The 576,716-nt window shown below is 45.8% G+C and overlaps 5 protein-coding genes and 1 pseudogene across 5 annotated transcripts; 4 read left to right on the top strand and 2 right to left on the bottom strand.

Moving 5' to 3' along the window:
- The first annotated feature begins 11,281 nt into the window (after positions 1-11,281).
- TMEM128 (transmembrane protein 128) lies at positions 11,282-23,422 on the top strand. Its single transcript, XM_003411361.4, has 5 exons — positions 11,282-11,415; positions 13,238-13,379; positions 18,563-18,721; positions 21,726-21,834; positions 23,051-23,422. Exons 1-4 carry the CDS (start codon positions 11,319-11,321, stop codon positions 21,823-21,825), a joined length of 498 nt encoding a protein of 165 aa, XP_003411409.1. The 5' UTR covers positions 11,282-11,318; the 3' UTR covers positions 21,826-21,834; positions 23,051-23,422.
- Positions 23,423-31,843: 8,421 nt separating this feature from the next.
- Positions 31,844-65,078, top strand: OTOP1 (otopetrin 1). The gene is made up of 6 exons (XM_064286324.1): positions 31,844-32,198; positions 46,226-46,362; positions 49,363-49,421; positions 54,164-54,294; positions 56,285-57,213; positions 64,815-65,078. The coding sequence occupies exons 1-6, from the start codon at positions 31,844-31,846 to the stop codon at positions 64,983-64,985; spliced, it is 1,782 nt and encodes a 593-aa protein (XP_064142394.1). The 3' UTR covers positions 64,986-65,078.
- A 29,514-nt stretch (positions 65,079-94,592) lies between these two features.
- On the top strand, positions 94,593-96,095 carry DRD5 (dopamine receptor D5). Its single transcript, XM_003411269.4, has one exon. It carries the CDS (start codon positions 94,593-94,595, stop codon positions 96,021-96,023), a length of 1,431 nt encoding a protein of 476 aa, XP_003411317.2. The 3' UTR covers positions 96,024-96,095.
- A 45,780-nt stretch (positions 96,096-141,875) lies between these two features.
- Positions 141,876-404,164, bottom strand: SLC2A9 (solute carrier family 2 member 9). Its single transcript, XM_064286323.1, is given in 18 exon segments — positions 141,876-142,622; positions 142,625-142,751; positions 170,142-170,269; positions 207,736-207,811; positions 232,968-233,117; positions 251,848-251,969; positions 251,972-252,034; positions 274,020-274,109; positions 274,112-274,151; positions 291,486-291,494; positions 323,736-323,744; positions 324,366-324,493; positions 353,762-353,886; positions 366,597-366,705; positions 366,708-366,756; positions 394,881-394,979; positions 404,101-404,142; positions 404,144-404,164. Coding segments are annotated over 18 exon segments (1,509 nt in total). The 3' UTR covers positions 141,876-142,500.
- Positions 404,165-469,936: 65,772 nt separating this feature from the next.
- WDR1 (WD repeat domain 1) lies at positions 469,937-522,792 on the bottom strand. The gene is made up of 15 exons (XM_064286080.1): positions 522,661-522,792; positions 522,116-522,237; positions 506,801-506,891; positions 502,081-502,228; positions 500,149-500,329; positions 489,067-489,144; positions 488,219-488,299; positions 487,644-487,877; positions 483,396-483,488; positions 481,302-481,453; positions 479,676-479,763; positions 476,748-476,855; positions 474,347-474,520; positions 472,198-472,342; positions 469,937-470,270 (listed from the first exon to the last, which is right to left on the bottom strand). Exons 1-15 carry the CDS (start codon positions 522,674-522,676, stop codon positions 470,164-470,166), a joined length of 1,818 nt encoding a protein of 605 aa, XP_064142150.1. The 5' UTR covers positions 522,677-522,792; the 3' UTR covers positions 469,937-470,163.
- Positions 522,793-574,076: 51,284 nt separating this feature from the next.
- LOC100657436 (nuclear speckle splicing regulatory protein 1-like) lies at positions 574,077-576,203 on the top strand (annotated as a pseudogene).
- The last annotated feature ends 513 nt before the right edge of the window (positions 576,204-576,716 follow it).

Raw genomic sequence — 576,716 nt, 5'->3', positions numbered from 1 at the left:
GGCAAAAGTTGATCCTACGTGAGAAAGCTTGTCGTTAGCTGCCGTTGAGTCAGCTCCAACTTATGGTGACCCCGTGTCCAGCAGAACGGAACGTTGCTCAGCCATGTCCCATCTGCACAATCGTTGGTATGTCTCTTCGTTACCTAGTGCTGTAACAGGTACCACCAATGGGTGGCTTTAACAAATTTATTTTCTCGCAGGAGGCTAGGAGTCCCAATTCAGGGTGCCAGTTCTAGGGGAAGGCTTTCCTTCTCTGTGGGCTCTGGAGGAAGGTCCTTGCCTCTTCAGCTTCTGCTTTCTGGTTCCTTGGAGATCTCCATGTGGCTTAGCATCTGTCCTCCCCCACTTGCCCTGTGCTTGCTTGTTTAGTCTCTTTTATATGTCAAGGGAGATTGACTGAAGATAGACCTTACACTAATCCTGCCTCATTAACATAACAAAGACAACCATTCCCAAATGGGATTGTAACCACAGGTATAGAGCTTAGGGTTTACAACACATATTTTGGGGGACACAATTCAGTCCATAACAGTATGTTTGAGTCCATTCTTTCAACTGCTACATATTTTGAGCTCCTTCCAGCCTGGCAGCTCATCTTCCAGCCACCTAGGTTGGAAAACAGAATACCAAACCTGTTGCCATTGAGTGAATTCCAACTCATAGCAACCCTACAGGACAGAGTAGAAACACCCCACAGAGTATCCAAGGAGCAGCTGGTGGATTCGAAGTGCCAACCTTTTAGTTAGCAGGTGAGCTCTTAACCACTGTGCCACCAGGGCTCCCCTAGGTTGGAAGGCACTCAAAATACACAGTATCAGGCAGTATTCTGTAGTGATCCATAGAGTTTTCTTTGGCTAATTTTTGCAGGTAGATTTCCAGGCCTTTCTTCCTAGTCTTAGTCTGGAAGCTTTACCAAAACCTGCCCACTATGGGAGACCCTGATAGTATTTGAGATGCTGGTGACAGTTTCCAGCATCACAGCAACATGCAAGCCACCACAGTACTGCAAGCTGACAAGGGTGGCAGGTGACATGAGGGAGGCAGTGTGAGATGATGAGTGCAAACCAGGTGTGTGTGCTGGAAATTAGACCTGAGATGGACTTTTAGCTTTGTACTTTACTAGCTGAGGGCCCCTGCTTGAACAGGTTATTTAGCCTCCCTGCACCTCAGTCTTCTTGTCTATCGTACAGACGTTGTGTTGAGGGCAGTGGTGGTTCAGCGGTAGAATCCTCACCTCCTGTGTAGGAGACCGAGGTTCTGTTCCCAGCCAACGCACCTCAAGCACAGCCACCACCCATTGTTGCTGTGCTGCTGAGCAGGCTTCGGTGGAGCTTGCAGACTAAGATGGATGTGGAAGAAAGGCCTGGTAGTCTACTTCTGAAGGATCAGTGAAAACCCTGTGGGTCACAGCGGGATAGGTCCTGTAGTACACGGGGTCACCATGAGTTGGGCTGACTCAGTGGCAGCTAACAACAGTGACGTGCTGACTTCGTAGGGTTGATACAGTAAATATAATGCCAACAAAGTGCCTGGCACATAGTAGGTGTCTGAGCGAATTTTCCCTGAAAGCATATGATGTGCACACAGCCTGCAGCATTCACTACTGACCGTCTGAGGCACTGCCCCAAGGGAGAGTTCTGTCCCCCAGATGCCTTGCTTTTCCTGCCTGCGGCTCTCCAGATGACAGGACTGCAACAAAGGACAGCCAACGTGGCAAAAACCACACAGTGTGGAAACGTGCTTGTTGTTAGGTGCCGTTGAGTCCATTCCGATGCATAGCAACCCCGTGTACCACAGAACGAAACACTGCCTGGTCCTGCGTCATCCTCACAATCTTTGCTATGCTTAAGCCTATTGTTGCAGCCACTGTGTCAGTCCATCTCGTTGAGGGTCTTCCTCTTGGTCACTGAACTTCTATATTACCAAGCATGATGTCCTTCTCCAGGAACTGGTCCCTCCTGATGACATGTACAAGCTATGTGAGACGTAATCTTGCCATCCTTGCTTCTAAGGAGTATTCTCGTTGTACTTCTTCCAAGACGGATTTGTTCGTTCTTTTGGCAGTCCGTGGTATAGTCAATATTCTTCTCCAACACCACAGTTCAAAGGTGTCAGTTCTTCTTTGGTCTTCCTTATTCACTGTCCAGCTTTCATATGCATATGAGGCAACTGAAATGTGTTTAGATGAAGAAATCAACTTCAATTTTGAAGTATACTTTGATGATGATGATGGTAGCTGCCACGTAATTGTCTCTGACTCATGGCGACCCCACGTGTACGAGAATAAAACAAAATGTAAAACAGAACAAAATCCTACCACCGAATCACCTAGGCTGCCTGGGTTTTTTTTTATATGATCTATTATTTTTAGCTGTTGAAAATATACACATCAGAACGTACAGCAGTGTAACAGCTTTCTACACGTACGACTCAGCGATACCGGTTACATTCTTAAGTTGTGAGGCCGTTCTCACCCTCCTTTTCTGAATTGTTCCTCCCCAATTAATGTAAAAGGGTCTTGGTGGTGCAGTAGTTCAGCACTCTGCTGCAAACCAAAATGTCAGGGTTTTGAACCCACCAGCTGCTTTGCAGCTGAAAGACGTAGCAGTCTGCTTCCATGAAGAGGACAGCCTAGGAAACCCTATGGAGCAGTTCTACTCTGTCCTACAGGGTCATCATGAGTAGGAAGCGACTTGATGACAGAAAGTTTTTTGAATTAACATAAACTTACTTGATCTCATATTGGTAGTTCTTGAAAAGAGCACAATGCTCAAGGCAGACATTCTTTACTAGTTAGGCTAAAACTACTGTTTGATTTAAAGAAGACCTCAGGGGATAAAGTTTTGGTTTAAAGTTTAAGTTTTAAAGATTATCTCAGGGCAACAGTTTCAGGGGTTCATCCAGCTTCAGTGGCCCAGAAAGTCTGGATTCCATGACAATTTGAAATTCTGTTCTACATTTTCTCCCTTTTGATCAGTTTTCCTCTATAAAATCTTTGATCAAAACTTTGAACAATGGTAGCCAGGCACCATGCAGTTCTTCTGGTCTCATGGCAAAGGAGGCAGTTGTTCATGGAAAATGCCCTGTTGTTTTTTTGTTTGTTTTCATTGTTGTTGTTGCTTTGTGCCGAAGCTTATTCTTTTTTTTTACTGCTGTGTAGTATTTATCCATTCTACTGCTGATTAATGTTAGGTTGTTTCTGAGTGGCAGGATTTCTAATGAAATCGACATCTTCTACTTGTCTCTTGGCACATGTATATTCTCATTTCTGCTCGTACGTGCCCAGGAGTGGAACTGTGAGAGATACAGTATATTGCATTTTTAATGGATACTGCCAAATGGTTTCCCAAAGAGCTTGTACCAGTTTACACTACCACCCACAGCATAGGAGGGCAGAAGTTTGTTTTGCCCCCAAATGCTCTGAAATTATTTTCCATTTCTGTGTCTGTCTCCTCAATATAGCTCTGCTATTACTCATCACTGTCAAGTAAGATCATTGAGGCTTACCACTAGACTATAAAGTTGGCAAATGGTATCCCCAAATTTGACAGCAGAAGAGCAATTATGGAATAGCAGTTGGTCCCAGATTAAAGAATGACATCTTAGATACTCTGCCACTGTCCTTTTAACATTTAAACAAACTCAAGATATTTTTCAACTTACTTATCAGTAGATTTTTCAGCTTCTGTAATTTAGGGTTGGACCTTACTCCTAGCTGCCTGTCTAGGTTACAAAACAGTGAAGACTTCTGAGAAAAAAAAAAATTGTATGCTCTGGTGAAAATAGAAGTTTCTTTGTTTTCTTTTGAGTGCAATGCTAGTTTCACTTTTTTTGTTCTAAGACCCAGGCAAGCTTTAATTTATTCCCTTTGATATAAGTGATTAGACCACTCCTTTGGTAGTTTAAATTGTAATTGCTGAGCAAGTACATACGTTTGTCAGAGTTTAAAGGTCAGACATTGCTCAGAAGGTCGGGCCATTGTTCGTCCACAGAGCAAGTATTGTGAGTCCCTGAAACACTACCTCTGCTGCTCTGCCTTCCTGGTGACCTCAGACCGACGGCTGTGGGGGGCCTGGGGGTAGTCCATAGATTAGATTTCTCCATCGGAGATCAAAAGAGGGTAAAGATTCTGTTCTGCTGAATTAAACCGTCGTTCCTACCGGCATTGCTTTGGGGACTTGGCATCAAATTTGAATCAGGATACTAACGGTCATGTTATAGGATAGTCCCTCTTGGGCTGACTTTATACTGAACAGAGAGGTATTATATGGATGGATAAAATGGAAATGGCAACCTCTCTTCCACATTTCAGAAAAAAAATAAGGTGATAGAGTTTTCTGGTTTTTAAGGTGTCTCACGTGCATTTCCTAAGTCTCTTGGCACTTAAACCAAAGCCATTGCCATCAAGTCTATTCCGACTCATAGTGACCCTATAGGACAGAGTAGAACTGCTCCGTAGGGTTTCCAAGGAGCGGTTGGTGAATTCGAACTGCTGACCTTTTGGTTCCACTATACCACCAGGGCCCTTGGCCCTTACTACTACACAATTCAAGGTTAGATACTATCAGAGTCAGCAGGAACCTGTACAGCAGTTCATTATTTTTTGCTTAATTTATCCGTCCTCTGTGAGGCTCCACAGGCACCTGGTGCTCTACTATTTGAAGGATTTGGAGAACCATGGTCCCTGTGTAAGGGGATGCAGTGGTTGGCGCAAGCACGGAAGATGGCTTCCCCTACCCACCGAGGGTGGGAATGCAAAGTGGTCCTGCATAACCTTTTTTGCAAATATCCATCAGAATCCTTAAAAGTGTTCATATTCCTTGATCTAGAAATTCCAACTCTATAGCTTTTATCAGAGAAATAACCAGGGTTATATAGAAAGACACACACATATTACGTTGCATTATTTATAATGAGAGGGAAACTTTTATTTAGTTACTAGCTCTGTTTGAGAATGACAGGCAGGATCCCAAGTGATATATACTAACGTTTTCTGAGCACTTTCCAGTGCTTTTGTAGTTCACCTGAATTAATTTATCCTTCCGGTAACTAAATGGGGTTCAGTGTTATCAGTCCTGCCGACCTGCACCCGTAAAGATCGTGGTGGTGGTTGTGAGCCTACTAGTTAATTCCAGCTCCTAACAACCCCATGTGACAGAGTAGAACTGCCCCATAGGGTTTTCTAGGCTGTAGTCTTTCTAGAAGCAGGTTGCCAGGTCTTTTCTCCCATGAAGCTGCTGGCGGGTTAAGCTAAGCACTTAACCACTGCGCTATCAGAGCTCTGTAAAGATCATAGCCCTTGAAAACCCTATAGAGTGCAGCTCTACTCTGCAACACACGGGCTAGCCACGAGCCAGAATCGACTCGACAGCAACACATTTAGTTTTTTGGTTAATGCTGAGGAGACTGAGGGACAGGGACTTGATTCCTTGTCTCACCCCCTCTCTCCCACCACCATGGTGCTTCTGGAGTCCTTAGAAAAGGCAAAGTGATAGCGGAAAGACCTGTGTTCCAGCCCCATCTTTGACACTTGCTAACTGTGCAATTCAGGGAATACTATACAACTTCTCTGAGCCTCAGTTCCGTCATCATCACAACGAACCTAACTCTACTCACCTGCAAAGGCTGTCATGGAGTGGTCTGGCTTATCTCTGCTACTGAACATTCCCTAGAACTTCTACCTGTCCGTCACCCTTCAGCCTCTATTGGGCCCCTCTATCAAAAACTTGGAAACCCTGGTGCCGTAGTGGTTAAGTGCTACAGCTGTTAACCAAAAGGTTGGCAGTTCGAATCTACCAGGCACTCCCTGGAAACTATGGGGCAGTTCTACTCTGTCCTATAGGGTCACTATGAGTCAGAATCAACTCGATAGCAGTGGGTTAGGGTTAGGTTAGGTTTATCAAAAACTTGGAGAAGCCCTGGTGGCTCAGTGTTTAAGTGCTTGGCTGCTGTTAATGGATTGAATTGTGTCCCCAAAAAATGTGTGTTAACTTTGCTAGGCCATGATTCCCAGTATTGTGTGGTTGTCCACCATTTTGTGGTCTGATGTGATTATCCTACATGTTGTAAATCTAACCTATGATGTTAATGAGGCAAGGATTAGAGGGAGTTATGTTAATGAGGCAGGACTCAATCTATAGGATTAGGTTGTACCTTGAGTCGGTCTCTTTTGAGATGTAAAAGAGAGGAGTGAGCAGAGAGGAGGGGGACCTCATGCCTCCAAGAAAGAAGTGCTCGGACAGGAGTGTGTCCTTCGGACCTGGGGTCCCTGTCCTGAGAAGCTCCTCGACCAGGGGAAGATTGATGACGAGGACCTTCCCCTAGAGCCGACAGAAAGCCTTCCCCGGGAGCTGGTACTCAGAATTCGGACTTCTAGCTTCCTAGACCGTGAAAGAATAAACTTCTGTTTGTTAAAGCCATCCACTTGTGGTATTTCTGTTATAGCAGCGTTAGATAACTAAGACAGCTGCTAACCAAAAACTCAGCAGTTCAAACCCACCAGCTGCACCACAGGAGAAAGATGTGGCAATCTGCTTCTGTAAAAATTTATAGCCTTAGAAACCTATGGGCAGTTCTACCCTGTCCTATAGGGTCCCTGTGAGTTGGGTCAGCTCGACTGCAATGGGTTTGGTTTCTTTTTTCTAATCAATAAGTAAATGCCAGATACCAAACACTGGTTCATTATGAAAAGCAGGGATCCCCAAACTTCAGCTGAAATTGAAGCTAGCTTTAAAACACAAAGATAATACAATTCAAATAATTGGTATTGACTGAGCATGTACCAGACCTGATGTCACAGTGCATCTGTGGCACTATGAGACCAAGCTTCCCTTCCTGGAGTCCTCAATCCAGCTGGGGACCAATGGGGTAGCCACATGGCACAATGAGAGAACAGGACTGTACTGATCTGGTTTCATGGTTGCAAGTAATATAAAAACCGCTCAAATGAGCATTAGTTTAAAAACAAAAAGGTTTTGGGGGGGAAGGAGGAGGGCTCAGAAATCAGAAATTTCAGCAATGGGTAGTAACAACACCTAGCATTAATTAAGAATGTCCTATGGGCAGGAAAGGAAACCCCAGTGGTGCAAAGGTTAAACACTTGATGGTAACCAAGAGGTTGCTGGTTCAAAGCCACCAACTAGCTGGCTCCGTGGGAGAAAGACTTGCTGACCTGCTTCCGTAAAGATGAGAGCCTAGAAAACCCTGTGGGGCTGTTCTCCGTCACATGGGAATCAGCTAGATGGCAGCCAACAACAACAACAACATGGGCGAGGCACTGTTCTAAGCATTTTACATGTATTAATACTTTTCATTCTTACCCTATCCCGTGAGGTAGGTACTATGCTTAGCCCCAAACAGAAAGGAGGAAAAGAGGTTTCTCAGAGGAAGGGATGCTGGGTAGGCAAACGGATGTTCAGTACAAAGACTGTTGTTAACTGTGACCAAGGGCCAAAATGAAAAGTGGATGGGGGAGTTCCTGCTATGTGCCAGGTGGTGTGCAAGCACTGAGAAGACACTGGAGGCCTGGTGGTACAGTGGTTAAGAGCTACGGCTGCTAACCAAAAAGACGACAGTTCGAATCCACCAGCAGCTCCTCGGAAACTCCGTGGGGCAGTTCTACTCTGTCTTATAGGGTCCCTATGAGTCAGAATTGACTCAACAGCAATGGGTTTTTTGGTTTGAGAAGACTAAGACAAGTTTGGTCTGCGCAGTCAAGTGAGGAACGCACAGACGGTAGGAAACTTGCATTGTTGTTAGGTGCCATCAAGTTGGCTCCAACTCATAGTGACCCCATGTATGACAGAACGAAATATTGCCCAGTCCTGGACCATCCTCACAATAGTAGGCAGAGTGATAATTACTGGGAGACGGACATGAACCCAGTGTAGCGGAAGCCCAGGGAAAAGGGAATAACAGGAAAAGAGGACAGCAGGAAGCTAATCTTGAAGACCTGGCAAGCCAAATTAAGGCATAGGAAATAGTACCTACCATCGATTGAGTGTATACTATAGGGTAGGCACTACACTAAGCAATTTGTATCTGTCTTCACGCTGGAGCCCTGGTGGCGCAGTGGTGGAGAGCTATGGCTGCTAACCAAAAGGTCAGCAGTTCAAATCCACCAGCTGCTCCTTGGAAACCCTATGGGGCAGTTCTATTCTGTCCTGTAGGATCACTGTGAGCTGGAATTGACTCGATGGCAATGGCTTTGTTTTTTGTTTTTGGTATCTCCACTCTGTTACTATTGGGCGCCCAACTCATGGCAACCCCATGCACAATGAAGCAACGCGCCACCTGGTCCTGTGCCATCTCCATGATCAGTTGCAGATCACACTGTCGTGATCTACAGGGTTTTCATTGGCTGATTTTCGGGAAGTAGATTGCCAGGCCTTTCTTCCTAGTCTGTCTTAGTCTGGAAGCTGTGCTGAAACCTGCTGAGCATCACAGCAGCACACAAGCCTCCACTGGCTGGTGGCTGCACATGAGGTGTACTGGTCAGGAATTGAACCCGGGTCTCTCCCGTGGAAGGTGTGCATTCCACCACTGAACCACCAGTGCCCCCACATCTTCACTCTGGGACCTGTTATTTCCCAGGGGAGGAAGCTGATGCTTAGAATGATGAAATAACTTGTCTAAGGTCGAAATGCTGTAAGTGTTCTATAAATGTGTTGGACATAAACGCGTTGTACTTAACCTCATTGCTAAGGGGAGGCCAACAAAGGTCATAGTCAAATTCATTCCCTGCCCCCCACACAAATAATCCACATTGAAAATGAAAATTTCTTGGTGGCGGGCAATCTGGCATCATGTGTCTACAGTCAAGGCAGGTGTGCAGCGCACACATTGAAGAGTTTGTTCAGCGGACTCCAACAACGAAGATGTGCTCACTAACTACTGCATTTTTTCCAACCTCCTTTGAAGTATCATCAGTAGGGTGTGCAAATACTGCCACTTACAGCATCAGGGGGAAAAATGCTAGAAGGATTTCAGATCCAAATATGAAGGCCATGAAACAACTGGACAGAGAAACCCGATCGGACCTACAGATTCCACATACGGAAGCTCTGGGAATCGCGGCCGATGCTCTCGGGAATATTCAGTTACAAGGAAGACCCGGCACTGACCCTTCTGCGGAGACAGTCAATAGAAGAATGTATTTGGTAGGAGGAATTCACTTCCCGTTAGCAAGGCTTCTAGCCCTGTACAGGAGCGAGAAGGGAGGGCAAAGATGCCAGTTGGCTTTGAAGAGATGACTCCTTGTTCTTTAGGAGGCTGAAAAGAAAAAAAAAAAAAGAACCAGAAAAGGCAGTATTGTTTAGAAAGGCCATATGATCCAAACAGCTATTAAATCCTTTGCCCCAAAGGGTGTTGCTAAAAGGGCTGAAAAAACGACTGAAGTAAACCAGTAGAAGCTTGACATTCTTTTTTTTGAATATTTCTTACAACATTCCTTTTACAAATATCCACGACCTATACAGTTTTTTTTTTTTTTTAAACAGTTAAACCAGTTGCCATGGAATTGACTCTGGCACATGGTAACCCGTTATGTGTCATAGTAGAATTGGGCTGCGCAAGGTTTTCAATGGATTATTTTTTGGAAGCAGGTCACCAGGCCTTTCTTCCTGGGTGCTCTGGGTGGACTTGGGCCTCCAACCTTTTGGTCATCAGCTGAGTTGTTAACCATGTGCACCAACCAGGAACTCCTCCACAACATACAAAACCAAAAAACCCAAACAACTGCCGTTGAGTCTATTTTAATTCATAGCAACCCTACAGGACAGAATAGAACTGCCCCATAGGGTTTCCAAGGAGCGGATGGAGGATTTGAACTGTGAGCGTTTTGGATAGCTGCTGTGCCACCAGGACTCCTCCATACAGAAGATAGTAAAGCGTGCCTACTAACCAATTCAAAGTGTACTTTCCTGTATGGTTTTCTGGGCTGTCCATCCCTGTATTCAACCCACCCCACGTGTTCCTCTGCTCTGCGAACATCCCACCAGAATAAACGGTGCCCCCCATAACCCCATATAGGATATCTCTATTATTGCACTGTAGTCTTCTCTGCTGGATTCTGTCCTCAACATTTCAGCACATGTAGCTGCTCAGAAAACATTTGTCAACTAAATTAAGGAAACACCTACATTTACAAATGCTGTGCCATATTGTTGTATATCTCTGGTTATCCGTGGACCAGCAGGTCAAGTGCATGGGCAATGTCCTACTCGTCTCTACCTTCACTGCTTAGCATGGTGCCTAACAGTTCCTAACAAATAGGTTCTCAGTAAACGTTTAAAGAATGGTTACCCTGACCAGTTGGGTGGAGTCGAGTCCAGCTCACGGCAATGCCATGGGTGTCCGAATAGGACTGTGCATCATAGGGTTTTCAATAGCTGTGATATTTCAGTAGTATATCACCAGGACCTTCTGCCAAGTCACGTCTGGGTGGACTCGAGCTTCCAACCTTTCAGTTAATGTAGAATAAGCACACAAAATTTCTCAGCACATCACATCACTGGAGCGGGGTATGAGTAACAAACAGAATTACTGGAGGAAAAAAAATCGTGTAAGTAGTGACACAGAAAAGACATTTTTCGGTTTACAGGCTTGAGTGGCGGGAGATGGCAGTGTGCTGGAAAAGTAATTTCGCGCCCACATTCCCACCTGGGGCAATTTTTCTCCGGTCTGCTGGAAGAGTGTGGCTGGAGTGGCAAACAGGGCTAACACGGTCCGGGTGCTTTAAGTTAAATCTCCCAACTAGGCAGGTATTATCCTCGTTGTGTAGAAGAGGAAACAGGCCTAGAGGGCTCTGCTTCTCGCCCAAGGTCACCAGGTGGTAAGTGTCAGGCTCGCGGGACTGCCTTCAACCCTTTCAGGTCTAGAAGGGCGACTTAAGAACAGGAGTAGGAAGGAAGCTGGGGCTGAGAGTCGAGGCCTGGACGGAGGGTATTTCTTATGCTTTGGGCATTGGATAGCCATGGCTCGGAAAGCGGAGGGCAAGGCGAACAACACAGCTCAGAACTAAGCATCCCTTCCCATAGCGAACTCAACGGCATTGGTCATTTTGGTCCTTCTGGGCATCCGTGGCTCGGAGTAAACTTGGGAGCTCTACGGCCAGCAGAAGAGCAGTATTTGAAATGCCAGTCACGTTTGCGGGTTCCAGCGGGGAAGCCGCGACGCCAGCTCCGCCCTAGAGTCTCACTTAACCGAAAACGCGAAAAATACTCCAGCCTCTACCCCGACCCTCTGGTGAAAGGAGCGCCTGGTGCGGACGCCGGAAGTGGTGTGACGTCACTTCCGCCGCGTATCGGGGCGGTGCCAAGATGGACGCTCTGCGGGCACGGGAGGAGCTCCGGCGGAGGTACCTGTTCACACAGGACGCCGAAGGCCAGCTGAATAGCGAGGGCGACGCCAGGCCCGGTGAGGCGTTCTCCCCGGGGTGCGCTTCGAGGTTTCCGGAGGCGAGGCGCTCAGGAACTGCCGGCCCCACGGGCTTCCCGTTGCCCGGCCCAGTCCGGAGGCTTCGGGTTTCGATTTCCGAGGCTGTGGGGCTTCCCAAGTAGTTCTGAAAGCCGAGTGTCTGGTGTCATATAAAGGTCCTCGGAAACACGTAGCCCCCCGAATCTCCATCTCACCTGCCTTCAGAATTCGCTGGAGAGCTGGTTTGAAATATTTCGGCCACATGTTTGGTAGTATCCGTTAAAATGAAGCGTACCCACCAGTTCTGCTGAGGACTTATCGAAGGCACATACTTGCACAAGGACACGAAGATGTATGTGCCAAGTGTTTCACCGTGGCATTTTTTGTAGTAGTAAACGACTGGAAGTGATCTAATAGCAGAGAGCTGGTTAAATAAATTTGCACCTATCCATACGTGGGACACCAGGCCGACTTTTTGTGCCAGTGTGGAAGATATTCAAAGGAAGGTGCAGAATAATGACTCTTATACTACCCTCTGGGTAACCAGATAACCTGTGTTGCGTGTTAACCTGTAGATATATAGAATATCTCCGGAAGAATTGAGTAAAAATAGGATTGGTGGTTGCTTCTGGGCGGGGAAGTGGTTAAAGATGAGAAATGGAGACTTTATTTTAGATACGTTTGTCCTGTATGTGGTACACTGTGTGAATTTATTACCTTTTCAAAATAAACAGTGTGGCCTGGCATGGTAGTTTATATATTTTGGGGTGTCCTCTGAATCATTGACAAATTCCCCAGGGATCCTGATGTGCAGCTAAGGGCCCAGAACCTCTGATGTAGGCCACTGGTTCTCACGTAAACAGAGAGAGGGCATGTCAGAAGCACCAGTGGAACTTGTTAAAACTAACTCCTCTGACCCATTCTTTCAGATGTGGTTCCAGATGGAAGAAAAGACTTGTCCATCGCCTGTCTAGAAAGGGCCATGCTAGGCCTAGAACGCTGGTACCTGATGCACAGTCTATTGTGCCCGTTCCACTTGTGTGCTTAAAATGATTAAAATATTTGATTACAAGAAGCGCTCTTAATAGATTGCAAGCCCATTTTGTGTTGTAATGTGTTTGCCTTTCGTATTCTTCTTAATTAACAAGACTTCTTTAAGGACCCCTGGTGTCAAAATGGTAAAGTGCTTGGCTGCTAACCGAAAGCTTGGTTGTTCAAACCTGTCAGCCACTCCACGGGAGAAAAACCCTGGCAATCCGCTACCGTAAGGATTACAGCCTAGGAAACCCTATGGGGCAGTTCTACTCTGTCCAGGATTGCCATGGGTCAGAATCAACTTGACAGCACACATTTACCTTCTTAGATGAAATGTGAAATATAATATTAAAATTCCCACACTACCAGGTGGCATCATTCCTTCCAAATAACTGAGTGTGTAAATTTGATTTAAAAGTGTATTTAGAGGAAGTAAGTTGATTATTGAACGTATTTTATAGCTGCTGGGTGGGTTTGAACTGCCAACTTTTTGGTTAGTAGTCGAGTGTAAACCATCAGTGCCACCCAAAAAAGGAAAACCAAATCCATTGCCGTCGAGTCGATTCCAACTCATGGCGACCCTCCACGCAGGGACCTTCGTATTACAGCAGGCTCCTAGTTATTATTTCTGCAGATATAAACCTACCTTGATGATTTTACATAAGGAATCGGTGATACAATGGAAGAGGATCCAGTTTCTCAAAGGCTCTAGAAAATTATTCGGTTAAAAATAGGTGTACTTTCTCCTCATGAACTTACTGATAATTGAAATCTCCCCTATTTCCAGAAACCTCTACAGCTGTTGAGAGAAAGGAGAAACCCCTTCCAAGACTTAATATCCATTCTGGATTCTGGATTTTGACATCCATTGCTGTGACCTATTATGTGGATTTCTTTAAAACTGTCAAAGAAAACATTTATACTAGTAGGTAAGAAAGCTTTATTGTTTCATAAGTTAAACACCCTTGTCTTGTCTTTCGTGTTTTACCTTGTCAGTTGAGTTCTTCAAATCCTTAGGAAGCACCTCCTGTCTGTTGGAGGTGCTGTGGATACAGGGATCAATGAGAGAGTACGTGCCCTGGGCACTTAAAGCAGAGTGGATGAGGTTGGGGGCTGTCATTTCCATGGGACTTTTCAGCACAGATGTGTTGTAGGGTGGGGAAGGTAATGAAATTTGGAAGGTCCTATCCAGTTGGAAAAAATGGAGGGATGAAGGCTCTGACTGCAGGTCTTTATGAAGACAAGGTGCAGGTATAGTGGGAGGAGGGAATGAGAATGTGGTAGGTGGGAATGGGGTCTCAGTTTGTTTTCAGAGAGTCATCACAATTAACAGGGTGACCTTATGTATATTGTTGTTGTTAGCTGCCATTGAGTCGCTTTCAACTCATAGTGACCCCATGTACAACAGACTGAAACATTGCCTGGTCCTGCACCGTCCACACAGTCATCATTACATTTAAGCCCATTGTTGCAGCCACTATGTCGGTCCATCTCCTTGAGGGTCTTCCTCTTTCTCTCTTATGTATAACATAGTGAAGTATTGTCCGGTCCTATGTCATTTTCATGATTACTGGTATGTTGAGTCCTTCGTTGTGGCTATTATGCAATCCATGTCATTGAGAATTTCCCTCATTTTTGCTCACCCTCTACTTTACCAAACATGATGTCCTTTCCTAGTGATTGGTCTTTCCTGATGACGTGTCCAAAGTGACATGAAGTCTTGCTATCTTTGCTTCTAAGGAGCATTCCGGCTGTATTTCCTCTAAGACTGATTTGTTCTTATGCCGTTCCAAGGTATATTCATTATTCTTTGCTGACACTATAATTCAAATCCATCAGTTTTTCGGTCTTCCTTATTCATTGTCCAACTTTCTCATGCATGTGAGGCGATTGGAAGTACCATGACTTGAGTCAGGCATGCTTTAGCCATCAAGGTAACATTTTTTCTTTTGAAAACTTTAAAAAGGTCTTTTGCAGCATCTTTGCCCAGTGCAGTCTGTCGTTTGATTTCTTGACTTCTGCTTCCATGAGTGCTGATTGTTGATCCAAGTAGAATGAATTGGTGACAACTTCAGCTTTTTATCCATGTATCATGATGTTTATTGGTCCAGTTGTGAGGATATTTTTCTTTATGTTCAGGCATAATCCATACTGAAGCCTGTAGTCTTTAATCTTCGTCAGTAAGTGCGTCAAGTCATCGTCACTTTCGGCAAACAAGGCTGTCATCTGTGTATCACAGGTGGTTAATGAGCCGTCTTCCAGTCCTGATGCTGCATTCTTCTTCATGTAGCCCAGCTTCTCAGATTAGTTGTTCAAGAGGCAAGAGAGCTTCCTTTGACAAACGTCGCAGAGGTGACTGATGCGTGGCCACATTCAAGGACCACCGACCTGCAGCGTTGTATTTTGTTCAGGCGGTTTTCCCAAGTTTTAATATCCTTTATTGTGTCTGGGCAGTGTAGCCAAACCAGGGTTCCATGTGAGGACAAGAACTGAAGTAAATAAAAGGAAGACTTCTGATGAAGCCAGGAGATCACCTCAGCTCCAGCACAGCCTTCCTCAGCCTTTGCTTCACTATCACTCCCCTAAAGAGCCTTTTTTCATCCCTGATCACGCCCCCGCCTCAGAAATTTTAGTACCACAGATAAAGTCCTTGTCTGCTTATGTTCTGTATATATACCTGTGCTTTACACATAAAAAAGAATACGCTGTTTCTTTCCTGTTTGGAGTCCTGTTCCCTCCAGTAGAGTGCAAGCTCTAGCAGAAGGGAGCTCTTGGAAGGCTCTTTCCGTAGGGGACCGTGGAAGTGTTTTTCTCATCGATGGCACCAGTGGAGTAACAGTGGCTGCTGTCGAGGACTTAGCTGTGTGAGAAGCACTTGTCCAGACACTTCAGTTCTCACAGCTCTTTATGAGTTAGGGACTGTTAATATTTCCAAAGTACAGCGAGGTTAAATAACTTGCTCAGAGTCACAGAGCTACTTATGATGAAGCTGAGATTCAAACCCAGACAGAGAGATTGCTGAGGCCACGTCCTTAGCCACAGCCCCTTACCACGTCTAGTAATTCAGAATCCCAGAATTGCATCAGATTAAAAGTTCTTGAAGGAATTGGAAACATTGCCATTTTTTAAAAAGCCATCTCGCTGCCTCTGCATATGCAGTTTAACTCTTCTGGCCCTCTGCTTCCCCCTTCTCTCCTACATGGAACACCGGTCTTATATCTGCCCGTGGAGGAGCAGAAGATAATGAGGTTATTGGGTTGAGTTAGGAGACCAGGAAAGGGACTTCAGTACCCAAGCCTAGCCCATCTCCTGACCAGCAGGGGCTGGGAGTAAGGGCTGAGGAGGCTGCCTCGCACAGACCGAATCAGGTCTTCCAAAAACCAAACCAAACCAAACAAAACCCATGGACATTGAGTCGTTTCCAACTCATAGTAACCCTATAGGATGGAGTAGAACTGCCCCATAGGGTTTCCAAGGAGCGGCTGGTGGATTCCAACCGTCCACCTTTTGGTAAGCAGCTGTAGCTCGCTTCCGAATCAGGTCTTGTTGTTGTTGTTAGGTGCCATCGAGTCGGCTCCGAATCATAGCGGCCCTGTGCACAACAGAACGAAACACTGCCCAGTCCTGAGCCATCCTTAAAATCGTTTACGCTCATTGTCGCAGCCACTGTGTCAATCCACCTCATTGAGGGTCTTCCTCTTTTCCGCTGACCCTGTACTCTGCCAAGTGTGATGTCCTTCTCCAGGGACTGATCCCTCCTGACAACATGTCCAAAGTATGTAAGATGCAGTCTCGCCATCCTTGTAAGATGCAGTCTCGCCATCCTTGTAAGATGCAGTCTCGCCATCCTTGCCTCTAAGGGGCATTCTGGTTCTACTTATTCTAAGACAGATTTATTCATTCTTTTGGCAGTCCATGGTATATTCAATATTCTTCGCCAACACCACGATTCAAAGGCGTCAATTCTTCTTCGGTCTTTTTTATTCATTGTCCAGCTTTCACATGCATATGATGCAATTGGAAATACCATGGCTTGGTTCAGGCGCCCCTTAGTCTTCAAGGTGACATCTCTGCTCTTCAACGCTTTAAAGAGGTCCTTTGCAGCAGATTTACCCAATGCAATGCGTCTTTTGATTTCTTGACTGCTGCTTCCATGGCTGTTGATTGTGGATCCAAGTAAAATGAAATCCTTGACAACTTCAGTCTTTTCTCTGTTTATTATGATGTTGCTTGTTGGTCCAGTTGTGAGGACTTTTGTTTTCTTTATGTTGAGGTGCAATCCATACTGAAGGCCGTGGTCTTTGATCTTCATTAGTAAGTGCTTCGAGTCCGCTTCACTTTCAGCAAGCAATGTTGTGTCATCTGCATAATGCAGGTTGTTAATGAGTCTTCCTCCAATCCTGATGCCCCATTCTTCTTCATATAGTCCAGCTTCTCATATTATTTGTTTAGCATACAAATTGAATAAGTATGGTGAAAGAATATAACCCTGACGCACACCTTTCCGGACTTTAAACCGATCAGTATCCCCTTGGTCTGTCCGAACAACTGCCTCTTGATCTATGTAGTTTTCTCATAAGCACAATTAAGTGTTCTGGAATTCCCATCCTTTGCAACGTTATCCATAATTTGTTAGGATCCACACAGTCGAATGCCTTTGGATAGTCAATAAAACACAGGTAAACATCCTTCTGGTATTCTCTGCCTTCAGCCAGGATCCATCTGACATCAGCAATGATATCCCTGGTTCCATGTCCTATTCTGAAACCAGTCTGAATTTCTAGCAGTTCCCTGTCGATATACTACTGCAACTGTTTTTGAATGATCTTCAGCAAAACTTTGCTTGCGTGCGATATTAATGATACTGTTCTATAATTTCTTCCTTGTAGGTGTATGGATGTTATCCTATCACTTACAGTGTTGTACTTCAGGATAGATCTCGAAATGTTCTTTTTGATGATGAATGCAACCCCATTCCTCTTCAAGTTGTCATTCCCACCATAGTAGACTATATGATTGTCCAATTCAGAATGGCCAATACCAGTCCATTTCAGCTCACTAATGCCTAGGATATCGATATTTATGCGTTCCATTTCATTTTTGATGATTTCCAATTTTCCTAGATTAATACTTCATACATTCCAGGTTCCGATTATTAATGGATGTTTGCAGCTGTTTCTTCTCATTTTGAGTCATGCCACATCAGGCAATGAAGGTCCCGAAAGCTTTACCCCGTCCACGTCATTAAGGTCGACTCTACTTTGAGGAGGCAGCTGTTCCCCAGTCATCTTCTGAGCGCCTTCCAACCTGGGGGGCTCGTCTTCCAGCGCTATGTCAGACAGTGTTCGCAGCTCTTCGTAAGGTTTTCAGTGGCAGATGCTTTTCAGAAATAGACTGCCAGGTCCTTCTCTCTGGTCTGTCTTAGTTTGGAAGCTCAGTTGAACCATGTCCTCCATGGGTGACCCTGCTGGTATCTGAATACCGGTGGCATAGCTTCCAGCATCGCAGCAACACACAGGTCCCCACAGTATGACAAACTGACAGACATTTGGGGGAATCAGGTCTTAGTGGCATTGAAAGAGAGGGAAAGACATTGCCCCAGGGGAGGATTGCAACTATTCTGAAAAATGGAAAGATCGCAGCTCTAACTCTTTGATGAGAGAGAACTGGAATTAACTATCTTACAAACTCATTTTCAGTATCCCAAGTAACCCTTAGCTTGGAGGAGTTAATGGTACCTGTTGAGAATCCTTTTCATGACTTCCACACAAATTTTGAAACGAGGAAGCAGCTGTTTTTCCTGTATTGTTAAAGAAAAGGCATTGCTGCGCCCGGGGTCTGTCCTTGGCTGGTTGATTTGTGAGAGCACACACGAATGCCTGTGTTTATAAAGTCTCACGTCTTAATTCTTTCTCGTGGCTCTTGTCATCTTTTCTCAGTCTGCCTCCCACTAGATGGAGACTTCTGAAAGCCGGTGTGTGGTCCCTCCCTCCTGCCCCGGGCTAACATCCTCTTAGAAACTGACTTGATTTTTAGGTTATCAGTGAAAACATTTAAGATACCTGCTGTTCGGTGAAATGCTGCCAACCATGGGACTGTTTTATCTCCACAGTTGGTTTCTCTTTGGTGGTGCCTTGTTGCTTGTCAGCTTGTCGGTTGCATTTTACTGTATAATCTACCTGGAGTGGTACTGCGGAGTTGAGGATTACGATGTCAAGCACCCCTCGCTGATCCCCATTACAACCGGTACTTTTATCGCAGCAGGAATTTGGTGAGTTGATTTTGAAACAACTAAGAGAAATTGTGAAATCCTGGTAACATAGTGGTTAAGAGCTTGGCTGCTAACCTAAAGGTCGGCAGTTCAAATCTACCAGGTGCTCCTTAGAAAGCCCATGGGGCAGTTCTACTCTGTCCTGTAGGGTTGCTATGAGTGAAAATCTACTCGATGGCAATGGGTTGGGTTTTTGGTTTAAGAGGAATTAAAACATATGTATGTATGTATTTTTTGATCAGATAGTAACATACATGGGAATGATTATGAAGATGGTACAGGATGGGGCAGCGTTTCATTCTGTTGTAAATAGGGTCACTGTTAGTCAGAATCGACTCAGCAGTACCTAACAACAGTGACAGTGGTGTACATGGTACAAAATTCAAAAGAATAAAAAGGTGTAACAGAAAGGTAGCCTCCCTGTCATTCCAGTTGCCCCATTTCCTTTCCAGTAGGATCTCTTTCTCTCTCTCTAAGTATTTAGTTATTTATGACGCAAATGGTGACATTCTTTATGTATTCTGCAATTTGCTTTTTAAATCTTGTTCGTAATTGTGAAGCATAATACATACTGAAGAGCAGACAGAATTAAAGCCTACAGCTGAATGAATTGTCACACAGTGCACGTTGGTGTAAACCCCGAACCACGCCAGGACCCCAAGAGCCCCCTCCGTGCCCCCTCCCAATCACTACACCTTCCTTCTGCCCAAAGGTAGACACTGTGCCCACCTTCATGGTACTTTCTGTTTTTCATGTGATTTTACCATCTAAGTTGCATCCCTTGAGCACTCTACTTTCATTTTACCTGTTTCTGTAGAAATGCATTTATACAGTGTGCGTTCTTTTATGTTTACGGCCTGCGTGCAGCACCGTGTCTGACTCGTCCGCATTGTCCTGTGTAGCCATTGTGGGTTTCCGCTGTTGTTTGGCGTTGCATTGCATTGTATGCATCAGTCCCAATTAAAGCATCTGTTCTGGGACGGGATTTGGGTAGTTTGCAGTTTAGAGTTGTTTAAATGATGCTGTTAAGAAATTCTTACACATGTCTCTTGTAGTACATGTGCACACATTCCTGTTACATGGAGATACAGATATCTGTATGTCACTACCTGTTGCCATTGGGTTGATTCTGACTCATAGTGACTCTACAGGACAGAGGGTTTCCCAAGAGCCGCTGGTGGATTCAAGCTGCCAACCTTTTGGTTGGCAGCCGAGCTCTTAACCACCGTGCCACCAGGGCTCCAGATATATGTACACCAAACCTGTTGGCATTGAGTCGATTCCGACTCCTAGACACCCTCCCGTGTATATACAGGACACTGTTGGCTCGGAGTGTGTGTGCGCATCCAGCTTCAGTCCACGATGCCAGACTGTGCCAGGGCGGTTGTTCATTTTTTTCTTTGTTTAACTGGAACCAGATGGGTGGGGATTCGCCCATACTGGAACATGTAGCTGCGCCTCGTTCTTTTTAATAGTTCCATACTTTTCTCTGCATGGACACAGCAGTTCTTACCCAGCTCCTTGTTGTTGGACCTACAGTTGTTTTTATTCCTTTGCAAACAATGCCACGGTGAATACCCTTCATAAGGTAGCAGGTGCTCAGTGGAAAAAAAAAGTTTTATTTTCTATTTATAAAAGTAATACTTGTTCACTGAAGGGAAGTCTGCAAATTTCAGAAAGACACAAAGGAGATAAATTTCATGGTCCTGCCGACCAGAGAGAAAACGAGCCAGTCCTGTGTGTACTTCTTCGGTGTTTTCGTTCTTTATGTTAAACTGAGTTCTTATTTTGGAACAACCACGCACATTAGCACATTATTGCGTTTAAATATGTGTTTTCTGTGATTCATTTTCTGTAGTTGACGTTTTGGGATATTTGACATAAGTTATATTCTGATAGTGGTGGTGATGCAGGTAAACAGGTCTGTTATTTTGCTTTTTCTCATGAGGCTAAGATCACCCCCGGAAATGTTTTTATTTTTTTAGAACAGTAGGATTATAGCTACTGAAAGTTTATGTTTATCAAGAGATTGTGTATTAAAATCAATAACTACCTGAAAACTTATTTAAAACTATCTATAGTTTTCCCTTGATTTCGACTCTTAAAAATTCAGCCATGAAAAATCGTCTGCATTTAGAAAGTATTTTAATCTTTTTTTGGGTGACAGAAATAGCGTTTTTCTCAATAGAAAATTTAAAGCCACTTACAGGTAATTACTTTTTCATTCCTGTTTCTAAGAGAGAATACTTTTAGCCATCTTTTTTTTTTTCTTTTACCGTAGTAGTTTGGTATGTGAGATCATAAAAGTAGACTATACCTCTTGTTGTCAAGTCGATTCCAACTCATAGCGACCCTATAGAACAGGGTAGAACTGCCCCATAAGGTTTTCTAGGCTGTAATCTTTATAGGAGCAGACTGCCACATCTTTTTCCCGCAGAGCGGCTGGTGGGTTCAAACCACAGACCTTTGGTTTGCAGCCGAGCACTTAACCGCTGTGGCACCACCCAACCAAAACCAGACTTGTTGCTGTCGAGTCAGTTCCGATTCATAGCGACCCTACAGGACAGAGTAGAACTAACCCATAAGGTTTCCAAGGAGCAGCTGGTGGATTCGAGTTGCTGACCTTTTGGTTAGCAGCCGTAGCTCTTAACCACTGCGTCACCAGGGCTCTGCTGTACCACCAGGGCTCCTTAGAAGTAGAAGATAGCCATTTAAATCCACATTCCAGTGCAGACACCTTTCAGAGACTTGGTTTCTATTAAGCCATGTCAGCGCCCACTAGGGGACGTTTGGTGATTCCAGTCCCTTTTTAGAGACTGTGGTAGCTCCTTGAGCACATACAGAGTTTTCCAGCGTTGGCGAAATCACAGATCTAAACCACAGGAGGCATAGAAAGTTGTCGGCAGGATGAACTGCCCAAACTGAGTAAAAAGTGAGCTCTTTAAGTACGGATCCTAGAATAAAATGTATTTGTGTATATGTTGTGTTTTTCCTTTCCTTTCAGCTTCAACATTGCTTTGTGGCCCGTGTGGTCATTTTTCACTCCGTTGTTGCTGTTTACCCAGTTTATGGGAGTTGTGATGCTTATCTCACTCCTCGGATGATGGCTGAAGGTAAGATTTCTGGAACAGCGTTTTGAATAATGGGCTCATTTGCAGAATGTCTCTCAGGACACTTCCCAGTAGACTTAGCGGTCACAGACGACTCATGAATTAGTTCCAGTCATGTTTATATCAGAGCTCTTTATCCCTTGAACCCTGGGATAAAAGGGACCGAGTCCCCGTTCCTTTTCATCGTTTAGTTCTAAGTGACTACTCTTTAGGAAAGGCACCCTACCCTTCAGAGACCTCATGAAGACACTACTTGCACTTTCAAATGCAGATAAGTTCACACATTAGAACATTTTGTATTTAATTAAACTTCCATCAGCTTATATACAAGTGTCGGTTGGCTAGATTATTCTTAAGAAATGGGCAATTTTACTCAATTGGGGTAAAAAATCCTGCCATTTTCTAACTGTCCTGGTTGCCTCATGACGACCTGACAGCCGACACATTGGTCTTCTGCCGTGTTCGGCTTGGAATTTCGCCTCTCCACAGACCACCACTTCCTGGGCCCCCGGCCTTCCACAGTCTGTTAGCTGAGTCCCAAATAACTGTGGGTACTCACCTGCGTGCTCAGGGACGTGGGAAGAAGACAGTCCCTCCCTTCCTGTCACATCAGAACTGGGAAGAAACCGCCTCCATACACGAGTTTAAGATAGGAGCACTGAGGCCCATGGAAGTAGAATTTAATACACTCAGTAAATGACTGGGATGCTAAAGAAAGCTGACATTTCAGCAGACAGCCTGCGTTCCTCCCTTGGGGATTTGAAAGGAAAGCCACTGTAACCACATACAGAAATGGACGTCATCTCATTGTTGCCACTCTGAAAAAAGCAGACGGCACGTGCACGACCACGCTGGTATGTGGGGCGTCCTCCATCTGTTATGCTGTCTGGGGACTGCTAGGACTCTTCGCAGTGTACTCTGCATCCGTGTTCACATGTGAAGCAACAGAACACCAGGGCTGCTGATTAGGCCCACGCACCTCAGAACATCTCCTACCCTGCCTGCCCTTCTATGCCATTCGGTTTTTCCTGGCTCTTCGGTTTGAAGTTTTCACAGATGTTCAAGAGCTTTGGACTCCGCACTGCCATGAATTTCTAACTGGGGCTGGAGGGCCGGATAGTGCCGTAGGCATATCACTTGAACTCTGTTCATTCATATTAAATTCAGTAGCTTAAGATGGAAAGTCTTACTTGGGACATAAATGCTGTTTTTCTTTCAGATTTCAGCGAATGCGAATTGAAAGTGAATGACTGAACCTCCAGCTAGCTGACAGCAACAGGGACGAATAACATCTACACAGCGAATGGTTTCCTTGGAAAAATTGTGGCTTCATACATCTATGGCAGAAATCCGAATAAATTATTTCATTTGCATAGTCCTAAACTCAGTTGATTATTGAATTTTTCAGATGTCTGTGTTTACAGAAGTAACTCTTTTGAAATGTTAATTGCTTGAATCTTTGGAAAAGAAGTGGTGTCAAAGTTTGGCAAAGTTCCATTATAGGTGCACAGCGTTCCTCCCCCCGGTAATGTAAATTAATTACTCACTCTTCCATTTAAGAAGTAGCCGGAAGCTAGTTGACTGTGTGAGATGACTGGATATAAAGGAAGGATTCTGACCTGTGCCTTTAACCCAAATGAGGTGCTCACTGCTGGTCTCACTTTTAGGGTAGTTTTGTTAGGTGAGAGGACCGCCTGGAAGTATTTTGTTTTTCTGTGTGTTTTACATCACTTTAGATTTCTATCGTTGTGTAAATTACGGGAGGGTTTAACATTTGTTTAACTTATGAACTTTTGATCATTTTTAAGTATGTATAACTTTTTTCTCAATATTTAAATAAAATATTTGTAATAACTCTCTTGTGGGTTTTGTTAATACGCACTTAATGAGTCAGAGTCGACTCAGTAGCAACTGGTTTTCAGCATATTAGCACTTGTGTTAACTGTAGAAATAATCAAGGCTACTTTTTTAGAGAAGGCTGCTCTATAAAGACCTTACAAAGACATTATTTAACCTTCAAATAAAAATGTTTGTGTTGGTTCCCGTCATAGCAACCCTGTGTACAACAGAATGAAACACTGCCCAGTCCCGTGCCATGCTTCTTACAATCTTTGTTATGCTTGAGTCCCTTGTTGCAGCCACTGTGTCAGTCCACCTCCTTGAGGGTCCTCCTCTGTTTCGTTGACCCTTTACCAAGCATGATCTCCTTCTCCAGGGACTGGTCCCTCCTGACAACGTGTCCAAATTACTAGAGACGAAGTCTCGCCATCCTCGCTTCTAAGGAGCGTTCTGGCTGTACTTCTTCCAAGACAGATTTTTTTGTTCTGGTAGTACATGGTATATTCAAGATTCTTTGGGAACACATAATTCAAAGCTGTTAATTCTTCAGCCTGCCTTATTCGTTGTCTAGATTTTGCACGCATACAAGGCAATTGAAGACATCATGGCTTGGGTCAGACGCACATTAGTCTTTAAAGGGACATCTTTGCTTTTTAACACTTTTAAAGAGGTCTTTTGCAGCAGATTTGCCGAATGCAATGTCTTTTCGTTTCTTGACTGCTGCTTCCATGGGTGTTGATTGTGGATCCAAGTAAAATGAAATCCTTGACAATTTTAGTCTTCTCTGTTTATCATGGTGTTGCTTATCAGTCCAGTTGTGGGGATATTCGTTTTCTTTATGTTAATCCAGACTGAAGGCTGTGGTCTTTGATCTTCATCAGTAAGTACTTCAAGTCCTCTTCACTTTCAACAGGCAAGGTTGTGTCATCTGTGTAACGCAGGTTGTTTATGAGCCTTCTCCAATCCTGATGCCCTGTTCTTCATATAGTCCAGCTTCTCAGATTATTTGCTCAGCATACAGATTGAATAAGTGTGGTGAAAGGATACAACCTCGACGCACACCTTTCCTGACTTTAAACCACGCGGTATCCTCCTGTTTGAACAACTGCCTCTTGATCTATGTACAGGTTCCTCATGAGCACAATGAAGTGTTCTGGAATTCCCATTCTTCGCAATGTTATTTATAATTTGTGATCCACACAGTGAAATGTCTTTGCATAGTCGATAAAACACAGGTAAACATCTCATTAAACAGTACTCATACTGTTTTATGACAATGGTTAACAATCCCATGACATGTCAACCCTTTCCCGTTCTTGACCTTGGGTTCTGTATTACCAGCTTTCCTGTCCCCTCATGCCTTCTCGTCCTTGCCCCTGGACTGTTGTGCCCATTTAGTCTTGTTTTGTTTCATGGGCTGTGTAATCTTTAGCTGAAGGGTGAACCTAGGGAGTGACTTCATTACTGAGCTAAAAGGGTGTCCTGGGGCCATACTCTCAGGGTTTCTCCAGTCTTTTTCAGGCAGTAAGTCTGGTCTTTTTTGTGTGTGTGAGTTAGAGTTTTGTTCTACATTTTTCTCCAGCTCTGTCCAGGACCCTCTATTGTGATCCCTTTCAAAGCAGCTGGTAGTGGTAGCTGGGCACCATCTAGTTGTGCTGGACTCAGTCTGGTGGAGGTTGTGGTAGTTGCGGTCCATTAGTCCTTTGGGCTCATCTTTCCCTTGTGTCTTTGTTTTTCTTCATTCTCCCTTGCTCCCGAAGGGGTGAGACTGGTGCAGTATCTTAGATGGCCATGGGTGTGAGTTATTTTAAGGGATTATAGAACCTAAACAGAGAGGAGACCCGTGTTGCTGACCTAGCCCCTGGTGGATGGGAATGAGAGAGAAATAGCTGCACTGGCAGCTGGGGCCTATACTGACCAGGAAAGGGAAGCTGAGATTTCCCTATACTGATTTAATACTGAGGAGCCCTGGTGGCACAATGGTTTAGCGCTAGGCTGCTAACCGAAAGGTTGGCAGTTTGAACACACCAGCAGCTCTGTGGGAGAAAAGTCCTGGCCACCTGCTCCCATAATGGTTAAACCCTAGGAAGGCCTATGGGGCAGTTCCTACTCTGCCCTATAGGATCACTATGAGCCAGAATCGACTTGATGGCAGTGGATATTTTTAACAGAGTTTGATACTGCAAACAGGTACCAGTACTGCTTCCTAGAAAGGTGTCCAAGCTCTTGGCTGTGCACTTGGGACCCTGTATTCCACCTTCTGAATCATCCTTCCTTTTCTGTAAGAAAACTGAGCTTTAGAATTGGGTAGCCTTCTCATCCTGCTTCTTGCCCCGAAAAGGTCTGCAGTCCTGAGGATTCTTCATTTTGTCCCTGTCCCTCTAGGTCCAGGCTGGCGGTGCTTTCCCAAGAACAACTGGCCAAGAGTGATGTCTGTCCGCTTCTTTGTCCAGCCACCCCAGCGCTTGCTCAATGGCTGGTGTCCAAAGTGCATGGTGGCAGGGGTGGAACTGGGTGTGGGCTCTGCAGCCCAGAACTGCCGTCTCCAAGGCTGGCCTGGTGAACACAACTGCTGAACGCCTGACCTGCCATGGTGATTTTAATACAGCACCCTAATTTTTTTGACACTTCTCCCATTGAGAAGGAGGAATCTATATCCTTTCCCTCTTGAATCTTGGTGGGTTTGTCGCTACTTTCATGGAGTGTGGCAGAAGGGATGCCACGTGACTTATAAGGTTGGGTCATAGGAGACCATGCAGCTTCTGACTACCAAAAAACCCCAAATGAACCCACTGCTCTTGAATCAATTCCAACTCATGGTAACCCCACATGTTTCAGAGTATAACTGCACTCCATAGGGTTTTGAATGTTTGTAATCTTATACATGTAGATTACCAGGCTTCTCTTCCGCAGCACTGTTGGGTGGATTCAAACCGCCAATCTTTGGTTAGTAGCCCAACTCAAATTGTTTATGCCATCCAGGGACCGAGCTTCTGCCTCGTTCTCTTGAAACACTTGCTCTCCAGATGTTCTCTCTTCGGATGGTCCCTCTCAACACCCAGTGCAAGACTGTGAAAGATTCAAGCCAAGTAAAGAGGCCATGTGTGGGTGCTCTTGTCGACAGTCCCAGCTGAGCCCAACCTTTGATTTATCTTAGACAACGTATGAGATGGATGGTGGCTGCAACAATGAGCTCAAACATAGCAACAATTGTGAGGAAGGTCCGGAACTGGCTAGTGTTTCGTTCTGTTGTGCCTGGGGTCGCTATGAGTCAGAACCAACTCGACGGCACCTAAGATCAACAAGAAGTCCAGGTACCAGAATGTGAGGGGAGAAAACTTCAGATGATCCCATTCCCAGCCATTTGAGTCACCCCCAGCCATTCAAGTCTTCCTGGCTAAGTCCCTAAACATTGCAGAGCAGAGCAAAGCAATCCTTGCTGCGTCCTCTCCAAATCCTGACCCACAGGAACCATGAGCATAGTGAAATGGACGTTGTTACATACCCTACATTTGGGGTAGTTCATTACGCAGCACTAAGTAACCAGGACAGCTGCCAACAGTGGGGGCCAATGCTGAGGTGCTGACATGGCACCTTTGCCTGGGGAGAATTGCCCGGCAGAGGATTGATTATAACAGACCCCTTCTATCATGTCCCTGGGTGGTGCAAATGGTTAAGTTCTTGGCTACTCACTGAAAGGTTGGCAGTTCAAATCCACCCAGAGGCAACTCAGAAGAAAGACCTGGAGATGTACTTCCAAAAAAATCAACCATTGAAAACTCTGTGGAGCACAGTTCTACACACACACAGGGTTGCCATGAGTTGAAATCAATTTGGTGGCAACTTTTTTTTTTTCTTTTTTCCCATCATGTTGGAAGCAGACATTTGCCCTCACCAGATAGACACATGTTCTGAATATGTTTTTGCCTTCCCTGCCCATAATACTGCTAGCACCACCCTCTGCACACTCAATGGCTTATCTTATCATTGTCATGGTATTCCGCACAACAGAGCTTCAGATTAAAGAATTTATTTCCCAGCAAAAGAACCCACCAATCCCCAGGACTTAGTATCCACCTAGAGCCCATGTCTAGTGTTTTTCCAAAAGATCTGTATAGAAAAATGACATAGTGGGAAAACTAGAAAAATCTGAATGCAAAGCCTGTAGTTTAGTTAGTAGTGTTGTATCAGTGTTAATTTTTAGTTTTGATAAACGCACCATGGTTATGCCCACACCTGTCTGTCAATTCGTTGTACTGTGGTGGCTTGCTTGTTCCTGCGATGCCAAAAGCTATGCCACCAAGTATTTCATATACCAGCAGAGTCACCCATGGTGGACAGGTTTCAGTGGAGATTTCAGACTATGGCAGACTAGGAAGAAAGGCCTGGCAAACTACTTCTGAAAATTAGCCAACGAAAACTCCATGGACCACAACAGAAGAGTGTCCCTCACGCTGAGATGAGCCATGTGACCAGTTTTCACATGGAATGCAAGTGGGATTGACCTGCTGCAAACGAAGTGAGTGCAGTGGGCCTGGACGTCATCACAGTCCAACATTCTGGACCCCCAGTTGAAGCAGATGCCTGTATCTGCCCCCACCAAGTGTGAGCCAGTCCTAAGACTGGGGGTCCTGTGTGGCTCAGACTTTTGAAAAACCTCATCAGCAGAAGACAGAAAACAGTGTGGGTAAATCTTTGAATGAGATTTAACATTATATCCAACAGAGAATAAAGGAGACAGGCTTCAGTCTCTTTTGGTGTCTAGAAACTTTCATTTCATTGCTTACTAAAATGAATAGAGGTAGCCCAGAGAAAAGCATCCCAACTGATTTTCAGACAGGGAGTATTATTTATCTTTGTACTCTAAAGGAGTTAAGGCAGTGCTAAGTTATGCATTGAGCTGTGGTATTGGTGAAGAATATTGAATACATGTATATCGTGGACTGCCAGAAGGATGAAAAAATCTGTTTTAGAAGAAATACAATCAGAGTGCTCTTTAGAAGCGAGGATGGCGAAACTTTGACTACTTTGGACATATCATCAGGAAAGACCCATTGCTAGAAAAGGACATCATGGTTGGTAAAGTAGAACCGAAACTAAAACCATTGCCATCGAGTCGATTCCAACTCATAGCGACCCTATAGGACAGCGTAGAACTGCCCCACAGGGTTTCCAAGGAGCGGCTGGTGGATTCGAAGCTGACCTGTTGGTTAGCAGCTGTAGCTCTTAACCACTGCACCACCAGGGTAAAGTAGAGGGTCAGTGAAAACCAGGGAAACCATCAATGAGATGGACTGACAATAGCTAAAACAATGGACTGAAACATACCAATGATCATAAAGATGGCACAAGACAAGACGACATGTCCTTCTGTTATACATAAGGTAGTCATGAGTTGCAGCTGACTCAGGGGCTACTAACAATAACAAAATCTGCCATAGCAAATACATTTCAGAATTATAGTGGCTCAGCACAGTAGAAATTTATATTTCACTCCTGTTAAGTCCAAGTTCAGCAGAGGCTGTCTGCTTCATTGGTCACGGGGGACTCAGGCTGACAGGCCTGCCATCCTCAGCATGAGGCTCCCAAGGCTGCCCCGAGTGTGGGTGTCCACAACCGGCTGGTAGAATGGGGAGGAGAGAGCATGGAGGATGCATAGGAGGTTTTCACGGGCTGGGCTTAGGAGTGGCGCAGAGCTTAGCCACCCACCCCACCTCAGTGCAGGAGCACTGGGAATTAGCGTCTCTGCTGGCATCCATTTCCCAGTAACAGTTCTCCACTGTGGAACGGGGGACATGTGTTTGACGGACAGCCAGCCACCTCTACCACCGAGCCTTGGCTCAGTGTCTGACGTGGAGTAACCAGTTGTCGTGGAGTCCATTCCAACTTGTGATGACCCCATGTGTCTTCAGAGTAGAACTGCACTCCACAGGGTTTTCAATGGCTGATTTTTCAGAAGTAGGCCGCCAGGCCTTTCTTCTGAGGCACAGTCTGGGTAGATTAGAATGGCCAACCTTTTTTGGTTAGCAGCTGAGCACATTAAGCATTTGTACCACCCAAGAACTCTATTCTCTGATTACAACCTGTGTTTTTATTTCTTCGTGCATGCTGGATCCTCTCTGTAGAACATCCTCCCCACCCCCGCCCACATTCTACCCGGCCAGCTCCTACTGCCAGGTATAAAGGCTGCAAAAGTGTTGCTTCTTCCGTGAACACCTCACTCTTCCTGGCGGACTCAAGGCTCACCACAGCGCCCTGTCCTGGCAGTCCTGCTCTCAGGGCCCCACCTACTCCATCTCCCCCACTGGGCTGTGACTTCTTTGCAGGCCCAGGCTAAGCCTCATCTTTGATGCTCCGCAATTCCCAATAAGCTGGGAGATATGAAATACCTGTCTACAAAGGGCGTCCCACCTGAACACTAGCTCACTGTTCATCGCTGAATCTCCAGCACTTAGAACTAAAAACCCACTGCCATTGAGTTGATTCTGACGCATAGTGACCCTATAGGACAGAGTAGAACAGCCCCATAGAGTTTCCAAGGAGCACCTGATGGATTCCAAACTGCTGATCTCTTGGTTAGCAGCCGTAGCACTTAACTACTATGCCACCAGGGTTTCTTCCCCACCTAGAACAGAGCCTGGCAAATGACTGTGCCTTGGATCCTTACGTGCTGATCAAATGCATGAATGAATTCAGAGAAGGCTCCCGGAGTGACTCCTTCCAGCCCCAGGGCTCCCCCACCCTCCTCTGTCAGAACCGGCTATGAATTTGCTGGACCCGGTGCAAAAGGAAAACATGAGGCCCGTTGCTCAAAAATTGTTAAGAATTTCGAGACAGCAAGAGCAAAGTGTTAAACCAAGGCGGTGGAGGGTGTCTTCTGGCCAGGGCCCTGTGTGGGTGCACAGGTGGCACCCTGAAGGCCTGCCCTGTCTTCTCTGGGGCTCGGATCAGGCCTTGGGTCTCTCGCAGCCCCCTGCTCTACCCACCACACCCACCCGCTCCTCTCAGCCGCACCCAGCCTCAGGCCGCTCTTCTGCAGACTCCTCCGACCTCCCTCCACAAAGTGGCATAGGAGTGGGGCACCTGGCAGACACACTCCAGCCAGGGTGGGCTGCAGAGACCTCCTCACCCGCGATGCAGGGTAGACCCCAGGGCGCCCCCACCCTCAAGCTCTGCTCTGTCCCCAAGCAGCTTCCCAGTCCCTCAGTGAAGGAAGAAAGACCAAGCCTTATTGGGTGTCTGGGCATCTCCCAGCCGACAGACACACTCCAGACAAATATTGGGATGCACAAAAAGACAGCCCCTTCCTCCCATTCCCTGTTCCAGGGACTGCTCTCCGCCCCCTCTCCGCCCCCATGCCCCTCCCCAGGCAGATGACTAGACAGCCACAGATAGTGACCTGCACAGAGAAAACACACAGAAATACACAGAGATGAAGAGAAGCAGACAGGCAGGCAGATAGGCTGACAGACAGGCAGGCAGGCAGGCATACAGACAGACAAACCCATGGACAGACAGGTAGGGGACAGATAGACAAGAGGCAGGCAGGCAGGCGGGGGGACGGACGCGCGAGGATCAGGACAGAAGCACTGGGACCCGAAGACCCCGCCGCAGACGTTGGGGAGAGCCCCGCCCCAAGGACCCTGCACCCCGCCCCTGCGTCCCCCTCTCGGGCTGGTGGAGGCGACCCTCGTTACTCTTCCGGGAGCCGGGAGGTGGCGGGAGGCCCCTCTGCCTTGCAGGGTGGCGGGGGCGGGCCGAGGGTGAGGTTCGGGCCGCGGGCGGTCCCTGAGCAGGCAGAGCAGTCGGGCGGGGACAGGGGCGCTGAGGGCGGGCAGGTGGCGGGCAGCGCTGCCTCGGTATCCGGGCTGCGGGTGGGATCCTGAGCTGACCGGCCGGCGTGGGTCTCCGCGTGGGCGGGGGCAGTCCGGGCGCGGGAGAACCAGTGGATAGAGGTGGGCGTCGGGGGGCGCTTAGAAGCCGGGTCAACTGGGGTCAGCTGAGTCACCAGGGTGGGGGACGTCGGCAAAGGGGGAAGGGGCGGACAGGGGGTGCAGGCGTTGGGGGTGGGCAGAGTGGGGCTGGTTGTCAGAGGACATCGGGGCTGGGACAGGTGCCAGGAACAGCAGAGGGCGCAGCCACCACCGGACGCGCCTAGGGTCCCGCTCTGAAGATGCCCGAGGGCCGGGGGCCGGTGGCGAGCGCCCCGGAGCAGGGGCTGTCGGGGCCAGGGGAGTCCTCAGGGTCCCCGGGTCCCCGACGGGGCTCCTCCCGGGCCAGCGTCCCGCAGAAGCTGGCCGAGGCGCTGAGCAGCCAGTACGGGCTGAACGTGTTCGTGGCGGGGCTGCTGCTGCTGCTGGCCTGGGCCGTGCACGCCAAGGGCGTGGGCAAGCTCGCCCTGCTCTGCGTGCTCACGGCGCTGATGCTGCTGCAGCTGGTCTGGATGCTCTGGTACGTGGGCCGCAGCGCCGCGCAACGCCGCCTCATCCGCCTCAAGGACACGCAAGCTGGCACGCGCTGGCTCCGCGGTGAGTCCCAGGCGAGCGCACCGACTTCGCTGGCTCGCTCGCCCGCTCGCTGCAACGATCCTGCGGTAGCTCTGCGCCCTTTCCTCCTTTGACTTCGGGGCAGTTTTTTCTGCCTCCGGCCTCCTTTTCTGATTTCCCCTCCTGCCCTTCCTTCTCTCTTTCTCTTTCTTTATTAAGCTCTGTTACTCTGTGTAAGGCACTGCCTGCGTCATCAGAGGCTTAGCGAGAGTAATGACCGCCCAGGGACAATCTCTAAATTGCGCCCCCACCTCCAATTTCAAGAGGAACAGAGGTTGATAGCGGCGACATGTCAGCAGACATCCCTGTTCTCTGGCTGCCTCAGGTAGGCGCCTTCATGTTTGTGGCTTCTCGGGATGTCATTTCGTGCCTCCTCTGGGGCCTCCTTGGATTTGGGCCTGGGAGCAAGCGCCCCCTCTAACTGCCCCCCCCACCCCTCTGTGGGTCCTTGCAGTAGCCTCCTGTCTCTGTGTTACATTCCACCATTAGCACCGTTAGTTGCTGTAAGGTGGATTCCAACTCGTGGCCACCCCATGTTTGCAGAGTAGAACTGCTGCACGGATTTTCAACGCTGTGACCTTTCAGAGGCAGGTAGCCAGACCTGTCTTCCAAGATGCCTCTGGGTGGGTTCGAATTGCCCACCTTTTGGCCAGTAAACCAAAAAACCAAACCCGTTGCCATCGAGTAGATTCCAACTCATAGCAACCCTATAGGACGGAGTAGAGCTGCCCCATACAGTTTCCAAGGAGCGTCTGGTGGATTGGGACTGCTGACCTTTTGATTAGCAGCTGTGCACTTAACCACTACACTACCAGGCTGGTAGTTGACCTTAATTGTTTTCGCACCACCCAGGGACTCCTCCATTAGAACTACAGATACATAAACCTGTTCACAACTTTCACCTGCTTAAAGTCTTGCAGTGGCACCACTGACCCCACGATGAAAGCAGCACTCAGCATCCTGGCATTCAAGGCCTGCTAAGATCTCGCCCAAGCTGGCCCCAGCTGGCCTCTTTGGTTTTATCCCCACTTTTGTCCCCACTCCATGCTCCAATCATTCTATCAAAGGCTTTCATTTCCCATCGCAGTATTTCATGCCTTCATGTCTTTGCATATGCTGTTCCCTCTTCCTGGAATGCCTTTCCATTTTCCCAATCCCCTCCCCATTGCCTCCCAGTGAAGTCTTTCCCCACCATGCCCGTTGTGCTGCTGACCACACCCCTCATTGAGCCCTTGTTTTTCACCACCCTGGGGGAGCTCTGTGACACTGGGGTCATATTGCATCTTTTAGTCCAAAGCCACCAGAGGGTCTGGCATAGAGTAGGTGCTAATGGAATGCAGGTAGAATGAATGAAGTAATGAATGAGTGAATGCATGCTGGGGCTGTGGGGGTGTTAGCACTTGCTGGATACTCACACACATTGATCGAAAGATTGTCAAGATAAGAACCCTCCCCTCCTCCTCCACTCTCGCAAGGGAGACAGACCTGAAGCAGGTCAAAGGGAGGAGGCAGTGGGAAGCCCAGCTTGGAAGAAAGCAACTGTCTGGGAAACCTTCCTGTGGGGGCTCGGTGCATTTCACACCAGACGCATTACACATCTGCCCTCGAGTTTGCATGCTAGACCTGAAGTTAAATCTTAGAGTGAATGTACATCTTCGCTTTCCTTGCATGACCTCGGCAAGTTACTTCATCCTCCTGAACCCTAGTGTCAGCTTGATAGGATTTGATGACAGCCAGTGGGATGGGGGTGTGGGAGAGTGTGGGGGGTGTGAGAGCGTGGGGAGTGTCCATGCACATTGGTCCTTCTTCCCCTTGCCCCTTCAGAGGTCTGGCCCAGACGCCACCTTCTCCACGTGCCTGCTGGAATGACTGGTCCCTCCAGTGGGCCACCATGGCAGCTCTCTGGTCCTTCTCAATTTCTGCCACGTGTATGACTATCTGGATAGGAGCCTTCTTGTTCGAATCAGACTCTAGCTTCCTTAGGCTTAGGGACTGTGTCTAGGTCATCTTGCCTCTGGGACAATTAGAACCAACTCCAAGGTGGCCCAGATTCCAGGTCTGAGCATGGTTGTTTTAGGAAGATTTATGGTATAGAGCTGCTATGAGTCGGAATCAACTCAATGGCAATGGGTGTTTTTTTTTGTTTTTTTTTTTTAGCATGGTTTTGTGACTCTGTGAATGGCAGTGAATCTGTTGTTGTTAGGTGCCATCAAGTCGGCTCCAACTCACAGCGACCCTGTGTACGAAGAGTGAAACACTGCTTGGTCCTGCACCATCCTCACAATCGTTGTCACATTTGAGCCCACCATTGCAGCCACTGAGTTGTCAGTCCATCCTGTTGAGGGTCTTCCTCTTCTGTGCTGACCCTCTACTTTACCAAGCGTGATGTCCTTCTCCAGGGATTGATCCTTCCTGACAACATGTCCAAAGTATGTGAGATGTAGTCTCACCATCCTTGCTTCTAAGGAGCATTCTGGCTGTACTTCTTCCAAGACAGATTTGTTCTTTCTTCTGACAGTCCTTGGTATATTCAATATTCTTTGCCAACACCATAATTCAAAGCCATCGATTCTTCTTTGGTCTTCCTTATTCATTGTCCAGCTTCTGCATGCATAAGAGGCGATTGAAAATACCATGGCTGGGATCAGGCGCACCTTAGTCTTCAAGGTGACATCTTTGCTTTTTAACATGTTAAAGAGGTCTTTTGCAGCAGATTTGCCCAATGCAATGAGTCTTGATTTCTTGACTGCTGCTTCCATGGGTGTTGATTGTGGATCCAAGTGAAATGAAGTCCTACTTCAATCTTTTGTCCGTTTATCATGATGTTGCTTATTGGTCCAGTTGTGAGGATTTTTATTTTCTTTATGTTGAGGTGTAATCCATACTGAAGGCTGTGGTCTTTGATCCTCTTCAGTAAGTGCTTCAAGTCCTCTTCACTTTCAGCAAGCAAGGTTGTGGCATCTGCATAACACAGGTTGTTAAAGAGTCTTCCACCAATCCTGATGCCCCATTCTTCTTCATATAGTCCAGCTTCTTGGATTATTTGCTCAGCATACAGATCGAATAGGTATGGTGAAAGGATACAACCCTGACGCACACCTTTCCTGACTTTAAACCACGAAGTATCCCATTCATGAGAAACCTGTACATAGATCAAGAGGGCAGTGAATCTAGGGCTGTATAAAACAAACGAACAGCAAACAAAAGATGGGCGTGAAATGTTATTTTGAGGACATTGATTTACACAGGCTAAAAAATATTACACGCAATGCAGGTTTTTGCTTATGCTTTGCGGTAGTGGAAGAATCCTTTCTTTTTCTTCCCATTCTTCCCTTCTTTTCTTCCTCCATCTTTCCCTTTTTCCTTTCTTCCCTTCCCTCCTTTCCTCTACCTTCCTTCTTCCTTCCCCATTGGTCCCCCTCTTTCTTTCCTTCCCTTCCTCCTTCTCTCCCCCTCCCTTTGCCCCTCTTCCTTTTCTCTCTCCTCTTCCTGTCTCCCCCTCCCTTTCTCTCACATCTTCTCTTCTTCCCTTCCCATGTCCTTTCTCCCTCTCTTCCCTCTTCCCCTTCCTTCCTGCCTCTCTCTCCTTCCCTTCCTTTCACTCCATAACCCCACACTGCACCAGTTGCTCATTCTCTGGGCTCCTACAGCTTCTGAATTCCATCTGTCACAGCCCCCTCTCACACTGATGCCATTTCCTGTCTCCTGAATGGGAGACACTGTGGGCGTCTTGGTGGCCAAGACCAGATCTGGCCTCCCTACTGCCCCGCATGAGGCATGGCACATAAAAGGCCTTCCAGAAGGTTGGGGGTGAATGACCGAGTGAAGAGAGTGGAGGAAAGTCGGAGCTAGGTGCCTGGATCTGCCAAGTGTCTTAGCTTCCTGGGGTGGATGTAATGAAATTCCCCAAAGTAAAAAAAAAAAAACCAAAGTAGGTGGCTTTAAATAACAGAAATGTATTGATTTAAAGTTTTAGGGGCTAGTATAGTCTGAATTCAGGCTGTTGGCTGTGCCATGTTCTCTCTGAAGGCTCTAGGGGAAGATCTTTATCTTGTCTCTTCCAGCTTCTGGGAGTCCCAGGCATTCCTTGACTTATAGCTGCAGCCTAATTCCATTGACGTGTGGCTGTTTCCCCTCCGTACCTCTTCTCTTTGATAAGGACACCAGCCTTAGATTTAGGATTCACTCTACTCTTCTCTTTGATAAGGACACCAGCCTTAGATTTAGGATTCACTCTACTCTAGTATGGCCTTGTTTTAACTTAACTGATAATGACTTCGAAGACCCGCTTTCCAAACAAGGTCACATTCTCAGGTACCAGGAGTTAGGACTTTAACATAAATTTTGGGGGGACACAATTCAATCCGTAACACCAAGACATCGGAATATGCTAGAATTGTTGGTTACCAGTCATAATCTTTGATTTCTAGATATTTGCTTATTTCATATAAGTGAGATCACATGTATTAGTCCTTTTGCAACTGACTTAATTCACTTAATGTAAGTTTTCAAGGTTCTTCCATGTGTGGCATGCAGGAGGGCTTCATTTCTCATTACAGCTGAGTGATATCCCGTTGCGTGTATGTTCCGCACTTTGTTTATCCGTTCATCCACTGACGGACATTTCAGTTGTTTCCACCTTTTGGCTATTGTGAGAAGGGCAACAATGAGCACTGGTGTACGGGATTCTGTTTCCATTCCTGCCCTCACTTCTTCTGGATGTATACCTAGGATTGGGGTTGCAGGGTCATATGGTAGTTCTACAGTCAACATTTTGAAGAACCATGCAGGTCACTTCTGAGCAGAGGTTCAAATGCCAAGAAGGAACTGGTCCTGCAAAGATCTGGAGGACGTTCAGCCCAGGCAGAGGGAACAGCACGTGCAAAGACCTGAGGCAGGACTGAGTTTGGTGCGTTGAAGGAGTAAGAAGAACGTTTGGATGCCGAAGACCTGAGATTTAATAGTAAGAGGATGGGTCGAGGAAGGGGGCAGATGACATAGGGTCTTGTAGGCCACTGTCTGGAGTCGGCTTGCAGTCTAGGGTGGTGTAAAGCCATTGGAGGATTCTGATCAGGGAGAGACATAACCTAATGTGCATTGAAAAGGTAGGGAGGAGGATAAGAGTGGAGGCAGGGAGACCCCTGAGGAGTGGGGATATGATGGGGGCTCGGACCACGGTGTAGGGGTGGGTGCAATGAGAAGTGGACAGGATGCATTGGATGGATTAGACGGGGGACATGAGAGAAAGTGTGGAATCCTGGAGGACTCCTGGGATTGGGCCCTGAGTCTCTGGGAGCATGGTGGTGCCATTTCCCAAGACTGAGAAGAAGAAGGAGGGGTAGGGGCAGGGATGCAGAACCAAGATTTCCCTTGTGGACATGTTAATTTGAGATGTCTATTAGAAGTAGTATAGCCAGAATGTTCCTTAGAAGCAAGGATGGCGAAACTTCCTCTCATGTACTTTGGACGTGTTATCAGGAGGGACCAGTCTCTGGAGAAGGACATCATGCTGGGTAAAGTAGAGGGTCAGTGTAAAAGAGGAAGACCCTCAATGAGATGGACTGACACAGTGGTTGCAACAATGGGCTCAAGCATAACAATTATTGTGACGATGGTATAGGATGGGGTAGCATTTTGTTTTGCAATACATGGGGTTGGTGTGACTTGGAACAGACTCGACAGCACCTAACAATAACAACAACAACATTAGACACTCAAGTAGAGATAGAATAAATGAAGCGAGAGAGAAAGAGAGGAGGAAAATATAGTAGGTATTCAATAAATGGTGGTGGTTTACCAGTAAACCAGTTGCAGTCAAGTCCAATTCAACTCATGGTGACTCCAGAGTAGAGCTGTGCTTCACAGGATTTTCAATGGCTGACTTTTTGGCAGTACAGCGCCAGGCCTTTTTCTGAGGTGCCCCTGGGCGAACTTGGACCTCTGCCTTTTGAGTTAGCAGCAGAGTGTGTTAACTGCTTTGCCACCCAGGGACTTCTGTTGGTGGTTTAGATGCTCAGTAAATTGCCCCCATAAGAACAAAACCATTCAAGTGAGGCAATGTGAGTACTGGCAATGGTGCTGGCCCACGAAGGCGTGGCTGCGTGTTTCAGCATTCTGAACGAACTCAATAAATGCCGCTATTGTTCTTATTGTCATCATTCCTGTAACTTTGTGGTAATAACACTTCATTCAGGGTTGAGAAAGGGCAGAAGCAAGGAAAAAACTACCATTACCAGTTCAGTCTTTTAAAAGAGTTGGAACAGAACCCTGGGAATCAATGAGAAATAGCCCGTTCACCTCTTTAGCTTATTCATCTTGTCATCTTTCTGAGTCCCGGCTTCCTCATCGGTAAAGTAAGAATCCCAGCCTGCCTCTGGGATGGGGAAGAGGGCTTGGAGATGCCAAGTCAAGGAGTTTGCAGAGCACCGTTGCTTGCTTTGGTTCATCAAAGAACCGGGAAGCTAATGATCTTGAAAGAACTTCAGGGAGCCTGTGCCAAGGGGGAGAGGCTTCAGCCACAGGTGGGAGTGAGGATCCCCAGGAACCAGAGCTGGAAAGACAGGTTTGACTCAGGATCCCAGCTCGCTCGGCGCTAGCCCTAAGGACAGAGTCTTTGAAGCCTGGTACTCTGCAAAGAGCCAGCCTGTGGACTTCCGGGTGCTGAGTTTTTCCAGAGGAAGTTTTTGGATCGTGGTCTGAGCAGTGAGGCATCTCTGTGAAGAGGGAATATTCTCTTCTACCTGCTGGGTGTGAGAAAGTGAAGGCTGGCTCTCAGATACAAAAATAGGGACGTTCTTGGAAATTTTGTGGTAATGGTGGATTGCTAATCCATCTCTTTTGCCAAAGGTTCCTGGCAACAAATGGTTTGCACTTGAGAGCTAACCTAAAGGTTGGTGGTTTGAACTCATTCAGTGGCAGCATGGAAGAAAACCCTGGCCATCTGTTTCTGTAAAGATTACAGCCAAGAAAACCCTACGGAGCAGTTCTACTCTGCAACATATGGGGCTGCCATGAGTTGGAATTGACTCAGTGGCAATGGGTTTGAGTTTAGTTTTTTTTTCCTAAATAAAGGGACAGATTTAATCCACAAGCAGTGACAGTAGCCTGGGTTATCTCATACCTGCCCAGTGTGTACAGTGACGTGAGAACTCTCAATGAATTAGCGGTTTCACGTCACTAATTACCAGAATCTGGTTTCTATTCTTTTAAAAGATTGAAATGGTAAAGGTATTTTTTTTCCTTGATTCTTTCTGTCCCTTTTCAAACCCAGAGAAGGGTCATTAACACAAGGTTGTGGGAATGACGATCATTAGAATAATAGCTTTTTTTGCTGAGTGTGTTCAGAATGCTAGGGACTGTACAAGCATTGTCCCATTAATTGTCAAAGCAATTCTTCTTGGTTTTTCCTTATTTTTATTGTACTTTAGATGAAGTTTTACAGAACAAACTAGTTTCGCATTAAACAATTAGTGCATACATTGTTTTATGACATTGGTTAACAACCCCACAACATGTCAACGGTCTCCCTTCTTGACCTTGGGTTCCCTATTACCAGCTTTCCTGTCCCCTCCTGCTTCTCATCCTTGCCCCTGGGTTGGTGTACCCCTTTAGTCTCGTTTTGTTTTATGGGCCTGTCCAATCTTTGGCTGAAAGGTGAACTTCAGGGGTGACTTCATTACTGAGCTAATAGGGTGTCCGAGGGTCATACTCTCAGGGTTTCTTCAGTCTCTGTCAGGCCAGCAAGTCTGATCTTTCTTTTTGAGTTAGCATTTTGTTTTATATTTTTCTCCAGCTCTGTCTGGGACCCTCTATTGTGATCCCTGTTAGAGCAGTCAGTGGTGGTAGCCAGGCACCATCTAGTTGTATTGGACTCAGTCTAGTGGAGGTCTTGGTAGATGTGGTCTATTTGTCCTTTGGACCAATCTTTCCCTTGTATCTTTAGTTTTATTCATTCTTCCTTGCTCCTGAAGGGGTGAGACCAATGGAGTATTCTAGATGGCTTCTCACAAGCTTTTAAGAACCCAGACGGTACTCATCACAGTAGAATGTAGAACATGGTCCCCACAGCCCTCAGCCCAGCAATTTGGTCCCTCAGGGAGTCTGGATGTATCTATGGAGCTTCCATGACCTTGCTGTGTACAAGCTGTGCTGATATCCCCAGTACTGACAGCAATTCTTTTTGTGTGAGTAATCATTCCCAAATTTATTTCTTTTATGAGTTCAGGTTTTTGTACAGTTTTTTTAAACAACGCATTATCTACTTGAACGATTCATCCAACCACTCATCCATCCATTCACCTGCTCATCCACTCATCTTCCCATCAACTCATCCACTCACCCATTCATTCATCCATCCATCCACCTATCCACCTATCCATCCACCCATTCATCCACTCATCTTCCCATCAATTCATCCTCCCACCCACTCACCCATCCATCCATCTACCCACTCATATTCCCATCAGTCCATCCATCCACCCATCAACCCATCCACCCACCCGCCCATCCACCCATCCCCCACCCCCCATCCCCCCATCCCCCCACTCATCCATCCATCCACTCATCCACTCCTCTTCCCATCAGCTTATCCACCCATCTATCCATCCATCCGTCCATCCGTCCGTCCGTCCACCCACACCACCCACCCATCCATCCACCCACCCATCCATCCATCCATCCATCCATCCATCCATCCATCCATCCATCCACCCGTCCATCCACCATCCACTCACCCACCCATTCATCTGCTCATCTTTCCATCAACTCATCCACCCACCCATCCATCCATCTACCCATCCATTATATACTCATCCACCCCTCCAATCTTTTGTAAAGTTGCAAAGTTAACTACTTACTGTTGTTTCCTCTCCTCTTCGTCTTCGCCAGTTTTGAAGACTCTTCCATTTCACTGGTTGTTTGGTTAAAGCCCTTAGTCAGATATTCTCAGATGGGTTATATAGATGATATTTTTCCTCATCCTTCTGTTCTCTGTTCACCTGTCACTTCCTTGGAAGAGTCCTTGCCTGACTACCAACCATCAACCTCAACCCCCTTCCCTGCTTAACTTTTCTTTGTGGTGTTTATCACTTCCTGATATTTCTTATATGTTTATTATTATTTTTTTTTTTTCCTGTCTTCCCTGCTAGAACATTAAACTCCCCAAGAAAAGATATTTTATTGACCTTTATATCCTCAGTTCCTGGGATAGTTCCTGACCCATAGTTGGTGCTCAATAATAAATTACATTTGGCCTATCTTCAGATATGGTTCTGTCTTTTGTCCTGACAAATGAGTGACATCTTAGCTGGGAATAGCATTCTTGGGCTGCCTTACTGGTCTCACAGTGGACTGTAACTATTCTTCTACTCTTTTCTGATTTCCCATGCTGCGGATGAGAAGTCTGGTGCCAGTGCATTCCTCTATGTTTTGTGCACACCCCAACTTATGCAATGTTATGCTTGTGTATATTTTTTTCTCTACCAATCTTGTTTGTTCATCTTTGAGCCCCTGGCACAAAGTCTCATGCATACTAGGAGTCCCCAAAATATTTGTTGTAGAAATAAATGGATGAAAGAATCTGTGAGTGGAGGGATGGATGAGTGATGGGAGGAAGGATTTCAAGAATGTCAGAAGTTATGTGAAGTATTTATCACAAACCAAAAAAAAAAAAAAAAAAAACAAACAACCCATTGCCATCAAGTCAATTCCGACTCATAGCAACCCTATAGGACAGAGTAGAACTGTCTCGTTGGGTTTCCAAGGAGGAGCTGGTGGATTTGAACTGCTGACCTTTTGGTTAACAGCCAAGCTCTTAACCACTGCACCACCAGGGCTCTAAAGTTCCCTGTAAGGCTCCAGTGAGATTCTGAACTTGCAACCCCTGGTTTATAGGACCAGCGCTCTAACCACTGAACTATGGAGCCACTGTATTTGTCACAGACCCCTTAAAATGTCAACTCCAGAGATGTTCTAGACCGTTCCTTCTTGAAGTGAGGCCCCAGACCAAAAGCAGCAGCAGCATCTGGAACTGGTTAGAAATGCAAATTTGGGGGCCCCACCTGAGACCTATTGAACCAGAAACTCTAGGAGCAAGGCTAGCAGTCTACTTTTAGGGATTTTTTTTTTTTTTTTTAATTTTTTATTGTGCTTTAGGTGAAAGCTCACAGAGCAAATTCATGTCCCATTAGATAGTACATAAAACGTTACATGACACTGGCTTCACTCCCCTCAGTTTGTCAGCACCCTCCACATTTCTGCCCTGGATTGCCTGTTTCCTTTCGTCCGGATTTTCTACCCCTTCCTGCCTTGTCGTCTTTGCTTTTGGGCAACTGTTGTCCTTTTGATCTCATATAATTGACTGTTCTAAGGAACACTTCTTCCTGGGTGTTATTGTTTATCTTATGGGCCTGCCTATTGTTTGGCTGAAAGGTGGTCTCCCGGAACAGCTTTAGTTCCAGGTCATAAGGGTGTCTGTCTTAGGGCCACAGTCTCAGGCCTCCAGGGGATTCTGATGCCACTGCTTCAGGACATTTTACAGATGATAAAACCGAGGTTAGGAGCAGGGACATGACTTGTCCAAACCCACACATTCTGTTAAGGGCACAGCCAGGCCCCACCCACCACGCAGGCCCGCCCCACCCCACGGGCCCCGCCCCACCCCACAGGCCCCACGCCACTGCAAGGCTCCGCCCCACCACGCAGGTCCCGCCCCACCGTGCAGGTCCTCTTAGTTCTAGGCATGTGTTCTTCCAACCTGTCTTGGTTTCCTAGTGCTGTTATAACAGAAATGCCGCAAGGGCCTATATTTTCTCACAGTTCAGGAGGCTCAAAGTCCACATCAGTGTCTCGGCAACGTCAGTTCCTTCCGTGGGCCTCTCTCCTAGTTTCTGGTGTCTGTTGCAAACCTTGGTGTTCCTGTGCTTGTGGACAATACTCCCCCACGTGTATGTGTCTCTGTGCCTAATCTGCTCTCTGTCTTATGGTGAAAATATACACAACAAAATGCTCACCAGTTCAACAATTTCTACGCGAATAACTCAGTGACGCTGATTACATGTTGTGCAACCGTTCTTGCTATTATTTTCCAAAGTATTCCACCACCATTAGTATGAACTGGAGCCTTATGGGGCAGTGGGTAAGAGCTATGGCGAGCTATGACTGCTAACCAAAAGGTTGGCAGTTCGAATCCACCAGCCGCTCCCTGGAACCCTATGGTGCAATTCTACTCTGTCCTACAGGGTCGCCATGAATCCATATCAACTGGATAGCAATGAGTTTGGTTTTGGTTTTTATTAACATAAACTCAGTGCCCCCTAAGGAAAAACCCCTCCTTCCTCTCTCCCTCCCACTCCTGGTAACCACTAATCATCTTTGTTGCTATACTTTGCCTATTTCATTCAAGTAAGACCATACCGTGTTTGTCCTTTAGCGACTGGCTTATTTTGCTTAGCGTGATGTCTTCAAGGTTCACTGATGTTGTACACGTATCAGGACTTCATTTCTCTCTATGGCTCAGTAGTATTCCATTGTATGTACATAGCACATTTTGTTTATCCACTGCTCTCTTGAGGACATTTCGGTTGCTTCCACCTCTTGGCTATTGTGACACATGCTGCCATCAACACTGGGGACAGATTTCATCTGCTCTTTTTATAACTTGGAAGTGGTTAAATATAGAACTCGCCCTACTCCAAACCAAAAAAACCAACCCCCTTGCTGTGGAGTCGATTCCGACTCATAGCAACCCTATAGGACAGAGTAGAACCTCCCCATAGGGTTTCCATGGAGGGCCTGGTGGATTTGAATGGCTGATTTTTTGGTTAGCAGCCGTAGCACTTAACCACTACGCCATCGGGGTTTCCCACCCTTTGCCAGTATAGCCTAATTAACATAAAGAAAAAGGTTGTTTCCAAACAGGATTACAGCCACAGGTACAAAGGACAGGATTTCAACACACATTTTGGGAAGACACGATTCAGTCCACAAGGCCATCCCAACCAGGCTAGGTCACCTTGTCTTGCCGTCTCGTTTTCTCGTCAGAACGAAGCACACATTTGTCAAATTATTTCAAAGCCCTGGGATTGAATCTCCACTCTTAACAAAGTCTCTGATTTCACTGGGGTATTTTCCAGAATTTAAAAAAAATGTGACTTCGTGTTGTTTCCACAGCCTTTGAGCAGTGGAAACAAAATGCCAGGTGATCGCGTTACTTTTTGCCGGAGGCTTCATGGGCTGGGGCTGTAACGTTAGAGTTCACGATTAGGGCACGTGGTCCTTAATGCATGTCACACACGAACCAGTTTCGTCCTGACCGTGGGAGCAAATGTGTGAATGGCCATCAGTGTTGGCCCAGGAGGGGGTTTTGAGACTTTGACATTGATCAGGTCCCTATGAGCAGTGTATTTCCCCCATTAATTCAAAAAAAATTGCCACGAGTTCCTTTTTAACGTATTTGTGTATTCCCCTCCAATTTTTTTCACGAGCATGATTTTTACTTGTTCATTTTTGCTTTATGGTGAAAACCATAAGAAGCCCTGGTGCAGCAGTTGTTAAGAGCTCGGCTGCTAACCAGAAGGCCGGCAGTTTGAATCCACCAGCTGCTCCTTGGAAACTGTATGGGCAGTTCCACTCTCTCCTATAGGCCACTATGAGTTGGAATTGGCTTGATGGAAGTGGGTTTTGGTAAAAACCATACAGAGCCCTGGTGGTGCAGTGGTTAAGTGCTTGGCTGCCTACCTACAGTTTGTCAGTTCGAACCCACCAGTCGCTCTGTGGAAGAAAGACATGGCAGTTTGCCTCTGTGAAGATTACAGCCTTGGAAGCCCTATGGGACAGTTCTGCTGTGTCTACAGGGTTGCTAGGAGTTGGAATCGAATCGACGGCAGTGAGTTTGGTTTTGGTTTGGTCCAAACCGTGCTGGGTGTACAGTGTGAATGCTGCCTCTTTTCATCTTACCCAGCATAGGCCCTGTCCGTGTTTTAGATTTACAGAAAAGTTGCAAAGATAGCCAGAGAGTGACCATATATGTCACCCAGTGTCCCCTATTGTTAAGATCCTACGTTGCTATGGTACATATGTGACAACTAAGGAACCAACGTTGGTGCACATTAACTAAACTCCACGCTGCACTTGGATTTCACTGTTGCTGTTAAGCTGCTGTCGAATCAGCCCCTAACTCATGACAACCCCTTACACAACAGAAGGAAACATGCCCCGTCCTGTGCCATCTCCATGATCAGCTGAAGATTGGATCATTGTGATCCATAGGGTTTTTAACGGTTGATTTTTGGAAGTAGATTGCCAGGCCTTTCTTCCTAGTCCATCCTAGTCTGGAAGCTCCTCTGAAACCTATTCAGCATCCTAGCAACACACAAGCCTCTGGTGTCGGACGGGTGGTGGCTGTGCATGAGGTGTATTGGCTGGGACCCGCGTTCCATTCCCATCCGATGCAGCTCCACGGTAGCCACCTCCCGTCTCTCAGTGGAGGCTCGCATGTTGCTAGGATGCGGAACAGGTTTCAGAGGAGCTTACAGACTAGGAAAAAAGGCCTGGCAACCTACTTCCAAAAATCAGCCCATGAAGACCGCATGGATCACAATGGTCTGATCCTGGTGTGCATGGGGTCGCCATGAGCCGAGGTGGACTTGACAACAGCTAGCAACAACAATACCAGTTGTGAAGGGCTTTGGGCGGCGTGCATAGAAGCTGAGGTTTATTCTTTAGAGACCAGGAAGCCAACTGAGATTTTCAGTAGGAGGATGATGCTCTCAGATTGTCCTGCTCTGGAGAAGCTTCTAGAGGACTTCTGTCGAGCAACCCAGGCTTTATGGAATATGCATTGAGTATGAGATCCTGGGATGGGCGTGTTGGTGGGTACGACGATGCACAGGACCCAATACCTGTCTTCTGGTTTTCTGTTTCTCAGGCCAGTAGTATAATGTATTAGCAAGTTATTTTGAAATGACATCGTTGTGTATTTACGTGTGTGTGTGTTTTTCCCTCAAATTTAGGTAGTATCTCACTGTTTTCAGTCATCACCATCATCCTAGGATGCCTTAAAATTGGATACTTCGTTGGATTTTCGGAATGCTTATCAGCCACTGAAGGGGTTTTCCCCATTACTCACGCAGTACATACCCTCTTGCAGGTAAACCACATTGAGCTTCTTTGTCTTGTCTTTGCTCCTGTTAGAGTCCCTGGTGGCACAAATGGTTGAGCGCTTGGCAATTAACCAAAAGGTTGGCAGTTCAAATCCACCCAGAAGTGCTTTGGAAGAAAATTCTGCTGATCCTCTCCAAAAGATTACAGCCACTGAAAGCCCGTGGAGCACGGTTCTGCTCTGACACACCGGCTGTCACCATGAGTTGGAACTGACTCGGCGGCAACTGGTTTGGTTTTTTTTAGTTCTTGTTAAGGAGTTCCTGGGTAGTGAAAATGGTTAATGTGCTTGACTGGTAACCAAAAGGTTGGTGGTTCAAATCTGCCTAGAGTCACCTCGGAACAAAGTCCTGGCGACCTACTTCCAAAAAATCAGCCACTGAAAACCTTATGGAGCACAGTTCTACTCTGACACGCACGGGGTCACCACAAGGCTAGTGTATCCCGGGGGGTATGCTGCCTTGAACTTGTAAAAATCTGTAACATGGAGACATCTAGCAAGCGAAGGGCAGCACCAGCTGCTGCAGAGTTGCCCAGCAAGTCCAAGGTGAGCCTGAGTCTGTCTCTGAAGCTGGGTCCTTCAGCTTCCTGCAGTATAAAATGAGACTACGGGTCTCCTTGGCGTCTTTGTGGGAATCTCGTGTGGCAGGATGTATAACAAAGGAAGACTCAGGAAAGCCTGCCAAGTCAGGATCCCCCAGAGAAGGCTTGGAAGGATTTGATTTTCTGCGTAATTTTTAAAACTTGTGGTAAAATATAATAACAAAACATTTGCCATTTCAACCATTTCTATATGTACGTACATTCTTGTCAATGTTTCATATAGAAAGTACAGAATTTTCTATCCTGAACTTTGCCACTAAAAAAAATAATCATATACCTTGCTTTGGGTTACCATGTAGTCTTTATAAAAAGCATCACTTTAATGGCTGTCTGACTTAGAATTCATTCATAAATAATAATTTATGAAACGATTTCCCCATTGTTGGGCTAAACGTCAGCTTTCCTAAGGAATCACTACTGTCCCCATTTTGTAAATTGTTACATGTTTCAAGAGACAGGCAGTGGTCACAAATTTTGCCTTGGAAGTGTTTTCCTGAGCAGGACAGAACTCTTAGGTGAAACCAATATGGAAGAGGTAATATGTGAAAGGATATTTGATGTCATGGTGTCTGATTTTCTTCTTACGTATCTCCTTTTCATCATTGGAGAACGCAGATTAAACGAGATAAATGTACGAAGCGCCCACCAGTATAGGGCACATAGAAGGTGCTCATTATGTGTTGTGTCTTAAATATGGTCCAAAACATAGAAATTATAATGATGCCCAGTGTACAATAGGTGCTCAATCAATGTCAAGGAATGAGTAAGTTGATAGTAGCAAACACTGACTGAGAACTTAAGAAGCTCCTGGCGCCATTTGAATTCATTTGCATGGATTATTTCATTTAGTTTCTCTCATCACCCTCCAAGGTAGGTACCATTTTCATACCCATTTCACAGATGGGAAAACAGACACAGAAAGGTTTCCTGAAGTCCCAAGACCACGAGGCTAGGCAGTAAGGGACTCAGTATTTGCATGTAGGATACCAGTATCCACGTGCACAACCTCTACCCTGTATTGCTACTGGTTACTATATGGTCATGGCATTGGGTATACTACCACACCTGTTCCTGTTGAGTTGATTCCAACTCTTGGCGGCCCCATGTGTGTCAGAGTAGAACTGTGCTCCATAAGGATCTCTTTATTATTTTTTAAAATTTCATTTACTTTGCTGTTGTTGAGAATATACACAGCAAAACATACACCAATTCAACAGTTTCTACATGTACAATTCATTGACATTGATTACATTCTTCAAGTTGTGCAACCATGCTCACCCTCTTCCTGAATTGTCCCTCCCCCGTTGATATAAACTCACCGCCCCCTAAATTTCCTATCGAATCCTTAGAGTTGCTCTTGTCAGTATGATCCTATAGAGATAGTTCTTAAAAAAGCATAACGGTCAAGGCAGACATTTTCTACTAGTTAAGCTAAACTCTTGTTTGGCTTTAAGAAGACTTTAGGGGTTTTTTTTGGTTTAAGGTTTAAAGATTATCTCAGGGCAATAGTTTCGAAGGTTCATCCAGCCTCCACAGCCAAGGATGTGGCTACAGTGATGAGCACCCAGGGGCAATCTCTAAACCGTGCACTCCCTCCATCTCAAGACAATTAGATGTTGATAGAGGTGACGCAAACCCAGAAACACCTTCTCCCCTCTTGTCCTGTTGTCTCAGTCAGGTGCCTTCTGTATTTGTGGCACTTCGGAATGTTATTCTACACCTCATTTGGCACCTCTGTAGACTTATGCCCGGGGCAGTTCCCCACTCTGGTCCTCCCCTCCCCCCAAGCCTCCGACCATGGCTTCTGAACATAGGATTTTCAATGGCTGATTTTTTGGGAGTAGATTGCCAGGCCTTTCTTCTGAGGTGCCTCTGGCTGGACTGGAACTGCCAATCTTTTGGTTAGCAGCCAAGTGCATTACTGAACCATCCAGGGGTTTGGGTAGCCTGTGTAGAAGAGTGAGATAAAAGGCTCGCCTGAATCAATTCTGTTCTTCACTTAAAGTCCTCAACATTTGGTTTCTGGTCACTGGCACACAGTAACTGTTCTGTGGGTGTTTCTTGGGTGAAACCTGAAAAACAGGGATTATGACTGGCTGGCTGCCACTCTCCACACCCCCTCCCATCCCACAGCAGACATTGCCAATCAATTGCAGCACCATTTCCACCTTCTACCCTCAGAGCTCTGAGAGCCCGTCCACCATAGCAGATGGGCTCTGATACCAGAGATAAGGATAACGATCTGCCTTGCTTGGGTTGGGAGGTGACCCATATCCCCAGTGTTTTCCTGCAACTTTTCCTTAGGTTTTACAGCTTCTCAAGGGTGCAAAGATAATGACGGTTTCCCACTGATGTATCTTTCTTTTCTTCCTTTATTTCCGTCTAGGTATATTTTCTTTGGGGGCACGCACAAGATATTATCCAGTCTTTCAAAACACTTGAAAGGTAAAAAAGAGTGGGTAACTGCTTTGGAATGCTTTGAATTTGGCATTTGCTTAGAGCCAGCGAAGCTCATCGGTGCCATCTTGCTTTGAATTATACAAACTCAGACGGGCTCTCCCATCTGTCCCCGCCGGAGAGGAGCCCCTCTACTCTGGCCCCTTCCGGGAGACAGCTGTTGAAGTAGGATGATGTGGGTTTGAACTTCGCCTCTGCCATATTAGACATCTTTCCATTTTGACCCTCAGTTTCCTCATCTGTAAAATGGTGACAATAATATAGCCTGCCTCTGAGGACTGTGGAAACCTTGGTGGCATAGTGGTTAAGTGCTTTGTCTACTAACCCAAAAGATCAACAGTTTGATTCCACCAGGTGCTCCTTGGAATCTCTTTGGGGCAGTTCTACTCTGTCACTAAGAGTTGGAATCAACTCCACGGCAAGGGTTTTTTTTTTTTTCTTTTCCTGAGGATTGAATGAGGTAATCGACATGAGGCATAACATAAGTTCCCTAGGGTGGCACAGACAGTTTGTGCTCAGCTACTAATTGTAAGATTGGTGGTTCCAACCCACCTAGTGGCACCCTGGAAGAAAGGCCTGGCAATCTGCTTCTGTAAAGATTACAAAAAAAAAAACTAGTTGCTCTCCCGTCTATTCTGACACATACTGACCCTATAGGACAGAGTAGAACTTTGCCATTGGGCTTCCAAGGTTGTAATCTCTGCGGAATCAGATCACCAGGTCATTTCTCCTGAGGAGCAGCTGGTGGGCTCGAATTGCTAACCTTTCAGTTGGCAGCCTTGAGCTGAACTGCTGTGCCACCAGGACTGCTCTATTCGTTGACATTTCCTGCCAGCTCCTGGAGGCTTCTGAGCTTGCCAAGTCTGGACTGTTTTCTTCAGCTCTTTCGAGCCAGTCTCCCACAATCCCAGGTGTTTAGTACATTTAGGAAGTTTTCTCCTGAGTTGAGAATTCCCCTTACTGATTTGAGCCCTTTCCCTTTTCCAACGGCGAGGTTCAGAGGATGTTTTCGCTCCCTAGTGCTGCTGTAACAGAAATACCACAAGTGGGGGGTTCATGAACAGAAATTTATGTTCTCACTGCTTGGGAGGCTAAAAGTCTGAATTCAGGGCATCGGCCCTCTGGAAAGGCTTTCTCAGCTGGCTCCGAGGGAAGATCCTTTTCTCTTTTCTACTTTTGTTTCTGGGTTCCTTGGTGATTTTCATGTGGCCTGGCATCTGTCTTCCCCCATCGGTGCTTGTTTCTCAGGGCCTAAGCTGCTCTTTTTACATCTCAAAGGTGATTGGCTTAAAACACACCCTACACTGGTAATGGCCTCTTAACATAATAAAGAAAACCCTATTCCAAATGGGTCTACATCCACAAGTGTAAAACCAAACCAAACCTTTCAGTTGATTCCAACTCATAGCAACCCTATAGGACCGAGAGGAACTGCCCCATAGGGTTTCCAAGGTTGTAATCTTTACAGAAGCAGGCTGCCACGTCTTTCTTCAGTGGAGTGGCTGGTGGGTTTGAACCGCCAACCTTTTGGTGAGGAGCGGAGCATTTAACCACTGTGCCATCAGCACTCCTCTGCAAGTATAAAACAAAAAACCCCATTGCCGTGGAGTTGATTCTGACTCATAGCAACCCTACAGGACAGAGTGTTGTTGTTGTTGCTGTTAGGTGCTGTCGAGTCAATTCCACCTCATAGCAACGCTATCTATGTAATAGAATGAAACACTGCCCGGTCCTGCACCATCCTCGCAATTGTTGTTATGCTTAAGCACATTGTTGCAGCCACTGCGTCAATCCATCTCGCTGAGGGTCTTCCTCTTTTTTGCTGACCCTGTACTTTACCAAGCATGATGTCCTTCTCCAGGGACTGGTCCCTCCTGACAACACGTCCAAAGCATGTGAGACACAGTCTCGCCATCCTTGCTTCCAAGGAGCATTCTGGTAGCAGTTCTTTTAAGACAGAGTAGACCTGCTTATAGAGTTTCCAAGGAGTGCCTGGTGGGTTTGAACTGCTGACCTTTTGGTTAGCAGCCTGAGCTCTTAACCACTGTGCCACCAGGGTTCCTCCACAAGTATGGGGATTAGGGATGACAACACATATTTTTGAGGGACACAGTTCAATCCATAGCAGAATAATGGTAGTTCTGGAAGGAGAGCTGGGAATCCACACTGCAATGAATAAAGCTTGTGCGAGCCATCCCTTATTGGGGCCTGGGGTTAGGGGATCCAAGTTTGAGAAAGGCAGCTTGGCCTGAGGAGATGACGGCTGTCCTTAGCTTGTGGAACGATTTCCTGATCACACCGGTGCTGGTCTGCTAGCCCGCAGGGAGATGGCGGCTGTTGGGAGTGGCCTTGCCTCTGGCCCTGAGCTGAGGGGGCCCTGGTTTGGACAAAGCCATTTGCACCAGGACAGAGAAGAGAAGAAAGGGGAGCTGTGGGCATTATGAGTAAAAGAAAAGCCAGCTGGCCTGAGGCGAAGGGCTTTGTCTGAGCCGTCAAAGGCTCCGTACAAAACCTTCCAGATGCCTCAGGGAGGGCTGGCTGTCTTCTATAGCCACAGGGCAAGCCCGAGGGGCAAACAGCCGGGCAAACAGGGACTCAAATGCCCCGGGGTTTGGTTTCCTTTTCCAGTTGTAACTGGATATTATGCAGCTGCCCAAGGAAGCCAGGGTTCCAACGAGGAAAGGGTTAGCCTGCGGTTGCTTCGGAAGCCCCAAGGGGCCAACCAGTAAACCACTTGCCAAGAAGTTGATTCTGACTCAGTGACCCCATGTATGTCAGAGGAAAGCTGTGTTCCACTGGGTTTTCCATTGCTGATTTTTCAGAAGTAAATTGCCAGGCCTTTCTTCTGAGTTGCCTCTGGGTGGATTCGAACCTCCAACCTCAGTTAGCAGCTGAGCGTGTTAACTGTTTTCACCACCCAGGGTCTCCTCAGAGGGTTGGCTGGGGTTGAAACTCAAAGGAGTGGCAGGTCAAGGTAGAGGACCCTGCAGGCAGGTAATGGACAGGCACTCTCTTGGTTAGAGCCGAGGGAGCCTGCTTCCTTTGGGTCTGTGCCCTGCAAGTTAGTGATGACCAGTTACCTGTAAGTTTTTAAGGAGTGCCTCTGCCAAATCAACAGGTATGTGCACCTGCTACATGCAAGGCACAGTGTTAAATGCCATGCAAACTACTGAGGCCAATTCATCTTACACTTGTGGACATGGGGAGACATTGGATGTTTGCAAGCAGGGAGTGACTCCATTGGAACCACATTCCCCATAATCCTCTCTTCTGTTTTCCAGACCCAGCATCTGCCTTCCACGTTGTTCCCTTTTTCTGCTTTCTTCTTGGCATTAGGAGGGAGCATGGTACAGAGGCAAGAGCAAGGCTCTGGAGCCAGACTAGAAAACTCTGCTGCTTCTGAACTCTTCAAATCCTGCTGCAGCTACTTACTCTCTGTGTGACCACCGGCTAATTCTCGAATGTATCTGAGGCTCTAGCAGCTCAATAATGTTGTTACCGAGCAGGCTCCTTCTAGCTTTCCACTCTGCCATCTTTAATGGGTTGGAGTTTCAGCCCATGCTGGTTACGTGATAGTCACAAGGTGGCTGCCACAGCGCCAGCCTTCATGTTCACGTTCATGGTAGAAAAAAGGTGGGAAGGGCTCCTCTCACTGTTACCCTTTTCATCAAGACAGCAAATAGTTTTCAGCAATGCCCAATAGACTTTACCTTACAAACCACTGGCCACAATGGCCATGGCTAGCTGCACAGGAGCCTAGACGGTGAGTCTCCAGCTTGTTTGGGTGTCCTTAGGGCTAGGTAGAAAGGTAGAGGGAATGGATGATGATTATTGGGTTGGCCACTCTCCAGATCGCCAACGAAGCCTTTCATCCTTCCTCATTGTTCTCGTCTCTCCTCTGACCACTGGAAGGTACTGAAAGGGTTTGGGGTATGGCAGGGTTGGTATTGCTTGCTTCAGTAAATTTCAATTCCTGTAGCCCTGCTTCCAAGACCTAGTTTCTTTGATGTCCTGTAGATAATGGTTGGCTACCGGCAGGTTCAAAATTAAGGCAGCATGCCAAGACTCTGTGGTTTTAGAAGGTCCCCTGGAATGCCCTTCCCAGCCGGACAGGGAGACCCACCCCGAGCTTCAGCTGCCAGGTTAAACCCGATTCACAGCTTCGAGTGTGTATGCAATGTTGCTGTTTTAGCCCATCAAGACTTGGAGTTTTCCCAGGGCCTCCCTGTGAACAGCTCAAAAACTGAGTCCTTGTTTTATTTATTTTTTCTTTGTCAATTCAACAATTTTTGCATGTATTATTCAGTGACATTGATTACATTCTTCACGTTGTGCAACCATTCTCACTATCCTTTCCCAGATCACCTATCACCATGGTCGTAAATTCAGTGTCCCTTAAGCAAAAACTCCCCCTTTCTCCCTCCCTACCACCCCGGTAACCACTAATAAGCTTTGATTTCTATATGTTTGCCTATTTCATATAAGTGAGATTCATAAGATATTTGTCCTTTTGCAACTTATTTTGCTCACCGTGATACTTTCAGGGTTCATCCATGTGCTGGCATGCATCAGGACTTCATTTCTCTTTACAACTGAGTAATATACCATTGCATGTACCACATTTTGTTTATCCGTTCATCCGTTGGTGGTCATTTCCATTGTTTCCACCTTTTAGCTCTTGTGAGAAGTGCTGCCACAAACATTGGTATACAGTTCCTTGTGTTTTTCAGGTTTGGGGTGATCCACTCGGTGTTCACCAACCTGCTTCTCTGGGCCAACAGTGTCCTGAATGAGTCAAAGCACCAACTGAATGAGCACAAGGAACGGCTCATCACGCTGGGCTTTGGGAACATAACGATAGGTGAGTGGTGAGACTTGTCCCTCCGCCATGTTGGAACATCCTGGGAACCTGCAGAGACCAGAGTGTTCAGAGATGGAGGGGCAGGTGCCAAAGAGTTGCAAGGTCCCGGTAACTCTGCATCAGCCAGACAATCCTCTCTTGTTGAAAGTCTTACACAGCCTCCTGAGTCTCTCCTCCTATCTCCATAAGTAGGATGTGCTGAGCGTAATGAAAGATTTCTTCAGCGACACAGGGGCATGTAAGACCGAAAAGTTATCATTTTTCTCACGGTCCAGACTGGTATGAAAATGAATGTCTTTGTTTTCAGCTATGGAAGATTGGCGGTTGTTTTCGTTTTTAATTAAGCCTCTATTACCCAATTCTTTCTACTAAAAGCAGAGTTAAAAAAAAAATCCACAGAAGTCTAATGGTAGGTTGTGGTTAATTAGTTTTAGTTCATTTGAAGTTTTTTATTTAACTGTAGTTGGCTTATGGAAACCCTGGTGGCATAGTGGTTAAGTGCTATGGCTGCTAACCAAAATATTGGCAGTCCGAATCCTCCAGGTGCTCCTTGGAAACCCTGTGGGGCAGTTCTACTCTGTCCTGTAGGGTCTCTATGAGTCAGAATTGACTCGACGGCAATGGGTTTGGTTTTTGGCTTATCATTTTGGCCCATTTTTATTCCATCTTTTTCCTATTTGAGAGCCTATAGCACTAATTTTTATATTTTCTTCCAAAATTCTTTAGCATTTACAATCTATCATTTCCATATTAGAACATTTGGGCTAGGAGAGTGTGGGTAGGGAAAGTCCAAAGAACTGGGAACTGGATGACTCCGGGGTCTTGATCCCGCCACTGACTGGCTGTGTGATCCTTGGAAGCCATTTAACCTGTCTGAGCCTCCCTTGTCTCGTTTGCAAAATGAGGGGAACTAGACCATGTAGTTTCCAAGGCTCTTGCCAGATTTAACATAGATAGATAGCTGCTGTCGAGTTGACTCCAACTCATGGCCACCTATGCACAACAGAACGAAATGTTGCGCAGTCACTGGCATGGTCAAGTTCGTCATTGTGGCTACTGTAGCAATCCGTCTCACCCAGGGTCTCCCTTGCCCTTGCTGGCCCACTACTTCACCAAACACGACGTCCTCCTCTAGCGATTGATCCTTCCTGAGGACGTGTCCAAAGCAAGCAGCCAGATGATGTTCTGTTGTGATCCATAAGGTTTTGTTGGCTAATTTTCAGAAGCAGATCACCAGGTCTTTCTTCCTTATCTGCTGAAACCTGTCCACCATGGGTGACCCTGCTGATATTTGAAACAATGGTGGCATAGCTTCCAGCATCATAGCAACATGCAAGCCACCACAGTATGACAAACTGGTAGACAGGTAGAGAAGATTTAACATACTGTAATTCTACCCCACCTGCGCAACCTCAGGCCAGTCTATCACCTATCTACCTATCTATCGTCTGTATAGGAAACCCTGGTGGCTTAGTGGTTAAGAGCTACATCTGCCAACCAAAAAGGTAGGCAGTTCGAACTCACCAGGTGCTCCTTGAAAACTCTATTGGGCAGTTCTAACCTGTCCTATAGGGTCACTATGAGTCAGAATTGACTCGATGGCAGTGGGTTTGGTTTGGTTTTGGTTTATCATCTATATATCTGTACCTTACAAAAGCAAAGTCATACTCTATATCCTCTTTGGCAACCTGCTTTTGTTGTTCAACAGTATCTTGTGATCATCATTACAAGTTAATAAGTAAATTTATAATGGATGCATGCTATTTCAATCTATGGATAAAATGTGATTTATGTATTTAATACTCTTTTGGGAAGATTTATGACTCTCCATTTAGCCATGATATTAAACATGAAATAGGACTTAAAATGAAGCTTTACCCTCGGTGGGAAAATCCACACATGAATCCAGAGGGAGAGCCTTGCCCTGTGCTTCCCCACCCCTCCACCGAGCGTGCTAACGACCCTCCACGTGCTCTGCCTCTTTCTCCAGATCTAGATGACCACGCACCTGACTGTAACTGCACGCTCCCGACTCTCTGCTCGGCCGTCTCACAAGCGATCTACTACCTGTACCCCTTCAACATAGAGTATCAGATTCTGGCCTCTACGATGCTCTACGTCCTGTGGAAGAACATCGGCCGCAAAGTGGACAGCCATCAGCATCCGAAGATGCAGTTCAAATTTAACGGGGTCATGGTGGGCTCGGTCCTGGGCCTGACTGCGCTGGCTACCACCATTGGGGTTGTGGTGGTGTACATGATTCGCATCGGACGGTCCAAAACCAAGAGCGAGTCAGCGCTCATCATGTTCTACCTGTACGCCATTGTCTTGCTCATGTTCATGGGAGCTGCAGGGCTGGTTGGCATCCGGATCTACAGGACCAATGAGAAATCACTAGACGAGTCCAAAAACCCAGCCCGTAAACTGGATGCAGACCTCTTGGTGGGCACGGCTTCCGGCTCCTGGCTCATTTCCTGGGGCTCAATCTTAGCCACTCTCTGTGCAGAGGACTGCCCCCCATACACCTGGTACAACCTGCCTTACTCCATCCTGGTGATTGTTGAGAAATACATCCAGAACCTCTTCATCATTGAGTCCATTCACCAGGAGCCCGAGAACCTCTCTGACGACATCAGGACCCTTCGGGTGGTCACTGTCTGCAATGGCAACACCATCTCCCTCGCTTCTTCCTGCCTCAAGAGTGGAGGTGTGGCCGGGGAGGAGGTGTCCCAAGATGGGGAGATGACACATGTGGTCAATGGAAATACATGTTCGAGAGAAGGCCATGGCAAGGAGGAAGAGGAGAGGAGCTGGGAGGGGGCCCCAGGCCCAGCCTGCTGCCCCCATTTCTTGCAGGGCATCACCAAGAGAAAAGTCCTAAAGAACATTGCAGCATTTTTGTTCCTCTGCAATATTTCGGTAATTTGCATCAAGTTATCGTTTTAAAAATCAATCTACTTTCTTTGCCTCTTTCCAATAAGGAGTGAAGGCAGCTTGTAATAAAATAATTTAAGTGCGAGGTTAAAACATGAGGTTAGGACATGGTCATATATTCTGCAAGTCCACTTACTGATTGATACCTGCTGTATGCCAGGGGCTGGGCTGGGAACTAAAGATTACAGGTAAGAAGACTCACTCTCTTTCCTCAAAAAGGACACAGTATATTAACAGTATAGCCACAGTCCCTGGGTGGCGCAGATGGTTAAGCACTCAACTACCAGCCTAAAAGATGGCGGTTCGAACCCACCCAAAGATGTCTTGGAAGACAAGCCTGGCCATCTGCTTCCGAAAAGTCATGGCCTTGAAAACCTTAGGGAGCATAGTTCTCTCTGCACACACGGGGTTGCCATGAGTTGTAATTAGCTCTACACCAACTAACGGCAATAAAATAACAACATAGCTGGGGAGAGAGACAAGGAAAAATACAACACAGTGAGTATGCCAAGTGCTGGGACAGGAGGATGTACAAGCTGTAATGGGAGCTGGATCTGGGGAGGGACTCCAGTGAGAAGGGGATGCTAGTATCAACTAGGAGTGCTTTCGGCTGCAAGTAATAGAAAACTTGGCCAAACAAACCCCCAAACCCATTGCCACTGAGTTGATTCCAACTCATGATACCCCACATGTCTCAGAGTTGAACTGCTCCATAGGGTCTTCAACGGCTGTGATCTTAAAAAGTAGATCACCAGGCCTTTCTCCTGTGACACCACTGGGTGGACTCGAACTGCCAACCTTTCAGTTAGTAGGCTGGTGAACGGTTTGCACCACCCACAATATCTTAAGCCTTAAAGACAATTAATTATCTCACAAGAATTCCAGAGATAGGCTGCTCTGTGTTGGCCTGGCAGCGGAACTACATCATCCGGGGTCCAGGCACTGCTCATCTTTGCACTCTCCCATCCTTGGTGTAGTTGGCTTGTTGCCACATGGTTGTAAGATGGCTCCAGGCATCACTTCTGGGTTGAAGGTGGGAAGAAGAGAAGGAATGGGTCAAGCAATGCCTCTGCCTTTAATCTGGAAAGCAAAACCTGTCACAGAAGATGCAGCAGAATTCTTCTTACGGCTCCTTGGCCAGAGCCATGTCACTTGGGCACACCTAGCTGCAAGGGAGGCTGTAGAAGTGGATAGCTTACTTTCCAACCTCTATGGTGGAAGGTAGCAAAGGAGAAAAAGTCTGTAGGGTCAGTTACCAATATTGTCAGCTTCAGCCTCAAGGAGTGGTTAGAAATTCATCAGGTGGTCAAGGCAGGGAACAGCATTTTGAGCAGGGGGCAAATAATGTGCAAAGGCACAGAGGCAAGGGTCACCTTGACATGTATTTGGAGTGGTTAGTGGTATAGCATAAATTATGTACATGATAAGAAGGGCAGCAGAGTGGGAAATAGGATGGAGTTAGATGGGGTCTGGCCCAGGCAGGGCTTCGTAAGCCGGGCTAGGGCTCAGTCTTTATGCTGAAGGCAGTAGAAGACCCTCTCATACTTGTTCTTTGGAATGATCACTCCAGCAGCAGTGCGCAGGAAGGACTGGGAGAGGTAGAACCAGAGAGAGAGAGAGAAGGATAGAAGCTTCTGCAGCCGGCAAGGTAGAAAATGACGGGAGCTGGCACCAGGGCAGCAGTGGTGGGTGTTTTAGTTCCCGTTGCTGTTGGGAACAAAATGTCCTGCCCCATCCTCACAATTGTTGCTATGTTTGAGCCCCTTGTTGCAGCCGCTGTGTCAGTCCATCTCACTGCGGGTCTTCCTCTTTTTCACTGACCCTCTAATATACCAAGCATGATGTCCTTCTCCAGGGACCGGTCCCTCCTGATAACGTGTCCAAAGTACATGAGACAAACTCTCACCATCCTTGCTTCTAAGGAGCATTCTGGCTGTGCTTCTTCCAAGACAGATTTGTCCCTTCTTCTGGCAGTCCATGGTATATTCAATATTCTTCACCAACACCGTAATTCAAATGCATCAATTCAATCTAACAGCAGATGAGGTGCTTGCATCCTGGGGTCCAGATGGCAACCGTGGTCTGTTGGACCCGAAAGCAGGGCTAGGGCTCAGTCCAAGGGGAGGATGCGATTGGTCCCTTTGTCTCTGTGCCCCAGTCCCCTGATGGCCCCCGGCACTGCCTCAGTTTACTGAGGAGTGAGCGGGCATGACACCATCGCAGGTGGATCAATGCCTTAGGATGGTCTTGAGGCAACTCAGTGGCAGCACTTTGAACCTGGTGGTTGACCCGGTGTCGTGTCAAGGCCCTCAGGCAGAGGACAAGAATCTTCATTCTCAAGTATCAGCAGCCGTGCTGTGGCTCCAGTGGGAGCAGCTGGTGCACACTTCCAGGTCAATGGTGGTGGACTCCACTCAAACGGAGATGCGGATAGAAAAGCTAGCTGAGTTTCCATAAGATGTGGCACTAAAAAAATGGGCGTGATGACAGAGAAGTTCGGGGTGCCGGGTGGACATCAGGGTTCTGAGGAAGGGATAGTTGTGGGAGTAGGTGGGGGGCCATCTGGGCAGAGCTACGGTCTTCAGGGATGAGGCATGGACGCAAACCAAGTCAGGGCTTGCTGGATGTATCCAGGGAACTGGAAGGGCACCATACGGCTGGAATGTGGAGAGCAAGAGCGAGAGAGGCGTGAGATAAACTTGAGGGTGCATCTGAGCAGACCACACACAGCCTTAAACTAGGCCTTAAGCTGAATGCGGGAGTCCCTGGGAGGTGCAAACGGTTAATGCAATTGGCTGATAACCAAAAAGTTGGAGGTTTGAGTCCACCTAGAGAGTGCCTTGGAAGAGAGCCCTGGCAATCTCCTTCCAAAAGGTCACAGCCATTGACAACCTTGTGGTGCACAGTTCTACTCTCACACACATGGGGTCACCATGAGTTGGAATCAACTGAACACCAGTTGGTAGTTCTAACACAATGGGAAACTGTTAGAGGGTTTTATGCTGGAGAATAACAGGACCTGGTTCACATCTTAAGGGGACCCCTCTGGCTGCAAGTGGGGACTAGATGGAGGGGAGGAGGATGGTGCAGAGAGGTGAGGAAGGCTCCTGCTGTGTCTGGGTGACGAGGGGAATTGCCAGGACTACAGTGGTGACTAGGGGGACAGAGCTTCCATAATATTCTGGAAGTCGTCAGCCAGAGCTGGCGAGCAGGTAAATGTGGGGGTGACGGGGGGTGCTGTCAGTGAGGACTCCCGGGTTTCTGCCCTGAGGTCCTGGGTAGATGGTGATGTTATTTACGATGACTGGAAGCTCTGGAGGGGGAGCAGGTTTGGGGGGCAGAGTGGAAGTACTGGACATGTTCAGCTTAGGGTCTCTGAGACAGGCAAGTGGACACAGCCAATGGGCAGATGTGTAGGTCAGCTCTGCCGTGTAAGGAGCCCTGGGTGGTGTGGTTGGTTAAGCACTTGACTACTAACCAAGTTGTTGGCTGTTCAAACCAACCCAGAGGTGCCTTGGCAGACAGGCCTATACCCACTGCTGTCGAGTCGATTCTGACTCATGGCGGCCCTATAGGACAGAGTAGAACTGCCCCATGAAGTTTCCAAGGAGCACCTGGCAGATTCGAACTGCTGACCTTTGGTTAGCAGCCTGAGATCTTAGCCACTGTGTCACCAGGGCTCCCATAGGCCAGTAGTTGGTATTTAAAACCAGGGACTGAGTGAGATCATCCAGGTGTCATGTGTATAGAGCTGAGGAGGGGCCCAGGAACAAGCCTTGGGACCAGCCAAGAGTAAAAGGCTGAGCAAGAAAGAGGAGCAGGTTGGGGGGTGGGGGTGGAGAACCAGCTGGAATAGTAGCAGGAAAACCTCTCAGAGTCACAGAAGAACACAGAGGGGTGGAGATCTAAACCAGAGAGATTCTATATGTAGATGTCCATGAAAACGTGTGTATTAGTCACAGAGGGCTGCGTAAGAAATTACCACAAGACTGAGTGACTTAAAACCACAGACGTTTATCATTTCACAGTTTCCTGTGGGTCAGGAATGAATTCCAGCGCAGCTTAGCTGGGTGTCCCTGGCTCCAGGACTCTTCTCAGGCTGCAATCAAGCTGTCTGCTGGGGCTGGACTGGGTGGGGAGGATCGTACACCAAGGTCACTCAAGTGGCAGTTGGCAGGACTGTTCCTGGTGGGTTATTGGATGGAGGGTAAGATGGCCATAGACCAGACCTCCCTAACTCCATGCCACGTGGCTTTTCATAGTGTAGGTCATAACGTGGTAGCTGGCTTCCTGTCTTGCAAGAGCATATGAACAAAATGCAGGCCCGTCAGCTGGCCGTGTTCAGTTCGTTCGGCGCCAGTCCTAGGTCCAGCCCGCACTCAGGGGGAGAGGATTCCACAGGGCATGAAGCCCAGGAGGTGGGGATCCCTGGAGGCTAGCTTAAAAGGGACCCACCCCACTAGGGGGTGGAGAAAGTTGCACAAGTGTGCAGAGTGAAAGGAGAACTGAGCCTAGGACGGAGCCCTGAGGAGCTGCACAAGAGCTTGGCTGCTAACAAAAGGTCGGCAGTTCAAGTCCACCAGGCTCTCCTTGGAAACCCTATGCGGCAGTTCTACTCTGTCCTGTAGGGTCACTCTGAGTCAGAATCAATCCGATGGCAATGGGTTTGGTTTGGTTTTTTTTTTTAAAGGGGGAGGGAGGAAACTTGGTAGCACAATGGTTAAGCACTCGGCTTCTAATGGAAAGGTGGGCGGTTCTAACCCACCGGCCACTCCAAGGGAAGAAAGACCTGATGATTTGCCCTCGTAAAGACTGCAGCCTAGGAAACCCTATGGGACAGTTCTCCTCTGCCCTGTAGGGTCACTAAGAGCTGGACTCACCCCGACAGCACGTGATGACAACAAAGGAGGAGGCTGGGCAGTGATGGTTCAGGGGTAGGCCCCTTGCCTTCCAGCAGGAGACTGGGGCTCCGTTTCTGACCAACGTATCTCGTGCTCAGCCACCACTCGTCTGTCATTGGAGGCTTGCCCGTTGCAAGGATGCTGAACAGGTTTCAGCAGTGCTTCTAGACTAAGAAGGACTAGGAAGAAAGGCCTGGTGAGCTACTTCTGAAAATCAGTCAATGAGAACCTTGTGGTTCACAAGGGTCTCACTCCATGGAGTCACCGTGAGTTAGGGGCTGACTTGACAGCGGCAAAGGGAGAGGGAGCCTGACCAGGGTGTAGGTATGTGAGCAATAAAAACAGCAGATTCGGTGCTTTAGGTCTGTAAACTTAGCTCTCATTTTGTTCTTGTAAATAAATAAGTATAAAAGTGAATATTCTTACCTTAAGGGGCCCTGGTGGTGTATGGTTAAGCACTCGGCTGCCAGCTGAAAGGTTGGCAATTCAAACCCACCCAGCTGCTCCATGGAAGAAAGACCTGGCCATTTACTTTGTAAAGATTACAGCCAAAAAAACTCTAAGGAGCGGTTCTACTCTGTCACGTGGGGTCGCCATGAGTCAGAACCAAATCAACTGAACCTAACAACAACACCAACAATGCTTGCCTTTGAAGAGTCTGGGTGGCGTGAGTGATTTTGCCAACTGCAAACCTAAAGGTTGGTGGTTTGAGCCCATCCAGCGACACCATGGGAGAAAGGCCTGGCGATCTGCTACCATAAAGATCACAGCCAAGAAAACCCTATGGAACAGTTCTACTGCGTAACAGATGGGGTCACTATGAGTCAGAGTCAACTTGAAGGCAATTTAAAAAAAAATTTCTACCTTTATGATGAGACAGGTGTTAATATTCCCATTTTATAGATGAGAAAACCGAGGCTTGAAGAGGTTAAGTTAGTCGATTAGTGGCATGAACGCAGGTGACTCCTCCCCTGCACAGCTGGATGTGGTCAGGCCTGGGCGGGCATCTCCATGCCAAGGATAAGCCAGAAATAAGACCACAGAACTCACTGGCCTGGACCCACATGGCTGGGTCTCCAGGCATCGATGCTGGTGTTTAAAGACAGGTGCGGGAGCCAAGTGGCCTTTACAGCTTGGACACTGGGGCCTCTCAGCTGTGCTGGTTGTAGAGCTGGAGCCGAGCCGTGGGGACAGTCACGCAATGTTGGCACTTGGAATGGCAAACAGCACCCGCTAACCAGCATTAAACAGTGGTGCACGGCTCTGAAGGCTGTGCTGTGCCCCCTGCAAGTCGGTCTTCAGTGCAGGCGTGAAGGCTTTTGGAAAGGACAGTGGGGTCAGAAATCCAGAGTTCTGATCCAGCCCAGGCACCACGTGGCCACCCCCCACGTCTGTTTCCTTAGCTGGCTGTGTGCAGGAGTGGGAAGAGCACTGGAGGTGGAGTTACACAGGTGTCCTATGTGGCTGTGGGAAAGTTACGTTACCACGCTAAGCCTCAGGCTGTCCATCTGTAAAATGGGGATATCTTGCAGATCCTCCATTCCTGTATTATCGTGAGGCCCTTACTCTGTGCTGAGCCCATGCATGTTACGGAGGCCCAGAGACTGGGCAGCTCACCTCCTGGCTGCCTGTGGAACTTACCATCCATGGAGGTCCTTGTTGCTGGCAGTGAGTGATGAGGGAGGATAGCTCAGGGGGTTGGTGAGGACATGGAAGGAGGTCTCACCCAGACTTGTTAGATCAAGGGGGGCTTCCTGGAAGGAGTGGTGTCTCAGGACTGGGAAGAAAGCAGGATTCAGCAGAGGAAGAAAGGTGGGGAGTTCCTGACAGAGAATGCAGCAGGAGCGAAGCCCTGGGGATTCCGAAGAGGAAGATACATTTCGGGAGCAAGCAGCATGGGGAGCAGAGGCTTAGTGAGGGTGGGCAGAGAGGGGAGTTTGCCCCTCGACCGAGTCCAAGGGGGCACCATATGAGGCACAGAGCGACATTCCAAGGTGCCACAAATATGAAAGGTGCCTGACCAAGGCAGCTGGACAAGAGGGGCTAAGATGTTTCTGCTGACCCATTACTGCTATGCCCCTGCTGGGGAGGCCGGAGGGAAGGGTGTGAGGAAGGAGCAGGGCAAAGTGGACGGGGTCAGACCATTGCGGGAATGCGGACTTTCTCTTGAAGGCAGTGGGGAACCATGGGAGAATTAGAAGCAGGTGAGTGAGGAGATCAGATCATGCTTTATCAGCTCTACCCATTTTACCCATGGGGTAGATCAGAGGCGCCCCCTGGTGGACGAGGGATGGTTGGGGGCCATTGCAGCCACGCAGGTGGGGACACTGGGGCCTGGACCAAGGTGAGGGCTTTGGGGATGGAGAGAACTGGGTGGGTTTGGAAGCCTTCATTCAGGACCAACTGTGTGGGTGGGTGAGGGAGAGGGGCGGATCATGGTGGGCCCGATGGATGTAATGGGCTCTGTGGAGACGGGAATGCTGTGAAATGCTGAGATCCCTTATTTTTGCCTACCACGCGACAGGTGAGACTCAGTCTCACTGGGTCAGGTTGGCTCACCTGGTGCCTGGGGTTGTGTGGGTCCTCCAGGGTGCTGGGAGGCGGCTCACCCTTGGAGTGGTGGTGGTGGAGAGGAAGTGACCTTGAGGAAGTGACCTTGGTGGACCGTCTTCCCCTGTCTTACAGCTTTGGATACCCCCCGCCTTTGGCTGCCGTCCAGAGTATGACAACGGATTGGAGGAGATCGTCTTTGGCTTTGAACCTTGGATAATTGTGGTCAACCTGGCCATGCCCTTTTCTATTTTCTACCGAATGCATGCAGCTGCTTCCCTCTTTGAGGTCTATTGTAAGATCTAGACGGGGGAGCCGCTAACAAGAGGTCTCATCGGGGCCAGCTGGGAATGGCCAGGTTGGGCAAATATTGCCTCATAAAGACGAGAACAGCTGCCTTTGTCTGAGATGGTTGTGCTTCCCCTGGTTGGAATGATCCATGACCCTTGGTGAATGTAAACAAGTTAGGCCGAAATTGATGAGATCGCAGAAATCTATCCTTGCCTCGTTCATTCTAATCAAACCCCAATTGCTTTCTCTGCTAAACCCAGGCCCTCTGTTTTAGAAAAACGTGATCCTAGGCTGGGAAAAAGTTTGTCCGGTTTGTTTTTCAGAAAAGCTTTCTCCATTTGTAATGTATCATGTTACTACGTACAACATTTTTCTGACAATCTGTGTAGCGTTGTTGCTGTTGGCTGCCGTGGAGTTGGCCCCCAACTCATGGTGACCCCATCCATGCACAGTGGGATTGGACTGTTGGGATCCATAGGGTTTTCACTGGCTGATTTTCATAAGTCGATTGCCAGGCCTTTCTTCCTAGTCTGTCTTAGTCTGGAAGCTCCACTGAAACCCATTCAGTAACACAGCAACCCGCAAGCCTCCACTGACAGATGCGTTGTGGCTGTGTAATGAAGTGCATTGGCTGGGAATTGAACCTGGGTCTCCAGCATGGAAGGCAAGAATCCTACCACCGAACCACCACCGCCCTTCTCTCTGCGTACTGATCACTCTTAAATGTTATCCTCTCCAGAGCTGATGAAGGTAGACACAATCCCATTTGGTTTCTATTGTAGTTTCTGAATATGTTTAGTTTTTGAATAAAGTAATTTTTATCATATGGAAGGAAATTTGGGTATGGATCAATATAAAGGTATTATATTTCTTACCTGAAATTTGGGCACATTTTTATTTGTGGTTTTTTAAAAATAAATTTTACTGTTCTGTCACTACAAATTGATGCATGTTTTATCAGAGAAAATTGGGAAATGTTTGAAGAGTAGAGGGAAAAATTCGCCTATGTTTCCATTGCCCATTAACGATCACTTTTTAACATCTTGCTGCGTTTCTTCCAGCCGGTTTGATGCACAGGATTCCTTATGCTGCTGCCGTTGTTAACCTGCTACGGGTTGTGCGACATACTCACGTGACAATATGGAATGAAAGCTTTCCCCATATTGTGATAAACATTTTGTAAATGTCATTTTAATGCTGGGCTATAGTCTATCAAGGGAATGTACCGTAATTAGTTTCTTTGTGTTGGGTTTAGAGTGTTTAAACTTTTTGCTTTGTAAATGACTTTGCAAAAACAAACAAAATATTTTCGAAGCAATTATTATATTAAGGAGTGCTCCTTTAAGATATATACCTAAAATCCCAATGCCTAGTCCACAGGTTTTAAATATTTTACAGGCTCTTAAGAAACATTGGCATTTGGGGGGACCTTTTTTTTTTTTTTTTTGTATAGAGTGTTCTCTTCATGTTGTTAGGTGCCTTCTAGTTGGTTCCGTCTCATAGCGACCCCAAGTACAACAGAATGGAACATTACCCAGTCCTGCTCGATCCTTGTAATCGTTATACTTGAGCCCATCCTTGCAGCCACTGTGTCAATCCATCTTGTTCAGGGTCTTCCTCTTCTTCACTAACCTTCTACTTTACCAAGCATGATGTCCTTCTCCAGGGACGGATCCCTCCTGATAACATGTCCAAAGTATGTGAGACACAGTCTTGGCCATTCTTGTTTCTAAGGAGCATTTTGGCTGTACTTCTTCCAGGACAGATTTGTCCATTCTTCTGGCAGTCCATGGGATAGTCAATATTCATTCTCTTCATAACTATTTTAAAATTGTAATAAAATTAGTTTTGTTTGTTAGCTGCATGCAGTCTAGCCAACTCTGACTCATGGCGGCCTTACGCACAACAGAACAAACATTGCCTGGTCCTATGTCATCCTCATAATTGCCAGCATATTCAAGCCCATCCTTGTGACTATTGTACCAGTCCATCTCCCCCAGAGTCTCTCTTGCCCTCACTGGCTCTCTGCTTCACCAAACATGATGTCTCCCCTGGAGATTGATCCTTTCTCATGACATGTCCAAAGCAAGCAAGTAAGACCATATTCTATTGTGATCTATCAGGTTTTCATTGGCTAATTTTCTGGTAGTAGGTTGCCAGGCCTTTCTTCTCAGCCTGTCTTAAGTTGGAAGCTCTGCTGAAACCTGTTCAAAACGGGCAACCCTGTTGGTATTTGAAATACTGGTGACATAGCTTCCAGCATCATAGCAACACACAAGCCGCGATAGTATGACAAACTGACAGACAGGTGGCAGAAAATGAGTTTGTTGTTGTGTGCTATCGAGTGGATTCCAACTTACTGTGACCCTTTAGGACAGAGGAGAACTGCCCCGTAGGGCTTCCTAGACTGTAATCATTATAGGAGCAGATCCCCAGGTCTTTTATCCTGAGGAGCCCCTCGTGGGTTCAAACTGCTGACCTTTTGGTTAGCAGCTGAGCACACCGGGGCTCCAAAATTAACTTACTTGTCTGTAAATATAAGTGTGAATAGCATTTTGTTTAAATATATTTATATGTGAAAAGCTATTCACATTAGTATGCTCCAAGGGAGAAAGGCCTGGCAAACTGCTCCTGTAAAGATCACAGCCTAGAAAACCCTACGGGGCAGTTCCACTCTGTCACATGGGGTCGCCATGAGTCAGATTTGACTTGATTGCACCTAACAACAACAACAACAAACTAATGCACACACACACATATTTTTTTGACAGCACAGGCAATGGGACATTAAGGAACACCAAATTTTTTATGTCACTAAAATACTTTGTTTATTTTAAGAAAAAAAATTAAAAAATGGGCAGATGTACTAAAATCAAAGTAAAACATCACCTATAACGCCTTCCAGCTAGGGCAGTGGTTGTTACCTGGGAAGGGGAGAGGAATTTTGTCCTTCCAGGGCAATGTCTGAAGATATTTTTGATTTTTACCAGGAGGCATCTTGTAGGCAGAGCCCGGAAATGCTGCTGATCCTACAGTGTATGGGACAGCCCCAAAGAATTATGTGGTCCAAAATGTCAGTAGTGATGAGGTTGAGAAATTGTGGTACAGAGGTTATCACTTTTAATTATTGGCACCTACCAGGATTGATTCGTTTTTGTTAGTTGCTGTCAAGATGACTCCAACTCATGGCGACCTTTTATGCAACACAACAAACGTTGCCCAGGTCTAAGCTGTCTTCGTGGTCGTTGGTATGTTTGAGTGCATTATTGGAGCTATAGTGTCAATCCATCTCCTTGAGGATTTTCCTCATTTTTGCCGACCCTCTACTTTATCAAACATGATGTCTTTTTCTAGCGATTGGTCTTTCATGATGACGTGTTCGAAGTAAGCATTCTGGTTGTATTTCTTCGGAGACTCATTTGTTTGTTCTTCTGGAAGTCCACGGTCTACTGAATATTCACCAACACTAAAGTTTGAATTCTTCTGTTTTCATGTTTCACTATCCAGCTTTTGCATACATGTGAGATGACTGAAAAGGCCATGGCTTGGGTCAGATGTGACCTCTACCTCTATGCCCAAACCTATATTCATATGCTCATCTGTATACCTATACCTATATTCATATCCTTGTCTGTATGCCTATACCTATATTCATATCCTTGTCTGTATGCCTATACCTATATTCATATCCTTGTCTGTATGCCTATACCTATGTTCATATCCTCATCTGTATACCTATACCTATATTCATATCCTCGTCTGTATGCCTATACCTATATTCATATCCTTGTCTGTATGCCTATACCTATATTCGTATCTGTAGCTATATCATTTATTAAAAAACCCAAAACCAAACCAGATGCTGTCAAGTTGACTCAGAGTGACCCTATAGGTCAGAGCAGAAATGCCCCATAGGGTTTCCTAGGCTGTTTATGAGAGCGGAATGCCAGCCAGGTTTTTTCTCCTGCAGATTGGCTGGTGGATTTGAACTGCTGATCTTTTGGTTAGCAGCCAAGCGGTTTAACCACTGTGCCACCAGGGCTCCTTATATCATGTATACCTATATCTATACATGGACACATACATACGTTCCTTCTTTCTCTCTTCTTCTCTCCTCCTCTCCCTCTTCTCCCTTCTTCCTCTTTTGCTATTATAAACAACACCACGGCGAGCATTTTCATTTTTGAGTCTTTGCACACACTCTCAAACTGCCCTGTGGAGAGATTTATGCTGACTCGCAGTGACCACATGAGCTGCTGTTTTCTCCGAGGGACCCCGTTTTGGTTGGCCTGAGTTTTACCCCTGTTCTACGAACAGCAGTACAGACCCTCTGCTAAAGGGAACCGCAGTCATGCTGGGAACAATTGACAGGGCTGGTGGTGGGGTTGGGGGGTACACAGGGCACCTTCACAGCTTGGAAATGTCAGCACAGTCTGGCTGGGCTCAGAGCTCCCGAGAAGTGACCTTGAAAGATGAAGCATCTCCTGGTCCAAATAGGAAGAAGAACACACCTCTCCAGGGATGGCTGCTCCAGTCAGGAGACCTTTACCTGCAAGTAATCAAGAATCTCGACTCAACTAGCTTAGACATCAAAGAAAATTTATTATCTTGCATAGGATGGCAATTCGTAGCAAGAGAAACTAGGGTGCTCAATAAACAAGCATTAAGGTTTATTGATTTGCCTTATTCATTGGACAATCAATAAGGAAGATAGAAAAAGAACTGACACCTTTGAATTTTGGTGTTGGCGAAGAATACTGAATATCCCATGGACTGCGAGAACAAACAAGTCTGTCTTGGAAGAAGTACAGCCAGAATGCTCCTTGGAGGTGGCGATGGCAAGACTTCGTCTCACATACTTTGGACATATTATCAGGAGGGACCAGTCCCTGGAGAAGGACATCATGCTTGATAAAGTAGATGGTCAGTGGTAAAGTGCTCAGCTGCTAACCGAAAGGTCGGCAGTTCAAACTCACCAGCCACTCCAAGAGAGAAAGATGTGGCAGTCTGGTTCTGTAAAGATTACAGCCTTGGAAACCCTATGGGGCAGTTCTACTCTGTCCTATAGCGTCGCTATGAGTTGGGATTGACTCAACGGCAATGGGTTTGTTTTTTTTGGTTACTGTGGAGAGGAGGGTGTCAGGGCTCTGGTGCTCTGGTCTCCTGGGCAGGTAGATCCTCCAAGTGGGGAAGCTCAATGCTCAACTCACCCAACTCACAACCCCAGAGCTGATTCTGTGGATGTAAGACAGCCGAACAATGATTTGCCTTCATGTTCAGCTCTCCGGGAAACCCTGGTGGCAAGGTGGTTAAGAGCTAAGGCTGCTAACGAAAAGGTCAGCAGTTTGAATCCACCAGGCACCCCTTGGAAACTCTCTGGGGCAGTTCTACTCTGTCCTACAGGGTCGCTACGAGTCGAAATCAACTTCAAGGCAGTGGATTTTTTTTTTTTTTTTTTGGATAGCTCTCTGCTTCGGGGACCAGTGCTCCGGCACTCAAGTCAACAGGAATGTCTTACTTACCTGTTGTACCTTATACAGGGGAAGCCCGTGAATTTGACAGCTTGAGCTCACCCCTGACCCCCGTAAAGTCAGGATTCGAACTTGTGTTTTTTGGGCACCACGGCTTGAGGCAGAGTGGAAAGGCAGGAGCTTTGGAGCACCCAGGGTCACTACTAGCCCCCGTGGCACCTGGGTGTGCATTAGAAAAGGTGCCCTTTCCACAGGACCTTTTATAAACTGTTGAACTAAGCCCACCAGCATCTGCTTTGTCTCTCAGGCCTGGGGGTCAAATGAGACGCCTTCGTCTCCCCGCCTGGAACAATCGGTCATGACGTGCAGCTAGAGTAATGACTGCTACTGCCTTGCACTGAATAGCCTTTGTGGTTAACAAAGACCTGCCAATCTCTACGTCTGTGAAGTCCTAGCTCACGGCTGACCTGGTTGGGGAGGCATTACTACTCTGTCTGAGAGGAGGGAGCATTTTCACCGTGTCTACCTAGTTGGTGGGTTTGATTTCCAGCCAGTGTACCTCATGCGCAGCCACCGCCCGCCTGTCAGTGGTGACCTGCATGATGCTGAACAGGTTTTCAGGCTAAGATGCACTAGGAAGAAACGTCTGGTGACCAGTGAAAACCCTTTGGATCTCAACAGTCCAATCCTGTTGGGATGGGGTCACCGGGAGTCTGGGGCTGACTCGATGGCAACTATCAACAACACAGTTGCAAGTTGTAGTAGCATTTGGACTAGTATGCCAGTTTAAAAAACTGCCTTTTCCACTCTATTGGCCGTATCGTTTTAAAAAGAAAGTCAATTTGGTAAAAATATTTGTAAAACAATTGCTTGGGTGTATGTGTACAGAGCAACGAGTCAACTGATAGAATACTTCACTTTTCATCCTGTTTTAAATGCTACACTCCGTTTACAATGCTGAAAGCCCGAAAAATCAGGAAAACAGCTGGTTCTTCGCTAGGAATGAGAGTCTGGCTGTAGAAGAGCATGACCAGCAGGGGGCGCCAGTGCCTTCCTTTCTGAGTCCTCACGCAGCACTTTCAGGCGGGCTGACAATAGCTTCAGGGTAACAAATGAGGAGGTGAGAGCAGAATTGCCCGACTGATTCCATTCATTGCTTCAGACGTCTGTAGCGTGTGTCTGAAATGTTGAGGTCATGCTACCACTCCCAGGTCTGTACACCTTCACCTGTGCTTCCTCACCGATACTCACCATCTCCAGTTGTTAGGTGCCCTTGAGTCAGTTCTGATGCACAGCGATCCTATGTACAACTGAGCGAAACACTGCCTGGTCCTTTGCTATTCTCACAGTCGTTGCCACGTTTGAGCCTAACGTCGCAGCCACTGTGTCAATCCATCTCATTGAGGGTCTTCCTCTTTTTCCCTGACCCTCTACTTAACCAAGCATGATGTCCTGCTCCAGGGACTGGTCCCTCCTGATAACATGTCCAAAGTATGTGAGATGAAGTCTCGCCATCCTTGCTTCTAAGGAGCATTCTGGCTGCACTTCTTTCAAGACAGATTTGTTCATTCTTCCTGCAGTCCATGGTATATTCAATATTCTTCGCCAACACCATAATTATAAGGTGTCAATTCTTCTTCAGTCTTCCTTATTCATTGTCCACCTTTTGCATGCATATGAGGGGATTGAAAATACCCTGGTTTGGACCAGGTACACCTTAGTCCTCAAAGTGACATCTTTGCTTTTTAACACTTTAAAGAGGTCTTTTGCAATAGATTTGCCCAGTGCAACGTGTCTTTTCATTTCTTGACTGCTGCTTCCATGGGTGTTGACTATGGATCCAAGTAGAATGAAATCTTGGACAACTTCAGTATTTTCAGAGATGAAGAAAAGGAGGCTGGGAGAGCCAGGTTTGGACAGCTGCCTAGTTCAGAAAGAAAGACACTGGTGCCCCCTGCTGGTCATGCTCCTCCACAGCAAGGCTTTTCTTAAGTTCTTAAAGCCGTGATGTTTATTACTTTATACTGTACTCAGTTAAGGAAATATTACAGGTGCCCTGTGACAGCATCTGCTTGGAAAAAGGAACCAAATTCCTGCCTCAAATGGACTTTCTTCTAAACATCCCTGTCCAGTAGGAATATAATGCAAGGCACATATATGAGTTTAAAATTTTCTGGTAGCTACGTTAAAAAAAAAAAAAAAAGCCAAAAGAAACAGATAGAATTAATTTTAATAATATGTTTTCTTTGACGACAACCTCTGTTCCAGACCCACCTTGTGTGTCCAAGTCATTGAAAAGCTCAGCAGAACAGAAGGGAGCCGTCTTGTAAATACAAACAGGACATCCCATTGTACCTACTTTCCATTGTTCTTTAATTTTCTGCTTCATACTCTTGGAGGATTGGGACCTTCTGGGAGTTTGTGGTTCCTGCAAACCCTCAGGTGCTGGCCCCATGCTGCACAGCCAGTCTTATCTACAAATATGGACTCCCAGCAAGTGAGGTGCTTACAGCCTTGGCCGTGAACCACCAGCCTGAACAGTAATCAGCTCCACTCCTTACTTGCCTCTGAGACTCTCGCCTCACAACTTTTCTTCTCCTTTAGAGCATATTCTCAGCATTGGCTCCCCTGTTTTCTGAGCTAAGTGAACCCAAATCAAACCAAACTTGTTGCTGTCGAGTTGATTCTGACTCATAGCGACACGACAGAACAGAGTAGAACTGCCCCATAGGGTTTCCAAGGAGTGGCTGGTGGATTCGAACTGCTGACCTTTTGGTTAGTAGTCAAGCACTTAACCACTGCACCACCAGGCCTCCGAGCTCAGTGAAGGAGACATAAAAGTTTGTGTCTCCAGGCTGTCCCACTGAAGTCTATTTCACGTTGTGGTGAACAAGGATGAGCTTCCTAGCCTAGCCCGTTGAAGTCTATTTCGTTCACAGCACAACACACCTGAATAATGGTGCCACGATTTTGTTCTCTTTCATTATAAGGTGGACCTTTGGTTGCTCTGGGTAAACACCCTGCTGGTTCAGCCAGAGCCATGGAACCTTGACCTTGCTAGAGATTCCCCTGGCGGTGAGAGGCATCTCACCATGATTCCACGGTCCTTTGATATATAGTGATCAAGATCTCAGGTTAGCCCACTGGAATCACCAAGATGCATAACAATTACCTATGGTCAGGTTCCTAGGCTTGCCCACCAGCACCTGTCTAGAATTGTAATATGCAGAACCAGGTTCCTGTGTTAACCTGCTGTCATGGACTGAATTGTGTCCCCCCAAAATATGTGTCAACTTGGTTAGGCCATGACTCCCAGTATTGTGTGGTTGTCCTCCATTTTGTGATTGTAATTTTATGTTAAAGAGGATTAGGGTGGGATTGTAACACCCTTACTAAGGTCATATCCCTGATCCAATGTAAAGGGAGTTTCCCTGGGGTGTGGCCTGCACCACCTTTTATCTCTCAAGAGATAAAAGGAAAGGGAAGCAAACAGAGAGTGGGGACCTCATACCACCAAGAAAGCAGAGCTGGGAGCAGAGTGCTTCCTTTGAACCTGGGGTCCCTGCGCCTGAGAAGCTCCTAGTCCAAGGGGAGTTTGATGAGAAGGACCTTCCTCCAGAATCGACAAAGAGAGAAAGCCTTCCCCTGGAGGTGACACTTTAAATTTGGATTTGTAGCCTACTAAACTGTGAGAGAATAAACTTCTTTTGGTTAAAGCCATCCATTTGTGGTATTTCTGTTATAGCAGCACTAGATGACTAAGACACCCACCATAGCCGATGTCACACTGTGATTCCCAGTGTCCCGGAGGCCAGGCTAGTCCGCCATAGCCTTTCTAATCCACAGCATGACATAGTCAAACCACAGAGCACAGAATACTATGAAATTGGCCCACCTCAATCATGTCTTCTGGACGAGAGGTGGAGGGGTGAGGAGGATTGAATTGTCATTGGGAACCCAGGGACTAGCTACGGTTTCATCAAGGAGGCCCCTCCCCTGACCCCACCACTCTGCACTGGCTGTGGGGGATCCTCGTCCCTCTCAGGAAGTTTCCAAGGAATATGGGGTTGCAGGGTGTTCCCGTGGTGGCCAAGTTCCAGAATGAGGCTAGAGTGGAGCCGTATAGGGTCGCTATAAGTCTGAATCGACTGCAGGCAACGGGTTTTTTTTTTTTTTTTTTAAATGTCATTGGTATTTACTTACTGGCTTGTTGCTTAGCTCCCTGGACGGGACTCTCCTCTCCGTGAGGGGCCTTGCTCCCGTGGTTGCGTGGACACTGTGTTGCCTTCGTAACTGACACTGAGCACTGGGAAGTGCCAGGACACGGTGGACCCTCGTGTTTTGCTCTAGTAGCTTTTAAGTCCTTGGCAGAGATTTTCTGCCTAATTGCAGCGCGCACTTCCTGTCCCCTCATTCCCCTTTTAGACACAAGATGGCGCTCTAAACCTGGTTGTTAAGAAAGAGGCACCAGACACTTGAATTGCCATATGCTCCCCTCTGCTTGCTCTGGGACAAATGATTAACTTGCTTGCTTGCTGCTAACAAAGGTTGGAGGTTCAAGTTTACCCTGAGGCACCTTGGAGGAAAGGCCTGGCGATCTACTTCCAAAAAAAATCGGCCATTGGAAACCCCTCTGACACACATGGGGTTGCTGCTATGAGTCAGGGCCCACTCGACAGCAACGGTAAGGGTGGGTCCTGGTGCTTGCTCTCAAGACCTGGTCATGAAGGGATGGGGGAGTGAGCTCGACAGTGGTGAGAAGGTGAGAAGAGTCAGCAGCCAGTCCCTTCTTCCTGCTGGGGCAGGAGCGCAGCTTGGTCTGCCTTCCTGACAGCAGCCACTGTCCCTACCTGTCTCTGGCAGGTGTTTGTAGAACACCAGTCCTGGTGGCTGGTCTAAGCCAAGCATGGTAAACCCACTGGTCCTCCCCCCTTTCTTTTTAACTTTATTGTGTTTTAGGTGAAAGTTTACAGTGCAAATTAGTTTTTCATTCAAAAATTTATACACAAATTGCTTTGTGACATTGGTTGGGATACCTGCAATGTCAGGACTCTCCCCCTTCCCCTTTCCACCCTGGGTTCTCCATGTCCATTTGTCCAGTTTCCCTGTCCCTTCCTGGCTTCTCATCTTTGCTTTTGGGCAGGCGTTGCCCATTTGGTCTTACATACGTGATTGAACTAAGAAGCACGTTCCTCACGTGCGTTATTGTTTGTTTTAATAGACCCGTCTAATCTTTGGCTGAAAGGTGGACTTTGGGAGTGGCTTCAGTTTTGAGTTAGCAGGGGTGTCTGTGAAACATAGTTTTGGGGGTTCCTCCAATCTCCGTCAGACCAGTAAATCTGGTCATTTTTTTTAATGAATTTGAATTTTGTTCTACATTTTTCTCCTGCTCTGTTGTGATCCCTGTCAGAGCCGTCAATGGTGGTGGCCGGGCACCATCTAGTTCTGGGCTCAGGCTGGTGGAGGCTGGGGTTCATGTGCTCCGTTAGTCCTTTGGACTAGTATTTTCCTTGTGTCTTTGGTTTTCTTCATTCTTCTTTGCTCCGAACGTGATGGGACCAATAGATACATCTTAAATGGCTGCTCACAAACTTTTAAGACTCTAGACGTTACCAAAGTGGGGTGTAGAAAATTTTCTTTATGAAAAAACTATGTTATGCCAATTGACCTAGATGTCCTCCAACACCATGGTCCTCAGCCCTCAACCCCAGTAACCTGGTCTTTCAAGGTGTTTGGATCTGTCTAGGAAGCGTCTATGGCTTTGCCTTGGTCAAGTTGTGCTGACTTCCCCCATACTGTGTGTTGTCTTTCCCTTCAACGAAGTGAACACTTGTCTACTATTGTTAGTGATTTCCTCCCCCCACCCCTCCCCTCTGTTGTAACTATCAAAGGTTTTTTTTTTCCTGTGTGTAAACCTTTTCCTGGGTTTTTATAATGCCCACTCTCCCTTTGCTGGTGATCAGGCATGGGGGTAGGCATGTGAACAATTCTAGATCAGGGACTGGCAAACTACAGGCTGTGAGCTAAGAATGGTTTTGACATTTCTGAAAGGCGGTAGAAATATAACCCTTAGAAGCCAGGATGGCGAGACTTCAACTTTCTTGCGTGTAACATGTCGTCAGGAAAGACTCATTGCTAGAAAAGGACATCATGTTTGGCAAAACAAAGGGTCAACAAAAAAGAAGAAAACCCTTCATGAGATGGATCAACACAATAGCTGCAACAACGGGCTCGAACATACCAAGGCTCGTGAAGATGGCTCAGGACCGGGCAGCATTTTGTTCTGTTAGATGTAAGATTGTCATGAGCCAGGGCTGACTGGATGGCAACCACCACCACCAACACTCCCCTCATCCCCCGCAAAAGAGGAATATGCTACAGAGACCACATGTGGATGCAAAGTCTGAAATATTGACACTCTGGCCCATTATGGGAAACATTTGCTGACCAGTGTTCTAGACAATGAGAGGTAAGAGGACTCCGGGTGTTCCAGGCCCGTCTTGTGGTTCCCCAGCCCCAGCTCTGACAGCAACTGTTTCTCAGACGAGCTTTGGGTCCTGTAAGTGAACGATGGTATTTATAAACTAGATCTGGGCCTCTGTGGATACTGGACAACATTCAGGCAGCAGCATGAAACCTGGAACAACGTTTATTTGTACGCATATTAGTCAAGCTAAGGAATGCTGGGCTAAGCGGTAGGGAGAAACAACCCCCGCCTCCCTGTGAAGCATGCTGCTCTCTCCTGCAAAGCCCCATGCAGGTCAGCGCACTCTCCTCCATCCAGTCACTCAGGGATCCAGGCTGACACCATCTTGGCTGCTGTGCTGTGCCACACAAGGCCACCACAGAGAGGGCTGTTGAGTCACGATAGTTTGTAAGTGTTAGGTGTTCACTGTTGCGGGAGAAAGGTAAGGAAACAAAGGATGACAGGTACCAATGGTTTCTGTGCTTGGCTGCTAACCAAAAGGTTGGAGGTTTGAATCTATCCAGAGGTGTCTCAGAAGAGAGGCCTGGTGATCTAATTCTGAAAAACCAGCCACTGAAAACCCTACGGAGCACTGTTCTACTCTGACACACGTGGGGTTGCCCAGAGTCAGAGTCGGCCCAACAGCAGCTGGTCCTGGTAGAGGGACGGATAAAAGGGGCTGCCTGTCAGAGCCACCTTTGAGTAACGTAAGCAACAATGGCTTCCTTTTATGGGACTGTGTAGATAATAGTAGATAATACGTTTGGTAAAGTGAAGGGTCAGTGTAAACAAGGGAAACCCTCAGTGAGATGGACTGACACCATAGCTGGGACAATATGGGCTCAAACAAATCAAAGATCACGAAGGTGGTGCAGGACCGGGCAATATTGTGCTCTGCTCTACACAAACAAGGCTGCCATGAGTCAGGGCAGACTGTACGGCAACTAGCAAGGACGACATCTGATAGTATGTGTTCATCCCGCTTCCTGCCCTCCCCTCCCTGCCCCGGCTTCCCCGTGGACAGAGCATGTTTCTTGCTCATCCACATGATCTGCCTTGGACATTGGCATGAGACAGAGCTAACGCACGCCCTGTCTGGCCAACGGCTCTCACGGGCACGTTGGTTTGGGCAGCCTTGTCCAGTGCCTGCTGGCACCATGACTGGAGGAATCCCTAGGGAAAGTCTGGCTTCAGGATGAGACATGTGAGGAGCAAATTCACCCCTGACTCACGGTCTGAGGCAAAGCTGCCCCGGCAGATCACGGACTGTTAGTGAGAAATAAATGTTTGTTGCTTTAAGCCACTAGGATTCTGGGGTGGTTTGTTTGGTTGTCGTTGCTGTTGTTAGCTGCCACTAAGTCAGCCCTCTACTCGTGGCGACCCCATGCACAACAGAACAAAAAACTGCCTGGTCCTGTGCCATCTCCATGATCAGCTGTGGATTGGACCACTGTGATCCGCTGGGTTTTCATGGGCTGATTTTTGGAAGTAGATTGCCAGGCCTTTCTTCCTAGTCCCTCTTAGTCTGGAAGCTCTGCTACAACTTGTTCAGAATCACAGCAACATGCATGCCTCCACTGAAGCACTAGCGGTGGTAGCATGTTAGGTGCGTTGGTGGCAAGACTTCTACCACTGAACCACTACCGCCTCCTACTGGGCTTGTCTGTTATATAGTATTATTGTAACAAAACGTGGTTACTACAGAGACTCCCAAGCCCATCCTCCTTTATCGATGCTGTGGTGCCTCATGAATATGCTAACTTTCCGGGATGCCATTTTGTGGTGAGTTGTCATCAAGTTGGCTCCCACTCATGGCGACCTTACATATAACAGAATGAAATATCGCTCGATCCTGTGCCATCTTCATGATGGCTGGTATGTTTGAGTCCATTACACTAATAGAGGGTTTCCCTCATTTCCTCTGACCGCCTACTTTACCAACTGTGATGTCCTTTTCTAGTGATCGGTCCTTCCTGATGACATGTCCAAAGTAAGTGAGTCAAAGTCTCTCCACCCTTGCTTCTAAGGAACATTCTAGTCATAATTTTTCAAAGATGGCTTTGTTCTTTCTTCTAGCACTCCATGACATGTTCAATATTCTTTGCTAACACCACGGTTCAAACACATCACTTCTGCCTTCCTTTTTCACTACCCAACTTTCACATGCATATGAGGTGATTGAAAGACTGTGGCTTGGCTCAGGTGCCCTTTAGTCATCAAAGTGACATCTTTGCTTTTGAAAACTTTAAAGAGGATTTTTGCCACAGATTTGCCCAATGCGATATGTCTTTTGATTTCTTGAGTGTTGCTTTCATGGACATTGATTGTTGACCCAAGCAGAATGCAATCATTGATGACTTCAGTGAACTTTCTGGAAATGGCTGCTTCCTGCCTCCTGTGTTCCTGAGCTGGGGGGGAGGAGGACCAGGGACTGACCTGGGTTTGAAGAGGGGGCCTCCGGGTCGCTGTTGGTGGGCTTGTGCTTGAGGTGGCTTTCCCAGCCACAGGGACAGGATGTGGATGGACCATCCCCACTTTTCTCCACTGTGTTAAGCCAAGCACATTGGAAGGGCTAGTGTCTGGGGAGCTCAGGGTATCCTTGTACCAGGGAACCAAGCTTTTCTTGGTGTAACTCAGAGGTGACTCTTGTAAAGCCAGCGGTCACAGCAGCAGCAGCAGAAAAGTTCATCTGTTTTCTATTGATTTTTACCATTTGTCTCACTGAAGCAAATCCAATTTAAAACATATCTTCAGAAAAAGGAGGATCAGTGAATTCAAATAGAGGACTATTTGCTAACCGGATTAGGAAAACCTCCTTGGTGCTAACGTGTTCTGAGAAAAATCCTCTTAGTACAATTTTGCCGGAGCAAAGCCAGAGAAGGGATCATTCCCTTGCTGTCGTCCCCCGAGAGCAGGGCTCTGGCTGGGATAAAGCCTGAGGAAGAGTTTGTCAGCTGCTTAGCTGGTTAGAATCCCTGCTGATGAGCTTGGGGCTGAGGTCTGAAGTTAACTCCGTGACACTCCTCAGCTTTCAGTCATTCCTAACTCTGCCCAGCTCTTTTGAAAAAAATGTGTGAAAGAGCCTGGGTGGAAGGGGGCAGGCACCACTCACACAAAACCGTCATCCAGGCAGGCAAGCAGCTGGAGGAGCCCTCTCTGGGGAGAGGGGAGAGCCAGGCAACCTGACTGCGTATTATTACCTTGTGCGCATAAAGTCTTACTGATGTAGAGAAAAATGCTCGTTCTCCAAAGACGGTGAGAAACATGCTCTTGTGAATAACGCAGGGAATGCCCTCTGAGTTCTGAAAACCTACCCTTTCACACAGGAGGTTTCCTGCCTCTGAGCCTTGGCACACGCTGTTCCCTCTGTTAGGAATGCCCTTTGCCCTTGAAGGTGGGTGAATCCCTTCTGTCCTCCAGCTCGAAGGCCCTGTCTTCTGGGCAGTCCTTCCCGGTGCCGCCCACCCCAGGAGGCAGTCCAGCCCCTGGTTCTCACGCCCCCACTGAGCCTTGTATGTTCCTTGCTCTAGTCACGGCTTGTTCCTTGCTCTAGTCAGGGCTTTGCCCTTGCCCTGGCAACTGAAATGTAACTCAGACACGTTGTAGCAGAAGGGTAATTTATTGGCTTTTGAAACTGCAAAGACCAGGGTGTGGCTGTACCCAGGTGTTCCAAGATGGTATTTTCTCTCCTCTCTCTCCTCTTCCTTTCTCCTTTTTCTTCCTCTCTGGCTCCTGCTCCCTATCCTCCTCCTCCATTAATAAATTCTTCTCCTTCTCTTCCTCTTCTTGTTCTTTTTCCTTTCCCCCCCTCCTCTTCTCTTCCTTCTCCTCCTTGTTCTTCTTTCTCTCTCTCTCTACGTCTTAGTCACCTAGTGCTGCTGTAACAGAAATACCACAAGTGGATGGCTTTAACAAAGGGAAATTTGTTCTCTCACAGTCTAGCAGGCTACAAGTCCAAATTCAGGGCGTCGACTCCAGGGGAAGGCTTTCTCTCTCTGTCGACTCTGGAGGAAGGTCCTTGTCACCAGTCTTTCCTTGGTCTGGGAGCATCTCAGCACAGGGACCTCAGGTCCAAAGGACGTGCTTTGTTCCCAGCACTGCTTTCTTGGTGATATGAGGTCCCCATGTCTCTCTGCTTGCTTCTCTCTTTTATATCTCAAAAGAAATTGGGTTAAAACACTAATCTTGTAGACCTCATCAATATAACTGTCACTAATCCATCTCATTACATCATAGTGATAGAATTTACAACACATAGGGAACACATCAGATGACAAAATGGTGGACAATCATACAGTACTGGGAATCATGACTTAGCCAAGTTGACAGATATTTTGGGGGGATACAATTTGATCCAGGACATTCTATTTTTCTCTTTTCTCTGTGTGGGTCCTCCTGCTCCTCTTTCTCCTCCTCCATTTCTCCTCTCTCTCTCAATTTTGTTCTTTTCTATGTGTGGATCTCATTCTCTCCTGCTGCAAACAAGGAAAATGGCTGCCAGCAATCCAAAGCCCTTAACATCCCAGTTCAGCCAGCCCCTCAGAAAGAGACCCAACTTTGCCCCACAGCATCTACAGAACAATCCTGACTAGAACCCCATCTGACCTGTGTGGGCCAGGTGCCCACACCTCAATCGACTGCCGCGGCCAGGAAAATTCAGCACGATGACTGGTTCTTCCTAGGTCATGGGTCATCCTGTAGTTAAGGTGGGGGAAGGGCAGGCTGGTGTGGAATGTCCAAGCCAGCTCCCTCAGAGAGCCGACAGTGGCCGCTGCCTGTTGCCTGGGAGCTCAGCTGGGCACTAGACCAGAGCCTCCCATGTGGCCTCTTCATGCCGCTTCAGCTTCTCACAGCACAGTGGGTGGAGTCCAACAGGGACAGTCTCCACCTTTCAGGCAGTGGGTCAGCACTTAACCGTTTGCACCACCCAGGGATTCCTAATGTAATCACAAGGGTCCTTAAAAGTGAAAGAAGGAATTAGAAGACAGAACCAGAGAGATGGCAGCATGAAACAGACTCGGCCCGACACTGCTGACTTTGAAAATGGAGGAATACAGCCATGAGCTAAAGAATGCAGTGGCGTCTATTGTTGTTGTTGTTAGGTGATATCAAGCTGGTTCCAACTCATCGAGACAACAGAATGAAACACTGCCCAGTCCTTCAGCATCCTCAGAGTCATTGTTATGCTCCAGCCCATTGTTGCAGCCACTGTGTCAATCCATCTTGTTCAGGGTCTTCCTCTTTTTTGTTGACCCTCTGCTTTACCAGGCATGATGTCCTTCTCCAGGCACTGGTGCCTTCTGATGACGTGTTCAAAGTATGTGAGACAAAGTCTCACCATCCTTGCTTCTAAGGAGCATTCTGGCTGTACTTCCTCCAAGACAGACTTGTTCATTCTTCTCACAGTCCACAATATATTCAATATTCTTCACCAACACCATAATTCAAAGGCAGGAATTCTTCTTTGGTCTTCTGCATGCACTGTCCAGCTTTGTGTGCATATGAGGTGCTTGAAAACACTATGGCTTGAGTCAGGCGTACCTTAGGACTCTAGAAACTGCAAAAGGCGAGAAACTGGATTCTCCCCTGAAGCCTCCAGAAGGAACAAAGAGCTGCTGACACCTTGATTTTAGCCCAGTGAGACCCATTTTGAACTTCTGACCTCCAGAACTGAAAGATAATAAATGTGCATTATTTTAAGCCCCTGTGTTTGTGGTAACTTGTTACAGCAGCAATAAGGAACTAATACAGGTGAGAAAGCTACTTCCCCTGGAAGCACCTCTAATGATATTCATTCCCCAGGTCTTAGCGCTGTACCGTGACCTTCTTACCACTGATACTTAGCCTGTAGACACCCCTATAGGAGCCCCTGAGTGGTGCAAATGGTTAAGTGTGGAGCTACTAATGAAAGTTTGGCGGTTCAAACTCACCCAGAGGTGCCTGAGAAGAAAGTCCTGACAATCTGTTTCCAAAAGGTCACAGCTACTGAAAACTCAAGGGTGCCCAGTTCTTCTCTATATCACATGGACTCGACATGTGTCAGGATTAACTCAACAGCAACTAGCTTGGTTTCGGTTTATGCACCACTATGGCTCTACCCCCTCAACGTGTCTGTCAGTTTGTTGAACTGTGGGGGTTGTGTGTTGCTGTGATGCTGGAAGCTATGCCACCGGTATTCAGATACCAGCAGGGTCACCCATGGAGGACAGGTTTCAGCTGAGCTTCCAGACTAGGACAGACTAGGAAGAAGGACCCGGCAGTCCACTTCTGAAAAGCATTAGCCAGTGAAAACCTTATGAACAGCAGCGGAACACTGTCTGATATAGCGCTGGAAGATGAGCCCTCCAGGTTGGAAGGCGCTCAGAAGATGACTGGGAAAGAGCTGCCTCCTCAAAGTAGAGTCGACCTTAATGACATGGATGGAGTAAAGCTTTCGGGACCTTCGTTTGCTGATGTGGCATGACTCAAAATGAGAAGAAACAGCTGCAAACATCCATTAATAATCAGAACCTGGAATGTATGAAGTATGAATCTAGGAAAATTGGAAACCATCAACAATGAAATGGAACGCATAAACATCAATATCCTAGGCATTAGTGAGCTGAAATGGACTGGTATTGGCCATTTTGAATCGGACAATCATATAGTCTACTATGCTGGGAATGACAACTTGAAGAGGAATGGTGTTGCGTTCATCGTGAAAAAGAACATTTCAAGATCTATCCTGAAGTACAACACTGTCAGTGATAGGATAATATCCATACGCCTACAAGGAAGACCAGTTAGTACGACTGTTATTCAAATTTATGCACCAACCACTAGGGGCAAAGATGAAGAAATAGAAGATTTTTATCAGCTGCTGCAGTCTTGAAATTGATCAAACATGCACTCAAGATCCATTGATAATTACTGGTGATTGGAATGCGAAAGTTGGAAACAAAGAAGAAGGAAGGATTAGTAGTTGGAAAATATGGCCTTGGTGATAGAAACAACGCCAGAAATCGAATGATAGAATTTTGCAAGACCAACGACTTCTTCACTGCAAATACCTTCTTTCACTAACATAAATGGCAACTACATACCTGGACCTTGCCAGATGGAACACACATAAATCAAATTGACTACATCTGTGGAAAGAGATGATGGAACAGGTCAATATCATCAGTCAGAACAAGGCCAGGGGCCGACTGTAGAACAGACCATCAATTGGTCATGTGTAAGTTCAAGCTGAAACTGAAAAAAATCAGAGCAAGTCCGCTAGAGACAAAATATGACCTTGAGTATATCCCACCTGAATTTAGAGACCATCTGAAGAATAGATTTGACTCATTGAACACTAGTGAGTGAAGACCAGAGGAGTTGTGGAATGACATCAAGGACATCATACATGAAGAAAGCAAGAGGTCATTGAAAAGACAGGAAAGAAAGAAAAGACCAAGATGGATGTCAGAGGAGACTCTGAAACTTGCTCTTGAACGTCAAGCAGCTAAAGCAAAAGGAAGATTTGATGAAGTAAAAGAACCGAAAAGAAGATTTCAAAGGGCAGCTCGAGAAGACAAAGTGAAGTATTATAATGACATGTGCAAAGAGCTGGAGATGGAAAACCAAAAGAGAAGAACACGCCTGGCCTTTCTCAAGCTGAAAGAACTGAAGAAAAAACTCAAGCCTCAAGTTGCAATAGTGAAGGATACCGTGGGGAAAATATTGAACGACACAGGAAGCATCAAAAGAAGATGGAAGGAATACACAGAGTGATTATACCAAAAAGAATTGGTCGATGTTCAACCATTTCATGAGGTGGCATATGATCAGGAACCGATGGTACTGAAGGAAGAAGTCCAAGCTGCTCTGAAGGCACTGGCAAAAAACAAGGCCCCAGGAATTGATGGAATATCAATTGAGATGTTTCAACAAACAGATGCATCGCTGGAGGTGCTCACTCGTCTATGCCAAGAAATTTGGAAGACAGCTTCCTGGCCAACTGACTGGAAGAGATCCATATTTATGCCTATTCCCAAGAAAGGTGATCCAACTGAATGTGGAAATTATAGAACAATATCATTAATATAACATGCAAGCAAAATTTTGGTGAAGATCATTCAAAAACGGCTGCAGCAGTATATCAAACAGGGAACAGCCCGAAATTCAGGCCAGTTTCAGAAGAGGACGTGGAACCAGGGATATCATTGCTGATGTCAGATGGATCCTGGCTGAAAGCAGAGAATACCAGAAGGATGTTTACCTGTGTTTTATTGACTATGCAAAGGCATCCGACTGTGTGGATCATAACAAACTATGGATAACATTGCAAAGAATGGGAATTCCAGAACACTTAATTGTGTTCATGAGGAACCTTTACATAGATCAAGAGGGAGCTGATCAGACAGAACAAGGGGATACTGATTGGTTTAAAGTCAGGAAAGGTGTGCGTCAGGGCTGTATTCTTTCAAAATACCTATTCAATCTGTATGCTGAACAAATAATATGAGAAGCTGGACTATATGAAGAACAGGGCATCAGGACTGGAGGGAGACTCATTAACAGCCTGGGTTATGCAGATGACACAACCTTGCTTGCTGAAAGTGAAGAGGACCTGAAGCACTTTCTAATGAAGATCAATGACCACAGCCTTCAGTATGGATTGCAACTCAATATAAAGAAAACAAAAATCCTTACAACTGGACCAATGAGCAACATCACGATAAATGGAGAAGAGATTGAAGTTGTCAAGAATTTCATTTTACTTGGATCCACAATCAACAGCCATGGAAGCAGCAGCCAAGAAATCAAAAGACGTATTGCATTGGGTAAATCTGCTGCAAAGGACCTCTTCAAAGTGTTGAAGAGCAAAGATGTCACCCTGAAGACTAAGGTGTGCCTGACCCAAGCCATAGTATTTTCAATCACATCATATGCATGTGAAAGCTGGACAATGAATAAGGAAGACCGAAGAAGAATTGAAGCCTTTGAATTGTGGTATTGGTGAAGGATATCGAATATACCATGGACTGCCAAAAGAACGAACAAATCTTTTTAGAAGAAGTACAGCCAGAATGCTCCTTAGAGGCAAGGATGGCGAGACTGCATCTTACATACTTTGGACATGTCAGCAGGGTTCAGTCCCTGGAGAAGGACATCATGCTTGGTAAGGTACAGGGTCAGCGGAAAAGAGGAAGACCCTCAACGAGGTGGATTGACACAGTGGCTGCAACAATGAGCTCAAGCATAACAAGGATTGTAAGGATGGCGCAGGACCGGGCGGTGTTTCGTTCTGTTGTGCATAGGGTCGCTAGGAGTCGGAACTGACTTGATGGCACCTAACAACAACAACAACAACTAACAACATAGCTCTACCAAGTTAGTAAAATATTTCCATGCCATTTGGTAAACGGCTGCTCCTCTGTGCTCTTTTAGTCCCCCTTGCTAACCTGGATGCCCCAAACCTTATCCTGAGACTCCCCCAGACTGCCCTACCACCAGCAATGAAAAGGTTAATGCTGGCACTGTATGGACACTCTGGAACCCGTGCTGTGATTGGTCAGCGTCCATGGTCAATTTATTAGAGTTTTTGAATCTCAGCCCTGTATACTCCCTTGAAGCCTATTTCTTTCTATAGTGAAAGGGTCAGAGTTGGGAGCAGGAGCCTGCGTATGCTGCTGCCCCAGCTTTTCAGTCCCTCCTGGCATCTTGGAAGCCTCACAACTCTTGGTAAACAAAAACCCGTTGCTGCTGAGTCGATTCTAACTCATAGCAACCCTATAGAACAGTGCAGAACTACCCCACAGGGTTTCTAAGCCTGTAATCTTTACAGAAGCAGACTGCCACATCTTTCTCCTTCAGGGTGGCTGGTAGGTTCGAACCGCTGACTTTTTGATTAGCAGCCGAGGTCTTAGTAACTCTTATGACTGGAGCTTAAGGATTGGAGATGTGAGAGCCCCAAGATAACACCCAACCCGGGGGTATTTTAACTCAAGGCACATGGGACCTAGAATAAATTCTAAAGTTCTTGCCAGGGCCAACAAGGCTCTCCTCCTTCTCCATCTCACACCTCTTTGCTACATACGAGCCACTGCGCGACATCCACCTCTTTCTGTCTCAGGTTCTTTGCACTGGCTCTTTTCCTCTTCTGGAATGGCCGACCCCCATTGCATCCTTCGCCTCACTGTATCCTTCTCATCCTTCCGATTGCAGAGGGGCATTCCTTGGCCACGGGTTTCGAAGCCTCTTGTTCCTCCAGCCCAGCTGCTCTCTGGTTCCTTCATTCTATTTGATTTTCTTCACAGCACTTACCACGCTGTGAAATTACCTTACTTTTAAAAATGTTTATTATTTGTCTGCTCTCTAGAATATGAGCCCCAGGAGGACAAAGAACATATTTTTGATTCTTCTGGTGTCTCCAAGGCCTAGGACGGACGGGGCTTGCACCTAGCTCAAACAGCGATTTTGTGCCAATTAGATGACGCTACCCCTATCTCAATATATTTTAGTGTCTTCTGCTGGAAATTTTTTATGATCACTGTATTAGTTTCCTACGGCTGCTGTAACAAACTGTTTTAAGTCACTCACAAACTGAGTGACTTAAAATAACAACAATAAACCAAAGAAACCCTAGAAATTTATTCTCGCACAGCTCTGGAGGCTTGGAGTCTGAAATCAAAGTGTCGGTGGGGCCATGCTCCCTCTGAAGGCTCCAGGAAAGAATTCTTCCTTGCCTCTTCCTAGCTACTGGTGGTTGCCGGCACTCCTTGGTGTTCCTTGGCTTGTGGCAGCGTCACTCCAATCTCTGCCTCCGTCTTCACTAGGTTGTCTTCCTTCTGTCTGTGTCTCTTCTCTTTGTTTTTTTATAAAGGCACCAGGTGTATTAGATTTAGGGTCCAACCTAATCCAGTAGGAGCCCTGGTGGCACAGTGGTTAAGAGCTCAGCTGCTAACCAAAAGGTCATTAGTTCGAATCCACCAGCAGCTCCTTGGAAACCCTATGGGGCAGTTCTACTCTGTCCTATAGGGCCGCAATGAGCTGGAATCCACTCAATGGCAAGGGGTTTGGTTTGGTTTTTGGTCAAACAAGCATGACCTCATCTTAACTTTACATCTGTAAAGACCTTGCCATGGATTGAATTGTGTCACCCCAAAATATGTGTTGAAATCCTTATCCTTGTGCCTATGATTGTGATCCTATATAGAAATAGGGTTTTTCTTTTGTTATGTTAATGAGGCCCTATCAGAGTTGGGTGGATCCCAAACCTAATCTCTTTTGAGTTATAAAAAGAGCAGAATGTAGACACAGAGACACACACAGGGGAAGATGGACAACGTGTGATGACTGTCTACAAGCTAAGCAATGCCAAGGATTGCTGGCAGACCCCAGAACTAGGAGAGAGGCCACAGAAAGAACTGACACAGCCAAGACCCTGATTTGTATTTTTAGCCTCCAGAACTATGAGAAAATAGACTTCTGTTCTTACAGGGACCCACTTGTGGTATTTCTGTTACAGCAACCCTAGGTAACTGAGACAGACCATATTTCCAAGTTCTGAAGTTCTAGGGGAACATGAAATTTTGGGGGCTATTTAGCCCAGTAGAATCCCTCTACAAAGTTACCATGACTCTGACTTGCATATCCAGTACAGGGGGCTCCCACGTAGTATGCCCTCAATAAATGCTTGTTGCATGCATGCGTGGATCAAATTCAGGGGGCCCAGAACTATCCAAAAGCAAATTCAAAACTGTGTGGTGAGTGTGTGTGCATGTGTCTTTGTCAATGGATTGAACTGTTGGTGCATGGATTTCACAGTGTTGAGCAAGAGCCCCCATTTCTCACTCATCTACCAATGAGCACTTTCCAAGCACCCACTCATTGTGTTGGTTTGGGGAATTCAAACATGCATACGACACAGCCCCTTGACTTAAGTGGTTCAGAGCCTAGAGGGCCAGACAACTATGCAAACCAATGGTCACAATACACTGTCATAGTTGCTGCAATACGCAGGGACACCCACTCAGTCCAGAAGAGTCAGGAAGGCTTCCTGGAGAGGGGATGTTTGAGTTAAATCTAAAAGGCACCCAGAAGAAGGGAAAGGTAGTAACATTGTTAAGTGCTATATACAACTTATAAATCCATGACCACGTGGCCCAGTCTCAAAGTAGTGTTGTGTTAAAGAAACACAACCCAAAGGTAATTTCCAGACTCAAACTCTTGCATTTCTTAAATGTCGTGAAGGCAACAGGAATTTCCCTTTCCTCTCCTTCCCACTCTCCTGACATACCCCAGTTCCTTTATCTTTTTTACATCAAAATTTCTCAGGGAAACTGCCTTTCCACGCCACCTCCAGCTTTTAGTCCTTCTCCTGAATTCTTTCTGTCTGCTCTTTATCGTGAAGGCAAATGCAGTCTCTTCCTTTTGGGACCACTCTTTCCTCCTCCAGTCTCCTAGGTCCAAAAATGCATGTACTATCTGAATCTCAATCACAAATCCAGGGCAGAATCCTCCTTGTAGAGCAGGCCAAGGCCAAGAATTGCACAATTTGAGCCCGAGCAAGGAGAAAGGCATAAAGCAGTCATTAATTAATTTCTTGGATCTCATCACACCTTTTAAAACCCTCAAACCCAACTTATGAGGTAGTAACTATTATTATCTACTGCGGTGCAATGGAGTGCTTCTGTGTGGCCTTTCTCGCCATGGTCTTGTAACCCCCGTCTGAGTATTGGGTAATTGTGGCCCCCCAATGGGATTGGTCAGTTTTGCCATCCTGCGAGGGTTAAAAGACAGCCAATTCTAGAGCAGAAAGAGTATCTCACCACCACCAAGGAAGAAGAGCCAGGAGTGGAGTACATCATGTGGACCTGGGATCCCTGCACTGAGAAGCTCCTGGAACCAAGAGAGGGAAAGAGATACATAGACAGAGAGAGAGCTGTAACACTGAAGATGGCAAGAAGTGGTGGCAGAGAAACGGTGGCAGCAAAGGCAGGAGTTTGGCCAAAAAAACTGTCAGGAGATGGCGCAGTGGGCTTCCTGGCCCATGGGGCAAGAAAGCTAAGTTCCTTTAGGCAGGAGGCTTGTTGGCAGAGTAGGATGCCTCCAGGCATTTGGTGGAGCTAAGTTTGCTGACCCACAGAGCTAGAGCTGAGCGCCTTTGGGCCAAGGCTCACTGGTGGAGTGGAGTGCCTGGGGGCACTTATCAGCAGAGCTAAAAGAGCTTTGTAACACTTGCCCAAGCAGGGCAGAGGCCAAGGGCCAGAGAGAGGCCTGCCTGCAGACAAGGCTGAGAAGAGGCTGTCCTGATGGAAGAACTGTATCCTGAGCACTCCTGAACCTGAATTGTAACCTGTCACTTCCCTAATAAACCCCATAACTGTGTGTATGGTCTGTGAGTTCTGTGTGGCCATTGCAATGAATTATTGGACTCAGCAGAGAAGTAGAGAGTGCCATGGGAGGGGCGGTTGTTGTCAGAACTGGTAAAGATGGCAGAGAGTGGAGGCATGTCTGACGTCTGCCTCATAGGAATCAGCCTTGAGCTGTTGGTCTTGATCCTCCTTCTCCTTTGTGAAGTTAGAGGAGGTCAGACCCCACTCCCACACCATATTTACATCCCCATTTTGCAGATGAGGGAACTGAGGCTCAGAGAGATCAAATAACTTGCCCACGATCCCACAGCTAGTTAATGCCTCCTCTTCCTGCCTGCCATGCCTTTCCTTCTCTCTGCTTTCCCCTTTGCCTACTTAACTCTGATTTCCGCTCCAAAAGAAACCTCCCGAGGAAGCTTTCCTTGACCATCCTGTCTTGTTCATTCCTACCCATTGTGCACTTTCACAGTGCTGTGTACTCTTCCATCACAGCAGTTGTCACAGTGGTAACTGTATATTTCTTCAGATAATTCTTGGGTTAAAGTCTATTTCCAACATTAGACTGTAAGTTCTTTGAGGGAAGGGACAATGGATTTTTTCCCTACACAATTATGTCCCCTAAAATAGCATCTGGGACATAGTAGATGCTGAACAACTATTTGCTGAATAAAAGAATGAAGAGCTGTAATTCCAGGTCCCTGTCTCCAAACTCAAGATATTTTCTGACATCATAAGTGGATGTTCTCCAGGAGCACCAGATAGGATGAAGGTCACTCCAATTGGTGTTATTTATTTTTTTTTTTTGTGGGGGGGAGTGGTGGTGATTTGAAGCAGGTTGCATGTGGAGAAGTGCAGGAGAGGTAGGAGCAGTGGAAGGAGCAAGATGATTGAAAGACCTATGGTGCCCAACCAAGGACTCACATCACATGGAGCTACTGAGGGCTTTTCAACTGGGGGGTAACACGATCTTACTTATATTTAAGGCAGATTGCTCTGCCTGCCAGTGAGTGGAGAACGGAGAGAAGAACAAGGCAGGGCCTGGAAGCTGGGATTTGTTATTGTTAGTTGCCTCCAACTCATGGTGACCTTATGTACAACGGAATGCAACATTGCCTGGTTCTGTGCCATCTTCATGATCACTGGTATGTTGGAGGCCATTGTTGTAGCTATTGTGTTAATCCTTCTCATGGAAGGTTTCCCTCGTTTTCTTTGGCCCTCTAGATTACCAAACACGATGCCCTTCCCTAGCAACTGGCCTTTCCGGATGACGAGTCCAATGTAAGTGAGCCAAAGTCTTGCCATAGTCACTCCCAAGGAGCGTTCTGGTTGTAATTTTTCAGACTGGAGGCTAGGATAGTATCACCATAATACAGGTTAGAGACAATGTCAGTGATGGAGAGGCAAAGGCAGAAAGATGTGGTTCAGCTCTTAGGAGATAGGGAGCGAGAGGGGGCTGGTACATTCCTCCAGCTTTAGACTTGGGCCCCTCCCTGGGCAGGTGGTCTTGCGCTCTCCAGAGGCAGAAAGCACTGAAAGGGGTAACTGGGGGGGCAGAGGCTGTGTTTAAGACTGAGCAGCCTGAGTCTGGGGTGCTAGAGCACTTGTAGGTATTGGTCCAGGATGCAGGTGGGCCTGGGTGTCGACAGACTAGCCAGGGGACAAGAAAGCCCAGTCTGTTTATAGACCTCACTGCACCTTGGACACGCAGGTCAGCCTGTCTCAGTTGGCTGGAACTGGGCAGCATGCTGCTGTCTCATCCGTTTCGCTCCCCAGTTACCTTCAGCTGAGTTTAACACCAGCAGACAGATTTGAGCATTGACAAAGGAAACATGTTGTCTTGGGAAGGATGGGAAAATCACAGGAACACTGCTCTCCAGCTCTCAGTGTTTTCCCACCATTCTTTTTTTTAAGACCGTGTCTTAGTCCTAATTCAGGGCGCCAGCTCCCAGGGAAGGTTTTCTTTCTCTATTGGTTCTTGGGGAAGGTTCTTGTCATCAATCTTCCCTTGGTCTAGGAGCTTCTCAGCACAGGGACCCTGGGTCCAAAAGACGTGCTCTGCTCCTGGAACTTCCTTCTTGGTGGCTTGAAGTCCCTCCCCTCTCTGCTCCCTTTTCTATTTAATATTTCAAAAGAGATTGACTCAAGATACAACTTAATCCTGTAGATTGAGTCCTGCCTCATTAACATAACTGTCTCTGATCCTGCGTCATTAACATCACAGAGGTTAGGATTTACACTACGTAGGATAATCACATCAGATCACAAAATGGTGATACAGTACTGGGAATCATGGCCTAGCCAAGTCGATACACATTTTTGGGGGGATACAGCACAATCTATAACAGGCTGTGATTTTTTCTAAATATTTTATTGTGTTTTTGGTGAAATTTACACAAGAAATTAAGTTCTCATTTAACAATTCCTATACGTATTGTTTGGAGCCCTGGTGGTGCCTGTGGTTAAGCATTTGACTGCTAACCAAAAGGTCAGCAGTTTGAATCTACCAACCACTCCTTGGAAACCCTATGGGGCAGTTCTGCTCTGTCCTATAGGATTGCCATGAGTCAGGTTTTTTTTTTTTATACTTATTGTTCAGTCACATTGGTTACATTCTTCATAACATATCAGCATTTTCATTGTTCTGTTTCCGTTAATCTAGCTTCCTTGTCCTCTTAGCCTTCTCATTTTTTTTTTAAGTTTTTTTTAAATTGTGCTTTAGATGAAGGTTCATAGAGCAAGCCAGTTTCTCACTGAACAATTAATACACATATTGTTTTGTGACATTGGTTGCCAACCCCACAACATGTCAACATTCTCCCCTTATCAATCTTGGGTTCCCCATTACCAGCTTTCCTGTCCCCTCCTGCCTTCTAGTCCTCGCCCCTGGGCTGGTGTGCCCCTTTAGTCTCGTTTTGTTTTATGGGCCCATCTAATCTTTGGCTCAAGGGTGAACCTTTGGAGTGGCTTCATTACTGAGCTAAAAGGGTGTCTGGGGAGTCTTTTCATCTTTGGCCTGGGGTAAATGTTAACCACCTGGCTTCATCTAGACGATTATTTTGAGGAGCACAGTACTCCTGTGTGATATTTATGAGCCAGTCTGTCATTTGGCTGAAAGCTGACCTTTGGGAGTGGTTTGAGTTCCCTTTTTTTTTTTTTATTTGGGGTTTGAGCCACTACCCAAACCTCAGTTTCCACTTCCGTTGAACACTGGCATATGGATCTATCCTTCTTGCTGCCGCATGGAGGAGGCTCCCTACTCTCTGAGCCCCCTTCCTGCCCCCTGGGTTCACCCAAAATTACCCTCCAAATACTTCCGGCAATCGGGGGTGGTAGCGGGGAAGAAGACCCTTCCCAGGGTGTTAGGCTCAGCCCCTGCCTCAGGATGGGTGCTGAGAAGTAGGACCGTGGGGTGGGGGTGGGGAGGTGCTGTTACTGGGAGACATCACGGACTGAGCACCAGCTGTGTCCCCCGCACAGCTCCAGAGGCTCTTTCTAGATGGTCTCACTGACCTCGTACATCACGCTGAGTTGTCATCATTCCCGCAGTTTGTGAGTGAGGATCCAAGGCCAGGCGAAGTTCACGAGGGCGCTCAAAGTTACAGAACAAGTAATAAAGTCAATATTAGAACTCAGGTCTGTGAGAAATCCAAGGCCGCCCTTTTGACCCTAAGATGTTCATTCCCAGTCTAGAAGGCAGCCCTCCCCCTACCTCTCTGTTCTCTCGCCCCTTTTCCAATACCTGGCCAGGGCACCAGGTTAGGCAAGGCACCTCTTCGTCTTCCCGGGTCGCATTTTTTCCAAGTACAGACAGAGGGTCTGGCACCCCCAGACTCGTGAGGGCACCTCGGAGACAGAGGGCGCGAGGAACAGCTGGTGCAGGCGCGGGGCGGGGGCTCGGGCCCGGACGCAGCAAGGGACGTAGGAGGCAGCGCGCAGCGCTTGCCCTGCGCCGGCGGCTCTGCCCCCGCCCCCTCGGTGGTAGTGCGCTCTTCCTTCTCCCGCTCCGGACCAGAGACAGCCGCCGCCGCCGTCTCGGAGTGCTGCAGGCTCCGGGGATCAACCCGGCAGCCCGCGGGCACTCGCCGCTCGCTGCCCCCGCGCCGGGATTGCAGGGGCGCCGCGCGGACCGCGCCCACCGGCCGGGAGGCGCACCAGGAGACCAGAGCCCCCGCGCGCTCGGGGGCCGCGGCGCAGCGCAGCGCACGGTGAGCGCCCCCAGGGGATCGGGGGTCCCTTCGCTGGGGTTCCCGGCGCGCCCCCTGGGGTGCCCGATGGGGCCGCCCGGGGGGCGCAGGGCTGAAGTTGGGGCCGCGCGCAGCCCGCTCCTGCCGCCCAGCCAGATATGCTGCCGCCGGGGCGCAACGGCAGTGTGGACTCGGAGCGGTTCGGTCGGCAGCCGGGGCTGGCGCAGAAGGGCGCCGTGGGGGGCTCGGCAGGGGTGGCGCCGCTGGGGCCCGCGCAGGTGGTCACCGCCGGCCTCTTGACCCTGCTTATCCTCTGGACACTGCTGGGCAACGTACTGGTGTGCGCGGCTATCGTGCGCAGCCGCCACCTGCGCGCCAGGATGACCAACGTCTTCATCGTGTCCCTGGCCGTGTCCGACCTCTGCGTGGCGCTGCTAGTCATGCCCTGGAAGGCGGTCGCCGAGGTGGCCGGGTACTGGCCCTTTGGGGCGTTCTGCAACGTCTGGGTGGCCTTCGACATCATGTGCTCCACCGCCTCCATCCTGAACCTGTGCGTCATCAGCGTGGACCGCTACTGGGCCATCTCCAGGCCCTTTCGCTATGAGCGCAAGATGACCCAGAGCGTGGCCTTGGTCATGGTCGGCCTGGCCTGGGCCTTGTCCATCCTCATCTCCTTCATCCCGGTCCAGCTCAACTGGCACAGGGACAAGGCGGGCACCTGGGGCGGAGTGGATCCTCCATCCAACCTGGCCAACCGGACGCCCTGGGACGAGGCAGGGGAGCCAGAGGCGCGGACGGCGAACTGTGACTCCAGCCTGAACCGAACTTATGCTATCTCCTCCTCACTCATCAGCTTTTACATCCCGGTGGCCATCATGATCGTGACCTACACGCGCATCTACCGCATCGCCCAGGTGCAGATCCGCCGCATTTCCTCCCTGGAGAGGGCTGCGGAGCACGCGCAGAGCTGCCGGAGCCGCGTGGCCTGCGCGCCTGAGGGCAGCCTGCGGGCCTCCATCAAGAAAGAGACCAAGGTCCTCAAGACGCTGTCGATGATCATGGGGGTCTTCGTGTGCTGCTGGCTGCCTTTCTTTATCCTTAACTGCATGGTCCCCTTCTGCATCGGACACCCGGAGAGCCCCCAGGCCGGCTTCCCCTGCGTCAGCGAGACCACCTTCGACGTCTTCGTCTGGTTCGGCTGGGCCAACTCCTCACTCAACCCCATCATCTATGCCTTCAACGCCGACTTCCGGAAGGTGTTTGCCCAGCTGCTGGGGTGCAGCCATCTCTGTTCCCGCACCCGAGTGGAGACGGTGAACATCAGCAATGAGCTCGTCTCCTACAACCAGGACACCGTCCTCCACAGGGAGATCGCGGCTGCCTACATCCACATGATCCCCAATGCGGTGACCCCCGGGGCTGGGGAGGGGGACAAGGAGGAGGAAGGGGGCCCCTTCGGTCGCATGTCTCAGATATGTCAGGCGTCCCCACACGGGGACCCTGCCGCCGAATCTGTCTGGGAGCTGGACTGTGAGGGGGAGATTTCATTAGGCAAAGTTACACCTTTCACCCTTAATGGATTCCATTAAACTGCATAAGAAAAACACCCCACTGAATCATATAACCGGCTGGCCAGAGATTGGCAAGCATGAACACGCATATGCGTGCGCGTACACACACACACACACACACACGCGCGCGCGCACACACACACACTCTCTATACATTTCCAGCCCCTGCTCAGCTTATCATCTGTTTCTGTGTAGTAGTCCATGTGCTAAGAAACCTCCAGAGACTGATTTGTTGAAAGAATTGGCCGAGGGGTTTGGGATAAACTCACAGGTACCCCAGCCCAGCAGAGATGCCCAGTGGTTCTGTTAGAGAAGAGAAGGTGAGGCTTGGCTTTTCCAAAAATATATATATAGTGGTACTGGGTTCTGGGTTGGTCCTTAAAAATACCCTCACACCTCGCTTTTAAGCAAGCGGATTGCACAGTGACTGACTTGTGTCGGGACTGATGTTTATACCACAGGGCCAGTGTGTGTGGTGGTGGAGATGGGATGGGGGTTGGGGGACGGCTTTCCTGTGTCTGGCTTTCTGTGGCCCTGTGATTGTGCAATTTCTGTGCTGGTTGGTGTCTTTATTACAGCCAAGGAATCCTTCCTGATTTCTTCTGGTGTCTAATAAATACAAATTATGTGGATCGTGGGGTGATTATCTTTGCTTTGCCAAATTCGTTTTCAGGATGTCTCCTGGAGAAACTATGTATGCATCTTTAAAAAGCAGGGCAGATGTTCTCTGGGTCTGGAAGCCCAGATTTAGCTTCTGTAAGGACAGTTTGGGAAACCCTGGTGGCATAGTGGTTAAGTACTACGACTGCTAACCAAAGGGTTGGCAGTTCAGATCTGCCAGGAGCTCCTTGGAAACTCTATGGGGCAATTCTACTCTGTCCTATAGGGTCGCTATAGAGTCGCTATGAGTTGGAATCTACTCGATGGCACTGTGTTTGCTTTTTTGTTTTAAAGATAGTTTGACCTTAAAGGTACCAAAGGGAAAAAACAAAAACAACCCGCCCTCCCAACCCATTGCCAAATCCAGCTCATATAGGACAGAGTAGAAATGCCCCCATAGGGTTTCCAAGACTATAATCTTTACGGAAGCAGGTTGGTGGGTTTAAACTGCCGAACTTTTGGTTAGCAGCCGGGAACTTAACCACTTCACCATCATGGCTCCTTTTCTTTAAGGTGCACACAAGGGCTAACAACTTTGAAGAGCATCTCATTTCTCCGATTCCTTTTCATGACATCCATATATCTGAGTCTGTGCTGAAAGCTGGCTCCAGTACCACAGCATCCGATCTGGACTTCTCAATGCTGGGATTCTAATTTTTTTTTTTCTCATTTGGAATCTTCTTTTGAAAATGCATGGCGTAAGACACATTTTTCTTGTTCCAGACAGGTGCTCTCAGTTCACTGAAAAGATGATCTAGAATAATAGCTAGACCTTTCTCAATCTCGGACCTGTAGTGTGTTTTCCAGTTCCTTGGTTCTTGATAAATCATGTTTTCCCAAGGGCTTTCAAATGTATGAATTGATACGCTTTCAAAAAGAAATCTCATTTCTAAATAGGCATTATTTGCAGACAGTAGTAAACGGGGGCATGCATTTTAATGAAAATGTAGGAGTCAGAGATGAAATTGGAATGAACTTGAAATTGGAAAATCTGTTGGTTGAGGTGCTTAAGGTAAGAGCCCAAATAACTCCCGTCTTCCCCCCGCCCCAATCTTTTTGTCTTTCCTCTCTGCAGTCTGCAAAGTGAAGGGGAGCATTGTATTTCTGAACCATTCTGGTGGAGAGCAAGTCATTACCATTTGATCTAAATGTGAAGAATGTTAATGGAAGCAAATGACATGCGAATGTGTAATTCCCTACAAGGCTGTCTGATCAAGGACAGTTCAATCAATTTGGTTTTTTTTTTTTTCAGGATAATGTTATCGTCAGTCTTCTGAGCAACCATGTCTTGCTCACTGCAGAATGTGCAGTGCCTGGCACACAACGCTTAGAAAATATTTGGTGAATGAATTGTTTCTGGAATTGAGAGATTGAAGACAAATCCTATTTGGTACATTAATTTTCATATAGGATTTAGTAAGATGAATACTGGGATCTGAAGTCTGTGTTCAGTTTTGACCTCATGTGAACTGATAGCTAAATAGGCCAGTAGGGCAACATCGGAGGCAAAGAAAAGCACCTTGGTCTAGGATCCAGGAGGTGGCTGTGTGACCTTGACTGAGTCAAGGTCACACAGCCACAGTCTCTGGGCCTCATATTCTTTCTGCATCTGTCAGCTGAAAGTCTTACTCTAAGTCACTGTTTTCCAAATTGTGCTTTGTGATGCAACAGAGACCTGCAAGATATTAACTGATGAAGGCTTTTGCCAAATAGAGGAGCCTGGTGGCAAAACCATTAAGTGCCCGGCTGCTAACAGAAAGGTTGGCAATTTAAGCCCACCCAGAGGCCCCACGGGAGAAAGGCCGGGTGATCTGCTACCATAAAGATCACGGCCTAGAAAACCCCATGGGGCAATTCTACTCCGTCACATGGGGTCTTCTGAGTTGGAATTGACTTGACGGCACCTAACAACAATATGCTCAAAAAGAAGTCCTTAGGTGATGCAAACGGTTCACACGCTCTCTGCTAGTTGAAAGGTTGGAGGGTCAAGTCCACCCAGAGGTGCCTCGGAAGACAGGCCTGGTGACCTGCTTCCAAAAGAACACAGCCTTGAAAACCGTATGGTTTTTACTCTGCACACTTGGGGTTGCCATGAGTAGAAACTGACTCCAGGGCAGCTAACAACGACAGCAACAACATGGTCAAATAATGCCGGAGGCTCGGGTTCGATTCCTGACCAGTGCACCTCATGTGCAGTCACCACCCGTCTGTCAGTCGTGGCTTGCGTGTTGCCTTTTTTTTTTCCAGACTCAGACTGACCAGGAGGAAAGGCCTGGTGATCTACTTCCAAAAGCTCAGTTGACGAAAACCCTGTGAACTCTCGTGGCGACCCCATGTGTGTCAGTAGAACTGTGCTCCGGAGGGTTTTCAGTGCCAGATTTTTCAGACGTAGGCTGCTAGGTCTCCCGAGGTAACTCCAGGTGGACTAGGAGCTCCGACCTTCCAGTTAACAGCTGAGCTCACTAACCACTCGCGCCACCCAGGGACTCCGTGGCAAGGACAAAGGCCTGGCGTGGGATCGTGCCAGGTGCAATCAGAGAACGGAGAGGTGGCAGCGACAGATGGTTAACGCGATAGGGTTAATGATAATATGACAGAGCAATGACAGGGACAAACATGTATTAATCCATTTAGCCCTCACAGCCTGGCGAGGTGGGTACTTCCATTATGCTTATTTTACAGATGAGGAAATGACACCAGTGGGTCAAAGGTCAAGGTCACACAGTGGCAGAGCTGGGCATGACCCCAGGCAGCCCAACCACGGAGTCTTTAACTGCCCTGTGATGGAGAGAGAGGCACCAGGAGGGTCCCCAGTCAGCAGGTGCAGCGGTGCATGGATCGGCACGTTCGGTGCCTCGTTAATTGGCTACTTAACTGGATATTAACTGGTTGCTTGATGCGTTCCTCTGCCCGTGTGTAAACAGATTGTCATCATGTACCTGCTCCGTGCACAGCCTTGTGTTTGGACGAAAGGCAGTAGGATAGTGAGAAAAACAGCCCAGTGCTGGGCCCCTATATGTGCCGAGGTGGGGCCAAGTGTGGGCGTTGATTCTGATTTAATCCTGACATTAAGCACCTGAGGTGGGTGCTGTTATTTTTTCCATTATACACATGGGGACACTGAAGGTCAGGGAGGTTTTTGTCCAAGGTCGTATGACTGGTAAGCAGTGGAGGCAGGGTTCACACCTAGGCTGGTCGCTCTTAACCAGGGACAATTTTGTACCCCCAAGAGGACATTTGGCAATGTCTGGGGACATTTTTAGGCGTTTCTGGGTGGCACAAATGGTAAAGTGCTCACCTACGAACCTAAAGGTCGGCGGTTTGAACCTACCCAGAGGTGACTCAGAAGATAGACCTGGCAATCTGTTTCCAAAAGATTACAGCCATTGAAAACTCAGTGGGGTGCGGTTCTAGACCGACACACATAGGGTGGCCATGAGTTGGATTCTACTTGATGGCAACCGGTTTGGTTGGGGACATTTTTGGTTGTCACACTGGGGAAGTTATTCCTGACATCTGGTGGGCTGAAACCAGGGAAGCTATCAAACATCCTACGATGTACAACGCAGCCCCCCTACAAAGAATTATCTGGCTCAAAATGCACATAGCGCCAAGGTTGAGGGGCCCTGACCCAGGCTGACAGAGTCCAGGTCCCACCGCCTCACTGCAAAGCCACGCTGTGTAGGCTTAGAAGCGCCACAGCCCTGACTTCTAATCTTAGCTCCACTGTTGATGAGTTGTCTGCATTAGGCCACTCCTCCAAGTTTCCATCTCCTTATCTGAGAAATGGGCACATCGACCTCACAGTGTTCAGATGAGGATTAAATGCATGCGTGTAGTGTGGGTTATCATTACTATTTTAAATACACTTTATTTTAGTTTTAGGTTTAAGAAAACTTGTGCAGAAATTACGGAATTCCCATATACCTTCTCTCCGCCTTGTATACAGTTTCCTGTGTTATCAGCATCTTGCATTCCTGTGGTATATTTGTTTATTTTTATTTTTTTTATTGTACTTTAGAGGAAGGTTTACAGAGCAAACTAGTTTCTCATTAAACAGTTAGTACACGTATCCCACGACATGTCAACACTCTCCCTTTTCGACCTTGGGTTCTGTATTACCCCCTCCTGCCTTTTAGTCCTTGCCCCTGGGCTGGTATGCCCCTTTAGTCTCATTTTGTTTTATGGGCCAGTCTAATCTTTGGCTGAAGGGTGAACCTTGAGAGTGACTTCATACTCTTGGGTTTTTGCAGTCTCTGTCAGGCCAGCAAGTCTAGTGTTTTATTGTGAGTTAAAATTCTGTTCTACATTTTTCTCCACCACTGTCTGGGACCCTCTATTGTGATCCCTGTCAGAGCAGTCAGTGGTGGTAGCAGGGCACCATCCAGTTGTACTGGACTTAGGCTTGTGGAAGCCACGGTAGATGTGGTCCATTGGTGCTTTGGACTAATCTTTCCCTTGTATCTTTAGTTTTCTTCATTCTCCTTTGCTCCCGAAGGGGTGAGACCAGTGGAGTATCTTAGATGGCCATTCACAGGCTTTTAAGACCCCAAACACTACTCACCAAAGTGGAATGTAGAGCATTTTCTTCATAAAATATGTTATGCCAGTTGAGCTAGATGTTCCCTGAGACCATGGTCCCCACAGCCCTCAAGCCAGCAATTTGGCCCCTCAGGGAGTTTGGATGTATCTATGGAGCTTCCATGACTTTGCCTTGGACAAGTTGTGCTGGCTTCCCCAGTATTGTGTGCTGTCTTACCTTTCACCAAAGTTACCCCTGTGGTATATTGGTTACAACTGATGAACAAATATTGATAGGTTATTATTAACTAAAGCACATAGTTTACATAAGGACTCACTCGGTTGTCCAGTCCCGTGGGTTTTGGTAAATGCTTAATGTCATGTGTCCGGCATGATAGTATCATGTAGAATAGTTTCATTGCCCTAAAAATGCCCTGTGCTTCACCTGTTCATCTCAGAGAGACCATTTTTGTATTGCTCTTTCTTTTTTAGTGAACTCTAAAAGAGTTAATAAATTTTAAGTGGACTTTGAGCTTCTTAGCTTGTGTAGAAGCGAGGATGGTAAGACTTCAGTTTGCTTACTTTGGGCATATAATCAGGAAAGACCAATCACTAGAAAAGGACATCATGTTTGGTAAAGTAGAAGGTCAACGAAAATGAAGGAAACCCTCCATGAGATGGATTGGCATAATAGCCACAACAGTGAACTCCAACGTACTAACAATCGTAAAGACAGCACGGGACTGGGCGATGTTTCATCCTGTTATACATAAGGTTGCCATGAGTTGGCGCCGACTCAATGGAAACTAACAAAACAAGCTTGTATAGACATTGCCCCGGAAGCTAAGGTCTGTGAGAGCTGAGTTGTGGTCTGTCCTGCCCACCATTGTCTTCTCAGCCTAGTACAGAGCCTGGCACATAGTAGGTGCTCAGTCCTCAGTCAGTGTTAACTATTGTCTTTCTTTCCTTAGTCTCCTACACGCACACACACACACACACACACACATACACACAGTGGTCTCAGTGCTGTAATTGAGTGAGTAACTCATCAGTTTACACAGTAGTCCTGAGGTGGTATTGCCACCTTGGTCATTCCCATGGTCTGGGGCTGATCAAGGACTTGGAGGGCTGAAAGTCCCCCAAATGCCGTCATCACATTACACATCTGAATACCGTTTTACAACTTTTGAAGTGCCTCTACAGTATTTCCCTTAAGCCTCGCAAACACCTGGTCAGGTGGTTCTATCTACCCATTGAAGAAACAGCAGTTAAGGTGGGAAGAGGTCCAGGGACTCACCTAAGGTCACCTGGCTGGAAAGATCCAGATGGACTGTGAACGTAGGCACTCTTCTCACCACACCAGGGATGGAAGGATCACCAACAACAGGTGAGTGCCTCCCTAAACTTCACACCCTAGTGCCTCACTCTGCTCACCCTAGTCATGGTTCTCAGAACAACAGGAATGGTTTATCCCCCACCTTGAGAAAGTTCTGTGGCCTGGTAAGACAGGACATAACAACTGAAGAAAATACTTGATATCCAGAGAAAACAGCCGAGGCTTCTGGACATTTCTACCTCTATGAGGTCTTCCCACATGGCCTCTCCAGCCTAGGGGTTCAGGGTAGCTGGACTCCTAACACAGCAGCTGTAGGCTCCAAAGGTGGATGCCGACCACATTTTACGACCTAGCCTCAATGAACCGTATTCTGTTCATTAGAAGCCAGTCATTAAGGCCAGCCCATACTCAAGGGGAGGAGATTAGACGTCATGTCTTGAGAATATCAAAGCATTTGCAAGAAAGATTTTTTACATTTTATGTTTTATTTAAAGTTTTTTCTTTATCTTCTGACGTAATTTCAGACTTACAGAAAATTCGCGAAGTGGTACAAAGAATTTCTACATACTCTTTACTCAGATGCCCTTATTATTAATATTTTGCTGCATTGCTTGCTTTCATCTGTCCATCCATCTGTCCGTCTGTCTGTCCATCCATCCATCCATGTATCTGTCTATTCCATCTATCTTAGTTATCTATTGCTGCTATAACAGAAATACCACAAGTGGATGGCCTTAACAAACAGCAGTTTATTCTCTCACAGTTTAGGAGGCTGAAAGTCTGAATTCAAGGCTCCAGCTCCAAGGGAAGGCTTTCTCTCTCTGTCAGTTCTCAGGGAAGGTCCTTGTCATTAATCTTTCTCTGGCCTAAGAGCTTCTCAGCACAGGGACCCTGGGTCCAGAGACATACTCCACTCCCAGCGCTTCTTTCTTGATGGCATGAGGGCCCTCTCCTCTCTGCTCGCTTCTCTCTTTTATACCTGAAAGGAGACTGACTAAAGGTACAACCTAATCCTGTAGATTGAGTCCTGCCTCATTAACATAACTGCCTCTAATCCTGCCTCATTAACATCATAGAGGCTAGGGTTTACAAACATAGGATAATCACATCGGACCACAAAATGGTGGACAACCACACAATACTGGGAATCATGGCCTAGCCCAGCTGATACACATTTTGGGGGGACACAATTCAATCCATAACACTGTCTATCTATCATCTCTCTATCTTTATCTATCATCTATCTATCTTGAGTTTCTGGGTGGTGTACATGGTTAAGGAGCTTGGCTGCTAACCAAAAGGTTGGAGGTTTGAGTCCATCCAGAGGCACCTTGGAAGAAAGGCCAAAAAATTAGCTGTTGAAAGCTCTGTAAAGCACAGACTCCGACATACGAGGTCACCATGAGTTGGAGTCAACTGAACAGCAACTGACATCTACCTATTGGTCTATCTGTCTGTCCATCTATCTACTTACCTACATATCTATCAATATCTCTATTTTCAGAAGCATTTAAGAATGATTCCCATTTACTCCTGAATATTCCTAAAAAAGAGAAATTCTCTTACCTAATCTTCAGAAGTTATTCAGATTTCATCTGTTATTAAGATAATGTCCTTTATAACAACAACAACAAAATAATCCAAGACCACATATTACATTTAGCTGTCCTGTCTCCTTAGTCTTCTTTAATCTGGAACAGTTCCTGCCTGTTTGTCTTTATAACATTGACACTTGTGAAGCATATCTGACAAGTCACTTGGTAGAATGTCCTTAAACATGGGTTTGTCTGGTGTTTCCTCATGGTTTCTGACATGCCCTTTGGCAGAAGGACCTAGGAGTGATGCTGAGTTATTCTCAGTGTGTCATAGCAGGAAGACATGCTGGCCATTACTTCCATTACTAGTAACATTTGCATTGATCTTTGGGTGACTATGTCACCCTTTGTAATAAATATCCTGTGAAAAGATACTTTGAGACTCTGAAAATATTCTATTATTCCTCAAGCTTTTACCCACTAGTTTATCAACTATTAATGATCCTCGCCTGAGTCAGTTATTATTATGGCTGCAAAAATTTTTTTTTTTAATTCTATTAACTTTGTAAATTTATTGTTGACTTTCTATGGTGAGGAAGAGCTATCTCTTATTGACTGATTGATTTATATCTGTGTAGACTTCCAGATTCCTAGTTTTTTCCATAGGCTACAGTCTCCTATTATCCTTATTTATTATGATAGTCACACTGTCTCAGATTCGGTCAGTGGGAGCCCTTCCGAGTTGACTCCTCTGTCCTTCGAACATGCCGTCAATGTATTTTGAGCATTTTACTACTTTTTGGCATATTCCAGACTCATCTTGTGTACTCCCTGCCCAAGCCCTGGAATCAGTCATTTCTCCAAGGAGCTCTGCCTCCTTTTAGCAGAGAATAGTATTTCTAAGTCAAGAAATGGGTGCTAGGATGCTTGTTGCTACTGGGCTCTCTCGGATATTCATACATTCACATGGACACCCACCCACGAGCATCTCTCTCTCTCTATATATATTTATATATATGAAGCCAAAAAACCAAACCAATCAAGTCAATTCTGACTCACAGTGTCCCTATAGGACAGAGTAGAACTGCCCTATAGGGTTTCCAAGGAGCAGCTGGTAGATTCGAACTGCCGACCTTTTCGTTAGCAGGCAAGCTCTTAACCACTGTGCCACCAGGGCTCCATACACACACATACACACACACACACACACACACACCTAACTATGCACATATATTAAGACTTACAGGTTCAATATGATACCTTGTTTTCATGGTTTAAAGCCATTATCTCAGCAACCATGGAACCATTAATGCTGGTTCAAATCCGGAATATCGGGCTTTCTGAGACCTGGAAGTCAAAGTGATTGTTACCTGCCCAGGTGATTTTTTATTTTTATTTTCATGTTAAAATGGGGGTACTAACTGTACTTACCTTGGAGTTTATTGGGAAGATTTTGTGATATGATGCCTGTGCAAGTGTGTAAAGGCATGTAGGCAGTGAGAATTCAAACAACGTTAGCTCTATGGCTGCGTCCCTGAGACCTGCAAGCATAGGGAAGGACTTCTCTGTGTCCATATAGCGGTCCTGGGCTCTGTTTTAGGGGCACCTGCTCAGTGCTGGAAGCATCATAGGGATCAGGTGCTTAGGGAGCTAAGATCTATGAGAAAGATAGAGTGACTGAACAGGAAACTAGACTTGACCACACCTGGAAGAGGAAGAAACAGGAGAAGATGTCAAGCTTGTTGAGGGGGCAAATGACTGATACCACGGGAGAGTTAAGAGGAGAATGTTCTTGAACTCAAGGTGGCCCCCTTGAGCCCTAGACCGATTGAGTACCCCTATTCACAGGTAGGGGCAAAGCCATCATACTTTTGCTTTGACCCTGTTCATAAGATGTCATTTTAACATTCCAGGTGTGGGTCTGGTGATACATTTGTAGGCTTTTGACACAACAATGGGCACAAGAGAAACACTCAGAACATTGTTTTCTATTCTCTTCTCAGACTGTCCCTACCCTCAAAACTATCATTTAACTGGGCGAGCTAGCACTCCACCAACAGCGATGGGATAAAAGTGAGAACCAGAATTTGTTGACCACATACTTTGTGCCACGTGCTTCATGTTCACCTTCTCATGCAATCATTGCACTATTTTTGTGAAGTAGGTGTCATCATCTTCATTTGAAAGATGGGGGGAAGGAGGCTCGAAGAGGTTCAATAGTCTGTGCAAGGTCACACTTGTAAAAAGTGACAGACGTGGGATTTGAAGTGAGAACTGTTCATGAGGAGGGTCCTCCACAGATTGAGCCATCGCCTGGAAAGTCCCTCCTTCAGATATTACAACTCTTTGGATGGGCCCAAACCAAGAGAAAATCCTTCATAATATTGCCCCATGGGTCTTCTCCAGGTTAAACATCTTGGAGTTCTGATACCATTGCTCACCAGAACCTGGTCGTGAATCCTTTCTTCATCTTGGCCCCTCTTCTGTGATCTTCCGATGACCTTCTAACAATGGGTAATTAGACCTCAATTTTCTACATCTGATGGGGTCTATTCGGCATGGAAGGCACTTTCTCTTTTCACACCCCTGATATGTCTCAGTCTAAGTGTCAACTTGGATTCATTGGTAGTGGCCTCCCGGAGTCTTGTGATGAGAAATACTCCAAGACTGCATCCCAACTCATTGGAAATGAGTGGTCTTATAGATTAGTGATGCCCATTATGGGTTTGGGAGGTAAGGGATGTGTGATGTGTTCTCAGCCTTTGCCATTATGGGTCTACCACAGCAGCATCATGAGGGGGTTGCAGGGGATGATGCTGTCAGAGGGGGTGACACCAAATTGTCTATAAAATTTTTGTTCTGTGTTTCAGCAGAAACTTACTATTTTATATAAAAATATGCCTGTAGTTAGTTATAACAACAAAGACTTTTTTTTTTTGTAAGCCATGTATCAATATACCTACTAGGCTAAAACTCTATGCCAATTTCCTTTTTAAACCTTCCAATGCACTCACGTCGGAGCTGTCATTGTTACCCAGTTACAATGATGCCTTCAATCACGTTGTTCTGTCTGCATAAAGTACTGTGTAGTTGTTAGGTGCCTTCAAGTCAGTTCCGACTCATAACAACCCTATGCACAACAGAACGAAACACGGCCCTGTCCTGAGCCATCCTTACATTCGTTGTTACACTTGAGCTCATTGTTGCAGCCACTGTGTCAATCCACCTTGTTGAGGGTCTTCATCTTTTTCCGCTGACCCTGTACTCTGTCAAGCGTGATGTCCTTCTCCAGGGACTGATCCCTCCTGACAACATGTCCAAAGTATGTAAGATGCAGTGTCGCCATCCTTGCCTCGAAGGAGCATTCTGGCTGCACTTCTTCTAAGACAGATTTGTTCATTCTTTTGGCAGTCCATGGTATATTCAATATTCTTCACCAACACCACAATTCGAAGGCGTCAACTCTTCTTCGGTCTTCCTTATTCATTGTCCAGCTTTCACATGCATATGATGTGATTGAAAATACCATGGCTTGGGTCAGGCGCACCTTAGGCTTCAGGGTGACATCTTTGCTCTTAGACACTTTGAAGAGGTCCTTTGCAGCAGATTTGCCCAATGAAATGCGTCTTTTGATTTCTAGACTGCTGCTTCCATGGCTGTTGAATGTGGATCCAAGTAACGTGAAATCCTTGGCAACTTCAATCTTTTCTCCATTTATCATGGTATTGCTCCTTGGTCCAGTTGTGAGGATTTTTGTTTTCTTTATGTTGAGGGGCAATCCATACTGAAGGCTTTTGTCTTTGATCTTCATCAGTAAGTGCTTCAAGTCCTCTTCACTTTCAGCAAATAAGATTGTGTCATCTGCATAATGCAGATTGTTAGTAAGTCTTCCTCCAATCCTGATGCCCTGTTCTTCTTCATATAGTCCAGCTCCCTGGACTATTTGCTCAGCATACAGATTGAATAGGTATGGTGAAAGAATACAACCCTCATGCACACCTTTCCTGACTCTAAACCAATCAGTATCCCCTTGTTCTGTCTGAACAACTGCCTCTTGATCTATGTAAAGGTTCCTCATGGGCACAATTAAGTGTTCTGGAATTCCCATTCTTTGCAATGTTATCCATAATTTGTTATGATCCAGAGTCGAATGGCTTTGCATAGTCAATAAAACACAGGTAAACATCTTTCTAATATTCTCTGCTTTCAGCCAGGATCCATCTGACATCAGCAATAATATCCCTGGTTCCACATCCTCTTCTGAAACCAGCCTGAATTTCTGGCAGTTCCCTGTTGATACTCTGCTGCAGCTGTTTTTGAATGATTTTCAGCAAAATTTTGCTTGCATGTGATATTAATGATATTGTTCTGTAATTTCTGCATTTGGTTGGATCACCTTTCTTGGGACTAGGCATAAATATGGATCTCTTCCAGTCAGTTGGCCAGGAAGCTGTCTTCCAAATTGCTTGGCATAGACAAGTGGGGACCTCCAGCACTGAAACATCTCAGTTGATATTCTGTCAGCTCTGTTACTACAAGAAGTAATTCTTTCTTTCAAAGCACAAGTGGAAACTTTGAGGTCATTTATGTGGCACTCGAGCTTTGACTCTGAAGCTCTGAGCACATCTCGTTCTTTCACCAGTTTGTCCAGCGAAAGTAGGACCAACCAATCAGCTTCCTTATGCTTCTCATTATGGCAAAACTGTAGAAAGGTATCATACATGCAATCACCCAGAGCCTTGCCTTTTACCAATACCTGATCTTTTGGTGGTAATATTTTTTGTGTATTTGTATTGTCACTTCATGCCATGGATTAGCAGTGCCCTCTTTACTGCTCGAAACAGAGTCACCAACATCTTTAAGATTAGCCAGACTTGAGAACCAGTTTAGAAAACGTATCCTTACAATTTGGTTTCTCTAGAACCACTCTTGGTACCAAATGCCTTAAGCTGGATTATCTAGAGAAGCAAAACTGGTAAAGTATTTAAATGTGTATGTACATGTATATGTATATATAAAGAGATACTATCAGAGAAATGGCTCACACTGTTGTAGAGTCTAGAAAGTCCCAAGTCCGTGGGACTGGTGAACCCAAGATGAGCAGGTCGGAAAGCAGGGCTCTTGCTCACGTGCTGTGAATATCAACAAATGCCAAGATTGTCAGGCAAGACCGCAAGTCTTCTCCTGATTCATGTAGTTGCAGGGGCTGTCAAACCCAAGATCAGCAGGTCGGAAAGCAGGGCTCCGCTCACAGGCTGTGAAGATCAACAAATTCCAAGATCGGCAGATAAGCTGATAGCTCAAGTTCCAAGAACTGGAGGTCAGACAAACAGGAGGCAGCCACAGGGTCTAGAACAAGCAAAAAGCCAGAACGTCTGCTTATATTTAGATTCAGTCCACACCCCCAAAGAAACTCCCTTTCAACTGATTGGCTACTCACAGCAGATCCCAGCAGATCCCATCATGGGAGCTACCACATATAAACACTAAAAATCATGGCCCAGCCAAGTCGACATACAATCTTAACCATCACAGTGGTGATGATGATGAATGGTAGTGATAGTAATGGTGATGATGATAATGATAATTGTCTTAGTCATCTAGTGCTGCCATAACAGAAATACCACAAGTGGGTGGCTTTAACAAAGAGAAATTTATTTCTTCGCAGTAAAGTAGGCAAAAAATCCAAATTGAGAGCATCAACTCCAGGGGAAGGCTTTCTCTCTCTGTTGGCCTTCTAACCAATCTTCCTCTGGACTAGGAGCTTCTCTGTGTAGGGACTCCAGGTCCAAAGAAGAACACACTCTGCTCCCGGCACTGCTTTCTTGGTGGTATGAGGTCCTCCCCCTCTGCCTGCTTGTCTTTCCTTTTTATCTCTTGAGAGATAAAATGTGGCCCAGGCCACACCTGAGGTAAATTGCCTTTACATTGGATCAGGGATGTGACCTGGGTAAGGGTGTTACAAATCCATCGTAATCCTCTTTAATATTGAATTACAATCACAAACTGGAGGACAACCACACAATACTGGGAATCACAGCCTAACCAAGTTCACATATATTTTTGGGACACAGTTCAATCCATGACATTAACGACAAATGGAAATGGTGATGATAATGATGGTAATGATAATGGTGAGGATGATGATGATAATAATATGGTAATGATGGCCGTCTATTTGATTCCGACTCATAGTAACCCTATAGGACAGAGTAGTACAGCCCCATAGAGTTTCCAAGGAGCACCTGGCGGATTCGAACTGCCGTCCTTTTGGTTAGTAGCACTTAACCACTACGCCACCAGGGTTTCCATGATGATAGCAGGGATCATTTATTGAGCACCTACTGTGTTTTGGGTCCTGTGCCTTGCACTTTCTACACATTGTTGTTTGGTGCCGTCGAGTCAGATTCAACTCATAGCTACCTTATGCACCACAGAGCGAAACACTGCCCAGTTCTGCGCCATCCTTACAATTGATGTTATGCTTGAGCCTATTGTTGTAGCCACTTTGTCAACTCATCTCATTGAGGGTCTTCCTCTTTTTTGCTGACCCTCTACTTTACCAAGCATGATATCCTTCTCCAGGGACTGGTCCCTCCTGATAATGTGACCAAAGTATGTGAGGCATAGTCTCACCATCCTTACTTCTGAGGAGCGTTCTGGTTGTACTTCTTCCAAGACAGGTTTGTTCGTTCTTCTGGTAGTCCACGATATATTCAATATTCTTTACCAACATCACAGCTCAAAGGCATCAGTTCTTCGGTCTTCTGTACTCATTGTCCAGCTTTCGTATGCATATAAGGTGATGGAAAACACCAGGGCTTGGGTCAGGCACACCTTAATCTTCAAGGTGTTATCTTTGCTTTTCAACACTTTTCAAGAGGTCTTTTGCAGCAGATTTGCCCAATGCAGTGCATCTTTTGATTTCTTGACTGCTGCTTCCATGGGTGTTGATTGTGGATCCTAGTAAAACGAAACCCTTGACAACTTCAGTCTTTTCTCCATTTATCATGATGTTGCTTACTGGTCCAGTTGTGAGGATTTTTGTTTTCTTTGTGTTGAAACGTAATCCATACTGAAGGCTGTAGTCTTTGATCTTCATCAGTAAGTGCTTAAAGTCCTCTTCACTTGCAGCCAGCAAGGTTTTTTCATCTGCATAATGCAGGTTGTTAATGAGTCTTCCTCCAATCCTGATGCTCCATTCTTCTTCACGTAGTCCAGCTTCCTGGATTATTTGCTCAGCATACAGATTGAATAAGGAAGGTGAAAGAATACAACCCTGATGCACACCTTTCCTGACTTTAAACCACTCAGTATCTGCTTGTGCTGCTTGAACAAATGGCTCTTGCTCTATGTACAGGTTCTTCATGAGCACAATTAAGTATTCTGGAATTCCCATTCTTCCCAATGTTCTCCATCATTAGTTATGACCCAAACAGTCGAATGCCTATGCATAGTCAATCAGACACAGGTGAATGTCTTTCTGGTAGTCTCTGCTTTTAGCCAGGACCCATCTGACATCAGCAATGTCCTCTTCTGAATCTAGCTTGAATTTCTGGCAGCTCCCTGTCTCCATCCTACTGCAGCCCCTTTTGAATGGTCTTCAGTAAAATTTTACTTTTTTTTTTTTGATAACTTCTGCATTCGGTTGATCGTCTTTCTTGGGAATAGGCATAAATATGGATCTCTTCCAGTCAGTTGGCCAGGTAGCTGTCTTCAAAATTTTTTGGCATAGATGAGTGGGCACTTCCAAGGCTGCTTTTGTTTGTTGAAACATCTCAATTGGTATTCTGTCAATTCCTGGAGCCTTATTTTTTGCCATGCCTTCAGTACATCTTGGACTTCTTCCTTCAGTACCATCGGTTCCTGATTATATGCTACCACCTGAAATGGTTGAAAGTTGACCAATTCTTCTTGGTATAGTGACTCTGTGTATTCTTTTCGTCTTCTTTTGTTGCTTCCTGAATCATTTAATATTTTCCCCGTAGAATCCTTCAATACTGCATCTTGAGGCTTGAAGTTTTTTTCTTTTTTTCCAGTTTTTTCAGCTTGAGAAATGCCTAGCATGTTCTTCACTTTTGGTTTTCTAATTCCAGGCCTTTGCACACGTCATAATTTCTTCCTTCTACTCCTTCTACTTGTCTTCTCCAGCCACCCTTTGAAATCTTCTGTTCAGCTCTTTTACTTCATCAGTTCTTCCTTTTGCTTTAGCTACTCAAAGTTCAAGTTTCAGAGTCTCTTCTGACATCTATTTTGGTCTTTTCTTTTTTTCTTGTATTTTTAATGACCTTTTTTTTTAGCTCTCTTCATATGTGATATCCTTGATGTCATTCCACAACTGGTCTGGTCTTTGGTCATTAGTGTTCAGTGCATCAAACCTGTACTTGAGATGGTCTCTAAATTCAGGTGGGATATACTCAAGGCTGTACTTTGGCTCTTGTGGACTTGTTCTAATTTCTTCAGCTTCTACTTGAATTTGCATATGAGCAGTTGATGGTCTTTTCTTCAGTCGACCACTGGCCTTGTCCTGATTGATGATATTGAGCTTTTGCAGAGTCTCTTTCCACAGATGTAGTCAATTTGGTTCCTGTGTATTCCATCTGGTGAGGTCCATGTGTATAGTCACTGTTTATGTTGGTGAAAAAAGGTATTTGCAATGAAGAAGTGGTTGGTCTTGCAAAATTCTATTATATGTTCTCCAGCATTATTTCTATCACCAAGGCCATATTTTCCAACTACCAAACGTTCTTTGTTTCCAACTTTCGCATTCCAATCACCAGTAATTATCAATGCATCCTGATTGCATGTTCAGTCAATTTTAGACGGCAGAAGTTGGTAAAATCTTCAATTTCTTCATCCTTGGCCTTAGCGGTTGGTGCATAAATTTGAATAATAGTCATATTAATTGGTCTTCCTTGTAGGTGTTTGGATATTACCCTATCACTGACAGCATTGTACATCAGGATAGACCTTGAAATGTTCTTTTTGATGATGAATGCAATGCCATTCCTCTTTAAGTTGTCATTCCTGGTATAGTAGACCATATGATTGTCCTATTTAAAATGGCCAATGCCAGTCCATTTTAGCTCACTAAACCCAAACCCACCCAGTGCCGTTGAGTTGATTCTGACTCATAGCGACCTTTTAGGACGTTTTAGGACAGAGTAGAACTGCCCCATAGAGTTTCCAAGGAGCTCCTGGTGGATTCAAACTGCCGACCCTTTGGTTAGCAGCCGTAGCACTTAACTTAGCTCACTAATACCCAGGATATCAATCTTTATGCATTCCATTTCATTTTTGATGAATTCCAATTTTCCTGGATTCATACTTCGTACACTCCAGGTTTCGATTATTAATGGATGTTTGCAGCTGTTTCTTCTCATTTCGAGTTGTGCCACATCAGCAAATGAAGGTCCCGAAAGCTCGACTCCATCCACATTATTAAGATCGACTCTCCTTGGAGAAGGCAGCTCTTTCCCAGTTGTATTTTGAGTGCCTTCCAACCCGAAGGGATCATCTTCGAGCACTATATCAGGCAATATTTCACTGCTGTTCACAAGGTTTTCACTTGCTAATTCTTTTCAGAAGTAGACTGCTGGATCCTTACTCCTGATTCGTTTTAGCCTGGAAGCTCATCTGAAACCTGTCTGCTGTAGATGACCCTGCTGGTATTTGAATACCGGTGGTATAGCTTCCAGCATCACAACAACACGCAAGCTCTCACAGTATGACAAATTAACAGATGCATGGGAGATACCAATGTAGGGTGGGTCCTAAATCTAATCATTCTCGAGTTATAAAAAGACTGGCATAGATGCAGAAACACACAGAGGAAGACAGATGCCATGTGAAGATCGTCTACAAGCCAAGGAACCAAGGAATGTGCAGGGCTACTGACAAGGAAGGAATTGACAGGGCCAATTTGGACGTTTAGCCTCCAGAAGTGTGAGAAAGTACATTTCTGTCCTTTAAAGTCTCTCACTTGTGGCATTTCAGTTACAGATACCCCATAAAGCAGATATCACTACCACCAGTTTACATATGAGGCAGTTGAGACTCAATGGTCAAGTCACTTTCTTAATCAAACCCTGGTTTGATTGACCCATAGCTCCTGCTCTTTCTGCAACAGCTCTGAACCTAAGTATGAAAGCAGATAGTGGAGCTGAGATGCGCACTGATGAAAACTCCCCCATCCTGGCAGGAAGCTCTCTCTGGTCCCTGGTCCACATGTGTACTAGCCTAAACTTTCACAACTGGACTCATGGCTTCGACCATCTGAAGGACAGATTGATATTACTAACTGCCAACCCAGAGAATTGTCCACAAACTTCTTTCTGTGATGCTCATTCCAAGCGCAAATGCAATGTTTCCTCTTCCCTGATTCACTAGCTACAAGTTCCTGCCTGCTTTGTCTGTCCTCAGCAGTGGGCATTTTCCTTAAAGCACTTTCTCCATTGTTTTAAAATCCTTTATACACATATCTTAGGCAATCACTGCTCAGAGAAGGTCTATGTTAATGGGTTGAGTTGTGTCTCCCCAAAATATGTCCTCAGATACTAGCCCTTATACCTGTGAATGTAGTCTTCTTTGGAAACAGGGTTTTCTTTGGTATGTTAATTAGATCATACCTGAGTTGGGTGGGTTCTAAATGTAATCACTTCTGAGTTATAAAAAGAACAGGTTGAACACAGAGACTCACGCTTGGGGGAAGACAGATACCATGTGACCATCATCTACAAACCAAGAAAAGCCAAGGAGCTAAGGAGCCAAGAAATGCCCACCAACAAGGAAGGAATTGTTATGGCCAAGATTCTGATTGAAATTTTAGTCTCCATAAGGTGAGAAAATAAAATTTCTAGTCTTTAAAGCCACTTGGGGTATTTCTGTTACAACAACACAAAGGAAGGAAGACAGTCTGCATTCTCCCATTTCATTTCTGGTCCCCAGGGCAATAGGACAGTGCCTGGCATCAGGTAAAACCTAAATGAAAGTTTTTGGGTTGGAGAAATGGAGGCTGCCTAGCCCATTGGGAGGGCAGCAGATGGGATTTATTTTTGTTCCTCTCTCCTTTCTGGTTCTTTGGAGGGATTTTAGCCAGGATGGGTGTGGGGCATCCAAACACCAAGGTAACTCAAGGATGCAGGCACAGAAGGAAGCAACTGGGGCTCCCGTTGTGTGCCTCAGTCCCTGGGTGGTGAAAATAGTTAATTCCCTTGGCTGCTGAGGGTTGGAGGTTGGTGTCCAACCAGAGGTGCCTTGGAAGAAAGGCTTGGTGATCTACTTCTGAAAAAATAATCATCCATTGAAAACCTTATGGAGTGCATTTCTACTCTGGCACACATGGGGTTGCCATGAGTCGGAACTGACTTCACGGTAACTGAATAAAAACATGGGTACCTCACTAAACATTGGCCTTGAAATGCCATTGTCTTCTACTTTCTGAGAAGTAACCTGAGGCTCTGCTCCCATGCTGCTGGGTGCCATCAGCTGGCTTTAGCCATTAACCCAAGTCCTTGATTTATGCAGAGCACCAAGCCCAGCTGAGTCAGAAGTGTATCTCCTAATCATGCACTGTGTCCTCGCTGCCGCTACAATCAGGGTCTTGCTAGAGAAGCCTAAATTCCTCTTCATGGGTTATTTATAACTAAGTCATAGTGGGAATTATTAGGTAAAGAGGCCTGTTTCTTCACCCTCTCCCCCACCCAAGCTTGTCAATCTAAGCATTTCATTTCAGGCTTCTGGCTGCAGTGATTAGAGGTGATGAGTGTGCTAGGGTGTGTGAATTGGAAAGCGCTACATGCAAAGGAATTTTCTTACATGTACGCTTAAGAGACATAGAGTCCCAGAGGAAAAAAGGGCCTTAGAGATTTGCTGGTCTAGCTGTCCCATTTTACAGATGGAAAAACTTGAGGATCAAAGAATTTAAATCAACTGCCTAAGTCAGATGGTGTTACAAAAGGACGAGGATTTGGAAGTCTGAATTTCCAGTTCTAATTCAGGCTTAGATCACTTATATCCTGGGTTCCTGAGCAAGTTACCTATTGTCTCCTGGCCTGAGTCTTCCTGCCTGGAAAATGGAGAAACTGCCATCCATTCAGAGGGCAGTGGTGGTTCAGTGGAAGAGTTCTTGCCTTCCATGTGGGAGACCCGGGCTAGATTCCCAGCCAAAGCACCTCATGGACAGCCACCACCTGTCTGTCATTGAAGGTCTGCATGTTGCTGAACAGGTTTTGACAAAGATTTCAGACTAAGATGGACTGGGAAGAAAGGCCTGGGAATCTATGTCCAAAAATCAGCCAGTGAAAATACTATGGATTGCAACGGTCTGATCTGCAAACTGATCAAGGAGATGGCACAAGACTGGGAAGCATTTTGTTCCATTGTTCACAGGGTCACCATAAATCAAGAGCCAATGTGATGGCAGCTAACAATACCTGTTCTAAGATGAATAAAGATAAAGGGTACAAGTAGCCGGACGTATGGCAGATGCTGCAATGGATGCTACAGCAAGGAGCTGGAGCCAGAACGCCTGCTCTCTCCCCATCACACCACATTGCCTTCAACTTACTTAATGTTGTTGCAGAAGAACCAAAACCTCTGATTTTTCCCTGGCTCTCAATGTAACTCATTTCCATTTTTTGTAGATACTGAGTAAGTAGGATCATGTGGGACTTCCTGTCCCTCTCTACAGAGAGAAAATCCCAGAAGGAGGTGAACAAGGTGGAGTTGTGGTAAGGACTCTAGACTCATTCTACAATCTTCACGAACCCAACACATTGATTTGGACCATTGGTGTGTTCTCAGTCTTATGTAAACTTCTCTGCAAATGAAGCTGTCAGTGCTTCCGTCCAAAGAGGTTGCTGCCCTCAGCTCCCCTCCACAGCAGTTCTGGCGAGCCCTTCAATGACTTCATCACAGTCATTGTGCAGAAAAGAGAGGGCAGGGGCTTGGTGAGCGTCTACGTGAGAGACTTGGGTCCTGGCACTCCCTCTGTGTCGTGGATTGAATTTTGTCCCCCCAAAAATGTGTGTCAACTTTGTTAGGCAGTGATTTCCAGTATTGTGTGATCGCCCTCCATTTTGTGGTTTTCCTATGTGTTATAAATCATAATCTCTTTCTGTGGTTAAAGAGGATTAAGGTGGGATGTAACACTCTCACTTGGGTCATATCCCTGGGCCAAAGTAAATGGAGTTTCCCTGGGGTGTGGCCTGCACCACCTTTTGTCTTACAAGAGATAAAAAGAAAGGGGAGCAAGCAGAGAGTTGGTGATTTCGTATCACCAAGAAAGCAGTGCCAGGAGAAGAGTGCCTCCTTTGGACCTGGGGTCCCTGTGCAGAGAAGGTCCTAGTCCAGGGGAAGATTGACAACAAGGACCTTTCTCCAGAGCCGACAGAGAAAGCCGTCTCCTGGGGCTGACACCCTGAATTTGGACTTCTAGCCTACTAGACTGTGAGAAAATACATTTCTCTTTGTTAAAGCCATCCACTTGTGGTATTTCTGTTATAGCAGTACTAGATGACAAAGACACTCTGTTACTTACTTGCTGTATGGCCTGGTAGTGGTCTGCCATGTCTACTTCCAACAACATGCAGCATACACACATGCATGCATACACACATATGTGCACGTGTACACGCACTTTGGCACTTGCTATTGTGTGAGTCTATACTGGGACATTCACGTCATCCATTGTAAGAATAAGCAAAATAGTCTGCTTTTAAGACAAAAGAGATATTGGGAAGGTATCTCAGTATCTGCATAACCAGTTGTTGTTGAGTCCATTCTGACTCATGGCAACTCATGGGTGTCAGAGTAGGACTGTACTCCAGATATTTTGGAATGTTGATAGTACAGTCTTAGTTATCTAGTGCTGCTATAACACAAATACCACAAATAGTTGGCTTTAACAAAGAGAAATTTATTTTTTCACAGTTCAGGAGGCTAGAAGTCCGAATTCAGGGTGCCAACTCTAGGGAAAGGCTCTCTGTCTGTTGGCTCTGGAGGAAGGTCCTTGTCCCTTTTCAGCTTCTGATCTTCATTTTCTTGGTGACCTTAATGTGGTGTGGCATCTATCGTCCCTCATCTCTGATTACCTGTGTCTAATCTACTTGTTTTACATCTTAAAAGTGTTTGGCTTAAGAGACACCCTACGCCGATATGGCCTCATTAACGTATGAACTCAGAAAAGAACTGAGCAATTTGTAAGGAGGTAAGAATAGGAACAGAGAGAGTCCAGGAATTCTGGGACTTTGAGGGTTGAAAGATACCGATGTTTCTCATCTCTAACTAGTAAAAGGTGAAACTGAGAAGGCTTTTGATGAAAAACGTCAATTATAAGGGTCAAAAATAAACAACTCAGAATACCACTAACAGATTGATATGAGGATTTAATAGACAGTTTGCAAATTGGGCAGTACATTATCATGGAGTGGATTAGTGCTCCGATTAATGAAGATTTTCACAGTCCTTACATACAATTTTAATATGAACTTTGAACAAAAGTTTTGATTGGTTGACAATTATGTTAGAATATAAAAATCTTATAAGAGAGCAGTGTGCATTCAAACATTATCAAAGTTTAAATAGAAACTGTGCTAAACAAGACAATCACAAGATCAGTGAGCTATGGCGATAAGACCTCTGGGGCCTAGGAAACAGGACACGTTCATTAATCTTTATTTTCTGAAAGAGTGTTTTACACTTTATTGTGCTTTTGGTGAAAGTTTACAGCACAAATTAGTTTTTCTCTCATTCAAAAATTTACACGCAAATTGTTCTGTGACATTAATTGCAATCCCCGCAATGTGTCAGCACTCTTCCCCTTGCCACCCCAGGTTTCCTGTGTCCACTCATCCAATTTTCCTGTCCCTTTCTGGCTTTTCGTGGTTGCTTTTGGGGAAGTGTTACCCATACGTTCTCGGATACTTGATTGAACTAAGAAGCACGTTCCTCACACGTGTTATTGTTTGTTTTATAGGCTTTTCTAATCTTTGGCTTCAGCTCTGAGTTAGTAGGGTGTCTGAGAACCATAATCTGGGGGGTTCCTCCAGTTTCTGTCAGATCAGTAAGTCTTGTCCTTTTTTTTCAACCAGAATTTTGTTCTACATTTTTCTCCCACTTTGTCAGGGACCCTTTAATGTGATCCCTGTCACAGGGGTCAGTGATGGTAGCCGGGCAGAACCTAGTTCTTCCGGGTGTAAGAGTAAATTTTAGTGAAAGTTAATAAATGGTGAAACCAGGCCCTCTTTGGTGTCATTAGGCCTGATCATCTAAATACAATGATGTAGAAAACAAACAAACTCCTTCTCAAGGTTAGTTACAGTTCAAAACATCTCAACACCAAGTGCCGTCGAGTCGTTTCCAACTCATAGCGACCCCAGTTCAAAGCATAGCTATAGGCATTTAAGATTATTTATTTATTACAGTACATAGGCTTCTAACACTTAACAAGATGACCTTTAGTGTCATGGGTAAGAGATCTCTTTCTGTTTTCATGAAACAAAACTTATAATTTTATTTTACAGAAATTATGGCTGGGAACAAATCAAAGATGTAACTGTCATGCTCTTTGTTAAATTTTCAAATCAATTAAGTTGAGCCAGTTGTTGTTGAACTGACGACTCCAACTCATGGCTACCCCATCTGTGTGAGAATAGAACTGTACTCCATAGGGTTTTCAATGGCTAATATTTCTGAAGTAGATAGACACGCCTTTCTTTCTTGGTGATGCTGGGTGGACTCAAACATCCAAACTTTTGGTCAGCAGCTGAGACGGTTAACCACTGGAACTGCCTCAGCAAATCCTTCAGTTGGACAAAATGGCACAGGAAGAAAAAGGTATAAGTGTGGTCCTTTCTTAGATTCCTGACAGACTAGGTATTCATAGTTAAGTCAATAGAGAAAGGCATTTCTCTGAAAAGATTGTGGATACTGCTATTTGCAATCAAATTATAAAACACCAATGATGTTTTTAAGACAGTTATACTGTCAAAAGAGCTCCCAGCCCTTGATTATTCTAGATTAAAAGTGATCCTTTTTGTTGTGTGCTGTCGAGTCACTTCTGACTCAGGGGCCCTGTATGACAGAGTAGAACTTCCCCATAGAGTTCCCTAGACTGGAATCTTTTTAAAAAAATTATTTACTTTGTTGTTGTTGTTAAGAATACACATAGCAGAACATACACCAATTGAACTGCCTCTACATGTACAATTCACTGACGCTGATCACATTTTTCGAGTTGGGCAACCATTCTCACCTTCCTTTTCCAAGTTGTTCCTCCCCCACTAACATAAATTAACTGCCCCCTATCTAATCATTGAGTTACTGTTGTCAATTTGATTCCATATAGATGGATCTTCCCCCACATATCTGTCAGTTTGTCATACTGTGGGGGCTCGTGTGTTGCTGTGTTGCTGGAAGCTATGCCACCGGTATTCAGATACCAGCAGGGTCACCCATGGAGGACAGGTTTCAGCTGAGCTTTCACACTAAGACGGACTAGGAAGAAGGACCCAGCAGTCTACTTCTGAAAAGCATTACTCAGTGAAAACCTTATGAATAGCAGCAGAACATTGTCTGATATAGTGCTGGAAGATGAGCCCCCCAGGTTGGAAGGCACTCAAAAGATGACTGGGGAAGAGCTGCCTCCTCAAAGTAGAGTTGATCTTAATGACGTGGATGGAGGACAGCTTTCAGGACCTTCATTTGCTGATGTGGAATGACTCAAAATGAGAAGAAACAGCTGCAAACATCCACTAATAATCGGAACCTGGAATGTGCAAAGTGTGAATCTAGGAAAATTGGAAATCATCAAAAATGAAATGGAATGCATAAACATTGATATCCTAGGCATTAGTGAGCTGAAATGGACTGGTACTGGCCATTTTGAATCAGACAATCATATAGTCTACTATGCTGGGAATGATAACTCGAAGAGGAATGGTGTTGCATTCATCATGAAAAAGAATGTTTCAAGATCTATCCTGAAGTACAACACTGTCAGTGATAGGATAATATCCATATGCCTACAAGGAAGACCAGTTAATACGACTGTTAGTCAAATTTACGCACCAACCACTAGGGCCAAATATGAGGAAAAAGAAGATTTTTATCAGCTGCTGCAGTCTGAAATTGATCAAACATGCAATCAAGATCCATTGATAATTACTGGTGATTGGAATGCGAAAGTTGGAAACAAAGAAGAAGGATAAGTAGTTGGAAAATATGGCCTTGGTGATAGAAACAATGCCGGAGATTGAATGATAGAATTTTGCAAGACCAACGACTTCATTGCAAATACCTTCTTTCACCAACATAAATGGCAACTATACATATGGACCTCACCATATGGAACACACAGAAATCAAATTGACTACATCTGTGGAAAGAGATGATGGAAAAGCTCAATATCATCAGTCAGAACAAGGCCAGGGGCTGACTGTGGAACAGACCATCAATTGGTCTTATGCAAGTTCAAGCTGAAACTGAAGAAAATCAGAGCAAGTCCACTAGAGACAAAATATGACCTTGAGTATATCCCACCTGAATTTAGAGACCATCTGAAGAACAGATTTGACACATTGAACACTAGTTACCGAAGACCAGATGAGTTGTGGAATGACATCAAGGACATCATCCATGAAGAAAGCGAGAGGTCACCGAAAAGACAGGAAAGAAAGAAAAGACCAAGAAGGATGTCAGAGGAGACTCTGCAACTTGCTCTTGAACGTTGAGCAGCTAAAGCAAAAGGAAGATTTGATGAAGTAAAAGAACTGAACAGAAGATTTCAAAGGGCCTCTCAAGAAGACAAAGTAAAGTATTATAATGACATGTGCAAAGAGCTGGAGATGGAAAACCAAAAGAGAAGAACATGCTCGGCGTTTCTCGAGCTGAAAGAACTGAAGAAAAAATTCAAGCTTCGAGTTGTAATAGTGAAGGATTCCAAGGGGAAAATATTAAACGACACAAGAAGCATCAAAAGAAGATGGAAGGAATACACAGAGTCATTATACCAAAAAGAATTAGTCAATATTCAACCATTTCAAGAGGTGGCATATGATCAGGAACTGATGGTACTGAAGGAAGAAGTCCAAGCTGCTCTGAAGGCATTGACGAAAAACAAGGCTCCAGGAATTGATGGAATATCAATTGAGATGTTTCAACAAACAGATGCATCGCTGGAGGTGCTCACTCGTCTACGCCAAGAAATATGGAAGACAGCTTCCTGGCCAACTGATTGGAAGAGATCCATATTTATGCCTATTCCCAAGAAAGGTGATCCAACCGAATGTGGAAATTATAGAACAATATCATTAATATCACACGCAAGCAAAATTTTGGTGAAGATCATTCAAAAACGGCTGCAGCAGTATATCGACAGGGAACTACCAGAAACTCAGGCCGGTTTCAGAAGAGGACGTGGAACCAGGGATATCATTGCTGATGTCAGATGGATCCTGGCTGAAAGCAGAGAATACCAGAAGGATGTTTACCTGTGTTTTATGACTATGCAAAGGCATTCGACTGTGTGGATCATAAGAAACTATGGATAACACTGTGAAGAAAGGGAATTCCAGAACAGTTAATTGTGCTCATGAGGAACCTTTACATAGATCAAGAGGCAGTTGTTCAGACAGAACAAGGGGATACTGATTGGTTTAGAGTCAGGAAAGGTGTGCATCAGGGTTGTATCCTTTCACCATACCTATTTTATCTGTATGCTGAGCAAATAATAAGAGAAGCTGAACTATATGAAGAAGAATGGGGCATCAGGATTGGAGGAAGACTCATTAACAACCTGCATTATGCAGATGACACAACCTTGCTTGCTGAAAGTGGAGAGGACCTGAAGCACTTACTAATGAAGATCAAAGACCACAGCCTTCAGTATGGATTGCACCTCAACATAAAGAAAACAAAAATCCTCACAACTGGACCGATGAGCAACATCATGGTAAATGGAGAAAAGATTGAAGTTGTCAAGGATTTCATTTTACTTGGATCCACAGTCAACACCCATGGAAGGAGCAGTCAAGAAATCAAAAGACACATTGCATTGGGCAAATCTGCTACAAAGGACCTCTTCAAAGTGTTGAAGAGCAAAGACGTCACCTTGAAGACTAAGGTGCGCCTGACCCAAGCCATAGTATTTTCAATCACATCATATGCATGTGAAAGCTGGACAATGAATAAGGAAGACCGAAGAAGAGTTGACGCTTTTGAATTGCGGTGTTGGCGAAGAATGTTGGATATACCATGGACTGCCAAAAGAACGAACAAATCTGTCTTGGAAGAAGTGCAGCCAGAATGCTCCTTAGAGGCAAGGATGGCAAGACTGCGTCTCACATACTTTGGACATGTTGTCAGGAGGGATAAGTCCCTGGAGAAAGACATCATGCTTGGCAGAGTACAGGGTCAGCAGAAAAGATGAAGACCCGCAATGAGGTGGATTGACACAGTGGCTGCAACAATGAGCTCAAGCATAACAACGATTGTAAGGATGGCGCAGGACCGGGCAGTGTTTCGATCTGTTGTGCATAGGGTCGCTATGAGTCGGAACCGACTCTACGGCACCTAAGAACAACAAGATGGATCTTGAAAGAGCACAATGCTTAAGGCACACATTCTTTACTAGTTAAGCTAAACTATTGTTTGGTTTTTAAGAAGACTTCAGGTGATATTTTTAGTTTAAGGCTTAAAGTTTATCTCAGGACAATAGTTTCAAGGGTTCATCCAGGCTCCATGGCTCCCGGAAGTCTTGGACTGCCAAAAGAAAGAATAAATCTGTCTTGGAAGAAGTACAACCAGGATGCTCCTTAGAAGCAAGGACGACGAGACTGCATCTTACATACTTTGGATGTGTTGTCTGGAGGGATCACTCCCTGGAGAAGGACATCATGCTTGGTAAGGTACAGGGTCAGCAGGAAAGAGGAAGGCCCTCAATGACGAGCATAACAATGATTGTAAGGATGGTGCAGGACTGGGCAACATTTTGTTCTGTGGTACATAGCGTCACTGTGAGTCAGAACCAACTCAATGGCACCTAACAACAATAACAACAACAACATGGACCAGTGACTGCTGTGTACTTCCCATTCTTTCTATATCTGAATAAGAATGTCTATTGAAGTTTATCTGGTCCCTGTATATACAGAAGCATTGACCTTCCTCGTGTCCTTGGCCTTCTCAAACTTGATGTTGCAACTGCTACAGTCACCAGCCTCTCTATTTGCTATTGTATAGGCAAATTTTTCTGTCTTATATTAAGCCTAACAAAGATGTCACTTTAAGGACTAAGGTGTGCCTGACCCAAATTGGTGTTCATATGCATGTGAATGCTGAGTGATAAATAAGGAAGATCAAAGAATTGATGCCTTTGAATTATGGTGAAGAAAATTGAATATACCATGGACTGCCTGAAGTACGAACACATCTGTCTTGGAAGAAGTACAGCCAGAATGCTCCTTAGAAGCAAGAATGGCGAGACTTCATCTCACACACTTTGGTTGTGTTATCAGGTAGGACCAGTCCTCGAAGAAGGATATCATGCTTGGTAAAGTAGAGGGTCATCAGAAAAGAGGAAAACCCTGCAACAATGGGCTCAGACATAACAATGATTGTGAGGATGGTGCAGGACCAGGCAGTGTTTCTTTCTATTGTCCATATGGTTGCTATGAGCCACAACCCACTTGACTGCACCCAGTAACAACACAATCATTATGGGAGCAGTTGCCAGGTCTTTTTTCCCGTGGAACATCTGGTGGGTTCGAATTACTGACCATTCAGTTAGCAGCTGAGCACTTAACCACTGAGCCATCAGGACTCCTCTTCCTGTACTATATTGCCAATATTCTGTTGTGATCCATAAGCTTTTCATTGCCTGATTTTCAGAAACCTTTCTTCCTAGTCTGTCTTAGTTTGAAAGCTCTGCTGAAACCTTTCCATCATGGGTGACCCTGCTAGAATTTGAAATAACGGCGGCATAACTTCCAGCATCATAGCAACCTACAAACCACCACAGTAGGACAAACCAACAAATAGATGGGTGACAGAAGTGATTAACAGCTAGGTTTATTTCCCCAGGGACCAAATCTTTTAAATAGCCAATTTCAAGGGAGAAATAAGGAGAGGATTCATAGAGTATAAGTTTTGGGAAGAAATGTTTTCTGCAATTATTATGATTTTTTTTGACTAGAGCTCATAATGAGAAGTATTGGTCTGGGGGTACAGAGAGAGTACGGAAAACACAACCGGCAGCACTTCCCCAGGGTGTTTAGTCACAGCTAGTGCCCGGTGTTGGAGAGAAAGGTCCTGTGCCCAACGTGGAGAATGGAACAGAACATTCTCCTCTTGGGGGAGTCACGATGCTCATTAACATACTTACCTCCCCAAGAAGACTGGCAGTAAGGGGTGCTCTCTCATCTTGCTTAACCCAGATTTCCCAAATGTCTGTGATCCCAGAATCCTTTTTGTCAGACCCCATTTAGCTTACCCACTGTGATGGTTAGTTTTTTTATGCCAACTTGGGTAGGCTATGGTGCCCAACTGATGTGGCAAACACTAGTTTAGTAGCTGATATAAAGTAGTTAACCCACTTGCCATCAAAGTCGATTTTGACTCATGGCAACCCCATGTGTGTCAGAATAGGACTCTGCTCCATAGGATTTTCAATGGCTAAACTTTTGGAAGTGGATGCCAGGGATTTCTTTTGAGGTACCGCTGGGTGGACTCGAACTTTCAGTCTTTCTGTGAGCAGCCTAGTGTGTTAATGGTTTGCACCACCCAGGGACTCCTTGGATGAAGGCAAACTCTGTAAATTCTTTCCACTCTTTTTATTTTGGCTGTGTTGGATTTGCTTGAGAGAAAATACTGGAGAAGGCTCTTTTTCTCTACTGAAAATGACTATGCATGTCTGGGACAGGAGGTGGGGTATGCGTGGGAGTTGGGGGTTGGGTAATAGAGGGACTAACTTCATAGCGACCTGGGAAAATGGGCTTTTAATCTCTTTGTGATAGTTGTCTTAAGAGATGGAAATGCAGTGTCTCTGTTGCCTGGTGCTCAGGGCAGTGAGAGCCATTTAAGGTGATGTGCTTAGACTCAAAATAGTTTTTGGGAGATGCTTGAATTGTCCCTAGAAGCATCTGATGAGCTCTTAAGACTCTTAAAGACTGGACAAGACCCAAACCATTGATTTCTTCCTGAGCTCCCCTCTCTATCCACTCTTCCAGCTGACTGACAGTCCTTTGCCTGGCTTGTTCAGGGATGTAGAAGGTGGTTTGGGGTTTGGGGGGTCCGAGTACAGAGAGTTGACATTTTTTTTTTTAATTCCAAATCCATGTGGCCATCCCTCTTTCTGGCTTACCGGTGGAGGGGAGAAATATGATTCTGGAAAGGACGAGGTGGCTCCTTCACAAGGGATCAGCTTCAAGGAAGGTCCTCTCCCTCCATGCTGTCTCTCTGAGCATCTCCTGGCCTCCATCACCTACCATCTCCAACTCAGGGCTTCAGCCATAGCCAAGTGCTGAGCATTGTCAGCACACACCATGCTGTTTTATATTTCCATGTCTCTGCTCACTCCACTCTCTCTAGAATGCCCTTCCCCCATCTTTATCTTGCATATCCCCACACTCCTTGTGCATGTCCCTACACTCCTTGTGCATGTCCCTACACTCCTTGTGCATGTCTCTACACTCCTCAGACATGTTCCTACATCCTACACTCCTTGTGCATGTCCCTACACTCCTTAGACATGTCCCTACATCCTACACTCCTTTGGCGTGCCCCTACACTCCTCAGACATGTCCACCCATCCTACACTCCTGTGTGTGTCCCTACACTCCTTAGCTCTGTCCCTACATCCGTATACTTTTTCAAAATTCAGCTGAGGCAAGGGAGCCATTTCTGATCTTCACCACCCTCCCTTCACCACTGTGCCAGGTGCCCCTCATGGAGCTCCCAAAACCCATTGGACAGTTATCACAGACTGGCCTGTTTATCCACCTGTCTCCCCACTGGACTGAGTTCTTCTCTAGCATGGATCATGTCATTTGGGCCCCCACATTCCCAGTACCTAGCATCAACATGGATTGCACATCAACATAAAGTAAACAAAAATCCTCACAACTGGACCAATAAGCCACATCATGATAAACGGAGAAAAGATTGAAGTTGTCAAGGATTTCATTTGACTTGGACCCACAATCAACACACATGGAAAAAACAGCAGTCAAGAAATCAAAAGATGCTTTGCGTTGGACAAATCTGCTGCAAAGGACCTCTTCAAAGTGTTGAAAAGCAAAGGTTTCACCTTGAAGACTAAGGTACGCCTAACCCGACCCATGGTATTTTCAGTTGTGTCATATACATGTGAAAGCTGGACAGTGAAGAAGGAAGACCAAAAAAGAATTGACGCCTTTGAATTGTGGTGTTGGCGAAGAATATTGAATATACCATGGACTGCCTAAAGAATGAACAAACTTGCCTAGGAAAAAGTACAACCAGAACGCTCCTTAGAAGCAAGGATGGCGAGACTGCATCTTGCATACTTTGGACCTTTTCTCAGGAGGGATTAGTCCTTGGAGAAGTGCATCATGCTTGGTAAAGTACAGGGTCAGCGGAAAAGAGGAAGACCCTCAACGAGATGGACTGACACAGTGGCTGCAACAATGGGCTCAAGCATAACAATGACTGTAAGATGGTGCAGGACTAGGCAGTGTTTAGTTTTGTAGCGCATAGGGTCGCTACAAGTCAGAACCAACGCAATGACACCTAACAACAACGACAGCATCAGCATGGAGTCCCTGGGTGGCACAAATGGTTAAGTGCTCAGCTGCACAGTCAGCAGTTTGAGTCCACCCAGAGGCACCTCAGAGGAGGGGATTAGTAATATATTTCCAAAATTTAGCCATTGAAAACTTCATGGAGCACCATGCTGCTCTGACACACACGGGGTTGCCAAGAGTCAGGATGGACTTGAGGGCAGCTGGTACATCAGTGTGTGATGAATGCTTACCCTCTCACCCGACGTGCTCCTTTGCAATGTGACTTTAAGCTCCTCCTATCAAGAGTTGGAGCCTATTTACCTCCCCCAAATCCAGGCAATTCTACCCTGTCATATACTCTCGCTATGAGTTGGAATCGACTCAAGGGCAACGAGTTTGAATATAGGCTGGTCCTATGATTTCATTTGACCAACTGAATGTGGTACAAGAGATGTTGTGTGGACTCTGAGCCTTAAGACCTATGCAGGTTCTGTTCTGGTTCTCTCGGAGCACTGCTGCCTTGTAAGCAAGCCATGCTCGAGCCTCGGTGTGATTCAGATACTTCATGCAGGTAAAGGCCAGGTAGCGAGGGCCCGGACATCCAAGCTATTCTGGTCATCCCAGCTGAGGTCCCAGACATGAACAAGGGGTGTCTGTGTTCAACCAGCCCACAGGTGACACCAACTGACCACAAAAGCCATAGTGAGCTCAGAGGACACCACACGGAACCAAAGAACCACCTAGCTGAGTCTTGCCCAAATCATGACCCACTGAATTCTAAGCAAAAAAGATTTGGGATAGATTTGTTGCATGGCAATAGACAACCTGATACGTTGTTGTTTGGTGCCCTCGAGTGGGCTCCAACTCATAGCTACCCTAATGTACAAGACACTGAAACACTGCCTGGTCCTGTGCTATCCTCACAATTGTTGCTATGTTTGAGCCCATTGTTGCAGTCACTGTGTCAATCTATCTTATTGAGGGTCTTCCTCTTTTTTGCTGACTCTCTGCTCTACCAAGCATGATGTTCTGAGATAGTGGGAGAGAGAAATTTTCTCCCCATTGGGGTTGCCAAGCTAAGACACAGTGCTGGGGCTACTGGAGGCTGCCAGACTGAGAAACACTGTCTGAAGAATAAAGCCAGGCAGAGACAAGCAGAACCAAGAGATGAGAGGGACAGAGTTAGAGCCTTTTTTAAAAAACACTAGTATGAGTTAGGATTCTGTTAACTGCGACTGAAAGGGCCCTCACTGACACAAGTTCATTGCTGGGTCTGTTACTAAATACAATTACACTCTGATGAAATTTTACTAGTCTGGTCGACTTGCTGTCTCTTTAAGGTTTGTTCTTATATCTCTTAACCATAATTTATTTTTATTTATTAATTTACTCACAAATTATTTGTCTAGCAATTATTTATCACTTATTAGGTTCAAGGAGGAGACATTGGTAGCTCAGTGGTTGAATTTTCGCCTTCCATGTGGGAGACCCAGGTTCGATTCCTGTCCAATGCATCTCGTGTGCAGCCACCGCCCACCTGTCATTGGAGGCTTGCGTGTTGCTGTGATGCTGAACAGACTTCAGCAGAGCTTCCAGTCTAAGACAGACTAGGAAGAAAGACCTGGTGAGCTACTTCCAAAAATCGGCGAGTGGAAACCCTACAAATCACAATGGTCTGGTGCAGGACCAGGGAGCATCTTGTTCCATTGTGCACGGGGTCTCCATGAGTTAAAGACTGACTTAACAGCAGCTAAAAACCACAGCAACACGCAAGGAACTGTGGTGAATGCTGGTGATTCAGTAGGTAATATGATATATATGGTCTCCCCGATCTCCACTCCAAGTTATTTAATTAAAATTGTGTTAAATGCCAAGAAGAAAAAGAAATGGGCATTATGAGAATGTGCTTCATACTCTGCGGTGTGGTCATGACAACCAAAGACAAACATATGTGTGAAAATACCCATTTCCAGCACAAAACTATTTATTTTTCTTTTCATTCATGGGATGATACAACAAGTCAATTTCTGAAGTATCTTTCCCATCACAGAAAATACTTTCTTTTGGACGTTCTTTCTGCACCTTGGAAACCCTGGTGGCGTAGTGGTTAAGAGCTGTGGCTGCTAACCAAAAGGTCAGCAGTTTGAGTCTGCAAGGTGCTCCTTGGAAACCCTATGGGGCAATTCTACTCTGTTCTATAGGATCACTATGAGTCAGAATCCACTCAATGGCAATGGGTTTTGTTTTTTTTGGTTTTCTGCACCTAGATCTAATATGAGATTCGTCCTCAGTTAGCCACATGATGAGGTCATGAGTAGCTGAGAAGGGCCACATTTTTACACCTGCTCTGAATTTCAGAGACACACAGCCATGGAACTGCTGGAGGTTTGGGCTTCCAACACACTTCTGAAATTCTGCCTCTATCCTCACCACTCACACTTTCTGCTGGGAACCCAAGTCCTTTTTTTTTTGCCTTTATTACTTCCAAGCTCTAGCTCTTGGCTGAGACAAGCTGCAGTCCCCAAATGCTGTGATTGAATGAAGGAAATCTACTTGATTTAATGTACACATGTGCCAGGGGAAGTGACTCCCATAAGGATAATTACATCCACATTTTTGTGTAAATTACAGCAAATGTGTCTGAAACTGTCTGTGAGCAGCTGCTGGTCCCCATCACTCAATGCCACCTCCCTTCTTTGGGGTTCACAACCAACTAACGAATGCTTAGTGGAAAATAAATGAGAAGAAGGCTGATTAGAATGATCTGGCCTCAGACAGTCACTTCATTTATTCAAGCAAGAGCAGCATCAGAATTGGGCAATTCCCACATAGACCTATGGCCAGCCTTAGGTAGAAGTTGGTGGGGGCAGACTTGGTCCCAGGCATGTTTAGGAAGTGGTGTTGGCATGGCACTCATGGTTTTTCACAGTCTAGACCAAAACCACCTGTGTTATGGTTTAAATTGTGTCCCGTAAAATATGTGTTGTACATTCTAATCCCTCCACCTGTGAATGTAATCCTATCTGGGAGCATGGTTTCTTTGTTATGTTAATGAGGTAATATCTGTGTAGCGGAGATATAAAAGGAACAGATTAGGCACAGAAGCAAGCACACGTGAGTAATGTAGAAGATCTGCAAGAAAGGTGAGACGAATACTAGAGAAGCTGAGCTTTGTGATCCTCCCCAGAGAAGACAGATTTCCCCTAGAGTTGGCACGCTGAATTTGAACTTCTTACCTCCTAAACTGTGAGAAAATAAATTTTTGTTTGTTAAAGCCACCCACTTGTGGTATTTCTGTTACAGCAGCACGAGATGACTAAGACAACCTACCACCTTCATCTCCCACCCTCACCTTCATTTCCAACATGTTTGGCCACACCAATAACTTGCTGTTCTTTGATTATACCATTTCCTTTATCATTTCCATGTCTTTGGCTCTTTTGTCTGGAATTCCTCCTCCCTCTCTCTTTTGTTTGTCTGATGAAATACTAATCCTCATTTGAGATGCAGCTTACATGTTTCCAATCAGGAGCACCGGTCCTATTTACTTCCAGCCATAGTCACCCCTTCTTAGGGCTTCCATCACATCCCCTTTATATCTTTATCATGGTGTTCTTTTGTTTAATAAATATATAATGAGCACCCACCAAGTGCCAGGAACTTGGGGTCCTGAGAGGAATCAGAAATGTCCTTGTAGTTAAGAAGCTTAGACACTGGTGGGGAAGATGGGCAAGTAAAAAATAAAGCCACAACAATCCAGTGCAGTGGTAAATCCTTCAATAGTGATGAGCACAGGCTTCTGTGGGAGTCAAAAGGAAAGAAAGAATCATAGAAAGACTTCTAGAGATGGGGTGCCTTAGTATAGTCAGTAAGGATGAATAGAAATTATCCAAGTGAAGAAGAGAGAAAGGCATTCTACACAGAGGGAGCACCAGACTTATGCTGGCCATCAGTGGGTCTGTCTGGTGCAGAGTAGGTGCTCAATAAATGTTTGCGGGATGATTGAATAAGCCATTACCCCAGAAGGTGTTGATTCTCAGCTTGTTCAGGGGCCTTATGTCTAAGCAGTGCTAAGTAACCAACTAATAACGAGAAAATGTAGCCAGAAATAATGAGCCCTTTTCAGCTATTTGGAGTCCCTGGGTGGTGCAAATGGTAATGCACTTGGCTGTTAACCAAAATGTTGGCAGTTCACATTCCCCCAGAGGCATCTCAGAAGAAAGATCTGGCAATAATAGTATTAATCAGCCATTGAAACTCAATGGAGCACAGTTCTACTCTGATACACATGAGGCCATCATAAGTCAAAGTCGGCTCATGGCAACTGCTAATGTGAAGGAAGGACCATTAAACTTAGCTGGATTTGGAGATGAAAGAACAGAGTTTACACCATGTAAAATGAGCTCCATAACCTTTACTTCACAGGTTATTTTTTTAGCATCCCATGCAATAATGTGAAAGTATTTTGCAAACTTGAAATGATGAGGAATTATTCTTTCCAGGTCAGAAAGCCCAGACCAGCACCAGGGACAGCTCCACAGTAGCTCCAACTACTGTGAATGGAAAATCAGGACTGCAGGTTCCTTTTACCTGGAGGAGCCCAGAGAAACAAATGCTGAGTGTCTGAACAACTGGATTTGCTTCAGATAGTTTCACACTCCTGGAGCGCTCTACTGTCATGGCCTGTATGAACTGAGTCTAGGTTTAGTCGTGAGTAAGATGAATCCCAAATAAGAATGCTTTAAACAAGATAGGAGTTTTGACTCTTACAATCAAAGGCCAGAAGTACACACAGCTCAGGACTATTATGGCAGTTCTACTCCATGGAGCTCAGACCCAGGGTCCTTCTAACTCACTGCCCTGTACCCTTAGGGATTGACCCCCAATTTCATGGTCTAAGATGGGTGGCTCCTGCCACTACATCCACAGTCTTTCATTTGGCCCTTCCTCCAATAAAGGCAATATTTTAGGTCCTACTGCATGTCAGAAAGAGACTAAAAGGTGCTACATGTGTGGGATTAAAAGTCAGCACTCTTGGAATTCTGAGAAGGGGAGGAATAGAGAAGTTGTTCAAAAGGTCCATGAGGGGGAACAACCAAGGCTTGTAACCTAATAATGGCTGGTCTGGTTTGGGACAGTGTGTTAGCCAAGAATATTTACAGTCACAGGTAAAAATGCAACTAACAGTTCTTAGCAGCCCTGTTGGTGCAGTAACCTAAATGTCAACAATTCAAATCTACCAGCCGCTCCTTGGAAACCCTATGGGGCAGTTCTACTCTGTCCTATAGGGTTGCTATTAGTCGGAATCAGCTTGATGGCAATGGGCTTGGTTTGGTTTTTAACAGTACTTAAACATCTAGAGGCTTCTTTTAATCTCACTTAATGAGTCTAGTGATAAGTGTCTGCTGGTGGGAGTGCAGCAACCCAGCGAGATCAGACCTGGGTGTCTTTGATTATTTTGCCCATTCCTCATGGCTACAAAATGGCCCCTGAACGTTCAGGCATGATATATGCATTCTTAAAGAAGAAAGAAGGAAGGTTACTGGGGCTTATTAGCTGTCTGTCCCTTTCCAGTTATATCTCCTTGGACAGAATTGAGTTACACACCCACCCTCAGCCATAAGAGAGGCTGGAAAATATTCAGCCTTCCATGTTCTATGCAGAGAAATGAAAAGTGGGAATTTGTTAGGACTAAGTGTGGAGTAAACCAACCTACAGTGTCTACCAGGGACTTATTGGAGTCTCATTTGATACGGGATTTAAATACTAAAGGTGCAACTCTTTTGGCACTGATCTAGTAACTTCTAAATATTATCTAATTTCATTTTCACAACAATCTAATGAAGCAGGCATTATCATTAGCACTTTACTCTTGAGGAAACTGAAGATCACAGAGATTAAGTTTTCCAAAGGGATAGAGCCAGAATTCAGACTCTATTTGACGCCAGAGCTCATCTATTAACAATTATGCTATGCTGTGGGAAAAAACAAATGAACACACTACAGTCATCTGGGAAAACGTGTGGGTCTGTTTCTGGACTCTATTTTGTTTCACTTAAGTGTGTACCTCTACTTTTGCCACATCATATTGTCCTGATTACCAATACCGTAAATATTAAAATCAGGTAGTATGAGGCCTCCAACTTTATTTTTCTTTTTCAAAATTGTTTTGGCTATTTTAGTTCCTTTGTCATTCAGTATAAAATTCTGGGATTTTGATTGGGATGGTGTTAAATCTATAGATCAATTTAAGGAAAGTTTATAACTTAGCAAGAAAGCCCTGGCGATGCAGTGGTTAAAGTGACTGACTTCGAACCAAAAGGTTGGCAGTTTGAACCCACCAGCCACTCCACGGGAGAAAGACGTGGCCATCTGCTTCTGTAAAGATTTACAGCCTTGGAAACCCTGTGGGGTCTCTATGAGCTGGAATTGACTTGATGGCAGTGAGTTTGGTTGGTTTGGACATCTTATCACTAATGAGTCTCCCATTACATGAACATGGTATATCTCTTAATTTATTGGCCTTTGACTTCTTTCATCAGTGTTGGTAGTTTTCAGATGAAAACTAGACAGCTTGCATATATTTTGTTAGATTAATAACTGTTTATTTTTTGAAAGTATGGTAAATAGTGAATTTATGTTTCAGTTTCCAAATTGTTCATTGCTGGTATATAGAAATGCAATTGATATTTTTGTGTTGACCTTTTATCCTGTGACCTTATTAAATTCACCTGTTAGTTATAGGAAACCCTGGGGGTGTAGTGGTTAAGAGCTATGGCTGCTAACCATAAAAGGTCAGCAGTTCGAATCCACCAGGCACTCCATGAAAACTCTGTGGGGCAGTTCTACTCTTCTAGAGTCGCTATGAATTGTAATCAACTCAATGGCAACGTTTTTTTTTTTTTTTTTGGCTTTTATTAGTTACAGGAGTTTTTTGTAGAGTCCTTGGGATTTCAGTCAACATTAATGTTGACTGAAAATAGAGACAGTTTTATTTTTTTTCTTTACAATTTGTATGCCTTTTATTTATTTTTCTTGCCTTATTGCTTTGGCATGATGTTGGGTAAAGATGGTGACAGCAGACATCCTTGTCTTCTACCTAACCTTAGAGAGAAAGTGTTCTGTCTTTCACCACTAAGTATAATGTTAGTTCTAGGTTTTTTTTTTTTTTTTTTTGTAGATGCTCCTTTTCAGATTAAGGAACGTCCTTTCAATTCCTAGTTTACTGAGAGTTTTAAACATGAATGGATGTTGACATTTGTTAAATGATTTTTCTGTATCTATTGATATGGTAATGTGTTTTTTCTCCTCTAGTCAGTTAATATGGGGGATTCCGTTAGTTGATTTTGAAATATTGAACCAGTCTTGAATTCCTAGGATAAACTCTATGTAGTTGTGTTGTGTTATCCTTTTATATACTGTTGTAATCATTTTGTTAATATTTTGTGGATGATTTTTTTGTCTATGTTCGTGAGGGATATTGGTCTGTAGTTTTATTTTCTTGTATTGCTTTTGTCTGATTTTGGTATCAGAGTTATGCTAGTTTCATGAAATTAATCGGCAAGTGTTCCCTTTTCTTCTATTTTCTTGAAGAGATTGTGTAGGATTGTTTTCATTTCTTCCTTCAGTTTTTGGCAGAATTTTCCAGTGAAACCATCTGGGGCTGGAATTTTATTTGTTGGAAAGTTTTATCTATGAATTCACTTTCTTTAAGAGACACAGGACTATTCAAGTTATACATTTCTTCTTGAGTGACTTGGTAGTTGGTGTCTTTCAAGACCTTTGTCCATTTCATTTTGGTTGTTGAATTTATGGGCAGAGCTGTTCATGTATCTTCCTATTATTCTTTTAATGTCTGTGTCATTGGTAGCAATGTTACTTCTTTCATTACCGCTGTTAGTAATTTGTGTCTTTATTTTTCCCTTGGTCAGTTTGGCTAGAGGCTTCTCAATTTTACTGATGCTTGCACAGAACCAACTTTTGATATCATTGATTTTCTTTATTGTTTTCTTTTTACAATTTCATGGATTTCTGCCCTTTATTATTTTCTTCCTTACGCTTGATTTGGGTTCAGTTTGCTCTTCCTTTTCAAGTTTTTTTTTTAATATTATTGATTATTGATATGAGAACTTTCTAACATTTATAGCATTCAATCTATAAAATTTGCTATAAGTACTCCTTTAACTGCACTCCACAAAATTTGATATATATTTTCATTTTTGTCCAAAATATTTTCTTATTTCTCTTGAGATGTCCTTTTTGACCTATGGATTATTTAGAAGAGTGTTTTTAATTTCCAAATATTTGGAAATTTTCCAGATATATTTCTGTTTTTGATTTATCATTTAATTCTGTTATGAGAACATGCTTTGTAGGAGTTCAATCCTTTTAAATTTGTTAAGGTTTGTTTTTATGACTCATATGATCTATCTTGTTGGAGCTAAAATGTGTATTTTGCTGTTGTTGGTTGGAATGTTCAATAGATGTCAATTAGGTCAAATTGTTAATATAGTGTTGTTCAGGTGTTCTATGTTCTTGCTATTTTATGTCTACTTGTTCCATTGATTATTAAGAGATGAGCATTGGTGTCTCTAAGTATCATTGTATATTTGTCTTATTTCTTTCAATTCTGTTTTTTTTTCCGTATATTTAGAAGCTTGCTTTTGGGCACATTCACACTTACAATTGTTATTCTTTCTTCTCCCATGTGTCTGTCAGTTTGTAGTACTGTGGGGGCTTGCATGTTGCTGTGATGCTGGAAGCCTATGCCACCAGTATTCAGATACCAGCAGGGTCACCCATGGCAGACAGGTTTCAGCTGAGCTTCCAGACTAAGACAGACTAGGATGAAGGACCCGGCAGTCTACTTCTGAAAAGCATTAGCCAGTGAAAACCTTATGAATAGCAGCAGAACACTGTCTGATATAGTGCCAAAAGATGAGCCCCCCTGGTTGAAAGGCACTCAAAATATGACTGGGAAAGAGCTGCCTCCTCAAAGTAGAGTTGACCTTAATGACGTGGATGGAGTCAAGCTTTCAGGATCTTCATTTCCTGATGTGGCACTACTCAAAATGAGAAGAAACAGCCGCAAACATCCATTAATAATCAGAGCATAGAATGTACGAAGTATGAATCTAGAAAAACAGGAAATCATCAAAAATGAAATGGAATGCATAAACATCGATATCCTAGGCATGAGTGAGCTGAAATGGACTGGTACTGGCCATTTTGAATAGGACAATCATACGGTCTACTTTGCCAGGAATGACAACTTGAAGAGGAATGGTGTTGCATTCATCATCAAAAAGAACATTTCAAGGTCTGTCCTGAAGTACAAAGCTGTCAGTGATAGGGTAATATCTGTACACTTACAAGGAAGATCAGTTAATATGGCTGTCATGGACTGAATTATGTCCCCCCCCAAAATGTGTATATCAATTTGGCTAGGCCATGATTCCCAGTATCGTGTGGTTGTCCTCCTTTTTGTGATTGTACTTTTATGTTAAAGAGGATTAGGGTGGGATTGTAACACCCTTATTAAAGTCACATCCCGGATCCAATGTAAAGGAGTTTCCCTGGGGCGTGGCTTGCACCACCTTTTATTTTACAAGAGATAAAAGGAAACGGAAGCAAGTAGAGAGTTGGAGGACCTCATACCACCAAGAAATCAGTGCTGGGAGCAGAGCACGTCCTCTGGACCCAGGGTCCCTGTGCAGAGAAGCTCCTATTCTGGAGGAACATTGACGAGAAGGCCGACAAAGAGAGAAAGACTTCCCTGGAGCTGATGCCCTCAATTTGGACTTTCAGCCTACTTTACTGTGAGGAAATAAATTTCTCTTTGTTAAAGCCATCCATTTGTGGTATTTCTGTTATAGTGGCACTAGATGACTAAGACAATTATCATCATCACCATCAGTGTCACTGCCATTCATCATCATCACTGCTGTGATGGTTAATATTGTGTGTCAACTTGACTGGGCCACAATTCTCAGTGTTTATATGTGATCACTCCCCTGATGGGATCTGCTGTGAGTAGCCAATCAGTTGAAAGGGAGTTCCCTTGGGGGTGTGGCCTGCATCCAAATGTAAGCAAATGTTCTGGCTTTTTGCTCACTTTGGAGCAATATCACTTTGTGGTATTTCTGTTATAGCAGCACTAGATAACTAAGACATACAACTATTATTCAGATTTATGCACCAACCACTAATGCCAAAGATGAAGAAATTGAAGATTTTTACCAGCTTCTGTAGTATGAAATTCATCTAACATGCAATCAGAATGCATTGATAAATTACTGGCAATCGGAACGCGAAAGCTGGAAACAAAGAAGAAGGAATGGTAGTTGGAAAATATGGCCTTGGTGATAGAAATGATGCTGGAGATCACATGATTGAATTTTGCAAGACCAATCACTTCTACATTCCTAATACCTTTTTTACCAACATAAACTGCAACTGTACACATGGACCTAGACAGACAGAATACACAGGAATCAAATTGACTACATCTGTGGAAAGAGAAAATGGAAAAGCTCAATATCATCAGTCAGAATGAGGGGCCGACTGTGGATCGGACCATCAATTGTTCATATGCAAGTTCAGGTTGAAATTGAAGAAAATTAGAACAAGTCCACCAGAGCCAAAGTACGACCTTGAGTATATCCCATCTGAATTTAGGGACCATCCCAAGAATAGATTTGACAGCCCTGAACACTAAAGACTGAAGATCAGACAAGTTGTGTAATGACATCAAGGATATCATACATGAAGAAAGCAAGAGGTCATTAAAAAGACAGAAAAGAAAGAAAAGACCAAAATGGATCTCAGAAGAGACTCTGAAATTTGTTCTTGGAAGTCGAGCAGCTAAAGCAAAAGGAAGAAATCATGAAGTAAAAGAACTGAACAGAAGATTTCAAAGGGCAGCTCGAGAAGACAAAGTAAAGTATTATAATGACATGTGCAAACAGCTGGAGATAGAAAACCAAAAGGGAAGAACACATTTCGCATTTCTCAAGCTGAAAGAACTGAAGAAAAAATTCAAGCCTCATGTTGCAATAGTGAAGGATTCTACAGGGAAAATATTAAATGACTCAGGAAGCATCAAAAGAGATGGAAGGAATACACAGAGTCATTATACTAAGAAGAATTGGTTGACATTCAGCTATTTCAAGAGGTAACCTATGATCAGGAACTGATGGTACTGAAGGAAGAAGTCCAAGCTGCTCTGAAGGCATTGGTGAAAAACAGGGCTCCAGGAATTTATGAAATATCAATTGAGATGTTTCAACAAACAGATGCAGTGCTGAAAGTGTTCACCCATGTATGCCAAGAAATTTGGAAGACAGCTACCTGGCCAACCGACTGGAAGAGATCCTTATTTATGTGTATTCCCAAGAAAAGTGATCCAACCAAATGCGGAAATCATACAACAATATTATTAATATCACATGCAAGCAAAATTTTGCTGAAGATCATTCAAAATGAACTGCCAGAAATTCAGGCCGGTTTCAGAAGAAGATGTAGAACCAGGGATATCATTGCTGATGTCAGATGGATCCTGGTTGAAAGCAGAGAATACCAGAAGGATGTTTACCTGTGTTTTATTGACTATGAAAAAGGCATTCGACTGTGTGGATCATAACAAATTATGGATAACATCGCGAAGAATGGGAATTCCAGAACACTTATTTGTGCTCATGAGGAACCTGTACATAGATCAAGAGGCAGTTGTTCAGACAGAACAAGGGGATACTGATTGGTTTAGAGTTAGTAAAGGTGTGCATCAGGGTTTTATCCTTTCACCATACCTATTTCATCTGTATGCTGAGCAAATAATACGAGAAGCTGAACTATATGAAGAAGAATGGGGCATCAGGATTGGAGGAAGACTCATTAACAACCTGCGTTATGCCGATGACACAACCTTCTTGCTGAAAGTGAAGAGGACTTGAAGCACTTACTAATGAAGATCAAAGACCACAGCCTTCAGTATGGATTGCATCTCAACATGAAGAAAACAAAAATTTTCAAAACTGGACCAATAAGAGCAGTTATCCTAATAATTTTCATCCTGTGTGGTGCAAACGGTTAAAGGCTCAGCTGCTAGCCAAAAGGTTGGTGGTTTGAGTCCACACAGAGATACTTCAGAAAAAGAAACCTTGGAATCTACTTCTAAAAAATCAGCTATTGAAAACCCCACCATAGAGCACAGTTCTACTCTGACACACAGGGGGTCATCCATCATGAGTTGGGGTCGACTTGATGGCAACTGGCTTCTTCTGCCTGACACGAGATGATGTGAACAAGGTCAGTGTATTTTCTTGCTCTGCGATATATCTTCAGTACCTACAAACATGCCTGGTAATGGTAGGTTCCTAATAAACATTTATTGACTGAATATTCAAGTGTCAAAATGATAGAGAACACTCAGAAGCTCAGATTTCTATTTTACACTTTATTTGGCTTTTTTGGTCTCAGGCACTTTTTGTACCCACATATCATGTTCTCTTCATTTTGAGAAATACTGTCCAAATTGTCCAGCCAAACAGAAGCTGGATGACATAGGGCACTGAGTTGGCGGTCGAAAAAAGGAGAAGCCCAATGATGAAAGAATGGTCAGCAGGCAAGAAAAATCAGAAAGGAGAAGCCCAATGATGAAAGAATGGTCAGCAGGCAAGAAAAATCAGAAAGGAGAAGCCCAATGATGAAAGAATGGTCAGCAGGCAAGAAAAATCAGAATTTAAGTTTTGGTTAGGCTGCCTTTGTTAAGAATGACCAGAGAAGACCGAAGAGATTATAGCTAGAAGGCTTCCAATCATGTTGCTAGGGTCAGAGCCTTTTCTGTTTGGTTCTACCTCTGCTGTGACATCCTAAATTCAAACACACTGGTGATAATTCAAGTTCCTTTTCATTTACTTATGGGCACTTTGAGTTTGTTTCATTCTGGAGGCAAGTATAGGGAATCACCTAAACTACAGGCATATATTACAACAGCGGGCTCCAAGTTGTTCCAGCCAAAACAATGGTAGCATGTTAAGGTTGGAAGAGACCTTAAACATTATCTAGTTCAACCCTCTTCCTCTAAAATTAATGCTTGAGTTTCCTTACTAACAGTCAAGACAAATGATCATCCGGCCCTTGTACTTTGAGAGATAGTTTACTCACCATCTTGCGAAACAGCTTGTTACATTTTCAGATAAATCTCTTCTAGGCTTGGCAAACGTGAGGTACGTGTGCTGACACTTTTGCTCTTGTACCTGTGGCAGACATTGCCAGTTAATCACAGCGTTCCTTTCCTTTCCAATATTGGTTTTCAACTGAACTGAGTTCAATTTGCAGTCCATGAGCCAGTTACTGGAAAGTTACCTCTTATATCTGCATTTCTAGATCCTCATTATGCCTTCCATGAGCACACAGAAATTTAATCATCTGAGATGAAGATAGCTTTAGAGCTGGAAATCTTAAACCCTATGGGATCTAGTCTGGGAAAGAGAGAACCTGGAGGATGTTGGGTTGGTATCAGCATCAGGCTTTCCCAAGTCTGAGATCAGCAAGGCAGAGCAAAAGATTGGTAACAGGCACTTATTAAGAGGTACTAAGAGTCTTTCCATCAAATACTGGAAACCGTCATCCAGGATAAAAGCTAAGGGTCCACTGAGGCTTCAGGAACCAGTCCATCCAGTCAATCAAGCCACATGGTTTTCCTTTGAGAAAGCATTCAAATACTATTTCCCCAATTTCATTCTGAAACCAGAGGTTAAGATATGAAGGCAGACCATTGAACTATGTAGAACATTGGGTCTACTGAAAGATAGGCCAATTTCTTCCTGCTTCCAGAAGAATTTGAGGATTCAGCTATGAATAAAGCCCAAAGAGTGGTGAAACCAAAAATCCTCACAACTGGACCAATAAGCAACATCCTGATAAACGAAGAAAAGATCGTGTTTGTCAAGGATTTCACTTTACTTGGATCCACAATCAACACCCATGGAAGCAGCAGTCAAGAAATCTAAAGATGCACTGCATTGGGCAAATTGGCTGCAAAAGACCTCTTTAAAGGTTGAAAAGCAAAGATGTCACGTTGAGGATTAAGGTGCGCCTGACCTAAGTCATGGTGTTTTCAATTGCTTCATATGCATGCAAAAGCTGGACAATGAACAAGGAAAACTGTAGAAGAACTGACACCTTTGAATTGTGGTGTTGGGGAAGAATAGTGAATATACCAGGACTGCCAAAAGAACGAACAAATCTGTCTTGAAATAAGTACAACCAAAATGCTCCTTATAAGCAAGGATGGCGAGACTAGGTCTCACATACTTTGAACATGTTATCAGGAGGAATCAGTCCCTGGAGAAGGACATCATGCTTGGTAAAATAGAGGGTCAGCAAAAAAGAGGAAGACCCTCAACGGGATGGATTGACACAGTGGCTGCAACAATAGGTTGAAGCATAGCAACAATTGTGAGGATGGCGCAGGACCGGGCAGTGTTTTGTTCTGTTGTGCGTAGGGTCACTATGAATCGGAACAGACTTGACGGCACCTAGAAACAAGTGGTGATGTCAGAATAGCATGTACAAATTTATTTTTAAATACTCAATAAAATAAGGCTTACATGGCTCCAAACAGTTTGAGCCTTCCAAAAATGGGGAAATTGTTGGCTTCTTGAAACGGCAAGATCATCCATCTAGACAATGCTGTTCTTGGCATAACTGTTCAGTGTGGAGGTAGAGTCTGGTTCAGGTCTTCTGTTGATCTTATCAATTACAACTGAGTCAATTTTATCCTCTGGTGGGTATGCCTTGTTCTTTTGGCAAAGGCCTGGCTGATTTCTGCATAGGTTCTGTTTTTGGTTTCAGGCAAGACAAAATAGAAGTAGACAGCACCTGCGATGCAGATTGCAGCAAAGACCAGGAAACAGTAGGTGTCCAGACTTTTCTGTGGAGAAGCAGAGACAAATGGACAATCACTGACCTGGCCATAAAACCACCTCTGAACACATTTTTTTTTATAGCTCCCCATTCATGTATCAATATTCCTGGGTAAAACACCACATGTGATGATGCTGGTTCTATCAGACTAATGGTGCACTAAAATGGGTGTTTCTCACATGAAGCATGACTAAGTCAACTTCAAACCCCAGTAAAGATGAGGAAATGGCAGCCTTTATCTTTTGCAAATTAGGCATTTAAAAGTCAATCATGATGAATGTAAAATGCAATACTTACTTGACATTATCTTAAGTTTCTGTTTACCGTTAACCACCTTCTTCCTTCCCCACACATTCCCACTCAACAGATGAGAAAATTTGAAAATCAAAAGAGAAGTAATCTGTCCCAGTTTATAAGAAAAATATGGAGTAGAGGCAACCTAACAAAACAGCATTTTCTCCAATGTGCAAAAGGTCTAACCCACTTAGACTCTAATATAGCCTTGTACAGACAAACAAACCCAGTGCCATCGAGTCGATTCCGACTCATAGCGACCCTATAAGACAGAGTAGAACTGCCCCATAGAGTTTCCAAGGAGTGCCTGGCAGATTTGAAATGCCAAACCTTTGGTTAGCAGCCATAGCACTTAACCACTACGCCACCAGGGTTTCAGAGACTCGAAAAAAGAGAAATGTTGAATACAAACAACTTGGTATTACCAAGTGAGGGTGCAACTGTGTGCACCTTATGACTCAGCAGTTGTACTCCTGGGTATATATGTTCTAGAGCTGTTCTAGTTAGCTTTGAATTAACTAAAAATCCAGTTTCTCCATTTCACTAGCCACATTTCACTTTTCCATTAGTCACACATGGATAATAATTTCCACACTGGATAGTGCAGTCAGAAAACATTTCCATCATCACAGAAACTCTTGCACATTGTACACAGATATTCACATTAATGTTTATAGAGCAAGAAAATTGGAAACAACCCAGCATAGCAAGAGGAATGGAAAGAGGAATGGCAAAATAAATTGGGATACCTTAATGTGAAAGACTACTACAGAACAGTGGAAAGTAATGACTAATATCAACACATATCAACATGGATGACTCTCAAAAGCATGGTTGTTTTTGTTGGGTGCCACAGAGTCAGTTCCAACTCATAGTGACCCTATGTAGAACAGAAAAAACACTGCCTGGTCCTGTGCCATCCTCACAATCGTTATTACGCTTGAGCCCATTGTTGTAGCCACTGTGTCAATCCATCTCATTGAGGGGCTTCCTCTTTGTCGCTGACCCTCTACTTTATCAAGCATGATGTCCTTCTCTAGGGATTGATCCCTCCTGATAACATGCCCAAAGTACATGAGACGAAGTCTTGCCATCCTTGCTTCTAAGGAGCATTCTGGTTATACTTCTAAGACAAGTTTGTTTGTTCTTCTGGCCATCCATGGTATATGCAGTATTTTTTTTTTTTAATTGTGCTTTAGGTGAAAGTTTACAGCTCAAGTTAATTTCTCATTCAAAAATTTACACACATTTATGCACACAATGACAGGGCTGCAAGATACATAAATCAAATTTTAACAGAACTGAAAAGTGAGATAGACACCTCCACAATTATAGTAGGAGACTTCAACACACCACTTTCGGAGAAGGACAGGACATCCAGTAAGAAGCTCAATAGAGACAGGGAAGACCTAATTACAACAATCAACCAACTTGACCTCACTGACTTACACAGAAGTCTCCACCCAACTGCTGCAAAGTGTACTTTTTTTTCTAGCGCACATGGAACATTCTCTAGAATAGACCACATATTAGGTCATAAAACAAACCTTTGCAGAATCCAAAACATCGAAATATTACAAAGCATCTTCTCAGACCACAAGGCAATAAAACTAGAAATCAATAACAGAAAAACTAGGGAAAAGAAATCAAATACTTGGAAGCTGAACAATACCCTCCAGAAAAAAGACTGGGTTATAGAAGACATCAAGGAGGGAATAAGGAAATTCATAGACTGCAACGAGAATGAAAATACTTCCTATCAAAACCTCTGGGATACTGCAAAAGCAGTGCTCAGAGGCCAATTTATATCGATAAATGCACACATACAAAAAGAAGAAAGAGCCAAAATCAGAGAACCGTCCCTACAACTTGAACAAATAGAAAGTGAGCAACAAAAGAATCCATCAGGCACCAGAAGAAAACAAATAATAAAAATTAGAGTTGAACTAAATGAATTATAGAAGAGAAAAACAATTGAAAGAATTAACAAAGCCAAAAGCTGGTTCTCTGAAAAAATGAACAAAATTGATAAACCATTGGCTAGACTGACTAAAGAAATAAAGGAAAGGAAACAAATAACCCGAATAAGAAACGAGAAGGGCCACATCACAACAGAACCAACTGAAATTAAAAGAATCATATCAGATTATTACGAAAAATTGTACTCTAACAAATTTGCAAACCTAGAAGAAATGGATGAATTCCTGGAAAAACACTACCTACCTAAACTAACACATTCAGAAGTAGAATAACTAAACAGACCCATAACAAAAAAAGAGATTGAAACGGTAATCAAAAAACTCCCAACCAAAAAAAGCCCTGGCCCAGACGGCTTCACTGCAGAGTTCTACCAAACTTTCAGAGAAGAGTTAACACCACTACTACTAAAGGTATTTCAAAGCATAGAAAATGACGGAATACTACCCAACTCATTCTATGAAACCACCATCTCCCTGATACCAAAACCAGGTAAAGACATTACAAAAAAAGAAAATTATAGACCTATATCCCTCATGAACATGGATGCAAAAATACTCAACAAAATTCTAGCCAATAGAATTCAACAAGATATCAAAAAAATAATTCACCACGACCAAGTGGGATTTATACCAGGTATGCAAGGCTGGTTTAATATTAGAAAAACCATTAATGTAATCCACCACATAAATAAAACAAAAGACAAAAACCACATGATCTTATCAATTGATGCAGAAAAGGCATTTGACAAAGTTCAACACCCATTTATGATAAAAACTCTCACCAAAATAGGAATTGAAGGAAAATTCCTCAACATAAAAAGGGCATCTATGCAAAGCCAACAGCCAACATCACTCTAAATGGGGAGAACCTGAAAGCATTTCCCTTGAGAACGGGAACCAGACAAGGATGCCCTTTATCACTGCTCTTATTCAACATTGTGCTAGAAGTCCTAGCCAGAGCAATTAGGCTAGACAAAGAAATAAAGGGCATCCAGATTGGCAAGGAGGAAGTAAAATTATCTCTATTTGCAGATGACATGATCTTATACACAGAAAACCCTAAGGAATCCTCCAGAAAACTACTGAAACTAATAGAAGAGTTTGGCAGAGTCTCAGGTTATAAGATAAACATACAAAAATCACTTGGATTCCTCTACATCAACAAAAAGAACATCGAAGAGGAAATAACCAAATCAATACCATTCACAGTAGACCCCAAGAAGATACAATACTTAGGAATAAATCTTACCGAGGATGTAAAAGACCTATACAAAGAAAACTACAAGGCTCTACTACAAGAAATTAAAAAGGACATACTTAAGTGGAAAAACATACCTTGCTCATGGATAGGAAGACTTAACATAGTAAAAATGTCTATTCTACCAAAAGCCATCTATACATACAATGCACTTACGATCCAAATTCCAATGTCATTTTTTAAGGTGATAGAGAAACAAATCACCAACTTCACATGGAAGGGAAAGAAGCCTCGGATAAGCAAAGCATTACTGAAAAAGAAGAAGAAAGTGGGAGGCCTCACTCTACCTGATTTCAGAACCTATTATACAGCCACAGTAGTCAAAACAGCCTTGTATTGGTACAACAACGGGCGCATAGACCAGTGGAACAGAATTGAGAACCCAGATATAAATCCATCTACATATGAGCAGCTGATATTTGGCAAAGGCCCAGTGTCAGTTAACTGGGGAAAAGATAGTCTTTGTAACAAATGGTGCTGGCATAACTGGACATCCATTTGCAAAAAAATGAAACAGGACCCATACCTCACACCAAGCACAAAAACTAACTCCAAGTGGATCAAAGACCTAAACATAAAGACTAAAATGATAAAGATCATGGAAGAAAAAATAGAGACAACCCTAGGAGCCCTAATACAAGGCATAAACAGAATACAAAACATTACCAGAAATGACGAAGAGAAACCAGATAACTGGGAGCTCCTAAAAATCAAACACCTATGCTCATCTAAAGACTTCACCAAAAGAGTAAAAAGACCACCTACAGACTGGGAAAGAATTTTCAGCTATGACATCTCCGACCAGTGCCTGATCTCTAAAATCTATATGATTCTGTCAAAACTCAACCACAAAAAGACAAACAACCCAATCAAGAAGTGGGCAAAGGATATGAACACACACTTTACTAAAGAAGATATTCAGGCAGCTAACAGATACATGAGAAAATGCTCTCTCGATCATTAGCCATTAGAGAAATGCAAATTAAAACTACGATGAGATTCCATCTCACACCAACAAGGCTGGCATTAATCCAAAAAACACAAAATAATAAATGTTGGAGAGGCTGCGGAGAGATTGGAACTCTTATACACTGCTGGTGGGAATGTAAAATGGTACAACCACTTTGGAAATCTATCTGGCGTTATCTTAAACAGTTAATAATAGAACTACCATACAACCCAGAAATCCCACTCCTCGGAATATACCCTAGAGAAACAAGAGCCTTCACACAAACAGATATATGCACACCCATGTTTATTGCAGCTCTGTTTACAATAGCAAAAAGCTGGAAGCAACCAAGGTGTCCATCAACGGATGAATGGGTAAATAAATTGTGGTATATTCACACAGTGGAATACTACGCATCAATAAAGAACAGTGACGAATCTGTGAAACATTTCATAACATGGAGGAACCTGGAAGGCATTATGCTGAGCGAAATTAGTCAGACGCAAAAGGACAAATATTGTATAAGACCACTATTATAAGATCTTGAGAAATAGTATAAACTGAGAAGAACACATACTTTTGTGGTTACGAGGCGGGGAGGGAGGGAGGGAGAGGGTTTTTTACTGATTAGTTAGCAGATAAGAACTGCTTTAGGTAAAGGGAAGGACAATACTCAATACATGGAAGGTCAGCTCAATTGGACTGGACCAAAAGCAAAGAAGTTTCCGGGTTAAAATGAATGCTTCAAAGGTCAGCGGAGCAAGGGCGGGGGTTAGGGGACCATGGTTTGAGGGGACTTCTAAGTCAATTGGCAAAATAATTCTATTATGAAAACACTCTGCATCCCACTTTGAAATGTGGCGTCTGGGGTCTTAAATGCTAACAAGTGGCCATCTAAGATGCATCAATTGGTGTCAACCCACCTGGAGCAAAGGAGAATGAAGAACACCAAGGTCACTCGACAACTAAGAGCCCAAGAGACAGAAAGGGCCACATGAACCAGAGACCTACATCATCCTGAGACCAGAAGAACTAGTTGGTGCCTGGCCACAATTGATGACTGCCCTGACAGGGAGCACAACAGAGAACCCCTGAGGGAGCAGGAGATCAGTGGGATGCAGACCCCAAATTCTCATAAAAAGACCAGACTTAATGGTCTGACTGAGACTAGAGGAATCCCGGCGGTCATGGTCCCTAAACCTTCTGTTGGCCCAGGACAGGAACCATTCCCAAAGACAACTCATCAGACATGAAAGGGACTGGACAGTGGGTAGGAGAGAGATGCTGATGAAGAGTGAGCTAATTATATCAGGTGGACACTTGAGACTGTGTTGGCATTTCCTGTCTGGAGGGGGATGGGAGGATAGAGAGAGTTGGAAGCTGGCAAAACTGTCACGAAAGGAGAGACTGGAAGGGCTGACTCATTAGGGGGAGAGCAAGTGGGAGTACGGGGTAAGATGTATATAAACTTATATGTGACAGACTGACTTGATTTGTAAACGTTCACTTGAAGCTCAATAAAAGTTAAAAAAAAAAAAGACCAGACTTAATGGTCTGACTGAAACTAGAAGGACCCCGGAGGTCACGGTCCCCAGACCTTCTGTTAGCCCAAGACAGGAAGCATTCCCAAAGCCAGCACTTCAGATAGGGATTGGACTGGACAATGGGATAGAAAAAGATGCTGGTGAAGAATGAGCTTCTTGGATCAAGTAGACACTTGAGACTACGTTGGCATCTCCCGTCTGGAGGGGAGATGAGAGGGCAGAGGGGGTCAGAAGGTGGTGGAATGGACACAAAAAGAGACAGTGGAGGGAAGGAGTGTGCTGTCTCACTAGGGGGAGAGCAATTAGGAGTATATATAGCAAGGTGTATATAAATTTTTGTATGAGAGTCGAACTTGATTTGTAAACTCACTTAAAGCACAATAAAAATTAAAAAGAAAAAAAAAATTTACACACATATTTTTATGTGACGCACACTCCCCCTTTCCACCCCAGGTTTCCCCTGTACATCCAATCAGCTCCTGTTCCTTCCTGCCTTCTCATCCTGCCTCTGGACAGGAGCCATCATTTGATCTTGTATATCTACTTGAACTAAGAAGCACACTCTTCATGAGTATTATTTTACGTTTTATAGTCCAGTCTAATCTTTGTCTGAAGAGTGGGCTTTGGGAATGGTTTTAGTTCTGGGCTAACAGAGCGTCCAGGGGCCACGGCTTTGGGGGTTCCTTCAATCTCAGTCAGACCATTAAGTCTGGTCTTTCTACCTGAATTTGAGTTCTGCTCCATACTTTTCTCCTGCTCCATCAGGGACTCTCTCTTGTGTTCCCTGACAGGGCGGTCATTGGTGGTAGTCCGACACCACCTAGTTCTTCTGGTCTCAGGGTGATGGAATCTCTGGTTTATGTGGCCCTTTTGTCTCTTGGGCTAATATTTTCCTCATGTCTTCGGTGTTTTTCATTCTCCTTTGCTCCACGTGGTTTGAGACCAATTGATGCATCTTAGATGGCCACTCATAGCTTTTAAGACCCCATACGCCACTCACCGAAGTGGGATGCAGAACATTTTAATGAAGGCTGTGTGGAAAGCAGGGTTGCTGAAAGCAAATGTAGAAGTAAACAACATTTGAAGAAAGGAGATAAAGAAGATGATGAAACCTAGAGAAGAAAAACAACCTTATCAACAGAAGACACTGAGACCAACTAAGTCGTAAACAAGGACTTATCGATACCAACCAAATGGGCTCAAAGAGCTCCAATGTGTATAAAGGAAGGGACAGTAAGGCTCAACTTTGCTGGGAGTCATAACCAGAGCCAACTCGGTTATATGTTGTGGACTGGGAAGCAGTGGGCTGCGGCAGCTCACCTGGGCTTACTCCCAAGTCCTAGAGACGTTGCCTATCTCAGTCATACGTTGAGGACTAGGGCCCAGGAGGTCAGGAAGCAGTGGGCTGCAGCAGCTCGCCCGGGCTTACTCTCGACCTTCCTCCTAGTCTAAAACAAGTTTCTTGCTGCTCTGCTATCTCGGTCATATGTTGAGGGTCAAGACTCAGTGATCTACGAAGCAGTGGGCTGCAGCAACTCACCTGGGCTTACTCTTAGTTCGCTCCCGACCCAATATACATATGTTGAGAGCTAAGGGATAATAAGCCCTTGTGCTCAAGAGACGTGATAGAGATTCACGAGAGATTCTCAGGGATCGAGGCCTATTTGACATCCAAGCCATCGATGAAGGTGTGGTCAAGAGTTGGCCTGGACCGGAAAACAATGCTCATACACCGCCTTCGTTTGTCGTAAGCTGGCTTGCTTTCCCTCTCCATTCCCCTGGTGAATTGAGACCTCTGGTATCCGGGGTAGTCAAGAACCTGTGTGCCTATAATATTAATAACTAATAAAGACACTGTGGAAAGACACAAATCATTTGGAGTAGTTGTTGTGACTCCCTCCTCACGACAGTCTGTTATGCCAGTTGACCTAGATGTCCCCCAAAACCATGGTTCCCAAACCCCAGACCCAGCTACTCTGTCCCTCAAAGTGTTTGGTTGTGTTCAGGGAACTTCTTAGCTTTTGGTTTAGTCCAGTTGTGTTGAGTTCCCCTATATTATGTATTGTCTTTCACTTCACCTAAGATGATTCTTGCTTGGTAAAGCAGAGGATCATTGAAAAAGAGGAAGACCCTCAATGAGAAGGATTGACACAGTGGCTGCAAAAATGCCTGTCCATCTGTCCATTTGTCTGTCCACCTACCTACCTACTGACCTGTCTATCTATCTATCTGGGAATCTAAACCTAAGCAGTATTTCATGCATGGTGAGCAAGTGTCAAATGGAATTTTACCAACAAAAAAGATATAAAGCCTGAGTCAGATATGTTGTTCTTGGGTGCTATCAAGTTGGGTCTGATTCATAGCGACCCTATGCCCAACAGAATGAAACACTGCCCCGTCCTGCGCCACCTTCACAATCGTTGTTATGCTTGAGCCCATTGTTGCAGCCACCATGTCAAGTCTTCTCGTTGAGAGTCTTCCTCTTTTTTGCTGAACCTCTACTCTACCAAGCATGATGTTCTTTTCCAGGGACTGGTCCTTCCTAATAACAGATATAAGAACTTTAATTTTAAAAAATCACATAGGCAACAGAGCTTAACCTCTGCAAGTGGTTTAGTCATGGATCAACTCTGAGGGGGGAGGCAGGCTAGCTGACCCCTTGAGATACTGAAGCTGTGTGGGGAGCCCAAAGAGAACTGAAGTAGTGCAGACCTGATAGAGTAGAACCTCATCAGGTGTAGATGCTTGCCAGCTCATACAGGTAAGAGCAATCACCTCCTTAAATGCCCCTTCTCCAGCTTACGTAAAAGCTATTAACTGTAGTTACATCCCTTCTCTAAACATACATTTACGTGATTAGAACTAGTTGTGAAAATGTCCCATGTTCTCTGAATAAATTCTTTTGCAAATACACCATGCAACCAAACTATGTTAAAAATATCAGGCAATTGTGGCTAAGTGCTACTTTTAGGAAAATAGTCCTTCATATTAAAGAGAAATCTCAAAAAATTTTCCACTACATTTATGAGTATTATGTGAAAATTTAGCAACTCTTTAAAGCTGCCAGCTTTCTTGAATAAGGAAAATAGATCAGAGGTACATTGCTGGGAATAAAGTTGTGAGCTCTAACTAATTAGACCCTTGGATTTCTTTGTATATTGGTGCTGTTGGGGAGGACGGCATGGACATTGGCTACAAATCTAATCACAGGAAACAATGTGCTCTGGAGGTAATGAAATGGCTTCAATGCAAATTACATGTTGTAAAAAAATTAGCATAGTAATTACAAAAATATGGGGGGGGGAGGGTGTGGTTGGCAAACAAACGTAGAAGGCATGCATTATTCGCTTAAAATATGGGTATGACCTGATGCGATGCTGTGTTCAGCTCAGGAATTGCCATTTGGTCAGATTGTGCTGTTGTTTGTTGCCATAGAGTTGGTGCCAACTCGCGGCTACCCCACGTACAACAGAAGGAAACACTGGCTGATCCTACACCACCTTTATGATTGTTGGCATGCTCAAATCCATTGTTTGGCCACTGTGTATTTTGAGTGCCTTCCAACCTAGGGAGGCTCATTTCCCTGCGCTATATTGGACAATATTCTGTTGATCCAGAGGGTTTTCTTTGGCTAATTTTTAGAAGGAAATCACCAGGCCTTTTGTCCTAGTTTGTCTTGAAACCTGTCCCTCATGGGTGATCCTGCTGGTATTTAAAATATTTAAAATACTGGTGGCACAGCTTCTAGTATTACAGCAACATGCAAGCCACCACAGTATGAAAAAACTGACAGACGGGTGGTGGACTGAGATTATAGAAAGCGTAGAGTGTTTTAAATTAGAGCGAAGAATTCCTTCAATGGAATTTGAATCCAAAGGCTGTGCTCTTATGCACGTGGCAAAATAGCCCCGGGAAACCAGGTTTTGGAAACATGGCTCATCAAACTATGCTATTTACACATACCTGCAGGGGCAGTATCTCAGGGTGGCTAGCTGATGATGGGTGGGTGGTAAATTTTCTGAGTCTTCTTAGGTCTGAACAAGTCTTTTTCTCCTCTCTCATACAGGAAGGCTGATTTGGCTGGGTACCAGTTTCTAGTTTCAAATACTTTCGCCTGAAGGCTTTGAAGATAGTGCTACTTACCTTCCACGTCCCCCACCTGTCTGTCAGTTGATCATACTGTGGGGGATGGCTTGTTGCTGCGATGCTGGAAGCTATGCCACCAGTATTCAAATACCAGCAGGGTTACCCACGTCAGATAGGTTTCAGCTGAGCTTCTATATTAAGACTAGGAAGAAGGACCCGGTGGTCTACTTCTGTAAAGAATTAGCCAATGAAAACCTTATGAATAGTGGCGGAACATTGTCTGATACCGTGCCAGAAGATGAGCCTCTCAAGTTGGAAGGCATTCAAAATGCGACTGGGAAAGAGCTGCCTCCTCAAAGTAGAGTTGATCTTAATGACGTGGATGGAGTCAAGCTTTTGAGACCTTCATTTGCTGTGGTGATATGACTTAAAATGAGAAGACACTGCAGCAAACATCCATTAAAAATTAGAACATGGAATGTAGGAAGCATGAATCTAGGAAAATTGGATATCCTCAAAAATTAAACGGAATGCATAAATGTCGATACCCTAGGCATTAGTGAGCTGAAATGGACTGGTATTGGCCGTTTTGAATCAGACAATCATATGGTCTACTATGCTAGGGATGACAACTTGAGGAGGAATGGCATTGCATTCATCATCAAAAAGAACATTTCGAGATTTATCTGAAGTACAATGTTGTCAGTCATAGGAAAATATCCATATATCTACAAGGAAGACCAGTTAATACGACTATTACTCAAATTTATGCACCAACCACTAGCCCAAAGATGAAGGAATTGAAAAATTTTACCAAATTCTGCACTTTGAGATTGATCGAACATGCAATCAGGATGCATTGATAATTACTGGTGATTGGAACTTGAAAGCTGGAAACAAAGAAGAAGGATTGGAGTTGGAAATTACGGCCTTGGTGTTAGGAATGATGCTGGAGATTGCATGATAGAATTTTGCAAAACCAACAACTTCTTCATTGCAAATACCTTTTTTCAACAACATAAACAGCAACTATACACGTGAACCTTGACAGATGAAGTACATGGGAATCAAATCGACTACATCTGTGGAAAGAGACAATAGAAAAGCTCAATATCATCAGTCAGGACAAGGCCAGGGACCGACTTCGAAACAGACCATCAATTGCTCATACGTAAGTTCGAGTCAAAGTTGAGGAAAACTAGAACAAGTCCATGAGAGCCAAAGTACAACCTTGAGTATATCCCATCTGAACTTAGAGACCATCTCAAGAATAGATCTGACATGATGAACACTAATGACCGAAGACCAGACAAGTTGTGGGATAACATCAAGGGAATCATACATGAAGAAAGCAAAACAAACCCACTGCCATCAAGTCGATTCTGACTCATAGCCACCCTATAGGACTGAGTAGAACTGCCCCATAGAGTTTCCAAGGAGCGCCTGGCAGATTTGAACTGCCGACCTCTTCGTTAGCAGCCATAGCACTTAACCACTACACCACCAGCGTTTCCTGAAGAAAGCAAGAGGTCATTAAAAAGACAGGAAAGAAAGAAAAGACCAAAATGAATGTCAGAAGAGATTCTGCAGGTTGTTTTTGAACGTCAAGTAGTTAAAGCAAAAGGAAGAAATGAAGTAAAAGAGCTGAACAGAAGATTTCAAAGGGCAGCTCAAGAAGACAAAGCATAGTATTATAATGACATGTGCAAAGAACTGGAGATAGGAAACCAAAAGGGAAGATCAAGTTCGGCATTTCTCAAGCTGAAAGAACTGAAGAAAAAAAATTCAAGCCTCGAGTTGCAGTACTGGAGAGTTCTATGGGGGAAAATATTAAGCAATGCAAGAAGCATCAAAAGAAGATAGAAGGTATACACAGGGTCATTATACCAAAAAGAATTGGTCAACGTTCAACCACTTCAGGACGAAGAATATGATCAGGAGCCAATAGTACCGAAGGAAGAAGTCCAAGCTGCACTGAAGGCATTGGCAAAAAACAAGGCTCCAGGAACTGATGGAATAGCAATTTGGATGTTTCAACAAATGGATGCAGCGCTGGAAGTGCTCACTCATCTATGCCAAGAAACTTGGAAGACAGCTACCTGGCCAACTGACTGGAAGAAATCCATATTTATGCCTATTCCCAAGAAAGGTGATTTCAACCGAATGCGGAAATTATCGAACAATATCATTAATAGCACATGCAAGTAAAATTTTGCTGAAGATCATACAAAAGTGGCTGCAGCAGTATACTGACAGGGAACTGCCAGAAATTCAAGCCTGATTCAGAAGAGGAGGTGGAACCAGGGATATCATTGAGAATGTCAGGTGGGTCATGGCTGAGGCAGAGAATACCAGAAAGATGTTTACTTGTGTTTTATCGACTATGCAAAGAAATTCGACTGTGCGGATCATAACAAATTATGGGTAACATTGCGAAGAATGGGAATTCCAGAACACTTAATTGTGCTCGTGAGGAACCTGTACATAGATTCAGAGGTAGTTGTTTGAATAAAACAAGGGGATACTGCGTGGTTTAAAGTTAGGAAAGGTGTCAGGGTTGTATCCTTTCACCATACTTATTCAATCTGAATGCCGAGCAAATAATCTGAGGAGCTGGACTATATGAAGAAGAACAGGGCATCAGGATTGGTGGAAGACTCATTAACAATCTGCATTATACAGATGACAAAACCTTGCTTGCTGAAAGTGAAGAGGACTTGAAGCACTTACTGATGAAGATCAAAGACCATAGCCTCCAGTATTACACTGCAATGTAAAGAAACCAAAAGTCCTCACGACTGGACCAATAAGCAACATCATGATAAAAGGAGAAAAGATTGAAGTTGTCAAGGATTTTACTTTACTTGGATCCATAATCAATACCCATGGAAGCAGCAGTCAAGAAATCAAAAGAAGCATTGCATTGGACAAATCTGCTGCAAAAGACCTCTTTAAAGTGTTGAAAAGCAAAGATGTTACCTTGAAGACTCAGGTGCACCTGACCCAAGCCATCGTGTTTTCAACTGCCTCATATGCATGAGAAAACCAGATGATGAATAACGAAGACCAAAGAAGAATTGATGCCTTTGAATATTGGTGTTGGTAAAGAATATAGAATATACCATGGAGTGCCAAAAGAATTAACAAATCTGTTTTGGAAGAAGTACAACCAGAATGCTCCTTGGAAGCAAGAATGGCAAGACCTCACCTCACATACTTTGGACATGTTATCAGGAGAGATCAGTCCCTGGAGACGGACATTATAATTAGTAGGGGACCAATGAAAAAGAGGAAGACCCTTGTTTTAGTTACCTAGTGTCGCTACAACAGAAATACCATAAGTGGATGGCTTTAACAAAGAGAAATTTATTTCCTCACAGTAAAGTAGAAAAATTTTTATTATTTTTTTTTTAAGGTAGACTAAAAGTCTAAATTCAGGGCATCAGCTCTAGGGCAAGTCTTTCTCCTTCTGTGGGCTCTGGAGGAAGGTCCTTCTCATCAATCTTCCCCTGGACTAGGAGCTTCTCTGCACAGGAACCCTGGGTCCAAAGGATGCGCTCTGCTCCCGGAACTGCTTTCTTGGTGGTATGAGGTTCCCCTGTCTCTCTGCTCGCTTCTTTCTTTTGTATCCCAAAAGAAATCCAGCTCAAGACACAATCTAATTCCTTAGATTGAGTCCTGCCTCATCAACACAACAGCTAACCATCCCCCCTCATTAACATCTTAAAGGCAGGATTCACAACGTGTAGGAAAATCACATCAGATGACAAAATGGTAGACAATCACACAATACTGGGAATCGTGGCCCAGCCAAATTGATATGCACTTTTTTGGGGGACACAATTCGATCCATGACAACCTCAGCAAGATGGATTGACACAGTGGCTGCAACAATGGGCTCAAACATAAAATTGTAAGAATGGTGAAGGACTAGGCAGTGTTTCGTTCTGTTGTACACAGGGCCGTTATGGGTCGGAGCTGACTGAATGGCACCTAACGACAACAACAAACTTTCACACTTCTTGACATGTAATGTCGTCTTACTGTCATTTCTTTTTCGGTTATCTGAGTTTTCTCCATGGGAACTTACAGCGTTTTCTTATTCACCTTAGTATTTTTAAATTCCATATCAGTGTGTCTAGAAAGGTGTCCTTTGCACCCAACCTGCGCAGCACAAGGTGGGTCTGTTCATGCGGAGGATCTGTCTTCGGCTATGGGAATTTTCTATTATTTCTCTGACTGTTCTAGGAAAGTGCCCTAAGCAATCTCCTTGCTGGATGCTCAGGGACCTCTCTTGCTCTTCCCCTTTTAGCACCTCTTCACCTTTCTCAGCAGCCCATCCTTGATGCACTTTGGCCTCAGATTCCTTCCATCAGTTCACCCATCTGCTCTCCTTCTTAGGAATGTCCTCATAGAGTGCTGACATGTCATGGAGTTGTTAGCTAATGTCATAAAACAATATATGTGCTGCTTAATGAGAAGCTAGTTTGTTCTGTAAATCTTCATCTAATGTACCATTAAAAAAAAAAAGAAAAGAAATGCCCTCATAATTTTGGGCACATCCATGAAAGCTTTTCTTGTTTTATGGCAGGTTGTCCATTGATTCTTTATTTGAAGTATATCCAAAAAAAAAAGCTTTGGTAAAAAGTGAGATGACTTTGATGACTAAGGTGCTCCTGACCCAAGCCATGGTTTTTTCAATCACTTCATATGCATGTGAAAACTGGACAATGGAAAAGGAAGACAGAAGAAGAATCGATGCATTTGAATTGTGGTGTTGGCAAAGAAGATTGAATATACCATGGACAGCCAGAAGAATGAACAGATCAGCCTGGGAGGAAATACAACCGGAGTGCTCCTTAAAAGCAAGGATGATGAGATTTTAGCTCTCTTACTTTGGAGGTCATCAGGGAAGACCAATCACTGGTAAAGGACATCATGGTTGGTAAAGCAGAAGGTCAGTGAAAACGAGGCAAACTCTCAATGACATGGATGGACGTAATAGCCACAACGATGGACCCAAATATACCAATATCAAGAAGATGGTGTAGGACCAGGCAACGATTCCTTCTATTATACACAAGGTTGCTATGAGTCAGAGCTGGTTCAACAGCTACTGACAACAACAACAACCAGGATTTGGGGTGCACAGGGTAGGCAGCCTGGTGTGCTCAGCTGCCATTTCTATAGACACTTCTGAGCTGAGTCTTGAAGGCTGAGTGTGGCAGAGGCCGTAGCTGTTTTGGGGCTCTCATTGATGGAGGAAGCAACTGTACAGGTGAGGTCAGTGACCCTCAACATCCCAGGGGCCATATATCTCTTTGAGAACCTGATTAAAACCTATATATCCCCTTCTTCATAAAAAGGAAAAAGTTCATAATAGGACATTTTCAACACTATTTCTGGTGTGGGGCACTTCATAGTCTTCTTGAAGCCAAACCACACCTGTTGCCATTGAGTTGACTCTGAACCATGGTGACCCCATGTGTTACAAAATTGAACAGCCCCATAGGATCTTCTTGGCTGTAACCTTTAGGGAAGGAGATCACCAGCTCTTTCTTTTGTGGCATCACTGGGTGGGTTCCAACTGCCAACCTTTACATTAGTAGTCAAGTACAAACCATTTGTGCCACCCAGGACCTTTCTTAGATGGCAAATTCCATGATGACAGGACCCATGCCATTGGCCCTCCATTGTATACCAGCCCTAGACAGCCCTGGCTCATTGTAAGAACTTTCTTAGTAAGAGTATGTTGAAGAGATAAATGAAATCAGAGAACATTTGTGGAGATGCTGAAAGTTACAAACAGTGGTCAAAGGAAGATTATCATGGTGTGACAAAAATATAATTCTCCTGTTCAGTTTCTTCCCCACCCATGAAGCTGGAACACTGGCTCATTGGTGAATTCACTCCCAGCTCTTGGATAAGTCAGTCATGGGTGCCACTGAAATGATTGATGGGAAGTAAGGCACTGTACATTCTCCCAGCTTGTAACTCCTAGTCTGTGAAGAGCCTTAAAAGGTGAGGTTGTTCTATTTCATGAGCAGAGTAGACCTGACACGTTAGGATGTTTGGGGGAAGCTGTAAGAAAGCAGTGCTCTTAGCAATGACATATATCTCTGGTGTGAGTTATGGCTCCAGGCCACTTTCATACGTACACTTGCGATCTCATCATAGCTGCCTAGGAACCTGTGAGGTACGCACAGCCCTGTGGCTGACCGGCAACATTTAAGCTCAGCATACCCTGTTGGAAGCCATATGCTTCACAGCCCTGGTCACAGCCTCGCCCTCTCCTCTCACTGGCAAGCCTGCTCCCCCTCTACCCCTTCTCAGAAGTGGCATTGCCATCATTCCATTCACCTAAGGCAGACACCTAGGAATCACTTTGACTACTTCCTCCCTCTCTGCCTGTCTTTGCCACTAAGTCCTGATAACGTTACCCTTTAGTCTTTCAAGTTGTAAAATGAATGGAGGAGTGTCGTCAGAACCTGTCTAACTTCATGGGGGATAATGACAAGGACCAGCCCGAAGGTGATTCTCACCAGGTGGAGGTCAGGCATACCTTCACCTTCCAATCTTTTTACCAATTCTGACACTAGCTGCCCTACCCATGGCATTCTCTACTTCTGTTCTGGGTTCAATAATCCATTGCGATGGCCACATGGAACTCACAGGCCATACTTAAAGTGGTTTATTAAGGACGTAACAGGGTACAGCTCAGAATCGGGACCAACAGGGTATAACTCGGGAGTAGGATCAGGATCAGGATGCAGGTAGGTAATACCTCCCTTCTTCATGCAAGTCAGCTCTCTTAGCTCCTCTCAGGCATGTAGGCCTTCTCTCAGCCCCCTGAGGACAGGTTCTTCTCAGCCCTGTTGTCTGTTACCACTGACTCTGTGAAGGCCCCTTCTGAGCCTGTTACTGCCTGTTCTGCCACAGGGCCGTTTCCAGGCCTCTTGCTGTCTTCACTGTCACAGCCTTTGACCCATGTTACAGCTCTTTTAGGAGGTTCCTTGCCTCCTTTCTGCTTCTTCTCCCTTCTTTCTTCTTTCTGCTTCTATCTGCAAATCCTTTGTGGGGCTGGCTGCATATATATACACAAACTCTTCACCAATTTCAAGGCATGGCCCTCCCCCCAAGGCCATGAGCTGACCAATCCTCTCTTGGTAGGCCACAGACACTTCATTTGCATAGTATGCCATAGTAACTTCATTTGCATAGTTGTTCTTTTTTTACAGTCACCAAATTCTGTCTTAATCATCTGTTGTTGTTGTTGTTAGGTGCCATTGAATCAGTTCCAACACATAGTGACCCTATGTACAACAGAACGAAACTCTGCCTGGTCCTGTACCATCCTCACGCTTGTTGCTATGTTTGAGCCCGTTGTTGCAGCCACTGTGTCAATCCATCTTATTGAGGGTCTTCCTCTTTTTTGATGACCCTCTACATTATCTAGTGGTGCTATAACAGCAATACCACAAGTGGGTGGCTTTAACAAATAACAATTTGTTTTCTCATAGTTTAAGAGGCTAGAAGTCTGGATTCAGGGCTAGAAGTTGGGATTCAGAGCTAGAAGTCGGGATTCAGAGCTCTGGCTCTAGAGGAAGCCTTTCTTTCTCTGTTGGTTCTGGGGGAAGGTCCTTGTCTCTTCAGCTTCTGCTTCTGGGCAATCTTCTTTGGAATCTCTGGTGCTTGGCTGCTAACCGAGAGGTCGGTGGTCGAACCCACCAGTCACTCCGCAGAAGATATGACAGTCTGCTTCTGTAAAGATTTACTTTATAGAACGTTAGCCTTGGAAACCCTATGGAGAAATTATACTTTGTCCCATAGGGTCGATACAAGTCAGAATTGACTCGATGGCAGTGAGTTTGGTATTTTTGATAGTCACTTCATTTGCATAGTCTGTTGACGAATCCCTGCAAGCTGCATACCAATCACAGGGCAGGCTGTAGCCCAGGACCAGACAAAAAGTATCAAACCACAAGTTATTTACAGCTTACCAGGAAATATCAATCAACTTGGACAAAAGTAACAAATCCTCTGAGGTAGAAAACTAGGGCAAAGGTAACTCCTCAAGGCTTAGGGGAAAAAAATCTCTCAAGCTGTTTTTCCAAAGAACCGAGGCAAAAGGCCCCATAAAGGAATTCGTTTAACTGAACAAATATATAATTTTTTTTTTTTAAATCAACGTGAAATTTACGTATGGTAGCATGCATAGGGAATCCCTGGGTAGTGCAAACAGCTAGTAGCACTTAGCTGCTAACCAGAAGGTTGGAGGTTTGAGTTCACCCAGAGGGGCCTCAGGAGAAGGCTGGTGTACCTGCTTCTGAAATATCAGGTGTTGAAATATCTACTGAAATATCTACTCTGATGCACACAGGGTTGCCATGAGCTGGACTCAACTCGATGGCAACTGATACTGATTTAACATGCACAGATCTTAAGTGTCCAGTTCAATAAATTTTGATAGAAGTATATACCTGTATAACCAACACCTCTCTCAGAATAAAAGACATTTCTACGACCCAGAAAGTTTTCTGGGCCTTTTTCCATTGAACCACCCCTGTCCCACCACACATACACTGAGTTAACCACTGTGGTGATTTCTATCAGTCCCTGAGTGGCAGAAACGGTTAAGCACCAGGCTACTAACCGGAAGACTGTTGGGACCCGCTCAGGAGCCTCAGAAGAAAGGCCTGGTGACCTGCTTCTGAAAAACCAGCCAGTGAAAGCCCTGTGGAGCAAAGTTCTCCTCTGACACCCATAAGGTTTCCATGAGTTGGAATTGACTTGATGGCAACTGGGGTGGCTTCATACATGTGCGTTTTGAACCTGTCCACTTGTTAGGACAACCAGGAGTCTTGATGCTGCCTCCATCCTACCTGCCCTTGCCAAAGAGGTCTTTTAAAAATGCAAAATGGATCATGTCTTAAAATCTTTCAGCAGGTTCCCAGAGCCCTGTGGATAAACTTCAAATCCTCACTGTGCCCTCTAAGCCTGGGAGGGTTTGGACTCAGCCTCCCTCTCCTCCCTCACAGTTATCACCTGCAAGTCTCTAAATCCCTGAGATGTGTCCTCTCTGTCTCCTCAGGGCATCTCCTGGGGCTCTCCCATCTCCCTGCAGTGCACCCCTCTCTTCCCACCCCCACTCACTTCTCCCGGTTCAAAGTTCCCTGCACTGGTCAGCCCGAGTAAAACCAAACCAGTTTCCATGGAGTTAACTCCAACCCATGGCGACCCCATGTGTGTCAGAGCAGAACTGTGCTCCGTAGGGTTTTCGTGGCTATGACCTCTTTGAAGTGCAAAATGGATCATGTTTTGCTTTGCTTTTAGCCCCCATGATAGACATATGCTCCCCACTCACTCTGCATAGGCCTTTGGGATATGACCCAATATTTTTCAAATTAAAAATAGAATCATTTTCTGCCTTGCAGCTTTTATCGGACTCAAACAGAATCTTATAACTCCAGGGGATCAGCAGGCATACATTTGCATGCAATTTTCTCTGAACCAGAAATTATTGGCGGTGATGTCAGAGGCTTCTTTCTGCAGGCTTTGCAAAGAATGGCCCTGAGCTCATCTTTCTTTCACCACTTTGTCTAGTGAATGTAGGACCAACCAACCGGCCTCCTTACACTTCTTGTGATGACAAAACTGTAGAAAGGTTTCATACATGCAATCACCCAGAGCCTCACCTCTCGTCAATACTTGGGCTACTGGTAAGGATATTTCATGCATTTGAATGGCCACCTCATGCCATGGATTAGCTGGGCCCTCTTTACTGCTGGAAGCAGAGTCATCAACATCTTTAAGGCTAACCAGACTTGAGAACCAATCTGGAAAACTCATTCTCACAATTTTGTTTCTCTAGAACTACTCTTGGTACCAAATGTCTTAGCCTGGGTTCTCTAGAGAAGAAAAACCAGTGAGGCATGTGTAAATGGATGGATGGATGGATGGATGGATGGATGGATGGATGGATGGATGGATGGATGGATATACAGACAGAAAAACAAACAAATAACTAATATAAGATCTGCTCATGGAGGTGATTACATCATTGTATAACTGTTAAACTACTGAGAATCATGGCCTAGCCAAGTTGACACACAATCTTAACTATGACAGTCCACCCATTGTCAACTTGGCACCTGTACAAATTTCCTTAAGCCATACATAATCTCTAATTAAAGACAATTATAAAGTCACACTTGTGCCTAACATGATACAACTGAACACGCACTAACCCTGGTTACATCTTATAGTTTACAAGTGAAGAAAACAAAAATATTTGATGCACACATACAAGAAAGAAATACGCATAACAACCACAATTCTCATTTCTGCAATGGGTCACTTGGTCACAGCTGGTATTTAGACTACCTTCTTCCACCACCCATTCCATATTGTCTTTACCCTCAGCAAGCACCTTAGGTGGTCGTGGTTCTTTGCCTGGTGGAGTGACTGAAAACTTCATTCCTGAAGGGTCTGGGCCATGAGTAGTCATGTTGGAATTGGGTTGCTGCAGTTTTCTATTGACTCTAATCACAGGGCATGGTAGTATTAAGAGATGTCCTAAGGGATCTCACTATTCCAGACATACTCTTCTTAATCTCCACTATGTAATGTCAATCCGATTTCTTCTTGGTAATCAGGATCAATCGTACCAGCCAATACAGTAACTCCTTTCTTTGCCTGTTGATTCAGAGGCATAAAGAGCCCAAAGGGGCTAGGTGGCATTCTTAACTTATAGTTCAATGGAATCTCTGTTGTGTCTCCTGGTGGGAGCATTCCTTCCTTTGGAACTAAGACTTTTAGCCCTGCAGAGCATAGGATCGTGGGGACAGGAGGCAAAAATTTTGTGAGTGGGTTACTAGGGGTAACAGTGAGTGGTGCCACTTCCATTTCCACCCCTCAATTCCTAGAACCCACAAATCCTGGCTATGAGAGAAACAGCACCATATATTGGACACTGGTTTAGAGCATATACAGTTGGAGAATATTGCTCCAACCCTGCAAGCTATTACCAACTGCCTGGCACTGTAATTGTGTCTTTAGAAGGCCATTCCATTGTTCTATTAAGCCAGCTGCTTCAGGATGATGGGGAACATGGTACCCCGCACAGCATCACCTCACATCAAGGGACTCCCTTCACAGCAAATAAAGTGCAGAAATGGGCCCATGCTCATGGAATACACTTGTCTTACCATGTTCCCCATGTAAGTGTCTATTCCAGTAACAATCAAACATTGCCCTTTTCATGATGAAAATGGTCCAAAGTAATCAACCTGTCACCATGTTGCTGGCTGATCACCTAAAGGAATGGTGCCATACTGGGGACTCATTGCTGGCCTTTTCTGCTGGCAGATTGGGCACTTAGCAGCGGCTGTAGCCAAGTCAGCTTTGGTGAGCAGAAGCCCATGTTGCTAAGCCCATGTGTAACCTCCATCCCTGTCACCATGGCCACTTTGTTCATGAGCCCACTGGGCAATGATGGGAGTGGCTGGGGAAAGAGGATGAGTGGTTTCCACAGAATGCGTCATCCTATCCAGTTAATTGTTAAAATCCTCCTCTGTTGGGGTCACCCTTTGGTGAGCATTCACATGAAACACAAATATCTTCACTTCTTTGGCCTATTCAGAGAGGTCTATCCACACACTTCTTCCCCATGAATCGGTATACAATCTCACATCTGGCCATTTTACCTTCCAAGCAAAGTGAACAACCAGGCGCACTTCTCAAAGTTCTACCCATTGAGAGGATTTCCCTTCACCACTGTCCTTCAGGGAGGTCTCCGAAAGGGACTGCAGTGCTGTTGCTGTCCACTTTTGAGTGCTGCCTGCATATCACGCAGAACCATCTGTAAACCAGGCATGAGTTTTCTCTTCTTCAGTCGACTGGTCATTAAGGAACTCCCCATGAGCCCATAGCTGCAGACTGAGAGATGGAAGTTAATGTGACAGAAGTGGAGACCACAGGCATTTGGGCCACTTCTTTATGCAACTTACTACTGCCTTCAGGTCCTGCTCAGGCTCGATCTCATGTATACCACTTCCATTTAATGATGGAATGCTGCTGTGCATGTCAGACAACATCCAGGTCGTGAAGGCAGCTCAGGCCACATGGTGACTTGGTGGCCCACGGTTAAGCATTCACTCTCCACTAAGGCCCCATAACAGGCCAAAAGCTGTTTCTCAAAAGGAGAGTAGTTATCTGCAGAAGATGGCAGGGCTTTGCTCCAAAATCCTAAGGGTCTGCGCTGTGATTCACCAATAGGGGCCTGCCAACGACTCCAAACAGCATCTCTATCTGCCATTGACACTTCAAGCACCATTGGATCAGCTGTATCATATGGCCCAGGTGGCAGGGTGGCTTGCACAGCAGCCTGAACCTGTTGCAGATCTTTCTCTTGTTCTGGGCCCCACTGAAAACCAGCAACTTTTTGAGTCACTTGATAAATAGGCCTGAGTAGCACACCCAAATGAGGTGTACGTTACGTCCAAAATCCAACACCCACTAGGCATTATGCCTCCTTTTTAGTTAAAGGAGTGGCCAGATTCAATAACTTATCCTTTACTTTAGAAGGAATATTTCCACATGCCCACACCACTGGGCCCCTAGAAATTTCATTGAAGTGGGAGGCGCCTTAATTTTTGTTGGATTAATTTCCAACACTCTAATTCTAATCTTTTTTTTTAATTCAGATCCACCAGGTCCTTCTTGAAAACTGTACGGGGCAGTTCTACTCTGTCCTATAGGGTCACTATGACTCAGAATCCACTCAATGGCAACGGGGTTTTTAGCATACAAATGGATCCCAGGTTGCGAAGTGGTTAAGAGCTTGGCTGCTAACTGAAAGGTTGGCAGCTGCTCCTCGGAAACCCTCTGGGGCAGTTCTACTCTGTTTTCTAGGGGAAACTCAGAGAATCATGGCCCAGCCTAGTTGACACACAACCTTAACCATCACAGTCGTGTTTTGCCCAGATATTATACGCTAATTCCAAGGCCCTTGTAGGTTTCTATTTGATGGTTGGAATACCGTTGCCACTGATACTATCTGGAATAAGTAAAGGATCGCTATGCATGAACCATTGCACTTGGTGGCCTTTGGTTGTGGCCGAGAGGACTTTCAGAGGGTGTAAAATGGAGATGACTCATCTAAAGCCTGCAGCGAGTAGACATTGCTGTCCTGGGAACATTTGGGTGGGTGTCGTGTGGGGGATGTGAACTGGAACTTCTGAGGCCTGCGTTTTTTCTAGCGCATTCACCATTGCCACCAGCAGTCCCACGCGTCTGGCCCTTTGACTTGGCAATCTTCTTTCCAGAAAGGAAATTAACCATGGCTGTGTTCCCTGGCTTGGGTCAGGTGGTTGACATTTCACAAAATCCCAGGTGGGGCCACCTGTCCGGTGTCTCTGTACGTGTGTCCAGCAGGGTTACTCCTGCTCTGATGATGGTTTCTCAACAGTCACATTGTCAATGTTTCCTGCACAGTCCCTGAAAACCCAGGGACCCTGGCGGACGCCCCCACAGGCACGGACTCTGCTTTTACACGGGATTATTTTTAAAATGCTCTGGGGCATTTGCTTTCAATAGCACTTTAAGGAAATGGTCATAATATATCATACATCATAATATAGCCAGGTGAGAAAAGCAGAACACAGAGTGATTCTAATTTTTAGAAATATAAAAAAAATTGCATATGTTGAGAAGAAAGGATGGAAACATATCATCTCATGGTTGGCAGTTAAACTCTGAGTGATGGGACATGGGTAATTTCACTTTATGTTTTCACTGGGGAAATCTACTGTAGAAGACCTCTTCTAAAGTGTTAAAAGCAAAGATGTCACCTTGAGAATGTGCAAAGGGCTGGAGTCAGCGAACCAAAAGGGAAGAACACATTCTGTATTTCTCAAGTTGAAAGAACTGAAGAAAAAGCTCAAGCCTCGAGTTGCAATAGTGAAAGATTCTATGGGCAAAATATTGAATGACACAGGAGGTGTCAAAAGAAGATAGAAAGAATACATAGTCACTGTACCAAAAAGAATTGGCCAACGTTCAGCCATTTCAGAGGGTGGCATATGATCAAGAACCGACGGTACTGAAGGAAGACGTCCAAGCTGCACTGAGAGCATTGGTGAAAGAGAAGCCTCCAGGAATTGATGGAGTACCAGCCGAGATGTTTCAACAAGTGGATGCAGAACTGAAAGCACTCACTTGTCTACGCCAAGAAATTTGGAAGACAGCTACCTGGCCAGCCACCTGGAAGAGACCTATATTTGCGCCCATTACAAAGAAAGGTGATGCAACCGAATTCAAAAATTATCAAACAATATCATTAATATCACACGCAAATAAAATTTTGCTGAAGATCATTCAAAAAACAGTTGCAGCAGTACATTGACAGGGAACTGCCAGAAATTCAAGCCAAACTCAGAAGAGGATGTGGAACAAGGGTATTATTGTTGATGTCAGATAACCCTGGCTGAAAGCAGAGAATACCAGAAAGACGTTTACTTGTGTTTTACTGACTATGCAAAGGCATTCAACTGTGTGGATCACAACAAATTATGGATAACGTTGGGAAGAATGGGAATTCCAGAACACTTAATTGTGCTCATGAAGAACTTGCACACGGACTAAGAGGCAGTCATTTGAACAGAACAAGAGGATATTGTGTGGTTTAAAATCAGGAAAGGTGTCCGTCAGGGTTGTATCCTTTACCATGCTTATTCAACCTGTATGGTGAGCAAGTAATCCAAGAAACTGGACTATATGAAGAACAGGGCATCAAGATTGGAGAAAGGCTGTTTGACAACCTGTGATATGCAGATGACACAACCTTGCTTGCTGAAAGTGAAGAGGACTTGAAACACTTACTGATGAAGATCGAAGACCACAGCCTTCAGTATGGATTGCACCTCAACATAAAGAAAACAAAAATCCTCACAACTGAACCAATAAGCAACATCATGATCAACAATGAAAATATTGAAGCTGTCAAGGATTTCATTTTACTTGAATCCATGATTAGCTCTCCTGCAAGCAGCAGTCAAGAAATCAAATGGTGACATATTGCCTTGGATAAATCTGCTGCAAAAGACCCCTTTAAGGTGTTAAAAAGCAAAGATGTCACTTTGAGGACTAAGGTGTACCCGACCCAAGTCATGGTCTTTTTAATCCCCTCGTATGCATGCGAAAGCTGGATAATGAATAAGGAAGACTGAAGAAGAATTGTTGCCTTTGAATGATGGCGTTAGTGAAGAATATTGAATATACCATGGACTGCCAGAAGAATGATCAAATCTGTCTTGGAAGAAGTACAGACAGAATCCTACTTAGAAGCGAGGATGGGAGGACTTCATCTCACATGCTTTGGACATGTTATTAGTTGGGACCAGTCCCTGGAGAAGGACATCATGTTTGGTAAAGTAGAGGGTCAGTGAAAAAGAGGAAGACCCTCAATGAGATGGGTTGATACAGGGGCTGCAACAATGGGCTCAAACATAGCAACAACTGTGAGAATGGTGCAGGACTGGACAATGTTTTCGTTCTGTTGTACATAGGGTAGCTATCAGCCAGAATTGACTTGACAGCACGTAACAACAACAATAACAGTTTCTGTCTTAGATACAGATGATAGATTCTCACCTTCATCAGGTGTCGCACCTGGTGTCACAGGCAGCTGGGAGCTTGGTGGGCACTAGAGCATGGAGGCTTGACTTTTCTTCTGTGAATGCTGCTGGCCCCCTTATTCTTTGTAGAACAATGCAAAGTCCTCGTCTTTTGTGTTCTTGACCCCAGCCAACTCTCGGATCTCATTTCCTGCTTCTCCCATCCTCCTTTTCACTCTGACCAGCCACACCAGCCTCCTTGCTGTTCCTTACACAGGCCAAGCATGGAGCTGCCTCAGAGCCCTCGCACTTGCTGTTTCTCTGGACTTGACTAATCTGTGCCCGGGCTGCTCCCTTCCTTCCTTCAAGTCTCTGCTTAAGTACCACCTCTGTTGTGAAGCCTTCCCTGACCACCTGTCCAAAATAGTGTCTCTGCCTCCACTGCTTCCGTTTTTCAGCTCTGTGACCATGAGAACCTGGGGTTTTGTCCCCCACTCCATCCTCATTGTCTGAAACAGTACGTGGTGTACAGTTAAAAAAAGCCAAAGCCAACTAGTCGCTGTGCAGTCTATTCTGACTCATGGTGACCCAGGTGTGTCAGAGTAGAACTGTGCTCTATTGGGTTTTCAGTGGCTAATTTTTGGAAGTAAATTGCCAGGCTTTTCTGCTGAGGCACATCTGGGTGGACTCAAACCTCCAAATTTTTGGTTAGCAGCCAAGCGAGTTCGCTTTCTGCACCACCTGGGGACTTCCTGGCACACAGTAGAGGCTCAATAAATGAGTTGAAGGAATGAGTGAGTGAACAAACAGATTCTTTACCTACAGACACACACACACACACACACTTTTATCTGTTTCCTGAGTCTGTTGGCATCTTCCTGTCCATCACTGTAAGCCTGGGGACCATTCCCCCATCTGCTGTGGTCACGATGATGACAATGAGGATGCTGAATGCATGGCATGTTTGCAGTGTGGGTTAGGATTATTTCACGGGATTTGTCTAATGCAGTGTCCTGTTAGATGCCGTTGAGTCAGCCCCGACTCGGGGCAAGCCCATGCATGACAAAGTGAAACACTGCCCAGTCCTGCACCATCCCCAGGATCGGCTGTGGATTGGACCACTGTGCTCCATGGGGTTCTCACTGGCTGAGTTTCAGAAGTAGATCACCAGGCCTTTCTTCCTAGTCCATCTTAGTCTGGAAGCTCTACCAAAGCCTGTTCAGCATCATAGCAACATGCAAGCCTCCATGGAGAGACAGGTGACAAGTGTACAGGAGGTGAGTTGGCTGAGAACCCAACCCAGGTTTTCCACAGGGAAGGCAAGAATTCTACCACGGAACCACCACTGCTTGTCATAACAGAGTGACTGACACATTGCAGAAATGACAAGTAGGTTGCAGGCTTGAGGGTCTAACTTAGGTCTCCTTGCATACCCTCAGTGATGGGCAGCCCATTCCTCCAAGGCAGTCCATAGCATTTAGGGGCAGCTCTAGGATGGCACAGGAGGGAGAAAGAGGATAAAGGGTTTTGGGCAAAGGATAGTGTTTCCTCCGTTAGGAAAACAGCGTGTGTTCCCTGTTAGAGAACGTCAACCTCTGCTTTATGAATCACCCTGCAGAAGGCTGTAGGGTCAAAGGGGATCCCTTGGAAAGGAGGCCCCTGGTCAGTCCTACCTGAATGAATGGGAAGAGGAGCCCAACAGCAAAGTTGGAGAGCCAGTTGACCGTGCCCGCAATGACGAAGGCAGCCGGCCACTGCCACTGCTGGAATAACTCCCCAGTCAGGATGAATGGGATGCCGCCTGCAATGTCAGAGCCAAGACCCAGAATTAATCACCCCAGAGGGTCATCCCACCAGCATCCCTTCCCATATGCCAGGCTTTGAAGAACAGCCACTTGGCCGGGAGTTCTCTTGTGATGAGAGCCAGGTCTGCCTGTTTGAGTGATGGCACGGACAGGGGGCGCTGGAGTTAGACAGCCCTTAATGCCTCCATGTGTCAAAACCATTGCTCTGACCTGGCCCACCCCCATGAGAGGCTCATTATTCTCTCTGCTCCCCAAATGCCCTCCGAATCAAGCCCTGCTCCATCACAAATGGAACATCATATGGACACATTTGATTTGCAAGGCAACTGACATTTACTGACTATATTAAATGTCAGGTATGTTCACAATGTTGTTGTTAGCTGCTGTCACGTCAGCTCCCCACTCATAGCCACCCTGCGCACAACAGAAGGAAACATTGCCTTATCCTGTGCCATCCCCATGACGGGTTGAGGATCGGACCGTTGTGATCCATAGGGTTTTCATTGGCTGATTTTTGGAAGCAGATCACCATCTTAGCCTAGAAGCTTCACTGGAATCTGTCCAGTATCATAGCATCACACAAGTCTCCACTGACAGAAGATGGTGGCTGCGCATGAGGTGTTTGGCTGGGAACTGAACCTGGGTATCCCCGTATAAAAAGTATGGAAGGTGAGAATTCTATCACTGAGCCACCACTGCACCGTTCACGACTTAATCTTCAGAATAACAAATCAGGTAGGTGTTGGCTACCATATTCCCTTTGTGAGAAAACTGAGGCCCAGAGAGGTTGCACAACTTGCCCGAGGCTGCCCAGCTTGTGAGCAGCAGGGTCAGAACTCAGGCTCAGGGCTCGGGCCCCAAATCTTCTGCTAATGTTTGCTTGAGGGAGTCTGGAAGTCCTTGCCTAGCTTGATCTCCCTTTGTCCTCCATGACTCCCTTGATTGACGTGCCCTGGGCCCCACCCTGAGTCTTCCTTGGCAGCCGAGCACTCTTCAAATGGAGACATCGCTGGCATTTGAGTGGGACAATTATATATTTTCTGAGAATGTCCTATGCAAATGTTTCTCACTCCTGGCCTCCTGATGCTGGGAGTGCTCGCAGTCACCATGATAACCAAAACTGCATGCACACATTTCCAAATGGCCTCAGGAGTACCACATTTGGCTAAGAACCTCTGAAGTATGTGCCCTCCCCTTTCTGCGTGCCCTGTCAGTGAGATCTGGGATTAGGCCATGTGCCCAGACCTAGGATTGGGGCTCAGTATGACTGCTGGGGTCCTGTTTGCACCTCCACCCCCAAGCATCCCCAACCAGAGTCACCACTCTGCCAAGGACATCTACCGCTTAGTGTTCCAGAAAGACGACAATATGGTGGAAGCGCATTCCCTGTGGTACCTTTACCAAACTCTTGGGTGACACTGAACACAGTATGGACACCACTAGACTGAGTCATTCATTCCCTCAACGTTTGATGATTGTCTCCTGTGCTGGAGTCAGTCCTATAGTGATGGACGAGAGTGACAATGTCCCTACCCTTATGAGAGTTCTTTGCTTGGTGGAGGAGACACGGCCACTTGTTTATTTAATTGTGATTGTTGTTGTTGTTAGCTACTGTCAAGTTGGCCCCTGACTTACGGCAACTCCATGCACAAGCAGTCATGTGCCATCCCTGTGATTGGTTGCAGAGCAGGTTATTGTAATTTATGGTGTGTGATAAGCATTCTAAAAGAAATGCACAGGCCAATAGGGGTCTATTTTAGGAAGGGTTGATGGAGGGCTCTCCAGGGAGGTGATGGTAGAGCTGGGGATGAAGGAGGAGTTTCAACTTGTGAACATCCAGGGAAGATGCCACCTGGGGATGGGAGGACAGATACCATAAGGAGAGACAGGGATTGGGCCAAAGTTTAGAAAAGGGATCAATATGGCTGAAAACCCTATAGAGGGTAGAGAGGAATAAGAAAATGAGGAGGCAAAGGTGAGCAAGACTATGAAGCAGCCTCTTGTATATCAGGGGATGGGTTTTGCTAGTGAAGAAAGCAGACTTGAGATCCTAATGCAATCAATTTGTGTTTTATAGAGATCATGGATGTGTGGAAAAGGGAGTGTAGGGTGGTATGAGTGAATGCAGGTGGCTGTTGGGGAAATCCAGGAAGGGAATAATGGTTGTCTGGGCCAGGATGGGGGCAGTGGAGATAGAAGGAAGGGGCCGAATCGACTTGATGGCAACGGATTTTTTATTCCACCCCATGGAGGCATAGCTTTCAGTATGAGCATTGCACGTAGCCACAATCACTCACCATCAAGATGTTGGTCAAGATAACTCAACCAAGCAGTGCAAAGACTCAGAGCCATAGAACTAGAATGTTCATTCTTGTCAACACACTATGCTTCAAGCAAGCCTTGGATTCCATAAACTCAAAAATGACGCAGAATGGACGGTCTCCTAACCCCCTACTAGGCTGTGAGCACTTCCGGGCAGGGGCCACCTCCATTTGCCAGGGATATTTGACAGAGTTGTTGCTGTTGTTAACTGCTGTCAAGTTGGCCCCTGGCTCATGGCAACCCCATGCACAATGGAACAAAATGCTTTTTCTTCCTAGTCCAGTTTAGTCTGGAAGCACTGCTGAAACCTGGTCAGCATCATAGCAATACGCAAGCTTCCACTGACAGATGTCTGGTGGCTACACGTGAGGTACATTGACTGGGAATTGAACCCAGGTCTCTGGCATGGAAGGTGAGAATTCTACCACTGAACCAACAACGTCCCCTTGACAGAGAGTAGGTAATCGATACTTAATTGAACTAAAAGCACAAATTTTGATTTTGAGAAGATTCCATGTGCCATTTGCTACAAAGAAAGTGGACTCTGCATATCTCAAAGGCATCTATCAAAATGTGTGAGAACAATTTGAAATGGGGTAAAACCAGCCTCCAGGTCTATGGAGAGCAGATTATTTCATTGCCAGAAAGTGTATGTGTTATACACTTGTTGCTCCTGAAGGTGATACCACTGGGAACCTTGCTGCTATTCCAAGGGGTCAGTTCATACCTCTTCTGCAGCCTAAGTAGGGTTGAGAGCCAGTGCTTCACCTTCACTGAGCTCCTTAAGTGTGCTTCTGGATAGCTAAAGAATCCTGAATAGCTCAGTTAGCACTCTCGGTGCTGGTACAATGAGCTTATGTTGCAGTTGAACATTGGCAAATCTGCCTCCCTTGCTGAAAGAGCAAAGGCAGCTTCCTCCTTTTGTATCCAGCTGTTGTTGTTGTTGTGTGCCGTCTAGTCGATTCTAATTCATAGCAGTTCCACGTGACACGGTAGAATTGCCTCATAGGGTTTCCTATGCTGCAATCTTTAAGGGAGTGGTCAACCAGATCTCTTCTCCAGTGGAGTGGCTGGTGGTTTTGAACTGCTGACCTTTCTGTTAGCAGTCAAGGACTTAACCATTGTGCCACTAGGGCAAAAGTCACAGCTGAACAGTCCTTAGAGGCCACTTAGTTTAACCTATCCTCGTTTTCCTGTTGAGGAGACTGAGACCAGACAGCTGAAGTGAAACTCCTTAATGTTTCAGAAGAGTAGAAGCCAAGACTTCTAAATTTCTGAACTAGCCTGTCTGCTTTACTCAGTGTTCTCCTTGGGAATTCTTAGCTTCTGCCCATGCTCAGACTCTTCCCACTGCTGGAAATGTTTAGCAGGCTTTGGATGGACTTCAGGGCACACGAGGATATAGGAGATTTGCTCAGCACAGGACTTGGCTCACAGAATGTGATAAAAAATGATGACTTCAGTTATGGATTGAATAGTGTCTACCAAAAAGATATGTCCTAACCTACAGTGCCTGTGAACGTGACCTTGTTTGGAAATAGGGTCGTTGAAGATGTTATAAATTAGCATGAGGTCATACCAGAGTAAGGTGATTGTAATCCAATCATACTGGTGTCCTAAGAAAAGAGGAGAACAGACACAAAGAGATAGAGAGAAACCGACAATGGCCATGTGAAGATGCAGCTGCAAGCCAAGGAACACCTGGATTCACCAGAAGTTAGGAGAGAGGCATGGAGCAGATTCTCCCTCAGAGTCTCAGAAGGAATCAACACGGCTGACACCCTGATCTCAGATTCCTAGCCTCCAGAACTGTGGCACAATACATTTCTGTTCTTATAGCCACCGGATTTGTGCTACTTCATTGCAGCAGCCCTAAGAATACAATATAACCCCTTTCTCACTTTCTTCATGGTATAACCGCTGACCCGGTAGGTAGCCAAAGATCTCTCTGGAGCAGCCTGGGGTCTCTTCCCCTACAGCATGTTTCCCAATGAAACAGAAAGAAGGCTATGCAGAGGAAGGAAAGGAGGCTCCAGTAGAGCCTTGCTGTGGAGGGTTTATTTAATTAGGCAGAAGGAGGCAGTCCCTTTACCATCCCCTTTTTCTCTATCACAGCCTTCTGCTTATTTCCTTTCGTGGACTGCACCATCATCATTTTAGTTATTTATTCTCTTGCTTGTTTACTGTGCTTCAGGGCAGGCATCTTTTTCTCACTGTTTCTTTTTCCCATTCCAAATTGTCTCTCTGCTATAGTGGTGCTCAATCGCCATTTGTTGCATGGATGTATGATAGGAAATGATTACAGTTAACTAAGGTCTTCTGAGGATGAGCAGTAACATCATTAAAAAGACAAGACAAGAAAGAAAGAAAAGACCAAAATGTATGCCAGAAGAGACTCTGAAACCTGCTCCTAAACATGGAGTAGCTAAAGCGAATGGAAGAAATGATGAAGTAAAAGAGCTGAACAGAAGATTTCAAAGGGTGGCTCGAGAAGACAAAGTAAAGTATTTTATAATTAAATGTGGGAAGATGTGGAGATACAAAACCAAAAGGGAATTACATGCTTGGCATTTCTCAAGCTGAAAGGACTAAAGAAAAAATTCAAGCCTCGAGCTGCAATACTGAAAGGTTTTATGGGCAAAATGTTGTATGATGCAGGAAACATCAAAAGAAGTAAGGAATACAGAAAGTCACTGTACCAAAAAGAATTGGTTGACGTTCAACCATTTCAGGAGGTAGCATATGATCAAGAACCCATGCTACTGAAGATGTCCAACCTGTACTGAAAGCACTGGTGAAAGAGAGGGCTCCAGGAACTGACAGAATACCAACTGAAATGTTTGAACCAACAGATGCAATGCTGGAAGCACTCACCATCTCTGCCAAGCAATTTGGAAGACAGCTACCTGGCCATTTGACTGGAAGAGACCCATATTTATGCCCTTCCAAAGAAAGGTGATCAAACAGAATGCTGAAATTATCAAACAATATAATTAATATCACACACAAGTAAAATTTGGTGAAGATGATTAAAAAAAATGGTTGCAGCAGTACAGTGACAGGGAACTGCCAGAAATTCAAGCCTGATTCAGAAGTGGACATGGAAACAGTGATATCATTGTTGATGCCAGAAGGATCCTGGCTGAAAGCAGAGAATACCAGAAATATGTTTACTTGTGTTTTATTGACTATGCAAAGGCATTTGACTGTGTGGATCATAACAATGTGATGGATAACACTGCAAAGAATGGGAATTCCAGAACACTTCATTGTGCTCATGAGGAACCTGTACATAGACCAAGAGACAGTCGTTCCAACCGAACAAGGAGATACGTGTGGTTTAAAATCAGTAAAGGTGTGTGTCAGGGTTATCTCCTTTCATGATACTTTTTCAGTCTGTTTGCTGAGCAAATAATCCGAGAAGCTGGACTGTATGAAGAAGAATGCAGCATCAGGATTGGAGGAAGATTCATTAACAGCCTGTGTTATGCAGATGATATAATCCTGCTTGCTGAAAGTGAAGAGGACTTGAAGCACTTACTGATGAAGATCAAAGACAACAGTATGGATTACACTTCAACATAAAGAAAACAAAAATCCTTACAACTGGACCAATAAGCAACGTCATGATAAATGGAGAAAAGATTGAAGTTGTCAAGGATTTCATTTTACTTGGATCCACAATCAATACCCATGGAAGCAGCAGTCAAGAAATCAAATAACACATTGCATTGGGCAAAACTGCTGCAGAAGACCTCTTTAAAGTGTTAAAAAGCAAAGGTGTCACTTTGAGGTCTAAGGAGAGCCTGACCCAAGCTCTGATATTTTCAATCACCTCATATGCATGTGAAAGCTGGACAATGAATAAGGAAGACCAAAGAAGAATTGATACCTTTGAATTACTAAGTTGGCAAAGAATATTGAATACACCATGGACTGTCAGAAGAATGAACAAATCTGTCTTGGAAGAAGTACAACCAGAATGTTCCTTAGAAGCAAGGATGGTGAGATTTCATCTCACATACTTTGGACATGTTATCAGGAGGGATCAGTCCCTGGAGGAGGACATCATGCTTGGTAAAGTAGAGGGTCAGCCAAAAAGAGGAAGACTCTCAAGGAGAAGGACTGACATGGTGGTTGCAGCAATTAGCTCAAACATAGCAACTATTGTGAGAATGGCACCGGAACAAGCAGTGTTTTGTTCTGTTGTACATAAGGTCACTCACTATGAGTCGGAACTGACTCGATGACAGCTAACAACAACAACAGACATTCATTATGTGGTCAAGGGGATGGAGGGCTAACCATGTTGAGGGACCAGCATGGAGCAGGACGTGGGAGTGGGTTGGAAGAACACCTGTTTAGGAACCTAGGTTGAGGAACAAGAGTTAGGACAGCAGTGACATTGTCTGTAGACTCAACAGGGGTGGGTCACAGAGCATCTACACTGCCATGCCAGGGGGTTAGGTGTCTGCAGGTGGAAAAAGCAGTTATTTAGTTAGTTAGCTGCCATTGAGTCAACTCCCACTCACGGTGACCTCATGTATAACAAGAAAAAAACGTTGCCTAGTCCTGTGTCACCCCCACTATAGCCAGCATGTTTGAGTCCATCATTTTGGCTATTGTTCCAATCCATCTCAATGAAGGTCTCCCTCCCCCTTGCTGGCCCTCCGCTTCACCAAACATGATATCCCCCTCCAGCCATTGATCCCTCCTGATAATGTGCCCAAAGCAAGCTAGTTGGATAATGTTCTGTTGCAATCCATAAGGTTTTCATTGGCTAATTTTTGGCAGTAGATGGCCAGGCTTTTCTTCCTAGTCTTTCTTAGTCTGGAAGCTCTATTGAAACCTGTTCACCATGGGTGATCCTGCTGGTATTTGAAATACCTGTGGCATACCTTCCAGCATCATAAAAAAACAACATGCAAGTCACCACAGTACGACAAACTGACAGACGGGTGGTGGAGGAAAAGCAGCAGACCAGTGGAAGGGTTTTAGCAGGAGAGAGACATGATCAGATTTGTGGTTTGGTCCAGCTGTCCCCGATGCAGAGGGGAGCACAGGCCAGCAGAGGAAGAGTGTGGAGACAGGGAGGCTGGTTAACAGACAGTCAAGAACTTCAGAAAAATATTATAGAAATGTCGTGAACAAGTACTTCTTGCATCTCCACGTCATTAACACCCATACTCTGTGATTCTAACTTGAATTTACACAGCATTAATCATGCAACCTAGTTAAATTCTCTCTTGAAGTTTGCTCCACTGAAATATAAAGTAATTCTCCCTCTTGACTACCAATTAGTATGCTTTGACATAGACTGTATTTTAGCGGAATGTCTTTAATCTGTGCTTTTAAGTCGAATTCTTAGGCTTGAGTGTCTCCGCACTGGAGTGTGTGCAGAGAGGACGTTTTTGAAGAGTCTTGGGAGAAAATGGACCATGTAAGGCTAAAGGGGCTGTGCTAATTCTCATTAAAATATGGAACTGCCACATAATGACTATAGACAGCTAATTAGTAACTAAGCAAACACAGTTAAGATCTATCAGAACAAATCCACAGCGATGGATCCTGGTTGATGGGTTAACCCCACTTGGACATCCTGTGACAAAGCTTGGTTCAGAAAACTCTATCTCAATGAACACAGAGGTCAGAGGTCTTGGTAGTGAGCTCCCACTGACACTCTAATATTCTTGCTTTTTCAGATGAGCACTGTGGGGTGTGCTGACCATCAAGGACAATGATAAGGAAAGGTCATTTGCATGAGTACTGTAGTTATAAGGATAAGGTCAAAGATTTTGGGGACCTGGGTTTCCATTTGTATTAGCTTTCTAAAAAGCCTAAAAACCAAATTTGTTGCCACCCAGTCGATTCTGACTATATCTACCCTTGAGGACAGAGTAGAACTTACCCCACTGGGTTTCCAAGGAGCAGCTGGCGGATTCCAACTGTGGACCCTTGGTTAGCTGCCGTAGTTCTTAACCACTGTGCCATCAGGGCTCCATTCACTTTCCAGGGCTTCCATAACAAATACTACGAACTGGGTGGCTTAGAAGAACAAAAATTATTTATCTCACAGTTCTGGAGACTGGGAGCCCTGAGATCAGGGTGTCAGTTGTGCTGATTCCTTCTGAGGGCTCTAAGGGAGAATCTGTTCCCTGCCTTTCTCCTAGCTTCTGGTGCTGGCCCACGATCCTTGGCGTTCCTTGACTTATAGACACATATCTTCTCTCCTTTTCTAAGGACACCAGTTGGATTGGATTAGGGCTCACCCTACTCCAGCATGACCTTGTGTTACCTGAACTGATAGCACCCTCAAAGACTCTGTTTCCAAACAAGGCCACATTTACAGGTATAGCTGTTAGGACTTCAACATACCTTTTTGGGGACACAATTCAATTCATAACACCATTCAGCCCTGTAACCTGAGGCAATCACACCCTCTGCCAGGGCCTTGGTTTTCTTACCAGCAGACTGAACATGTTTGTTTATTCATTCAGTGAACAGAAATTACTGAGTCCTTGTTCAGATCAGGCACTGTGCTAGGCACAGGGGCTGTAGCTCTGAATGAGCCAGAGATCCTGGCTAGACAGTATCTAAACTCCTGTGAGCTCGTGTTGTTTTCTGGCTCAAGACCCTGGAATTCTGAGCAGATGTGGTTGGTACCCACCCTTATTCCATCTGCCCTCACCATTTCAATACAGCTGGCCCAGTATCTACTGCCAGCCAGCATCTCTGTCTGAGCGCTTTCTCTGGCTGCTGGCAAGCCAGGATGACTGGGGAGTTGCCTCCCCCTCCTCCCGGATTGACTGAAGAGAGTTGGTGTATAAATACTCCCTATGGGATGGCTCTGGAGCCCTTGTGGCACAGTGGTTAAGAGCTCAGCTGCTAATCAAAAGCCAGCAGTTCAAATCCATCAGCTGCTCCTTGGAAACCCCATGGGACAGTTCTGCTCTGTCCTTTAGGGTCGCTATGATTCGGAATCGATTCAATGGCATGGGTGTATGTTTTTTTCTTACAGGTTATGGGATGACTCTAAAGTGTGTGTTCCACACAGTCTCCCAGAGGGCCCCAGCAGGATTAAGCTCTGGTTGCCCACAGCAGTAACTTGCTCTGTAATGCACCTTTGGGGGCATTGGTGGTTCAGTGGTAAAATTCTTGCCTTCCATGTGGGAGTCCTGGGTTCAATTCCTGGCCAATGCTTCACATGCGCAGCCACCACCCATCTGTCAGTGGAGCTTACGCTGAACAGGTTTCCATGGAACTTCCAGACTAGGGGGGACTAGGAAGAAAGGCCTGGCAATCTTCTTCCAAAAATTAGCCACTGAAAACCCTGTGGATCACTATTGTCCGATCTGCAACTGACCATGGAGGTGGTCCAGGACTGGGTAGCATTTTGTTCCATTGTGCACGGGGTTACCATGAGTCAAGGGCTAACAACAACAACAGCTATGCACTTTCAGTTGGCTTCCTTCTCTTTCCTGCCTGGTGTTTCCTGGAATCATCTCCCAAATAAACAGCTTTCACTTGAATCATTGTCTTAGGATCTCCTTCTAGGGGATCCAAACCAGGATGATCAGCAAACCTAATCATGGTTTTAAAAATCCTGCTCTGCCCTGCAGTGAAGCCCACATCAGCTTGCCCTTGTCTGGGCTCCTGTTGCTTTACGACCTATACAGCTAAAGTATCGAGGATGACCAGATCATCCTGGCTTTAAAACAGAACCTTCCATGGCCCTGAGACCCCCTCAGACCCAGCAAACCAAGACAACAGAGGTGGGATTCAACACACGGTCTTTCCCCCATGCTAGCTAATGAGGCTGTGAGGGAGAACAGAAGATGAAATCCACGTCTGTTGTCGTGAGCTGCCGCGGAGTTGGCTCCAGCTCACGGAGACCTTACGTACAACAGAATGAGATGTTGCCCAGTCCTGCGCCATCTTCATGATTTTGGTATGTTTGGGTCCATTGTTTTGACTATTGTGTCGACCTATCTGAGCATTTCCCTCATTTTCACTGACCCTCTACTTTATCAAACATGATGTCCTTTTCTAGAGATTGGTCTTTCCTCATGATGTGTCCAAAGGAGAGAGCTGAAGTCTTGCCATACTCACTTCTAAGGAACATTTTGGTTGTGCTTCTTCCAAGACTGACTTGTTTGTTCTTCTGGCAGTCCAATGCATATTCAATACTTTTCCCATCACTGTAATTCACATGTGTCAATTCTTTGGTCTTCCTTTCTCATTGTCCAGTTTTTGCATGCATATGAGGCTTGGGTCAGGGATACCTTAGTCATCCAAGTGACATCTTGGCTTTTGAGAGCCTTAAAGGGTCTTTTACAGCAGATTTACCCAAGGCACTATGTCATTATGGGGACCTAGAGAATGTCAGAATAGTTGATGAGTGGCCAAGTTCAAGTACTTGGTGCAGGTGCAACTTCATCAGGCTTGGTGACTTTATTTTTTGACTTCTCTCAGCAGAAAAGTGAGACTGTTTTTCCTTTTTTTCCAGGTGTCTTCCTCATGCTTGCACTGCCCCTACCTCAGTCACCGCTGCAAACGTGACTGCTGAGATAAAAGCTCCCCGGAAGTCCGTTGGGCTCCCCACAGACCCAGCTGTGCTCCTTCCAGTCATGGATGGAACAAACTGACCTTTTCACAGCTGAACGTTTCCAGATCAAAAGCCTGAAGTCCCTCCAGGCTCGCTCAGCCCTGGGCTTCTGAGGGCGGGAAGAGCAGAAAGCTTCTTACTGAGTGCTGACTGACAGACAGCTGCTTAACAGGCCCATTTCCACTGCCCGGGGTTCTTCCACCTTCCGAATTGTAGTCTTTTCAGGCAAGGGCAAAGATGCTGGCCAGGCCACAGAGGAGAGACTGAAGGCTGTCTGCAGTGCCCGAGGGCACGTGCTCTCTCTCCAGCCTTCTGGAGGTCTCTTCCACCAGCCTTCCCTTCCTCTTACTTCTCCTCCCACCCTGTCTGCCTGAAAAACTCCTGTAGTTAGCTGCCATTGAGTTTGCTCGGACTCATGGCGACCTTATATATAGCAGAAAGAAACGCTGCCGGGTGCTGTGCTATCATCACGATCGTTGGTATGTTTGAGCCCATTGTTGTGGCTATGGCGTCCATCCGTCTCACTGAGGCTTTCCCTTGTTTCTGATGACCCTCTACTTTACCAAACATGATGTCCTTTTCCAGCGATGGTCTTTCCTGATGATGTCTCCAGAGTAAGCAAGCCAGTGTCCCACCATCCTTGCTTCTATGGAACATGCTGGTTCTATTTCTTCTAAGACTGATTTGTTTGTTCTTTTGGCAGTCCACGGTACATTCAATATTCTTTGCCAACACCACAGTTTGAGTGCATCGATTCTTATTCTGTCTTCCTTTTTCATTGTCCAGCTTCCATGTACATATGAGGTGACTGAAAAGATCATGGTTTGGGTCAGACCCCTACACACTCCCACTGGGAGAGAGGAACTTGGGACACAGGGGAAAGGGTCCTTGTCCTTGCTCTGACTCTATCTGTGATATTGTTGTTGCTGCTAGGTGTAGTACTGCCTGGTCCTGTGCCATTACAATCATTGTTATGCTTGAGCCCATTGTTGCAGCCACTATGTCAATCCATCTCACAGAGGGTCTTCCTCTTTTTTGCTGACCCTTCAGTTTTCCAATTGTTAATGGATGTTTGCAGCTGCTTCTTCTCATTTTGAGTCGTACCGCTTCAGCAAATGAAGGTCCTTGCAGCTTTACTTCATCCACGTCATTAAGGTTGACCCTACTTTGAGGAGGCAGCTCTCCCCCAGTTATAGTTTGAGAGCGGTCCAACCTGAGGGGCTCATCTTCCAGCACTATACCAGGCAATGTTCTGCTGCTATTCATAAGGTTTTCACTGGCTGATGTTTTCAGAAGCAGACCGCCAGGGCCTTCTTCCTAGTGTGTCTTAGTATGGAAGCTCCTCTGAAACCTATCTGCCATGGGTGACCCTGCTGGTATTTGAAATACCGGTGGCATAGCTTCCAGCATCACAGCAACATGCAAGACCTCACAAACCAACAGACGTGTGGGGTCCTGTCTATGATATGTGAGGCCAATTGCGTAGTCTCAGAGCCCTCAGTTTCCTCATCTGTAAAATGGGCATGCTGCTCTGGTAGGACGATGGATGTGAAAGCGACTGGTAAACTCTCGAGCCTTGCTTATTGTTGCTGAAAGGCCTTAGAGCACTCTGTGCAGTAGGAGAACATTCTGGGGAACACCAGTCCAGTCATAATTATATAACGATTACATGTTCTGATCCATCTTCAGTCCCTTACCCACAACCAGCCAAAGCAATTATTTGAAGCAGAAATCAGATTAAGTCAGCCCTGTGATTAAAACCGTCCAATGGCTTCCCATTGCACTTGGAATCTAACAGCTGAGCTAACTGTGTTCTACAAGTCTGACGTAGTTTGGTCCCTTCCTTCTCTCTGAATTAATCTTTCTTCACTTCTACCCTGTTTATTACACTCCGGCCACACACACCTCCTTGTTCTTTCTAGAACTGTGCTCTCCAATGTGGTGGTTCAGTGGTAGAATTCCTGCCTTCTGTGTGGGAGACCCAGGTTCGATTCCTGGTCAATGCGCCTCGTGCACATCCACCACACCTGTGTCAGTGGAGGCTTGAGCGTTGCTATGATGTTTAATAGGTTTCCACAGAGCTGTCAGACTAAAAAGGACTAGGAAGAAAGGCCTGGTGATCTAAAAATTAGTGAATGAAAACCTCATGGATCACAATGGTCCAACCCACAGCTGATCATAAGGACACAAGACCTGGCTGCGTTTATTCCATTGCTCATGGGGTCACCATGAGTCGGGGCTAACTCAATGACAGCTAAAAACAACAACAACAGCCTCACATGGTTATTGAACATTTTGAAATATGGCTAGTCTGAGTTGGGATGTGCTGTAAGTATAAAATACACACCCATTTCAAAGACTTACTATGAAAAAGGGATGTAAAGTACCCCATTTATGACTTAATATAATGATAACATGCCGAAATGATAATATTTTGAATATATTAGGTTGAATACAATATATTATTAAAAATAAGCTTACCTTCTTTCTGTGCCTTTTGTTTGTGACTTGTGTTCTATTTCTATTGGATGGTGCTATTCTAGAACATACCAAGGAGATTTTGCCTCAGTTATTCCCTCTGCCTGGAAGATTTTTCCTCTAATGTCTGCGTGGCTCAGCTCCTGACTTCCTGTAGATCTTTGTTCAAATGTCACCGTCTCAGAGAGGCCTCCCCTGACAACCCTGGTTAAAATGCACCCCTTTCCCACTGTTCTGTTCTGTCACTGTTTATTTCTTTACCTGAGGACGTATGACTACCTAGCTTCATACTTATAGAACACCCTTGGGTCTATATCACAGCTCACCTCTCCCTGTGTCCACTCCTGCTTGCTCTCCTCCCCTCATAGGCAAGAGTTCCCAGTGAGAATCCCTGTCCCAGTCTCTCCACCTCCCGTCTGTCAGTCTGTTGTACTGTGGTGGCTTCCATGTGGCTATGATGCTGGAAGCTATGCCACCGGTTTTGCAGATTCTAGCAGGCCCACCCATGGTGACAGGTTTCAGCACAGCTTCCAGACTAAGACAGACTAGGAAGAAAGGCCTTGGTGATCTACTTCTGAAAATTAGCCAGTGAAAACCTTATGGGTCATAACAGAACACTGTCCGATAAAGACATATCATCAGGAAAGATCAACAGTTAGAAAAGGACATCATGTCCGGTAAAGTAGAAGGCCACAGCGCTCCAATCTCGGGCCCTGCTGCTCTTCCTTCACTTACTACCTGGCCTCCCTGGCCCCCTTGCAGTTCCTCCAACAGACCAGATATAGTCCTCCCCCAGGGCCTTTGCACTGGCCATTCCTTCCGCCTGTTGTGCTCTTCCTCCAACTAGCTGGGTGTCTCCTTCCTTCACTGTATTAAAATCTTTACTCAATTGTCACCTTGTCATGGACCCTTCCCTGGAAAGTCTGTCTTTAATTGCTATCCCTTTCTGTCAGCTCTTCCCCTTCCCTTTCCCTGCTTGAATTGTCACTTTCCTATTCCAACCCACTATGCAAATTACTTATGTTGTTTTACATTGTCACCTTCCACTACAATAAACATTCCACCATGACAGGTATTTTTGTCTAGGAGATTGTTGAGGGTGGGAGGGGGTGTGTTGCAGAGCTGTGAGCGTTCTCCCTCCCCCACCACACTTTAGCCAAGCCTGGTAAGAGACGATTCACCTGGAACCCTCTGAAAGCCGGAGTGTTCCCTGTGGGGAGGTGGGGGATGCCGTGGACAGGGGTCTGGGAAGCTGGGAGAGGAATGGGCTGATGACCAATGGCTTGAAAGGACTCCGGGGCCAGCAGAAGAACCCTGAGACCTGGTGGATTGTCATCCTGAGCCGGGGGTGGGGGGGTGGGGTGGGGTGGGGAAGCTCCCTCACAGATAAACGCTAAACTTTTTGCATTTTATTTTGTTTTGCCCAGCAGTTAGTGTGCTCCGCTGCCAACCGAAAGGCTGGGGATTGGAGTTCACCTAGAGTTGCCCTGGAAGAAAGGCCTGGCGATCTCCTTACAAAAGACCAGCCACTGAAAACCCCATGGAGCAGTTCTACTCTGCACACATGGGGTTGCCATGAGTTGGGGTCAACTTGATGACAGCTGTGTTTTTTTTTATTTATTGCATTTCATATTTTATATTTTGCATTTTGATCCTATTCTATCAATGAGTGTAGCGGGTTTGTAGGTAGATGCTCACACATCTGTCTGTCTCCCCTACCTGACACCCTGGGATTCCTGTTTCAGCCGGTTCCAGAATGCGCTTTGCTCTCTCACACTGCCACGCCTTCGGCCCTGCAGTTCCCTCCTGGGAGTGCCTTTCCTTCTGCCCGCCTGTGAGAGTCCCTTTCCAGGCACAGCTGACAGATCAGCTCCTTCGTGGATTCGGGTCTGATTCCCCGAGACAGCACTGCATCCTCCTCTGAGTCCTCCGAGCCCTCGGCCCGAACCCGTGAGTGCAGGCCTTCTGTTCTGCCAGTGGAACGCAGCTGAGCCCCTCTGTTTCCCCACCTGGAGGGCCCCTCTACTCCTCTCTGACAGTCATGCCCAGAGCAGGCACTGGGGATACACATGGGCATTTGAATAGCCCCAATCTCAGGGTAAAGAGGCTTGGTAGCACAGTGGTTAAATGCTCTGTTGCTAACCAAATGTTGGCAGTTTGGACCCACCAGCCGCTCTGTGGGAGAAAGATGTGCCAGTCTGCTTCTGTAAAGATTTACAACCTTGGAAACCCTGTGCGACAGTTCTCCTCTGTTATATAGAGTTTCTATGAGTCAGAACGGAAACCCTGGTGGTGTAGTGGTTAAGTGATACAGCTGCTAACCAAAACGTTGGCAGTCCAAATCCACCAGGCGCTCCTTGGAAACTCTGTGGGGCAGTTCGACTCTGTCGTAGTCTCTATGAGTCAGAACAGAAACCCTGGTGGTGTACTGGTTAAGTGATATGGCTGCTAACCAAAAGGCTGGCTGTCCAAATCCACCAGGCGCTCCTTGGAAACTCTGTGGGGCAGTTCGACTGTGTCCTATAGGGTCGCTATAAGTTGGAATCGACTCGACGGCAATGGGTACGGGTATGAGTCAGAACGGACTCCATGGCAACGGGTTTGTTTTTCATTTTTGTTTTTAATCTCCGGATAGAGTCTTTGGTGGTGCAAATGGTTAACGTGCTCGGCTGCTAATCGAAAGGTTGGTGGTGGTTTGAATCTACCCAGTGATGCCGCAGAAGGAAGACCTGGCAATCTGCTTCTGTAAAGATTACAGCCAAGAACACACAGTGGAGCTCAGTTCTACTCTGACACACTTGGGGTCGACATGATTCGGAATTGACTTGATGGCAACACGTTCGTTTTTGAATCTCACGATAGAGACCTGGGTAGTACAAACGGTTAAGCTCTTGGCTGCTAACCAAAATGTTATTGGTTCAAATCCACTCAGAAGTACCTTGGGAGAAAGGCCTGGCAATCTACTTCCAAAAAATCAGCCATCGAAAACCCTGTGGAGCCCAGTTCTATTCAGACACAGACGAGGTCGCCTGAGTTGGAGCCAACCTGACGGCAGTGGGTTTTTATCTCAGGACTGCCAGGAGTGCCAGGCCAAGCACCTCCACTGGGGCAAAGCAGGCAGCTGTTTCCATGGTGTTAGCTCGCTCCATTGGCTTTCCTGGAACTACTGGGAAATTAGCATTGTTGAAATGAGGAGGCAGTTGATGTAATTAGAAGCCAGATGACATGATAATGATCAACTCCTGTCTGGCTGGGAAGCTCTTGACTTTAAAATGTCAAGCTAATAGGGCTTTTTCCTCAGACTTCTGTTTACTACCCTGATGGGGAAATTCAAGCCAGACACCAACCCCTCCTGGGTACCTAAAAAAAAAAAATTTTTTTTTTTTTTTACGCCTTCCTAAAATGGCATAATCTAGAGTCTTAACCTGCCCGGCAGTCACCTGATGAGCAGCCCTTATGTAGACAGTATAAACAGCCACTGCCTGTCGGGCTTTCCTGCCTTCTCTCCTGACATACCCATGTGTCCGATACCTGTAGGAATCACTGAGTGCTTAGTAAACGCATTGCAGACCCCCTCGTCTCCCTAGCATTGCCAGGACTGATGCTGAAGCATTCATTGTTGTCGTTGTTAGGCGCCCTTGAGTCAGTTCTGACTCATAGTGACCCTATGTACAACAGACCAAAACACTGGCCAGTTCTGTGCCATCCTCACAATTGTTGTTATGCTTAAGCCCATCATTGTAGCCACTGTGTCAATCTATCTCTTTGAGGGTCTTCCTCTTTTTTGTTGACCCTCTACTTTACCAAGTACTTTCTACTTTTCAGGGACTGATCCTTCCTGGTAACACATCCAAATTATGTGAGACATAGTCTCGCCATCCTTGCTTCTAAGGAGTACTCTGGCTGTACTTCATCCAAGACAGACTTATTCGTTCTTCTGGCAGTCCATGGTATATTCAATATTCTTCACCAACACCACAATTCAAAGGCGTCAATTCTTCTTCAGTCCTCTTTATTCTTGTCCAGCTTTCACATGCATATGAGGCCATTGAAAACATTATGGCTTGGGTCAGACTCACCTTAGCTTTTCAACACTTTAAAGAGGTCTTTTGCAGCAGGTTTGCCCAATGCAATGCATCGCTTGATTTCTTGACAGCTGCTTTCATGAGTGTTGATTGTGGATCCAAGTAAAATGAAATCCTTGACAACTTCAGTCTTTTCTCCGCTTATCATGATGTTGTGACGATTTTTGTTTTCTTTATGTTGAGGTGCAATCCATACTGAAGGCTGTGGTCTTTGGTCTTCATCTGTAAGTGCTTCAAGTCCTCCTCACTTTCAGTAAGCAAGATTGTGTCATCTGCAAAACACAGGTTGTTAATGGGTCTTCTTCCAATCCTGGTGGCCTGTTTTTTTTCATACAGTCCAGTTTATTGGATTATTTGCTCAGCATACAGATTGAATAGGTATTGTGAAAGGATACAACCCTGACGCACACCTTTCCTGACTTTAAACCTTGCAGTATCCCCTTGTTCTTTTCAAATGACTGCCTCTTGATCTATGTACAGGTTCCTCATGAGCACAATTATGTATTCTGGAAGTCCCATTCTTTGCAATGTTATCTATAATTTGTTATGACCCACACAGTTGAATGCCTTTGCATAGTCAATAAAACACAGGCATTTGGGAATATGATTTTTCCTCCAAGTTTAACAATTGAGATAATTGAGCCAGCCTGTGGTCTCCTGGTGTTTGTATGAAGTTCAAGGAGAGGTGAGACTCCCAGGGCGGCAGCAGTTCTGTGTCCCCAAGAGCATCCCCCAAAGGATGTCTAGTTCCTGACAGTACAAAGGTGAATGCCTTCCTACACTAACGAGGTAGTCACCTGCTGTTCCAGGTGGGAGTGAGCATGCAAATTATGAAAGAGAAATTGGCTACGTGGTAGCTTTTACTTTACTGCTTATTTACCCCATAAATGAAGACAGTGAAAATGATAAACTAAGCTCTGTAAATTGACAAAGCCTGTCTGCGTGTATTATCTTATTTGATTCTCACAGTCATCCTATAAGGGAGAAAGAGTATAAGTGAGTATCTGGATTTTGCCAGTGAGGAGACGGAGGCTGGCGGATGGCTGCAGGGGGGCGAGTCGTGGTCTCCTGTCTTAGGTTTCCGTCTGTCTCCACCCAGTTCCCTGAATCAACTCTCAAACATGAAAATCTGGCCATTGAACTTCTGCTGAAAGCCCAAAGTAGCTTCCCATGGACTTCAGGAAAATTCTAAATGGCATGGCCCTCCATGGTCTGCCTTCTGCCCACCACTGCAGTATCATCAGCCCCTGGACCCCATGGCCAAATGCACTTAAAACAACAAACACACACACACACTAGTTGCTCTCGAGTCCACTCCAGCTCATGGCAACCCCGTGTGTATCACAGTAGAACTGTGCTCCATATGGTTTTCAATGGCTGAGTTTTTGGAAGTAGATCAGCAGGCCTTTCTTCTGAGGTATCTCTGAGTGAACTTGAACCTCCAGCCTTTCAGTTAGCAGTGAGTTTGTTAACCATTTGCATCACCTAGGGACTCCACTTGCACTTAGCCAATTGCATTTCCAAGTGTGTCATGGACCTCCTGCCTCTGGCCTTGGGCTTCTGTGTCCTTCCATCACGTTTGCCTGGTGAGCCTCTTCCTATGCATCATTCCAGACCTGGATCACGTATTTTCTTCTCCAAGAAGTCTTCTCTGATGCACTCAGGCAGATCGACCGCTCGGCAATGCGTCAAATATTGCTCTTATCTGATTTCACACTCATCACTCTCCCAAGCACTGGGGCTGTCTTCTAGTCATCTCTTTATACTTAGACCTAGCACAGAGTCTGGTATACAGTAAAAAATCAAACAAACCAAATCTGTTGCCCTCAAGTTGATTCCAACTCATGGCGAGCCCGTGTGTTATAGAATAGATGCTCCATAGGGTTTTCTTGGCTGTAGTCTTTACAGGAGATTGCCAGGCCTTTCTCCTGTGGCACTGCTGAGTGGGTTCAAACCTGCCAACCTCTAGGTTAATTGTTGAGCACAAACCATTTGTTCCATTGAGGCATACAGTACCAAAGCCAAACCAAGCCTACTGCTGTCAAGTAGATTCCAACTCATGGTGACCTTATAGGACAGAATAGAACTGCCCCAAAGGATTTCCTTTTGGTTACCAGCCAAACTCTTAACCACTGTACCACCAGGGCTCCAGGGATACAGTAGGTACTCAATGAATTAGAATTTGACTTGAATTAGCTGTTTTTGTTAGAATAAGCCAAAGTGTTTAGAAATCTGGGAAAACTGATGCTTCTCCAGGGTAGTGGGCTGAATGGCACCCCCCTCCCAAATATATATGTCTATCTCCTAGTCCTGGGAACATGTGATATGGTAAAAGATGTGGTTAAGTTAATGCTCTTGAGAGGAAGAGTTTTTCCTGGATTATCCAGATGGGCCCTAAATGTAATCACATGTGTCCTTAGGGAGAGGCAAAGGGAGGTTTGGGGCAGAAACACAGAGAAGAAGACACTCAGAGGAGAAGGCCATATGAAGACAGAAGCCAAGATTGGAGTGATGTGGCCACAAGCTGAGGAATGCTGGCAGCCTCCAGAAGCTATGAAAAGGCATGGATTCTCCCCTAGAGTCTCTGGAGGGAGTGCGGCCCTGCTGACACCTTGATTTTGGACTTCTGGCCTCCAGCACTGTGAGAAAATAAATTTCTGTTATTTCAAGCCATCCAGTTTGTGGTAATTTGTCACAGCAGTCTTAGGACACTAAGACACCCAGACAGGGAATCTCACTCTCACCTACCTCAGAGGCTGCAAGGGGTAATTAAGTGACACATAAATAAAGGACAGGTTCCCAGGGTCTCCCAGAGGAAGGCAGGTGATGACAGAAACCGCTGGAACGCTCCAGAAACTGGGCAGTTGCCACTGATTTCAACGACTGCTGGACCAGAGTTTTTAGAATTTTCTACATTTCTGTTGAAAACTCGAACTTATGCATGAAAACTTTGAAGGGCTCAAATTCTTTGTCAGAACAGTGTTTACTTGGGAATGCTTCAGAGGAAGGGTCCTTTCCGGAAAGGGGCTGGCACAAAATCACAAGGAACACAGCCGCATTTTCATACTCAAATGCAGGAGAGAAGCTCACTAATTAACTTTTGGTGCAGGGCTGGGCAGTGTCTTATTCTGCTGTGTATAGATAGGGTCGCTGAGTCAGAACCATGGCACCTAACAACAACAAACAACAATTCACTTTGCCTTAGGCTGTGCAAAGAAAGATAAGCAGAAAATTTATAGGAGTCCCCGGGTGGCTCAAAAGGAGCCCTAGTGGCACAGTGGTTAAAACACTTGGCTAACCAAGATGCCAGCGGTTCCAACCCACCAGCCACACCATGGGAGAAAGATGTGGCAGTCTGCTTTCAGAAAAATTACAGCTTGGAAACCTTATGGGGCAGCTTTACTCTGTACTGTAGGGTCACTATGAGTTGGAATTGACTAGATGGCAATGAGTTTTTTTGTTTTGGGTTACGTAAACTGTAAAAGCATCAAAGACATTCCTGGTTTCACATCATTGCTGCTTAACAGAACCAGGGATATCATTGCTGATGTCTGATGGAACCTGGCTGAAAGCAGAAAATACCAGAAAGATGTTTACCTGTGTTTTATTGACTATGCAAAGGCATTCAACTGTGTGAATCATAACAAATTATGGATAACATTGCGAACAATGAGAATTCCAGAATACTTAAATTGTGTTCATGAGGAATCAGTACATAGATCAAGAGGCCAAAAACCAAAACCAAAGCCAGTGCCGTCTAGTCGATTCCGACTCATAGTGACCCTATAGGACAGAATAGAGCTGCCCCATAGAGTTTCCAAGAAGCACCTGGCAGATTCGAACCACCAACCCTTAGGTTAGCAGCCATAGCACTTAAGCACTATGCCACCAGTGTTTCCAGATCAAGAGGCAGACATTCTAAAAGAACAAGGGGATACTGCACAGTTTAAAGTCAGGAAAGATGTGTGTCAGGGTTGTATCCTTTCACCATATCTATTCAACATGTATGCTGAGCAAATAATTCGAAAAGCTGGACTATACGAAGATGGCGAGGCATCAGGATTGGAGGAAAACCACTAACAACCCGTGTTATGCAGATGACACAACCTTCCTTGCTGAAAGTGAAGAGGCCTTGAAGAACTGACTGATGAAAATCAAAGACTACAGCCTTCAGTATGGATTGCACCTCAACATAAAGAAAACAAAAATCCTCACAACTAGACCAATAAGCAACATCACAATAAGCAGAAAAGATTGAAGTTGCAAAGGATTTCATTTTACTTGAATCCACAATCAACAGCCATGGAATCAGCAGTCAAGAAATCAAAAGACTCATTGCATTGGGCAAATCTGCTGCAAAAAACCTCTTCAAAGTGTTGAAAGGCAAAGATGTTACCTTGAGGACTAAGGTGCGCTTGACCCAAGCCATGGTGTTTCTAATCGCCTCATGTACCTGCAAAAGCTGGACGATGAACTAGTAAGACCAAAGAAGAATTGATGCCTTTGAATTGTGGTGTTGGAGAAGAATATTGGATATACCACGGACTGCCAAAAGAATGAACAAATCTATCTCGGAAGAAGTACAACCAGAATGCTCCTTAGAAGCAAGGATGGAGAGACTTCATCTCACATACTTTGGAAATGCTATCAGGAGGGCTCAGACCCTGGAGAAGGATATCATGCTTGGTAAAGTGGAGGGTCAGCCAAAAAGAGGAAGACCCTCTACAAAATGGATTGACACAGTGGCTGTAACAATGGGCTCAAGCATACCAATGGTTGTGAGGATGGTGCAGGACGGGGCAGTGTTTCATTCTGTTGTGCGTAGGGTCACTATGAGTCTGAACCAACTTGATGGCACCCAACAACAACAACAAACTGTTAAGGGCTGGATTACTAGCTGAGAGGTTGGCGGTTCAAACCCACCCAGAGGCACCCCGAAGACAGGCCTGGCAATCTGCTTCCCAAAGGTCACAGGCTTGAAAACCCTATGGAGCAGTTTACCCTTCAGGCATGGGGTCCCCATGGGTAGGAATCGACTTGATGGCAACTAACAACAACAGAAAGGAAAACTGAATATTCGGAAAAACGCAAGGGAGTATGACAGGAAAGGTGAGGCTGCAGAGTTGGGCAGACACAGGTTCAAATCCTGGGTGGGCCACCTAAGGGCTGTGTGACGTGCGCAAGGCAGGGCTGCTCTGGAGCCTCGGTGTCCTCCTTGGGGATAGGGTATTTCTCTTGTAGGGATGTCGATTGAAGGATCAGATAGAATTGTGATAAAGTACATAGTGTTGAATAAGTGCTCAACATAAGATTGATGGTATTGTTGATTTAAAAATCCCCCTTGGTCTTCTTGGGCTGTCTCCTTGGCAAACATATCTCTGTTGTTAGGTGCCGTCAGGTTGGCTCCAACCCTTAGTGACCTTATGTATAACAGAACAAAACATTGCCTGGTCCTGCGCCATCTTCATGATTGTTGATCATGCAGCAACATCCCATTGCTAGCCATAAGGTTTTCATTGGCTAATTTTCAGAAGTAGATTGCCAGGTCTTTCTTCCTAGTCTTCTTAGACTAGAAGATCTGCTGGAATCTGTCCGCCATGGGTGGCTCTGCTGGCATTTGAAATACCAGTGGCATAGCATCCAGTGTCACAGCAACATGCAAGCCCCCGCAGTACGACAAACTGACATACGGGTGGTGTTAGTCTGTGGGTAGCTCTCATTTCAAATCTGCTTGCCTGCCTGCAGCTGCCTTGGGGTGAAAAAATGTTTTCCTGCCACCTTAGTGTTTGTATTAGTTGCCTCTGTCTGCTGTAGCAAACTGCCACAAACTAGGCTTAAAACAACAGATGTTTTTTCACTCACGGTTCTGGAGGCTAAAAGCCTGAAATCAAGGAGTCGGCAGGGTTGGTCCTTCTAGAGGTTCTGAAGGAGAATCAGTTCCATGCCTCTCTCCTGGCTTCTTGAGGCGGCGGCAACCCCTTCCCCACGGCCCGCCTCTAACCAGGATGATAGCGGCTTCCCACTGTTGCTAGTCTGGGTGCTTTCATCCCCTTGGCTGGCTCCCTTACCCTTTCCCCCAAACCAGATGCTGTCAGTCGACTCTGACTCATGGCAACCCACGTGTGTGTCCAAGTAGAGCTGTGCTCCGTAGGGTCTTCAGCGACTGATTTTTCAGAAGTAGATTGCCAGGCCTTTCTTCCACGGTACTTCTGGGTGGACTTGAACTTCCAGCCTTTCGGTTAGCAGCCAGTGGCGTTAGCCATTTGCACCACCCAGGGCTTCCATCTCTAAAATAGTCCCTGCGTGAAGTTTCCTTTTAAGTCCCAGCTGACTGTACCTGCTGGAACCTGACCCAATTTCAAATTTATATTTTAGAGTTTACCAGGTAGTTTTAGAAAGGTCAGCTCATAAAGCCCTTTCCCAAAATCCTGTCTGGAAGTGGGTGTGGAGGATACGTGGGAGCTGCTAAGAATTCGCACCAGCAAGGATGGGGTTAAATCTCTTCCGTAGAAATACAGGTTAGAAACAGGGCTGCTTCCTGGGCAATGACTGCTGGGTTTTTTTTTTTTTTTTTTGGTTCTGGGTTTCTAAGACATTCCCATTTTATTTTTATTAGATCAACTTTTCAAAAATTATGACCATGCACCAATTTGGCGTCAGGATATGTTTCTTAATTTATAGCTTTAATTATCTTAATGCTTATATACTGATTTTTTTCTACCCAATAATTTCTGCTTGGTCAGGAAAGTTAGAAATTGATTTACTTGTAATTCTTCTGTACACAATTTCGTAGATTCTGAGGGGGAAAGGAGTCGCTTGATTTGACTCCCACCTAAGCTCTGGGCGGGGGTGCTGGTGGTTCGGTGGTAGAATCCTCGCCTTCCACGTGGGCGACTGAGGTTTGATTCCCGAACAGTGTGCCTCAGGCGCAGCCGCCACCCGTCTGCCAGTGGAGGCTTGTGTGTTCCTGTGATGCTAAGCAGGCTTCCGTGGACCTTCCAGACAGACTAGGAAAAAAGGCCTGGCAATCTACGTCCAAAAAATCAACCAATGAAAACGCTATCAATCTGCAGTCATTCAGGGGGATGGTGCTGGACCAGGCGGTGTTTTGTTCTGTTGTGCACAGATGGGCCACCATGAGTCGGGGTGACTCAGCAGCAGCTAACAAGGACAGCAGACACATAACCCTGCCATGTTCCTCCGTGGGGGCAGAGACACTATTTGCCTTGTCCACACTTTATCTCCCTGTGCCCAGGGTCTAGGTTTGTGAGATGTTCCCATTTCATTTTCACTAGACAACTCGAAATGGATTCAATGAGTATGTTTCTAATGAATGGATGAAAATTATAATCATTGTCCGGCTCTGCGTTTGATGTGTGAGATACAGAAGGGGTGGGAGCATGGTCCCTGCCCTGGAAGCACTCCAAGATATTAGGAGAAACGAGCTAACCAAGTCCATTTGGTCCATTGCCATATGGGCTGAGGAAGGCTACCCTAGCAGCAAGTCCACAGGGCTGTGGGTACAGGCCAGGGGCTGTCTGGTTCTAAAGATTACAGATTCAGCACGATCTGACTTTTTAAAGAAGCCATTCCTTAAACAGGTAGGTAAAGGGGGCATTTTAGGTGGGGGTCAGCACGTGTGAGCCTCTGGGGCAATGGGGCCACCATGTGTGGCTCCATGTGGCTGTAGACAAGGGTATGGCTTGGCAAGCAGAGGCTGATCGTAAAGATCCCCTGACATGTTTGCAGTCTGGATGGTCTCCCTAGATTAAATCAGTGTGACAGGTAGGTGTTCCCTGAAGTTGTCAATTGATTTCATTCTACTTGGATCAACAATCAACATCCTTGGAAGCAGCAGACAAGAAATCAAATGATGTATTACATTGGGCAAATCTGCTTCAAAAACGTCTTTAAAGTTTTAAACAGCAAAGATGTCACTTCAATGTCTAAGGTGCACCTGACCCAAGGCACGGTCCTTTCACTTGCTTCATAGGTATGCAAAAATTTGAAAATGAGAAAGGAAGACAGAAGAATAATTGATGCCTTGGAAGTGTGGTGTTGGCGAAGAATACTGAACATACTATAGGCTTTCAGAAGAATGAACAAATCAGTCTTTGAAGAAATACAGCCAGAATGTTCCATAGAAGTGAGGGTGGCAAGACTTAAACTTTCTTACTTTGAACATGTCATCAGGAAAGATCAATCACTAGAAAAGGACATCATGTTTGGTAAAGTAGAGGGTCAGCAAAAACGAGGGAAACCCTCTGTGAGATGGATTGCAACAATGGGCTCAAACATACCAATGATCATGAAGATGGAATAGTACTGGGCGATGTTTTGTTCCATTATAGATAGGTCACCATGAGTTGGAGCTGGCTAGATGGCAATTAACAACAACCTTCTTCAAGCCAGGCACTGTGCTAAGTAAGCTCTCAGTATCAGTATATCCTCCTTCAGAGTGGCCCGCTCCTCCTAGAGCTCTCAGATCATAATATATACTTTTGTGATGGGATGTAGCAGTGACCGCACCCCATCTTGTTGGGTAGAAATTGAGTACATTTGTTCTTCTCACTGGAACATACCAAAAAACCAAATGTGATGCCATCAAGTTGATTCTGACTCATAGCAACCTTATAGGAAAGTAGAACTGCTCCACAGGGTTTCCAAGGATTGGCTGGTGGATTTAAACTCCTTTTGGTTAGCAGTCATAACACTTAACCACTAAACCATCCTCCCTTAATCTGCTTAATTTAGTACTGGACAAATTTTACTGTTATTTTTACTTGCAGTTTCCATGGCTCCAGCTCGTGGCAACCTTATGTATAACAGAAAGAAATGTTGCCTGGTCCTGCACCATCTTCATGATTATTGATATGTTTGAGTCCATTGTTGTGCCCATTTTGTTGATCCATCTCATTGAGGGTTTCCTTGGTTTTTGCTGACCCTCTACGGGGCCGTTGAGTTGGTTCTGACTCATAGCGACCCTATGTACAACAGAACAAAACACTGCCTGGTCCTGCACCATCCTCACAATTGTTATGCTTCACCCATCATGGCAGCCATTAGGTCAGTCCATCTCCTTAAGGGTCTTCCTCTTTTTCACTGACCCTCTACTTTTTTTTTCTACTTTACCAAGCATGCTTTCTTTCTCCAGGGACTGGTCCTTCCTTATAACATGCCCACAGTATGTGAGATGTATTCTTGCCATCCTTGCTTCTAAGGAGCATTCCGCCTGTACTTCTTCCAAGACAGATTTCTTCATTCTTCTTGCAGTCCATAGTATATTCAACATTCTTCGCCAACACCACAATTCAAAGGCATGAATTCTTTTTTGGTCTTCCTTATTCATTGTCCAGCTTTCACATGCATATGAGGCAATTGAAAGCACCATGGCTTGGGACAGGTGCACCTTAGTCCTTAAGGTGACATCTTTGCTTTTCAACACTTTAAAGAGGTCTTTTGCAGCCATTTTGCCCAATACAATGTGTCTTTTGATTTCTCGACTGCTGCTTCTATGGGCGTTGATTGTGGACCCAAGTAAAATGAAATCCTTGACAACTTCAATCTTTTTTCCATTCACCATGATGTCGCTTATTGGTCCAGTTGTGAGGATTTTTGTTTTCTTTATGTTGAAGTGTAATCCATACAGAATGTTGTGGTCTTTGATCTTCATCACTAAGTGCTTCAAGTCCTCTTTCAGCAAGCAAGGTTGTTGTGTCATCTGCATAACACGGGTCGTTAATGAGTCTTCCTCTAATCCTGAAGCCCCGTTCTTCTTCATATAGTCCAGCTTCTTGGATTATCTGCTCAGCATACAGACTGAATAGGTACGGTGAAAGGATACAACCCTGACACACACCTTTCCTGACTTTAAACCACGCAGTATCCCCTTGTTCTGTTCGAATGACTGCCTCTTGAGCCATGTACAGATTCCTTATGAGCACAATTAAGTGTTCTGGAATTCTCATTCTCTGCAGTGTTATCCATAATTTGTTATGATTCACACAGTCAAACGTCTTAGCTTAGTCAATAAGACACAGGTAAACATCTTAAGTGACCTTATAGTAGAGTAGAACTGCCCCATAGGGTTTCCAAGGAGCAGCCGGTGGGTTCCAACTGCCGACCTTTGGTTCGTAGTTGTACTGCTTAGCCACTAAGCCACACCTCCTTAATCTGCTTAACTTAGTACTGGGACAATTTTATTGTTATTGTTAGTTGCAGTTGAGATGGCTCAAACTCATGGCGACCCTGTGTATACACAGAATGAAATGTTTCCTGGTCCTGCACCATTTTCATGATCGTTGATATGTTTGAGCCCATTGTGCCTATTTTGTTGATCCATCTCATTGGGTTTTCCTGACCTTCTGTAGGGCACATGTTGTTGTTAGGTGGTGTCCAGTTGCTACCAACTCATAGAAACCCTACATAAAACAAATGGACACCACCCGGTCCTGTGCCATCTTCACAGTTGTTGTTATGCCCGAGCCTATCACTGCAGACACTGTGTCAATCCATCTTGTTGAAGGTCTTGCTCTTTTTCGATGACGCTCCACTTTACCAAGCATGATGCCCTTCTCCAGGGACTGGTCCCTCCTGATAATGTGTCCAAAGTACATGAGATGAAATCTCTCCCTCCTTGCTTCCAAGGAGCATTCTGGCTGTACCTCTTCCAAGACAGATTTGTTCGATATTCTTCACCAGTACCATAATTCAAAGGCATCAATTCTTCTTTGGTCTTCCTTATTCATTGTCTAGCTTTCATAGGCATATGAGACAATTGAAAACACCATGGCTTGATCAGGTACACCTTAGTCCTCAAAGTGACATCTTTTCTTTTTAACACTTTAAAGAGGTCTTTTGCAGCACATTTGCCCAGTGCAATATGTTGTTTGATTTCTTGACTGCTGCTTCCGTGGGTATTGATTGTAGATCCAAGTAAAATGAAATCCTTGACAACTTTAATCTTTTCTCTGTTTATCATGATGTTGCTTTTTGGTCCAGTTGTGAGGAGTTTTGTTCTCTTTGTGTGAAGGTGTAGTCCATACTTGTGGTCTTTGGTCACACAGCCAGTGCTTAATAGTATTTTTTAAAATGGAATTGATGTGCTTTGTTGATGACGTTTTCTTCAAAGTCAAAGCCCTTTTACTGTGCCTCATTTATCACACTTCTCTGCTGCTGCCTTGGGGTTGTGCACACATATAGAATATGTGGTAGGAAACCATCTTCCTTGTGTGTGTTTTTTTTTTCCTTTCACCTAATTTCAACTTCCTGGCAAGTCTCCTTTAATTTATCTGCTCGCCACAGAAGCTGCCTCAGGCAAACTCTCGGCTCCTCTCCTGGGCGGGCAATCCTACTCTTTCAAGCTTGAACAGCTCCCCCAAATGAGGAGTCTTTTAGTGTCTAAGTCTCCAATCTCCAAGTACCCCTCCCAGGGTGATTACTCCTCCCCGCTCACTTGGAAGGATACGAGATGATTTCACAGTCCAGTGGCAGCCTCCCTTAGACAAGTAATGCCCCCAGGGTCTTAAGCTGAGCAACTGTCAATGTGAGTTTAAGTGAAGCTTCAAAACCCACAGACCTGCTGTATCTCTGACCAATCTTGTGGCTCCAAGTAGTCACCAGCAGTGAGCCCCAGCTGCTGGGTGAACACGGAGGTTTGGAAAGCAGAGGGCTGGGGCCAACAGGATCTGGGCTTGATAAGGGCAGATGGCCTCGCCGTTAGGAAGTCCTCCAGATGTGATGGGGAGCTCAGCACCCCAAGTCCTGGAAACCTTCCTTGCTTGGCAATCACAAGAAAGCAGGGGGTCTGTCTTAGCTTCTTAGTGCTATTGTAATAGAAATACCACAAGTGGGTGACTTTAAACAACAGAGATTTATTTTCTCACAGTTTAGTTGTCTAGAAATCTGAATTCAGGGCACCAGCTCTAGGGAAAGGTGCTCTCTTTGTTGGCTGTCGGGGAGGTCCTTATCTCCTTCAGCTCCTGTAGCCAGCCCAGGCCTTCCTCCGTTTCTTGGAGATCTTCACGTGGTATCTGTCTTCTCCAGTTTGTGCTTGCTTGTCTGTGTCTAGGCTGCTCTATAACCCAGAAATGATTAGGTTTAGGGCACACCCTACACTGTTGTGGCCTTATTAATATAACAAAGGAAATCCTATTTTCAAATAGGATTAGATCTACATGTATAGGGGTCAGGAGTCCAGGACGTATTTTGAGGGGACACAATTCAATCCATAACAGGGTTCAAACACTGGGGGTGGAATCAATATCAGGGCAAGTAGGTGAGGACTTGGGAAAAGCCCAAAAGGCAAAGCTTTGTGGTCTGAGTCAGCAAAGACCTTTTGGCTTCTCTGTGTAAGTGGAGGTGGGGTGGGGTGGGAGGTTGAAGGGGGAGGAGATGTTGGGTGGGGGGATAAAGAGGCCAACCCTTCCGGTGAGATACAATGCCAACATTTATTGCTCTCTCTGGTGGCCCCTGGATAGCACGAATGGTTAAGCACTTGGCTGCTAACCAAAAGGTTGGCAGTTCAAGTCCACCCAGAGGTGCCTTGAAAGGAAGGCTTGGTGATCTTCTTCTGAAAGGTCACAGCCTTGAAAACCCTATAGAGCAGTTCTACGCTGCACACATGGGGTCACCGTGGGTCGGAATCACCTCGCCTGCACCTGGTTAGGTGTTTTGGTTATTGTTCTGCCTGGCAGAAGAGCTGCTACAGATGAAGGTGGCCTGAGGAGCTCTGAAGTCACACTGGGAAATGTGGACATCCCTCAGTGACCTGCACCTATCACAGAGGTGGTGACCATGGGCCTCCTTGTGGGAGGGGGAGGAGGCAGATGGCCTTCCCCAGGTAACTGTCCTCGTCCGGGTCCTCATTTTCTGCACCCCCTGGCTGGTGTCACTGCCTCTGGTATGCCCATCCTGCACCCAGTTGCCTTCCAGTTTGATTTTTCACACTGCGCATCTGACCCATCAAGTTTATGCTTAAAAATCTTCCACTGCCAGAACTGGGGAACAATAAAAAACAAACATCCAAACCCACTGCCATCGAATCGATTCCAACTCATAGCAACTATGCAGGGTCGTAAAGGACCAGACAGTAAACATTTTAGGCTTTGTGGGCCACATATGGTCTTTGCCATACATTCTTCTTCATTCTTTGTTTTGTTTTTTATAATCTTTAAAAAGTGTAAAAATCATTCTTAGCTCCTGGGCTGTATAAAAGCAAGCCATGGCCAGATTTGGCCCATGGGTAGTAGTTAGTTAGCCTGTGGACCACAGAATTGAAAGCTTCATAAGGTAATGAGTTCCCTGTCAGTGGAAGCAATCAAGCCAGAGCTGGAATACTTCTTGGTAGGGAAATCATAGATAGGATTCCAGTTGCCAGTGAGTGACTGGATTAGGAAGCCTTTCTGTTCTTTTCCAAGCTTGGGATGCTTTCAATCGAATGCATTTCAGCCCCCTGGAATGTTTCCCCATCTGCCAAATGACCTCCGAGGTCCCCTGCAGCTCTGAAATCGCTCTGCCTCAATCCCTCGTGAAGCTCTGCGGGTGTCAGCACAGTCTTCATGTCGACACTAAGTGCTATGATTTAGGTGTCTGTGAGTCTAAGAGACAGAGACGGGAGACTGCTCCTCGCTTACGTGTTAATACCTGAAGCAGAAATGCTGATAACCATGAAAATCAAAACACTTTTAACTCATCTCCGGCCAGGGGATCTGACAACTAGATACAAGTGACAAAATTATTTCATTCCATGCAGACACAAACAGGGCTGATTTATGATGGTCAAGATTGACCCCAACCTGGGAAGATAAAAATAAAGCTTCCTCCTCTTAACCCAAATTCTCCATATAGGTCATGCTTCCTCTGAATAGTTTTTAACCTTGCAAATCAACTTCTGGCCTTTTGTTATTGTTAGTTGCTGTCAAGTCGATTCCGGCTTATGGCGACCCCATGTGTGCAGAGTAGAACTGCTCCATAGGGTTTTCAAGGCTGTGACCTTTTGGAAGCAGATCACCAGGCCTGTCCTCTTAGGTACCTCTAGGTGGGTTTGAACTGCCAACCTGTAGGCTAGTAGTTGACTGCTTAACCATTTGCACCCCCCCAGGGAAAATGATATTAATGATATTGTTCAATAATTTCCACATCAGTTGGATTACCTTTCTTGGGAATAGGCATAAACATGGATCTCCCGGTTGGTTGGCCAGGCAGCTGTCTTCCAAATTTCTTGGCATAGACGAGCGAGCAGTTCCAGTGCTGCATCTGCTTGTTGAAAGATCTCAGTTGGTATTCCATCAATTCCCGGAGGCAAGTTTTTCACCAATAGCTTCAGTGCAGCTTGGACTTCTTCCTTCAGTACCATCGGTTCCTGGTCATATGATACCTTCTGAAGTGGTTGAACGTTGACCAATTCTTTTTGGTATAGTGACTGTGTATTCCTTCCATCTTCTTTTGATGCTTCCCGTGTCATTTAATATTTTCCCTGTAGAATCCTTCAGTATCGCAACTCGGGGCTTGAACTTTTTCTTCAATCCTTTCAGCTTGAGAAATGCTGAGCGTGTTCTTTCCTTTTGGTTTTCTAACTCCAGGTCTTTGCACATGTCATTGTAATACTTTGTCTTCTCGAGCTGCCTTTTGAAATCTTCTGTTCAGCTCTTTTACTTCACCATTTCTTCCTGTTGCTTTAGCTACTCGATGTTTAAAAGCAAGTTTCAGAGTCTCTTCTGACATCCATTTTGGTGTTTTCTTTCTTTCCCGCCTTTATTAATGATCTCTTTACTTTCACGTATGACGTCCTTGATGTCATTCTACAACTAGTCTGGTCTTTGGTTATTCATGTTCAATGTGTCAAATCTACTCTTGAGATGGTCTCTAAATTCAGGTGGGATAAATTCAAGGTCGTACTTTGGCACCCTTGGAGTTGTTCTAATTATCTTCAGTTTCAACTTGAACTTGTATATGAGCAACTGATGGTCTGTTTTGCAGTCTGCTCCGGCCTCATTCTGACTGATAATACTGAGCTTTTCCATCATCTCTTTCCACGATGTAGCTGATTTGACTCCTGTGTATTCCATCTAGCAAGGTCCATGTATATAGCTGCCGTTTTTGTTGTTGAAAAAAGGTATTTGCGATAAAGAAGTCATTGGTCTTGCAAATTTCAATCACGCATCTCCAGCATTGTTTCTATCACCAAGGCTGTACTTTCCAACTACTGATCCTTCTTCGTTTCCAACTTTTGTATTCCAATCACCAGTAATTATCAATGCATCCTGATTGCATGTTCAATCAATTTCAAACGGCAGAAGTTGATAAAAAATCTTCTATTTCTTCATCTTTGGCCTTAGTGGTTGGTGCATAAATTTGAATAATAGTCGTATTAACTGGTTGTCCTTGTAGGCGTATGGATATTATCCTATCACTGACAGCGTTGTACTTCAGGATAGATCTTGAAATGTTCTTTTTGACAATGAATGTGATATCATCCCTTTTCAAGTTGTCATTCCCAGCATAGTAGACCATATGTTTGTTCAATTCAAAATGACCAATACCAGTCTATTTCAGCTGACTAATGCCTAGGATATCAATGTTTATATGTTCCATTTCACTTTTGACGATTTCCAATTTTCCTAGATTCACGCTTTGTACATTCCACGTTCCCGTTATTAATGTACGTTTGCAGCTGTTTCTTCTCATTTTGAGTCGTGCCACATCAGCAAATGAAGGTCCCAAAAGCTTTACTCCATCCACGTCATTAAAGTCGACTCTATTTTGAGGAGGCAGCTCTTCCCCAGTCATCTTTTGTGTGCCTTCCAACCTGGGGGGCTCATCTTCCAGCACTATATCAGACAGTGTTCCACTGCTATTCATGGCTAATACTTTTCAGAAGTAGACCACTGGGTCCTTCCTCCTAGTCTGTCTTATTCTGGAAGCTCAGCTGAAGCCTACCTGCCATGGGTGACCTTGTTGGTGTTTGAATACCAGTGGCATAGCTTCCAGCATCACAGCAACACACAAGCCCCACAGTACGACAAACTGACAGACAGTACATTGATTGACAGAGGACTGCCAGAAATTCAAGCCAGATTCAGAAGAGGACGTGGAATGAGGGATATCATTGCTGATGTCAGATGGATACTGGCTGAAAGCAGAGAATTCCAGAAAGATGTTTACCTGTGTTTTATTGACTATGCAAAGGCATTTGACTGTGTGGATCATAACAAGTTATGGATAACATTGTGAAGAATGGGAATTCTAGAACACTTAATCGTGCTCATAAGGAACCTGTATATGGCTCAAGAAGCAGTTGTTCGAAGAGAACAAGGGGATACTGAGTGGTTTAAAGTCAGGAAAGGTGTGTATTAGGGTTGTATCATTTCAACCTGTATGCTGAGCAAGTAATCTGAGACGCTGGACTATATGAAGAACGGGGCATCAGGATTGGAGGAAGACTCATTAACAATCGGCGTTATGCAGATGACTCAATCTTGCTTGCCGAAAGTGAAGAGGGCTTGAAGCATTTACTGATGAAGATCAAAGGCCACAGTGTTCAGTATGGATTACACCTCAACATAAAGAAAACAAAAATCCTCACAACTGGACCAATAAGCCACATCATGATAAATGGAGAAAAGTCTGAGGTTGCCAAGGATTTCATTTTACTTGGATCCATGGAAGCAGCAGTCAAGAAATCAGATGATGTATTGCATTGGGTAAATCTGCTGCAAAAGACCTCTTTAAAGTGTTGAAAAGGAAGACATCACCTTGAGGACTAAGATGTGCCTGACCCAAACCATGGTGTTTTCAATCACCTCATATGCATGTGACAGCTGGACAATGAATAAGGAAGACTGAAGAAGAATTGACACCTTTGAATTGTGGCATTGGAGAAGAATATTGAATATACCATGGACAAATGGACAAATCTGTCTTGAAAGAAGTACAACCAGAGTGCTCCTTAGAAGCAAGGACAGTGAGGCTATGTCCCACATGCTTTGGACATATTATCAGGAGGGGTCAGTCTCTGGAGAAGGACATCATGCTTGGTAAAGTAGAGGGTCAGTGAAAAAGAGGAAGGCCCTCGACTAGATGGATTGACAAACAGTGGCTGCAACAATGGGCTCAAGCATTACAAGGATTGTGAGGATGGTACAGGGCCAGGCAATGTTTCATTCTGTTTGCTATGAGTCGGATCTGACTTGATGGCACCTAAAAACGACAACAACAGGCAAAATAGGCCTAATTCCACTCAAGTTAGCCAACAGCTAACGAGCATCAACCACTTGTAGGTTTAAGAGTTAAGGTCTCAGGTCCTAAAACAAAGATGGTGTAGATTCAGATCTAGCATTTGCCTCTGACGTGTAGGACTTTGGTTGTATTACTTAATAATCTTTACTTTGGTTCCTCATCTGTAAAATGGGAATAAGGTTAATTTGGGAAAGAAAGGGTTAGCAGGCAGTGAGAAAAAAAGAAAGAAAGAAAAAAATGGCCTGGTGCCTTGAAAACATGCTGATCTAACCTCATGGTGGTATTTACTACCGGAAAGATAAGAGAGAGCCCACATGTATGGAATGCTTGAAGTAGGCTATGCCCGTTCTGCTTACGTTGCTTATGGTCAGTTTAGGAGCCTTGCTGGCGCGATGGTTAAAGTGTTCAGCTGCTAACCAAAAGGTTGGTGGTTCGAACCCACTAGCTGCTCTGTGGGAGAAAGATGTAGCAGCCTGCTTCCATAAGGATTACACCCTTGGAAACCCTAAGGGTAAGTTCTACTTGTCCTATAGGTTTGCAATGCGTTGGAATTGACTTGACAGCAACGGGTTTGGCTTTTTGGGGTTTTTTTTTGGTTGTGTAATGATTAAGCGTTTGACTGCTAACTGAAAAGTTGGTGGTTCAAACCCATCCAGAGGCTCCATGGGAGAAAAGAGCTAGAGATCCTCTCCCGTAAAGACTGCAGCCTAGAAAACCTACTGGGATAGTTCTACTCTGCCCTACAGGGTTGCTACGAGTTGGAATTGACTTGATGACAATAAGTTTGGTTTTTTTTTTTTTTGAATGGTCAACTTGGAATTTATAGTTATGGGGATAGCCCTCTGGAAAATGTTAGTAATTATTAGGGTATAAAAGGGAGACGTTTCACAAATAAAATAAGTATATCCTGCATATCTTTTTAAAGAGACTGAGTATGTTAAACCTGGACCAAAGATTGAGATTGTTCAGCCACTTGGTAGGTCTCTCCTTTTGTGTATAGACACCAGTCATTGGATTTAGGATTCACCCTAAATCCAGGATGACCTCATCTCAAGATCCTTAACATAATTACATCTGCAAAGGTCTTATTTCCAAAGAAAGTCACATTCACCGTACTGTGGGTTAGGACTTGGACATATCGTTTTGGAGGACACAATTCAATCCACTATTATTTCCCAGGTTTAGCACAGGGCCATTGGCTGTGCAGGGGCAGTGATCACATGGACATGATGTGAATGTTGCCCTTGGAGCTGGCAATGCAGAGGCCTATAGAGCTCAACACCTTTTGGTTCCTTGACTCTATTGTCAGCTGCAAATATGCTCTCCTGGCTCATCCTCCTGTTAATTTGTTATTCCACCTGGGAAGGGCCATTCTTCTTCCTCCGGCCATTCTGACCACAATCACACCTTGGTGTGTGTGTGTGCACATGCATGTTCCTGTGCCCCCTCACCATGCCCCCCCCCCCCCATATCATTACACCGCCAGCATCTCAATACAACATCCTGACGTCCTGGATGGGAATAAAGGTTTTTCATCTGTCACAAATGTGACAGAACATGGAACATGGTGGCCCATGAAAGTCAGCAATACAGAGGAAGAATCGGCAGTTTGGTTCTGTTTGTTCTGATATAGAAACTTAGTGTGGTTTTCATCAACGTGAAACCAAAACCAAAAAGAACTGCAAGTATCATCTGAAGGAGAGACCTGCACTCTGTGCCAGACCGTGTACACTGCACCCACCTCTCAGCCCCACACACCTCGGCCTCTGATGGGGAGACCCTACTAAACACAAACATGAAGCCAGGAAACGTCACATTCTATCCTCAACATTTTATAGATGAGGAAACTGAGGTCCAAAAGAGGAGCAGACTTTCCCGTTGACACACAGCTAGGAAACAGCAGAACCTGGGCTAGAGGTGAGTCCTGGGTGGAGAACAACACCTAGGTTGGGATTCAGAATATTCCAGACTTCACACTCCAGAGGCACCATGTAACATGGTGATTAGAAGCCTGGGTAGGGGAGGCTCCACTACCCACTTGCCATGTGACCTCCAGGCAGGTCACCCCCAGTTCATGAGTCTTGAATGAGTTAATGCCCAGTATGACGCATAATCAGTGCTCAGTAAATCTTAGATGCTACGAACATCACTAGGGGTCCCTGGGTGGTATAAACGGTTAAGCTCTCGGCTACTAACCAAGAGGTTGGTGGTTCAGACTCCCTCAGAGACGCCTCAGAAGAGAGTCCTGGCGATCTGCCTCTACAGGTCGCAGCCTTGAAAACCCTGTGGAGCAGTTCCACTCTGCACCCATGGGGCTGCCAGGGGTCAGAGCTGACTTGGTGGCAATAGGCAACCGGTAACATGGCAGCAACTGTTACTATTATTAGCTTTTCCACACTACACTGTAACTTTTCAGAGGGCAGAGTATAACCTGGTCTTTGACTCATCACAAACTAGTGCAGTAGCTGCCTCGTAGCCTCACAAGTGTTCACTGTTATCATCACTGTCATATTGCTAAATATGACCATCTACTCACATCACCTACCCTCTGAGGGCTGGAAGGCAGAGAGTCAACTGCACTGAAACAGGACCAAAGGGAATATCGGAAGCCCACCTCCCACTCAGGCCTCGGCCCTTCCTGGCCCCCAGGCTCCGCATCTGCACAACAAGAACCCTTTCATTTGGTGGTCCCGTGAGCCCCCGGGCCAGCCGCGAGGAAAGGGAGATGCCTTACCTGGGCTGCTGCAGAAGGAGGCGATGATGGCCAGGATGCAAACGATGCTCAGGTAAGGGATCCAGGTGGCATGGTCCTGCAAGGGAACAGCAAGGAGAGCAGGTGAGGAAGCACCGGTTTATCTGGAGGACCTGGGCCCTCACCCCAGCTCCACCTCCATCCATCTGTGTGACCTTGGACAGGTCCCTTTACACCTCTGAGCCCCAGTTTCTGCTTCCATAAAATGGGGATGATTACTCCTAAGTCGTTCCATCTGCTTACAAACCCTGGAAGTCCTAGGGGCAGTTCTACTCTGTCCCATAGGATCTCTGAGTCAGAATGCGTTACAGATGTGAGGATTAAATGTGATGTTACCCCAATAAGTTTAGTAGAGTCCCCTGCATACCAAAAAACCAAAAACCCACTGCCATCAAGTCGATTCCGACTCATAGTGACCTGCATACAGCAAGTGGTAGATAAATGAACAGCTCGTATTGGTTGAGGGATTACTCTGCAGCCGGTAATGTGAGATGTTTTTATAGGCATTATTTTATTTAAAAAATGTTCTCTTAGCTATCACTATTACTATGCAAACCCCCATATTTCTACCCTTGCTCTTTTGACAAGGTATACCAGAACCAAAACTAAACCCACTGCCGTCGAGTTGATTCCGACTCATAGCCACCCTATAGGACAGAGTAGAACTGCCCCATAGAGTTTCCAAGGCGTGCCTGGTGGATTTGAACTGCCGACCTCTTGGTTAGCAGCCGTAGTACTTAGCCACTATGCCGCCAGGGTGCACTAAGTTAATTCACTTCAATAAGTATTTTTGGAGGGGCTGCCACTTGTGTAGTGGGACATGGATGGTTGAGTGGTAGGATTGCCACCTTCCGTGTGGGAGACCTGTGTTCAATTCCTGGACAAACGCACTTCACGTGCAGCCACTGCCCATCTGTCAGCGGAGGCTTGAGGCTTGCGTGTTGCTATGATGCTAAACAGGTTTCAACAGAGCTTCCAGACTAAAATGGAGGAGGAAGAAAGGCCTGGTGGTCTGCTTCTGAAAATCAGCCAGTGAAAACCCCGTGGACCACAACGGTTGTATCTGTAACCGATCATGGGGATGGCACAGGCCTGGGCAGCATTTTTTCCTTTTCTGCAAGGGATCGCCATGAGCTGGGGCTCACTCGATGGCACCTAACAACAAAAACAAGCCACTTGTCTGGCAGGAGGGTGGGTGGGTTGGTGCTCAGTGCAGAAGGACGTTTAGGAAGCAGCAGACTCGATTGCTGATGATTAGCGTGTAGCATTCCCAGCGCTTTGTTAGGGGTGTGTGTCAGGATACAGGGGTACCCCAGGAGGGCATCTAATTCAGCCTAGAGAGAGCCAGGGAAGACTCTCTGGAGGAGCCTGCTATCACCCCTGAAGACTGAGCCAGTGTCAGCCAAGTGGGGAAGGGAGGGACAGGAGATCCAGGGAGAGGCTCAGCCTGGGCTCAGAGACAAGAGAGAGCTTGGTGCATGGGGGAGCAGCTGAGAACTCAGAGTGGGGGCCCTCCCTCCTCTGCCCTTCTGTGCCAAAGTCAAGCAGATCTTGCTGCAGGAGGATCTGGGACTGAGGGGAGCTTCACAGGCTCTTGTACACTGTAGGGCTCACTTCTGCACTAAGTTGTTCATTCATTTATTCAGCAGGCTGTTCTGAGCTCCCCCTGGGGGCCAGCACTGGGCTGAGAGGGCAGAAGGCAGAGATGATACAAGAGTGACCCTTGCCTGCCAGAACTCACTGTCTGTTGGGAGAGAGAAGAGGCAACTGAGAATACCAATGGTCTGCGATGAGTGACCTCACAGGGTCACCCCTGGTGTCCATGGGAACACAGAAGAGGCGCCTCCCCCAGAACTGGGGACAAGGAAGGCTTCCTGGAGGAAGAGGTATCCAAGAGGTATCCCAGCCTTCCTGAGTCTAGAATGCAAGGAGAACCTGGCTGAGCAAAGGAGCAAAAGGGCAAAGGAGGACACGGCCAGGCACCTTGGGGAGCTGACAGGGGGCGGGTCTGGGGGTGGGCCGTGGGGTGCTGCAGGAGATGACGCTGGACCAGGTGGTAAGGGCTCTGTAGCCTGTTAACTGAGGCCTAGATAGGGCCCTCGGGTGGTGCAAATTGTTAAGCACTCAACTCCTAATGGAAAAGTTGGAGGTTCGAGCTCACCCAGAGGCACTTTGGAAGAAAGGCCTGGCAATCTGCTTCCAAAAGGTCATAGCGCTGGTGGTGCAGCAGTTAAGAGCTCAGCTGCTAACCAAAAGGTGGACACACTATGGGGCAGTTCTACTCTGTCCTACAGGGTTGCCATGAGTCGGAATCAACTCGACGGCAGCAGGTTTGGTTTTTGGTTGGTAAGGATTAATTACCCGCCCCCGCCCCCCAACACACACACGTGCCTTCACTAAGCACTTGGTGCGCTGCAGGCACTGTTCCAGAGGCTGTAGGCACGTTTTATTATTTCATCCTCTCACCACCTCTTGATATAAGGGCAACGTTGCCCTGGCGGCATAGTGGTTAACAGCTGTGGCTGCTAACCAAAAGGTTGGCAGTTTGAATCCCCCAGGTGCTCTTTGGAAACCATATGGGACAGTTCTACCTTGTCCTTTAGGGTCACTATGGGTTGGAATTGACTTGACGGCAACGGGTTTTGTTTGGGTTTTGGGTGCCCAATTTCCAAATGGAGCCGTGAGGAGCAGAGAAGTTGAGTGACTTGCCAAAGTTTCATAGCAAGCACATGGGCAAGCCAGGATTCAAACCCAGACAAAGATGTCACAATCATGCAGATGCCTAACAGGGCAGTGGCAGGCCCATGGCGGCCTCCCGAGCACTCTCCACCCTGTGTATTTTGAGTGCCTTCCAACCTAGGGGACTCATCTTCCAGCACCATATTGGACAATGTTCTGTTGTGATCCATAAGGTTTCCATTGGCTAATTTTTGGAAGTACCTCACCAGGCTTTTCTTCCTAGTCTCAGTCTGGAAGTTTCCATGAAATCTGTCTACCAGGGGTGACCCTGCTGATATTAGAAATGCTGGTGGCACATCTTTGAGCATCACAGCAACACACAAGCCACCACAGTACAACAAACTGACAGACGGGCAGTGGACACTGAAATGAAGATGTGCTTACTGACTTTGGAGCCCTGATGGCTCAGTTGTTAAGAACTTGGCTCGGAGACTTGGTTCGAATCCACCAGCTGCTCCTTGGAAACCTTACGGGGCAGTTTTTCCACGGCAACGGGTTTGTTTTTCTGTTTGGTTTTTATTACTGACTTCAATGTTGTTTTGAGTTCTTTTGTTTCTTCAAGTGCTCCACCAACAAGTTCAGCATTAGAAGGTGTGCCCCAAATCCAAACACTGTAAGAACCATTGTCTTACACCATGTTGCTGACATTCAAGTGCACTGGGTGGGGTTTGGGGGTGGGGGTGGACCTGGCTCCTTGTTACATTCCCCTGAAGTCTCCAGGTGGACCTGTGACCTGAGCCAATGGATAGCTGGATACATTCTCCCTGATTTGGAAACAGTCAATAATGGTGGTCAAGGAAGACACCAAGGAAAGAGCTGTGAAAGGGAAAGAAGGGTGAAAACCAGATGCCCTCTCTGCCCTAGTGGGAAACAGAACCAGTCTTCAGGGCACCCTTCCTCCTCCTTTCCTCAAGTCTCATGAAAGTTCAGCCTGTCATAAGGGATTAGCGCAAACATGGTGTTTCCACTCAACATTAAAATCATTAGCGAAGACATTAACTTAAGATGAACAGCAGCTTCTGAAGGTTACTGATGTCAACTGGGGGTTAACTGTCAGGCTCCTCATGGTCCCCAGAAATCCCCCCTGGGTGACTCCTGAGCCACAGGGTTATTCATCTGTTCAAGAGCCACTTCCCAAGCACTCACCGCCCACCCCACAGTGCTAAGCCCTCTGCTGGGATAATCACACGGTTGTCGTAACTCCTGACAACCTTACGTATAACATAAAGAGACCGTGCCCGGTCCTGCGCCATCTTCATAATCGTTGGTATGTTTGAGTCCATTATTGAGTCCGTTGTGTCAATCCACCTCATTGAGGATTTCCCTCATTTTCAACGACCCTCTACTTTATCAAACATGATGACCTTTTCTGGTGATTAGTCTTTTCTGATGACATGTCTAAAGTAAGTGAGACAAAGCCTCTCCATTCTCATTTCTAAGGAACATTCTGGTTGTATTTCCTCTAAGATTGATAATTATAGTAATTTGGAGGGGGAGGGGGTTAGGATCTTAAAAAATCTACTTTGTTGAGGTATAATTTACATTCAACAAAATGTACCCTTTTTAAATGTACAGTTTGGTATGTTTTGACAAATTTATACCCTCATGTAACCACATTTCCATTACTCTAAAGAGTTTCCTAGTGTCCCTTCCCAGTCTACCACCCCTCCCCATCCCTGATCCCAGGAAACCATTCATTTTCTTCCCATAAATATAGGTTAGATTGGTCTTTTCTAGAGTTTCATATTGCTCATCATAACGTTTTTGAGATTCACTCATGTTGCTGTATATATTAGTTACTCATTTCTTGTTATTGCTGAGCAGTATATCTATTGTATGGATAGATCAAATTTGATTCTCTACCACTTTGCAGGTGAGCATTTGGGTTGTTTCCAGTCTTAATCTGCATCTTAGTCTGGGTTCTCTAGAAGAGCAAAACCAGCGAAGCACATATGAATATATATATAAAAAGAAATTACGTCAAGGAAATGGCTCAAGCAATTGTGGTGAAATGGTTCATACGATCATGAGGGCCAGCAAGTCCCAAACCCATGGGTCAGGTGACAGGTTGAAGACCTCTACTGGCTCATGCGATTGCAGGGGGTGACGAACCCAAAATCTACAGGTCAGGCAGCAGGCTGGAGGCCTCTGCTGGCCTGCGGGGGTAACAGGGGTTAGTCGATCCAAAATCTGCAGGTCAGGCAGCAGGCCAGAGACTTCTCAGGCTTACGTCCCAAGAGTCAGAGGCCAGCTGACGAGAAGAGTGCAGGGTTGAGAGAGAGACTGAGCTTTGCCAGAACATCCATTTATATACTAGAGGCAAGTCACGCCCCCAAGGTTACTCCCCTTTCAACTGATTGGCTGCTCACATCGGATCACGAAATGGAAGGTGATTACATAGTGTCTGCCAAACTACTGAGAATCATAGCCCAGCCACGTTGACACATTACATTAACCATCACACACTCTTATGAATAAAGTTACATAGCATGAATGACCAAGTCTCTGTATAAACATATGCTTTCAATTCTCTTGAGTAAACAGTTATGAGTGGAAGAGCTGGGCTGTATGGGTAAAGTACGTTTAACTATAAGAAACTGTCAAAATGTTTTATGAAGGGCCTGTACCATTTAAATTCCCATCAGCAGTGAATGAGAGCTCCAGTTTCTCACCAACACTTAGTATTACCAGTCATTTCAATTTCGGTCATGCTAATGGCTATATGGAAACCCTGGTGGCATAGTTGTTAAGAGCTACTTCTGCTAACTAAAATGTCGGCAGTTTGAATCCACCAGGCGCTTCTTGGAAATTCTGTGGGCCAGTTCTACTCTGCTCTATAGAGTTGTTATGAGTCAGATTCGACTCGACGGCAATGGGTTTGGTTTTTTTGTGCTGAAATGGTGATATGTGGCACAGTGGTTAAGCGCTGGGCTGCTAACCAAAAGGTCAGCTGTTGGAACCCTCCAGCTGCTGCATGGGAGAAAGATGTGGCAGTCTGCTTCCGTAAAGATTTACAGCTTTGGAAACCCTATGGGGCAGTTCAGCTCTGTCCTATGGGGTCACTATAAGTCAGAATTAACTTTGTGGCAATGGGTTAATGGTGATGTGACATTATAGGCTTAATTTTAATTTATCTGATGACTAATGATGTTGAGTGTCTTTTCGCGTATTTATTCATCTTTTTGATACTTTCTTTTACAAACTGTAGAAACCTTTTGCTTATTTTCAAGTGGATTGTTGGTGTTCTTACTTTTGAGTCTGAGTTCTTTATTCTGTATTCAAGTCCCTTGTCAGGTACTTGTTTTCTGAATATTTTCTCCCAGCCTGTGGCTTGCTTATTCATTTCCTTAACTATGTCTTTTAAACAGCCCAGTTTTTAATTTTGATGAAAACCAATTTATTGATTTTTAAATGGTTCTAGCTTTCTGTATCCCAGCTAAGAAATATTTGCTTACGTCAAGGTTGTAAAGACTTTTGTCTACATTTTCTTCTAGAATTTTTATAGTTTAAGTTCATGGTCTATTTTTATGTATGCCTTGAGTAAGGGTGGCCCTTCATTTTTTTCCACATGACTATCTAGCTTTTACGGTACCATTTGTTGAAAAAACAAGCCTTTCCTCATTGAATTGTTTTGGTACCTTTTGTATTTCTGGATTCTATTCTGCTCCATTGACTTGTATGGCTCTCCTTCTACCAACACTCTGCTCTCTTGCTTACTGTGTAGTGAACACTGCTACAGTACTGTGCACCAGCCATGGCTTCAGATGCCCTATATACATTACTAATTTACTCCTCATGACATCTCTATGGGGTAGGTGCTGCTATCAGTGCCTATTATATCCAGAAATTGAGGCTCAGAGAGGTCTAGCAACCTGCCTGAGGTCACACAGGGAAGAGTCAGGATTCAAGTCTAGGCAGTCTGGCTCCAGACTCTTTCTTGCTCTTAACCACTTGCTCTTAACCACTGCTGTCAGTGAGACAACTGCACATAGAGATCTATCAAGAGAGGATACGCACATTCCCAAAGCTTTCATTCCTGCATTTGTGCAGGCTGCCTATGTTCACCCAGGGCCTCTGGCAGGCGAGTCTCTGGCACTGAGGTGCAGAGAAAAAAGAGACAAGGGTTCCTGCCCTTGGGAGCTAAAGTCTGATGGAGTGCAGGGATGAGTTTGTCGTCTGTTAGGTGATTGAAGGTATGAAGAAAGAAGGGAGTGATGAAGCGGAGGAAAACACAGCCTAAAATTTCATTTATTTCAAATTCGGCTTGATCAAAGTTTCCAAATATGATTTAATGTGCCACTACATTATTTTGTATATTTATTAACTTATGTATTCTATGTATTGTACACATTACTGTGTATTTTTTATATATGTGCCTTTATATTTCCTTTTGGGCTTATTATATTTGTATAGAACACGGGTGCACATTTCTATCTTTGTTTATAGCAACACTGCTGAGCCTTTGATCAGAGAAGCTATCCCGTTCTCTCTGTCCTGCTCCAGGCCGGGTCCCTCTGATTATACTGACTCGCATTAACTCTGTCCTCTCCAGGTTTGACTGGATGCCTGTGAGCATGTGGGCCACGTGAACAGATAGGAGGAAGCTCTGCCTGGTGGCCCCACCTCCTTCAGAAGGTCTCATCTGACTGCTCCCATGCAGAAGGCGAGGATTCCAGACAAAGGTAGCATGCCCTGGCTTTAGCTGTGGGGCAGCCTTTCTGCTCAGTTTAAGCCCTTACTTAATTAAACATATATGTATGGAGTACCTGCTATAGGCTAAAGGAGCTCTGGGGGTACAACGGTTAAGCACTTGCCTCCTAACTGAAAGGTCGGTGGTTGGAACCCACCAGCTGCTCCCTGGGAGAAAAGACCTGGCAGTCTGCTCCTGTAAAGCTTACAGCCTAGGAAACCCTGGTAGAACTGCCTTGATGGGGCAGTTCTACTCTATTCTATAGGGTTGCTATGAGTTGGAATCAACTTGACGGCACACAACAACAACAGCTATGGCCAAGAACTAGCCTAGTGGAATACATGAAGACTAAAGACTACAGAGATACAGTGTGACAAACCTACTGAGTGACTGTGCTATATACATACACATAAAACCAAAACACCAAACAAGTGGCTGTAGTCAACTCTCTCTCTCTCTAGATATCCCAATATATTCTAGTTGCCACTGAGTCGATTCCAACTCATGGTGACCCCGTGTGTGTCAGAGTAGAACTGTGCACCATAGGAATTTCAATGGCTGATTTTTTTTAAGTAGGTTGCCTGGCCTTTCTTCTGAGGTGCCCCTGAGTAGATTCGAACTTTCAGCTAGCAGTTGAGCATGTTAACCATTTGCACCACCCAGTGACTATACACACACACACATAGAATTTTATTTACATTTTAGAACAAACTCTCAGAGATTTTCCCCGATACAAAAACCCCCAAAAAACCCAAACCCGTTGCTGTAGGGTCACTTCCAACGCATAGCGACCCTATAGGACAGAGCAGAAGCATCCCATAGAGTGTCCAAGGAATGCCTGGTGGATTCGAACTGCCAGTCTTTTGGTTAGCAGCCATAGCACTTAACCACTATGCCACCAGGGTTTCCGTTTTCCCCAATAGTACCAGTCAAAGAGCTGGCGATCTCCAGAGGGAATGAGAATGCTGGAGAGAGATGTGGCCCAGATTCGGGTCAGTACCAGAATTTCCCAAACGGCTGCTCCATCCTGACACTCAGCAATGCAGAGGTCCTTGGGGAGTCCTTGCCAGACCAGCAGGCAGAAACCGGCTTATCACTGCCAAAGCTTTAGCTCTGGGAGGGGAGGAGAACGGAACGGGGAGCCTTTGATTCTCACTGACCCAGCTCTCTCTGTGGTGAAGAGAAAAGCAAGGGCAGATCACAAGGGAAGAAAATTCACGTTCCAGTATTAATTTTTACTGCCAGTGATTCTGTTTTGAATGGGGAAGAGCTCCTCTTTGCTTTTACAAATCTCCCTTTGAAAAGGAGCTGCGGCTGCGGAAAGCTGTGGTTTTCCACAAGTTAATGGAGTTTTATAATTGGTCTTCACAGGGCAGGCCTCAGACGTAATTTTCCACTTGATTGGGCTCCCTCTAAATTGAGAATTAATAATAGCTAATTGAGACATTAACTTCGTATGGAAATTCCCAATTAGAAGAGGAAGTTATGTGAGAGATCATTGTATGTCTGTTTGGGACAAAGCATGAGAAATGAAAAAAGCTTCTCTTTAAATTATTATCATTCCAGGGTGAGCCATGATCCTTAAATATAATAAATTGTAATGGTCTTGAGACATTTCAAGCAAAGTGCTAAATCAGACATCGATCGGGGCCAACTGCAATGGAAGGAAGGATGAGCAGGCCAGCTGTTTCCAGTATCAGCGTCCTGGGAGAAGGTTTTCCTCTGGGGTCACTAGAATCCTGGCTTGAGGCCATAGGTTCTGAAGCTTCTAAATGGAGTACACTCAATTCTCCTGTCCTTAAAAAATGAAAATGCAGTCCTTTAGGTTTGTTTCTGTCATTAGTTGCCCTTGAGTTGGCTCTGACTCATGGCAACCTTATGTATAACATAAGGTCCTGCGCCGTTTTCACGATCCTTGGTATGTCTGAGTCCATTGCTACAGCCATTGTGTCAATCCATCTCATTGAGGGTCTTTCTGTTTTTCGCTGACCCTCTGCTTTACCAAATATGATGTCCTTCTTCAGCAATTGGTCCTTGCCGCTGACGTGCAAAGTAAGCAGGATGAAGTCTCGCCATCCTCGTTTCTAAGGAGCATTTTGGCTGCACTTCCTTCAGGAGGTTTAAAAACCCCAGTGCCATCAAGTCGATTCCGGCTCAGGAGGTTTAGGACCATGAATTTAGTCATCCAATTTGGGCGTGTGAAAAAAACATTGAGCACTAAGTTGTCAAGGATTTCATTTTACTTGGATCTGCAATCAACACTCATGGAAACAGCAGTCAAGAAATTGAACAATGTATGGCACTGGGCAAATGTGCTGCAAAAGATCTCTCTGAAGGTTAAAAAGCAAAGATGTCACTTTGAGGACTAAGGTGTGCCTGACCCAAGACTTGATGTTTTCAATCACCTCATATACATGAGGAAGCTGAACAATGAATAAGGAAGACTGAAGAAGAATTGACACCTTTGAATTGCGGTGTTGGCAAAGAATACTGAATACACCATGGACTGCCAAAAGAATGAACAAATCTATCTTGGAAGAAGTACAGCCAGATGCTCCTTAGAAGCAAGAATGGTGAGACTGCGTCTCGTGTACTTTGTACATGTTATCAGGAGAGATCGGTTCCTGGAGAAGAGCATCATGCTTGGTAAAGTAGAGGGTTCGCAAAAAAGAGGAAGACCCTAAACAAGATGGACTGACACGGTGGCAGGGACAATGGGCTCAAGCATAACGATGATTGTGAGGATGGTACAGGGCTGGGCAGTGTTTCGATCTGTTTGTACATAGGGTTGCTATGAGTCGGAACTGACTCGATGACACCTAACAACAACAACTAACAGAAAGAGAGGAAGAGACACTGGAAGGTAGGATGACTCGGAGGTCCATGCTCTGATGTTAGGAGAGCGGAGTGGAGAGAAGCTGGGTCTGCAAAGGGGAGGAGGCAGGGGCACCGCTGGCACTTGGAGCTGGCAGAGAGGAGTGCAGTGAGCCCTCTCAACCCCGCCACCCTCTATGAACCATGTGCTTGTCTTCTTTTGATGGGGAGGCTTGTGGGTCCGGCCCAGATACAAAGGAAGCTACCAGAGAGACAGAGGAGGAAATCAGAAAAAAATTAGTGTGAAAAAAGCATCAGGAGCTTTGGGGAAAAGTGAGGATGGGAGGAACCACTGAACAAGCTAAGCTGCAGATACAGACGGTGGCAGAAGTCCTTCCCAAGGTCCTGGACCCCTCACCCTTGGGACACTGAGTGGCCTGGGTGGTTCTCAATGGAGGCTTCCCCAAGTTAGAGGTGGCTATTTCTTCCCTGTTTAAACATATAATCCCATTGCCTGGTGCTAACGGGGCATGCAAAAGGGGAACTCTAGTGTGAACAGCTCTAGACAGAAGGGCAACAGGCAACTGTAAGATCTTGAGGATTGCTTGGGCAAGCGCCACAGCAGGTAAATCATACTCACTCGAGAGTTTGTTACTGGTCCTAGTTCTACCCAGATCCAAGCAGAAACCCGAGGCAGCAAAACTGAGTCCCTCTTGTGAAGTCTACTCACTAAGTTATCTAGAAAAGAGTGACTTTGTGTTTCTTGTCTATGGTTAACACAGAGTGCAGGCTGGGGACACAGAGTGGTACATTTTAGCCCGTGCAAGGAGTCAGATCTAGGCTCTAGAACTTTCCATGGCTTTCCTGTAGTTGTTATACAGGCAGTCCCTGGGTTACAAATGTCTGACTTATGGACAACTCATATTTAAGAACAGACTGCTATAAATCCTATTATATTAAACATTGGAGTTAAACATACACAATGGTTTGTAATAAAGAACACAAACACTACTTTGTGACGATCATGAAAACATTGCGCGGTTTGGAAGAGTTTCTTATATGCATAGAAAGGTAAAATATATACTATACACTAAGGCGGACCCCTAGTGGCACAGTGGTTAAGAGCTACTGCTGCTAACCAAAAGGCTGGCAGTTCGAATCCACCAGCTGCTCTTTGGAAATCCTATGGAGCAGTTGCATTCTGTCTTATGGGGTACTACAAGTCAGAATGGACTTGACGGCAAAGCGTTTTATATACTAAGATGAGCATTTGACTAACTGATGCTAAACAAGAACTGTGTGTACCTCTTCTGACTTACCTACAAATTCGACTTAAAGACAGGCTTAGGAATGGATCTTGTGTATAACCCAGGGGCTGCCTGTACAAGAAAAATCCTAAAGTGTACTTCTACCTGATTGTGTGTGTGTGTGTGTGTGTGTGTGTGTGTGTGTGTGTAAATGTTAAACTGCAATTGAAATGTGTTATGATCCAAGTAAGTTTGTCTTTGTGAATTTCAGAAAATACTGTGAAAATTTTATTGGCGTACAGAAATCCTTCTACCTGACGCTTCTAGTACAGCTTTAAAAGTACAATCATTCTTGACGTTAACTTGTGTTTATTTTCTGCAACCCAGTTTGATTGGGTTTTGGAACATTGGACTAGGAAAATATTGAAAAAAAAAATAACAATTGCATTTCTCTAAAGGCCTTTAGAGAATCGAAATTCAACACTAAACCTGCCTTTGGATTTGTTGTTGTTTGATGTCGTTGAGTCAGCTATGACTCAGTGATCTTAAGTATAACAGAACGAAATGTTACCACCTCACAGTCATTGTTATGTTTGGGCCCACTGTTGCAACCGCTGTGTCAATCCATCTCGTTGACGGTCTTCCTGTTTTTCGCTGACCCTCTACTTTACCAAGCATGATGTCCTTTTCCAGTGACTGGTCCCTGCTAGTAACATGTCCAAAGTATGTGAGACAAAGTCTCACCATTGTCGCTTCTCAGGAATGTTCTGGCTGTACTTCTTCCAAGACAGATTTGTTCATTCTTCTGGAATTCCGTAGTATATTCACTCTTCTTAACCAACATTATAATTCAAATGTGTCAATTCTTCAGTTTTCCTTATTCACTGTCCAGCTTTCGCATGTACATGAGGCAATTGAAAAGACCATGGCTTGAGTCAGGTGCACCTTAGTACTCAAAATGACATCTTTGTTTTTCCACACTTTAAAGAGGTCTTGCCTTTGGATATATATATATATATCATTTCATAGGTATTGGATAAAGGATATATAATAACTTATGCCCATGAAATTAAAAAAAAAAAAAAAGACCATTTTAGGAAACAATCGAATGGCTTATCTTGTCTGTATTTCTCGACCAGTCTGAAATGCTAGTGTTCTGTGTCCGCGGTCTTCTTCGGTGTTGCTCAGGGAGAGACTGGGGTTGCTTTCTCTATTCACGGAGTTGGTACTGGGTGATGCTAACAGGAGGCGAGTCTGAACCTGCACACGTTCACGCCAATCCAGGGTGCTTGGCCAGAGGTCAAAGCAAGAAAATGAAAACGAAGACTTCATGATTTTTAGGAAAGATTACGTAATTTTAACACATGATTTGGCAGGGCTACTACGGCAATCCAAAAGGTCAGTAGTTTGAATCCACCAGCTGCTTCTTGGAAATTCTATGGGGCAGTTCTACGCTGTCCTATAGGGTCGTTTGAGTCGGAACCGACTCAAGCCCGATTTTTTTTTTTAATCTTGGCAACCTGGCAGAAAGAAAGGAAAAATTCATTTTGAAAGCCCTTATTAGAGGCAACCAATGTCACAAAACAATTTGTGTATAAATTTTTGAAGGAAAAACTCATCTGTGCTGTGAACTTTCACCTAAAACACAATTAAAAGAAAAAAAGCCCTTGTTAGAGCAAAGAAACATTATGAAAGGTAGTAGTAAATTGTTGCTGTTAGGCGCCATCGAGTTGACTTCAACTCATGGTGACCCCATGTGACAGAGCAGAACTTCCCCACAGATTGCTGGGTCTTTTCTCCCTCAGAGCAGCTGGTGGGTTCCAATCATCAAATTTTCTGTTAGCCGATTGTTTAACCATTGTGCCAGCAGGGTTCCTTTGGTGGTGAATTAGAGCTGTCAATTTTTGACACCCTTTTGGCAGAAAGGTAATTTTTCTGGATCCCTGTTGCTCATGTGAAGTGGCACCATGTGCGTCACTGTGACTAGACTTGATCTCTATGTTATTCTGCTAAACATAACCAGGGCTCCTTGGAGAGTGGCTCTTTCCATGTTTGGGGCGGAGGAATGAAAGATGGACCTGGATCACTTGTTTGTGGGGGAAAGCTAGGACCCCTGAAAAGATGCCCAGAAGGTCTCCTACTGGCCAAAGTGATCATTTCAGGTCTGGAAAGAAATGCCAGTCATCAACTGGAGCAAACTGAGTCTGTTAAAAGACTGCAGTCTATGCCTCCTCCAAAGGTACAGATAATTTAGCATGCTAGAGAAAAGACAAGAGAATTTTTTGGGTTTTTTTTTTTTTTTTTTTTAGAGAAAAGACACACGCCCCATGCCAGTCAGCTTTTTGGTCCCAAATACAGAGGGCTGGCTGCAGAATGGATGTATGGCCGCACCCTTGGCCAAACTCAGGATCAGAACCACCCTAATCAAAAGATACTATTCAGCGTTTGGGGCAGGTTAGGGCAGGGACAGGGACTTCCAGGCCGAATGTCTCGTGCTCAGGGATGCCAGGATCCTGACTCTGCTTCTCCCTTCCTTTGCCCCTCCCACCCCCCTGCCCCCTTCAGGATGAGCCCTCAAGAACCAGGAAAGCCCCCCATGTTTTTATATGTATGCTGTTGGTAGCTGCAGTGGAATCGGTCCCGATCCATGCAAACCCAAACACAACGGAACCAAACACTGCCTGGTCCTGCGCCATCCTCATGACTGTAGGTGTTTTTTGAGCCCAGTTTATTACTACACACATAAAAGATATAGATCTGTCCCTTTTCCTGCTCAGGGAATAGATTACAGTAGTCTTGCCTTAGCCATGGTTCACTTTCTGCGGTTTCAGTTACCCGAGGTCAACCGTGGTCAGAAAATGTTAAGTGAGTAGTGTGATGAAATCTCGAGCTGTCTCGCTCCGTCCTGCCTGGGATGTCAATCATCCCTTTGTCCAGCTACCCACAGTGTTTACGGCACCCACCCACTGGTCAATTGGCAGCCTTCTCGGTTATCAGATCGACTATCAGGGTATCGCAGTGCTTGTGTTCGAGACCGAAAAAACAAACCGAACCCGATGCGGAGGAGTTGATTCCGACCCATAGAGGCCCTGTAAGACAGAGTAGAACTGCCCTATAATAGAGGTCCCAAGGAGTGGCTTCGTTCTGTCGTGCATAGTGTCACTATGAGTTGGAACCAACTCAACGGCACCTAACAACAACAACAACAACAAGGAGCGGCCTTTTGGTTAGCAGCCAAACTCTTAACCACCGCACCACCAGGGCTCCTGTGTTCGGGTAACCCTTATTTCATTTGATAATGGCCCCAAAACTCAATAGTAGTGATGATGGCAATTTGGATATGCCAGAAACAATCCGTGAATGCTTCTTTTAAATGAAAAGGTGAAAGTTCAAGACATCATCACAAGTAGAAGAAAAGTGAGTACAGAACAGTAAGATATTTTGAGAGAGAGACCACACAGTCACATAACTTTTATTACAGTATATTATTATAATAGTTCTATTTTATTTTTAGTTATTGTTGTTAATCTCTTGCTGTGCCTAATTTATAAACTAAACTTTACCATAGGTAGGTAGGTATAGCACAAAACAGTATATATAGAGTTCAGTATTATCTGCGGTTTCAGGCACTCCCTGGGGGTCTTGGAACGTATCCCCGCACAGATAAGGCGGAACTACTGTATATAAATTTGGCTGTTAAGCAGAAGGTCGGCACTTCGAATCCACCAGGCGCTCCATAGAAATACTATGGAACAGTTCTACTTTGTCCTATAGGGTTGCTATGAGTCAGAATCGACCTGATGGCAAAGGGTACTGTATACAAGTGCATCTTCGGGGATGACGTAAGCACTGAACGTGAGATGCTGCTAAGTGCGAATTTTCGTTTCTCACACCTGGTGGGTACCTCCCAGCTTGGATGGAGCCAGGGGCAGATGTTCATGCCTCCCAAGGAGTTTGGGGGTGAAGGGGCACATTTGGTTCTGCCTTTGTTTCATGTGACCCTCCCTTTTGCTATGTTCCTATAAGCTTTGTTAAATAAACTGGGGACCTAATCTGATATTTTAGTGGGGGTGGGGGTTGTTCCTGCCTGCCATTCTGTGGCCACAGGAACCCCACAGAATCATTATTTAACAACACAAGAGTGGCGTGAATGCAGTCCTTTGGGCTCCAGTCTTGGACCGCATTTCAGTCTGATGACTCATTGGGCAAGTCAACTCCTTTTCAAGGCTCCACCACCCATCTACCAGTTTGTTGTACTGTGGTGGCTTGCCTGTTGCTACAATGCTGGAAGCTATTTCAAATACCAGCAGGGTCACCCATAGTGGACAGATTTCAGTGGAGCTTCTAGACTAAGACAGATCAGGAAGAAAGGCCTGGTGATCTATTTTCTGAAAATTAGCCAGTGAGAACTGTCATGGATTGTGTCCCCCCCCCAAAAAATGTCAATTTGATTAGGCCATGATTCCCAGTATTGTGTGATTGCCAACCATTTTGTCACCTGACCTGATTTTCCCGTATGTTGTAAACCCTACCTCTACAATGTTAATGAGGGTGGACAGGCAGCAGTTGTGTTAGTGAGGCAGGACTCAATCTACAAGATTGGTTTCTGCTTTGAGGCAATATCTTTTGAGATATAAAAGAGAGAAGTGAGCCTAGAGACAGGGGGACCTCATACCACCAAGAAAGCAGTGCCGGAAGCAGAGCACGTCTTTGGACCTGAGGTTCTGCACAGAGAAGCTCCTAGTCTGGGGGAAGACTGATGAGAAGGCTGATAGAGAAAGCTTTCTCCTGGAACTGACGCCCTGAATTTGGACTTTTAGCTTACTCTACTGTGAGGAAATAAACTCTTTGTTAGAGGCATCCACTTGTGGCATTTCTGTTATAGCAGCACTAGACGACTAAGACAAGAATTGTATGGATGACAACAGAATAGCGTCGAACATGGTGCTGGAAGATGAGGCCCCTACGTTGGAAGGTACTCAAAACACACAATGGCTAAAACCAAGGACTCAAACATGCCAATGATCGTGAAGATGGTGCAGGACCAGGCAATGGTTCTTTTTGTTGTACACGGGGTCACCATGAGTCAGAGCAAACTCCGTGGCAACTAACGACAACAGCAGCAGGTCTCCCCACTTCTCCTCGTGCAGTGGCAGTGGACACCAGTAAGGACTGTTTATTTTTTTACTCCACCCCTATGGCACCGTCCATTCTGGACAACTGCAAAATACTACTGTGTGGAGTAATGAGTAAGAATGGCTTATTGCGAATCCCATCTGCCTGGTTGGGGAAAGCACAGAGCCTGCTCCTCTCAACAAAATGGGCCTCGTGTCCCACAGAGCACCCCCACCCCACGTGGTTGTGGGTGCTCAGCCTGACCCAAATGACGTGCCCTGAAACTTCGCTCATCAGAAGGCTGATGCCGCCCACGACGATCAATTTGGAAAACCAGCTGCTTCCACAGGATGCAATTAACTCACCGCTGCCCCAGCCAATGAGCGACGCCCAGAGCCAAATATTGCAGATGAAATGAACGAAAATTTCTCTCCCTTTTCAATTTTATTAGGCCTCAGAGACATTTTAAAATCTGTCAAATTGTAAAATGACTGTCAAAATCTCATAAAGAAGAACAAAGAAAAAAAAAAGGAAGTCCTTTTTGATGGGCAATTACCTCAAGGGATTGATGGAAGAGTATATATATTTTTGGAAGCAAGGTAATAAAAACTTTGGGAAGGGCAACAGATTTACTGAATATTGACTGTCAACACTTTGAGTTTTGTTTCCTCAACAGTTTTATATGTCGGTGTGTTGGTTTCCTGATGCTGTTGTAACGAATTCCCACAAACTTGGTAGCTTAAAAGAACACAAATGCATTATCTTACAGTTCTGGAGGTCAGGTGTCCAAAATGTGTCTCATGGGGATAAAATCATGGTGTAGGCAGAGCCGCCTTCCTTCTGGAGGCTTCAGGGGGAATCCGTTCCCTTGCTTTTTTTTAGCTTCCAGCCTGCATGCCTTGGTTTACAGCCACTTCCTCTATCTTACAAACTCTAATTTTGTCATCTCATCTCCTTCTTTGACTCTGACCCCCCTGCCTCCTTCTTTCATTTATAAGGACCCTTGTGACAAAAAAAAATTTTTTTTTTTTTGTGACAATGTTGGGCCCACCCAGGTAATCTGCCCATCTCAGGATCCTTCACTTAATTGTCTCTACAAAATCCCCTTTGCAGTGTGTGATGGTGTATTTTATGTGTCAGCCTGGGTAGCCTTGGTGCCACTGAGTTCATCCCTACTCATAGTGACCCTATGTGCAAACAGAACAAAACACTGCCTGGTGCTGGGCCATCCTCACAATCATTGGTATGCTTGAGCCTAGTGTCGCAGTCACTGTGTCAATCCATTTCATAGAGGGTCTTCCTCTTTTTCACTGACCTTCTACTTTACCAAGCATGATGTCCTTCTCGAGGGACTAATCCCTCCTGACAACATGTCCAAAGTATATGCGATGAAATCTCATCACCTTTGCTTCTGAGGAGCATTCTCCCTGTACTTCTTCCAAGGCAGATTTGTTCATTCTTCTGGCAGTCCACGATACATTCAATATTCTTTGCCAACACCACAATTCAAAGGCTTCAAATCTTCTTCAGCCTTATTCATTGTCCAACTTTCACGTGCATATGAGGCAACTGAAAATACCATGGCTTGGGTCAGGTACACCTTAGTCCTCAAGGTGACATCTTTGCTTTTTAACACTTTAAAGAGGTCTTTTGCAGCAAATTTGCCCAATGCAATATGTTGTTTGATTTCTTGACTGCTGCTTCCATCAGCGTTGATTGTGGATTCAAGTAAAATGAAACCTTTGACAACTTCAATCTTTTCTCCATTTATCATGATGTTGCTTATTGGTCCGCTTGTGAGGATTTTTTTTTTCTTATGTTGAGGTGTAGTCTTTGATCTTCATCAGTTAAGGGTTTCAAGTCCTCTTCGCTTTCAGCAAGCAAGGTTTTGCATCTGCATATCTCTGGTTGTTAATGAGTCTTCCTCTAATCCTGATGCCGTATGCTTCTTCATATGGTCCAGCTTCTCAGATTATCTGCTCAGCATACAGACTGAATAAGTATGGTGGAAGAACACAACCTTGGAGCAATCCTTTCGTGAAATTAAACCACACAGTATCCCCTTGTTCTGTTCAAAAGACTACCTCTCGGTCTATGCACATGTGCTCATACAGAAAGGAGATTACCCCCCCATAATGTGGATGGGTCTCAAACAATCAGAGCAAACACAGTTTTCCTGGAGAAGAAGAAACTTAAGACTCCACCATCAAATCCTGCCAGAGTTTCCACCCTGCTGGCCTGCTCTACCCATTTTGGACTTGCCGGTCCCCACAATTACGTGAGCCAATTCCTCAAAATAAATCAATATATGACCAGCTATCAATTGCCATTGAGTTGACTCTGACGAGTCAATCCTGTGTGTGTCAGAGTAGAACTGTGCTCCATAGGATTTTCAATGGCTGATTTTTTGGAAGCAGATTGCCAGGTCTTTCTTCCAAAGCATCTCTGGGAGGACTTGAACCTACAACCTTTTGGTTAGGAGTCGAGTTTGAACCACCCATGGACTCCAAAGCTATATATATATATCCATCCTTTTGGCTGGAGAACCCTGACTGATCCAGCTCCTTTCTTCTCCTTCCTGTGAATAGTACTTCCATGGAATACTTGGTCAGATTCTGCCAGCTTTTAAAGAAGAAGATCTCCCAGCCAGAGAAGCTGAGGAGGGAGGGCTTTTGGAGTCAGCGAGATGTAGTTTGGAACTGCATGTCGCTAGGTCCTCAGTTTACTTCTGTCTCTTACAGGGATTCAGGGTTGATGTAAGCACTCATGAGACCCCATGTAGAGCAATCCAGGGTCTCGGGGATGTCAGCTATCCTCACTGCCTCAGGTTCTGACACCGCTGCTGTGTGACTAGGTGAGTCACTTCTTTGAAACTTGGTTTCCTCAGTTATGAAAAGACTGGGCGAGTTCCTGTCAGCTGCAAAACCCTGCTCTCCACAAGTATGTTCATCACAGTCTTATTTACAAAGACGATGAATGGGAACCTACTTAATAGAATAATGATGTTGGTGGTGTTAGTTGCCATCCAGTTGGCTCTGACTCACGGTGACCCATGTACAACAGAACAACATGTTGCCCATTCCTGTGCCATCCTTATGATTAGTGATATGCTCAGTCCACTGCTTGGGCCACTGTGCGTTTTGAGTGCCTTCCAAACTAGGGGGCTCATCTTCCTGCACCATATTGGACAATGCTCTGTGGTGATTCATAAGGTTTTCATAGGCTAATTTTCAGGAGATGCCAGGCCTTTCTTCCTAGTCTTAGTCTGGAAGCCCTGCTGAAGCCTTTCCACCATGGGTGACACTGCTGGTATTTGAAATATCATTGGCACAGCTTCCAGCATCACAGCAACACACAAGCCACCAAAGTACAACAAACTGACAGATGAGTGGTGGAGAACAATAACAGTGAACATTCACCAAGGATGGGCCATTTTTGAACACTGCATGAGTCATCTTTTCCAAACCCTGGTGGCATAGTGGTTAAGAGTTTGGCTACTAACTGAAAGGTCAGCAGTTCGAATCCACCGGGTGCCCCTTGGAAACACTATGGAGCATTTCTACTCTGTCCTATAGGGTTGTTATGAGTCAGAATTAACTCAAAGGCAATAGGTTTGGTTTTCAGTTTTGGTTTTGAGTCATCTGGTGTATATTCACTCATTTAATCCTCACTCCAGGGTGTTAAAGCTGGTCCGTTGATAAAGGAAGACTGAAGAACAATTGAAGCATTTAAATTACGGTGTTGGCAAAGAACACTGAATATACCATGGATAGCTAGAAGAATAAGCAAATATGCCTCGGAAGAAGTACAGCCAGACCCTCCTTAGAAGCAAGGATAGTGAGACTTCATTTTACCAATCACTGGAGAAGGGCATCATGCTTGGTAGAAGGCCAGCAGAAAGGAAGAAGATGCTCAGCAAGACGGACTGACACAGTGGCTGCAACAATGAGCTCAAATATACCAACGATTTTGAGGACGATGCAGGACCAGGCAACGTTTTGTTCTGAGCAAGATCGTCACGAGTCATGGCCGACTTGACGGCAACTAGCAGCAACGACAAATCTTCACTCCATCCATCTGAGGCAGGGACTGATGTTTTAATTACAGAGATGAGAAGACTGAGTCACAGAGATGTTGGATAACTTACCTGGGGTCATACAGCTCGTAAGGGACGGAGCTGGGATCTGGACCCCGGCACTGTGGTTCCTCAGTCCAGGCTCTGAGCAGGGATCCTCTACCACTTCCCTCGCTACCCCATAGACACCAGTTGAGGAAATTCATGTATAACAAATTTTTGAAGAATGGTATAACTTTTAGCACAATCTTTTCAATCATCTCATATGCAAGCAAAACGTGGACAGTAAAAAAGGAAGACAGAAGAATCGATGCATTCAAACTGTCACGTTGGGGAAGAATATTGAATACACCTTAGTCTACCGGAAAAATGAACAAATCAGTCTTAGAAAAAAATACAACCAGAATGTTCCTTAAAAGTGAGGATGGTGGGACTTTGACTTGCTTATTTCGCACGTGTCAGGAAAGACCAATCACTCGCAAAGGGTATCCTGTCTGGTAAAGTAGAGGGCCAACGAAAACGAGGGAAGTCCTCAGTGAGATGGATTGCCAGAATAGCTAAAACTGCACTCAAACACGCTCACGATCATGCGGGTGGCGCAGTGTTAGACCACATTTCATTCTATTACACGTAAGAGCGCTGTGCGCCGGAGCCAACTTGAAGGCACCTAACAGCAACAACATGGGTGAACCGTGAAAACATTACGTTAACAGTGAAAGAAGTCTGTCACAAAACACCACATATCATATGATTCCATTTCTATAAAATACCCAGAATAGGCATATCTAAAGACACAGTGGGGCCAGGGAAGTTGGGTGGGAATAGGGAACGACTGCTAACGCGTCTGGGGTTGTTTTAGAGATTAAAATGTTTTAAAACTAGATTGTTGTAATAGTTGCAAGACCTTAAGAATATATTACGATACATTGAATTGTACACTTTAAATCTTATGCGATGTGAATTATATTTCAATAAAACTGATTTTGTAAAGAACCCTTGTGTTGAGTAGCTGAAATGGGTCATAGATTTTAAAGAAAAACAACAGAAAAACAGCCACCCTCACGTTATAAATAGATTAGTACTGCTTTGTCATCAAGACTCTTTACAATTATCCCAATGCAACAGTTTGACAAACTTCTAATGCCTTAGCACACACCTTCATTTCTCCAGCTTGGTTTAAAGGCTACTTCTTCCATAAAGCCTTTAGTGCTTGCCCCTCTAGAGTTAATTTTTTCTTCCCATAGTTCCTTAAGCCCATCTTCTATAGTCTCAAAGCATGGAGCCATTTATTTATCTAGGTATCTCTCCCCGTCTCGGTCAGAATCAACCATGCGGCATGTGGTCCTGCTTCACTTGTACCCGCCAAGAACACAGTTGGTTTTCGGTAAAAGGCTGAACAAAAAAGGCTGGTAGATCCTCAAACAGTAGTCAAAACGCAATGTCAAAACAGTCACAAAGATGGCACAGGACCTGGCAGTGTTTTTTTCTGTTGTTACACATCAGGTCGGCATGAGCTGGAGCCAACTTAATGGCAACTATCAGCAGCAACAACAGATCTTACAAGCAGTATTTATTCGGAGGGGTTAGGAGGCGCACACTTCTCTGCATACACGTTATACTTCAAAAAATTTACTTAAACGATACATTTTAAAGTGGAAAATAGTTATGATGTAAGATTATAAAATGAAAGAAGGATTAACGTTATTACGTAGAATAGGGTTACTACTCTGTGAGAGTAAAGCCTACATTTATTCCTAGAATAAAGACCAGGAGGGAATTTGCCAAACTCCCTTGGGTAGTATGACGGTAGGTGACTTTTTCTTTGTTTCTACTTTTCCAAGTTTTACTAATTTACTCTAATGATGTCATGCTGATTTCTAAAAACAACGAAGGACTAAAAAAAAAAAAAAAAAAAAAGAAGCCAAAATTCTGTACTTTTCCTGTCACTGTTTTCTTTCCAGTCTGACATGCTCTCCTGCTGATGGATGTACAAGTTGAAAGTAAAGACTGGGTGGAATTTTTAACTTGAGACAAGAATTTTATGAAACTTCCAGACTGTGAAACACTGAACTATTTTCCCTCTAATAAAAAGACTGTGGAATGGAAGAGAAAGAAGACCAAGTGTCAGTATTCCTCATCTTTATGACATCAATGTCTACAAAGCGTCTTGTTAGAACACCCCAGTAAGAGCAAGGTGCAAAATAAAGGGCTGTGTTGAAAACAAATCAGAAATGCCATTTGGAAGCCTCTGCCTGTTTGCACCGGCGTCAGTCTTGTCAGTCCAAATCAGTGAGAAAGAGTAAAAATAAATCAGCTACTCCGTCAAGGTCAGAGAATGGTGCTCTCTGATTTTAACTCTTTTCTTTTGATTTGCAAGAGAACCTCAGTGCTTACTGTTTACATATGTGAAGCACAGACCACACACCAACCAGGTAGGAGAGAGAAGAAACGGAAGCTCAGAGAGGTCGAGTGCTTTTCCACTATCACACAGCCAAGAGTGCCAGAGCCAGGATTCAAATCCAGTTTGGTCTCACTACAGAACCTGTGTATTATGGATTGAATTCTGTCCCTCCAAAATGTGTGTCAACTTGGCTAGGCCATGAGTCCCAGTATTGTGTGGTTGTCCTCCACTGTGTGATCTGATGTGATTTTCCTATGCATCCTAAACCCTAACCTCTATGATGTTAATGAGGCAGGATTAGGGCAGTTTTGTTAATGAGGCACGACTCAAACTACAGAATTAGGTTGTATCTTGAGTCAATCTCTTTTGAGATATAAAAGAGAGAAGTAAGCAGAGATGATGGTGATCTCACGTCACCAAGAAAGAAATGTCCTGAGCAGAGTGCATCCTTCGGACCCAGTGTCTCTGCTCTGAGAAGCTCCTAGACTAGGGGAAGATTGTGACAAGGACCTTCCCCCAGAGCTGACAGAGAAAGAAAGCCTTCCTCTGGAGCTGGCACCATGAATTTGGACTTCTAGTCTCCTAAACTGTGAGAGAATAAACTTCTGTTTGTTAAAGCCATCCACTTGTAGCATTTCTGTTATAGCAGCACTAGATGACTAAGACAGTGAATTTTCTACCAGATTTCTGGAGCCTCCCAACATTTTCTCCTCAAACGTTTATTTTCTAAAGTGGAAGTTGTTGAGAAAGAAAGGTGAGCTGTCTGTCTCTCCTTTTTTGAACATTTTTGTTTATTAGTAAAGTCACCCTTTCCATTATTAACCCGAACGTCCTTTCACTTTGCTCTGCTTTGCGAACTCCTGCACGTTTGTGGTGGTGCAATGACAGCTGAGGGTTTCAAATCATCTCTAAAGCCATGGGTGTGGATCTGAGGCTCGTATGAACTCTCCGAGCCAACACCCAGGAATGCTATGGCCCTCTTGTACATTTTGTTATTAGGTACGAGTTCAAAGAAGAGAGCAGTTTATTAAAAGAGAGCCTATAAGGAAGTAAAGTGGGGGCAGTGGTGGCTCAGTGGTAGAACTCTCCCCTTCCATGCAGGAGACCTGGGTTCAACTCCCAGCCAATCACCTCATGTACAGCCACCACCCTTCTGTCAATGGGGACTTGTGTGTTGTTACGATGCTGAACAGGTTTCAGCAGAGCTTCCAGATTAAGACAGACTGGGAAGAAAGACCTGGTGAGCTACTTCTGAAAAATCAGTTAATGACCCTATAGATCACAATGGTCCAATCTACAACAGATCACAGGGATGGCACAGGACTGGGCAGTGTTTCATTCTACGTGCAATGGGGTTGCCATGAGTTGGGAGCCAGCTCAACAGCAGCTAACAACAAGAACAACCTCTTGCCATCTAGTCGATTCTGACACATGGCAACCTCATATGTTACACAGTAGAACTGAGGTCCATAGGATTTTCTTGGCTGTAAACTTTATGGAAACAGATTTCCAAGCTTTCTTTCATTGCACAAATGGGTGAGTGCAAACTGTTTCAACAACAATTAAAAAAAACAAACAAACAACCGTTGCTGTTGTGTTGATTCCGACTCATAGCGACCCTATGGATCAGAGTAGAGTAGAACTGCCCCACACAGGTTCCAAGGCTGTAATCTTTATGGAAACAGATTGGCAACATATTTCTTCTGCGGAGTGGCTGGTGGGTTTGAACCACTGACCTTTGGGTTAGCAGCTGAACTCTTAACCACTGTGCCACCAGGGCTCCATTCAACAAGAATACCCAAAAAACCCAAACCCACTGCCTTCAAGTCGATTCCAACTCATAACAACCCTATAGGACAGAGTAGAACTGCCCCATAGAGTTTCCAAGGAGCACCTGGTGGATTTGAACTACTGTCCCTTGGGTTAGCAGCCATAGCACTTAACCACTACACCACCAGGGTTTCCAACAAGAACAGGGAAGTAAAATACAGGCAAAACTATTCTCTAGCTGGGTAAGATGTCAGTGAGGCATTGCATGATCAGCTCCAAAGATCCAGATGGTTTGGAGTGACTAAAGAGTCTTTAGAGGCATGCCGGTTCTTCACCTGTGGTCCCTGAAGCACTGTTTAACACCCTGTGAATGTTTTCAGAGATAACCCTTAGTTTACTTACAGAGAAGATGGCAGCCAAAGTCTCGATGCCACCTGTGCTCAAGGTGATGTATGGAATCTTTTCCGGTGGGATCCCAGCTGTTCCAAAGATACTGTTGGTGTAGAACCAAATCTATAATGCAGGAAAGAAAAAAAAAGTAGGGTCAGTAGGAGGCATCTATTTCCTAAATGGAACTGATGCACCAGGTGGTCTCTGAGATTCACCACTAAATCCCGAGTCACAGGATGGAGCTGTGCTGGTGTGGCCAAATACTTGTTTTTCCACCTTCTTCATTACTAATGTTGTTGTTGTTGTTAGGTGCCGTCGAGTCAGTTCTGACTCATAGTGACCCTATCCACAACAGAATGAAACACTGCCCAGTCCTGTCCCATTCTCACAATTATTGCCGTGCTTGAGCCCACTGTTGCAGCAACTGTGTTAATCCATCTCAGTAAGGGTCTTCCTTTTTTTCACTGACCCTCTACCAGGAAACCCTGGTGGCATAGTGGCTAAATGCTACAGCTGCTAACCAAAAGGTAGGGAGTTTGAATCTACCAGGCACTCCTTGGAAACTCTATGGGGCTGTTCTACTCTGTTCTATAGGGTCTCTATGAGTCAATCAACTGATGGCAACGAGTTTGATTTTCTGCTTTACCAAGCATGATGTCCTTCTCCAGGGACAGATCCCTCCTGATAACATGTCCAAAGTATGTGAGACGTAGTCTTGCCATCCTTGCTTCCAAGGAGCATCCTGGTTGTACTTCTTCCAAGACAGATTTGTTCATTCTTCTAACGGTCCATAGTATATTCAGTATTCTTCCCCAACACAATTCAAAGGCATCAATTCTTCTTTGGTCTTCCTTATTCATCGTCTAACTTTCATATGCATATAAGGCAATTGAAAACACCATGGCTTGGGTCAGGCCCACCTCAGTCTTCAAGGTGACATCTTTGCTTTTCAACACTTTAAGGAGGTCTTTTGCAGCAGATTTGCCCAATGCAATGCATCTTTTGATTTCTTGACTGCTGCTTCCATAGGTGTTGATTGTGGATCCAAGTAAAATGACATCCTTGACAACCACAGTCTTTCCTCCATTTATCATGATGTTGCTACATCATTACTAAAAAAAAAAAAAAAACCCAAATCCGTTGCCATCAAGTTGATTCTGACTCACAGTGACACTACAGGACAGAGTAGAGCTGCCCTATAGGGTTTCCAAGGAACACCTGATGGATTTGAACTGCCGACCTTTTGGTTAGCAGCCGTAGCTCTTACCCACTACACCACCAGGGCTTCCTCATTACTAACAGACTTCCTATATTACTGGGAGCAACAATGGATGAAAGCTGCAATTTCTCCACACCCTCCTCTTTTGAAGTTAGCTGTGATCAACAGCTCATCTTCAGGGTGGGCTCATGGCAGTTTAAAGCCTTTCGTAATCCTCACCCAAATTCAGTTATTTAAGTAGCCAAGGGTGTCCTAGGCCCCTTTCACCCATCACCTCTGCCCTGCTACCTCCATGTAAAGTGAACCTCTGACGCTTTGGGTTATGCACAGCCTTGGCCCCATGCCACCTGCCCTGCCCTGCTCATGCTCCTGATCCTTCCAGCCTCTGGTCCTTCTCAGAATGTGTGCTCCATGGACTATGCACTCTGGCCTCTCACATAGTTCTCAGAGCATCTTCCTGGCTCTTCACACCAACCCCCTTTCCCCTGTTCCAATTCTTCCTGTAGTGTCACCACCTTAACGTCACCACCTTAAAAAAAAAAAAAAAACCATAAAACCAAACCCATTGCTGTTGAGTCGATTCTGACTCATAGCGACCCTGTAGCACAGGGTAGAACTGCCCCATAGAGTTTCCAAGGAGTGCCTGTTTGATTCGAACTGCCAACCTTTTGGTTAGCAGCTGTAGCTCTTAACCACTATGCCACCAGGGTTTCCTGGGCATCCTTGGAAGGTTTAAATTGTAGTGAAGAGAGTCATCATTCATAAAACTATATGTTCATTGAGGGACAGATATACATAAATGCATTTATGCATTGGTAGGAAGAACTCAGCCCTCAGACCATGCCCCAGCACAGGTCCCCCAGGGGAAATCCTTTCTGGGCTGGCCCTGACCCAGGGGGAGGGCAGGACATCACATAGATGGCCAGTCTTCTATCGCTTAGATATATGAAGCCATTTTCTTTTCCCTACATTAAAGAGTAGGAAGGTGCTATGGATTGAATTGTGTTCCCCCAAAATCTAATCTAATGCAGTGCAATCTAACATAATGTAATTAATTAGTTGAGTTCATGCCAGTGTAGGATGGATCCAAAGCCTAATCACTTCTGACTTATATAAAGAGTGGCATAGACCCAGAGGCACTCACAGAGACAAAAACAGGGGAAGACCCAGATGCCATGTGAAGATCGTCTACAATCAAACATCCCCGGGGCTAATGACAATGAAGAAATTGACATGGTCGAGATGCTGATTTGGACTTTCAGCCTCCAGAACTGTGAGAAAATAAATTTCTATTCCCTTAAAGCCACCCACTTGTGGTATATGTATTACAACAACACTTGTTAGGTGTTGTCGAGTTGATTCCCACTCATAGCGACCCTATGTACAACAGAACAAAATGCTGCCTGGTTTTGCACCATCCTCACAATTATTGTTATGCTTGAGCCCTTTGTTGCAGCCACTGGGTCAGTCCATCTCATTAAGGGTCTTCCTCTTTTTCCCTAACCCTCTACTTTACCAAGCATGATGTCCTTCTCCAGGGACTGATCCCTCCTCACAACATGTCCAAAGTATGTGAGACCATAGTCTCACCATCCTTGCTTCTAAGGAGCATTCTAGTTGTATGTCTTTCAACACAGATTTGTTCGTTCTTTCTGCAGTTCATGGTATATTCCATATCTTTCACCAATACCACAATTCAAAGGCGTCAGTTCTTCTTCGGTCTTCCTTATTCATCGTCCAGGCTTCACATGTATATGAGGCCATTGAAAACACCATGGCTTGGGTCAGGTGCACCTTAGTCTTCAAGGTGACGTCTTCGCTTTTTGACACTTTAAAGGTAACTAAAACACAAGGTGACTGTCTTTACCTTTGCTTCTCTTCCCAGTGAGGTTTATTTGAGTGAGCAGTTTGAGCACGAAAAACCAGGAAGCACCCCAGGGATTTGGGATGTGTCTTGCAGTGGCCTCTCCCATAGGTCGTGTTTTGTGTTGAGCACATCACGATCCAATTAAGCTGGTTCAGGTTGCCCAGCAGCCTCCTCTCACCGGGGTGGGGCGGGGCGGGGGTGAGATGGTGAAGTCGGGGGAGCAGCACTTCTGGAGGTCTGCAAACCAGGATTCCAACCCCAACGCTGCCTCTTATTAACGGTGTATTCTTGGGTACGTGATTCAACGTCTCCAAAAGACAGAAATGATAACAACAATGAAGCAAAGCATCTAGGTCAGTGGTTTTTATACAGTTGGTACATAACAAAGGGCAGTTATCATTCTGGAAGATTCCATCTCTCCATTCAGATGGGATTGCTCCTGGGTTAAGAAAATCATCCAAAATTACAATGCGATGGGGAGGAATGCACGTGTCTGTCAGCTTCTCAGTCCAGCCTCTTCCTTGATTGATGGATATTTGAGGAACTTAGCAGTGGATGTGTTTGTGTGCTTGTGTTTTGAAAGGGGGGTTGGACAGAGGGAAAGGACTTGGGCCTTCTTAAATTTCTGCCTCTAATATCCTAAAACTTTCATTTTTGACTCATGACATAGCATTTTACAGACAAAACAAAGCATTGGTTATTGTTTTTGCCCTTGTAATGGATTGAACTGCCCTCCCCCCGCCACCAAAAAAAATACACGTTGAAATTTCTGTACCTTTAAATCAGATTCTGTTTGGAAGTAGGGGTTTTGTTGCATTAACGAGGTCAGAGTAGGGTAGATCCAAAACCTAATCACTTCTGAGTTATCAACAGGAGAATAGACACACACAGGGGAGGATGCCATGTGAAGACAGACACAGCAGATGCCTCTACAAGTCCAGGAATGCCAAGGATCGCCACAGCTACTAGAAGCTGAAATGGACAGAGAAGCACCCCCTAGAGCCACACTTTTAATTCAGACTTCTAGCCTCTTGAACTGCAAAAATAAATTTGTCTTTTAAAGCCACCTACTTGTAGTATTTGTGTTACAGCAGCACTTAGGTAACTAAGACAACCCTCTCAACAGCTTGGTGAAAGTGGCACTGTTATGGATTGAATTGTGTCCCCCCAAAACCCATGCTGTAAATCCTAGCCCCTATGCCTGTGGTTATAATTCCATTTGGGAATGGATTTTCTTTGTTATGTTAATAAGGCAGTATTAGTGTAGGCTTTGTCTTAAATCAATTTCTTTTGAGTTATAAAAAAAGCAGCTTAAGCAAGGAAGCTGAGATGGGGGAAGATAGAAGCTGTGCCACACGAAGATCACCAAGGAGCCAAGGAACAGAAGCTGAAAAGAGACGAGGACCTTGCACCAGAGCTGGCACAGAGAGAAAGCCTTCCCCTGGAGCTGTCACCCTGAATTCAGATTTCTAGCGTTCTACCATGGGTGGCCAGAAAACGAACAAATCTGTCTTGGAAGAAGCACAGCCAGAATGCTCCTTAGAAGCAAGAATGGCGAGACTACGTCTCACATCCTTTGGACGTGTTGTCAGGAAGGACCAGTCTCTGGAGAAGGACATGATGCTGCTGCTCCTCCCACCGCACACGCCTTGCTGGGTGTTCGAGCCCAGTTTTTCGGGTTCCAGATTCCTCTTCTATCCCTTTGTCCCCTACCACTCCATCTACTCATGGTCCTGATCGAAATCGGCCTTCATTTGAGAGATGTGTACTAGCTTTATCTCTCTGGCTAAACTGCAGGCTGCTTGAGAGCAAGAAAACCTCTGATTTCCCTTTGCCCTGAACAAGGCGATGTTGACATAGTTGCTGTGTTGTTAGGTACATCAAGTCAGCTCCGACTCACGGCAACCTTGAGTACAACAGATGGGAAACTTGCCCTGTCTTGTGTCATCCTCACAATCGTTAGTATGGTTGAGTCCATTGTTGACATAGAGTATGGCCTTAATAAATGCTTCCTGAATGTGGTCGGCAGAACAATGGCCCCCAAAGATGTCATAATCCCCAGAACCGGTGACTGTGTTACTTTACATGGCAAAAGGCACTTTGCAGATATAGTTAAGGATCTTGAGATGGGGGGATTATCCTGGGTTATCCGAGCGGGCCCAGTGCAATCAAAACAAACCAAAAAAACCACCATTGTGTCAAGTCGATTTTGACTCACAGCAACCCTACAGGACAGAGTAGAACCACTCCATAGAGTTTCCAAGGAGCACCTGGTGGATTCGAACTGCAGACCTTTCTGTTAGCAGCTGTAGCTCTTAATCACTGTGCCACCGGGGTTTCCGACAAGGGTCCTTATTAAAAAAAAGGGGGAGGCAGGAAGGTCAAAGTCAGAAAAGGAGATGTGTGTTTGGAAGCAGAAGTCAGAAGGGGGGGGAGGGAAGGGAAAGAAAGATTTGAGGGTGCTTTATACTGCTGGCTTTGAAGACAGAGAAAGGGGCCACCATGTGGCCTCTAGAAGCTAGAAAAGTCAAGGAGACTGATTCTCTCCTACAGCCTCCATAAGGAACACAGCCCCACCGGCACCTGGATTTTAGGACTTCTGACCTCCAGAACTGTAACATAATAAATTTGTGTTGTGAGCCCTGGTGGAATGGTGGTTAAGCACTTGGCTGCTAACCAAAAGGTCAGTGGTTCGAACTCACCGGTTGCTCGGTGGGAGAAAACACTTGGCTGTCTGCTCCCGTAAAGATTCCCCATTGTAGCTAAGTCGAATCTGACTCATAGTGACTCATGGTGTAGAAATCCTATGGGGCAGTTCTACTCGGGCCTATAGGCTCACTGTGAGTCAGAATTGGCCAATGGCACATAATAACAATAACAACAACAATAGCAACAACAACAACAAAAGAGTGTGGTGATTTGTTACAACAGCAATAGGAAACTGATACACTGGAAAAAGACATAATTAATATATATCTATATAACTGGTTTCAGTGGAGCTTCCAGACTAAGATGGACTAGAAAGAAAGGCCTGGTGATCTACTTCTGAAATCAGCCAAAGAAAGCCATACGGATTACAATGGTCCGTTCTCAACTACTAATGAAAATGGCGCAGGAGTGGGCAGCATATGGTTCTGTTGTGCGTGGAGTCACCATGAGTTGGGGGCCAACTCAACAGGAGCTAACAACAGCAACATTTCTCTCTCTCTCTCCACACACACACACGCACACACACGTATATGTGTAGGATATGTGCTCGTATGGAACATATGTGTGTGTATATATATATATATAAAATTAAGTGTGCACATGTGGACATTCAAACAAAACAAGGGGATACAGCATGGTTTAAAATCAGGAATGGTGTGCATCTGTGTTGCATTCTTTCACCATACCTAATTCAATCTGTATGCTGAGCAAAAAAACCAAGAAGGTGAACTAAACGAAGAAGAACGAGGCATCAGGATTGGTGGGAGACTCATTAACAACTTTCATTATGTAGATGACACAACTTTGCTTGCTGAAAGTGAAGAGGACTTGAAGCACTTACTGATGAAGATCAAAGACCACAGCCTTCAGTAGGAATTGCACCTCAACGTAAAGAAAACACAAATCCTCACAACTGGACCAATAAACAACATCATGGTAAAAGGAGAAAAGATTGAAGTTGTCAAGGATTACATTTTACTTGGATCCACAGCCAACGCCCAGGTAAGCAAAAAAAAAAAAAAAAAATTTTTTTTTTTTTTTTTTTGTAAGCAGCAGTCGAGAAATCAAACGACATATTGCACTGGGCAAATCTGCTGCAAAAGGCCTCTTCAAAGTGTTGAAAAGCAAAGATGTCACCTTGAGAACTAAAGTGAGCCTGACCCAAGCCATGATGTTTTCAATTGCCTCATATGCATGTGAAAGATGGACAACGAATAAGGAAGACCGAAGAGGAAGAATTGGTGCCTTTGAATTGTGGTGTTGGCAAAGAATATTGAATATACCATGGACTGTCAGAAGAAGTAACAAATCTTTCTTGGATGAAGTAAAGCCACAATGCTCCTCAGAAGAGAGGATGGCAAGGCTTCATCTCATGTACTTTGGAAATGTTATCAGGAGGGATCAGTCCCTGGAGGAGGACATCCTGCTTGGTAAAGCAGAGGGTCAGTGAAAGAGAGGAAGGCTCTCAGTGAGATGGACTGACACAGTGGCCACAACAGTGGGCCCAAGAATAACAATGACTGTAAGGATGGTGCAGGATCAGGCAGTGTTTCTTTCTGTTGTACACAGGGTCACCATGGGTCAGAACCGAGTGGACGGCACCTAACAACAATCATGTATATATATATCACGTCCGTGTTTGTACGTGAGAGAGAGACAGAGAGAGAGAAGACAGCATACACAGAGGCGGTCTACACAAACAAATGGTGATGCACAGAATGTAGCCGAGGCATAGAAGACACAGGGGACCTTGCTCATTTATTAAACCCCATGTTCCTGGAACACTGTCCACACTTTACCTGCTCTTGGCAGGGGCTTCCGCTCCATTCGTTACATGTTCCCACTTGGGCAGCAGAAGTTAGAGAATAGGCTTCTCTGTCTGTCCATTGGAGGAGGAGCCACTCATAGGTGGGTACTTTTGGAGGAAGGAACCGCGTGTGCCCAGCTGAGTTCCCGGGCTCCCTGTGTACCTGCCCCACAGGAAGCTTGCACCCCACTTGCTCTTCATGCAAGGAGGAGCCTGCCCTGTGGGGGAGGCCAGCTGCTTCCCTCTTCCTATGACTGTGCTGGTGCCTTAGATCTGGGGGGTGCAGAATTCATTGCTACGTCTGAAGTCACCTTCTAATTCGGCTTCACTTGGGATAGACTGATCTTCGTCTGCCTGATTCCCATGAGTCTCTGTCCCACTCGTTCTGAGTTTTGGAGGGGTGGAAAAGGGCTTGTTTACTGTGCTGCCCAAACCCACCACTACATGACCGAATTTCATCCTCTCCACAACCCTGTGAGGGAAATATCACTGTCCCGATTTAACAGATGAAGAAACTGAGGCTCAGCCAGGTACGAGATCACACAGCTCTGAGTGAGAGCTGGGATTCAAGCCCAGGTTGTTCTGACCCACTCATCTGCTGCCCCCTCTGCTGAGAGGGTTTGAGGTGGTGTAGGTTCTGGGGGCAGGTGATTCAGCCATAGAGGCCCAGACGCATCATGGGAAAGGATAACTAGGCCTGCTGCAAATAAAAGCAACATCTCCACCGAGGCTTTGTGCTGCCTAACACAGCCTGAGAGCCCAAACTCGAGACCTCGGCCAAAATGCTTCCTCAAAAGCCCTCAGCAAATGTCATCCCTCATCTTCTCACCCTGACAGTGAAGGTGAAGGAATGAGACCTGATCTCCACCTCTCCTGGGGGGAACCAGCTGAGGCCCCGGCTGGAGCTGTGAGCCTCATCTTTCCGCACAGCATCTTCAGATGTAACTGACCTTCCCCAGGGCTAGCTGGGCTGGTGATCAGCCCTCGGACGTGGATGAATTCCAGGTAAGGGCAACTTAAAACCTAAATTCCCCTGATTGTGACCTGAAATAACAGAACCCACCAGGCACTGGGCAAGTTGTTTTATGGGCAAAGCAGGTGGGCTTGCTCCCTTTCATGGGTGAAGACACTGGGGGCTGGGAGGGAGGGCACTCATCCTAGACGCACAGCTGGTCAGGAGTGTAGGCAGATTGGGGGTCCGATGTCTGCCTCCCAGGCTGGACCCTAACTGCCAGGCTGCTCCCATGCTGCTCCTAACCATGATGGCAGTGGTGTCTCCTGTCTGCCTCCTGACCTGAGGTGCCTTGGACCCTGAGGTTGAGTGGGGTTGTTATGGATTGCATCATGTCCCCTAAACCAAGTGTTGAAGTCCTGGCCCCTGTACCTGTGGATGTGACCTGTTTTGAAGTAGGATTTTCTTTTGTTATGTTAATGAGGCACACCAGAGTAGGGTGGGTCCTAAACCTAATCACTTCTGAGTTATAAAAAGAGCAGATTAGACACAGAGAGACACATATGGGGGAAGAGCAAGGCAGATGACAGAGACAGATGCAGGAACGCCATGGATTGCTGGAAGCTACTAGAAGCTGAAATAGACAAGGAAGACTCTCCCCCTAGAGCCACACCCTGAATTCAGACTTCAAGCCTCCTGAACTGTGAGAAAATAAATTTCTGTTCTTTAAAGACACTCATGTATTTTTTTGCTATAGCAGCCCTAGGTAACTAAGACAGTGATGGAGATTCTGGGTTCTATAGCTGGAAAGATGGGAGGCTGTGAGCTGCACAGAATAGGTGCGGCTCCCAGCAATGGCTACAGTGGTCTCTTGGACTCGGTCTCAACCTCTCTCACCTCTCTTAACTGACTGTGAGAAGTAGTTCCCTTTCCTACTCCCCATTCTCTTTTCTCAAAAAAAATCCAGAAAAACACAAAGAACTCAAATTCGAAGTGAGCAGAGAATTCTAGTTTCTAGAAGCTTCTCTAGTAGTTGTTGGTTCATCCAATCTCGCCCTCATCTCATAGACAAAATATAACCTTACACTAACCTAGCCCTTAACCAAAGGGTGTCACATTTCTTGTCCCCTTTGAGTCATGTACCAATTTTACATCTGTGTGACTGAGGCTCAGAGGGGTTAAGTGTTTCACTCAGGGTGACAGCTAGGAAGTCAGAGGGTGTGGGCTGGAACCTAGCCCATTTTGGTCCCAGGGTGGCTTTTCCACCAAGAAGATAGCTAAGATTATTGAGAACTCCCTTTGGCTGGCACTCTGCTGACAGCGTTATGTGTATCCTTTCATCTACCTTCACAATCATCATTCAGGGTGTCATGGATTGAATTGTGTCCCCCCCAAAAATGTGTGCATCAACTTGGTTAGGCCATAATTCCCAGTATTGTGTGGTTGTCCTCCATTTTGTGATTGTAATTTTATATTGAGAGGATTAGGGTGGGATTGTACCTGATACAGTGTAAACGGAGTTTCCCTGGGGTTGGGCCTGCCCCACATTTTCTCTCTCAAGAGATAAAAGGAAAAAGAAGCAAACAGAGAGTTGGGGACCTCATACCGCCAAGAAAGCAGCACCAGGAGTGGAGCACGTCCTTTGGACACGGGGTCCCTGCACCTGAGAAGCTCCTCGACCAGGGCGAGCCTTCCTCCGGAGCCCACAGAGAGAGAGAGCCTTTCCCTGGAGCCGACACCCTGAATGTGGACTTGTAACCTACTAGACTGTGAGGAAATAAATTTCTCTTTGTTAAAGTCATCCACTTGTGGTATTTCTGTTATGGCAGCACTAGATGACTAAGACACAAGGTATGAGTACCTTATATGATGGGGGCATTGGTGATTCAGTGGCAGAATTCTCGCCTTCTATGCTGGAGACCTGGGTTCAATTCCTGGCCAATGCACCACACGTGTAGTCACCACCTGTCCTTCAGTGGAGGCTTGTGTGTTGCTGTGATGCTAGAAGCGAAGCCACTGGTGTTTCAAATACCAGCAGGGTGACCCATGGTGAACAGATTTCAGTGGACCTTCCAGACTGAGACAGACTAGAAAGAAAGGCCCGGTGACCTACTTCCAAAAATCAGCCAATGAATGCTCTATGGATCACAATGGTACCATCCACAACTGATCTTGGGGATGGTACAGGACTGAGTAGCGTTTCGTTCTGCTGTGCACGGAGTCACCATGAGTTGAAGGCCAACTTGACAGCAACTAACAACAACAACAACACTTTACATCTGGTGGGAGTGGATTACTCAGGAAGCACAGTTTACAGTAAGCCAGGATGCACTGGCTTAATTGTGTTTACTTACTAATCTGTAGTGCATAATTTCACCTGTTTTTCACCATGTCATACCTTGCTTACTGGGTAATCCGTCCCCGCATCTGGGGAAATGGAGGCACAGAGAAGTTTCTGTAACTTGTCCAAGGTCACATAACTAGCAAGTCTGACGATGGGCGAACACAGGCATTGACTCCAGGACTCGTGCTGTTGGCCACCACACGTGGGCAGCCACCCCGAGGATCTCTGTTTAGCTTCTCTCCACCCAGGAGGGCATAGTAGATTCTTTCAGTGAGATGGTCTCAGTTATTAGAGTAACAGGACATTTAATTCTTCTAGTTTGAGTTACGAAGTGATTTGGGAAAAAGCTTTTCACAACAAAAACTATAGATGATGCTTCCAAAGTTGTGACTTTGTGCAAAGCATGATGTGGGCTCCAGAATTCCTAATGATGTTTTGACAAATGAGATTCACCTTAATGTCCAGCTAGTTGGGAAAGGGGGAAGGTATCATGTTTTCCTATAAATATAACCTGTTTCCGTCTAGTGGATTCCTACCCACAGCGACCCTATAGGGCAGAGTAGAACTGTCCTATAAGTTTTCCAAGGCTGTAATCTTTATGCAAGCAGACTGCCACATCTTTCTCTCTTGGAGTGGCTGGTGAGTTCAAACCACCAACCTTTCGGTTAGCAGCCAAGCACTTAACCACTGGACCACCAGGGCTCCTTGCTAGAGTTTTCTTGTCTCTGTCCCTTGCTTCCCCACTCCCTCTCTTCCTCCTGCCTTCCTTCCATTCAGTTGTTTATTGAGGGATGGGGATGTCTAGGTGTGGGGGCAGTGGTGGTTCAGTGGTGTTCTTGCCTCCCATGTAGAAGACCCAGGTTAGATTTCTGGCCAGTGCACCTCATATGCAGCCACCACCCATCTATCAATGGAAGCTTTCATGTCGCTATGATGCTGAACAAGCAGAGCTTCTAGACTAAGAATTCCCCAACCAATCATGGGGAGGGTGCAGGACTGACTGGGCAAGGTTTGGTTCCATTGTGCAGGACTGGGCATGGTTTGGTTCCATTGTGCATAGGGTCGCCATGAACTGGGATGGCCACTATGGCAGCTAACAGCACCAACAGGAAGCCCAGGTGCTCTGGCAGGCACTGGGATCACAGTGGACGACACCACACATATCCTCACCCTCACAGACCTTCTAGTGTAGCAGGGAGGGGAGGCATTATGCAGCAATCAGACAAGTAAGGGATTAGAGGAACATGCTATCCACCTGGGAACTGTAAGATTGAGCACCCAACAAGTGGACAAGCACAGGCAGCAGGAAAACCCCCTCAGCACCCAGGACAGCTGCCAAAGGCCCATAGGGGTCATCCACAGCACCCTCTCCAAGCCTCTTAACTCTTGTTTCACATTTATCTCTAACAAGCTTGGGTGTCTTGTCTCCCAGCTAAGACTGCACATCAGAAGTAGTGAATTTGGAAATTGTGTGGCACTGAGGGAGAAGAAAACAGTGCTACAAAGAAAGAATCTTGCTGATCACAGCAGAGAGAGGGATCTAACGGAAGCTGAGCAGTTACCATCTGCAAGTCACCATTCATAACCTCCGATAATCCCCATGGTGAGCATGCAAACTGAGGGTTATCATCCCCATTTTTTATCACGGGGAATGGAGACCCAGGGAAGTTAGTAGGATGGGCTTCCTCTGTTCAAGAAGGAAGGAATCCAGAAGGAAGGAAGGGCAACCCAAGGCAGGTAAGAGTACCATTATAATCTTCAGCATTCCAGAAGAGTCATGAAGGTTCCAGAAGATTAAGGCTTCCCTGTATTGGGTTTTCGAGCCCTGGTGGTGCAGTGGTTAAGAGCTCAGCTGCTAACCAAGAGGTCGGCAGTTTGAATCTACCAGTAGCTCCTTGGAAACACTATGGGGAAGTTCTACTCTGTCCTATAGGTTCGCTATGAGTTGGAATCCACTCGATGGCAATGGGTTTGGTTTTTGGTTTCACAATTAGTACTGGAACAATTCTCAACCCCAATACTTTATAGAAACAGCACTCTCCCTTTCTCTCCCCTCCCTCACCCCCTTAGTTTTTCCTGACTCCTGCTCCTTTGCTTCCTTAAATATTTAAGTGCCTACCATGTGTCTTCCCATGAAGCACTGGTGGTGTGGTGGTAGAATTCTCACCTTCCAGAGGGGAGACCTGGGTTTGATTCCCAGGCAGGGCACCTCCTGGACAGTCACCACCCATCTACCAGCGGAGGCTTGCACGTTGCTATGATGCTGAGCAAGTTTCAGCAGGGCTTCCTAGGTGTACTAGGAAGAAAGGCCTGGCAATCTACTTCCAAAAATCAGTCAGTAAAAACCGTGTGGATCACAAGGGCCTGATCGGCAAGCAATCATGGAGATGGCGCAGGACTGGGCAGCATTTTGTTCTGCTGTGCTTGGGGTTGTTATGAGTCGGAGCTGACAGAACGGCAGTAACAGCAACATCTAGGTGCTCGGGACACATGGACTATGCAATGTGGCCCCCACCCTCGAGGATGGGGACTCTAATAACTACAGTTGGGGTGGTGTTAGCCGCAGAGTGGGCATACAGCCATGGTGGCCTTCCCAGGGAAGGGGGCGGGGTCTTGCAATGAGGAGTCTTCTCCCAGCTGGTGAGAGGCTGAGAACTCAAACAAAAGTCTCCTGTCAGGCAAAGGAGGAACTGCTCAGGAGGAAGGAGCTGCATAAAATAAGTAATTTTAAGCAACAGGTCTAATTTTAGAGCAGGGAATTTGAAAGCTATTGTGAGAAAAAACGACTGTGAGAGGGAGGAAAAAACCCACCTGAACCTGCGAAGGAACTCAAAAAATAACTAAACGTTGTTAAAGTCAACTTTCCCTTGATTTCTAAGGTCTGTGAAAGCCATTCATCTACTCTTTAGCAAAATTGTACCAAAATGCACTGAGCAGTATGTAATGTTTGAGTAACACAGTGGTTCTCAGCCAGGTGGGATTTTGCCCTTGGGGATGTTTGACAGGTTCTGGAGACGTTTTGGTTGTCACAACTGGGGCCGAAGTGGCGGGGAAGGAGAGTACTGCCATCATCTACTGGGTAAGTCTAAGCCCGTTGCCGTGGACAATTCTGACTTATGGTGACCCCATGTGGCCAGGGATGCTGCTAAACATCCTACAACACACAGGACAGCCCCTACCACAAAGAACGTTGAGGTTCAAAAGATAACTAGTGCAGGGGCTAAGAAACCCTGGGGTAGTACAAGATACCTGGGATTTAGAGACGGATCAACCAAACCTGAGTACTGGAGCTGGTGAGTTTGACAGCACAGACACCACCCCCTGTGACCTTGGCCAAGACATTGGTCCTCTGCGAGCTACAGTTTCTTCATCTAGACAATGGGGACAGTACCACCCATCCTTGCTGATAACAGCGGGGATTGTTGTTATCGTTTGTTGTATTAAGTCGATTCTAACTCATGGGAACCCCATGTGTGCGGAGCAGAACTGCTCCATAGGGCTTTCAAACGCTGTGACCTTTCAGAAGCAGATCACCAGGCCTGTCTTCTGAGGGGCCTCTCAGTGGGTTTGAACTGAAAACGTTCTGGCTAGTAGTTGAGCACTTAACCTTTTGTGCTACCCAGGGACCTTATAACAGGGGTGAGAGGAATAGGGTAGAGGGGCTGAGGGGTAGATTTAATAAAAGCTGAGCAGTTACCATCTTTGAGACACATTGCATACATAATCCCAATAGAACTCATGCAAACTGAGTTTAGCAGAGGAAACAGAGGCCCAGGGAAGATAGTAGGATCAGCTTCCTCTGTTCAAGAAGGAAAGAATCCAAAAGGGAGGAAGGGCAATTCCAGGCAGATAAGCCCTCTTTGACCATTCTAGTAGATTCCAACCCTTTGCGTTACAGAGTAGAACTGCTCCGTAGGGTTTTCTTGGCTGTAATCTTAACATTGACAAGGAACTGCCAGAAATTCAAGCTGGATTCAGAAGAGGACGTGGAATGAGGGATATCATCGCTGATGTCAGATGGATCTCGGTGTGCACTGGAGTTGTAGCCGTTCTCCATTCTTACTCAATCTGTATGCTGAGCAAATAATCCCAGAAGCTGGACTGTATGAAGAAGAATACAGATACAGCAACAGGATTGCAGGAAGGCTCATTATAACCTTCGATATGCAGATGACACAACCTTGCTTGCGGAAAGTGAAGAGGACTTGAAGCGCTCACTGATGAAAATCAAAGACTATAGCTTTCGGTATGGATTACACCTCAACATAAAGAAAAAAAAAATCCTCACAACCAGACCAATGAGCAACATCATGGTAAATGGAGAAAAGATTGAAGTTATCAAGGATTTCATTTTACTTGGGCCCACAATCAATGCCCATGGAACCAGCAGTCAAGAAATCAAACGACTCATTGCATTGGGCAAATCTGCTGCAAAGGACCTCTTTAAAGTGTTAAAAAGCAAAGATGTCACCTTGAGGACTAAGGTGCGCCTGACTCAAGCCATGGTATTTTCAATCACCTTATATGCATTTGAGAGCTGGACAATGAATAAGGAAGATCTAAGAAAAATTGATGCATTTGAATTATGGTGTTGGCAAAGAATATTGAATATGCCAGATGAATGAACAAGTCTGTCTTGGAAGAAAAATACAGCCAGAATGTTCCTTAGAAGTGAGGCTTCATCTCACGTGCTTGGTAATCAGGAGGGATCAGTCCCTGGAGAAGGACATCATGCTTGGTAAAGTAGAGGGTCACTGAAAAAGAGGAAGACCCTCAATGAGACGGATTGACACAGTTGCTGTAACAATGGGCTCAAACATAGCAACAATCATGAGGACGGCACAGGACCTGGCAGTATTTCCTTCTGTTGTGCATAGGGTCACTGTAAGTTGGAACCGACTGGACGGCACCTAACAACAACCACCATAACAGTCTTAATGGAAGCAGATTACCAGGCCTTTCCTTCCCGACGCCTCTGGGTAGATTCCAACCACCAACCTCTAGGTTAGTAGCTGAGCGCAAAACATTTGCACCAGCCATGTCCGGTTTTAGCAGGTAAGAGTAGCGCCATAGTCCTGGACTGTTTGGGGCTGGAATAAGGTGAAGAATGGGAGGTTTCTGGTAGTTTTTAAAACTATCTCAGACTAGGAACCATATTCCTGAAAATAACTTTGTTAAAACTAAGGGGACACAGCAAATTTTAAAGTTTTTTCTTTTAAGTAGTTTACACAGCTCTTCTCCTCGGTCTCATGAATTTGAATTTCATGGCAGAGAGGCAGCAGGTCCCGCCTTGCTGCCAACCAGCCATGTGGCCCTTTGCGTGTAAAACAGAAGACATAGGACCTGTCCTAGTGACTGCCTATGGGTGATCGGGGGACAAAGCCTGAATGACACACACGGGGAGGCTCTGAGGGGGCCTCAGGAACCCCTTGCTTAATGATTAAGCACCTAGACTTTGGGGCCAGACCGTTGTTAGCTGCCATCGAGTTGGCCCCAACTCAGGGCAACCCCACATACAATGGAATGAAACACTGACCTGTCCTGCACCATCCCCATGATCGGTTGAGGATCCGACCCTTGTGTTCCATAGGGTTTTCATCAGCTGATTTTGGAAGCAGATTGCCAGGCCTTTCCCCTTTCTACCATCACCAGTTATGTGACCTTGGGCAAGTCTCTCAGTGTCTCTGTTCTGTCATGAGGGCTGCTGGGGGGACAGCTCCAGGCTCCTGCCAAGTGCTATGAAAGTGTGAGCTTTATCATCATCTCAGGTGAGCAGATGGGGGCTGGGTGAGGGAGAGTGATGAGCCAGGTTTTTGCTGCCGGTTCATGGTCACTCTGAGACCAGAAGCCAGCCCTGCTGACTCTTGGCCCACAGTGACTTTGCTCAGTGTCCTGTAAAGCATGCTGACTTAACATAAAGATGAAGAGTCAATGCCACGGGAGGTCAGAGTTCTCCCAAGCTGAGACCGTGGCACGGCTGGCTTTGAGCGGAGGACGTGGTTTTACTGCACCAGCTACTTAGGCATCAGGGCTTATGGACGCACCTCACAGAATTCATAAAGGTATATGAAGTATGCAAATCGGAAAACTGTGTCCCCACGGAGGAGAGAGCTCTGTTTAGAACGTCATGGCTCTCAACCTAAATGGCTGGTTAAATCCAGACTCCCCGGGCGATGTTTAAGACTCCAAGCACGAGCTTTAAGACGCAGACACATCCCCCGTGTCATCCTAGAATGAGGAGGGCAGCTTCAAGGCCGGCTAGTAAAAGCCTCGGTCTTGTCGAGAGGCGGTGCCCAAGGTCACCCCTGCTATTGACCCAGAAGCCTCCTTGTCCTTCTGACTAGACTGAGGATGAATGAAAAACCAAGTAAGTGGCAAAACGACCTCACTTCACCCCAGTGTTTCTGAAAATGGAGTAGAAATGAGGTGATTGTAACTTCCAATGCTTTCTCTCTCCAGAAAGGAACTCCTCACTTTCACTTCCCCTCCCCTCCAAAAGCCCACTGCCTTGAGTCGCCTCACCTCTCCCTGGACACCTCCAGACATCCTCCCTGCCCAGGCATATAAACACGGAGCTGTTTTATCTGCGGCTGACTGGTCAGGAGTCCCTGGCAGCCTCCCCTTCCCTCTTCCCTCTGGGCTCAGCTGCCTTCTGCTGAGCTACCGGTGCCACTTAGCGGGAGTGTGGACATTTCAGTGCAACAATCTCCCCTGCAGCAACCCTGCCAAGTGGCTGGCCAGTCTGTTTGCACACCTTCATAGACGGGGACCTCACTCCCTCTGGGCAATCTACTCCATTTGGCAGTAGCAGCAATAGCAATAAGGATTCAGAGTCTGGCCCCTGTCCATGGAGCCTACCTTCTGGAGCCTTCAGGAGAGAAAGGGTGACCGCCTCTATCAGAAGATTCAGGGAACCTCATGGACAGACCTTGTCCTCAGGCCTCCTTGCCCACGTCGGCTCAGCCCCCCAGGAAGCTTTTTATTTAAGACCTTGAGGTTTTCTCAGGCCTGAGTCATGAGCTGAGACCAGCCTGGCCAAGTGTACATTTACTAAAATCATCTTCATGTCTCTCTCTTTGTTGTTGTTAACTGAGTTGGTCCCCAACTCATGGGGACCCCATGCACAATGGAACGAAACACTGCCTGGTCCTGTGTCCTCCCCATGATCTGTTGGAGATCAGGCTGTTGTGATGCATAGGGTTTTCATGGGCTGACTTTTGGAAGTAGATTGCCAGGCCTTTCTTCCTAGTCTGTCTTAGTCTGGCAGCTCTGCTGAAACCTGTTCAGCATTGCAGCAACACTCAAGCCTTCGCTGCCAGATGGGTGGTGGTCGCACATGAAGTGCACTGGCCGGGAATCCAACCCAGGTCTCCCGCATGGAAGGTGAGAATTCTACCACTGGACCATCACTGCCCCCACTGTCTCTCACTTATGACTTCCCAATACCCATTTTATTGAGAAATATGACTTGCAAGTATTTCTAGGGATTGTTGTTGTTGGTTGCTGATGTCAAGTTGATTCAGACTCATGGCAACCCCACGTGTATAGAATAGGGTTTTCAAGGCCGTGACCTTCTGGAAGCAGATTGCCAGACCTGTCGTCCAAGGTGCCTCTGGGTGGGTTTGAACCACCAATCTTTCAGCCAGCAGTCCAGTACTTAACCATTTGCTCCAAACGACTATAATGGTAAGCAGCATTTTGTAAGGGATAACTGTGCAAGACGCTGCGATGAACGCTTTATGGGGATGACTTCTTTAGGTATTGTTACATCCCATTTTACAGATGAGGACACTGAGGGTCAGAAATGGTACGTGGTTGTCCAGTGGCACAGAGCTTGTGGAGATGGCGGGCTGGGACTTAGATGGACACGCAGGGCTCAAGCCTGAACCATTCACCCTATAGCCTCCCTGGTTCCCCCGTTTGTGGGGGCGCCCTGGTGGGATCCCAGCCCTCACCGCATTGAGGCCGCAGAGCTGGTAGCAGGCCATGGTGACGATCACAGTGAGGACTTGGCAGCGGACAAAGGGGCTCCTCAGTAGCTCCAGGATGGAGGCCAGGCGGACGTTCCTCTGCACCAGCTCTCCGCCAGCACCGCCACCACTTCTCGCGAAACGTGCTCTTTGCCCAGGAACGTCTGGAAGGCTGCAAACGGGACAAGACGGACACTCAGCAGGAATTTGGACATTTGCCATGTCTAACACTGGGCCTGCAGGGGCAGGTCCACCACATGGACAGTCATACCGCTTGTCAGGGGACAGAGTTGGCAGGGGCCCTGGAAACTGTGATGTCCAAAGCCCTTGCTTTACAATCAGGAAAACAGAGGCCCAGAGAGAGGCAATGACTTTCCCAAGGTCTCCCAGCTGGCTAGGAGAGGGGCCAGGTTGGGACCGGCTTGCCTGACAGCCATCACAGGGAGCAGAACACGCCCAGAGTTTGGACATGCAGAGAACTGAGTTCAAGCCCAGTCCCTACCGCTGGGCAGTGGTGGCTTAGGTTCACTTTCTGTAATCAACCCTCCCTCAAACTCTTGTTGTAATGATTGGATGAGATCATACATTTAAACCTGAGCTTGGCACACAGGAGATACCTTTCTGATGAATATTTACACATATATGTGTGTGTGTGTATATATATACACACACACACACACACACATAAAAACCTAGGGTTTCCAAGGAGCACCTGGTGGATTCGAGCTGCCAACGTTTTGGTTAGAGCCATAGCTCTTAACCACTACGACACTAGGGTTTCCATAAACATACATACATACATATATGTGTGTGGGTGTGTATGTGAATATACCACTGGTCCTCTTTCTTTAGAGAACCCTGACTAAGACACGCCTCTGGTGTGCCTGGCCTCGCATGTGGTCACCCTCATTGGAAGTGTCCAGACCATCACTCAGCTAAGATTCCCGGGAGTCAGTTCTGTCCTTGGAAGGAGGATTGAACTAATGGCCCTAAGGTCCCTTCCACATGGCCTCTGAGATACAGAAACCCTGGGTGGAAACCTCTCATGTCGGGGTGCCCAGGATTCTAATGTCACCCCAGTGACTTAGGGCTTTTCTGGGGGAGCCTTGCAAACTCCCTGCCCTGGAGAACCTGTCATTTTTTACCAGACCCTTAACTGTGTACACCTCCACGGATGCATGCCCGGAGGTGGGCTGACTGACGAGACCCCTCAGATCATAATAATCTAATCACAGGAGACACTTCTAGAAGGTGCATTTACATACTCAGTGCTCTCACTTTCATCCTTCTCCAGGGGAAGGTGGCCATCCTGACGGCTCCGGCGGACAGTCCATCCCAGGCCCAGCAGGCATCATCCTTGAAAGCACTGCTCCGCGCCATGGGGTGTGTGAAATTGCCCTTCTTAAGCAGCAAGGAAAGCTATTAAACTTGCTCCAGGTTGTCCAGGAAGCAAGCACATGAAGGCGCTGGGCTGTTATTTCCAGCAGTGCACCGGAAATGGCTTCAGAAAGTCTCTTTTGTGAGTTATGATTTAATGCTTCTCCCAGCATTTATTAAGGGTAAGTGGGAAAAGTACCTGAATCATGTACTTCTGCATCACGCACTGTGTGGATGTGGGTGTGGGTGTGGGTGTGGGTGTGGGTGGGTGGGTGGGGGTGGCGGTGGGGGTGTGGGGGTGGGGGTGGGTGGGTGTGGGGTGGGTGGGTGGGGTGTGGGTGGGTGTGGGTGTGGGTGGGTGTGGGTGGGGGTGGGTGTGGGTGGGGGTGGGGGGTGTGGGGGTGGGTGGGGGTGGGGGTGGGTTTGGGTGGGTGTGGGTGTGGGTATGTGTTATGTGTGCCCATCAAGTGGATTCTGACTCAGCGACCCTCTAGGACAGAATAGAACTGCCCCCAAAGGGTTTCCAAGGCTGCAATCTTTACAGAAGCAGACTGCCACATCTTTCTCCTGAAGAGGAGCAATGGGTTCAAACCACTGCCCTTTCGGTTAGCGGCCAAACTTGTAACCGTTGCACCACCACGGCCCCTTCATCCTGCACTAAACCCTAGTATTTCTAACATTCCTTAAAGTTCTAAATGCAACATTCAAGTGATAAAGTAATCCTAGAATTCTGGGGCAGGAAAACATTTCGCTTTCCTCCCTCACATGTGTGTTTTCTATTATAAAGTGAAAATAAGTTTATAAGTCATTTTTTCCCTTTTTCCCTTGGGTGCCAGGAAGCTCTCAGCCAAAATCAATGGTCAGCCCTTAACAGAGTTTTGTCTTTCCCCTTTTAGAAGTAGGTCACCAGGCCTTTCTTCTGAGGCACGTCCAACTTGAACATCCAACCGTTCAATTCGCAGCCAAGCCAAGTTAACCATTTGCACCACCCAAGGACTCTCTGGCCAGGAGCCAGGGCCTTAAAGAGTTGTAGGCTCCTGGCTCCTCCTGAAATGGCCTCATGCCAGACATGGGCCCTCCCACACTCCCCATTCCCTCCTTCTTTAGTGCAGGACAGCCCTGTGGGACTCTGACCCAGGCACACCTCCCTTCTATTTCCCTAATTGCCAAATAAATGTCCCTCACCCATGACTCCTCCACTCTGCTCTTTCTATTTGCAATTACTCTCAGCAGTGGCACTGTGGGATTAGTCTTGGGGTCCTTCCTAACCCACTTCTATCCTCTCTGGCCAAGCGCTCATCAATATCCTTTTGAAACTTGCAGGAACAGCGTGGCAGCTGAGTTGGAGCCGTGCGAGTGTCAGCAAGGGGCTTCTCAGGCTGTCAACTCAGAGAAGGCATTCCAGGAAGGGAGCCCAAAGACAGAAAGCCACCACACACATCCTGACGCATCAGGAAAAGCAAGAAACATTGATGCATCTGGCTCTTTTCTCTCTCTGGAATGTTCTTCTACCTCTCTGCACTTGGCTGCTCCTCTTCATTCTTTGTGCCTTAGCTCAGACACCAGCTCCTCCAGGAAGCCCTCCCTGATTCCCCTCTGGCTGGAATTCATAAGAGCAGCAGGCCAGAGAAGGCCTTCGGTGCCCACAGAAGATGAAGTTCCTGCTCATAAGGACACAGGGGCAGCCAGTATTTCTGAGAGCCCGGAAGTGCTGGACATGGGGCTTGAAGCTGGGTATACAGCAGTAAACCTCCCCAGATTGGCCTCATTATCTTACACTAACAAGAAACAAAGAAAGAGCCCATTCTTCCTCCTGACCTCATCTGTCTGCTCCTTGTGTCACTGCTGCTGTTGTTAGGTGCCGTCGAGTACGTTCCGACTCATAGCAACCCTATCTACAACAGAACGAAACACTGCCTGGTCCTGTGCCATCCTCATGATCATTATGCTTGAGCCCATTGCTGCAGCCACTGTGTCAATCCATCTTGTTGAGGGTCTCTTTCTTTTTTGCCGACCCACTGTAGCAGGAGTTATATATAAGGGGATGTGACCCCCACATCGCCTTATACAGGCTGACAGCCTCCTACCTTCAGTGCCTGTGCCCCTCTGCCTGGGGGCTTCCTGGCTGCAGGTGTGGACTCAGCCCCCAGGAGTTAACACCCCCAAGAACAGCCCTCAACTAAGAACAAAGCAGGAGCTAGTAGATGAATAGGTGAGTATCATGCTTCCTCAGCCCTGGGGGATGCTCGGGGTCATTGTCCAGAGGCCTCGGTGACTCTGAGTCCCAGTTGCCCACAGTGAGATCCTGCTCGTGAACGAACCTCAGTTGCTCCTTTGGCTTCCCTCTCCCATTTCCCCTCTCCACTCCTGGTGCTGCCTGGGCTCCTCTCTCAATTAAACTATACTCAAAAGGATTCAGGCTGTGCTTTGGGGCAGCCAAAGGCTACCATGAGGTCATCTAAACTGCATACCTTGCTGTCACACAGACATTTGTGTTCTCTTCCATTTATGTCTGATAGTTACTGAGCCCCACTGATTCTTCTTAATCTGTAGGACATGAGCTTCTCTCTGACTCATGGCATCAGTGTGTCCCGTGAGTCTCCCTATCCCCATCCTCCAAGATGGTCTTGTTATTCTCCTGCATACTGGCCTTTGCCATCTTGTGCCTGCCCCAGGATGCAGTCCAGTTCTTATCTTCCATGCAGAGCCCTGGTCCACCATGCCTGCTTCACCTCCCCCTCCAGCCTGGGCCGCCAGAGCAGTGACTCCCCGGATATGCCTTTGTGTCTTGCACATGCTGTTCCTTCTGCCTGGAAAACCCCACTGCTTTGTTGCCTGCCTGGAACATTCTTTCCTCATGACCCTACTCAGCCATCATGTCTTCTGGAAGCCTCTCTCTTCTGGGCCAGTCTTATACCTTGTGTCTGTCTCTATTTGGGCGCTTTTCCCTTTTGGCTTCAATGATGTGTCCCCCTGTTTTTCCCACCAGCCTGCAGCCCCCTGTCCCCGATCAGGAGCTACTTAAGGGGTACTGCATTATAGCCATGAGGTTTTCAATCACCTCATATGCATCCAAAAGTTAGATAATGAAAAAGGAAGACAGAAGAAGAATTCATGTGTTCAGACTATGGTATTGGCAAAGAATACCGAATATGCTGTGGGCTGCCAGAAGAATGAACTAATCAGTCTTGGAAAATACACAGCCAGAACATTCCTTAGAAGTGAGAATGGTGAGGCTTCGCCTTGCTTACTTTGGACACGTCATCGGGAAAGATCAGTTACTAGAAATGGACGTCATGTTTGCTAAAGTAGAGGGTCAATGAAAATGAGGGAGATCCTCAGTGAAGTGGGTTGACATAATAGCTGCATGAGGGACTCAAGCATGCCAACGATCATCAATATGGTGCAGGACCAGGCAACGTTTCATTCTGTTATGCATAAGTTTGCCATGAATCAGAGCCAACTTGACAACAACTTTAAGATCACTCACCATGGACAAATGCTACCATAGGTGAGCCAAAGGGACATGCCACAGGTCCTTAGCACACGATAAGCCTCCCTCCACTCATTTCTCATGCCATTCACGGTATGTTTGTTATGGAAGCCCCAGGTTAGAACCAAACCGAGGCCCCCATCAAATGAGCTTCAGCATCTCAGAACTGAAGGAGCCTGAACAGGCCAGTTGTCCCCCTGACCGTGGCCCAAAGCTCAGCCTCCTGCTCCATACGTGGGGGTGGGGACAGGTGATGAGAAGCACAGTGCACCAATGGCCAAGAGAAAGGGCTCAGTACTATCTCAGTCCCTGACTTCCCTGGTGACCTCAGGCCTCCATGGGTCTCAGTTCCACATCTGAAAAATGAAGACATTGCATCAGCATTTGGTAACATCTCATTTCTAAAGGCTAAAAAGAAGCTTCCTTGCCTAAGCTGACGCAGCTACTTCCCTTCAGTCACACACCACCTGAACCAAATATTGTCCTCATGCTTTTTGGGACATACCACGTATATCTCAGATTCTGTGGTTTTATAGAGAAAGAACCAGGTTTGGTTCCAGACGAGCTGGCATTCAAAAACTGGGCTCACCCCTTATTAACTGAATAAGTTAGTTGGCAGGTTGCTCTAACCTCCTATCTCTTCATCTGGAAAGTGGGAGTAAGAATACACACCTTTTAGAGTTACCACTCTTGTTCCAGTAAACTATTGTTGTGTGCCATCGAGTCAATTCTGACCCTTAGAGACCCGACAGTACAGAACAGAACTGCCCCATAGGGTTTCCAAGGAGTGGCTGGTGGATTCAATCTGCTGACTTTTTGGTTAGCAGCCTGAGCTGTTAGTCACTGTGCTACCAGTGCTCCAAACCATTGTTAAGGCAGCAATCACAGTTGCTTAGAAAGTGCTATGGGTTGAATTGTGTCCCCCCAAAAGCCATAGAGGCATGCCGCAGGTCCTTAGTATGTGACAAGCCCCTCTCAAGCCACTGCACAGATTTGGAATGCCCTCTCCGTGTTTTGAGTAAGTCTTGTTTGTCTATTCGTTCAACCCACATTTGCTGAACACCTACTGTATGCCAAGGGATGGCTCTCTGTGAGCACCAATCTCAGTTACTAGTGCTTGATATTTGACTTTATAGGAAGGGCAGCCTTCACATAATTTATTGTCAGTCTTCATTTCTGGCTATAACTGCTTTGAACTGGAGCCGTCATAAGCACGAAGGGCCGACGTCTTTATTGAGCACTTCATACTATTTCATGGTCTGGTTTCTTCTCTCTCAGCGCACATTCAAACATCCCTGACGGCCTGGTCTTCCCTGCCACCTTGAGAATGACTGAGAGGAGACTTCAAATGAGGTGAATTTGCAAATATGCTTTGCTTTTGACTTGGAAAATTCCTATTTTGAGGATGACCTCTTGGGTATAGAAAAGCCCAAAGCAATCATCAGAAAGATCTCCCTGGTATAAATGGCTGGCTGCATTGCACACCTTCCTCACTCTTATCTCTTCCTTTTAGCCTTCCTCTCTTCTTGTTCAAATTATTCCATGTCCTTAGAGCAAGCGAGCCTCTGTCTGATTGCTACAAACAACTGCAAGCATGAGGTCCAGGACTTTTTGAAGCCACGTGCTACCTTGAGCAGAGTACAGACACAAATGATGTATGCATTGGGCAAATCTGCTGCAAAAGACCTCTTTCAGGCTTTAAAAAGCAAAGATGTCACTAGGATGACTAAGGTATGCCTGACCTCAGCCACAGTCATTTCAATCACCTCATATGGATGTGAAAGCTGGACAATGAAAAAGGAAGACAGAAGAAGAATTGATGCATTGGAATTGAGGTGTTGGAGAAGAATACTGAATATGCCACGGACTGCTAGAAGAAAGAACAAGTCAACCTTAGAAGAAATACAATCAGAATGCTTCTTGGAAGTCATGATGGTAAGGCTTCCTCTTGCTAATTTTGGACATGTCATCAGCAAAGACCAATCACTAGAAAAGGACATCATGTTTGATAAAGTAGAAGGTCAGCGAACATGAGTTGTTATTAGTTGGTGTTGAGTCGATTCTGACTCAGGGTTACCCCATGTGGGCAGAGTAGAACTGCTCCATAGAGTTGTCAAGACTGTGTGACCTTTTGGAAGCAGCTTGCCAGCCCTGTCTTCCAAGTGTCTCTGGGTGTGTTTGAACCACCAACCTTTCTGCTAGTAGCTGAATGCTTAACCGTTTGTGTCATCCAGGGACTCCCTGCAAACGAGGAAAACCCTCAGTGGGATGTATTGACACAATATAGCCTCAAGAATGGACTCAAACATACCAACGATCATGAAGATGGTGCAGGACCAGGCAACGTTTCATTCTGTTATACATAAGATTGCCATGAGTTGGGGTTGATTCGATGGCAACTAACAACAGCAACAACTATATATCAGGCACTGTTCTAGGTGCTGGGGTTTCAGCTATTAGTAAAACAGGAAAAAGTCTCTGTCCTCATGGCGCTTTCATTCTAGTGGAGGAAGGAGACACAAACCAAGGAATGTGGGCAGACCATAGGAACATAGAAGTTCAGGTAATGATAAATGCTAAGAAGAAAAATAAATCAGGGCAAGGGACAGTGAAGTGGGGAACATGGTATTTTAGCTACTTTAATTGGGGAAGATATTTTTGAGGAGAGGCATTGGAGCAGAGAACTAAATGAAGTGAGTGAGGTGTGAGCCATGCAGACATCTGGGGGAAGAGCCTTTCAGGCAGAAGAAGCAAGTGTGAAGGCCCCAAGATGAAAGGTGCTAAGAACACTCCACCATTTACTAGCTGTGTCAGATTTTGTCCATCACGGCTGCCTTACTTATCTAGTGCTGCTTTAATAGAAATACCACAAGTGGATGGCTTTAACAAAGAGAAATTTATTTTCTCACAATTTAGGAGGCTAGATGTTCGAATTCAGGGTGCCAGCTCCAGAGGAAGGCTTTCTCTCTCTGTCAACTCTAGGGGAAGGTCCTTGTCATCCATCTTCCCCTGGTCTAGGAGATCCTCAGCACAGGGATTCTGGGTCCAAAAGACATGCAATTCTTCTGGCTGTTGTTTCTTGGTGGTATGGGGTCTGTCTGCTCGCTTCTCTTTTTTATCTCAAAAGAGATTGGCTTAAGACACAACTTAATCCCGTAGATTGAGTCCTGCCTCATTAACATGACTGTCATTAACCCTATCTCCTTAACATCACAGAGGTAGGATTCATAACATATAGGAAAATCACATCATATGACAAAATGGTGGACAATCACACAATACTGGGAACCATGGCCTAGCCAAGTTGACACACACGTTTTTGGAGGACACGATTCAATCCATGATAGCAATTCAGCCTTACAACCACCTTCCTGTATCACTGGGGATAAAAGCCTACAAACTACATTTCCTGGACTCCCTCGTTAGCACATTCTGGTTAGATTCTACCAATGAGAGGTACTGATGTGACAATGAAGATGGCAGGAAGAAAGAACCTCTTCTGTTTCTAGTCAAGCCTCCAGCACCATCAGTGGTGGCAACTCCTGCTCAGCCTCAGAGACTGTGGCTCCAGCATCCTCAGCATCAATGACACCAGTCAAGTTAGTGACAGTGGCTCTAGCATCTGCCCAGTGGCAGTGGTTGAGCAATCAGCAGGTCAGCAATGAGAGTGGGTCATGAGCTCCAGCCTCGAGTGGCTAACTCTGTCTGACACCCTGTTCTCCCCTAGCTCTTCGAGTTCCTAGTTAAGCATTTCCCTGCATTAAATAGCTTTCTGTTTGAAATACTATTTCTATTTATCTCGAGTGGAACAATGAGCAACACGTGAGCTCTGTGACTTTGAGCTAACCTCTCTAAGTCTTTGTTTCCTTGTCTATCAGATAAGAAGTAGAAACTTTTTAGGTTTTGTGGTGAGGATTAAGGTAATGGATGCTGCATACTGAGAAGTGTTAGTTTTCTCTCAGGGCTGTAACAAACGACCACAAATGCAGTGACTCCAAACAACACAAATTTAATATATTGCAGTTCTGGAGGTCAGTAGTCCAAAACGGGTTTCACTGGGGCTAAAATCAAGACGTTGTCATGGCTATGTTTCTTCTGGAGGCTTTAAGGGAGAATCTGTTTCCTTGCCCTTTCCATCTTCTATGGTCTGCTCACATTCCTTGGCTTGTGGCCCCTTCCTCCATCTCCAAAGCCAGTAACTTTGGGCCAAGTCCTTCTCACACTTACATCTCTCTGGCTCTTTCCCTTATGTCTCCCTCTTCCATTTATAAGAGCCCTGTGATTACATTGACCCACCAGGATAATCTCACCATCTCAAGGCTGACTCTAGGAGGCAATGGTGGTTCAGTGGTAGAATTCTTGCCCTCCATGCTGGAGACCTGAGTTCAATTCCTGGCCAACACACCTTATGCACAGCCACCATCTGCCTGTCGGTGGAGGATTGCATGCTGCTATGATGCTAAAGAGGTTTCAGTGGAGCTTCCAGACTTAGAGGAACTAAGAATAAAGGCCTGGCAATCTACTTTAAAATCAGCCAATGAAAACCCTGTGGATCACACAACTGTCCAATCTGCAACTGATCATGGGGATGGTACAGGACCAGGCAGTGTTTTGTTCTGTTGTTCACGGGGTCATCATGAGTTGGGGCTGATTCAAAGGCAGCTAACAACAACAAAAACCACCTCACTCTGGCCATGAACAGATGAGGAAACTGAGGCCCAGAGAGTTGAATGGCTTGGTCAGTTAATGGCATAACTTGGATTCTCTTCAGTTTCTTTGACCCTAGTCCAGGGCCCATTCCATGCAATCTCACTGTCCCTTGAATGCGAGCAGGACATCTGGACAATGACATTCACCACGACCCTTCTGGGTGAGCCTGTGGGGTACAGCAGACCCCAACACCTGCTACTAGGAGGCCTGCTCCTATCCTCCTATGCCCTGGCTCTGACCTCAGAACCCAAAGCTGGACAACCTTCAGAAGTCATCTTATTCAGCCCCTTGATTGTGTTGATGATGTTAGGTGCTGTCTGATGAAGATCAAAGACTACAGCCTTTGGTATAGATTATACCTCAACATAAAAAAGTGAAAACATAAAGAAAACAAAAATCCTCACAACTGGACCAATAAGCAACATCATGATAAAAGGAGAAAATATCCAAGTTGTCAAGGACTTCATTTTACTTGGATCCACAATCGATGCCCATGGAAGCAGCAGTCAAGAAATCAAAAGGCACATTGCATTGGGCAAATCTGCTCCAAAAGACTTCTTTAAAGTGTTAAAAAGCAAAGATGTCACCTTAAGGACTAAGGTGTGTCTGACCCAAGCCATGGTATTTTCATTCTCTTCATATGCATCTGTACGCTAGGCCATGAATAAGCAAGACCAAAGAAGAACTGACACCTTTGAAACATGGCGTTGGCAAAGAATATTGAATATACCATGGACTGCCAAAAGAACGAACAAATCTGTCTTGGAAGAAGTACAGGCAGAAAATGCTCCTTAGAAGTGAGGATGGCGAGACTGAGTCTCACATACTTTGGACATGTTATCAGGAGGGACCAGTCCCTGGAGAAGGACATCATGCTTGGTTAAGTAGAGGATCAGTGAAAAAAGAGGAAGACTCTCAATGAGATGCATTGACACAGTGGCTGCAACAAGGGGCTCAAGCATAGCAACAATTGTGAGGACGGCGCAGGACCGGGTAGTGTTTCGTTCTGTTGTACAGGGTCACTATGAGCTGGAACCAACTTGACGGCACCTAACAACAATAACGACAACAACGACAATGAGAGGCCACAGAAAAGGCCAAATGGGAAATAACTGTCAAGCATCTCCCTTCTAGTAGTCACAGCCCCAGATTTTGAACCCCAGATCCATACTGGACAGGAGGGTGATAATGTCGCATTCCCCAGTCCACTCTAGCTGCAGGTGCTCACCTGTGAACTGGAGAGGACAATCCGCCTTCTCCCTGCCCAGGAGCTCTAAGGCCAAATATTGCAATGGCCTTTCACAGATGAGAATTCTTCAATAGCTTAGAGCACACTTTATTATTTTTTTAATAATAATTTTTATTGAGCTTTTTTAAGTGAACATTTACAAAGCAAGTCAGTCTGTCACATATAAGCTTATATACACCTTACTCCTTACTCCCACTTACTCTCCCTCTAATGAGTCAGCCCTTCCAGTCTCTCCTTTCGTGACAATTCTGCCAGTTTCTAACCCTCTCTACCCTCCCATCTCCCCTCCAGACAGGAGAGGCCAACACAGTCTCAAGTGTCCACCTGATACAAGTAGCTCACTCTTCATCCGCATCTCTCTCCTACCCACTGTCCAGTCCCTTCCATGTCTGATGAGTTGTCTTCGGGAATGGTTCCTGTCCTGGGCCAACAGAAGTTTTGGGGACCATGACCACCGGGATTCCTCTACTCTCAGTCAGACCATTAAGTCTGGTCTTTTTATGAGAATTTGGGGTCTGCATCCCACTGATCTCCTGCTCCCTCAGGGGTTCTCTGTTGTGCTCCCTGTCAGGGCAGTCATCGGTTGTGGTCGGGCACCATCTAGTTCTTCTGGTCTCAGGATGATGTAAGTCTCTGGTTCATGTGGCCCTTTCTGTCTCTTGGGCTCTTAGTTATCGTGTGACCTTGGTGTCCTTCATTCTCCTTTGATCCAGGTGGGTTGAGACCAATTGATGCATCTTAGATGGCCACTTGTTAGCATTTAAGACCCCAGACGCCACATTTCAAGGTGGGATGCAGAATGTTTTCATAACAGAATTATTTTGCCAATTGACTTAGAAGTCCCCTTAAGCCATAGTTCCCAAGCCCCCGCCCTTGCTCCACTGACCTTTGAAGCATTCAGTTTATCCCGGAAACTTCTTTGCTTTTGGTCCAGTCCAGGTAAGCTCACCTTCCGTGTATTAAGTATTGTCCTTCCCTTCACCTAAAGTAGTTCTTATCTACTAACTAATCAGTAAATAACCCTCTCCCACCCTCCCTCCCTCCCCCCCTCGTAACCACAAAAGTATGTGTTCTTCTCAGGTTTACTATTTCTCAAGATCTTATAATAGTGGTCTTATACAATATTTGTCCTTTTGCCTCTGACTCATTTCGCTCAGCATAATGCCTTCCAGGTTCCTCCATGTTATGAAATGTTTCAGAGATTCGTCACTGTTCTTTATCGATGCGTAGTATTCCATTGTGTGAATATACCGCAATTTATTTACCCATTCATCCGTTGATGGACACCTTGGTTGCTTCCAGCTTTTTGCTATTGTAAATAGAGCTGCAATAAACATGGGTGTGAATATATCTGTTCGTGTGAAGGCTCTTATTTCTCTAGGGTATATTCCGAGGAGTGGGATTTCTGGGTTGTATGGTAGTTCTATTATTAACTGTTTAAGATAACGCCAGATGGATTTCCAAAGTGGTTGTACCATTTTACATTCCCACCAGCGGTGTATAAGAGTTCCAATCTCTCCGCAGCCTCTCCAACATTTATTATTTTGTGTTTTTTGGATTAATGCCAGCCTTGTTGGAGTGAGATGGAATTTCATCGTGGTTTTAATTTGCATTTCTCTAATGGCTAATGATCGAGAGAGCATTTTCTCATGTATCTGTTAGCTGCCCGAATATCTTCTTTAGTGAAGCGTGTTCGTATCCTTTGCCCACTTCTCGATTGGGTTGTTTGTCTTTTTGTGGTTGAGTTTTGACAGAATTATATAGATTTTAGAGATCAGGCGCTGGTCGGAGATGTCATAGCTGAAAATTCTTTCCCAGTCTGTAGGTGGTCTTTTTACTCTTTTGGTGAAGTCTTTAGATGAGCATAGGCGTTTGATTTTTAGGAGCTCCCAGTTATCTAGTTTGTCTTCGTCATTTTTGGTAATGTTTTGTATTCTGTTTATGCCTTGTATTAGGGCTCCTAACATTGTCCCTATTTTTTCTTCCATGATCTTTATCGTTTTAGTCTTTATGTTTAGGTCTTTGATCCACTTGGAGTTAGTTTTTGTGCATGGTGTGAGGTATGGGTCCTGTTTCATTTTTTTGCAAATGGATATCCAGTTATGCCAGCACCATTTGTTACAAAGACTATCTTTTCCCCAATTAACTGACACTGGGCCTTTGTCAAATATCAGCTGCTCATATATGGACGGATTTATATCTGGGTTCTCAATTCTGTTCCATTGGTCTATTTGCCTGTTGTTGTACCAATACCAGGCTGTTTTGACTACTGTGGCTGTATAATAGGTTCTGAAATCAGGTAGAGTGAGGCCTCCCACTTTCTTCTTCTTTTTCAGTAATGCTTTACTTATCCGAGGCTTCTTTCCCTTCCATATGAAGTTGGTGATTTGTTTCTTCATCACATTAAAAAATGTCATTGGAATTTGGATCGGGAGTGCATTGTATGTATAGATGGCTTTTGGTAGAATAGACATTTTTACTATGTTAAGTCTTCCTATCCATGAGCAAGGTATGTTTTTCCACTTAAGTAGGTCCTTTTTAGTTTCTTGCAGTAGTACTTTGTAGTTTTCTTTATATAGGTCTTTTACATCTTTGGTAAGATTTATTCCTAAGTATTTTATCTTCTTGGGGGCTACTGTGAATGGTATTGATTTGGTTATTTCCTCTTCGATGTTCTTTTTGTTGATGTAGAGGAATCCAAGTGATTTTTGTGTGTTTATCTTATAACCTGAGACTCTGCCAAACTCTTCTATTAGTTTCAGTAGTTTTCTGGAGGATTCCTTAGGGTTTTCTGTGTATAAGATCATGTCATCTGCAAATAGAGATAATTTTACTTCCTCCTTGCCAATCCGGATGCCCTTTATTTCTTTGTCTAGCCTAATTGCTCTGGCTAGGACCTCTAGCACAATGTTGAATAAGAGCGGTGATAAAGGACATCCTTGTCTGGTTCCCATTCTCAAGGGAAATGCTTTCAGGTTCTCTCCATTTAGAGTGATGTTGGCTGTTGGCTTTGTATAGATGCCCTTTATTATGTTGAGGATTTTTCCTTCAGTTCCTATTTTGGTGAGAGTTTTTATCATAAATGGGTGTTGGACTTTGTCAAATGCCTTTTCTGCATCAATTGATAAGATCATGTGGTTTTTGTCTTTTGTTTTATTTATATGGTGGATTACATTAATGGTTTTTCTAATATTAAACCAGCCTTGCATACCTGGTATAAATCCCACTTGGTCGTGGTGAATTATTTTTTTGATATGTTGTTGAATTACATGGGCTAGAATTTTGTTGAGGATTTTTGCATCTATGTTCTTGAGGGATATAGGTCTGTAATATTCTTTTTTTGTGATGTCTTTACCTGGTTTTGGTATCAAGGATATGGTGGCTTCATAGAATGAGTTAGGCAGTATTCCGTCATTTTCTATGCTTTGAAATACCTTTAGTAGTAGTGATGTTAACTCTTCTCTGAAAGTTTGGTAGAACTCTGCAGTAAAGCCATCCGGGCCAGGGCTTTTTTTTGTTGGGAGTTTTTTGATTACCGTTTCAATCTCTTTTTTTGTTATGGGTCTATTTAGTTGTTCTACTTCTGATTGTGTTAGTTTAGGTAGGTAGTGTTTTTCCAGGAATTCATCCATTTCTTCTAGGTTTGCAAATTTGTTAGAGTACAATTTTTTGTAATAATCTGATATGATTCTTTTAATTTCAGTTGGATCTGTTGTGATGTGGCCCATCTTGTTTCTTATTCGGGTTATTTGTTTCCTTTCCTGTATTTCTTTAGTCAGTCTGGCCAATGGTTTATCAATTTTGTTAATTTTTTCAAAGAACCAGCTTTTGGTTTTGTTAATTCTCTCAATTGTTTTTCTGTTCTCTAATTCTTTTAGTTCAGCTCTAATTTTTATTATTTGTTTTCTTCTGGTGCCTGATGGATTCTTTTGGTGCTCACTTTCTATTTGTTCAAGTTGTAGGGACAGTTCTCTGATTTTGGCTCTTTCTTCTTTTTGTATGTGTGCATTTATCGATATAAATTGGCCTCTGAGCACTGCTTTTGCAGTGTCCCAGAGGTTTTGATAGGAAGTATTTTCATTCTCGTTGCAGTCTATGAATTTCTTTATTCTCTCCTTAATGTCTTCTATAACCCAGTCTTTTTTCAGCAGGGTATTGTTCAGTTTCCAAGTATTTGATTTCTTTTCCCTAATTTTTCTGTTATTGATTTCCACTTTTATTGCCTTGTGGTCTGAGAAGATGCTTTGTAATATTTTGATGTTTTGGATTCTGCAAAGGTTTGTTTTATGACCTAGTATGTGGTCTATTCTAGAGAATGTTCCATGTGGGCTAGAAAAAAAAGTATACTTTGCAGCAGTTGGGTGGAGAGTTCTGTATAAGTCAATGAGGTCAAGTTGGTTGATTGTAGTAATTAGGTCTTCCGTGTCTCTATTGAGCTTCTTACTGGATGTCCTGTCCTTCTCCGAAAGTGGTGTGTTGAAGTCTCCTACTATAATTGTGGAGGTGTCTATCTCACTTTTCAGTTCTGTTAAAATTTGTTTTATGTATCTTGCAGCCTTGTCATTGGGTGCATAAATATTTAATATGGTTATATCTTCCTGGTCAATTGTCCCTTTTATCATTATGTAGTGTCCTTCTTTATCCTTTGTGGTGGATTTAACTTTAAAGTCTATTTTGTCAGAAATTAATATTGCTACTCCTCTTCTTTTTTGCTTATTGTTTGCTCGATATATTTTTTTCCATCCTTTGAGTTTTAGTTTGTTTGTGTTAGAGCACACTTTAAAGGGCTTGATTTATTCTCCTATTTATTCAACTCTTAGTAAATGAAAGCTTTTGCTGGGGACATGGGGCTCAGAGAGACATAGTCCCTGCCCTCAAGAGGCTCATTGTCTGGGAGGTAAGGAGAGACAGAGACATGCAGTGACATTAGTGTCACCGTCCCGGATGAGAGGACACTGGGAGTGAGGGGCAGGATGGGGGCCTCAGGGCAGGCTTCACTCCACCTCACTTCCAAATTGAGTGCACTGTTCTGGATGCACTCAGGCTCCTTCAGCATGGTGGCCATGAGGGTGTGTCCTTCAGACCCCCAGCTGCAAGAATGATTGACCCACGGCAGCAGCCACTGATCCCTGAAACCCATGATGTGAGCGTGCTTAGGCCACACAGCCCAGCGGATGCTCCCATTCAATGGCTGAGCGTAGCAGGCAAACAAAGGCAGTCTTGGCCCAGGAGACAGGGGACTCCTCTAAAGGCTGATGTTGGCTTGAGGGCTTCCATCCAAGCCTCTCTCCTTCCATCAGAGCCAGACTGGCATCATGGTCTGATGGCTCTCAGCCTTCCCTGGGTCCTTGAACATTTTCTTTGTGTTATGGGTTGAGTCGTGTCCTTCCCAAAATATGCGTTGAATTTCTGGCCCCTTGGAGCCCTGGTTGTACAGTGGTTAAGGCCTTGGCTGCTAACCAAAAGGTCGGCAGTTTGAATCCACCAGCTGCTCCTTGGAAACCCTATGGGGCAGTTCTACTTTGTCCTGTACGGTCGCTATGAGTTGGAATTGACTTGATGGCAACAGGTTTGGTTTTTGGTCTTTTGGTATCTGTGAATGTGAATTGGAAACCCTGATGGCATAGTGGTTAAGTGCTACCTACAGCTGTTAACCAAGAGACTGGCAGTTCAAATCTACCAGGTGCTCCTAGGAAACTCTATGGGGCAACTCTACTCTGTCTTACAGGGTCGTTGTGAGTCGGAATTGACTCTACCCAGTGGCCTTTTGGTGAACGTGATACTATATATATTTTTTTGTTATGTTAATGAGGCCTTTCCAGTTTAATCACCTCTGAGTTATATAAAGACCAGAATAGGCACGGAGACACACACAGGGAAACCAGACATCACGGAACACACAAGGATTGCCAGTAGAAACCAAAACTAGGAGAGAGGCTCACAAAAGGAACCATCATGGCCAACACCCTGAGTTGGACTTTTAGCCTCCACAATGGTAAGAAAGTAAATGTCTGTTCTTAAAAGCCACCCAATTTGTGGTATTTCTGTTACAGCAGCACTAGAGAACTAAGACACTCTCATGGAAACTTATTCCAATAAAACTTTTGCACCCTTAATTCTATCTTAGTGTCTGCTTCTTGGAGGAGCTGGATGGACTCTATCAGTAAATCCAACCTATGAAAATCCATGCGCCTGTGGAGCTGTGCGCAGTCATCAAGCTGAACAAAAGGAGGAACAAGGCATCTCAACAAGGGCGCCATCATCCTCTAGTTCTCTCAATGGCCCTTTGAGACTGGCACCTGTATTATGAAATTATAGGGAAGGATCTCCCTTAACCACTACCTGTCTGTCAGCTTGTCATGCTGTGGTGGCTTTCGTGTTGTGGTGATGCTGGAAGCTCTGCCACTGATATTTCAAATACCAGCAGGGTCACCCATGGTGGTTTCCGTGAAGCTTCCAGGCTAAGACAGACTAGAAAGAAAGACCTGGGAATCTAGTTCTGAGAATTAGTCAGTGAAAACCTTATGAACCACAATAGATTGTCTGACTTGCTTGCATTGGACAGGAGGGACTAACTGCTAGAGGAGGATATCATGTTTGGTGAAATAGAGGGCCAATGAGGGTGAGGAAGACCCTCAGTGAGATGGATTGGCACAGTAGCCTCAACAATGAACTCAAACATGGCAGCAGTTGTGAGGATGATGCAGGACTGGGCAATTTTCTGTTCTGGTGTACATAAGGTCGCCATGAGTCTGTCTATCTATCATCTAACTATTTATATATCTATATGTCTACCTATCTATGTCTATCCATCCATCATCTGTCTAGCTGTCTGTGTATCTATCCATCTATCTATGTATCTTCTGTAAGGTCCCAGAACCTCTCTATGTGACCCCAAGGCCTGGATTGGGTCCAGGATGCCCACTCCTCTCTACATCTTTGTTTCCTTCACCCTCTGGACAGAGACCTACTTAATATACAACAAATGTTTGTTGTTTGGTCAATTTTGGCCACACGATTATATCACCACAGCTAATGTTGCTACTCTGTCCTATAGGGTTGCTGTGAGTCGCAATCAACTTGACGGCAACGGGTTTGGGTTTAACGTTGCTAAAGCATTTTTGTACCTTGCAAACTTTTCTTACACCCACGGTCTTACTTGATCATCGTTCCGATCTGTTGAGATAGGCATTTGTGTTATTCCCATTTTATTGGAGCGAAAAACTGAGTCTCTATCCAAGGACGGGCCACTCTCCTGGGGTCCCATTGTTACAGAGTGGGAAAAAGGAGATGGAACCTAACTCCTCTCACTCTTAACCCTGGGTCCACGTACCACCGGGGCACCTGGCCAGCCTTTGCAGACAGCCGGGGAGCATCAGACCTTCAGCAGTGATGTTACCAGGTATAAAGAGGAAATGAACAGTGTGAAAATTAACGGCTGGCACCAGAATTTCTCTTAAGGAAAGAACTGTCTTGGTTGAGAAAATTATTTTGATAAATGCTTGGAGTCAAAGGTATTTGCTACACACTTGTATGCCAGCTGGCTGCAAGCTTCAGAAGGGGAGGGAAGGTGCTGGACACACTCAAGGGAGCAGAACTTAGAGCTCCAGGGACCATCGGAGGATGCCTGAGGGCACCAGGAGCAGAGAGGAGACAGGAGAGGAAAGAGAAAGCTGGGGGGGGGGGAGCAGAAGGTCATACACCTTGTGAAACAACCCCCTCTCCTGCCCCGACGCAGGAATAATAAGTGCTACCGTCTGAAGCAGAGCCCTGGTAGTGCGGTGGTGAAGAGCTTGACTAAGCAAAAGGTCTGTAGTTCGAATCCACCAGCCCACTCCTTGGAAATCCTGTGGGGCAGTTGTGCTCTCTCCTATAGGGTGGCTGTTAGTTAGAATCGACTCTACAGCAACAAGCTTTTTTTTTTAAATTGTCTTAAGCCAGAGAGTTCTGAGGTGCTTTGTCATATAGCATTATTGCAGCAATAGCTGACTGTTACAGGACCCCTTTCACCCAAGATGCCAACAGACTATGGATGATATATCTCTGACAGTGCCAAGCAAGGGGCTAGATGATAAAGTATGGCTTTTTAAGAAGGAGCCCTGGTGGTACAGTGGTTAAGCACTCGGCTGTTAACTGAAAGGTCGGCAGTTCGAACCCACCACCTGCTCCGAGGAAGAAAAGCCCCGGCGATCTGCTCTTGTAATAATTACAGCCTAGGAAACCCTATTGGGCAGTTCTACTCTGTCCTACAGGGTTGCTATGAGTCAGAATCAACTCAATGGCACACCGCAACAATGACAGGATCCAGAGCCAGGCTGTTGGGAGTTCAAATTCCAGTTCTGCCCTTTGCTAGCTTTGTGTCCTTGCTCAAGACTGCCATCCCACCCCTTTGAATGGGGGTAATAATGTGCTCTACATCCCAGGGTGGTTGTGAGGATTTAATGAGTTCATGCTTGTGAAGTGCTTGGAAGGAAGCAGTTCTCGATACAGCCCAGCCACTGGTGAGTGTATCCACCTCCCTTAACAGGACCCTCGCCTCCCGAGGGCAGGACGATCCTCATCATCTCCCCTTTCCCCGCTGTCTGGCAGAATGCCCAGCACAGTCAGTATCCATTTTTTGCCAAATGTCTGGAGCAAAATTAGCCCTTTTATTAGTAAGAGTGTTGAAAAGCAAAGATGTCACCTTGAAGACTAAGGTGCGCCTGACCCAAGCCATGGTATTTTCGATCACATCACATGCATGTGAAAGCTGGACAATGAATAAGGAAGACCGAAGAAGAGTTGACGCCTTTGAATTGTGGTGTTGGCGTAGAATATTGAATATACCATGGACTGCCAAAAGAACAAACAAATCTGTCTTGGAAGAAGTGCAACCAGAATGCTCCTTAGAGGCAAGGATGGCAAGACTGCATCTTACATACTTTGGACATGTTGTCAGGAGGGATCAGTCCCTGGAGAAGGACATCATGCTTGGCAAAGTACAGGGTCAGTGGAAAAGAGGAAGACCCTCAACGAGGTACATTGACACAGTCAGTGGCTGCAACAATGAGCTCAAGTATAACAACAATTGTAAGGATGGCTCAGGACCGGGCAGTGTTTCATTCTGGTGTACTTGGGGTTGCTATGAGTTGGAACTGACTCGACGGCACCTAACAACAACAACATTAGTACCAATGCAAACTTCAATACAGTATATCCTATTTCAACCTCAGGCCAGTATCTTGGTTCTTTTTATAAACTGCACATGCAATATTTATCTTTTTTTTTTACAACTGTACTTCTACCTCCCTCCCTCCTGTGTAATGGAATGCATTTACATGCACTGCCCATCCCAGATGTACCTAAGCGGAGCATTTCCCAAGGGCTCTCTGCAAGTGGAGCCAGAGGGGTTGAGGGCATCCATGCCAGGCCAGGAGGGGCAGAGCAAGAGGGATGGCTGACTTCCAGCAATCCAAAGCCAGCTGCTTTCAGGAATCTGATTACCTTGGCTCTTTCTCAGCTCCAGAGCCTCCAACCTGCCTGACAACCAGCCTCTTGCCTTCCCCAGCTTCCTTCCCCGAAGCTGGGCTTTGGAGGGGCTTGCCTCCACTGGCCCCATGGGATGCCACCCTAGAACACCACCCTTCCATTTTCCTTTCCTGGTCTCCTTGCGTATGAGGTGGTGGGGAGAGTTGACCTCAGGTTCCAATCCTGCTTCTGTCACTCACCACCTGTGAGATCAAAGCAGGAGGTTATCAACCAGGGTTTCTGCTGCTAACCGAAAGTTTCCCTGTTCAAGTCCACCCAGAGGCATCTTGGAAGAAAGGCATGACGATCTACTTGTAAAAATCAGCCATTGAAAACCCTGTGGAGCACAGTTCTACCCTGGAGTTGCCATGAATCGGAGTCACCTTGATGGCAACTGTTTGGAGTCCCTGGGTGGTACAAATGGTTAAGCGCTCAATTGCTAACCCAAAGTTTGGAGGTTTGAGTCCACCCAGAGGTGCTCCTGAAGAAAGGCCGGGTGATCTACAGCCAAAACATCAGCCATTGACAATACTACGAAGCACAGTTCTACTCTGACACACGTGGGGTTGCCATGAGCCAGAGTCAGCTCAACGCCAGCTTTTTTTTGTTTTTTTTTTTTAACTGTGGGCTTCTGGAGAGAGAGGGCTCAAGTCCTACCCCACCATTAAGAATGAAAGCTCTGTAGTTCCCATCAGATTTTCAAAGGCATCTACCCAACCAAAAACCTTCACAACCACAAGCCTTGGGCAAGTCGCTTCAGCTCTTTAAGCCTGTTTCTTCATGTGCAAAATGGAGGTAACGGTAATGTTGTCTGGCTTCACTTTATAGGGATGTTATAAGGGGTAAGCAAGAAAATGGATCTGAGCCATAAACTGCTAGAGAAATACAGGGAATTATTAATAATTCATTATGCCATTTATTAATGCAAAAAATACTTGGGCATTATTGGGTTTAAAAAGATGTTGCATCTAAACACTGAAGACTATATATAACTATCTTTTCCTGGATTTGGGCATTAGTGATATTTAGATTAACAACAACGAAACCAAACCTGTTGCTGTCAAGTTGATTCTGACTCATAGTGACCCTATAGTACAGAGTAGAACTGCCCCATAAGGTTTCCAAGGAACGCCGGGTGGAGTCGAACTGCCAACTTTTTGGTTAGCAGCCATAGCTCTTAACCACTACGCCAACAGGGTTTCCAGAGATCCTACCCATTTAAAAACCAAACCCATTTCTGTCGAGTCGATTCCGACTCACAGCGACCCTATAGGAGAACTTTAAATGTTTGGGAAATTTAGATTAGAAGCCAGGGTATGGATAAGAACATGGACGGAGTCCTCAGTAATAATGACCAACCAAAAAAGCCAAACCCAGTGCTGTCGAGTCGATTCTGACTCATAGCGACCCTGTAGGACAGGGTAGAACTGCCCTACAGAGTTTCCAAGGAGCGCCTGGCAGATACGAACTGCGGACCCTGGCAGATACGAACTGCTGACCCTTTGGTTAGCAGCTGTAGCACTTAACCACTACGCCACCAGGGTTTCCAGTAATAATGACAGCAGATAGATAATACCTATGCACTTTATCCGTTGTTGTTCGCTGCATAGAGTGTGACTCCCGTCCCCTTTCTGAGCCACTCACAGCAGGACCGTTGGGAAGAGTAAATGAGATAAAGTGTCCTGTGGTGCTCAGCACAGTGCCTGGCAGAGAGAAATAGTGACACCCCATCCTGCTCCCGACTGGCCCGAGTCCCAGCATGTTCTGCAGCATGGACCCTGTGAAGAGGCTGGAGGTCATGGGGAGGGAAAGCATGCCTACCTTTCACAGATCCTGCCTCATTGTGCTTCCCAAAGAGCAGGTAGTGCGGGCTTTCAGGGAGAAAGGGCAGACTCACCAGCTGGATGAAGGTGGGAGGACAATCACTCCAAATAGGTGTGGCCAGGTGCTCTCCTGCAGGGAAAGGAAGGTGCTGCTGAAGGGAGGCGGCCTTTGGTCATTATACTGAGGACTGGGCTGTTCGGCTATCTGCAGAGTTTCCGCCTTCTCAGTGTGATCCCCAAAACAAAGGCTGAGGAAAGACAACCACCTTTGGTTAAGCACCAGCCCATGTGTCCAGCATTTTCCATGCATGAGGTCAGTGAATTCTCACAGCCCTGTGTGATAGTGGCCTGTGGGGTTACTCTGAGAAGGAAGATCAGGGTGGCCAAGGGTCTAAGATGCCCAACACTACTCAGTGGATGCAAGGGACTCTGGGCTGGCTGACCCCATGGCCCCTGCAGACACCATGGTGCAACCCATAAAGGGACTCCAGACTCTTTCCCAGTTGCATGGTCTTGGAAACTACTTGCATGGCTTCTTGGAATCTCTTCTTCACCTGTAGCATGGGCACAACCAGGGCCATCTCACTGTATTGTGAGAATGGGCTCACTTTGATGTGGACCCTAACATACAGTAGGTGTCCAGTATCAGCTACCACTCATGTTGGTGCCACCACCTAGACCACCTCTGAGGGCCATCATTTTGACCCATCAGTGAAGATACAAGATAGACAGACGGCTAAGATGAGGGTCCATGGGGGCTGGGGGCACAGTTTGCCCTTTAGGTAGGGAGGTCTTCCATTTTCCAGCAGGCCCGACAACACGCACTATTCAAGAGGCATTTTAAGTCACTTCAGGCAGCACATTCGTGTATAATGCTGCTTAAATGCAGTCCAAGTGGCATTATTGTGACAATTAAGGCAGCACTCTTCCTAGTCTTTTTTTTTCACCCAGGTGTCCAAACAAGCTCTCAATGTGTGGCTGAAAGGAGAGGATATCTCTTAAGAGGCAATTCTGATAGGGAGAAAGATAAAAAGCAAAGGGTGCAATGCCAGATTCTTGATGTGTTTCACTTCTCAAGTTGAAAAAAAAAAAGGAGAAAATATGACACATTCAGACCTGAAAAGACTTCCCGCAGTAGGCGGAGGTTCAGGTGGCTTCAGGTTGGGATCCTGCGGGAACGCATCCATAGAACCCTTGAGAGTCAAAACTGGTGGCGACCTCAGCTGTCAGTCTCCCCATCTCTGTTAATGGTTGTTCTCTTGTAGGCAAAATTTCCATATGCTATTCTCTGAGAATTACTCCCTACTGGGGCCTTGATGACAAATGCCTCATATAAGTTCTAGGATGGCATTGGGTAGAGCAGACAGGGACTCTTGAAGCTCAGAGCAGGGAAATGGTTTGCCAAAAGGCACATGACCAGTGCTTGGTCCAGGTCCTGGTTTTCAAGGTACCTTTGATTCTACCACCCTTTCTGTACATAGCTCCTGGGCAATGCATACAGTTAACACACTCAGTTGCTAACTGAGAGGTTGGAGGCTTGAGTCCATTCAGAGGTGCCTCAAAAGTAAGGCCTGGTGACCTACTTCCAAAAAACCCAACCGCTGAAAACTCTCTGGAACATAGCTCAACTTTGACACACATAGGGTTGCTACGAGACAGGGTCAATCTGATAGCATCTGGTTATACTCGTTGTCATGGATTGAATTGTGTCCCCCCCAAATATCTGCCAATTCGGCTAGTTCATGATTCCCAGTATGGTATGATTGTCCACCATTTTGTCATCTGATGTGATTTCCCTGTGTTGTAAATCCTATCACTATGATGTAATGAGATGGATTAGTGGCAGTTATATTGATGAGATCTACAAGATTAGATAGTGTCTTAAGCCAATCTCTTTTGAGATATAAAAGACAGAAGTGAGCATAGAGACATGGGAACCTTATATCACCAAGAAAGCAGTGCCAGGAGCAGAGCGCATCCTTTGGACCTGAGCTTCCTGCACTGAGATGCTCCCAGAACAAGGGAAGATTGATGACAAGGACCTTCCTCCAGAGCTGACAGAGAGAGAAAGCCTTCCCTAGACCTGGTGCTCTGAATTTGGACTTGTAGCTTACTAGACTGTGAGAGAATACATTTTATCTTTGTTAAAGCCATCCACTTATGGTATTTCTGTTATAGCAGAGCTAGATGACAAAGACACTGGTTTTCTGTACATACTAAAAATGGATATTCACAAAACTCTGATTTTACCAGTCAGCACAGTTCTTTCATTGACCTTTGAGTAATTTTAGTTTGGTGGAAGGTAGTCTCTCAAAAAGGAGTCCTGGTAGCACAGTGGTTAAGTGCTCAGCTGCTAACCAAAAAGTTGATGGTTCATACCCACAAGCTGCTCCACAGGAGAAAGACGTGGCAGTCTACTTCCAAAAAGATTTACAGCCTGGGAAACCATATGTGGCAGTTCTACTCTATGAGTTGGAATCGACTTGATGGCAATGGGTTAGTGTCTAAAAGACCATGAGATTAGTGGTTGTCAATGGCTTGGGGAGAGGGGAATGGAGAGTGACTGTTAATGGGTGTAGGGTTTCCTTTTGGCATGATAAAAACGTTCTGGGATTAGATAGGGGTGATGGCCGCACTATTTTATGTTGAAGTCCTAACCCCTGGTACCTGTGAATGTGACCTTGTTTGGAAATAGGGTCTTTGAAGACTCTATCAGTTAACATGAGGTCATATAGGAGTAGGGTGGTATCTTAGGCTGGGTTCTTTAGAGAAGCAAAACCAGCAAACCGTATGTTTTTGTTGTCAGGTGGTGTCAAGTCAGTTCTGATGCATAGCGACCCTATGTACAACTGAACACAACACTGCCCGGTCCTGTGCCAGCCTCACAATTGTTGTTATGCTTGAGCCCATTATTGCAGCCACTGTGTCAATCGATCTTGTTGAGAGTTTTTCTCTTTTTCGCTGGCTCTCTACTTTACCAAGCATGATGTCGAAACATATAACATACACAGAGAGAGATTTATATCAAGGAAATGGCTTATGCGATTGTAGAGGCTGGGAAGTTCCAAATCCATGCATCAGGTGGAGGCCTCTCCTGACTCACGTAGCCAGAGGGTCTGGTGCATCCAAGACCGGCAGGTCAGACAGCACACCACTGGCTCACAGGTTGCCGAGGCTGGTGAATCACAGGATCAGCAGGTAAGGCTGCTAACTCAAGTCAGATGAACAGGAGCAAGCTGCCGGATCCAGAGCAAGCAGGAGCCAACGAGCTTTGCCAGAAAGTCCAACTGTATTGCATGCAGGCCACACCCCCAAGGAAACTCCCTTTCGACTGATTGGCTGCTCATAACAGATCTCATCATAGAAGTGATCACATTATTACTAGCTACCCTTTTTACCAAACTACATTATAACTGCCAAACCACTGAGAATCATGGCCCAGCCAAGTTGACACACAATCTTAACAATCACCAAAACCAAACCAAACCAAACCAAGTGCCATCGAGTTGATTCCGACTCATAGCAACCCTATAGGACAGAGTAGAACTGCCCCATACAGTTTCCAAGGAGCAGCTGGTGGATTTGAACTGCTGACCCTTTGGTTAGCAGCCATAGCATTTAACCACTATGCCACCAGGTGGGTTCTAATTCAATCTGAGAGGTGTCCGTACAAAAGAGGGGAAGAGACAGAGAGAATGTGGTCATATGATGAGGGCACTATGCTGCAGGTGCATGCCAAGGAATGTCTGGGGCTGCCAGGTGCTGGGCAAGACAAAGGGGGATCTTTCCCTAGAACATTTGGAGAGAACATGGCCCTGCCATCATCCTGAATTCAGACTTCCAGCCTTCAGAACAGCTGGGTAATACATTTCTGTTCTTCAAGCCACCTAGTTTATGGTACTTTTTTACAGCAGCCCTGGGACAATAATACAGACACACTCTGTTTCCTCAAATGGACAAATTAACATCTCTGGCATCTTACGGTCGGTGAGTACTTTTAATGTCAGATGACTCTTTTTCTTGAGTGGCTGTTATCAAGTCCAGTCAGCCCATGATTGATGGTATCTTAAACTCAGAGGAATGTAGAGTCTGTCTTAGAGAGATCACTCTGGCAGCTGTGGTCTGGGCTCCACCTCTGGAGAAAGGCGATGCTGACCCCAGGGTGAGTGACCCCCAGCCTGAGACGCTGATGGTGTCTGGGCCATGGTTGGAGAATGGTGGTGGTTACCCTCCTGGTACCAGACAGAGGAGAAGGTGCTGGTCAGGGTTTACTCCTGTGTACTCAGGAGGGACTGATCTTAGCAAAAAGCAGAGTCAGTGAACTTAGCCTTCTCCAACGAATGTTCGAGATTTCCTGGAAATGACAGCTAACCGTAGGGAGATGAGCTGTATTTGAGTGAATTGTCCCTTGATCTTCTGCCAAGAAAAGTGTGACTGAGTGTGTGGGTAGGCAAACGTTTTAAGTGTGACCCAACCAAATAATAATAAAAGTAGCCTTTTATTGTTGTTGTTACGTGCCATAAATTCAGCTCTGACTCATAGGGACCCTATGTACAATAGAACAAAACACTGCCCAGTCCTGCACCATCCTCGCAATCGTTGCTATGTTTCAGCCCATTGTTGCAGCCACTGTGTCAATCCATCTTGTTGAGGGTTTCGTTGACCCTCTACTTTATCAATCACGTTGTCATTCTCCAGAGATTGGTCCCTTCTGATGGTGTATCCAAAGTAAGCAATACAAAGTCTCGTCATTCTCACTTCTAAGGAACATTCTGGCTCTACTTCTTCCAAGACAGATTTGTTCCTTCTTCTGGCAGTCCATGGTATATTCAATATTCTTCACCAACACCATAATTCAAAGGCATCAGTTTTTCTTCAGTCTTCCTTATTCATTGTCCAGCTTTTACACACTTATGAGGCGGTCCAAAAGACCATGCCTTGTGTCAGGCGCACCTTATTCCTCAAAGTGACATCTTTGCTTTTTAACACTTTAAAGAGGTTTTTAGCAGCAAATTTGCCCAATGTAATACATCATTTCATTTTTTGACTGCTGCTTCCATGGGTGTTACTTGTTGATTCAAATAAAATGAAATCTTTCAATGTCTTCATCATGGTGGCCAGCATATACGGAATACTGTACCACGTGCTTTACAGAAGTACTTCTAATAGTGAACACACATGCCCCTTCTTCTAATAACAGTGGTAATGACATAAAACCACCAACATCTACTGAGTGCTGGCTATAGTCCAGGGCAGGATAATATAGTGGTTAAGGACACAGCTCCCAAAGAGCCTGTCTGGGTTTGAATTCTGCCTCCATTCCCCATTTGCTGGGTAAGTTACCTAACTCCTTGTGCTTCAGTTTTCTTATCTGTAAAATAGGGCTAAGGATATAATGGCTACTCATAGATTGTTGTGAAGACTAAACGAGGTAATAGATGTATAAGGTGTTTAACCCACAGCCCATTTGTCAGTTTGTCCTATTGTGGTGGCTTACATGTTGCTACAATTCTGGAAGCTATGCTATTGGTATTTCAAATACCAGCAGGGTCACCCATGGTAGACAAGTTTTAGCAGAGCTTCCAACTAAGACAGACTAGGAAGAAAGGCCTGGTGACTTACTTTTGAAAATTAGCCAGTGAAAACCTTATAGATCACAACAGTACATTCGTTTTACGTTGGACACATCATCAGGAGGGATCAGCTGCTACAGGGAGACATCATGCTTGGTGAGGTAGAGGCTCAGCGAGCCTGCGGGAGACCCTTGGTGAGATGGATTGGCACAGTAGCCACAAGATGGACTCAGACATGCTGGTGATTGTGAAGATGACCCAGGATCAGGCGGCGTTTTGTTGTGTTGTACAAGGGCCAGCAGGAGTCGGAGTCAATTAACTGTGGATGGTAGCTCACAACAATGACAACAAAGTGCTTAGCCTAGAACTGCACACGTAGTGAGTGTTTGATATGAAAAAGAGCAGTTTTTATTCTCAAGTGTGTGGCTAAGGATTATCTCCTTTAATCCTCAGCATAGCCCTTGCAGATAAAGTCTGCCATCATCCCCGTTTTACAGAAATATTAAGCGCAGCAGATTTAATTATTACATGCCTCGCTGAGACCAGGATTCAGTAATGCAGCAGGATTAAGCACAAGGCCTTGGATCCCAGAACCTGAGTTCTGATCCACGAGGCCCTCCACGATCAAGGAGGGGCCACGAGGGCACCAGACCCAGGGGCATCGCCAGGTAAGGCACAGCTAGGTGAACCATGTTCAAACTTCTTCCATCTGCCTCAGTGCTCCCAGGTACTTGGTTCAACCGTGGGGCCAAGGACTCAGCATTTCACTAGATAGTTTAGACTCTGAGCTTCCTGAGGCAGAGACTGTGCCTGGCACATAGTAATTGTTCAATAAAAGAGCATTGGATCAATGAATTACTGTGGGTGGGGGCATCCTTACACACTGATCTTTCTCAAAGCCCCTTGCTCTCTGCAGAGGGAAGCCCCTGACTTTCTTTCAGGAACTGTACCCTGGTGGCACAGTAGGTAAGAGCTACAACTGCTAATCAAAAGGTCAGCAGTTTGAATTCATCAGCCGCTCCTTGGAAATCCTATGGGACAGTTCTACTCTGTCCTATAGGGTCGCTATGAGTTGGAATTGACTCGACAGCAATAGGTTTGGGTTTTTTTTTTTTTGGTTCAAGTAAGAAGGCACATTTAAAAAATGTATTACTCATCTAACAAGACCACGAGGAGATACAAACAGCGAACCCCAAAGGAGCCTTTGTTGTCCCAGTTAGAGCCTGTTGTTCGGTACCCAGGGGTTCCCTCTGTATTAGGTCAGAGTTCTTATACCTGCTCATCTTAGTCCGGGAGAAAGACAGGTAGGTGGATTCTCTCGCCAGCTGAGTTAGTTTTAACTCCCTATCAAGTAAGGTGACTGTGTCTCACAATAACTCTATTACCTTGCTCTTCAATCTGCAAGGTTTCTGTTTTTCAAATAGACTTCTAGGTCGTATTTTCCCCAAGTGATAGACGAGTTCAGTCATTTCCATAAATAATATCCTCTGGAACCAAGATGACTGTCTTAGTCATCTAGTGCTGCTGTAACAGAAATACCACAAATGGATGGCTTCAACAAAGAGAAGTTTATTCTCTCACAGTCTGGTAAGCTAGAAGTCTGATTTCAGGGCACCGGCTCCAGGGGAAGTCTATCTCTCTCTGTTAGCTCTGGATGAAGGCCCTTGTGATGCATCAGTCTTCCCTTGGTCTCGGATCATCTCAGCACAGGAACCTCAGGTCCAAACAACACGCTCTGCTCCTGGCACTGCTTTCTTGGCGGTATGTGGTTTCCCCTACCTGCTGGTTTCCTTTTCCTTTCAGCTCTTATAAGATGAAAGGTGGTGCAGGCCACACCCCAGGGAAACTCCCTTTACCTCACATCAGGGATGTGACCTTAGTAAGGGTGTTACAATCCTACCCTAATCCTCTTTAACATAAAATTACAATCACAAAGTGGAGGACAACCGCAGAATACTGGGAATCATGGCCTAACCAAGTTGATGCATATTTTCGGGGAACACAATTCAATCCATGACAGTGACACAGCAAAAAATCTTGACGTACAGTTGGGATCATTGATCTTACCCCAAGTCAAGTTCTTATTAAAAGACATTATGGTGTGCCCGAGGCCACCCAGCCACAGGAAGCAGGGGTGGGGGAGGGTGCTGGCTGGGTCACTCGTGCCACCAGGAGGACATGGATCTTTGCAACAGCATCTTAACTGTACCCACGTCCTCCCACCATCCTTTCCATTCCCCTCACAGTCTCAGTGACCCTTCTAGAATGTCAATTTGATGTTACAAGTTACTTCTCTGTCCGACAGCTTTCAACAACTCCCCAGAGCCCTCCAGATAAAGTCTAAACCTCTTAGCAGGAATACAAGCCCCTCTCTTATCTGAGCCTACCATGATTCCAGCTTTGCCTCTAGCTAGACATCAGCCCTCTGCGTCTCTGCTCTTGTCACTGTGTTGCTGTTGTTAGGTGCCATTGAATCTGTTCCGACTCATAGTGACCCTATGTGCAAAAGAATGAAACACTACCCAAACCTGCACCATTCTCACAATCATTGCTGTATTTGAGCCCATTGTTGCAGCCACTGTGTCAATCCATCTAGTTGAGGGACTTCTTCTTTCTTGCTGACCCTCTATGAGCCCCCCCGCCCGCGTCTAACATGCTGACTTCATGATGCCACGGCCCTCTATAGGAAGGCCTGCCTCTTTCCTATAGAACATCTACTTGTGCTTCAAACTCAGCATTCCCTCCTACAAGTGACGTACCTACCTGGTAGAGAATTCCACTAAAGCACCCATTACTTGCACAGCAGTGAATTTCTTCACAGGCGGTCTCCCCTACTAGACTGAACTCCTCAAGGACGATCACTGTGCCTTGTTCCTTGATGCCTGTTGTGGATTGAATTGTGTCCTCCCAAAAATATGTGTTGCAAATCCTAACCCCTATACCTGTGCATGTAATCCCATTTGGGAATGGGTTTTCTTTGTTAGGAGGACATATCAGGAAAGGGTGTGTTTTAAGCCAATCACCTTTGAGATATAAAAAGAGCAGATTAAGACAGAGGAGCAGGCAGAGATGGCAAGCCAAGGAAAAGAGGAGACAAGGACCTTCCCCTGGAGCCGGCCCCTTGAATTCCGAATTCCAGCCTCCTGAACTGTGAGAAAATAAGTTTCTGTTTGTTAAAACCACCCACCTGTGGTATTTCTGTTATAGCAGCACTAGGTAACTAAGGCAACGCCAGTGCCTGGCACACAGCAGGTGTTCAATAAATGGCTGTCGACTGAGATGAATGATAGCACCTGTAAGAGATGCTGCAGCTGGAGGTAGGGACCCCTGAAACAACAGACACCCCTACTCTTAGAGTGTATTTTTTACACTGCTGGCGGGATTGTACAGTGGTCCGGCTGCTGTGGAAAACAGTTTGGCAGTTTTTCAAAAAGGACTACCTTTCTTGTTGTTAGGTGCCGTCGAGTCGGTTCTGACTCACAGCGACCCTGTGTACAACAGAACAAAACACTGCCCTGTCCTGTGCCTTCTCACAACCGTTGCTATGTTTGAGCCCATTGTTGCAGCCACTGTGTCAATCCATCTAGTTGAGGGTCTTCTCTTTTTCACTGACCCTCTACTTTAACCAGCATGAAGTCCTTTTCCCGGACTGGTCCCTCCTGATAGCATGTTCAAAGTATGTAAGACGAAGTCTCATCATCCTCACTTTTAAGGAGCATTCTGTCTGTACTTCTTCCAAGACAGATTTGTTTGTTCTTCTGGCAATCCATGCTATATTCATAATTCTTTGCCAACACCATAATTTAAAGGCATCAATTCTTCTTTGGTCTTCCTTATTCCTTGTCCAGCTTTCTCACACATACAAGGCGATTGAAAATACCATGGCTTGAATCAGGCAGTCCACTTCCTTAAAGATTACAGCCTTGGAAACCCTATGGGGGCAGTTCTATTCTGTCCTATCGGGTTGCTATGAGTCAGAATTGACTTGAAGGCAATGAGTTTGGTTTCGTTTTATGAACTACCTCATGTCCCAGCAATCCATTCCTAGGCATACACCCAAAAGAATTAAAAACAGGGACTCAAACAGAGACTTGTTTACTGATGTTCATTGCAGCATTATTCACAATAGCCAAAAGGTGGAAACAACCCAAGTATCCATCAACAGACAAATGGACAAACAAAATGTGGTATATTCATACAATGGAATATTGTTGTTGTCAGGTGCTGTTGAGTTGGTTCCAACTCATAGTGACCCTATGCACAACAGAAAAAAACACAGCCTGGTCCTGCGCCATCCTTCAACCATTGTTATGCTTGAGCTCATTGTCACAGCCACTGTGTCAGTCCACCTCATTGAGGGTCTTCCTCTTCTCTGCTGACCCTGTACTCTGCCAAGCATGATGTCCTTCTCCAGGGACTGATCCTACTTTGACAATATGTCCAAAGTAGGTAAGACACGGTCTCACCATCCTTGCCTTGAAGGAGCATTCTAGCTGTACTTCTTCTAAGAGAGATTTGTTCATTCTTTTGGCAATCCATGGTATGTTCAATATTCTTCGCCAACACCACAATTCAAAGGTGTCAATTCTTCTTCGGTCTTCCTTATTCATTGTCCAGCTTTCACGTGCATATGATGCGATTGAAAATACCATGGCTTGGGTCAGGCACACCTTAGTATTCAAGGTGACATCTTTGCTCCTCGACACTTCAAAGAGGTCCTTTGCAGCAGATTTACCCAAAGCAACGTGTCTCTTGATTTCTCAACTGCTGCTTCAATGGCTGTTGATCGTGGATCCAAGTAAAATAAAATCCTTGACAACTTCAATCTTTTCTCCATTTACCATGATGTTGCTCATCGGTCCAGCTGTGAGGATTTTTGTTTTCTTTATGTTGCGGTGCAATCCATACTGAAGGCCATGGTCTTTGATCTTCAGTAGTAAGTGCTTCAAGTCCTCTTCACTTACAGCAAGCAAGGTTGTGTCACCAACATAAATGGTGACTATACACATGGACCTCGACAGATGGAACACACGGAAATCAAATTGACTACATCTGTGGAAAGAGATGATGGAAAAGCTCAATATCATCACTCAGAACAAGGCCAGGGGCCAACTGTGGAACAGACCATCAACTGCTCATATGCAAGTTCAAGTTGAAACTGAAGAAAATCAGAACAAGCCCACGAGAGCCAAAACATGACCTTGAGCACATCCCACCTGAATTTAGAGACCATCTGAAGAATAAATTTGACGCATTGAACACTAGTGACCAAAGGCCAGATGAGTTGTGGAATGACATCAAGGACATCATACATGAAGAAAGCAAGAGGTCATTGAAAAGACAGGAAAGAAAGAAAGACTAAGATGGATGTCAGAGGAGACTCTGAAACTTGCTCTTGAACGTCAAGTAGCTAAAGCAAAAGGAAGAATTGATGAAGTAAAAGAACTGAACAGAAGATTTCAAAGGGTGGCTCGAGAAGACAAAGTAAAGTGTTATAATGACAAGTGCAAAGAACTGGAGATGGAAAACCAAAAGGGAAGAACACGCTCGGCGTTTCTCAAGCTGAAAGAACTGAAGAAAAAATTCAAGCTTCTAGTTGCAATAGTGAAGGATTCTATGGGGAAAATATTAAACGACTCATGAAGCATCAAAAGAAGATGGAAGGAACACACAGAGTCATTATACCAAAAAAGAATTAGTTCATGTTCAACCATTTCAAGAGGTGGCATATGATCAGGAACCGATGGTACTGAAGAAAGAAGTCCAAGCTGCTCTGAAGGCACTGGCAAAAAACAAGGCTCCAGGAATTGATGGAATATCAATTGAGATGTCTCAACAAACAGATGCAGCACTGGAGGTGCTCACTCGTCTATGCCAAGAAATATGGAAGACAGCTTCCTGGCCAACTGACTGGAAGAGATCCATATTTATGCCTATTCCCAACAAAGGTGATCCAATCGAATGTGGAAATTACAGAAAAATATCATTAAGATCACACGTAAGCAAAATTTTGCTGAAGATCATTAAAAAATGGCTGCAGCAGTATATTGACAGGGAACTGCCAGCAATTGAGGACGTGGAACCGGGGATATCATTGCTGATGTCGGATGGATCCTGGCTGAAAGCAGAGAATACTAGAAGGATGTTTACCTGTGTTTTATTGACTATGCAAAGGCATTGGACTGTGTGGATCATAAGAAATTATGGATAACATTGGGAGGGATGGGAATTCCAGAACACTTAATTGTGCCCATGAGGAACCTTTACATAGATCAAGAGGCAGTTGTTCAGACAGAACAAGGGGATACTGATTGGTTTAAAGTCAGGAAATGTGTGCGTTAGGGTTGTATTCTTTCACCATACCTGTTCAGTTCGTATGCTGAGCAAATAATCCTAGAAGCTGGACTATATGAAGAAGAACCGGGCATCAGGATTGGAGGAAGACTCACTAACAACCTGCGTTATGCAGATGACACAACCTTGCTTGCTGAATGGAATATTACTCAGCCATCAAGAAAGATGAAGTCCTGATGCACGCTACGACATGGATGAACCTTGAAAAGGTTACGCTGAATGAAATAAGCCAGACAGAAAAGGACAAATGTGGTTCGGTCCCACGCACATGAAATATCTAGAACAGGCAAATGCATAGAGACCAAAGCTTATTAGCAGCTACCAGGAACTGGGTGGGGGAGGGAAGGGGAAGATGGGGGGTATTGCTTAAGGGGTACAGTGTTTTTGTTAAGGGAGATGAAAAAAATTGGGAAACAGATACTGTTGATTGCTCACAACATGGCGATGGTAATGTCACTGTGCACGTGAAAATGGTTGAAATGTTTTGTTACATTTGTCTCACCACAGTAAAAAATTTAAAAAAGGCTTTCTTAGTACTCTGAAGAGATTTGTGCAAGTCAACTAAATTATATAAATAAATACCACCTCCCTGCAAAAAGTACTTTTTTAAAATGCTAAAATTCCGTATATGATATCCTATTAAAAAAAAGTTGCCATTGAGTTGATTTCTGACTCATGGCGACTCTGTGTGTGTCAGAATTGAATTTTGCTCCATAGGATTTAGGGCAGCTGTGTCCTTTCAGAAGTAGCTTGCCAGGTCTTTCTTCCAAAGTGCCTCTGGGTGGATTTGAACCTCCAATCTTTTGGTTAGCAGCTGAGTGCTTAAGGTTTGGTGCCACCTGGGGACTCCAGGGATCCTACTAAAGGTTTGACATTTACAGTACCATAAATAATATTCCCCTACAGGCATATTCTAATTTATAGTTGATAAAACTGAAAACTTAGATCCAGAAATGTCAAGTATCTCATCCAAGTCACGTGAGAAGGGCAGGGGGTGCAGCTGACCGAGAACCTGGCTCTCCCGATTCCTGTGCAGTCCTCCTTTCGTGACACAGTTCCTCATAACATGTGCTGCTGGAGGCAAATCAATGCTGCAATGCCTTCCTTTGAGGCAGCTGCTAGCTGAATAGGGAATTTATATGCAGATTACAGTAACCCGAACCAGTGTTGCTCCTCTACAGACAGTTCCATACAGACCTAATCAGAGATCATTCGAGCTCAGCTCCAGTAGCTCAAGCTGTCATCAAAACATGATGACAGCCTCATCAAGGCTCAGTGCAGGCATGAGCCAGCTATTCTATGTGCGACTGCCAAAAGAATGAGCAAATTTGTCTTGGAAGGAGTACAACCAGAATGCTCCTTAGAAGAAGGATGGTGAGCTTTGTTCAACCCGTGCATTCTCCCCACTTGTTTAACAGCTGGGGCTTGCAAGGGAGATAGCACGGGGCTGGATAAAGTTGGAAACTTCTTTTCATTTATTCAACAGATGTTCATGGAGCCCCCCTGACTTCACCCTCCTGCCATCCAGCTCCCAGGGAGGGACCCCGGCCCCAAAGGCACAGTGGTTAAGTGTTTGGCTGCAACCCAATTCCACCAGCCGCTCCTTGGAAACCCTGTGTGGCAGTTCTACTCTGTCCTACAGGGTGGCTATGAGTTGGAATCGACTTGATGGCAACTGGGGGTTGGGTGGGAGGGTGTGGGTGGCTGTGTCTGCACCACTGTACTGATCGAGCATCACAGGTTAGTCTGTCACCATCTCCGTGCCGGATCACGTAGAAATCAACATCCTCTGACCACACAGACCCTACAATCCAGGTACTAAGACAACTCGTCTCTGAAGCAAATGTGTTTTTTCTGGAATGGCGCTGCTTAGTGTGTATTGACGGTCTGATTCTATTTCAGCAACAACGACAACAGGGATCTCAGGAACATGGGCTTTTGTGATTATCTCTTTATTTTCCTCATAGAAATAATAATGGAATTGCCTTCCAAGGATATAGGACCCACCTCACAGAAAGCTGTTAGCACAGAAAGCTGTGAGGGAGACACCATGTCCCAGGGTGGGCTTTCAAGAAAAGCCAGCTCCTTCCCTTTTTCCCATCATGTTTTCCTGCTTTTCAAAGGGTTTGGATGTCCCCTGGCTCACTTGATTCTCAAGAAATCTTATGGGAAAGCAAGGTCAGATGCTATTATCCCCGTTTTACAGACAAGGAAACTGAGGCTGAAGGTGGAGATACCCGTTGAAGGTCCTGCAGCAAAATTATTCAGGAAATTGTTTGTCCCTTCCCTATTATACAGAGAGAGATACAGAGAAAGAGACAGGGATAGAGAGAGACAGACAGATAGAGACAGCGAAAGAGAGAGACAGAGAGAGCAAAACAGAGAGACAAAAATAGAAATACAGAGAGCCATACAGATATATAGAGAAACAGAAAGAGACAGAGACAGACAAACGAAGAGAGACAAAGAGAGAGAGAGAAATCCATTCTCCTATTTTAAAGATTTTTGATCATATTAACCCTTCTTCTGGGCAACCCTTCTGGCCAGGGCATTGTAACAGAACAACAGTGAGCTTTTGTGAATTTGCTGAGTACTTCACACATAGTAGCCAACTCTATCCTCACAACACCCCTGCCCCCGTTCTCATTTTACAGCTGAGGAAACTGAGGCACAGAGACATTCAGTAATTCATTCACAGTCATGCACGTTACGAATGGCAGAGCTGGGATTAAACCCAGGCAGTGTGGTACCCAGTTCTGCCCTCTTAACCCCTATGCTCTCCTCATGGACAAACAGGTCAGTGCTTGGTGGCACTTTGCTAAGGTTGGCCAATTTCCCTGACTATACATTTATGTATAGCTGGACAATGAATAAGGAAGATGGAAGAAGAATTGATGCCTTTGAATATTGGTGTTGGTGAAGGATATTGAATATACCCTGGACTGTCAAAAAAACGAACAAATCTATCTTGGAAGAAGTACAGCTAGATGCTCCTTACAAGTAAGGGTGGTGAGACTTCGTCTCACATACTTTGGGCATGTTATCAGGAGGCTTCAGTCCCTGGAGGAGGACATTATGCTTGGTAGAGAGTGAAAAAGAGGAAGACCCTCAAGGAGATGGAGGGGCACAACAGCTGCAACAGTGAGCTCAAGCATAACCAGGATTGTGAGGATGGCCCACAATTGGGTCGTATTTCGTTTCATTGTACAAGGGGTCGCTATGAGTTGGAACCAATTCTACAGCATCTAACAATAAGAAACAACATACATTTATAGAGATTTCCCTGGGGAATTAGCTAACCGCCATTTATTTTTCTAAATGACTCTCCCTGGAGCTAAAGCTCGCTAGTAATCCCTTTGTCAGCCTTCTCTTTTCTTAGCTGAATCATCCTGGATCCCTGCGTTCCGCTTTCTGGTTCTCACAGTTCAGCCCATTCACCCCATTGCTTTGTCCACCACCTCTTTCAGCATTCCTCTTTGTGGATCATGTGCAATCAGCCTTCTCCAAACAGAATTTAAGAAAGGAGGACAGAGAAATGTGGTTTGTCCTAAGGCTCGCAAACGCACAAGGACTCGCTGTATGCATAGGACTTTTCCCACTGATGACCTTGATTGTCAGGATGTGAAAGGTGTGAGGCTTGGTTTTCAAGGGCAAGGGATCAACTACAGTTACCAATGACCTCTGTGACCTTGGCTGTCAGTCTCTGACTACTGGACCCCGAAGTCACAGGAAAGGCATGGACTTTCGAGTTCAATCCAAGTTCAAATTCTGGCTCTTCCATTTGCTAGCTATGTGGCCTTGGACAAATTACTTATTCTCTCTAGAACTGCAATTTTCTCGGCTAGAAAATTAGATCAGGAATTAAGGCATATTTTGCAGGTTTGCTGCGAGGATGATAAATGTGAAGCACCAGCATAAGCCTGCCACGTGGCTAGGAGCCAATAAATGTTCCTCCTTTTTTCCTTTCTCCCTTGTCCCAGTCCCAAACCAAACTAAACGGCCCACTTCGACCAAAGAGTGGGTCAGGGTTAGGTCGGCTGCCCCTGAGCCTGCTGACTGTGGTGTCTGGGCTGGGCGTATGGACTCAGTGCACAGGTCCGAAACTTAGACCTGAGCAGGAAGTCTAGGAATTAAAGAACAGTCATATCCACTCTCAGGGAGCCCACATCTAATTTCATCAGCCATTGCCTGTCCTCCTACAATGCAAAGTCCCCCTTTGGGACTTTGTTACCCCTTGGGGCTTCTGTCTAGCCATCTGGTCCCCCAGCTTGGAGCCCTTTGTTACTATGCAGTGCCTTAGGCTGAGAAACCAGCCCACCTTGTCCTTTTGTGCAATCACTGGACTTCCTCCAGCATCTGTCAAGGCTTCACAAGAACATCTGCCTCAGTTACCCTGCTAAATCGGATGGATTTCCCAGCATTATGGTGTCTCAGTGGTTAAGAGTTCAGCTGCTAACAAAAAGGTCAGCAGTTCAAATCTACCAGCTGCTCCTTGGAAACCCTATGTGGGACAGTTCTCCTCTGTCTTATAGGGTCACTATGAGTCAGAATCAACTCAGCTGCAACGGGTTTGGTTTTTAGGTTTTATGCTGCTGCAGTTAATAAATCAAATGATATATTGCATTGGGTAAATCTGCTACAAAAGACCTCTTTAAAGTGTTAAAAAGTAAAGATGTCACTTTGAGGACTAAGGTATACCTGCCCCCAAACCATGGTATTTTCAATAACCTCATAGACATGCAACAGCTGGGCAATGAAATAGGAAGACTGAAGAAGAATTGATGCCTTTGAATTATGGTGTTGGTGAAGAATATTGAATATACCATGGACTGTCAGAAGAACAAACAGATCTGTCTTGGAAGAAGTACAGCCAGAATTCTCCTTAGAAGAGAGGATGGCAAGACTTCATCTCACGTACTTTGGACATGTTATCAGGAGGGACCGGTCCCTGGAGAAGGACATCATGCTTGGTAAAGTAGAGGGTCAGCCAAAGAGAGGAAGGCCCTCAATGAGATGGACTGACACAGTGGCCACAATGATGGGCTCAAGCATAGCAATAATTGTGAGGATGGCACAGGATTGGGCGGTGTTTTGTTCTTGTACATAGGGTTGCTATGAGTTGAAACCACCTCAGTGGCACCTAATAACAACAACTAATAACAACAATAAACCCTGGCTGTTGCCACCCATTGATCTCTCCTACCTTTGACTCCTACAAGCTAGCACTTGCTCAGGCCAGCCCATGGTGGATGTCAGCCCCACTGACGATGGAGCCTGGACACCCATCACCCTTGTTGGCACAATCACTTGGATGCAGGATGGGCTACTAGCTTGACATTGGGTTGTTAGCCCTGCGTGCTCTCAGCTTCCAACCCTTCCTCAGTCTGCCCCACTGACACCCCTGTGCACCCCTCTGCTGAACCCTCCAAAAAGAAGTCCACCGCTCCTCGCCTCCCAGGACCTGGTCCCCTCACCTGTCTCAACCAAAGATGACCATAACCAGTCTAGACCAGCCCCAGGGGCTTCTACCTAAAAACCTTACCTAACTAGTATTTTCCAAACTCACGTTCTCTTGTGACTTCATCATAGTAAAGCCAAGAACGCTTGTACCTATTACAAATGAAAGAAAGGTCACATGGCCCAATCACAATTTTGTCCCTGCTTTGAAAGGACCTGCCTTTGCTTAAATGACAGTTTTCTAGAACCTTTCCCTTTTTTGCAACTAACTTCCTCAAAGGTTCTTAAAAAGGAGACCATTATCTTTCTCAAAATAATTTATAATCTTTTTATTTTTAAAATTTTATTTTATTTCGATTCATTTGAATTACGGTGTTGATGAAGAATATTGAGTATACCATGGACTGCCAGAAGAATAAACAAATCTGTCTTGGAGGAAGTACAGCCAGAATGCTCCTGGAAAGCAAGAATGGTGAGACTTTGTCTCATGTATTTTAGACATGTTATCAGGAGGGACCAGTCCCTGGAGAAGGACATCGTCCTTGGTAAAGTAGAGGGTCAGCCAAAAAAAGGAAGGCCCTCAACGAGATGGCTGCTTGTTAGCACTTAAGACCCCAGATGCCACATTTCAAAGTGGGATGCAGAATGTTTTCATAATAGAATTATTTTGCCAAATGACTTAGAAGTCCCCTTAAACCATAGTCCCCAAACCCCCGCCCTTGCTTTGCTGACCTTTGAAGCATTCAGTTTATCCCGGAAACTTCTTTGCTTTTGGTCCAGTCCAGTTGAGCTGACGTTCCATGTATTGAGTATTGTCCTTTCCTTCACCTAAAGTAGTTCTTATCTACTAACTAATCAGTAAATAACCCTCTCTCACCCTCCCTCCCTCCCCCCCTCGTAACCACGTAAGTATGTGTTCTTCTCAGTTTATACTATTTCTCAAGATCTTATAATAGTGGTCTTATACAATATTTGTCCTTTTGCCTCTAATTTCACTCAGCATAATGCCTTCCAGGTTCCTCCATGTTATGAAATGTTTCACAGATTCGCCACTGTTCTTTATCGATGCATAGTATTCCATTGTGTGAATATACCACAATTTATTTAACCATTCATCCATTGATGGACACCTTGGTTGCTTCCAGCTTTTTGCTATTGTAAACAGAGCTGCAATAAACATGGGTGTGCATGTATCTGTTCTTGTGAAGGCTCTTATTTCTCTAGGGTATATTCCGAGGAGTGGGATTTCTGGGTTGTATGGTAGTTCTATTATTAACTGTTTAAGATAACGCCAGATGGATTTCCAAAGTGGTTGTACCATTTTACATTCCCACCAGCGGTGTATAAGAGTTCCAATCTCTCCGCAGCCTCTCCAACATTTATTATTTTGTGTTTTTTGGATTAATGCCAGCCTTGTTGGAGTGAGATGGAATTTCATCGTGGTTTTAATTTGCATTTCTCTAATGGCTAATGATCGAGAGAGCATTTTCTCATGTATCTGTTAGCTGCCCGAATATCTTCTTTAGTGAAGCGTGTTCGTATCCTTTGCCCACTTCTCGATTGGGTTGTTTGTCTTTTTGTGGTTGAGTTTTGACAGAATTATATAGATTTTAGAGATCAGGCGCTGGTCGGAGATGTCATAGCTGAAAATTCTTTCCCAGTCTGTAGGTGGTCTTTTTACTCTTTTGGTGAAGTCTTTAGATGAGCATAGGCGTTTGATTTTTAGGAGCTCCCAGTTATCTGGTTTCTCTTCGTCATTTTTGGTAATGTTTTGTATTCTGTTTATGCCTTGTATTAGGGCTCCTAGGGTTGTCCCTATTTTTTCTTCCATGATCTTTATCATTTTAGTCTTTATGTTTAGGTCTTTGATCCACTTGGAGTTAGTTTTTGTGCATGGTGTGAGGTATGGGTCCTGTTTCATTTTTTTGCAAATGGATATCCAGTTATGCCAGCACCATTTGTTAAAAAGACTATCTTTTCCCCAATTAACTGACACTGGGCCTTTGTCAAATATCAGCTGCTCATATATGGATGGATTTATATCTGGGTTCTCAATTCTGTTCCATTGGTCTATGTGCCTGTTGTTGTACCAGTACCAGGCTGTTTTGACTACTGTGGCTGTATAACAGGTTCTGAAATCAGGTAGAGTGAGGCCTCCCACTTTCTTCTTCTTTTTCAGTAATGCTTTTCTTATCCGAGGCTTTCCATTTCGTTTGTGATGATTTCCAGTTTTCCTAGATTCATACTTCGTAGATTCCAGGTTCTGATTATTAATGGATGTTTGCAGCTGTTTCTTCTCATTTTGAGTCGTGCCACATCAGCAAATGAAGGTCCCGAAAGCTTTACTCCATCCACGTCATTAAGGTCGACCCTACTTTGAGGAGGCAGCTCTTCCCCAGTCATCTTTTGAGTGCCTTCCAACTTGGGGGGCTAATCTTCCAGCGCTATATCAGACAATGTTCCGCTGCGATTCATAAGGTTTTCCACTGGCTAATGCTTTTCAGAAGTAGACTGCCGGGTCTTCTCTCTAGTCTGTCTTAGTCTGGAAGCTTAGCTGAAACCTGTCCTCCATGGGTGACCCTGCTGGTATCTGAATACTGGTGGCATAGCTTCCAGCATCACAGCAACACACAAGCCCCCATAGTACGACAAACTGACAGACATGTGGGGGTGTATAGTTAGTGCTGTATAAGTGTTTGATACTATCAATGTTAATATCATTACTGCTACTCTTTAGAGGTGTCTTTGAGTAAGTCACTTCCCAATGAAGACATAGGACTAGGTAAACTCTGTTCCTTCTCGATCTACCAAATGTGTTGAGAGATGTGGTATCATGTTTTTTGAAGCAATAGGTTTCCTGCTTTTTTTTTTTTTTTAAATGAGTGGGGATAGAATCTGGAGTTTGGGTAATGGGCCGTTTCTTAGGCTATATTTCCCAAAGCTGGCCTGAACCTCAGGAATGACCTCACTACTGAGCTGAAAAGGTGTCCAGGGGCCACACTCTCAGGGTTTTCCAGTCTGTCAGGCTAGCAAGTCTGGTCTTTCTTTTTGAGTTAGAATTTTGTTCTACATTTTTATCCAGCTCCGTCCGGGACCCTCTATTGTCATCCCTGTCAGAGCAGTCAGTGGTGGTAGCTGGGCACCATCTAGCTGCACTGGACTCAGTCTGGTAGAGGCCATGGTAGAAGTGGTCCATTAGTCCTTTGGACTAATCTTTCCCTTGTATCTTCAGTTTTCTTCATTCTCTCTTGCTCCTGAAGGAGTGAGACCAGTGGAGTATTCTAGATGGCTGCTCACAGGCTTTTAAGACACCAGATGCTACTCAACAAAATAGAATGTAGAACAATTTCTTTATAAACTATGTTATGCCAAATGAGCTAGATGTTTCCCTAGACCATGGTTCCCACAGCCCTCAGCCCAGCAATTCGGTCCCTCAGGGAGTTTGGATGTATCTATGGAGCTTCCATGACCTTGCCTTGGATAAGTTGTGCTGGCTTCCCCAGTATTGTGTGCTATCTTACCTGTGAGGAGAATTGACATTTTAACGATATTAAGTCTTCTGATCCATGAGTATGCTATTTATCTGTTTCTTTAGATTTCTTTAATTTCTCTCAACAGTGTCCTGTAGTTCTGTATGTAAAGTCTCATATATTTTGATAAATGTATCCCCATACATTTCATATTTTAATCCTATTACAAATGATATATATTTTTTCAATTTCCAATTGTTCGTTGACAGCATATAGAAGCATAATTGGTTTTTGTCTATTGATCTTGTGGCTTGTGACCTGGATAAACTTAATTATTAGTTCTAGTAACTTTTTTTGTTGAATCTTTGGAATTTTCTAAACAGATGAATATGCCTCCTGCAAATAAAGACAACTTTAATTCTTCCTTTCTAATTAGTATTTTTTTTTATTATTATTTTATGCTTTATTACACTGGGTAGGACCTCCAATACCATGTGAATAAGAATAATGAGAGAGGGCATCCTTGCTTTGTTCCATACCTTGGAGAAAGTGTTCAGTCTTTTACCACAAAGTATGATGTTGTTGTTCCAGCTCGCGACAAATCCAAAATTGATTTTGAAAAATTATGCCCACTCCTGTCTCCGGTGCTAGTGAAACTATTTCCTGGTTGCTGTTTCCTCAAATGTCATTTTCTGGAACTTTGGGGGATATTTGTTTTGCTTTCGGAATCACATTGGATTAGCAAATTATGTCTCTCTCTCCCTTTTTTTTTTTTTGTGAATCATTCTTCATCAAAACACACATCAAGAGAAAGATAGACAGTTAAAGCAAAACTCTACATTGGTCTAGTTTGTTTATAAAGATTTCTCTCTGTCACACGTCACTTATACAGACTTGTGCTGTGTGTGTCAAGATGTAATTAAAGGTTCAGGAAAATTTAATTTTAAAAAATAATTGTCTATAGGTAGTTGGGTTTTTTGAAAATTTTCTTTTATATCTAAAAGAAATGGACTTCTTTCTAGGAGAGTAAGCTAAAGATGGAGTTCCTGGGTGGTACACATGGTTAACACATTCGACTGATAACTGAAAGGTTCGAGTCCACCCAGAGGCACCTCAGAAGAAAGACCTGGCTATCTGCTTCCCAAAATCAGCCATCGAAAACCCTATGGAGCACAGTTCTACTCTGACACACACGGTTGGAGTTGACTCCACAGCGACTGACAGTTAAGCTAAAAATGAGAAACCAAATTCTGTGAATATTTTATGCTATTACTAATGAAAATAGGAGGTATGAGGTTTTTTTTTTTTTTTTTTAACTTGGAATCCGAAAAAGAAAAATTTTGAAAAGTAAAATTATCAGAAAGGGACAGGGAAGTTATAATTAATCTGTTTAACATTTGAATCAATAGCCGCAGAATTAGAGTAGATTTTCGAGAGGGAGCCGATGGACTAGAAGAGTGGAGGGTGGACCAGAAGGTGGAGAGAGTGCAACGGTTTCCAAGCTCCACAGCATGTCCTGTAAGGAGCCCTGGTGGCACAATGGTTAAAGTGTTGGTGGTTCGAACTCACCCAACCGCCCCTTGGGAGAAAAGACCTGGTGATCTGCTCCCATAAAGATTATAGCCTAGGAAAGCCTATGGGGCACTTCTACCCTCTCCTATAGGGTCACTAGGAATTGGAATTGACTCGACGGCACACAGCAACAGCAACAGTACCCGAGAAGCCAAGCACACAGATGCCAGATCCAGACCTCCCGGGTTTGAGGCGTCACCACTTACTGGTTGTGTGATAATCAGGTGAATTCCTTAACTTCTTTGTCCCTCATTCGCTCATCTGCAAAACTGAGGAATAGAAAAATGCTAACATGTGGTGAGTGCTCTAGAAGTGTTTCATAAACACCAGAAATCAAGATGTCAGAGTTGTTCGGAGATTTCTGCGTTATGTAAGGGGGTCGGGTAAATCTCTGCTAAATTCAATTTTCGCTCAAGGATTCTACGATCCCAGTGCTGTTATGCTGTTGTCCTGTGCTGTCGAGTCAACAACTCCGATTCACAGCAAACCCATGTGACAGAGCAGAACCGCCCCATAGGGTTTCCTAGGCTGAAATCTTTACGGGAGCAGGTTGTCAGGACTTTTCCCCCGTGGAGCAGCTGGTGGGTTAGAAACGCCGACCTTTCCGTTAGCAGCTGAGCACTGCTAACTGTGCCACCACTGTGCCACCAGGCCTCCTTCTCATGCTGTAGCCATCCATATCCGTGCTCCTTCCAAAGAAAGGAGATCAGACTGTAGAAATTACTGTACAAGATCATTAATAGCACACACCAGCAAAATTTTGCTGAAGATAATTTAAAAACAACTACATAGATATGTAACTGCCAAAAATTCAAGCTAGACTGAAAAGAGGATGTGGAACCAGAGATATCACTGCTGATGTCAGGTAGATCCTGGCTGAGAGCAGAGAATACCAGAAAGAAGTTTACCTGTGTTTTATCAACTTCGTAAAGGCATTCAAGTGTGTGGATCATAACAAATTACGGATAACGTTATGAAGAATGGGGACTTCAGAACACTTAATTGTGCTCATGAGGAACCTAGATGAGTCATTCAAACCGAATATTCTGGCTCTCAGGGAGGGGCTGAATCATATCCTGGAATGAATTTATAGCTAGCTGTGTGTGTGCGTGTGTGTGTACGTGTGCGTGCGTGTGTGCATGCGTGTGTGTGTTGGGGAGGATGATGTTGTTAAGTACCGACTAGTTGGTTCCAACTCATAGTGATCCCATGTACCACAGAACAAAACACTGCCCGGTGTGTGCCATCCTCACAATCGTTGATAGGCTTGAGCCCATCCATTGTTGCAGCCACTGTGTCAATCTATCTGGTCGAGGGTCTTCCCCTTTTTTGCCCACCCTCTACCGAGCATGACATCCTTCTGTTGGGGGGGGGGGTGACTTCCTGCAAATAGTTGTCCACTTTCAACACCAAGGCCTTCTGGGCAGGAACCAGAGCCAACCGGGTGAAATCCTCCACTCCGTGTTCAAAGCACGAAGAGGAATTGGCATCGGTGAGCATGGCTCAAGAAGATCAGAGGTCAAAGTTACACGTGACAGGAGTCTTATTGTTCCAAATGTTAGGTCTGGAAACCTGCCAGAAGCAACAGCTGCCTCCTCCAATTACGGAAGGGCAGTGTTTGGAGTCACATCTCCCCAGGGCACCGACCGAAGTCACGCAGCCTCCACTAAAATCACACAGATTGGCACTGAAGAAACAAAGTGGGCACTTCCCCTTGAAAACAAGCTCCCCAGCACTAACCCCAGACACCCCTCTCTGTCTGATAAAAGGGGCTGTTTGGCCGTCCCTGATCAAATACTTCTTCAGTCAGTTCACAGTATTTACGGAAACCTACTCTGCGCCAGGCAGTGCAGGGAAAGAAAGGTGAATGTAATAAGCCTGCCAGCCCCTTAAGTAAGGCTTACAGCCAATATGAAGTCGAATGGGGCGTAAGAAGGAAGGTCCATCCCAATGGACCCCACCAGACTACAGGCTCCAACACTTATTGCAAGAATTCAGCAGCGAGAGCAAACTCTTTTGCAGGAGCACCCGGACAAGCTCGCGGGGAGTTTAGCCTCATGTTTCTGTTTTCAGAAGGGATTTTAGAATCATATTCCTTTGTCTGGAGTTTGGAGCCCTTCGAGCCGAGCTGTTCTTGGACGGGGGAACGTGGATGGAGAGAGATGAGAAGAGAGGTGATTCCAGAGTGAGGGAATGGCATGAGTATTACTGGATGCTGAAAGCACACAGGGGGTGTTCAGGACATGGTGGGTGGTGGAATGGTGCTAGAGGTTAGAATGGGTTAGGATTGGAGATTGTGCCCAAGTTCAGGGAAGCTGAATGGCAGGCCAAGGAATTTGGACTTCGTTTGGTGGACACAGGACCCGTTGCTAGGCCTAATGGCTACTATTTATAGAGCGCTAAGCACTTTCTATGTAGTACCTCTTAAGGATAGCAAAGGGTGATAACTCTGAGCCACATTATATAGTACATATGATACTTCCCAGAAACCCTGGTGGCGTAGTGGTTAAGTGCTATGGCTGCTAACCGAAGGGTCAGCAGTTCGAACCTGCCAGGCGCTCCTTGGAAACTCTATGGGGCAGTTCTACTCTGTCCTGTAGGGTCGCTATGAGTCAGAATCGAGTCAGCTGCACTGGGTTTGGTTTTTTTGTTTGGTATTATACTTCCCATTTTACAGATATAAAAACCGAGCTAGAAAGCAGCAGAGGCAGGATTCGAACCTACAACTTTCTGACTCCCAGGCCACAGGATTTTCCACCAGGCTATACTCCCTCCCTCACACAGAGGGGCTTGGGTGACCCAGCCAAGCACTGTAGCCAGAAGGGATGGGCAGGCATGATGTGAGCACGTGGGTGTGGTCCAGGCTTACCTGTCCACCCTCATTTCTTGTCATGGCCTCCCTGGTGCTCCTCTTATTTAACTACTGGTACTTTCGGTTCCCAAATGTGCCAAGCTCTTTTCTCACATCTCAGGATGTTTTTATTTTTGCACTGATTGTTCCCTCTGCTTGGAATGGTGTCTCCCTTCCCTTCCATCTGGGTAACTAATTGCCTCCTAAGCCACAAGCTTGCACTACCTCCTCCAGGAAGGCTTCCCTGGCTCTTCACTGCTGCACTAGGGATGCTCCCATGCTCCCTCTGCCCTGGGCTTCCAATTGGCTGCACTTGTCACATGGGGTATGAGTGGAGCGCTGTCTGTCCTTTCTTCCACCTGCTGCCAGGCAGCGCACACTGTGCAAACAGGGCTCTAGCTGGCTGTCTCTGTGGGTCTGGTGTGCTGTGGGCAGTCAACAATCACCAGCTGGATTGAGGGAAGTGAATTTGATGGGATTTATACAGATGCAGAAGGCAGAGAGCAGCAAGGCGTCTGCGGTGGTCAACAGGAGAGGGGAGGAGGACCTGAACCCACAGGCACAGAGAGGAGGGGCATTACGGGATAGAAATGGAACCAGTCGGGAGTGGGAGGAAGCCAGGTTAGGTACAGGTTACTGCAAAGACGTCATTCCCATTCTTCATGCAGGTTTCTGCCCAAATGCTGTCTCCTCAGAGAGGGCTTCTTGGACCTCTGTTTAGAACAGGCTCCCTCCCCACTTTCCACCTTCCTTCCTGCTTGACTTGTTTTCACATCACTCTGTAAGTAATTGACTTTACATCTTTATTTGCCTCTTATTTGTGTCCTCCACTAAAAAGCAAGGTTCATGAGGGCAGAGATTCGTATCTGTCCTGTTCACTGCTGGGTAAGCCTACGACAGGGCCAGGTACACAGTAGGCGCCCAATACATCTTTGTTGAATGAATGAATGCATAAATGGACGAAGTTCAGGGAGTAAGGGTTCCTTCCCACTGCAGACATTAGCGGGTACCAGACCACAGACCAGGTCTCCATGCATTGCCACTGAGTACCTCAAACCTTGTGCCCTGGGCCTTGGGGGCAGTGGCACAAGGTTTTCCTGCCCTGCGCAGTGTTGTTGCTGTCTTTGGCTGCTGTAGCATTGGCCACAACTCATGGTGACCCCAACTCACGGAGACCATGTGCACAATGGAATAAATGGCTGCCTGGTCCTGCTCCGTCCCCATGATTAGTTATGGATCAGACATTGTGATCTGTAGGGTTTTCGTTGGCTGATTTTCAGAAGTAGATTTCCAAGCCTTTCTTCCTAGTCTGTCTTAGTCTGGAAGCTCCACTGGAACCTTCTGAGCATCATAGCAACACGTAAGCCTCCACTGAGAGACAAGTGGTGGCTGAGCCTGAGGTGCATTGGCCAGGAATCGAACCTGGATCTCTGGCATGGAAGGCGAGAGCTCCAGGTTCTACCCAAGAAAGGCCAAGGTCAAAATGGTGACAACAGGGACTCCAGCACCAAACTGCCTGTCCTCAAACACCTTCAAACCCTTGCTCTGCCTCCTACTAACTATAGGATATATATATATATATAGCTTCTGGATCTTTCTGTGCCTCAGTGTCCTCATCTGTAGAGTGGGAATGATAGCAATGAGCCCTTACTCTCAAGGTCACTGCATGGATTCCATGAGTTAACGTGTGGGAAGAGTTTAGACCGGGGTCTGCCCACGGTGAATATCGGCTAATAGTGTAGTTACTGGAGCTTAGAGCCCAGGTCTGAGGCTTCCATGGCCAGCCCTCTGCCTGAGCTTTCCTGACTCATTCTGCCCTCAAGGCCTTGCTCCAAGGCACAGCCAGCCTGCAGGGCTGCAGGGTCACTGAGCAGGAGCTTCATACCACATCACCCCAGGGCATCTCATCCTTCCCTCTGTGAGGTCCAGGAAAATCTCTCTTCCTTTCAACAGGCAAGGCCACACCACTCTCTCCCAGGGTACCCGCACCAATTATTTCCCCCTGAGGCCGTCTTGAAGATAGGGAAGCAAAGTTCAGGCGAGCTTCAAAAGACTTTCTTTACAATTCCAGATGACACGGCTTCAAGAACTATTAAATTTATCTTTGCTTTCTTTCAGCCTTCCTTGCTTGCAGACAGAGGAACCAGCTGAGTTGACCGAGGGCTGAAGTGGCCTCTGCCCAGGGGCAGCAGAGCCACACAGTGCTAGCCGTCAAACCAGAAGCTCACATACACAGCAGCCTTGGAGCTATTCTAACGCAAGCACCTTATTGTACCCACAACAAACCCGAAGTTAGAAGGGTGATTCGTCCAGAGTCACAGCAATCTGAGTGAGTTCTTGGTGGCCCGAGGCTTGCCCGCAAGTGTCACAGCAGGTCAGGGTGGGGGTCTGTTTGTGTTCTCAGCAGTGAAGAAGCATTGGCAAATTCATAAGTAGGGGCCTTCATTATAATTCCAAGATGAAGGAAAATTTGCTCATTCCTCCACATTTAGGGCCGTGTAGATCAGACCCCACTGTCCACTATGTGATTGCTCTGTGACGATTTTTCAGTCGCCTCACATGCATGTCAAAGCTGGATGATGAAAAAGGGAGACAGAAGAGGAAGTGAAACATTTGGATTGTGGTGTTGGCAAAGAATATCGAATATACCACAGACTGCCAGAAGAACAAACAAATTGGTCTTTGAAGAAATACAACCAGAGTGCTCCTTGGAAGCACGGATGGCGAGACTCTGACTAGTTTACTTTGGATACTGTATCAGGTAAGACCAATTGCTAAAAAAGGACATCATGTTTGATAAAGCAGAGGGCCAGTGAAAATGAGGGAGACCCTCAATGAGTCGCACAGTGGCTGTAACGATGGATTCAAATGTACCATAGATCGTGAACATGGCGCAAGACCGGCAACATTTTGTTCTGTTATATATAAGGTCACCATAAGCTGGAGCTAACTCAATGACAACTAACAACAACATGGTGATACAACATTTAGACATTTGGCCTCAGTGCCTGGGAAGGACCGACAGACAGGTGAATGATGACTTGACTCTGAGCCAGATCAAAGAAGGTCTCTGAGAGAGGAATATTATTTGGGGGATACCGAGGGGGAGCAAGTGGTTCTAAAGGCTGACAGCAGAGAAGACATCTCAACAGGAAGGACTTTTCTCTGGGCCTTGAAGGACCACCACCAGAGAAGGCAGAAGAATCAGGAGGCAGGAAATGCAAAGGCAGAAGCTGGGAGAAGGGACCCCTCATTGGTGGTCAGTAATGGGACGGTGAAAGTATGAGCTTCCTCTACCATCCACATGCGTAAGACTCACCCCAGGGGGTCTGGTATGAATGGAGATTCTGGGGAGCCACCCCGAAGATTCAGATTTAAGTCTGGAGTGGGACCGAGAAGTCTGTAGCTTAACCAGCACCCAGGTGACCCTGAAGTGGTACCCACAGTCCACACTGGGGAAGCACTGGGTTTCGCTGTACGATGAGATGCAGGCACAGGAGGGCAAGAAGCACAGACTTGAAGTGAATACTCAAACCTAACACACCATGGTGAGAATCCTAAACCTCACCGCAGAGAAATCAGGGAATCAGTGATAGTTTTTTTTTTTTTTTAATTAGTAAAGTATGTCTGCTTTGAGCCTTGTGCTTTATTTTTTTATTGTGCTTTAGGTGAAACTTTACAGCAGAAATTAGCTTCTCATTCAAAAATTTACACACAAATTGTTTTGTGACATTGGTTGCATTCCCTGAAACGTGCCAGCACTCTCCCCCTTTCCACCCCAGGTTTCCTGTGTCCATTCGTCTAACTTTCCTGTCCCTTCCTGCCTTCTCGTCCCTGCTCTTGGGCAGGTGCTGCCCATTTGGCCTCGTAGACTTGATTGACCTAAGAAGCACATCCCTCACGTGTGCTATTGTTTGTTTTACAGGCCTGTCTGATCTTTGGCTGAAAGGCTGGCTTCAGGAGTGGCTTCAGTTCTGAGTCAGCAGGGAGTCTGAGGGCTAGAGCCTTGGGGGTTCCTCCAGTCCCTGTCAGATCAGTAAGTCTGGTCTTTGTGTGTGTGTGTGTGAATCTGAACTTTGTTCTACGTTTTTCTCCCACTCTGTCTGGGGCCCTCTGCTGTGATTCCTGTCAAAGCAGTTGGTGGTGGTAACTGGGCACCATCCAGTTCTTCTGCGCTCAGGCTGGAGGGGACTGTGGTTATGTGGTCCATTAGTCCTTTGGACTAATATTTTCCTTGTGTCTTTTTTTTTTTTTTAATTCTCCCTTGCTCCAGACAGGATGGGACCAACAGATGTATCTTAGATGGCTGCTTGAAAGCTTTTCAGACCCCAGGTGCTACTCAGCGGAGTAGGATGTAGAAGGTTTTCTTTGTGAACTATGTCATGCCAGTTAACCCAGATCTCCCCGAGACCACGATCTGCATTGCCGTTCCACGGGAGACATATGTGGCGATCTGGTTCTGCAAAGATGACAGCTTCAGGGACCTTACGGGACAGTTCTACTCTGCCCCAGGGGAGCTGTGAGCCAGAATCAACTGGACGGCAATGGAGTTTCTAACCTTTTGGAAGTAGATTGCCAGGTCTTTCTTCTGAGGTACCTCTGGATGGGTTTCAACCATCAGCTTTTAGGTTGGTAGCTGAGCACATAACCATTTGTCCCACCCAGGGGCACCAGAGGGATGCTAATAAGAACTAAATGTAGTGGGTGATTCCTATGAGCTGGGCATTGTCCTAAAAACTGTACATTCTCACAATTACCCAGTAAGCTGTTTATATTTATGCCCATTTTACTGATGGCCACATTGAGGCACATCAAGTTTCTGAACGTGGCCTGCACAAGGTCACAGAGCTAGTCAGTGGTAGAGCCAGGATACAAACCCAGGAGTTGGTCCCAGGGTCCCCTAGTGACTCTCAAACTTGAGTGGGCAACACAGCCACCTGGAGCGCTTGTTAAAACGCACAGAGTTTCTGTCTGATTAGGTAGGAACTGGTCAGGCAGGGATGAGAATTTGCACGTCTAACAAGGTCCTTTCCACACTTTGAGAACCACTGCATGGAAACCTGTCTGCCTTTCACTGCTCCATCCCCCGGCCCAAAACATCCCCCCAAAACCAAACCCACTGCCATGGAGTGGATTCTAACTCATAGCGACCCTCTAAGATGGAGTAGAACTGGCCAATAGGGTTTCCAAGGAGTGGCTGCTGGATTGGAGCTACTCACCTTTTGCTTAGCAGCCAAATGCTTAACCACTTTGGCACCAGGGCTTGGCACCTAGTAAGTTCTCAGTTGTTAAATGAAGGAAGGAAGGAAGGGAAGAAGGAATAGAGGAAGCATGGAAGGAAGGGAGGGAGGGAGGGAAGATGGGAAGAAGGGAGGAGAGAAAGGGGAAAAAGGAAAGTGGGGAAGGGGGAGTTAGAAGGGGGGAAAGAGAAGAAGGGAGATGAAAGGAAGGAAGGGAGAAAGGGACAGAGGAAAGAAGGAGGGAACCAACATTTTCTGAGTTCTTACTATGTGCCCTGATCTCATCTAGCCCTATGTGGCATGAACAGTTTACTCTTGACTCCCAGTTGAAGGTCTGAACCTACCCAGTGGAGTTATGGAAGAAAGGTGTGGAGATCTGTGTCCGTACACATTACAGCCACCAAAACCCTCTGGAGTTCCATTCGCCATGAGCTGGAATCAACTTGATGGCAACAGGTTTGGTTTGGGGTTTCTTTTTTTTTTTTTTTTTTGACGTGAACAGTTAACAGGCTCACCTGCTAACAGAAAGGCTGGAGGTTTCAGTTCACCCAGAGGTGCCTTGGAAGAAAGGCCTGGTGATAAATTTTTGAAAAATCGGCCACTGAGCACAGTTCTACCGACACACATGAGGTTGCTGTGAATCAGGACTGACTCAACAGCAACTGGGTTGGTTTGATTTGTTGTACAAAAGCGTACTGCCTACAGCTGAAAAAGCCAAACCAAACCCACTGCTGTCGAGTCGATTCCAACTCATAGCGACCCTGTCGGACAGAGTAGAACTGCCCCGTAGAGTTTCCAAGGAGCGCCTGGCGGATTCTAACTGCCGACCTTTTGGTTAGCAGCCGTGGCACTTAACCACTAGGCCACCAGGGTTTCCCCTACAGCTGAAGTGGTTGCTACAAACCCTAACTATTACAATTTTCAGGCATTAGCCTTAACACTTTACAAAATGGCGAGCCATCTGCACAAAGATCGTGATTCTTCTTCCTATTGTTTGACAGGCGGACTGTGGATTACGATGGAGGCAGGAAGCTAAGAGGACTCGTCCTGTCCCGTTTGAAAAGCCTAAATTATCTAAAAGTAAAATTTCAGAGCTCTGAATGTAATTTGAAGGAGTATGACATCAACCTGCAAGGAACTCTGAAGTGGCAGGAAGAAAGCAAAGATGACAATCTCTAATTTTCTCTTTTTCTTATTTCCCTTCAAAGGAAATTCATGGGGTGAAGGCTTCCGACTTGACGGAACATTTTCTCGGGCTATAGGAAATGTCTGGGCATGCCCAACAACGGCCTTCTTCATTTCAAAGAGGAAAAGTATGATTTCCAAGTTGCTGGAGAATAAAGACAATGCTCACCAGGTGAGAATGCTGTTGGGTTGTTTGGTGTTTGAAATCGCTTTAACGTGGGTGAATACATTTCTTCTTACATTCCTGACAAAAATCAAAAAGCTCTGTTTCTTCCTGGGCTTGAGCGAAGTTCAGGAAATTCTGATCTAAAAAATCACGTGAAACAAGACCTTTCACATAGTTAGGGTCTGGGTTGCCGAGAGAAAAACATGAGCTGGGAAAGGACTGTTTCACACTGCCGGGTGAAAGCAGCCAGCCAGTCTGCAAAAGCTATACACTGTAAGATTTCAACGATATGACATTCTGGAAAAGGCAAGACTCTAGGGACAGTGAAAAGGTGAGTGGTTTCCAGGGGTGAAGAGTGAGGTAGGAAGGGATGAGTAGGTGGAACACAGGGCATGTTAAAAAAAAAAAAAAAATACATTGCCATTGAGTCGATTCTGACTCATAGGGACCTTATATGACAGAGTGGAACTGCCCATAGAGTTTTGAAGGAGTGACTGGTGGATTCGAACTGCCAACCTTTTGGTTAGCAGCTGTAGCACTTAACCTCTATGCCACCAGCATTTCCAGGGCATGTCTAGGGCAGTGAAAATATTCCATATGGTTCTGCAATGATGGACATATGACATTATGCATATGTCAAAACCCATGAGGCTGTACAACCAACGAACAAGCCCAGTGTAAATCACGGACTTTAGTTATTAATACTGTATCAACATTGTCTCATCAATTGTGACAAATGTCTCTTAGGTATGTAAGACGTTAATAAAAGTTTACAGGGGAGAGGGGAAATGGGATATCCGGTAACTCCCTGTACTTTTTGCACACTTTTTCTGTAAACCTAAAACTTCTCTAAATATAAAGTCTATTGAAAAGCTTCTACAAAGTCTACCAAAAAATTTTAAGGAGTCCCTAGGTGGCACGATGGCACTGGGTTGGGTAGGAGGCACAAAGGGTTAAGTGCCGGACTACTACCCAAAATGTTGATGGTTCGAACCCACCCAAAGGCACCACGGAAGACAGGCCTGGAGATCTGCTTCTGAAAGGTCACGGCCTTAAAAATTCCATGGTAGGCGGGGCCAAGATGGCGGACTAGGTGGACGCTACCGCGGATCCCTCTTGCAACAAAGACTCGGAAAAACAAGTGAATCAATCACATACATAACAATCTACAAACTCTGAACAACAAGCACAGACTTAGAGACGGAAAATGAACAAATACAGGCAGACAGCGACCGTTTTCAGAACTGGGAGCCAGCATACCAGGCAGGTGACCTTCGGAGCCCCATCTGGGGCAGAGCCCGGGGGGCAGACGGCACAGACAAGGGGCCCAGCCCTACCCCCCCGAACCCATGCCAGGAGAGAGGTTGGTGTGGACGGCATAGCGACGCAGCTGGAGGGAGAAGCACCCGGGAGGCAGTGACTGATCTTGGAGCGGGGAGAGCAGCGTCCCAGCCGGGGAGCTGTCCCGCTGGGAGTTTGGCGAGAAGCGGGCGGGGCGCGAGCGGGGGGGGGGGTCAGCTATATTTCCCTAAAGCGACCCCAGGGCGGGGCCCACACGTTCGTGCGCAGGGACGCCCACCCAGTTCGCGCGTGTGGTGCGGTGCACCGGAGGGAGAAGTCCCCGGGAGGAAGTGACTGGTCTTGGAGCGGGGAGAGTAGCGTCCCAGCGGGGAGCCGTCCTGCCAGGAGTTTGGAGGGAAGCGGGCGGGGCGCGAGCGGGGGGGGGGTCAGCTATATTTCCCTAAAGCGACCCCGGGGCGGGGCCCACACGTTCGTGCGCGGGGACGCCCACACAGTTCGCGCGGGTGGCGCGGCGCACCGGAGGGAGAAGTCCCCGGGAGGAAATGATTGGTCTCGGAGCGGGGACAGCGTCGTCCCAGCCGGGGAGCCGTCCCGCTGGGATTTTGACGAAAGCGGGCGGGGCATGAGCGCGGGGTCCAATTATATTCCCCTGAATTGACCCAAGGGGCTGGCCCACCTGGTCGTGCGGGTGACGCCCACTCAGTTCGCACGAGCGGTGCGGCACACCAGAGGGAGGAGTCCCCGGGAGGAAGTGACTGGTCTCGGAGCGGGGAAAGCAGCGTCCCAGCCGGGGAGCCGTCCCGCTGGGATCTTGGCGAAAGTGGGCGGAGCGTGAGCGCGGGGTCCAATTATATTCTCCTGAATAGACCCTGGGGGCGGGCCCACCCGTTCGTGCGGGAGACGCCCACCCAGTTCGCGCGAGCAGTGCCACGCACCGGAGGGAGAAGTCCCCGGGAGGAAGTGACTGGTCTCGGAGTGGGGAGAGTAGCGTCCCAAACGGGGAGCCGTCCCACCCGGACTTTGGCGGACGGGAGCGGAGTGTGAACGCGGTGATCAGCTCTATATTCTGTGGTGCTACACTCCTAGCTCTCTGATCCCTCCCCCACCCTCCCCAGGCGGCTCCATTAACATCCGAATAACTGGAGCCAGAGGGAGAATTCAGATAGGGATTTGACTGCATTTTTTTTAGCTGATTACCTGGAAAATCTAGTTTCCCAGTGATGGCTCGAAGACAGCAGTCCATATCAAACCACATAAAGAAACAGACCATGACAGCTTCTCCAACCCCCCAAACAAAAGAATCAAAATCTTTCCCAAATGAAGATACAATCCTGGAATTATCAGATACAGAATATAAAAAACTAATTTACAGAATGCTTAAAGATATCACAAATGAAATTAGGATAAATGCAGAAAAAGCCAAGGAACACACTAATAAAACTGTTGAAGAACTCAATTATTCAAGAACATAGTGGAAAAATTAATAAGTTGCAAGAATCCATAGAGAGACAGCATGTAGAAATCCAAAAGATTAACAATAAAATTACAGAATTTGACAACGCAATAGAAAGTCAGAGGAGCAGACTCGAGCAATTAGAATGTAGACTGGGACTTCTGGAGGACCAGGGAATCAACACCAACATAGCTGAAAAAAAAAATCAGATAAAAGAATTTAAAAAAATGAAGAAACCCTAAGAATCATGCGGGACTCTATCAAGAAGGATAACTTGTGAGTGATTGGAGTCCCAGAACAGGGAGGGGGGACAGAAAACACAGAGAAAATAGTTGAAGAACTCCTGACACAAAACTTCCCTGACATCATGAAAGACGAAAGGATATCTATCCAAGATGCTCATCGAACCCCACTTAAGATTGATCCAAAAAGAAAAACACCAAGACATATTATCATCAAACTTGCCAAAACCAAAGACAAACAGAAAATTTTAAAAGCAGCCAGGGAGAAAAGAAAGGTTTCCTTCAAGGGAGAATCAATAAGAGTAAGTTCAGACTACTCAGCAGAAACCATGAAGGCAAGAAGGGAATGGGACGACATATACAGAGCACTGAAGGAGAAAAACTGCCAACCAAGGATCATATATCCAGCAAAACTCTCTCTGAAATATGAAGGCGAAATTAAGATATTTACAGATAAACACAAGTTTAGAGAATTTGCAAAAACTAAACCAAGACTGCAAGAAATGCTAAAGGAGATTGTTGGGCCGGATGACCAATAATATCAGGTACCAGCACAATACAAGGTCACAAAACAGAATGCCCTGATATCAACGCAACTCAAATAGGGAAAGCACAAAAACAAACAAATTAAGACTAATTCTAAAAAATAAATAAATAAACAAAATAATGCACATAACAGGAAATCATGGAAATCAATAGATAAACAATCACAATAATCAAAAAGAGGGACTAAATATAGGAGGCATTGAACTGCCAAATGGAGAGGGATACAAGGCAATATAGAAGGATACAAGTTAGGTTTTTACTTAGAAAAATAGGGGTAAATAATAAGGTAACCACAAAAAGGAATATCAATTCCATAACTCAAGAAAAAAGCCAAGAAAAACGTAACGACTCAACAAACATAAAGTTAAGCATTATGAAAATGAGGATCTCACAAGCTACTAAGAAAAACGTCTCGGCACAAAAAAGCATGTGGAAAAATGAAATGGCCAACAACACACATGAAAAGGCATCAAAATGACAGCACTAAAAACTTATTTATCTATAATTACGCTGAATGTAAATGGACTAAATGCACCAATAAAGAGATAGAGAGTCACGGACTGGATAAAGAAACACGATCCATCTATATGCTGCCTACAAGAGACACACCTTAGACTTAGAGACACAAACAAACTAAAACTCAAAGGATGGAAAAAAATATATCAAGCAAACAATAAGCAAAAAAGAAGAGGAGTAGCAATATTAATTTCTGACAAAATAGATTTTAGACTTAAATCCGCCACAAAGGACAAAGAAGGACACTATTTAATGATAAAAGGGACAATTGATCAGGAAGACATAACCATATTAAATATTTACGCACCCAATGACAGGGCTGCAAGATGCATACATCAAATTTTAACAGAATTGAAGAGTGAGATAGACACCTCCACATTTATAGTAGGAGACTTCAACACACCACTTTCGGAGAAGGACAGGACATCCAGTAAGAAGCTCAATAGAGACACGGAAGACCTACTTACAACAATCAACCAACTTGACCTCATTGACTTATACAGAACTCTCCACCCAACTGCTGCAAAATATACTTTTTTTTTTCTAGTGCACATGGAACATTCTCTAGAATAGACCACATATTAGGTCATAAAACAAATCTTTGCAGAATCCAAAACATCAAAATATTACAAAGCATCTTCTCAGACCACAAGGCAATGAAGCTAGAAATCAATAACAAAAAAACTAGGGAAAAGAAATCAAATACTTGGAAAATGAACAATACCCTCCTGAAAAAAGACTGGGTTATAGAAGACATCAAGGAGGGAATAAGGAAATTCTTAGAAAGCAACGAGAATGAAAATACTTCCTATCAAAACCTCTGGGACACAGCAAAAGCAGTGCTCAGAGGCCAATTTATATCGATAAATGCACACATACAAAAAGAAGAAAGAGCCAAAATCAGAGAACTGTCCCGACAACTTGAACAAATAGAAAGTGAGCAACAAAAGAACCCATCAGGCACCAGAAGAAAACAAATAATAAAAATTAGAGCTGAACTAAATGAATTAGAGAACAGAAAAACAATTGAAAGAATTAACAAAGCCAAAAGCTGGTTCTTTGAAAAAATTAACAAAATTGATAAACCATTGGCTAGACTGACTAAAGAAAAACAGGAAAGGAAACAAATAACCCAAATAAGAAACGAGAAGGACCACATCACAACAGAGCCAAATGAAATTAAAAGAGTCATTTCAGATTACTACGAAAAATTGTACTCCAACAAATTTGAAAACCTAGAAGAAATGGATAAATTCTTGGAACAACACTACCTACCTAAACTAACACATTCAGAAGTAGAACAACTAAATAGACCCATAACAAAAAAAGAGATTGAAACGGTAATCAAAAAACTTCCAACAAAAAAAAGTCCTGGCCCAGACGGCTTCACTGCAGAGTTCTACAAAACCTTCAGAGAAGACTTAACACCATTACTATTGAAGGTATTTCAAAGCATAGAAAAAGACGGAATACTACCCAACTCATTCTATGAAGCTACCATCTCCCTGATACCAAAACCAGGTAAAGACATTACAAAAAAAGAAAATTTTAGACCTATATCCTTCATGAACATAGATGCAAAAATCCTCAACAAAATTCTAGCCAATAGAATCCAACAACACATCAAAAAAATAATTCACCCTGATCAAGTGGGATTTATACCAGGTATGCAAGGCTGGTTTAATATCAGAAAAACCATTAATGTAATCCATCACATAAATAAAACAAAAGATAAAAACCACATGATCTTATCAATCGATGCAGAAAAGGCATTTGACAAAGTTCAACACCCATTTATGATAAAAACTCTTACCAAAATAGGAATTGAAGGAAAATTCCTCAACATAATAAAGGGCATCTATGCAAAGCCAACAGCCAATATCACTCTAAATGGAGAGAACCTGAAAGCATTTCCCCTGAGAACGGGAACCAGACAAGGATGCCCTTTATCACCGCTCTTATTCAACATCGTATTTGAAGTCCTAGCCAGGGCAATTAGGCTAGACAAAGAAATAAAGGGTATCCAGATTGGCAAGGAGGAAGTAAAGCTATCACTATTTGCAGATGACATGATCATATACATGGAAAACCCTAAGGAATCCTCCAGAAAACTACTGAAACTAATAGAAGAGTTTGGAAGAGTCTCAGGTTATAAAATAAACATACAAAAATCACTTGGATTCCTCTACATCAACAAAAAGAACATCGAAGAGGAAATAACCAAATCAATACCATTCACAGTAGCCCCCAAGAAGATAAGATACTTAGGAATAAATCTTACCAAGGATGTAAAAGACCTATACAAAGAAAACTATAAAACTCTGCTACAAGAAATTCAAAAGGACATACTTAAGTGGAAAAACATACCCTGCTCACGGATAGGAAGACTTAACATAGTAAAAATGTCTATTCTACCAAAAGCCATCTATACATATAACGCACTTCCAATCCAAATACCAATGTCATATTTTAAGGGGATAGAGAAACAAATCACTAATCTCATATGGAAGGGAAAGAACCCCCGGATAAGCAAAGCATTATTGAAAAAGAAGAAGAAAGTGGGAGGCCTCACTCTACCTGATTTCAGAACCTATTATACAGCCACAGTAGTCAAAACAGCCTGGTACTGGTACAACAACAGGCACATAGACCAATGGAACAGAATTGAGAACCCAGATATAAATCCATCCACGTATTAGCAGCTGATATTTGACAAAGGACCAGTGTCAGTCAATTGGGGAAATGATAGTCTTTTTAACAAATGGTGCTGGCATAACTGGATATCCATTTGCAAAAGAATGAAACAGGACCCATACCTCACACCATGCACAAAAACTAACTCCAAGTGGATCAAAGACCTAAACATAAAGACTAAAACGATAAAGATCATGGAAGAAAAAATAGGATCAACCCTACGAGCCCTAATACAGGGCATAAACAGAATACAAAACATTACCAAAAATGACGAAGAGAAACCAGATAACTGGGAGCTCCTAAAAATCAAACACCTATGCTCATCTAAAGACTTCACCAAAAGAGTAAAAAGACCACCTACAGACTGGGAAAGAATATTCAGCTATGACATCTCAGACCAGCGCCTGATCTCTAAAATCTACATGATTCTGTCAAAACTCAACCACAAAAAGACAAACAACCCAATCAAGAAGTGGGCAAAGGATATGAACACACATTTCACTAAAGAAGATATTCAGGCAGCCAACAGATACATGAGAAAATGCTCCCGATCATTAGCCATTAGAGAAATGCAAATTAAAACTACGATGAGATTCCATCTCACTCCAACTAGACTGGCATTAATCCAAAAAACACAAAATAATAAATGTTGGAGAGGCTGCGGAGAGATTGGAACTCTCATACATTGCTGGTGGGATTGTAAAATGGTACAACCACTTTGGAAATCCATCTGGCGTTACCTTAAACAGTTAGAAATAGAACTACCATACAACCCAGAAATCCCACTCCTGGGAATATACCCTAGAGATACAAGAGCCTTCACACAAACAGATATATGCACACCCATGTTTATTGCAGCTCTGTTTACAATAGCAAAAAGCTGGAAGCGACCAAGGTGTCCATCAACGGATGAATGGTTAAATAAATTGTGGCATATTCACACAATGGAATACTACGCATCGATAAAGAACAGTGACGAATCTGTGAAACATTTCATAACATGGAGGAACCTGGAAGGCATTATGCTGAGTGAAATGAGTCAGTTGGAAAGGACAAATACTGTATAAGACCACTATTATAAGATCTTGAGAACTAGAAAAAACGGAGAAGAACACATACTTTTGTGGTTACAAAGGGGGGAGGGAGGGAGGGAGGGAGAGGGTTTTTTATTGATCAATCTGTAGATAAGAACTGCTTTGGGTGAAGGGAAAGACAACACTCAATACAAGGAAGGTCAGCCTAATTGGACTGGACTAAAAGCAAAGAGGTTTCCGGGATAAAATGAAAGCTTCAAAGGTCAGCGGAGCAGGGGCTGGGGTCTGGGGAACTTGGTTTGCGCGGACTTCTAAGTCAATGGGCAAAATAATTCTATTATGAAAACATTCTGCATCCCACTTTGAATTGTGGTGCCTGGGGTCCTAAATGCCAGCAAGCGGCCATCTAAGATACATCAATTGGTCTCAACCCACCTGGAGCAAAGGCAAAGGAAGAACACCAAGGTCACACGACAACTAAGAACCCAAGAGACAGAAAGGGCCACATGAACCAGAGACCTACATTATCCTGAGACCAGAAGAACTAGTTGGTGCCCGGCCACAATCGATGTCTGCCCTGTTAGGGAGCACAACAGACAACTCCTGAGGGAGCAGGAGACCAATGGGATACAGTCCCCAAATTCTCATGAATAGACCATACCTAATGGTATGACTGCGACTAGAGGAATCCCAGAGACAATGTTCCCCAGAACTTCTGATGGCACAGGACAGGAACCATCCCCGAAGACAAATCATCAGGCATGAAAAGGACTGGTCAGTGGGGGGAGAGAGATGCTGATGAAGAGTGAGCTAATTAAATCAGGTGGACACTGAAAAAAAAAAAAAAAATTCCATGGAGCAGTTCTACTCTGCAACACATGGTGTCTCCGTAAGACGGAACTGACGTGATGGCAACTAACAACAACAATTTTAAAATTAATTAAACTTAAAAAAGACTGCTTTGTCTGATTTCCTATACCGGAACCCTAAACTTTGGAGATGCCCTTTTTGCTTTCCATCTACAAGTCAGGATCTTGTTCCAACCGTCTAGGGCTACAGAGAGAAACCCAGGAAACCTGGGCCCCCACCAGGCTCCGCTGTCTCCCTGCTCTGCATGTTGGGATCATTTCCAAACCTCTCTGAGACTGAGTTTTTAATCTGTAAAACAGAAATTGTGCACAGTGCGTAAGGGCTCAGGCTGCTAACCAAAACATCGGCAGTTTGAATCCACTAGCCGCTCCTCGGAGACTCTGTGGGGCAGTTCTACTCTGTCCTATAGGGGCACTATGAGTCGTCATCCACTCGCCGGCAATGGGTTTGGGTTTTTATTTCCAAGTACAGCTACATGAATTAAAGGAGATCATGGCTGACATCAGTTCAGCCCCAGCTCCAGGCACTGTTGCAAGTATTTGACATCTACGTCCATCCTCAAGCCTTGCAAGACCACCGTGAAATAAAAAACAACCAACCAGGTGCTGCTGAGTCGACTCTGACTCACGGTGACCCCATGGGTGTCAGAGGAGAACTGTGCTGCGTAGGGTTTTCAATGACTGATTTTTCAGAAGCCGATTGCCAGGGCTTTCTTCTGAGGTGCCTCTTTGTGGGCTCAAAGCACCAACCTTTCAGTTAGCAGCTGAGTGCTAAACCATTTGGTCAACACAGAGACACCCTTGTTATTTTTGCCATTTCACATGCCAGAAAAAAGGCTCTGAGGATTCAGTACAAATTGTTCAAGCTGGTGGGTGGGGGCTGGAAGGCCCGGCCACTTCACCTCGGCTGTGGCTTGGACATTGCTCTGTGCCCTTTTCTCTGAATCCATTCTTTTAATTTAGAATCCCATTTCATCACCCCTTCATAAGTTCATGGGACATTTTCCAGGATGAGACCCTCTGCAGTGAAATAACAACCATTTTGTAATCCAGGCCAGTATTTTATCACGCACTAAGAAGGAGCGGCCAACCTTAGCCAGCACGGAACACTTGCCAAAGGTGGATCACAAGCTGGCCACTGAGTAAATCTTACTGCGTCCCCCAGAGGAGAAATGGATGGGTTATGGTCTCTTTCATATCTTCAATAAAACAAAACCGATAATTGAGTAACAGCAAAAATCACATCTATATGTGAGTCAAAAACACGGTTCTAAGTAACTCATTGTACTGACGATAGATAAAAACCGGCAAATTGTTTAGAAAACAATAACATCAGCAGTGTGGCATGTTAAAACTTCCAAAATGTTGGCAAATCTATAGTAAAAGGAAAATGTGAGTAAAAATGACAAAGCAAAAAATTAATGCAACTGGAAAGGAACAAAATGTATAAAAAACTTTAGATAAATGTTATTCTTTGTCCATCATTTTCATTTCTGGTACTCTATAATAAATGAATAATTAGACAGTCAAATAGTGATTTATGGAGAAGTTTGTTCACCCAAAGTGCAAGTTATATTTCAATAATAAACACCAGAAAACATTCATTTTAAAGTCAGGAAAGGTGTGCATCAGGGTTGTATCTTTTCACCATACCTACTCAATCTGTATGCTGAGCAAATAATCTGAGAAGCTGGACTCTATGAAGAATGCAGCATCAGGTTTGGAAGAAGACTTACTAACAACCTTCACTATGCAGATGACACAACCTTGCTTGCTGAAAGTGAAGAGGACTTGAAGCACTTACTAATGAAGATCAAAGACCACAGCCTTTGGTATGGATTATACCTCAACATAAAGAAAACAAAAATCCTTACAACTGGACCAGTAAGCAACATCATGATAAATGGAGAAAATATTGAAGTTGTTAACGATTTCATTTTACTTGGATCCACAATCAACGCCCATGGAAGCAGCAGTCAAGAAATCAAAAGGTGCATTGCATTGGGCAAATCTGCTGCAAAAGACTTCTTTAAAGAGTTAAAAAGCAAAGATGTCACTCTGAGGATGAAGATGCACCTGACCCAAGCCATGGTATTCTCAATAGCCTCATATGCCTACAAGAGCTGAACAATGAATAAGAAAGACTGAAGAAGAACTGATGACTTTGAATTATGGTGTTGGCAAAGAATATTAAAGAACTAGAAGAATGAACAAATTTGTCTTGGAATACAGCCAGAGCGCTCCTTGAAAGCGAGGATGGCAAGACTTCATCTCATGTATTTTGGACATGTTTTTGGGAGGGACTAGTCCCTGGAGAAGAATATCATGCTTGGTAAAGTAGAGGACAGCAAAAATGAGGAAGACCCTCAATGAGATGGATTGAAACAGTGGCTACAACAATGGGCTCAAGTACAGCAATGATTGTGAGGATGGCGCAGGACCTGGCAGTGTTTCCTTCTGGCATACATGAGGTCGCTATGAGTCATAACTGACTCGACAGCACCTAACAATAACAACAACAGTCTTTACAGGAGCAGTTTGCCAGGTCTTTTTTCCTGTGGAGCAGCTAGTGGGTTTGAATTGCTGATCTTTCAGTTAGCAGCCAAGTGCTTAACCGTTATGCCAACAACAAAAAAACCAGGGGTCCTTGTTGCACCACCAGGGCTCCTTAATTTCATAATAGATATGTGTAAACCTAGAAAGAAATGGACCAAAATATTAAAAAGTGGCTGCCTCCTTTAAGGGGAGACTTTTTTTTGTTTGTTTGTTTTGTTTTGGTGGCACAGTGGTTAAGTGCTCAACTGCTAACAGAAAGGTCGGTGGTTGCAGGAGAAAGACGTGGCAGGCTGCTTCTGCAAAAATGACAGCCTTTGGAAACCCTGTGGGGGTAGTTTTACTCTGTCCTTCTGTGAGTCAGAATCGACTTGATGGCAACAGGTTTGCTTTGTTTTTGGCCTCCTTTAAAGGGCAGAATTACAAGCAGCTTTTACATCCTTGTTCATATTTTCCAAATATCCCAAACTGGGTAAAAACTGTTTTCACAATGGAACAAAATGGATGGAAATCTTGCGAAGTCTATACCCATTAGAACAATGACTAACTTGAAGCTTCCACTTGTCTTTCCTGGGCCTGATACCTCATCTGGAATTGATAGTCTCCCTAGCTTTGCAAATTACTCACGGTCTCAAATGATTCCCAGGTTTTTCTTCCTGTACTTCTGCCTACAGTTCTCACCTAAGTGTCTTTCTTCTTTACCTTTGCAGGAGAAATAGCTATTTAATTTTTTTTTTTTTAACGCCTTCAGAAGCATAAAGTGAACTGTTCACCTCAATGTTGTATGATATGTCTTTGATTAAATTCAGAGCACCAGCGTTTATTTCTCCATTTCCCTTCTTGCCTTCTGGCAGCTGATCGTAAGAGCCACTTTCTCCCTGCTTCCTCCAGCCTTTGTATTTCAAAGTAATTGCCTGCATCTAGACAGCTTTTCTCTATTTAATTTTTTTTAGAAGCTTAGTTGGTCTCTTATTTACCTTCAAAGACAGTTTGTCTCTGTCTTTGAAGGTAAATGAGAAATATGGTTAAAATAGAGAAAATGAAATTCTGACACTTTAATGAAATTAACTGTGCTTCCCACTTGGCGGGAACATCACACATGCCTGAAAAAGATGAATGAGAATCTCTCATTTAACCTTCTTTCTTGTACCACAAGCACAATATCCACCTGCCCAACGCATGAAAAAAAAAGATGTTTACTGAGTGGATCACACATCATCTTAACCAGGGCAAAGACTATCTGGAAAATTCTAATCTGATGGGAAAAGTCAACCTAGAGAGATCAATGGTACACCTTTCAGTGGGGGGCTTCTCATCGGGCTTGAGGCCAGGAGGTGGGCATGGGTGGCTGTGCCTTGCTACTACAGGGAGAGAGTGCATGGGTCCAGGAACCCAGGGATTCAAACTGCTGACCTTTTGGTTAGCAGCCGTAGCTCTTAACCACTGCACTGTCAGGGCTCCAGCATCCAACTAGTATTCAATAAATATGTGGAATGAATGAAGGAAAAGACAGAGGTTCAACATAGACCTCAGGGACTCAAGTAGCAGAAAGAGCCTGATACTGACACACAAAAGGTCCTCTAATCAGCTCTGTTGCAATGTGATTTGGGGAAGTTCCTGTCCATGAGCTTGTCATCCCCCTCCCTGCAAAGCTCTTCCACCTTTAGGGCTTCCTACCTTTGCATATGGTATCACCACTCTACCTGGCTGACATAAGCCAGACATCTTCTCTCCTCCTCTGCTGGACACATCCCATAATCCCGTCACTCACTAAACTCAGTCAGCCTCATGCACCTCTCTGCATTCCCATTGCCATCACCCTAGCGTCTTAGCTTCCTAGGTCTGCAGTAACAAATACCATAAAGTGGATGGCTTTAAAGGATAGAAATTTATTGTCTCACAGTTCCGGATCCTAGAAATCCAGAGCGTCAGGAGGCTATGTTCTGTCGCCTGGAGGGGAAGATTCTCCTTGTCCATTTCCACTTCCGTTAACCCCAGGCATTTTTTGGCATTCCTTGGCTTATAGAGGGATTCTCCCATGCTGACTTCAGCCTGTTGCCACTCCCTATTTCCGTGTCTGTTCTCCCCTTTTGTATACACCACTCAGAAGTCATTAGGGTTAGGACCCACCCAACTCTCTTATGTCTAAATTGATAATATCTTCAAAGAAAGACCTATTTCCTCCAAAGTGGTTACATTCACAGCTACAGGGGTTAAGACTTCAATATATCTTTTTTGGGGACACAATTTAATCTATAACACCAAGCAACTAGCTTGACTAGACCAGTATAATCCCCCTTGTGTTGGCTGGGACCCAATCCTTTCTCCACCTTGTGGTCCAAGTCTTTTTTAAGAGTGCTCATGTTATCATGCTGTAGCTTGCTTAAACCTTTTAATGGTCTTTCATGGCTCTTGGATAAAGGTAAACCTTCATAAGCACACACCAAAACCAAACCAAACCCATTGCCATGGAGTTGATTCTGACTCACGGTGAGCCCATGTGTTACAGAGCAGAACTGTTCCATAGGGTTTTTTTTGACTGTAATCTTTTCAGGAGCAGATTGCTAGGCTTCTCCTCCATGATGTCACAAAGTGTGTTTGAACCATCAACCTTTCAGTAGATAGACAAGTAAAAACCATCTTTACCACTCAGGGGCTTTTCCAAATATATGCACTCCCTTTCAAAGTGTATGAAGAGTGGTCCACAGACTGAGCCCAGCCCACAGATGGTAGTATTTTTTTTTTTTTAATCTCAACTAGTTTCCAATATTTAAAAATTAGGAATATGGCATAAAAATGAGGATTTCTAACTTTTCTTGAAAATCTGTTACCTTGAGGCCAATTTCTGTCATGGTAACAGTAGCAGCTGCCCTCATTGGATAGGGCACCCCTGCCCCCCAGCTGCCACAGTCCCCACCATGCCCCCTAGTCTTGCCCAACCCTTCATGGGTGTGGCCCTCCTGCCCCCGCACGATCCGGCCCCTACCTTTGGCCATATCTCCCTCTTCTTTCCACTCACACTGCTCCAGTCCCCTGGTCTTTTCTGTCCCTGAACAAACACGAGGGACTTCACAGGCATTGTTTCCTCTGCCTGGCACACCCTCTCTACCCTCTGCCTTTCCCTCCCCCACCAGTCCTGACCTGGATCAATGCTACTCATCTTCAAGGCATGGGTTTTATCATAGATTGGATTGTGTCCCCTCCCAAATATGTTAGGCTATGATTCCCAGTGTTGCCTGGTTGTCCTTCATTTTGTGATTATAATTTTATGTTAAGAGGATTAGGCTGGGATTGTAACGCCACCCTTACTCAGGTCACCTCCCTGACCCAGTGTAAAGGGAGTTTTCCCTGGGATGGGGCCTGCACTACCTTTTATCTCTCAAGAAAGAAAAGGAAAGGGAAGCAAGCAGAGAGGTGGGGACCTCATACCACCAAGAAAACAACACCAGGAGCAGAGTGCATCCTTTGGACCCGGGGTCCCTGTGCCTGAGAAGCTCCTCGACCAGGGGAAGTTTGAGGACAAAGACCTTCCTCCAGAGCTGACAGAGAGAGAAAGCCCTCCCCTGGAGCTGACACCCTGAATTTGGACTTATAACCTAAGAGACTGTGAGAAAATAAATTTCTCTTTGTTAAAGCCACCCACTGTGGTATTTCTGTTACAGCAGCACTAGATAACTAAGACAGGTTTGACTGTCACTTCCACAGGGAAATTGCCCCGATACCCTACTCTAGGTTGGTGCCCTGCCTATTTCCCCCATCACACTGGTGATCATTGGTTAATCGGTTGTCTTCCCTGTGAGTGCCACAAGAGCAGAACTGAGTCTGTGTTCCTGACTGCTCAATCAACAGCAACAGGTCCAGCACCTGGTCCATGTTGTTGTTAGTTGCCATCGAGTCAGTTCTGATCCACAGTGACCCTACGTGTGCAGAGGAGAACTGCTCTACAGGGTTTTCAAGGCTGTGAATTTCCGGAAGCAGATCTCCAGGCCCATTTTCTAAGGCACCTCAGGGTGGGTTTGAACCGTCAACCTTTCAACTAGTAGTTGAGTGGTTAACAGTTTGCACCACTCAGGGCCTTCTGGAATATAGTATGAGGTCTCGAAGAATTCGTTCAATGATTGAGTAAACTTGTACCTCTGGGGATGGTATACATACACATCAGTAAGATGCCATCTGCTGGAGGGGAAAGATACAGAAACAAACAAAAGTAACACCATGGGGGAGGCCTGTGTGCAAGGTACGCTGAGGACACTTAGAGCACAGTCACCATTTGCCGCTATGTTTTCCTAGAGGAAGTCACACTTGAGTGGGGCATGGGGATTTGGGACTTGTGAGCATGCTTGCTACTCAGGAGGACACTGGCTTAGAGAGGAGGTTTGACTTGCCCATGGTCACATAGTTCATCTAGCTTGTGAGCATTGTAAAGGTGCAGACTGTACCTGTCATGGTCAAAGCTGTAGCTCCAGGACCCAAATAGAAAAAACAAGCAAACAAAAGAAACCCATTGCCATGGAGTCAATTCCAACTCATAGTGACCCTATAGGACAGAACAGAACCACGCCATAGGGTTTCCGGGGATTCAAACTGCCGACATCCTGGTTAGCAGCCTTAGCTCTTAACCACTGCACTACCAGGACTCCAGCACCCAACCAGTGTGCAACAAATGTGTGGAATGACCGAAGGAAAACACAGAGGTTCAAGGTAGACCTGGGGGACTCAAGTAGAAGGAAGAATTTGATGTTGATGCACAAAAGAAAGTCTGATGATTGAGGAGGAATTTGGAAATTATCCTGGAAAAAAAAGTTGTCGAGGCAGATATGTATTTATTTCGTTATGCCTGGAGGACTTCAGTCCTGTTCACTGACTTTAAAATATTTTTTTATGTCCAAAGAGCTGAGGCTGTAATGGCTATATTGTTTTTGTCACACACACAGTGTTTATTTTTAGAGCTTTTGATTGTCTTAAAAAGCAAAAACACAAAACAGTCTCTTTAATGTGGGAACTCATGTTGGTAAGGAGGCTCTTTTCAATATGCTTGCATTAATTATAGAAATCATTGTGTATAGAACAACCGCAAATGTGAAAGTGCAAGCTGTGTGTTTACAAGGAGAAAAACAAAATTGTAGCCATCATAGCCCAAAAGGGCTGATAATAAAGGATTAGAAGCAGGTGCCTTTGAGGTGACCTGGATCGGATGAAATATAAAAAGTGGTACACGCCAACCAGCTCCCATCATCCTGTCATCATGGGGCCACCATACTGGATTTCTCCGTGAGTAAACCCCTCCATGGAACAAGAAAGGAGCCAATGTCTAGGCTACATAAGGCTCAGCCAGTTGGGACAGGGAAGGGGCCTTCTGTGCAGAATCAGACCCTCCTCACAGAAGCCCCAAATTCAGTCTTCTTGTCTATAAAACACTCATCCCATCTGGGTTTGAAAGCACATGGACCCAGGTTCTGGTTTCAGCTCCAGTATCCTTTACTTGTTCTGTACCTCGCTTCTCTCCGCTTCAGTTTCCACGACTGTAGAGACAAGCAACTCACAAAGTAGCTGTGAGGATTTACATGCCATAATAAGTATTTTGATTGGCTAATTAGGCAGCAAGTCCTTTGGACTTGAACTTGCCCCCTCCTTTTGATCCCTACAACCCCTTCACACTCTTTTTAATAGCTGTTATGAGACCCATTGTACAGAGTAGCAAACCGAGGCTCAGAAAGGTAAAATTACTTGCCCAAGGCCACTGTAATGCAGCCAAAGAAATTGTTTAAATTCATGAGGAAGAAGAATCAAGATCAGCACAAAGCTGGCTCCTGAGAGGTGAAGGTCAGACATACCTCTGCCCTCCACCATTTCTGACACCAGCCATTCCCCCCAAGGCACTCTTGACTTCTCTGCTGGGTTCAATAATTTATTGCAATGGCCATACATAAGTCACAGACCACATTCACCATTACGTGGTTTACTAGGGAAGTAACAGGTTAAAACTTGGGATCAGGATTAACTTGGAAATAACAGGAACTTGGGATCTGGGTCAGGAAACACACAGGCAAGGTCTGGAAAGATCCCTGAGGCAGAGAGCACAGCCCTCCCTTCTTCAGTGCAGGAGAGCTTCTGACCAGGTCAGCTCTCTCGGCTGCTTTCTACCATTGGTCCTCTATATTGACAGTTTGCCATAGGCCTCTCTGCTGCCAGCCTCTCCACCACTACCTGGCCCAGCTTGTAGCTGGTGTAGCTGCTCACTCAGGTCTCTTAGATGCTGCTCTCCTAGCAACAGCTCTCCTCTGCCAAGCCTCTCTGCCATTGAACCTTTCTGCCATCAGGCCTCTTAACCATCAGTCGTTCTCCTATCAGACTAACCTGCTGTTGACCTCTCTGCCATTGGCCTATCTGGCACTAACTGGCTCAGCTCACATTCAGTGCAGCAGCTTGCTCAATTCTGTCTGCTGCTTTCCACCATCGAGCCTCTCCACCGCTAACTGGCACAGCTCACAACCAGTGTAGCAACTTTGTAGCCACTCAGGTTCTATGTGGCTCTGCTTCTCTACAGCCCAGCTCTCCCTCAGCATCTTTCTCAACCAGAACACCTAGAAACCCTCTGCGTTTCAGCCATTTATATATCCTGATCCTCAGCATTTACCAGGCGGGGCTTCCATCACCAGGCCAGAGTTCAACCAACCCTAAATTACCCATGAGATGTCAATCAACTCAGGTCTTGTTAATTGCGAGAAAAAAGTATCAAACTATCAAGTTGTTTACAGCTTATCCAGGAAATGTCAATCAACCTAGGGAATCCCCTGGGCAAAAATAAGAAACCCTTGGGAGTAGAAAACAGCCTGGGACCCTCTCTCCCCTCAAGTTGCTTCTCCAAAGGAGTAGGACAAAGGTTACAACTCCTCAGGGCTTAAGAGAAAAAAAAAGATCTCCCAAGCAGTTCTCCCAAAGAAGGTGAAAGGCCACATAAATGAATTCACTGTGCTGTGGCCACAGAGCTAATAAATGCTTGAACTGAGATTCAAACTCAGGTCTGCCTGTTTCCAAAACAGAAGACAGTGCAGTTACATAATTATTTAAGAAAGAAAAAATCCAGGGTAAGGTAGATCTAAGCATGTTAAAAAGATACCCAAAAGGGAGCACACCAACAATAAGCCAAAGGCTTGAACGCCCAGCAACACCCAGACATGGGACAAGCTTTTGGAGGAAGGGCTTACTCCTGACGAGGTGACCGTGAGAGGAGAATGGATATGGTTGTCTGGGGAGCCACACTTACCTTTCCCAGCAGCTGCCCAGTGAACACACCAATGCAGATGAAGATGGCAGTCACCTGCCCCAGAGAACCACGGATCTCCTTGGGTGAGATCTCGCTTGGCTACATGGGAAGCACACTGAGGGCGATGCCTGCAGAGGAAATATGGTAATGGTGAGAAATCTATTCCTGAAGGAGTGCTCTGGGTCAGAGACAGAGCTGTCTTCCCAAGAAGCTCTCTGGTAGTATGAGATCTGGCTTCCCTAAGGGAGGAACACTCTGGTCATGGCACCTCCCTTAGCTCTGCTTTGCCTTTGACAATAAATAACCCCGTAGCCACAACATCATTCCCAATGCTCTGCACAAACTGCCAACACTTTAACGTGCTCTTTACCATTTAATCCATAAAGTATGGTTGGGAGGTGAAATTATTAGGAAAGGATATACCTGATGGTGGTGGTGGTGGTGGTGGTGGTAGTGACGGTGGTATTACTGATGGTGGTGAATGTTGGTGGTGGTGGTAATGATGGTGGTAATGATGGTGATGACGGTAGTAGTGATAGGATGGTGATGGTGGTGATGATAATAATACCTAAGATATGCAGTGCTTACCAAGTGCCAAGCTCTTTCTCATCGCTTTACATATATTAACTTACTTATTTTCACAATGACCCTCGCAGGTACATGTACTATTAACATTATTATACCCATTATAAATATGAGGAAACTGAGACACAGAGAAATTGGTTAAGTGCCCAAGTCAAGGGATGCCTGGAGATGCCCAAAGAGGTTATCTTGTCTCATAGAGCCCCAACGGGTCTTCTGATTCTGAGGCTTGAGCTTTTCCCATCAGCTAATGTTTTTCCCCGGTACGTAAATCATGGACTCAGCTCTGGTGGATACCATTATACCCCTTTTACAGATGACGTCGTTCACATATGACCTCATAAACTTTAGGATAAATTTACATCCTCAGAGACTTTTAACAGATTTTTAAGATTAAAAAAAAAAGTAATAGTTATAAAAATGCTTTGCAAAGCGTAACACACTGCACACACAGAGGGCCTGTTAGTAAAAATAATATGACGCCTTGCCTGTTTCAAGAAACCTTCTGTTTCACCTGTACCTCGGCAGGGTTATTCTTCAGGCCCTTTATAGATCTATGAATGTCTAATCAACGCACTTTTCCCAGGCAGATACATCACTTGGTTAGAGCACAGACGGCATGCCCTGGATCAAACTGCCTCCGGTGGGGCCCTGCAGTTTACCAGCTGTGAGACCTTGGGCTTCTTTCAGTCTTGGTTTCTCTACCCACAAGATGGGAATAAAAATTGAGCCTAACTTTATGGGATCACTATGAGAGTTAAATAACATGTGCTCATCACATACAGTAAAAACTAAACAAATTACCATTATTAGCAATTACTATCATTGTCCAATTTTCACCAGACTGTGAGGGCATAAAATTTTTATTTCCAAATATACCTATAATTTGTTGCCTTGTTTTGCCCAATGCCTGTTGCACATTTCCTGACACACATAAGGGACCAATCAATGTATGTCAAGTTGAGCTGAATTCTCCCCAGTTGCTGCATTCAGGGAAGTCCCTCCCCAAATAAACTAGTTAGGGGAATACACAGCCCAATTTATAAGCTGAGAATCTCATTCATTTCATCTCAGCCCAGGGTAAAATTTTCTGGTTCATCACTCAAGACAAACAGGCTTGAGAAGCAAACAGAAGGAAATTATCTGGAAAGTCACAACATAAACCAGATGATATTTGAATTTTCATCCAAAACACACATTTGAGAGCATCTGGCCTCATGGAAAAATTGGCCAGCCCCCAATAATTTAGCACATTGTTGCTTAAAAGGCAGAACAACAGAGAGAAAAATGAATTGCAGTAGAAGTTAAGTTCCAGACCCACAGTCACTCTTGAGGTGATCTTGATCAAGTCACTAACCTCTCTTAGCCTCAGTTTACTCATCTGTAATAACTACTACCTATTCATGTCTTTTTTTTTTTTATTCATGTCACTTTGATGACTGAGTTGCACCTGACCCAAGCCATGGTCTTTTCAATCACCTATATGCATTCAAAAGTTGGACAATGAAAAACAAAGACAGAAGAGTTGACGGTTGATGCATTTGAACTGTTGGTGTCGGTGAATACTATTGAGTATACCATACACTGCCATAAGAATGAGCAAATCGGTCTTAGAAGAAATACAACTGGAATGCTCCTTAGAAGCAAGGGTGGTGAGACTTCATCTTGCTTAATTTGGACACATCATCAGGAAAGACGAAGCACTAAAAAATGACATCATGTTTGGCATAGTAGAGGATCAGTGAAAACGAGTGAGACCCTAAATGAGATTGATTGACACGATAGCCACAACAATGGACGCAAGCAAAGCAATGATCATGAAGATGGCACAAGACCAGGCAATGTTTCCTTCTGTTACACAAAAATAGTCATGAATCAGAGCCAGCTCAATGTTGACTAACAACAGTCATGCTGTGGGGGGAATTAAATTACTAAGTGTAAGGCACCTGGCTCATATGTGGTCCATGTTTGTTTCCTTACCCCGTGGGTATAATGATCACCGTTTCACAAAAAACTAGTAAGGAACAAAGGATAAAACCGACAGGAAAGAGGCAGCATGGGTGGTAGTGAAGAACACAGTGCTAACACTTTAGCCTCATCTGTAAAGGGGGATAGTTGGGATAGTAATAAAACCTCCCTTGTGTGAGTGCTGTGCAGATATCCAATACATGCAAAATGCTTAGCAAAGTGCCTGGCTCATATTAAGCTGTCAGTGAATGGTGGCTATTCTTTCTTTCCAATTGTGAAATGACATGGAAAAGCCAGACCCTGGCAGCTAATTCAGAGGTGAATCAGGAGGAGGTCCGTATTAAAGCCCGCTGTAGGGTGACCAACTCATCCTGATTTGCCTGGAACTATTTTTTTTTTTTTTTTTTTATCCTGATCTTAGCACTAAACATCCTGGGTCCCAGGAACCGCCTCCAACCTGGAAAAATCGAAAAAGTGGGTCATCCTAGGTCCACAGTACTACACCACAAATCCCACACATCAAAGCGACCTCTCCCAACCTCTGACCCCACCTCCTGTCACACTTTCCCCAACCCAGGTGCCCTGGTCTTGGGGTTTACTGAACACTCCAGGCTCATCTAATCTTAAGACAGTGGTCTTTGCTGTTCCATTGGTCTAGACCCTTCTGCCCTCAAAGCTTCACAGGTTGACTCTCGCTCTTAGTCTTCCTCTCTCACTCATTGTCACTTTCCGGTGTGGGTTGACTTGTGTCTCCCAAAAAAGGTATACTGAAGTCCTTCATGATCTCCAGTACCTGTGAATGTGACCTTATTTGGAAATAGGGTCTTTGATGATGTGATCAAATTTGGAGAGTTCATGCTGGATTAAGTGGGCCCCACATCCAATGACTGGTATCCTTATATGAAGGCCAAATGAAGATACACGGACACGGAGACAAACAGGGAGAATGCCAAAAGATGATGGAGGCGAAAATGGGAGTAATGCAGCTGCAAGCCAAGGACTGCCAGCAGCCACCAGAAGCTGGAAGGGGGGCATGGAACGGATCCTCCCTCAGAGCCTCCAGAAGGAACCAACCTTGCCAACACTTTGATTTCAGACTCCTGGCCTCCAGAACTGTGGGAGAATAAACTTCTGTTGTTTCAAGCCACCCAGGCTGAGGTACGTTGTTACAGCAGCCTGAGGATACTCATGTACCTTCTCACTGAGGTCCTCCCTGACAGCCTTGTCTAGATGAGTCTCTCCCCCATCACTCTTTATCTCTTCATTCTGCTTTATGTTCCTCAAGGCACTTATCGCTGTTTGAATGTATCTTGTTATTTATTTCCTTGTATATTGTCTGTTTCCCCACTTCTACCCTCACTGAATTTCCTTGAGAGGACAGTACCAGACCCAGAGTGTGCGCTCAATTAACATTTGTTGAGTGATTCCTCAAGGCACTATCACTACTGTTACTGATTTAATCCAGTGTTAGGTCTTGCATTTTGTCCCCTTAAAATATGTGTTGGAATCCTAACCCATGTGCCTGTGGAGGTGATCCTGTTTGGAAATAGGGTTTTCTTTGTTATCCTAATGAGGCCGTATCAGTGTAGGGCATGTCCTAAACCTGGTCACTCCTGAATTATAGAAAAAGCAGATTAGACACAGAGGCACACACACATGGGGGAAGATAGATGCCATGTGAGGTTTATCTACAAGCCAAGGAACCAAGGAACCCCCAGGTAGACTGTCATGGATTGAATTGTGTCCCCTCAAAATCTTTGTCAACTTGGCTAGGCCATGATTCCTAGTATTGTATGATTGTCCACCATTTTGTCATCTGATGTGATTGATGTGATTTTCCTATGTGTTGTAAATTCTACCTCTATGATGTTAATGAGGTGGGATTAGTGGCAGTTATGTTAATAAGGCAGGACTCAATCTACAAGATTAGGTTGTGTTTCAAGCCAATCTCTTTTGAGATATAAAAGAGAGAAGTGAGCAGAGAGACAGGAGGACCTCATACCACCAAGAAACAAGAGTTAGGAGAATAGTGTGTCCTTTGGACCTGGAGTTCCTGTGCTGAGAAGCTCCTTGACTGGGAAAGATTGATAACAAGGACTTTCCCCCAGAGCTGACAGAGAGAGAAAGGCTTCCCATGGAGCTAGCACCCTGAATTTGGACTTCTAGCCTCCTAGACTGTGAAAGAATAAATTTCTCTTTGTTGAAGCCATCTGCTTGTGGTATTTCTGATGTAACAGCACTAGATATGTACCCTGGTGGCGTAGTAGTTGAGTGCTGCAGCTGCTAACCAAGGGGTCTGCAGTTCAAGTCCAGCAGGCACTCTTTGGAAATTCTATGGGGCAGTTCTACTCCTACAGGGTCGCTTTGAGTCAGAGTCGACTGGAAGGCACTGGGTTTTTGGGTTTCTAACACGGAAGAAATAGACATAGTACTGCTATAAACATTCTTCTACAAATCTTTTGATGCCCATGAATATGCATGAAAGATTATATATAAAGCTGCTTAGATTTTGAACACACACACACTGTTAATAATAAGGAAACTGAGGCACAGAGTGTCAGATCCCTCTGAAAGCTTAGGAAATTTCACAAAGGTCACTGACCAATGTGGCATGTACTTAAGAACAGACAACCAAGAACAAAGAAGACAAGTTGGAGACATATCCCACAAACCCCCTTTGTGACATTTGTCAATCATGAACTCATTTAAAGTTTGCCTTGTGAGAAGAATTTAACTCTAGGTAATTTCTCTTGCTTCCTGATAGATAATTCCAAAACTTTGTATTTCCTGAGTAGCTGAAGTGCTTTTTACCTTTTTTAAAACCTCCGGACTACACGTGAGGATTTATGCCACAGAGACTACCTAGTAACCTCATGTCGGCCGAACTCCAGAAGGGGTGGGGGGTGTGCACAATTCAATCACATTACAAAGCTAGCCAATGGTTCATTTCCTACTCTATTTCCTCCTGTAAACCTCATTGTAACTGGCTTAATACGGGCCTTCTGTTGTTCTTTCTGAACAGACAGGTCTCCCTGTATGCATACAAATTAACTGCTCAAATAAACCCTGTATGCTTTTGTTTCTTTGTGCTTTATTTTTTGACAACACACACACACTTAACCACAAAGACACATATACATACATGTATGCAAATATTATGCATATATATGTTGCTGGGTCATAAGATAGATAAACACCATAATTAACAATTCATAATTGTGGTGTTGGCAAAGAATATTGAGTATACCACGGACCGCCAGAAGAACGAACAAATCTGTCTCGGAAGAAGCACAGCCAGAATGTTCCTTAGAAGCAAGGATGATTAGACTTCCTGTTTACTTTGGACATGTTATCAGGAGGGACCAATCCCAGGAGAAGGACATCATGCTTCATAAGGTAGAAGGTCAACAAAAGAGAAGACCCTCAACAAGATGGAATGACACAGTGGCTGCAACAATGGGCTCAAACACAGCAACAATTGTAAGGATGTTGAAACAGGCTGCTCAGTCCTATCTTGAACAAAACCTGCGCCCTTTTTCCTTTCCCTAACCTGTCTCTGTCTCCAAGTATGATTTTGCTGTTAACTCCCCTATAAGTTAAATGTTAACTAATGTTTCCCTAGGACCTTGAAAAATGAGTGATAATCAACCTAAGCCTGTTAAACAGGACAAGGATGGCACCAGCCACCCCTGGGCTGATGGGATAATGGCAAGAAAAAAATCAACATGTTTGAAATATGATGACCAAAACCAAACAGAAAGGAAATGGTCATTCCACAAGTTCCTAAAACCCATGTCCCCGTTTCCCTATAAAACCCCAGCTGGACTGCAGTTCCTGGAGACAGACAGCTTTAGGAGGAGATCATCCCCCTCTCTCTCCATATACTGATATATATAATAAAACTCTTGCTGCCCACCTCACTCCTGTCTCAAGAATTGGCTGTTTGTGGCAGGTGGCTCTAACTCATGAAATTGTGATAACAGTGTCACAGGACCGGGCAGTGTTTTGTTCTGTTATACATAAAAAACAAACAAACAAAAAAAACTGTTGCCGTGAAGTCGATCCTGACTCAGAGCGACCCTGTAGGACAGGGTAGAACCGCCCACAGAGTCTCCAAGTAGCATCTAGTAGAGTCAAATTGCTAACCTTTTGGTTAACAGCTATAGCACTTAACCACTATGCCACCAGGGTTTCCACATAGGGTTGCTGTTATAGATTGAATTGTGTCCCCCCCAAAATGTATATCAAGTTGGCTAGGCCGTAATTCCCAGTATTGTGTAGTTGTCCACTATTTTGTGATCTGATGTTATTATCCTATGTGTTATAAATTGTAACCTCTGTGATGTTAATGAGGTAGGATTAGTGGCAGTTATGTTAATAAGGCAGGACTCAATCTACAGGATTAGGTTGTATCTTGAGTCAATACCTTTTGATATACAAAAGAAAGAAGCACAAGCAGAGAGGAGAAGGACTTCATACCACTAAGAAAGTAGTGCCAGGAACAGAGCGAGTCCTTTGGACCCGGGGTCCCTGTGCTGAGAAGTTCCTAGACTGGGAGAAGATTGATGACAAGGACCTTCCTTCAGAGCCCACAGAAAGAGAGAGACTTCCCTTGGAGCTGGCACCCTGAATTTGGGCTTCTATCTTACTATAATGTGAGAAAATAAATTTCTGTTTGTCAAAGCCATCCACTTGTGGTATTTTTCTTATAGCAGTACTGGATAACTAAGACAGTCTCTATGAGTTGGAACTGACTTGATGATACCTGATAACAACAAGATAGATAAAGCTATTTTCCCAAAGTTATTGCACCTGTTTACACCTTTATCAGAGATGTATGACACCCTTTGTGCTACATATTCACCAATATTTGCAATTGTCAGTCTTTTTAATTTTAGCCATAGTTTTATTTGCATTTCCTTAATTCCTAATGAGATTTTAAATACCTAGTAGCCACTTTGTGAAGATGACTTGTTCAATCCCTTGACTATTTTTGTAACAGGTTTTCTTTTTTCTTCTTATTGATTTGTAGGAGTTCTTGGTGTTTTTTGGATATGAACCCTTTGTCAATTTTATTTATTGAAAATACTTTCTTGCTCTCTGTCTTTTTACTCCCTTGGTGTTTTATTGTGTTTTGTTTTGTTTCATAAACAGAAGTCCCTAATTTTAATGTAGTGCAATGCATCCACATTTTCTTTTAAGCTAGTGCTTTTCTATCCTGTTTAAGAAATTTTCTCTACCCAAAGATGTTGAAAATATTTTTATATATTTTCTTCTGGAATACTTATTGTTTTAAAATTTTCTATATAGAGCTATAATCCACCTGGAATTGATTTTGTGTATGGGATGAAGCAGGGAGCACATTTCATTTGTTTTTTTTTTTTTTTAAATTAACTTTTATCGCGCTTCAAGTGAACGTTTACAAATCAAGTCAGACTGTCACATATAAGTTTATATACCCTTACTCCGTACTCCCACTTGCTCTCCCCCTAATGAGTTAGCCCTTCCAGTCTCTCCTTTCATGACAATCTTGCCAGCTTCCAACTCTCTCTATTCTCCCATCCCCCCTCCAGACAGGAGATGCCAACACAGTCTCAAGTGACCACTTGATATAATTAGCTCACTCTTCATCAGCATCTCTCACCTACCCACTGTCCAGTCCCTTTCATGTCTGATGAGTTGTCTTCGGGGATGGTTCCTGTCCTGTGCCAACAGAAGGTTTGGGGACCATGACCGCCGGGATTCCTCTAGTCTCAGTCAGACCATTAAGTATGGTCTTTTTATGGGAATTTGGGGTCTGCATCCCACTGATCTCCTGCTCCCTCAGGGGTTCTCTGTTGTGCTCCCTGTCAGGGCAGTCATCGATTGTGGCCAGGCATCAACTAGTTCTTCTGGTCTCAGGATGATGTAGGTCTCTGGTTCATGTGGCCCTTTCTGTCTCTTGGGCTCATAGTTATCATGTGACCTTGGTGTTCTTCATTCTCCTTTGATCCAGGTGGGTTGAGACCAATTGATGCATCTTAGATGGCCGCTTGTTAGCATTTAAGACCCCAGACGCCCCATTTCAAAGTGGGATGCAGAATGTTTTCATAATAGAATTATTTTGCCAATTGACTTAGAAGTCCCCTTAAACCATGGTCCCCAAACCCCCGCCCTTGCTCCGCTGACCTTTGAAGCATTCACTTTACCCCGGAAACTTCTTTGCTTTTGGTCCAGTCCAGTTGAGCTGACCTTCCATGTATTGAGTATTGTCCTTCCCTTCACCTAAAGCGGTTCTTTATCTACTAATTAATCAGTAAAAAACCCTCTCCCACCCTGCCTCCCTCCCCGCCTTGTAACCACAAAAGTATGTGTTCTTCTCAGTTTATACTATTTCTCAAGATCTTATAATAGTGGTCTTATACAATATTTGTCCTTTTGCCTCTGACTAATTTCGCTCAGCATAATGCCTTCCAGGTTCCTCCATGTTATGAAATGTTTCACAGATTCGTCACTGTTCTTTATCGATGCATAGTATTCCATTGTGTGAATATACCACAATTTATTTACCCATTCATCCATTGATGGACACCTTGGTTGCTTCCAGCTTTTTGCTATTGTAAACAGAGCGGCAATAAACATGGGTGTGCATATATCTGTTCTTGTGAAGGCTCTTATTTCTCTAGGGTATATTCCGAGGAGTGGGATTTCTGGGTTGTATGGTAGTTCTATTTCTAACTGTTTAAGATAACGCCAAATAGATTTCCAAAGTGGTTGTACCATTTTACATTCCCACCAGCAGTGTATAAGAGTTCCAATCTCTCCGCAGCCTCTCCAACATTTATTATTTTGTGTTTTTTGGATTAATGCCAGCCTTGTTGGAGTGAGATGGAATCTCATCGTGGTTTTAATTTGCATTTCTCTAATGGCTAATGATGGAGAGCATTTTCTAATGTATCTGTTAGCTGCCTGAATATCTTCTTTAGTGAAGTGTGTGTTCATATCCTTTGCCCACTTCTTGATTGGGTTGTTTGTCTTTTTGTGGTTGAGTTTTGACAGAATCATATAGATTTTACAGATCAGGCACTGGTCAGATATGTCATAGCTGAAAATTCTTTCCCAGTCTGTAGGTGGTCTTTTTACTCTTTTGGTGAAGTCTTTAGATGAGCATAGGTGTTTGATTTTTAGGAGCTCCCAGTTATCTGGTTTCTCTTCGTCATTTTTGGTAATGTTTTGTATTCTGTTTATGCCTTGTATTAGGGCTCCTAACGTTGTCCCTATTTTTTCTTCCATGATCTTTATCGTTTTAGTCTTTATGTTTAGGTCTTTGATCCACTTGGAGTTAGTTTTTGTGCTTGGTGTGAGGTATGGGTCCTGTTTCAATTTTTTTGCAAATGGATATCCAGTTATGCCAGCACCATTTGTTAAAAAGACTATCTTTTCCCCAATTAACTGACACTGGGCCTTTGTCAAATATCAGCTGCTCATATGTGGATGGATTTATATCTGGGTTCTCAATTCTGTTCCACTGGTCTATGTGCCCGTTGTTGTACCAATACCAGGCTGTTTTGACTACTGTGGCTGTATAATAGGTTCTGAAATCAGGTAGAGTGAGGCCTCCCACTTTCTTCTTCTTTTTCAGTAATGCTTTGCTTATCCGAGGCTTCTTTCCCTTCCATATGAAGTTGGTGATTTGTTTATCTATCACCTTAAAAAATGACATTGGAATTTGGATCGGAAGTGCATTGTATGTATAGATGGCTTTTGGTAGAATAGACATTTTTACTATGTTAAGTCTTCCTATCCATGAGCAAGGTATGTTTTTCCACTTAAGTAGGTCCTTTTTAATTTCTTGTAGTAGAGCTTTGTAGTTTTCTTTGTATAGGTCTTTTACATCCTTGGTAAGATTTATTCCTAAGTATTTTATCTTCTTGGGGGCTACTGTGAATGGTATTGATTTGGTTATTTCCTCTTCGATGTTCTTTTTGTTGATGTAGAGGAATCCAAGTGATTTTTGTATGTTTATCTTATAACCTGAGACTCTTCCAAACTCTTCTATTAGTTTCAGTAGTTTTCTGGCGGATTCGTTGGGGTTTTCTGTGTATAAGATCATGTCATCTGCAAATAGAGATAATTTTATTTCCTCTTTGCCAATCCGGATGCCCTTTATTTCTTTGTCTAGCCTAATTGCTCTGGCTAGGACTTCTAGCACAATGTTGAATAAGAGCTGTGATAAAGGGCATCCTTGTCTGGTTCCCGTTCTCAAGGGAAATGCTTTCAGGTTCTCTCCATTTAGAGTGATGTTGGCTGTTGGCTTTGCATAGATGCCCTTTTTATGTTGAGGAATTTTCCTTCAATTCCTATTTTGGTGAGAGTTTTTATCATAAATGGGTGTTGGACTTTGTCAAATGCCTTTTCTGCATCAATTGATAAGATCATGTGGTTTTTGTCTTTTGTTTTATTTATGTGGTGGATTACATTAATGGTTTTTCTAATATTAAACCAGCCTTGCATACCTGGTATAAATCCCACTTGGTCGTGGTGAATTATTTTTTGGATATCTTGTTGAATTCTATTGGCTAGAATTTTGTTGAGGATTTTTGCATCTATGTTCATGAGGGATATGTCTGTAATTTTCTTTTTTTGTAATGTCTTTACCTGGTTTTGGTATCAGGGAGATGGTGGCTTCATAGAATGAGTTGGGTAGTATTCCATCATTTTCTATGCTTTGAAGTACCTTTAGTAGTAGTGGTGTTAACTCTTCTCTGAAAGTTTGGTAGAACTCTGCAGTGAAGCCGTCCGGGCCAGGGCTTTTTTTTCTTGAGAGTTTTTTGATTACCGTTTCAATCTCTTTTTTTGTTATGGGTCTATTTAGTTGTTCTATTTCTGAATGTGTTAGTTTAGGTAGGTAGTGTTTTTCCAGGAATTCATCCATTTCTTCTATGTTTGCAAATTTGTTAGAGTACAATTTTTCATAATAATCTGATAGGATTCTTTTAATTTCAGTTGGGTCTGTTGTGATGTGGTCCTTTTCGTTACTTATTCGGGTTATTTGTTTCCTTTCCTGTATTTCTTTAGTCAGTCTAGCCAATGGTTTATCAATTTTGTTAATTTTTTCAAAGAACCAGATTTTGGCTTTGTTAATTCTTTCAATTGTTTTTCTGTTCTCTAATTCATTTAGTTCAGCTCTAATTTTTATTATTTGTTTTCTTCTGGTGCCTGATGGATTCTTTTGGTGCTCACTTTCTATTTGTTCAAGTTGTAGGGACAGTTCTCTGATTTTGGCTCTTTCTTCTTTTTGTATGTGTGCATTTATCGATATAAATTGGCCTCTGAGCACTGCTTTTGCTGTGTCCCAGAGGTTTTGATAGGAAGTATTTTCATTCTCATTGCATTCTATGAATTTCCTTATTCCCTCCTTGATGTCTTCTGCAACCCAGTCTTTTTTCAGGAGGGTATTGTTCAGTTTCCAAGTATTTGATTTCTTTTCCCTAGTTTTTCTGTTATCGATTTCTAGTTTTATTGCCTTGTGGTCGGAGAAGATGCTTTGTAATATTTCGATGTTTTGGATTATGCAAAGGTTTGTTTTATGACCTAATATGTGGTCTATTCTAGAGAATGTTCCATGTGGGCTAGAAAAAAAAGTATACTTTGCAGCAGTTGGGTGGAGAGTTCTGTACAAGTCAATGAGGTCAAGTTGGTTGATTGTTGTAATTAGGTCTTCTGTGTCTCTATTGAGGTTCTTACTGGATGTCCTGTCCTTCTCCGAAAGTGGTGTGTTGAAGTCTCCTACTATAATTGTGGAGGTGTCTATCTCACTTTTCAGTTCTGTTAAAATTTGATTTATATATCCTGCAGCCCTGTCATTGGGTGCATAAATATTTAATATGGTCATATCTTCCTGATCAATTGTCCCTTTTATCATTATGTAGTGTCCTTCTTTATCCTTTGAGGTGGATTTAAGTCTAAAGTCTATTTTGTCAGAAATTAATATGCTACTCCTCTTCTTTTTTGCTTATTGTTTGCTTGATATATTTTTTTCCATCCTTTGAGTTTTAGTTTGTTTGTGTCTCTAAGTCTAAGGTGTGTCTCTTGTAGGCAGCATATAGACGGATCGTGTTTGTTTATCCAGTCTGAGACTCTCTGTCTCTTTATTGGTGCATTTAGTCCATTTACATTCAGCGTAATTATAGATAAATAAGTGTTTAGTGTTGTCATTTTGATGCCTTTTTATGTGTGTTGTTAACAATTTCATTTTTCCACTTTTTTGTGCTGAGACGTTTTTCTTAGTAAATTGTGAGATCCTCATTTTCATAGTGTTTGACTTTATGTTTGTTGAGTCGTTACGTTTTTCTTGGCTTTTATCTTGAGTTATGGAGTTGTTATACCTCTTTGTGGTTACCTTAATATTTACCCCTATTTTTCTAAGTAAAAACCTAACTTGTGTTGTCCTATATCGCCTTGTATCCCTCTCCATATGGCAGTTCTATGCCACCTGTATTTAGTCCCTCTTTTTGCTTATTGTGATCTTTTACGTATTGACTTCAATAATTCCCTGTTATGAGCATTTTTTTAAAATTAATCTTAATTTGTTTTTGTGATTTCCCTATTTGAGTTGATATCAGGATGTTCTGTTTTGTGACCTTATGTTGTGCTGGTATCTGATATTATTGGTTTTCTGACCAAACAATTTCCTTTAGTATTTCTTGTAGCTTTGGTTTGGTTTTTGCAAATTCTCTAAGCTTGTGTTTATCTGTAAATATCTTAATTTCGCCTTCATATTTCAGAGAGAGTTTTGCTGGATATATGATCCTTGGCTGGCAGTTTTTCTCCTTCAGTGCTCTGTATATGTCATCCCATTGCCTTCTTGCCTTCATGGTTTCTGCTGAGTAGTCTGAACTTACTCTTATTGATTCTCCCTTGAAGGAGACCTTTCTTTTCTCCCTGGCTGCTTTTAAAATTTTCTCCTTATCTTTGGTCTTGGCGAGTTTGATGATAATATGTCTTGGTGTTTTTCTTTTTGGATCAATCTTAAATGGGGTCCGATGAGCATCTTGGATAGATACCCTTTCGTCTTTCATGATGTCAGGGAAGTTTTCTGTCAGCAGATCTTCAACTATTTTCTCTGTGTTTTCTGTCCTCCCTCCCTGTTCTGGGACTCCAATCACACGCAAGTTATCCTTCTTGATAGAGTCCCACATGATTCTTAGGGTTTCTTCTTTTTTTTTAATTCTTTTATCTGATTTTTTTTCAGCTATGTTGCTGTTAATTCCCTCGTCCTCCAGATTTCCCAGTCTGCATTCTAATTGCTCGAGTCTGCTCCTCTGACTTCCTATTGCGTTGTCTAATTCTGTAATTTTATTGTTAATCTTTTGGATTTCTACATGCTGTCTCTCTGTGGATTCTTGCAACTTATTATTTTTTCCACTATGTTCTTGAATAATCTTTTTGAGTTCTTCAACTGTTTTATCAGTGTGTTCCTTGGCTTTTTCTGCGGTTTGCCTTATTTCATTTCTGAGGTCATCCCTGATGTCTTGAAGCATTCTGTAAATTAGTTTTTTGTATTCTGTATCTGATAATTCCAGGATTGTATCTTCATTTGGGAAAGATTTTGATTCTTTTGTTTGGGGGGTTGTAGAAGCTGTCATGGTCTGCTTCTTTATGTGGTTTGATATCGACTGCTGTCTCCGAGCCATCACTAAGATATAAAGTAGTGGTTTATTCTATAATTGCTCACTGAGTCTTATCTTGTTTTGTTTTCTTTCAATATACGTGGATGGGCTACTAGATTGTGCTGTCTTGTTTGTTGTAGCCCTTGACTTACTTATGACCTATTACCAGCTGGTTTAGACTGTTGCCAGATATATATGCCTGAGTCTATTCACTATTCTTGAGTAGAATCTGATTTTGGGTCATCAAGTGTGTGCTGCACCCTAACACCTATCCACCTCGAGAAGTAGTGGTGATAGTTGCGTGCACCAGATTCTATTAGCAGCTGGGGTTCACCCTCCAGGGGGGGCAGGATGCTGACAGGCTTCCCCCAAGTGTCAGTGAGGTAGGTGTGTCTCTATTCCTATAGCAGCTTGGTGGGAGGGCACTGCAGGTGTACTTTAGGCCCCCAATGCAAGTACCTCTACTGATTGGTAGGTGTCACCCTCCTTAGACCCCTAAAGAGGCTAGGTGGTCTGGGGGGAGCTTCAGCCCTCAGTTCCCTGTTCTGGGTCAGTGAGGGCTCTGTTGAATAAGCAGAGATATCAGACCTGGGAAACTTGTTTTTCCAGAAAATCCGCTAAAAAAAAAATGCAGTCACATCCCTATCAGAACTGCCTTTGGATTATAACCGCCACCTTGTTCCCCGTAAGGATGAAAGTCCGAGATTTGGATCATATATGCTTGGCTGTAGCTGATTCTGTGTTTTTAGTCCAATTAGGGATGGATTTTTGGTCCCTGGGTTTTTTGTGGTTCCTTCTCTCAGGCCGGAAGAATGTGTTAGGAAAAGACCAAAAAAAAGGGGGGGGGGAGCAAAGCTGCCGTAGAGCCGGAGCCATTCTCCCTCTGGCTCAGGAAATTCCAAGGTTAATGAAGCCACCTGGGAAGGGTGGGGGAGGGTTCAGAGAAACAGGAGAGTAGCACTCCGGAATATAGCCAAAGTTGCTTATCTTGCTTGGAATGACTATTTTATCTGAGATTCCCGAGGGGCGTGTCACCTATGTGTGCTGGCTGTGTGGAGATTGCCCCCGAGGGTCTGGCCTGCTGAAGCCACGGTCACATCCTCCGCTGCCAGTCCAAAGCCCAGTGTCAAGGTTCCCCTGCTGGGACGCTACACTCCCGGCTCCAAAATCAGTCGCTGCCTCCCGGGAACTTCTCGTCCTGCCACCCGCATCGCCACGCCGCCTCCGCGGACCGGCTGGGCCCCCTCCCGGGGTTAGTTCAGGGGAGTAGTGCTGTGCCCCGTACTTGCGCCGTGACAGCACCCAGTCAAAAGCCCGGTGCCAAGGTTCCCCGGCTGGGACGCTACACTCCCGGCTCCAAAACCAGTCGCTGCCTCCCGGGGACTTCTCCCACAAGCCGCGTTGCCACGCCGCCCGCGCGGACAGGCTGGGCCCCCTCCCGGGGTCAGTTCAGGGGGGTAGGGCTGCGCCCCTTGTTTGCGCCATCACAAGATTTTGAGTTCAGCTCCCCTGGACCCAGACCTAAGCCCAGCGCCAAGGTTACCTGACTGGGACGCTGGCTCCAGGCTCGGAAAACAGTCGCTGCTTCCCTGTATTTGTTCGTTCTCCGTCTCTAAATCTGTGTTTGTTGTTCAGGGTTCGTAGATTGATCGATTCACTTGTTTTTCCGAGTCTTTATTGCAAGAGGGATCCAAGGTAGTGTCTACCTAGTTTGCCATCTTGGCCCCGCCTCCAGCACATTTCATTTTTGATAGAATATCCAATTGACCTGGCACAATTTATTTAAAAGACATCCCTTCCTCTCAGCTCTCAGCAACACCTTTGCCTTAGATGAAGTGTCCATATACACCTGGGGCTGCATCTGAAGCCTCAGGTATATTCCACTGTTCTGTTTGTCTATCTTTCAGCAGTTCCATTCTGTTTAAATTCCTGTAGCTCTCTAATAGGTGTTGATATCTTGTAGATTCTCACTTTTTCTTCTAGAAGATTATTTTGGATATTCTTGGCACTTCGTATTTCCATAGACAGCTTAAAATCATCCTGCAATTTTCATTTTAAAAAATCTGCTTGGATTTTGACTGCATTTGTCTTTAACCTATACATCAATTTAGAGAGAACTGGCACCTTTATAATAGGGAGTCTGCCAGTTTATGAAGATGGACTATCTCTCCATTTGTTTAAGTCTCTAATTTTTCTCAATAATGTTTCACTGGGTTTTTGCCTGTGTGAGTAGAGGTATTACACATTTCTCATTAGTTTTATTGGTTTTATTCCTAGGTATTTAATGATTTTTATGATGAAGTGATTAAGCCCTGCTTGCTTACAACAAGACCTGCAGTACAATGTTTACTTAAAGTTGTGAGAGCAAGCATCCTTGTCTCACTCTTGCACTCAGATGAAAATCAGTTAACTTTGTACCATTAAATATGATAATTGCTGTAGGTTTTTGTAGATACTCTTTATCAGTTTAAGAAACTTCCCTTCTGTTCCTAGTTTTCTAAGAGATATGTTATTTATTCTTTACCAAAAATGGATGTTGAATTTTATCAAATGACTTTTCTTCATATATCAAGATAATCAAAGATTTTTCTTAAAATTTACTTTAATATGGTCAATTGCCTTGATTGATTTTCAAAGTCCATGAAATCTTCTATTGATGGGATAATCCATCCGAGTCTTGACATATTACCTTTTATCATTAGCAAGGTTGTTTCATGTGCATAACGCAGGTTGTCATTAACAACCTGTGTTATGCACATGAAACAACCTTGCTTGCAGAAAGTGAAGAGGACTCGAAGCACTTACTGATGAAGATCAAAGACCACAGTCTTCAATATGGATTATACCTCAACATAAAGAAAACAAAAATCCTCACAACTGGACCAATAAGCAACACGATCATCAAAGGAGAAAAGATTGAAGTTGTCAAGGATTTCATTTTACTTGGATCCACAATCAAAACCTATGGAAGCAGCAGTCAAGAAATCAAAAGACGCATTGCATTGGGCAAATCTGCTGCAAAAGACCTCTTCAAAGTGTTGAAAAGCTAAGATGTCACCTTGAAGACTAAGGTGCCCCTGACCCAAGCCATGATGTTTTTGATCACCTCATATGCATGTGAAAGCTGGACAAGAAATAAGAAAGACCAAAGAAGAATTGACACATTGACGTCTTTGAATTATGGTGTTGGCGAAGAATATGGAATATACCATGGACTGCCAAAAGAACAAACAAGCCTGTCTTGGATGAAGTACAGCCAGAGTGCTCCTTAGAAACAGGGATGGTGAGACTATGTCTCACATACTTTGGACGTGTTATCAGGAGGGATCAGTCCCTGGAGAAGGACATCATGCTTGGTAAAGTAGAGGGTCAGTGAAAAAGAAGAAGACCTTCAATGAGGTAGATTGACACAGTGGCTGCAACGATGGGCTCACGAATAGCAATAACTGTGAAGAAGGTGCAGACCGGGCAGTGTTTCATGCACACACAGGGTTGCTATGAGTCAGAACAGACTCAACCGCACCTAACAATAACCACCCATCTATCAGTTTGTTGTGATGTGGTGGCTTGCATGTTTCTATGATATTGGAGGCTATGCCATCAGTATTTCAAATACTAGCAGGGTCACCCATGATGGACAGGTTTCAGCAGAGCTTCCAGATTAGGACAGACTAGGAAGAAAGGCCTGGTGATCTACTTCCAAAAATTAGCCAATGAAAACCCTATAGATCACAACAGAATATTGTCTTATATAGTGGTAGAAGATGAGCCTCCTAGGTTGGGAAAAAAAAAAAAATTTTTTTTTTTTTAAGGCACTCAAAATATACAGTGGTTACAGTGATGGACTCAAGCAACGTTTTGTTTGTTGTACCTAAGGTCACTGTGAGTCAGAGCCAACTCAATGGCAACTAACAGCTACATATATGGTTGGGTTTGTTAGTATTTTGTTTAAGATTTTTATATCTACCCTCATGAATGATATTGGCCTATAATTTTTCTTTAAAGTTTTTGTAAGGATATGGTATCAAGGACATGCTGATCTTACAAAACAAATTGGAATATCCCCTCTGGAGATGTTTGTATGGCACTAGTGTTCTTTCTTTCTTAAAAGAAGCCATCTGGGCCTTGAATTTTTTTGTTGCTGTTGTTGTTGGAAGATGTTTAAGTACATGTTCAACTTATTTAATAGATATAGATCTATTCAGATTTTCTATTTTTTCTTATGTCAATTTTGATAAGTTTTGTCTTCCTAGGAATTTGTACATTTCATCTAAAGCTTTCAAATATATTATATGAATTTGTTCATAATATACTTATTTTCTTTGGAATGCCTGAGGATCTATCCTTTCCATTCCTACTTTTCATTATTAACTCCTTCTCTCTATTTTTATAAACAGTCTCCCAAGGAGGTTTATCAATTTGATGTCTCTTACAGAATCCACGTTGGTTTTGCTTATATTCTCTAATGTGCACTCTGTCTCTGACTTCTTGAGATGGACGCTTAGATCATTGGCTTTCATTCAGCCTTTCCTCTTTCTAGAGTATATCCTTTAAGTTTATACATATTACTCTAAGCATGGTTTTAGCAATATCCAAAACCTTTTGAAAATCATATATATTATTATCATTTAATTAAAAATATTTTCCACCTGAGGGAGCAGGAGAGCAGTGGGATGCAGACCCCAAATTCTCATAAGACCAGACTTAATGGTCTGACTGAGACCAGAAGGACCCTGGTGGTCATGGCCCCCAGACCTTCTGTTGGCCCAGGACAGGAACCATTCCCGAAGCCAACTCTTCAGACATGGATTGGACTGGACAATGGGTTGGAGAGGGATGCTGGTGAGGAGTGAGCTTCTTGGATCAGGTGGACACTTGAGACTATGTTGGCATCTCCTGCCTGGAGGGGAGATGAGAGGGTGGAGGGGGTTAGAAGCTGGCGAAATGGACACGAAAAGAGAGAGTGGAGTGAGGGAGGGGGCTGTCTCATTAGGGGGAGAGTAATTGGGAGTGTGTAGCAAGGTGTATATAAGTTTTTATGTGAGAGACTGACTTGATTTGTAAACTTTCACTTAAAGCACAATAAAAATTATATGAAAAAAAAATTTCTAATCTCCGCTGTGATTTCTTTCTTTCTTTTTTGTCCACTGATTACTTAACCAAAAAAAAAAAAAAACTGCCATCCAGTCAGTTCTAACTCACGGCAGCTCCATGTGTGTCAGAGTAGAAGTGTGCTCCATAGGGTTCTCAGTGGCCAATTTTTCAGGAGTAGATAGCGAGGCTTTCTTTCTAGGCATCTCTGGGGGGACTCAAACCATCAACCTTTCAGCTAGCAGGCAAGCATGTTCACTGTTTGCACCACCCAGGGACTCCACTGGTTACTTAGAAGTATACTGTTAACTTACTAAGATACAATGGTTTTCTATTTATCTTTTTGTAATTAATTGATAAGTTAATTCTACGGTGATCAGAGACGGTAGTCCAATACAATCCTTTGAAATGTGTTGAGCCTTGCTTTATGGTTCAGAATGCAGTCAGTTTTGTTTTTAATGATCCATATTCGCTAAAAAGGAATGTGTGCTTTGCAGTCTTGAGGTTTAATGTCCTATACATGTTAATTAGGTCATATTTATTCCTGGCAAATCTTCTATATACTTACTGATGTTTTTGTCCATTTTTCTGTCAGTTACTGAGACACTACTTCTCATTTTAGTGTAGTTAACTTTTACTTTTTATATTTTCATGTTTTTATCAGGTTTATAACAAGTTTAGAATTGTATCCCCAGTGAATTGAAGGTTTCATCACCATGAAATGTCTCTCATTGTCCCTAATAACCCCCCTTTCCTTAAAGTCTGCTTGGTCTAACACTAGCATTGCTACTATGCCAGCTGTCTGGGTTCATGTTTGCGTGGCATAGTTGTTGCCCATGCTTTTACCTCCAACGTTTCTGTGTCTTTATGTTTAACACGTGTTTCGTAAAAGCAGCACATAGTTAGGTCTTTGATTTATCCAATCTGGCCATTTTTATCTTTTCATTGGAATACTGGGCCCATTTACACTTGCAGTAGTTACTGATATAAAACCCACATCAAACCCATTGCTGTTGAGTCGATTCCGACTTATAGTGACCCTTTAGGACAGAGTAGAACTGCCCCATAGGGTTTCCAAGGCTGTAAATCTTTATGGAAGCAGACTGCCAGATCTTTCTCCCATCCATGGAGCAGCTGCGGGTTGGAACTGCCAACCTTTTTTGCTTAGCTGAGCATTTAACACTGCCCCACCAGAGCTCCTTAATTAATGCCATGTTATTGTTGTCATCAGGTGTTGTCAAGTTGGTTCTGATCATAGTGACCCTATCTGTGTACGACAGAACGGGTCCTGCACCATCCTCACAATTACTGCTGTGTTTGAGCCCATTGTTGCAGCCACTGTGTCAATCTATCTCCTTGAGGGTCTTCCTCTTCTTCACTAACCCTCTACTTTACCATGAACCCTGGTGGTGCAATGGTTAAGGGCTATGGTTGCTAAGCAAAATGTCAGCAGTTTGAATCCATCAGCGACTCCTTGGAAAACTCTATGAGGGCAGTTCTAGTCTATCCTACAGGGTCACCATGGCAATGGGTTTGTTTGTTTTCTACTTTACCAAGCATGATGTCCTTCTGCAGGGACTGGTCTGTCTTGATAACATGTCCAAAGTATGTGAGAAGAAGCCTTGCCATCCTCGCTTTCTAAAGTGCACCTTAGTCCTCAAAGTGACACCTTTGCTTTTCAACACTTTAAGGAGGTCTTTTGCACCAGATTTGCCCGTTGCAATATGTCATTTGATTTCTTGACTGCTGCTTCCATGAGCATTGATTGTGGATCCAAATAAAATGAAATCCTTGACAACTTCAGTCTTTTCTCCATTTATCATGATGTTGGAAACCCTGGTGGCATAGTGGTTAAGTGCTATGGCTGCTAACCAAAGGGTCGGCAGTTCAAATCCGCCAGGCACTCCTTGGAAACTCTATGGGGCAGTCCTACCCTGTCCTGCAGGGTCGCTATGAGTCAGAATCGACTCCACGGCACTGGGTTTGGGTTTTTTTTGGTATCATGATGTTGCTTATTGGTCCAGTTGTGAGGATTTCTGTTTTCTTTATGTTGAGGTGTAATCCATACTGAAGGCTATGGTCTTGGATCTTCATCAGTAAGTGCTTCAAGTCCTCTTCGCTTTAAGCAAGCAATTAGTGGTATACCTGTATTTAAATATTACACCTTACTATGTGCTTTCTACATGTCCCACTCCTTTAGCATCTGTTTTCTCTCCTCTCTCTTACCTTCTTTTGGGTTAAGTATTTTTATTATATCATTTGCTTGTTATAAAGTATTTTCTATTTTTTAATGGTTTCCCTACAGATATGTCACATATCTGTATCTCGTTGAAATCTAATATAAATTAGTAATTTTTTCACTTCCCAGACAATGCAAAGACTTCAAAACATTTTGATTCCATTTAGTGCCTACTTGATCTATACACTATTGTAGTGGTGTATTTTAGCTCTCTGTTTCTCTGCACACACTCACACACACATGTGCACGCACGCACACACACACACGAAATCCCACCACACGCGTTATCATTGTTTTCTACAGCAAAAACTGTGAGAGACAGAACTCGATGGGATGGCCTTGTTTTTCTAGGTCTCTTGAGTTTTCCGCCTTTGACAGGGTACAGTCACCACTTTTCTATCATTTTCTACTTAGTGGAAAATATTTGAGTGTTCATTCTCTGATAGGTTCCCGCCTTGCACAGGTCACAGCTGTATCTTCAATATCTATTCGATTTACCCTATTATTTACCCTTTAGGCTGCTCAATTCCTTCCTGCATTTCCAAGCTTCCATCTGGGATTATTTTTTTGCCTGAAGAGCAGGCAAAATTGCTTTTGTGCAATCTTATTAGTTTTTGTTTGATTAAAGAAAGTATCTTCATTTCACCTTTATTTTTGGAGGTATTTTACACTGGGTAGACAATTCTAGATTGGCAGTTATTCTCTTCCAGCTCTTTGAAAATACCATTCTTCTGTTTTTTGTCATCCATTGTTTTCTGCTGAAAAGCCACCTGTCCATTTCACCATTGCTTCTTTGAAGGTAATACATGTGCTTATTCTGACTCTTTTTTTAAATAACCTTCCATTTGCCCTTGATAGACATGCCCACATATAGGAGGTGTTTACCGGTGGTTGGTGGTCTTTTTTTTTTTGTATTTATCCTCCTTAGGGTCCATAATGCTTTTTGAAATCTTTTATCAGTTTTGGGGAAAAAAAAAATGTTGGCCATTATCTCACAAAAATTGCTTTTTCCCCATTTTCTCCATTCTCTTAGGTCTTCTCTCCTTCTGGTACTCCAGTGATCATGTTACACACTTACACCATTTCCCGAACACTTCTTACCCTCTTTTTTTGTATTTTCCATTCCCCAGTCTGAGCATTTTCTTCTGATCATTCATTCTTTAGCTCCCTGATTTTCCTTTCAGTTGCACACAATCTTCTGATAAAACCATCCATGAAGCTCTTAATTTCACTTTTTGTGTTTTTTAGTTCTAGAATTTTGATCTGGTACCTTTTATAGTTTCCTTTTCTTTGCCAAAATTCCCAATCTTATCTTTCGATTATCTGATCATGTTAGGTATAACTAAAGTCTGCGTGGGATGTCATCATTCTCAGAATCACCTGGCAGTCTGTTTCTTTTTTCTGTTATCTCTCTTGGTTTTCTCCTTGTATGCCTGATTATTTTTTAATTGAGTGCCAGAGTATATATGAAAATTGCAGAAATAATTTGAGGTTCTGGATGTCTGCTTCTGGTAGGGTGGTAGGCTAGAAGCATTAGCAATCCCAGATCACCACTATCCAGTCAGAGAGACTGAAATACTTCAAAGGTGGCTTTACTCCTTCGAGTATATGGTTCACCTTATTCCTATGATGTAGCCCTAGGGTTACCTGTAACCTTCCTATTTGGCAGGACTTCAGCCCCCATTAACCTGTTGAAAGTTCTAATTGGAACTGGAATTGGAAGATACTTTTAGAGGAAAAGTGTCCCCAAATGAAGGGCTTACCTATCTGGTTTCTCTTCTTTTCTGTATTGTGGTCCTATAAGTCTTTTCTACTTGGGTAGCGTCTTTAAACAGATCCTTTCTATAATTACTTCCAAAAGCAGAACTCTTCCTTTATGACAAGGGATTCTCATAGCAACCCAATAGCAGAGAGTAGAACTGCCCCATAGGGTTTCTGAGGTTGTAAATTTTTGCAGAAGGAGACTGCCATATCTTTCTTCCATGGAGCAGCTGGTGGGTTCAAACCACTGCCTTTCAGTTAGCAGCTGAGCACTTAACTGCTGTGCCGCCAGGGCACTATCTACCTGTCTGTCTGTCTGTCTGTCTGTCTGTCTGTCTGTCTATCTATCTATCTATCTATCTTTACCCTTCCCTTGTGGCAAAGGATTCTCGTTTTCCATTTATTCATCCGTTAGACAATATTTATTGAGTGTACACTTTGTAGTGGTCACCACACGAGACACTGAGACAACAGCAAGGAATGAAACATAAACAGCCTTGCTGTCAGGTAGCTTGCAGTCTGGGGAGGGGTGGTGTTGGAGGGAGGTTGAGCAGACTTCTGACAAATACTCAGTATAATAGAAGGCAATGGTTCCTCTGAAGAGAAACAAAGCAAGAGGGAAAAATGGGGTGCTCGGAGGTGGGGAACGTTGCCATATGAAATAGGGTGGTCAGGGAAACTCAACCAATGTGCTGCAGAGGGTGAGGGAGCTAGCCAGGGAAATTCTGGGAAGAGTGCTCCAGGGAGAGAACAATGGGCATGTCCCTGAGGCAGAAGTGGGACCGGTACCTTAAAGGCAGAAGTGTGTCTGGAGTGGAGTGAGCAATGGGAAGTGGCGGGGGAGAAGATCAGAGTGAGAACAGGTAGGGGAGAGAACCTAGTGTCTTAAGAGACTATGGTAAACTTTTATTTTCTTCTCAAATGTATTTATTTAACTTAAAAAAAAAAGTCCATTTAAAGAAGCCAAACCAAACCAAATCTCTTGCCATTCATTCCATTCCAGCTCACGGCGACCCCATTGCAGAGTAGACCTGTGCTCCGTAGGGTTTTCTTGGCTGTAATCTTTGTAGAAGCAGATTGCCAGGACGTTGCTCCAGGCGCTGCCGGTTGGGTTCAGAACCCCAACCTTTCAGTTAGTAGTTGAGCGCAAACCATTCATGCAACAGAGGACATCATTTAAAGAAGGGTGGTGGGTAAATCATTGCATAGGTGAAACAGGGAGATGGAAGAATCCTGAGGAAGGTGCAGGAATTCCTGAACAATGGGACTCCCTGACCCACAGCATCTCCCTGGTTCCTGTTAGCCTTGTAGCATAGAAGATGCATGGAGTCAGGCAGACTGTGCTCCCATCTCAGCCCAGCTGCATCCTGACTGTGACACGCTGAGCTGTTAGTCTCTAAGCCTCAGGCTCCTCACATATAAATACAGGCATTTCCAGCATTTCCAGGCTTCCATCTGGAATTATTATTATTATTATTTGCCTGAAGAACAGGTAAAATTGCTTTTGTGTAGTTTTATTTGTTTCTGTTTGATAAGAAAAAAAAGTGTCTTCATTTCACCTTTATTTTTGGAGGTATTTACACTGGGTAGACAATTCTAGATTGGCAGTTATTTGAAAAAATTGTTCTTCTGTTTTTTGTCATCCATTTTTGTTGTTGAAAAGCCAGCTGTCGATTTTACTGTTGCTTCTTTCAAGTTAATACATCTGTTTATTCTGCATGTTGTTGTCGTTAGCTGCTGTCGAGTCAGGCCCTGGCTTATGGCAACCCCATGCACAAAGGAATGAAATGCTCCCTGGTCATGCCCCATCGTCATGATTGGTTGTAGATCTGACCCTTGTGATCCACAGCGTCTTCACTGGCTGATTTTTGGGAGTAGATCTCCAGGCCTTTCTTTCTAGTCCATCTTAGTCTGGGAGCTCCACTCAAACCTGTTCAGCATCAGAGCAACACACAAGCCTCCACTGATAGACGGGTGGTTGCTATGTACTGGCCGGGAATCATACCTGGGTCTTCTGCATGGAAAGTGAGAATTTTACCACTGAATCTCCACTGACTAATGTTAGTCTTGACACAAATGATAGGTATCATTATCTCTACTTTACATATGAGGAAACTGAGCTCAGAGTGGCCGTAGGCTTGTCTAAGGCCACTCAGCTAGTAAGGAGCAGGAAGACTACAATACGCGTCTTCTGAATACCTTACTCCTTGCTCCTCACCTGTTCAAATTCACAGACTGAGAGCTCAGTTTGAGCAGCACCATCTTAGAGCCTCCTAGTTCTTGAAAATCCTTCAGGCTTGTCATTTGGCTTTAAGTTATTTATTTTAAGTTGGTCAGGCTATTCAGTGTATGGCCAGTAATTTTCCTTTGTTTTTGACCAATCACCTGACCTTACCCAGACCCAGTGCTGTCGAGTCGATTCCGACTCATAGCGACCCTACAGGACAGAGTAGAACTGCCCCATAGAGTTCACCTCACCTTAAATGCCCTTAAATTTCTCGCTCTGCTTTAAGGGGGTTCTGTGAAAAAAAAATGGCATAAAGTCTCCACGCCTTGGTGCTACTCCAACAGGCTACGCTCCAGAAGTCAGGAGTCCTTCCCCACCACCAGCCCCCCCGCCTCCCCCGCCCCGCTCCTTGCTCCTTCTTCCTTTCTTTTTATTTTCCTGGGCTTCATTGCGAAGAACTCACAGGAACAAAAGGTCCAAGACATTTATTTTGAATATGTGGTTTTGTAAAAACGGCATCTATCTTTGAATGCAGCTTCTTTTTAAGTAGCACATTCAGATAACAACCAGTTGTGCGCAGTAGGTGCCGCCTCCCCTAGGAGAGCTAGACAGTCAAAGCAACAGGAAAAAGGCTGAAGGGATAAAATAGAAACCTCCCAGGAAGGAAAGGATTTTCAAGTTTATATGTGCCAATATTATGCACTCTCTCTCCAGAGTAGGCAGGGTCTTTGAAACCAGACTAAAAAAACCCAGCCAAACCCACTGCCGTCGAGTGGATTCCGACTCATAGTGATCCTATAGGACAGAGTAGAACTGCCCCATAGGGTTTCCAAAGCTGTAATCTTTACGAAATCAGACTGCCATATCTTTCTCCTGAGGAGCAGCTGGTAGGTTCAAATAACCAAACTTTCAGTTAGTAGCCAAGTGCTTAACCACTGCACCACCAGGGCCCCTTCTTAGTTAATGAGCAGCAGATCCAGAATTTGAATCCAGGTAGTCTGAAATCAGATAGACACCATCTGAAATCAGAATACCTGGGTTCAAATCCTGGATCCGGCCCTTATTAACTAAGAATAAAAACAACAACAATAATGAAAATAATGCCACCACCATACCTGGGATGGGGTGGGGTACTAAGTACCTGGAACTGTCCCAACTGCTTCACACATGTACTCATACCACACCCACTGCTGTCAAGTTGATTCTGACTCATAGTGACCCTACAGGACAAAGAACTGCCCCATTGGGTTTCCATTGAGCGGCTGGTTTCCACTGAGCCAAGCTCCTAACAACTGCACCACCAGGGCTCCATCACACATGTAGTATATCATTTAATTTTTCATAACCCAACACCAGTTGCCATCGAGTTAATTCTGACTCTGGCTCATAGACACCCCTTGTGTGTCAGAGTATAACTGTGCTCCATTGGGTTTTCAATGACTGACTTTTTTGAAAACAGATCGCCAGGCCTACTTCCAAGGCATCTCTGGGTGGACTTGAACCTCCAAACTTTCGTTTAACTACTGACCATGTTAACTGTCTGCACCCCTCAGGGACTCCTACACAACCCAATGAGGGAGGCCTTATCTTTAGGTCCTTTTGCCAGATTATCCAGCCACTACCCACCTGCAACTGACCACAGACATGTAAGAGATGCCAGCGGAGATCGGCAGAGCCACCCACATCAGAACCACCACCCAGCCAACCCACAGAATCGGATTCTCAATAAAATGGCTATTGTTTTATGGAGCTACGTTTTTTTTTTTTTAACGAAGCAAAACCTAACTGATAGAGACAAGACAGTGAAATTATGTAGGTAAATGGCAGAGGCAGACTTGAAACCAGACAGTCTGAACCCATAGCCCTCACCCTTAACCACTTTACTGGCACATCAGTTTGAGTCTTGGTTTCCCCATATACAAAATGAGAACGAAATAACTCCCTTTACATTTAGTAGGAGATCTAAGGAGACGAGGCACATGAACATGATGGATCAACTGTAAAACATTACATAAACACCAACCTTTATTTTTACCAATAAAAATTCTTCTCCCGGTCTTCTGGAGAAAAAAAGATCTCCAGGTCTTCTCTCTTATGGAGTGGCTGGTGGGTTTGAACTGCCAACTTTTGGTTAGCAGCCAAGCACTTAACCATTGTGCCATCAGGGCCCTTGTTGGTAGTAGCAGCAGTTGGTAAATGGCAGAGCTGGGATTCAAACCCAGGTATTTCTAATCTTAAAGTCTGCACTGTTTCCACAAATACCTCAATACCTCTTTTTTTTTTCAACAATATATTTTGTGTATTCTACTTTCACACCTCATGGCAAAAATCTTATCATATCTCACCACCTCCACTGCTGCCGTTGTCCCAGCCACAGCCCATCTCCCCCAGACAACTTGTTCCCTTGATTCCACTCCTGCCTGCCCACTTATACTCTCTTCTATACAAAGGAGCAGGAAGAATCATATTAAGCAGATCATGTCACATTCCTCCCAAACCTCCCCTGGCGTCCCATCATCTCAGCATAAATCCACAGTCCTGACTATGACCAACAAAGCCCAACATATTACCACTGGCTCCTCTCCACACTCTCCCCATGACCAAACTGCCGCCACACTGTCCACCTTACTCTTCCTCAAACATGCCAAGGACACTTCTGCATTTGGGCTGTTGTCTTATTCCCTCTGCTAGGAACCCAACTCCCCAGATATTTGCTTGGCTCTTGTCCTTGATTCATCCACTTCTCTGCTCATATGGTTCCTTCTCTGAATGGTCTTCCCTGACTGGCCTACATAAAATAGCCCTCACTATCTCCCTGCCCTACTTGGTTTTCTTCTTAGGACTTGCCACTACCTGTCTTATGTATCTAATTATGTATCTGTCCACCCAACTAGAATGTTGACCCTCAGGGGTAAGGACTTGAGTGCCTTGTTAACCATTATGCCCCAGTATGTAGAAGAATGGCTGGCAGAGCAGGCACTTGTAAACATTTGGTGAATAAATGGAAGGATGAGTGATTCAGAGGCACAGACAGGAAACACAACTCTCGCACAAGCTCCCTGGAAATCACAGATAACCTTGAAATAAGAATTTTATGGTGAAAGTGACAAAGTAGAAGACATTACATGCTAAAGACCATCCTAGTCTTTGGGATGGACTTGGGTCCAGCCCTCCCAGTCATCATTTCTCAATTAGGGTGCTGCAGCATTGTCAGTGGGATGATTCATCTCATGGGGCTATCTCACTTTATACAGGGTGTCATGGGTTGAATTGTGTCCCCCCAAAATATCCATCAACTTTGCTAGGTTATGATTGCCAGTATTGTGTGATTGTTTACCATTTTGTCATCTGTTGTGATTTCGTTATGTGTTATATATCCTATCACTATGATGTAAAGAGATGGATTAGTGGCAGTTATATTGATGAGATCTACAAGATTAGATAGTATCTTAAGCCAATCTCTTTTGAGATATAAAAGAGAGAAGCAAGCAGAGAGACATGGAGAACCTCATACCACCAAGAAAGCAGTGCTGGGAGCAGAGTGCATCCTTTGAACCCAAGGTTCCTGCACTGAGATACTCCCACACCAAGGGAAGACTGAAGACAAGGACCTTCCTCCAGAGCCAACAGAGAGAGAGCATTCCCTAGAGCTGGCGTCCTGAATTCGGACTTCTAGCCTACTGGACTGTGAGAGAATAAACTTCTCTTTGTTAAAGCCATCCACTTGTGGTATTTTTCTTATAGCAGCACTAGATGAATAAGACACAGGGTATCTAGCATCCTGGGTGCCGACTAACTAATTGCCAGCAGTGGGCCCCAGTCATTATGACTACCCAAATACCCCTCATATTTCCTTCCTCTCCTGGCGAAGTCTTACCTCCATCCACGCCCATGATGAAACGACCCACAATGAGCATTTCAAAGGCTCCTGCCTGAAGAGAACAGGCCATCAGCAATGCACCAGAAATCGCAAACCCATCGTTGACCAGCAAAGTGTTCTTCCTGGAAAAAAAGGAGGGGTCTGATGAGGATGTCCACTGTAAGATGAATCACTGGCCTGTCTATCCCAGGAGTATGGGGTTAGGCCCTTCAGAAGCATCAGTAGAGTGAGATCCAGGCCCAGGGAAAAAAGGAGGGTGTGTTACAGTCCCCTTGCTGTCATCTTCTGGCAGTATGACTTTGAGCAAGGAAAGGCAGGTCCTCTCTTTAGGCTCACGAATGGTGCTGAGTAGGTCATCTCCAAAGGCACTGTCAGCCCTTGGACATCCTATGAATTCCCTGCTGCAGTATTTTATTTCATTGACTCTAAGACCATCACTTAACATTTCTGAAACCAAAATGTTGTTGTTGTTAGGTGCCATCAAGTTAGTTCTGACTCATAGCAACCCTATGTACAACAAAACAAAATATTGCCCAGTCCTGAGCCATCATTGCTATGTGTGAGCCCATTGTTGCAGCCACTGTGTCAATCCATCTCATTGAGGGTCTTCTTCTTTTTACATTCACCCTCTACTTTACCAAGCATGATGTCCTTCTCCAGGGACTGATCCCTCCTGACAACATGTCCAAAATATGTGAGACCAAGTCTTGCCACCCTTGCTTCTAAAGAGCACTCTGGCTGTACTTTTTCCAAGACAGATTTGTTTGCTCTTCTGGCATTCCATGGTATAGTCAATATTCTTTGCCAACACCGTAATTCAAAGGCATCAATTCTTCTTTGGCCCTCCTTATCCATTGTCCTGCTTTCAAATGCATATGAGGCGATTGAAATACTATGGCTTGGGTCAGGCACACTTAGTCCTCAAAGTGACATCTTTGCTTTTCAACGTTTAAAGAGGTCTTTTGCAGCAGATTTGCCCAATGCAATACATCATTTGATTTCCTGACTGCTGCTTCCATGGGTGTTGGTTGTGGATCCAAGTAAAATGAAATCCTTGACAATGTCAATATTTTCTCCGCTTATTGTGATGTTGCTTATTGGTCCAGTTGTGAGGATTTTTGTTTTCTCTAGTTAAGGTGTAGTCCATCCTGAAGACTGTAGTCTTTTATCTTTATCAGTAAGTGCTTCAAGTCCTCCTTGCTTTCAGTGAGCAAGGTTGTATCGTCTGCATATCGCAGGTTGTTAATGTGTCTTCTTCCAATCCTGATGCTGTGTCCCTCTTCATATAGTCCAGCTTCTCGGATTATTTTCTCAACGTATAGATTGAATAAGTATGGTGAAAAGATACAACCCTGATGCACACCTTTTCTAATTTAAGATCATGCCGTTTCCCCTTGTTCTAGTCCAACAACTGCCTCTTGGTCTATGTACAGGTTCCTCATGAGCACAATTAAGTGTTCTGGAATTCCCATTCTTTGCAGTGTTATCCATAATTTGTTGTGATGCACATGGTCAAATGCCTTCGCATAGCCAATGAAACACAGGTAAACATCTTTCTGGTACTCTCTGCATTCAGCAGCTGACATAAGCAATGATATCCCTTGTTCCATGTCCTCTTCTGAATCCAGCTTGAATTTCTGGCAGTTCCCTGTCAATGTACTGCTGCAACCATTTTGAGTTATCTTTAGCAAAATTTTACTTGCATGTGATATTATTGATATCATTTGATCATTTCCATATTCCATTGGCTTATTTCTTGGTAGAGACAGGTGAGCACCTCCAGGGTTGCATCTGTTTGTTGAAACATCTCAACTGGTATTCCGTCAATTCCTGGAGCTTTGTTTTTTGCCAATGCCTTCAGAGCAGCTTGAACTTCCCTCAATACCATTGGTTCTTGATTACATGCTACTTCCTGAAATGGCTAAACATTGAACAATTCTTTTTGGTACAGTGACTCTGTGTATTCCTTCCATCTTCTTTTGATGCTTCCTGTGTCATTCAATATTTTGCCCACAGAACCCTACAAAATTGCAACTCAAGACTTGAATTTTTTCTTCAGTGCTTTCAGCTTGAGATATGCCAAGCGTGTTCTCCCCTTTTGGTTTTCCAGCTCCAGGTTTAGTTGGTTTTCAAACTAAAACTGTTAAATCTCCACTTCTAACCATCCCCTCAACACGTGCATTCCAAACCCCTCTTTCTACAGTCAGCCCCATCTACATAAATAAATAAATCCTCTACCTACCTAAGGATGGGTCAAAAATCTGGGGTTAATATTTAAATCTCTTATTTTCTTTACAAATCATATCCATTTCATCACTGAGTCCTATCTACTCTATTTCCAAAATGTATCCCAAATCGAACCACTTTCCCCCATTTCCAGTCCTACAGTATGGACGTGGTCCATGCCTCAAGCATCTCATGGCCACGTGACTGCAGTAGCCCTGAGCAGCTCCCTGCTTCCACTCAGGCCTGTTGTAGTTCTGTGTCCACAAAGCAGTTCCAGCAATCTTTTCAAAGCGTACACTGATATACTTTTCCCTTGCTTGAAATCTTCCAGTGGTTTCCTCCTGTGATGTGAATAAACTTCAAACTCCTCACCTGTTGTTGTTAATTACTGTCAAGTTAGCTTCAACTCATGGTGGCCTTTTGTAAAACAGAACAAAATTTTGCCCAGTCCTATGCTACCTCCATGATTGTTGGTATGTTTGAGTCCACTATTGAAGCTATCTTGTCAATCTGTCTCATGGAGGGTTTCCCTTGTCTTGCTGACCTTCTACTTTACCAAACATGGTACTCTTTTTTAATCATTGGTCTTCCCTGATGACATGTCCAAAGTAAATAAAATGAAGTCTCACTATTCTCACTTCTAAGGAACATTCTGGTGGTACTTTGTCCAAGACGATTTGTTTGTTTTTCTGGCAATATATTGAAGTATATTTGATATGCTTCACCAACACCACAATTCAATTGCATCAATTCTTAGATCTTTCTTTTTCATTGTCCAGATTTCACATGCAAAACTCCTTTCCAGGGCCTCTCTAGAACCCTGCATGAGATGGTCTTTGCCACATCATCTGACAGTCTCGTCTTATTCATGCCACCCCAGGCTCATGAGCCTTCCCATGATGCCTCAGGCATGCTAGGCTGGTTCTCTACTAGGAGCCCTCACCCTTGCTGTCCCCTCTGCCTGTATTGCTCTCCCCTCTGCTTATGGCATGATGGTCTCATCTCACTAAAGTCTCAACTCAAATGTCACCTCCTGACACTCTATCTGAAATGGCTGCTGTCCCCAGCTCCAGTACCCATCCCTCCAATCCTAACCTCTGTTTATTTTCTTCACACTCCAGCACCATATAAAATTATCCACCGTGTTGATTTATTTTCACGTTTGTTGTCTATCTTTCCACTCTAGAATATGAGCACCACTAGGACAGAGAATTTGTCTCGTTTGTCACTGTAGTCCCAGCAACTAAACCAGGTCCTGGCACGTGCAGGTGGCCTGTATGCGTTTGTTGCATACATGAAAGAATTAATTCTTAGATGCGAGTGATACTGACCTAGGCTTCCTCTGTGTGCCAGTCACTGGCCTGTCCTGAGTATCACTTTCACTTCTAGGTCCGTAGGCTGTGTTGGGGTTAAATGCTCTTCTCCTGAATCCATCGTCAATAATGCTCTCACTTGGACAGCCCAGCCACATAAAAATTAAATGGCTTTGAGAAGGTTTCTTGTGCGTTCTGAGCCTGGGTTTCCTCATCTGTAAAATGCCTATTTGTACGGCTCCTATGATAATTAGGTGATTTATTAAGGTGCTTAGGAAAGCACCAAGAACTTATCTGGAATCTCAAAAAAGAAATAAAATAAAACCAAAGATGATAGCTATGTTCACTGAGTGTTTACTCTATGCCAAGCACTGTTCTGTCCTCATTGAATCTCTGCTATACGCTATGAATTAGGTAACAGTGTTACTGGATTTCACATTTGAAGAAACTGAGATTTGGAAGTTAAGTGCCTTAGCCAAGGCACTTAGTCAAGGTCACATGCTATTAATTGAAGATCTAGTATTCCAGTAACCATGGTATTAAGCTACTTGCAATGGTAGCTGCTATTTTTACTCATAGCACTCATTTCTTCAACAATCATTCATTCATTCAGCCAACACTCAATCATTTTACACACATTTGAATGTGGACTGGGTAATGAACACTGTTCTAGGTTCTACACTATAGCAAAAAACAAGAGAAAGTCTTTGCTCTTATGCTCTTCTCAATAAATAAGCAAAACACATGTAGCATGTCAGATGGTGATAAACACCACGTAGAAAACTAAAGCAGGGATGTGGTGTAGTTTTACACAGGTGGACAGGGAAGGTCACCCTGAAAAGGTGACATTACAGCATAAAAAGATACATTTGGATATCTGAAAAGAAGCAATCCAGGGAGAAAGGTATAAAAAGCCAGACTTGGGCTGTTTGAGGAACATCAATCAGGTAGGCCAGCATGCTCGAAGGTAGTGGAGGACCAGAGACCAAGTCATAGAAGACGAAGGTGGAGGAAGGGCAGGGGGAGCATCAAGGGTCTTTTAGGCCCCCATAAGAACTTCTATCCCAAATGAGATGGGCAACCACTGGAAGATTCTGAGGAAAGGAATGATATAACCTGATTTATACATAAACAAGACCACTCTGTCTTCTATGTTGACCATGGACTGTAGGGGGCAGGTGTAGAAGCAGGAAGACCAATAGGAATTGCAAGCGCTGATGGTGAGTTGGGTCAGGATGGTAGCAGTGGAGGTAGTGAGAAGTGGTCATATCCTGGCATATTTTGAAGACAAAGTGGACACAATTTGCTGGTGGATTGGACAGGAGTGGCGAGGAAAAGAAGAGCCAAGGATACCTCCAAAGACTTTGGCCTGAGCTCCTGCCTTGAGCATGATGGGGTATTTTGTGCTACACAGGGAATATTAAAATCACATTAAAGTCTGACTTGACACATTTGCAAATAGGGCTGTACATCCTCTAAACAAGTTCGTCATACTAATATATTCCTTCCCAAAATAACGCGCAGCCCAACAGTGTCCCAGAGAGGATGGAAACCTTATCTGCAAATAATTCATGAAGCTGGCTCATTGGGGTTCAGAGATAGGGATTTTAACCATTGTGTTTCCGTTTTTCTTTCCCAGGGATGAACACAGCTAAAGAAGCAAGGTAGATCAACATCATTCCATGTCTGAAAGTAAAACTCCAGCACCCCCTTGGAATTCCACCCTGGACACTGAATTCATGGTTTTCAGCTTTTCCAATAGTACAGAATCTTCCCTGTGCAACTCGGAAGATCATCGGTTCTCAGACAGAAGGTGTCAAATACAGGGAAGAGTGATGGGGGTGATGAGGAGATTGAAGACCATGTCCCTTGAGAAATTGTCAAAGGAATTTCTCATTTAGCCTGAAAATAAGAATTAAAAAAAAAAAAATCATTGCCGTTAAGTCAATTCAGACTCATAGCGACCTATAGGACAGAGAAGAACTGCCCCATACTGTTTCCAAGGAGCAGCTGGTGGATTTGAACTGCAGACCTTTTGGTTAGCAGCCGAGCTCTTAACTACTGTGCCACCAGGGCTCCAGGAAAGTGAGAAGGCTCAGAGAAAGTGTGAGAGTTGCTTTGCACTATGTTATGATTTAACTTGATACTTAGGACCAGGATTGATTGGTGGAAGTTGCAGAGAACACTACTTCAATTTGAATTTAGAGAATACTTTTCATTATTGTTAGGTGCCATCGAGTCGATTCTGATTTATGTCGACCCTAGGTGTGTATTAGAGTAGAATTGCACTTCATAGGTCTTAAAGCCTGACCAGGCCTGTCTTCCAAGGCTCCTCTGGGTGGATTCAAACTGCCAGCCTTTTGGTTAGCAGTCAAGAACTTAACTGTATGCAGTTAACCCACTTTTCATTAAGCCCTAGTGAAATGGGGTACTTCTGGAGGTATTGGGTCTCCACCATATACCCTGCCTACAATTCTTTACCTTGACTAAGCCTAGAGGCCAAGATTGTACAATGTCTCCACTGTCTGTCACCCTCCTTGTGTCCTTCCCTTCCTGCTTATCCAGGTGAATTCCATCATCCATGATTATGAACACTCATACACATACACCCTCAACTCCTTTACCCAACCCATTTCACTATATGTGCCTGCCAAACCCCAGCCCTGGTTAAATCTCTGCCTACCTCGCATATACATCCACAAAGCTCAGCTTGGCTGGAGAAAATCATACAACCCTGTTGACTGGTCTGCCTTTAAATTCATGACCACCAGCCTCAAGTGGGCTTTAGAGCTACCCAGTTCATTCAGTCTGCTGCTGTCCTGGAAGACGATTTACCTCTTCTCATTCTTCAAATTCTTAACATCTCCTCCCTTGTCCTCATACTTGTCTGATGACCTTTCTATTCCATTAAGAACACAGAAGCAACCTGCAGAGACCTATCACATGTCCCCTCCACACGTATCAAGCTACCTGCATCTGTGCCCATACACTCTCCTTCCCTCCTGGTCCTATGTAAATACTGTCTCTATTCCTATTTAACTCAATTCCTCTGATTATCTACTAGTTCCCCATCCCCTCTTACCTACTCAATGATATTATTTCAGCAAGTTTCATCTCTTGATCCTGACTGTAAGTTTTTCTCTTTACTGTAATATCTTATTAACCTGCTGTTAGAGCCCCCATCTTATAAAAACAAAAACAAAAAAAGATCTTGATCCCACATATTCCCCCAGCTAGCACACCATTGTCTTCGCTCCCCATTATAGTAAAATTTCTCAAAAGGAATTGTCTATACTTACTGTCTCCAATTATTCCCTCCTCTCTCTTAAATCCAATTATTATTTGCTCCATTGCCCCATTCAAACAGCTACTGTCAAGGTAACCAAAGACCTCCATGTTGCTAAGTGTTGACCAATGCTTCATCCTTGTCTTTATTTCTCAGCAGTATTGGACATGGTTGGTTACCACTTCCTTATTTTGCTTGGTTTTCAAACCTCAATTAATTGTAGGTCCACTTCTACCTCATTGGCCAAAACTAGTTATTCCTAACCTGCTGAGCACTGGAGGGCTCCAGGGCTTAGGTCTTGGTCCTGTTATTTTTGCTTATAAGCACTTCCTAGGTGATCTATTCTGAGATCCCGACTTTAAAAAAAAAAAAAGTACCACTCATATGTTGACCATTCCCAGATTTATATCTCCAGCTCTGACCTTTCTTGAGCACTGGACTCATATACCTAAATGCCTACTTCACATCTCCACTACGAAGTCTAATGGGTATTTCACACTTAGTATACCTAAAACCAAGCTCCCAATATTGCCCACCTCCAGGAAAACAAAACATAACACTGTTCCTTCCATGGCTTCCCTATGTCAAAAAACATTAACATATGTCTTGCAGTTAGTGTTACCCTTCGCTTATCTCTCTCACAAAATGAATCATTTTCAGCGCTTCATCCGTTTGTTGAAACATCTCAGTTGGTATTCTGTCCGTTCTTGGAACCTTGTATTTTGCCAGTGTCTTCAGTGTAGCTTGGATTTCTTCCTTCAGTACCATTAGTTCTTGATCATATGCTACCTCCCGAAATGGGTGAATGTCAACCGATTCTTTTCTGTACAGTGTCTCTATATATTCCTTCCATCTTCTTTTGATGCTTCCTACATCATTCAAAATTTTGTCCATAGAATCCTTCAATATTGCAACTCGAGGTTTGAATTTTTTCTTCGTTTCTTTCAGCTTGAGAAATGCCGAACACGTTCTTCCCTTTGGTTTCCTATCTCCAGGTCTTTGCACATGTCTTCTCCAGCTGCCCTTTTAAATCTTCTGTTCAGCTGTTTTACTTCATCATTTCTTTCAGTCGTTTTAACTACTTGACATTCAAGAGCAAGTTTCAGAGTCTCTTCTGACATCTATTTTGGTCGTTCCTCTCTTTCCTGTATTTTTAGTGACGTTTTGCCTTTTTTTGTGGACTTGTTCTGATTTTCTTCAGTTTCAAGTTGAACTTACATACAAGCAATTGATAGTCTTGTCCGCAGTCAGTCCCTGGCCTTATTCTGACTGATGACATTGACTGTCTCCATTATCTATTTCCACAGGCATAGTCCATTTGATTCCTGTATCTGGTGAGGTCCACATGTATAGTCACCACTTACGTTGTAGAAAAAAGGTATTTGCAATGAAGATTCGTTGGTCTTACAAAATTCTGTCATGTGATCTCCAGCATTGTTTCTATCACCAAGGCCATATTTTCCTCTTCTTTGTTCCCAACTTTTGCATTCCAATCACCAGTAATTATCAATGTATCTTGATTGCATGTTTGATCAATTTCACAGTGCAGAAGTTGGTAAAAATCTTCAATTTCTTCATCTTTGGTTTGCTTATCTGCACAAATTAAGGAGCAGATCGCTGACTCTTCTTGTACCTCTTCTACCCTTCCATGTTGTTGTTAGGTGTCATTGAGTTGGTCCCGACTCATAGCGACCCTATATGCACAACAGAACGAAACACTGCCCGGTCCTGAGCCATCCTCACAATCGTTGTTATGCTTGAGCTCATTGTTGTAGCCACCGTGTCAATCCACCTCGTTGAGGGTCTTCCTCTTTTCTGCTGACCCTGTACTCTGCCAAGCATGATGTCCTTCTCCAGGGACACTCCCGTAATTATGACTTGCATAATAAATTGTTCTGTGGCCAGCTTTTTTCCACCCTAGGCAGCAAGCATTGTGTCTCTCTTTCTTGTTCACCCCAGAAGTTCAAGTGCCAAATACAGTGTCTGGCTCATGGTACGTGCTTAAACATGTTTACTGAATGGATGAATGTGGTGAGGTGGCTTGCCCAAAATTCTGACCCAGATCTTATTTCAAAGCCTGTGTCCTTCACTAGAGTCTTACAGATGTTCTCTGCTGTGATCTAGAGGTAAAAACTGGATCCAAATTGATGAATGGCATGTGGAAGGAGGAAGATTTCAGTGAAACTTAAAGGACATATTCACAATCAGCTCTGTCACCTGATGGACTCACCAACCTCAAGGAGGGCTGCTGGTGATGGTGATGATGATGATAATAATGATGGTGATGATGACAATGGTGGTGGTGATGATGATGATGATGATGATGGTGTGAACATGAGTTGGGCACTGATTCTGTATCAGTCACCAGAATGAACACTTTATAGCCAGCATCACTTAATCTTCACATCAACCCTCTGGCATGTCCATTGCTTTATCTCCGTTTTACCTGTCTTGGAAGAAGTACAGTCAGAATGTTCCTTAGAAGCGAGGATGGTGAGACTTCATCTCATGTACTTTGGACCTGTTATCAGGAGGGACCAGTCTCTGGAGAAGAACATCATGCTTGGTAAAGTAGAGGATCAGGAAAAAAGAGGAAGACCCTCAATGAGATAGGCTGGCACAGTGGCTGCAACAATGGGCTCCAACATAGCAATGATTGTGAGGATGGTGCAGGACCAGGCAGCGTTTCATTCAGTTGTACAGTGGGGTCACTGTAAGTCAAAACTGACCCAACAGCACCTAACAACAACAACCTAAGTTTCTGAGAGCTCCCATAGCAAAGTATCACAAATTGGGTGACTTATAAAAACAGAAATTAATTCTCTTACAGTTCTGGAGGCTAGAAGTTCAAAATCAAGGTGTCAACAGGGCTGTGCTCCCTCTGAATTATCTAAGGTATGGTTCTTCCTTCCTTCTTAGCTTCCAGTGGGTGCCGATATTCATTGGCATTCCTTAGACCGTGGCTGCACCTTGGCAATCTCTGCCTCCATTTTCACGTGGCCATCTTCCCTCTGTGTCTGTCTCCTCTATGTCTGTGTTTCTTCTCCTTTTCTTATAAGGACACCAGCCATTGGATTTAGGGCCCACTCCAATCTAGTATAATATCATTTAACTAATCACATCTTCAAAGACCCTATTTCCAATAACTGATTTCTGAGTTTCTGAGTGGACATGAATTTTGGGGCGGACACTACTCAGCCCAGTGAGTCAAGCAAAACTCAGAGAGTTCAAGTGGCTTATAAACAGCTCCATAAGCTATAAGCATCAGAGCTCAGACCTGAAGCTGGACCTGTAGCCAAGGTCCACGCACTAAGCGGCATCACTATCATGCCTCATGAGGTAGGAGGGGTCTGTCACTGGAGCTATGTAAGCAGAAGATGGAAGCCTCCCAAATGAGGGGGCTGGGACAATAGCCCAGAGTTCTCCAAGCCAGAAATTCCTGCATCCCTAAGATCGTATGATGTGGATGGCTCATCTTCAGAGACTGTTTCCGGCCCTTTACACTTCCCTGTCTTATCGCTCTCCCAAATCACAGATGAGTTCAACATTGCCTTGGTATGAATACCACCACCCATCTGTCAGTTTGTCACACTGTGGTGACTTGTGTGTTGCTGTGATACTGGAAGCTATGCTTCACTATCTCAAATACCAGCAGGGTCACCCATGGTGGACAAGTTTCAGTGGAGATTCAAAACCAAGGCAAAATGACTAGGAAGAAAGGCCTGGTTATCTATTTCCATTAGACAAGGAACAGTTTATGTATCACAACAGAACATTGTCCCCTATAGTGTTGGAATATGAGTCCTCCCAGGTTAGAAGGTACTCAGACATGCAACAATCATGAACATGGTGCAGGATCAGGCAACATTTCATTCTGCCGTAAATGGGGTCACCATAAGTTGGAGGTGACTCGATGGCAACTAACCACAGCAAGCTATAAACAGCGCCATCACAGAGCCAACCAGTGTGAAGGTCCTGCCAACTGTGAGGACCCCCAGCTCCACCCAAACTTCTCTCCAATCACACCTCTGAGTGCTTCTGTTGGACCACCCAGGTAGCCACTGTGCTCCCCCAGCCTCTTACATGGAACCCAGCTTCCTCTTCCTCCTGTATGGCCCCATGGGGAGAGGCAGAACAAGGTATCAAGACACAATTTCAACAGCATCATGCAACAGAAATAGCACAGGCTTTGTGATCTAACAGGTCACATTTGAATTTGAGTTCAACCTCATTCTTTGGAACCTTGGGCAAGTTGTTTGACCCCCTTAGGGCCTCAGTTTCCTCATTTGTAAAATAGGGACAATAGTATCACAGAGAGTTGTAACAAATAAATAACATACTGGAAGTCAACCACTGATACATAGCAGGAGGTGAGTAATGGTAGCCTTCTTCATTTTCAACTCCTTTTCCTCTGCATAGTTACTACTCAAGCTGATCCTTCATCCCAATTCAACTTTACTCCCATAATGAGGAAAAAAAGGAATAACAGATGCTTGAGGCATAACAACCAAGACCCTTTGACCTAATCTCTCTTCCACCCTTACTTCTTCAGCCCTGCTGGGTTGGTGTGAGGACTTACCTGTCACTTTGATATGTAAGACTTTCTCAAACACATTATTTTCCCTTTTGGTTTTCTTTTGCTGCTATGCTATTAGGTTAGTAAAATCACTATTATGCCCTCATTTCACAGGTGAGAAAAACTGAGAGGTGAGGTACAAGGTCCCATGTCATACACCTGGTACGTTGGGGATCCACAGTGCCACAGCGTGTGTCCCCGATTCCAGGGCTCTTTTCTCTATACCATCCATTTGGGTTCAGAACCTCCATATGGAACAACCTTGGGGTATAAGTGCCCATAGCCAGGTATATGTGCTCCTTGGAAACCCTGTGGGGGAGTTCTACTCTGTCCTGTAGGGTCGCTATGAGTCAGAATTGACTCAACGGCAGTGGGTTTGGTTTGGTTTTTTTTTAGCCAGGTATAAAGTACGCATAAGGCATGGAGCCCAGGGCAAGGGGCGGGTACTCCCTATAGCCAAGATAGACATATAAGCAGATATAGAAGGAATCTGGCTTGGACCGGAAGCTTAGTGACAACACCCCAGAGACCCTGATCTGGGGGACTAGTCTGGGTGCCAGGCAGTCACTCGCCTGTTGTCAAACAGTTGTGGATTATGCAGTACCATTGCAAGTAGAACCCTGATTAAGAACTGCCTAGAATAGTGGAAAGGTTGCCATGCTACAGCTGTCATATGGAAGTTCCAACCTGAGCTCAGCCAGCTCACACGGTGAAGAAAGGCTAGGAAGAAAGACCTGGCAATCTACTTTCAATGAAAACTTATGGATCACAACAGAACATTGTCTAATATAGTGCTGGAAGATGAGCCCAAATATAACAACGATCTTGAAGATCATGTAGGAGTGGGCAATATTTTATATTATTATATTATACATAAGGTTGCCATGAGTTAGTCCTGCTCAGTGGCAACTAAGAACAAGCATGTGCTTACATGGAACAATCTCTAAGGCACTGTGCTCACTGCTCTCCATCTGCCCCTAAACCCAGGCCATTTTCTCCCCTTTCTGCCCTGCTCTGACCCCTGGGAGGCTGACCCTCCTGGAATGCATTAACAAGACTATTTGGCTTTCTGTCTTCCACTTGGGTTTGACTAATGGAGGCACTGGCAGGAGATTAGAGGGCAGGTGGAGAGAGAGGCTAGGGTATTTCTTCCCTGCTCCCTGCCAGCTTGGGTGGTATGGTTCTGACAAGGTCTACTTCCCCTAGAACCTCAGTTCCTGCTTATCTCCCATCGTCCATGCCTTCAGCTCTCCCAGGACTCTGGTGCCCTATCTCCTTTCTTTGTCCCTTTCAGCCAGTAGCCTCTTCATTAAAATCTCTTCTGTTGAACTGTCTAGTTGGCGTATGTTTCCTGCTGAGACTCTGACTATGGTATAAATATGTTTTGAGCATTATGTAGGTGAGCCCCAAACAGAGACAGCCCCCACTGACCTTCCCAGAACCTTTCTGATCAGCTTCACCATCAGTGTCCCCATGAGTCCACCAATGGCGAAGATGGACACTGTCACGGACCAGAGCAGCGTCAGAGTGTCCGAGTCATTGGATGGCCATGCCTTCTTTCCCAGGATTTGTTGTAAAAGGCCTTGATGTACTGAAAATAAACAACAAAGCTTGTTATTGCCTTCTGTTTCATCCCACTGCTTGAAGCAAGCCAGTGCATAAAACAAAACAGATTTTACAGAGCACTTTTGTCATGCGAGAAACTCTGCTAAGTTTTGATTGAGCTTTATATCTTTGAACAACAAACTCTTGTGATGGGATCTGTTTTTACCTTATTTTGCAGATAGGGAAACCGAGACTCAGAACGACTAAGTGACTTGCTCTGGGAGTGACAAATCTGGAGGTCAAACTCAAATCTGACTCTGAGCCTATGTGTCTTAGTTATCCAGTGCTGCTATAACAGAAATACCACAAGTATATGGCTTTAACAAACAGGAATTTATTCTCTCACAGGCTAGGGCTAGAAGTCCGAATTCAGGGGACCACTCCAGGGGAAGGTTCTCTCTCTGTTGGCTCTGGAGGAAGGTCTTTGCCATCAATCTTTCCCTGGCCTAGGAGCTTCTCAGTGCAAGGATCCCAGATTCAAAGGATGCACTCTGCTCCTGGATCTTCTTTCTTGGTAGTATGAAGTCCTTCTCTTCTCTGCTCAATTCTCTCTTTTATATCTCAAGAGATTGACTCAATATACAACCGAATCCTATAGATTGAGCCCTACCTCATTAACATAACTGCCTCTAATCCTGCCTCATTAACATCATAGAGGTTAGGATTTACAACACATAGGATAAACAGATCAGATTACAAAATGGTGGACCACCACATAATACTGGGAATCACGGCCTAGCCAAGTTGACACACTTTTTTGGGGAACATGACTCAATCCATGACACTATGATAACAAGTGCACCTTGGCTTCTCCAACTTTGGTGCACAACAGAATCACCTGGTAGGTGTGTTAAAGCTGCACGTGTGTAACAGAAGAAAGATACGATCATAAAGGAAAACGGGATCATTTGGGTTTCATCAAAATCAAAGTATTCTGCTCTTCAAAAGACATCCTCAAAGGGGAAAAAAATGAAAAGACAAACCACAGACAGGGATAAAATATTTTCAACACATATCACTACACAGGAGTTGCATTCAGAAAGCATCAAAGAACTCCAACAAATCGATAAGAAGACAAACAACTCAATAAAAATGAGCAAAAGACTTAACCAGAAGCCAAAGAAAATACCAGTGATGAAACAATGCTCATCATCATTACTCAAGAGGGAAATGCAAAGTATAACCACAATGAGATATCACATTACATTGGTTAGAATGGCTAAGTTACAAATACGCATGCCTAGATCCCCATCACTGTCAATTCTGGTTCAGTGGGTTTGGCACCAGGACTGGATGATTCTGATGTGCAGTGTTACAGACTGAATTATGTCCCCCCAAAATATGTGTTGGAAATTCTAACCCCTATACCTGTGGAGGAAACCCTGGTGGCGTAGTGGTTAAGGGCAAAGCTGCCAACCCAAGGGTCGGCGGTTTGAATCTGCCAGGTGCTCCTTGGAAACTCTCCAGGGCAGTTCTGCTCTGTCCTATAGGGTTGTGATGAGTCGGAATCGATTTGACGGCACTGGTTTTTTTTTTAATACCTGTGGAGCCGAACAGGAGATTTCAAAGGGCAGCTCCAGAAGACAAAGTATTATAATGACATGTGCAAAGAGCTGGAGATAGAAAACCGAAAGGGAAGAACACACTCGGTGTTTCTCAAGCTGAAAGAACTGAAGAAAAAACTCAAGCCTCTAGTTGCAATAGTGAAGGATTCTATGGCAAAAATATTAAACGATGCAGGAAGCATCAAAAGAAGATGGAAGGAATACACAGAGTCATTATACCAAAAAGAATTGGTTGACCTTCAACAATTTCAGGAGGTACCATATGAGCAGGAACTGATGGTACTGAAGGAAGAAGTCCAAGCTGCCCTGAAGGCACTGGCGAAAAACAAGGCTCCAGGAATTGATGGAATACCAGTTGAGATGTTTCAACAAACAAATGCAGCGCTGGAGGTGCTCACTCGTCTAAGGCATGCCAAGAAATATGGAAGACAGCTTCCTGGTCAACTGACTGGAAGAGATCCATATTTATGCCTATTTCCAAGAAAGGTGATCCAACTGAATGCATAATTATAAAACAATGTCATTAATATCACACCCAAGTAAAATTTTGCTGAAAGTCATTCAAAAGTGGCTGCAGCAATGCATTAACAAAAAACTGCCAGAAATTGAAGCAGGATTCAAAAGAGGATGCAGAACCAGGGATATCATTGTTGATGTCAGACGGATCTTGGCTGAAAGCAGAGAATACCAGAAAGATGCTCACCTGTGTTTCACTGACTATGTAAAGGCATTCGACTGTGTGGATCATAACAAATTATGAGTAACATTGCAAAGAATAGGAATTCCAGAACACTTAATTGTGCTCACGACGAACCTGTACATAGATCAAGAGGCAGTTGTTCAGACAGTACAAGGAGATACTTCCTGGTTTAAATTCAGGAAAGGTGTGTGTCAGGGTTGTATCCTTTCACCATACCTATTCGATCTGTATGCTGAGCAAATAATCCGAGAAGCTGGACTATATGAAGGAGAACAGGGCATCAGCATTGGAGGAAGACTCATTAACAATCTGGATTATGCAGATGACACAACCTTGCTTGCTGAAAGTGAAGAGGACTTGAAGCACTTACTGATAAAGATCAAAGACCACAGTCTTCAGTATGGACTATATCTCAACATAAAGAAAATAAAAATCCTCACAATTGGACCAATAAGCAACATCATGATAAATGGAGAAAAGATTGAAGTTGTCAAGGGTTTCATTTTACTTGGATCCACAATCAACAGCCATGGAAACAGCAGTCAAGAAATCAAGGCACATTGCAGTGGGCAAATCTGCAAAGGACCTCTATAAAGTGTTGAAAAGCAAAGGTGTCACCTTGAAGACTAAGGTGTGTCTTATCCAAACCATATTTTTCAATCACCTCATATGCATATTAAAGCTGGATGATGAATAAGGAAGACTGAAGAAGAATTGACACCTTTGAATTGTGGTGTTGTTGAAGAATACTGAATGTACCGTGGACTACCAAAAGAATGGACAAATCTGTCTTAGAAGTACAACCAGAATGTCCCTTAGAAGCAAGGATGGCAAGACTACACATACTTTGGACATGTTATCAGGAGGGACCAGTCCCTGGAGAAGGATATCATGCTTGGTAAAGTAGAGGGTCAGAGAAAAAGAGGAAGACCCTCAACGAAATGGAGTGACACAGTGGCTACAACAATAGTCTCAAGCATAGCAACAATTGTGAGGATGGTGCAGGACAGGACAGTGTTTCGTTCTGTTGTATGCGGGGTCGCTATGAGTTGGAACCAACTCGACAGCACCTAACAACAAAAACACACCTGTGGTTATAATCCCATTTGGGAATGGGTTTCATTTGCTATGTTAACGAGACAGTAATAATGTAGGGTGGGTCTTGGGTCAATCTCCTTTGAGATATAAAAGAGATTAAACAAGTGAGCAGAGCAGAGATGGGGGGACAAGAGATGCCAAGCCACATGAGGATTGCCCAGGAGTAGAAGTTCAAAGAGACAAGGACCTCCTTCCTCCAGAGCTGACAGAGAGAGAAAGCCTCCCCGTAGAGCCAGCATCCTGAATTTGGACTTTTAGCTTCCTAAACTGTGAGAAAATAAATCTCTGTTTGTCGAAGCCATCCACTTGTGGTATTTCTGTTATAGCAGCAGTAGATGACTAAGATGGCCTCTCCCTGGGAGGCATTTATCCTTCTCCCAAATTGCTTTCTCCTTCTGGCTCCATAACCTTCTTGCTCAAAGTATAGAGTGAGGCCAGTAAGCATTATCGACAACTACAGCGGTTCCTAATGATGATAAATTTCTGTGCCTAGCACACAGGAGACTCCAGTCTACCACCATCCACTGACTATTCCACAAATATGTGCGGGGTACTGGGCCCTGAAATGGACACACAGATCGACCAAACATGGTCCCTGACCTCTGGTCCACTGGGGCTAAAAAGGTGTTATATCATTTAAGGATGCTCTTGGCTGCAAGTAACAGAAAGCCCCAACTTAAAATGGCTAAGCAATGGCACCACTTATTAGTTCACATAAATGCAAATTCACAGGAGTGGTGAGCTTCAAAGGCAGTTGATCTCGTGAATCAGTAACATGGTCAAGATACTCCTGAAGCTTCACTCTGGCATCTATTAAAAAAAAAAAATTGTAGTTGAGTTGACTATGACTCATGGTGACCCCACGTATGTCCGAATAGAGTTGTGCGCCACAGAGCTCTCAGTAGCTGATTTTTCAGAAGCATTTCACCTTTCTTCTGATGCCCTCTGGGTAAAAATGAACTTTGAACCTTTCAGGTAGCAGCCAAGCGCATTAACCATCTGTAGCACCTAGGGACTCTTTGCTATCCGTAGCACTAACCTGGTCCTAAGGCATGCATTCATGATTATAGGACGGCTTCTAGGAGCAATTTTAGCCACAAGCTTTCTCATTCATGTGTGGATGGAGAGCATAAGCCTGGCGCCTCTAAGATCTCTTGGTGCTAGAAAGAACTTTCCCCGAGATCTCTAGCAAACCTCTGTGTCTTATTGGCCACACTGGGGGCACAGCTGCCTTACTAAACCAATCCCTGGAAAGTAGGATGGGAGTCATCAGCCTGACCTCTGCCCCTGAATTCCATTTCTTCATCTGCTCCTCTCACCTTAGTAAGTGGCACCACCATGCCCAGTTGTTCAGCCAAAATCACGAATTCACCCTTAACTCCTGCCCTTGCCCCGGCCCTCTCATCCAAACCACAAGCAGGCCCTGATTCCTGCCTGCTCTTCCTTCAAAGAAGTACAACCAGAGTGCTCCTTACAAGCAAGGATGAGGAGACTAGTTCTCACATACTTTGGACATGTTATCAGGAGGGCTCTGTCCCTGGAGAAGGATATCATGCTTGGTAGAGGGTCAACGAAAAATAGGAAGACCCTCAATGAGATGGATTGACAGTGGCTGCAACAATGGGCTCAAGCATAGCAACAATTGTGAGGATGGCACAGGATCAGACAGCGTTTCATTCTGTTGTACATGGGGCCACTATGAGTCAGAACTGACTCGACGGCACCTAACAACAACTTCCTCCAAAATACCTCTCACCACATCTACCGCTAGACCTAGTCCAAGCCACCATCTCCTTTCACTTGGGCTACCATGACGGCCGACTCTCTTAGCCCTCACCAAGTCACTATGGCCAACCTCTCTGAGCTGGTATCATGCTCCTGCCTGGGGCTGGACATTTAGCTAACATTGAGCACCTAGTCAGTGACAGGCTTTAACATCTAGTAGATATACTTCCTCCTTTTTGGCTACCCAGCATCAGAAGACCCCTGCCCATTTGAAGACATTCCTGCCTCAGAGCCTTAATGGGAAACAGAATCCACTTATTGTGATGGCCATTGAAAATGCCAGACTCTCGTTTCCAGCCTCCCTTGCAGCTAAAGAGCGGACATGGGCTGAAGGCATAGACTCTGAGTGAGGAGCTAGTGACACAGAAACGGGGCTGAGGAGGGATTCTCTGGCAGCAGTGGAGCTCCGGCAGGGTGACGGGCTGGGGCAACAGTGGCAGTGGTGAGCTGTGCCCACAGTGGAGTGGACAGCGGTGGCACCTTCGGCGATCCCACAGGGCCAGCGCTGGGGTGTGATCTGGGGTACTTTTCCACGTTGTGTAGCTTCTCTAGCCTGGCTCTCTAGCGGTCCAGTGCTGTGAGCTACTCACTGTTTCTTCAACAACTTCTCTTTTAGCTTCAATCAAATAAAATTGTTGTTGTTGTTGTTGTTAGTTGCTGTCAAGTTGGCTCTGACTTATGACCCCCTTATGTATAACAGAACAAAATGTTGCCCAGTCTTCTAGGTGTATTTCCTCCAAGACTGGTAGTTCATTCTTTTTACAGTCCGCAGTATATTCAATATTCTTCACCAACGCCGCAATTTGAATGCATCGGTTCTCATCCGATCTTCTTTTTCACTATCCAGCGTTCACATACATATGAGTCGATTGAAAAGACCATGGCTTGGGTCAGCTGCACCTTGGTCATCAAAATGACGTCTTCATTTTTTAAGATTTTAAGGAGGTCTTCTGCAGCAGATTTGCCCAATGCAATACGTCATTTGATTTCTTGACTGCTGCTTCCATGGGTGTTGTGTATCCAAGTACGAGGAAATCCTCGATAACGTCAATCTCTTCACCATGTTGTTGCTTACAACTACTGAAACACACACATAATTTCATTTCCTCCTTGTGACATCCCTGTTGGTAGAAATCCTCTGTGAGAAAATGTTCTGTTCTTTAAAAAAAAAATAAAGCCACCCGCTTTTGGTATTTCCATTGGAGCAGCAGTAGGGAGCTAAGACAGCTTCACCGAGTTTGAGATTCATTAAGCTAACATACGAGAACACATGAATTGTATGCATGATACAGAAGGTGATCAAATACATGTTTGTGTTTTAAATGGAATTTCCATTGTATGTCAGTGCCATATAATAAAATAGGTAGCCCATATATCATATTTATAATGTGCCATGCACTAGTCTAAGAACCTGATGCTATGAACTCATATCATCCCCTCTGCAACCTGAAGAAGGAGCCCCATGTTCCCCCAACCCCAAATATGTATTGGAATCCTTGAGCCAGTGCCCTGAATTTGGACTTCTAGCCTCCTAACCTGTGAGAAAATAAACTTGTATTCTTTAAAGCCACCTACTTGTGGTATTTCTATCAGATATTTCTGATGAAGGAGCCCCAGTAGTGTAACAGTTAAGTGCTCGGCTGCTCACCAAAAGGTTGGCGGTTCAAACCCACCCAGTGGCTTCAAAGAGAAAGATGTGGCAATATGCTTCCCTGAAGATTACAGCCTAGAAAATCCCATGGGGCCCTTCTACCCTGTCACATGGGGTGGCTGTGAATCTAAATCGACTCCAAGACACACAACAACAACGACAATTTGATGAGATGGGCACTGTTTTTTTACTTCTCTCTCTTTGTTTTTAAATAGACTTTATTTTTCAGAGATCTTTTAGGTTTACATCAAAATTGTGCAGAAAATACACACAGTTCTCATATACCCTCTTTTTCCCGGTACAGTTTGTCCTGTTATTCACATCTTACATACAGCCCTTGAGTGGCACAACTGGTTAAGCACTCAGCTACTAACAGAAAGGTTCATGATTCAGATCTACCCGGAGGTGCCTCGGAAGAAAGGTCTGGTGATTTACTTCTGAAAGATAACAGCTGCTGAAAAATCCGATGGAGCATAGTTCTACTCTAACACACTGGGTTTGCCAGGAGTTGGAATTGGCCGGGCAGCAACTGGTTTGGTTTGGTTTTTTCTATGGTACATTTATGTCAACTGATAAAACAATGTATCAATATACTGACACATGAGTATTAACTAAAGTCCATAGCGTTACGTGTCCCTCATTACAGTACTGAACAGAATAATTTCACTACCCTAAAAACGCCCTGGGGTCCACCTATTCTCCCCTCTTCTGTCCCTGAATCCCTGGCATCCAGTGATTTTTTTTTTACACTGTCTCTATAGTTTTGCCTTCTCCTTTTGACAGATGCAGATCCTGAGACACAGAAAGGCTAAGGAGCTTTTCCAAGATCTCACTGTTGGCAGGTCGTTAGCCAGGATTGAAATCTAGGCAGTTTGGCCCCCGAGTCCGTCTTCTTATCCACGACTCTATGCTGACTGTTAGTGTGGAAAATACAAAGATGATCAAATCCGTACCTCTGGTGCACGCTGAAAGACCCTACACCTGGGAGAAGAAGAGACAGAGAACGACTATTGGCTGACTGCCAAGTGTACAGCAGACATTTCTAAGTTATTTAGTTAATGTTGAGTTGGCTCGACTCATGACGTCCTCAGGTACAACAGAATGAAACGTTGCCCAGTCCGGCATTATCTTCGTGGTCGTTGGTATGGTCGAGTCCATTGTTGCAGCCATTGTATATTTTGAGGGCTTTCAAGCCTAGGGGAACCCTGGTGGCGTAGTAGTTAAGAACTATGACGGCTCACCAAAAGATGGGCAGTTTGAATCCACCAGACACTCCTTGGAAACTCTGTAGAGCAGTTCTACCCTGCCCTATAGGGTCACTATGAGTTGGCACTTGATGGTTGCACTTGACAGCAACGGTTTTTTTTTTGTTTTGTTTTCCCCCAAATCTAGTGAGCTCGTCTTTCAGCACTATATCAGACAATATTCTGTTGTGCTCCATAAAGTTTTCACTGGCTAATTTTCAGAAGTAGGTTGCCAGGACTTTCTTCCTAGTCTTAGTCTGGAAACTTTGCTGAAACCTGTTCTCCATAGGTGACCCCACCAGCATTTGAAATACCAGTGGAATAACTTACAGCATTTTTTTTTTTTTATATCACAGCAAACTGCAAGCTACCACAATGTGACAAAGTGATGGACAAGTGGCGGGATATTTGCATACCTTATTTCATTTCACTCTTGTAGTCATCCCATGAAGTTTCACACATTGCAGTGAACTAGAGTTGAGAAATGCATCCCAAACCACACAGTATCTCCTGGAACTGCAGAGCTAGGATCATGTCCAACCCCATTAGTGCTCTGTCTGTGCTCTCCTGCTCTTCCCGGCCATACCGCCAGACCACATTTCCCAGTTCCCTTGCATCCCAAGGAATGTGAGTGGAAGTGATGTGTGTCAGGTCCACTGGGGTATTAAGAGTGGATGTGCCTTCTCCACACTCTTTCCTTGACAGCTGACCATTTTCAGAAGACCAGCAGAGGGCGCTGAATCCCTAGGGAATGATGAAGCTGCTCAATGGAAGGAGTCTGGAGCCCTGGGTGACTGCGTGGAGCAGAACACCCCTGCTTACCTTTACCGGATGGTGACATGAAGGAAAAATGAACTTTCACTGTGTTAAGCCACTGAGATTTAGAAGTCCCTTGTTACAGCAGCTAGTTTATTCCAACACAATCAACCTGACTCCAAAACCCAAGCCATGACAACTGCGCTACGACTGGAGACTTGACGAAGGAGGAATAGATTTAGAAAAAGGGATGAAGGATGAGTAGCGTTTGGATATGTGAATCCTCAACTAGAGATTTCCTTCTATGTTTTGGGGGAACTTGTAAGATTGCATTTGAAGAAAGCATTCCGCAGTAAAAAATAGTTTTAAGATCCCTGTGCTAGCTAGTCTCCAGGCCCCTTTGGGATATCTTATTCGTGGATTCCATGTTTTACGTTACCAGAGGAGGCTCATTCCTGTGTTTATTTTCTACCTCTCTCTACATACCTGCTTCCTAATTCCAAGGACCTAGTTTCCCATCCCATCTCCTAGACGTAAGTTCTGCTGTCTCCTGCCTTCAAGAACTCAAGAGCTAGTGGAGAAAACGGCCGAGTACACGTAGAACAATCATACAGGGTGGAAAGTGCTGAGATAGCAGGAAGCCGAGAAGGGCTGGGGTGCCAAGACAACCCAGTGGTTGTTACTGGTGGTGCAGATGTCATTATTTCTATATCTATAAAATAAGGGCCTGAAATGAAATAAAGATTTCATTTTTACTTGGGTCCACCATCAATGCCCATAGAAACAGCAGTCGAGAAATCAAACAACGCATTGCGTTGGGCAAATCGGCTTCAAAAGATCTCTTTAAAGTGTTGAAAAGCAAAGATGTCACTTTAAGAACTAAGATAGGCCTGACCCAAGCCATGGTATTTTCAATCACCTCATATGCATATGAAAGCTGGACAACGAATAAAGAAGAGCCAACAAGAATCGATGCCTTTGAATTACGGTGTTGGCGAAGAATATTGAATATACCATGGACTGCCAGAAGAAGGAACAAATAAATATGTCTTGGAAGAAGCACAGCCAGAATGCTTACTGGAAGCAAGGATAGTGAGACTTTATCTCCCGTACTTTGGACATGTTATCAGCAGGGACCAGTCCTAGGAGAAGGACAGCACGCTTGGTAAAGTAGAGGGTTAGCAAAAAAGAGGAAGACCCTCAACCAGATGGATTGACACAGTGGCTGCAACAATGGGCTCAAACATAGCAACTGTGAGGATGGTGCAGGACCAGGCGGTGTTTCATTCTGTTATACACAGGGTTGCTATGAGTCGGAACCATTTTAGCCGCACCTAACAACAACGTTTGTTTATTTCTCAGGCCCACAAGTCCATGAATAATTCAGTACTATCACTCCAGCCAAGAAATCAGGGGCCAAGTTTCTAGCAGTGAATTGAATTCTGCAATTCCCAGCCAGGAAGGCTGACTTAGAGCGCCTCCACACGATGGCAGGAAATTGCCAGACGGTGGGAGACAAATTATCTCGTAGCCTGTTTTACGATATAAATGGCCCTTACAGATTCACACACAGCCTGTCGTGAATTCATCTAACATCATTCCCAGGAGTGCCATCAAAAGACACGTAAACGGGAGCCTTTTGTGGATGGGTTCCAGTACGCACACGGTTGCATAATGGGGCTAGTCATGCCCATAACACCTTCAGGATTTGTAACTACTGTCCGAACTAGTGGACGTCCTTACACAAGTGCCCTCCACCAAACGGGCTTTTTGAAGTAAGATCACACAGGGACAGAAGTCCATAAGCCCAGCTGTGCCACCGAATGTCACTTGACTCTCAGAGCTAAGCCCTCCTGTGCAGAAAGAGTTAACACAGCAGATCTGAGGCTGGTGTCCTTAGAAAGGCCTGCTTGCAATGATTAGCCTTGGGCTGGAGTTTGGGAACTTAGATTTTGGGAAGGTTCTCACTACTCTAAACGATAAGAGTGCCTCAACTGTTTGTGCAAACAATGTGGTTTATGCCGAATACCCATTTTGCTTCTGGAAGTCTGGAATTTTGGTAGGAGCCAGGCAGAGGGTGCCTATATCACTAGTACCCAGTGAAACCCCAGGACACTAGTCTCCAGTGGGCTTTCCTGGCAGATGACACTTCACACCAGCCGTCACAACTTACTGCTAAGGGAATTAAGTGCACCCTGTGTGTCCCTGGGTGGTACAAACAGTGGCTGTCCTGGGCTGCTTAGCAAAAGGTTAGAGGTTCAAGTCTACCTAGAAATGCCTCAGAAGAAAGGCCTGGTGATCTGCATCTGAAAAATCAGCTATCGTAAACCCACAGAGCACATATCTACTCTGACGTGTATGGGGTCACTAGGAGTTGGAGTCAACCCGATGGCAGCTAGTTTAGTTTTTTGTGTGATCCCCAGGGAGGGGGACCCTTGGAAGCGGGAGCCTGGTTCCCTCTGGACCTCACCTTGTGTGACTGTTCCTGTGGCTTATTTTGTTTGGCCTCCTTTCAGTGGAATAAATCACAGAGTATGACTATATGCTGAGTCGTCTGAGTGAATCGCTGAGCCTGGGGGGTGGTCCTGGGGACCCTGACACACCTCCCAGGCCCTGAGGAAAATGCCTGGCTCCCATCCTGACCGGACTTGGTATTTAGTCTGCACGTTGGTGGGGGTTTTCTTGTCCCCTCTGTGTGACTCCCCTGGAAGGGTTTGGCTGGCATTGGGTGGGAAAAAGGCCCTGTACTCCCAGACACCTGTCTTAGTCTCCTAGTACTGCCTTAACAGAAATGTCACAGTGGCTTTTGTGAGCAGAAATGTGTTTTCTTACAGTTCAGGGGGCTAAAAGTTTGAATTCAGGGCACTGGCTCTAGGGGAAGGCTCTCTGTTTACTCTGGAGGAAAACCCTTGTCCCTTTCAGCTTCTCGTCCTCGGGCCTAGGCGATGGCCACGTGACATTCATCCTTCCCCATCTGTGCTTCCTTGCTTCTGTGCCTACATTTGCCCTTTCTGTATTTCACAGATGATTGGCTTAAACACACCCTACACTGCTATAGCCTCGTTAACGAAGCAAAGAAAACCCTATTCCCAAACGGGATCACATTCACAGGTGTAGAGGCTCGGCTTCCAACACAGATTTGGGGGGACACAATTCGATCAGCAACAACACCCAAGAATATTTGCTCCCACAGCCAGCATTCAGGATGAAAGCTGGACACTCTCAAAGAAGCCGCATCAATTGGAATAGTCAGGCCAGTAAGGCTTCAGAACCTTCTGGGATCCGCCGTCGACAGCCTTTGTAATGTGGGGCCAGCTGCCCCTTGGGCTTCAATTACACATGACAGAAAGGAAGAGATTTCATTTTCTATTGGCCCCAGGCAGGAGCAGAGAAGTGAATACACTCCCAACATCCTTCCTATTCGCTTCTGCCTGGAACATTCCTTTGAGAGATTGCATAGCTGTGTTTATGAAAAGCATGAGCGTTTTCATTACAGGTCAAATTGCTCACAGCTCCTAAAACTCAGTCGGCGGGTAGACAGGACCTTTGAAGGGTATCAGATGAAGTCAAGTTCAGGGGGGTGGTCGTGTGCTCTGATTCTGGAATAAAGCATTTGTGGAGCAGAAATACTGACCTCTAGCTTGCAGATAGGAGTCCTGGTGGCACAGTGGTTAAAAACTTGGCTACTATCCAAAAGGTCGGCAGTTCGAATCCACCAGCCGCTCCTTGGGAACCCTATGGGGGCAGTTCTATTCTGTCCTAGAGGGTCGTTATTAGTTGGAATTGACTCGACAGCAATGGGTAGCTTGCAGATGGAGTTTCTGGGTGGCCAAATTGTTAACATGCTCAGCTGCTAACCAAAAGGATAGAGATTCAAGTCTACCCATTAGTACCTCAGAAGAAAGGCCTGGTGATCTACTTCCAAAAAACCAGTTGTTGGAAACCCTGGGGAGTACAGTTCTATTCCGCACACCTGGGTCGACATGAGTCAGGGCAGACTTGACGGCACTGAGTACTGGAAGCTTGCAGAGGGGGCTGCTGGAAGGACTAAACGAGGGTGTGTGAAGTCCCAAGCTTAATGTCCAGCATACATTAGGTGCTCAGTTAATCTCAGTGCCTTTTCCCTGTGGTCAGGTCCTTTTGGTTCTCGCAAATGGTTTGCACCCGACTATTAGCCTAAAGGTTTGCCGTACAAACCCATCCAAAGGCGCTATGGAAAAGGGCCTGGCAATCTGCTCCCGTAAAGATTACAGCCCAGAAAACCCTATGGAGCAGTTCTATTCTGTGACACCATGAGTTGGAATCAACTCGGCAGCAACAGGTCCCCACACCCCCCACTCCCTGCCCATGGTCAGAGAATGTTTCTGGCTTTACTTGTCAATGCAGCCCTTCAGCGCTGGGGTTCTTCACACAGCAGCCTCCATCCAGCACCTCCCACGTTGTTCCCCTAGCCCCCTCACCAGACAGGGCCTTCCCAGGCTCTTTGGCTGCCACAGCCTCTGCCCCCACCCTCTAGGTCAAGCTCCCCAAGACTTGGTCCTTTCCCCAGTAGGTTCCACTAGGACATATTTCCCCCAGAAGAATTTCATGAAATGAGAAGATTCTGAATCAAAGATACAGGCTCCCCAACTCTAATATACAAAGGTCTCCAGGCACTGGAGCAGGGCAGGGTGTCTGGCACCCACAGCCTGGAACACCCAGACACCCAGACCCCAGGCTTGGAAAGGCCCCCACCTCTTCTGAGTGAGCAGCCCTGCCAGCTCTGATTAAAACCAAACAAACCAAACAATGACTCACAGCTCCCAATTTAAAAAATCCAGGAGCATCTCATAACAGAGAACAATTGGAGAGAACCCAAAAGGCCCGAGTTAGGAAGACGGAGCAGCCCCACGATGCAGCACTACCCAGCTCTTCAAAATCCTGGTGGTGTAGAGCTGTCGGTACCCTGGGAAGATGCTGACAGTATAAACAATAAGCCAAAACACAAAGAGAGGCTATGGAGCAGCATATATAAATGACCTTGGTGATACAAAACATTGTGTGGGAAAAGAGTGAATTTTGATGATAAGTGTTCCTAGTAGACTCTGGGTGGGATGAAGGTTTCCACAATCCATGTTCAGGCCCTCGGTGCCCTTGTGCAGGTAACTCAATTTCTTCCCCTTCAGTTCCCTTATCTGTAAAATGGGTTATTATCTCATTAGCGGGTATATAAATGTGAGATACAGCCACTGATTCAGAAAACATTATTCATAGTAGTTGTTGTATTTTCAAATTTGTCTGTGGTGTTCACTTTTCCTAATAGAAGCCTGAGCGGTTTTTATAGCTAATGAGACACCAAACCAAACCCATTGCTATCGAGTCGACTCCAATGTATAGCGACCCTACGGGACAGAGTAGAACTGCCTCACAGATTTTCCAAGGAGCAGCTGGTGGATTTGAACTGCCGACCTTTTGGTTAGTGGCCCAGCTCTTAACCACTGCACCACCAGGGCTCCCAGTGAGATAAAACCAAAAAAAAAAAAAAAAAAAAACCCCACCACTGTCGAGTCGATTCCTACTCATAACAACCCTATGTACAGAGTAGAACTGCCCCATAGAGTTTCCAAGGAGCACCTGGTGGATTCGAACTGCTGACCTTTCGGTTACCAGCCATAGTCCTTAACCACTACGCCATCAGGGTTTCCCCAATGATACAAGGAGAGGCAAAAAGAAAACGAAAGAAAGAAGGAAAAAAAAAAAAAGAGCAAGGGCGAAAAGAGACTTTCAACCTCCAAATCGGAGACAGTCCTGTTCCACGCTTCCATCAGCCGGAGATTCCGTTTCATCAAGTTAATGGCTAGTTGTTTCTGTAACGACAGGATGTGGGAGTTCCTCCCGAAATCTCAGCCCTCTTGCCAACACGTGGAGACCTGAGGTGCCTCCCCATCAGCCCGACCAGAGCTGAGGCCTCTGGCACAGCTGTTCTCATCATCTCCTCCCAGCTGGCTGGAGGGCAGGCCCGGGGCCACACAGAGGAGCCCGCCATATGCAAATGCTTCTTGAAGAGCACCTGGGCTTCCAGAACAGTCTGCAAGACTCCAGCATGCGCTGGGACTAATCGAAAGGGCCAGACTCACTTCTGGGCTCTCTGTGGGTTCCTTTGAGTTTTTCCTTGGACCAGCTTTGCACATCTGTGGCTAATTGGGGCAGTTCTACCTTATAAAGAGAGATGTTGATTTTATCCCTTAACCACCATTTGTTTGCCTGCCCCAGGGGTGGGAGGGAAGAAGAAAGAAATGGAATCTACTGCTGCTGCTGAAAATTTAGGGGGAGTCAGAAGAATTGCTGTACTGAAACCTCAGGCTTAAATAATAATACCAGGGAGGTGAGATTCTGTTTTCCCCCCTGAGAGTAGACAAAATGTTTGCCAACTTAGAAATCAATGAAAGGGTGAGTAATTCATTATAAGAGTAAAACACTCACAATTCTTTTTGTAGATAGTGGTCGTTGTGTGTTGAGCTGTGTCTCTAAAAAAGGTACGTACAATTCCTAAACCCTGGTCCCTGTGAGGAGCCCTGGTGGTACAGCGGTTAAGTGTTTGGCTACTAACAGAAAGGTCAGCTGTTGGAACCCACCAGCCACTCCAAGGGAGAAAGATGTGGTACTCTGCTTCTGTAGAGATTATAGCCTTGGAAACCTTATGGGGCAGTTCTACTTTGTCCTTTAGGGTTGCCATGAGTCGAAATAGGCTTGACAACAACAGGCTTTTTTTTTTTGGTCCCTGTGACTGTGACCTAATCTGGAAATATAACCTTTGCAGACGCAATCAGCATAAGATGAGGTCATATTGGATTAGTTGTTGTTCTGTGCCACTGGGTCTATTCCGACTCACAGCGACCTTATAGGACAGAGTAGAACTGCCTCATAGGGTTTCCATGGAGTGGCTGGTGGATTCAAATTGCTGACCTTTTTTGGTTAGCAGCTGAGCTCTTAACCACTATGCCACCAGGCTCCATATTGGATTAGGGTGGGTGCTAAATCCCATGACTGTTGCTGTTGTTGTTGTTAGGTGCCGTTGAGTCGGTTCCGGCTCACAGCGACCCTATGCACAACAGAATGAAACACTGCCTGGTCCTGCGCCATCCTTACAATCATTGTTATGCTTGAGCTCATTGTTGCAGCCACTGTGTCAATCCACCTCGCTGAGGGTCTTCCTCCTTTCCACTGACCCTGTATTTTGCCAAGCATGGTGTCCTTCTCCAGGGACTGATCCCTTCTGACAACATGTCTAAAGTATGTAAGACACAGTCTTGCCATCCTTGCTTCTAAGGAGCATTCTGGTTGTACTTCTTCCAAGACAGATTTGTTCATTTATCTGGCAGTTCATGGTATATTCAATATTCTTCGCCAACACCACAATTCAAAGGCGTCCATTCTTCCTTGGTCTTCCTTATTCATTGTCCAGCTTTCACATGCATATGACGCGATTGAAAATACCATGGCTTGGGTCAGGCGCATCTTAGTCTTCAAGGTGACATCCCAGCTTTTCAACACTTTAAATAGGTCCTTTGCAGCTGATTTACCCAATGCAATCTGTCATTTGATTTCTTGACTGCTGCTTCCATGGCTGTTGATTATGGAACTAAGTAAAATTAAATCCTTGACAAATTCACTATTTTCTCTGTTTATCCTGATGTTGCTTATGGGTCGAGTTGCAAGGATTTTTGTTTTCTTTATGTTGAGGTGCAATCCATTCTGAAGGCTGTGGTCTTTGATCTTCATTAGTAAGTGCTTCAAGTCCTCTTCACTTTCAGCAAGCAAGGTTGTGTCATCTGCATAATGCAGGTTGTTAATGAGTCTTCCTCCAATCCTGATGCCCCGTTCTTCTTCATCAAGTCCAGCTTCTTGGATTATTTGCTCAGCATACAAATTGAATAGGTATGGTGAAAGGATATAACCCTGATGCACACCCTTCCTGACTTTAAACCATTCAGTATCCCCTCGTTCTGTCCCAACAACTGCCTTTTGATCTATGTACCGGTTCCTCATGAGCACAATTAAGTGTTCTGGAATTCCCATTCTTTGCAATGTTATCCATAATTTCTCATGATCTACACAGTCGAATGCCTTTGCATAGTCAATAAAACACAAGTAAACATCCTTCTGGTATTCTCTGCTTTCAGCCAGGATCCATCTGACATCAGCAATAATATCCCTGGTTCCACGTCCTCTTCTGAATCCAGCCTTAATTTCTGGCAGTTCCCTGTCGATATACTGCTGCAGCCGTTTCTGAATGATCGTCAGCAATATTTTGCTTGCATGTGTTATTAATGATATTGTTCTATAATTTCTGCATTCGGTTGGACCACCTTTTTTGGGAATAGGCATAAATATGGATCTCTTCCAGTCAGATAGCCAGGAAGCTGTCTTCCATATTTCTTGGCATAGATGAGTGAGCACCTCCCGCGCTGCATCCATTTGTTGAAACATCTCAACTGCTATTCCGTCAATTCCTGGAGCCTTGTTTTTCGCCAGTGCCTTCAGAGCAGCTTGGACTTCTTCCTTCAGTACCATCGGTTCCTGATCATACGCCACCTCTTGAAATGGTTGAACATTGACTAATTCTTTTTGGTATAATGACTCTGTGTATTCCTTCCATCTTCTTTTGATGCTTCCTGCATCATTTAATATTTTCCCTATAGAAATCTTCACTATTGCAACTCGAGGCTTGAATTTTTTCTTCAGTTCTTTCAGGTTGAGAAATGCCGAGCATGTTCTTCCCTTTTGATTTTCTATCTCCGGCACTTTGCATATATCATCATAATACTTTACTTTGTCTTCTCGAGCCACCCTTTGAAATCTTCTGTTCAGTTCTTTTACTTCATCATTTCTTCCTTTTGCTTTAGCTGCTCAACATTTGTGAGCAAGTTTCAGAGTCTCCTCTGACATCCATCTTGGTCTTTTCTTTCTTTCCTGTCTTTTTAACGACCTCTCGCTTTCTTCATGTATGATGTCCTTGATGTCATTCCACAACTCGTCCGGTCTTCGGTCACTAGTGTTCAATGAGTCAGATCTATTCCTGAGATGGTCTCTAAATTCAGGTGGGATGTACTCAAGGTCATATTTTGGCTCTCGTGGACTTGCTCTGATTTTCTTCAGTTTCAGCTTGAACTTGCATATGAGCAATTGATGGTCTGTTCCACAGTCGGCCCCTGGCCTCATTCTGACTGATGATATTGAGCCTTTCCACCGTCTCTTTCCACAGATGTGGTCAATTTGATTCCTGTGTGTTCCATCTGGCAAGATCCACATGTATAGTTGCCATTTGTGTTGGTGAAAGAAGGTATTTGCAATGAAGAAGTCGTTGGTCTTGCAAAATTCTATCATTCGATCTCTGGCATTGTTTCAGTCAGTCCCATGACTGATATCCTTTAATGAAGAGGCAAGTCAAATGGAGGGAGAAGGCCTACTGTTACCTCTGGTGGGCAGCACCCCTGCCCCCAGTGTCTGCATCTCCTGCATTCCTAGAGTGCCTTTCTCTTTTCTGAGAGACAAGTGTTGCTGTTGCTGTTAGGTGCCTCCAAGTCAGTTGAGACTCATAGACACCCTATGTTTAATAGAACAAAACACTCCTCGGTCCTGCTCCATTCTCACAATAGTATATTTGAGCCCATTGTTGCAGGCACTATGTCAATCCGTCTCATTGAGGGTCTTCCTCTTTTTCACTGACCTACTACTTTACCAAGCATGACGTCCTTCTCCAGGGACTGATCCCTCCTGATAACACGTCCAAAGTACATGAGATGAAGTCTTGCCATCCTTGCTTCTAAGGAGCATGCTGGCTGTAGTTTTTCCAACATAGATTTGTTCATTCTTCTGGAAGTTGATGGTATACTCAATATTCTTCACCAACACCATAACTCAAAGGCATCAATTCTTCTTTGGCCTTCCTTATTCATTGTCCAGCTTTCGCATGCTTATGATGTGACTGAAGATACCATGGCTTGGGTCAGGTGCACCTTAGTCCTCAAAGTGACATCTTTGCTTTTCAACACTTTGAAGAGGTCTTTTGCAGCAGAACAGCCCGATGAAGCACATCGTTTGATTTCTTGACTGCTGCTTCCACGGGTGTCGATTGTGGACCCAAGTAAAATAAAATCCTTGACAACTTCAATATTTTCTCCCTTTATCATGATGCTTATTGTTCCAGTTGTGATGATTTTTGTTTTCTTTATGTTGAAGTGTAATCAGTACTGAAGGCTGTAGTCTTTGGTCTTCCTAAATAAGTGCCTTCAAGTCTTCTTCACTTTCAATAAGCAAGGTTGTGTCCTCTGGATAGTGCAGGTTGTTAATGAAGTCTTCCTCCAGTCCTGATACCCCGTTTTTCATATAGTCCAGCTTCTCAGATTATTTGCTCAGCATACAGATTGAATAAGTGTGATGAAAGGATACAACTCTGATGCACACCTTTCCTGATTTTAAACCATGCAGTATCCCCTTGTTCTGTTCAAATGGCTGCCTCTTGGCCTATGTACAGGTTCTGCATGAACACAATTAAGTGTTTTAGAATTCCCATTCTTCACAACGTTATCCATAATTCATTATGATCCACACAGTCAAATGCCTTTGCATAGTCAATAAAACACAGGTAAACATCTGTCTGGTGCTCTCTACTTTCAGCCAAGATTCATCTGATGTCAATAATGATATCCCTCATTACATGTCCTCTTCTGAATCCCGCTTGAATTTCTGGCAGTTCACTGTCAACGTAATGCTGCAACCATTTTTGAATTATCTTTAGCATGATTTTACTTGTGTGTGATATTAATGACATTGTTTAATAATTTCCACATCCTGTTGGATCACATTTCTTTGGAATGGGCACAAATAACGATCTTTTCTAGTTGGTTGGCCAAGTAGTTGTCTTCCAAATTTCTTGGCATAGACAAGTGAGTGCTTTCAGCATCACATACGTTTGTTGAAACATTTCAATTGATTTTTTTGCCAATGCCTTCAGTGTAGCTTAGAGTTCTTCCTTCAATACCATCAGTTTTTGAGTATATGCTACCTCCTGAAATGGTTGAATGTAAACCAATTTTTTTTTTTTTTTTTTTTGGCGAAGTGACTCTGTGTATCCCTTCCATCTTTTTTGATAATGCCTGCATCATTCAATTTAGAATTCTTCACTATTGCAACTCGAGGCTTGAATTTTTTCTTCAGTTCTTTCAGCTTGATAAATGCTAAGCGTGTTCTTTTCTTTTGGTTTTCTAACTCTAGTTCTTTACACATTTCATTATAATACTTTACTTTGTCTTTTTGAGCCACACTTTGAAATCTTCTGTTCAGCTCTTTTTCTTCATTATTTCTTCTTTTCGCTTTAGCTACTCTACATTGAAGAGTCTCTTCTAACATCCATTTTGATCTTTTTTTCCTCTCTGTATTTTTAATGACCTTTTGCTTTCTTCATGTATGATTTCCTTGTTGTCATCCACATCTCCTCTGGTCTTTGGTCATTAGTGTTTAATGCATCAAATCTATTCTTGGGATGGTCTCTAAATTCAGGTGGGATATATGCAAGGTCTTACTTTGGCTCTCTGATTTTCTTCTGCTTCACCTTAAACTTACATATGAGCAATTGATTTTCTGTCCCACAGTTGGACTCTGACCTTGTTCTGACTGACGATATTGAGTTTTTCCATCGTTTCTTTCCACAGATGTAGTTGATTTGATCCTTGAGTATTCTGTCTGGCAAGGTCCATGTGTACAGTCACAGTTTATGTTGCTAAAAAAAAAAAGGTATTTCCAGTGACTAAGTCATTGGTCTCGCAAAATCCTATCATGCAATCTCCCATGTTGTTTCTATCACCAAGGCCATATTTTCCATCTACTGATCCTTCTTTTTCCAACTTTCCCATTCCAATCATCAGTAATTATCAATACATCTTGATCACATGTTTGATCAATTTCAAACTTCATAAATTGGTAAAAATCTTCCATTTCTTCATCTTTGGCATAGTGGCTGATGTATAAATTTGAATAATAGGTGTATTAACTGGTCTTCCATGTAGCCATATGGATATTATCCTATCACTGATAGTGTTGTATTTCAGGATAGATCTTGAAATGTTCTTTATGGTTAGGAATGTGATGCCATTCCTCTTCGATTTTTCATTCTTGGCATAGTAGGCCATATGATTGTCTGATTCAAAATGGCCATACCAGCTGACTAATGCCTAGGCTATTGATGTTATGCAGTCCATTTCATTTTTGATGACTTCCAATTTTCCTAGATTCATACTTTGTACATTCCATGTTCTGATTATTAATGGATGTTTACAGCTGTTTCTTCTCATTTTGAGTCATACCACAATAGCAAATGAAGGTCCTGAAAGCTTGACTCCATCCACATCATTAAGGCCGACTCTACTTGAGGAGGCAGCTCTTCCTTAGTTGTATTTTGAGCACTTTTCAATGTGAGGGGCTCATCTTCTGGCACTATACCAGGCAACCTTCTGCCGCTTTTCAGTTTTTTCAAAAGTAGATCACCAGGTTCTATTTCCCAGTCTGTCTTAATCTACAAGCTCCACTGAAACCTGTCCACCATGGGTGATCCTGCTAGTGTTTGAAATACCAGTGGCATAGCTTCTAGCATATCAGCAACGCACAAGTCACCACAGTATGACAAATTGACAGACAAGAGGCCGGAGTTCCAGGTAAAGTCTAACTGCTATATCCCAGCCAGTGGCCAGCTCAGGTCCTTCTTGCCTGGGTTAAATCCCATTCCCAGGGGTCACAGCTCTGTTCCTAGTCTTCCTGATCCTGGGGCTGCCTCTCTTACCTATCCCTATGCCCACAGCAAATGAATTCAGAGTGATTGCTGGACACCAGCTGAACACTTCCAATGCCGCAGCTCCTTTAATTCTCACTGCCACTCTACCAGGAGGCTGTGATTTCTGCTCTGTGAATGTGGGAGCTGAAACTCAGAGAGAGCCAGGCTCTTGCCCATGGCCCCTGGAATCTACATGGTGGGGCTCTGTCTTAGGCTGGGAGCAAAACCAGTGAAGCCAAACCAAAACCAAACCAAGAAACCCATTGCTGTGGAGTCGATTCTGACTCATAGCGACCCTATAAGACAGAGTAGAACTCCTCCATAGGGTTTCCAAGGAACGGCTGGTACATTCCAACTGCCTGTCCTTTTGTTAGCAGCCAAACACTTAACCACTGTGCCACCAGAGCTCTGCGTATCTATAGAGAGAGATTTATTCCAAGGAAGTGGCTCATGTGATTGTGGAAGCTGACAAGTCCCAAATCTTTGAGTCAGCCAGCAGGCTGGAGGCTTCTCCTGACTCACATGGCGGTAGGGGCTGACAAGCCCCAGACTGGTAGGTCAGGTGGTAGCCTGCTGGCTCATGTCCCAAGAACTGGAGGTCAGATGATGACGAGTCAGATGCAGGATCGAGAGAGAGATAGCTTTGCCAGAACATCCATATATACTGGAGGTGGGCCACACTCAGGAGGAAACTCCCCTTCCAACTGATTGGCTGCTCATATCAGATCACAAAAGGGAAGATGATTACATAATGACTGCCAAACCACTGAGAATCATGGCCTAGCTACGTTGACACATAACATTAGCCATCACAGACTGGGATTCCCAGGCAGGGTGGCCTGGCTCTGGCTTGAGGTGGCTGCAGCCCTGGGAAGACCTCCCAGGATGAGCCCTGGCTTAGCCCTCATCTCGTGCTCACAGACTGAGTACTACTAGATCTGTGCTCGGGTTCTGGCATCAGGACCCTTGTCCAGCTGCCCCTGGCCCCCTCTCCAGCCTCCTCCCCCACCATCCCTGGAACCCTACCACCCAGCCACCAAGTCATCACCATTCCCAGGTGCCCCGAGCTCTCCCACAAGTCCCAGTGGGGACCCTCTGACCTCCCCAGGTAAAGTCCTTCTGCAGTTCTTTGTTCATAGTTCCACACAGCAGGCCTCTCTCTATCTCATCATTATTTGGAGACATCTGTCACTGCTGCTGGTCTGAGGGCTCCTCGAAGACAGGGACGTGTGTCCTATTCATCTTTCTACCCCCAGCACCCAGCCACATGATGCAAACGAGGCAAACGTACCGTGAGGGCTGCCGAAAGCATTCCTGAATCACCACTTGATGTCAGAGGCTCCGGCTCATGGTGCCCTTCTGCGTAACGGAAGGAAACGTTCCCTGGTCCTGTGCCATCTTCGTGATCATTGGTATGTTCGAGTCCATTGTTCAGCTATTGTGTCATCCCATCTCAGTGAGGGTTTCCCTCATTTTCACTGACCCTCTCCTTTATAAAACATGATATTCTTCTATAGCAATTTATGTTTTCTGATGACATGTCCAAAGTAAGGGAGCCAAAGTCTCGCCATCCTCCCTTCTAAGGAATGTTCTGGTTGTATTTCTTCTCAGACTGATTTGTTCGTTCTTCTGGCAGTCCACAGTGTATCTGACACCATTGTGGTGTTGGCGAAGGAGGAAGGTAGCGTGCTGAACTCTAGGTGGCAAAGGAAAGGAGGAGCCAGGCCAGAACAGCGGGTAGCAGCTGCTCATATGCACGTCCTTTTGGTGAACAGGTGTACAAGCACCTACTTGATTAGGTGCTACAACCCCCGGACAGGGACTGGGCTTCCCACACAAGATGGCTACCATCCTTACCCTCGTGGAGACAAGAAGAGGAAAGAAGAACAGGCAGGATCCCACTGTCCCATTGTACAGACAAGAAAAGAAAGAGGCAGGGAAAAGTGATCCTGGGGCTCACCTGGCAAAGGGCCTGCGAGGTCCCTGTCCATGCAGGAGGCGCAGGTAGAGTGAAAAGAGAGCCACTCTGCCCCTTGTACCAGGTGTCCTTAAGCAGGTAACTCACCGCCCCAAGGCTCAGGTTCCTTACCGTGAAGTGAGAGGATTGAGACAGATCATTTCTAAGGCATCTCTGACCCTAATGCTTTTATTCTATGATTCTTTGGTGCTCAGTGGGGGGAGGGGGGGGGCAGGGGGCATGAGCAGACCCGGGAGCCCCCAAAGCATTAAAGCTCTGTGCTGCATGGCTTTGCCAGCTGATGTCTCTACCTTGGGCATCGGGCTCCTCACCTGTGACTTGCAATGGTCCCCAGTCACCTTTTGAGCACTAATAATTCTTTGGCCTTAAGGGTTTAGCCCAGTTCGACCCTGGTGGGAATGTCCCCTAGGGTTATGCTGATGTTGGGTGATATCTAGAAAGTCCAGATGCTGTTGGGGAGGGGCATGTTGTGCCTCCCTTTCTTCTTCCACCCCATCTGCTCTTTCCTCATTACCCTCTGGGGTTCCCTGAATAATGGGCCCCCAAAGATGTCCAGCACTGTCCATCAGTTTCTCGTACTGTGGTAGACTGCATGTTGCTGTGATACTGGAAGCTATGCCACTGGTATTTCAAATGCCAGCAGGGTCACCCATGGTGGACAGGTTTCGGTGGAGCTTCCAGACTAGGACAGACCAGGAAGAAAGGCCTGGTGATCTATGTCTAAAAATCAGCCAATGAACCCTTATGGACAGCAACAGAATATTGTCTGAAATAGTGCCAGAAAATGAGCCCCCTTGGTTGGAAGGCACTCAAAATACAGAGAGGCCACAACAACAGACTCAGGAATATCAACGATGGTGAAGATGGTACGGGACCAACAGTGTTTTGTTCTGCTGTACATGGGGTCGCCATGAGTCGGGGCCAACTTGACGGCAACTCACAACAACAAAGATGTCTGTGTCCCAATCTCGGGAACCTGTGAATATATTGCCTCACATGGCAAAAGAGACTTTGGAGATGTGACTAAGTTAAGTGTATTGAGATGGGGAAATATGCTGGATTACCTGAATGGGCCCAATGTAATCACAACTGTTCTTAAAAGAGGGAGGCAGGAGGGGCAGAGATAAGAAAGATGTGATCATGGAAGTAGACAGACAGAGAGAGAAGACTTTACCTAAAACACTGGTAATAACCAAGAGCCCCGGCCCTGGTGGCAGATTGCCCAGGGCCTACCTGACTCCCCACTCATTGCACGGTTGTGAGCAAGTTAGGTAAGCTTACATGCCTTGGTTTCCTTATCTGTAAAATGGGGATAATAAAATACATACCTCATAGTGTCGTCATGAAGATGCAATGAGCTAGTGCATGGAACGTGGTTGAAAGACGAACCAAAAAACCCACTGTCATCGAGTAAGTTCCAACTCACACCAAGCCTATAGGACAGTAGAACTGCCCCATAGGGTTTCCAAGGCTGTAATCTTTACAGAAGCAGACTGCCATGTCTTTCTCTCATGGAGTAGCTGGTGGGTTCAAACTGCCAACCTTTCGAGTGCTTAGCCACTGTGCCACCAGAGCTCCTTTGGAGGAAGGGGTGGCACCTAATACATACTCTTTCCATGTATTCGTTGTCATATTTATTGTTAATATTAAGGAAGGAAAGACCACATTGGACCTGAGTAGGTCTTCAGAAATCCTCCTCTCCTGAAATGGAAGGATGGCAGGTTACATACTCTCCACTCAGCTCATCACTGTCTCTCTCATTAAAAACCTTCCTTCTTCCAAGCTCTGACCCTTCCTGTCCTACCCAGTGATACCCAAATTGTCTTTGTAATAGACAGTGAGTTGTATCACCCACACCTCATGAACCTTCAATGGCTCCCCAGTGTTTATAGACTAAAATTTCCCCTCCTCAGCCTAAGATTTAATTCCTTTCCTCTGACTCCACCCTGCATTTTCACTTCTTCCTCCATTCAATCTCCCTATGTCCCCTGACCACCATCCATCTGGCAGTTTGTCATACTGTGGCTTGCATGTTGCTGTGATGCTGGAAGCTATGCCACTGGTATATCAAATACCAGCAGGGTCACCCATGGTGGACAGGTTTCAGCAGAGTTTCCAGACTGAGAAAGACTAGGAAGAGAGGCCTGGCAATCTACTTCCAAAAATTAGCCAATCAAAACCTTATGGATTGTAACAAAATATTGTCCAGTATAGTGCTGGAACATAAGCCCCCACATTGGAAGGCACTTGAAATAGCAGCAGCAACCATGGACTTGAACGTACCAATGATTGTGAAGATGGTTTGGGACCAGGCAACGTTTCGTTCTGTTGTACATGGGATCACCATGAGTCAGAGCTGACTTGACAGCAACTAACAATACCAGCACATCACACTTGTACTAACTGTTCCCAACAAGCCACCATTTTGGCATCACCAGGCTTTTGGGTATGCTGAACCTCCCTGTCCCTCCCTATCCCACCTATGGAAATCCTAGCCATCCTTTGTGGCTCGGCCCAAATGCCACCTCCTCCAGGTTGCCATCTCTGATTCCCAGTGATGGACATGTGGTAGGAATTCAATAAATATTTGTTGAATGAAATGACAGAAATGCTCATTCCTCATCTTTCTATAGTTCATTGGTTGAAACTGTATGATTCCACCCACAATTCTACTCCAGGTTCAAGTTGTACACGTCTCTTTACTCCACAAGACGTGAGTGCAAACATTCTCCACCCTCTCTGGTGGGTGCTGAACTTCCAAGAGGAAGCAAGGTTCCCAAGTTGCAGTCCTCTTTAAAAGACGATATGGACAAGGCAGATCCCCATCATGGGATGATATTAGGATGTCAAAATCAAAGACCACTGATGCTGCAAGAGTCTGTTAAAACCACCTAGGTCCCTCGTTTTCAAACTATTTTTAGCATTGGAACTAATTTTTCAAATAAATTTACCTGGAAACTCTGAAATGCAAAAGAGTCAAAAGAATAAAATTAGAGCTCTCTTGGCATAAATGCAGTCTAGACCCTAAGGCACTTCTGCAAATTCCTAAGGCTCCTGGGAACCCTTGGAGATCCCCTGGTCTAGCCTCCCCCTTCATTTTGCTCACAGTGATGCTAGACCCCAAAGCAAGGAAAAGCCTGAAGAGCGCCCAGGCAATGTCTGCAGTCTGGCCCCCACCTGCCCTTTAGCTCCGGGTCCCCCCAGCACATCCTGTGTTCCAACCCCATCCAGCTGCCTGCATCTCCCCAAATGTGCCATTCACCTCAGGCCTCCATGCCCTTGCTCAGGCTGCTCCCTCCACCTGGAACACAATGCGTTACTGATTGCTCAGCCTTCAGGACTCAGCTCAGGAGACACCTCCACCAGGAAGTCTCCCCTTGCATACCGCCATCTCACATAACCCCAAGGGTGGAGGTAGGTCAAAGCAGAAGCCACCACCCACCGGAATGGTGTAGCACCTAAACCTAATAGGCTGAGGTGGAGGGGGGACCGAACCTTCACCTGCAAACCAGCAGGCTGGTGCTAAGAGAGGCCAAAGAAGTGCACATAACCTAATTTCAGGCTAGAACAAAAACCAGCAATGAGTCTTACTTACCTGGCAGGTACCTGGGTGGCCTCTGGTTATGACTGAAAGCTATCAACATCAAAAGAGTGAATTAAGAAAATGTACACTTTTCTATAAGGTCCTTGTGTGGCACAAACGGTTTGCACTCATCTACTAACCAAGCAGTTGGCAGTTCAAACCCACCCAGTGCACCGTGGAAGAAAGACCTGGCAATCTGCTTCCATAAAAATTGTGGCCAAGAAAACCCTATAGAGCAGTTCTACCCTGTAATGCATGGGGTCACCATCAGTCAGAATCGACTTGTCAGCAATGGTTTTTTTTTTTTTTTTTTTATAAGGCCTGATGTTGAGTATCCCTGGGGGGTGCAAACAGTTAATATGCTCAGCTGCGAACTGAAAGGTTGGAGGTTCGAGTCTACCCAGAGGCACCTTGGAAGAGAAGCCTGGCAATCTATTTCCAAAAAATTTCAGCCATTGAAAACCCTGTGGAGCACAGTTCTACTCTGACACGCATGAGGTCACCATGAGTCGACACCAAGGGACACACACACACACATTTCCATGCATAAGGCCCCTCAGTGGCTCCTTGATGCTGGTCGAATAGACCCCATGCCCCTTGCTCTGGCATCTGAGGCCTTCAGGCCCTCTGGCCCCGTCTCACCTTCAGACACTCTCCTGGAACACCTACACTCCAGCCACCAGGAACTGCCTACTACCAAGCCAGTGCACGTGGTGCAGCACTTCCTTCGGTACCAGTGCAGGCTCCTCCCTTATCCCCTGCACCTCCTCTTGCCTCCCTGCCTCTCACTCTCTCTGTCCCCAGTGCCTGGCACAGGGCCTGGTACAGATGGGCCTGCAAGACTTGCTAACGGGGATAAGCACCCCCAGCCGGGGGAAGACCGAAGTCGTCCGCGTCGCCGCAGCGCCCTCTGCTGGCGGACCCCGTGGCGCGGGCACTCACCGGCGTGGGGGCGTCCACCACCGACAGGTTGTACCCGTAGAGGAAGGAGGAGCCGAAGGCGCCCACGATCGAGGCCACGATGAGCGAGCAGGACCAGTCCTGGGGGAAGAACGGAGGCACGTCAGAGCCGGCACTCGGGAGCAGAGCCGACGCCACCTGGGCCGCTGCAGAGACGCAGAAGGTGGAGGGAAGCTAATTTAAGGCCGGAGCCGCCGGCCAGGCTCCCGTCCCAGGTCCGCAGCGTGCAGGCTGGCGGCCTACGCAGAACCTTCACCCCCGCGAGCCTCAGTTTACTGTCATTCAGGCGGCTGTGGCGTTGCCTTCGCCATGGGGCTGTGTGAGGATGATGAAATGCCCGCCTAACGCCTTTCGTGGAGCCCTGGGATGGTGCATAGAGTTAATACGCACGGCTGCTAAAAAAAGCTGCTAGCTTGAAGGAAACCCTGGTGCCATAGTGGTTAAGTGCTAAGGCTGCTAACCATAAAGGTTGACAGTTCAAATCCACCAGGTGCTCCTTGGAAACTCTGTGGGGAGTTCTCGTCTGTCAGAATTTACTTGACAGTGGGGGCTAACTCCCAGGCTGGAGGTTCAAGTCCACCTAGAGGTGTCTCAGAAGAAAGGCCTGGCCATCTGCTTCCAGAAAATCTGCCGTTGAAAACCCTGTGGAGCACAATTCTGCTCTAACACAGATGGGGCCGCCAGGAGTGGGGATTCCTCCGCAGGAACTGGTTAAAAGCCTTTGATAGATGCTCTCTGGGTAGCTACGTACTATTTTTTAGCTGAGCTCAGGCAGTTTCTGACCCGGGGGGAGCAAAGCCAGACGTTGCCGGCAACAGCAGCCGGCACTTGTTAAGTTATGCGCAGGCGTTGTTCTAAGCCCTTTCCAGGTATGGTCTCACTGAATCCCCAGAGCGACCCTATTAGATCAGTACCATTTCATCCCGATTTACAGGGAAACACAGGCACAGAGCTGTTTCCTGGTGCGGTCTGGAATTGGCACTGGAGCCCAGGTGTCTGACCCGTGTACACATACACACACGCACAGACATGCCCACATGCACATATTGCATGTTCACATGTGATCTGCATGCACACACATATCCACACATACATGTGCACATGCATCCACGCACATATACATGCACACATGCACACACACGTACACACACGTGTACTGTTCCAGGCTGAGGCATCAAGTGCCCTCCAAGCACTTCAGGACAAGGAGCTACAGGCCAAGAGGTACAGGGCTTGGCTTGCACCTGCCTCAATGTAATCCTGCCCTACAAGGATGGACACAGCCACTGCAGGGCTACAGAACAGGAACATCCGTGCTTCTTGGCAAAGGCTGGTCAGCTGGCAGGGGCCAGAGGCAGGAGCAGCTGGCATCCCTAGCTGGCATCCCTGGCTGGCCAGGGGATGTGGCCACTCACCAGATGGAGTCCCTGGGGGCTCTTGGAAGAAGCTTTGTCTATCATCACTTAACACGAGCCAATGTGGTGTGTCTGTGTGTCTTCTAGGTGCCATGCCCTGACAAAGCTCTGGCACCCAGCAGAGAACAAAACAGGTGAGGTCCACAGTTCAGGAAACTGAACTGGTCAAATGCTGCCTGGAAAGAGAAGTGGGACCCCCCACAGCCAATTCCCTGCTGTGCCCACCTCCTGCGCCTGCTCTGGCATGGGCTCCACCACTCAGCTGTGGAAGCCTCAGCCAATTACTGGACCTTTCTAGACCTCAGCTTGCCCAGCTATAAAACGGGACCTTAACAGTTGTACTCGCTGGATAAGGCTGTTGGGGAGTCAATGCGTTACTGGGTGGGGAGGCTTAGAGGGATGTGTGCACGAAGTGTGAGCTCAGAAGGGTGCTTACTGTGTGTGTTCTCTCTCCACTTCTGGCCCAGCCATAAGGATGGCCGCTGCCCAAATAAACGTGCCAAGATCTCTCTTTACCTTGCCCGTGGTGCCACGTCTGCCAGAAATCCTCCTTTCTAGAGACTCTTTCTTATCTAAGACTAGTTACAAATGTTCCCTCCTTTGAAAATCCTCTGTGAAAACCTACCCCCTTTATGCTTATCTCTTTGATACAACTTTGTCTGACTTCCAGCTCCACCATTTACAACCATGTGGCCTCGAGCCAGTGACTTAGCCACTCTGTGACTCAGTTTACTTGTCTATAAAATGGGCGCAAGAATAGCACCCAGCTCATAGGCTGTTCTGTGAGAGCAAGGTGTTGAAGCAGGTAAAATCCTCCAGAGAACTCCCGCCCTCTGTCACCTCTTTGCTTTAAACTTGTCTTTCTCGTCGCAGCTTAGATGTCATACCTCCTGACCCCCAGGCTGTGTTGGGCATCTTTTCTGGGCCCCCATCACCTTGGAGGACGTAGCCTGTTCCCTTATCTGCCCACCCCTCAGATGGGGAGCTCCTGAAGAGGAGCCCCAGCCAGAGGGTGGAAGGGACAAGTGGGGGCCATCTCCTCCTGCCTCAGTTGCTCTCCCGGGAGCCCCTGCCCAGCATGGCCCACCTGTGCCCACTACCTCTTCACCACCAGGCCCCACAGGCAGAAATGTCCAGCTGACAGAGGTGTTGGCTGCCTGTGCCAATGCCCTGGGGAGGGGAAGAAAAAAGACACTCTGAGCATGTGCCAGCAGGTTTCCCCAAGATGTCATTCCATTTGCACAGCCCCCCTGCAAGTATATATACCTGCAAGTAGGTGCCATTTATCCCAGTAAACTGAGGCTCCACGAGTTGGAGCAGCATGCCCTAAGTGACCCAGATGATGACACAAGTGAGGCCAGGATTCTTACTCAGGCCTCCTGAGTCCATAGCCCACTGCCTTTCAGTGGGAACAGCCCCAGCTGGCTGCTACCCACACCAGGACTACCCATAACCCTCCAGGTCATGAAGAAGCCAGCTTGCTACGTTTTTACCTTTCTTCTCATCCCACTTGGCATCCTGCTCCTCAGGTGTTCCCGTTTGGGCGGCTGTCTCCCTGGGGCCCTGGAGCTGCTGGTGCCAGGAGTGAGCGGAGCAAAGCTCAGCTCCTTGGAGTCCATGCTTTTGTTCCCGTAAGCCTGGCCCTGGTGGCCTGGCTGGCAGCTCAGCTTGCAGCAAGTTGGGGACTCTGGCTCTGCCAGGGCATTTGGGTGCATGAAGAGGCAGAGCCCCAGGGAAGGAGGGCAGGACTGCCTGATCGGGCAATGAGGTGGTTTTTATCAAGTCCGAACAGGATGTGGGGCAGCATTTTTTATCCCTATTCCAGCAACTGACGAGTCCTGAAAGGGAAGCCTGTGCTCTCGGGAATCATGACCCAGGATCTGCATTTCTTCTTTAGCCTCTTTTTATTTTTATTTAACAGGCCAGTGTGCATGGAGGGGGCAACCCTGGTGGCGTAGTGGTTCAGTGCTGCCGCTGCTAACCAAGAGGTCGGCAGTTCAAATCCACCAGGTGCTCCTTAGAAACTCTGTGGGGCAGTTCTACTCTGTCCTATAGGGTCGCTATGAGTCGGCAATTGATTCAACGGCAGTGGGTTTGGTTGTTTTTTTTTTTTTTTTTTGGTGCATGGAGGGGGACGACGGGCGGAAACCCGGGAAAGCCTCCTTAATGACTGGACGGATAAGAAGGTCCCTGACTTAGCAGTACAAGCCCGGGGTTCCAACCCTGACTCCACCCCTTTTTAACGTGGTGACCCCAGACTAGTCATTTAAAAAAAAAAAAAAAAAATTATCTACCCTCTCTAAATTGCCGTTTCCACAACCGCGTAAATGAGGCTGTTGATCCCTGCCCTGATTGTTCTAGAACGTTGTTCTGAGGCTCAGCTATGAACCGCGCAGCCCCAAGCAGCCTGTAGGGAGTGTCCGTGGTCTGTCCCTCAGCTCTAGAACAAATGGGGGCGGGGAGACTGTAGGTTTGCAAGAGAAAGAATTAGCCACCTGGCCCTTGCTCTCTCCCGCTCATCCAGCACATGCTGAGCGAACGCCTACAGAACCACCCACTGCAGCTGAGCCATGGCCGACTCACAGCGACCCCACGTGTGTTAGAGTAGAACTCTGCTCCCCAGGGTTTTCAGTGGCTGGTTTTCGGAAGTAGATCGCCAGGCTTTTCTTCCGAGGTGTTTCTGGCCGACTTGAATCTTCAGGCTTTGGTTAGCAGCCGAGTGCACTGACCATTTGCTTGCCCCACCCAGGGACTCCTGAGCAAATACCTGCTATGTGCTTACTAGGAGAGCACTAAGGAGACTAGTCCCCTCGGCGCAGTCTAGATCACCCCCAGAATTAATTTGCTGCAAGTTCCCCTCCTCCATCACACATCCCAAACATCAGAGAAGCACCTCAGCCATTTGCTCCCAGGTGCAGAGGCTGGGGCAGCAGCAAAGGCGTGCTCGCAAACTGCAGAACGTCTCGGCAGCAAGGGCAGGGCTCAAGTCCACAAAAAAGAGGGGGAGAAGCAACACCTCGGCTTGAATGGAAAGCGCACCAATCATAGTACAAGACATGGTACGTAGCAGAAGTGCTGGGTGTGTGCAATGTCAAATACACATGAACACGTCCTGCCCCACCACGTACAGCTGTGCCAAAGTGGTGGCTAGGAACCAGTGGGGAACCAAACTCCCCCTCCTCCCCATCCCCCCAAAAACTCATTAATTAGGCTATGTGTATATGAACAAGGAGCCCTGGTGGTGCAGTGGTTTAGCACTCAGCTGCTAACAGAAAGGTTGGTGGTTCGAACCCACCAGCTGCTCTGTGGAAGAAAGATGTGGCAGTTGGCTTCCATAAAGATTACAGTCTTGGAAATGCTATGGGGCAGTTCTACTCCGTCCCATAGGGTCGCTATGAGTCAGAATCATCTTGACGGCAATGGGTTTGGTTTTGGGGTTTATGTATTGAACGAGGAGCCCTGGTGGTACAAAGGGTTAAGCACTCGGCTGCTAACTGAAAGTTTGGCAGTTTGAACCTGCCCAGAAGCGCCTCGGGAGAAAGGCCTGGCAACCTGCTTCTGTAAAGACCACAGCAAGAAAACTTTATGGGGCAGCTCTACTCTGCAACACATGCGGTCACTATGTGTCAGAATTGACTTGACAGCAACTGAAAAAACAACACGTACTGAGCAAGTGAATTGTTCCGCAGTAATCATTCTGCATGTTGACCACTCAGGGATACGTCTCGGAGAACTGGCCATCTCTTGACTTCCAGCAAACTGGTCTGCTTCCCGCACTGAGCTGAGTCCTGAGCAGAAATCACGTGTGGAAACACAGGGTGATGGTATGACCCGCCACAGCTGAGGCATTCCCTGGACAAACTGGGAACTTTCTGGAAGAGGCGACTCCTGAGCAGACTCTTAAAGGATGAGTAGTAAGCTCACAGAAAGGATCTTTGGTGGCGCAACAGTTAAGCTCTCGGCTCAAACCCACCAGGAGACAGACCTGGTGATCCGCTCCTGTAAAGATTGCAGCCTAGGAAACCCTGTGGGGCAGTTCTCCTCTGTCACGTGGCGTCACTGTGAGCACACAACAACAAGTTCACGGAGATGAGCATGGATGTGGGAGGGCATTGAGCAAGGCCCGGAGGCCCGGACGCTGTGGTGTATGTGGGAAATGAAATAGCTCTGCGTGGTTGGGACTTAAAGTGCAGGAGGCCCAGAGGAGGGAAGGGACAGCAACATCCTTGTGCATCCAGGGCTTCCCCTGTGCTGCCCTGAGGGACCTTGTACATGTCATCATTGGCTAATTTTCCGAAGTAGATCTCCAGGCCTTTCTTCCTAGTCTGTCTTAGCCTGGCTAAGCAGGGGACGCTGCTGGCATTTGAAATACTGCTGACATAGTTTCCACCATCACAGCAACACGCAAGGCACCCCAGTACAACAAGCTGACAGACAGGTGGTGGTGCACTCAGGTAGATCCTAGGAAAACCTGCTGCCATCATGGATGTGGTTGTGAAACAAACTTGCTCGGGTGTTCCGGGGCTGGGTGCATTCAGCCTGCTCCTTCACTCGTTTATTTCTTCGCTATTGCATTGTTATCAAATATTTATCGAGTTCCTATCATGCCAGGTTCTTGGGCATATGCGACCTCATTATAACTCCTGGCCTTGCTCCGGCTCCTCCTGGTGACTCAGTACCCTTCACTTCATTTGGCCTCCATCACCACCCCCTCCAGGAAGCCTCCCTGGACCTCTCTCTGGCCCGCCTCTGGGCTCCGTGTGCTGTTCTGTCTGCCCCAGCCGTCTTCACCCTTTCTTGCAAGTGTCTGTCCTGACGTGTGCCTTCCCCTCTAGACAAGAGCTCCCTGAGGGCAGGGGCTACGCGCGTCCTGCCGGTTTCCACCAAGTCCCCTCCAACGCAGGGCGGCCCCGGGTGCATCAGCGCAGAGCTGTGCTATTACAGAGTTTCCAGTGGCTGGTTTTTCTGAAGTAGATCACCTGGCCTTTCTTCAGAGGCAGCTCTGAGCAGACTCGAACCTCCCACCTTCAGTTAGCAGCCGAATGTGTTAACCATTCGCATTCCATACGGGTCCTAAGAATCTGTGTATTCCCGCACCTTCTTCTTGCCCTTTATGGAAGGGTCCCAGTAGATACTTCTGGAACCGAACTCAAACTGACCTCTGGATGATGCTAGAAAGTAAGCTTGGACAAGGTAAAAATTTTCTAGTAAGGAAAGTTTGGGGGAAAGGGTGAATTTTCTATTGGATGTAATTCAGCAGAATATTTGAAATGACTCACTCCTTCCTCCACCACGCCAAAAGCCTGGAGAGTGGAACCTTGACTCAGCACCAGGAAAAATAGATAGCTTCCGTTAGAGGGAATTACTGTGCACTTAACATGACTTGCCCCTGCATGACCTGAGGCAGGTGGCTTCGCCTCCTGACCTCCAGTGCACACCTGTGTGATGGTGATGGTGAGGCTCAGCCTGTCCATTTCACAGTTGCCTGCCAGTTTGGTAAGTAGACATGTGGATATAAATTTACTATCAATGTTTCTTCTGGGTCATGGTGGCCTCCACACCCATCACAGGAGTTGAGGCACAGTGCAACCATCAAAGCATGGGCTTTGCTTGCAATCAGCCATCCAAGGTACAGCAATTGGTCTCTATTTGCCTGGAGCAACAGAGGAAGAAGAAGAGTCAGCAATAGAAGGAGGATATGGAATGTGTGGCTAATTGCCTCCATGAACAACTGCCTCCTTTGCCATGAGACCGGAAGAACTGGATGGTGCCCAGCTACCATTACTGAACATTTTGATCAAAGATTTTGTAGAAGAATCCTGATCAAAGGGGAGAAAATGTAGAACAGAATTTCAAATTTCTGTAGACTCCAGATTTTCAGGAGCCAAGGGAGCTGGATGAACCCCTGAGACTACTGCCCTGAGATAATATTTAAAACTTAAGCAAAAATATCCCCTGAAGTCTTCTTAAAGCCAAGCAATAGTTTAGCTTAACTAGTACAATAGTGTCTGCCTTTCAAGAACTATCTATATGTGATCAAAGTGACAACAGCAGCTGCAAAGTTTAGATAAGAACCTTAGCGGGCAGTGAGTTTATGTTAATGAGGGAGGAACAACTCACAAAAGGAGGGTGAGAATGATTGCCCAACCCGAAGAATGTAATCAATGTTGGTGAACAGTACACGTAGAAATGGTTGAATTGACATATATTTTGCTGTGTATATTCTTAACAACAGCAACAAAATAAAATTTAAAAAATAATTTTAAAAAGCCTGGGCTTTGGAGATAGAAAGGCCAAAGTTTGAGACTGGCTCCACCTTGTACTGGCTGCATAACCTTTGTCATGGATTGAATTGTGACCCCCAAAAAATGTGTGTCAAGTTGGCTAGGCCATGATTTCCAGTATTGTGTGGTTGTCCGCCATTTTGAGATCTGATGTGATTATCCTCTGCGTTGTAAATCCTAACCTCTATGTCATGGATTGGATAGTGTCCCCCCAAGTATCTGCCAGTTTGGCTAGGTCATGATTCCCAGTACTGTATGATTGCCTACTATTTTGTCATGTAATGTGATCTCCCTATGTGTTGTAAATTCTATCACTATGATGTTAATGAGGTGAATTAGTGACAGCTACATTGATGAGGTCTAAAAGATTAGATAGTGTCTTAAGTCAATCTCTTTTGAGATATAAAAAAGGGAAACTAGCAGAGAGACAAGGGGACCTCATACCGCCAAGAAAGCAGTGCCAGGAGCAGAGCGTGCCCTTTGAACCTGAGGTTCCTACTCACAGAAGCTCCCAGACCACAGGATGATTGGTGACAAGGACCTTTCTCCAGAGCTCACAGAGAAAGCCTACCCTTGGAGCTGATGCCCTGAATTTGGACTTGCAGCCTATTAGACTGTGATAGAATGAATTTCTCTTTGTTAAAGCCATCTACTTGTGGTATTTCTGTTATAGCAGCACTAGGTGACTAAGACACCCTTGGGCAAGTGTCTCCATCCCTTTCCGAGCGTTGGCTCCTCAGCGGTAAAATGGGAATCATGATACTTTCACCTTGATTTGATCAAGAGAACCAAAGGGCACAGGTGTAAAGATCAAGCTCCCCAGCTGTTGGCTTTTAGTCTGGCGTAAAGAGGGGGTCTCTGGAGTCCTGAGGAAGAGGAGAGCCTTTCTAGCTGTCAAGGACTTCATGAAGGAGGGGACAGCCAGACTAGGCCTTGTGGTGGGGAGGGGAATGCTGGTGTCGTTAGTTGCCATCAAGTCCGTTCCAACTCATGGCGACCCCATGTGCACACAGTAGAACTGCTGCGTAAGGTTGTCAAGGCTGTGACCTTTCAGAAGGTGGTCACGAGGACTTCCTGACAAGGCACCTTTGGGTAGGTTCGAACCCCAACCTTTCAGCTAGTAGTTGGGTGCTTCAGTGTTTGTGCCACCGAGACACCTGGGGAGGGGAAAGTGTTTCAGCATATCCTTAAGGTTGATGACGTAATCACCTTTAACATCAACTGTCCCCTCAGTGAGAAACGAGCTTCAGAATGGAGACCCCAAACCCAGAGAGTCTCAGCAGGTCAGTTTACCAGTATCATCAGTCACCTGAGATACTTTGCAGTTCACAGGGCTCCTCCCCATACATATCGTTTTGCTTCCACCCGCTGCTCTTTATTCTGCTTGACAGTGCCTTAACCCCTACTTCCCCTGGGAGGAGGGAGGGAGAAAGGGGGACAAGGAGGGCCTGCCCCAGGGTCATCCGAAGACTCATACAAGAGAGAGATGAGGAAATAAGAACTGACCAATTTCTTTTTTGCTGAACCATTTTCTTTGTCATCTCCTGGGGTCCTTGTCCCTGAGCTTCATGGTTTAATTTTCAGATTTGAGAGGAGTTTGTCTTTTTTTCCTGAGAAATAGAAAAAAGGAAGAAGTGATTAGATGTGTGCTGTCACATACGGGTAACTCAGGCAGGTAACCCAGAATGGCCTTTGACATATTTGCTGCAAGGGGCCCTGGCAGGGCTCCAGGTCAGGGGACAAGAGAGCCCTCACTCCACCACCAGTTCCCTGGACACCTGGCAAATCCCAGCCCCCTCTGGCTTCTGTTTCTCCATTTGTGAAAATGGTGGAGTTGGATTCCATCTGTTTTCCACACATGTTGCATGACTTAATAAAAATGCAGGCCACTCCCTGGAATATTCGCATTCGGGTGGGGATTCTTATGATGGGAATTGTTTTGGAAACCCTTTGTTCCCAAGGATGTAAAAATGAAAGCAGTGAAATTAAAACTCAGTGATTTAAACTCAGTGAAATTAAAACTCTATCTCCCCTGTCAAAATAGAAAAAATTGCCCAAATTGTACACCAGCCACAGTCAGGACAGAAGTAGAAAATTGTACTGTTTTTCTGAGGTACATTTGGAAATATGTTTCTAAAGTCATAAAAATACTAATGCCAGTTATAAAAATGCCACTTATAAAAAATTATCCTAAAGCAGGAATAGAATTTGTGAAAAAAAATTAAGTCCAAGGTTTTCATTACAGCGTTTTTCACATTAGAAAAATGGTACTCACAATAGTAAAAACCTAACCAGAAAGTTTAAATTATGCTACATCCTATGACAGAAACTCATGTCATTTTTAAAAATCTATGTTAACATTTAATGTCATGAAAAATAATATATTCTTACTTGAGAAAAAGAGAAAGGTATATAAAAGAATATATCTTGTTTGACATCAAACAATAGATGTACTTATTAATAGATGCTCATTATTAAAGAATAGATGTATTTAAACAATGTGCCTGTGCTTTTTAATTGAAAATTAAATTTAAAATATAATTTTTATGCAATAAATTGTTTATGCAACAAATATTTGTTAAGCTGTTAGTATTGAGCTTATGGGGGCAGTGGTGGTGCATTGGTACAACTCTTGCCTTCATGCTGGAGACGCAGGTTCAATTCTCGGCCAATGCACCTCATATCTCTCAGTAGTGCCTCTCATGCTGCTGTGAGGCTGAACAGATGTCAGCGGAACTTCTAGACTAAGATGGACTAAGAAGAAAAGCCTGGCAACCTACTTCCAAAAATCACCCGATGGAAACCCTGTGGATCACAATGGTTGAATCTGCAGCTGACCATGGGGAGGGATCAGGATCCGGCAGAGCTTCATTTCATCATGCATGGGGTCACCATGAGTCAGGGGCTGACTTAATGGCAGCTAACAACAGAAACATCTAGATCATGCAATCCTGACCAAGCTAGGCCTTGCCCTGCCCTCATGGAGCTTACCTTCTAGGAGGGAAGACGATTGAATAAAAGCTTTTGGATTGCTTAGGGAGCATCTTGAAGAGGAGTGAGCTAGCTCAGTACACAATCAGAGGGCAACTGGAGGTCAACTAGCTTGTAGAGATTGAGAGAGAATAGATCACGTATTTATGTGCATAGAAAATAGACTGGAGAAAATAGAGCAAAACACCACAGCAGTTACTATGTGGCGGTGGTATTTTAAACAATTTTTTTCTTTAAATACTTTTCCAATCTTCTAAACTTAAAAAATACTCTTACTAGTAAAATAAGCTATTTCAGTTTTTTTTTAATTAAAAAATATCTATACTTGAAGAATTAAGCCCTATAGGTCTTGAGTAACCTACGAGAAGTAATGTTTGAATACCCTGGTTCCTAAATACAATTCTGGAAAACTATACAATTCTTATAGGATGATGGAAGAAACACAACCAGGATGATCCTTAAACATGAGAATGGCAAGACTTTGACTTGTTGACCATCTTTAGACAAGTCATCAGGAGGATATCATGTTTGGTAAAGTAGAAGATCAGTAAAAATGAGGAAAAACACTTGATGAGATGGATTGACATATAGCCTCAACAATGGACTCAAATATACCAGTGATCATGAATATGTCTTAGGACTGGGCAATACTTCCTCCTGTTATATGTAAGGTTACCATGGGTTGGAGCTGACTCGATGGCAACCAACAACAACATATGGTGATACGCTCTGAGCTACTGATTCAGACCCTGAAGTCATTTTAGCTGTCCTGACAAGAATATTGGTTGGTGAGCTGCTGTAGCCAGCACCTTAGTGTGACATTCAAGGCTCTTCACCAAGGAAACCCAACTGTTTCATCCCAGTACACTCCAGCCCACTGGACCTCCATTTTCCTGAAACAATGTGCATTCTCAGGGTTCTCTGCCATAGTGTAGGTGGCCATCTTGCCTAGAATACCTTTCCACCTCTCTCTGTCACACCTTCAAAGTTTACCTCTTCTGGTTGTCTGTCTGTTCCTTTTGGAATGACTCCTCCCTGTGCACCCTATAATATATACCATTAGCTTAGCAAGAATCAAATTGCATAGGCTATCTGTTCTCTTGTCTGTCTGCTCACCCTAGACTGTGACTTCCTCAAGCTTGTGAGCTGTAGCTTATTCATCCCTTTATCCACAGAGTACAACACAGTGCCTGGCCAGAGGATGCAGACAGTAACCAGAATGGCGAGGTGTAGAGAGAGAGAAGGGGAAAGATGAATGCCTTTGGGATGGGATAGGACAAAGGAAGCCAGAATGGTGGTATTCACAACCACCACATTGTTTACTTCCAAGGGCTGCATTCCCATTTTAGTCTATGTGAATGGCTTCCACTACTTAATTCATGAAAGTACCATTCACACAGGTAAAAAGGAAATGTCCTCCTGGAGTTGTGCAACATGGTATCCCTGTAGGAACCTGAGGATGAAGATTATCTCCTATCAGGCAAGAGACAAGATTTGAAAAGACATGGGAGAGCGGAAGGAGCAAGGCCATTGGAGTCAAGAGATCTGAGTCCTATTCTTGGCTTTGCCACTGTGACCCAGGACAAGTGACTTCACCTCTGGGTTGGTTTCCTTATAAATCAACTGAAGATAATTATCACTCCCTTATGGTTGTCGTGTGAGGGACATTGTTGTTGTTTTTAGCTGCTATCAAATTTGTCACTGGCTCATGGTGACCCCATGGTAGAACTCTTCCATAGGGTCATCCTGGCTATAAGCTTTATGGAAGTGGATCACCAGACCTTTCTTCCACAGAGCTGCGGGGTAGGTTCCAACCACCAACATTTAGGTTAGCAGCTGATCACAAACCACTTGGGCTACTCGGGCTCCTTCAGGTGACAGATAATGTATGTAAAAAGCCCCGGGAGATACTTGGCAAATCTTTGGTGTCCAATGAATGGCAGCTATCATTCACTGAGTTAGAGAAAACATAGAAAGTAATGTATTTGGGGATGGAGGAAATGAAGAATTATTAAGATAACTTATAGATGGCTCTGGAGACAGCAGTTGATATCAAATCACATAAAGAAGCAGACCATAATTGTGTCTACAAGCTCCCAAACAGTGAATCAAGATCTTTCCTGGATGAAGATGTATTCCTGGAATTGCCAGATGTAGAATACAAAAGACTAATACACAGAACGCTTCAAGACATCAGGGATGACATCGGAAATGAAATAAGGCAATGTACAGAAAAAACTAAGGAACTCACAGATAAAGCAGCTGAAGAAATTACAAAGATTATTAAAGAACGTAATGAAAAATTTAATAAGCTGCAAGAATCCATAGAAAGACAGCAATCAGAAATTCAGAAGATTAACAATAAAATTACGGAATTAGACAACTCGATAGAAAGTCAGAGGAGCAGAATTGAGGAATTGGAATGCAGAATTGAGGAGGTGGAAGATAAGGCAATTGGCACCAATATATTTGAAGAAAAATCAGATAAAAGAATTTAGAAAGATGAAGAAACCCTAAGAATCATGTGGGACTCTATCAAGAAGAATAACTTGCATGTGATTGGAATTCCAGAACAGGGAAGGACAACAGAAAATACAGAGAGAATAGTTGAAGATCTGTTGGCAGAAAACTTCCCTGACATCATGAAAGATGGAAGGATATCTATCCAAGATACTCAGAGAACCCCATACAAGGTAGATCCCAAAAGAAAATCACCAAGACATATTATCACAAAACTTGCCAAAACCAAAGATAAACAGAAAATTTTAAAAGCAGCCTGGGATAAACAAAAAGTCACCTGCAAAGGAGAATCAATAAGTTTGGACTACTCGGCAGAAACCATGCAGGCAAGAAGGCAATGGGAAGACATATATATAGCATTGATGGAGAAAAATTGCCAGCCAAGACTCATATATCCAGCAGAACTCTCTCTCAAATATGAAGGTAAAATTAAGTCATTTACAGATAAACACAAAGCTTACAGAATTTGCAGAAACCAAACCACAGCTACAAGAATTACTAAAGGAAATTCTTTGGTCAGAAAATCAATACTATCAGATATCAACACAACACAAGGACACAGAACAGAACATCCTGATATCAACTCAGATAGGGAAATCAAGAAAATAAAATAAGATTAATAAGAAAAAAAAACTCTCAAAACAGGGAATCATTGACGTCATTATGTAAAAGAAGACAGTAATCAACAAAGAGGGACTAAATAAAGTAGGCATAGATCTTACATATGGAGTAGAAATCAAGGCGATATAGGGTGACACCTCCACAATTATAACAGGAGACTTCAACACACCACTTTCAGTGAAGGACAGAACATCCAGAAAGAAGCTCAATAAAGACACGGAAAATCTAAATGCCACAATAAATCAACTTGACCTCATAGATATATACAGAACACTCCACCCAACAGCTGCAAAGTACACTTTCTTTTCTAGTGCACATGGAACTTTCTCTAGAATAGGCCACATATTAGGCCATAAAGCAAGCCTTTGCAGAATCCAAAACATCAAAAGATTACAAAGCACCTTCTCAGACTATAAGGCCATAAAAGTAGAAATCAATAAGAGAAAAACCAGGGAAAAGAAATCAAATACTTGGAAACTGAACAATACCCTGCTCAAAAAAGACTGGATTATAGAAGACATTAAGGATGGAATAAAGAAATTCATAGAATCCAATGAGAATGAAAACACTTCCTATCAGAACCTTTGGGACACAGTGAAAGCAGTGCTTAGAGGTCAATTTATATCAATAACCAAAACATACAAAAAGAAGAAAGGGCCAAAGTAAAAGAACTGTCCCTAAAACTTGAACAAATAGAAAGAGAGCAACAAAAGAAATCGTCAGGCACCAGAAGAAAACAAATAATGAAAATTAGAGCAGAATTAAATGAATTAGAGAAGAAAAAAGCAATCGAAAGAGTTAACAATTGAAAAATTTCACAAAATTGATAAACCATTGGCCAGACTGAGTACAGAAAAACAGGAAAGGAATCAAATAACCCAAATAAGAAATGAGATGGGCAATATCACAACAGACCCAAATGAAATTAAAAGAATCATATCAGATTACTATGAAAAATTGTACTCTAACAAATTTGAAAACCTAGAAGAAATGGATGAATTTCTAGAAACACACTACCTACCTAAACTAACACAAACAGAAGTAGAACAACTAAATAGGCCCATAACAAAAAAAGAGATTGCAAAGGTAATCAAAAAACTCCAAAAAAAGTCCTGGCCCTGACGGCTTCACTGCAGAGTTCTACCAAACTTTCAGAGAAGAGGTAACATCACCACTACTAAAGGTATTTCAAAGCATAGAAAAGGACGGAATACTTCCTAACTCATTCTATGAAGCCAGCATATCCCTGATACCAAAACCAGCTAAAGACATCCCAGAAAAAGAAAATTACAGACCTATATCCCTCATGAACATAGACGCAAAAATCCTCAACAAAATTCTAGCCAATATAATTCAACAACATATCAAAAAAATAGTTCACCATGACCAAGTGGGATTTATACCAGGTACGCAGGGGTGGTTCAACATTAGAAAAACAACTAATGTAATCCACCGTATAAATAAAACAAAGTCAAGAACCATGTGATTTTATCAATTGATGCAGAAAAGGCATTTGACAAAGTCCAACAACCATTCATGATAAAAACTCTCAGCAAAATAGGAATAGAAGGAAAATTTCTCAACATAATAAAGGACATTTATACAAAGCCAACAGCCAACATCACCCTAAATGGAGAGATTCTGAAAGCATTCCCCTTGAGAACTGGAACCAGACAAGGATGCCCCTTATTACCGCTCTTATTCAACATAGTGCTGGAGGTCCTAGCCAGAGCAATTAGGCTAGACAAAGAAATAAAGGGCGTCCAGGTTGGTAAGGAAGAAGTAAAAGTATCTCTATTTGCTGATGACATGATCTTATAAACAGAAAACCCTAAAGAATCTTCAAAAAAAAAACTACTGAAACTAATTGAAGAGTTCATCAGAGTATCAGGATACAAGATAAACATACAAAAATCAGTTGGATTTCCCTACACCAGCAAAAAGAACATTGAAGAGGAAATCACCAAATCAATACCATTTACATTAGCCCCCAAGAAGATAAAATACTTAGGAATAAATCTTACCAGAGATATAAAAGACCTATACAAAGAAAACTACAAGACACTAGTGCAAGAAACCAAAAGAGACCTACAGAAGTGGAAAAACATACCTTGCTCATGGGTAGGAAGACTTAACATTGTAAAAATGTCTATTCTACCAAAAGCCGTCTATAGATACGATGCAATTCTGATCCAAATTCCAACGACATTTTTTAATGAGATGGAGAAACAAATCACTAACTTCATATGGAAGGGAAAGAGGCCCCGGATAAGTAAAGCATTGCTGGAAAAGAAGAACAAAGTGGGAGGCTTCACTCCACCCAATTATAGAACTTATTATACTGCCACAGTAGTCAAAACAGCCTGGTACTAGTACAACAACAGATGCATAGACCAATGGAACAGAATTGAGAATCCAGACATAAATCCGTCCACATATGAACAGCTGATGTTTGACAAAGGCCCAAAGTCAGTTAAATAGGGAAAAGACAGTATCTTTAACAAATGGTGCTGGCATAACTGGATATTCATCCACAAAAAAAAAAATGAAACAAGACCCATACTTCACACCATGCACAAAAACTAACTCAAAATGGATCAAAGACCTAAACATAAAGTCTAAGATGATAAAGATCATGGAAGAAAAAATAGGGACAATGTTAGGAGCCCTAATACATGGCATAAACTGAATACAAAACATTACTAAAAATGCTGAAGAGAAACCAGGTAACTGGGAGCTCCTAAAAATCAAACACCTATGCTCATCCAAAGACTTCACTAAAAGAGTAAAAAGACCACCTACAGACCGGGAAAAAGTTTTCTGCTATGACATTTCTGACCAGCGCCTGATCTCTAAAATCTATATGATTCCGCTAAAACTTAACCACAAAAAGACAAATAACCCAATAAAAAATGGGCAAAGGATATGAACAGCCACTTCACTAAAGAAGACATTCAGTCCACTAACAGGTACATGAGGAAAATCTCACGATCATTAGCCATTAGAGAAATGCAAATCAAAACTATGATGAGATTCCATCTCTCTCCAACAAGGCTGGCATTAATGCAAAAAACACAGAATAATAAATGTTGGAGAGGTTGTAGAGAGACTAGAACACTTATACACTGCTGGTGGGAATGTAAAATGGTACAAACCCTTTGGATATTGATTTGGCGCTTCCTGAAAAAACTAGAAATAGAACTATCATACGATCCAGCAATCCCACTCCTCGGAATATATCCTAGAGAAATAAGAGCCTTTACACAAACAGGTATATGCACACTCATGTTCATTGCAGCACTGTTTATAATAGCAAAAAGTTGGAAACACCCAGAATACCGCACATCGATAAAGAACAATGTTGAATCCATGAAACATTTCATAACGTGAAGAAATCTGGAAGACCTTATGCTGAGTGAAATCAGTCAGTTGCAAAAGGACAAATATTGTATGAGACCACTATTACAAGAACTGGAGAAACAGTTTAAGCAGAGAAGAAAATATTCTTTGATGGTTACTAGAGTGGGGAGGGAAGGAGAGGGGTATTCACTAAGTAGATAGTAGATAAGTTTTATTTTAGGTGAAGGGAAAGACAATACACAATACAGGAGAGGTCAACACAAATGTACTAAACCAAAAGCAAAGAAGTTTCCTGAATAAACTGAACACTTCAAAGGCCAGCATAGCAGGGGCAGGGGTTTAAGGATCATGGTTTCAGGGGACATCTAAGTCAATTGGCATAATAAAATCTATTAAGAAAACATTCTGCATCCCACTTTGGAGAGTGGTGTCCGGGGTCTTAAATGCTGGCAAGCAGCCATCTAAGATGCATCAATTGGTCTCAACCCACCTGGAGCAAGGAAGAACGAAGAAAATCAAAGACACAAGGTAGTTATGAGCCTAAGAGACAGAAAGGATCGCATAAACCAGAGACTACCTCAGCCTGAGACCAGAAGAACTTAGATGGTGCCCGGCTACAACCGATGACTGCCCTGACAGGGAACTCAACAGAGAACCCCTGAGGGAGCAGGAGAGCAGTGGGATGCAGGCCCCAAGTTCTCATAAAAAGACCAGACTTAATGGTTTTTTTTTTTTAATGGTCAGACTGGGACTGGAGGAACCCCAGAGGCCATGGTCCCCAGACCTTCTGTTAGCCCAAGACAGGAAGCAATCCCAAAGCTAACTCTTCAGGCAGGGGTTGGACTGGAATAGGGGATAGAAAATGATACTGGTGAAGAACGAGCTTCTTGGATCAAGTGGACACATGAGACTATGTTGGCATCTCCTGTCTGGAGGGGAGTTGAGAGGGCAGAGGGGGCCAGAAGCTACCCAAATGGACACGAGGAGAGAGAGTGGAGGGAAGAACTGTACTATCTCATTAGAGGGAGAGCAATTAGGAGTATATGGCAAGGTGTATGTAAATATTTGTATGAGAGGCTGAACTGATTTGTAAACTTTCACTTCAAGCACACACAAAAAATTAATTAAAAAAAAAAAAAAACCAAAACCGGCCTGGGTCCAAGGCCCATGCTGTCTCCCTAACCTGCCCCTAGCCTTGGTCACTGCCACTACACTCGGCCATGTGATGGTCCAGCCCAGCACTGGAGCTTGAGTCTGACGCAAAGAAAGCATTCATGGTGGCAGAGGTGACAGCCTGTGGGTCTGTGGCACTGCACCGAGTGCCCAGCAGTGATGGGTCAGGCATTCCCCAACCAAACTTTCTTCTTGGTGCTGGATCCCCGTGTTGTCTGAGTACTTCCAGAGCCAGGACCTGCAGCCTCCCTGCTGGTTCTGTTGAAAGCTCCCCACTTGTTGTTAGGTGCCGGTGAGTCCGTTCCAACTCATAGTGACCCAGTGCACAGCAGAACCAAACACTGCGCCGTCCTCACACTCATCCTGGTCCTGCGCCATCTTTACAATCTTTGTTATGCTTGAGCCCATTTTTGCAGCCACTGTGTCAGACCATCTCATTGAGGGTCTTCCCCTTTTTCGATGACCCTCCAAGGACTGATCCCTCCTGATAACGTGCCCAAAGTATGTAAGATGCAGTCTCACCATCCTTGCTTCTAAGGAGCATTCTGGTTGTACTTCTTCCAAGACAGATTGTTTGCTCTTTTGGCAGTCCGTGGTATATGCAATATTCAGCCTCCCATTATTGTCTCATTAAATTCCTTTTCTACGTGAGTTTGTCAGGGTCTGTTTGAGCTCCCTGTTACCAGGAATCCAGCTGGACCACTTGGCTCCTTCTAGCTGTTGCACTCAGACCTCTCTGGACTCAGCTCGGATCCTGGGCAGCAGAAGCAGTTTTTGATTGGCTGTTAACCTAAAGGTTGGTGGTTCGAACCCACCCAGTGGCTCCACAGAAGAAAGGCCTGACAATCTGCTTCTGGAAAGATTGTTGTTGGTGGGTGCCATTGAGTTGATTCCGACTCATAGCGACCCCAGGCGACAGAGAAGAACTGCCCCCTACAGGGTTTTCTTGACGATAACCTTTATGGAAGCAGATTGCCAGATCTTTCTCCCATGGAGTGGCTAGGTGGGTTTGAACCACCAATCTTTTGGTTAGCAGCCAAGCGCTTAACTGTTTGTGCCACCAGGGCTCCTTTCTGTAGGGATTACAGCTGAGAAAACCATACGGAGCAGTTATACTTTGTAACACATGAAGTCACCATGGGTCAGAATCGACTCCACCGCAACGGGTTTGGTTTTGGTTTTTTCGGTCTCAGCTTCCTCAGCTATAAACAGAGGTGGGACCAGGCAGTCCACAGCACCAGGCAATTTTGCTTTGGGTCCATTCTGATACAGATTTGACACCTTGGGTCCATCAGTCCCCCGTGGCTAGGGAGTGTCCCTCTGCAGCAGCTGACGCAGGGAGATGGTCTGTGCACACCCCTCTGGTGCTGCAGGAGAAGGACGTTGTTTCTTCCCCACCAAGAACAGAGTTTTCCTTTTCTGCATGGCAGTGGGATGGAGCCCGGATGGCACAGAGGCTAAGAGTTTGGCTGCTAACCCAAAGGTCAGCAGTTCAAATCTACCAGCCACTCCTTGGAAACCCTATGGGGCAGTTCTACTCTGTCCTATAGGGTTGCTATGAGTTGGAATCGACTCGACGGCAACGGGTTTTGGTTTTTATAGCAGTGGGATAGGCCAGGTGCCATCTAGTGTACCCGTTTAGCTAAGCAGTTTCTGGGACTATTGACAACTTGGTGGAAAACAATTGGGAATAACATGAATCCTTTTTAATGGGGAAAAATCAATGAACTCCAAAGCAGTAGTCAAGACTGCCAAGAGTTTCACTGATTTTAAAAGTAGAATTGGATGGTCTAAGATGCTTATCTTCCTTCCTGCTCACTGGTTTGGTTTAAGTAGGAAGAGCAAAGCCCTGGCAACCCCTGCTGACCCAGGTTCAAATCCTGGCCCTGCCACCAACCAAGTGTGCGACCTTAAGAAAACTCGGTCTCCTTACTGGTGTCACAAGAGCGACAACATGTCCCTGCGTAGGGTTAATAATGATGTGTGGACGTAACACCCAACACCTAGCGGAGACTCGCAAATCAGAGCATTTTTAACATCCGTAAGTCAATCACTCATGAAATTCAGAAGGTCCAAGATAAATATTTACACTTAGCAACTCATTCAGAGCTCCTCCCTGTTTCCTGTTCAGCTTGGCCAGAGCGGCCTTACAAGCACACAGCAGCCTTGGAGCGGCCTGGAGTGGGCCTCGGTGACTTTTTTTATTCCCAGGGAGACTCAGCCTCAGTAAAGATGTCAATGGAAAAGTTTGGGGACCTCGATGAATTTCCCTTAGACCTGGAAAAAATCACCTGAGCTACTGTGTTGCTCGGAGCCCAGTGGGGGAAGAACCACACGTGGGCACCAGGTGGAGTCAGGTGTCCATTGTGGTTCAGTGCAGGGAGGATGAGCATGTATTCTGGTGAACCGAAGGCTGCATACAGAGGATGGAGGGACTTAGAAGACAGGGAGGGGTCAGATGGTCACTGTGGACTTGGTGGTCTGAGCGCAGCCTGCTGCCTTTCACCGTGATCTTGTGCTCAGGACCAGAAGCATCAGCATGGCTTCTGGGATGGGATAAAATGTGGGCTGACTCCCTTCACTGGGGCATCTTGACCCAAAACATGTCTCATGGCAGCTGATGGGCCACCAGCACACCCCTCTGCTCTTGCCCTGAGCACACGTCAACATTCCCAGGAACTGCTTAGTTAAGTGTGTTCATTATATACACCAGGTGGTCAACCCCACTTCTGTGTCCATCCCTGGTGGGAAGGAAGGAGGGTCCTTCTCCTGCTGCACAAGAGGGGTGTGTGCAGACCATCTCCGTGCATCAGCTGCTGCAGAGTGAGACCCTCTGGCCAAGGGGGACTGATGCCCACTGTTGAAGCTGACCTTACTCTGTCTCTTTTCTAAACGAGTGAAGCGTTGTTCCATCCAGTGCCTGTGTGTAGTTGTGTTTTTATTGGCGACCCTGACATCTGCAAGCCATGGAGTGTGTTGGCATCCTGATGTTACTGCACCTGGTGGCAGGCGTTGCCATGATCTTTGCCATCCTCCATGCTAGTGGGACTCTTCCCCTGGAGGTGGTAACAGATGTTACTGCTCCACAGTCATGGTCTGATGAGGGAAACAGACTCATAAAGAACCACATGACGTGTTAAGATAAAGACAATCATGATAATCCTAACAGTAGCTAACTCTACCGAGCGGCACCTGTACGTATGTATTTATTAAGCATCGCCCCGGCCCTCAGGCAGGTACTATTATGATCCACATTTACAGAGAGGGAAACTGAGGCATAGAGAGTTTGGCAATGTGTCTGAGGCCACAAAATTAATCAGTGGCTAAGCCCATGGTTCAGCCTGTACACCTGTCATAGCAATTCAAGGAAGGCTTCCTGGAGGAGGGGATACTTAAGCACAAAAGGGGAAAGGCCTTTCCCACGGGGGTATGGCTGGGCAAAGTCTTATTGACACAAGAGTGAAAACTGGGGGTGGGCGGAATGAACTACACTGGTTTTTCACAGCCAAGAATAGGCGCGGAGAGCTACATCCCATCCCCAAAACAATGTATGGGGCACTTGGATGTGCATTCCTCAGGGTCCATGGGAGGACCATGAACAAGCATGACGATGACAATGACAGTGATCCTACTAGTGCAGCATGGTGGGCCTGCTCACACAGGCCCTTCACATTTTATTTTGGTGGGTATGGGGTGCTCACCCGCCTATACACACACACACACACACACCCCTCCATGCTGAGGAAGAGATGGAGACTTGGACAGGCTGGGTACCTGGTCCCTTCTATTAACACCAGCTGGTATAGAAACTTGGGGCCAAGATGAGAAATTATACTGGCCCCTCAGAGCACAGGTTCTGGAGACCAGAAGTGGAATTCTGAGTGTCTTAGTCATCTAGTTCTGCTGTAACAGAAATACCACAAGTGGATGGCTTTAACAAAGAGAAGTTTATTCTCTCACAGTCCAGTAGGCTAGAAGTCTGAATTCAGGGTGCCTGCTTCAGGGGAAGGCTTTCTCTCTCTGTTGGCTCTGAAGGAAGGTCCTTGTGAAGGCTCTGAAGAAAGGTCCTTGTGTCTTCCCTTGTTCTGGGAGCATCTCAGGGCAGGAACCTCAGGTCCAAAGGACGCGCTCCGCTCCCGGCACTGCTTTCTCGGTGGTATGAGGTCCCCAACTCTCTGCTTGCTTCCCTTTCCTTTTTATCTCTTGAGAGATAAAAGGTGGTGCAGGCCACACCTCAGGGAACTCCCTTTATATTGGATCAGGGATGTGACCTTAGTAAGGGTGTTACAATCCCACCCTAATCCTCTTTAACATAAAATTACAATCACAAAATGAAGGACAACCACACAATACTGGGAATCATGGCCCAATCAAGTTAATACACACATTTTGGGGGGGGACATAATTCAATCCATGACACTGAGCCTGGTCATGTCACCTCCCTCAGCCTCAGTTTCCTTAAATATGAAATAAATGTAATAATTCCTTGCCCCCAGAACCAGAGTGAGAGTTAGATGAAATCATCATGTGAAATACCCACATGCAGTTCAGTAAATGTGGCTTCCTTTCCTTCCTCCTAAGATCTTGCATCCCTGGTGGTTCACCCTTGTCCCCATACCTTCCCACCCCACCCCTCTGCTCCCAGCCGGGCCTCCTGGCCTTTCTTCTCTTACCCCACCAAGGCTTCTCATGGATTCCTCCAAGGGCCTGCCTTCTCTCTGCATACTTTCCTCTTGTCCCTTTCCTCTCCCCCATCAAAAGTTACTTATTTTGTCATTCACTTCTCTGAAATTTAAGCCATGTGGTAACCAAACCCTATGGGGCAGTTCTCCTCTGTCCTATAGGGTCGCTATGAGTCGGAAGCGACTCGACAACAATGGGTTTTGCTTTTTATGGGGGGAGGGTGACTAAACATGTGCTAAATTCCAACAGTGTCATCAGTAATAATTTTTTGTGTACAACTGTACACCAAATTCATTCTTACTGGTGTCCATGAGACAGGAATGAGTAAATAAGGAAACTGAGGCTCAGGGGGTAGAAATGGCTCACCCAGAATCAGTTCCTGGTAGAGCAAAGACTTGAAGACAATTGTCCGCTTAAGGCCAGGGCAGCCCATCTGCGCTGTACTCAACTGCTCCACTGGGATGGAGGATATATATGGCAAACTCAACACATCCAAAGCACTCTCACTCTCTCCCTCCCCACCAGAACTGCTCCTTCTACAGCTTTCCTCTTCAAGGTCAATGGCGCAGCCAACACCCCACCTCTGCCCTTAGAATCCATCCAGCATCTGATGACTTCTCATCAATTCCGGCTCTACCGACCTAGTCCAAGCCACCTCCTTAGCTGTCAGCGGAGCTGCTGCCACCTCTCTGGCCTGGTCTCCTTCCCCCTCTCCTGCCTCCTGAGCGTCTCCACCATTGATCCCCAGAGCAGCCAGAGTGCTTCTTGTAACTGATGTCAGATCAGGGTCTTCCTCTGCTCAGACCCCTCCCATGGCTCCAACCTCTTGGGGTGATGTCCTCAGTTCTTAGCAAGGTCTACAAGCCTCCAGGATCTGATCCCACTGACTCACACCCTGCCCCTCTCTACACCCTCTAGTCCCCCCATCCTTCCTCTCCCACTTCATCTTGGCCAACTGGTCTCCTCCTTGTCCTCAAACGTGCCTAATACACCCTTGTCTCAGGGCCCTTTGTACCTGCTGCTGCTCAGCTGGGAACATGTGCCCGCCACCTTCCCTGGATGTCCAAATGGCTCACTGCTCACCTCCCTCCAGTCCCCACTCCAGTGGTACCCACTAGAGACCACGTGCTTTGAAATGGCAACCGCCTACTCTCCATCTATGCTGCTTCACCATTACAATGACACCAATAGCCACCTGATGCATACTTAATTTCTTGTGTGAATGTCTCCTCCAACGAGAAGAAGCCCAGAGGGCTGGTGTTTGGTCTGTGTGCTGGCTCCTCTCCTTGTTACCCTGGCTCCATATCCACCGTTCCCAGCCCTGCTCTTGCCTTGGGGGCTGGTTCCAAAGGACTGCATCACTTGACTCCCTAGCAGCTAGCCAGGGAGAAGCCCTGGCAGGAGATCAGAAGAGGGGATGAGAAAGAGATCAGGTATTTCCCCCCTGCTCCAATGCAGCAGCTCTGGAAATAGCTGCATTTCACTGACTCCAACTATTCCAGGCAGCCCTCCCCATGGTTCCAACCCTAAAGGGGCTCTCCAGACACTATTTCTTCCCCTTGCTTTCTTAGTGCTAGAAATAATGGCTTCTCACTATCACTGGGAACCTGGCCATCCCTTGTGTGTTCCTGGCCCCTCCCCATTAGTCTGTAGGTCACCTTCTGTTAGGTCTTCCCTCTCAAATCACCTGGGATATGTCCTATTTTCTCCTGAGCCCTGGCCCAGACTTTCGTGTTCACTGATACATCCCCAGCACCCAGAATAGCTCCTGAAACATACCAGGGGCTCCATAAATATTTTTAAATAATTAACTAGCAGAAGAAAAGGTGGAAGAAATCAATACGCTACTCACAGGAATGAATAGAAGAATGAATGCAACTGTCAAAGACAGAAATTAATAGCAGATACCTTGCTTTGATTTGGGAGTTTTCTGACCCACGAAAACAAATACTCACTTTAAAGAAACCCCTGACCAAAATTAATCCAACAACGGCTTTTCTTTTACCCAAAGTTGCAAATCCTCTTTCCTTTACGAAGTCAGGCTTACTGAATTTTGAAGTCAAGAGACATGGCTGCGTGGAGAGCCAGAGACTTTCCTGTGACCTGATGCCAGTAAAGCGGGGAGGTCAGGGTCAATCAGTCACATTAAGATCAGCCAGTGGTTAATCTTCTGTATTTCTCCCTCCTCTTCTCTTTATAAGCCTCACTGTACCTAGCTTCTTCAAGCCGTTTGCTTTTTCTGGTCTCCCTCTATGCATACAGAATAACGGCTCAGGATAAACCTTACGTTCACATTTCATTGAGTTTTGATTATTTTTAACAACGAGACAGTTTGTTTATTTGAAGAAACAAATTAATTAAGCCGATGACAAAAAAAAGCCATCATCAAGTTGCTTCTGACCCATGCCGACTCCATGTGTGTCACAATAGAACTGTGCTCCATAAGGTTTTCGATGGCTGTGACCTTTTGAAAGAAGATTTCTGGGTCTTTCTTCTGAAACACCTCTGAGCGGACTCGAACCGCCAACACTTCTGTGATTACGTTAACCATCTGCATCACACAGCGGCTCCTGAAGCGAATGAGTAGAAGGCATAAATGCAAAACAATGGAAGAATCCATGGGTCCCTCTGAACTGTATGCTCATTACAGTTCTGAGCAGGCACCTGTCTCTAGTTGTCTCCATGCTGTGGCTCTTACCCTGAGGTTTAGGATCCCAGGACTTTCCTCCCATCGAGATAGATGAAGTTTCCGAGATCCCCCCCGGGCCTTGGAGCCCCAGCTGCTGACCTCACCTTTCCTGCTTGGCTGCATGTACTCTCAGGTTGTGCACGCAGCGTTCAGGATGACCCTCTGCCCAGTGAAGCAGAGACTCTCACCCAGCTCAGGGAGAAACCCAACACAGAGTGGCTCTCCAGCAACAGCGGCCCTTCTCACTAAGCAGAAGCACCTCTCAGTGAACGCCAGCTACGCCAGACTCTCTCCTTCACTCTGCTCCAGCCAGTGAACGGCCATTTCTGTGGCTTGGGACAACTTCTCTCAAGGTGGAGAGCCAGCCCTGGGTTCAGAGGGAGACCTACGTCACCGTAGCCTCCGAGGGTGAGCAGCCGTACTTCTGGGTCTGCCAAGGCTCGGGCCACGGCCAAGGGGCACAGTGGTAAGAAAGCGTGGAGTTCTTGAGATGTTCACACCTGTCCTGTGCTGCAAGCAGTGAAGATTCTAGACATGGGAGTGACTCCCCATGCTACAATCTGTCTGAACACAAAGCTTCACAAATCTCAGCCGAGCAGACACTCCTCCCAAGTTCACCCTGGCACCGTGATGCAGGAGGGGCGTCTGTCCAGGATCTCTGTGTCCTTCCTGCCCTAAGGAACCGGGCTGGACATGCACAGAGCAGCCTTCCATCACGGCCTGGAGCACAGAACTTCACCGAAGAGGAGCCCCTGGGGCACCCAGGACTGCAGCCTCTGTTCCCTTTCTGCCCTGGGGAGAAGGGCTGGCCCAACTTTTCCCAGTTGTCCAAGTTTCGTCAGCTGACACCCTCGGCTGGCCCAGGTCCTCCTGTCTCCTGGGCTGGACAGACCCCCGGGGTGTCTCCCTTCTTCCCAAGTGTGGCCTTGATCTTTGTAAAAGGAGTGGCTCCTAAATGCCAGGTTGGCTGATAACAACGTGGATTTTTCTCAGCCTCTTACGTGGTGGGGATTCTGATTTAATTAACCTGGCTGTTGCTGTTCTTGTTATTAGTCGCCACGGAGTCGATTCCTACTCATGGCAACCCCACGTGTACAGAATAGAACTGTGCTCCATAGGGTTTTCAAGGTTATGACCTTTCAGAAGCAGATTGCCAGACCTGTCTTCTGAGGCACCTCTGGGTGAATTTGAACTGCCGATCTTTTGGTTAGTAGCCAAGTGGTTACTGTTTGTGCCACCCAGGGATCATTTAATCTGAGGTGGGGGGAACAAAAATAGTCGAGTCAATTCCAACTCATAGCGACCCCATGTGCTCTATAGGGTTTTCTTGGCTGTAACCTTTATGAAACCGGATCACCAGGCCTTTCTTCTGTGGTGCTACTGGGGGTGTTCAAACCACTAACCGTTACTAGTGACGTGCAAGCCATTTGCACCACCCAGGAACCTGTGGGGCCAGGGCATCTGAATTTTAACAAGTACTGCCCCCTCCCACCCCGTGAGTTTACAGGGCAAGCGTCAAGGAAACCATCAGCTTATCAGTGTTTCCCAACCTCAGCCTTCACTTGCCACCTTGGTGACACTTTAAGTTTTTTTTGTTTTTTAAATATATTTTTTACTTGTTATTGTTGTCAGGTGTCATCGAATCAGTTCTGACCCATATCGACCCTATGCACAGCAGAACAAAACAGTGCCCAGTCCTGCACCATCCTCACAATTGTTGCTGTGCTTGAGCCCATTGTTGGAGCCACTGTGTCAATCCGTCTCGTTTAAGGTCTTCCCCTTTTTCGCTGGCCCTCTACTTTACCAAGCATGATGTCTTTCTCCAGGGACTGGTCCCTCCTTATAACATGTCCAAAGTGTGTGAGACAAAGTCTTGCTATTCTTGCTTCTAAGGAGCATTCTTGATGTACTTCTTCCAAGACAGATTTATTCGTTCTTTTAGCAGTCCGTGGGATATTCAATAGTCTTCACAAACACAATTCAAAGGCTTCAATTCTTCAGTCTTCCTTATTCTTTGTCCAGCTTTCACATGCATATGAGGCGATTGAAAACACCATGGCTCGGGTCCTGCGCACCTTAATCCTCAAAGTGACATCTTTGCTTTTCAACACTTTCAAGAGGTCCTTTGTAGCAGATTTGCCCAGTGCAGTGCATCTTTTGATTTCTTGACTGCTGCTTCCATGGCTGTTGATTGTGGAGCAAAATAAAATGAAATCCTTGACAACTTCAATCTTTTCTCCATTTATCATGATGGTGTTTGTTGGTCCAGTTGTGAGGGTTTTTGTTTTCATTATGTTGAGGTGTAATCCATACTGAAGGCTGTGGTCTTTGACTGCCTCTTGATCCATGTACAGATTCCTCATGAGCACAATTAAGTGCAATTAATTAAGCACAATTAATTTTTTACTTAGCTTCCCCTAAGTCGGTGATTCTCACCCTTGACTTAAGCTTGTACTCTAACAAGCAATGTTGTTATTGTGGGCTGTTGAGTCGATTTCAACTCATAGTAACCACAGATGACAGGGTAGAACTGCCCCGTAGGGTTTTGTAGGCTGTAATCTTTACAGAAACAGAGCGCAGAAACAGAGCGCCAGTTCTTTCTTCCATGGAGCTGCTGGTGGGTTGAAACTGCCATCCTTTCAGTTAGCAGCAGACCCCTTAACTCACCATTAAAGTATATTCTTGCAGGATGACTGGGGAATTAAATAAATAACACCATTTGGAGCCCAAGCCCTTGCCGTTGAGTCTATTCGGACTCATGGTGACCCTACAGGACAGAGTAGAGCTGCCCTATAGGGTTTTCAAGGAGTGGCTGGTGGATTTGAACTGCCGACCTTTTGGTTAACAGCAAGTAGAGAAAGTTGTATCATCCCGAAGGCAGGCCCCCTCTTTGGATGGGAACATTTTCAAAACCTCCCTGAGCAAATAAATGTAAGGTGTCCTTAAGGTTGAGGACTGCTGCCTTAAACAATGATATGCATGAAATCTAAGAGACATTAAAATCTGTACGTGTTATCATTTGGCCATAAAGAGAAACAAAGTTCTGATACATGCTACTACATGGATGAACCTTGAAAACATTGTGCCGAATGAAATAAGTCAGACCCAAAAAGCAAACCCATTGCCATCAATTTTGACTCACAGTGACCCTATAGGACAGAGTAAAACTACCCCATAGGGTTTCCAAGGGGCAGCTGGTGGATTTGAACTGCCAACCTTTTGCTTAGCAGTCAAGCTCTTAACCACTGTGCAACCAGGGCTCTGCAAATGGTCAAATATCATATGATCCCACTTATATGAAATATTCAGAATAGGTAAATGCAGCGACCAAAGTTCATTAGTGGTTATCAGATGCAGGTGGAAGGGGGAGTTGGGAGCCATTGCTTAAGGGGTGCTGAGTTTTCATTAAGGGCAGTGAAAAACATTGTAAATAGAGAGTAGCAATTGTTGTACAAAATGGTGAATGCAGTTAATATCGCTGAATTAGACACGTAAAAATGGTTGAAATGTTTTGTTACATATATTTCATCACAATAATTTTTTTTTTTAAGAGAAAGAAAGAAAGAAGCATGCCTTTGGGGGCTTGTTAGATGCCGTCAAGTCGATTCTGACTCATAGCGACGCTATATACTACAGAACAAAACACTGCTGGTCCTGCACCATTCTCACGATTGTTGTTATGTTTGAGCTCATTATTGCAGTCAATCCATCTCGTTGAGGGTCTTCTTTTTTGCAGACTCTCTACTTTACCAAGCATGATGTTCTTCTCCAGGAATTGGTCCCTCCTGACAACGTGTCCAAAGTATGTGAGACAAAGTCTTGCCGTCCCTGCTTCTAAGGAGCATTCTGGCTGTACTTCTTCCAAGACAGATGTGTTCATTCTTGTGGCAGTCCCTGGTATGTATATTCTATATTCTACACCGACACCATAATTCAAAAGCATCAATTCTTCTTCGGTCTTTCTTATTCATTGTCCAGCTTTCATGTGCATATGAGTAGGAAATATTACACATTAAAATATATATACCAAAAATGGAGTCCCTGGGTGATGCAAATGGTTAAGTGCTTGACTACTAGCTAGGTTGGCTGTTTGAACCCACCTGAGGCACCTCAGAAGACAGGCCTGGCAGTCAGCTTCTAAAAGATAACAGACTTGAAAACCCTATGGAGCAGTTCTACTCTGCACACATGGGTCGCCATAAATTGGAATTGACTTAACAGCAACTAACAACAAAAACAAAAACATAGCAAAAACCATGTTGGGTTCCACACTTTGAAAAACCCTGGACTAGACATGAAGGGCTTTCCAGTCTTTATGGTCCAAGTTTAGCAAAAGACAGAATTCTTATGGAGTACCTACTGTATAGTAGACCTCACCAGGCTCCTTCAAGGTATGATCTCGTGATCTCCCACAGCAACCCTGCAGGAAGGCATTGTCACACCCATTTTACAGATCTGGAAACTGAGGCTTTGAGGTACTTTTATGCTGAATCTTCTAGAGTTAAGAAATTACAGAGAACTCAAATCCAGAGGTGCTCGACTCTAAAACTCACACTTTTCCTGCTACGTCAGGGACAGAGGGGGGAGTAGTGCCAGCCCCCCAGCGGGGTAGAATCGAGGCCTGGGGCAACAGGACTCTATTTTTGTGCTGGTTTGTAGCAGCAGCCAAGAAGAGACTTTCCAAAGCACTGGCTTCAGGGACCCAGCGTGTTCAGGTAAGCAATCACTCTGCGAACAATCTGCTTTTACCATGCTCACGGTCATGAGCTCCCTCTGGTTTCTTCCAAGATTAAAAAAATGGAATAAAGTTGCAAAGGCTAAGAGCGACAGCTGCTAACCAAAAGGCAGTTTGAATCCACCAGGTGTTCCTTGGAAACCCCATGGGGCTGTTCTGCTCTGTGCTATAGGGTTGCTATGAGTCGGAATCTACTTGACAGCAATCAGTTTTGTTTTGTTTTTTAAATCATCAGAGAAGGAGCCCTCTTGGTGCAACATTTAAGCGCTCAGCTGCTAACCGATAGGTGACAGTCTGAACTCATCTAGCGGCTCTACATGGACAAAGAGCTGGCAATCTTCTCCCATAAAGATTAAAAAAAAAAAAAAAAAAACCCATGGGGCAGTTCTTTCTGCTCCATCACATAGGGTCACTGTGAGTCAGAATCAACTCATTGGCACCTAACAAGTCACACCATCAGGGAAGCCAAGCTTTAATTAGCATTACAAAGACCAGGTTTTTTATTATTCAATCATTTGCAAGGCTGGCCTTTGACCTTTAATTCCTGGCAGAGCCTCATTGCCTGAAAGCTGTGCACAGTTTGAAAACAGGCCACGTATGTACCGATCCAAGCTAATTAGTTCAAATTTACAGACCAGCTGGAGAGCAATGAGATCCATAATGTCTTCTCCAGAGTGATCAAGGAGGCCTGCCTGTTCTCAGCACCCCAAAGCAACTCTGTACTAAAGGTTGACCCTTGGAGGGGGCTTCAGAGCACAGCCTTGATGGGCACAGTACGATGCTTGAAGGAATACCCAATATTTATTTTAGATTTAAAAAGAAAAAAAAAAGGCATACTGTCAGTTATGAAATCACAGACTGTGAGCCCAAGCAATGAAGGAACGAGAAGAATCATGTTTCAGAACTCATTCGTTTTAGAAATCGGGAAACGAGACTCAGCATGAAGGCGGCTGGTTAGTGGAGCTGGAGGAAGATACTACGTGTCCTGAGGTTGGCTTCCTTCTAGGTTCTGAAGACTGCCAATATTGAGATGAATAAGGCTTAGTTTCTGGAGTCCCTGGGTGGTGCAAATGGTAAACACACTCAGCTACTAACCGAAAGTTTGGAGGTTCAAGTCCACCCAGAGGTGTCTCAGAAGACAGGCCTGGTGATCTACCTCCGAAAAATCAGCCATTGCAAACCACATGGAGCACAGTTCTACCCTGACACGCATGGGGTTGCCTCAGGTGGGAATTGACTAAACGGCAACTGGCTTTTTATTCTTACTTTGGAGGCAGAATACACTATGATGTGTGTGGAGAAAGGGGGCACAGGCACAGACTGAACATCCCAGTATTCTTGCTCTAACAGAGGCTGTGTTGTTTGATGTTCACCCATTCAATCATTCATCCATTTGTTCATTCAATAGTGAGCATTAGTCATCCACTCTGTGACAGGCCCACTTTGTTCTAGGCGTCATGGACACAGACCTTAAAGTCTTTGCCCTTCTGGTACTTATACCTGAGTGGGGAGACAGGCACCAACCATCCAATACACACAATTTTGGTAAATCCCAGAAAGTAGTGTCCAGTGATGTCTTAGTCATCTAGTGCTGCTGTAACAGAAATACCACAAGTGTATGACTTTAACAAACAGAAGTTTATTCTCTCACGGTCTGGTAGGCTAGAAGTCCAAAATCAGGGCATCAGCTCCAGGGGAAGGCTTTCTCTGTTGGCTGTGGAGGAAAGTCCTTGTCATCAATCTTCCCCTGGGCTAGGAGCTTCTCAGGGCAGGGACCCCGGGTCCAAAGGACGCACTCTGTTCCTGGTGCTGCTTTTTGGTGGTCTGAGGTACCCATGTCTCTCTTCTCACTTCTCTCTTTTATATCTCAAAAGAGATTGGCTTAAGACACTATCCAACATTGTAGATCTCATCAATATAGCTGCCACTAATCCATCTAATTACATCATAGTGATAGGGTTTACAACACAGGGAAGTCAATCTACTAACTTCTGCAGTCTTAAATTGATCAAACATTGATAATTACTAGTGATTGGAATACAAAAGTTGAAAACAAAGAAGAAGGATATGTAGTTGGAAAATACGGCCTTGGCGACAGAAATGATGCCAGAGATTGCATGATAGAATTTTGCAAGATCAGTGACTACCTCATTGCAAATACCTTTTTTCACCATCATAAACAGTGACTATAAACATGGACCTCACCAGATGAAATACACAGGAATCAAACTGACTACATCTGTGGAAAAAGATGACAGAAAAGCTCAATATCATCAGTCAGAACAAGGCCAGGGGCCGACTGTAGAATAGACCATCAATTGCTCATATGCAAGTTCAAGTTGAAACTGAAGAAAATTAGAACAAGTCAACAAAAGCCAGAGTACAACCTTGAGTGTATCCCACCTGAATTTAGAGACCATCTAAAGAATATATTTGACACATTGAACACTAATGACCGAAGATGAGATGAGTTGTGTAATGACATCAAGGACATCATACATGAAGAAAGCAAGAGGTTATTAAAAACACAGGAAAGAAAGAAAAGACCAAAATGATGTCAGAAGAGACTCTGGAACTTGCTCTTGACTATCAAGCAGCTAAAAGTACAAGGAAGAAATGATGAAATAAAAGAACTGAAGATTTTAAAGGGCAGCCCCAAGAAGACAAAGTATTATAATGACATGTACAAACAGCTGGAGATAAAAAACCAAAAGGAAAAAACACACCCAGCATTTCTCAAGCTGAAAGAGCTAAAGAAGAAATTCAAGCCTTGAGTTGCAATAGTGAAGGGTTCTATGGGGAAAATATTAAACGATGCAGGAAGTATCAAAAGAAGATGGAAGGAATACACAGGATCATTATACCACAAAGAATTGGTCGACATTCAACCATTTCAAGAGGTAGCATATGATCAGGAACCAATGGTACTGAAGGAAAAAATCCAAGCCGAGCTGAAGGCATTGGTGGAAAACAAGGCTCCAGGAATTGACGGAATGTCAGTTGAAGTGTTTCAACAAATGGATGGATGCAGCCTGGAAGTGCTCACTCATCTACGCCAAGAAATTTGGAAGACAGCTACCTGGCCAACCGACTGGAAGAGACCCGTATTTATGCCTATTCCCAAGAATGATGATCCAACCAAATGCGGAAACTATCCAACAATATCATTAATATCACAGGCAAGTAAAATTTTGCTGAAGATTATTCAAAAGCAGCTGCAGCAGTGTATTCACAGGGAACTGCCAGAAATTCAAGCCAGATTTAGAAGAGGACGTGGACCAGCGATATCATGGCTGATGTCAGATGGATCCCGGCTGAAAGCAGAGAATGTTAGAAAGATGTTTAGCTGTGTTTTATTGACTATGCAAAGGCATTTGACAGTGTGGATCATGACAAATTATGGATAACATTGCAAGAATGGGAATTCTGGAACATTTAATTGTGCTCATGTGGAACCTATACATAGATCAGGATGCATTTGTTCGGACAGAACAAGGGGAAAATGTGTGGTTTAAAGTCAGGAAAGGTGTGCATTAGGCATGTATCCTTTCACCATACCTATTCAATCTGTATACTGAACAAATAAGCCAAGAAGCTGGACTATATGAAGAACTTGACATCAGGATTGGAGGAAGACTCATTAATAAACTGCATTATGCAGATGACACAACCTTGCTTACTGAAAGTGAAGAGGACTTGAAGCACTTACTGATGAAGATCAAAGACCACAGCCTTCAGTATGGATTATACCTCAACATAAAGAAAACAAATATCCTCACAATTGAACCAAATGGCAACATCACAATAAACAGGGAAAAGATTGAAGTTGTCAAGGATTTTATTTTACTTGGATCCACAATCAACAGCCATGGAAGCAGCAGTCAAGAAATCAAAAGATGCATTGCATTGGTCAAATCTGCTGCAAAGGACCTCTTCAAAGTGTTGAAAACCAAAGATATTACCCTGAAGACTAAGGTATGCCTGGCCCAAGCCATGGTATTTTCAATAGCATCATATGCATTTGAAAGCTGGATAATGAATAAGGAAGATGGAAGAAGAATTGATGTCTCTGAAATGTGGTGTTGGTGAAGAACATTGAATATACCATGGACTGTCAAAAGAACAAACAAATCTGTCTTGGAAGAAGTACAACCAGAATGTTCCTTAGAAGCAAAGATGGCAAGACTGCATCTTACATACTTTGGACATGTTATCAGGAGGAATCAGTCCCTGGAGAAGGACATCATGCTTGGTAAAGTAGAGCGTCAGTGAAAAAGAGGAAGACCCTCAATGAGATGGATTGACACAGTGACTGCAACAATGGGCTCAAGCATAACAACGATTGAGAGCACGGCACAAGACCGGGCCATGCTTCGTTCTGTCAGAACCGAGTTGACGGCACCTAACAAAGAACAATGATAAGTTGACAGATATTTCTGTGGGATTCCATTCAATCTATAACAAGTGGTATGAGAGGCAATACAAGGAGGGGAGATTCTGACCTATCAGAACAGGAAGAATTGGCTGGTATGTGTGGATATGAGGTGGAGGGGTGGGGTGGTCAGTCCAGGCAGAAGGAGCAGCAAGGAGAAAGACTTAGGGGCGAGAAGGGGCTGGTGCATGAGGGCGTGAGAGACCAGGGTGGCTACAGCCCAGAGACTGGGAGAGACAGCTGTGGAGTAGGGCAAGGGCTGCTTTGTAGACAAGGTAAGCGTTGTGGGATCTTATCCTAAGAGCATTGGGAAGTATTCAGATTTTCTAAATTTGGTCGATGTGAGGGGAATAATGGTGTCAAGTCTTCACAAAGGTCTCTCCAGAGTTGGGTTGTTAGGGTTGGGGGAGGTGGCTGGATGGTGTCCGTGAGGAAGCAAGAAGACTGTACAAGAGTTGAAGAAGGCTTAGACCAGAGTGGGGCTAACCAGTTGCCATGGAGTTGACTTCGACTCATGGTGGTAACTCCATGTGTGTCAGAGTAGAGCTGTAGAGCTGTGCTCCGTAGGGTTTTCAATGGTTGACCTTTCAGAAGTAGATTGCCAGACATTTCCCCTGAGGCCATTTGCACCACCCCGGGACTCCAGGGTGGGGCCAGTGATAATACATTGCTCATAAGGTAGTTCCGAGGATCATAGGAGATGTCATAATCCAGGTGCATGGTGAACAGAAGGACATGTCAGCTACTGTTATCATCCAGCCTGCCCTGCCCTCAGACCTATCCTCTCTCAAACTTTCCAGGAACTCTCTCTGTAGTACAGTAGATTGTAAGTGAACTTTGGCTTCAGAGACACACCGGATTCTAATTCTGATAATGTAGCCACGTGACCTTGGGCCAATTATGTAAGTATGCTGAGCCATGATTTATTTTTTCATACAGGGAAATTTGAATCTTTCTTTGCAGGCCAAGTGCTACAATGAAAGAAGGTGCAAGTAAAGTCGGGCGCAGTGGGGCTGTCCGCTAAACCTTGTTGTTGTCAGCAGCTACTCCATGCACAATGGGATCAGACCATTGTGATTCATAGGGTTTTCACTGGTTGATTTTTCAGTGGATCATCATGTGTCTTAGTCATGTAGTGCTGCTATAACAGAAATACCACAAGTGGATGGCTTTAACAAAGAGAAGTTTATTCTCTTACAGTCTAGTAGGCTACAAGTCCAAATTCAGGGCGCTGGCTCCAGGGGAAGGCTTTCTCTCTGTCGGCTCTGGAGGAAAGTCCTTGTGATGCATCAGTCTTCCCTTGTTCTGGGAGCATCTCAGTGCAGGAACCTCATGTCCAAAGGAGGCACTCTGCTCCTGGCACTGCTTTCTTGGTGGTATGAGGTCTCCATGTCTCTCTGCTCGCTTCTCTCTTTTATATCTTAAAAGAGATTGGCTTAAGACACTATCTAGTCATCAGTATAACTGCCACTAATCCATCTCATTCCCCCACATCTCTATCAGTTTGTCATACTGTGGGGGCTTGCATGTTGCTGTGATACTAGAAGCTACACCACCAGTGTTTGGATACCAGCAGGTTCGCCCATGGCGGACAGGTTTTAGCTGAGCTTCCAGACTAGGAAGAAGACAGACTAGGAAGAAGGACCGGACAGTCTAATTCTGACAACAAAAATCCCCACAACTGGACCAATAAACAACATCATGATAAACAGATAAAAGGTTGAAGTTGTCAAGGGTTTCATTTTACTTGGATCCACAATCAACACCCATGGAAGCAGAAGTTAAGAAATCAAAAGATGCATTGCATTGGGCAAAACTGCTGCAAAAGACTCCTTTAAAGTGTTGAAAAGCAAAGATGTCGCCTTAAAGACTAAGGTGTGACTGACCGAAGCCATGCTATTTTCAATCGCCTCATATACATGCAAAAGCTGGACAATAAATAAGGAAGACAGAAGAAGAATTGATGCCTTTGAATTGTGGTGTTGGTGAAGAATATTGAATATACCATGGACTGCCAGAAGGATGAACAAACCTGTCTTAGAAGAAGTACAACCAGAATGCTCCTTAGAAGCAAGGATGATGAGACTGCGTCTTACACACTTTGGACGTGTTGTCAGGAAGGATCAGTCCCTGGAGAAGGACATCATGCTTGGTACAGTAGAGGGTCATCAAAAAAGAGGAAGACCCTCAACGAAATGGATTGACACAGTAGCTGCAACAATGGGCTCAAGCATAACAATGGTTGTGTGGCGCAGGTTCAGGCAGTGTTTTGTTCTCTGTCACTCAGGGCCACCATGAGTCGGAAATGACTCGACGGCACCTAACAACAACAACAACTATCCATCCTGTTACATCATAGTGATAGGATTTACAACACATAGGGAAATCACATCAGATGACAAAATGGTAGACAATCATACAATACTGGGAATCATGGCCTAGCCAAAGTGACAGATATTTTTGGTGGACACAATTCAGTCCATGACTCCAGGCCTTTCTTCCTAGTCTGTCTTAGTCTAGAAGCTCCTCTGAAACACCTGTTCAGCATCATAACAACACTCAAGCCTCCACTGACAGATGGGTGATGGTTGTGTTTGAGGTTCATTGGCCAGGAATTTTTTTCTCCTGGATGGAAAGCAAGAATTCTACCACTGAACCGCCACTACCCCCTCTAAATCTTGTTGTTGTTGTTAATTGTCATTGAGTTGGCTTCAACTCACGGCAACCTTACGTGTAACAGAACGAAACGTCACCTGGTCCTGCACCATCCTCACAATCTTTGCTGTGTTTGAGCCCATTTTTGCAGTTGCCTTGTCAATCCATTTCATGGAGTGTTTCCTCATTTAGGCTGACCCTCTACTTCATTAAATATGATGTTCTTTTCTAGTGGTTAGTCTTTCCTGATGACATGTTCAAAGAAAGCGAGACAAAGTCTCATCATCCTCTCTTTTAAGAAGGATTCTGGCTGTACTTCCTCCAAGGCAGATTGGTTCTGCCTTGGTCAAGTTGGTTGTGACCCTTTGTACAACAGAGGGAAACACTGCCCAGTCCTACACCATTCTCACGACCGTTGTTATCCTTGAGCCCACTGTTGCAGCCACTGTGTCAATCCATCTTGTTGAGAGTCTTCTTTTTCACTGACCCTGTACTGTACCAAGCGTGACGTCCTTCTCCACGGACTGATCCTTCCTGATAACCAGTCCAAAGTATGTGAGACATAGTCTCAGCATCCTTGGTTCTAAGGGGCATTCTGGCTGTACTTCTTCCAAGACAGATTTCTTTTTTCTTTTGGCAGTCCATGGTATATTCAATATTCTTCACGAACAGCATAATTCAAAGGTGTCAATTCTTCTTCAGCCTTCCTTATTCATTGTCCAGCTTTCGCATTCATATGAGGCGATTGAAAACACCGTGGTATGTGTCAGGTGTTCCTTAGTCTTAAAGGTGACATCTTTGCTTTTTAACACTTTAAAGAGATCTTTTGCAGTGGATTTGCCCAATGCAATGCATCATTTGATTTCTTGGCTGCTGTTTCCATGGGTGTTGATTGTGGATTCAAGTAAAATGAAATCCTTGACAACTTCAGTAGCATTGTTCTTTAGAATAAACCTTGAAATGTTCTTTTTGATGACGAATAATACAATGTCATTCCTTTCAATTTGTCATTCTTGGCATAGTAGACCATATGATTGTCGGATTCAAAATGGTCAATGCCAGTCTATTTCAGCTCACTAATGCCTAAGGAAGACTGAAGAAGAGTTGATGCCTTTGAATTGTGAATATACCATGGACTGTCAAAAGAACGAACAAATCTGTCTTAGAAGAAGTACAACCAGAATGCTCCTTAGAAGCAAGGATGGCAAGACTGGGTCTTACATACTTTGGACATGTTGTCAGGAGGGATCAGTCTCTGCAGAAGGACATCATGCTTGGCAGAGTACAGGGTCAGTGGAAAAGAGGAAGACCCTCAACGAGTTGGATTGACACAGTGGCTGCAACAATGAGCTCAAGCATAACAACGATCGTAAGGATGGCGCAGGACCGGGCAGTGTTTCGTTCTGTTGTGTATAGGGTCGCTGTGAGTCGGAACTGACTTGACGGCACCTAACAACAACAACAACAATGCCTAGGATATCGATGTTTATGTGTTCTACTTCCTTTTTAAAAATTTCCAATTTTCCTAGATTCATATTTTGCACATTCCACATTCCAATTATTATGTTTGCAGCTGTTTCTTCTCATTTTGAGTCACAGCACATCAGCAATTGAAGGTCCCAAAAGCCTTACTCCACCCATGTCATTAAGGTTGACTCTACTTTGAGCAGGCAGCTCTTCCCCAGTCATCTTTTGAGTGCCTTCCAACCTGGCGGGCTCATCTTCCAGCGCTATATCAGACAGTGTTCTGCTGCTATTCATAAGGTTTTCACTGGCTAATGCTTTTCAGAAGTAGACTTCTTCCTCATCTGTCTTAGTCTGAAAGCTCCTCTGAAACCTGTCCTCCAAGGGTGACTCTGCTGTTATTTGAATATTGGTGTCACAGCAACATGAAAGCCACCACAGTTCAACCAACTGACAGATGCATGGGAGAAAACCCTAAGGTTCTCTGTTTTATAAAAGGAGAAACTAAGCTTAAAACCCTTGATATGCATGACCAGGAAGAAAGGCCTGGAGATCTACTTCTGAGAATCAGTCAGTGAACACCCTATGAGATACAATGATTTGATCCATAATTGATCACGGGGATGGTGCAGGACCCAGCAGCATCTCATTCCCTTGCGCATGAGGTCGCCAAGAGTCAGGGGCTGATTTAGCATTAGCTAACAACATTCACGATCAACTGTAAATTTTTCAGCACAGTAGACAGCAGCCTTCATCACATGGGCTCATTATCCCTTTCTAGCATATATTAGCCAAGAAATAGCAAACACAGAGTTTTGAACTAGTAACTCTCCTCTCCCACAACAATGGCAGACATTATTAATTATCATAGCACTTACTCCTGCTGAAACCACACACAGCCTCAGTATCCTTCTTAACTCAGCACAACAAGCATTCACTGTGGCCCAGGGATCTGAGTGGCCAAATGAGGGACAACCGGCTTGTGCTCACTGCTGTCTCCATTATGTTACATGAGCATGGTGCAGTCTCAGCCCCTGTACATTTTCCCACACTGTCTTCTGTCCAAAGCACCCTTCTGCTTCCCTGCCATCTCCACCTGGTCCACTGGTGCCCAATTCAAACGTGTCTTCTTTCTAAGTTCACCCATTGCAGCCAGGCAGAAATCACGATTTCTTTATCTTACCCTCGAGCTCTGCCCCTCGGGCTGCTGGCATCTTGTCCTCACAAATGTTCCGTGACTCGGGGGAATTTAAAAGCGTAGGCTCGTACTATATTGATCTGCTTTTTTAATCATAAGAGACAGTGACAATAGCAGAAGAGGGAGAAATAAAAACAGGATCAATTTTGTCTCTGATGAGCTTCTAAACCATGAAGTCCAGCTACCCGAATCAGCAGAGGCCAGGCACATCTGAAAGCCTGGCATTCTTAAAATATGAGTGTGGAAATGCTCCTCGATGGCTACACCTTTTCTCCGTCTCGGAGGGGCTGACTCTTTCCTTATTGGTTATCCAGCTATGGCCGATCCCTGCTTCCATTAAACAGGTCTCTACACTCATCCACTCCACAAATATATACCAACAAATACATACAGGGCTGGGGCCGGGGACACAGCACTGGACAAGCCAGTCTGGTCCATGTCCTCATGGAGCTGGCATCCTTGTGGTGCTCTCTGAAATCTGGTGTAATGTCCACCCATGGTGTGATGTTCACTCATGGTGTGATGTCCATCCTAGTGTGATGCTTGCCCATGGTCCGATGATGTCTTCCCATAGTGTGATGTCTGCCGATGGTGGGATATCTGCCCATACTGTAAGGTCTGCCCATGTGATGTCTTCTCATAGTGTGATATGCGCCCACAGTGTGATGTCTGCCCATGGTGTGATGTCCACCCATAGTGTGATATCTGCCCGTGGTGTGATATCCGCCCATGGTGTGATGTCTGCCCATGGTGTATTGTCTGTCCATAGTGTATCGTCTGCCCATACTGTGATGTCCACCCATGATGTGATATCTGCCCATACTGTGATGTCTGCTGATGAGGTCATATCCACCATGTTCTTTCCTTGACAAGTTACACAAACCTCTTGTCCTTAAACCCTAGGTCTCATTTCACCCAGAATCCTGCCCTCCTTCTCAAGGATTTTCTCTCATTTGCTTCTCTTCTTCCCCACCACTCACTCCTACGCTATCCCTAGAGAATTTTCTCCTCCATAACCCCTTCCCTTCAAAAGTCTTTCATGCCCCACCCCCCCACCTCCACACATATCTACTCCATTTTTTGCCACTCCTGACCTACACACAAAGCCTTCCCCTATTGAGATTTTTCTCTCAGTCTCCACAGGGAAACACGTGGAGTATGGGAAATAACAAAAGCAGAGGAATCGTGGACTCACGGGAGATAGTAAAAGTACATGACTCAGTTGAAATAGAGTCATCTCTGACTCACACAGAGATGAGCCTTTTGCCCTTCCGCGATTCCTCTTCTTTCAGCCCAGACAATTCTGACACACAGGGAACTTCAGTGTCTCCTGTAGGGGTGGGAAGCAGCACAGACTCAGAATTTCTGATGATGCCAGGGAACTTGGCCCAACATTTAACTTCAGTGGTGACTATGCAGACCACGGCCAGAGCCAGTAATTTCAGCATTTTATGTGCCTTCATCATCACAACCCCCTTGTCTTTGTTCAAGGGCAACTGCTGGTGTTTGTGAGGTGCACAGGACTCTGGACCAGACTGCATGAGCTGGAATGCTGGCCCCTCTTGTTCACAATGACTTGAGGCAAGTGCCTTCACCCCTACGGGCTTCTGTTTCCTGTCTGTACATGGGGAAAAACGATGGTACCAGCCTCACAGGGGTGTTGTGAGGATTGAGAACAGCAGTTGGCACTAGAAATGCTCAATAACAAGTGGGGAATCAAGGCCCAGAGAGGTGAAGTAATTAGCCCAAGGTAAGAAAGAGGCCAAATAACATTTGAGCCCAGCTCCCTCTGCCTCATTTGCTCTAGGTGTGTTAGAGGCCACTGGCTTTCAGGAGAAGGGTTTTCTTAGTGCCTGACATGGAACCAGGACACATGAGAGGAAAGCTAGAGCATTGCTGATGACCTTTGATCCAGCAGGACTTGGGATCGCTTTGATGAGGGCTCCACCATCAGCCTCGGTGGGAACACCATCAATCAACGAATTTCTGAACACTGGTGGTATGGTGGTTAAGTGCCACGGCTGCTAACCAAAGGGTCAGCAGTTTGAATCCATCAGCCACTCCTTGGAAACTCTATGGGGCAGTTCTACTCAGTCCTATAGGGTCGCTATGAGTCAGAATCAGCTTGACAGCACTGGAATTTTTTGTTTTGGTTCTTGCACAACATCTATTGCCCTCACTGCGTTTAACATCTTGGCCCCATTCCCTGAAGGACACTGCTGACATGAGACTCTCTGAGGGCCAAGGCCTGGCAGCATTGAGGGGTGACTTATTAAGCACCCAGGCTCAGCTCCTTCTGCTGTGTCATCCCTGGTCCTGGCGCCCTTGGTCCTGGGCTGGGCCTCCCTCCACTGACTCATCAGAAGGCAGTGTTAAGTTCACCTCCCTTGTCCGCCTGCTGCCTGGGGCTCCCCTGGTTGTGCCCGGCCAGCTGTGATTCCCATGGCCCTGCCCTGGGCCCTTTGTACACTCTCAGCTCAGAAACACTCCTGCCTTTTGGGGGAACATTAGGTGTCTAGGAGGTCAGCACTGGGTCAGCCCGCAGGGGTCCCTGGCTTGCCCCTCTTACTCCTAGATGTTTGGCCTTGACCCTTTCTCGTACATTTGAAAAATGGAACAATAACAATAAGCCCCACTTTGTGGACTGGCTGAGAAGAATAAGTGAATGAATGAATTTGGGGGAAGGCTCAGCTCAGTGACTGCACTGGGGCACGCTGTTGAAAAGTGCTAGCTGTGACGATTAGACCAGTGCTCACGACTAACCCAATCCTTTAGATTTTCATAATTTTGCACTAAAGAAAGGAAATACAGCATAACTTCTACAAGCACAGAGATTAGAGCTAATTGGAAATTGCATGGCCCTGTACAAGTTTTCTTAAAATCTGAGTATTCGTTTCCTCATCTGTAAAAATTTTTAAAAAGCTGTTACCTGACTAAAAAAAATTGTATCAAATTTAAAAGAGATAATGTAAGAAATTTCTCAGCACGGTGCTGACAGAGTAAAAACAAATCAATAAATTGTTGTGCAAATTGTTAACATGCCTGGCTGCTAACCAGAAGGTTGGAGGTTTGAATACAGTCAGAGTTGCCGCAGAAGGAAGACCTGAAAACACTATGGAGCACCGTTCTGCTCTGACACACTTGGGGTTGCCGTGAGTCAGAGTCGACCTGGTGGCAACCCATGGTGGTGGGATGTGTGTTCATCATCCTTAGATAACGCTGTGTAATGGATTGAATTGTGTCCCCCCAAAATATGTGTCAACTTGGCTAGGCCATGATTCCCAGTATTGTGTGGTTGTCCTCCATTTTGTGATTATAATTTTATGTTAAAGAGGATCAGGGTGGGATTATAACATAAGGTCACATCCCTGATCCAGTGTAAAGGGAGTTTCCTTGGGGTGTGGCCTGCACCACCTCTTATCTTACAAGAGATAAAGAGAAAGGAAAGCAAGCAGAGAGTGGGGACCTCATACCACCAAGAAAGAAGTACCAGGAGCAGAGGGCGTTCTTTGGACACGGGGTTCCTCTGTGGAGAAGCTCCTAGTCCAGGGAAAGATTGATGAGAAGGACCTTTCAACAGAGAGGGAAAGCCTTCCCCTGGACCAGACACTCTCAATTCAGACTTCTAGCCTACTAGACTGTGAGAAAATAAATTTTTCTTTGTTAAAACCACCCACTTGTGGTATTTCTGTTATAGCAGCACTAGATAACTAAGACAACTATTACCATGCTACTGTTTTCTTCTACTCTAAACATAATTCTATATGGTGTTTCGATACTCTATACACTTTTTAAAATTGTGCTTTAGATGAAGATTTGCAGAGCAAATTAGTTTCTTGTTAAACAATTAAGACACATATTGTTTTGTGACATTGGTTGCCAATCTCACAAAGTGTCAACACTGTCCCCTTCTCAAACTTGATTTCCCCATTAGCAGCTTTCCTGTCCCCTCCTGCCTTCTCGTCCTTGCCTCTGGGCTGGGGTGCTCACTTAGTCTCTTTATGTTTTATGGACCAGTCTAATCTTTGGATTGATTTCAGTCTTCACGAGTGACTTCAGTATTGAGTTAAAAGAGTATCCAGGGGCCATACTATCAGGGTTTCTCCAGTCTCTGTCAGATGAGTAAGTCTGGTCTTTTTTTTGTGAGTTAGAATTTTGTTCTATATTTTTCTCCAGCTCTGTCCAGGACTCTCTGTTGTGATCCTTGTCACAGTGATCCTTATTGCATGCAAAAGCTGGACAATGAATAAGGAAGACCAAAGAAGAATAGAGGCCTTTGAATTATGGTATTGGCGAAGAACGAATATACCGCCAACCGCCAGCAGAATGAACAAATCTGTCTTGGAAGAAGGACAACCAGAATGTTCCTTAGAAGAGAGGATGGCAAGACTTTGTCTCACATACTTTGGACATGCTATCAGGAAGGGCCCGTCCTTGGTGAAGGACATCATTCTTGGTAAAGTAAGGGGTCAACAAAAAAGAACACCCCCAATGAGGTGGATTGACACAGTGGCTGCAACAGTGGACTAGAGCATAACAATGATTGTGAGGATGGCGCAGAACCAGGCAGTGTTTCCTTCTGTTATACATAGGTTTGCTATGAGTCAGAGCTGACTTGATGGCACCTCACAACAACAACAAGGCTGCCCTCAGGTGCAGAGAAACTAAACCACGGTTGCTTCTGCTCTCTCTCCATCAACACGGTAGCACTGCAGAGCTGCACTCCACTTCTGAATTTTACAGACTTGTATTCACAAGAGCTGGGGGAAGGGAGACACTGGGTGTCTTGGAGACCAGCATCTCCTATGGGCTTTCTGGCCTTTCAGAGATCCTTGCGTTAGAAGAATCTGGAAAGGGAGAAAATGATCTCTCGGTCCCTGGGTGGTACAAACGGTTTGCCCTCAGCTACTGACGGAAAGGTTGGGGGTTCAAATCCACCTGGCAGTGCCGTGGAAGAAAGACATGGAGGTCTGCTTCTGTAAAGATTACAGCCAAGAAAACCCTATGGATCAGCTTTACTCTGCAACACATAGGGTTGCCATGAGTCAGAATCAATTCGACAGCAACGGGTTTCCCTAGATCAACTGCGCTGTACTGGTCAGGAGCATTCTGAACGCATTTTAAGCAGCAGACTTATTGTATTACATACAGTATCCAGGGGCTGCTGGCCTAACCATGAAAAACATCACAGCGCAACCTCTCCCTTCCAGTAATAAAATCGCTTCCAGTTATCCTACCTTTGTGGTTTGAGTGGGATGGAGCTGCCATCCTTTCTGGAAGGAAATGCTTACAGAGTAAAATCTTAACTTTGTGACATCTCGGGCCCAGGTTTTCAAGTCAGGCACTTGTCTCTGTACGCTGGAGACTCAAAGCTCTGCCCATCATTTCTTCCTTTGGGAGTTCCAGCCCTGGGATCTGCTATTCCTCACCAGGACTACTGGGAGTTAATGTTCTTAGACCAAGGAACAAATCAACCAAGGGCTCCCGGTCCTGGTTCTTGGCAAACGTCTGCTTAGGCTTTTTATTAGAAAAGAAACCAGACTAATTGTGCCAAACACAGGAGCTGGACTTCCCTTTGCTTGGTTCCCAAGGAAGCAAAGAATGAGCGAGAGAGAAGAGCGGTGAGGGAGGCCAATATGGGCAGGGCGGAAGTGAGGCAGCCTGGAGAGCTGTCGAAATTGCCTGAGTAATATGAATCAAAACTATTAGAGACATACCACTTCTTTCTGCCCAAACATAGTCCTTCCTTTGTTAGCCTCTGCAAGGCAGTGGCTGTGATGAATAGGTGCTGTGGTTTGTAACGGGTGGTATATCCATTTTACTCAGTTGTGGCAACCAGCTTGTTTGGAAAATAAACCGAAGATTAAAAACCACACACACATTAGGAAGAAGATATGGAAAAAATGTTTAGAGTAGTTTCCAGGAATATGTTTGGTTTTGCTTCCTTCTACTTCTCTGAACTTTGCGGTTCAGTGGTAGAATTCTCGCCTTCCATGCAGGAGACCCAGGTTCGTATCCTGGCCAATGCACCTCAAGCACAGCTACTGCCTGTCTATCAGTGGAGGCGTGCGTGTTGCTGAACAGATTTCGGCACAACTTCCAGACTAAGATGGACTAGGAAGAAACGCCTGGCAATCTACTTCTGAAAGTCAGCCCACGAAAGCCCTGTGGATTGCGAAGGTCTGATTTGCATCCAATCATGGCAATGGCACAGGACGGGGTGGCATTTTGTTTTGTTGGGCGTGGGGTCACCATGAGTCGGGGGCTGACACAACCACAGCTAACAACAATAACAATCATAAACATACGTTATTTTCTAACGAAAACTAAACTTTATTTTCAAATAAGGTGATTACAAGAATGTGCGGTTTCCAAATCGCCTCCCAAGTCTTCGCCAAGTCATTTCTGCACTTTACTGGCTCCACAATCCTCTGGAGCCCATGACGATAATTTTTGTTGGTATAACATGTTCAGATATGCTTTGCTAATACCAAATCTTAAATATTTAATAATGACCACACCTTTTTACGAGATAGTTAAATAAAAAGACGAACTGCAGCTCAGCCTCTGACCAGGAGTATCACAAAGTCCACGCGAGGAGGCCTGGATGAAGAAAGCTTATTGTTAGCATTGACGACATACTTTCACATCTTGGCAATAATTAACACATTACAAACTGCTGTCTCCAAGGGTGGTGCTGATGTATGACTCGAAGGACTCTTGAACTTGCGGCTTCTAAAATCATTTCTTTTGACCTACTTCAAACTGGAAAATGCGCTATCTCAGAATCTGTCTCTTCAGAGTGGCTCCACCTTGAATTTGCCTCATGCTCTTCACCTAATTACTTGCCCTCCTCAGGAAGAGGAGAATCTGTATAGCTGTGTTCTTCACCTTGGTGTTGTTGACTGCTGTCATGGCAATCCCATGCACAAGGGAACGAAATGCCACCCGGTCCTGCATCACGCCACAATTGGTTGCGGAGCGACTGTTGCGATCCATAGGATTTTCATTGGCCGGTTTGTTGGAAGTAGATCGACAGGCCTTTCTTCCTAGTCCGTCTTACTCTGGAAGCTCCGCTGAAACCTATTCAGTAGCGTGGCCACATACCACCCTCCACTGACAGATTCGTGGTGGCTATGAATGAAGTGCTTTGGCCGGGAATCAAACATGGGTCTCCCATACAGAAAATGAGAATTCTACCACTGAGCCCCACTGTCCCCAATATTAGTTACCTCTGTTGCTGTTGTTGTTAGTTGCCATCGAGTTGACTTGGATGTACGGCTACCCCATGTGTTACAGGGTAGAACTGCTCCGTAGAGTTTTCTTAACTGTCATCATTACTGAAGCAAATCTCCAGGACTTTTCTTCTGCAGCACCATTGGAGGAGTTCAAACCACCAACCTTTAGGCTAGCAGTCCAGCACAAACCTAGGGCTGCCATAATAAAAATACCACAACGTAGGTGGCTTATAGAACAAAATCGACTGTCTCAAAGTTCTGGAGGCTAAATGTCTGATTTCAAGGTGTCACCAGGGCTATGCTCTCTCTCACGGCTCGAGGGGAAGATCCTTTCTTGTCTCTCCCAGCTTCGAAGAGCCCCAGGCATTCCTTGGCTTGTAGCTGCAGCATAGCTCCATCTCTGCCTCTGTTCTCCACATGGCAGTCTTCCTCTGTGTATCTCCGTGTCTCTTCTCTCTTTTAAGGACACCACTCAGATTGGGCTGAGGTTCACCCTACTCATTGTGACTCTGTGTTAATTGATAGTATCTTCAAAGACCCTATTTCCAAACAAGATCACATTCATGGGTACCAGGGATGAGGACTTCAACATATCTTTTCTGGGGGGCACAATTCAGTCCACTGTGTTAGCTGTTGTTAGGTGCCGTCGAGTTGGTTCTAACTCATAGTGACCCTATGTAAACAGAACCAAACGCTGCCCCATCCTGTGCCATCCTCACAATCATTGCTATGTTTGAGCCCATCGTTGCAACCACTGTGTCAACTCATCTTGTTGAGGGTCTTCCTCTCTTTCGTTGACCCTCTACTTTACCAAGCATGGTGTCGTTCTCTAGGGACTGGTCTCACCTGGTTAACACGTCCAAACTAAGTGAGATGAAGTCTCACCATCTGGCTTCTAGGGGCACTCTGGCTGTACTTGTTCCAAGACGGATTTGTTCATTCTCCTGGCAGTCGGTGGTAAATTCAATATTCTTCGCAATTGAAAACACCATGGCTTTGGTCAAGACCACCTTAGTCCTCAAAGCGACATCTTTGCTTTTTAACACTTTAAAGTGGTCTTTTGCAGCACATTTTCCCAATGCAATACGTTGTTTACTTTCTTGACTGCTGCTTCCGTGGGCATCAATTGTGGATCCAAGTAAAATGAAATCCTCGACAACTTCAATATTTTCTCCCTTTATCATGATATTACTTATTGGTTCAGTTGTAAGCATTTTTGTTTCCTTATGTTGACATGTAATCCATACTGTCTTTGATTTTCCTCAGTAAGTGCTTCTTTTCACTTTCAGCAAGCAAAGTTGTGTCATCTTCTTATTGCAGGTTGTTTTAAGTCTTCCTCCAATCCTGATGCCACGTTCTTCTTCATAGAGCCCAGCTCCTAGGATTATGTGCTCGCAAACAGATTGAATAAGTATGGTGGAAGGCTACAACCCTGATGCACACTTTTCCTGACTTTAAACCATGCAGTGTCCCCCTGTTCTGTTCAAAAGACCACCTCTTGGTCTATGTACAGGTTCCGCATGAACACAATTAAGTGTTCTGGAATTCCCATTCTTCATATGTTATCTATAATTTGTTATGATCCACACAGTCAAATGCCTTTGTGTAGTCAATAAAACACAGGTGAACATCTTTCTGGTATTCTCTGCTTTTAGTCCACTGTAGGGATCGATCATTTGCCCTACTTTTTGTCTTCTAAAATCATCTTGTCATAGCTGTCCCTTTGCCATTGAGTTGATTTTAACTCGGTGACCCTGTAGAGCAGAGTAGAACTGCTCCATAGGTTTCCAAGGCTGTGATCTTTTATGGAAGCAGACTGCTACATCTTCCTCCCCAGGAGCGGCTGGTAGGTTCCAATCACCAACATTTTGGTTAGCAGCTGAGCACTTTAACTAGTAAATACTGTACTACCAGTGGTCCTATTGTCATAAATACATCATCTTAATTAATTTTCAAAGCAACGCCGTGAACTCCGAAGCCCAGCATTTATGTTCTCCCGCTGACTCCATCAAAGACTGCCCTGGTCCACTGGTCACTTCACCTTCTCCCCAGTCAGTGAGTCCTGACTTTTCTTCATGGTCCCTTCATCTAAGTCGGATGCCAGATTTTAACTTAACAACCATGCCAAGATCCTAAATTCTTTTGTCCTCTTCCTTTTTCACAGATGTTTGGCTGAACCCCAACCCTGGGTGGCCCTAATTCTCCACCTTCTCTTCTGCTCTGTAGACAGAAGGATTCCGTCACAGACACATGTTGCCACACTCAAACAGATGGCCATGCTGCCAGCAAAGCGATGGCACTCTTCACAAAGTGGTTTTTTTTTTTTTTTTTCTTTAATTCTCTAACCTCTTCATCTTTCCCACCTCTCAGCAGATGACTATGGTGGAAGCTGTCCATGTCCCACCTAACCAGTTGCTGAGGAGTTGATTCCGACTCATGGAGACCCCATGTACATCAGAATAGAATTGTGCTCCATACGGTATTCATGGCTGGGACCTTTTAGAAACAGATCGCCAGGCCGGTCTTCAGAGTTGCCTTCGAGTGGGTGCAAACCTCCGGGCTCTCGGTTAGTAGCTGAGACCTTAAGCATTTAGTCCCCCAGGGACTCCATGTCCCACCTGTAGTCCCTTTCTTAGCCATGCACCATCCTCTAACTGTCGTGGGTTTGGGCTGATCAGATCTCACAGATTCTCCCTCCTCTGCAGAACTGTCCTCCACCAACAGGAGAATCTTGCCCGACAGGCTACAGCTCTCCAGACTTGGCCACTGACTACCTGATATGGGGAAAGAAATGGCTGGTCCCTCATGGTGGAACATTAAAGGAATCCAGAAGTAATTCCCTTGTTTCTTCCCTCAGACCTCATGACCATTTATTCAAATAATAAGAAACTGAGGGGAAAGTAGCAATCGGATATTTCAAGGACTAGTTTTTTAGTGCTTATAGGAGGATTCCCTGGGTAGTGCAAATGGTTAAACACTTGTCTACCAATCAAAAGGTTGGCAAATTTAAACCTACCCAGAGGACCTCAGAAGAAAGGCCTGGCAATCTGCTTCTGAAAGGTCCAAAGTAAAACCAAACCCATTGTGTCGAGTCAATTCCAACTCATAGTTGACCCTATAGGACACAGTAGAACTGCCCCATAGGGTTTCCAAGGAGCGCCTGGTGGATTGGAACTGCCCACCGTTTAGCTGGCAGCTGTAGTTTTTAACCACTATGCCACCAGGATTTCCTCTGAAAGGTCACAACCATGAAAACGCTATGGAACACAGTTCTACTCTGCCACACGCGGGGTCACCATGAGTTGAAATCGATGCAACAGCAACTGTTTTTTTTTGTTGTTATTGATGTTGTTTTTTAATTGGATAAAAGGTCTGAGTTGACATTGATATTCAGGGACCCAAAGCATCATCATGACCCTCCTGTTAGCACAGTACATATGGGAATCAGGTAATAGAGCTCTGGCCCAGGTATGGCCCATCCCATGGTCATTTCCCTGGGTACAGACAGCATTTTTAGAAAGCACACACTTAGCTACTGGAAAAACTGCCACATCGGTTCCTTGACCTATAGATAAGTTATTGTAATAGGAAAAGCTAAATGGAAGCCCAAGAACTTCCACCTCCTGCCAAGATAGTAAATGATAAACAATATTATATCCCAGGAGGAGTGACATAGATTAGGGTGCTCTCAGAGTCATAAAGCATTCAGGAGTGAAGGTCCCTGTAATATTCCCATTTGATTCACCAGCCTGAACCCTACAAATACTGTGCGGTTAATGGCATGGTAAAATCTGGGAATGGATAAGGGCGATGGTTGAACAACATGATAAATGTAATTAATGTCACTGAACTCTAGATGTGCAGATAGTTGAAAAATCAAATGTTTTGTCATATGCACATTTGTTGTTAAGTGGCACAGAGTTGGTTCCGACTCATAGGGACACTATGTACAACAGAAAGAAGCACTGCCTGGTCCTGGGCCATCTCGATAATGGCTATGCTTGAGCCCATTGTTGCAGCCACTGTGTCAATCTACCTTGTTGAGGGTCTTTCTCTTTTTCACTGACCCTCTACTTTACCAAGCATGATGTCCTTCTGTATCGTATGATTGTCTATCATTTTGTCATCTGATGTGATTTCCCTATGTGTTGTGAATCCTATCACTATGATGTAATGAGATGGATTATTGGCAGTTATATTGATGAGATCTACAAGATTAGATATCGTCCTAAGCCGATCTCTTTTGAGGTATAAAAGAGAGGAGTGAGCAGAGAGACGTGGGGATCTCATACCACCAAGAAAGCAGCGCTGGGAGCACAGTGCATACTTTGGACCTGGGGTCTCTGCACCTGAGGAGCTCCTTGACTAGGGGAAGATTGATGACAAGGAAACTTCCTCCAGAGTCGACAGAGAGAGAAATCCATCCCCTGGGACTGACACCCTGAATTTGGACTTGTAACCTACTAAACTGTGAGAGAATAAATTTCTCTTTGTTAAAGCCATCTACTTGTGATATTTCTGTTACAGCAGCATTAGATGACCAAGACACAGTCCGTGGTATATTCAATGTTCTTCGCCAATGCCATAACTCAAAAGCATTAATTCTTTAGTTTTCCTTATTCATTGTCCAGCTTTCACATGCAATATACATGTACCACAATTAGGAAAAAAAAAACAACCTATACAGATCTTAGCAGAAGACCCTGGAATTTTAGAAACTTAACCAAGTAGTAGCCTGAATTGTAGTTGCTGTCTGATGGCGTTAACTGTTCTAGCGAATAAATGTGTTGAATGCAGCTATTGATTGGCAAATAGATGTGTTTCTTTCCCATATCAACCATAACGGAGGATAAGAAGGAGTCTGGATTCACATGGGACAAGCAACTGTACGATTCACAGTCTTACCCCAGGGTTACATTAATTCTTGTGCTCTCTTTCACAGTATAGTCTGACGGGACTTGGACCATCTGGACAATCCACAGGACATCATCTTGGTTTACTAATCAGGAGGACAGAATGGCTTTCAATTGATCCACACGATTTTCTGGTTGCTAGATCAACTTGAAAAAGATAGGAATGATTATTTCTTCAAAGTTTGTTGGAACTTTGTAGTAAAACCATTTAGAAAGGAAGGCCATTATCTACCATTTCTACTTCTTTAATACATGCTGGTCTATTCATGTTTCCTATTTCTTCTTGCACCAAATTCAGCATTTTCTATTTCCTCTAGGAATTTCTCCATTCCATGTAGGTTTTTAGATTTGTTAATATATGACTTGTACTCTCATGACCTGGCTGTAGTTACTTTTTCTTTCTGTATTTTATTTACATCTTCTCCCTTTTATGTCGTTGATCAGTTTTGCCCTAGGTCTACTAATTAGCTTTTTTTAAAACCAGGTTTTTATTTTATTAATCTTCTTTATTGTTTGTGTGTGTCGGGGGGGGGAGTATTATCTATTTCATTAATTCTTGATCTTATGTTTATTATTTCCCTTTCTGTTTCTTTATATTTGTTCTGTTACTCTTCTTTCAACTTTTTGGGGTGAATGCTTAGCTTCTTCATTTTTAATGCTTGTTTCCTGTTAAGTATATTTAGAGGTTTGCAACTTCAGCACTACAGACACCTGGGGCTAGATAGTTCTTTGCTGTGTGTGTGTGGCGGGGGGGCTGTCCTGAGTGTTGCAGAATGTTTAGCAGCATCTTAAACCTCTGTGCAGTGGATGCCAGTAGTATCCCCTCCCCCAGCTGTGAAAACCAAAAATGTCTCCAGACATTGCCAAATGTCTCCTTCAAAACCAAAACCAAACCTATTGCCATCAAGTTGATTCTGACTCATGCCTACACTCCTGGATAGGGTAGAACTGCCCCACAGGGTTTCCGAGGCTGTAATTTTTACAGAAGCAGACTGCCACATCTTTCTCTCACGGAGCAGCTGGTAGGTTTGAATCGTTGGCCTTTAGGTTAGCAGCTGAGTGCTTAACCGCTGTACCACTAGGGCTCCTAAATGTCCCCTAGCACAGCAAAATTGCCCCCAGTTGAGAACCATTGATTTGAAGGCATATATTTTCCTCTAAGTACTGCTTTAGATAAAAAAAATTTTGACCTTTAGTGTTTTTCCCCATTATTATTTAGCTCTATGTATTTTTTAAATTTCCATTATGTATAGTTTTCAACTCCAGGAAATTTTTAATAATTTAGTTTTTCCTTTTTAAACACATGGAGTATTTTAGCTATGCAGACCGGGTTGTGACAAGTAGAAGTGCATGTAAAAGAAAACATATGACATTTGAGGGTATGGTGGAGAGGCAGTTTCTTATCTATAAAAGGCTGACTTAGATGCTGTGAACATTAAACATGTAAGACATGTGAAAGTAAAGTCATAATTAGTTCTGCTGTGCTAAACATCCAGGCTATTCTCATTTTCCTGTGTTCCACTCTGGTTTCCCGTTTCTATGCAGGAGGAGAAACCCAAGCTTTTTGTTTCTGAATGAATCAGCCTTGGAAAGAATGCTGGTGCTAACCGTACATCTCTCATTTACAGTCTCGGTGTTACTGATACGTTTCTAGCCTGCTTCACCCTGGGACTGCAGTCTCATTCATGTGCCTGAAAACTCTATGGACACCTCACACTCACGGTGCCACACCAGCTGTCTCCCAAATGCTTCCTCCCACTACCACCAGCACCCAGGTGAATAAGCCCAAACTCTCAGCATTACCGCACACTCAATCCATCATCAAGTGCTATCTATTCTACCTCACGATTATATCCTGGATCTGTTCTCCTCTGCATCTCCCCTACTGTCAGGGGTTGAAGAGTGACCTCCAAAATTTGTGTCCACCTGGAACCTCAGAGCGTGACCTTGTATAGAAATAGGGTCTTTGCAACTGTACTAGTTAAGGATCTCAAGATGAAATCATTCTGGATTTCGGGTGGGCCCTAAATTCCATGACTGGTGTCCTTATGGAAACCCTGGTGGCATAGTGGTAAAGAGCTATGGCTGCTAACCAAAAAGTCAACAGTTTGAATCTATCAGGTGCTCCTTGGAAACCCTATGGAGCAGTTCTTCTCTGTCCTATACGGTCACTATGAGTCGGAATCAACTTGATGGCGATGGGTTTTGGTTTCGGTGTCCTTATAAGAGAAAGAAGAGGATGACGTCCACAGAGAGACTCAGGGAAGAAGGTCATGTGAAGACAGAGCACAGATTGGAGTGATGCGGCCACAAGCCAAGGAATGCCAGAGCCACCAGAAGCTGGAAGAGGCAAGGAAGTATCCTCCTCCAGAGACTTTGGAGGGAGTGAGGCCCTGCTAACACTTTGATTTCGGACTTCTGGCCCCAGAACTGTAAGAGAATAATTTTCTGTTTTTTTAAGCCACCATGTTTGTGGTAATTTGTGACAGCCTAGGAAATTAATACACCTACTAGTTCCCTAGTACAAGCCACTGCCACCTCCTGCCTGGTCTATTCTAATATCTTCCTAACTAGTCTTGCTGTTTCTACTCTTGACCATCTACAACGCGTCTTACACTCTGGGGAAAATACTTGAATGTGTAAAATGCAATCATTCGGACTGTAAATTTTATCCCAGCATTCCCAAAGGCTTCCTACGGCACTTGGAACACAAGTCAACCTCCCCACCTTGGCTTACAATGTCCAGACGGCTGGGCGTCTGCTGGCCTGTCCCACCTGTTCTGCCCCTTCCCTCCTGGTTTTCTAACTCTGCCTTAGTCTCCTAGTGCTACCATAACAGAAATACAAGTGGGTGGCTTTAGAGAACAGAAATCTATTTTCTCGCAGTTCAGGAGGCTAGAAGTTCAAATCCAGGGTGTCAGCTCTGGGGAAAGGCTTTCTCTGTCAGCTCTGGGGGAAGGTCCTTGTGTCTTTCAGCTTCTCTTCCTCTGTTCCTTGATAATCTCCACATGGGGTCAACCTTTCCCTGTTTGTGCTTCCTGGATATTGTACCTAATCTGCTCCTTTTATATCTCAAAAAATGACTGGCTTAAGACACACTCTACACTGATATGGCCTCATTAACGTAACAAAACCAAAACCAAACTCATTGCTGTTGAGTGGATTCTGACTCATAGCGACCCTATAGTGACCCTATAACATAACAAGGAAAACCTATTCCCAAATGGGATTACATCTACAGGTATAGGGGTTAGGATTTACAGCACATAATTTTGGGGACACAATTCAATCCACGTTGCTAGGTGCCGCCGAGTCTGTTCCAACTCATAGCGACCCTGTGCACAACAGAACAAAGTACCATCCGCACAATCATTGCTATGCTTGAACCCATCCTTGCAGCAACTGTGTTAATCTATCTCACCGAGTGTCTCCCTCTCTTTTGCTGACCCTCTACCAAGCATGATACTGTTCTCCAGGAACTGGTCCCTCCTCATAACGTGTCCAAAATACATGAGGCAAAACTTGGCCGACCTGGCTTCTAAGTAACATTCTGGCCATACTTCTTCCAAGACAGATTTGTTTGTTTTTGGTAATCCTTGGTATACTCAATATTCTTCGCCAATACCATAATTCAAAAGCATCAGTCCTTCTTCGGTTTTACTTATTCATTGTCCAGCTTTTGCATGCGTGAGAGGCAGCTGAAAATACCACGGCTTGGTTCAGGTGCACCTTAGTCCTTAAAGTGACATCTTTGCTTTTTAACACTTTAAAAAGATCTTTTGCAGCAGACTTGCCCAATGCAATATATCATTTGATTTCTTGACTGTTGATTCCCTAAGTGTTGACTGTGGATCCAAGTAAAATGAAATCCTTGACAACTTCAATATTTTGTCAGTTTATCATATATTGCTTATTCGTCCAGTTGTGAGGATTTTTGCTTTCTTTGTGTTGAGGTGTTATCCATATGGAAGGCTGTAGTCTTTGATCTTCATCAGGAAGTACTTCTAGTCCTCTATTTTCTGCAAGTAAGTTTGTGTCATCTGTAAATCGCAGGTTGTTAATGAATCTCCCTCCAATCCTGGTGCCGAATTCTTCTTCACATAGTCCTGAGCTGACCCCCTGCCTTTGTCATCAACCTTGTCTTCCTCCACTGTCCCCTTTTTCACCTTGCTCCAACAACATGACTGGCCTTCTTCCAGTTCCCTGAACATGCCCCAAGGGCCTTTGCACTTGCTTTCCTCGGTGCCTGGAATGCTCTTCTCCAGACTGGAGACACTTGGTTAACACTCAGGTCTCTGCTCAGATGTTTTCTTTTCAGAGAGGTTTTCCATGGCTTTGCAATCAGAACCCATCACTCTATATTATGTAACTCTATCCCGGTACCATGCTAGGTTTTCTTTTTCTCATTTATTACTTGATATGTCTTACTACTACACTTCTGTCTTCCTCTCTAGAATGTACATTCTCTACGAGACAAGAGACCACCCGAGATTTGTCAGATGCATACTTACCACAGCTCCTGGCACATCTTATGGACAGCAGAAAAATGCTCTCCCCAAAGAGGCCCACATCCAAATCCTTGGGAACAATGACTATGTCATGTTATTGGGCAAAAAGGAATTAAGGTTGCAGATAGAATTAAGGTGGCTAATCAGCTGCCTTTAAAATAGAGAGATAATCCTGGATGATCCGAGTGGGCCCAATGTAATCATAAGGGTCCTTAACGGTGAAAAGGAGAGAAGGTAGAGAGTCAGAGAGATGCTGGTGTGAGAAGGACTTGACCCGCCATTGCTGGCTTTGAAGATGGAGGAATGGGCCCATGAGCCAGGAATATGGGAGGCCTCTAGAAGCTTGAGAATTCCAGGAAATGCATCCTCTCTAGAGCCCACAGAAAGGTACCAAAACCACAAGACACCTGTGAGACTCAGGTCTGACTTCTGATCTACACGGCTGTAAGATAATAAATTTGTGTTGTTTAAACCAATGTTAGCAGTAATTTTGAGTCCCTGGGTGGTGTAAACAGCTAATGATCACTGCTGCTAACCAAAAGTTAGAGGTTCAAGTCCACTAAGAAGTGCCTTGGAAGAAAGTCCTAGCAATCTACATCTGAAAACTCAGCCATTGAAAACTCTATGGAGCACAGTTCTACCCTAGCCCTGAGGTTGCCATGAGTCCAAGTCAATTCAACAGCAACTGGAGTGCTAATTTGTTATGGAAGCCATAGGAAACTAACACGGCACTCATAACTATTTGCTGAATGAATGAATGAGAGAATAAGGGTAAGTCTACCTACCAGTCAGTCCCTGTAATTCATCTGTGTCTTTCTTAGGATTTGGTGCCCAGAATTGGCCCAATTCAACCAACACTGATGGGGGTAGAATAGTACCTACCCTCTCCTTACTAGGTACGCTTCTTCTACTAGTACAGCTAGAGAACTCACTGGTTTGGTTAAAGGCAGCCAGATTGCACCTGCCCCCTCCAACCACAAGTCACTGACCCTGTGTCTATGTCTGTGTTCATGTGTGTGTTTGCTTCCCTGAAGCAAGGTGCTTTCATCTCAGCACAACTCTGCCTTCCTGCTTGTCTTTGTTTACTTTGTCCTAGAAACATCCTCTGAGATGTAAAACAAGCAAGAAAATAGAGCATCTGGGGCTTTCCAAGGGCACTTAACCTTCTTCAATCATGCTAATCTGTCATCCCACTGGATTCACACAATAACCTTAAATGTCTTAATGTCTCTATTTTACAGGTGAAAGGAACTGAAGTGTTATTTTCTTGTTAATTAGGTAATTCATTTTTCTACTTATTCATTACCTCTTTCAATTAACCCTTGTTAGTTGCTGTTGAGTCAGCTCTGACTCATGGTGACCCCAACTCACGGTGACCCCATGTATAACAGAATGGAACATTGTCTAGTCCTGTACCATCTTCATGATCATTGAAAGGCTTGAGTCCATTGTTGTGGCCACTGGGTATTTCGAATGCCTTCTAACCTAGGGGGCTCATCTTCCAGCACTTTATCAGACAATATTCTGTTGTGATTTACAGGATTTTCATTGGCTAATTTTCAGAAGTAGATCACTGGGCCTTTGTGCCTAGTCTGCCTTAGTCTGGAAACTCCGCTGAAACCTGTCCACCATGGAAGACCGTGCTGGTATTTGAAACACCGGTTGCATAGTTTTCCAGCATCACAGCAACATGCAAGCTATCACAGTATGACAAACTGACATATGGGTGGTGGGATACATATACCCTTGTTTAGGGCTACCTCACACTGTGTTCGAACATCACATGCTACTGCTACCACCTAGATGTATCCCAGTTTCTGAGAGACATCTTATAATCAGTACAATAAGATAATCTATCTCAGAGAGAAGGCCAGAACTCTGAGCCTGGTTCTCCCCACTGGAAAGTTTGTCAGATTGCTCCTGATATTTACAACATCAACAACAGCTACAGCAACAAAACACAAGGCAGCTACTCACCACCACCAAAGGTCTCATGCTAGGACTTGGCGCTAGAACGCTCCATCTGAAAAGCTTCTGAGTTCAGGTCACATAGGAACAGAGCTCAAGTTACAGAGCTGATGTCTGTAAAGTTCCCATTGGTGGGACTTCCTGGTCCTACCTTCAAGGAAGGGCTGGTCTCTTCAGAATTTCCCTAGGTCCCCCATTGGTCATTACTCTGCCCCAACCTGCTTTTCAAGTCCTTTAGTTTCCCCTTGCTCTTTGGGGCTCCTTCCTGAATTTGGCGTGATCCTCCTCCCTCTGTGGGGTGGGGAGTTAATTTCCTCCATGACTAAGTGTTTCCTCATCCTAACCCAAGGTTTCTCAGCCTTGAGAATGTTGCTATTAACATTCAGGGCCAGATAATTCGTTATCGTGGGCTGTCCTGTGCATTGTAGGATGTTTAGCAGCATCCCTGACCTCTATCCACTAGAGACCAGTAGCCTCCCTAACCTCACCCGAGTTGTAAACCAAAATTATCTTCAGACATTGCCAAATGTCTCCTGGGGGGCGAAATCACCCCATGGTGAGAGCCATTGTCCTACTTCCACTGAGTCCCACCCCTCATTGTGGAGCAACTTCAGGCACCTGTACTCTGGCTGGACTAAGTGGGTGAGGCAAACAGTTAATGCACTTAGCAACTAACTGAAAGGTTGGAGGTTTGAGTCTATCCAGAGGCATCTCAGAAGAAAGACCTGGTGATCTTCTTCTGAAAAATCAGCCATTGAAAATTCTATGGGTCACTGTTTTACTCTGACACCCATGGAGTCGCCAGGAGTCAGAATCAACTCTGTGGCAACTGGTAAGAGATCTGCATGGTCCCCACTAGACTGAAAACACCATGCTTCTATTACACTTATTCTCCAGTCACAAGTCTCCGAAAGAAGGGTGGGAGTGGGATGCTTTATTGATGATTGTATTGAAGCAAAGGCCAACTTTCATTATGGCAGCAAGGGATGAATTGATTTATTACGAAGAGGGGGAGGTTGAGTTGAGCTCATCTGGAATTTTGGATATGGACTCTCCATGATTACGGCCTAAAATTTCAGTATTGTAGATGGTGTTCTGGGGTCACCAGTACTGGCCATTACAACGAGCAAGGGAGCTTTTTAAAGATCCACTCTTGGAGAGTCAAATTCAATTGGTGTGAGGTAGGGCTCAGGCATCAGTATATTTTCAGAGATGCTCAGATGTTTTTCATATGCAGCCAAGGCTGAGAGCCTCTGGGATAAATAACTGTCCAACCTCCCTCTGGGATGATGCCAGTGGAGGCAGGCATGGGCTTTGCAGGGAGGTGGGCACAAGCTTTGCAGGGAGGTGAGCACAGGCTTTGCAGGGAGGCAGGCATGGGCTTTGCAGGGAGGTGGGCACAAGCTTTGCAGGGAGGTGAGCACACGCTTTGCAGGGAGGCAGGCACAGGCTTTGCAGGGAGGTTGGGTAACTATGAGTCCCACTGCCTGTAAGTTAATTATGGGATGGTGGGGCTGTCATTTTATCTCCCTGAGGTTGCTGATTAAATAAAAAGATGCTTTAAGGCACCTAGAACAATCCCTGGGAAGGAGGAGGTGCTCAGCTCATTGTCGTCTGCTCCTGCTCCCCCCATCCGGCATGGTGTTAGCAACTTGGGTGTCTCTTTCCCATTGTTTTTATTTAGGGCCCTATTAAAATATAATCATAATTATGCTTTATCTGACATTTATTGAGTTTTGTGATAGGCACCATGCTAAGAGCAGGTATTAACTTATTTAATCTTCACAAAACCCCCCTGAGAATGAGTCTATGGCAGTCTTCAGGTAATGGATGGGGAAACTGAGGTGCCGAGAGGTTAAGCAACTTGTTCAGGTAGAAGCTGACAGACTGTAATTTTCCTAATTCTGAAGGCTAAAGCTCTTTCAGGAGGAAATAAAAATGGCATTGCTTTCATATATTACCATGGTGTCCCTAGAAAATTAAAAAAAAAATTCTTAGAATTAATATGGGACTTTAGCAAAAGTGCCAGGGTTAAAAAAAAACCATGGCTGTCAAGTTGATTCAGACTCATACCGACCCTATAGGATAGAGCAGAACTGCCCCATGGAGTTTCCAAGGAGTGGCTGGCGGATTTGAACTGCTAACCTTTCGGTTACCAGTCAAGTTCTTAACCACTGCACCACCAGGGCTCTGTATATGTACCGCCCTTGACACATCCAAGGAGCAGTCATTTTCCTGGTTAATAACAACAGTCAGTTGGAAAGCATATTAAAAAATAAAGAGTCCACTCACAAAGGGAATAAAAACATAAAATACCTAGGAATAACTGGCAAGAAATATCAGCTATTCGAATGGATAAAACTACATAACTTTACTAAAAATAAATACACAAACAAAGCAGTTGCCGTGGAGTTGATTCCGACTCATGGCGACTCCACGTGTATCAGGGTAGAACTGTGCTCCACAGGATTTTCAAGGCTGTGATCTTTCAGAAGTAAGTTGCCAGGATAGAAAAGAACATCATGTTTGCTAGAGCAGAAGGTCAGCAAAAACGAGGGAAACCCCCCATGAGATGGACGGACGCAGTGGCCGCAACAATGGGGACTCAAATATAGCAATGATCATGAAGACGGTACAAGACCAGGCAAGGTTTTGTTCTGTTGTACATATGGCCACCCTGCGTTGGAGCCGACTAAACGGCGACTGACAACAAAAACAAAACATTGGTAGTTAACTTTCAACGTGTCTCAGCATCATCAGGGGGCAAAATGCAGATTCCCAGGCCCGGTACACAGTGATCAATGCATTGTGTATATATGTATACACCTGTGTAATCAGGATTCAGATACAGAACACCTCCAACACCCTAAAAGGCTGCCTCATGCCACTCCCAATCAATAGCCCCCACGCCCCCCCCAGGAAATCATCCTCCAACTTCCATCACTCCAACTTAGTTCAGCCTGTTCTTGAACTTCGTATAAATACACACACACAGCACTCACTCTCTTGTGTCTGGGTTCTTCTGGTCAGCATCACGTTCATGCCACAACGTGTTTCTCTTCTCTCCTGTTGGTGGACGTTTGGGTTGACCCCAGTTTGGGGCTGTTAAGAACAGCACTGTTTGCTGTTCTTACCTGTATCTTTTGCTGGACATAAACACTCCATTCTCTTGTATATACTTAGGAGTGGAATGGATGGGTCACAGGTTAAGTGTATGTTTAATTCTGGTAGACGCTGCCAAATAGTGGAAGTTTTATAAGGAGTTTCTAATGCAGGTAGTCCTGGACCATACTTTGAGAAATGCTACTTAGCTAAAAGCCCCCGTCCCCCACCCCCCGAACCCATTCTGACTCATAGTGACCCCCTAGAGTTTCTGAGGATGTAAATCTCTATGGAGACAGACTGCCACATCATTTTCCTGCGGAGCCACTTGTGGCTTCAAACCGCCAACCTTTTGGTTAGCAGTCCATTGCTTTAACCACTGTGCCACCAGGGCTTCTTAAAGGCCCCAGTAACCAAAAAAACCTAATCCATTGCTATCATGTCAATTCTGACTTAGAGTGACCCCACGTATGCAGAGTAGAACTGTTCCATAGGGTTTTCACGGCTGTGACCTTACAGAAGCAGATCCCCAGGCCTTTTTTTCCGAGGCACCTCTGGGTGGGTTCAAACTGCCAAACTTTCAGCTGATAGCCACCCAAGGGCTCATTATATGGGCTGAAATATTCCCTTTAGCTCACCCCTTCTTGGGGCACTAGTGGGGAAGAGCTTGGTTACAGAGAACACCCGCTAGGTGATTTGGGGAAGGGAAGAGAATGAGAACTTAACACCATCCATCTAGCACCTCTTTGGAATGAACCCTTACAATTTACCACTTTTGGCTGAGAGAGAAAGAAGCTGAGAATAGGGCAGCTCTGATGGGGCTGAAAGGTGAGAAGGAGACAGCTCACTGTACCCATCATCCCACCCCAACCAGGAGCTAGAATAATGCTCATTGCTTTGCTGGTAGAAAGAGATGGACTTGGGAGCCTAAGTTATCCCTGTGGGGACTGGCTATCGCTTATCTTGCACAATATCACCCTGAACGGTTTCCCCCATCCTGCCTGCCAGACCATCCTCCTAACAAAGGAAAGTCTTCCCAGGAGCTAAAGGAGATGGCATTTGTCCTGCCAGGCGCAGCAGGTTTGCTAACAAGTGTCAGGGAGGGAGAAACTGCCTCTTTCAGTTGACTCTGGACTGTGGCTATTTCCACGCAGGTCCAGCCAGTTTCTCTGAGGTCATAAGGCCAGGGAGCTTGGATTCCTGTTGGCGGAGGCACAGGTGGCAGGGCCTGCCTGATTTGTTGGCCGGTACCCTGCACCCTCAGCCCCTCTGCCAGGAGCCAACGTTGTCCTTCCTCTGGTTCTTGCAGCATGTAGGTGCAGACTCAGCCCACCCATGACCTCCAGCTGCTCTCTGCTGTTCTAGCTGAGCACTGCAGCTGGGGGCCTCGGTAACCAGAGGCAAAGGCAGGCATCCAGAAAGAGCGGGAGGACTTCCACGCCAAGGCAGGCAGGAAAAGTGTGTGTGTGTGTGGGTGTGGGTGGGTGGAGGGTGTTAAAGGACTGCCTGGGTAATGCAAATGGTTAACATTCAGTTCCTAAGCAAAAGGTTGTCAGTTTGAATCCACCCAGAGGTGCCTTTGAAGAAAGTCCTGGCAATCTACTTCTGAAAGACCAGAGCCACTGAAACCCCTATAGACACAGTTCTACTCTGACACACACAGGGTTGCCAGGAGTTGAAATCAACTTAATGGCAGCTGGCTTTTTCTTTCTTTTCTTTTGTTTTTTAGGAAGGGAGGGCTATTTTGTTTGTCATACCTAGCGTGGGGGATGCTGCTGGCATCTAGTGTGTACAGGCCAGGGATGCTATTAAACACCCTGCAATGCACAGGGTGGTCCTGCAGCAAGGAATTGTCCTGTCCGATGCGTTAATGCTGCCGAGGTTGAGAAAGCCTGCCGTGAGAACGTGGTCAGCCAGCCCAGCGTACTGGTGTCCGCACTGATCGCTGGAAACTGAGGAGCCAAAGCTGCCATTGAAAAACCTGCTCCAGTTAGGAGTGAGATAAAAAAAAACTGAAACGGACAATGCTGTGGATTGAATTCGGTCCTCCCCAAAATATGTGTTGAATTCCTGGCCATAGTACCCGTGGCTATGATCCTATTTGGAAATAGGGTTTTTCTTTTGTTAAGTACATGAAGTCATGCGTACCGGTGTAGGGTGGATCCTAAAGCTAATAACTTCTGAATTATAAAAAGATCAGGCTAGACACACGCACACACACATATGCACACATACATACATACACATACACACATTCACGCGCACACACACACACACACACACACACACACGGGAAGAGAGACGCTATGTGAGAATGGTCTACAAGCCAAGGAATGCTGGAAGCTACTGAGAAGGAAGCAATCAACACGGCCAAGACCCTGACTTGGATTTTTAGCCTTCAGAATTGTGAGATAATACATGTCTGTTCTTTAAAGCCACCCACTTTGGTATTTGTGTTACAGCAGCGCTAGCTAGCTAAGACAGACAAGGATCACTTACTTAGAGAAGGCTTTACATCAGCAAAAATCAAAGAAATGGCACACCCGCGCGCCGGGGAGCAAGGAAATGGGTGGGGTTTCTATAGAACACGTCAACTATAGCCAGAAATGTGTTTGCATCTTGTGCTGTGACAGTGACAAAGGCAGCTTTTCTCCCAGGCCAAAGGTTGTCATTTGTGGCTATTCAGTTTGGCCAAACCTGAGTGTTGGCTTCATTTTGAGGAACAGTACTTTGCAACCTCCAAATATTATCAATGCTGTTTCCAAATCCAGTGAAGAAGATGCTATAATGGGGAAAAAGGAAGGAAGGAATGGAGGGGGGAGAAAAAGAGGGAGGAAGGAAGGGAGGAGAGGGGAGGGAGGGAGGAAGGGAAGAGAGAAAGAGAGGAAGGGAAGGGAGGAAGGAAGGAAGAAAGGAAGGAGGGAGGGAGGGAGGGAAGGAGGAATAGGGAGAAGGGAAGGAGGGGGCAGGAAAGAATGAAAGAAGGCAAAACTGTCAAAACTTCACATTACCTGAGGCATAGTGCTTGACCCGACTTCATGGACTACAAACGGGGTGATCAAGAATTTGGAAGACAAGGGAAGCCCCGTGTTTCCCATGCTCAGAAGTATGATTTTCTCCCACCCGGCACCTCTTTAAAAATAACCTCAGAGTCCTCGTCCCTGGGGGCCATTTTCATTCAGCTGTGCTCAGGCCCTAACAAGCCGACTACTATAATCAGTCGTCAATGACATGCCGCCACGCTCATCCGTAAACTGCTTACCTGGCTCTCCACGCAGCCCCATCGACGGTTCCAGCCAATATTCCTTGCAATCATTTTTGTTGTTGTTAGAAAAGCATGGTCTAATCTGGGAAGGCTGTACTAGTCTGACCTAGTTTATTTCTGAGACAAAAGCACAAACTCTGGATTATGTTCTTTTTTTTTTAAATATTTTTTTTATTGTGCTTTAAGTGAAAGTTTACAACTCCAATCAGCCTGGATTACGTTCTTAGTCAGCACTTCCTTGCACCTGTACCTGCTGCTGGTCTCACCACCACCCCTCCCCGGGGAATTTGTAGGAGGAGGGTTGCTTTAGTTATCTAGCACCACAAAGTGCCACAAATCGGGGAGCTTTAAAAGACAGAAATGTGTTGTCTCCCAGTTCTGGGGGCTGGAAGTCTGAATGCAGGGAACCGGCAGAGCCACGCTCTCCCAGAAGGCTTTAGGGCAAGATCCTCCCTCAGCGTCCGGGGGTCCCAAGCATTCTGTGACTTGTAGATGCGTCTTTACATGGCTGTGCTTCCTCTGTCTGTCTCTCCGTACTTCTTCTCTTTTATAAGGACACCACTCAGACTGGAGAAGGACCCATTTGACTCCACTCCTGTCGCATGACCTCATAATAACTGATAACATCTTCAAAAACCCTATTTTCAAACAAGGTCACATTCACAGGTATGAGGGGTTAGGACTTCAACCCATCTTTTATGGGGTGGGGGGGACACAATTCAATCCATAACAAGGAACAGCTCATTTTATGCATGACGGAAGCGAGGTTCAGGGTGTACAATTAGCCTGTCCGAGATCCCTGTCGGTGAGAAGCAGATCCAGGACCAAAACCCATCCTCCTAAGAGTAGGGCTTTGTCCATCAGAAACACATACCTCCTGGGAGCAGCCTGGCTGGGATGCCAGCAGTGTCTGGCTTTGAAGGTGGGTCCTGGGAAAGCAGGGCTGTTTATTCAGCAGCTTAGGCCATGACTGCTTGCTTCAAGCTTCATCTGCCCAACTGTGGTCGCCTTTGCTCCCTGAGCCCCGAGGCTGGTCCTGGGGTCTCAGTGCTTTGCTTATTGACAAGCCCTGCAAAATCTGGTCTGCCCTGGGGCAGTGGTAGGAGACCCATCCACCAGAGACCCTCAGCTGTGAACGGAGGCTTCTCTTCTGGCCGCCATCTTAATCACTCTATAGAGTAAAAGTCCCCCAAACCTGGCTTCCCTGCAGTTCCAGTTCCCACATCTGAAAGTGGAGAGGATAATGCTGGCTGAGCTCACTGTGGCCTGTAAGGAAAATCGATCTTGTAACACCAGGGGATTGAACAACCCCGCCAGCAAACCAGGATACTATTTACACAGAATATGCCAGTGTGGTGTGCAAGGAGGAGGGGCTTGTGTGTGTGTGTTGTTTGTTTTTGTGTGTGCCTTAGGTGAAAGTTTACAGTGCAAATTAGTTTCTCATGCAAAAATTTATACACAAAGTTTTTGTGACATTGGTCGCAATCCCCACAACATAACAGCACACTCAGCCTTTCCACCCCGGGTTCCCTGTGTGCATTTGACCAGTTCCTGTCCCTTCCTGCCTTCTCATCCTGTTTTTGGACAGGAGCTGCCCATTTGGTCTTGTATATTTGACTTAACTAAGAAGCACATTCCTAGCTTGTGTTATTTTTTGTTTTATAGGCCTGTCTGAAGAAGAGTAGTTTCAGGAATGGTTTCAGTTCTGGGTTAGCAGAGTGTTTGGGGGCCATAGTTTCAGGGATTCCTCTAGTCTCAGTCCAGTTAAGTCTGGTCTTCTTACATGAATTTAAATTCTCTTCTACATTTTTCTCCTGCTCTGTCTGGGACTATCTGTTGTGTTCCCTGTCAGGGCAGTCACTGGTAGTAGCCGGGCACCCTCTAGTTCTTCTGGTCTCAGGCTTGTGGCATCTCTGGTACATGTGGTCCTTTACTCCTTTGGGCTAGTATTTTGCTTGTGTCTTTTGTTTTCTTCATTCTCCTTGGCTCTGGGTGGCTTTGCCCATTTTTTAAATTGGCTTATTTGTCTTTTTTGTTACTGAGGTGTCGAAGTATTCCGTAGATTTTAGAGATTAGACCCTTGTCAGATATGTCGTAGCCAAAAACTTTTTCCCAGTCCTTAGGTTCTCTTTTTACTCTTTTAGTGAAGTCTTTTGATGAGCATAAGTGTTTAATTTTTAGAAGCTCCCAGTTATCTAGTGTATCTTCTGGTGTTTGTCCATTGTTATTTACGGTTTGTGAAGTTTTTTTTTTTAAAACCCTTTTTCTTAAGATGAGGGAGCAGAAGGGCCATTATACAAGATCGGATATACAATCACAAAATGCTGCAACAGAATCTGAATTAAAAGACCCAACTTAAGGTTACTGGAGCTGGTCTGGAGCCCTTGAGTGGTGCAAATGGTTAAAGGGCATGGCTGCTAACGGAAAGGTTAGAGGCTCTTGTCCACCCAGAGGTGCCTCGGGAGAAAGGCCTGGTGATCTATTTCTGAAAAATCAACCATTGAAAACCCCATGGAGCACACTTCTACTCTTGACAAACGGGCTCACCGTGAGTCGGAGTCGACCTGATAGCCGCTGGTGACGGTGGAACGACTCTGACTCACAGCACAAGGAAATGTTTGGTCTCATAGGCATCCCTTCTCAGTAGAGGGTTTCTAAAGTCTCCAATTCTCTTCAACCTTATTTCTTCCAAGGTTCTTCCTTTCAAAGCAAAACCTTTAATGGTTGCTGAAAAAAACGACAACATCAAAGTTGGATATATTGAAGAAAATATGGTAAGAAAGAATAAATTACAAGGACCTCAGACTCCAGATGAAACGCAGTTCCCCAGGACAACTAGTTAGCGTTGAAGGCTGTTAGGTCACAGTTGTGCTTTACAAGCAATAAAGACGAACACTTGAAGTCTTGATGTCTCGAGGGGAACTTTTCAGGACTAACTGCAGCAAGGACAGCGTTACGGTGACAAGGTGGTCTGGAGCTCACCTCCACGACGGAAAAGCCTCTGAGCTCTTACAGATGCACCTAACTTCTCTATTTACCTGACAAGATTTACTAAGTGGCGGCCCCCTCAGAATTTCACCTTGCAGTAAAACCTACAGCAGCTGCTCCTCTTCGCACTGTTTCCCTTTCCTCGTAGCTGCTAATTAGGAGGCCCACAGTCCTTGACTTTAGACAGAGTTATGACAAACCAGCGGCCCTGGAGGTGATTCTGACGCACGGAGACCCCACCTGTGTCAGAGTGTGCGACTGACTTTTCAGAAGGAGATCACCAGGCTTTCTTCAGAGGCGCCTCTGCATGGATTTCAAACTCTTGGTTAGCAGCCAAGTGTGTTAAACGTTTGTACCACCCAGAGAGACTCTAAAGAAACAAAAAAACCAAACTCGTTGTCATCGAGTCGATTCTGACTCATAGCAACTTTACAGGACAGAGTAGAACTGCCCCATAGAGTTTCCAAGGAGCGTCTGGTAGATTTGAACTGCCGAACTTTTGGTTAGCAGCCATAGCTCTTAACCACTATGCCACCAGGGTTTCCAGAGACACTCTAAAAACGAAAACCAAACCCGTTGCTGTCAAGTTGATTCCAACTCATAGTGACCCTGCAGGACAGAGTAGAACTGCCCCATAGAGTTTCCAAGGAGCACCTGGTGGATTCGAACAGCCAGCCTTTTGGTTAGCAGCTGTAGCACTTAACCACTACACCATCAGGGTTTCCAGAGACACTCTAGCCAGATGTAAATCAGAAAATAGAAGGCATAATACAAGAATAGAGAAAATTAGAGGTTTTTATATTAAAGACTGTGAAGTTTATAATTGTTTTACTCTCAGAATGAATGAATGAGTGAACCCATGCAAAAAGAACACTGGATGGGGATATTAAACGTTGCCCTGATTATTTTCCAGGAGTCACATCCTGAGTCCTGTTTGGCTTTCTTAAAGTGTTTTCTCTAACCTCTACCTCACTGCCATCGAGTTGATTCCGACTCATAGCGACCCTAAAGGGTTTCCAAGGTTGTAAATCTTTATGGAAGCAGACTGTCTCATCTTTCTGCCATGGAGCTTCTGGTGGCTTTGAACTGCTGACCTTTTGGTTAGCAGTAGGGTGCTTTAACCACTGTGCCACCAGGGCTCCTTTCTCTAACTTCTGTTGTTAGGTGCCGTCGAGTCAGTTCTGACTCATAGCGACCCTATGTACTACAGAAAGAAACACTGCCCGGTCCTGCACCATGCTCACAATCGTTGTTATGCTTAAGCCCATTGTTGCTGCCACTGTGTCAATCCATCTCATTGATGGTCTTCCTCTTCTTCACTGACCTTGTACTTTACCAAGCATGATGTCCTTTTCCAGGGACTGATCCCTTCTGATAACACGGCCAAAGTAGTCTCACAATCCTTGCTTTTAAGGAACTTTCTTGGTTGTGCTTCTTCCAAGAAAGATTTGTTCGTTCTTTTGGCAGTCCATGGTATATTCAGTATTCTTCGCCAACACCACAATTCAAAGGCATCAATTCTTCTTCGGTCTTCCTTATTCTTTGTCCAGCTTTTGCATGCATATGATGCGATTGAAAATACCATGGCTTGGGTCAGGCACACCTTAGTCTTCAAGGTGACATCTTTGCTTTTCAACACTTTGAAGAGGTCTTTTGCAGCAGATTTGCCCAACGCAATGTGTCTTTTGATTTCCTGACTACTGTTTCCATGGGTGTTGATTGTGGTCCAAGTAAAATGAAATCCTTGACAACTTCAACCTTTTATCCGTTTATCATGATGTTGCTTATTCGTCCACTTGTGAGGATTTTTGTTTTCTTTCTGTTGAGGTGCAATCCATACTGAAGGCTGTGGTTTTTGATCTTCATCAGTAAGTGCTTCAAGTCCTCTTCACTTTCTAACGTGGGGTGTTAATGAGTCTTCTTCCAACCCTGATGCCCTGTTCTTCTTCATATAGTCCAGCTTCTCGGAGTATCTGCTCAGCATACAGATTGAATAGGTATGGTGAAAGGATACAACCCTGATGCACGCCTTTCCTGACTTTAAACCATGCAGTAATCCCCTTGTTCTGTCTGAACAACTGTACACTTCCCTCATGAGCACAATTAAGAGTTCTGGAATTCCCATTCTTCGCAATGTTATCCATAATTTGGTATGATCCACACAGTCGAATACCTTTGCATAGTCATTAAAACACAGGTAAACATCTTTCTGGTATTCCCTTCTTTCAGACAGGATCCATCTGACACCAGCAGTGATATCCTTCGTTCCATGTCCTCTTTTGAATCGGGCCTGAATTTCTGGCAGTTCCCTGTCGATATACTGCAGCAGCCACTTTTGAATGATCTTCAGCAAAATTTTGCTGGCATGTGTTATTAATGATATTGTTCAATAATCTCCGCATTTGGTTGGATCATCTTTCTTGGGAATAGGCATAAATATGGATCTCTTCCAGTCAACTGGTTAGGAAACTGTCTTCCATTTTTCTTGGCATAGATGAGTGAGCATTTCCAGCACTCCATCCGTTTGTTAAACATCTCAGTTGATATTCCGATTCAGTCAATTCCTGGAGCCTTGTCGGCCGATGCCTTCAGTGCAGCTTGGACTTCTTTCAGTACCAATGGTTCCTTATCATATGTTACCTCCTAAAATGGTTGAATGTAGACCAATTCTTTTTGGTATAATGACTCTGTGTATTCCTTCCACCTTCTTTTGATGCTTCCTGAGTTTTTTAATATTTTCCCCATGGAATCTTTCAGTATTGCAACTTGAGGCTTGAATTTTTCTTCAGTTCAGCTTGAGAAATGCTGAGCGTGTTTTTCTTCCTTTTTGGTTTTCCATCTCTAGCTCTTTGTACATGTCATCATAATCCTTTAGTCTTCTCAAGCAGCCTTTTGAAATTTTCAGTTCTTTTACTTCATCTCTAACCTCTAAAACCTCTAGGGACCACCTATTCCAGGAAGCCTGCCCTGATTTCCCACCCAGAGCTGACCCTCCTCTGAGTTCCCTGGACTTCTCCTGGGGCACTGGTCACTATTTGTTGTGTATTATCATCAGTTGGATACTTATTTTGCATCCTGCATTGATAACTACCATACATACACTTCTTAGAAACAATGGTGGCATACTGGTTAAGTGCTATGGCTGCTAACCAAGAGGTCAGCAGTTCAAATCCACCAGATGCTCCCTGGAAACTCTATGGGGCAGTTCTGCCCTGTCCTATAGGCTCGCTAAGAGTCGGACTCGACTCTATGGCAGTGGGTTTGGTTTTTAATACAGTTCTTATAGTTTGTTGATTCCTTTCACATCTCTAACAACTAACATTTATTGTTGTGACCTGGAGCCCTGGTGGCGCAGTGCTTAGGTGCTCAGCTGCTAACCAAAAAGTCTGTGGTTCAAACCCAGTAGCCGCTCTGTGGGGAAAGATGCGGCAGTCTGCTTCCATAGAGATTACAGCCTTGGAAACCCTATGGGGCCGTTCTACTCTGTCCTATAAGGTTGCTATGGGTTGGAATCAACTTGACAGCCAAGGGTTTTTTGGGTATTGCTGTCACCATGGGCCAAGGACTGACTTAGGAACTTTACCTGGAGTATCTCATGTCATATAAAAAAAAACACAATTCTGAGGTGTGCCCTGTTACTATCCCCGTTTTCCAGATGTGGAAATCAATACACTGATGTAGATACTGCTGATGGTCCCCAATATGCACCCCTTTTTTCCTTCCTAGTAAGTCAGCATAGGCTGGGCTCCGGTGTGGAAACGAATCAGCCCAGAAACCTCGGTGCATTGGTGACTAAGTGTTTATTTCTTGCTCACACCAGTCTGATACAAGTCTGATGGCCTTTCTGCACCTTAGGGCTGAGTCTCCTGGACCCTGTGGCCTCCAAGGTCAGGGCTAGAGAAGAGACGGAGGATGCACATGGGCTCTTAACCACCTCAGTCCGGCAGCATCCTGCACTTTCTCTCAGTCACAACGTCCCAATCAAGCTGCAGAGACTGGGAAATGAAACATCGAGACCCATCAATGCTTCGTGAGTATGAATTGGCTCTGCCATTTTTACTGCCCGAAGTCCAGCTTTGATCAGTGTGCCTCGCTGAGTCACTACATTCCTCAGTCTCCCTTGTGGCTAGCGTTGACCCAGTTCTGGCCAATGGAAGTCAACAGTTACTTCAGGAAAAAGTCTTGCTTCTGTGATAAGCACCACTCTTTCCTCCTCCATTTGCCATCTTCCTGCCGTGAATGCGAATATGACATTGAAGAGAGGGCTGCCAAATGTAATGAGACAAGAAGTATAGGATAAAAGACACAAAGATGCTGGAGCCAAAGACAAGAGCTGGGACAATGGTGGCATCATGGCGGCCATACACAGGACTTCCCCGTCAGTTGAGTCATGGTGGTTGCTCAGTCACTGAGGAAGTCACATAGATAGGGAGGGGAGGAAGCAGGCTCTCTGGCTTCTTCCTGTTGGGTTTGGCCAATGGAAAGCACCAAGAACAGCCCGATCTTCCAGTGCTGGCTGTCACTTTTGTTGGACACTTGTACTGATTCCCTCCCCTTGCATCTTCAAGCCTAGGGTTGCTGACCGCTGAGCTGGTTCCTGGGTGCTTCACCACCTGTTTCCGAGTCCCATAATCCTAAACCACCCCTCACTCCCTTGCCAAAAAATAAAAATAAAAAAAACCTAGTTGTCATTAAGTCAATTCTAACTCACAGAAACCCCATGTGTGAGTAGAAACGTGCTCCATAAGGTTTTCAATGGCTGACTTTTTGGAAGTCAATCTCCAGGCATTTCTTCGAAGGTGCTCCGGGTGGGTCTGAACTACCAACCTTTTGGTTAGTAGTCGAGCACTTAACCATTTGTGCTACACAGGGACTCCTAGGCCCACTCAATTCTCTTCAATTAACACTTTGAGTTGACACCCATCTCCTGCACACAGTGACAGGCTGCCCATTGCACCACAATGCAGCCTGTCCCATTGACAGCGGCAATTTGTGTCCCTGTGGCCCCTACATTTTGGTCTTCAACCTGCCCTCTTGAACCACCAAGAACTTCTGGGGAGGATTCAGACAAGGCAGGCCTAATTTGGAGCACATATTTTTCGTCTGGTATAAGGACAAGGTAAGCAATGCTGTTTCCCAGGTTGTTACCCAGTTTCAGCAACACCATTTACTGAGTGATTCGCCCTTTCCCCATTCATGTGAAAAGTACCTTGTTCTGAACCCAAACGCACACTGGGATGAAATGCGTTTCTGGACTCTGCTTGGTGGTGGCACCAGCCTTCAGTACCACAGACTGACTTGAAGATCCTGTGAGGGTGGCCCCCTATTTCGTTTCCCTGAATTTTTTAGCTTCTTTTTCTATAGGAACTAGAGAAGTAGTCTGATTAGACAGGAAGGGGTAAGATACTTTTTATTGGGATCGCATCACATTTATAGACATCCTTATGATGTTGTCTTCCTACCCAAGAATAGGGTATGCCTTCCATTGATTTGGAGGCTTGGGAATTCAGTTTTCTTTTTCATCACCTAAATGCATGTTACTCCCTACATGTGAAAGAGAAAGGTCAAGGAGTCCTGGCGGTACAAGGGTTAAACATGCAGCTGCTAACCAGACCGTTGGCAATTCAAACCCACCCAATGGCTCCGTGGGAGAAAGCCCTGGCAATCTGCTCCCGTAAAGATTACAGCCTAGAAAACCCTACGGGGCAATTCTACTGTCACACGTCCCACTGAGTCAAAATCAACTCCACGGTACTCAACAACCAGAAAGGCCACCTGTTTACCCTAGAACTTAAGAACAAGACGGGATGCAGGTATCATCTAGTCCAACATTATCTGCTTACAAATGAAGAAAAAGGCTCAGAAAAGGGGGTGGTGTGGCCCAGGTCCTGCAATGCTGGGAACAGGATTCAGGTATCCTGGCCCCTTCTCCGGGGACCCTTCTCCACCACGTGGTGGCTGTGACCTCCTAGCTTCCTGAACCATCTCCCTCTGGAGGCCTCAGGCTGGTGAAGGAGATCCCTAAATCCACCAGGGCCACAGGCAGCTTTCTGCCTCCCCGCCCCAGGGCCCCATCACACAAAGTCAGTGATCCACAACGAAGAGAAAAGATATTTAATGATTTCTCAGACTAATCTCTTAAAGCGCTCCAAGTGTTTTCACAAGTGCAAGGGGAAGGATTGTTCTCAGCCAGCATTTACCAGTGATTCCGACACACACAAAAAAACTCCAGAGCACGGTGCTTTATACTTACTTTTAATTTCTGCACTGAAAATGAAAAGGTGAAAACGATGACAGGTTAGTGAGTTGGCCCTTAAATTAATCTTTGCTCTTAGGGACAGGAGGGAAAAGGAAGGCAGAAAAACACCAAAGCATGAGTGGGCGTGAGATGCAGACGTCTCTGTGTGAAGACGGCGCTGCCAACACGCTGGCTTGTAAACACCGACAGGCAACAGTCAGATACATTAAAAAAAAAAAAAACCCAAAAACAAAAACCACAATGCCGTTCTTAAAATCAAGCACGAAAACTGACAATGAATACACCCCAGGTTTGTGTGGGCCCCCTCTGATCGGAAGGAGGCTTTCTGGAGGCAAAACCACGGAAACAAAAACACCCGGAAACACAGATTTCCAGGGGTGTGGAACTGCACCAAACATTCACTCTCCCCGAGCCCAGCAACGTTCTGCAGGTAGAAGGGGCAGGTGTGGCTCTCACCTGTGCCCCTCCCTCGGTAGAGAACAAGAGCCACAGGTCGGTGTCTCACCAGGCTGCTGCCCCTGGAATGTTCAATACGCTAAAGGCTCGGCTGGGCAGCTGGGTTTTAGTTATGCTCCACACGTGGTTTAAGTGCTCGTTTTATTTTTCATGTGCAAACTGTTACCGTCTAAAGCTTTCAGGACACGTACAGATATGGACACCCTGTGGAGACGAGGATCTCGCTCCTTACAGCCCTCCTCCTTGAGGCGGGGTGGGGGCGGGGCGCGTTACAGAAACATCGAGAGAAAGAACACGGTCTGCTGCAGTGAAGTTCTAGTCCCTGATTGGCTCGGTCCGAGGGGGCGGGCCTCAGTAGGTGATTGTCCACTCTTTGACGGAGGCATCGTGGGAGGTTGTGACCAGCGTGTGCTCGTCCAGCCAGGCCAGGCTGCTGACGTGGTGTAGCCTGTGTGCGTCTGTGAAGAAAAAGGCTTGGTTTTAAGGAAAACTCCAACTTAGCATCTACATATACCTCGGGCTAGGAGGACGGAACCACCGGTGCCTGCTACAGTGACAGGACCCCAAGAAGGAGACTCCTTTCCCTCCTGCAGGAGGCTGACTCAGAGCGACCCCATGTGTTACAGAGTAGAACTGTTCCACAGAGTTTTCTTGACTGTAATCTTCATGGAAGCAGACTGCCAGGCCTTTCTTCCACTGTTTTATTGGCGGATCTACACTGCCAACCTTTAGGTTAGAGCCCATCGGAAACTACTTACTCCACTGAGGGTCTGCTTCGCCCTGCCCCCAAGGGGTGAAAAATCGATTTGCTTTTATGTATAGAGTAACAATACACAGATAAACAGCATATCTGTGGTACTATCCTGGGACGGTGATTAGGGAAAAAACATCTAAAAAGGCGATAATAAACAACAGGGGGAGGACATGTCTGACTTATGAGTTGGTAACGTTCCCCTCTGTGAGGGCCGCACCTTGGTGACCACTTGTGATTCCAGCAGACAACGCTGATGTGGCCTGGGCGTTTGCTCTTTCCTTGTGGCCTGCACCCATTTCTGAACCCTCCCAGGAGGAGGCGGACCCTGCTCACTTTCTGCTCCCCCGCCCCTTGCCCCATGTGGCACACAGGCCTTGGGCTCTAAGGCTGCAGCTCGTCTGGCCAGACTCCGTCCCACAACCCCAGCACAGCCCACGGCCTGAGGCCAGGGGCCCATCTTCGGGTAGCAAGTGGGTGCTGATGTGGGAGAGCCCTACAGAGCCGCAGGGTACAACTTGGTGGGACCAGTGGGGCTGGAGCGTCCGTCCTTACCACGAGGCTGACCCCTGACCCTAACGTGGAGAATTCATCTGTGTGCACAAAAACAGCTTAATGCTCGGGTCAATGGGCACTGGGTTACCTGTGACCCATGCCCCGAGCAAACTAGGACCTAGACTAGAAACGGTGTGCCAGTCCTTGGGCTGTTGCCTACCATAGCAGCTCTCGCTGCATGTCTTTCTTGCCCTACTTCATTTGTGACCTTACTTGACTCTCACCCCACAGCTGTGGATTTCCTTACAGGCCCAGACGGCCGTGTCTGCACTGTGTGCCTCCCTTGCCTGGCTGCTAGCAAGCCCGCCCAGGAAAGATATCTAGGGGGTGGGCTGAGTTACTTTTAAACAGAGAAAGTTCAGGAGCCCATGTGTGCTGCAAAAAAAGAAGACCACCTGATGTGTAGAAAATGGAGCAAAGACTGTGGGGGCGGTGAGTCAGATGGGGGTTGGGGCGAGATTCGAGGCAGGAAGAGGACCTGTGAACCCCCTCAGAGCTGTGCTGTCCAGGCGGCAGCCACTGGCCCCACAAGACAACAGGTCTTTGAAATGGGGCTGGTGCCACACATGGAAATGAGACTAGGCTGGGTTAGACAAAAATATGTTATCAAAAATACTTTCCTCTGCTTCTTTTTACTTGTTAAAATGTGGCTACTAGAAATTTCTAAATTGCATGAGCAGCTCACATTCTTCTCCTAGACACTGCTGCCAGAGAGAGAGCAGCTGGTGCCGAGTCCAGGTTTAAGAGGTGGGCGGGATGGGGGACAGGAAGGAGATGTCCAGTGTTCCCATACTCAGCACACCATGTCCTATGCAGGGAGCCGCCTGCTCCCTCATGGGGAACACAAGGGCTGCCAGGTCTCCTGCGCACACCTAGCACGGCCTAGCAGAGCACCTGGCGTTGGCTGGAAAGGAGGAGGAGCCCTGCCTCCACTGGAAGCAGAGAGCGACACTCGGTGCCCAGGGACCCTGCCTCGGGAGGGCTGAGGTGCAGCACAGACTCACCTCGGAACCTGACTCTGCTCTTGGGGTGCCCAGGGACCCGGCCTTGGGAGGGCTGAGGCACAGGCGTGGACTCACCTTGGATCTTGACTCTGGTCTCGGGGTCACTCAGGGTCCAGACGTACACCATCATGTCCATGCCGCCGGAGGCAAAGTGCTCGTTGTCCGGGGACCAGGCCAGGCAGACAATCTTCGCGTGGTGTCCGTAGAAAGCGTTGTTCTCCTAGTTGGAGGTTGAAGAGAGAGGAGGGTACGCCAGGGTTCAGCCAGAGTTCCCACATATCACCCCACATAGCCCTCACAGCCACAACGGGAATGGGCACTCACTGAGCACGCACGCTATGCCAGGTGACACTGGGTGCCTCACTGACCCTCTGCCAATTCCCGAGGCAAGAGAGGTGCAGTCCAGGCCCCTGGGGCCCCTCTGTTACACACAGCTCACACAGAGCTTCCTGAGCCCTTGGTCTAGTGAGGGCATAGGCAGAAACACTTGCTAAGAAACGCAGAAGAGCAGCACCAGGAGCCTGTGACAGCAAGACTGGCCTGCCGACCCCGGGGTCCTCCCTGGGCGGGAGGCTGAGACCTCGAGGCTGGCCTGGCTCCCCCTGGGTCCTCCTTGGGCAGGAGGCTGTTACCATGAGGCTGGCCCACCTCTCCTGGTTCCTCCTTAGGGGAGGCAGGCTGAGCCCATCTGTGCATCTGGGTGGAACCTGCTGGAGGTCAGGTGAGATGCATTCCTGGGAGCCACAGGCTTCGTCCCTGACCATGCTGGGAGTGTCCCCACCGGCACCCTGTACATTGGGACTTAGGGGACGTTGCCCAAGGGGTAGGTGTGGAGAAGAAGCAACACTTTTCCTAACGCAGAACGTTTCTTCTTCAAAGCAATCTTGTCCTTGCTTTCCACCTTTTTTAAATCCCCAGAGGTGGTCGGCCTAGACAGGCTTTGCTTTTTCAAGTTTACCTACTTCATGCTTTGCTACTCCACCCATGTGGATTATCTGAGCATGCCACTGACAAGCTGCCACGTCACATCAAATGACAAGGTAACATGAAATCTGATCAGTGCAGTCCCTGTGCACACAGTCTTGCTCACCAAGCCCCCATGGTGCCGAGGCAGGAGGGAACCTTTTCGGGAGGGGGGTGTTCTGCATCTTGCTGGGGGTTGGGGTTACACGGCGTACACGTGCCCCAAATGTGTGCTTACACTGCCCTAGGCCTTTTACTATACGCACATTTTTCAACAAAAGGAAAACTAGGCAACTACTGTCCTCTAGTTAATACCACGCAACAAGCTTCAGGACCGACGGGGACTAAGTGGCAAGCTTCCGTACCGACGGGGACCATGCAGCAAGCTTTAGTACTGACGGGGCATGTACTGATGTCTGTATTTACAAGGCACCAAAAATAAGACAGACTGGTGGACATCTGAGAGTACGGAAAATGTTAACGGTAGGTTCCTGATAAAATCTTCTGACTTTGCTGTCGATTTGAGAACTGTTGGCAGTAAACACTGGGGGTGGGTGGGCAGCTGGTGCATTGGACAGTTGGGGAACTGGGGTCCCCCCCCTGCCTTGGGCTCCCATGTGGGTCACACCCACCATTTTACACTGAGCTAGTGATTTACTCCCTCCAATGCACGGTCTCCTTATCTGTAAAACAGGACTGATACCACTCAGCTCAGCTCTCCTGAAGATTCAACGAGCCGACTCCTGCACCTTCACCGTGAGTTCACTCAGCTGCCTTCCAACGCCCTGCTTTGCCCAGAAGGGATTCACTTGCAGAGGCCTTTAAAAACGGACCCTCACCTCCCCGGTCTCCCAGTGACCCAGGTGTAGGGCAGTGCTGGACAACTAGTGTTCACGCCTGACGAGATTTCAGAAGCAAAAGAGGCTCAGGTAAAAAACATCTAGCTTAGCCCTTTCACAGGAGAGAAAAATAAGACAGAGGGGTCAGGAAGTCACTCAGGGCCCTGGGTGACCCACAGGCTGGTCTCCTTAGAGGGACATGCCACTTCCTGAGTACCCAGCTTTTTGGTAACTATGTTCTAGCTCGGCCACAGGCCACGTGCTCCTCTAAGGCAGGGTGGTCTCCTTGTCCAAGTCACTCAGGTCTAGTAGCAAGGCAGCTGCCCAGTGGTGACCACAGGAGGGAATCCTGGGCCACGCAGCAGGCCAGTTGCAGCCCCCCAGGTGCCTCCAGCCAAGAAAGGAGGCTGGGGCCCACTCACCGAGTAGCCATCAGCCACACTGAAGACCGTGACCACTTTGCTGGCGTCACACACAGCGAGGAAGGCACCATCCTGGGAGTAGGCCAGGTCCGTCACGGGGCCCTTGGCCTCCAGGGTCTTGCCCTCATTCTTCAGAGTGGAGCCCAGGATGGAGTAGAGGTGGACGTTCCCATCCTGTGCAGAAAGGGGACAGAGGGGAGTCAGGATTTCTACTGGAGGAGAGGCGGGGTTGGTGTATGAGTTAAAATGGGCTTCCCTCTCTGACACCTGCTTGACAGACCACAGCACACACCCTGGCCCCCTGCCCCTCCCTCCCCCACTCCCCGCCTCCAGGTGAGCGGCTCCACCCTCCACAGGGCACCTCCAGTGGCTATGGATGACCACGAAAGGTGGGGTTCCTCAGGAGTCATTGTAGTGTGGGTGCCCAGGCCCAGACCCCCGATTCTGCATGGCTGTGGGCAATTCTGCCACCCTGTGCTATGCTCTCCCCCACACCCGAGCACCGGGGCAGGTTCCAGGCACCAGCTCCACCTCTGGCTGCCCTAGCACAATCGCCCTGACCAGCAGGACTGTCTCTCAGCAATCGCCACCCCACATCACTCTTCCTCGGGAAAGCAGTGTCTGCTGTCTCCCAGGGTGCATACCACCTATTCCCCAGCCGTCATCACTGACCCCAGGGGTCCCCAAAGCAGGAACACCCGGGGACATACAAACGCGCCCCAGTGCAGCCTGCTCTCCTCAATCGCTCTCTAGGAGCGGCGCTAAGCACCCTGATTTGTTATGTCCCACTGTAGTCCACACCCCGGCCAGGGTGGCTGCGTCTTTGAACACCTCCTGCTCCATGGCAGTGGTCTCCTACCCCTCATTTCTACCCCTTCATGAATGTACCATGAAGGCTTCAAGTGAGGAGACAGGAGGGACCAGGGACACAAAGCCACAGGGCAGGGGACTCACTCTCCTCCTCTGGCTGTCACAGGGCCTCCTGGAGCCCACAGAAAGGTGCCGTGCCCCTGGACTAGAGGTGAGGAAGGGTCCTCTGGGCGTGGAGGGCCCCTTGACCACCAGATGGACCCCTGCCTCGACTGGGGAGAGTTCCAGCAGTGTAGGCTGGCACTGTCCCGTTGACCACTGTGTTTCTGCCCTTGACCCTCTGCAAGGCTGGAGGGGGGGCCAGGAATGGCGTAGGTGGGATGGCCTGGGGGTGAAGTGGCGGAGGCACCGCTGGAGCCAGTGGATCCCAGGTCTTCCTTCCCACGGGCCAGGCACTGCACCCCTCCCTGAGACCAGCCCTTCCCTGCTCATAGCCGCTCACTCTGGGAGGAAGGCTGGCTTTCTCATTGTCAACCACTAGCTGGTGGCAAAGCTGACCTGAGCCCAGCAGGCAGCCCTGAGAGCCTAGCTGTCTTACAACTGACATCTCAAGGGGAGACAAGCTGAGGCAAGAAGATCCTAGCGTGTGGCAGGCACCCCCAAATGCTGGCTTCCATCCCTACAGGGCTCCGAGTCCAGCCATTCCCGCTGTGGAATTTGGTCAGTAGTGGCACCACCCACCCGGGGCTGGGTGAGGATGAAAGTGCTCAGACCCGGGGCTGGTGGACAGTAACCGCCCAGCAGATGCTGGCACCCATGATCACAGGGCAAGAGACCCACACCATAGGCACCCAAAGTCAGTAGGCAAGGAGAGCCACGTCACCACCACGTCAGCACTCTAGTTTGCAGGTATGAGGGCAATGCTCGTCACTCTGCCCAGCAACCCACAAATGCTAAGCGCCAGTCGCTCTGTTCCCAACACACCCCTCGCCCCCACTTGCTGGGCAGACTCCAAGTGCCCTCCCCCTCTCGGCCAAGACAGCCTTCCCTTGGCCTCTGCCCTGTGAGGGCTCCTTGCAACATGTCCCCCACTCACTGCAGCCCTACTGCCTGAACCACCGGCCTCCCATGAGTCTGGGGATGATGGGGGCAGGACCTAGTCCACCTTCTTCCCTACTGCACCTAGCCCAGCCAGCACTCAGCTCATGGAAATGCTAACTGCACGCTGATGGAATGACCAGAGCACCACTGCCCCTCAAGGCTCGCTCTCATCCTCTGCCCAACTGAGAGGACAGAAGGGCTGACACCACCCCAGTGTCACTGCTCGGACACTGAGCACCCACTGCCTGCCCTGCGGCAGGGCCTTGACAGGCATCGCCAAGGGCCAGGGAGCCTGGAATGGGAGGATGGGAAGGCTCTTCCACGGGGGCTGCAGGAGGCCGCTGGCTCCACATTCAGGATCCTTGTGCCCCTCTCAGGCTGGTTCTGGGGAGCCCAACCCCACTTCTTCTCTCCTCTCCAAGACAGTTCCAGGACTTGCCCCATTCCTGCCATCCTGCAGGCGAGAGGGCGTGAGGGAAAGGGGCCTTACCGTGCCACCAACAGCCACTGTGTCACCCCCGGGGTGCACGGCCACCACCTCAGGCTCATAGTTGGGGTCGATGCTGAAGCACTTCTTCTGATCTTTGAGTAGGACAATCTACAAGACACACAGAGAACCAGTCAGAGGAGCAGGGCGTGCAGGGCAGGGCCCCACCAGCCAGCAGGAGCCCTGGGTCCACACTCAGGCTGACTATGGGCGCCATCCAAACCTGTTAGGGGGTGGGACCGTCGGGGGTGGGGGGGGCCCCAGCTTGGGCTCTGAACAACCAAACTGGGTCCAGTCCTGGTCTTGGGACCCTGAATGGTGTTTCCTCCTTATCTGTCAAAGGGGATGATGACAGGGTCAGTCACAGGAAGTACCTCAATCAATACTCGTTGTTTTTGATCAAAGATTATTCTACAAAAAAATCTTGATCAACAAGGGGGAAATGCAGAACAGAATTTCCAATTCTCATGGACTCCAGACCTTCTGGAGCCATGGAGGCTGGATGAACCCCTCAAACTACTGCCCTGAGACATTCTTTACACCTTAAACCAAAAACATCCCCTGAAGTCTTTACACGAAATAACAGTCTAGCTTAACTAGTGAAAAAGGTCTGCGTTGGGCATTGTGCTCTCTTAAGAGCTGTCTCTGTGGAATCAGAGTAACAGCAGCAGCTTGAAAGATGAGATAGGAACCTTAGGGGGCAGTGAGTTTGTGCCAATGGGGAAGGACAACTCAGAAATGCAGGGTGAGAATGGATGCACAACTGGGGAATGTAATCAGCGTCACTAAGTGGTACGCGCAGAAATGGCTAAATTGGTATATGCTTTGCTGTATGTATACTCAACGATAACTACAAAATAATTTGAAAAAAAATATGGGCTGTTACTATCATCATCACCATTACCGCCAGCTACACCAGCTGTGAGTTCTAGGAAACTCATTTTGTTTGAACTTCACTCCTCTATAATTAGACAAGGAGTGTAAAACAGTTCTTGTGAGGCTCAAGGGGACAAGACATCGAAGTGCCAAGACTCGAAGCCAACATGGAGGTGAACACACGCACTCCATTCCCTGTTCCCGTAAGGACTCTATGTTCTGGCTCCACAGGTCAGAAGAAACACCCTTACCCACCTTACCGTGGAGTGCGTAAGACACCCCAACATAGGCCGGCACAAATGATTCCGCACACGGGGCCTGCCTGTCCCTCAGAGAGTCGGGAGCAGGGACAGGTGCTAGGACTGGGGTTGGTGGCAGGGGTAAGGAGCAGTAAGGCACCCTCCCCTGTGATCCGTACACAGCACCAAGAGGAAGAGGTGCAGCCCCCAGCCCCTCTTCTGCAGAGAGAGCCATCCTGTCTTCTCCTCGCTTCCTGGGGCTAGTCAGACCTCAGGTAAGCGGCTATAACAGGGAAGGAAAGAGCCCCCAAGGACTTGGGGGTCCCAGCTCAGCTGCAGCCTGCAGAATCATCAGGCTTTGGGCATGGTTTTCTCTGGAAAATGGGGGCCAACATCAGTGGCACAGGCTGCTCCAAGGAACAACCTCAGCACCTCCTGAGTGGTTGGCACTGAGCTCAACCTCTCTATGAGCCTCAGCATGCGGCCCGCACTCTGGGTCTCAGCACATGGCCCTCACTCTGAGCCTCCACATGTAGCCCAAACTCTAAGCCTCCATACGAGGCCCTCACTCTGAGCCTCAGCACGTGGCCCTCGCTCTGAGCCTGGAGGCAGGGATAGCGGTCATTGCCATCACTTTACAAATGAGGAAATGGAGGCCTGGAGACACTAAGGGCTGTACGTAAGGCCTTGCAACAAGAAGCCGAGCCGGAACCACACACCCATGTTCTTATCACTACAGTTGCAAAGTCCAGGCGTGGGCTCGGAAAGAAGCCCCCATCCCAGCTGCCCAGACCTTCTAGAACTTTTCACCACTCTGTACTGTCTATTCCTTCTATACCCCACTGACCATCGAGGCTGTCTGCAGTAATTACTTGGCAGGATGTTCTTATTATCTAGGACACACAGAAATCCATTCTCCCCAAAGCAATTAAGCTCCAACAGTGAAGTTGGGGTGGGGGTCCTGAATGGAAGCTTTCTTTAGTGGCTTGTTGCTGGCACCCACGAGACTGGGTCACACCACCTGCCTTCTGCCGTCTCCACGCTGGGATGCCCAAGGCTGCTGACAGATAACATTTGCTACAGAAGGAGTTCTAGATGAAGTGGGTCAAGCGTGGAGCTAATCAAGGGTGCTTTGTTCCAGACATTCCAAAAGAAACGGCTGGTTGCTGGCCTTGCTATCTTCCAGCCCAAGTGCTGCCCCACTGTTCACATGGCCTTGGGAAAAGCAGCCAGCAGCTCCAAGCCTCAGCTTCATTTGCAAAAAGAACACTACTTGTGTTTCATCGTAACTGTTCCCGTCAGCTTGTTAGGGACGGGAGAACGAGAGCTCAGAGAGGCTGAGGAAAATGCCTGAAGTCACACAGCTCCAACACAGGGCTGGGATTTGAACATGAGCAAAGATAGCACAAACCCTGTTATGTCTCCTCGACCACATGGCTAGTGGACACACAGCGTAGCCTGATGCTTTGAGAAGACAGCTCTGGACTAGGCTGGCTGGGTTCAAATCCCAGCTCTGCCCTTCACTAGCCAAACACCATAACCTTTTTTTGTGCCTCAGTTTCCTCATCTGTAAAATGGGGATAAGGTATCTAACTGGCAGGACTGTGTGAGGATTAACTGAGTGAATACATGTGAAGCACTTAGCACAGAGCAAGTGAGTGCTCAGCACCATGCTCTGAAAGCTACTGTCATTGTTATCACCAGTGGGGAAGTCAAAATGGGGAATGAAGGAAACTGAGAAACCAAACCCTGCAAAGCTATAAGCTCCCACCTGTTACTCCCGTCTCTTCCAGCCAAAACTCAAGACACCACGTACCTGCCCGATGCACACAACCACCGTGTATCCCCCTGGGCCAACGGCCACACACTTTGGTTGAATGTCCAGCTTCACCACTCCTTGTCCGCTGATAGAGAGAGAAGAGAACCACGTCACTTCAGTGCCAAAGTGGCTCCCGGAGGTATTAAATACACACTTTCTGTGAAATTGCAGCAACTTCGGCTATTGAGGAGGAGGATTTCTACTGAAGGAAGAGTTGCTCAAGTAGGGGAAACCAAAACCAAACACACTGCCGTCTAGTTGATTCCGACTCATGGCAACCCCACGTGCTACAGAGCAAAGCTGTGCTCCATAGGGTTTTCTTGGCTGTAGTCTTTATGGAAGCAGACTGCTAGGCCTTTCTTCCGTGGGGCCGCTGGAAAGGGAGATAAAAATGACCCATTGACTCTGAGGGCAAATAGATGATAAATCACAGTGGAAGTGGAAGACTGGGGGTGGGGAGAGAAGAGGCAGCGGTGAGAGGAAGTCATGGAATCCTGGGGACCAGAATGCCTTCTGATTATTTGTGATGTGGTCCCCTCAACCCCACCATCCCACCCGGTCACAGCTCTTGTCCCTAGTCTGTCGAGGCTCATTCAACAGGCCACCTGCCATCAGGTGACCTCCCGCAGCAAGGGCTGTCTTAAGGAGTCCTGACAGGATTTGACTCCCTGGAAGGAAGCAGGAGCTGGATGTATAGAAACCTTGGACTCCCTTTTCAACGTGGACAGGCCGAACCAGCATACCAGTGGGAAGGTGTTCACTAGGGACACGTTAAGTGTATGGAGCCACTATAAGGAAGTAGAAAGAGACAGACCAGGGCTGGAAAACTGAGTTCTGGGCAGGTTCTGTCACTTATCGTTGGGAGAGAATTGCTGACAGACAGTTGAAATCGGGCAGAGGAGCTCAGGCAGCAAACACCCCTGTCTGCCGTGAGCCAGGCAGTGTGCAGAGGTGAGTTACCAAGATGTCCTCCAGAAGGTTCCACCTCTAAGGTGCGACAGGTCGCTGGGGGTCAGGACAGAGGTCTGTGCACAGAATCTGGGGTGATGTGTGGGGGGGAGGGGAGCACTGGAGATGGTGAGCCCTTGGCACGATTTGAAAGCCTGCACTTGGACCAATCTCCTCCGTCCTCATCCTTCATAAGCCTTCAGGTGATTTGCTCACAGTCACCGTCCTAGCGCCAAGGACCGCCAATCAAAGGCTCCAAAGCAAAAGCCAACAAAACACTGTCTTTTAATCAGCCTATGGAAGTGCCTGCCCCCTCCGTGAGGACGGTGGCAGCCTTGTACCTCTCTGAGGGTGCCGGACACCGGCTCACTGAGGCAGGCTCCATGACCGTCACCTTCCTTTATTGGTAAGGCAACCAGGACCAGGAGAGACCTTGGCAAGCTGCACAGTCTGCATTTGTGCAGTGTCTAGGCAGACTAGGCTTGAGCCCAGCACCAAGCCAGAGGCCTGGCAGGCAAGCAAATGACCGGCACAAGAGCAAGGAGGGCAGATGGTGTCCCGGGGACAATGACTGCTGCTGGTCCTGGCCCTTCATGGGCCCTGCCAGCCTCAGCCCCAGCCCCAGCCCTTCGTGGGGCCCACTAGCCCCAGCCCCAGCCTGCTGGTAGCCCTCACCTGTAGTCCCGCAGTGTGAGGTTGGTGTACCGCACGGTGTCATCCATGCTGCAGCTGACAAGCTGCCCGGCCTCATCGACGGTCATCCTGGACACCTGGTTCGTATGGCCTTTCCCAGCGAAGGAGTCGTTCTCACCCGTGTCAGAATCCCAGTAATGTGGGGCAGGAGGTTAAGGAAAAGCCTGACCTCTGGGACTGTGGTACCTGCACTGTGGCAAGGCCGCAGCCAATGCCGAGTCACAGGCAGCCAAAGAAGAGCAGCAGGCTGGGGACAGGACCACGAGCATGGGCCTGAGGGCCACCCCCTCACGTGGCTCTTGTAAGCCAGCAAGACGACCCAGCTGCCAGTCAGCGGGGCACTGTGACCCAGCATGCCCAGCTCCACACAGTTGAGTCTCCTTCCTGCTCATGGAGCCAGGGTGAGCCATGTGCAGCCATGCAGACGGGCTACTCTGGAGCAGCCTTCTGCGGTGGGGCCCTACAGCAGCGTAACTGCACCCCTTTCAGAGCAAATGGTTCCAGAAGACGTCATCTTTCACTGGGATTCTCTGGGCAACCGCACCAACCTATCGATCACCTTGCTGTCCCTAAAATCTACGTGTAAGCCCATGAATGCAGCAGGTGGCCTGCTGCCCCCGCCACCCGGCTGATGACTGCCCAGATGATACAAGCGACAGCCTGGGGCTGACTCACATTCCAAGTGCCTGGTTTCTGAGTCCAGGCACTCCAGGCGGGACTTCAGTAACGAGACCGCTCTTTCTCACCAACAAGTGAAAGCCTCACTTCAAAGGAGTCTGCTGCCCCTTATGAAACGAGAGGCAGGCTCCATCACTCCTGTTCCCGACGGGGATCCTGGTTGACACTGAAGGAGCACTTTTAAGTACAGGGGAAAGAGGCCCCTGGTGCCCTGATGCTGCACTGGGGATAGGGCGGGAGAGGGGGTGCCATCAGGAGGGGACTGGAGTCCCAGCATGACCAGAGGAGGGACTCCTGTGCTACTCCAGGAGGGAGGCAGATCCTAGTGTCTTCTCTGCCACCAACTGTGATGGGGCCTTGGACATAAAGAACCTGCGCAATCTCTTTAGTTTAAGGGGGCACGGAGAGGGTGTGGAGGTGCTGATGGCGTGACTTATCTGTTCTGCCCCCACACTTGGGGCTGCCGGGAAGCCCCCGCCCTGAATCTGCATGAACTGTGAAATGCTGCAAAAACAAGATAGACACTTGGGGGTTCCTGACAGACAATTCCAGGAGGGGTCTCTCCAGTGTGGCACAGCGGGACTTAGGAAAACTGTCATGGGCAGAAAGGTAGCCTTTCACACAGCAGGAGTGCTTGTCTGGAGGGGCAGAGCGCCCAGCACCGGCAGGGAGCCACAACACATGTGCACACATGCGCCTGTGCACCCGGCCTCTGCAGACGGCTGCGCCAACATGGGTGACGGTGCCGTCAGTGCCAGGCCACAGGAGAGACTAACTGTTAGGGAGAGCTGAGAGGACTGACTTATAGAAAAGACAGACGGGATTCGTAAGAGTTGCCTCACATACCTTCAGGGACTGTCACTGAGAGGCCAGAGAACCACCTCGGCAGTTGGGAGACTCTGGTTCTGGTCCCAGCTCTGCTGCCGACAAAGCTGTGTGCCTCTGTGGAAAGCATTCAACCTCTCTGAGCTTTGCTTTTCCCGTTTTCAAAACATGAGGACAGATGAGAGGTCTCCACATCCTTTTGAGTTCTAAGACCCAATAACTCTAATGCTAAGACACTGATATGGACAAGGCAGGCACTAGCTCTAATTCACAGCAAGAGAAGCAGCTCGGGTTCAGAGACATCCACAATGTTCGAAAGCCATACTGCTAGAAGTCACCAATAGCCACAGCTGCAGCTTTCCTCAGCCAAGGCCCAGAAGGCCCTGTGGCCCCGAGCTGACGGAGCAGAGGATGGGGTCCCTATGTGCAGACACCGCCGTGTCTCAGACACAGTGTGGCTGGAGGGCTCACAGCTGTGGCCAGTGCTGCCTGGCCAGCCTCGCCTTTGACACTGTGGGGACAGGAATTTGCCACCTTCCTGCCAGTGGCTCCGGGTCCAGCTCTGCGTCAAAGGATATTGATGTGTCCGTCATGACTCCCGGAATAGATGTAGGACTTGCCGCCGTTTTTGTGTACTGTCAGACACTGGATTGACTTACTGTGACCCTGTGAAGGAGACAGACATGGCAGGTGAGCCAAGGACATGCCATCTGCCCTCACCACCGGGTGACCGTTTTCTACCAACTGAGCCTCCAGGTGATAGGGAGCAGAGACAAGCCCCTCAACCCATCGGGTGTGCCAAGACCCCCACGGTTTCCCTGAAAACACGCTGCATAGGTTGGGCTCTTCTCATGCTGGCTGACCATCTGATGAGCCCCATATTACCGTCCCTGTCCTCTGGCCTGGGTCAGGGGTCTACATCAAAGTCTCTGTGGCTGGGCACCTGATGTGCAGACGCGTGACCCATGCCTGACCAGCCCCTCACAGCCCCTAGAGGAGGAAGCAGCATGGGGCTAACTCACACTGTGGTGAGAAAACCAGGGCCCGCCCACAGAGAAGCAGACAGTCACGGGCCCTCTGTGCAGGTTTGTTGTCTATTCTGACACACACAGTCTAACACTCTCGCCTCAGCCCTTGGGTTGGGTTCTCCTTTCCTAACTCCCTGCTCCAGGCCCTGACCCTCTTCCTAGCAGCACTGGGGCCACGACCAGTCAGACAGCGTCCACTTCAGGAGTGGGTACTGAACTGCTCCCATGACTGCTCAGGGGCGAGAGGAGCTGGCCATCACATCCAGGCAGGGTCCCTCTGCACTGTTAGAAACGCACACCAGCCAGCTGGCATGACACTTGGACAGGGCTCTCTCCCAGAATTTTGTGAGCATTCTGTGGTTTGCTGCCACACTATCTTCTGAAAGGTACACACAGTTCTTGTGGGAATGGAGTACCGGAAGGAACACACTGTGTTGCTCATCTTTCCCAAGACAGAAATGGAAGGAAATGGAGGTGTCCTGACCCAGGGGCTCCTGACACCAGCTCCCTTTCCAGCACAGCACCCTGCTGGTCTTGCCACTTAAGCTGTGGTTCTCAGATCAGCATCAGCTCCACTGGGGCTCAGGAACCCCACCCAGGCCCCAGAATCAGCCCCTGTGCCCAATGAGAGGCTGGGGGACTGTATGCACACCCATGCCTGAGGAGCTCCATTGGGTGGCAGAATCCCCTGGGAGCTGGTCAGGGGCACAGACAGCTGGTCCCCACCCACAGATGAGCCCGGGAGCTCTGGGGTGAGGGGGGCAGCATCCAGGCTGTAACCAGCTTGCCTCTGTGTCCATAGATGAGCCCAAGAGCTCTGCGGGAGCCCAGTGCCCAGGCTGCAACCAGCTTGCCTCCGGTGGTTCTGATGCTCCTGGAGCTCAAGAGCGGCTGCTCTAGCCGCCCATCAGAATTACCAGGTGCTTTTTTTTTTTTTCAAATACCCACACCCAAAACCCATCCCCAGACGTGTGAGCTGTGTCCACCTGGGCCGGCCAGGCACCAGTTCACGTGTGAAGCTCTCGGGTGATTCCTATTGCAGCCAGGCTTCTCCTGGGCTCACAAGATCAGCCCAACACCTCCCCATGATGCATGTACATGCAGTGTTAGGACCAGGCCACCAATTTCTTTCCTCACAACTTTAAAAGCCCGTGAAATTCCTGCAGCCGACTTGCTAGAACAACATGAGCCTGACAGCACAGTGCCCGTGAGCGGGCAGCAGGGAGCGCCAGCTCGGGGCTGACCACACAGGCTTCCCTGACTGGTTGGGGTGGCTCATCCCTGAGGAGCAGCCAAGGCAATCCTGTGGCCAGGGTGAGAGTGAGCAGGTTTGAGGACAGTCTGGGGGCCCCCTCAGGGGCAGTGCAAGGGAAACTGCTCTCTGGGCCAGAGGAAGCTGGCTGACAGCAGTACCTGAAATGCTCACCCACAATCAGGTCCCGCTGAAAAGTGATTCCCCAGCTCCCCAGGCAACAGCATCCTTGTCCCCTCAGGCACCCCCGTCTGTGGACTCCCCCACTGTACTGAGAACCCGGTGGGGCTGAGGTGGCGCCCCTCTCTGTCCCCAAGGCCACATCAAGTAAACCTCACAAAAGCAGATGGATGTGGGGGCCATGAGGGGTCTCTGACCAGGTGCTCCTTACCCCTGGTACTGTGGTGAATGGTGGCCCCAAGAGACACATTCATGTCCTAACCGCCAGAGCCCGTGAATGTGACCTAGGTGGAAAAATGGTCTCTGCATCTGTGATTAGGCTCAGGATCCTGAGATGAGAGCACCCTGGATTATTGATTATCCAACGCCAAGCGTCCTTATAAAAGACCCAAACCCGTTAAAAAAAAAAAAACAAAAACCACTGCCATCATGTCAATTCCGACCCATAGGGACCCTATAGGACAGAGCAGAACTGCCCCATACAGTTTCTGAGGAGCGCCCAGTGGATTCCAACTGCCGACCTTTGATTAGTAGCTGTAGCTCTTAACCACTATGCCACCTTGTAAGAGACAAAAGACAAGACACAGTGAAGGCTGTGTGAAGACAGAGGAGAGACTGCAGCGACAGCCACGAGGAACACCTGGGGCCACCAGAAGCCGGGAGAGACCAGGAAGGACCCTCCCCCAGGCCTTAAGCCCTGCAGAACCCTGATTTTAGACTTGTAGCCTCCAGAACTGTGGAGAATAGATTTCTGCTGTTCCAGGCTGCACAGCTTGTGGGAATTTGTGACGGCAGCCCCGGGAAACTCATACATCCCTGAATGTGAGGTGAAGGGCGGCGATCCCGTGCACACTGAAGTGACCTGGCCACAGTCACAAAGAGGCTGAGCAGCAGCAGGTGGCTGCAGGCTCTGCCACTCCCTGTGGGTAAGTTCACCTGTAAAGTGTGGCCGATGAGAACAGCAGGTACCTCATGAGGATGTGAGACAAGCCACTTGGAGCCCTCTGCCCAGTGCTGGGCACCAGCTAGCAGTAAGTGTCCCTGGGTGGTGCAAATGGTTAAGCACTCGGCTGCTACCCAAAAGGCTGGAGGTTCAAGTCTACCCAGAGGTGCCTTAGAAGAAAGGCCTGGTGATCTACGTTCCAAAAGTCAGCCCCAGAAAACCCAGTGAAGCACGGTTCTACTCTGACACACATGGAGTCACGGTGAATCGGAGTCGACTCCATGGCAACTGGTGACGAGTTTAGTGGCCTCCCCCTCCGGCAAGGTATACCTGAGCAGGTGTGCGGTGTAGCCTGTACTGGCCCTGCCGGGTGCAGTGGCTCCTCAGAGGCCTGAGTGCACAGCCCCACAGCAGCTGGGCGAGCCGCAGGGGAGGGAAGGGCTGGATTTGCCGCCCAGAGTGGCCCGAAATGGTCGAAAAAGGCCTGGCTGCCAGGAAGGTGTATACGGCGTGGGCCCTGACCGTGCAGAGCCATTGCCCTTGGAATGGTGACTCAGAGACATGGGGCTGGGGCACCCACCAAGGCCGCCAGAGCAGGGTGAGCTCAACCCCGAGCTACCGCTTCTACAACGCCCCACCAGCTCCCCAGGAGAGGAGAGTCGGAAACAGGGGATACTGCTGGATCAAGGACTTGAGGGCCCAGAAGAGAGGCCTCTGATCTCAGGAGCAAGTAGTTTGGCTAAAGTTCCCCAGAGACATCAAAAGCATGACCCCACCCCAGAGGCTGGAAACAGGGCAGACCCTGGTAAGCACGTAGCCCGAGCCAGCCCCTCCTGGTGACAGAGACAAGATCAGCTTAACAATCTCCCCCGTCACTGTTCCAACCCCTGGGTCCAGCCCCACTAGTTTAGGGGGCTCATTTCCCCGAACCCCAGCTCTCCCTCCCGCGTTCCTTCCCTGGCTCCCTCCACACAACACTCACTGACCCTCATACTTACCCAACAGTCAACGCCTGGATCCAAGGCGGCCCCTCCTTATCCTTCTCCAGGCTCTGCCCCCCACCTCTCAGTGCCCGACTCGCCCTCGGGCTTGGCAGGCCCCATGGTCATGGGGTCGTACATCCTGTTTCTATACCAGCCTGTGAGCTCCTGTGGGGGGTGGCGGGGGGGATGGCAGCCTCCCCTTACGCCCCAGGCTCTGAATGTCCAAATCTAAAGGGACTCAACCTCTGGCCTCCCTTCTCCTCTGCTAAACACACACCCTCGAGAAGCACTGGCTTCCTATCGCACTCCTGAAACAGCGCTGGGCCCAGGGGGCTCTGGACAGCTTCTCCTCGGTTCCTCCCTTTCCTGGGTGGGCCACACACTCATCTCTGCACAACCCCTGAAGGCAGGCTACTCCTGGGTCCTCATCCTTACCTTGATGACCCGCAGGGGCTTGCTGGGGTTGTTCTTGTCCAGGTAGTTGATGTAGCCGGAGAGCGAGATGCTGAGCAGGTGGTCCTTCTGCCACAGGCAGCCGAGCTGCTGGTCCAGAACGTTGGAGCCCATGGTAAACGTGCTGACGATGGAATTCACGTTGACATCCCAGATCTTAGAAGTCTTGTCTCCGGAAGCAGAAAGCAAGTGGGTGCTATCAGGACTCCAGCTAATCTATTCACACAAAAACGGTGTAGCCTGGGTCAGAGAACTTCAGGGTGTGAAGAGACCTCAAAGAGCAGCTTGCCCACAGCCTCCACTTCCAAGGGGTGAAAACGAAAGCCCAGGGCAGTGAGGGGACACACATGGTGGGAACAGGACTAGAGTCCAGGCCTCCTATCCCACCCACTGGCTCCTCCCCACTGACCACCCTCTTCCATGTAACCTTGCAGCTCGACACCACTGTTCACTTTTAACCCCTCATTTCCAAGCCTAACTTCAAAATGAGTACCAGCGACTGCAAACAGCCAGATTATAGCCCCTCGCAGAGTCACACAACGCAGGTCCGTACTTACAGCATAAATTCCTCCGTCGTGAGCCTTGCTTCCTCCCAGGGTGCTCACTTTCTCTCCCGTCTTTCCATCGTAGATGTATATCTTCCAGGAAGTAAAAACATAAGTGGGTCATACGTGGCTGTGTGCTTGTGGGAATGTCCTTGGCATGCCATGTGAGATGGACTCCCTTGCATCTACCATTTCTCTATCAGCAAGAGGGTCTGGGATCGTGCCTCTTAAAAAAAAGAATCAACCTAAAAATAAAAAGTGCTTATAGGTTGAGTGGGGCCCTGGTGGTGCAGTGGTTAAAGCACTCGGCTGCTTTCAAAACCACCAGCCACTCCGTGGGAGAAACATGTGGCAGTCTGCTTCTGCTAAAAGATTAAAAACCAAATCCACTGCTGTTCAGTCGATTCTACTCATAGTGACCCTAAAGGACAGGGTAAGACTGCCCTATAGGGTTTCCAAGAAGCAGCTGGTGGATTTGAACCGCCGACCTTTTGGTTAGCAGCCACGCTCTTAACTACGGTGCCACCAGGGCTCCTAGGAAACCCTACGGAGCAGTTCTACTCTATCCTACTAAGTTGCTATGAGTTGGAATGGACTCAATGGCAATGGTTTGGGTTTTGCTTTTACAGACTGAGTTTCAAGTTCTATTTGAAAGGAAAGAGATGGAGACACGTCTGCTTTGCTTTGATGGCACAGCCCTGCCTTACGGAGGAAGTGACATTTCTAAGCTCTGTATATCAGGACAGGCAGTAAGTCTGTCTATTCTGAAACCGCTTCACAAGACCAGGAAATCAGCAGCCACATCCATTTCCCCCCGCCCCCCCAATCCAGTCTGTCTAGAACAGAGAGTGCCGACTTACCTGGCCGTCAGCGCTGGCTGTGGCAAATCTGTTGCCATCAGGAGAGAACCTCACACAGTTGACAAAGCGGCTGTGGTCCTGCGGGAAATGAGACAATTATCGTCCTGGACAACAGGCCACAGTCCAGACACTGAAAACATTCTCTATGAAATATAAAGTCTGCTTCAAATACTAGCTAGTATTATCAAGCCTGTTTAGCCCACTGGAAAATTTCAGTGCTGAAAAAAAACACACAAAACAAGCCCACAGGCCATTCCTGAAGAAAGCTGGCTGGCCTGCCTGTGTCAGGCCCCCACCTTTGCACAGGCTGGTGTCTCTGGAAGGCCATTCCTGTGCTTGGCCTGAGCATACTGTGGCCGCCATTCAGCCAAGCCTTACCTCCGGTAAAAGCCCTGCCCTTACGTCCTCACACAGAAATGCCCCCCATGTCTCCCTGGGCCAGAGAGAAACGGTCAAGACCATGAGGCCTCTGCTCCAAGCCCACCGGCCCAGCACACAGTAGGTGCCTGGTGGGCATTTGCTGAGTGAACGGCTGACTTGTTAAAGAAAGTGAACAGTGGTCATGACCTTCCTCAGGAATAAGGGTTTGAGTGACACTGAGGAGAAATGGGCCGCAGAAGTGACTGCCTTGAACTGAGTCAGTAGACGAATCATTCGTTCATCTGTCAGGAAGCGTGTGTATCAGAGAACGAGCCTGTAAAAACCCCCATTGCAAAACTGCCCCAATGCCTGCCCCTCCCTCCCCACCTGCAGGTGCTGCTTCCCAAGCAGCCAACTCTCAGTAATTATTAACTCTTCACTTTTTGAGGGGATGGAGGGTAAAGGCCTCTGGCTATGAAAACCTCACTTTCAGGAAAAACAACTGAACTCAGTGCAATAACTCCCACTCCCAACTCCAAAGAAACCACTGACTTAATTTTAAGACATGAGCTGCTTGTGTGGAAGGAATTTCACGTGTTTGTATATTAAATGCTATCTCTAATGCTCATGATAGCTCTTCAAGGTGAATTATGCCCATTTTAAAGATGAAGAAACCCAGGCCTGGGAGGAAATCCACGACCACGGTTCCAGTGAGGCCGCCAGAGAGGCAGGAATCAAGGAAACCTCATGACTTCAAAGCCCAACGTTTAGCCTGCGAAGTGGGCAGTCTTCCCCAAGGAGAAGTAACTCTCACCCCACGGAGCCACATGATTCAGATCTGGGCTCCAGGTCACCCACCCTGCAGAGGACAGGAGGACACTTCCTGGCCAGAGGAGACGCAGCCCCCGAACACCATGGACAACTGCAGCCCTGGGCTTCCTTCCCCTCATCATATTAAACAGTTGACTTTATTCCACACCCCCCAACCCCCAACGAAAGAGGCAACCGAAACACCATTTCTGTCTAGCGGTTTCCCTCAGGGGCTGTCCCTGCCTGCTCACAGATGTGGTCCAGCCCCGGCTGACGGCCATCTGCAGCAGAAGCAGGTATAAAGGGGTGCTCCCATCCCACGGACCAATCTAAAAAGAATCGTTCTAAGATGATGAAAACTTGTCTTGGTTTCTTGGTTTGGCGATTTAGGGTCATGGCTTCATGGGACACCCCGGTTAATTGGCCTAGTATCATGTTTTGTGCTTCTATTCCAGCTCCTAGATCATTATGTAGTGCCTGGGGTCTTAAAAGCTTGCAAACGGCCATCCAAGGCACAACAGTTGGTTTCTATTCGCCTGGAGCGACAGAGGAAGGAGAGTTGGGAACAGGAGGAAATGGAACGTGTGGTTAACTGCCTCCACGAACAACTGCCTCTTGTGCCATAAGACCAGAAGAACTGGATGGTGCCTGGCTACCATCTCTGAATGTTTTGATCAAAGATTCTATAGAAGAATCTTGATCAAAAAGTGGGAAATGCAGAACACAATTTCAAATTCCCACGGAATCCAGACTTTCTGGAGCCACAGAGGTTAGACAAACCCCTGAAAATACTGCCTTGAAATAATCTTTAAACCTTAAACCAAAAAATTCCCCGAAAGTCTCCTTAAAACTATATGACAGTTTAGCTTAACTAGTAAAGAGTGAGCATTATGCTCTTTGAAAAACTATCTATATGGGAACTGACAACAGCAACTCAGAGTTTACGTTAATGAAGGAGGACCAATTCCGAGGAGGGTGAGAATGGTTGCACAATTTGAAAAATGTAATCAATGTCACCCATTTGGACATGCAGAAATTGTTAAACTGGTGTGTATTCTGCTGTGTATATTTCTCGACAAAAATAAAAAGATGGTGAAAACTTGAGAAATCTAAGTATCTTGACAATAGGACATCTCAATAATTAATTGATCGGAATTTATGGAGGGCTAATACAAGAACGAAGGCAATGGCGGCTCAGTGGCAGAATCCCCGCCTTCCACACGGGAGACCCGGGTTCGACGCCCAGCCGCTGCACCTAAAGCACAGCCACCGCCCTTCTGTCAGCAGAGCTGTGCGTGTGGCTATGCTGTGCAACAGGTTTCAGTGGAGCTCCCAAACTAAGACGGGCTAGGAAGAAAGGCCTGGAGACCTACTTCCAGATGTCAGCCAGTGAAACTCTATGGGTCATCATGGAGATGGTGCACGATGGGGCAACGTTTTGTTCCACTGTGCATGGGGTTAGCTCGAGGGCAGCTACCACTACCACCACCACCACAAGCATGGTTCCAGCCCAGCTAGGTGAGCCTCTTTCTACACACCCGACTGTTCTTCCTGCCTCCTTTCAGTGACCATCATCTTGGGACCAGGACCTCGTTGTCTAACTAGAGAGTCTGTTTTCTTTGGGCTCATCACCACTACCCATGATGGTAAGGAGCCCTGGTGGTGCAATGGTTAAACGCTCGGCTGCTAACCAAAAGGTCAGAGGTTTGAACCCACAAGCTGCTCTGCAGGAGAAAAGACCTGGCAAACTGCTCCCATAGATTACAGCCTAGGAAGCCCTATGGGGCAGTTCTGCTCCATCATATAGGATCTCTATGAGTCAGAACAGACTGAATGGCACACAAAACCACCCATGAAGGATGGCAGTGACAAGAACGGGGACATTAAGTGTTGGGTCACTGTCTCAGTCTTAACTTGGACTTTGGGTTTGTGACTGTAGGGAAGGGCCACCTTTCTGAACTTCAGGTCCCCATTACAAAGCACCTGGTAACAGCTTTGCTGTGTCTCGCCCTCCCAGCTTAGTGATGAAGTGAGAGACCTGGGGGCACACAGGGAACCCAGAGGAGGGGCCAGGGTCACACGGGAGCCACCAGAGGTGGCCGTTGTACCCCCGGAGTAGTGATGACGAGCACTCTTTAAGCTCGGCTGCGCGTCTGCTGTTTTAGTTTCTTTTGTACATTTTATGCTATCTCTGAGGCTTTTCTGCTTTTAAGGATATGTGTTCTGTGTTTTCTAGCGTTTCTATGGATTTGGAGCTGGAGGAATGCAGATTCCCAAGTAAGCTCAATCGGCCAAATTGTTAACTCTCCCAATTGGTCCCTCTGGGGGTCTCCGCACTGCTGCTGTCTCCACCACAGTCACATACCAACACTCCCCCGTAGAAGGCCTTGGAGGGCCTCCAGGCCAGGGTTTCACAAGAGAAAGCCAAGCCCAGAGGGTCGTGTAACTTGAACTGCACCAGCTCCAGTTTCCCATCAGGCTCTTGGGGCCCGGTAGCTGGTTGGGCAAGCCCAGGCATGTCCTGGCAGGGAGCAACCCCAGGGATTAGACCCTTAACATCGCACAACAACTACTACCTGCTGTACCAGCTTTGAGGAGGCAGCCACACAGCAAGGGCCCAAGTCTGCTGTCCAGGGCAGCCAACAGGAGGGCCCGCCACCGCCCCCTCAGCTGCATAGGACCCTGGGGTTCAAAGTTGGGGGTACAACGACCTCAGATACAAAGCCTTTCCAGACTTCTCCTAACCCTCACAAAACCACACATGGCAGGGCTGGGCTCGCACAACTTCCCACTTCTAGGCAAGGAAAACAGGTTCAGGGAGGCAAACAACCCATGTCTTAAACATCAACCACTGTGATTTAACAAACGTCCGCTTCTAGACTGCTGGCCAAACCACTGCCTTCTCTTGCCTCCCAAATTGGCTTTTTTCAAGCACACAGGCCTCATGCTTGTCCTGACCTTGTTCTGTCGTCTCATCCTACCACCACCCCCCCAACCCCCGCTGCTCTCCCACTTCCTGGACTGCAAGTCAACACCTCCTCAGGTCCCTCTGACTGAGCAAGTGCCAGCCTTTCTAAGAGCAAATCACAAATGGAGCAGAGCTCGGGTAGAACTGACGCCTTTCAATTATGGTGTTGGCAAAGAATACTGAATGTATCATGGGCTGCCAGAAGAGCAAACAAATCTGTCTTGGAAGAAGTACAACCAGAATGCTTCTTAGAAGCGAGGGTGGCGAGACTTCGGACATGTTATCGGAAAGGACCTGGTAAGGCAGGGGGTCAGCGAAAAAGATACCCTCAAATGAGATGAATTGACACAGTGACTGCAACAATGGGCTTAAGTATAACGATGACTGTGGGGATGGCCCAGGACAGGGCATTGTTTTGTTCTGCTGTACATAGGGTCGCTATGAGTCAGAACTGACTTGAGGGTACCTAACAACAACATTGAGGGGGCGCTGATTTTTCTTTGCTGTGCCTAAGGAATATGCTATAATTAAAGCCACCTTTCAACTCCAATTCTTAACAAACTCCAATTTCACTGGTCCCCTGCGATCAGAACACAAGCTGACCCCCTACCCACGCCCAGATCACAGAAGTGGGGACACGCTCCCGAAAAGCCGAACGAGGCATGGGCACCGTGACAGTGAGCCCTGTCTGCAGGCACCTTGTGTTGGTTCCGTTGGCCCTCATGCCTGCAGTCTAGCTGCTCACAGCAGCTGGACCCATCCGCTATGACGTCAGCCCTCTGCCTGACCACCCTGGCCCGTCTCTCTCGACCTCGGCGCTATCTCTCTCCAGCACAGCACTCAGCAGTCCCCACCACTGAGTGTTTCACTTGCTGGCTGGCTTGTCACCGTCTCCCCACCAGGATGTGCTGCTGGCAGGGGCCCTGTCCAGTCCCCTCCCACCCCTGGAACGATGCCAGCTCATGGTGGGGCCTGATGAGCAGATACCCAAGGGCCCCGGGGCTGTGTGGACTCCAGTGTCCAGCTTCAGAACCTCATCGTGGGAGGTGCGTGAACTCGCCATCCTTGTCAGTTTTTCCTGCAACTCCAGCCAAGAGTGGAAATGAGCAGGAGACTGATGTCTGCTCCAGAAATAGCCGCTAACCAGACATTGAACAGCCCATTAACCAGAGAAAGTGGCTAAAAATAGCCCTTCCTCAGGGAGGCGGGACCCACACAGGAAGGGTAAGTGTGGGAAGCTGGCCAGCTCCTGGGCTGGGACTCGGCCCCTCTGACCTGCCCCACCCTGCCCCAGCCACTGCAGGGTCTGCTGGGGAAGCCTCCGGGCTCCTCCAGTGCCCTGTGGGTGTGGAACGCCTGATGACCGCACGCCCTCCACACTGCAATGACCTGTGTCCACCTGTCTCTTTCACCTGGCTACAAGCTTGCTGAGGAGTTCCTGGCTGGTGCAAATGCTTAAGTGCTCAGCACTAACAGAGAGGTTGGCAGTTTGGACTTACCCAGAGGTGCCTCAGAAGGCCTGGTGATCTGCTTCTGAAAGCTCACAGCTGTTGAAACCTTATGGAGCAGAGCTCTACTCTGACACACATGGGGTCGCCATCAGTCAGTCGACTCGATGGCCCCTGGTTTTGGTCTGTTTTTGAGCTCCCGATTGATCATCTGTGCTCACTGCTCCCCCTCCCTGAGCCTCGTGGCGTCGCCACGGTCAGCCTCCAATGATGGGTTTACACCATGAACTGAAACGTGGGCGCCTTCCTTCAGCCCACCACACCTCAAAATTTGGCCATACCTTCCCTGTGAAGTGCTAGGGGAGCACTACTCCTTCACCCTGCCTCCTGCTTCGTAAGAAGCAGAGGGGACCCTCCCCCTCAACAGATCTGCCCAGCTGTCATCTTCCTCAGGGGAATGTCACATTGTCAAAAAGGACACACAGGGGGATGTGGTGGTGGGGGGCTGAGGGAGGGCCAGATGGTTGGACCCAAACGCTTGTTCTTATCCTCCCTGGGCCACCTGCTGTCCACGTGGCCTTGGCCGTGTCACTCACCCTGCTCTGGCTGGGGCTTGCTCATGAGCAAACTGGTGAGGAGACGAGGGGGGAGGAGGATGAGACTGCTCCTTGGTTCTCCCAGCAGGACCCCCAGCTCACAAGGTGCTCTGAGAAACTAGGGCCAGCCAGGACAAGGAGCGGGGGAGGAAAGACAGCCAAGGACAAGCAGGGGCACTCTGTGCCCAGCCCGGCGCCAGGTACAAAGCAGGCGTCTAGGAACCACTCAGAGAGCTGGAACTTCTGTTTTCTGCCTCGTCATGAGTAAGGAAACAGAAAGAAAAAGAAGAAACAAGCAGAAACCCTGCACATTTAGAGCTCAAGCTGCATTCAATTATCTAGGAAGGCAACACTTCCAATAATAGCCAAGCCTGAGATAAGTGCCTCGGTTCATCTACGACTGTTAAGAAAGACGTGGGAAACTCCACGTCTGGAGACAGCTGTGATGTGTAAGACTACACACAGGATGGCACGCAAAAAGCCTGCCCCCGAGCAGAGCTCCACATAGTCCAGAACAGGCTGAGGAGACCATGAGTCATCACTGAGGCAGCTGTGCGCCTCCTGGTCCCCAGCATGGAGCCAGACTGGGCAGTAGGTGTCCAGGTTCAGGGAGGCCCCGGGTGGTGAAACCGTGAATGCAGTCAGCTGCTAACCAAAAGGCTGGAGGTTCGAGTCCACCCAGAGGCACCTCAAAAGAAAAGCCTGGTGATCTACTTCTGAAAAATCAGCCACTGAAAATGCCGGGGAGCAGAGTTCTACCTTGACACTCGTGAGATGGAAACGATGACACGTTTTGGCTTCAGCACGTCTCAAAATTCGAAGCAAAAGTTACTCATTTTCGAGGACGCAATGCAAACCCTCCCTCTTCTGGTCTTCCCACCTGCCTCCTGTTCTGCCGGCCCTTTTCTGCTCAGGAAGAAAAGTTCAGAAGCAAACACCCCCTCTCCAACAGCGGCTCTCACCCCCTCCACGAGTGCCTCCAGTTCCCAGACCATGCAGGCCTCTGACCTGAGGAGGGAGCAGCCAGCGAGGGCGGGGGGGTGGCCGCCAGCTCCAGGCCAGAGCTGCCACGGGCTGCCGGCCCTCAGAGGGAGGTTCTAGCCGCCAGGCCTCCACAGCCTGCAGTGGTCACAGGCTGGAATGAAGAGACTGGGGGAGAAAAGACCACGCCATTTGGACTTCGCAGGAAGAGGGATTTGATGTCTTCTAAAAAAGCCCCCCACACATTTAGTTTTTACAACCTCTTACAACAGAGGCTCAAGGAGTTACCCAAAACCCCTGCATCTCCAGGCTTTTTACTACGTAACGTCTGGAAGCCTGTGGGACACTCCACGTGCAGGGTGCGTGGAAATGCCCTTTTATATTACATTTATTATGCCTTTTGCTCTCATTTCCCCTTCAGTCTGCAGTTCTCCCTCTAAACTGGAAGAGAAGATCGCTCTGGGGAAGAAGGAGGCTTTCCTGCCCTGCCCCTGATCACCAGGCCTTAAACATGGTCAGGAGGAAGGTGGTGGGAGCTGGACCTGGGACAGGACAGGCACCCCCCACCTGTCATTAGATGCTGTCAAGTCAATTCAGACTCATCGTGACCCATGTGACAGAGTAGAACTGTTCCAGTTTCCCAGGCTGTAATCTTTATGGAAAGGGGCCCTGGTGGTGCTATGCTTAAGTACTCAGCTGCTAAGTGAAAGGTCGGAGGTTCTAATGCACCAGCCATTCCACGGGAGAAAGACCTGGTGATCTACTTCCATAAAGATTGGTTGTTGTGCGCTGTTGAGTCATTTCTGTCTTAGAGCAGCTCTATAGGACACAGTAGAGCTGCCCCACAGTGTTTCCTAGGCTGTAATTTTTGTGGAGCAGAAACCCTATGGGGCAGTTCTATTCTGTCCTATAGAGCTGCTATGAGATGGAGACGACTCAACAGCACACAACAATAATCTTTATGGAAGCAGACCACCAGGTCTTTCTCCTGTGGAGCCATTTGGTAGGTTCGAACCACCAACCTTTTGGTCAGCAGCCAAGTGCTTAACAGCTGAGTCACCAGGGCTTTAGTACCTGCCTAGCCTTCCACAGTCATAGCTTCAACCCCTGGGCTATAAGGCCTAAGGGCAGATCCACAGGGAAGAGTCTGGGTTTGATCCCAAGACTAGTCAGCACCTAACAAGGTGGCCAGGCCAGCAGCGCCTGCAAGAATCTTTTCCAGCACACACGTGTGGGAAGGATGCCCCTGCTAACAGGTGGGACTTCCGTGGCATTCCACACTGTCCTTTCCACTACGTGGGGGCAGCCGTGCAGGACCATCCCCAACCCACTCTCCAGCGCGGGCCTGGAGGCACGGCTGGCCCAGAGGCCGCAGAGCCAGTGGGCTGCCGCTCAGGAGCTGGTTGAGGTCTATGGCCCTCCCAAAGCTACCCTCGGTCCTCAGAGGGGACTCTTGGGTGATGGGCTCTCCAGGATGTCTTCAGGAGAAGATGTGGTGTCCACCTGGAGACAAGATGCCAGTCAGACAAGCGTTTCTAAGAGAAACCGCCGGGCCAGGGCCGAGGGCTCTGTACTCAGGTTAGAAAAGAGAAAGCATGCTCTAGAAGTCCCAGAACGAGCCCTCAGGAGGACAGCAGTGGTGAGGGGCACGGCCTGAACTAGAATCCTGGCCCCACCATAGAGAATGAACACTCAAGAGGATGGCAGTGGTGAGGGGAACAGGCAGGACTGGAACCCTGGCCCCACCACATGAAATGAGCACTCAGGACGGCAGTGGTGAGGGGCGTGGCCTGGACTGGAACCCTGGCCCCACCACATGAAATGAGCACTCAGGACGGCAGTGGTGAGGGGCGTGGCCTGGACTGGAACCCTGGCCCCACCACATGGAATCAACACTCAGGACAGCAGTGGTGAGGGGCACGGCCTGGACTGGAACCCTGGCCCCACCACATGAAATGAGCACTCAGGATGGCAGTGGTGAGGGGCGTGGCCTGGACTGGAACCCTGGCCCCACCACATGGAATCAACACTCAGGACAGCAGTGGTGAGGGGCACGGCCTGGACTGGAACCCTGGCCCCACCACCTAAGTGCAGTTCAGTGGCCACCCCATGCCTTGTCTAACCCCCATCTGTAACGTGGACACACCCCTCCTGGGGCAGGTAGAAGGCCCCTCTAGGCATAGCCTCCCCCACAAACAGCCCAGACTAAGGCCAGATGAAACCAGAGAGAATGTGTGCAGACGCAGAGGGAGTAGCTTTGCCTCAGACAAGCAACAAGCAAGGACGGCTTCTTGTTGCCGCAGAAGCCTCTTATCTCTGTCCTTCCTCTCCCGGGTTCAGACCAGGAGACGGAGTTCTGTGACTCAGCAACACTCACCTATGCTCCACAGTACTGCTAGCCCCACTTAAGCAATGACCTTGAACCATAGCTTTCATTCAACAAAGCCCCCAAAACAGCAAGATTTCTACTACCTACTAATTAAGCGGCAGCCACAGGAGACAGCAGCTGAGGACCGCAGGCTGCCTGGGGGGGGCCTCTCAAGCTGCACACACTCCCCAGGCATGACAGCCTGCCTTGTGCTGCCTACGCAGCCCTCCAGGCCTGCTCGGGGGCTCTGGGGACACAGGGAATCTTTGGAGGGCCCTACTGTGCTCTGAGCCAAGACCTGGCTCTGGAAGTCTGCCACTTTGCACAGTCCTGCCCTCCTGGACAGGCTAAGGGAGACTGCCTGCTATTCCTGACTCATGGCATGGAGTCATGAAAACGAGCTCTCGCAGGACACCAGCTAACTCAATCCCCTATGAGGCACAAACACTAAAACCCAAACCGCTGACATCCCTGAGGACCAGTCCCAAGACCTTGGTCCAATCCCCAGTCTTCACCACCACCTAGGACACGATCAGCCCGTAACTGTCACTTCCTAGTTAACAGTGGTCACTGTGATTATATTCTCGTCTGTCACCAGCACTGGTGCCGGCTGCCTTTCCCACGGTGATTTCAGAAGGACACCAAGTTCTCATCACTTCATGAGTCATCAGGCGAGCGAGGACAACTGAAGAACCACAGGCTGCACTGAGATCTGGCTGCAAGTACCCAGCCCCCACTCACTGACTCCCTGTCCTGCACTCCAGCTGGACAATATGGGCTTCAAGCCCCTGCCAGGGAAGAGGAGAGCCATGCCCGGTCTGGGCCTGCTGGGCAGCTGCGCACGGTTCACCCGGCTGATGTGAAAATCCTCTGCGCCAGGCTCCTCACACGCACAAGAGGAAAGTAAGGCTTAGAAAGGTGCAGCCACTAGTCACGGGGCAGGTGCACAGCTGGGATCCCAAAGCCCAGTAGCTCACACTTCAGGCCTGAGATGCTCCGTGAGGGCAGAGGGAGAACTGTCTCTTTCAGTTGTACATCCTTCCGCAGGCGCTCTTTACCCTGATCCTCTCTCCCTCTGTGGGAGGCAAACCTCGATGTTCCCGAAGGCTCATTTCTTCCCCTACTTCGGCAGCTTAGCAGAGACCAGGGAGCAAGCTGACCACAGCCCCTGGAACCCCCAGGCTCCCCTTTCTACAAGGCCACCTCCAGACCAGGGAGCGGGCCTGGGTACACAGGTTCACAGATGCTCCCTAAGCCCCACCCTAGAAACTGATACATCACTCCGGGGTGCCCTCCATGCCGGAACCTCTGCCATGGTAAGTGCCATCCACAACCAGTGGAAGTCATGGGATCAGACAGGCTCAGGGCACTGGTGCACCCTCCCGCGCCCTGCCTGACATTTCCCAATAGCCCTGCTCTGTGCCTACACATCTTGGCATTCACAGCACGTGCCTGCTTGCCACCAGCATCTAAGCCAGTCTAAACCTGCCAGCTTTACATAAGAAGCACAGAGTCCACCCAAAACCACCTTAAGGGGAGACATCGACTTACCCCAATGGTGAACTTGAACTTGAACGGTGGCCCCTCAAAGAAGGCAGCGCAATTATCGTCGCTGCCCGTGGCCAGCCGATATGGCCTGGTCTGTTTGATGTCCACACTGTTGATGACTTTGTTGTGTCCTGTGATCTCGCCCACAGAAGAGCCACTGTCCCACAGGAAAACGGCGCCAAACCTTCACCAACAAGAAGGGTCAAAGGGAAGAAAGTCAAGGCCATGGATGGCGGATGTGGAATGTGAGAGCTGAGGACCCCAGGCACGGGATGGGGAGTGGATGTCGGCAGTGCAGCCCTGGCCCACATCCGGTGCTTGAAACAGAATGACCTGGAAGAGCAAACACTGAGAGTACTGGGATTTGGGCTTTACGTGCTATTTGTCAAAAAAAACCCAAGACAAGGAGCAACCCCAGGGCCTCTGGGTCATGACGGGACTCGTGTCTGGCCCAGCGCCCCACCCATGGAGGTGTCTTAGGAAGCACCTGCTAGGGAGCATCTTTACAGCTTCATTGCTTTTGTAACACGTTTTGGGGGGACCAGAAAGGAGATAATGCCTTGCTCTCGGCTGGCATTCAATGAAAATGTGTCATTTCAGTTACTATTTGGTACCGAACGAAAAATGAATTGTGAAAACCAACAGAAGGATTTGAAAAATCATGGAAGAATTAATGCCAAAAAGAACACTAATTTAAGTTTCCGGGTAGGGGGAGGGGGCAGTGGTAGTTCAGTGGCAAAATTCTCGTCTTTCATGTGGGTGACCTGGGTTCCAGTCCCAGCCAGTGCACCTCAGGTGCAGCCACCACCCGTCTGTCAGTAGAGGCTTGTGTGCCGCTACGATGCTGAACAGGTTTCAGTGTAGCTTCCAGACTAAGACTAGGAAGAAGGACCTGGTGATGTACTTCTGAAAATCAGCCAATGAAAACCCTATGGACGACAACGGTCTGCTTCCATTGCTCATGGGGTTGCCATGAGTCAGGAGCTGACTCAACAGGAGCTAACAACAACAACAACAACAACTGGTAAAGGAAGTAAAGACATGCTTGCCTGCTAAGTTCAAGGGCTTGCAGGCAGTGGTGGTGTGGTGGCAGAACTAACTGAACTTGAACAAGAAAACCTGGGTTCCAGTACTGACCCTCCAAGTCACCAGACACATGGGGGCAACAGCCTCTGATTGCCACCTACCAATGCCCACTGGCCCCTCTTTCCTAGTAAGGGAACCTTAGGGAACATGTCCAGCCTGAGAAAAACAGCCAGCCTCCCTTGCAGCTGGGTGTGGCCATGTGGGAGTCGCTGGGAGGGACGCCCCATAACAGTGCTTAAAAGGTGTGTCTCTTTTGCCTGCTCCCTTTCCTCCCTCCTGCTATCTGGACGTGGACGTGACAGCTGGAGTTCTAGAAGGTGAAGGGCCAAGGACCCAGAGAACAAAGAGACAGTGCCAGGCCCTGGTGGCTAGTCCCAAGGTGTTCACCTGGTGCCGCGTTATGTGGAGTTGCCTGTTACGTGTAGCCGAGTAGAACCCCTTTACAGGGTTTTCTTGGCTATAATCTTTACAGAGCGGATCACCAGGTCTTTATTCCAGGAACTAGCTGGGTGGGCTCGAACCACCCACCTTTAGGTTAGCAGCCTATCACAAACCGCTTGTGCCACCCAGGCTCCTTGACTGAAGCCAAGCCTGAAGGAGCCCCCCAGCTAGTCCCACGTGGGAAGGAGGCTGGTGTAGCCAGCACCTGTCAGGAGCTCAGCACACACCACAGACGTCCCGCCCGCCACGCTCAGAGCAGCTGAGGGGGAGACGTAGGGCTGAGGGCAGAGCAGCGGAGCAATTCCACTTCCTGCCCGTGGGCACGCTGAAGGAGGCAGTGTGCACCCCTGCCCCCGGGCACCCCGGGAAGAGAGCACACCAAGGGAGGGGCCGAGGCCAGCGACTCACTTCTCCCTGCCTTCGCCGACCACGGCGATCCTCTTGCTGTCTTCGGTCCACGCAATGTCTTTGATCTTCCCAGCGAAAGGCTGGTACTCGTACTTCAGGAGGTGCTCCTTCTGCGTGGTGTCCCAGATCCTCAGCTTCCCAGACACATCTGTGGACACACCAGGGGGCGGGGACACACATCAGCATCTGGCAGGGCCCCAGGGTCACAACACAGCCACGTGGCTGGGCCCCGGGGGCGCGGGCTTCCTGGAGTGTGGCCAGGCTGTAGCTGGGTGGAGAGAATGTGTGTTAGGTAAATCAGAGCCTGTGGCTGCTGTGAAGACTGCACTTGGGGTCTTGACAGGTCAACAGAAACCACGTGGAGGACGGAAGCTGCTGAGGGGGCACAAAGCACAGGGACAGTCCTTTAGCCTCAGAGCATGATGGTAAAACCCCAAAGCAGCACCAAGCAGCTCAGTTTTGTTCAGTATTTCTTTCCTCCTATGGGGATCTAAGGAGTCCCTGGGTGGTGCCAACGGTTAAATGTCTGACTACTAACCAAATGCCTGACCCACTCAGAAGCACCTAGGAAGGAAGGCCTGGCAATCTGCTTCCAAAAGGTCACAGCCTTGAAAACCCAATGAAGCAGTTCTACTCTGCGCACATGGGGCTGCTCTGAGTCGCAACTGCCCCAATGGCAAATGGTTTGGTGTTTGGTTTGGGGATCTAAGGGCGTGTGGGCCTCGGGCAACACCCCTTGCCACCACTCGGTACCTAAAGCTCTCATCTGTGAAATGGTGGCAGCACTGGCCATGCCCGCCTCTCCTGTACAGCTGCTCTGAGAATCAAGAGAAACGGACCTGCAGACGTGTGGGTGGTACTGGGACTTGGTATGGGGCTAGCACCTGGGGTCTATCGACCCAGCACCCTCGTGGCTGTCCGCCAGCTGACCTTCCGGCAAGTCAGCAGCCCCCTCATTACGGCTGGGAAGGCTCCTACAACTTGTACTAACTGAAGCCTGTGTAGGAGTTTGCAGTGAGACAGACAAGGTGGGTGTTGGAAGGAAGGAGCACTACTGCAACGGGTCTGGAATAGAAGTCACGCCCCTCCCTTCCCTGCCATGGTCCTGTCACCAAGCACAATACCGGCACACCCCTGCCTAAATTAGCACGGTGTCGGCAGGAAAAACGGGAGCACTACACACTTAATTCTCATGGCTTACAACTGCAGCCTAGTCGGGTCTAAGGCAAGTCTCCCAGGCACTCAGACTTTTCCAGAGGGTTCCCTGTGGCTGATCTCCGGGAACGTTTTGCTTTCTTGTTTCAAGTCACACCAGCAGGGGGCTGCTCCAGAGGCAGGGCAGGCGGCTGTTATGAGCCAAGAACCCCAGGCATCAGGTTCAAATCCTGCTCTGCCATCCCTGGGCTTTGCTGTCTCAAATGAGCTACTCAACCCCCTGGGTGCTGCTTGCCTATGAGAGGGGAGGAACTGCTCCAGTCTCCCAGGGTTGTCATGGAGGTAAAACAAGGTGGTGATACGCCAAAGTCCTAGGCCACCCTCAGTACACAGCCACTGCTGATCAGTGGTTAACTAAGGCTCTGCAGGAGGCCCACAGAGACCCCTCACTTATGAGCAAACACAGAGCAGGTGTGCCAGGTCAGAGGCCTCAGGGGACACACTGGGAGGTCCTGGAACTCTCAGCCCAGCCACGGAGCAGATGGGGGGAGGGGTGGAGATGCTGACCCTGTGTGAGCAGCACTAACTGAGGGTGTCTCAGAGACACCTGCTCCTCTCTGGGCACAGTGTCTGCCCGAGATGAGCTCCAACCATCACCTGGAGTTAGTTAAATCCCTTCTCTGAGCAAATAGGCAAACGGACAGGAAGTCAGCAACAAGGGACAATTCAGAAAGGAATATCAGCGACATAGCATGGAGCCATTGGGCATAGGGCAGGAAGCAGAGGCTGACAGAAAGTGAGCACTGTATGTAGGAAGGGCACAGACACACACACACACACTCACACACCTTCCAACTCACAGTCACCCCCACACACCTTCCAACACACAAACTCACCCTCACACACCTTCCAACACACACTCACCCTCACACACCTTCCAACTCACACCCTCACACACCTTCCAACACACACTCACCCTCACACACCTTCCATCTCACACCCTCACACACCTTCCAACACACACACACTCACCCTCACACACCTTCCAACTCAGTCACCCTCACACACCTTCCAACACACACACTCACCCTCACACACCTTCCAACTCACACACACACACCCTCACACACCTTCCAGCTCATACATACTCCACAGCTTCCAACTCACACACGCTCATACACTCTCACTCTCAAACACAAGCTCACACTCACACACACCTTCAAAGTCTCACACACTCTTGAACACACACTCCCATACTCTCAAACAAGCTCACGCTCTCAAATACACACACCTCCAAACTCACTTGTATACTCAAACACACTCTTACATACACACACCCCTTCCAACTCACACACACACACACACAGAGTGATGTGGTCTGTTGCATGCAGGCCAGTCCAGGAAGCCACAAGGAGTCACGGCACCCCTACACTCAGTGGGACCTGAATCACGTGATGCCTGCCCCCGCCCCCTCCCCCCGGCCCACCAGGTAACCCATCGGCAAGCACAGCACTCTCTCCTCCCTCCTAACGCTACACACCATGCTATTTTTAGCCCAATGCCCCAATCTGTGCAGCAAACGTTTCACTGGAGCCTGTAACAATCAATTCGCTCCACTCAAAGGAACAGCGTGCTATAAGGCTAAATGTCATCTCCATCTCCACTTGAATACAAGGACTGGCAGACAGCCCCAATCGCCCCCAGCTCCTGCACCAAGTCAGGGCCCTCTGAAAAGGGGAAACGTCAGGCTGATAATTTATGTGGCCTGTCCTTTGCAACAGTCTCTGTGACAGCCTTCACTGATTCTGCATTAGCATCTCAAGGCCATCGATTTCCGTCTTGTTGAACGCCCAGCTGGGGACCTGGGAGAGGGCAGGCCGGGCTCAGCCCTGGTTACTCAGCAGCCAGCAGGATTGCGGCTCAGGGCTGGCAAGGCAGGGACACCATGCCAAGCAGGGTGGGGGCCCTTGGCAATGACATTCTTCCCCCCGAGAAGACATTTCTCGGAGCACCTGGCTCTGTGTTAAACAATTTAAAAGGGCACTCGGGCCAAACCTTGGGGCTTTAATTGAAGAGGCACTTTGTTGGGAAGCTGAACAACAACAAAAAAAATCACAGGGCTAAAATAAATCATGGGATGTGACTACAGCAAGTTTTACAGATGTAGTTGGAGTAGGTCTGAACACAAAAACCATGAGTGCCTACTACATGCCAGGCTTGGCCGCTCCTCCGCCTACAATAATGCCGTCCAGTCCATCGTTAACCGCTAGCTGCTGTCCTGGCTGAGTTACTAGCAGTAACAGAGCCCCTGCTCTCTAAAGCACGTCCTGGTTTGGGTGACATAATGTGGCCAGCCTGACAGTAAGTATGTACAAGTGCCACGAGCTGCACAAGGCATCTCACACACATGGCCTCATGGGATCCTCCCCTACACGGTAGGTACTAGCAACCCGAGTTTACAGAGAGAAGATTAAGGCCCAAGAAGGTATGTTATTCCATTAAGGCCATGTAGCTAGAAAGGGGTGAGCCCGGGTTGTTTCCAGTCTCCCACATACACACACACGCCAGGTAACATGTCCCTTCACCACCTATAGGGGAGCTAAGGGCATGCGGGCCTTGGGCAACGCCCTCTGCCATAGGGAGGGAATGCAGTGCAGACAAAACGGCTGCAGTTCCCACCTTAGACCAATGTGTATGAATCCTGGCTCTCCCCCTACTGGCTGGTTAGGTCTTTCAGCAATTCTTTACTATCTGTTGCTCTCCCTCATTAACTGGCTCTCCCTGGTGGTGCTGGAGATAGCCTGGGCACCAGCAAGGCAGCCAATTAATATCTGTTGAGTGAAGAATGGATGAGTAGATAGATGGATGGATGGACGGATGGAAGGGAGATGCAGGGTAAGGCCCTCTAACTTCTATGCCTCCCTTTCTCATCCGTAAAAGGTAAGACACCATCTACCCAAAGGGGGCTAGGGACTGAAGTGGCTAGGCAGCCAACAAATGTAAAGCTCTTTACGCCTTCCTCCTCTTGCCCAGCCTTCTATGGCACTGCACAAAAAGCCCTGGCGGGGGAGAGCAAAGGTCTATTCCACAAAAAAGACGCAAGCTTTGAGGCCGGCATTGTGTTAGGTGCTGGGAAAGGAGCAGTGAACAAAGCTGACTCAAAACAAAGCTACAATTCACACACACACACGCGCACACACAGCCCAGCGTGGACTCAATACATCCTGCTATATATAGCCGCCCACAAAGGCCTCTGGGCAGCTCAGCAAAACCAGAGCATTTCTGCTGACCTCACACCAGAACTAGCTGGAACACTGCAAACTAGAAAGTATGCAGAGCAACTCCACATAAGGCTGGTTCCAGAGCGGGGCTTTCTGGTGAATTAGCTCTTCCCCAACTTGTCGGCCCCCAGTACAGTTAACTCCATCAGTTCCCTCGCCGTTCAGCTAACCTCCCGGCCTCCACCCTCTTCCACCCACCGCTCTCCAAGCCAGAGCCCAGCTTGGACTGGGCCTTGGGCTCTGGCCCAGCCACACCACCACGAGCCGTGCACTCAGGCAGGTACCTCCGGAGGCAACGTAGAATCCGCTGGGCGCGTACTTGGCCACCACCACCTGATGGGCGTGCTCCGTGTAGATGTCAGCGACAGCTGGGTTCTGCAGGGACGAGACCCCAGAACAAATATAAGTAATCTAAAAGTAACCACACTGCTTTCATCTCTCCAGATAAGCAGATGGAAAAAAAGACATGTACACACATACACATATACTTCAGTCAAAAACGTCATAAAGGAAATCCTAGAAGTATGCTTACTTGCCTACATGCCTACCTGGAGGTGACAGAATTTCAGGTCATTTTAACTTTTTCCTTTAGTCTATGATTACAGAATTCGAAGTAATTTTCTTTTCTGCTTTTTGGTACTTTCTGTAGCACAGAACAAATGTGTATTTGCGAAACACAGAAAACCGAGGCTTCATTAAAGAAGCTATGATCCTAATTGTCCCCTATGTGTAGGAACCTGGCAGTTGAAGCTGCATTCACCAGTCAGCCTTTTTCCAACTCTCCCAAGGCTGGCTCTCCCCATATCCCAGGCTGCGCGTCAACCTATCAGACTTCGTGGGTGTGTAGATCGGAGCCTGTCTTTGTGAGAACACTTGGCTTGGGAAGAAATGGCCCACTCGCTCTTGTTAGCACACATCAGTTTGGTTGGACTTCGTGGCAAGACTAAGGCCAATGTTTGGTGAATCGTCACAACCTAGCGATAAGGTTTTAACATACAATTTACTAAAAGCAGATCACCACCCCCCTTCTCCCCTCGATACACACACACCAGAAGGCATCAACAAAACCAAGACCCACATACAGAGAGAGCTCTTCAACGTGGCCACACGGTCCAGCCTTATTTCAGGAGGGAATAGACAGCCATGTAATCCCCGCTACCTGCTGTCAGCTTCCTACTACCCAAGTGCTCTTTTTAAGAGGAGTTTCCCAGACTCGAGGCTGAGAACCCCCCAGACCACTGTGAGCCCACTCAGCTTTCCAGAAACAGCAGCTGCAGGCGTATCTAACCTGACCCCCAACGACTCCCAGCCCAAACCCCTCTGCTTCAGTCCCATGGCTGGTCTCTTCCGTCTCCCTTCTACCTTACACCCCTGACAAAACGACAGAGGCTTGTGCTGTTCTCAGACTCCTGACCACAGGCCCCTCCTAAACCTCATGCCACCAGGCTGAAACCAGGAAAAAAAACACAGAATTCCAGCCCAGTCACCAAAACACTAAATGAACCATCAGCCACCAGGGCGTACCTGTCTGTCCCCCATGTCTCTGTGAATGCTGCTCCCTCTGCCAGCAACACCTCTCCCGCCCTTGGGGACACCTACTCTCCATCACACCTTACTTAAGTGTCAGCTCTGCCACATTGTCCCCGCCTCCCTCTCCTGTGCATCCAAAGCGCTGAGAAAGGCCCTAAGACACTTACAATGCACACTATACAGTTGACAACATTCTTGCCCACCTCCTCCAACTTTCCGTGACCTGCTTGATGTATCGTTAACCTCTTCAGCCATCACAGCGCCTAGGAAATAACAAGTGCTCAAAGGGTTTTTGGGGAGGAAAAAAAAATTTGCATAGTCCTTTCCTTTCATCTCTAAGACTGAACACTTAAGGTAGGTGTTTATATATGATTCATAATTTAATCCCTTTCTGAATAAAACATTTGCTAGTGAAATCAGAAAGGTACCTAGTACCCAAATTTGCCAAATGAATGGCAAATAGGCCCATGAAAAGATGCTCATCACCATCAGGCTTTTGGGAAAGGCAAACCAAAATTACCACGAGTATCACTCACTACACACCCACAAGAATGGCTAAAATCAGCAGACTGCCATCACCGAGTGGTGACAAGAAGGGGGAGCAACTGGAATGTTCCCATTTTGCTGTTGGGAGTGCAAAATGGTATAGCCACTCCAGAAGATGGTATGGAGTGTGGCAGGTTACTAAAGTTAAACACTTACCGTACACATTACCAACCCTACTCCTAAGTATTTACCCAAGAGAAATGGGAAATAAAAGCATGTTGAGCGTGAAGGTTCATAGCTTTCCCCAACTGGAAACAACCCAAATGTCCACCAACAGGTGAGCTGAGAGATCAATGATGGCATAGCTGCTCAGTGCAATACTGCTCAGCAATAAAAAGGAACACTCTACGAACACACTCAATGACACAAATGAATCTTAAAATTATTATGCTACAGGAAAAGCCAGACACAAATGTCTACACGTCGTACAATTCCTTTTTATGAAATTACAGAAAAGGCAAACCCAATGTGACAGAAAGCAGATCAGAAGTTGCTATGGGCTGAAGGTGGGGGAGCAGACTGAACACAAGGAGTTTAGAGGGCACTTTCTGGAATGACGGAAGTATTCTATGTTCTATATCACCACTGTGGTGGTGATTATGGGATGGTACGTATTTGTCGAACCTCAAGTTGTCCTTGAAATTGACAAGTTTTATTGTATGCAAATTATACCTCAAAAAAAAAAAAACTTTTTTTGGAAAAAAAAAAAAGATCCTGGGATCTATTAAACATCTGCCCAATACAACCCTCTCCTGCCCAGACTGGCTCTTCAGATTGTAACACTGACAAGTTCCCTCACAAGGAACCTGGCAGAGACAGTCTGGTCCACAGGCCGACACCATCAGGCAGATTTTTCAGGGGCCAATGTGGGCAGGAGACCCTGGTAGCACAGTAGTTAAGAACTACTGCTGCTAACCAAAAGGTCGGCAGTCTGAATCCTTGGAAACCGCATGGGGCGGTTCTACTCTGTCCTATAGGGTCGCTATGAGTCGGAATTGACTGGACAGCAACGTGTTCGGTTTTTTTTAACATGGTGCAACCGTAACCAAAAGGTTGGAGGTTTCCATGGAAGAAAAGTCTGGCGATCTGCTTCCGTAAAGATTACAGCAGAAAAACCCTATGGGGTAGTTCTACTCTGTAACGCTTGGGGTCGCTATGAGCAGGAATCAACCTGACGGCACCCAACAATAGCGTCAAAGCTGGCTGAGTGATCTATACTCAAGCGAGGACGGAAGCAACTCTGAGAGGACGGTTAGCTTGTCCACACTTGCGCTCCCAGCCCGGGTAAGCCTGGGCCCTCCTGCTGCCTTTACAAGGGCAGCTGCCCCGGTCTAGGAGATGCCTGGGGTAGGGGTGGAAAGTTTGCCCTTAAAATTCCTTCCCCTAAATGGTCTAGAAAGATGTATAAAAGTCCCCAAAGGTCACTCCTAGTGGGCTAAGCACCAGAAACCGGAGGACGGATGAATCACACACTGTTTGTATTCTAAATACAACTGGGTCAGCAGTGGGGAGTGAGATACTCCTAACTGAGTAGAGTGACTAACTGGCATCTGAGCCAGCCTGCATCCTCCTCCCCACACTACTCATCAGAGGAAGGCAAGCTACTACAGCCAGAAGGACACCTCCCCTGTCCCACCGTATCACACTGCAGGGGACAGCCCCATCTCGGTGCCCCACCAGCACTGGGAAGCCACCAGGACTCATCCCCATGCCCCTCTCCAGCCTCTCAAAAGGTGGCAACTCTTCCCGGTCACTAACTACTGCCCCTGTCTCAGGCTGGATTCCTGAAGGTTCAGAACCGAGAATCAGGGCTTGGGTGTAGTTTACTTGGAGAAGTACTCTGGAGTGAGGAAAACGAGACAGGGAGGGAAGAAAGATGATTCAAGGGCACAAGCGGGCAACAACAGCCTTGTGCAGAGGCTCTATCTCCCTAGGGGCCCGGGGAGAATACCCTCGGGCCAGGGCGCTGCACTTCATTCCTCCCCCTGCTGCCTGGGGCCCCTGAATCAGGAGAAAGCTCAGGAGAGACCAGGCGCTTGCAGGAAAATGGGAGCCCAGGCATTGACCCACCAGCCACCACCTCCCAGGCCTGGCCCTCCGCCCCAGCCCTGTCCTTCTTTCTTCTTAAACAGCTCTCCAATCCACCTCTTCCTTCCATCCAGGGCCACGGGTTCAATCCAATTCTTCACTGTCCATTCCAGGAAAACAGGACAGTAGCTTTTCAACTAATCTATCTGCCTTCTACCAATCTCAACGCAATCCGATCACCTCACTCCCCTGCCTGAAATCCCCCCATCTCCTCAGGAGCTGCCACACCTGACTCCCCAGCCTACCTCCTTCTCCCCTGGCTTCAGCCACACTCATCAGGCCTTCCCAGGCCTCCCTGGGGTGGCAGGAGCTGCTCCCTGGGCCAGACTGCCTCTACCTAACCCCTTCACCTGGCTAATTCCACCTCAGCCCCCAGTTCCACCTGGGGGTAGATCAGGAGCTGCCCCATTAGCCCTCTCCCCCACCCCCCTCATACCGCTCCCCACGCAGCGTCACCTCCCCCACCTCATGTGAGCTCCTAGTGCCCAGAGGCCACCTGCCCAGGGCCCAGCCCAAGGCCGGCACTGGTGCCGCAACATCAGCTGAGTGGCACTTGGCTTCTGAAGGTCAGTGGGCCTCACAGAAAGCAGGAGAGAATCACAGAAGTAACCAAATGACCCACGACCCACCGCCAGGCCACGGCCAGCCTGACTCACATCTACAGACCCTCGAACTTTGGAAGTAATGGACCTGAGAGGGCCCAGCCTCTGTCAGAGCCTGGTTCAAGACCTAGGAGTTCCAACTTCAACAAAAGCCTTGGACTCGCCCTTAGTCCTGGTCTAGCTCTGGACTTTCAACTGGTCTCCACCTCTGCACCAAGGCCTCCTTCGCAGGAATAAGTCACCTTTTCCCCTCCTGGGAATCCTGTCAACCAGGAAACTTGAACAACCTCCCCAACCTTACATCTTCTGTCCTACTGTTGCTGAGACTCACCATGATACAAACATCATGCAAATAAGCTCATAAAAGGGAAAGTTATTTAGATACGCACTGGGAGTCCTTGGGTAGTACAAACGGTGAACGGGCTTGGCAGCTAACCAAAAGGCTGGAGGTTCAAGTTCACAGGCACCTCAGAAGACCTGGAGATCTACTTCCGAAAAATCAGCCACTGAAAACCCTATGGTGCCCTGTTCTTCTCTGACACACACGGGGTTGTCGTGAGTCTGAGTCAACTCCAAGGCAACTCTTTTTGTTTTTTTCATCTGGAAGTTCCTAGAGCTTTTCTGTTATGTCCTCTCAGTCTCCTTTTGGGTGGTGAGGTGGGCCACAGGTTACTCCATTGTTTCATAGTGAGGTCAAGGTGCCGCCTCAGGTTGCAGGGCTTGTACTACATAAATCCAGAAGCCAGGCCTTCAGGCTCTAAACCGTGTTCCCCTTCACAGATCCACAATGTCCCCCGCGGCACCCCCATACACCGTGATCACAGGGAAGGCTGCTCACTCACGGCCCAGCCCTCCTGTGTCTGGACACAGTTCCTACTCACTCCTTCATCTCCTCCATCCAGCGCCCGGCCACTGAGAATCTGACAGAACAGGCTGGAAGGGTGGGAAGTCACACCAACCAGACTGCGTCACCAGCCTAACCAGCCCTACAGAAGGAGCCCTGAACTCTGCTTGCTGATGTTCCCCTGGAACCCACAGAGAAAGCCCTGGGCTGTCTCTCAAATCTGAGGAGGCCAAGTCAGCCTGACCCTCTGGGAGGAGCTAAGCAGCAACATGATAAATGAAGAAAATACTGAAGTTGTCGAGGATTTCATTTTACTCGGATCCACGATCAATGCCCATGGAAGCAGCAATCATGAAATCAAATGACTAACTGCATTGTGCAAATTTGCTCCAAAAGACCTCCTTAAAGTGTTAAAAAGCAAAGATGTCATCTTGAAGACTAAGGTGCACCTGACCCAAGGCATGATGTTTTCAACGGCCTCACGTACATGCAAAAGCTGGACAATGAATAAGAAGACCAAAGAAGAATCGACGCCTCTGAATTATGGTGTTGGCAAAGAATACTGAATATACCATGGGCTGCTAGAGAAGGAACAAATCTGTCTTGGAAGAAGTACACCCTTAGAAGCAAGGGTGGTGAGGCTTCATCTCTTGTACTTTGGACACGGGATCAGGACGGATCAGTCCCCCGGAGAAGCGCGTAAGAGAAGACTCTCAACGAGATGGGACTGACACAGTGACTACAACAATGGGCTCAAGCATAACAATGATTGTGAGGATGGTGCAGAACCTGGCAGTGTTTCGTTCTGTTGTTCACAGAGCTGCTGTAAGTCAGGACTGACTCAGCAGCACCTAACAACTTTAAATACCTACTAGTTCTAAAAGCAACAGAGGCTGTAACCGGTGATTGCTGTAGTGGACCTGTGTGTCTCACACAATTGTGGGCATCCTTCCGTTCGCAGGTGACTAAGGTCAAACATGAATGACTGCAAAGGAGCCCAGCTCCAGAGCAGCACTGCCCACCTACGCACTCCCAGGCCAGAATTTACACCCAGGCAAATGTGAACCCAGGGCCTGAGCCCCTAACCACTACACATACTGCCTCAAAAGACAGCAAGCGGAGTATGATTCGTTCATTCTTTCAAAGAACTCCGCGGCATCTGCCCTGTGCTTGGCACTGGGAAACAGCAGCAACCAAACATCTTGATGCGAATGGTGCCCAGCATCAAACTTCCCAGGATGATTTCTGCAGCCAAACCCATCACTGGCTGACCTGGCAAGGTGGCCACAGTCTGCTCAACAACCTTCAGTGGCTCCCTTCACGCAGCGCAAGGTCCAGTCTCACCACCAGTCATCACCCTCTGTTCTCCGGCCCTAACCATCAGACCACTGCTCCACATGCCTGCCTTTATCTGCTCCCAGCACGAGCCTCCATCCGCGACATTTCCTCCTTCCTAACCCCCAAACCACAGCTCCCTAATTATCTTCCAGGACCAGGCAAAAGCCACCTGCCACAGGAGACTTCCCGGATGCCCCCAGCTATAAACAACCTCTCCCACCCTGAGCGCCCAGACTATTTCTCCTCACCATCTACCCCACACTCATTCCTTCCTACCTTGCAATACACGTCATTTTGTGACCCTCCTATCTCCTGCACTAGACTGGGCCCCATGGAGGGCAGGGCCCATGTCTGAGTCACCACTGCAGCCTACAAACAGCAAGACTGCTGGGTGTGGCTGCCCGCTCCCCCCCCCCCCCCGCCCCGCCACCTCCCAGGCCGGGACATTAAGAAATTATCACCACTATCATCATCCTTTAACTCTCAGAAAGGCCCTGGTAGAACCTTTCAGGTGATTTTCTTGAAACATCACAAAACCTCTGTAGAGTAGGTAACCTTATACCTCCATTTTACAGAAGAAGAAACCAAGGAACAGAGACACCGAGTGGCGTGCCCCTGGCTACCCAGCTGCTAAGTGGTGGGGACAGGCCTTGAACTCAGGTAATAGTCCTTATTCCTCTGGTTTTATTCTCTTACCTACGGTTGGTGCAAACGTTAACCAGACTCTTTAACTCAGAGGACATAAGTTTGACTTGGCTGACAACTCTGTGTCCCAGAATTGCATGGGGCCAGGTCACGCCCATGACTTTCTCTTCCTGCTTCCCAGCCCCGCCCTGCCAGCACACCCTTCCAGATAGAGCAAGCCACACCTTAGAAGTCAGGAACCCAGAGGACTCACTGAGTGGCCTTGGGCACACCACAGGTACCTTCCTTCCTGTTCCCTCTTTCCCTCGGGCCACCCAGGGCCTGCACTGAACCATGCTGAGGAGGGTCACGTGGGGAGACTTTGAGGGTACCTCCCCCAGCTCTGGAGTCCTCTCCTGTGACAGGACACAGGCCACACTCCCCACACAGGGGTGGGGAAGAAGAAAGCACACTGCGCTAGTCACAGGCGAGAGCCTGTCCCGGTCTGGGCCGTCTTCTGAGGACACTGTGAATGGACTCAGTTAAATCTCACACTGAGCCTGGAATAAGCATGTTCACAGGCTTTAACAGATGCAGAAACGGAAGAGAACGAGGCATACATGCAAGTGCTCCGCAGGTGCCCAGCACCAAACGGCACTAGGCAAACATCAGCCCTGGTTGCAGCGTCCTCGAAGACCCTCAAAGCAGGACGGGAGTGGGAGGTTGGGGATGGCGTGCCTATGTTGTGTCTAGCCTATGGAAGAGGGGCTAGCCTTTTTCTGGGTGCGGACCCCAGAGAGCAGAGCTAAGACCTGCGGGTGGAAGCTACAAGCCAGCTGACAACAGCTTAGGATCTGAAGGTCTTCCTATTGAAGGCATGCGAGAAGGGGTGTATCACTGCAGGCGGTGAGCTAACCCGCAGCGAGACATTGCCAGAGGGGCCAAAAAGGGCCCTTTCAACTCTGGAGGCTACCTGAGGCAACAAGGCCCTGCCTCTGTCCGGAGGTCAGGCCTGGGTGGGGAGCAGGACAAGCCCTGCTCCCACAACCCAACAGAATAGGGCTGCAAACTTTCCTCTTGCCTCAAAGACGGTTTCCATATCCCTCCCCTTCCCGAACAGGGTAAGAAAACAAACACGCCATACCAAAAAAAAAACTAAACCCATTGCCGTTGAGTCAATTCCAACTCATAGAGACCCTATAGGACACAGTAGAACTGCCCCAGAGTTTCCAAGAACACCTGGGGGATTCGAACTGCCAACCTTTTTTGTTTGGCAGATGTAGCCCTTAACCACCACTACGCCACAAGGGTTTCCAGCAAACACACAGGACTACTTAAAACTGCCCGTTGTCGTGCTTAGAGAAAACAAGTCCAACTTTTCCCAACCTCTGTGCGCAGGCTGTTCCCTCTCGCCCAGGCTTGCCCCAGCTCTGCTGTGTGTCTTGTCTCATTCCTCTTCCTGGTGAACTCTTACTCACCCCCAAAACCCAGCTCAAATGCCCCTTCTTCAGACGTCTTTACTGCTGCTCTGTGGCTCAGGTGGTTCTTCCCTCTTGTTCCCCAAACACTCAGGACATTCTTCTTTTAAAGTGCTTAACCCAGAGTTTTACAATGGTATTTATCAGGGATTCTCAACACTGGCACTACTGACCTTTTGAGCCAGATACTTCTTTGCTGGACAGTCCTGAGAACTGTAGGATGTTTAGCAGCAACTATGGGGCCCTAGTGGCACAGTGGTTAAGAGCTCAGCTGCTAGCCAAAACCTCGGCAGTTCAAATCCACCAGTCGCTCCTTAGAAACAGTACAGGGCAGTTCTACTTTGTCCCATAGGGTCGCTATGAGTCAGAATCGACTCGACAGCAATGGGCTTTTTTTTTTAAATGGGGCAGTTCTACTCTATCACATGGGGTTGCTGTGAGTGAGAATCAACTCAACAGCACCTAACAACAACATGGCCGCTACCCACTAGTACCCCCAACCCACCTGTGACAACTAAAAATGTCTCCAGACATTGCCGCTATATCCCTTAGGGAGCAAAATCGTCCCTCACTGAGCTGCACTAATCTAGACCCTAGGCACTGTGGCTCCAGACACACCAAGGTAGGCGCTTGGTAAATGTGTGTTGGCCACACTAGAACCAAAGGTTGGCTATACCCGCTGATGAGCGCTAGACACAGAACGAACTCTACTGCAGATATGCTGTTACTTTTTCATGGTCTCAGTGACCTCTGTCACAGGGCTGCTTGGCTCGCCCGCCACCAGCAGAGCCCTGCAGCACGCCAACCTTGGTCACAACCATGCACCTCCCACGGACCGCTGCAGGTGCTGACCAACCTCCAACCCTCAATGCATCCTGCCCTCTGCAGCTCCAGGCTCTGAGCACTACAACCTGGGCCTGGAACCCTCTTCCCCACCGGGCAGGACCCAACTGATCCTCCAGGGCTATGCTTATTGCTCACTTCCCGGGCAGGCCACCTCTGACCCTACAAGCCACTCGGATCCCCTAGGGCGCCCTCGGCTTCCTCACTTAGCCGCTGACCCTTGGTTTCCCTGCTGGACTGCGATCTCCCGTGAGGACAGGGACCTCATTTGAGCTCCAACTCCAGCACCTCGCGTGGGCTTTGCTACAAAGCAGATGCCTGATATGAACTTATAAGAGAACTAACCCGTTCTCAAAGTACAGGAGGTGAAAGAAGGGGGAAAACAGAGAGGGAGGGGGACAGAAACGGAGACACCTACCCTAAGCTGCCTACCACTCACGGAGCCCCCACTGTACACCTGGAGACATGGAGGACACAGGTGTTCCAGGGCACAGTGCACTGAAGGGTCGCTGGCCTGAGTCACCAAGCTGGGTCCTCACTGCAGCTAAGGCCCCACCTGGATCTGTGACTTTGACAAGGACGACCTCGCCTCTGGGCCTCAGTTTCCTCACCTCCGAAAGAAAGTCAGAGCCCAGGCCCGGGAACGCTCCAGCCCGACCTCCATCACTCAGTGACGAGGGGGCCTCACACACACTGCCACCTGGTCATTTTCTGTCCCTGCTTCCATCAAACACACCACTTCCTTCTGCCACCCAATGGCTCATGTCACCCACACTGAAGACCGTGAGCTCCATTCGGGCAGGGCCGAGGACTGTCCTGCCCTCCCCGCAGAGACTCAGTAGGGACTACATCAGTCTCTCTCAAGCCATCTGTCCCTGCATGCGCCCCACCGCACAATCTTAGCGGATGCGTGGGAGCAGGTCACGATGCACAGAGCTCACAGCGCGAGTTCCACATCCCCCAAGCCAGTCTACATCCTGCTCAAGGAGACAAGTCCACCAGTGACGTGCCTGGATGCACAGCAATGGCAAACTGCTATGAGCGTTGGGCTTCCTAAAATCCACTTTCATAAGTTCTTGTTGTCAGCTGCTGTCACATTAGCCCTGAATCACAGCAACCCCATGCACAAGAGAACAAACTGTTGCCCAGGCCTGCGCCATCCCCACGATCACCTGCAGGTCAGACTCTGTGGTCCACAGGGTCTCACTGGCTAGTTTTCAGAAGTAGATCACCAGGCCTTTCTTCCTAGCCCGTCTTAGTCTGGAAGCTCCACTGAAACCTGTTCAGCATCATAGCAACGCACAGCACTGGCCTCCACTGCCAGGTGGGTGGTGGTTGTGCCTGAGGTGCACTGGCCAGGATTTCAACCTGCTTCTCCCCCATGAAAGATGAGAATTTTATCGCAGAACCACCTCTGCCCCCCAATCTTACCTATTTTTTTCAAATATGTTTTAGTTCTGGAATCTAGAACTGAACACTTTTAAAAAGCAGGCCCCAAACCTGCCCACAGAGCAAACCTGCTGGCTGCTTTTGGCAGCAGGCAGCGGTGCCACGGGAAGCTCCTCTGCAAAGAGCTGTCAAAGGGTCGGCAGTTGGAATCCCCCAGCCGCTCCTTGGAGACTCCATGGGGCAGTTCTACTCTGTCCTATAGAGTCGCTAGGAGTTGGAATCCACTCCACAGCAACCGGTCTGGTTTTTGTGTTTTTACAGGGAAGTCATCCCGGGTGGTTTTGAATCATGAAGCATTTCCTTCACAGCCACTGGGCATAATCTTTCCCAGCCTTTGCAGAAGGCAAGGGGAGGGCAGAGGAGATAAGGGCCTCCAGATAACAGCACATCAGGCAACACTGAGTCCACAAGACAAGGCCGCTAGGAGCCACCCCCAGGCCCCCCCCCCCCCAGGTACCAGGCCACCAGAAAGCCCTCCTCGATGCCCCTGGTCCCCAAATTGCGCCATCTCAGTGGGAATCTTCTCTCGGGCATGATGTACATGCTAATTACTGACACCATCTCTGGAGCTCCCCGCTCTGGAGTGTTTCTAGGTAGCCACCATCTCCTTGCACTTTTAGCTCTGAGGAGAATTTCCTCTGTAGGGTGTGGCAATAGGATGTGATGAAAACAAAAATAGAAACAGCCTTTCTACGAGCTGAAGGAGTGCCACCGGGCTAGGTTGGCAAAACAACTTTTAAGTCAATAGCATGAATGACGAAGTAGCTCCAAGTCAGCCAGGGTGCTCTGACCCTGTTCAGTGGGCGAGAAGGTGGAGTCTACAATTTTTAAGGTCCAGCAATCTAAACCGCGCGCAGCCTTTTTGTACTCCCACAGTGAAACTTCCATGGCTGCCTCTTATGTCCACGATGTGGCCAGCTTTCAAGGCCTTTCAATCAACCAATAGCTTATTGAGCACCTACTGTGTGCCAGTCACTCTTCTAGGTGTGAGGACCAAGTGCTCAATGAAATCAGGCGGGGGGAGGGGGACCCTGCTTTCATGGAGCTTACGGTCTAGTTAGGGAAGACAAGCATGTATACACACTTGTAGTTTGTGGTGGCTGGCTTTCTTGCTTCGTACTGTTAGCACTGAGGGGTAGAGAAGGCCAGCAAAGGAGGTGCTATTTTAAGAAAAGCCTCTCTAGTAAGGTGACTAACATCCAAAGAGAAACCTAAAGGAAGACAGGGAGCAAGGCTTGCAGCTGTAAGAGGAAAGACTAACCAGGCAAAAACAACAGTAACAACCAGGTCCCGAGACAAACGAGACAAACGTGCAGCATATTCAAGAAAAAGCAAGGAGATGACTTGGCCGGCACCCAGCAAGAAGGCGAGAGCTGTGAGCTGAGATGGAAGCAGAGGGCTAAGCGGTGGTGGCTCTACTCAGCAATGGGAAGCGTTAGGAGCAAGGAGCAGCTCGCTCTGGCATATCTGAACGTCACCACTCTTACTGCTATAGGGGCGTAAGGGTGGAAGCAGCTTGGGGTCTTTTTGCAATGACTCACAAAAGAGAGAATGGTCGCTTGGATGGGGTTGCAGGCAAAGAAGCAGTGCAAATGTCTTAGATTCCCAAGACACTTTGAAAGGAGAGTCGACAAGATTTGCTGAAGAACTGAATGTGGTATGGAAAAGAAGGGGAGGTGCCAAGTAGGATTCCAAGGTTTGGTGCCAAACAGCTGGAAGAATGGAGCCCCCCTTCTGGGGGAGAGGCACCCAGGAAATCCAGAACGTTTGGGGCATGTTAAGTTTGAGATGTCAATTACACATCTGTTAGGCCTTCCATGATCTGGTCCCAACTTCCCTTTCCTCCCTCTTCTCTATCTCTGAGCCTGTATTCCAACCAAACCACCTGCTTTCCTATACCCTGAGTGTTGATGAGAATGTTTGTCTTACTTTTTCCTAGGAATACTCTCCCTAAATAAAAATGGTAGGTACTCATCTTTACTTGATTACCAAGTGTCCATCAATCAAGCTAGGGAGAGCCTAGGTGCCTGATTCACGTCCGGCATGGAGAGCAGCGCATCAGCAGCATCCATGCTGTCCTGGCTCTGCAGAAACTTAAAAAGAGATGCGAAGGGAAAGTGGGCACACCCTCAGGAGAAAAAATAACTCAGAGAGGGCAGATGGACTTCCCAAGTCAGGGCATCTTTCTGCACGGGGTCCTGCCCGTGGCCACGAAGAACAGTCTGCACAGAAAGTAGCTCCAGCTGTCGCTCTCTTACACCTGGCTCAGCCTTGGGTGCCTCTTCAGAGTAACGGGCTCGTTGTGGGGGTTCCAGGGGATGCTCCAGCCAAAGGACCTTTCACAGTACCTGACACACACTGGTACTTCAAGCCAGGCCTCTTCCCGACTCCCTTCCAGCCTACCTGGAACTGAAGACTGCACTGACACTGTGACCTTGTTTTATTTTAAAACCTCACGTGTACGCCTTATTAGGGGCAAACTCAAGTATTCTCCTGCTCTGTACGGCTGAAAGTACTTAGTGTATTTTATTTGTCCAGCTAGTATGCGAGGATCTGTTGTTGCTGTTATGCCATCAAGTCAATTGCAACTAGCAACCCTATAGTACAGAGTAACTACAACTGCCCCATGGGGTTCCCTAGGCTGGAATCTGTAGGAGCAGACAGTCAGGTCTTTTCTCCCATAGAGCAGCTGAAGAGTTCAAACCAACCTCTCGGTTAGCAGCCAAGCACTGTAACCACTGTGCCACCAGGGCTCCTAACTGTGAGAACCTACTTAGGAACATCTCAATTTATCCTTTCTCAAAACCTCAGGGCCTCACCCCGGAGACTTCTGGATCATTACAATCCAAGTCCCTAGTGGTGCTTCCCCCAGTTCTTAGCAAGGCTGGGATGAGCTTTCTAGGAATCCCTGTGACTAGCTGAGGAGTCGTTAGCACCTTCAAAGCACATTCACACCAACCCACCCCCTTGTCTGAGGTGCCCAGCAATCCTGGGCAGGGCAGCAGCAACCAAAACGGAGCTCCATCTTCTGGCAGGAAACAAGAGGGACAGAGGGAACAAGAGGGACAGAGGAAACAAGAGGGACAGAGGAAACAAGAGGGACAGAGGAAACAAGAGGGACAGAGGAAACAAGAGGGACAGAGGAAACAAGAGGGACAGAGGAAACAAGAGGGACAGAGGAAACAAGAGGGACAGAGGAAACAAGAGGGACAGACGGGCTTACCCAGGCTCAAAGAGCCCTTCATCCCTCCAACTGTGTGGCTCTGGGAAGCCATGTGCTTCTGATCAGTTACTATGCCAACCCACAAGGGGGAATCACAAGTAATGTGAGTTTGAGTTGGCCTCCCTTTGGGAACATCCCTGAATCGAAATCATCCAGAATGTACTGTGCACAAGGCCCACCCGACACCAAGCACCAAACTCGGGAAACACCCCTGATGGCCATGCTGCACCTCCAGCTTCCATGGGACTCCCTCACTCAGGCTGAGGAAGGGACCAGCAACATCTAAGTGTGCAATCCTGGAACTAGGGAAGGCTGAAAAGTGGACTCGGCCATTTCAGGAATTACAGATGAATAACATGAATTCGCAAGAAATTCCCAAGGAGCTGGCTTTAGAAGCATTTTCAGCCTGGGTACAGGACGCCTGCAGCCAATGATTCACAAGAATAAACTGGTTCCTGTTTTGGCACAGGGGGCTCAGATCGGTAGGGGGCAGATCTGGCTGGAGGCCAGAGGCCTGGGTGTTAATCCCGGCTGGGTCACAGAGGGAGACCCGGAGCATTAATAACGGCCATTTACCAAGTGCCCAGGGAGTACCAGGCACCGGGTGGGCCTGGGGGACATCTCATTATCTCATTCACTCCTCACCCGCAGACAGGGGACTCCGGGGCAATTATCATCTCAGTCTTAGAGATAAGGAAACGGGGGTTCCGAGAGAACCAAGTCACCAGCCACCCCAAAGTCAAGCAGCAACTAGTGGGATCCAACTGATCCCTCAAATCCAGAGCCCTTGTTTTTAATAACCCGACTAATCTGAGTTTCGGTCTCCCCACGAAGAAAAAGAATTAGGGCTGGGTGAAATGAAACCAGCTTCCAGGCTCCGGGATGTGGTCTCCAGGCGAGGGGGGCGTGGCACCCTCATCCTGGTCAGCCACTGGGATGGATATGGGGAGTGGAAAGGAAAGGAGAATTAAGATCCCAAGGGCAGCGCGCAGAAACGGAACCCAGCGCCGGAGGGGGATGGGGGTGTTACTCACGTCGATGTTCCTCAGGATGACGCACTTTCCATTGGTGTAAAGAAAATTGTTGCCCTTAGGGTCGCCGCCAATGATTTTGGAGACACCCCTCTCCACCTGGGGGAGGCTGGCGAACACTTTCTCTGCAGAGACACAAACGCAGCGGCGCTTCAGGGGCCGCCCCTGCCCTGGGCCCCAGCCCGGCTGGGAAGGGAAAGACACCCTGCACCGGTCTCAGCCGGTCACCTGTTGCCTCCGCCGGGAGGGGCGGCTGCCACTTTTAAGGAGCGCAGGGGACGGCGCGACTGCCTGGTCCGCGCTCCCGACCAGGCCCCTCGGGGACCGGGGCTCCACCGGGGCCGGCCCGCGGCGCCCAACTTCGGGGCGACCCCCAGGCTCGGGGTCGCCGCCGGTCACCCCCGAGGGCTGCGGCTGCTCCGCTGGCCTGGCCGCACCCTCCCCGCGCCCGGGGACCCCTCCAAGCCGCTGGCGCCCCCGCCGCCTCCGATGGCCGAGGGGGTCCGGGCAGCGCGGGACGGCCGGCGGGGGCCCGAGCCCGCACTTACTGATCTCGAACGGCATCCTCGCCACTTGTTACCGCCGCGCTCGCCGAGAGCCCCGGGCCGGTCAGCACGGACCGCGCTGCAACTCAGACTCGCCAAGCCCAGGCCGGGGACGGGCCGGAAGGCGGCGCCGGGCGTGCCGGGCGGGCTGGGGGCGGTCGCGGGGACTGGGAGCCGGCTCGCGCCCTGCCCTGCGCGCTGCCGCTGCGGACGCCTCGAACCCGGAAGCGCGGCCCCGCGCGCGGCTCGCCCCCAGCTTTGACCATATATAGTCAAGCGCTCGGCTCGGCGGCTGCGGCCCCGGCGCGCCTGCGCGGCCCCGGCCCGCCCCTTCCCCGGCGGGCCCCGCCCCCGGAGACCCGCCTCCAGGAAGTGACGTCGAGAGCGCGCCTCCCGACAACGCGGAAAAAGGCGGTGCGGGGGTTGCTCGGCTGCGGAAAGGTCTTTGGATCAGGAGCGGCGGTGTTGTGTCTGAGGGAGGGCAGGGTGGGCTGCTGCGGGTCGTTCTTCACTTCAGGGGGCGCTGAAAGCACGGGCGGTCTTGGATGTGGGGCCGGGCAGGTGCCTTTTTTGCGGTCGTGTTTGCCTGGCTATCGAGGCCGTGTGTTAGCGGCTCGCGCTCCGAGCGAACTGCCGGCCTACAGATGGACTCTGCGCCCCGGTGTTTGCAGTGCTAGCTTGGTTTTGCAAACATAAGAGGATAGCTTTACCTCATTTTTTTTTTTTAAAGCGTGACCTAACTAAGGAAATTACCCTTCCTCGAAATAGTTCCTGGGATGCCCCTTGCGGGGCCCAAGGGCTGTCTCAGAACTTCCTTTTAGAAAGCTAGTAAGAGCAGAAAGGATGTAGGTTCTAAGAAGACTATTTCCTAAGTAAAGCAAGAGGAGAAAAGGGAAACTCGCTTGTAAAGTCGGTTAGTAGTTCATTGGAAAGGGGGAAAGAAAGCCGGGGCGCTGTGGTGTGTGGATACTTTGAACTTCACCTTTCAGTCTGATGGATAAGGTCCTTCTGGGTTTTTTTTTTTTTTTTTCGGGTTGTGTGGGGCGGGAGAAGGGGGGAGGTAAATGGGAGAATATGTAAGACACCTGTGGGTAACTCAAAAGTTCTGAAACCCAAGCTAGAAAACCTTGGAGTGATTCTACCTAATCAGCCAGGAGATCTTGGTCTTACTTTCAAAACCTGATTCCGACTCACAGTGACCCTATAAAGACAGAGTAGGGCTGCCCCTATAGGGTTTCCAAGGAGCAGCTGGTGGATTCAAACTGGTGACCTTTTGGTTAACAGCCAAGCTCTTAAGCACTGCACCACTAGGGCTCCACCCAGGTTTAATCAGTTCTCCTTACCTCAGCTATTGCTATGCCAGATCCAAGTCCCTATCATGGCTTACCTGGGTTATTGGCACCTGTCTTCTGGTTTATGCTCCTGCCCCTACTCCTTCTCTCCCAGGTCTGTTCTCTAGGAGCCTGGATGAGACTTTCAAGCTAAAATCTAATTATTCCTCATCCTAAACGCTACCAGTGCATGTGAAAGCTGGACAGTGAGTAAGACTGAAGAAGAATTGACACCTTTGAATTGTGGTGTTGGCTAAGAATATTGAATATACTATGGACTGCCAGAAGAACAAGTCTATCTTGGAAAAAGTACAACCGTGATGCTCCCTAGAAGCAAGGATGGTGAGACTGTGTCACACATACTTTGGACATGTTTTAGGAGGAATCAGTCCCTGGAGAAGGACATCGTGCTTGGTAAAGCAGAGAGTCACCAAAAAAGAGGAAGACCCTCAATGAGATGGATTGACACAGTGGCCACAACAATGAGTATGAGGATGACGCAGGACTGGGCAGCGTTTCATTCTGTTGTGCATAGGGTTGCTATGAGTCGAAACCGACTTGACGGCACCTAACAACAACAACCCCTACCAAAAACCAAAACCAATTGCTGTTGAGTCAATTAGCTGACTCCTAATTTCGTAGAGTAAAAGGTAAGGTTCTTAAAATAACCTACTAAAACTTATGTGATACGTCTCGGAGTTATGTCTGACTTGTCTCCTGTCCCCTGTCCTCATCTGTACCTGCTCCCTTGCTTGCTGAGCTCCAGCAAGTTGGCCTCATTAGTGCTCCAGGAGTGCCCCCAACATCTCCTGCACCAGAGTCGTAGTGAATCTATTCTCTACCTAAAATTACCTTTCCCAGAGATCTACCTGGCTGGCCTTTTGTCTTCAAGTGTCCTTCATTGCTTACACATTACCTTCTCAATGTCACCTACGCTTACCACCTTATTTAAAATTGCAAGCTTCCAGCCTGTGCAAACACTTGTCACCCCTTCTTTCCCTATGATTTATTGGTTGTGTGTAGAGTATATGCCTGGCACATAGTAGGCACTCATCAAACGGATGAGTACCCCCCCCAATCCGTAATGAAGAAACGGGATGTGAAGGTTTTGTGAACTGAAGGGCCCTAGAAATTCAAGTCTTTGTAGGAAATCCTGAGATTCCTAAAACAGAAGCACAAAACACAAATTGCCTACATGTTGAGGGGCTATATGTGTTCTGAGAAACCAGGATTTGTTTAATTAGGGACACGTGCTTAGTGGGTCAGGGATTAAGAGCAAGTGCTTACACCTGAATTCACGCTAGCACAGTTACGTCATGGCAGGACTGTTGGGAGGAAGTGAAGTTATCAACTTCAATCTCTTGCAAGTTCTTTGTGCACACAGCCTTTTTGGAGTTAAAACTGCTGGGTATGAGGCCACGAAACAAACTTGGGCAAAACGTTCCCAAATCTCCAGCAGGCAGTGCTGGGCTCTATGGCTTATTTTTAGCTGAAAAGAAAGTTATGTTTGTCTGGGGCTTGAAGGAAAGCCTAGATGGAGGAGGGGGCAGGTTGCTATAAAAATCACAAGTGTTTCTAGGGACTTTGACTTGGCACAGTTGCAGCGTTGGGAGCCTTGGGCGGAAATGGAAAGAGAGGTCATTCCTGGTTCCTCCCTGTGGGGAGTGGGGGGGGGCTTTCGTCTCAGCTGTAGGGGTTTTGTGCTGAGTGGTGGCAGTTTCAGCTAACTGTGGCTCCCTACTCACCTCCCATGCCTTTGTTAGTTAATAAACCCTCCTCTAACAGTGTGCCGCTCTGCCTTCTATGGGGGCTCCAGCGATTCACAGCTCAACATCTCAGCCTCGCCGGTTCTCTGAGCACCTCAGTCCTATAACTAACTACCTCCCTTGGGAATATCTGAGGCACCTACTGAGACCAAACCCAAGCCTGACTGAAGCTAACCCCTTCCCCTTTCCCCACCCCTATAGCACAGATACCACTCTTCTGTGGTGGTACTTTCCACAGTGACGGTGTGTGTCCCGTCATCTCCAGCAGCACTGGCGGGAAGCCTAGGTGCTTTCCCTCCCCGCCTCACCTTCAACCCTTCACAAACAGGGTCCCTGTCAACTTCTGCATCTCTCCTACATCTGTAACGCTCCATCTCTAATGCTGACCTCCTCCAGCCCTGTGTCACCTCACCTGGGCAACCTTAATTGTTCCCTCACTAGTTTCCTCACAGCCACTTGGAACCCCGCTCTGCAGTCAGAGGAATCTCAAAAACCTGCCAGACATTGTCTGCACTCCTTGCATTGAGGTCTCTAGACACCAAACAGTGCCCTGGACCTCTAAGGCCCTGGAGTGCTGGGACCCTGCCTGGCCCCTTCACAGAGGTCTTTCTGTTCTGACCTCTCGGGCCTTTTATTTCTGCTACTCCCACCGTGCCTGCCTCACTGTTCCTGAGTCTCGCCTGTCCTCAGTTTAGGGCCAGTCCCTTCAACTGTACATTTTCAAACTAAGACACTTTCACTACCCTGACTCCTGGATTAACCCGTTGGTCTCCCCTCCGTGGGCTGTAAATGTCACAATAAGAGGGCCACATCTGCTTTTCCAAGTTTCGCTTAACACAGGGCCTGCCAGTCGGAGTGAAGCTGTTGGTGAGCTGCGTCCTTGTGAGGAACGAGCAACATAGACATCACCTGAATTTGTATTTAATTCACAAACATAAATTAGTGAATTTTTAAAAACGTAGTCGTACTACTTGGGGCAACTCCTCAAACATATTTCTTGAGGAAAAACCCCAGGCTAGCTCTCCAAGAAGTGCTTTCGGGGCCAGCAGCCTCTTGTACCTCACACAGATGTACCTGTGAGCCAGGTGCTGGCTTGCATGCTGTCGCTTAGCCCTCAATGTACAGGTGAGGCTCTGAGGTTATGACTCGTCCAGGTTCAAAAATAACTAAATGATGTAGCCAGGATTCAGGTCCAAGGCCTTCTTCAGAGCCCAAACTGTGGTCCTTAAAAATGGAAAAGAGCTTGCAATAGTGGATTTTTAAATAGGAACCAAAGTATTTCGTCTCTTCTGAGGGCTACAGTGTCTGGTGCTGCTCTCCCCTCTTTCTGCCGCAGCCTGTGCAGCTGTGGGAAAAGTTCCTCAGACCGATGGGGGTGGTCACAAGGTACTTCTGCATCCAAGTGCTGCAGCAGGGTGGTGGCAGCTATCTGGATGCCCCTAGCTTCAGCTGGCCCTGGAAAAGGAGAGGTTTCCTTGTCACTGGCTGGGTGGGCTCCAGGTTGGATTGCACAGCAAGGGTCTCTGTAGACAGACAGCTTAAATCTCATGTCTGTTTTCATGATAATAGAGCAATTGCAAAGACAAGGTTAGAGGTTAGTGAAGCTCAGACTTTATGCCAAAGTTAACGGACCAAGTAGTTCCATTAATGTTCTTGGGAACTGTTGGCAACTGCTTTTAAACACGAGGCTTTTCAGTCTCAGTGGTGTATGTCTGTGCCTCATTGAGCCCCTGAAAGCCTGTGGGGCACAGCTGTTAGTTCTCAGGAGGTCGGTTCCACACTTATGTATCCTATTGGGAGATTCCAAAAGTCGGGGGAGATGCTGCAATGTTGGCCACAATGGAGCAGTATAGACATGGGAAAGAGAGGGTGGACCCCTGTAGGTTAGAGATGATGGACAGGCAGGGTGATTCTGCGTGTCAGCCATATACCCAGTAAACGAATAATTTCATAAGCATCAGCACAAAGCTGGTCCTTACGAGGCAGAGGTTAAAGATGTCCCAAATGTCCAGCTTATCCCAGCTGCTGTCCCACTCCATCATCTCTATCATCAACTACCCCCTCTCCCCTCAGCACTCACCCTCCCATCTTCGGGTTCCCTAATTTGCTGCAACATCTCACAGAACTCATGAACTGTATAAAGGAAATGGCTCATGTGGTTATGGAGGCTGGTAAGTCCCAAATTCATGGGTCAGGTGTAGGTTTCTCCCAACCCCCATGGCTGCAGGGACAGAGGAACCCAAACTGGCAGTTCAGACCACAGGCTGCTGGCTCACAAGGCTGTGGAAGCTGATGAATCAGGTCATACAACAGGCGACCAGCCCAAGGGGCTGTGGAGGCTGGTGGATCCCCCAATCAGCAGGTCAGACAGCAGGCCTCTGGGGAGGTCACCTGATCACGAACCAGACTCGATATCCAGATGCAGAGAGAGCCTCGCCAGGACACACACACATAACTTAGATGCAGGCCACACCTCAGCGAAGGGCATAACTTCAGTAAGGGTGGGGCTTTAATCATGTTCTCCTGCAAGGCTACAACCCAAGACACACCTTACACCAATCCTGCCTTATTAACACGTAGAGATGAAGATCCACGATGCATAAGATGGAGGATAACCACACAACACTGGGAATCATGGCCTAGCCAAGTTGACACATAGCCCCAACCGTCACAGGTTCCATGTACCCTAGTTACATAATCCTACTCAATCACTGTGTATGAGTCACAAAGACCATAGCTAGAAAGGCCATATTAAGGAAATCATTGCACCACCCCCAGTGTGCTGCTTGGCAAGTTGTAGATGTTGAATAAATGATTCTCAATCCTGAACCCACAGAATCAACAGGAGGCATTTTTAATCCCAAGAGCGTTGGGATCGAAAACTTCATAGTGGTGCCAAACATCACCAAGTGGCTACTTGAGCTGTCACAAGGTGGGCCCTCCGACATTTCTTCTGTTAAAAACACACCTAGTCCCTTCTCCATCGTGCATTATCCCCACTTGTTAGAAACATCTGGATTTAGAATGCACAGCTGGATTTCTGGCCACCTTTGTCTCAGCCGTTGTTAACATTAAAGTCCCAAAGTTCCTTTCCATGTAAGTGTACCTGATTAGGTAGCAAATCTACCAATTCCCTCTGTGGTTTGCTTGTTAATGATGTTAATGAGCTAAGTTATGCTCCGGGTAGAGGGAATTGGTTGAATTAATAGTGCTGGGGTAGTATGTGAGAAACCTAGTGTCAATAAATTAGCTTCAGACTTAAGGGGGCATCTTGGCTGTAAAAATAACATTTTTTCATTCCCGTGGCAAATCAAAGTTGCTGTGTAACATGACCAAAATTACTTTGACGTGATAGAAAGTAAGACACTGAAATAAAACAGCAATTCTTGACCTGATAATCAGCTGCTGCTTTAAGTCCATGGTGCACAGGGAACTTTTAAAACTTAGATTTGGTCGTATCTTTAATTATCCTGTACTTTTAAATTCTTTTGAGTTACGTAGAATCGAGCAATTGACCCAAGCTTTAATCCGATCCTTGGGCAGGAAGCTTGACTATTTCAGGTGTGTGCTTTATTGTGTATATCATATGCATGAGTCTAGGGCATATTGATGTAAGGTGACACGGGATATTTTTAGCTTTTCCCTAGGCGACTCAATTTAGAGAGACACTAAGTGGTGGAATTGCTTTGAGACTTGGAGGAAATAGTAGAGAGGTGCTTCGTACACTGGGAAAATGCTCTCCAGCTTCGTGACAAATTAACACTGACCCTGCATTTACTTGGTAAGCTTTTACTACGTTCCAGACACTGCTGAATGCTCAAAGCATCTCCGGTGAACTAGGACCTGGGGCTGCCCAGTGCCCAAGTCCATTCTGATAACTACCGTGTTCGGCAAAGTAAGGAGTTCCAGGACCTCGTGCTTGAGATGGACTCCCTGCTGCCAAGGATTTTATTACCTCAGTGAGGAGGGATTGTTTACCTGTGGAAGAAGAGAGGATGGTTGTCTGCAATCAACTGAGGAGGCTTAGAGTTCAGGTGAGGGGGAACTTCCTTTCTACTTGTGACCTGGAAAGGCTTCTTGGTGGAAATAGCTTTGGAGCACCACCTTATATTAAGAAGTGAAGTAAGGTAGACAAAACAAGGAGGGCTTCCCAGTCGGGGGAATAATATGCAAAAAGGCAAATGTAATGCAGTTTGGTGGCCAGTTCAAGGTATGCTGAGTCACTTAGTGCCCAGGATTATCACAGGGGATCAGCGAGAAGGGGATGGGGAAGCAGCTGGCCCTTCGCTGTTTGGAAACTTCAAGGCTGGGCCAAGAAGTTTCAGCTTTTCCAAAGAGGGTGACAGGGAAACTTTTTGAGGCTTCTTGGCAGACTACTGCTTAGGCGTCATGCTTGGGTCTGTCATCTTTTCACCCCTGTTGTTAGGTGCTGTCAAGTCGATTCTGACTCATAGCGACTCGATGTACAACAGAACGAAACACTACCCGGTCCTGAGCCATTCCCATGATAGTTGCCATGCTCAAACCCATTGTTGCAGCCACTATGTCAGTCCATCTCAGTGAGGGTCTTTGTCTTTCACTGACCCTCCACTTTACTAAGCATGATGTCCTTCTCCAGGGACTGGTCCCACCTAATAACATGTCCAAGTATGTCTCATCATTGTCACTTCTAAGGAACATTCTGACTGTACTTCTTCCAAGACAAATTTGTTTGTTTTTTTGGCAGCCCGTGGTATATTCAATATTCTTCACCAACGCCACAACTCAAAGCCATCAATTCTTCTTTGGTCTTCCGTATTCACTGTCCAGCTTTCACATGCTGTCTTAGTTATCTAGTGCTGCTTTAACAGAAATACCACAAGTGGATGGCTTTAACAAAGAGAAATTTATTTTCTCACAGTCTAGTAGGTTACAAGTCCAAATTCAGGACGTGAGGTCCAGGGGAAGGCTTTCTCTTTCTGTCAGCTCTGGAGCAAAGTCTTTGTCCTCAGTCTTCCCAGGTCGAGGAACTTCTCAGGTGCAGGGACCCTGAGTCCAAAGGACACACTCTGCTCCTGGTGCTGTTTTCTTGGTGGTATGAGGTCCCCAACTCTCTGCTTGCTTCCCTTTTATCTCTTGAAAGGTAAAAGGTGGTGTGAGCCACACCCCAGGGAAACTCCCTTTACCTTGGATCAGGGAGGTGACCTGAGTAAGGGTGGTATTACAATCCCACCCTAACCCTCTCAACATAAAATTACAATCACAAAATGGAGGACAAGGACACAATACTGGGAATCGTGGCCTCACCAAGTTGATACACACGTTTTTAGGGGGACATAGTTCAATCCATGACACATGCATATGAGGTGATCGGAAACACCATGGCTTAGGTCAGGTGCACCTTAGTCCTCAAAGTGACGTCATTGTTTTTTTTTTTTTTAACACTTTACAGAACTCTTTTACAGCAGATTCACCCAATGCAATGAGTTATTTGACTTCTTTACTGCCACTTCCATGGGTGTTGATTGAGGATCCAAGTCAAATGAAATCCTTGACAACGTCAGCCTTTTCTCCGTTTATCGTGATGTTGCTTATTGGTCCAATTGTGAGGATTTTTTTTTTTTTTATGTTGAGGTGTAATCCATACTGAAGGCTGTCTTTGATCTTCATCAGTAAATGTTTTAAGTCCTTTTCATTTTTGGCAAGCAAGGTTGTGTCATCTGCGTAACACAGGTTGTTAATTTTTTCCATCCTTGGGGACTAGTAAAGAACTCAGTGAAGGTTGTTATAGGGACATCCAGCTGACAGCTATGCCGGGTGGACTGTGCAGATAAGGAAAAGAGACACAGGAAGAGGGCTGCTGTTACTGTTAGCAAACGCATCTACAGGAACACCCTTTGTATTTCATCCTGAGTCTAAGTGATCGCTTACTGAAAGTGAAGAGGCCTTGAAGCACTTACTGATGAAGATCAAAGACCACAGCCTGCAGTATGGATTACACCTCAACATAAAGAAAACCAAAACCCTCGCAACAGGACCAATAAGCAACATCATGATAAATGGAGAGAAGATTGAAATTGTCAAGGATTTCATTTTACATGGATCCACAATTGACACCCGTGGAAGCAGCAGTCAAGAAATCAAGTGATGCATTGCATTGGGGAAATCTGCTGCAATAGAGCTCTGTAAAGTTTTGAAATGCAAGGATATCTATCACTTTGAAGACTAAAGTGCGCCTGACCCAAGCCACGGTCTTTTCAGTCACCGTGTATGCATACAAAGGTTGGACAATGAATAAGGAAGACCAAAGAAGAATTGATGCCTTTGAATTATGGTGTTGGTGAAGAATACTGAATATATCACGGACTGCCAGAAGAAGGAACAAATCTGCCTTGGAAGAAGTACAGCCAGAATGCTCCTTGGAAACAAGGATGGCGAGACTTCATTTCATGTACTTTGGACGTGTTATCAGGACGCAACAACAGGCTCAAGTATAGCAAAGATTCTGAGGGTGGCACAGGATTGGGCAGTGCTTGGTTCTGTTCTACATAGGGTTGCTATGATGAAACTGACTCGACAGCACTTAACAACATCAACAACAACGACACTTTAGAGACAGCGAAGTTGAAGGTCATGGTTCCAGGAACATGTAGAAAAAAAAAAAATTTACCAAATTCTTTAATATCCTTTTCAGGTCTATCGTTTTCATGTGAAGTCCTTGGACTAACGCCATGCTGATGCCTGGGCTGGAAATTTTGCGGGAGAGCTGCGTATTTGATCCTCTTAACCACTCTGAGGTTCATATTCCTGCTTCTAGAGGCCACAAAACTAACCAAAGTCAGAGGCAGACCAGTCTGGGTTCAAGACTTGACTGTCACTAAGTGCTTCATTTCTCTGTTACTTTAATCCCAAATGGGCAGGGTGATTTAATTACTACCTTCAGGGCTATTTAGAACTGTAAATCAACGTTGTTTTGAAATTCCAAACTTGAACCCTTATTCTCAAGGAAATTTTGCCACTTGATTTTGTTTTTCATAATTTTTGCTCATATGTAACCAAAGCCTCTTTGCTGCTTTCTGCAGTTAGAGAAGATCAGGGTGTAACCAGACTTGGCAATCGACATGTCCACTTTTAGAATGCCCAGCCATGGCCAGCATTCTCTGAAGGCCTGGTAGCTGACAGCATGGCCATAATGGTTTTGCGAACTGGTTGAGCTCTTTCTGCTGATTCGAGCTAACCAGTGGGACGAGCTGTTTCTTGAGGCTGCTTTGGAAACTTGGTGCTGGAATCAAGAGAGGTATATATATACTAAGCTCTAGGAGAAGCTTATCTGGTTTCTGTAATGGAAGAATCTATTCAGGGATCCTGGGGTGAAAGGATAAGAATCATCCACCTCTCATATTTGTGTGGGGGGACTGGAACGTCTATTCAACCCTCCAGGAGGGAGCTGTGTTGCCCTTTGACTTTCTCCCTCTTAATCTTTTGCTTTCACCACCAGGGAATGGATGGCTTATCTGAGCAGTAAAGCCACAGTCCTTGCATGCCCCTTCTCCTGGCTCAAAATTTGTCTTGGGTCTATGTGGTTTCCCTTAAATAGAATGCCCCCCTGCACATCCTCCTCTCTTATGTAAGATCCCTGATCAGAGCTTCCCATAATTGGTGTCTTAGTTTCTTGTCGTTGTTCTTGTTAGGTTCTTTTGAGTTGATTCTGATTCATAATGACAGTCTTAGTCATCTAGTGCTGCTATAACAGAAATACCACAAGTGGATGGCTTTCACAAAGAGAAGTTTATTCTCTCACAGTCCAGTAGGCTAGACAGAATTCCAGGTGCCAGCTCCAGGGGAAGGCTTTCTTTCTCTGTTGGCTCTGGAGGAAGGTCATTGTCATCAGTTTTCCCTTGGTCTGGGAGCATCTCAGCACAGGAACCTCAGGTCCAAAAGATGCACTCTGCTCCCGGCACTGCTTTCTTGGTGGTATGAGGTCCCCATATCTCTACTCACTTCTCTCTTTTATATCTCAAAAGAGATTGGCTTAAGACACTACCTAATCTTATAGCTCTCATCAATATAATTGCCACTAATCCATCTGATTACATCACAGTGATAGAATTTACAAAATATAGGGAGACCACATCAGATGACAGAATGGTAAACAGTCATACAATACAGGGAATCACAATCCAGCCAAGTTGACAGATATTTTGGAGGGGCACAATTCAATCCGTGACAGTGACCTTATGTAAAACAGAACAAAGTGCTGTCTTGTCCTGCACCATCTTCACAGTTGTTGCTATGTTGGGGCCCATTGTTGCAGCCACTGTGTCAATCCATCTTGTTGGGGGTCTTCTCCTTTTTGCTGACTCTCTACTTTACCAAATGCGATGTCTTTCTCCAGGAGTTGGTCCCTCCTGATAACATGTCCAAAGTATGTGAGATGAAGTCTCGCCATCCTTGCTTCTAAGGAGCATTGTTATGGATTGAATTGTGTCCCTCAAAAATGGTTGTCAACTTGGCTAGGCCATGATTCCCAGTATTGTATGATTGTCCACCATTTTGTCCTCTGATACGATTTTCCTATGTGTTGTAAATCCTATCTCTACGATGTTAATGAAGCAAGATTTGAGGCAGTTATGTTAATGAGGCAGGACTCAATCTACAAGATTAGGTTGTATCTTGAGTCAATCTCTGATGAGATATAAAAGAGAGAAGTGTGCAGAGAGACAGGGGGACCTCATACCATCAAGAAAGCACTGGGAGCAGAGTACCTCCTTTGGACCTGGGGTTCCTGCGTGAAGAAGCTCCTAGACTAGGGGAAGATTGATGACAAAGACCTTCCCCCAGAACCAACAGAGACAGAAAGCCTTCCGCTAAAGCTGGCACCCTGAATTTGGACTTCTAGCCTCCTAGACTGTGAGAGAATAGATTTCTCTTTATTAAAGGCATCCACTGTGGTATTTCTGTTATAGCAGCACTAGATAACTAAGACACACATTCTGGCTGTGCTTCTTGCAAGACAGATTTATTCATTCTTCTGGCAGTCCATGGTATATTCAATATTCTTCACCAACAGCATAACTCAAAGGCATCAATTTTTCTTTGGTCTTCCTTATTCATTGTCCAGCTTTCCCATGCATATGAGGCAATTGAAAAAGATCATGGCTTGGGTCAGGTGCACCTTAGTCCTCAGGGTGACATCCTTGCTTTTCAACACTTTGCAGAGATCTTTTGCAACAGACTTACCCAGTGCAATACGTTGTTTGATTTCTTGACTGCTGCTTCCATGGACGTTGATTGTAGATCCAAGTAAAATGAAATCCTTGACAACTTTGATCTTTTCTCCCTTTATCATGATGTTGCTTATTGATTCCATTGTGAAGATTTTTGTTTTCTTTATGTTGAAATGCAGTCCATATTGAAAGACCTTCATCAGTAAGTGCTTCAAGTCCTCTTTGCTTTCAGCAAGCAAGGTTGTATCACCTGCATATTGCAGGTTGTTAATGAGTCTTCCTCCAATCCTGATGCCACATTCTTCTTCATATAATCTAGCTTCTAGTGTTATTTGCTCAGCATAGGGATTGAATAATCTTAGTTTCTTAGTGCTGCTATAACAGAAATACCACAAGAGGGTGAATGGCTTAAATGAACAAATTTTCTCACAGTTTAAGAGCCTAGATGTCTGAATTCAGGGCACTGGCTCTAGGGGAAGGCTTTGTTTCTGTTGGCTCTGGGGAAGGTCCCTGTCTCTTTTCAGCTTCTGTGCCTAGGTTCCTTGATGATCTTCTTGTGGCATGGCGCGTTAATCTTCCCCCATCTGTGCTTGCTTGCTTCTGTGTCTAATCTGCTGTTTTTAGTATCTCAAAAGTGATTGGCTTAAAACACACCCTACACTGCTATGGCCTCATTAACATGACAAAGAAAACCCTAATCCCAAATGAGATTACATCCACAGGTGTTGGGGTTAGGACTTACACACATAGTTTTGAGGGACACAATTCCGTCATAACACAGGTTGGAGTAGAGTGCTGGTGCCCAAAACCAACCCTCTACCCGTTTCCCTTCAGGGCTCTAGAAGACAGTGTACCCAAGAAGTTAGTAACAAATGGAGATGAATACATCCCTTCTTCAACTGGTTAAGCTGGATGGGGGAGAACTTGGTTTAGACTCCAGGCTGGAGTTAGGCTTCCCACTTACTTACCAAATGCAATGTTTTAATGATCTAGGTGTAGGTGGAATAGCTGGGGTCCAGTGTAGGGTAGGAAGAGTAAGCATCCTAGCCTGGCATCAGAGAACTGCTTCTATTTTCTAAAGCCTGTACTTGAGGCATAAACTGAATAAGCAGCTGTGAGCCATAAACAGGAAGTCTGCTCTGTACCTGTGTTGGCTGAAGACAGCATGCATTATGGCTTCAACTGGCTTTAACATGTGTGGGCCATGTGGCTGTTGTAAGAGCTGGAGTATCAAGCATGGCTTTGGCTGGAGTCCTCAGGTGCAAGACTCCAACCGAGTTTAAAAAAAAAGTGTTTACCTTAGGCGTTAAGGCTGACTTGTCTGCACCTTCAGTGTGAGCAAAGAGATTACTTCCTGGGTCTGAAGAGGCTTATGGAGAGGTAGGGGGAAACCAGAGTTTGTGCCCCAAAAGAAGTTCCACTGACTACTGTGCTCCTCCATGGATCCCTGCAATGCCTTTAGACAGTGCTCTTTTGCTGGGGGCCATTCTTGGGGAAAACTCAGACTTGTGAAGGTAAAAGAAGGCAGGAACAAAAGCACTGCTTGGCTGTGTGGCAGTGTCTACAGAGCCTTCAAGAGGCTGATCCTGGTGAAATGGACTTGGTGCCCAGTAAGTATGGAATTTACCCAGAGGAACCATTCAGGGATGCAATACTTGCTAACTTCTGAGACCTGCTCTCTGTGAGACCCAGCAGATATGCAAATGCAGAGTATCCCTTTCGCAACCAAATTCTTCTATGTGCGTAAGATTTGGTTGATATAATGCTTTTTAGGTAATGGAATACAAGCTAAACCGTGGAGTCTTTTAAAGTTTTTGTTAGGTTAGGTAAGATGGATTTTGATAACTATTATGTAGGACAGATATGTCCCATTGGACTCTGGTTGTAGGATAGGTAGAATGACGCATGATGAAAATTGTTTGATCTTAGCAATTTATTGTGTGAAACTTTTGGAAACATGGGGTAACACTTAAAGACACCCTGCAATGGCTGTACGTAATTGCAGTTCGAGTCTCCTTCTTCTTAGTGCTGTGTTGTCTACATTGCCTTCTAGATCCCTTGACAGGCAAATGTGTTCCAACCTGTTGGAGCCAAATGTCATTTTGGTACCCCACTTACTCCTGGCTTGTTCTTCACAAGACAGGAGGGCCTTCTTGGGTTTTTTTTTTTTTTTTTTTTCCCAGCCCACAGTGGGCTGCTGAGCCTGAAGGAAAGGCGGTCACATCTACCATGTTGTTATAAAGTCGTTACAATGCCAGGGTCAATAAGGAAATACAGCCATCAATGCCACTATTTGAGAGAGCGCCTTCCAACAGCATACCTTTCATGCATCTGGTCAAAAGCTGTCCATTCCTCCCATGATTGCATTGTATTCTACAACTGCTCTTGGGCAAGGGATTACTGAGGAGGAACCATCTTTTTTGTTCTTTTGACACTAGTGATGTCCTTGGGATTGTGGAACATCGACAAAACTGTCACAGGTTTATCCTCCTGCCACTTTATTGCTGACACACATCCTTTTGTATGAAACAGAAGTTCTCCCTGCTGTAATTTCTTTCTTCATCATTTCTGGTAGCCCCTTTGTATTTGCTCATTCTTTGCCTACAGCATACAGTCCCCTTTTGCTCATGCGTTTCATCAAACAATAGGGAAAAGAAATTGTAGAAGGCAACGAGCCTATGAGAATTGTTGCATGAATGATATAGTCCAAATGCTACACTCTCACCAAGGGAGAAAGATGAGTCATTGTCTATGCCTTTTTTTTTTTTTTTTCTGGAATAGATATCAAACTGACTTACACAGTTAGTTCATGAGTCAGCCAAGCACCAAACTTTGTACCCATGCTTGAAGAGGTTCATTAGCATGTATTGTAAGTGTACCATGTATGTCCCCCTGGTCATGATAAGAGTATGGAAACTTGGCCCTCCAGCCTTGGCCTTGCTGACCTGTGGACTTTTGGGTGTTCTGTCCTGAGTAGACTGGGAGCTAATTCAGGGTTGTTCCAGAACCCTGTTGTTCAAGTAAACTCACTGTCAGTCCCACAAGGTGACAGCTGTTTTCTGTCCCCGTCATGTGCACACACATCTCTAGAACTTGACTGTCACCAAGACATCACATGCAAGCAGCTGGACTGATAGGCTGATTACCAGAATCAGTAGGCTTTGGGGGTGTGGCTGTGGAAATCACCAAAGGAAATTGCGACTTTCTGGAACTTTCTCACTGTAAACCATACAGAGATGATGCTTAAACTACAAGTACCTAGTCACAGTATGGTATCAATGAGGCAAACCAACTCTGGTCCCTGTTTGGACCAAGAAGACCCCATGAATACAATGATTAAGAAAGACTTCAGTGGTGCCTTCTACCTTAGGAGGCATGGGGTGATGTCACTGGGAGAAATCCCTTGAATGTCATCAGTTGACTAGCCTTCAAGTGAGCATTCATCCTGAAAGAAACTGAAGAGAACTCATGTGGGAGAGAAGCCCTAGGAACATAGGGAATATGGGAGATGACTCATGGGGGAGAAACTCTCCAAATGCAACAACCATGGGAGTGCCTTGAATTGCCCCTTATCTCTTAGATGGTATGTGATTATTGGAGAGAAATATCTTCTGTATCATCAATATGGAAAAGCCTTCACTGTTTCTACTTCCCTTTTGGAAAATCTGAAAGCTTACGCTGGAGAGAAACCCTCAGTGCATTAAATGTAGTAAGCACTTAGAGGCCTCACCGTCTTGGATGTTGCAAGGCCTCTCTGGAGGGAGCAGCATGGAACATAATGTGGGGATGCCTTCAGCATTTGTGAGCTTCTCAGTCTGAGTTTTGCTGGCTGCATCCATTGGGGTTCAGCCTGCTCATCTGTCCTGTGTTTACTGTAAATAAGTCGATCAGGTTGGGGGTTATTTCTTTTGCAAGACTACAACAAAGATCCTGGTAGGTTTTAATTGTCTCTAAAAGCAAGTCCCACATGGAAGCAATTTTCTGCCTCCTTGGTCCCAGGCCTAGCCCCTTTAGATGGGCTGCAGATTCTAGTATTCAGATCACAGCATTCACTCCTCAGCAGGTTACACAGAAGAAATTGAGTTTGAGATGGAAAACAGGAAGATGGAAACTGTCCACTAGTTTGAGAAAGGAGGGAAGCCAAGGACTCAATGTTCAGGTCTCTTACTGCTCTCAAAGGGATGCCAGACAGGGGCCACCTTGCCCTGGCTCTTCTGAAGCTCCCCCTCCGCAGCACTTTGCCAGGTATTTGCAAGACATCTGTGTCACATTAATGCTGTAGTGTCAATGATTAAAAACCCTCAGTTCTGGGTGGTGATGACCTGGGGAGGGCCATGGAGACAGACGCAAAGCCTGCCCTGGAAGAGACAAGATGCTGTGCCAACTTTCCTTCTTCCTTAAAACTTATGATATATTTTTTGTTTTCTTGTCTATTAGTGGCCTCATTCCAAATATGACTTGATGTTTAAAAAAAAAAAATGTCTTGATGTTATGACCTATCAAATTGCAGGTGCTATAAAGAAGCTTGGAGGCAGGGAAGCCAGAGAGACAGTAAGACCTTTCTCTGTATGAACCCTAGAGAGATAATCCTTGAGCTACATCGAATGATCTGGGTCCTAATAGGTGGTGACAGGCTCAAACGAAGTACTCCAACTAAATGTAATATAATGGAGATAAACATCAAATCAAATTAATTTCAGGACAATCTCTAGCACAACTTAATGTCTTTTAAATCCTTCATTCTGAGGGCCACCGAGAAGAAGGTGACTCTGCTTCTTGTGGGGTAGAATGTCATGGAACCTCCCCCACCCAACTTTTTCCAAAAGAAGCATTCTCTTATGAACGGCTCTTAGTCTGCATGTAGCTGCTTTTTGAGGTCTGTGTCTGGATCCCTTCTTTACTGGCCACAGGCCTGAGTCGGGGGGAAGGAGTCCCCCATGTGACTGAGGGATCTGAAGCAGATACAACAGACAGGGGCTAAGGAGGGAAATGGTCAGGTCTGTGCAGGGGGCCAGCTGGTAAGGCCCACTGACTCCTCCCAATAGGACGTGCCAAAATCTGGAGGATAGTGGGATGGGAAGGGATCAGGGGGATCCAATCCTGGGAGAGTTGGTCATTTTAGGCAAGGTGGGCAGAAGGGCACCAGCTGTTGTTTCTGGTAAATCATGTTGGAAGTGTCTCCCTACCCCAGCACCCACCCATTCCTCACCCCCTGGGTGGGCGTTGGCAACTCTCCCAAGTCTAAGCCAATGCCAAGCTGTGTCTTTGTCAGAACCCACACAGGGAACTCATCTTGGGAAATGCTGAGGACATAACTTGATTTCATAACCTGAGAGCCCAGCATCACATAGCTGAGATAAGATCCTGCTGAGCAGCCATCTAGGATACTCCACTGGTCTTACCCCTATGAGAGCAAGGAAGAATGAAGAAAACTAAAGATACAAGGGAAAGATTAGTCCGGAAGACTAATGGACCACATCTACCACAGCCTCCATCAGATCGAGTCCAGCACAATGAAATGGTGCCCATCTACCACCACTGGCTGCTCTGACAGGGATCACGATAGAGGGTCCCAGACAGAGCTGGAGAAAAGTGTAGAACAACATTCTAACTAAAAAAAAAAGACCAGACTTGCTGGCCTGCCAGAGACTGGAGAAACCCTGAGAGTATGGCCCCCGACACCCTTTCAGCTCAGTAGTGAGGTCACTCCTGAGGTTTGCCCTTCAGCCAAAGATTGAACAGGCCCATGGAACAAAACAAGACTAAAGGGGTGCACCAGCCCTGGGGCAGGGACTGGAAGGCAGGAGGGAACAGGAAAGCTGGTAATAGGGAACCCAGGGTTGAGATGGGAGAGTGTTGACATGTCGTAGGGTTGTTAACCAATGTCAGAGAGCAATGTGTGTTCTAACTGTTTGATGAGAAACTAGTTTGTTCTGTAAACCTTCATCTAAAGTAAGATTAAAAAATAAAAAAGATCCTGCTGAGGCTGGTGGGAACAGTGGCCCTTGGGGCAGGTCCAATGGCCAGGAAAGACCACACACTGGAGTACTGGTACAGGGCTATAGCTGTGAGTGTGCATGAGGTGGGATTTGCTTGGTTGGGAGTATTTGGAGCTTTAATAAACAGAGACCCAGTTTCTTCAGTTCTGGGGCTTAATGAGGATTGCCATGCTTCCCCTTAAACAGAATGGGACATCGGCAGAGCCCTTATTTTGGAATCCCATAGAATTCATGGCATCTTGGTTGAAAATGAGGGGGAGAGGTCTTAGTAATGTCCTATTCAGTCCTTTGTTTTCCATTTGCATCGTGTACTTGGGAACTATATGCCAGGACAGGACAAAGTCCAAATCAAGACCCCTGAGAAGATGAGGATGTCCTATGCTGGGTGCCCTCTGCCCCCAGTGACACAGGTCGGAGTCCTCTAACAGGCTGACCAGGGAGTCCTCGTTGGCCTCCTGCCAAGCCCTGTTGGCAGTTCTCTGGAGCACAGGTCGGGCTGCAGACCTTGAAGGATTTCTAGGACTCACCTGGAAAAAGAGTCTTAGAGATAAGAACTTCTTGGGATTTTTGTGGTTCTGTTTCATGCCCTGGAGTGCAATGATGATGGCCAAGAAAGTACATCTCCCTAAAAGTAGCTCCAGCGGCCAGCTACTTGGGGTGGGGATGCTGGGATTATGGTAAGTGGCTTTGCAGGTATTGTGCTTTTGGCGTTCATTGGGATAGACGTGGAGGATTTCTCCCCAACATGCCTTCCCTTCTGTCTGGTATTGGATCAAGAGGCACCTTGGATACTGAGGGTAGCCAAGGTGCTGCAGCAGAACAATGGTATTTTCTGGTCCAGAGAATTCCTGTGTCATTTTTTAATCCAGGAACTTCACTCTACATCAGGTATCAGTTCACAAATGTTCTGACTCTCCTTTTGGTCCAGAGTTGAGCTGGCCTGTTCCCACGAGAGATGTGTGAGAAGTCAGCTCAGAGTTGGTGCTGGAAGACCCTCTTTTAGGCAGAATCAAGTAGTGGTGGTGGTGGGTGTGTTCTGACTTTTTCTAAGGCAGCGGAACACACCCTACAAGTTAGAGAGACTGTGTGGCACGGAAGTGGCAACCAGGCAGTCAAGAGTCAAGGCAATGACCTTGAAGTCTGTGATGTTGCATAAATTACTCTCAATGCTTTTGTTTCCTACTAGCCATTCTCATGGTGCTTTCTTAAAACTTATCTTCAAATTTGATTTCAAGAGGGGCTGCATGTACTTTTCACCAGCTTGGTGTGCCACCCAAACCTGGGGGAGAGAGTACTAAACATGATGTCCTGGGCCAGTGTAGGGAGAGGGTCTCACAAAAGTAATGTAGAATACAGCCAGCAGCCTAGTGAGGAGCTCCTGCAGGGGATGCCAATGGAAGTGGACCCTGCCAGGAACCTCCAAACTGCTCCCTACTATGTGAGGCTACACGTTCATGAACTTGTAGGACCTGCTGTTTCTTATGTCACTGAATTACTGAAAACCCATTGCAGTCAAGTTGATTCTGTCTCCTAGCAATCACATGGAAGAAAGTACAATTGCCCCAGAGGGTTTCCAAGGAGTGGCTGGTGAATTCGAACTGCCGTTTGGTTAGCAGCCGAACTCTTAGCCACTGTGCCACCAGGGCTCCAAAGTTATACCTGATTAACTGTAGTCCCTGCACAGTTGGAAAAAGTTGAAAATGGTAAGAAAAGTGTCTCTATTCTTCATGGCCATATTGCTAGGAATGAAGAAAATAAACTTGTTCCCCTCTAAGAGTTTATGACCTATGAGAAGAGGGCCTTTCAACAGTTAGTTCCAGGGGTGTTGGTTGTTAGAAGATATGGTCTCCTACACCAAAATACAGCCAAATAACATACTTGTTAGGTCCCCAGATCTCTAAATATATGAAGGTGACTAACCACCTAGTGCATAAAAACCCAGCTCAGGGATTACGTGCACATTATTTGGGTAGCTATTCAGAGTAATGATTAGGGACATTTTGACAGTGGGAGTCATGCTCCTTTGATCAAATTTTGAGGTTTCACCCTTTAAGATGGACAGAGCATACTCTGTCTACTAAGGGCACATTGAGATCTCTGAGTTTGACCCAGCATGAATGGGATGAGGCTTTTAGTCTCTGGATTACCACCTGCTGTCTGGCTTGGAAGTTAATGGATTCAAAACCCACCCTGACTTCCAGTGTTCTTGTTCTACTAGTTGTGCTTTTCACCCTCCTTTGTGGAGATACCAGGGCTGGTGGGTCATAATTTGGTCCCCAGAAGGGGGCGGAAGAGAATCTGAGGCATACACTGATAGCTGAGTTCTAGGCATTTAATGCCCTCAATCTGTAGATTGTTCTAGATTTACCAAATACCTCTGCCCTTTGGCTGAACTGCTTTGATGAGATAATCTTGGTTTTAGGACAGATAACTTCATTTTCTCTGTGTCTGCATTGTTGTCAGGCGGTCCCATCACTTAGTGGACTTTTACTGACCACCTTTTCCCATGTGGATTTCTAAGGACATTTGATGTTGTCTCAGCTCCAAGGACTCTTCTTTGCAAGGCTTCATTTTGATTCTGTGTTGGCATTCGCCTGACCTATACTGTTCTTACATCAACTGTAGTATACAAGCCTTGTCCATGTAGATTATAACTCATCCCTGTCTGCTGCCTGTCTTCTGGCTACAAAATTAATCGGTGTCCGGGTGAAAACAGTGGTATCTCTGGTAGATGAGATCTACAGGAGGGTTGGGGGGTTCTCCTTTCCATACCAGACCTTAAGGAACTGATGGCCCTGAGTTGTTATTATAGATGTCCCTAAGTCCTGGATAGATGTCCCTAAGTCCCCTCCTATATTGAGTGGTGTAGGAGTACATTTTCTGGGAGAATGGAGGAAGTAACACTTGTCAGAAGGGCAATTGTTTTTCTGGTGGGTTATTATAGGTTCTGCTATTTGATAGGTTCTCTGTTGTCCTCAGAATTTCCATCTTTCCCTTCCATAAACATATTCCAGGGCCTTTGAGAAGAGTAGATAAGTTGCATTAACATAGATCCAGCAATCTGTTTAAGAGGCCCTCCCCCAGTGATTCATGTTTTTTAGGCTAAAGTTTGGAAACACTGCTCCTGTTGTAAGTTGGCAAAATTTTCAGCTTGGATGAAAGTTTAGTTAATTCCATTTGATTTTTATCCTTTTAGTCCTGCTTTACGTCTTTATCTGAAGAGCCCAAGGACATATTACTATTCACAGCCTCCAGCAAGTAGGGGATGCCATCTGTTAGTAGTCATTTGGGCCAGGATATCTGGAGAAATCTATGCTAGCAGCTGTGACTAGCTTCCAGTTCAGCATGTTGGAGTTTTAGTTGGCAGCATTTCCTACTGTCATGTCCTATGGGTTTCTGTCACTGAAAGTAAAGGGGATGGGACACTTCTCTTGGATTCACTGCCTTCGGGTCTTTACCTTTGTCCCCAGATGACAGAATGAGAAAGATCTTCCTTTCCTGGATCTGGTTCCTCCCTCCTAAAATAGGATCCTCTTTGGATAATGGTGAAGGAGAGAGAAGAAGGCTGGTCCACAGTTGATTCATCCCCCAACAAAATTTTGGTGTACCCTAACCTGAGGCGTTTGGCAAGGCTAAGCCTGTGTTGATTGATTCAGGAGGTTCGGGACAGTGCTTGTCCCTGGATGGCTAGGACTTCATCATCCTGTCCGAGTCATCAAGTGCTGCTGTAACAGAAATGCCAGAAGTGGATGGCTTTAACAAAGAGAAGTTTATTTTCTCACAGTAAAGTAGGCTAAAAGTCCAAAATCAGGGTGTCAGCTCCAGGGAAAGCTCTCTCTCTATTGGCCTTCTCATCAATCTTCCCCCAGACTAGGAGCATCTCTTCTCAGGGACCCAGGGTCTAAAGGACACGCATTCTGCTCCCAGCCCTGCTTTCTTAGTGGTATGAGATCTTCTCTGTCTCTCTTAGCGCTTCCCTCTTTTGTATCTCAAGAGACTGCTTCAAGACACAATCCAATCTTATAGGTTGAGTCCTGCCTCACTCACACAACTGCTGCCCATCCTCCCTCATTAACATCATAGAGGCAGGATTTACAGCATACGGGAAAATCACACAATAGAGGGAATCATGGTCTAACCAAGTTGATACACACATTTGGAGGGGGGGCACATAATTCAATCCATAACACTGACCCTGCTGGGCCCTGTCACCTCTGTTTTCCCGACATACATGCCTCTTTAGTCTCAAGTTCCCTGACTCTGACAGACATGGGGGTTTCTGCAGTGCTGGGTGCCCTGAAGGGTCTTCAGTTGTGACTTATTCCCTCATTAGATCCTACCCCACCCTGACAAGGGCCATGTGGTTAGGTGGCCTGGATCCACCTGGATCTCCTCCTCAAGGCTCCTGTTCAGCTCTCAAGATGTTTGGTTGCTCTATGGGACCAATGATGCTGCCTTATGTTGAGAGAGAAGGAAGAGTGATGTCACTGAGAAGAACTGGAAGTTTTTTTTAATGTGTGTTCAGGCCTAATGCATGGGTGAATGCTCTGTGTAATATCTCATATTGAGCTGCCACCAGATACAGTAGAGCTTCTTGGATGTCTTGGCCCAGAGAGTCCTCGTGGACACTGAGTTTCCTCTGTCCATGGTGGAATGTGTGGCTTCAGGGCACATGAGAGGGCAGCACAGCTGGGGAAACTCCTGGCTGGACTCTTCAATGAGAGTTGTGGACAGCAGGCTCTTGGCCCCTCTACTTGTTTTACCTAAGAATTCCTGACATAACTTGAGTCTTATCCTTCAGTTTTGTTATGATTCCCCACGTAGATGAGCTGGTCTTTGAGGTGGTTTTATTTTATTTGGAAGACTTCCACCTGAGGTCTTTTTGGAGTCAAACTTCTTTTAGATGACTATCTATTCGATATGGTGGTTTCATGATTGAAACCAAATACCTGGGGAGATCATATGTGCTTCATAAATATCTAGGTGAGGAAGTCCCACTGAGTTCTCCACCATATTTTCCATGTCCTTTCTTACCTCAGGAACACTTCAGGATCACTGGTTACTGTCAAGGGTCATCAGATTCCTCAAAGATCAATTAGTCCTATTGTCCCAAATAAAATATGAATTCTTATATAAATATCCACCCTATTAATCAGTGATCTCAGGTTTTGAAGCAGATGACTATCCATTGGCAAAGACGGAAAACATGTTGGATCTCTTCTATAGGGTCCTGTTTCCTTTTTACAAAAATTCCTGTTGTGCCTCCAAACATTTTGGGAAGGTGACTAACCTGTCTAGTTTAGAGCCATTAAGGGATCTGCTCAGCATCTCTTGGTGATGATTTCAAGGCTTGAATGTTTCCCTGTAACCTTTATCCTTTTACCTCTATGGGTCTTTCAAGACTTGAACCCCGCAATGCCAGGGGTGGAAGATGTGTCTGGTGATTAGTAAGAACAGAAGAAAAGGAGGGTATTAGTATTTGATCCACCATGAGTAGGATGAAGGTGTTAGTTCCTGGATTACCACCTTGTGTCTGCCTTGGAGCTCCATAAGTTTAAAACCAACCCTCGCCCCTGATGTTCCTGTCCTCCTTGTTATACCCTCTGTCCTTTGTGGAGAATTCCAGAAAAGGGAGAAGAGTGTGAGGGAATGGGTGGATCAGAGATTTGGTCCTCAGAAAGGGGATGACTGGCTTCTTAGGTATGCTACTGATAGTTGAGTTCTAGGAATTTATTGACCTTGATTATAGCTTATTCTGGATATAGAAGATACCTCCACCCTTTGCCTAAACTGCCTTGATGAGATGGTCTTAGCTTTAGAATAACCAATTTAATCTTTTTTCTCTATGGTTTCTGCATTTTTATTAGGTAGTCTTATCACTTAGTGGCCTTTCATTGACCTTTTCCCATGTTGATTTCTGAGGACACTATGTTACATCAGCTCCAACAAGTACTCTTTGCAAGAATTTGCCTTAATTCCGTGTTGGCTGCATTGTACATGCAGGTTGCCTCAAAGGTGGTCCCAAGATCCCAAGGAACCACAAGACTACTAGAATAAGAACCCCAACTGGGAGCAATAGTCCCACCATGGTTGCTACATCCACCTTGTCCAGTTGAGTCACACGCATGAGACATACTGTGTTGACAAAGTACTCACAGAATGCAGGCAACAAACCGGGACAAATTCAAGGTGAGCTGGTCGTCCCTGGGCTTGGAAGGGTGTCCGGGTGGGATGGATACTCCCCTACACATGCCCCATGTTGTACTGTAGGAGAGGGACCCTGAAGTCACACCCACATGGTTTTATCTCCAGGGGACATGTAACTCACTTAAGCACAGCTGCAGATTTTCCGGCTTAACCTAAGAAGGTTTATGGGTTTTAATAGGCTCTAGCCAGATTTCCCCTTGGCCTGGATCCCATTTTTATCTGTCTAACTCTGCCTGTGTATCTGGGGAGACCATCAGGCTTCAGGGTGAGTTGTGGTTTGTCCCTGAAACCTAGAGATACTAGCAAAGGGAGGAACAGGGAGAACTATGGTTGTTGGGCTGTCTGAGGACTGACCTCCTTCCATTGGTCTTCCCCTGGCCTCTTCTTATATCAGCTGTGATACACAGGCCTTGTCCATGTAGGCTATACCTGTTGTCTGTCTGCTAGGTTATCAGTACACTGCTTAATTCTGTAGTCAGTACAAAGCAGTGGTATCTCTGATAGGTGGTATTTACAAGAGATTTGTCTCTTTACATGCCAAACCATATGGCCATTGCAATGGTCTTAAGTCGTGGTTCAGATGTCCCTGATCCATGGGTGGGGGCACTTCTTATACTGAGTGGTGTGTATCAGGATGCTCCCATGAAGAATGCAAGAGGCACGTTTGTCAGGATGGGGAATTTTTGTCTTGGAGGGTTATTATAGGTTTAGCATACAATAGGTTCTATGTTGTCCTCAGAAATAATTTCTATCTTCCTCTTCCGTGAACATATTATAGGAGGCTTTTAAAGAGAGTAGACTAGGTATATTGACCTGGTGTAGGAGTGTCTATCCTTCTCAGGACTCTTCACTTTCCTTCGATACCTGATCTAGCGCAAATACTGCCAATCACCCTGACACATCCTGGTGCTTCTTGGATCTTTACAGATATTGATTCCTGGTCGCTGAGGGTGGAGTATCTTTCTGAAGATTCTTAAGAATAGATTAAAAAGTTCTGTCTTGTTTTACATTTTCATTTTGCCTGTTAAAGGGAAGACTTAAGTGTTTTTACTGTGCCCCCTTTTGCTTTTAGAAGCTCTTGAGCTACTAGCTGTTATAGGTTTAACTTCATTGCCTACAGAGTTATAGAAAAGGGAAAGTTCTAAGGTTTTTAAAATTATCCTTGTAGACAGAACCCTGCTATTAACAACCTGATCTCCATGGAGTGACTAATGGAGCCTGTTGGGTGTCCCAGAAGGGTCTTGGATGAACATTTTTACCTTGACCTCTTTGTCTTCTTTAGTGGGGAATGTGCCCAGGTTGGGCTTTGAGAGCCTTAAGGCCTTTTGAACACAATCACTTTGTACAAATAATCTGTTTACTTGCAGGATGTCCTATGACATCTAAATCCATGAGAAACAGGCTTGCCTTCATATTCGGGTCACCCCAGGTCATAGGAGCTCTGTGTGTGTGTGCGTGTGTGCGTGCACACATGCTCAAGCTTATGTACTCATCTGAAGGCATAGTGCATCCACAAGGACTGGCCATGTGGAATACAGAGGGTTTGCACTATGTGAAGGCTTGCCCTCCTGTCCTGGGACTAGTAAAAAATGGGGTGCCTTATTATTTCTGGGCACATGCCTCTTATGGAGACCTGAGAAATTTCTCCAAAAATGTAAGTCTAGGTGTTTTCAGGGGGCCCTGCTGACTTGCAAGTTCCTATTGAACCCGTGTATGTTCTAGAGTAATTCCTGTCTCCAGGGAGGTTCTTGGATTCTGCAGAGATGCCTGTCCTCATATTGAGGTGCCCAGCCAGATGGACCTGCTGACCTCAAGGTTGGAAAAAAGCTTTGACCCTACCTGTTCCCAGACAAGGAGGGAGGACAGTCAAGGCAGCTAAAGCACTGTACCTTGTTTCAAGCATGCCCTACTGGCCTCCAGCCCACTCCCCAGAATCAAGCAGGCAAGTGCTAGGGATACTGGAGGCTGGGCTGTGGTTACATTTTTGTGGGTAGAGAGATAAAGGCAACCTGCAGGTGAACCATGTTTTTCTTATCTTCATCAGTGTCATCTGTGATACATTAGGCCTGCTTCTCTGACCAATTTCAATTCCAATCTTGTGAATTGCGAGTAAAGACAAAATCCATGGTGCTTCATATAAAGTCCTCATTATACACTTATGTCAAACTGTTTCATAAAATTCTCCTCTATTTATTAATACCTGTACCCCATTGCCGTCGAGTTGATTCTGACTTATAGAAACCCCGTGGGACAGGGTAGAACTGCCCCATAGGGTTTCCAAGGAGCACCTGGTAGATTCGAACTGCCAACCTTTTGGTTAGCAGCCGTAGCACTTAACCATTACGCCACCACTATACCAAGTGGCAGTGGGTTCGACAAAACCACCCCCTTAACTAGCTTATGTTGCTCAATTTTACTTTTCATGTTACAACAGCTATATTTTATAGAGCTTAAAAATAGAAACTTTTCCACCTGGATCAAAAGAGAGTGAAGAACACCAAGGTCACACGATAACTATGAGCCCAAGAGACAGAAAGGGCCACATGAACCAGAGACTTACATCATCCTGAGACCAGAAGAACTAGTTGGTGCCCGGCCACAACTGATGACTGCCCTGACAGGGAGCACAACAGAGAACCTCTGAGGGAGCAGGAGATCAGTGGGATGCAGACCCCAAATTCTCACAAAAAGACCATACTTAATGGTCTGACTGAGACTAGAGGAATCCCGGCGGTCATGGTCCCCAAACCTTCTGTTGGCCCAGGACAGGAACCATTCCCGAAGACAACTCATCAGACGTGGAAGGGACTGGACAGTGGGTAGGAGAGAGATGCTGATGAAGAGTGAGCTATTTGTATCAGGTGGACACTTGAGACTGTGTTGGCATCTCCTGTCTGGAGAGGGGATGGGAGGGTAGAGAGAGTTGGAAGCTGGCAAAATTGTCACGAAAGGAGAGACTGGAAGGGCTGACTCATTAGGGGGAGAGTAAGTGGGAGTATGGAGTAAGGTGTATATAAACTTATATGTGACAGTCTGACTTGATTTGTAAACATTCACTTGAAGCTCAATAAAAATTAAAAAAAAAAAATAGAAACTTTTGAAGCCATTCTGGGAAAACATCTGTTAACTGTCAGTTTTGTCATAATTTTGCAGAGTTACCAGCTTTCAAACTAGACGTCCTGTGCTTGTCTATGTACCTTGGAATGGAAGATCAGTGCTGCTGTGCCCCATATTTCTGACCCCGCCTTCTTCTTCTCTTCTCTCTAAGGAAGGGGAAAAACTGCAGAAACTATATTCTTTATAATGAGTCTATTATTGCATGACAAGGTGAATTCATAGGACTTTTTATTAGGAACAATTTTAGACATACATGTACCTAGAGAGCAGAGTGTAATAGTGGTGAAGGGTTCTTTAGTTTTCATCTGATGACTGGTATGGCCCAAAGATCCCCAAAAGGCTTCCCAATCAGGCAAACCAAACAAAATTTAGTTCCCTTTTGTCCCTGTAGCCATTTCAGCAACATTTCAGTGGTGTCTGAGTGTCGTGCTGGAGTCAGCTCCCACAGGTATGTCAAAAGAAAGCAGTGATCCCATGTGACATGTCATGAAGCTTTGTCCAATCTAGCGAGTAGGTTAGAAAACACACCTATCGAAGTGTCTGCTACTGCACTGAAATGGCTGGATTACACTTAGCCCACACAGCAGGGACAAGGCCAGAATCATGTGGGAGGCTCGTGTTTATCTTTCAGCAGGTTCGCTCTGCAAACTGTACGTGATGGATTATCTGGCCATTTACCAAACTTTATTTCATGTCTTCCCCTAAGTGTTGGCTTTCTGCTGCAGTCACACCTCTCAGTTTTCATCTTGTAGCTTAATTTTATGTGATGATGATTCCATCTCTCTAGCTTGTATCAATTCTGTGCTTATATCAATTCTATGCTAGGGACTAGGTGAAGTGATTTTACGCTCCAGGGGCTCAGTTGGTAACGCATCCGAGCTTCAGCTGCAGTGGTGTCTCAGTTTGAACCTTTGTCATCTCTCTTCTCTCTCCCCCTCTTGTCACACTCCACTCTGGGACCCCAGGGAACCTCGCCATCCTAGACCTTGCTCTTTTCTCTCAGATGTCTTCTCCACCATGGCCCTGGGTTAAGATGGGGTTCCGTTCTGATGACTCTGTCATAAGTTGCTCTGATGTAAGTCGAATACCTTTTTTTTTTTTTTACTTTCATTATTATTGACATTTTATTTTCAATATCTTTATAAATCCAATCTTTGAACACCTGTGAGTGAACATCTGAGAATAACACAGCAAATCACACACTGCAACATTGTATGTGGTACGTATTACAATCGATAGATAAGATGAAAAAAAAGCGTTTAAGTGTGGTTTGTCGTAACTTGAGTATGTTGTAAATCAGGGCCTACCTGTACCCTCTTCCTAAAACTTTTGACTCCTTCATATCTTTTCTTGGGTCATTCGTTACCAACTCAGCCTGCCATACTACAATGCAGTGGTTTTCAATGTGTGATCCCCAAATCTCTGTCTCACTATCACCTGGGAGCTTTTGGAATGCAAATTCCTGGGGCCCCACTATAGACCTATGGACTCAGATTTTGCGTGCGGGCGGTGGTGTAAGGTCCAGCAATCTGTTTAAGAAGCCCTCCTAGTGATTCATTTTTTATATGCTGATGATAATGCTGCTATTAGGTATTTCAGTTTGGAATAAATGTGTTAATTATGCCTTTAAAATTAATTTCTTCATCCTCTAGTAATACGTCATTGAACCCTTCAGCTAAATATTCACTCCATTAAGTGGCATTGTCAATTGTCAGTACTCATTTGGGCCAAGACATCTAAAGAAATTTCAAGATCGGGTCTGGAACTAGTTTTCAGTTTGGAGTTGGAGATTTGCGAAGGAGGTGTTCCAGGAAAAAACATTTCCTTCTGTTGTGTGGGTTTCTGTTATTGTTGAACTTGGCACTTCTATGCTTGGGAGGACAGCTTGTCCTGGCTTTCACTTCCTTTGGTTCTTTAACTTTATCCTCTGGTTGGAGAGAGTGAGAAGGAGCTTGCTCTACTTCATCAGGTTCCTCATTGCTCCTACAATAGGGTCCAACTTGTTGATGGTGAGCAGAGAACAATGACTAGACCAGGGCCGAACTGGCAATACTTGGTGCCTTTGCTTGTGAACCCACCATGGCTGACTCAGGAAGAAAGCGAGGCTCTCTTGAACTCCTTCTTCTCCCACCGTATCTTGATGGAGTCTAGTCAACCATCTGGATGCCTGGATGTCTGCCTTTAAGTTCATGGACTCAAAACCTGCACTGCCCCCTGCTGTTCCTGTTCTTGTCCTGCACTCTGTCTACCTTCTTGGGAAATGCTAGGAAAGGGAGATGAGGGTGGGGATGAGGCGGGTCACAGATCTGGCCCTCACAAGGGGGCAGAATGGCTTTCCATCTGTGCATTCTAGCCATATACCGATAAGGAAGTTCTAGGCATTTAATGGCTTTGATTTGTAGTTTGTTCTGGACTTAGATAACTCTGCCCACTGGCTAAACTGCTTGATGTGATGATCTTAGTTTTAAAACAGAGAACATCATTATTTCTACTGGTTCTATTGATTTTTAGGGTGTCTTATCCCTTACTGGAAACCCTGGTGGTGTAGTGATTAAGAGCTATGGCTGCTAACCAAAAGGTCGACAGTTTAAATCCACCAGGCGCTCCTTGGAAACTCTATGGGGCTAGATTCTACTTTGTCCTATAGGGTTGCTATAAGTTGGAATTGACTCGATGGCAACCAGTTTGGTTTTTGGTTTTTTACCCCCTACTGGCATTTTGTTGACTTTACTGCCCCATGTTGAATTCTGAGAACAATTTATGTTGCTCCAACTTCAATGACTAGTCTTTGCAAGGCTTTGTTTTAATTCCATGTTTGTCTTCTCCTGACCTGTAATCTTAGATCAAATGTGATGACTCTGTTAGCTGCTAGGACTAGATGAAGACATTTTACGTTTCAAAGGTTTATAGACGATCTTCCCAGGCTCAGTGGCGATGGTGCCCTTATTTGAGCCTTCATCGTATGTCTTCTCTCTCTCTCCGTTGCCACACGCCACCCTGGGATCACAGGACACCACCATCCTGGACCTTGATCCTTGATGTCTTCTTCGCCCAGGGTCTGGGTTAGGATAATCCTCATCTAAAGGATGGAATGATGTTGTGGCTGAGCTAGTTGTGCCAGTGAGAGCTTCAGTGGTCTCTGGTGGCCCTTGGTGACCTAGAGATGAACAGATGATCTCACAGCCTGGCACACTGTGCTTAATAGTAGAGTCATTTCCAAATTCCCATCGTTGCCTCTGCTTAAGGCTATGTGGCCCATCCTGGCCAAGCCTCCGGTTTTATTTCACAGCATCTTCAGTTCCCATTTCTCGCTCTGATGTTCCTTTCTTTTTCCTAAGCCCTCCTAATGTCTCCTTCCCTTGAGAGGAGGGATTCTGAAGGGATTCTGTGGTCTGCACCCAGAGCCTACCCAGCCTGATGCAGGCCTATGTCTATACAAGAAAGGTGTTAGCTTTCGCAACTCCAGGGGTAAAGGGTGGAGTGAACCAAAGCCACGCTGTTCACCCGCCTGCACCACTCTCAAGCCAAGTGAATCTGGCTGTGGTGTAGGCAGAACAGGATAATGCTTTGGACAGAGCAAGTAAAAGTCATCAAGACAGTGGTAAGAAGGAATAGGGCATACTGGAAAAATAAGAATAATTTACTGTGGTTTGGGAGCAGCTAGCAGCGAGATAGTGAGCTGGAGATTAAGCCATGCCATGTTACAACAGTTCCTCTAAGCTAAGTTCCTCTATTCTCTGATGGCCTATACATCTTAGCAGGACAAATGAAGGGTAAGAGAATTTTTCCATTAGCCCTTGATTTGTTAATATTTGAAGACTATAATGCTTTCTTGCTAAAAGTTTGACTGACGTAGTTTCTTGGGCTAGCTCTTACCAACTCAGCCTGCCATGCTACAGTGCTGTGGTATTCAATGTGTGATTGCCAAATTTTAGGCCCATTATCATCTGGTGAAAATCCTGGTGGCGTAGTGGTTAAGTGCTACGGCTGCTAACTAAAAGGTTGGCAGTTCAAATCCGCCAGGCACTCCTTGGAAACTCTGTGGGGCAGTTCTACTCTGTCCTATAGGCTCGCTGTGATTTGGAATCAACTCAATGCAACGGGTTTGGTTTTTTGGTTTTTATCATCTGGAAGCTTTTGAAATGCAAATTCCTGGGGTCCAACTGTAGACCTATTGACTCAAATTTGGGCAGGTAGTGGGGTTGAGGGATCTGTCCAAGAAGCCTTCTGGTGATTAATTTTTTATATGCTGACAAAAAGATTGCTGCTGGGTGGGTGGGTGAATTTTCAGTTTGGACAAAAACTTAGTTAACTTAGTTGTGCCTTTAAAATTTATCTCTTCTTTAGTAATATGTCCTTTTGCTTCTCAGCTAAATGTTTACAAATCCATTAAATGGCAATCCCATTTGTCAGTCATTAGGGCCAGGTTATTAAAGAAATCTTATGATGGACTCTGTAATTGTCCAGTTTGGATGTTGGAGCTCTAGTGCTACTATAACAGAACTACTACAAATGAATGGCTTGAACAAAGAGAAATTTATTCTCTCACAATCTAGGAGGCTAAAAGTCCAAATCCAGTGTGCCAGCACCAGGGGAAGGCGTTTTCTCTGTTGGCTCTAGGGGAAGATCCTTGTCATCAGTCTTCACCTAGCCAAGGATCATCTCAGTGCAGGGACCCCAGGACGAAAATACGTGCTCCCCTCCTGGTTCTTCGTTCTTGGTGGCACGAGGTCCCCCTCTTTGCTTGCTTCTCTCTTTTATATCTCAAAAGAGATTGACTCAAGATACAACCTAATCTTGTAATTGAGTCCTGCCTCATTAACTTAACTGCCTAATCCTGCCTCATTAACATCATAGAGGTAGGATCTACAACACATGAAAATCACATCAGATAACAAAATGGTGGACAATCACACAATACTTGGAATCATGGCCTAACCAAGTTGACACACATTTTGGGGGGACACAGTTCAGTCCACGACATTCTACTCCTTGGCCACCTCCAATTCATGTCCTTGCCACATGTAAAACACATCCATCCCATCATATCATAGCAAAAGTCTTAAATCAACTCTAAGTCCCAAATCCCAAAATTCCACTTCATTTGTGAAATCTAGAATACAAGTTATCTTGGATTCCAAAGTACAATGGTGGAACTGGCACAAGGCAGACATTTCCATTACAAATGGGAGAAATTGGAAGGAAAGAGGGGATAACAGGCATCAAGCAAGTCAGCAGAACACATTACATTCACTCTTGAGCCTTGAAAATAATCTTCTGTTCTCTGAGACCATTTAGATGATGGGCCCGCCCTTAAGACTCTTGATGTGTACCACATTCTCCAGATTCTAAGTGGAAGGTCCACTGGAATGGCAACTCTGCTCCCTCAAATTTGGGTGCCTCATTCTCCTAGTCCATCTGAGTGGTGACTCCATCCTTTGAGACCCCTGAGGTCATGCCCTACTCTTTGCAACTGGGGCAGTTCTGTTTCTCGTGTTCCTTGTCTTTTCAGCTTCTCTTCCCTGGTTCCTTGGCCTCTTGGCCCCTCAGGCCTCACCTCTCACTTTTTCCCTTCTGAGGTCATCGTTCTGTAGCTCTTTAGCTCCACTGATAAGTGCCTGGAAGCCTCCTCCAGGAAGCCTCCTGTGCAAAGGCACTCAGCTCTCTCCCCCTGTGGGCCAGCTCCAGCTCTGTCTCACACTGGTGTCTGGTCCTGCGGCTGTTTCTCGCCATCTGCACCATCTCCACCATCTCCAATGTAACAGCTTTCCTCATTCCCTTCTGTGTCCTCACCAAAATGTTCTTTGACGTCCATTATTCTACCAACAGTCTTTTCAAGGCAATCTAGGCTTTTACTCTTAGGCACTTTAAAACTCTTCCAGCCTCTATCCATTCACAGTTTCAAAACTGCTTCCACAATTTAGAACAGCACCCCACTCTCTAGGCACCAAATTCTGTCTTAGTTATCTAGTGCTGCTACGACAGAAATACCACAAGTGGATGGCTTTAACAAAGAGGAATTTATTGTCTCACAGCCTGGGAGGCTAGAAGTGCAAATTTAGGGTGCCAGCTCTAAGAGAAGGCTTTCTTTTTCTATGAATTCTGAGGGAAGGCTTTTGTCATCAATCTTCCCTGGTCAAGGAGCTATTCAGTGCACTGTGCTCCCAGTACAATTTTCCTGGGAGTATGAGGTCCCTATGTTTCTCTGCTCCCTTCTCTCTTCATATTTCAAAAGAGATTGACTTAAAACACAACCTAATCTTGTAGATTGAGTCCTTCCTCGTTAATATAACTGCCGATAATCCCACCTCATTAACATCGTAGAGGTATGATTTACAACACACAGGAAAATCACATCAGATGACAAAATTGTGGACAACACACAATACTGGGAATCATGACCTAGCCAAGTTGACACACATTTTGGGAGCACACAATTCAATCTATAACATCCCACTACACTGCCAAAAATTTATACGTTAATCTTTCTTCTAGCGTTCCACAAACAGATCTACAGCCTTTTACAAGAGTGACTATTCATTGGGGAGAAGGAAATAGACTTTTGGGGGATTACTGGATACTGGTTCTGGACTGACACTAATTCGCAGAGATCCCAAATGTCATTGTGGCCCACCAATCAGAGTGAGGGGGCATGTGGGTGTCAGATTATTAATGAAGTCTTAGCTTGGGTTTGGCTTACAGTGGGTCTGGTAGTCCCTGAACTCATCCTGTAGTGATTTCCCCAGTTCCAAAATACATAATTGGAACAGAAATACTTAGAAGCTGGTAGAACCCACACATTGGATTCCTGACAAGTGGAGTAAGGGCTATTATGGTAGGAAAAGCCAAGTAGAAGCCATCAGAACTGCACTTACCTAGGAAAGTAGTAAACCAGAAGCAATATTACCTTCCTGGAAGGATTGCAGAGATTACTACCACCATCAAGGACTTGATGGATGCAGGGGCTGTGATTCCCACCATATCTCCATTCAACGTACTTATTTGTCCTGTGCAAAAAACAAATGGATCTTGAAGAACAACAGTGGACTATGGAAAACTTAACTAGGTGGTGAATCCAATTGCAGCTGTTATTCCAGATGTGGTTTCATTGCTCGAGCAAATTAATACATCTCCTCGTACCTGGTATACAATTATTGACCTGGCTACTGCCTTTTTCTCCATACCTGTTTTGAAGGACCACCAGAAGCAGTTTCTCTTAAGCTGGCAAAGCCAGCAATACACCTTCAGTTGCCTACTTCAGAGCTACATCATCCCTCCAGTGCTCCGTCATAATTTAGTCCACGGGGACCTTGATCCCCCTTGCCTTCCACGAGACATCACACTTGTCCATTACATTGATTACATTATGCTGATTGGATCTAGTAAGAAAGAAGTGTTAATGACTCTGAACTTATTGGTAAAACATTTGTGTGCTAGAGGGTGAGAAATTAACCCAACAAAAATTCAGGTACTTTCCACCTCAGTGAAATTTTTAGGGATCCAGTGATGTGGGGCATGTCGAGATATTCCTTCTAAAGTGAAGGATAAGATATTGCATCTGGCTCCTCCTACAACTAGAAAGGAAACACAATGCCTGGTGGGCCTCTTTGGATTTTGGAGGCAACATATCCCTCATTTGGGTGTGCTACTCCAGCCTATTTATCGAGTGACTAGAAAATCTGCTAGTTTTGTTTGGGGCCCAGGCCAAGAGAAGGTTCTGTGACAGGTTCAGGTTGCTATGCAACCACTCTCCCACTTGGACCATATAATCTGGCTGATCTAATGGTGCTGGAAGTGTCAGTGGCAGATAGAGATGCTGTTTGGAGTCTTTGGCAGGCCCCTATTGGTTAATCACAGTGCAGAACCTTAGGATTTTGGAGCAAAGCCCTGCCATCCTCTGCAGATAACTACTCTCCTTTTGAGAAACTGCTTCTGTCTTCTTACTAGGCGTTAGTAAAGACTGAACACAACCATAAGCCACCAAATCACCATGAGGCCCAAGCTGCCCATCATGAACTGGGTGTTGTCTGACCCACAGAGTCACAAAAGTTGGACATGCACAGCACTACTCCATCATTAAATGGAAGTGGTATATATGAGACTGGGCCTGAGCAGGACCTGAAGGTACAAGCAAATTGCATGAGGAAGTGGCCCAAATGCCCATGGTCTCCACTCCTGTCACATTACCTTCTATCTCCCAGTCTGCACCTATGGCCTCATGGGGAGTTCCTAATGATCAGTTGACTGAGGAAGAGAAAACTTGTGCCTGGTTTACAGATGGTTCTGCACAATATTCAGGCACCACTCAAAAGTAGACAGCAGCAGTACTGCAGCCCCTTTCTGGGACCTCCCTGAAGGACAGTGGTGAAGGGAGAGCCTCCCAATGGGCAGAACTTTGAGTAGTGCACCTGGTTGTTCACTTTGTTTGGAAGGAAAAATGGCCAGATATTTGATTATGTACTGATTCATGGGCTGTGGCCAGTGGTTTGACTGGATGGTCAGGGACTTGGGAGGAACATAATCGGAAAATTGGAGACAAGGAGGTATGGTGAAGAGGTATGTGAATAGATCTCTCTGAATGGGCCAAAGAAGTGAAGATATTTTTGTCTCATGTGAATGCTCATCAAAGGGTGACCTCTGCAGATGAGAATTTTAACAACCAAGTGCATAGGATGATGTGTTCTGTAGAAGTCTGTCATCCTCTTTCTCCAGCCACTTCTGTCATTGCCCAATAGGCTCTTGAACAAAGTAGCTATGGTGGCAGGCATGGAGATTATGCACGGGCTCAGTAACATGATCTTCCACTTACCAAGGCTGACTTGGTTATAGCTACTCCTAAGTGCCTAATCTGCCAGCAGCAGAGACCCACACTGAGTCCCCAGTATGGCATCATTACTGGAGGTGATCAGCCAGCAACCTCTTGGCAGGTTGATTACATTACACTGCTTCCATCATGAAAAGGGCAACATTTTGTTCTTACTGGAATAGCCACTTTAGATGTGGATTTGCCTTCCTTGCATGCAATTCTTCTGCCAAAACTACTATCTGTGGACTTCAGAATGCCTTATCCACAGTCATGGTATCCCATACAGCATCACCTTGGATCAAGGGAATCATTTCAAAGTAAAAGAAGTGTGACTATCTCCCATGCTCATGGAATTCACTGGTCTTACCATGTTTCCCCATCATCCTGAAGCAGCAGCCTTAATAGAATGATGGAATGCCCTTCTAAAAACACAATTATGGTGCCAGCTAGGTGGCAGTACCTTGCAGGCTTGGGGCAGTGTTCTCCTGGAGGCAGTACATGCTCCAAATCAATGTCCAATATGTAGTGCTGTTTCTCCCATAGCGAGGATTCATGGATCCAGAAATCAAGGGGTAGAAATGAGAGTGGCACCACTCGCTATTACCTCTGGTGATCCACTCACAAGATTTTTGCCTCCTGTCCCTGCGAGCTTATGCTCTTCAGGTCTAGAGGTCTTAGTTCCAAAGGGAGGAATGCTTCCACTGGGAGACACATCACTGATTCCATTGAACTGGAAGCTAAGAATGCCACCTGGTCACTTTGAGTTCCATATGCCTCTGGATCAACAGACAAAGAAGGGAGTTACCATAATAGCTGGTGTGACTGATCCTGATTACCAAGAGGAAATTGAATTGATATTACATGATGGAAGTAAAGAAGCGTCTGTCTGGAAAACAGGAGATCCGTTGGGAAATCTCTTAGTACATCCATGCCCTGTGATTAAAGTCAATATAAAATTACAGCAGCCCAATTCTGGCATGACTACTTATGGCCCAGACTCTTCAGGATCGAAAGTTTGGATCACCCCACCAGGCAAAGAACCACGACCAGCTGAGGTGCTCGCTGAGTGTAAAGAGAATACAGAATGAGTGGTGGAAGAAGGTAGTTCTAAATACTTGCTATGGCCACATGATCAATTGCAGAAATGAGGACCGTAATTGTTTTGAGCCTTTCTTCCTTGTATGTGTGCATCAAATATTTTTGTTTTCATCGCTTCTAAATTATTCTTATTTAGAGATGTGTATTTTTTTTTTTTTTATGGGTGCCAAGTTGACAGGGCATGGACTGTAATGGTTAAGGTTGTGTGTCAACTTGGCTGGGCCATGATTCTCAGTGGTTTGTTGGTTGTAATGTGGTTTGGCAGCTGTATAATGATATAATCACCTCCATAATGAGATCTGATATAATGTAATCACCTCCATGATGAGATCTGTTATGAGCAGCCAATCAGTTGAAAGAACGTTTCCTTGGGAGTGTGCCTGCATCCAATATGGGTGGACTTTCTGGCAAAGCTCACTGGCTTTTGCTCGCCCTGGATCCTGCGTCTGCCTCCTGTTCATTTGACCTCTGGTTCTTGGGATGTGAGCTAGCAGATTACCTGCTGATCTTGGGATTCGTCAACCTCCACAGCCTGTGAGCCAGAGACCGCTGTCTGAACTGCTGATCTTGGGTTTATCTGTGGCTGTGTGAGTCAGGAGAAACCTCCAGCCTGACCCACGGACTTGGCACTTTCCAGCCTCTACAACTTTGTGAGCCATTTCCTTGACATAAATCTCTCTCCATATATATACTTATATGGTTCACTGGTATTGCTTCTCTGGAGAACCCAGCTTAAGATAAGATGCAACCTGGTCTTAGGGAGTATTTTATCCTAGGGATGAGCCTTAATTTGGAGGATTTTGATCTATTTCTCTTCTCTAGATAATTTGAATATGTTTGTGGGTATTAACTATGCAGTTCATAGTATCTTTTCAATGTCTGTAAGTTGTGAATTTGAGGGGCTATGTCACAGTTTTTACTCCATTTTCTTTTTCTTCATGAATGTTTCCAGTGAGAAAAGAGTTGAGATCTACTTCATTGGCTAATATCCTTGTCTACATTTTTGAAGCTATCGATTCTACATCTTGTGATTTTTCTTCTACTAATTCTTATGTAGTATAGGCTCAGTTTTCTTAAAAGGATGGTGCTCTTTAGTTGAATATTGTCTTTGTTTAGAGAGTTTTTGTTGTGGCTATTGTGCTTGAAATATATATTGACAGAAGGACTCTTTCGAGAAATATTTCTTTTGTCCAACCCAGCTGTAGTGACGCCTACCTGGATTGGATATCATTTGTACTGTAGCTGGATATTTGCTGTAGCTGTGATGTTTCAGGTGCTGCTTCTTAAAATTTTGTCCAAAGGGAAGAACTGAATAGTAGAAGATGTATTTTTGGCACTAGTAGACATATGCTTGTCCCAGGCAGGTAGGAGGCAATGCTCATCATGAACAACTCTCTACCTTCTCCTTTGCAATTCCAGTTTTCCATTGTTGGCATTGTGTGTTTATCCTCCACATCTTGGTCTTTGTCTTTTCCAGATGCCTGTGGGAAATTTAATCCATCTGATCTTCGGGAGCATTTTTTCTATTCTATATCCCATATATGCTTTTCCTCTTCCTACCTATTTATGCCTAATTTGTTACTTATGTCTTCATGTCCGTATCGCACTGGCTAATGTCCTTCCCTAAATCTTTGAGGATATCGAGTTGTATATGTTTTAATTTTATGAACATTCTTCCAGAAATGATCTTCATGGGGTGAATGTTTGGTATCTTAAATTGGTGATGTCCTTTGGGTGACTACCTTCTTTGTCCAGTGAGTCATTTTCCCCTCAGTCATGGTTACTGTGAGAGAATGCATTTAAGGGACGTGCTGTCTCCAGAAATGTGTCAGTTTTCAATCCTGAATGAAGGGTCATCCACCTGGGTTGGATGTCTTTCCCCCTGATGGATGTGCTCTGAGGCTGTGAAGTCAGCTGCAACTGCTTGGAGGTTCCCACAGCAGAAGCTCAGGACTGAAGGTAGAAAGGGTGGAGTCAGTGGTCCCTGAACTTACTCTCTTGATGCCTTTGGAATCAGTCACAGAGAGGACAGTGCGCATCATGGTCAACAGCAGCATCTTCTCCCCTGGGGAGACCAGAGCCCCCATCTGGGAGACTTGAAGCAGAATATGAAACTACCTGACCCCTACACTCTCTCCCGGCTGGGTGAGCTGATCCAGGAGGGAAAAGCATGACCAGAAGCATTTTTCAGGAATCTGCTGTGGGTCCTACATTCCAGAACTTTCCCTTTACTTGTTTGTGCTTGGGAATGCTTTTCTGGGAAGCCTGCTTCAGACATCTATGGGAGTGGGTGTCATAATAGGAAAATAGACACTGTTAAGGATTCATTTTTAAAAAAGAATTTGCTGGTTATGAGTGTGTGGGGTTGGCGTTCTGCCCCTCCTGGCAGCTGTCCTGACCAACAATCTTGTGTGAGGCAAGGACAGCCCTGGCAGCTCAAAGGAAAAGGAGCCTCCTTATGTCTTACTTTCTCTGGCAGTGAAGTCATTGACATGCAACCAGGAGCCTTAGTGGGTCTTCTTGCTCCTAGAGATGAGCCCTAATTTGGAAATTTTCTGTCTTTTTCTATCCTCTAGATAAGTTTGTATACGGCTGGTGAATTTCAACCCCACCTGGTGGAAATCCAACAAGGCAACACTCTGGGCTTAGAGTTTTCTTTGTAGGAAGTTTATATTAAACATACAGATTCCTGCACAGAAAACCTTAGGATACACCCCTACCTCTTCAATGAGATTTATAAGTTGTGTGTTTGAAATGATTTATGCCTATTAATTTGAACATTAAACTAAATGATCACAGTTTATAATACCTTTTCAATGTCTCTAGATTGGGAAACAAGAAAAAATGCACCTATTTTCATTTCCTTTTTTCTGAATGTTGCCATTGGTTGAATAGTCTCAACTTCTTATTTGAAACGGAAAACGAAAATTCTGTGTCTTAGTCTGGATTCCCCAAAGGACAGAGCCAGAGACTCAGACTTAGGGCGGTGCTTCATTAGGAAGTGGCTCAGGAAGCACAGAGGAGGGAGTGGGGATAGGGAGATGAGTTGGAGTGAGGAGCTAGGAGCAGGTGGCTTTGAGCTGGTCACCACTAGAGAGACCAGGGGGGCTCGGTCCACTGGGAACCCTCAGGGAAACCATGTAGAGGATCTCAGAATTGTCCCTCCTTGGGAGGCAGGAATTTATCAGTCACATTCTTCATTTCCATTCCCTGTTTCCTGAGGCATCAATTCCCCTGCATTGCTAAATTGCTTGTTTGTGTTGAAGATGAGTAGCCTTGGGGAGTTTCAGAGAAAGCCCAGGACCGAAATGCATCCTTTGAGCAGAATGTCAATCCTCAGTCCATTTTTACAGGAAGGAGTATGGGCTCAGTACCTGCTGTAGCACAGGGATCACAATTCCATCGCTCAGTTGTCCAGCATTCATCATCTTGTGATGGTAGATTTAGTTTTCTCCTGGGAAGAGATTCCTTATACACCCCTATGTCCTGTCCAGCCCTGTCTCCTCTCTGCCTCTCAGTACTGCCTGCCCGCCCTAATAAACACTGATTCCAGAATTCCATTCCAGGCCTCTTATGGCTCTTAGTATCACAGAACTCAGATGACTGGAAAATAATTAAATTTGATTAGATTCTAGGAACATCTGGGGTTTGCCTCTTCAAATCTCATCCTTTTCCTATCCACAATTAATTGGTGAATATGTGTGTGTGTGCTTTAGGATCTAATACCTATCTCAAATATTCTGAGTTTTTCTAAAAAATACTGTGGAAGAAATCTACAACTCTAATTTCATTGGGATGAAATGCCAGCTGGGGTTTGAGGTTGCCACACCTGTGTGAATATTTAGTATCTGTCAGTTACTGCATTTCCAATAGTATACACCTCACTTCGGTACTTCTTTATGGGCCAGATATACCAAATTATTCTTTTTGAAATTTGTTTTTGGTAAGCTATTCTTGAGCTTCTAAAAATTGTCTGCTGCTCAGTGAATGTGAGAAATTCATTCATGCGTTTGATCATTTTTGGTGGAAGGGGTTTCATTCTCTCCCTGTTCATTCTCCTTCCTCCTTAGCTCCCAGAAACTCTCGTGAGGCCTGGCCCAGATGCTCTACATTCCCACTTGAGACTCTCATGGTTGAATCAGAAGATCATGAGACGTTCACAATGCTTTTTACTGCTTGTTTTTCCCTCTGGCCTCAGCGCCTGGATCCACCAGACCCTGTGCTGACCTCTGGAGGGAGTTACCCCAGGAGTTTGGCTCTGACTTTGCCCACCGTTGTGGGTGCATGTTTGACCCAAATCATCCCAGCTGCTTCAGGACACATCCTAGGTCCCTCCTTAACCCTTGTCTGCCTGATACTCTTGTTCCTTATGTGTCATATGGGGTCCTTCCCCTGTCAGAGTATTTGGGATGGTCCTTAAATGCCCTGGAAGAGATTTTAGTTCCATTTAACCTCTGGAGAGCTTCACTGAGTATTCTTATATGAGCAGTGTTGACTGTGGGCCTGGGATACTCAGGTCTCCCCACAATGGTCCCACCCCTGTGGCTCTAAGAACTCAGGCGTTCAGTCTTCTCTGCCATCTGCTCCTTCTGGGGGTGGCAAAGGGCTGAGTTTAAGGCCCAGTGAAGTAAACAACTTGTACAGGTTGGAGCCATGGCTGGATCCCACCTCTACAGAGAAGGCGTGTTCCCCTGTGACCTGTTGATGCCTGGAGAACTGACACAGGTATGTCCAATTTCGGGATCCCACCCTTCCTCCTTGTTGGGTGAGTTGATTAAGGGATTTGTCCAGCTGGGACAGCACCTCACTCAATGCTCTCCTGTGAAGCAGAAACAGGTCTGTAGGCTTCTGTTCTCAGAGAAGAGCCATACAGCAGATGCCTGCTACTTCAGGTGCTACCTGTCACTTCTCATCTCCTGAATGGGTTGCCTTTATGCTGCCTTCTTTAAATGTCAGTGGGTTTCATTTTGAAATTGCTGTGTCTGCAAATCTCAATCTCATTGTCCTTCTGGATTAATGGTTTGCCTTAAAAGAGAAAATAAGATGGTTTTGGGGATTTTTGATCCTCTGAGTGGTCAAGCATGCTTCTGGATTGACTGGATCAGGAATCCAACATTGGCTTTTGTGGAGTGCCCCCCCCCAAAAAAGAGAGAGCTGGATGTTCAATTACTTTGAGGTATGCCTTACGTTCTAGACTCAGTCTTAATTTCTCAACTAATCGTACGATATTTTATACTGATGGAAATAAATTACTTTCTGAACATGTAATATAGGGGGGAACTGTTCTGTTAGTTCCTGTTACTTTGTTTCCATACCTCAGGTGGTTGGGTGATCTGTCTGAGCCTAGAGGCTTCACAGGTTCTATTGTATTTTGATCTTCCAAATCTTGGCACTACCTCTGCTTCTATTTTCTTAATATTTTTCTTTAAGTTAAAAAAAAAAAATGAAAAAACCAGACTCAATGCTGTCGTGTCGCCTTCAACTCATAGCTACTCTATAGAACAGAGTAGAACTGGCCCATAGGGTTTCCAAGGCTGTAATCTTTATGGAAGCAGACTGTCACATCTTTCTTCTGAGGCACAACTGGTGGGTTCGAACTGCTGGCCTTTTGGTTAGGAGCCAAGTGCTTAACCACTGAGACACTAGGGCTCCTTTTCTTTTTTTAATTGTGCTTTAAGTGAAAATTTACAGCTCAAGTTAGCTTCTCATACAAAAATTTATACATACATTGTTATGTGCTATCCCTATAAGGTGACAGCACACTCCTCCTTTCCACCCTGGATTTCCTGTGTCCATTCAACCAATTCCTAATGATGTGGATGTAATCAAACTTTCAGGACCTTCATTCGTTGATGTGGCACAACTCAAAATGAGAAGAAACAGATACAAACATCTATTAATAATCAGAAGGTAGAATGTACAAAGTATGAATTTAGGAAAATTGGAAATTATCAGAAATGAAATGGAGTGCATAAACATCGATATCCTAAGCATTAGTGAGCTGAAATGGATTGGTATTGGCCATTTTTAATCAGACAATCATGTAGTCTACTGTGCCAGAAATGACAGCATGAAGAGGAATGGCATTGTATTCATTGTCAAAAAGAACATTTCAAGATCTATCCTGAAGTACAACGCTGTCAGTGATAGGATAATATCCATATGCCTACAAGGAAGACCAGTTAATACAACTATTATTCAAATTTATACATCAACCACTAAGGCCAAAGATGAAGAAGTTGAAGATTTTTACCAACTTCTGCAGTCTGCAATTGATCAAATACTCAATCAGGATGCATTGATATTTTGATGGCGATGGGTTTGTTTTTTTTTGTTTTTTTTTTTTGATTTGGTGATAGGAATGCAAAAGTTGGAAATAAAGAAGGATCAGTCATTGGAAAATATGGCCTTGATGATGGAAACAATGCCAGAGATCGAATGATAGAATTTTGCAAGACCAACGGCTTCTTCATTACAAATACCTTTTTTTCACCAACATAAATGGCAACTATACACGTGCACCTTGTCAGTGAAATACACAGGAATCAAGTCGACTACATCTGTGGAAAGAGATGACAGGAAAACTCAATATCATCAGTCAGAACAAGGCCAGGGGCCAACTGTGGAACAGACAATCAATTGCTCATATGCAAGTTCAAGTTGAAGCTGAAGAAAATTAGGACAAGTCCATGAGAGCCAAAGTATGACCATGAGTATATCCCACCTGAATTTAGAAACTATCTAAGGAAGATTTGATGCACTGAACACTAGCAACCAAAGGTCAGAGGAGTTGTGCAAGGACATCCTACATGAAGAAAGCAAGAGGTCACTAAAAAGACAGGAAAGAAAGAAAAGATTCCAAATGGATGTCAGAAGAGACTCTGAAACTTCCTCTTAAATATCGAGTAGCTAAAGCTAAAGGAAGAAATGATGAAGTAAAATAGCTGAACAGAAAATTTCAAAGGGTGGCTCAAGAAGACAAAGGAAAACGTTATAATGACACATGCAAAGAGCTGGAGATAGAAAACCAAAAGGGAAGAACACACTCTGCATTTCTCAAGCTGAAAGAACTGAAGAAAAAATTCAAGGCTTGAGTTGCAATATTGAAGGATTCTACAGGGAAAATATTAATGCAAGAAGCTTCAAAAGAAGATGGAATGAATACACAGAGTCACTGTACCAAAAAGAATTGGTTGATGTTCAACCATTTAGGAGGTAGCATATGATCAGGAACTGATGCTACTGAAGGAAGAAGTCCAAGGTACACTGAAGTCATTAGCAAAAAACAAGGCTCCAGGAATTGACAGAATACCAACTGAGATGTTTCAACAAAAGCCCTGGAAGCGCTCACTGGTCTATGCCAAGAAATTTGGGAGACAGCTTCCTGGCCAACTGACTGGAAGAGATCCATATTTATGCCTATTCCCAAGAAAGGTGATCCAACTGAGTGTGGACGTTATTGAACAATATCATCAATATCACATGCAAGCAAAATTTTGCTGAAGATCATTCAATAGCAGTTGCTGCAGTGTATCGACAGGAAACTGCCAGAAATTCAGGCTGGATTCAGAAGAGGACGTGGAACCAGGGATATCATTGCTGATGTCAGATGGATCCTGGCTGAAAGCAGAGAATACCAGAAGGATGTTTACTTGTGTTTTATTGACTATGCAAAGGCATTTAACCGTGTGGATCATAACAAATTATGGGTAACATTGTGGAGAATGGGAATCCCAGAACACTTAATTGCACTCATGAGGAACCTGTCCAAACAGAACAAGGGGATGCTGTGTGGTTCAAAGTCAGGAAAGGTGTGCGTCAGGGTTGTATCCTTTCATCATACCTATTCAATCTGTATGCTGAGCAAATAATCCAAGAAGCTAGAATATATGAAGAATGTGGAATCAGGACTGGAGGAAGGCTTATTAACAACCTGTGGTATGCAGATGACACAACCTTACTTGCTGAAAGTGAAGAGGACTTGAAGTACATACTGATGAAGATCAAAGGCCACAGTCTTCAGTAGGAATTACACCTCAACATAAAGAAAACAAAAATCCTCACAACTGGACCAATGAGCAACATCATAATAAACAGAGAAAAGATTGAAGTTGTCAAGGACTTCCTTTTACTTGGATCCACAATCAACACCCATGGAAGCAGCAGTCAAGAAATCAACTCTATGGGGCACCTTTGGGAGGGGGGATTAATATTTCATATACTATGGGTTGGGTTTATATGAAATATATATATGCTTATTGTTGTTAGCTTCCATGGAGTCAATTCTGACTCATTGTGACTCCATGTGTGTCAGAGTAGAGCTGTGCTCCATAATATTGTCAATGGCTGGTGTTTTGGAAGTAGATTGCCAGGACTTTCTTCCAAGGCACCTCTGGGTGAACTTGAGCCTCCAACCTTTAACTTAACAGCCAAGTGTGTTAACTGTTTACATCACCCAGGGACATAACCTATTTCCCCACCTTATTTTAAACAGGTATCATTAACTGCTCCTTATTTCCCATGACCTTGGGCATTTATATACTTTCTGAGGTGGTGCGACCAGGTGACTTATCAACTTGATTATCCCTCTTAACATTTGGGATTTATTAAGTGCAGGCCAGTCCTTCAGCTACAGTTTAATTGTGTTAACTGCAAATGTAATTAATTGTGTCACCTCTGGGAAAGAATTTCACAGCTTCATTTGGGTGAGGGTGGTGAGTCCTTGTTAAAGTAGTAAGTGCTGAAGTTCTCGAGAGAAAACCCAGAACCTATGATTTGCGTGAGGCTTGGCTATATCCACCTTTTTTGTCCCCCACCCCACCCTGTTGCTGTCCTTCAAGGCAACTGGTAGCCGCTTACTTGTTGCAATTCAATTCTGGGATATTAACGGGTGAGGGTCATTTTACTTTCTATAATACCAGCTGTCAAAATTAATACTCCATGCCTCCCACCAAACACTGTGATACCTGTTCTCCTGGTTAGATTTGCTCCTGCTCAGGGCTCTTCATTATCTTTGTGGCTCCTGCCCAATGGCCAGTCTCCTCCAGAAAGGGTCAATGTCCTTTCCTGCTTCCAGAGTTCCCTTCTCTTGCCTGTAGTCACTCTGGGTCCGCACATCATAAATCACTTTAACCTGTTTCTCAAACAAGGTCAAATTGTGGTGTCACTTTTAGGAAAGGATTTAAAAGTCTCTATTTCAGTGTACTCCTCATAGTAGACCTTATGGCCAAAGAAAGGGCAGGAAGAGGGTGTGTGGAGGGAGGTGGGGGGGGAGGGGCGAGCAAGCAGAGAGGGTGAAAGGAGGGAGGATGGGGAAAGTCCTCTTGCTTGGGCCAAAGAATCTTTGCAATGTTTGAGTGGGCTTCTGTGCCATCAACATTCGGGACATTTAACATATCAAATCCAAATAGAAATGACACACACAGGGCTCACTTCTGAGGCAGCCTTGTGCAGTTTTGGGAATCCTCCATCCCTGTGGTTTTCTGAAATATTTTAAGTATGTATTCCTGATTAAGCACCCTGTTTTCCTCTCCCTGGCGTGGCCTTGCAGTCTGAATCCCTCTGGCCAAGCCTGGAGACTCAGGTCCCATCAGCAAAATGAAAGGCCAGCACAAGCTCCAGAGTCACTTAGATTATCCTTAAGCAAAGAGAAAATGTCCCAAAAAATATATGATAAAATGTATTTTGCTTAAGATTGTTTTTGTTCTCAGAAAGCACATGATAAAGCCATGTTGCCATTACAATTATTTTGTTCTCAGAAAGTGCATATGTAAGACCATGTTTCACTTAAGATTATTTGTGCAAAACCACCCCCAGGAAGACACCTTCTTATATGGAATATGTTTCTGTGAGTAAACACATATAGAACTCTTATGACCAGGGCTTGTCATCATTATAAAATTAATCATATCTTATAATTGTTTTTTTTAAATGCCAACCAATCTATATAAAAGGCACTTCCTATCCTTGGGGCCAAAAGTTCATCAAATGGGGAAAAGACAGTCTTTTTTAACAAATAGTGCTGGCAGAACTGGGCATCTATCTTCAAAAAAAGGAAACAGGACCCATACATCATACCATACACAAAAACTAAATCAAAATGGATCAAAGACCTAAATATAAAGCCCCAAAATATAAAGTTCATAGAAGAAAAAATATATCGATGCTAGAGGCCCTAATACATGGCATTAACAGGATACAAACCATAACTAACAACACACAAACTCCAGAAGATAAGCTCAATAGCTGGGATCTTCTAAAAATTTAACACTTATGCTCATCAAAAGACTTCAACAAAAGAATAAAAAGAGAACTTACAGACTGGAAAAAAAATTTTGGCCATTACAAATCAGACAAAGTTCTAATCTCTAAAATCTACAGGAAAATCCAACACCTCTACAACAAAAAAAACAAAAGATTCTATTAAAAACTGGGCAAAGGAGTAATTACGAGCCCAAGTGACAGAAAGGGCCACATAAACCAGAGACTACATCAGCCTGAGACCAGAAGAACTAGATGGTGCCTGGCTACAACTGATGACTGCCTTAACAGGGAACACAACAGAGAACCCCTGAGGGAGCAGGAAAGCAGTGGGATGCAGAGCCCCCAAAAAGACCAGACTTAATGGTCTGACTGAGACTAGAAGGACCACAGTGGTCATGGCCCCCTGACCTTCTGTCGGTCCAGGACAAGAACCGTTCTCAAAGCCAACTCTTCAGACAGGGATTGGACTGGACAATGGGTAGGAAAGGGACGCTGGTGAGGAGCGAGCTTCTTGGATCAGGTGGACTCTTGAGATTATGTTGGCATCTCCCGCCTGGAAGGGAGATGAGAGGGTAGAGGGGGTTAGAAGCTGGCAAAATGGACACGAAAAGAGAGAGTGGAGTGAAGGAGTGGGCTGCCTCATCAAGGGGAGAGTAATTGGGAGTGGGTAGCAAGGTGTATATAAGTTTTTGTGTGAGAGACTGACTTGTAAACTTTCCCTCAAAGCATAATAAAATATATTTTTTTTAAATGGGCAAAGGAAATGAACAGATACTTCACCAAAGAAGACATAAAAGCAGCCAACAGACACATGAGGAAATGCTCTTGATCACTAGCCATTATAGAAATGCAAATCAAAACCACAATGAGATACCATCTCATCCTGGCATTACTGGCACAAACCAAAACAACAGGAAATAACAAATGTTAGAGAGGCTGTGGGGAGATCTGAACTCTTATGGACTGCTGGTGGGGATGCAAAATGATACAACCATTTTGGAAAACAATATGATGCTTCCTTAGAAAGCTAGAAATAGAAATACCACATGATCCAGCAATCCCACTCCTAGGAATATACCCTAGAGAAGTAAGAGTTGTCACATGAATAGACATATGAACACCCATGTTCTTTGCAGCATTGTTCACAATAGCAAAAAGATGGAAGCAACCTAGATGCCCATCAACAAATGAATGGATAAACACGCTATGGTACATACACACAATGGAGTATTACCCAACGACAAAGAACGATGATGAATCTGCAAAGCATCTCATTACATGGATGAATCTGGAGGGCTTTATGCTAAGTGAAATAAGTCAATCACAAAAGGACAAATATTGTATGAGACCACTATTGTAAAAACTCATGAAAAGTTTATACACACAAAAAAACAATCATCGATGGTTATGAGGGAGGGAAGGGGTGGGGTGGAGTGGAAAAACACTAAATAGACAATAGATAAGTGGAAACTTTGGTGAAGGGTAAGAGAGTACAAAATACTGGGGAAGCCTGCACAACTTGTACAAGACAAGGTTATGGAAGCTCGATAAACACATCCAAACTCCCTGAGGGACCAAATTGCTGGGTGGAGGGCTATGGGGACCATGGTCTCTGGAACATCTAACTCAATTGGCATAACATAGTTTATAAAGAAAATGTTCTACATTCTAATTTGGTGAGTAGCGCCTGGGGTCTTAAAAGCCCATGAGCAGCCATCTAAGATTCTCCACTGGTCTCACCCCTTCAGGAGCAAGGGAAAATGAAGAAAACTAAAGAATCAAGAGAAAGATTAGCCTCATGGACCACATCCTCCACTGCCTCTACCAGACTGAGTCCAGTTCAATGAGATGGTGCCTGGCTGTCACCACTGACTGCTCTGATAGGGATCACAACAGAAGGTCTGGGACAGAGCTGGAGAAAATTGGAGAACAAAATCCTAACTCACACAAAAAGACTAGACTTACTGATCTGACAGAGACTGGAGAAACCCTGAGAGTGTGGCCCCTGGACACCCTTTTAGTTCAGTGATGAAGTCATTCCTGAGGTTCACTATTCTGCCAAAGATTAGACAGGCCCATGAAACAAAATGAGACTAAAGAGGCACAACAGCCCTGGGGCAAGGATTAGAAGGCAGGAGGGAACAGGAAAGCTGGTAAAAGGGAACCCAAGGTTGAGGAGGGAGAGTGTTGATATGTCGCGGGGTGGTTAACCCATGTCATAAAACAATATGTGTACTGTTTAATGAGAAACTAGTTTGTTCTGTAAATCTTCATCTGAAGTGCAATAAATAAACAAAAATCCTATCCCTTTGGGAGCGCTTTGCAGTGGAGGATTTAGCACCTTGCTTGATGTCTCCCTAGCTATGGCTGTTCTATGACTATGGCTGCTCTTGATCCTCAATAAAACTCTTTACTTTTAATTTTAAACAGACTTTGTGTTTTTTTCAACATATCTGGTGTCAGAAATTGTGATTCTGAGCTCTACTACAAAAAGTGATTCAGTTTTTTCTTTCTTTAAAATTTTTTTTAACTTTTCCCTCTCTCTTAGCTCTCTCTCTCTCTTTAAATGAGATTTTACTAAACCTGCTTGTTTTCTTTTACATCAATGATCAATTGAACTCCATCCCATTTCTTTTTAAAATAAAGAACGCAGATTGGCCATTAAAAATGAGTAATGCCAGATTTTGCATTTCTTACTTATTCCTAGGCAATATTGATGCTGCTGGTCCTAGGACTACTCTTTGTAAATCACTAAAAAATTATGTCATTTTATAATTTCTTTCTTCCTCCTGATTTTAAGGGAGCTGGTCATCTTCAAAACAAAACTGAAGGTCGCAGGAGTCAGCTCCCAGAGGTGTAGATGTGATTGTGATGGTTAATTTTACGTGTCAACTTGGCTAGGCTAGGATTCTTGGTGGTTTGGTAGACATTGGACTGAATGCTCTTTCATAATGTAATATAATGTAATCACCACCATGATGAGATCTGATTTAATGTGACCACCTCCATGTTGAGATCTGCTATGAATAGGCAATCAGTTGAAAGGAGAGTTTCTTTGGAGGTATGGCCTGCCTTTAGTATATAAATAGATGTTCTATCAAGGCTCTCTCTTGCTCTGAATCCTGCATCTGACTCGTGGTCATCGGACCTCCAGTTCTTGGGACATGAGCCAACAGCCTGCCACCTGACCTGCAGATTTTGGGATTCACCAGCTCCTGCAGCTGTTTGAGCCAGAGGCCTGCTGTCTGACCTGCTGATTTTGGGTTTGTCAGCCCCCACAACCACATGAATCAGGAGGAGCCTCCAGCCTGATGCCTGACCCACAGAGTTGGGACTTGTCAGCCCCCACAACCAAACCAAACCCATAGTCATCAAGTTGATTCCAACTCATAGCGGCCCTACAGTACAGAGTAGAACTGCCCCATAGGGTTTCCAAGGAGTGGCTGGTGGATTTGAACTGCTAACTTTTTGGTTAGCAGCCGAACTCTGAACCACTGTGCCGGGCCATTTCCTTGAATTCAATCTCTTTAATTTATAAATATATTTATATAAATTCAAAGGACCCAAATGCAGACTCGGTTCCAGGCTGCCCAAAGCCGCACAACAGTTTACATGACAATGTCAGCATCTGCATTGCCATTACATTTTCATCAGCCACGTTTCTCAGAGAGAGGAGCAAGATGGTGATGCTGGGCAGGCAGTATGGGCTTATTTTGCCAAAGAAAACACAGCAGTTGCACCCTGTTTTGCAGAAACCATCAGTGTTTGGGAATGATTCTGATGATGACAATGAGAGCTCTGTGACTGAAAGCCCTCAGAGGGAAGCTCCTGAGAAGCAAGCAACGAAAGACCAAATTGGAAATCCAAAAGCCCCTTGCAGAAGATGCTACCATGTATGAATATGACAGCAATTGTGATGAAATGCAGAAAAAAAAAGGAAAAATTAATCCCAAATTGCTTTTGGGAGAAGACCGAAAGCCCAAGTACACGCCCAACTTATTAAAAGCAGTTGAGATCAGGAAAAGAATGGAAAAGAAACTGAGAGAGAATGAGAAATGAAAAAGGGAGAAATTGATGATAAAGAGGCATTGTGACATCTGCTTATAAGAAAAAATTGCAAGAGAGAGCTGAAGAGGAAGGAAAAGAGGACTGCTGTACTCGAAGCACATTTGGATGTGACCAAGCAGAAAGGTCTCAGTGGATTTTATAAAAAAAAAAAAAAAAAATTTTTTTTATATAAAACCTATTAAATCCAACACAAGAGCCCTAGTGGCTCAATGGTTAAGAGCTTGGCTGCTAACCAAAAGGTCAGCAGTTCGAATATACCAGCTGCTCCTTGGAAACCCTATAGGGTAGTTCTACTCTGTCCTATAGGGTAGTTCTACTCTGTCCTATAGGGTTGCTATGAGTCAGAATCAGCTCGAAGGCAACGGGGTAATTAAATCCAACAGCTAGTGAAGAGGAAGTCCCTACATACAGCTTTCATTACGGCAGGTCTGGGATAAAGCAGGAGAAATCAAGAGGTGACTCTGATGAAATAAGTGCAGAGAACAGAATGCCACATGAGAAGTGCATTCTCCAAACTGGTATGAAGGCAGAGGAAAACCCGGGTACAGTGTCTTTGATGCTAACAGCAGCAAGGATGATAAATTGAAGAAAATAATAAAGTGAACTTCAGAAAGGAAAAAGGCACAGAGTCCTCTGAGAATGACCCCAAGCACCACAGGAATCAAACCTGCTCATGGTCATCTAGTGAAGAAAGACGACACAGGGCCAAATGCCACACAAAAAGTTCCAAATCAAGAGGACATGAGAAAAGGGAAGATAGGCATCAAGAAAGACCATCGCTGACCGTGATTAGAAAAGGATTGCCGTAGGCACAGAGAGGCCAGTCATAGAGATTCCCACTGGAAGAAGCATGGACAAGGGGAAGAGACCATACAGAAAGAGAAAGAAATGACAGAGGAGGGAAAAGGGAGAAAGATGAGGAGAAATATATCCTGGGAAAACAAGAAAGAGGTAGAGAACTAGATGATCATGACTGATGCACTGAGAAAGGAGGTGAGAAGGAAGAGAAACTCAAAGCGAAGGAAGAGAATATGAAAGGAAGGAAGGAAAGATATGAGAACAATGACAAATATAGAGGTAGGGAAAAACAAGAAGGAAGTGTTCAATCTTCAGAAAGAAATCGAGACAAAGGAAAGTAGCCCGAGTTTTTAGAGCAAAGGATAGGTTGCTTGACCACTAAAAATCCTACAACATGAAAAACATGGAAAAGGACAAAGAAAGGAACCAAGAGAAACCCTCTAGTTCTGAGGGAGCAGAACACAGAATCACAGAGGAAAGGCAAGAGAAGGGCAAGGAACAAGAGAGACCACCTGAGGCAGTGAGCAAGTTTGCAAAGCAGAGCAATGAAGACACTCCAGTGTCAGCTAGAGGCAGGTACTTGGCCAGGCAAATGGCATGAGTTAATGCAAAGATCTATATTGAGAAATATACCATGGACTGTCAAAAGAAAAAATGAATCACTCTTGGAAGAAGTACAGCCAGAATGCTCCTTAAAAGCAAGGATGGTGAGACTTTGTCTCACATACTTTGAACATTTTATTGGAAGGGATCAGTCCCTGAAGAAGGACATCATACCTGGAAGAGGGTCATCAAAAAAGAGGAAGACTCTCGATGAGATGGATTGACACAGTGGCTGCAACACTGTGAGGATGGCACATGACAGGGCAGTATTTTGTTCTGTTGTACTTAGGGTCGCTACGAGTCGGAACCAACTCGACGGCACTTAACAACAACAACAACATTGAGAAAGAACATAATTCCTAGCTCTCCAGTGGAAAGATTTGTGGGAACACAGAAAATTATTACTCGCAGCACTTGCTGTGTGAAAGCAAAAAGGAGAGTGTTAACAGTGGTTTGGGAGGTTCTTTTTAAACGCAGTATCAAAATTCACTTTTGGTTTAGGTTTAAATCAAGTCAGTCCTTTTACCTTGAGTATTTGACTAATTTTATGTCATATTTACTTACCAGGGCACCACATTCTTGATTTTATCCAAGCAACCGCAATAGTGTGCCAAGTTCCTTCATTAAGTCTTCACTTAATGAAGACAATAGGCTCTGCTGCCACCATTAATAATGTTGGTTTTGTTTCAGGAGTGGTTTTGTTTTATATATGTTGAATTTCAAATCAAAATACATGGATCTGAACAATAAAATAGGAAAAAAAAAAAAAAGATTAATGCCAGTCAACTTGATAATCG

Source organism: Loxodonta africana, chromosome 5 (genome assembly GCF_030014295.1).
Source record: "Loxodonta africana isolate mLoxAfr1 chromosome 5, mLoxAfr1.hap2, whole genome shotgun sequence".
In the NCBI taxonomy this organism is placed as follows: Eukaryota; Metazoa; Chordata; class Mammalia; order Proboscidea; family Elephantidae; genus Loxodonta; species Loxodonta africana.
The sequence above is the reverse complement of the archived record's forward strand: the minus strand, read 5'-3'. Positions and strand labels throughout refer to the sequence as shown.

Excerpts from the sequence above, each read along its gene's own strand:
- DRD5 (XM_003411269.4), top strand. The coding sequence starts at position 94,593 with ATGCTGCCGCCGGGGCGCAACGGCAGTGTGGACTCGGAGCGGTTCGGT.
- WDR1 (XM_064286080.1), bottom strand. Across the intron at positions 500,330-502,080 it reads GTCGGCGAAGGCAGGGAGAA|GTTTGGCGCCGTTTTCCTGT; the intron begins GTGAGTCGCTGG and ends TTGTTGGTGAAG. Across the intron at positions 476,856-479,675 it reads TGGTTGTGTGCATCGGGCAG|ATTGTCCTACTCAAAGATCA; the intron begins GTACGTGGTGTC and ends TGTGTCTTGTAG.
- OTOP1 (XM_064286324.1), top strand. The coding sequence starts at position 31,844 with ATGCCCGAGGGCCGGGGGCCGGTGGCGAGCGCCCCGGAGCAGGGGCTG. Across the intron at positions 54,295-56,284 it reads CTTTGGGAACATAACGATAG|ATCTAGATGACCACGCACCT; the intron begins GTGAGTGGTGAG and ends CTCTTTCTCCAG. Across the intron at positions 57,214-64,814 it reads TGTTCCTCTGCAATATTTCG|CTTTGGATACCCCCCGCCTT; the intron begins GTAATTTGCATC and ends CCTGTCTTACAG.
- TMEM128 (XM_003411361.4), top strand. The coding sequence starts at position 11,319 with ATGGACGCTCTGCGGGCACGGGAGGAGCTCCGGCGGAGGTACCTGTTC. Across the intron at positions 13,380-18,562 it reads GAAAACATTTATACTAGTAG|TTGGTTTCTCTTTGGTGGTG; the intron begins GTAAGAAAGCTT and ends TTATCTCCACAG. Across the intron at positions 18,722-21,725 it reads TTTATCGCAGCAGGAATTTG|CTTCAACATTGCTTTGTGGC; the intron begins GTGAGTTGATTT and ends CTTTCCTTTCAG.